At 39.3% G+C, this 576716-nt stretch overlaps 3 protein-coding genes, 2 non-coding genes and 3 pseudogenes across 8 annotated transcripts; 4 read left to right on the forward strand and 4 right to left on the reverse strand.

Annotated features, from left to right (window-relative positions):
* Positions 1-3153: 3153 nt before the first annotated feature.
* Positions 3154-383357, forward strand: SLC2A13 (solute carrier family 2 member 13). The gene is made up of 10 exons (XM_075551886.1): positions 3154-3976; positions 81216-81375; positions 95137-95345; positions 183669-183777; positions 267265-267428; positions 277173-277293; positions 312588-312713; positions 377065-377186; positions 377306-377458; positions 381922-383357. Exons 1-10 carry the CDS (start codon positions 3403-3405, stop codon positions 382146-382148), a joined length of 1965 nt encoding a protein of 654 aa, XP_075408001.1. The 5' UTR covers positions 3154-3402; the 3' UTR covers positions 382149-383357.
* Positions 102862-103173, reverse strand: LOC142451104 (ATP synthase F(0) complex subunit g, mitochondrial pseudogene; annotated as a pseudogene).
* LOC142451105 (cytochrome c oxidase subunit 7A2, mitochondrial pseudogene) lies at positions 272479-272905 on the reverse strand (annotated as a pseudogene).
* A 481-nt stretch (positions 383358-383838) lies between the features above and the next one.
* LOC142452272 (small nucleolar RNA SNORA49) lies at positions 383839-383973 on the forward strand. The gene has a single exon (XR_012785293.1). It is a non-coding gene; the product is annotated as a small nucleolar RNA SNORA49 (small nucleolar RNA).
* A 17355-nt stretch (positions 383974-401328) lies between these two features.
* On the reverse strand, positions 401329-480743 carry REDIC1 (regulator of DNA class I crossover intermediates 1). The gene is made up of 12 exons (XM_075553314.1): positions 480664-480743; positions 446707-446746; positions 444355-444493; positions 442763-442895; positions 442447-442495; positions 438307-438422; positions 433140-433651; positions 432384-432450; positions 430978-431041; positions 425411-425471; positions 416963-417045; positions 401329-401796 (listed from the first exon to the last, which is right to left on the reverse strand). Exons 1-12 carry the CDS (start codon positions 480741-480743, stop codon positions 401329-401331), a joined length of 1812 nt encoding a protein of 603 aa, XP_075409429.1.
* On the forward strand, positions 455932-456080 carry LOC142452133 (small nucleolar RNA SNORA57). Its single transcript, XR_012785175.1, has one exon. It is a non-coding gene; the product is annotated as a small nucleolar RNA SNORA57 (small nucleolar RNA).
* A 407-nt stretch (positions 480744-481150) lies between the features above and the next one.
* On the reverse strand, positions 481151-481217 carry LOC142452107 (U7 small nuclear RNA; annotated as a pseudogene).
* An 8561-nt stretch (positions 481218-489778) lies between these two features.
* Positions 489779-549455, forward strand: ABCD2 (ATP binding cassette subfamily D member 2). Of its 4 annotated transcripts, none has more exons than XM_075553027.1 (10): positions 489779-490717; positions 492287-492467; positions 504218-504339; positions 508317-508485; positions 509121-509215; positions 513938-514083; positions 530501-530646; positions 538331-538415; positions 543548-543673; positions 549236-549455. In XM_075553027.1, the coding sequence occupies exons 1-10, from the start codon at positions 489779-489781 to the stop codon at positions 549453-549455; spliced, it is 2229 nt and encodes a 742-aa protein (XP_075409142.1). The 4 variants fall into 4 exon arrangements, with proteins under 4 accessions (XP_075409142.1, XP_075409143.1, XP_075409144.1 ...); XM_075553028.1 differs by having other exon boundaries at positions 504224-504339; XM_075553029.1 differs by lacking the exon at positions 543548-543673 and having other exon boundaries at positions 504224-504339.
* The last annotated feature ends 27261 nt before the right edge of the window (positions 549456-576716 follow it).

Below are 576716 nucleotides of genomic sequence, written 5' to 3' on the forward strand. Positions count from 1 at the left end.
AATCCCTGGTGAATCCCCTATGCATATAAGCTAGGAATATTGACAGCTCTAATATCTGACAAAAAGCATAGTAAGTGGATCAGAGCAGCTGCACTTAGACTGGAATGTAGCACATTAGTTTGCTCTCCCTCTGGAGCCAATGTGAAATTATTCTAATATTTTAATATTCTTGGCTTTCTGTTAGATTGAGGTCTTTACCTGTTGTATATGATCATTGTTGCTAGGTCCTTGTTGGTTGTTTGCCCCTGTTTTGTATGTTTATCTATATAGGGAAATGGGGATGGGTGGAATTATGAAGATGGTAGCTGGCTTGATGATTCAGTGCCTTCTGGGGGCACAAAGGGGGCAGGAGGAGGAACTGTTGAGTCAACAGCAATGGGTACAAGAAGGAAGAAAAGAGTTCAAAGTTGATTGTGGTGATGAAGCCTGTACCACCTTCCTTGATTTGATGACACTTTTGAAGTGTATTTGTTAATTATAGTTCCATAAAATTAAAACACCAAAGAACAAATTTCCCTAAAATTGTTTTATTCACCTATCAAACAGAGTTATTGTTACTCTAGCAAAACAATGATATTTTCATGCCTACTCTAGTCAATGAGTGGTTTATGTGTTGTTGTATGTCCTGTAAACAAGATACAGAGTCATCTAGTGAGTTCTTTAAAATGATCATGTCTGACCAATGGAGGAAATGGGTCACATCTTTGCTCTCAGTCCATGGATTTTCCATTTTACCATGATCTTTGGCTAGACTCACCCAAGCGAGCTACACATCCTATTCAGAACCAGGAGAAGCCCTGGTGGCAGAGTGCCTTACACAATGTGCTACCAATCATAGGTCAGCAGTGGAACCCACCAGCTACTCTGTGAGAGAAAGAGGAGTCTGTCTATCCTTGTAAAGATGTCCAGCCTGGGACACTTTATTCAAGGTCCCTATGAGACACAATGGGCTGGAAGGCAATTGGGTACAGTGGGAGCTTAATGGAAAGGAGCTGCTTTCAAAGACCTGAAAACCACTGTTGAATTCAATAGTTCAAAACCATTATATTGGGAGCTAGTACAGATATATCATTCCATAGTTTAATCCCACCAAACAGTATTGCACAATTGCTACCACAATGGGTTTCAAATTACCCTCTTCCTTCTTGAACTCCTTGATATCAGCTCCCCTTTACCCCCTCTTCCCCACTGTACCCTCAGCAACCCTTGTTCTGCTTGTTGTCTCAATAGGTTTCAGCTGCAACCTGACAATAGGTGAATACATCAATGCTGAGACTGGAGCAAGCCCAAGGTCCAATCTGTGACACAAAAGCGAAATTTTTAGGAGTCAAGGTGGGAGCATAAGGAAGCGCCTTTGATCTGAGCAGGAGAGAGCAGTTTGGGTACCAAGTGCTTCTCAGTGGGAAGCGGTTTCCTTCAGGTCTGTGAGTCCTACTACCACCAGGGGTCAGAGTTTTACTATAGTAGGCAGGAAAACAGGCTCTCCTCACCAGACTCTTTCCTGGGGCTTAGCTATGAAGGAGGTCATTGCTCCAGAGCTATAGACTATCTCTGTTTTACTGATCGCTGGAAACGAATTAGAGGCTTGCTTTAAGATCACAAAATAAATTTAAACAGTTAAACCCTCTGAGCTAATTTACCCGTTGGCTGGAAAGGAATGTGCTATCTTACTGAGATAATCATGACTGATAATCAAAATGAAAATAATTTGAAAAGCACTACTATAACTTTATTCAAACAAGCGTTACAAAATCCTTGTCTTTAAAAGGGAGGAAAAAAGTCTTGACTGAATGGAAAATGACCTTAGGCTAAGAAACCTCTAAAATAAGGGAAATAAAAGAACATTAGACTAGGGCTAGAAGGAGCAGACATAGGATTCTTTAGTTCTTGACCTCAGCCTGAAGGATGAAAGCAAATCTGAAAGAGAAAGTCATTTCTTGAAGTGGAATTGTATAAAGTGATTTACAAATAATTTAAATCAAAAGAAAAAGGAACAACTAACTCAATAGTTAAAAAACACACACCAGATAATACAATCATTGTGCAATTCCAAGCAAAAGGGAGAAAACTAAACTACATCTATTTGTGGGTGCAGTACCCCCGCAAATGGTGGTTGGCTGTGGGGATTTCTCAGTCTTCTTTTGGTGAACATATAGAGAGAGGGAGGTCGTGATTGCTTATAGAATCATCCGATGATTGGCTTTTCTGTCTACCAGTGGGAATTGCTGTCTTATAGAAGAGTGAAATATATGGGGGAGGGGGTTTTAAAAGGTGTGAAAAAATGGGATTAAAGATAATGAAAAACTTTTCACGAACTTTTTCTCCTACATAATTTTAGCGTAATCATCAGAGATCCAAGAAAGCGGGTTTAGAATTCAACTGGAACTAGCTGCCCTGTGAGAAGGATGAAGGCATCTTGCTCCTGAAAAGATTTATAGTGCCATAAATTAGCCATAGTCCACTCTCTGGCAGAGGAGTTGTTTGCTTTTGGCGGCATAGCAGGTTAAGGAAAGAGCCCTGGCGGTATGCTGGTTCCAGGTGGTTCAAAACCACCAGCTGCTCAGCGGGAGAAACGGGAGGCTTTAGATTTACATAAAAAGTGGCAGCAAATGTTTTGAGAAGGATGATGGCAACAAATGTACAAGTTGTGCTCGACACAATGGGTGTATGTATGGATTGTGGTAAGCGTTGTACGAGCCCCAATAAAATGATTAAACAAGAAAAACGTTGCAATCTTGGAAACCCACAGTCGTCTAGGGTTCCCATGAGCCAGATTCTGGTGACTGGCAACGAAGGTTGTTTATTTTTGTATTCCACAATATGAAGACCAGGCACTGGCTGTGTCCATCTGTTACAAGGTGGGTCCGGCTGTTTGAGGAGTCCATTCCCCACCCTCCCACTCCCAAACCTTGTAACTCTCAGGTCAGGAAACGTGTTACCCGTCCTCCCCAGAGTAGCTTCAATTCCACACCTGTGCTCAGGGGCCTGATTAGGAGCCTCGGTCGGAGGTCCCACTGGGACTTAACACGGGGTTTCAGGGCGGGGCCTACCCGGAGCCCCACCCAGGGGGCGGGGAGTCCAGACGTCCCGCCCCCGCTGGTCCCGGGCTGCGTGTGACCCACAGGCCCGCCTCCCGCTCGCTCCGCAACGCCAGCTTGGCAGGCGCGGGGCGTGAGTCTGAGAGAGGACCGGCCAGGCTCCAACTCGGCAGCGCCCGAGCTCGCCTGGCAGCAACTTTCCCTCGGAGCGGCCGCGGGGCGGCTGCTGCCGTGGCGGCCGGAGTTGGGCGGAGGTAGGCGGCGGCGGCGGCGAGGCTGCTCCTGCGGGCTCGGGCTGTGCAGCCCGCCCACCTCGCCTGCCCGCCGAGCCTCGCGCCCCCGGGCAGCCCCGGGCCCGTGCCCTATGTCCCGCAAGGCGAGCGAGAATGTGGAGTACACGCTGCGGAGCCTGAGCAGCCTCATGGGCGAGCGGCGCAGGAAGCAGCAGGACCCGGACGCGGCGAGCGCGGCCGGGGAGCGCAGCCTGCTGGCGGCCGCCGAGTCCAGCGCCAGCCTGCAGGGCGGCGCGGGCGCGGGAGGCAGCGGCGGCGGCGGCGGCGGCGTCGGGGACCTGGAGCGCGCGGCGCGGCGGCAGTTCCAGCAGGACGAGACCCCCGCCTTCGTGTACGTGGTGGCGGTCTTCTCCGCGCTGGGCGGCTTCCTGTTCGGCTATGACACCGGGGTGGTGTCCGGGGCCATGCTGCTGCTCAAGCGGCAGCTCAGCCTGGACGCGCTGTGGCAGGAGCTGCTCGTGTCCAGCACGGTGGGGGCGGCCGCCGTCTCGGCGCTGGCCGGCGGGGTCCTCAACGGCGCCTTTGGGCGCCGAGCCGCCATCCTCCTGGCCAGTGCCCTCTTCACCGCCGGCTCCGCCGTGCTGGCCGCGGCGAACAACAAGGAGACGCTGCTCGTCGGACGCCTGGTCGTGGGACTCGGCATCGGTGAGTTCGGGGTCCGCGCAGGGAGTCCCGGGGCCCCTGGCGTCGCCGCCGCCCCCGACCTTGCTCCCCGCTGCCCCCAACTAGCGTTCTCCCTATTCCCTCCTGGCCTCAGGGGGCTCGGACCAGGTGCCTAGGTCCCTCTACTTAATTTTCCCCTGAGAGCCCGTCTGGTGTGCCTAATTCTTGGCTCCCCAGGTGAGGTTCCCAGTCATTCATCCCTTGCGAACCCCCGCTGGGTCTCTGATCCAGCGCGGACCTGCCAGTCAGCGCAGCTGCAGCGCCCCCAGCTCCTCCAGGGACCCCACCAAGAACTGGTCTCTCCAGGATCCAGCCCGGCCTGGACTCGACTTACTGTCTTCCCTCTCTCGTACTATCCCCCACTGCAAGCCCCATCCTTTCCTAGGTGTCCTAATTCCTAACCCAGTCGCGAAGTCAAAATAAGACCTTTCTTTAAAAGAGTGATCCAGGAGTAATCCCGAGCTCATACAGTGTTCTCTGCCTTACCTGCCTCTTTCCTTCCATAGGCGTTTGTCGTTATTTGGAGTATTATTCTTCTTTTTTGCGTAGCTTTTCAACTTGTCATCCTTGCCTCAAATAATTTCCGTCTTCTGTTTTTCAAACTTTCTTCTTTGAGCCCACATTCTCTCTTCGTTTTACCCCTCCCCTTTTCCCCTTGGGAACCAAGTTACGTATTTAAGGTCATAGTCACTTCCTAAATTCAGTTAGGAGCGGACCCCCCCCCCCCCCAACGTGGATAAATACCCAGCAAGAGAGATGTTTGCAATTTACTTCCAAAAAATGAAGGGACTACTGTTCCTCTGGCAATGATTTTTCACCCTGGTTGCTGAGCAGAGGAGGTACAATTGGGGAGTTTTGGCAGACTGAAGCCATTTGGAATGTGCTCAGTATTATTAGAAAGCACTTTTGAGGGAAAGTGGGGGGTTGCGACTTGAATTTCCCTAGTAATTTTTCAAGACACACCACTGATTCTTTTTGAATGGTTCATTTCGGTCCAGATGTGCTAAGTGAAACATGGCTGGGGCGTGGTGAAAGCACTTTAAACATGGGCCCCCTGGGGATCTGCCTGTTCCCATGGGTTCAGGCTTTCCACCCCTCCTCGGTGGGCTTGTTGGGAAAGCGAGCCCTATTCATACAGTTCCTTGATCGCCATACTGAGCTGGCTGCTGTTCCTGTGTTCCATTTAGTCCATTCCAGCTCCAACCGTAACCCATAGGGTTTCCGAGGCTGTAATAGTTGCCAGAGTAGATCACCAGCTCTCTTCTCCCGTGGATCTGCTGAGTGGGTTCAAACCACTGACCTTCTGTTTAGCAGCTAAATGTGTAACCTATACGTGCCACCAGGGTGCCTAAGTAGCTGCACTTTATAGCCAAAGGCTGGCATTATTGTCGTTTTTGTTGTTATGGTTGGTCAGTTTTACTGATAGTGAAACAGGTATTACCATCAAAGTAAAAAATGATTTAAAAAATTCCAATTGAAGTGAAACGTCCTGTATAAGAACTTATGCCATCAGGATGCTTTAAGAAGCCACCTGTCATTAAAACCTCAGTGCCTGGAATCCTGTCCTTGGCATTCTCTGCTTAGGACTGAGGTCACCTTCGTGTTTCTCTTCCTGCCATAGAAAAATCATGCTTTGTTCAGTAAGATGGAATCTTTTCTATTACTAGTATTATTTTGAAATACAATGCTTTGGGGAGATCCCAAGTGAAGCAGTGCTTCTCAATCACTGTCATCAAGTCGACAAGGTAACTCATAGTGACCCTACAGGGCAGCATAGAACTCTGCTGGTAGATTTTGGAGACTGTAACTCATTACAGGAATAGAAAGCCTCATCTTTCTCCCTCAGAGTGGCTGGTAGCTTTGAACCCTGAACCTATAACCGCTATACCACCAGTGCTACAGGAAGTAGTGCTCAGTTATCGTAAATATCATGTATTTTAAAAAACTAGCAGCCTCATCTTTCTCTCAAGGAATGGCTGGTGGTTCCAAACTGCAGACCTCGTGGTTAGTAGTCCAGTATGTCACCACTATGCCATTGTAGCTCCTTAGGAAGGGCGAAGAGGTGAGAGAGAGTCAGGTAGAACTTTTAAAGCTCTGTCAGAGGTGCTTAGGGAGATTCTATTGCCTTCCAGTGAATTCTGACTCATTGTAATCCACAGATCCACAGTTCAAAACTACCAGCTGCTCCTCTGGAGAAAGATGCTGCTTTCTCCTCCCGTACAGAGTTACAGCCTCAGAAACCCATAGGGGCAGTTCTACCCTGTCCTATAGGATCACTACAAGTCGGCATTGACTCAGTGGCAGTGAGTTTGGATTTTTAGCTTTATACCTCCAAGAGAGGGTGGTCAGAAGTTCTTCCTGATGGGGAATTAGTATGCTGATACTTGCCTTGTGTCAGTTCTGGCACCTGTGTGTCAGTGGCGAACTGCTTTGCAGTGGCTGATATTTCATTAGACCTTTCTTCTGAGGGCCTCTGGTTGGAATCCAGCCCTTCGGTTTACAGCGTCAAGTGGCACAATGATTACACGCTGGGCTGAGATTTGCAAGGTCAACAGTTTGAAACCACCAGCAGCTCTGAGGGAGAAAGATAGGGCTTTCTACTCTGGCAAGGGTTACCATCTCAGAAGCTCACAGGAGGCAGTTTCTACCCTGTCCTATGGAGTCATGGACTAGGTGGCAGTGAGTTTGGTTTGGTCAAGTGTGTTAATTTTTTGCACCCTCAGAATAGGAGCCTTGATACAAAGTTTCAAAACATCCAATTTTTCATATGTAGTTTCATTGCACTCCCCAAATGTGGGAAACTCAGCTGCTTAACGTGTGGTAATTTGGGCCTGCATTCCCCTTCTCCTCTAAGAAAGATAATTTTTAATGAAGTTTTAAGATCACAGGCTTTGAAACAGGATAGATTAAAAACACTCAAACTGTTGTGGAAGGGTAGGAATATTAGTGTGAATTACTAGTTCATGTTACCAGAAGGCTGATGTTAAAACTTCCTGATAAAAATAAAAATATTTTTCTTGCACCAAGTACATGCTTTGTGTGGATTCTCAATTGAAGTTGCAAGAGTTATATTTAAGTTGCAAGGAAATGAGTCCCTAATGTGAATATGTTTTGAGGGGTCCTAACTAAATCAGCTTTGCTTGATCAGTATGCTAAATTGATGCCAATTTCAGGCTACCTTTAAGTAGTTACTTTTCATGTGTGGTCAGGGCTTTCTTTTTCCTTCATTGGATGCTTAGTAAATGATTGGTAAAGAATGGAAATGTGGTCTCTGAATTTTATTCAGACAAGTTTGCAAGACTAACCTTCCTTCCCTGCTCCCCAAATTTATCAGGGATAAATACTAGCTAGACCTGTGGTGTCTGGGATTTTTTTGGGTTACATTTTGCTCTGATACCATTTTCTGTATGAGTCACTGACTGAATGAATGAAAAAATCGTAAGCTGAAACATTTAAAAAACAAAAACCCCAACCAAACTCACTGCCTCCTAACTCCTAGCAACCCTATAGGACAGAAAACCACATCTTTGTCCCAGTGTCACCCATTGACCTTGCAGTTAGCAGTTTAATATATAACCCACTCCGCACTAAGGATCCTGAAACATTAAAGAAAACAATAATTTCACGTCGGAGATTTGCTTGGGATTGTTCTTTTAGAAATGAGTGTATTGTTGACATATTTGAAAGACTTTGTATGGGTTTTAGTTGTAATAGTTTAGTAAATTCATATTAATGTTTCCTCTCAAGATATGCTAATTAAACATCCAATATGGATTCTGTACTATTTGGGGGACAAAGTAATTACGTCAACAAGAATCCCACCTGAAGGTGTTCACTGTTTCCTGGAGCAGGTCTGCCAACAGCAATGAAAATACAACAGTGATCTCTTTAAAGTGCCAGGGAAAACGCAGCTCACTCCAAACTCTACCGTGGTGTCCATTCCTTATTGAGAGAGTAGAGCTGTTCCCGGGGCTGTAAATATTTACAGGAGCATAAAGACTCTTCTTGCATCAGAAAAGCAGCTGGTGGTTTCCAACTACTGACCTTGCGATTAGCAACCCAATTCTTAATCCATGATGCCACCAAAACCCCTTAGGGGAAGCACACAGGACTAGGCAATATATATAGTGTGTGTGTGGGCGGGCGGGTAGGACAAGGAGAGCAAATGGAACACTGAGCCCTTAGTCGGTGCAAAGGGTTGGATGTTCAGGTCCATCGTTTTGGAAGAACGGCTTGGCTATCTAAAAGAAAAAAAAATGACATTGAAACTCCTAGGGAGCACAGTTCTCCTCTGAAACACATGGAGTTGCCGTAAGTCAGAGTCAACTTAGCAACAACAGATTGAACTAGGGAGGTTTTTCAGAAAGAAATATAAATGGGGGCTTGAAGGATGAGTCGGAATTCAGCAAGTGATGTGGCGGAAGCTGTCGTTTGTGTTGTGCTGGCACTTTCATATGCTGTCTATTCATTCCCCACGCCGGAAGCAGGTGCCCCTGTCCCCTTTTGTGGGCTCTGGATAGCTAAATGGTTAGGTCACTAAGAACCACACTGCCTTCCAGTCGATTCCAACTCAGTCAGTCAGTATCACAAAAAACCTCAAACTAAAACCCAAACTAAACCGCAGACGGCATTTGCCCATTCCATACATCAGAGGCCTGTTGGGTGGTGTTAGCAGTGGGCATAGAGACGCAGAACAATAAAAGCAGTATTTGAAGCACAAGGTGCGCAGGAGGGTGACAGTGATGCTGTGATGAGGGAAGGTTAAACTGAAGAGACCCATTTAAGGGCCACCCACTGGATGCTTTTCACCGTAAATGATGCGATGTATCCGAGCATCTGTTGAATCTGGCCCTTTGCCTTTGTCCTTCTGCTTTCTGAAGCTCCTGTTCCATTCTTTCCCAAGCCTTGCCCCTTGAATTCTGCAGTGGTCGGTACCCTTAGCTGAGATTCTAGAGTGGACGAAGCCTGGCCTGGGGCCCTAAGCACTCGGATGCAAAGAGCCGCAGGAGCCCTCCAACAGGAACTGTGGAAGAAGATGAAGCTTTTAAGAAGTAGGCTGTCGCTGTTCATCTTTATTACATGTCCTAGGTAGGAGAAGACAGAAGCCTTAAAAATCTGCGGCTACTTGTATATGTTTTTGTCTTCAGAGCTCAATTTCTTTGATGAGTTGGAATCTATAGCAGTGGGTTTTTTGAGTTTGAGCTGGCAGAACAATCAGCAGCATTTGCTGAATGTCCATTGTGAGTCGGGTATTACTGTAGGTTTTCGGCCTCGGCAGTGGTTCCTTCGGTTCTTTTTGTTTGTTTTGTTTTGTACTTGATTTAATTGAATCCTGGGATGAGATTTTCCCAATTGTCCATGCCCTACGGTTTATCATCACCCAGACACATTAACTTGAAGTCTGATTTCAAATGAAGACTCAAATTTGGCATCCCAGAATTTCTTCCCTCTACAGAGTCATCTTATTTTCTAGACCTTTTGTACACAGTCACCTTTTCCAATTTTGTGTAGTGGTATCATGGGCAGAATAAAGGATTTTAAAAAATGGTTAGATATAAAAGAGGGTGGAAAGAATATGAACCTGCTCAGGTTTGCATCGGCCGGTTATGTCCCGTGAACTGCATCTTTCAGTTACAGCACACAGTAACGTTTGTCCAGGAAGGGAAGGCAGTATTGTTGTCACGGTTAGGATGCATACACCCAGCCCCAAAGCGTGCCAGTCACTCTGTCTCTATGGTGTCAGCATTTACTCTGCTGCTATTTAGAAGCAGTGCTGATAATTAAGAACAACTGTTGGTGATATCAGAAGAAACCCTGGCAGCAGAATAGGCTACACATGGGCTGCTAAATTTAAGGTCATCAGTTCAAAACCACCAGCTGCTCGGTAGGAGAAAGATGAGGCTTTCTGCTCCAGTAAAGAATTACAGCCTCAAACTCCCGGGGGGGAGGGGGCATTTGGCTCTGCCCTACAGCATCACTGTGAGTTAAAATCAAGTGAATGACAGTAGAGAGTGAGTTGGTAACATCAAATAGTCCCTTGGGTTAGGAAATTAATCAATATTTAAAACCTCTGCTAGCTTTGGCATATTCATTTATGTAGCACTAGATTTGTGAAATTAATCTTAGATATCCATCATTTTCTCTTATTTAAACCTCTGGTCCAGTACTCCCTCTACTGGAACACCACTTTCAGCCACATATTACAATATGTACTTGGAATATCCTGGCCTGTGCATGTATCATACATTTTTTCAAGCTTTATTAAAATACCATATTTTTTCAAACAGAACTTTGCATTCTTATTCCTTAATATACATAGCAAGTAAATGTTAAAATAAAAATCAACTAATTATTATATTAATACAACTCAGACATTCATTAAGTTATGCACCATTATCAAAATTTAGGACTTGGATTTTCAAACTTTTAAATTTTTTTCCCTACTCATTTCTTTCTTACCACTCATCTGTGAGTTTGTTATACTGTCCTGCCTTGCTTGTTGCTGGAAACTGTACGACTAGTTTTTCAATGCTAGCTAGGGCTCACCCTTGGTGGGCAGGTTTCAGGGGGGGTTTGAGACTCAGACAGAGTAGGAAGAAGGAGCTGGTGATTTACTTCCAGTGACAGTAACTAAAAAAAAAATTCCAATCAAAACCTTATGAATAGCAGCAGGACATAGTCTGACCGAGCACTTGGAAGATGTCTACCTGAGCAAAGGACCAAAAGAGAGCGAGAGATCCATAGGTGTGCCCATTCCAAAAGAAAGGCGCTCCAGTAGATTGGGGGAAGTTATTGAACAACATCGTGGTAGCACATTGCAAATAAAATTTGGTGAAGGTAATATTGCATCCAGCAGTATATCCACCGGCAACTGCCAGAACTTTAAGCTAGATCCACAAGATGGCTAATTTCAGATGGCTCTTGGCTGAAGAGTCGAGAATGCTAGAAAGATGCTGTGTTTTGATTGATGCAAAGGCGTGACTGTGTGGACCATAAGAAGCTACGGCTAGCCCTGTGAAGAATGGGGATTCCAGGACATCTAATCATGCAGAACCTGGGCAGAGACCAGGAGGCCGTCGTTTTGAACAGAACACCTTCTTAGGAACACAGTATCAGGATGGAGGAAGCCTCTTCAACAATACAAACATCATATGGTACCACATCCCTGCCACAGATCCACCAGTCTTTATCAAACCAGTGTGAAGTCTTTCTTTTTAATGATTTTCAATTTTGTTCCACAGTTTCCTCCCATTCTATGCCAGGTCCTTCTATTGTGATGCCTTTTATAGTGTTTGGTAGTGGTTCCTAGGGACTTGCCCTATTTTCTTGTGTCGTGCACATGGACAGTTGGCATGCCCATTCACCTTTCCTCCCTGGAGCATAGGGAGGGGGCGCTGCAGAGTTACCATGAACTCAGTGACCTCATTCTATTTATCTCGAGGTAGTATAGCAGCACTGTCCTGAGTGAATTGTCAGTGCGCTGATGGAAGTCTATTAACATGAGCTGTATGAAATTGTTCTCGTGCCTTCTATGTAAACGATTACTCTATATCATCTACTCTGAGTTCTCTTTCACACAACACCCTACTTTTCAATCTAGATTTTGTAATTCACTGCAGTGGCCGCACAGAACTCACAGAAAACAGTCATGATTGTGGATTTATTAAAGAAGGTAACAGGCTATAATGCTGGTGAGAAATGTTTAGGGCCCAGTTCATTTAGGATGTGTTACATAGTTCCTTCCGGGCTGCTAATGCACAAAGGGCATGTCACTCCACTGGAAGCCTCAACCTGAGCGTCACCTCCATGGGTCAACAAGCCCAACTTCCTCACTTAAGTGCCCAGAGACACTTTGCCCCACGAGCCAGCCTTTTTCACAGAAGCACTGAGCTTTACTTGCTCTGTGGCTTGGGAAGTCTGCCTCTTGGTCCTGCTGCTACTCCTTTGCCCTTCCCAGATGTCAGAGCTGCCTTCTGGATCAGTGAGACTCACTGCACAGGGATCTTGGAGCCCAGAGGATAGAAATCCCCTCTCACCCCCTCCCCCTTCTTAGAGGGCTCATTTTATACCTAGCAGAGTGGCAATCCAATGAAGTCTGTTAAGAATCACAGGAAAATCCTATCAGTGTCCCCCCACCCCCACCTTCTTACTCAGACCCACGCAGGAAAGGGTTGTCTTTTGGTGGGAGTCATAGAGGCTTGGCCCTGCACTCCCATGCTTCCATCTTCTGTATTCTGAATTTACTATTAGCACACAGTCAGCATGGACTTCATCCCCGTGCCTGTGACTCTGGTATCTTCTGTGATAAAGAAGTGTTAGTAGGACTCTTCGTAGTGAGTAGCCTTGGTAAATGTTATACGAAGGCCCATGAGACTATTTTATTTTTCTACTTGAATTTGTTTTTATACCATCGATTCCCAAACTTATCTGGCCCTCCACCTCCATGTCAGAAAAAAAATTACTGAATTCCCTCTTGGCAATTAAAAACTTTTGTTTTATAGTCCAAAAACCAGGATAAAGTGTAGGTATCTACTTTTGCAGCCCCTCCCCATAGTGTCATTTCTCCACAAACTTTGTAAAGCCCCGGCTTATATACTCGTGAGAACATTCCAAAACCTTTTTCACATTCAAGGTTTATTTTCTTTGGATTTTATTTTCAATTTATTTATTTTTCTTGTGAGAAAAAAAGTGACCAAGTTCCTTGGACATTTATTAGTATATGGAATCTCTGGATGGTATAAACCGTTAACACATTTGCCTGCTACCCGAAAGGCTGAAGTTTAAATCCACCAAGAGGAATCTCAGAAGAAAGGATCACATCCTTAAAAAAAAAAAAAATCTGTGGTGCACAGTTCTCGTCAGATACACATGGGCTTGACATGATTTGGAATCAACTCTACGGTAACTGTTTTTTGTTTTCATGATTTTAGGAGAGGGTATCCCCCCCCCCCCCAAAAAAAAACAAACAAAACAAAACTGGGCAGAGCTTTCATACTACACATTTTCCCTGATAGGCAAGCCTCAAGCAGCTCATTCTGAGTTAGTGCACACAGTGGCATCACCTGGGAAGGTTCTCTTTGGTCGCAGTGAAATGTTTTCATAAAAGCGGTTTCACGTAAACCTTATTTTTCTGTGTTGGCCAACTTAAGAGAACAGCATGCCGCTGTGAAATTTTGTTTCCTGCTCAGGAAAAAACTGCTTCCGAATCTGTTGTGATGTTGAATACAGGTTAACAGGATAGCACTGTGTGAAAAACGCAAGTGTATGAGTAGTAGTCTTGTTTTAAAAAAGGTGAAATGTCAATTGATGACAACCTTGTTCTGGATGACCGTCAACTACTGAACAGATGAAAATAGTGACTCATAGTGCATTTGGAGTTTGTTGCACCAGGTCAGACTTAATCAAGCTTTCTATTGCGAGGTTCTGGAAAGATTGCGTAAGACCAAAAAGGCCTGTGACAGACAGGACATTTTTACTCACAGTGGTTCCACGTGACAGGTCAAACTGATGCGTGGGGTTATGTCAACTGTAATCTTTACGGGAACAGATTGCCTATTGTTCTCCTGCGGAGCTGCGGTTCACAGCCTCAGTTAGCAGCCTCCAGCCACTCCGTGTTTGCTGTGTAGGCCCTTTCTGAAACAGTAGTGTCACTTTTCAGAATGGTGTGGTCGGTCTGCAGTGTGTGTTGGGAACCACACGACAGGACTCCATCTCACTTCATGCTGGGTGGCTGCGTCGGCCCCTCCTTATTCAGACCCCTCACTGTCCTGTTCTGGTAGGAGTCGGGGGTGTTTCTCTTCACTGTAGAATGCAGTCTGGCAATACCTTTAGTTGCCAACCCCTGGAAGTGATAATGCCTGACATTCCTTCAGTGTGTACATTGTGCCAGGCACTCTACTAAGCTTTTTGCATATATTAGTTCAAGAAATTTTCATAACAACCCAGCGAGATCGCACTGTACTATTATCCCCACATTCAGGTGAGGAGATATAGGCAAAGGGAGACTGAGTACCTTCCCCACAGTCACACAGCTAGAATGTAGGTGCCAGGATTCACACTCAGAAGGTCTGGCATCCGAGTCTGTTCATCCTCACCTCTGTAAGGTACTCTCATCCCTGAAGGATGAGAGCAGTCTGTTCTTTACCAGGAGGACATTTTAGATGGGCATTACTTGTCAGATATTCAGTGTGAATGCAGCTTTGTTTCCAAGAACACAGACAGCTATCGTATATCACAGGAACGACAACTGGGAAAGCAAAACTTTGTTAGCGAATGCACTTCCCTTGCCGAGGTTTGTGAACAGAGATGCCTGTTGCACAATTCAGGGGGCTCCATTGGCACACGGCATACAGCAACGATACGCCTCCCCCTCCCCCGTCCAGGTGGGCAACGCAGAGATGTTGCCAGTGATGCAGTGATATCATGGTGGTGATGTGTGCCATTGAGTTGCTTTTCAACTCCTGATGATCCTAGCTGACAGAATAGAACTCCTTACTGGGTTTCCTTGGTTGTAATCATTATGAAAGTAGGTTGCCGACTGTGCTCCTGCTGAGCCCACCAGCCACTGCCTCTGTAAAGATGTACCATCTTGGATACCCACAGAGCCCGTGATGCTCTGTCCTATAGGATCAATAGGAGTTGGGATCAGCTTGATGACAGTGAGTTTGAGGGGGTTTTTTTGTATTTAGTCAATACATCTGATAATCCCTGGTTTCTAATAAACTTTCGCTATTACTAGTTTTGCCATCAGTCATTCTCCTAGCTATGAAGGGATATAATATTACACTGAAGGAATATCAATTTGGCAGTAAATTGTATTGTTTATCACAGCTAGCAAGTGGTGAGTGCAATTTCCATAATCTAAACTGAACAGTCAGACTTGAAAGAGTAATTTAAAAGTAGAGTTCCCTTTCTTCCAAGCACTCAGATGATTTTATGTAGCATTTACTTTCTGCAAGATAGCCAGAGACTTGGAGAAGGTTATAAACATATGTGTTTAAGAGCACGTTTCCAGTGGAAAAAGGGAATAGAGATACATGTAAAACATTGAATAGTACAAGCAAATGGTTTTGGCGGGCATGAAGGAGTTGAATAAGAAAGTACAGCCAATGTGAACCTCTTTGTTAGTGTGTAATCTTAGCTAGTATAAGGGACATTGGGGCTGTGACATTAGCTATGTAATATACTATAATATTTTATACTCTATAGACAGTTCAATCCCCAATTAAAAGAGAGAGAGAGAGAGATACTTATAAAGGGACAGAGAATGAATGGTTCTAATAAAAAGGAGGAAGTAATAGCTTTAGAGTAAAAGAATTTTAAAAATAGAAGTTTTCATATGAAAGTCCATTATCTTATTTTGGGGGCTTAGTATATGATTTTATGTCAGGACTCATTCCATACAACATAGAGAGAAACTTAGAAACTGAAGTTGGCTAACCATCAACAGTTTAATGTTTGGTATAACTGGTTATAGTTTTGAAAGAAATTTATGTAGTGATTTGAAAGAGACTGAAAAATGTGACAATGAAAACACTGGCATTTTAAAATTAATTTTAGGCTGTGATCTGAAGTAGTTGCTGCATGTTTGCCTGCTTTTAATTTTACCTCTGAAGTGAAAATCTCTTCTAGGACACCTTCCTTCACCTATTTATTTGGTGTACTGTGGGCCCCTGTGATGTTGGGGTTGAGGTGGCATGCATAACTGTGGGCGAAAGTGGAGAGGGTACAGGGCCACAGGCTTCCAGCCAGCATGGAAGCAAAGTTAGCAGGCCTGTCAGGACACCCAAAGCACAGAGAAAGCACCTGTTTGAGCCCTTACCATGGCTTTGGAGAGCAGAAGTATTGGGAATTCTTATAAAATCTTTTATTGTATTCTGTGCTAGGGACTGTTGTCTTAATGATAGTCTCCATTTGCCTTCTTGGGGTTCTAATACTCATTTCAGTGGCTACACGGAACTCACAGAAAATAATCATGATGAAAACATTTATTAGGGTAGTTACCGCATTGGAATGCTAGTGAGAAATGTTCAAGATAGTTGTTTATCACAAAATATTACAAAGTTCTTTCAGGTCTGCTACTAAATCTCAAAGGGCCGTATCACTGCAGTGGAAGCCTCAGCCTGATGGCATGCAACTCAAGCACCATGGTCAGCCAACCCAGTTCCCTGAACTAAATGCCCAGAGGCACCCCATTCCAGTAAGCCTCAGCCCGAGGGTACTCAGTCCAGCTTCTATGGGCCAGCAAGCTCTGCTACCCAAATTAAGTGTCCAGAGACACCGCACTCCACAAGCCAGCCTCTTGCAACAAAGCACTCAGCTCTACTTATTACATGGCTGGGGAAGTCCACCACTCTAGTCTGGCACCTCATTCTGCTGCCACTCTCTGATGTCACAGCTTGCCTTCTGGATCCAGAACAGATGTCAGACCCAGAGGGTGAACTCCACTCCTGGGTCTTGCTGGTAACGAGATTCCCTAATCCTGCTTCTGTGAGAGGGCTCATTTTATACCCAGCTCGAAGGCATTCCAAGGAATCATGTTTGTAATTACTCACCGATGAATCTTATCAGTATCTTTCCCCACCTTTAAACAAGACTCATGCAGAAAAAGAGTCTTTTGGTGGGAGTTACAAACTTTGGATAGAAGAACCACATTAAATAATTCATTGCTTCTGTGGGACAAGTGGTAATTCAGTGGTAGCATCCTCACCATCCATGTGAGAGAACCAGGTTCAACACCCAGCCAGTGCATCTCATGCACAGTCACTGCCTATTTGTCATGCTGCTGTAACGCTGACCATGTTTTGGTGGCGTTTGCAGACTCCGTTTTCCTAGGAGGAAGGGCCTTATTGGTCTACTTCCAAAAATTCAGCCAATGAAATCCTATGGATCCATCGCCCATCATAGGGAATGGCCCTGGACTGAGCAGTGCTATATTCCTTTGTACATGGACTCTCTCACCCTGATTTGGGCCCTGACTCGGCTAACAACAGACCTTGTAAGGAATGCTCTGGGTTTTCAGTGGGAGACTCTTCCTCTTTCTACTTTTACTTCATTCTTTGTAACAGTTTCTGATGTTAAAATGCCTCTAAAAAATCAGGCTCTGTACCATCAAGTCAGGTCTGACTCATAGAGTCCCCGTGGACAGAGAAGAACTGTACCTTTGGACTTCCCAGGGGAGCAGAAGACCTCCTCCCTCTCCATCAGAGTGACTTCTCAGTTTGAATCGCTGCTCTCGTGGCTAGCAATGCAATGTATAATCCACTAAGCCAGCAGGACTCCGAATGCATTGAAACAAAGACTATAAGGAACAAAAGTTTAACACCTTGTCATTTCTTTCCTGGCATGCTCTTTTAATCTGTGAAAAATCTTCAACTTCATTTCCTGAGACTTAATGCTCACTACTTCCACCACTTGTCTGGCAGTTTGTCATACTGTGGTGGCTTGTGAGTTGCTATGATTCTGGAAGCTTTGTCATTGCAAATTTCAAATACCAGGAGGGTCACCCATAGTGGACAGGCATCACAACAGAACATTGTCTGGCTCACTTGACTTTGGACATGTCATGAGGAAGGATCAAGTAATAAACGAGGACATGATGTTTGGTTAAGTAAAGAGCTAGTGAGCACTAGGTAGATCCTCTGTGAATGTTTGGTACAGTAGCCCCAGCAATGAACTTGGATGTGCCAGTGACTGAGAATGATGCAGTTCCCTGCTCTGCTGTATCTGTGTTCACCACGAGTCATTAATAACAACAGTTCTTACTTAAAAGCAAATTATTAGCAGTATTATAAAAATTGACTTTTTAAAAAGTCCATTCTTTAAACCTAATTGAGCATGTTTTATGTAGATTCATTGTCCAAGGAGTTTAGTGTTTTCCTTAGATTAAAAATGAACTAAAGAGAGTGCATAAGAAACTAAATGGAATTTGAGTAGATTCCTACTGTGCTTTATAGGGAGAAGCAGAATAATTTTCCTTTTAGGAATCTCTGGGCAAGTTTGAACCTCAACCTTGTGATCAATAGTCAAGTGCTTAACAGTTTTCCTATTCAGGGACTCCAATGAAGTGCAGAGAGGTCGGGTAAGTTAATACTACTAGTGCTTAGATTCAAGTTTCTCATCTAAGAATAGTTTGTGTGCCCCTCCTCATTTTATAATGAATACAGCTCTTGATTGTTGTGGCAGTTACATAATCTCTTGTCACCTTGCAAAGGGGGAGGAGTCTAGCCTGTCAATCAGGTCACAGCTTGATGTCCTCATTTGGAGGCAATTCGGAGATAAATAGCTCACCGGAGGCCAGACCCACACACTCTGCTTGGTCTTCCTGTTGAACAAGACTCATGGAGCTACACTGGCAGAACCAGAGCCCTGGAGCTAGAGGAGCTAGCTGGAGACCCCTGAGATGCTTCCATCACCACTGGATCCATCCACTGGCCTGTGATCTTCCTGCATGTGTTGTGTGAGTGTGAAGAGGAATTGATAACCTAGGAATTATTATCATTGTGGCTCTCACAATTGTGTTAGTCTGGGATCCAGGAAGACTCATGTGTGTGAGAAAGCTTTGTATAAAAGAGCAATTGTATATTAAGAAAACATCCCAGCCCAGGCCAGATCAAGTCCATAAGTCTGATATTAGCCCATATGTTCGATACTAGTCCATAAATTCCTCTTTAGACTCACACAGCATGTGCAATGATGCCAAATGCAGGAAGATCATAGGCCTGTGGGTCGAAGGTCTTATGGATTCAGTGGCAGTGGAAGCATCTCAACACTGGTGTGGGTCTCCAACTCTCTGAGTGTCTCAGCGGCAGGAAAGGGAAGGCAGAGAGAGTGGGTCTCGCCTCCAGTGAGCTATTTATCTCCTTCAAGCCTTCAAATGAGGCCATGAAGCTGTGACGTGTTAGACTGGCTCCAGTTGACAGGAGACTATGTAACTGCCACGGACCACCCCTTATCAACTTGACACTTTTACACAACCCTTTAGCCAGACATAGTTTTCAAACAAAACTGTACTAATATAAAATCATATCTACCTAACAGGATAAAATTGAAGTGCATACAATTCAATGTGTGCCAAAGCCTCATTTAAACATAATATTCTATAAGTGAGCGACACAACAATACTCTATGCCTAATGATTGCACTTAAGTAGCACCTACACCTTAATCCTATAATCCTATGAATATGTTTCCCCACTTATGAACGTGTGTAAGCCAGCCACTTCCTGAGTTTACCTGCCCCTTTGTGGTATCCCACTTCTGTACTGCCCACTGACATCAACCCAGCTCTCTGAGGAGACGATAATAGCATCTGATGTGAAGAATCTTCCTTCCAGTTGGAACCTTGTGAGTCCGCATCCAAAAGCAAAGTCACACCAGTACAAGGCATCCATAAAATCAGCAATATGCACCAGTTCACAGGCTCAAAAATCTTGTCTTCATCTAGCTGGGTTCTGGTCAGCTTAACTTGGGCCATCTCACTTTGTCTCACTAGGATTCCCATATGGTCCCTTGACCTTTGCCTCCATGGGCCAGGGGGCCCGCCTCCCTGCCACTGTCTTACAGTTCCATAGTCTTGGGCCAGATAAGAAAGTGCCCATCATTTTGGTGCGGCTTCTGAATCCTTGTCCCATAGTCTCTGGTGCATCTTGTCTCGGCAGCCTCTGGCACTTAAAACAGACATCTTGGATATGCTCTTCCCAATAGACCCATGATTCCTTTTTGTGCCCCAGATGAGTCTAATGACGAAGAATGGCTTTGATGGAGGTGGTGTGGTGTTCTAGCAGACCATAACCATAAAAACCCAAACTCACTGCCATCGAGTGAGTGCTAACTCATAATGACATGTACGAGTCCAGAGTCCAAAGTAGATCTGCCCCACTGAGTTTCCGAGACTAACTGTTCGCAGGAGTAGAAAGCCCTTTCTCCCGCAGAGCTGCTGGTGGTTTCCAACTGCTGACCTTTAAGTCGCAGCCCAAAGCACAACCACCGTGCCACCAGGGCTCCCTCGCAGACCATAGGCCCAAGGAAAAGGAAAGTCACACCCTCTACTAGAGTTTCAAAGACACCTCCATGGAAACAGAGGTTGTGATTTGGTTCACACCATCTGCTAACTTAATCCTGTAACAACTTCCTCCGAAATAGGATCTCGCTACAGACAGAGCGTCCAGAATTGTACATCACATAAGGACGTATGGCGAGATGGACTATGTTCATTAACTACGTGTCAGGTAATTTTACATGACATGAAATATCTGCACAGGTACATCTTAAAGAATTTCCTACTACAGATTCTGGAGCAGTGACCTTGTTTGCTTCTTTATAAAATAATGTAACATAGTCATAACTACAGAAGATGTTACTTGTTAAGAATGAACAACTCTAAGAAAAACCTTGAATGTTGGGGGGAAATGTAATTTTGTAACATTTGTTTGGTAATTCACAATTATTTACTTGATTTTCATCTGTGGAAGATATATTATGATCTGAAGAACTTGTGCATTTTTCACAATATACCCATGGTCAAGTATTTATGTCTGTATTAAGGATTCAGAAATATGTTTATTAGGAAGCATTAATGCTTGGCCTAGAGCTGTTGTCGTGGTTGACACTTAGCTTTTATTTGCTGTAAATGAACATCTGGCTAACTCCAACTCTGATTAATGGACACAGAGAATTTGCAGAAGTGAACGGAAAGCCACTGTCTGTATTAAATTTTTTTTATTAATGCAAGACTGCAGATGGCATGCCCAAATATAAGAGATGGGCAAATGGTGCCCTGATTTTCAAAGTGAATCAAGAAAAAGATTTAGGGATTAGCAAACATGACCGTTTCTAGTAAAATTACAAAATGACATTGAAGGGAAGCTCAGGAAGAATTTAGCAAAGACTCTGGTGAGTATTAGAAGTCCTTGTGCCTGTACTGGTGTATGCTTTATTAAACTGATCTCATTTATTTGCTTGTTTGTTTGCTTGTTTCCGTAGAAAGCATCGCAGGGTTAGTTATTGGTAGGGTCTCCTGAGTTAGCTCCTACTCGTGGGAACCTTTATGTATGAGCAAGCAAAACGTTGCCGAGCCCTGCACCATCATCACAATTCCTCCTAGGTTTGAGCCCACTGAAGTAGCTGCTCTATCCGTTTATCTTCTTGACCACTGATCCTTTCCTTTGCCAAGCATGATGCTCCTCCAGTAAGCATGTGCAAGGGAATGTGCGACGGACTTTTGCCATCCTTGCTTCTAAGAATCTTAACTGTGCTTCCAAGACAGATATTCTGCGATAGAGCATTGAGTGGTCCCTTTCACTCATTTAGCTTATTTATAGAACATGTGCATGGTGCTAGATGCTGAGAATACATGGTGACCACACATTGGATTGCTAACAGCAAGGTCAGCAATTTGAAACCACCAGCTGCTCCATGAGGCTTTTTCTTTGGTAAAGATGTATAATCCCAGAAAGTCAAATGAGCAGTTAAGCTCTGTCCTGTGTGGTTGCTATGAGTTGGAATTCATTCATTTACAGTGGGGTTTTTTTTTTGTTTGTTTGTTGGCGGGAGGAGGGAAAGGGGGCTCATGAAGGGAGGGACCGATAGAAAAAATTTGTTACTATTGGCAGATAAAAAAGATGTGGCGCAGTTGAATGCCCTCAGGTTTGACGAGAAGAGAGGTTCAAACAGCTGTCTATGATGATGGAAACTACTCAGAAAGAGCTAAACCGCTATTATGATGGAAACAGTTAATGTTTAAAATAATTTTCAAAATAATGGAATGCAGATAAAATGAAGGAAAAATAACCTTGTATTATCTATATTGATAGTTATTGACATGTTCAATAGATTTCCATTGTCTTTTGTCTCATGCTGTGCGACAGACTCCATCGGCAAGTGTGCAGCAGCCAAGCTGAGGAGGGGAGGGAGAAAGCTGCTCGTATGCGGGGCTTAGCTGGAAGACTTCAGTGTCCTTGATTTTCAAATTTCCAGGGATGCTTCAGCAATTAGGACAGAAAATGGTCTTATCAAGTCTGTGTGGGAAATTGTCCTGTGAAATGGAATAAATGAGCTAAGATATTCAAGATGGTAAACAACCTAAGTGGGGAGGACAGTGTCCAATTTTTTTTGTAGCTTCCTATTCAGTAAATGTAGGCTGACTCACAACACCTGTGTGAGTCATTAAAAAAAATTACTTTTGGCTCCTGTATTTTCAGTCATCAAGATAACTTTGCTTTGTTCTGTTGAGTATATCTTGAGTCTGTCATTTTGAAGTCAAGAACATTATTTTATTGTTGCTCTTTTTTAGAGGAGAATTTGTGAAGTATGAAGTGGACCTCTGAAAGCCATATGTCTCTAGCATCCGCTGTGGAGCTCCACAATTCTCTTTGGACTCCAAATGATGCATTCTGCCTCTTTTGGATTCCTTTTAGGAAAACCAATGAATTAATCTACTGGTTGGTGATTGACTTATAAAAAGTCTGTTCTCTAAAGCATATGTTGAATATGTTTCTCCCCCAAAACCTAGAAATTAATTTTTAATTTTTTTCTAATTGAATTATTTAGATCAGATATCCACAAATTAAGAAACTCTGAGCTGGTAGTTGAAGGCTCCACACTAAACAAGCATCCATTTATGATGCCGGGAGTAGCATGCATCTTCTGTGTCGTTTGGTTAAGAAATTGTGCTCTTACAGATGCCGATGGTAAGAGAGGTGTCACATATCTTCTCCGGAGGTTGGGTTCAGGCTTTCCTCTTCATTTCCTCTTCCCCATCATTTGATGGCATAGTGGTTACAAATTGGGCTGCTCACTTCAAGGTTAGCAGTTCAAAACCACCAGCTTTCCTCTCTGGGTGACAAATGGAGCCTTCGTATTTCCGTAAACAGTGTCTGGAACTCAAAGGGGCAGTCCTTTCTTGTCCTATAGGGTCATTGTGAGTCAGCAGTGGCTAGAAGACCATGAGTGAGTAAAGAGTATGGTTGATGTTTTTCAATCTTAGGTGGAATGTGCCTTTATGTAAGATTGAGGAATAATAAGAACATTTTAAGTTTTTATGGTAATTGATAGGTAAGATGTGTGCTGTGGAGGCAGTATGCTTGCTATGTCAACACAGATTCAAGACAAGACTCCCAGCTCCTCCTTCATCCTACCCTTACTCACTGCCTTCACATGGATTCAAACGAGTACTAGGTCTGCCCCTGTAGGTATCAGAGGCTGTAGCAATCTTCGGGAGTAGAAACCTTGCCTTTCTCTGATGGAGCAGCTGGTGGTTTCGATCTACTGATCTGGAATATCCCAATATGTAAGCACAACACCACCAGTGCTCCTGCTCCCTGCCCACAGAGAACATATGAAGCATTGACAATGTTTATATTCTGTTTACCTTTCCTGGGGAGTTATTGTCAATTATTGGCTTTAAAAGGAAAAGATATCGAAAACATGGTTTAGCTTGTAAATATTTCAGTGATTATAGTCAGGTAGAGCTTTCTTTCTTTTTCTTGTAATTTCTTTTAATATGTGATATTGAGGTCCGTCAGAAAGGTTGCCATTATAAAATAAACTGGTCTAATAAACACTCTTGGTGTGCCAGTGTTAAATGTAATCTTTTTCATTTTAGATATTGATTAAATGTTCAAGTCCTGCCCAGCTTTTCCTTTTGGGTAAAAACTGTCAGTACTTTGGAACCGGTGCTCTTGCCATTGGTCTTTTGTTCTTCGTGTCCTTTGAGAAATGTTAATACCATTTACTTGTTGTTCGATGCCATGAATCCATTCCGACTCCTGACAGCACATGGATACCAGAATGAAACACTGCTCAGTCCTACACCAGCCTCATGATCGCTGCTGTGTGTGATCCCATTCTTGTACCCACTGTGCCAGTCCATCTTGCTCAAGGTCTTCCCCTCTTTCCCAGACCTTCTATTTAAGCAGCATGATGTATTTTTCCAGGGGCTGATTTTCCTGGTAACTTGTCAAAAATACACGAGACAAAGTCCCACCATGCTTGCTTTTAAGATTTTGCCTGTACTTCTTCCAAGGCAGGTTTGCTTGCTCTTTTGACAGTCCAGGACATATTCAACATTCTTGTCAGCCCTATAACTCAAATACATCGATTCTTCAGTTTTCTTCATAGTAAATCCAAGTAAAAGAAAATCCTTCAACCTTCTTTTGGTTTGCAATGATCAATTTCAACCTTTTCTTTGGTTTTCATGGGGTTGCTTCTTAGTCTAGTTGTGAGAATTTTTATTTTTAATGTTAAAATATAACCCACGCTGAAGCCTATAATCTTTGATCATTATCATCAAGTTCACTTCCATCTAGCAAGGTTGTCTCATCAGCGTATTGTAGGTTGTTAATGTGTTTCCCTTTACTCTTGATGGTGTGCTATTCTGCATGGAAATGTAGCTTAGTAAGCTTTGAGAGAAACTGGTTGTTTTACCAGCAGATTGGGAGAAGAGGCCTAATGGCATAGTGAAGTACATATCGGCTTGCTGTCGGCTGTTCAGCTTCAGCAGTTCTGCAGTTCAGCAGTAAAAGGTGAGGCTCTCTGTACCCATAATGGTTTACAGTCTCAGAAGCCCAAAGAGGCAGTTAGTTCTACTCTGTTTCATAGAGTCACTGTGAGTCAAAATTGACTAAATGGCACCGGGTTAGGAGTTACAGAGTGCCAGGGCATTCTTACTTAGTTGCCTAGCAGACTCCTGAGCTCACCCCTCAGCTGCATATTCATAGAACCAGGTCCAAATGTATGTCAGAGACTCTGAGAACATACCAGTGATCTAAACTCCCCTTCAGGTCGCAGACTAACCCCTTGGGTACGTGGTTTGGGGGCATATAGCATAAAAAGATCTTTCAAAGTTGGACTGATGTTGGAACCATCACACACAGAAAGCAGAGCAGAACTTGTATTCTGAACTCAAAGGAGTTTTATTCACTGTTAAAACAAAGGAACATAAGTTAAATATCCTCTAATACTTGACCTAATTGCTATTTTATACAACAATTCAATCAATAGCATAATAAACATTTTTCTCAAGAATATGAAATTCTCTGAAAGATAGAACCATACTATGGGATATGAGTGGGACCTTAATATGTGACACTTAAATATAATTGAAACCTTATATTTTTTCTGACCATGACAGAATTGTATTAGGAATCACTCAGCAATGTTTGATCGTTAGACAACATATTTCTGAATAACGACTCAGGGAAATAACATTTTTGAATTGAATGGAAATACAACAAAGCAAAATTTATGGGATTTAACTAAACTTTAGTTACTAAAGAATACTAAAGAGTATTGAGGTAATATTTGAAAAGGTAACTATAGTATAATTTAAGCTTAGAAAAGAATATTATAGGATTACAAAATATCTCTTGGCATATATGTTCAAAACCTTAGTGAAAGTGTAGTCCTTTTTTGTTGCTGTTATCAATACTTTAAAGGATACAAACTATCAAAACTTAATCTAAAGAAATAGGTAGCATCATATTTACAGGAACTGAATAAATAGTTAAGATATCTTCCATCAATGAAAGCTCTTGGTACTGAGAGTATTGCTTTGAAATTCTACCAAACATTCATTGAAGAAGTGAAAGTTCTGCAGGGTTACACAAGAAGAGAGTCCGTCAGAACTTACTTTATGGTACTGACATTATTCTGATACCAGACACAATAAAGATATTGTAAGACAAGAAATATTCTTCATGATCTTAAAAAGAAAAATCCTGAACATTAATCATTGAATTTAATAACATTTCAAATAGGTAATGTATTTGGACAAAGGTGAGTTTTCCCAGAATGCAGAACTGTTTTACATTTGAATATCAGTATAATTTACATGAACAGACCCCGGAGGAAAGATCTCATGGTTATTTCAGTAGCTGCGAAAAAGCTTGTGGCAAAATGGATTGTTCGTTCAAATAATTTTTTTTTTCAAGAAAGTTAACTTGGCAAAGAAGACGACGTCATTATCCTGAGAAAAAGACTATGAAAACCATACAAAAATGTGCTGTTTAATAATAGCATACTGGACAATCCCTGACCCAACAGATTGGGCGATGATATTAAATTGATCACTCTTATTCAACATTGTATTGGGTATCCTAGTCAGTAGAATAAGGTAGGAAAAAATAAATACACGTAATGCAGATTGGAAGGAAAAACATAAACTTGTGTTTATGCATATTTGACAGCATGGTTATCAACAATGAAGATGATCAGGAATGCATATTAACTAAAAACGATCCCAAACCTTAAAGTAAATTCAGCACAGTGGCAGTTGATACGGCTGATATAAAAAAACTAAGCCTTGTTTTTATATGAGCAGCCAGCAACCAGAAAACAAACATCTTAAATGACAGAATTTATAGTAAAACCAAGAAAAATTAAACACTGACGTATAACTTCCTCGATGGAGTGCTTTCATTGCAAGTGGATTACTACGGGTATACTGAGGTTAAAATCTGTCTTATGTGCTTTTCCTTTTGACTCATTTTTAATGTGTTATAGTTTCTATCATGTTCTACTTTCTTTTGGTTTGAGGTTTTCCTGTGTATTGTTTTGGTTTTAGTGCTGATGATTTTTTAAAATACGAAATTCAGGATAGATAATCCAGAAAGACAACAACTAGAGTAATGCTTCTTTAGGATTACGTCAGAGGAAGTTGGGGGCTAGTGGGAATGTGGAGCTGATAACGAGTATAAGAAGGAAGAAAACGTTTTAAGATTTATGGTGGTGACGGTCACACACTCTTTTTAATATGTCTTGCCATTGGATTGTATGGTATGTGAATTGTATGCCAGTAAAACTATAAAAAAATATAAGATTTCTATGCTGATTAACTAGAAAATGTTGAGGAAAGAAATCAAGGAATATGTAATATTCCACGAGTCAATTCCAAATCACATAGATGTTGGACAGAGTAGATCACCTGCTACCTTGGGTTTCTGCGCCTGTAAATATTTCTCCCAAGGAGTACCTGGTGAGTTTGAAGCACTCACCTTGCAGTTAGCAGCCCAACATGCAATCATATCGCTAAGGCTCCTACTTAAACATTAAAAGATTAAAAAGCTCTCACCAAATTTATCTGTCATGAGTTTAATCTCAAGCAAAATATCAGCATAATGTATGGTGATTAACACCTTTTAAAGGTATTTCAGAGTGGAAAACCAACAATGAGAGTACATTATCTTTGTTAGAAATTTTTTAAAATGTAGTGCTAAGGAATTTATTCGGTATTTATTGAGTGTACATGGTGAATTTCTTCTCTTTTACAATCAGAAGACTGAAACTTGATATGTTAAATAAGTTATCTGAGTTAGTGAATGGCAAATTGAAAAATTTACTCCACTAGAATTCTGATCCTGTGCATCACGGATATTGTAGAATTGTAATTATTTTTGTATGGATAGGTCGTCTTCTGCATTGTAAGATCTTCAAGTACCCGGGATGTCTAACTGCTAGACGCCAGTAGCATCCTTCTTCCAATTCTGACAGCCAACAATGTCTTCAGACATTTCTAAATGTCCCAGGGTAAATGGGAGTGCAGGTATAAATGGTCACCCATTGAGAGCGGCTGTTCCAGTATATACTTTGAATTACTGTACCTTGTAACCTGTTTGGTTATCAGGTATGTGAAAATAGGCTGATAACTTGTCCTCTTTTAAAAGATTGTTTCATCAAATAAGATCTTGTATCTGAAGTTGTTTTGCCAAATGTGCAACTTCAAAAATATTATTTTCAGTTATTAGGAATAAAGCATTCTGCATAAAAAGAATATGCCGATATGAAGAGAAATACTTAAGAGAATTACAACTAAAGAAGTGCATTGATTGGGCTTAGGTTAGCGGTGCTGCTTACCAAACAACCCTACAACATACCATTTCTTTCTTCTTCTTTTTAAAATCATTTTATTGGAGGCTCATATAACTCTTATCACAGTCCATCCATCCATCCATTGTGTCAAGTACATTTGTACATTTGTTGCCCTCATCATCCTCAAAACATTTGTTTTCTGCTTGAGCCCTTGGTATCAGCTCCTCATTTTCCCCCTCCCTCCGTCTTTCCCCCTACCTCATGAACCCTTGATAATTTATAAATTATTATTTTGTCATGTCTTACACTGTCCGACATCTCCCTTCACCCACTTTCTGTTGTTCCTCCTCAAGGGAGGGGGTTATATGTAGATTCTTGTATTCGGTTCCCCCTTTTCACCCCACCCTCCCTCCACCCTTCTGGTATTGCAGCTTTCATCACTGGTCCTGTAGGGATCATCCATCCTGGATTCCCTGTGTTCCCAGTTACTATCTGTATCAGTGTACAGCCTCTGCTCTAGCCAGACTTGCAAGGTAGAATTGGGATCATGATAGTGGAGGGTGGGGGTAGAGGAAGCATTTAGGAACTAGAGGAAAGTTGTGTGTTTCATTGTTGCTACACTGCACCCTGGATGGCCCCATGGCCCCAGCATACCATTTCTAAAGTCAGAAGAAGTAGTACCTACACTGAAGGGCTCAATTCAGCTGGTTGGTGTTTCCTTTTCTTTCATTTCACCCACTCTGACTTATTCACTTTCATGGAACGTTGTTTAGTGAATGTGAGATAAGAACAAATAGAATTAATTGCATGCATGAAATATGACAGGTGATTAAAAGACATAGCAAAACCCATCAAACCCATTGCTGTCAATTTGACTCGTGGTGATCCTATAGGATGAGTAACTCTACCTTACAGGGTTTGTAAGTCGGTAATCTTTATGGAAACACTATTAGTTGATTTTGACTCAGAGCTACTCTATAAAGGATTTCCAAGACATCACTCTACGGGTGCAGACTGCCTCGTCTCTTCTGCAGAGTGGCGTGAGGTTAACTGTCCCACATCTACCCGTAGCACCTCAAAGACTCCAGGGCAGTGGCTCTCAGCCTTCGTAATGCTGCGAGCCTTTCATACAGTTCCTCGTGTTGTGGTGACCCCAACCATAGCATTATTTTTGCTGCTACTTCATAGCTGTAGTTTTGCCACTGTTAAGAATCAGGCGACCCCTGTGAATGAGCCATTCAACCCCAAAAGGGTCGTGACCCGTGGGTTGAGAACCACTGCTCCAGTGGGTAATAACTCTCAGTGTTCCCTATGTGTTTCCCAGCGGGTCAGGTGGAACCTACTTTTGACTTATCCATTGACTAGGCCAGAGATACACAGGCAGGTCTTTTTTTAGCTTAGAAGACCATTTCATCTGGGGCTCTGACAGCTCTTATTAACTGCATCAGGCATTTTTGTACACATGTCGCCATCGTTCTTTTCTAAACATTTACTTCTATTGAGCCCGTGGGATCAGCTCCTCTTTTTTTCTTCCCTTCCCCCCCACCCTTGTTACACCTAGATAAATCATAAATTATTATTATTTTCATATCTGAACAACCGCTGTCTCCCTTTCCATGCAGTTCTTCGTCCCCTTGGTGGGGAGGGTTATGTGTTGATCACTGCAATCTGTTCCCCCTTCCTCTCCTCCCCTCCTGCCTTTCCCCTACACTCCTGGTATTGCCACCCCAATTCTTATTACCTGGATTCTGTGTGTTGTGACCTCTTATTTCTTATCTGTACCTGCGCACCTGCTCCAGTCTAGGCCACAGTGAAAGGCAGGTCTGGAGTCGTGAAAGTGGGGGCTGAGGAAGCCTCAAGAAACCAGAGGAATTGTGTGTGTTTCACCCGTACTATAATGTGCCCTGGTTGGCTCATCCCTTCCTTGAGGCAGGCCTGTTATTTTGCCCTTCCGTACCTCTTGGCCCCCACTTCTTACAGACCAATTGGCTTTCTATTAATGTGCTCTTAAAATTATGATCCTGCCTTCCTCAGGACATGCCCTTATTACCTTTATATATTATTTATATTAATGTTGGCATTTTGAAACCTTTATCAAGTCTGCTTGAAAACCATCTCTTAGGAAAAGGAGCTAAGTGTTAGGCGCTCACTTAAGTCATTACTTCAAAGCATTACACATTTGAAAAATATGCATTTAATTTTGGAGGTGTACTTGTTTTATTTAGTGTGCAAATAACGGCTTGATTTGATACCTGTGGGTGAAATACACAATTTGGAAAGTCGTAACAAAGGTAAATCAGGTGTGACTGGCGATTTTATTTGTCTGAAAAATAAAGTTTAAGTGGAAAATTATTTGGATATTTAAAAATGCATATTTGTAAAATGGATAAGATTTTGTAAAAGCTAACAAGTTGTTAGGTACTGTCCAGCTGGTTCCTGTCCCATAGCAACCTCATGCTTTGCACAACAACAAAATGCTGCCCGCCCTGCATCTTCCTCACACTTGTGATCCTTGCACTCACTATGTTGCACTCACTATTTTAATCCACTTTACAGAAGGTCTTCCTCATTCACTGCCCATCTAGTTTACTAAATCAAGATATCCTCCAGGGACTGGAGAAGTCACTGCTGATATAGAACATGAGGTGAAGTCTTGCCATCCTTGCTTCTAAGGAGCGTTTTGGCTGGTTTTCTTCCAATACAGATTTACACAAATCTGTGTTCTTTTGGCAGTTTTCTTTACCGGCTCCATAATTCTAATGCATCAATTCTTCTTTGGTCTTCCTTATTCAATGTCCAACTTGCATATGCAGATGAGGTGATTTAAAACATCAAGTCTTGGGTCAGGAGCACCTTAGTCCTCAAAGATCCCTAAGTCTTAAGTAATCTCTGTGCTCTGCATTTCCATGGTAGCAAGAAAACATTTGTAATTTAGACACTTGTAATTGAGTAGTTGCTAATGGAGTAAAGCAAAATGTGCTGTTACAGAAATGTCAACTTACGTGGAATACTGTAGCCTAGGCTACTGTTGAGTTTTCTCTGGCTTCATTTCTTCCTATTGCTTGACATATGTAAAGTTCACGTAATTTGGAACACAGTTAGTATTTCATTTTCTTGAATGTACATAAAGGGAAATTAGCTTTATCACTGAATAGCATCAAAAGTGTTGTTTAGAAATATGTCATGCATCAGTGTAACATTAAGTTTCCTTCATTAAGAGAGTCACATTATTTCTTAATATAATGTTTTCCTAGTAGATACTAATGTTGAGCTCTTAGACAAATTCCTTTGTACTCCGTCTTTTTTTTTTATATTCCCTCCCTTCCTTACCCTTCCATTCAATAGATAGTAAGTCCCTAACCTTTGCAAATTTATACCTTACGCTTCTCAAGGGCAAGAGCTTTGAATTTCTGGTATTATAAATGTAGGGGAAACAATATTTGCTAAATGAATTGTGTAAGGAATGAAAAAATTGGATTGTTTTCTGGTGCCATTTGATTTTGGAGGGTGTCAGGTTTAGCTTTTAAAGTATGTATATGAATGAGTATTATTTAGTGTTTAGAAAATGTTAAATTAAAAAAAACTTTACTACATTTTGCTTCAGTGAATTCTCTATTACAGTAGATTCTTGAAAGAATTCCACTAATAGGATTAATGATTGACTATGATTTCTGCTTTTCTTTCTTATCAATAACATAGTGTTTTGCAGGCATCTCACACAGACAACTTCTTTGATGAAATATTAGTAGTCTTGATGAATTATTTTGGTCTATTGTGAACACAACTATACTGCAACATTTTATGAGATAGAACTTGCTTTAATGAGTTTAAATTTTGATAATTTTATGTGGGAGAAAAATGAAGGTCACTTATATGGAGTGAGGTTCTCTTAATCAAAAGAAGAAATACCTTGCTCTCTGGGAATCTGTTAGTCTTTTTTAGTGATTATTTGCCTCTATTTTTTCCCCTTTTATCAATAAATCATTGCTGTGCAGTAGGTGTTCTTGCTTAGGTTGAAATAAGTTTATAAGCATGATTTTTGAAACTTATGTGTTAAAATTTTAAAAGCCCACAATTATGACAGAAGGTCCTGATATTTTAAAGTGTATTTATAATTGATAATAAAGATTTCTCACACAAAGTGTACTAGATAAAAATAGCCTCATGTTTGAGATCATAAAAGCACTGACATTTGGTTTTAACAATACGGAAAAGAAGTAGATCAGAAGTTATATAGTCATTATTTGGGGGGAAAGCGGAATAAAACAATTAAGCTATATCTCTAAGGTTGTTTGTAACTCACACACCTTAATTAATTCCTGTCTCTGCTCTGCGGGCTGTCTTGTTGGAGTGAGTTTCCTGTCGTAAGTAACCCAGACTTGGTTGTCCAAAGGACCGCATGTGGCCACTTTCCTTTCATTGATGTGCGGGTTTCACAATTAGTGCAGGAGCTGCTGGCACAACCCTGGGCAAGGGGTTTGGATGTCCCGACTGGGAAATTAGGAAGGGCTTTTCACAGCTGCTCTGCGATTCTGAATAGAGAAGCAGCAGCGCCTTGAACATTTTTTTCTTCTGGTGTTTTCCGAATTTAGAGGTAGACCACATGCTTCCATGAGTGACTGTTGGGAAAATCTTTGTTCTCAGTTCTGTCAAAAGGAAACAAACTTGAGTTCCAAGTAAATATTGGTACTAGCTGCTGGTGAAAGTTCCAGAAAGGAAGTAGCCCGGGAATGGAGTGTGTGTGTGAGTGCGTGTGTGCGCGCGCACGCGCCTGTCCTTTTACTCTAAAGCTGAAATGTCATCCTTAGTACAACCATCACTTCTGTTCAGAGCTTCATGGGGGATTTTTAGTTATTGAAATATGCAGGTTTATTCTTTTGCTGGAGGGCAACGTGAAAAGTTGACGGGGCACGGGGTGGAAGAGTGGGGAGAGCAGTATCTACATTATCAGGACCCCTGGTGGTACGGGCAGTGTCTGAACAGAAGTTTGATGGTTCATTTCCACCTGAAGGAGAGATCCAGTGGTCTGCTTCTGTAAAGACCAAGAACACACTATGGAGTGGTGCTCTGTCACGTGAGCTCACTGACAAGTTGAAATTGACTCTCTGGTACCCAGCAACAACATCATCTCTATGAAAATATATATAAAATAGACATTGGAAAAGTGAGATGTACATCTAGCTATCAGGCTATGGGATTTTTTTGCTAATGTATTTTTTAAATTTATTTTTATTTATTTACCCTAACCCTAAGCCTAGCTAATGTAATTTTTAAAGTAGAGCTATTGTATCTTACATCACCAACTTCTGAGAGGTAGATAAAACAGTAAATAATACAAGCTTTCAAAAGGAAGAATATTCTTTAGATGTAAAGTAGAATTTACTATAGTACAAGAGTAAGTTAAAATTTATTGCATTTTACTTTTTAAATACTTGCAAAGTGTATTACAGACAAAACATGTCTAGATATGTCTCTGTAATCAGTGAATGGCTCCAGACAACTTCTCTCATTAATCCACATGTCTGTAGGGTGCCTTCAAAAAGACGATACTTTTTGTACCAGAGGGGAAAATTAGTTTGAGGTCAGGGCTGATAGCAAATTTTAAACACAATCTCAAACTAAGCATTTCTTCAAATCAGTGAAACTCTGCAACAAGTTTACAGGAATGCTGTTCCATATAAAACAGCTGTTTTTAGTTGGGTCAAGCATTTTAAGGAGTTCTGGGAAGACCTCTCAAAGTTGAACCAAGAGTTATGCTGAATTCTCTAGAGAAACAAAACTAGCGGTATATAAAGAGAAATTTATACCAAGAAAATGTGCCACGCTGTGGTCTCAGTGGGCAAGTCTTGTTAAGAGTCCCTACAAGTCGGTGGTTGTAGTAGATTAGGCTGATGATTGGAGAGATGAATAAATCTAAAGTCGACAAGTCAGATGGTAGGCTTATGATGACTCCTGGGGCTGGCAGGCAATATGGCAGACCATTGGCTCAAATCCTGGTCTTTGAGTCAGGTGCAGGATGAAGATCCAATAAAAAAAAAAAAAGCAAGTATCTCCACAGTGTCCATTTATTTAGGAAATAGGCCACACTCATGAGGAAACTTCCTTTCAATTACATTAGGGCTGTGATTTAAGTAGGGGATTGCCTACCACCTAAATCGTAAATGATTGACTGCTCATGGCAGATCCCATTAAGGAGTTGAATACAGTGTGCTAGGTCGCATCATGGGAGATTAGTAAGCCTTAACTGGCAAAACCACTGAGAGAACTCTAACCCATCCAAGTGGACAACAGAACCTAATTATTACAACCGTCAACCCTGGCAAATGAATAACTGTGGCTGAAGTTCAGAAACTGAGTAAGGACCATAGAGTTGTCATTAATGTAGCTATTGAACTTGGATCTGACATGATGCTGTAGCTGCAAATGAACAGCTTGTCCTCTGCTTTTGGCTGAATGGGTGTCAAATCATTGTCTGAAGATAGGTTCAAACAGCTGTTGTTTCTGTAAGGCTTGCTTAAAAGCAAGACTAAAGTTAATAAAGATTTTATGGAATGAATCATAACCAGAGACAAATCTTGTATTCACCAATGTAACCTGAAAAGCACGGTCCAATTGAACCAGTAACTTTTGAGGAAATCTGTTTGACCAGTTAAATTCAAAGTTGATGAGAAGTCAGTTCAGATAGCTATTGTGATTGCTTTGGGGGATTCCAAATGGATCATCTTGATAAATTTTCCTAAAGATCAGAGGCAACCATGGTGGCTTATGAAATTTTAAGCAAAGGGAGTACTGAAATAGCGAGGGAAGGGCCAGGGGAGTGATACCAGAACAGCTTTCCCCCACGTGACAATGCCCCTGCTCATTTTTTGAGGGTTGCAAGAGCTATTCTACCAGAATTTCATTGAGAATTGTTACCGTTCCACCCTACTATTATGGTCTTAGCCCTTCAGTTTTCTTTTTGCTTCCAACTCAACATTTAAAAGGAGCTTGATTTGAATCCCTTAAGGATGCGCAAACTAGTATTTCCACGTGGTGTAAATGAGAGAGCACAGTATTCTTTGGGGGAAAAGGTAGAGATGGAAGCACCACTGCCTTCTAATGTGTATCAACCTAAATGGAGGTTATATTCAGAAATAATAACTTAAACACATAACTCACAGACAATACTCACAATGAGGGGGCATTAACAGATTCCCATGAGTCAGGACCAGAAAACTTTAAAGATACGGTATATTGTCCACAGCAGTACCTTTCTTCAACCAGCAGCCGAGTCCCTGTTCCTTATGTCTTAGCCACATGGCTCCTCTGCCTCGGCCTCCATGCACCAGAAGCATGCCTGCTCCTTCTGACTCAGTCTCATAGCCTCAGTGCTGCTTCTCTGCTATGTTGCATGGTCTCCGCGCATTGAACTCTGATGTTAGTGTGACTGGCCCTCTACTGTCTCAGCCACTTCAGGAATGGAGGAACCTTAAATGTAGTCTCCTAGTGGCTCTCCTTGGTGATGATGATCCTGGAAATTGTCCCTTTCTCTGCTTGCGAGCTGCCTCTCTTCTACACATGGTATGGCAACCCAAACTAACCAATCACACACCCTATTTACATAGTTCTAACTTAGTCATTTGGTGGGAGTAACAGAGACATTGGTAGCAGAGCCATATTAAAATTTTTTACTTCATAACAATCATGGCATATCTCTCAATATCTAAGTATTCTTTAAAGTCTTGTAATTTCATCTGTAAAAGTTTTGTTATTTAAAACTTTTTATACGACGGTCTAGCCTGGACATTTTGAATTTTTATGCTATTTAAGATGGCATAGGCCAATGAGTTCCTCATTCTATATGGCCTTTCTAGGTTTGAGTATGCGATTCTGTTAAGATAATTTACTAGGCCAGAGTTTTGAAAAGGTGTTGTGTACCTTACAAATAAAGCACATAAAACTTCTGCTGAAATTTGGTGATTAATATGTAAGTTAGGTGACTGGCCTACCCAGGTGATTGGGGCTTTATTGCCTTGGTATGGGATAAGTAAGCTTATGAAAGGGCCAATCTTTAGTGATGGTCTCACTGCCACCAAGAAGAACCTGAAGGGCTCTAGTTCCTAAATGCTTCCTCCTCCCCACTATCATGATCCCATTTCTGCCTTAAAAATCTGGCTACATCAGAGGATGTACACTGGAAACACAGGGAATCCAGGGCGATGATCCCTTCAGGACCAGTGGTGAGAGTGGTGATGCCTGGAGGGTGGAGGCAATGTGGGGTAGAAAGGGGGAACAGATTACAAGAATCTATGTATAGCCTCCTCCCTGGGGGTTGGACAGCAGAGAAGAAGGTGGGGGGGAGACATCGGACAGTGTAACGTGACAAAATAATAATTTATGAACTATGAAGGGTTCATGAGGGAGGGGGAGGGGGGACGAAGGGGGAAAATGAGCAGCCAATATTAAGGGTCAAGTAGAAGGTAAATGTTTTGAGAATGATAATGGCCACAAATGTACAAATGTGCTTGACACAATGTATGTATGTATGGATTGTGGTAAGAATTGTATGAGACAAGTCAGTCAGGGTGGATATAGCAAAGATGAAAAATACAACTTTCCTCTAGTTCCTAAATGCTTCCCCACCACCCCTCACTATCATGATCCGAATCTTAACTTGCAAGTCTGGCTAGACCAGAGGATGTACACTGGTGCAGATAGGAACTGGAAACACAGGGAATCCAGAGCGGATGATCCCTTCAGGACCAGTGGTGTGAGTGGCAATACTGGGAGAGTGAAGAAAGGGTGGGTTGGAAAGGGGGAACAAGTATTTACATGTGACCTCCTCCCTGGGGGATGGACAACAGAAAAGCGGGTGAAGGGAGATGTTTGACAGGGCAAGATAAGACAAAATAATAATTTATAAATTATCAAGGGTTCATGAGGGAAGGGGGAATGGGGAGGGAGGGGTAAAAATGAGGAGCTGATGCCAGGGGCTTAGCTGGAGAGAAAAGGTTTTGAGAATGATGAGGGTAATAAAAAGAAGAAGAAGAACCTGAAGGATGCAGAGTCTGTTGGGAATATCCTAGACTCAGAAAAGAGAGAACTATAACCTTAGAGGCATCTAGGGATGATGCACTAAGCATGGCAGCATGAATGGCAGAAGTATAAGTTGTGGGAACCAGGAGACTGGTCAAAGACAGCCATGATGTACTTCCTGGTCTGAGGGGTTTAGGGGGAATTGTAGTGGGCTCAACCCAGTGAACCTGAGAGCTGAATACCTTTATGTAAGCAGCTTGCTGGCAGAGTAAGACGACTGCATACATTTTAATGAACCTGTAACATTTGTCTGAGCAGGACAGAGGTCCAGTTGGGGCCAAGCAGCGGGCATGGTAGTAGGAAGCCAGGTGATTAATGCCCAACAGAGAAAGCCTGGTTGTGAGAACAGATGTGCACATAGGCCTAGCCAAGAAGTTGTTAGAGGCGGTCCGTGGTCAGAAGCTGCCTTACTTAAAGAACTGTACATGTTTCCTGACTTGTATCTAGCTATTCTCAAGGTGATTATGAACCTGAGTTGTAACCTGTTATTTCTGCAGTAAACCATATAATTGTTAGTTTGATCTGTGAGTTCTGTGCGGTCATTGCAATGAATTCTTGAACTCAGCAGAGAAGTAGAGAGGGTGACATGAGAAGGAACGACAGACAGTTGGTGTTGAAATAAGTTAAAACAAAACAAACATTTTTTCAATTCAGAGAGTAGAAGTGTGTATGACCCAAACCTTGTAGAAATTAGATTTATACTGATTGTGATTTTCATCTCTTTCCCTGAAGCTAGATGATCTCTGCTGTTCGTAGAGTGCAAATGGCATATTTTAAATGATCTGGTATGTAGACACAACTATTTATGCATGCACTGTTTTGTTAAGGTTGGTGACTTTGTTCTAATTTATTTGTACTGTTTTGGTGAGTTTTTAACATTGATAATTGTCAGGGTATAGTAATTCCCACCAACCTTACACATACTATTTTGTTTTACTGCACTGTGTAGAACATCTAGTGTTGATTAGAAACGGAGATAGCAGATATCTTGTTTCATTCCCAAAGTCAGATAAAATAATTTTCTCTTTATGATGTTTGCCATTGATTTTTGTACCCTTTTCCTACCTAATGCCCAATTTATTTTTAGCTTGTTAGATTAAAAAAAATCATGAGTGGATACAGAATTTTATCTAACACGTGCTCTGTATCTATTGATATAAACATATGCTATTTCTTTATTTATCTCTTAATGAGCTAAATTTGACTCACTGATATTGTACTGGCAGACTAAATTTGCATTCTGGGTTCTCATTCATGTTTATGTGGAATGTTCAATTTGAATTTTTGTTTTGTTTATGTTTTTCCCATCTGTTCTTTCCTCATTGACAGTTCTTGTGTGACCTCTTCAGAATTGTGAAGTGTTTGAAACTTTACCATGATTTTAAGTTAATAAGTTGGCCTGTCATATCTCACCTCCCCCACCCCATTCTGATAAAAGACGCAGGGTTCTATTAGTTTGAAAGAGAATTTGCTGTGCATGCCATTAGCAATGCCATAAGAATCTGCTTTTTTTTAAAAGCTATAACTAGTCTTATCACATAACGTATTTGACAGGCTGCATCTGTTTGTTTATCTTTATTTCTTTTTTTCCCAGCAGTTTTTTTTTTGGCACATAAATTAGAAGTCATACAATTTAATAGTTCAGTTGTTCCATCTTATCAAGGAGAATAGGAGAGTCATTACCACTTCAATTTTAGAACACCCCCATGGTTAAATTGCCTTTAAAATGAGTTGTGCAACCTTCCTGGCACGATTGCTGAAGACAAACGTGTGCATAAGCAATTGTGGTGAAGAAAGCTGTTGGTGCCCGGCTATCAAATGATACAGTATCTGGGGTCTTAAAGTCTTGAAGATAAACAAGCAGCCATCTAGCTGAGAAGCATCAAGGCCACATGGAAGAAGCACACCAGCCTGTTTAACCACGAGGTGTAGAAGGGACCAGTTACAGACATCAAAGAACTAAAAATCATATCAATGGGTGCCTACCTTCCCAATACGATCAATGAAGACCAACGTGTGCATAAGCGAATGTGGCGGAGAAAGCTGATGTTGCCCAGCTATCAAAAGATATAGCATCTGGGGTCTTAAAGACTCGAAGATAAACAAGTGACCATCTAGTTCAGAAGCAACAAAGCCCACATGGAAGAAACACACCAGCCTGTGTGACCATGAGCTCTTGAAGGGATCAGGTATCATGCATCAAGGAACAAAATATCGTATCATTGGAAATGTGGGTGAGTGCAGAGTGGAGACTCAAAGCCCATTGGTAGCCAAGTGGACCTCCTTACTAAAGGGTTGTGGGGAGGAGATGAACCAGTCAGGGTGCAGGGTAGCAACAATGAAACATATTACTTTCCTATAGTTCTTAAATGCTTCCTGCCCCCTACTATCATGATCCCAATTCTACCTTACAAATCTGGCTAGACCAGAGGGTGTACATTGGTACAGATAGCAACTGGAAACACAGGGAATCCAGGACAGATGACTCCTGCAGGACCATTGGTGAGAGTGGCGATATCTGGAGGGCGGAGGGAATGTAGGGTGGAAAGGGAGAACCTATCACAAGAATCTACATATAGCCTCCTCCTTGGGGAATGGACAGCAGAGAAGAGGGCAGGGGAAGACCTTGGACAGAGTAACATGAAAAAATAATAATTTATGAATTATGAAGGGTTCATGGGGTAAGGAGAAGTGGGGAGGGAGGGGGAAAATGAACAGCCGATATTAAGGGCTCAAGCAGAAGGCAAATGTTTTGAGAATGATGATGGCAACACATGTACATATGTTCTTGACACAATGGATATATATATGGATTGTGATAGGAGTTGTATGAGCTCCCAATAAAATGATTTAAAAAAAATTAGTTGTGCAATCACCGTCAGTTGTAGTGCTCCCTACCCATTCCTACTTTCATTGTTTACTCCCTAAATCCCCTTTCCCTCCTTATCACCTACCCCCACCCTTATCTCCCCTATAAACCCTTGTATCAGTTATCACTGTGCATCCACTGATCCTGTGTTTCACAAACTGTGAAGCCCAACAGAGACAATAGAAAAAAAATCAAAATAAAGTGGTAAGGATAAAGTAAAATATAAAGACAAAAATACAAATAATGAGTAAAGGAAAAGACCCATCAACATTCAAAAAAGACAGGAAATTTTCTGTCATGGAACAAGTAAGAGATATTTGTACTAGACCAAATTTAGGTCAGGTCTACAGGGAGGTCAATTGTCCAAATAATGAGTTTGATTCAGTATATGCAAGATTACAATTGTCTCTTGGTCTCTGCCTGATTGAAAGGCTGTTTGAGACTAATGTGTGGCTAGAGGGGATCTGCCAGCGGCTCAGTCTGACTAGATACTCTGCAGGTGGGTTTAGGGTTCCTGCTGGCCCCCATAGCCTTCTATGCAGTGTCCTATGGAAATCCGGTATTCATAATTTTATCTCTGTTTCTTTTCCCTTTACTGTATTCTAGTTGTGTAATTGTCTAGTTGTGTACTGTCATATCTAGTTGTGTAATTGTCACAAGCTGATGTGCTTTTGTGTGGACTTAGTTGACTCCTTGCTTAGATGGCTACTTATTTGTTTATAAGACTTTACGACCTCAGACCCTTTTAGTATTGATAGGCACCATCTGCTTTCTTCAACACATTTTGTGATCTTCAGTGATCATTTCATGAAAGTGAGTATTTAGCCAGGGTCATGTTATCAGAACGAACTGTTCTTGAATTGGGGCTAGAGTTAAGTAGGAGCCCAGACTCCATTTGCTTGCCCTTGGGGTTTGCACATCTCAGGTTTACTTTGGTGGTCGTAATACGACAAAATCAAAATCCTATCAGACCCACTGCATCAATAGCAGCCATAAACAAACCAGCAGCAAACAAACAGACCACACACACTGAGAAAGAAAGAAAAAGGAAAAAAGGAAAAAGCAAGCCACAAGCAGGAAAGCAAGAATCCATATAAACAAGGAAGAACAGCATTGTTAGCCACTCCCCTGGGGTATCAGTCAATTGCACTATTATCATCATCAATTTTCCCAATTTTCTCCAGACAGTGTTGGTATGAGGAGTCTATGCAACTACAGTTCTATCTTGAGCTGCAACCCACGAGATTTTTCCCAATGCAATTCCATCTCCCATTTCATTACGCCCTGTTGACTCCAGTATAGGATTTGATGTCACCTTTCTAGATCAATTCTTCCCAGAGCAGTAGGCACCCAGCTTTCTTTGTCCCAGATTTGCATTTTACTCTGGAGGGAGATACTATCTCTGTCTTGTAAGGCAGACTGCTATGCCGACATCCTTGTAAACATAGTCTGGGACAAAGACAGCTAGGTGCCTACTTGGAAGCCATGCAGAAACTCACCACGAAGGATTGTCTCCTATGAGGGCACCCAAAATTATTCTTCATGAAATTAGTTGGGGGGAAGTACCTTGAAAGAATAGTGTAGAACATATGATTGAAATTAGTCATTTTTATGGTGATACTACTGAAGCCATCAGGATTTGGAATTCATTTTTTTTTATGTTTAATATAGTCAAACCTATGAGAGCCACACGTCGAGGGGACTGCCTTGCTTTTGAAGTTGCCCACAGTGTTCTGCCTTTGAGGTGGTGCCGGCTCGCTGCATTCTCTCCTTCATTTTTGTGGAAGCTATTTGAGTTTTCCTCCTCTAGCATATTTCTACCTTACAGAGACGCTAGCCTTTGCAGATTTTACTTCTTGCCTTCTTTACGTATCTGGATTAATTTTACCATTGATCCGATTTCCTTAATGTTTGCAGGACTGTCCAGTTTATCTATTTATGCCTGAACACATTTTGGTAAGCTGATTTCCCCGCTGCCACCAGGTTCATCTCCTTTTCATTTAAGTTTTCAAATATATAGAAATAAAGTTGTTCATAAGCCTCTCCACCAAACCCGGCGCTATGGGTTGATTCTGACTCAGAGCCGCCCTGTGGGATATCTGAGGGTGTGAATAGATGCAGGAGCAGACAGTTTCATTCGTCTTCCTCGAGTTTGAAGGAAGTTCTGCCTTGTGCTTAACAGTCTTGTGCTTATTGGGCAGTGCCTTAAAGGTGTTCACAGTGGTCTTATGTGTATGTGTTTGCAACTTTTGTAGTAATCTCCCTTCTTTCATGTCTGATAGTGGTTTTATTAACATTTTTCTTGCCCATTTTCAGACAGTAAATTTTAGCCATGTTTTGCAAGAACCAGCTTTTTTTTTAAACTACCCTCTCTGTTTGCTTTCTATTATTAATTTATTTTCTTTAGTGTTTCTTTCTGTCTACCTTTAATTTAATATTTATTTAAGTTTTCCAGAGACATATTTTATTAAATTTCAGCCCTTTTTATCTCCATATATAAGTATTATAATATTTTCCCCATTTAAGACTTCTTTTACTGTGTCCTGCAATTTATACATTTCTAATGTTATTTTGTCATTTTAAAAAGTTTAATTTTTTGAATTGAATAATATGATTTTTTATTTGAGCGTGGATTATCTTAAGTTTATTTAATTCTCAAACATTTTTTGTTAAGTTTTAAAAATCACTATAATTAAATCCATGTTGGACATTATGATCCATGGCATTTTTGCCATTACTATATGTTGAGGACTGTTTTTGTGAACTACTAGTTGGTTAGATTTTACAAATGTTCCTCTTGTACTTGAAAATAATATGATCCTTCCCAGGAGGCATGTGGAATTTATCAAGTGGATGATGACTTATATTAATGTGTTGTTTAGATTTTCTGTCATTTTAACTGTACTTTAGCTTACAAAATCTATAAATTGCTGATATAGATGAAGAATTTTCCAGTATGATAGTGGCTACGTCTACTATTTCTTGTCTGTCAATTATTGTTTCGTGTATTTTAAACCATGTGTTGAGATTACCTATAATTTAGTTATTTCCCAAAAATTCTTGATGAATTGAATCCTTTATTGTTACCTCAGACAATATGTTAGGTGTTATTGGTACTATTTTTTCTAGAGTTTATTTTATCTGGATGAATGTAGGCACTCCAGCTTCCATTTGGTTAGATCTCTTGTCAATCATTTTAAAATTTTGTTTCTATCCTTTTTTGTTTCATTTCTTGTAGTGCAAAATGCAATTTTACATTCAGACCAACATCTCCTTTATGTGCTTATAGTAGTTACATAATCTGTGTCAACTTGGGGATATAAAGAGTGAAGGGTGGAGTCTAGTCTGTCAGTCAGGTCACAATCTGATGCCTCCCTATGTGCGTGGCCTTCTCATGAGGATTCTGGGAACTTTCTATCTTCCTCCCTGGAGGCAGGACACACTTCCTCTCTGCTTTCACATTCCTGTTGACAAGCCATATGGAGCCACACTGATTAAAGCCAGAACCCTGGAGATGCATCCACTTCCATGGGAGCCACAGGACTTTTTACCCACCGGCCTGTGATCTTCCTGCATTTGGCATCATTACTTGGGTTGCATGAGTCTACAGAGGAATTCATAGGCTAATTTCAGACTTATGGACTAATATTGAATTTATGGGCTTGATCTGGGCAGGGCTTGGATGTTTTATTGATGCATAATTACTTCTTAATAAAGTTCTATCTTATGCATATGAGGGGGAACGCCCCCCCCAAACTGGAAAAAAGCTCCACTGATGTGAGGGTTGTAGTGCATTTGGAGTTCATTTTACCAGGTCAGACTGTTAGCCAAGCTTTCTATTTAGAGGTTCTGAAAGATGGCATAATGGTGTATAACACAAAATGTCTGATTTCGGCACATGGGAGACTGGTTTTGCTGCCACGACGATGTACCTGATAACACAGCCATCACAGTGCACCAGTTTGTGGAGAAAAATAGCATGCCTCTCTTGTCCCATGCACATGACTCATGTGACTTCACTTCGTGCAACTTCTTTTTGATTCTGTGAATGCAGAGAGACATGAAAGTACAGTGATTTGATGACATAGAAGAGGTGATGAAAAAACAAGGGAGCTGTTGTCAGTCATCCAAATAGATGAGTTGGAAAAATGTTTCCAAGAATGGAATAGCAGATTTTACAAATGTATTAAGTGTAATGGAGAGTACTTTGAAGGTGCTAAGGTTGATTTGTAAAAAAAAAATTAAATACATGGCTGGGGAGGGGTATTCTCTTATTGGGGATACCCCCTCATATGTCGTGTCTGTGGATTTGTTTCTCTAGTCTACCTGGTCTAACATTATTTGATGCATATTACCGATTTATATATATGGTAAATGTTGGTATAAATCAAACATCTTCTGATACCTATCTGCCTCATTGAGAAATTAGTCATAGTTCTTTATTCTCCTTTTTTTTTTGCCTTTGGATTATTCTGTGCAATATATATCTTACCCTAAACTAGTTTGGAAGTTATGTTTTATTGATCTCTCTCTCTCTCTTTAAAATTGTTATGTGTTATTGAGTTGGCTCTGAGTTATAGCAGCTCATTGTACAATAGAACAAAGAGGAAGCAACAGTACTTGGAACATATAATCTTGGTGATAGACAACAAGCTGGGGATTGCAAGATAGAATTTTGTAAGACCAACCTCTTCTTCATGGGAAATACCTTTTATCAAGCATAGGCAACTATATGTGTGAATTTATCCAGATGGAATACACAGAAATCAAATCTACTACATCTGTGAGAAACATGATGATGAAGCTCTCTATCAGCAGGCCCCACCACTTGTGGGTCAGGGTGTCCTACTGTGGCAGCCATACTGTGATGGCTTGAGTGTTGGTTGCCATGCTGCTGAAAGATAAGTCACTGGTATTTAAAATGCCATCAGGGTTAGCTAAAGTGGGATAGGTTTCAGTGGAGCTTCCAAACTAAGAAAGACAGGCAGAAGGAATTAGCTGTCCACTTTGGAGGAAATAGCCACTGTAAACCTTATGCATAGCTTTGAACATTGTCACATACTGAAGGGCTCATGAGTGAAGCAGAACATTGTTGGAGTCAACAGTGGTGACCTTACTGGAGTAATGCATGTGGGAATGGAGCTTTTGGAATCTTCATTTGCTGATGAGGCACAACTCAAGGAAAGGAGAAACAACGGCTAATGATCAAGTATTTCGCATGTGTGAAGTAGGATCTGGAACAATTGTAAGTGGTCAAAAATGAAATAGGATGCGTGAAGATCAGTATCCTAGGCATTAGTGAGCTGAAATGGACTGGTATTGGCATTTTGAATCAGAAAATCATATGATTTGCTATGCCAGGAATAACACAAAGAAAAAGATCAGCATTGCATTCATGGTCAAAAAGAACATTGTAAAATAAATCGTGAAGTACAATGCTGTCTGTGACAGGATTATATTTATCCGCCTTCAAGGAAATTCAATTAATACATCTGTTACTCAAATGTGTGTACCAACCACAAAAGCTAGTTATGAAGAAATTGAAGAATTCTACCAGTGTTTTTAGTTAGAAATTGTTAAAACCTCCAATCAAGATGCATTGATTGATAATTGTTGGAGATTGGAATACAAAAGTTGGAAATGGAGGAACAATAGTTAGAAACTTTGGACATGGTCATAGGAACAAATGATGTGGCATGATAGAATCTTACAAGACCAACAAATTCTTCATAGAAAATACCCTTTTTAATAAAATACAATTAGAAAAAATACAATTAGACACATGAACTTCTTCAGATAGAATACACAGAAATAAAATTGACTACCTCTATGGGAAGGCATAATGAAGATGCTCAATAGCAGCACCCAAATCCAGGCCTGGGGCTCACTGTGGAACAGACCAGCAATGGCTCATTTGTAAGTTCATGATAAAGCTGAAGAAAATTAAAACGAGCCAAAATAAAACCTTGAGTCTATTCCACTTGAATTTTGAGAATAATATGAGAGCTAAAATATAACCTTCAGTCTATCCCACCTGAATATCGAGCATATCTCAATAACATATTTGATTTATTGAACACTAATGACAGAAAACATGATGAGCTGTGGTAGTCATCAAGATCATCATTGATGAAGAAAGCAAAAGGTCATTAAAAAAAGAAATTAAGAAAAGATCAAAGGGGATGTCAGAAGAAACTGAAATTGGCTCGTAATCATAGAGTAGCTAGAGCAAATGAAGGATGATGTAAAATAGCTGAAATTCCAAAGGGCAGCTCAAGAAAACATGGTCAAAATATAATAATGAAATGTGCAAAGACAGAGTTAGAAAGCCAAAGAGAAGAATGTGCCCAGCATATCTTATACTGAAAGAACTCAAGAAAAAATTCAAGCTTCGAGTTGCATTCTCGAAAGATTCTGTAGGAAGAACACTGAATGACGCAGGAAACATCAAAAGAAGGCGAAAGAATGCATAAAACCACCGTGACAAAGAGAACTAGTTGATATTCTATCTTTTCAGGAGGTTGCATATGAACAAGAACCAATGGTGCTGAAGGAAGAAGTTCAAGTGGCACTGAAAGCAGTAGCCCAAAACACTTGCACCAGGAAGTAATGGAATACCAATCAAAGCATTTCAACAAGTTGATGGAAGCATTTACTTGTCTGCACCAGGACTTTGGAAGATAGCTATTTGGTCAACTGGAAGAGATCCACATTGTACCCATTCTGAAGCAAGGTAAAGCAGTAGAATGGTCAAATTATAGAATAATATCGTTGATGTGACATGCAAGTAAAGTTTTGCCGAAGATCACCCAACAAGAGTTGTAGTACTACATTAACAGGGAGTTGCCAGAGATTCAGGTCAGATTCATAAGAGGACATCGATCAAAGAATGTCATTACCGTGGTCAGATGGATCTTGGCTGAAAAAAAAGAATACACAAAGATGTTTACTTGTGTTTGACTTGCTAATTCAGTGGGCTGTGTAGAGCACAACAAATTGGAGATCCATACAAAGAATGGAAATCCAAGAACAGTACACCGTGTTCATGTAGAACCTGGACATGGATCAAGGGACAATTGTGAGAGCAGAGCAAGGGAATACTGCATGGTTTAGAATCAGGAAAGGCATCCATCAGGGTTGTATCTTCTCACCATACATTATATGTTGAGCAATCCGAGAAGCTAGATTATATGGAGAAGAATGGGGCATCAAGATTTGAGGACGGTTTACTAAACCGGCTATGTGCAGATGGCACAACCTTTTTTGCGAAAGTAGAGATCTTAAAGCACTTGCTGATGAAGATCAAGGATTGCAGTCTTCACTATGCATTACAGCTCAATATAAAGGAAACCAAAATCCTCACAGTGCAGGCAATGTGATAAACAGAAAAGATTGAAATTGTCAAGGATTTTGTCTTCTTGGATCCACAATCAATGCTCATGGAAGCAGCAGTCAAGAGATGTATGTAATTTACATTTGGTTAGTTTGAGGCAGAAGATCTCTTTAAAGTACTGAATAGCTAGGATGTTAATTTGAGGACTAGGGTGTACCTAATCTGAGCCATGGTATTTTCAACGACCTCATGTGCCTATGGAACTTGGATATTGAGTCAGGAAGATCAAAGAATTGATGCAATTGAATTATGGCGCTGGAGAAGAAAGGCCTTCAACAAGATGGATTGACTGACTGCGCCAGTGGTCTTAAACAGAAGACGGATCGTGAGGACGGCACAAACCGGGTGGTTTTCCCTTGGCTTGCATTTAGGGTAAGTATGAGGTGGGACAGGCTGGGCTGCGCCTAAAAGAATAACCCCAGGTAACAGTGACCGCATTGAGAAGGCCGAGGATGACCAAACGACAATGTTAATCTCTTACTTCCTATTTCTGTGTTCTCAGAGATATCAGATGTGCATAAAGGTTTCCTTGTTTACTGAAGTCATTGCAAAAATATGGATACAAAGTAGAGGTTAACAGAGTAGGGGATACTTAGAAAGGTTAAGTCTTGGGATTCTAGGACATTATTTTTACTTAAATAATTTTATTGGGGGACCATGCAACTCTTAGCACAATCCATACACACAGCAATTGTGTAAAGTACATTTGTACATTCGTTGTCCTCATCATTCTCAAAACATTTGCTCTCCACTTAAGCCCCTGGCATCAGCTCCTCATTTTCCCCCTCCCTCCCTGCTCCCCTGCCTCATGAACCCTTGATAATTTATAAGTTATTGTTTTGTCCAATGTCTCCCTTCACCCACTTTTCTGTTGTCTAGGAAACTTTTCCCTTTCTATTTAGTAAGCAGATGTTACAGAAGGAGAGTTTTGATATTTTTTTATTTAAAACTATGCATTTTATTAAAGTGTTCATAGATTTGAAATGAACCCTTTGATTATAAAAATATAAAAATTCTTCACCTATATGGCTATCATGTTCACTTTCCTTCTACACCTCTTTAATTAGCTGTTTAGGATATTTGTATTTACTGTTCCTCTCTTCTAAGAGGGTGATGGTGTCATATAAATAGATGACTAATACAACATGTCATCACTAGATGAGAAATTTGCAAAATGCAGTTCAAAAGGACAAGGGAATGAGCTATTTTTATAATTATATAATTGCAGTTAAAATGCCAGTAAAACCAGGATTAAAAGTCCCTTTAACTCATTTTAAAAAAAGAATTATAAATATACTTTCACTATATTATGATCCACATGCTGAGCAGATAATCCAGCAAGCTGAATTATGTGAAAGTTGGAAGAAAGCTTGCTAACAACCTCTGATGTGTAGATGACACAGTCTTGCTGACTGAAAACCACAAGTACAGGGAAACACTAAGGAACATTAACGACTGGATACAGCCTTCAGCATGGTTCATGACTCACTGTACAGAAAACGAACTCTTCACAACTGGGCTGGATTTTCTATTAAGATAATTGTGATAATTGGAAAAGATTGCAGTTGTCGAGGATTTTATTTTACCGGGATCCAAAGTCAATACTAATGAAAGTAGCTGTCAAGAAATTGCATAGCATATTGCTTTGGAGAAATCTGCTTCACCAAACCTCTCTCAAGTGTTGACAAAAGATGTCACTTTGAGAACTGAGGTGCACCTGACCAAGCAAGTCATGGTATTTCAGTCACCTCGTATGCAGGTGAAAGGTGAACAGTGAATAAGGCAGATCGGAGAAGGATTTATGCATTTGACTTACTGTGCTCCTGAAGAATATTAAAAGTACCCTGGACTGTCAGGAGAACAACCAAATCTGTCTTAGAAGAACTACAACCAGAATACTTCTTAGCAGGTCATCGCGGTTGGTAAAATGTGCAGAAAGAAAGCTCTCATGGTATGAACTGACAGTATCATCAGCCGTGGGCTCAAACATAATGATTGTGAGGATGGAGTGGGACTAGGCAGTGTTTCGTCCTGTTTTATGTAGGGTCACTAGGAATCAGAGCAGACTTGATAGTACCCAAGAACTTAGATTCTCGTGTTTCAGTGTTTCAAAGCTACCGGAGCAGAAAGGAACGCTAAAGCTGCCACTAGACCCACAAATACAGTCAGAAGATGCTTGTAAGTCATGGGAAATAATACAGGGGTTTCTTTCATCATCGCTTTCTAACACCAGCTTACGAGCCATGATACTAACATTTTCATAGTTATTTGACTTATTCACTAAGCAGTTGGCATATCACTCAGAATCTTGATCATCTCTAGTTATGGTACCTTGCGTATCACTCTATAAATGTTACGCAGTCATAGACCTCTGCTTTACCTACAGGTAAAGTAAAGGAGACCAGTGTTACAGCAGTGCCATTATTTCTACCTGCCATTTTAAAGAGTCAGTTGAACATCTTAGAGTTCTGTGTGCATTTCTGCGGCACTAAAGAACAAAAGGTCAAATTGGTTATTCATCTTAGAATAATTTTGGTTGTGTGCAAAAGACAACCTAAATGCTTTTCTTCATTCCCTTCCTTCATTTCTATTTATAGTTAAGAGGATCTACTTTTATTAATGCCCAAACATACAGAGCTAGAGTTCCTAAAACCAGGCTTTTTATTAAGATTCAGTATGGCTTTTGAAAATTTTTACTATCATTCTTTTTAACAAACATTTTTCCTTTTTCTAATTCAAAAGTACTTTGTAAGGTAAACGCAAAAGTGTCATTGCATATAGATCTTGTGTTAGTGTGGGTGGACTAGAGACACAAATTCATAGACACGCATATACAAGAGCAGTTAATATTGAGAAAATATCCCAGCTCAGTCCAGATCAAGTCCTTAAGTCTGATACTAGCCTATATGTCTGATACCAATCTATAAACTCCTCTTGACTCATGGAACACGTGCAATGACGCCAAATGCAGGAAGATCACGGGTCAGTGGGTGGAAAGTCTTGCGGATCCATTGGCGATAGAGGCATCTCAGCACTGGCAGGGGTCTGCACGTGGCTCTTTCAACTCCAGGGCTCTAGCATAGCTTCATGTGTCTTGTCAGATGCAATGTCTCCAAGGCAGTCAGCAGTGTCCCACCTCCAAAGAGCTATTTAGCTCCTTAGCGCCGCCTCCAAATGAGGTAATCAAGGTGCAACCTGATTGACAGGCTAAACTCCACCCCTTCACTCTTGTCTCAAATTGACAACAGATTATGTAACTACCACAAATCTTAAAAAATATATTTGCTTTTTATCATCTGCATTTTATTTGGCTAAGATGATACTCATTGCTTTTTAAGAAAAAGAAGCATGTGGACCTTTATGAAATGCAAATGTAATATCAGAAGACACTTGAAAATTTAAGATCTCTTAATGGGTGGATTGTGTGATTGTCCTCTTTAAAAAAGCTCTAGGGCCAAGTTCATTAAGTCTATGTTTATGAGACACAGGAAATAATTAATAGTGCTTTTTCTGTTTTATGTGTGTTTTCATCTTTGAACATTTTTTTAAAAGAAAGTTTTGGGTTAATAATTATTTAGGCATATTATTTCAGCCAAGTAAAATTTTGGGATTATTAACCAAATGATAAAACAAATTCTTTGAAGTGGTTATCACACTAGGCAAAAAATTCTATTTATGCAGTTCAATAAATGCATTGGTTAGAACTTAGAAATGAGAGGAGTCAGGGGAACAACTCTAAGTGGAAGTGACACTTCCCTATCTTTTAAAGTTTTATTCTTGTTGTTAATTTGGTGACGGGTGTGTGGGGAAAGGCGGGTGCTGGGGGCTGTTGGAGGATGTTCCAGGAAAGATGTCTGGGTAATCTGGCTTCTGAGACTTTGCCTCCTCCTGAAAACGGCTCTCTTTTCTGAAAGTGACAGTCACACTTGAGAGGAAACTATAAAAATAAAATACCTGGTCACTTTTTTTTTCTCTCAAATTTCTTTAGTTTTGTTCTGTAGCATCCATTTCATAGTCCTTGATTTTTAAAAAATTATTTGTGGGTAATTAACAAATATTTTCTTCTCCACTTATAAAACAAACAAGCCAAAAAAGGGGGAAACAGGGTTTTTTATGAACTATAAATCGGAAAGCTCCTCAGAATATGTGTAGCTTAGCTGTTCATGACTCTCTAAGAACCACTTGCTTCTTTTAGAGTGATGTAAATCGTTTGAGACTACATCTTGAGATATTTTGTCAGCAGAGAAGAGATTTATTTAATTATATTTCAAACATTGTGAAGCCTCTAGATTTTTCATTTTTCTTATTTCAACAGAATATTTCATCATCTTGATTTCTTTTGTTCCTTGAGTTTCATATGCTTCTAAAACTTCATTTCTGCTCTTTGATCCCTTAATACTAGTGGTTTTCTTAGTTTTGTCTGCTAGTAGCTATAGGTGTTCTTGCCCCCATTCCTAATCTTTCCCAGTTCCCTTTTCACCTCCTTCTGCTGTCTTGCTTTTTCTTTTTTACACCCGTGTTGCCTTTGTTCTTACCTGCCTTTGAATCAGCCCCCAGTCCTGGTAACCCAAAGAACAACGCAAAGAAGACCGTTTGGTTTTGTGCTCTCGCTTATGGTGGAGCTCAAGAAGCGCAAGTCCAACTTCTGGTGTGCTGACGGCCCTGGGATCTGCCAACCTTACCCATGCACGTCTGTACCCCGCCCCTCCTTGCCTTTCTGCGTCTCTCAGTACTTCGGGTTTCCCAGGACCACTGTCTCTGGACTTCTAAAATGACCTTTATTGTTTTCTCAGTTTGTCACTGTGGGAGTTACATAATCTGATGTCAATTTGAGGATTAAGCGTCTAGTCTATCAATCAGAATAGAGCCAGTGAGGCCTCTGTGTGGGAATCGCCTTCTCCTGAGGAATCTGGGAAATCCTGTATTTCTTCCTTCGAGGCGGGAGACATTCTCTCTCTGCTCACTCCCTATGAGACATCCCTGAGGAGAAGCTACATGGACCTACCCTGATGCAACCAGTGCCCTGAGCTGGAGGGACCATGTAGAGACCCTTTGCCAGTGCTGAGATGTTTACACTGCCACTGGATCCACAAGACTTATCACCAACTGACTTGCGATCTTCCTGCTTTGGGTGTCATTGCATGTTTAGTTTCGTGAGTCTGAAGGGGACTTTATAGATTGGTATTGGACAAATGGGCAAATATCAGATTCATGGACTTGATCTGGACTGAGCTGGTATATTTTCTCAATATTCAGTTGCTCTTGTATATAAAGCTCTTTCCTATACACATATGCAGGTCCATGAATTTGTTTCTCTAGTCTACCCAGACTAATACAATCACATACCCCCTCACCCTCTCCCACCCCCACAACCCCCACAACCCCCTATACCAACCCCTCCACACATACCCATGGTATCTTTTCCCAGGCCCTGCCTCTATCTCTGATTTTCTTAACTCTTGTCACCTTATCCTGCGGTGTGAAGCATCAACCCTTGGTATTAGTGGCAAGGGAAGATGGCCTCCATGCCCCTCCCCTTTTTAAAAAAATTCAAAGTGATTTCTTTAGCTTTTTGACTTTAGATCTCAGCAAACTGGAACACTAACTCATCCCCTCCTGGCTTGAGACTTACTCCAAGATCAGCCTGTAGTAAACAATAAATATTTGATGCAACACGCACACAAGTTGTTGGTATCTGCTGTCCTGAAGTTGTGTGCGTTTCATTGTTGAATGTTTGGGAGATTGATTGCCAAGCCTTTCTTTGCATTCTATCTTTGTTCAGAAACCATGCTGATGCCTGTTCTGCTTTGTAGCCCTTATTGATGAATGGTAAAGGCTACCTGAGGTGCATTGGCCAAGCATATTTTTAGAGCAATTTTTGATTTCTAGAAAAATAGAGCAGAAAGTAGAGGGGGTTTCCTAAAACTCCCTCTCTCCAATGCAATAGTTTCTCCTATTCTTAACCTCTTATTTCTGTTACAATTGATGAACCTTATTGATATTATTATTAACAGAAGCCCATGTTTTGCATTAGGATTAGCTCTTTGTGTTTTAGTGTTATGTGTTTAGTTATGTATTTTACAAATGTATGTTGTCAATATTAAAATTTCAGAGAGTGAAATTCAGATAGTTCCCTGTAGGACTGGGTAGAGCTGCTTCTGCGGGTTTCCAAGACTGTAAATGCCCACATGGGTATTTCGATCCTGTGCCATATCATTGCTATCAGTCACTGACTATATGGCAGTTAATTGTTTTTTTAAGCCAGCCATTTACTGACCTAAAAAATTTGTGTTCTACCTCTTCAGTTATCTTCTCCTCCTTCCACATCCTACCGCCAAACCAATTGCAATGACTTGATATTTCTATTGTCGTGTAGTTTTAACTTTTTCAGAATATCACTTGTGGGAATCATGCTGTATGTCGTCTTTTCAGACAAGTTTCTTTTAAAGTTCTTACATGTCTTTTCTTAGCTTCATGGCTCATTTATTTTTATCACTGAATAATAGTCATCAATCTCTTGAAGGGCACCTTGGTTGTTCTAGTTTGGAGCTTTTATGAATAAAGTTGCTGTTAAAACTTGTGGATAGTTTTTGAGTAGACTTAAATTTTCAAGTCATTTGAGAAAAACGTAGAGCACAATTGCTGGATCAAATAAAGATATTATGTTTTAGCTTTGTAAGTGTTTCAGGGTACAAAAGAGACCCCCAATCTCAAATATAACTTCAAACAAACAGTTATTAAGCCTCTAAGGATTCACAGTTTGGGGCACTTGTTAAATAGGAATGGAACAAAGGAAACTGTCACAAATTCGTGATTGGTGGCAGACCAATATGTCAGTTATAAGGGGGACTCTCGAAGGAGCAAAAGGACCATGATTGGGACATGTCTATTATGTTAGAAGAGTTTATTAGATCTTCCAATCAAGGCAGTCCTGGTGAGACTGATAGGCATGACTCATGTCCCTGATAAGGTGGTGACCTCCGTCAAGAACACACCCAGGCATGTCCCTAAGAGTGACTGCTTCTCCCTGGGCTGGCTGGAGACAGGTGGAGGTAATATACTTTCCAACTCACCCTGCCTGAGAGCAAAATTATCTACATCCTTGGTTACTGATTGGCAAGAATTTAGTGGAGGCTTATCCATGTGGGGACTGTACCAATGGATTTGGGGTTATCACTTTCATCCATACCATTCTGCATACCAGGGTGCTCAAATGGGCATGTGTGTCTCGAGAAGGCAATGCTTTTGGTAGGGAAACCGGGAGGAGAAACAACCTCCCAAAGGGGGACAATTTTTCACTGTACTTTTAAAGAACCCAGGAGGAGAATATGCCCAGCACTTTTGACCTAGTTTCTATCCAGTTCTTGGTGACCTAGGCCACGTGGGATTTTAGACTGTATCCTTTTGAGCCACACAACATCCTTCTATAGGCCATGCCACGGGGTTTGATATGTAAAGCCCACTCATAGCAGATTTGTGGAACTCACCTACTCTGTTGGACTTAAGGCTGAAACACCCTAGTGTGAGAAAAAGCAGATGACTGGGATCCTAGGGTTGTGGCATTGCTTTGAGGGTTCCCAATAAATGGTTACTCGGGACTATGCATGCTTACTGTTTTAATGCTCGCCTTGTTTTCTTGTGACGTGTCGATTTTGTAGGCATGGTTATGCCTTTGTAAATGAATGTTACTGAAAGTTTTGTCCTATTACCAACACCCCATTGTTTGTGTGAATAGTATCCAGTCATACAAGTGTTTAATCTGCAAAAGTCAACAAAAAAAAAGAAAGAAAAATTTAAGCCCCAATACATAAGAATGCACCAAGTTTTCTTGTATTTCACTTACAACATAAAAAAATTTAATAAAATGAGAAAGCAAAATGGTATAACCTTAACCATTTTAGTGAGTAGGAAAAATTGTACAACCCTCAACTGGCTAGAGTTGTATCATTTTCTTTTTTTCTTTTCATTTCAGCGGATTCCCCTCTTATCACGTTCGTTCTCCCTCCCTTTTCTTTTTCTGTAAGGCCTGGGCAGACCATATGCTGAATGTTATTTTTAAAAAGGAGCAAAACCTTGTGTGTGCGTGTGTTCATTTATTAGTTTGCACCTTTAGTATTTCCTTGCATATAGCTCTTCCATTCTACTCCTCAACCCTTTATGTCCGCTGTGTAAACGTAACTACAGCTACATGCTCACCCAAGTTTATCTTACTCTGTACACATTTCTTGTGTGTGTCATCTAAACGTGCTCAATTAGAATCTATGGTCAGGTGACTCCAGCCTTTTAGCTCCAATCCAGACCCATACATTTGTTATCCTTAGAACATTTTTCCTCTGGAGATCTCAGAGCGCTAAGTATGACAAAGCACCACTTATCTTTTTGTTTGCTAAAGTCACTGCCTGGGGCAACACTATTGATTTCTTATTAACCTTTGGGCATTCCGTTTGTCAGGTGTAAAAGCCTCTGGATTCTGTAGCAGTTCTTGCAGTTACCTGTTCCTTCTGTTCCAACCTCCAATCTCCAGGGAATCTCTTACCTATCTATCTGTCTATCTATTTCTTTATTGAACGCCCTTCCCCACCCCAAACTTTTGCTTCTTCATGGTGTTCCTTTCTGCCCTCTTATACCTGTATGTTCCAGGAGCACTTCTCTCTAATTCCTTTCTTGACACGTTTTTTTATTCTCCAAAGCTCACCTCACAGTTAGTTAAATTCATGAACATTTTCTGTCTAGAAATTCAGTATTTGCTTTTCATCTCTGCAGAGTAACTCTTCATTTTAATGTGTATGTAGGATTTAAATGTGGAATGATAGAGGAACAACTAATCACACTTTTCCTGTGGGGATACTGGAATATTATACTGTTATTTAAAATGATTTACCTACTGTGAGAGTGCTAAACTGGTATCCTTGTTGCTTTTGGCAACACAGAGGCCTATTTCCTAGGGCTTTGGAGTGTGTTAATTAGCCAAGTGGTACCTTCTACTAGCAGCTTAATAACATACATTTTCCCACAGATGAATTGACTCTGTATTGTATGCCAAGGCAAGTAAATAGAGGGATTAGCAAAAGGTAAAAATAGTTCAATGTTGCCCTTAAAGAAATATTTAGGCACACTTCATTTATTAATTCATATATGTATGTATTTATGGAAGAAGCCTATTTTACAGGTTACTCTTTCTGCATACATTGTAATACAACTGATGCGAAACAGAAAAGAAATAAACTTTCAAATAGAAGTTGCCTTCTTTTACCTAGGTACCTACCTAGCCCGAGTTATTAGCTTCAGACTTTTTTTTCTGGAAAAAGTTAAAGAAGAGGAAAATATCTCCAATACAATGAACAAAAGTTTCCAACCCCAAACAAAATTTGGCAGCAAGCTTATTCTTACTCATGACAACCAGTGTTAGAAAAGCGAACGACTCCATATGGTATTCTTGGTGATGACCTTTGAGAAGCAAATCGCCAGCCTTTTCATCCATGGTATTGCTTAGTGTGTTCAAACTGTTGTCATACTGCAAGGGGTCTTGGCGAGCCCAACTCTGTAACCAAAAACAGAGACCTGGTTGAGTCGAGAAATACTGAGTCTATTCCTGCAAGCGCTCGCAGAAGGAAAACAGCCAGGTTTCTACTCTGACCTGTTTGAGCTCAAGCCTGACTCCACAAGTTCAGGAGGATAGTAGCAGGTTTTCACAACATTACAGGATACAATTGATGCTCTAAGAAAACAGGTTTTGCAGTGATCACTAGGAAATTACCACATATACTCGTGTATAAGTTGAGTTTTTCAGCAAAAAATGTGCTGAAAAACTGGGGTTTGGCTTATACACAGGTCAGTAGTACCCCAGCAAGGTGTAACATCTCGTCCCCCCACCACCACCCCAGGTAACGGGATGAGCGCCCTTTATCTCACGGATGATTGCAGTTTCTCCACTGTTCATTCAAAGCCCCGCTGACACTGCAGGGCTTTGAATATTTGTTTACTCACATCTAACCAATCAGAGCCGTCTTATGACATGGACGGCTCCAATTTGCAGAAGCACCCGTAGTAATTCACTTAGGCCGCAACTGAACTAATAAGGATGTGTCTGTGGCTGCACTCCATCTCTCCCCTCTGGTCTCTGTGTTAATTCACATCCTGCATCCCCTGCCTGCACGGACTCCCCCTCCCCTCCCAGCTAACATGTTGTGAGGGGCGGGGGGCATTACCATGAAAGTTCTTTTTTAAAGTCTTGTTTGTTTATACTATTAGAAATGGATACTCTAGAACCAAAACAAAAACGCTGGTCATATGAGGCTGATTTCAAAGTGAAGGTTGTGTGAAGAGCAGAAGAGAGCAATAACAGTATTGCAAGTAGGGAATTCTGTGTTGATAAAAAGCAAGTGAGGGAGTGGCGGAAAATGAAGGCTGACTTGGAAAAGATTCCAAAAGCTAAAAAAGCTCGTCGTGGTTTAGCGTCTTTTTATGGGGCTTTAGAGAGTGAATTGCATAAATGGGTTACGGAGTGTCATCAAAATGGTTACTACATAACACTCATGGGAACCACATACGTGCTGTACAAATGGCTAAGGATGACAAAGATAAAGCATCAGCCATTGAAAAATTTGCTGCGTCAGTAGGATGGTGTACCCGCTTCATGAATAGGTTTGGCCTACTATGTTTGAGACAAAGAACGAAGATTTCCCAGAAATTGCCACAAGACTTGAAGAAAAAATTATGTCATTCCAGTCACTTTTTTATAAAACAAAGAAGGATTTATAATTATGACCTGGCAGATACTGGGAATATGGATGAAACTGCCATGACTTTGATCTTCCAAGCAACAGAACTGTGGCAAGTTTAGGAGAAAAAACCATTTTTCTCAAAACCACAGGAAATTAAAAACAAACAAATACTTTACAGTTGTTCTGTCATGTTTGTCTAATGGAACTAAGCTGCATCCTGTCATTATTTTTAAAAGAAAGACCTTGCCTAAAAAGATCAATTTCCCACTAAGAATTACTGTGTGTGGACATGTTAAAGGCTGGATGGATAAAGACAGAACAAAAAAATGGCTGGAAGAAATTTGGAACCGACAACCGAGAGCAGCCTTAAAGAAAAAGTCATCGTTATTTGTTTGGGATATGTTCAGAGCCCACCTATTGGATGACATAAAAAAATTGGCAAAAGCTAGTAAAGTTACTTTAGCCATTATTCCAGGTGGGCTTACATTTGTACTGAAGCCTCTGGATGTATCTTTGAATAAGTCTTTTAAAGACTGTGTGCGAAGGATGTGGCATGAATGGATGTCATCTGGTCAAGCCCAACTAAAAAAAGGAGGAAATCTCATGAAGTGTGACATAGAGTTAATAGCAAAGTGGGTTCGAGATTCATGAGAAGACATTCCAGAAGACGTGGTGGGACATCTCTTCCAGAAATGTAGTATTAGTAATGCTATGGATGGCAGTGAAGACTGTATTTTGTTTGAAAATGACAGCAGTGATGGTGTGATGACGGCGATCTCAGTGAGGACAGTGTCTATGATGACCTCACACAGCTGAAGCTCTGCATTGGGATATGGATGATGATGAGGAATCCAGTTTTGAAGGATTTTAACTCTTTACATTTTAGCTTGGTTGCTGATTGAGCTCAGGGAATAGTACTCTTTAAGGTATCATTGTTGATACCTTATTGTTTTTGTTGAACCTATTTTCCACTTACTGTGCTAGTTTACTAATATTAAATGACTTGTCCTTTTATTTATATTTTTTAATTAAAATAAATATTTAAATACATTACCCCACTGATGTCTCAATTTTTAGAAATTTTATTTTCATTTGTTTTGATTATTGAAACTCACCAATAGCTTCTGCATTTCCACCCTGGGCTTATACTCAAGTCAATCAGTGTTTCTGGTTTCCCAGGTAATAATTAGGTACCTCGGCTTATACTCGGGTCGGCTTATATTTGAGTATATATGGTATCTATACCTATATTTCTTCCGGGACCATTAGAACACCACCTCCTGACACTTCTGTGTCTGGCTACTTGTCTTTCTGACCTTGTTAGTCATTTTCCAGAGTTGGGACATCCCTCTTGATTTAGTTTAACCTCCCTGGCGGTAATTCCGAGTGTGGCTCGGGGTAAAAGTTAACTGCCAGAAGTGGTAACTCTGAGCCACACTCGGGATTACACTGCAGAGAAGTCCCATAACTGTTGCCCAGTCCAGCAGTGTTCTCTGGGTGCAGTGTTGACGCATGGGGGTGAAACTGGGCGGGAAATTCAAAACGGCTAGTCTAAAACAGACATACATGCACACACATAGTGATAGAATGTAACCTGTGAGGATTACATTGTATCAAAGCAAATCACTTCAGATTTGTCCCTAGATCAATCTCCAGTGCCCTGCCTGCCCTTATACTGTCATTTGGAAAAATTTTGCTTGGAATTTTTTTGTCCATGGCATCAAAAGAGTGTCACTGTAACACAAAAGGAGTTTTAGACCAGATAAATAACAGTGACAGTGACTTAGAATTACTCGCAGAATTGATCAATAGCGGTTCATGGGGAAATTCATCATCTAACACTGACAGTGATCAGATAATTGACAATAGTGATGATTCTGCACCTGAGCTCAGTGATGTGTGAATTTGGTGCTCTATTGTCTGCGGTATGGATCAGGCAGCTCCCCCAAGATTCCTGTTCACTGGAGCACCTGGTATGAGAGTAGACGTTAACCACAACAACCCTTTGGCGTACCTCAATTATTTCTGACCAATGAGGTCATTGAAAAAATTGTTACGGAGACAAAACTGTACAAAGATCAACAATCTGCTACTCTGCTTCATAAGTTTTCAAGAAGCAGAAAGTGGGAACCAGTGACCAAAGATGACATTTGGAAATTTCTGGACCTAATAATACTTTAGGGAGTGGTGGGAAAACTTCTGCAGAAATGTTATTGGACCACCAATAAATAACTTGCAACCCCATTTTTTGGCAACGTCATGTCAGAATACAGATTTTCTCTGATTATGAAATGTTTTCATTTCACAAACAATGAAGAATTTGGGTTCAAAATTACTGACATAATTAGACTGCCTGGGAGTTTAAAATGATTTTTTTCACTGTATGGAGGGGAGTGTTAACATTTTAGAATTTTAACTAAACCTTAATATATGTTATATGTCTAATTGACTTTCCCTATATCAAAACTGCCAGCCTTTAGTTGAGTAGTTGAGAATGAACTGTTTGTGGTGCCCAGGGACCAGTAAAATCGACAGACAGTGGGGAAATATATTTAATATTATTACCAAAATTAAGTAGTAGTTTTCTTTGGGTAGTGTGACTAGAAGTAATATTTTTCACATCTCTTATTATTTCCAACTTTTCCCTGATGAAAATAATATGTAGCACCCTAGGGACATTGTGGGTTAGGCATTGGGCTGTTAACTGCAAGGTTGATGATTCAAAATATTAAGCCACTTTTTGGGAAAACCAGGAGGTTGGCCGTTCCCTTATAGATTATAGTATCAGAAACCCATTTAGGGTCTCTGAGTTGAAATTCACTTGATGACACTATATATGTGAACACAAATATGTTCGTGTTAAATCAATTAACACTTATTTTTTAAAGCTATTGTTGTATATGCATCCCATAGTAATCAACACATTTAAGCGCTTTATCATTATGTGTGTGTTTGATATTTAGGCAAGACACATGATAGAACATAAATAAAGCATGTTAATTCTGTGGACAAGCTTCTAGTCCTGTGCTCATACTGTGTATCTCTTATATCTTTCTGGCGAGAAAGATTCACGCCAAAGCCTGGTTTGTAATCCAAGTGAGTTTTATGAGAGTAGAAGTTTCAGGTTTACATGGTACCCAAAGGACTCCTCCCGAGCCTGCAGCCTGGCTGGAAGCTGCTCAGTGTCACGCAAAAGTGTCCCATGACTCTGGGCTCCTGCCTTTTCAAGGATTCCACGGGGAGGCGTGGTGGACGACCCCTAATTGACCCCATTGGCTGAATTGAATTCACTTGGCTTAGGTGGGCCAATCCAGGTTCAGCACCCACCCATGCCTACCAGCGGGAAACCTGAACCTCTGAGCATGTGCATTGTGTCACTCCTTTGTTTCTATAGCTTGGCCCTCTGGGCATGCATTAAACTAAGCTAGCCTACCTGACATATCGACTCCACATGTTTGTTTATCAGTAAGCAAGGACATGAGCTGATCAAAGGAATGTTTTTAAGTAATACAAAAGGAAGGAACACAAGTAGTGCATCAGTTAGATGCTCCACCGCTAAATTAAAGGTTGGTGATTTGAACCAACCCAGCAGCAACCTGGAAGAAAGATCTGGCAGTCTGCCTCTGTAATGGTTTCAGGCAAGGAAATCTTTTTTTTTTTTTTTAACATTTTATTAGGGGCTCATACAACTCTTATCACAATCTATACATATACATACATCAATTGTATAAAGCACATCCGTACATTCTTTGCCCTAATCATTTTCAAAGCATTTGCTCTCCACTTAAGCCCTTTGCATCAGGTCCTCTTTTTTTCCCCCTCCCTCCCCCTCCCCCCTCCCTCATGAGCCCTTGATAATTTATAGATTGTTATTTTGTCATATCTTGCCCTATCCAGAGTCTCCTTTCCCCCCCTTCTCTGCCGTCCATCTCCCAGGGAGCGGGTCACATGTGGATCCTTGTAATCAGTTCCCCCTTTCCAACCCACTCACCCTCCACTCTCCCAGCATCCCCCCTCACACCCCTGGTCCTGAAGGTATCCTCCACCCTGGATTCCCTGTGCCTCCAGCTCCCATATGCACCAGTGTACAACCTCTGCCCTATCTAGTCTTGCAAGGTAGAATTTGGATCATTGTAGTTGGGGGAGGAAGCATCCAGGATCTGGGGGAAAGCTGTGTTCTTCATTGGTACTACATCACGCCCTGACTGACCCATCTCCTCCTCTAGACCCCTCTGTGAGGGGATCTCCAGTGGCCGACAAATGGGCCTTGGGTCTCCACTCTGCACTTCCCCCTTCATTCACTATGGTGTGTGTGTGTGTGTGTGTGTGTGTATACTTTTTTTTTGCATGATGCCTTATACCTGGTCCCTTCTGCACCTCATGATCGCACAGGCTGGTGTGCTTCTTCCATGTGGGCTTTATTGCTTCTGAGCTAGCAGGCAAGGAAATCTTATGTAGCGGTTCTACTCCGTCCCTAGAGTTGTGATGAGTTGTACTTGACTTGATGGTGTCCAATTGCAACAACAAATAAAAAGGGCCTCAGTGAATCAGAAAACAATCAAGAGACACTCGTACGATGGCAATTTTCAATCATAAAGGACTATTAGGAGGGGAAAAAAGAAAAGACGGAGAAATAAAGTGTTGAACAAAATGAAACGGAGTGCTCTCAAAGGCTGAAAGTGGAGTGAGACCTAGACATAGGGGAGTGAGGAGCTGACAGACAACAAACATTGCTGGTTGGGTGACATTTACAAAGGTGTAATTTAGTTTTGCCCAAACCATTAAGATTCTGTAAATGTTTGCTGTTTGCATTCTGATTGCTAATTTTATGTGTTTTCCTGAGAACACTTTGTCTAAGCAGTTCACGTTTCCTGAAACAGGCTGTAACTTCGGCTACATTGATAAGAACTGCAGTTGGAGTTTTCCTTTTCTCCCGGCAATCAGAAAGTGATTATGGCAATCATTTATCCTTACTAATCTAGATGTTTCCATTTCAAACTGTGGTATTCATTTCCTCCTTTTGATCAAATTGCAACTAAGAAGTAAAGATTACATAACCCATGTAGGAGTAACCTTTCTTCTCCATGAAATCAGTGACTTGGCTGCTTGCTTTGGAAAACTTTTAAATCCCCTGAAACTATTTACAGAAGATCAGTCAGGCACCACTTGTCTCTTATATGTCGTGTTAACAGATCTCGTCTTCAGGGTGAGCAGTATTGAAGCGCCTTGAAAGAACACAGTGGCTACATTGGACCGTGTCACTCAGGCTAGCTTTGACCACAGGAATCCGTGTGTTGCCTGAGGGCGAACAGAGAAGACTTTAAATATATAACCTGCAAGACCAGCTCCAAACCCAGATTTAAATTCAGTGCTACATGAGGCAAATATATGGGGAACCCACCTTCTTAACACGTATACAGCCATTGTTGGATGAGCTTAACTCAGTTCAACAGAAAAACAAGTTTTAGATAAACATCAGCATCTCAGATGATGGGTTTTTATTTCATCAAGATTTAGCGTTAAAAAAACTTCTGAAAGTAATCATTGATGTTTTAAATTACTTTAAGTATGTTCATTTTACAGGGTTTTTGAACATTAATCCCAAACCAGCATCTTGGTAGGGGAAAATTTAGATGCATTTATCTGGGATCTTTTAGGGTGAAACCTGGGTTTTATTCTTTTTGAACCCAATTATTGCTATATAGCAACCTCTCTTATTTTAAAACTTGTTCTATATATTCAGACAGTATTAAAGAGTTGCCACTGCTTTAATAAACTCACTTTAGGGAGCTTTAAAAATTCGAAATACCAACAATCAACAAAAGAAATTTTAGGTAGAGAATGTTCAATAGGTTTTGCTTTTCAGAGAAGTTTTTCAGTTGATGTGTTAATCTGGGTACATTAGAGAAATGAATACACAGAAACTCATGTATAAGAGAGAGTTTTATATAAAGGTTAAGTGCACATCAAGAAAACATTACCAACCCAGTGCTGCCCAAGCCCACAAGTCCAACATTAACCCATTAACCCATATGTCCGACATCAATCCACAAAGTCCTCCTCCATCTCACACAGCACACACTATGATGCCAACTACAGGAGGAAAGCCAAGTCAGTGAACGTGTAAGCATCTTAGTGCTGGCAGAGGTCTCCACAGGGCTGCTCCAGCACCCAGGGATGCATTGGGGTAGATCCATGCAGCTTCTCCTTGGGGAAGTCTTGCAGGAAGTACCAGCTGAAGCAAGGAACTGGCTAAGGCAGCTGCACCCTGGTCCAACCATCAGAGAGCAAGTGTGTTTGTCTGGGTACTTTAGAGAAACAAATCCACAGCAACTCGTGTATAAGAGAGTTTTATGTAAAGGTTAAGTGCACATCAAGAAAACATCCCAACCCAGTGCTGCCCAAGACCACAAATCCAACATTAACCCATTAACCCATATGTCCAACACCAATCCACAAAGTCCTCTTCCATCTCACAAAATGGACACAATGATGCCAACTGCAGGGGGAAAGCCAAGTCAGTGAATGTGTAAGCATCTCAGTGCTGGCAGGGGTCTCCACACGGCTGCTCCAGCACCCAGGGCTGCATCGGGGCAGGTCCATGTGACTTCTCCTCAGGACATCCTGCAGGAAGTGAGCCCAACCAGCTAAAGCAGGGAGCTGGCCAAGGCAGCTTCACCCTGGTTGGACCATCACAAAGCAAGAGACCTGAGAACTAGAAAGGTGAGGCTCACTGAGCCATTTGTCCCTTCACCCTTCAATTAACCCCACATGTGTTTATCAGCCAGGTTGGTACAATAAACTAACAGTTGACTTGTCAGGAGCCTGTTGGCCAAAGGGTGGATAACATTGAAGCATTGTAGCCATAGGAACCATTTGAATAGAGACCTGGCCTTGCAACTTCTTATTTTGTTTAGTAGGACCCTTGGGGGCATACTGGTTTATGCATTGAACTGCCAACCATCAGGTGTCAGCAGTTTAAATCTGCCACTCAACTCCTGTCTGTTCCCATATATGTTTAAAGTCTCAGAAACACAGTGGGACAATTCTACTCTGCCTGAGGGTCTCTGAGAATAAGCTTGATGGCAGTGGTTTGGTTTTTTGAGTTTATTTTGGTTAGTTAAGAACCGGATCCTGTAAGGAAGCTGTTTTACTGACTTGGTGTTTTTTAGATCTTCTAAATATCAGTCATAAAAGGTGACATTTTTAGATTGCTTCCTTTGGAATCCTTTATTTTGTAATGCACTGTTCAGGATTTTTGGCAAATCTGAAGAAGGTTAGAGTGGTCTCTGCTTCTCCAGACTGTAATAGGATGATGGCAGCAGCCTGACACAATTTTGCACATTAAAGCTCTAAAGTGCTTGTTCACAGTTAGCAGGAGGGTCAGCTCAGTGCTGCCTTTGAATTTGGTATTCCCCATATCCCCATAAAGCCAAACTTACTTGCAAGAACAGAAACAGATCGGCAGAATATTCAGAGTTAGGATGCAAAGAAAGTGGAGCTTGAATTTGAGAGGTGATTCCACAGTGGCCACTGAGTGCGTAGGCAAAATGTGCAGGGAGCTTTGCTGGTCCCAGGGCCTGCTTCCTTGATTCCTTGGGGCTGCAGCCAGTGGGTTACCTTTGTATCTCATATCCGATGCCAAAAATGTAGATGAGCAGGTCTGTGCTCTGCGAGGAGTGAAAAGGAAAAACTGTAGAGCAGTGCAGCAGTTTGATCGCTGGTTCATAACGTGAAACCAAGTGCTCTGAGGGGCTGTAAATGGAGCAAGGCCACACAGTGAAACGAGGAAGTCCTACCCGGCAACAGTCCTGATTGGTTGGCGTTTCAAAGACCTAATTGAGTTTTGCCAAAACCACAAAGATTTGGAAATAGCGTGCTCTTGCATTCTGACTCATTAATTTTTCCTGGTTTATTGAATATGAACAGTTGTAGCGGTACAAATTGCCTGGAGCAGTTAATCTTTAATCTCTTGTATTTTCTAAGGATTGTAGCTGCTACTTTCTTTCCTATCTCCCCAGGATCAATAGTAGGTTAACTTAAGTGTCTCCATTTTGAGATCTGCTAATACAGTAATATAGAACATTCATGATATTAGTTATCCTCGTGCATACAATCTTACTCTTAACCTGCAAGTTTTGTTATGGGCACTTTGTGTTGCACATCTTTATCACGGTGTGGTACATTTTGAAATTCCCTACTTGTCTGGCGAGTGTCATTAAACAGTGTTAGGCAAAAATGAAAACAATTCTTCAATTGTTAGCAACCCTGTAGCTGTAGTACAGCGTTTCCCAGAGTGGTCGATGTAGTTCCCTTTGGGGGTGCTGAAACAATCCAGCAGAGCTGCAAAATCATGTACCTATAAAGTGTATACAGGGATACAGAGAGAGATTCGGTTTCTTTTTTACTAAAATTCTTTTAGTGAGATCATAAGAGAAATGATTTACCAAATGAAATTAGAACATCATAATCCTTCGTGTTCAAGAAACATTGTTATTAAAAGGTAGCTTCATGGCTTCTAAGAAGCTAATTAGTTGCTGCATGGCTTATCATGCTGAGAGGCTGCTGTGATTCATGGGTATTGACCCATCACAACAGGGCTTTTTTAATACTGTTTGGTTATGAAATTATTTATACTTCTGACTCAGGCCTTTTAAGGGGCTTCCAGCAGTTTCTGAAAGCCAACTTCTGTGCTCAAGAGCGTTTTGTGCTGTTTAGATGGTGACTCAGTTTGGCAGCGTGGTCGCGGGTGAATCAGCTTGCACCACTGTGCTTCAGGTACAGCTTTCTGGTAGAGCTCCAGCCGAGCATGATAATGAGTTTTCATTGATGTAGACCCGACTGTTTTGTAAGAAACCAAATGTTTTTTGGGTTTTTATTAAACCCTATTCAGAAATAATACCAACATCAGTTGTGGTAGTTATGTTTAAACGTCAGGAAACAGGAACTTGTTACTACTGCATTCTTTCTGTTCGTTTTGGTTTACAAGTTGATGGTGTGTACTGTTCAGAATTTGTTTTTTTTTCTTATCACATGTTTATTTAAATTGGGTTGTCTCTAGAAATAAAGAAGAATCAAAAGCTCATCATGGGACTTGTCTAAAACTTAAACATTATTAATTATATTCATTATAATGATCCAGACACTTAATTTGGGAGATTTCACACCATCATCTTTGTATTGTAAGGCTAAGGCCAAAAAGTGAAACTTGTTGTGTTTTCTTTATTTTACAACAAATTTTAGGTGAAGAACAGTGGAAGATCTTGGTCATTTATTTGAATGTTCTTGTGATTGTTCAAAACGTAGGGCTGAATTGCATACCTACACAGCAGTACTTTAAAACAGATCAGAAACTCAGTAATATTGCCATCAAAACACCCCCTCCACACACTCACACTACCTTGTTTCCCATGGCCACCCTACTGAGTCATTCATCTTTTTAGAACAGTGAGCTTTATCAAGGATGCAATTCCATTTATTTTATCCATGAAGAAGGAGATTTTAAAGTGACAGCTCTTGTCACTGTCTATAGGTTTTGTTTTTCTTTAACAATCATAGACTTTATGTTTAGAAATTCATTCATTGTGGTTTTCTTTAATTAATTAAGGTACATCAACAGGGTCTCTGATTAACTTGTGCATATTAGACAGGTGTGAATACAACCTGGAGCTTGCGCCTCTTCTTGGTCTCTAGCATTCTTTCATTGCTCTCTAGCTTTACAAAGCAATTTTACAGATTTAAATGAATGGTATAAAATTATTAAGTTAATTAAATGCATTCTCTTATTAATTGGTTCAAGTTTGGTAACATGACACCTAGTGGCAGTAAGTCACAGAGCAGGTAGTAGGGACAGGAAAGCCTTCCAGCCCTCAGAAGTTCGTGCATTCTATTTAAGATCAGGGAGAAGATGAGGTTTCCTACTCGTATAAAGAGTGACAGTTTCAGAAACCTATCGGTGCAGTTTTACCCTGACCTGTAGGATCACCATCAGTCAGAATCGACCCGATGGCAGTGCGTTTGGAGTTTTTTGATTTGCTAACACAGCTATGCTAACACAGCTAACAATAATTTGTTTATTTTATTACTAAAAGCACAACACTAAAATCTTGAGTTATGTATTATAAACTAGCATTCTGCTTGACAAATTCTTTAGCTCAGTTTGAGCCACTGTTCACTGCCATCGAGCTTGTTCCAAACATAGCAGCCCAGTATAGGGTCCCCAAGGTCTTGGAAATCTTTCTGGGAGCAGGCAGCATCTTCTTTCTCTGTGGCAGTTGGGTCTGAAATACCGACAGAGCCGCTAGCAATCCAGTGCTAATCTGACACTCACACTAGTTTCAGGGGACATGAATGTGTGACACCCACATATTAACTATGTGGCTTTCTGAATACCTCTTAATTTTTGTCTCTGAGGTTCAATTTGTTTCTGGGGGCTACTGAATGATCACTGTCATACATCATAATACAAAATCATAACATAAATAGATTTGTGAGTTGAAGATATGTACAGGGCCCCTTCTCAGCTTAGATTTACATTTAAGGAAATACAATTTAGCAGCTAAAATAAATGGAAAAGTAACACCATTCTTTACTTGAAGCATGTAATAGCATCACGATTGTAAGTCAACAATATTTCTTTAAGTTTCTAGAGTTCTTTCCCCACACTTCTGATCCGATCTGTAGAGCCCCTTGTTGACTTCCCATTCGGGGCTCTGTCCCTTTGTTACGAACGCCATCTACTCTAGGGTCTTCTCCGTTCATTGGGCCCCTCTACTTCACCAAGCATGATGTCCTTTTCCAGGGATGGGTCTCACCTGATAACTTGTCCGAAGTACATGAGAAACAGTCTCATCATTCTTACCACTAAGCGCATTCTGGCTGCATTGATTCTTTTGGCAGTCCATTGTGCTTTGAGTATTCTTCAGCAGCGCCGTAATTCAAGTGCATTGATTCTCTGCGGGCTTCCTTATTCTGCGGTGGGCTCTCCCCTGCACATGAGGTGATAGAAGGCCGTAGAAAAAGCAAGGCTGTTACTTTGAGGACTGAGGTGCCCCTTAGTTCTCACAGTAACAGCCTGCTTTCAACGCTTTAGAAAAGTCGTGTTCAGCAGTTTCACCAAATGCAGTGCATCTTTTATTGCCACTTCCATGAGCATTGATTGCAGATCTAAGGAAGACAAAATTCTTGAAAATTTCAGTCGTTTCGCCATTTATCCTGGGGCACCTCCTGGTCCAGTTTGAGGATTGGGGTGCTCTTGACATTGATCTGTAATCCATACTGAATGCTGCAGCCTTTGTTCTTTATTTCAAGTGCTTCAAGCCCTCTTCACTTTCAGTCAGCAAGTTTATTATGCCTTCTGCACATCAGCTTGTGAATGAGGCTTCCTCCAATCCCAATGCCCTCTTCTTCTCCATATAATCCAGCTCCTCTAATTATTTGCCCATCATTATATTAGTATGGTGAGAGGATACAACCCTGACACACACCTTTCTTGATTCTTAAACCATGCGGCATTCCCTTCTGTTCATTCAACTGCCTCTTAACCCATGTATAGATTTCATGTGGCCACAATGAAGTGTTCTGAAATTCCCATTTTCCGCAAGGCTATCCACAAAGATGCTTGAGTTTTAGACTCCAGTCTTTCTTTCATCTTCCGTCATGTCTCATCCGATGTTTAACCTCAAAGTTAACACAGATAGTCCCCGACTTACAGCAAGTTCTATTTCAACATTGATGTAAACCGGTTCTCATGTATGTCGAATAGTTAATATTTTATTATAATTATTTACTTTATTATCAATAGCTTTATAAATTCAGTCTTTATCAGTACATACTTTTAAAGTACACACAACAGGACATACAAATCTCAGCACATTGTGTACTGTAACATCGCATGTAATACATATTACTAAGCATTAGATGTCCAAAACCAAAAAAAGGATCCATGTTTACATTAATTAAAAATTTAAAAGATTAATTTTTCAAAAGAAGCCTGGCATTGTAAGTGTAGTTTGTTATCACTTGAGCGAATCATAAATCAAAGGCTGTTGTTGTCAGGTGCCATCACGTTGGTTCCAACCGCTGTGACTGCAAACAGAACAAAGCACTGCGTGGTCCCGGCCGTCCTCACAGTGGTCATGATTGATTCATTGTTGCAGCCCCCGTGTCAGTCTATTCTAACCTCTTTCTCTTTTGCACTGGCCTTCGCCTGGTAACCCGTTCAAAGCACACGAGACGAAGTTTTGCCCTCTTTACATCCAAGGAGCATCCTGGGTGTAGTTCTTTCATGACAAATTTGTTTGTTCTTCTAGCAATCAGCATTCTTTAGTAGCCGCATAATTCAGGTGCATCAATTTTTCTTATTCATTGTGAAGCTTATCACATGCGTTTGAGATGGTCACAAATACCCTGGTTGAGTCGGGTGTATATTAGTTTTCAAAGGGATATTCTCCCTCTTCAACACGTGAAAGCCAAGTTCTGCAGCAGATTGTCCGATACAGTATTTTGTTACATTTCTTATTGCTGCTTCCATGAACATCGACTGTGGATACACACAGAACAGCTTCAGTTTTTTCACTGTTTGTAACGATATTGTCTATTGGCCCAGCTGTGAGGATTTTGGTTTTCTTTATTGAAAGCAATACTGAAGGCTACAGTCTTAGGTCGTCATCATTACTGACGTGTTTATTTCCGTCCTCCTGGCTTTCAGCAAACAAGGTTGTGTCATCTGCCTCAAGGTTGTAATTCAACAATAGTTCCTAAAATGTCCAGAGTTCGTTCCCCACATTTCTCCTACCCGATTTGTAGAATTCCTCCCTGATTTCCCATTGAGGGCTTAGTCCCTTTATTACAGATTCCATGTTCCAGTTATTAATGGGTTTTGCTGCTGTTTCTACTTATTTTGAGTCATGCCCTGTCAGCAAATGAAAGTCTCACAGCTTTACTCCGTTCGTATCATAATGGCTGACTCTACTTGGGGACTGGCTCCTTCCCAGGCATAGTTGGGTAGTTTCCAACCTAAGGGGCTTGTCTTCTGGAACTGTGTTTGTTGGTGTTTGGGTGGCTAATACCTCAGAAGTGCACAGCCACGTTCTTCTTCATAGTATTTCAGTCTGAAAGCTCAGGGAAACCTATTTGCCTTGGGTGACCTTGTGGGTCGCCCAGTGACATAACTTGCAGCATCACAACAAAACACATACTTCACAGAGGGACAAGTTGACAGTCAGGGGGTGGAAATTAAGGACTACCTGTACATAACTCTCAAATCTCTCCATTTTACTCCATCTCTGGCCCTGTCACTCAACTTACTGATCTTTCCCAGTCCACTTTTCATCCTCCAACTAGAATGATCCTTTAAAATCATGAATGTGATTTTGCCTCTTTTCCCTGTAAATTATCAAGAAGCTTCTGAGTACCAGGTCTTTAATGTTGGCTACTGCTTCTAAGCACCAAATCCTTGATGTAGTTGATCCCTACCTATCTCTCTATAGATAGTCCATTTTCCTTTGTAGAATGTGTTTTCTTCCTACCTCATCTGAGCTAGGCTGGTTACCTAAAATGTTTTGTACCCCTCTCCTTTAGCTCTTGGTTATCCATTCATCAGGTCTTATTTTAAATATAGTTTTCTCTGATGTCTCAAGCTGGGCTAATCCCTTTGAAATAAGTTTATGTTTTCCACACCTCCCTTATAGTGAAATCCATGACAGTGTAAGCGTAATTACTTTTTCAAATATGCTTGCTTACTAAAACTCAAGCTGAGTGTTCACGCGAGCATCTCTGTCTCCCCAGTGTTTAGAACTATCCTACCTCAAAGGAAGTGTTGGATAAATATAACTGATTAATAGGTATTTCTGTTAATGGGTAGTGGGTTTTCTCTATTTCTCCCTCCTCATCTTTGTCTACATTTTGCTTTACATTTTCTTTTAGCTATGAGAACAGTATACCGTATTTTAAAAATAGTTGTATTGACATGTAGCTCACATATAATGCAATTCAATAGTTCAATTATATTAAGAGCAATTATGTTGTCATCACCACCGTCAACATTATAATGTTGTTCTGTTTTGTACTCATCACTTACCCCCTCAATGTCTTCCTCCTCCCCCCTAGGACGCCCTTATTAAGGTTCCTAGCTCCATAGATTTATCCAGGCTGGATTCCCGATAGAGAAAAATATACAAAGCAGAGACGAAAAGCAAAAAAAGGACGCACAACAATGACAGGATAAAACAAACAAACAAAAAACACTCAATAAAAAGAAAGCAGAAAACTAGAACAAATTTAAAATAGCTCAAAGGGGAGATCTAATGATAAGATTCTTACATTTCCGTTTATCTGTCTAAGTACATCTGCCCAAATCTACTTTGCAATACTGGCTGACTGGTACAAGGCGATCCACGTGCCTGGACTGTGGTCAGAGAGGATCCACTGGAGACATAATCCGCTGAGGGACCCTGCAGATGGACTTGTGGCCTTCCACTAGCATTCGTAGCATTCCACAAACCGGGGATTTGTGATTTCAACTCTAAGGCCATTCTTTCTGCTGGATTTGGAATTTCTTTGCATGCTTTTGCTCATCTTTGCAGGAATATGTGTACCACCTATTTAGTGTTGGCATACAGCAGTTTTTTCATCATCACATGGTAGAACTCAGGACATAACCTAATTGCTACCTTACCATATGATTTTAAAATTATTTGATTACATTCCTTCATAATTAGGGCTAGTGTATGTTGTCCTTCCTTAATGCAAAGACTTTACTTTGTTCTTTCTTATTCTTATTTCAACATCCAATTCAGGTCTAAATGAATGGAGGAAATTGGAATGTCTTATGACTGGATTTAAGATTAAATCTAATTGCATGCATGATTGACAACTGACGGTATGCTGGGCATAATTAATTCTATGTTCTTCTATATGTAAACTCACTGGATGAATCTTCCCAACCCTATCAAAGAGTAATTTTGGTTACTACTGTGTAATAGATGAGGAGATATACATACAGCAAGTTAAGTTAGGTGTCCGAACCCAACCTACATTTATAAGTAACAGGGCTGAAATTTAAACCCACAGGTTCCGGAAGTCCTGTCCCGTCACACATCCCTGGTATTCAGGCCATACCCAGTGGTGCTGTCAGTTTTTGGTTCTGATATCTCAATGTGTGGTTCAAATCCTTGTTCTTCCATGTATTCTTTGTGTTGCCTCTTTAAGTTCCTCTCCTGCCAAATGGGAATACGCGTATATTTTCTATAGGGCTGTATGAAGAATTAAATACATTCAATTAATGGCATTCAATTTCATATATGATATATAATAGGATATAGACAGCTGACAGCATTAAGTCAGTGTGAATGCTCATCAGACAGAAGAGAGTTGGGGGTTCTTTCCAGTTATTAGTTCTATGGTTCTGTCTTTACATAGTTCTTAAGTCGTCTCTCATTGCCAGTGCATAGAACTTTTCAGTGCTGCATCATTTATTCAAAATAATAAAGCTTTATAAAAGCATTAGATCTGCTTAGATCCTCACAACTGGGCCAATAGACCTGTGAAGTGAAATCTGTGGCCATTGTGACAAGCAGGTATGGTGTGACACCATGGCCTTAATTTACCAGAGGCAATTCTGTTTGCTAAAATCTGACTAAAGAGAGCAATCGAGTTCTTGTTTATAATGGGGCCAGAGCTGAAAGAGAAATCTTAAGTAATTAATTAGTGTTGTCTGATTTAAAAAAAAAATTTAGTGAGCTTTTTTAATAGTAACAACTATGAAGCATCTAATTAACGCAGCAAATGTTTTCTTTTTCTAAGGCAGTGAAGGGCAGTGTAGGATAGTCTGATTGTATGATTGGCAGTCAAATGGAAAAGGAGTCCTGGTGGCACAATGATTAAAGCGCTTGACTGCTAACCAAGATAGGTAGTTAGAATTCACCAGCCACTGTGGAAAGAGAGATGTAGCAGACTACTGTGAGGATTACATCTTTGCAATCCTATGGGGCAGGTTTTTTTCTAACCTGTCCAATCGCTATGACTTGCAATTAACTCTGTGGCAGTGAGTTTTGGGTGTAGTGTTGTTATATTTATTCGTGTGAATGATCTTTTGGTGTTGAGTTAATTGTAAGGACTACTTTGTCTAATAGCACATGTTTATTTTATGAAACCATAAGATTAATTTCAATTCCACAATGTAGTGATTGACTGGCTCAAGAGTGGAAAATAAATGGTGGAGATTATTGAGTGTGTAGTTCTGACACATATTCTTCTGACTGGTGTGCAAATATAATATTCTTCTGACTGGTGTGCCGATGTAATAAGTACTTATAGGGAGTTGTGCAGCAATACAGTCAGTGTTCCAGAAGTAAATATTTATTTACTTGAAATAAATGTTGTCTCTCTGCCCATTTATTTTTAAGTCACCTTTTTCAGAGATAAAGTAAATGAATAAATAGCAATATATATGGGTGTATATGTGTGTGTATATTTTAAATAGGTGAAATCATAAGCCATTATTGAATAAAGAGGGAGTTTAATTCACATGGTAAATATCAAATCTAAGATGCTTGATAAAGGTGGGTTTCACTGGCAGCTGGCATAAAGAGGGCAATGAGAGACAAGTGTGTGATATATGGATTTATAAACAAACACTGCCACCACGCTTTTGTCAGTTTGTCACACTGTGCTGGCTGATGTACCGCTGTGGTTCTCAAAACTATGTCACTGCTACTTCAAATGCCAGCAGGGTCAGCCAAAATGAACAGCTTGCAGTGGAGCTTCCAGACCCAGGTTCTCAGCCTTCCTAATGCCCACCCTTTAATACAGTTCCTCGTGTTGTGGTGACCCCCAGCCATAACATTATTTTCATTGCTACTTCATAACTCATTTTGCTCCTGTAATGAATCGATGACCCCTGTGAAAGGTCGTTCGACCTCCACAACCCACTGGTTGAAAACCTCTGTTCTAGTCTAAGACTAGACATTGATGAGCAATTTGGCTCCTGGAGCTGCCGAAAACCTTATGCCTGGCTTCTAATCATTGTCAGATACTAAAGCCCTACTGATGCGAGTCAGAGGAGGGTAGGAGACAGTGGCAGGTGATGCTCCCTGGGTCTGAGAGGGCTCTGAGTGTGGAGTGGACCACGGTGATGAGTGGGGTAAAGTCTGTGGGAGGGGAGCCTTCAGGGTCTTCATTTGTTGATGGAACATGGATCAGGTAAGGAGAAGCCACCACAAAGAGATCTGCTAAGTATCTGAGCTTGGAATGTGCAATACATGAATTCAGGAAACTTGAAAGTGGTCAAAAATGAAATGGAACACATAGTGATTGCGATCCTAGGCATGAGTGAACTGGTATTGGCTCTCTTGAACCAGAAAATCATATGGTGCACTATGCCAGGAATAAGACAATCAAGAGGAATGGCGTGACAAAAAGGAGGTTGCACTTCAAGGATTGCATCTATATCTGCCTTCAAGGAAACCCAATCAATACAACTATTTTTCATATTTATGTTTCAACCTCAAAGCTAGCGAGGAAGAAATTGAAGAATTCTACCAACAACTTGAGTCAGAAATTGATAAAACATGCAATCAAGATGCACGGATAATTCTTGGAGATTGGAATGCAAAAATTGGAACAAAGAAGTAGGAACAGTAGTTGGAAAATAGGGAATGGGTGATAGAAATGCAGCTAGAGATCGCGTGATAGAATATTGCAAGCCCAAGGATTTTTCACACCAAATACCTTTTTCAACAGCACAAAACCTGACTGTACACATGGACTTCTCCAGGTGGAATACACAGAAATCACGTTGATGACATCTATGGGAAGAGATGGTGGAAACGCTCAATATCAACACCTAAAACCAGGCCAGGGGCTGACTGTGGAAGAGACAATCAATTGCTCAGATGTAAGTTCAAATTAAAGGTAAAGAAAATTAAAACAAGTCGATGAGAATAAAAATACTACCTTGAGAAACAGAGGAAAGAATTAGGAAGCAAAAGGTATTTATAGAGGTAGAAATATAGGCATATGTATGTGTAAATACATTAATATATAACAACCGGGATATAGGTCTATGCACATATATTTATAGGTTAAGTCTTAATGTGCAGATGGACATTGGACCTCTACTCAAACCCTCCCTCAACGCGAGAACTCTTTGAGCTAATAACCTTGTATTCTGTGTTGCTCACCTTCCCAACACAATCGCTGAAGACAAAACGTGTGCATAGCAAATGTGGTGAAGATAACTGATGTTGTGCAGCTATTGTACAATGTAGTGTCTGAGGTCTTGAAGGCTTGAAGGTAAACAAGTGGCCTTCTAGCAGGGAAGCAACAAAGTCCACATGGAAGAAGTATAACAGTCTGTGTGATCACGAGGTGTCGATGAGATCAAGTATCAGGCATCAGAAAACCCCAAATGTTGCACTGAGGGTAGGAAGAAGATAGAGAAAAGGGGTGATCCCAATAACACCCCTACCCCCGGGGATGAACAACAGAAATGTGGGTGAAGGGAGACAGCAGATGGTGTGAGATATGAAAATAATAATTCATAATTTTCCAATGGTTCACAAGGTTTGGGGAGGGAGGGGGAGAAAAGAGGAGCTGATACCAAGGGCTCAAGTAGAATGAAAGTGCTTTGAAAACGATAATGGCAACATGTGCACAAATGTGATTGATACAGTTGATGTATGGATTGTTATAAGAGCTGTAAGAGCCCCAGTAGAATGAAAAAAAAAATACAACCTTGAGTCTATCAGCACCTGAATTTTAAGAACATCTCAAGAACATATTTGATGCACTGTACACTAATGACAGAAGATCTGATGAGCTGTAGGAGTATATCATGAACATCATTCATGAAGAAAACGATAGGTCATTAAAAGGCAGGAAACAAAGAAAAACTCAAAGTAGATGTCAGAAGAGACTTTGAAATTTGCTCTTAATCATAGAGTTGCTAAAGCACATGGGAGGAAGAAGGAAGACAAGGAGATGAAAAGAAAGTTTTAAAGGGAAGCTGGAGAAGACAAAGTCAATACTGTAATGCAAAGTGCAAAGATAGAGAGTTAGAAAACCAAAAACGGGAACATACTCATTGTTTCATAAACTGAAGAGATTCAAGAAGAAATTCAGGGCTTGAGTTTCACTATTGAAGTATTCTTCGGGAAAAATATTGAATGATCCAGGGAGCATCCAAAAAGGATGGAAAGAATACACAGAGTCACTGCACCAAAAAGAACTAGTCGACATTTCACCATTTCAGGAGGTAGCGTATGAGCAAGATCCAAGGTTACTGAACGATGAAATTAAAGCTGCACTGAAAACATTAGCCAAAAACAAGGCTCCAGGAATTGATGGAATACAGATTGAACTGCTTTCATAAGCTGATGATGCATGAGAAGCACTTGTTATTTATGTCATAAAATGTGGAAGACCGCTACTTGGCCAGCTGACTGGAAGAGGCCCACATGTGTACCCATTCCAAAGCAAGATGACTCAGAAGAGTGCTCTAACTATAGAACAACATCACTGATATCACATGCCAACACAGTTTTGCTTGTGATCACTCAACAAGGTTTGCAGCAGTACATTGACAGGGAGCTGCCAGAAGTTCAGGCCAGATTCAAAAGTGGATGTGGAACAAGGGATACCATTGTTGATGGTAGACAGATCTTGGCTGACAGCAGCGTATGCCAGGAAACTGTTTCCTTGTGTTTATTGTCTATGCCAAGACATTCAACTCTGTAGATCATGACCTTGAGAAGAACGGGAATTCTAGAAGACTTCGTTGTGCTCGTGTGGGACTTGGACATCGATCAAGAGATAGTTGTGGGGACAGAAAAAGACAATTCTGCATGGTTTAGAACCAGAAAGGTATGTGTCAGGGTCGTATCCTCTCACAGTACTATTTAAGTCTGGATGCTAAGCAGATCATCAGAGAAGCTGGATTATATGTAGACGAGGGCATCAGGGTTGGAAGAAGGCTTACTAAGAAATAGCCATGTGCAGATGACACCACCTTGCTAAAACTGGAGGACTTGAAGCACTTGCTTGTGGAGATAAAGAATGGCAACCTTCAGTTCTGATTACAACTCATTTGAAAGGAGACTGAAATTCTCACAACTAGACCAATAGGTAACGTCATGCTAAGTGGAGAAAAGATTGAAGGTGTCAAAGATTTTGTCTTGCTTGGATCCACGATCAATGCTCATGGAAGCAGCAATCAAGAGAGCAAAAGATGCATTGCATTAGGTAAATCTGCTGCACAAGACCTCTTTAGAGTATTGAAAAGCAAAGATGTTACAGTGAGGACTAAGGTGTACCTAAGTCAAGTCATGATATTTCCCATTGCCTCATATGCATGTGAAAGTTGACCTAAGAGGACTCGCTGCATTTGAGCTGTGGGGCTGAAGAAGAGTACTGAACATACTCTTGTTAGGTGCAATCAAGTAGGTTCCTACTCAAAACAGCTCTATGCACAACAGAACAAAACACTTCATGGTCCTGCGTCATCCTCAAAATTGTTCCTGTGCTGGAGCCCATTGATGCAGCCACTGTGTCAAACCATCTTGTCAAGGGAGCTTCCTCTGTGTTGCTGCCCCTCCACTTTTCCAAAATTGATGTCCTCCAGGAACTGATCTGTCCTGACAATATGTCCAAAGTATGTAAGAAGAAGTCTTGCCATCCATGCCTCTAAGGAGCATGCTGGTCTTACTTCTCCCAATACAGATTAATTTGTCCTTTGAGCAGTCCATGGTACTTGCAGAGTTCTTCTCCAGCACCACGATTCACATGCATTTATTCCACTACGGTCTTCTTTATTCAGTGTCCAACTTTGACATGCATATCATCCATGGAGAATACCATGACTTGGGTCAGGCACACCTTAGTCCTCAAAATAACATCCTTGCTTTTCTATATGAAGCAGGAGTTGGCTCCCCACTTCAGAGGAAGAAGCCTCTGGAAACCTGAAGGATAGTTTCAAAGCATTTTGGAATTTTAATTCTATGGATTGCTAAAAGGAGAAACATCTCGGAAGAAGTACATCCAGAGTCGTTCTTAGAAGCAAGGAGAGCAAAGCTTCATCTTACATACTTTGGTCATAGTATCAGGAGAGACCAGTTCCTGAGAAAGACATCATGCTCGGTAAAGAGGAGGGGCAGTGAAAAAGTGGAAGGTCCTTAACGAGCTGGGTTGACCCAGTGGCTGTCACTGTACACTCAGACATAGAAACAGCTTGAGAATGGCACAATTTGAACAATCATTTGTTTAGTTGTGGATGGGATCGCTGTGTGTCAAATCCAAGTGGCACCTAACAACACGATAAGCTCTGTTCAATTGTTTAGAAGAACAACTGCCTTTACTAATACTGGGGAGCAATGTGTGTTGTCATCTGGAAAAGTGTTAAGTAGAACTTTAACAGCCCTCATACAGAAAACAGACACAGATTTGTTTCTGCTACTAGTAGTATAGACAGACCATTATGTCAGAGACTAGGAAAGCAATTGTACATGTGTCTGTCTTACAGCCTTTACCACTTGGGGTTTAATTTTGGCATGCAGTATTAGGCATGTGAAGGGGAGCCCTGGTAGCCCATTGATTAAACTTGGCTACAAACAGGTTTCTATCTCACCAGCAGTCCATGTGCTACCTGTTCCTATAAATGATCCAGCCTAATAAATCTTTGTGGCTGTTTTATTCTATCTTTTTTTGTCAGTATGAGTCAGTATTGATTTGGTAGGGCACAACAGCAGAAATATAAAATGTCTTTGTTTTCTTTAAGAAATCCTGCTTAATTTTGTTCACTGAGCTTTGCTTAAGTAGTGCTCAGATACTTATTTTAGATGAAAAAGAAGCAGATATTCCTGGAAATGGATGTGTGTGCTAGTCTGGGTACTTTAGAAAAACAAATCCACAGAAACTCATGTATGAGAGCGTTTTATATAAAGGGTAAATGTGCATCAAGAAAACATCCCAGCCCAGTGCTGCCCAAGCCCACAAGTCCAACATTAACCCACCCATATGCCCAACACAAATCCACAAAGTCCTCCTCCATCTCATAAAACAGACGCAGTGATGCCGACTGCAGGAGGAAAGCCGAGTCAGTGAATGTGTAAGACTCTCAGCACTGGCAGGGGTCTCCATATGGCTGCTTCAGCACCCAGGGCTGCATCGGGGTAGGTCCATGTGGCTTCTCCTCAGGGATGTCTTGCAGGAAATGAGCCTTGCCAGCTTAAGCAGGGAACTGACTAAGGCAGATGCACCCTAGTCCGATCATCAGAAAACAAGAGAGCTGAGAACTAGAAAGGCAAGGCTTACTGAGGCATTTATCCCTCTGCCCTTCAATTAACCCCACATGTGTTTATCGGCTAGGTTGGCACAATAAACTTAACTACCTCAATGTGAAACTGGTAAGTGAGCAAGACTTGGGTCAGCGAGGCTGGGGTTTTCTTTTAGAGAGAATTTTGGTTCAACTGAAAATTCTGTGCCATAAAATTATAGTTTTAAATATACATAGGAGCACCTCTGGGGAATTAAAAAAAGATGGTGTATTATCTTGCCTCTGTAGTTTTCTATTTAGTATTTTTTACTAAAATATTTTCTCTTTAGTAGATAAGGTGATGAGAATTGTATTTTTAAAAGGATACTCAGTGATTATGCTCATCCGTGAAAGTTGACCACCATTATAGATTATAATAACGGTAGATAAAGTTTATTTAAGGAGGTTTAACTAAATACAGGTTACTCATCAAATGCTCTATTTTATGACTAAATTCATCCTTTTTTAGGACTATAAAATCCCAAAGAACTGCCTAAGTTCATGGATTTCTGAAATGTACATTTAGCCAATTAGAATAAAGTGAATTAATATATGGATTTCTTATTTATAGACCAAGGAAAAATTTTGATATACCTACTAGAAAGGATGACTCTGAATAATTAATATGCATTCTGGGGTAATATTTATTCTCACCATTGTCTGATTACATTTCCATATAGATTAAAAATATTTCTGTGATTATATTCTAAAGAGAACATTTTCCTATTTTTGTCATTAATAATTATAAAGCACACTAACATGCATTCTACAGCTATCTAAGGCCCTTAGAGGCACTTTTCTTTTAGGTTCTTAGAGGTAGTTTCAAGTGGTAATATGAAAAATGATACTCAGAGATTGGTATCTCACATACTTCTAATATGTAATAGATTTTTTCAAATATTTATACGATGAGCCTGCATTTCAGGTGGAAAAACAAGCCCGTGCATGTGTGTGTGTCTTACTCTAGTATGTATTCATATTTAGAATAGCAGCCGACAGCTGGAGTGTATGGATGCCTTATGTTTGCCTCTCCTTGATTCTTTCTAGGCATTGCTTCAATGACAGTGCCCGTGTACATCGCGGAGGTCTCACCACCCAACTTAAGGGGGAGATTAGTCACCATTAACACCCTCTTCATCACAGGAGGGCAGTTCTTTGCAAGCGTTGTTGACGGAGCCTTCAGTTATCTGCAGAAGGATGGATGGAGGTCTGTAAATAATTCCGACATTCAATTTTCCAAATAAAGCTGATTTTAGAACACATGGGAATGGATAAAGAACATACAGCTTGAGTATTGTACATCACTATGATTAATTTGTAAGTCTGTGGCATTCAATGAAAATTGAAAGTGGACCAGAAACTGATGTTTATTTTAAGGATAGATGAGAAACCTACCATTAGGAATTGATATTTAGGATTATTTTTAGCATTTCGGTGACATTTCTCACACTGTGTGTGCTCTTTTGCAATATTTGTTTAAAAATGAATGCAGCCATAAATATGCATGATCTTGAATTGTATCAGTGATTGACAGGTGTTTATGAACTGTAGATAGAAATAGCAGCCTTTTTGGGTTTCGGAAGCTGCATTTTGATCTGAAATAAATACAATACTATAAGATAGCCATTAGCTATATAAAAGATGTTAGATATGTAAATAAAAATATATTGATTTTTAGTTGATTACCATTTGATTTACTTGCAATCACAAAGTATGGGAAAAGTGATTTCAAAATATTTAAAAATAGATTCTGAATCAATGTAGTGAGAAGAATAAACGGATCTTTTTTAGAATGTAAATATATTATGAACTCTCATTTGCTACCTAACTTAGCTTTTAAAATAACAGACTAATGTTACTTCCTTCAAATATTCTTAAGATTGTATGTGATATAATTCCATGTGTCTGTTGCACATCTGCTCTGTATAGGTGCTAGGGATAGAATGTTGACTGAGACAGACTCAAATCCTTGCTCGCTTGGAGCTTCAACCGTGTAATCCTTAACAGCCGAAGAAAAAGCGTCAGATGTGATGTGGATGTAGGGAATTTTACTTTTTTTTTAAAGCTGCACAATAAGCCACAGGGCTTAGGATGAGACACTAAAGACTCAAACCGGTGACAGTTTATTAAAAATCATGTCAGAAAGCTCAAAGAAGTCAGTGAGGGCATGCGTTTGTGAGGACTGCTAAAGGGGGGACACAGGCGTTAAAACCAGTAGCTCTCTCTGCAGATGGGAGCAAACTCTTACCACCTTGCAAGAAATCTCTGGCAACGTGAGAAATGACTGGAGAAGTGAAGAGGCTTTCCTTACATCTCATATAGAAAGAGGGAAAGAGGCCTGGGGGGGTCAGTGGTTAAGGGTTTGGCTGTTAACTGAAAGGTCAGTGGTTCAAACCTACCAGCTGCTGTAAGAGAATGATGTGGGAGTGTGCTCCCGTGGAGATGACCGCCTTGGCAGTGCTGTCAGGCAGTTCGCTCTCCTGTCGGCCCTGCGGATCAGAAGGACCCGGACGAAGACAGTAGATGTGTTCACAGGGAAAATGAAGACGAAGATTATGAACCAGCTTGACCTGCTGTTTTTGAGTTTGCCTGGAGAACTCAGTAGAAACCAATCAGTTATTCAATTACAGCCCATTTAAAGGTTTAATCATTTACTTATTTACATTTTGTTAAAAATTTTCTTCCTTGGACTGATTGTTATTCATTTAATTATTTTTTTTAATTGTGACAAAAATACACCCAAGAAAACATTTTCCAGTTCTACAACTTCTACTCGTATTATTTAGTGCCATTGATTATATATACTCTTGGTGTTGTACAACCATTATTGATATCCTTTTTCAAATTATTTCACCACCATTAACAAAAAGGTCAATTCCCCTTAAGCAAAACTTCTTCCTCTTTTGCCAACGTTATCCATGGTTCAAGTTTGATTTCTTTTTCTTTTAAGTAGTTATCTTGATAAAATATTCACATATCCTACACTTCCATAGTTAAATTGCTTTTGAGAAGAGTTGCTGATACATCATTATAATCTGTTCTGATGCTTCCCCCCACCCTTCCTCACATTCATTGATTACTCTCCAGTTCCCTTCACCCTCCCCACCTCCACCACCACCCCTTTCTGATAAACCACTGGATCAGTTATGGTCTCTGTGCATCCTCGCCTTCTGTGCTTCATAGACTGGGAAACCCAACAGAAACAATAAAACAAAACAAAGAAGAAAATATCAACAACCATAATACACAGAAAAAATAAAACGTCAGAAAGAAAAGACTACCAACAATATTTACAAAGCCAGAGGAAAAAAATCTCCTTTTGGAACAAATGAGAAATATTTGAACCTAGAGCATATTCAGGTTGGGTCAGGAGGAAGGTCAGCTGGCCAAGTATGGCATTATACGCTGGTTAGACCCACCACAGTCAAATTTACAGTAATCTCTGATAGGAAGGTGTTCCGGTCCCTGGCCTGGGGCTAGAGGCCATCTGCCTGTGGCTTAATCTGACTAGGTAGTGTGCAGATGGATTTTGGGCTTCCACTCGCCCCCATAGCCTTGCATGGAGTTCTGTTTTCATGGCTCTTGGTTACCTGCCTAGGAGTGGAATTGCTGAATCATATGCTAACTTGATACTTCACATTTTTGAGGAGCTACTCTACTGTTTTCCAGAGTGGCTGTGCCATTGTACATTTCCCCAGCAGTAGATGAGGGCCCAAAATTCTCCACGTCCTCATGGACCAGGACTTCAGACAGGTTTTTGTTCCAGTGTGAACCCCTGCTGAGAATTTCTGTTTCCTCCTCAGATACCCTGGGGATATTGTTAAAATATACATTCTGATTCTGTGAAGCTTGTTATATGTCTTTAAAATTCTAAACATTATAGTTGGTACAAGTAGTATCTCATTATGGTTTCATTTGCATTTTCTTAATGAGAAATTAAAGAAGCCCCATGGCTCTATGGTTATGCATTGGACTGTGAGTTGCATGGTGGGCAGTTGCAAACCACCCCCAGCTCTTCAGGAGAAAGACGGGCCTTTCTACTGCCATGAACAGTTACAGTCTTGGAAACCCACAGGGGGGTTGCTACGAGTTAGCATTGACTTGATGGCAGTGAGTTTGGTTATTTTTTATGCCCCGATGGTTAAGTGTTGGGCTGCTAACCTCTAGGTGGACAGTTCAAGCCCACCAACTGCTCTGTGAGAGAAAGATGAAGCTGTCTGATCCTGTGAAGATTTTCACTTTCAGAAATCTTATAGAAGATTGCTATGAGCTGGAATTGACTCACTAGTAGTGAGTTTTCATGAATAAAGCGTATCCCTGGTGGCTAAGTTAACTAAGCATTGGATTGCTAACCAAAAGCTCAATGGTCTGAATTCATCAGCCCCTCCCTGGGAGAATGAATACCACTGTAAGGATTTATAGTCTTAAAATTCGGAGGAAATCATTCTACTCTGTCCTGTAATGTGGCTGAGTTGGAGGAATCGACTTGAACTTGACAGCAGTGAGGTATATGAGTAACTCTGTGGAGAAAAATTCTTATGTAACTGATACGGTGCTTACCAATATGGCAACAATATCCTGATTGCTCATTTTAATGATTTAATGTTCTACAATTATATCATGGAAAACTTCAATCTAGTATTTCATAATTGCATTGAGCATGCTGAGGTTTGGATACTAAACATTAAGCTAATGAAGAAGTCATTTTCTTTAATAGCCAGATTAAAGCCACTATAGCAGGCCCCCCCTCTCTCATATATATATATTCTCATATATAAAATATACTTTATTTTATATATATATACACACACACAATAAAGTGAACTTACATGCCACCAGAAAGATTTGTCTAGAGCGTGTGCCTGGGCTTGCCACTGCTGAAATCCCTCGAAGGCTTTTCAGCTCCTACAGGAGAGCAAGACCAAAACCAAGCTCTTTGCCATGACTCTCAGTGTCTTCCGTTATCTTACCAGAGCCTGCAGTTTTAGATTTCTGCAACTGATTGTTCCCTTCCTTGCTTCTCCTTTATATACCAAGCAGGCCTACTTTTTCATGTTTCTAGTTTTGTTTTGCTATTGATTGTTTTACTAAATATGCCTGTAATGCATTTCTACCTCACTCTTCTTTATTATTCCCATTCCTGTTCGCTTTTTAAACCTGTGTCCAAATGTCCCGTGAAGCAGGCTTTGCCCCTTTGTATTCTTTTTAACACTGCTGTATGTACACTCACCGTATTAGTTTGAACTAATTACTTCTAATTACTAATTACATCTCCTCTACCCCAGTTTAGAATCCCGAATGCCATTGACCTGTTGTACTTGTGCTTTAGAGGTAGGAATGGATAATGCTTAGTGTTCATTGTTCCGAGCTGAAATTTTCTGGGCTCTTCGAAAGGGACTCTTAACCAAAGTTAAATGGTATTAATTGCAAACCAATTTATTAATTTAATCTCAGGGAATATACAAACTTCATACATAGGTAAAACACAAAGCCGGTATTCATAAATGTTTCTCTGTGAATATAAACATCAGAGAAAGGCGATTAACTGCTAAGCTCAAGAAGAAGTTCATGCATCAAAAGAATATGCCTCTCTGCAGGAAAATGCTTTGTCCTCCTTCTTTCAGACACAGCCTTACTGTCTACAAATTAGCCTTAGGATTTAAACAAATCCTTCATATAGCTGTTGCTAGCACTAATACTTTGTGCTTCTCATTCAATACCTATATTAAATTTTTAGGAAAAGAAGTAGAGGATGAAACATGAAAATACATAGCACAATTAGGCACTTAATTTCGGCTGAACATAGGTTTTAAGTAAGATAACTTAAACAAATTAAACCTTACAATAAAAGTAAATGAATAAAAATCAACCAAAGAGAGAAGAATTTAGCCCCTCTGGAAATATACTTGAGGAACTGGCATGGGGAACCACATGTAACCTCCTCTGACTACACAGCGAGAGAGTCCCACTCTACCCCAGTCCAGGGTCACTTGCCACAAGAGTTCAGCCATGCCTCCACCTGTGAATTTCCTTTACCCTCTTCTGACACCACCACTTTTCTCATAGTACTCTCTTTCTCTCCTAGATTTGGCAATCTGTTAAAATGGTTACCACGCAGAACTCAGACAGTACTCAGGATTATGGGGGCTGATTAGGGAAGTTGAAAGACTCCCCCAAGTCAGGATCAGAAACTTTAAGGATGCAGACCTTGGTAGTTAGCAGCCTAGTACTTCTCACATTATACTCCAGGGACCCTAGAGCAGGGGTCCTCACACTGAGGCCCGCGAGCCACATGTGGCCCACAGAGGATATCTATCCAGCCTGCCGGGTGTTTTTGCCCCGTTTGTAATTTTACTTCAAAATAAGACATGTGCATAGGAATTTGTTCGTAGTTTTTTAAAACTATAGTCTGGCCCTCCAACGGATCTCAGGAACAGTGAACTGGCTCCCTGTTTAAAAAGTCTAAGGACCCCTGCCCTAGAGAGTCCCAGTGAGTCAGAATTGCCTCAATGTGAAGGACTCCTTCATAGAGCAAGTTGCTAAGTTCTGTGTTATCTTTTTTTGCATCTAAAGCTTTTTCATTACATAGAAACATCTGCCATAAATCATAATGTATGTTTGCTGATTGTTTTAACATACACGTCTCTAGTTATAAATAGAAATAATGGTGACCATTTTGCTTGTAACTCAAAGAGAAGAGTTTTTTAAGTGAATGCACTGCTCGTGGGATTATTAATTATTTATTTGAGGGGAAAACTTGGCATATGTCACAAAATGCATAGGAGTACTCTACACTGTAGGTGGTTAGTTCTGGATATCGCACTGAGGGAGCAGTGTGACTATTGGAGCCCATACACAGGGCTTTAGCATCCTCTGCTTAAAGGAAAAATCTTTCACTGACCTGTTTGTTGTTAGAAAGGTCCAGCTTCAGGGGATTGTGCTCGGCTGGGTTCTCTAGACAAGAACGACTAGTGCTGCTTATACATATGTATATGTGTTTAAAGAGAGAATTTTGTATCGAGAAAATGGCTCATGCTGTCATAGAAGTGGTTAAATCCAGTCCATTTCAAGTCTGTGGGTCCAATATGAGGTGAGGGTTTCTCCTAAAACTTGGAGCTGCCAGGCTGATGAAGCAAGGAAATGAACCAGGAAGCAGACAGATGAAATAGAAAACCTTGAGGCTGGTTAGAGCAGGAGAGGATGTATCACAGGTTGGACTTTTGGCCAAAGACCCAAAAGAGTCTAAAGAAACCAAGGTTGGTTGGTGAGATGGCAAGCCATTGGCTCAAGTCCAAGAACTGGAGATTGACATACCACATGTATGATGCAGATGCACCAGAAATGCAAGCACGCTTCCCACAACACCTACTTATGGAGGAAGTAGGCAGAGGAAACTTTATCAAGATATGACCTGATTAGAGACTTTGCATCCCACCCAAACCTTCTTACAAATGGTTGGCTGCTCACGGCAGGTCCCATCATGAAGATGATTGTTTCGTGTTAGGAGGCATCATGGGAGATTACTAGACTATAGCCACCAAACCAGTGAGAATCCCGACCCAGCAAGTTGATATTAAACCTGTCACAGGGAGAAAAGGTTGAAGTTGTCAAGGATTTTTCTTTACTCGAATCCACAAGCAATGTTCATGGAAGCAGCACAAGAGATCAAAGGATCTATTGCTAGGTAAATCTGCTGCCCAAGACCTCTTTTGAGTATTGAAGAACAAGGGTGTTCTTTTGAGGACTAAGGTGCACTTGTCCCAAGCCATGGTATTCTCCACAAGCATCATATGCATGTGAAAGTTGGACATTGAATTATGAAGACCATAGACGAATATCAGCATTTGAATCATGCTGGAGTAGGATATAGAAAGCACATTGATTTCTAAAACGATAAACAGATCTGCATCCTTTTAGGCATAACAGGCTGAGACAAGGCTGATAAGACTCCTTATTGTCAGGAGAGACTAGTCCCTGGAGAAGGACATCCCGCTTGGTCAAGTGGAGGGGCGGCAAGCTAGAAGGGCTTCGATGAGATGGATTGATACGGTGGCTGCATCAATGGATTTGGCATAGAAACAGTTGTGAGGATGGCACAGGACCGTGCCATGTTTCATTCTGTTGTGCACAAGTTAGCTGTGGGTCAGAGTCAACTCGATGGCACCTAACAACAACAACACATAACATTGCACTCTCTGGTGAGCCCTTGGGAACGAAAGGTGTTGGTTTTCATTTCATCTATGGAGTCTAGCCAAAGGCACCTTCAGGACTACTTCTGATACCAGTTATTGAAAATTATCTGGAGCACAGTTCTGCTGTGACACATACAGATCCACCATGAGTCAGAATCCACTGCACTGTAAATAGATAAGTGATTAATGATCTCAGTTACTCACTAACCAAACTCATTGTCTCTCATCAGTTCTGGCTCCGAGCAACCTTATAGGCCAGGGAAAAAGTGCCCCTGTGGGTTTTCCAAGAATGTAACTTTTTATGGAAATCGAAGCCTCATCTCTCTCCTAAGGACCAATGTTTGCTTCACACTGCAGGCTTTGTGGTTGTGTACATCAGAAGGAAATTCTATCTGGTTCGGCACCGTCCTCACAATTGTGTTTATGTTTGAGCCCATTGTAGCCACTGTGTCCATTAGTCTCATTACATTTCTGGCTGTTTTTATTTTTGTTTTTATGATACTCTACCAAGTGTCATGGAAAAGGACAAACAGCTAAGTGACAACTCTGAGAGATTATAAGGAATTTATCCTAAATTTCTCAAGAAACAAATTTTCATTAGATAATAACTTCAACAACTCTACTGATTTCAACTGCTGACCTTTTGAATAACTGTTTTTTTTGGGGGGGGAGAAAGTTTTACTTCATAGTTATATGTGAAAGGATGGCAGTTTGCAACTATGTTTTTATAGAATAAATTCAAACTTTAAAGTTTGTGATATTATCCTAGCTCATCTGAGCTCTTCAGAAGTTGCTAACCTAGGCAATAATTAGAAATCAAAAGCAGATAGATATAAACAGAATGGAAAGTAGAAGGTGGGACTAAAATTGGAATCAGAAGCATTTAGGCACTTTCCCCCCCAGTTTATCATAAGCCATTTTTTAGAGAATATTTCTAATACGCTTCACTGTACTAAGGACAAAGTTTTAGAGATTGTCACTGAAATAACTTAGTGCTTTCAAAAATACCAAGGCTTTTTTGACTAGACAATTGAAGGAAGAGATTATGTTTTGGAGACATATTTTTGGCGAGATGTTGGATGACAAATAAGAACATGGTCATTGCAGTGCACCTCCACGGCCCATTAGAATGCTAATTGGCTGGTTGACTGTGGGGGAAAATCATTATCACCAAGTTGATTCCAACTCATAGCAGTCTTTTAGGTAAGGCTAGAATGGTCCTGTGGGTTTCTGAGACTAATTTTTTACCGGAGTAGAAAGTCTCATCATTCTCCCTCAGAGTGGCTGGTTGTTTGGAATTGCAGACCTCAAGTTAGAAGCCCAACCTGTAATGAGTGTGCCACCGGGGCGCTGGATAAACCTTTATGTGCCTCTCAGAATGAAAAAGTGACTTCCCTTAGTACAATTGAGCCCTCCAAGCTATAAAAGCAATTGCATGCAATTTGTTTTAAAAATATTGTAATGAAGTTCCCTTAGCTATGATGTTTTTCAGTAATAGCTTGACTTACAATTAAAACCATAAATCATACACATCTGGCGTCGGGCATTGACAACACTTTCATGTCCTTAAGGAGGAAAAAGAACAGAGGAGCAAAGAGAAATAAACAGAAGATAGCTTCCAGTAATAGTTCCTCAATTCTGTGTGACTCTACTTAAGAGAGAAGGCTGGAGAGAGGCCTTTTCGAAGCAGAAGAATGGAGGGGAAGATGGATGTGGATGGAGTATAGAGAAAAGCAACGTTTGTTCTATCATGTACAATGTATAAAATACATTAAAAGGGTAAAATCTCCCTAAGTCAAACATTAAAAACAAATTTCTTTTCTGAATGATCTTTTAAAATGCTCATTTTCTCCTACCTACAATTTAATAACAATTCGTTCTTACAACATGGCCCAGCTTGATACTCACTCTCAAGAAGGAAACACAGAAGATATGGGGCTATAGCAAAGTGTGGAGACGAAATTACATGATGCCTGGCTATCAGAATAGCATCTCGGGTCTTAACGGCTTGTTTTCAAACAAGCAGCCATCTAAGTGAGATGTAATGTCAGTCCACCTGGAAGAAGCAACATTCGTGACCCAAGGATTGTAAATTAAGTAATCCATAGCCAGGGAGGAAATAATATCTGAGCTTAAATTGTGAGATTCTGGTTTGCAGATGGCTTGAGTGACAGTGGAGGCCCAAGATACGTTAGCCTGGGCTACACAGGAAATACGCCCTGGGGATTTCCCTTTCTCCATAATTGACGGATGGGAATAAACTGATTACTAAACAGAGTATTAGCAAGATGTCTGTAGGAGATCAGTGAAAAACCTGACTAGAAAGGTTAAAACCTTGTCAGTTGATTCCCCCTTCGATACACTTTGGGCCTGATCAGGTCCTCAATACTTTTTTGTTTGTTTTTTTTCCAGAGTGGGGTTTATCTTTGATGCATTTTGTTGTTGAGGGTAGCCCTCTTGAATTGTTGTTATGTGTTTTTTCCATTTTTTGGTTTATGAAACCCAGGATGGATAAACCTATAGAAATAACATGGAATACGGGGTAGGGGGATGAAGGGGAGCGGATATCATGGGGTTCAAGATGGAAAAATATTTTGTAACTGATTATAGTAGCAATTGCAAAATACTGCTTGATGTGATTGAACTGTAGAATAACATGATATCTGTAAGAGCTCCCAATAAAATGGTTTTTGGGGAAAAATAAGCAAAATACCCACTTGCTTTCTATATTTTTGCATGTGAAAATTTACTGTATATGATATAGGAGAATGAAATAAAACTTACATTTGACACATATGTTCAAAGTGAGTGGTGTAATTTGGCTCTTGAGAATGAATTATTTGCTATTTAATTCATACTCATCAGTTATTTTCAGAGAGAGTTCTTGAAGCGTCCTGGCTTTGTAAGGATTGCTATGGAAAGAGTCGTAGGATGACCCACTTCCACTCTTTCATTCGCTCTCACTGTCATGGAGGCGACACCCACTCCTAGTGACCCCCGGGGCAGAGGAAAACTGCCTCTGTGGGTTCCCGAGACCGCACTCTTTCTGGATGTAGGAAGCCTCACCTTTCACCTATGGGGTGACTTGTGGTTTCGAACTGCTGATCTTGTGCATAGGAACCCAATGCATTAACCACCATGTCACCAGAACTCCTCACTGTCCAGGCTGTACTGGTTATTTCCAAATGCATAGTTACTCAGCCCAAGGGGTGGCATTGTGCTGGGCACAATTGGGAATCATATATCATGCTGTTTAAACCTGAGACGAAGATCAAGCATTAGACGCCTGGTGGCACAGTGGTTGAGTACAAATGGAAAGAGTGGTGGTTTGTACCCACCAAGTGGCTCTATGGGTGAAGACCTGCCATATAATTGACAGCCAGGGCAGCCATCTGTAAAAGTTCTGCTGTTTCATAAAGGCTCACTGTGAGTCAGCATCTAGCAACAATCAAAGTAAAGGAAAGTTTTATAAATTCTGCAGAATTGATTATCAAGTGATTCTTAAACACAATGTTTGAACTAGAACTGATATTACAGGACCATACTTAGTGGATATTAATCCAATTCTGCAACATACTTCTTATGTATCATCTTTATTCCTCGGTTTCTTTGTGTATGAAATGGAGATACTAATGGCATCGGCCATGTAAGATTATCGTGTGTGTGTGTGTGTGTGTGTGTGTGCATCCTAAGCCCTCTGAACAAGGAGCCTGGTGGAGCTGGTGGGTAAGCATTGGACCACTTGCCACTCGGAAGGAGCAAATGCGGCCATCTCTGCCTGTAGAGATCCACACCTTTGAAACCTACAGGGTTTTTATTAGTCAATTCGTGGCCGTGGGTTTTAGGTAAACCCTTTGAGTTTATATTGCCTGTTGCTGCTGGCCTTTTATTGCTCACATTGAACTAGAATTCCATGTATACACCGCATAGTCATCACCTCTGTGGACCTCCTAGAGAGCAAGGAATGAACGTGCTAATCCATGTTGTCAGTACAGAAAAAAGAGGAATTGCTGTGAATTGCGACCTTCTGTCTTGAGTAGCCATAGATGAGAGAATGCTTGTTAAAGTCCCCTAGGTGAGCACAATATGCTTCCTCTAAAAGAAGAAGAATGACAACTAGTCTGCCCCGTGGGGGACCGGTTTGTTTGTGTGTGAGGCACGGGACCTTCTGAAGGAAGCAGCATCGGGTTCTGCTAAGCCACAGCAGAGGGCTGGCACCTCGGGATGCATCGTCTTTGATTCACAGGCTCAGTCCTTGGCCTGGGGAAGAATGGCGAACAAGTAGCAAGCGAGCTGGGATTTCTCACCTTTTTTGCTAGTTGGCCTAACCACTTGAAAGCATTGCTTACCATGATAACATCCCTCCTGAATGTTCTGGTTGACAGGTGCTGATGCTACTAGTTGTGCCAAAAAATTGCTAACCTATTAACTTTAGTTTAGAAACTAAAAAAAAAACATATTTTGGTGCATGATCATGCTGCTAAAGAATAGTCTCAAGAGTTTCAGAACTCATGGACACTTGGCATTTTTGCTTGTGTTGACGTACTTTCTCTTTAAGGTCATCTTTGTTGTCTCATTTCCAGAAGATAATGGCTTTTACCTTAAGCTGTGGGTCTTGGCCGCTTGTTTTTGACCTGCGCCCCATGGGTTTGTCAAGCATTTAGATCAGTGCTTCTCAGCCTTGATGTGCTCTAGCACCACCTGGGGCGCTTTAAAAAAAAGGATTTCCCTGGGCGCAGAGCCCAGACCAATGAATCACAATCCCCGGAGGTAGGTGGGTACAGACACTGGCAGTGTTTAAAAGCCCCTCCTCAGATAATTCTAGCACGACCCCCAGTTTCAGGATTGTTGATTCACGTATGATACTGAGATCTGCCCTATCAGGAGGGACTGACTGCTTGGTTGAAGACTGCTTGCCCTGGTGTATTAAGCAGTCATCGCAGCTGTTTACTCACTGGGCTGAGAGGACTGAGTGGAACTCTCTGATACTGCCTTTGCTAAGCCTTTGCGGATCATACTCTTTTGGCTGAGTGTTAATTTTTGTATGAGCACCACAACAAGCAGCCTCTTCTATATCCTCTCTAGTCTCCAATCTAGGACACCTGGTGGCACAGTAGAAAATGCACTGTGCTGCTAATCACAAGGTCATTAGTTTGAACCCACCAGCCGCTCAGCGGGAGAAAGTTGAAGCTGTCTACTCCTGTAGATGTTGAGGTGGAAAGGAAGGTGGTAGGAGGCGTTTTTCTACCTGAGCGCATCTGTCATCTCTGTGCTAGGTACTGACTGATTGCTTTCACTTCTTCCATGAAATGAACAGAGCAGTCACCTGGTAGATAAAAGCGTCAGTCCCTGGCAAAGATTTGGGTTCGTCTGCCCTGAGCTAGCGTGAGCCTCAGATCTTTCCTCATTCTCTCTTTTTTTTTTCTCTTAGCTATCCCTGCTCTGATGTATCGGATTCTACAAAGGCATGCGAATTTATACCTACCAGAATAGCTTTATCTTGAGCAGTAATTAAAATGCAATAAAATAAGTATGCTTGTTTCACTCTTAGGATAGAAATGTGAGGATATAAAAATATAAAGCTTATTTCTATCCTTTGAGTAGTCTCTGGAAACAGCCTTAAATGTTGCTCCAAGAAGAATCTATTGCCGCTGAGTTGACTTAAACTCAGAGGACTTGATAGAACAGAGTGGAACCTGCTTTGTGGGTTTCTGAGACTGTATATCTTTTGGGAAACAGAGAGCTTCATCTTAGTCCAGCAGAGAAGCTGGTGAGCTCACTGCTGACCTTGGGGTTAGCAGCCCAACCTGCCAAAACAAACAAACAAACACATTCACTCTCATGTTGAAATTGTCAAGGATTTTTCTTTACTTGAATTCACAAGCAATGTTCATGAAAGCAGCCAAGAGATCAAAGGATCTATTGCTAGGTAAATCTGCTGCACAGACCTCTTTTGAGTATTGAAGAGCAAGGGTGTTACTTTGATGACTAAGGTGCACCTGTCCCAAACCATCGTGTTCTCTACGTGCATCATGTGCGTGGGAAAGTTGGACACCGAATAAGGCAGACTGTGGACGAACAGCTGTATTTGAATTGTGCTGTTGAATTTTACTAAAACTTTGCCAGATATTAATCATAGACATTTCATAGCAGATGACAAAACATTAGAACAACATATAGTTTTATTCATTTTTCTAGTCATTTCTAGTCTACTCAGTCACTTGCTAAAACAACATATTTTCTTTAGCTGGGAGCTCCTCTGCCTCAGTCAATGATGGTGATAGTGATGCTGATGGAGAATTAAAATTTTTTAAAAAGTTAGAAATCATAATCACTCAAAGCAGAGATATCTACAAAGAAATAATTTTAAACATTTAATGTAATGAAAACTGTATTTAAACTAGATATCAGCTGGTTATTATAAACCATTTTATATTTAAAAAATAAGTATTAATATTACTATTAATTAGGGATGGCAATTATGGTGTTTTGCATAATGTCTTTGATTTAGATTATATATACATGCTTACTGGGACTCTTGTCCATTCTTTTCCATCATAAATTGTATGAGAGAAAGAATTAGCTTTTTGTCTTGTGTTTTTCATGCAGCATAAAATATCCTGTATGTGTGTGTGTGTGTGTGTGTCACACACATGGATAAGTCATTCTAAATTAACATCATTAGATATTTTCAATGTAGTGAGCATACACCTTTTATTCATACAAAGTGCTAGTAGGCCCAAATTTTACAATAATATGTGGCTTTCTTATTGCAGGTACATGTTGGGACTTGCAGCAATTCCAGCAGTTATACAGTTTTTTGGCTTTCTATTTTTACCGGAAAGCCCTCGTTGGCTTATTCAGAAAGGACAGACTCAGAAGGCCCGGAGGATTTTGTCTCAGATGCGTGGGAACCAGACCATTGACGAGGAATATGACAGCATCAAAAACAACATTGAAGAAGAGGAAAAAGAGGTTGGCTCAGGTATGTCCATGTCTTCCAGGAATTTTTGAACTACGTACTGGTTTCATTTTAAAAATTGTATTCTTTTATTTATTTATTTTTCCTCTAAAAATTATATTCTTTAACAAGTATTTAATATTTCTAAGCTGATGTACTGGTTTCAGGTACCTAACCAATTTAATTTAAAAAGCATTATGACAATGTTAAGAAACGAAGAAAAAAAACCACCTTCCATTTTGCCTCTAAAACCAGACAAGCACAACCTTGTTGCTGCTGAGTCAATTCCAATGCAAGGCAACCCTCTGAGTTACAGAGGAGAACTGCTTCCACGCCTTCAGATTAGTTTCTTGGCTGTAATATGGAAGCAGATCCCTAGATCTTTCTTCTGTAGCACTGTTGGGTGGGTCAGGCGGCCAGATTAGCAGCTAAGTGCAAATACTTGTTCCACCCCAGGGACCTCTTAATGTTACCAAACCACAACCACGCTTCTTGCTGCAGTTTATTGGAATAGTGACTGTGGATAGTGCAGGACAGCCAAGTAGGATCGCCAAGCCCTTTGTCTTGATGGAAGTAAACTGTAACCTCTCTCCCCCGTGGAACAGCGTTGTGGGTTGAGCCACTCGCCTTTTGGATAGCAGCAAGTGCACTGTCAGGGTCCCCTCAGTGCTGCTGCATTCCAGTAATTGCTAGTTTTATATTTGTACACCCTTCTAAATGGCACGGTTATTGCACCATTGTAGAGGTATATGTATTTTGGTACATATTTATATATCTATAATTGATTAAGAAGGTTAACATGTTCAGCTGCTAACCTAAAAGCTCAAGACCACCCAGAGATGGCTTGAAAAATAAAGTTCTGTTGATCTGCTTCCAAAAAACAGCCACTGAACACTGGCGTACAGTGCTACTCTGTTGCACATGGAATAACCATGAGTGAGTCTAGTACTTGGTGATAGGGTATTTTAAAAAATTATATATATATATATAACCTGCTATATAGTACAATCTGTGAAAGCCACAAACTGTGGAAGGTATAAATACAGAGAAATAGAGAAAGACAATTAATACTTTCCACTAACAGGAAAATAGGAAAGTGGTAAGCCTACGCTTTCCGTACCAGATTCCGGCTCTCACAGGTTTCACGTAGTATTCCGAGAGTTGGAATTGGTGGGAATAGCTTCTTTTCTTGGTCTTGGACATTTTCTGCCTTTGACAGGGTGCAACCTGAACATTTTTTTTATCCCTCTCAATTAATGGACAACATTCGCTTATCTTCTCTGACAGGTTTTTTCTCTTACACAGGGTTTTGTGTGTGTGTGTGTGTGTGTGTGTATTCTTAATCCCCCATATTAACCAAAAAAAAAATCACAATATGAACCATTGTCAAAATGAAGTTCTCCAGTAAAAATTATTATTTTATTTGTGGTGCTACATTAATTTCTATAAAGAATGTGAACACCTTATATAAATTTGGAATAATTTTGTCTTTCCTTGTTTTCCTTAAAATGTCTAATTAGGTAGATGTGTAATTAAAAAAATAGGTGTTAAACCAAGAAAAAGAACTTTCCAGTTAATTTATATTGACAGATTTTATTCAGAGAAGAAATCAATAGGGCTTTAGGAATCAACAACAAAGTGGTGTCTGACCTTGACGATCTGACTGGTAGCCAGTCTGCAAGATAAAAAGGACGGCGAAGGAAGATACTGCCGTACGTACTGCCTGCGAACAGTGGTGGCTATTGTCTCCCTCTGCCAAGTTGGTCTTTCTCATGGCCTTGCTGTGCATTGATTGGCAGCTCCAGTGGAGGTTATTACTTATATTAGCCACATTGTTTTTCATAGCTAAGGAAATCTCTCTTTCTCTCTCTCTACCCCTCTTTCCTTCTCAGCTCTATCTACCCTCTCCTCTCTCTCTACCTTTGTGGAGATAAGAGGAGCTTCAAAATCCCTGGGAACAAAATCTATCTTTCAGTTTCATTTTTCCATGAACTTCTTGAGGTTCCCTTGCATGTTAAACAGAACTCTTGGATGTCCGGTGACTCATTACCATTTGGGAAAGGCTGAATACTGCGCCTTTCTGAAATAATGGAGTGAACATTTTATTAGCTACGTACTACTAAAGTCAACTTTATACAGCAGAACAATAATACAATATGACTTTCTTGTTGAGACCAAATCCCCAACAAATGTGGGCTCATTCTAGGTGAACGTTGTTTATACTTTGGGAGCATCTAACACATGCCTGGCATTTTCTATATTTCCAAACTGTCACCTTAGTGGTGGTACTGAGGAGAAATATTCTTTACATCACATTTACAACCTATAACATGGGATTTATTTTAAGAAGTAACATTTTTTAAAAGGCCTGTGGAACAATGGTTAAATGTGCAGCGGCTATCCAGAAGGTTAGCAGTTCAAATCCATCATCAACTTCTCAGGAAAAAGATGTGACCAGCTGCTTCTGTAAAGATTGCAGCATTGGAAACCCTACTGGGCAGGCATACTCTGTCTATAGAGCAGCTACAGGTTGAAATCAATTCAACAGCAAAAGGTTTGCTTTTGATTTTTGTTTAAATTATATTATACTTTCTTCTCTATTGCCCTTAGTGTATAGCTTGAATAGAATGCAAATGTGATGTTTCATAACTAGTACAGTTAAAACCCATGCCTTAATTAAGTGTAAGTAGAAGAACTTTTCAGTGTATAGGGCTAGATTCAGTATTATAATTTAGTCATTTAAATTAAATTCATTAAATATTATGTTTAGAATTATTTCATTAGCTTATACAAAGGTTAAGGCACCAACTTAATAAAAATAGTTCCTCTTATTTTTGGATAGAGATGCTCCTGATTTTACTACATGGTGTTAAACAGGTGGATTCATTTTGACCAACTGAAAACTTATCACACAGGTCTAATTAATGCATTTGTGCATGGTGCACTGTTTGAGTTTCACGCCTGATTGGAATGTGTCACCAATGAGTTTTCCTTAGAAATTTAAGACACATAGGATTGTAATTATTATAATCACCCGCTTTAGACTTGTGGACATCTTTAGGAGCACTGTTGTTTGGATGTAGATAAAAGTTTACTTATTTACCAGTTTCTTAGTACTGCCTTACAGACACAGGCTTTTGATAATACTGTAATGTTACCCATTGGAGTCTAATGGCATTGGCTTCGTGCTTGGGTTCATACCTGAGACTTTGAAACTAATGAATGCATAATCTATCCATTTGTATTATTTGAAATACTATCATCTTGCTTGATTTTTAAAACTAAAGATATTTTGACTAAAGAATATTCAATAGTGTGGACATACCACATTTTGTTAATTCATTCCTCTGTTCGCAGACACGTATTGTTTCTACCTTTTGGCTAGTATGAATAAAACTGCAGAGAACACTGTTGTGTATTTATTTATTTGCGTCCTTTAAGTTCTTTTGAGTTTAGACCTAGAATAAAATAACCAAGCCATGTTTCTTGGTTACCTTTACCCAAGACTGCCAAACTGTTGTACACAGCAGCTGCACCATCAACAAGATTCAAGCTCGCCAGTTCCTTTGCCCCATGCACTTTTGGGGGAAGTACAGAATTAATAGTTTCTTGGGATGAATCTATGCAGCCTGATTTTCCAGTGGTACATGCTGACGATGATTTTTTGCTCTTTTATGGTTGAGATACTCTACGACAGTTAAATATGATCTGTGCGGGTTGGATTTTTAATGTCCAGGATGGATCCCTGTTTGGCACAAATGGTGAAGCACTGGTCTAGTAACGGCAAGGCAGGTAGAACCTAGCCAGATGCACTGAGAAATCTGGCCTGGTGATCTCTGTCAGAGAGGCACGGCAGGGGTCGCACCTGTAGAATAGTTCTGCTGTCCACCCGTCGGGTCACTGTGAGTCAGATTCAGCGGTAGGGCAACTAACACCAACACTATGTCCAGGAACAGAGTCTCTGCCAGTTTTTGGTTGGAAAATGGATACCACTACTGGTGTCTGTTTCCATTGTGGATACACGCACATGAAGTAAGAGCTAACATCCTGGCCCAGAGAAGACAAGTCAGCGATTGTGCTGGAGGGTTACAGAGGGGCCTGGCTTCTTCCGTGCATCCTGGGCAGATGAATGCTAAACCTGGGATCGGTAGGCAATGGCGTGCAGGTGTAGTTGACTGAAGGGAAGAATCAACATAGTCACGACAGAATATTCCACTATTTGAGGAGAGTAGAGAGAAGTTGTGTTTCCTATAAGGATGGATGTTTTATTGTTAGGGAAGGAGGATACCTTAGCTGCCTATGAGCATGACCAAAAGGTATTATTTTGATTCAGGAAACCATTCTTTGGGAGCTTCCCAGAGACTTTGTAACTTTCATGGCTGCGGTATTTGCTTATGTGATCCTTTGCCTCCCCTAGGGTTTTTTCCTCTTGTAGGTCATTGCATGCAAATTTAATATTTTTGAGGAAAGTAGGCATAATCACTGATAATGTATTGGTTATCTTAATTTCATAATTTGAGATGTCAACGCATACGGCATTTGTGACTCCCGCCTTGTCAGCAGCAGAGGTGAGAAGCCTTCGGGTCATGCTGTGAACAGGATTGGATTGTAATGGGACCCCATCTCTTCTGCGCATGCCGGTCAAGTCTTGTGTGTATTCTCCAGTGTAGTTAATTTACAGAAAGGATGAAAAAGCCATTTGTACAAGCAGCAGCAAACGTTTAGCCTTCATGTGTGCACCACACTGTTTACGCATCCAGTAGTTCTAATAAGTGCCAGCCGAACAAGCAACAGCTTGCTTTGGAAAACTCCCTGGTGCAGGAGGCAGAGAAGTGGATCTCCTGTCCCTATCCCAAATGTACATTGCCGAAAGGGTCTTGGGAGAATCAGCGAGCCACAGTATCTTTTTAGAATTATTGTAACAATATCTAGGTCTGGATTTTTTTTCACGTATATGAGGAAGAGTTAGGTGCTTTGGTGGTGCAGTGGTTCAAGTAGTCTACTGGCAACCAGAAGGTCAGCAGTTCAGACCCATGAGCTCCTTTGCAGGAATAAGATGGGGCAGTCTGCTCCTATTGGGACATGTATAGAGTAGTTCTATCTTGTCCTGCAGGGTTGCTGCCTGTCAGAATCAACAAGAAGGCAATGGGTTGGCGAAAAGTATCTATTTTCAATTTTTTAAATGATTCTAAAGGCTATCTAGCATTGTTTCATTCAAAAATATTTATTTAGTGACTCAACAGAGCTGAGAATATTGGCAGTAAGTTATAGAAGGTGCTAGCCATTATTTTATGAGGCACTCAATAATAAATTAAAAGTAAATACCCATAACTAAAGACTGTGATAATATTTTAAGAAAATAAACACTATCATAAAATACTTAGAGAGGGACTAAAATTGGCTTAGTTTGGATGGGATGGTTAAGAGGGGTGACTGAGGTGGAGAATCTTGAAGGATAAAGAATCACTAGTGTAGAGGACTGGGGGGAAGAGTGTTGTAGATGGAACAGAAAATGCAAAAGTGTATGCATTGTGAAATGGAGCAGGTCCATTGAGTAGGCTTGATCATGGCTGTAAAGAGTACACATACCAGAGTTTGAAGACACTGCAACAAGAACGATTAGCCCCAAGTTGACAAGCCAAGTGATATGAACTGGGTAGAACAATAGTACTTTCAGAATTGAAAGCATATTTACAAACAAATTAGTCTCATCATTTTGTTACATATCTTTTATGTTTCATCTTCCTAGTTTATTTCATGGTCCATAGAAGTGTAATCACGGCATTACTTGTATATAATGTGTGAGGAGATAGATACCAGAGAGAGATCTAGGTATTTTACTTGAAGTAGTGACTCAAAAGCTTCTTTGCTTCGCTTCAAAGACAAGTGAAGCACAACGGACCCTTTCAGGCATCAGGCGGCCTCAGTAAGGTCACATTTTACTAGAACTTTTATGTTGTGTCTTAGAAATTAACAGAAGTTTGTATTCTGTGTCCTACACAGTACTTATTTATTGTCTTTGATGTATCACTATATAATGCTCACCCCTTAGAGTATGCATCTCTCAATTGGACAAGCATGAACTTAAAGAATTTGGGAGTTTTCCATGTGGGCCAATCTTTTAGGCAAGGTATTAAAATAGGGTCTGGTCATTATCACCAGATGGTCATCTCTTAATTTACTGGTCATATAGAAACGCAATAGAAGTTCTCATGGTGTAGCAGGTTACACAACTGCAAGTGAATGAACTGCTAACTGGGAGATCCGCAGTTCAAACCCCAGAGCCTAGTCACTGCAGGAGACTGTTCCTGTGAAGACTCATTCTCAAAAATCCAGAGGGACAATTCTACTCTGTCCTATAGGGCTACTCTGAGTTGACATTGACTTGACAGCTGAGGTATAGAAGCGCAAAGAATCTTTAGCAGGGTTTTTTCATTTCTGATAGTTAATAATTTTCTCCCACAATAAGTTAAATGGACGGACTAAAGAGGATTCTTTTGAAGGGAGTGTGGAATGAGCTAGAAATTAAGATGATGTATATCATATGTTATCTTACTACTCTATTTGAAACCTCATTTCCATCAAGTTGATTCCAACTCATAGCGACCCTAGAGGATTAGAGTAAAATTGCCTCTTAGAGCTTCTAAGATTGTGAATTGTCACAAGAACTCGCAGCCTCATCTGTCACCAGAGGAACTGCAGGTGGATTCGAACCACTGATCTTGTGCTTGGCATCTCAACCATTTTGATAAAAACAAACAAACCACAACTCACTATCCTTGAGTCCATTCCAACTCAGAGTGATTCTACAGTTTTGATTGTGCCAATTAATTTTTTTCTCTTCTGTTAGTTATCTTTCACCAGAGAGTAACAGGGGTGTTCAGCCTGGCTGTAAAAATGGCTCAGAGTGGCCGGAGGGGAAGCCTAAAATAAAGCTCCAGCTCTTCTGTGGACAGTGAAGATTAGGCAGGACCATTGGAGAGAAAACAAACAAGAAAGTCTTTCTCAGAGAAACAGGCAAGTGGCGCAATAAGATAACAGGAAGGAAAAGAAGCCAGGGAAGGAATCGATGTTCTGAGATCAAATGCAACAACAGGTTGACTCCGGAGGCATGAATTGTAGTTTTCAATGAAGAGCAGCCTCTTAAAAAATCTCTGACAGAAGAACAATTCGGGCTGGTGGTTTAGAATTGATGGCCTATGGTTAGTAGCCCAATGTGTAACCACTAAAGGTTCCTAAGCAGAAGGACAATTCAGGGAAGATAAAATGGTTTATGATTTAAAAAAAAATCATTCTATTGGGGGCTCATACAGCTCTAATCACAATATATCCATCCATTGTGTCAGTATTTACATCTCAAAGGACATGTTACATGGGTAGAGGCTGCAGTCTCCCTTCTCCTTTACTCTTTTACTCACACCCCTCTTTTTGCTCTTTTTTTTTTTTAAGATGATCTATTTTATTAGAGTAGACTGATCACACATGGTCCAAGAAAACTCAAATAGCACACCAAATAGAATCAGATGTTAAAGACTGGTCTTCAAACATCACAGCCAGTGATGCCTCGTTTGTCTATGATCTCGCCAATATAAAGCCACGTCCACACGCCAGTGGCCACCAAACCACTCAGCAGCGCTTCCTTAACTGTGAGCTGTTTGAAGCGACCAGTCTTAGCACGATGGACTACTTTTCTCAGGCTCTGAGTAGCTGCAGGGATCTCAGCAGGGGTTGGGGGAACCAGCTCCACCCTGGCACAGTGCCAACATGTGGCCAATTGAGGCTTCGAATAAGTCACAGCAGCGTTTACCATCCCCGGGGCCTTCTCCACCAAGTTACGGATAAACTGGGCCATCGTTCTAGGAGAGAAAGCCGTGGCCCGAAACGGCCGGTTGAATGTCACCTCCTGGAAGGCTTTTTGTTCTTAACAAAAACAAAAAACAAAACCTTATTGGGAGCTCTTAATATCTCTTATCACAATCCATATAGTCATCCAGTGTGTCAAGGACATTTGCACATTGCTGCCATCATTTTCAAAGCATTCTCTTCCCACTTGAGCCCCTGATATCAGCTCCCATTTCTTCCCTTCCTCCCCCTGCCCACCCTCCCTCACAAACCCTTGATAAGTTATAGATTATTATTTTCATATCTTATATCATCCTCCATTTCCCCTCACCCACTTTTTCATTGCTTGTCCCCCTGGGAGGTGGGTATAGGTTGATCCTTGTGATCGATACCTCCTTTCTTCCCCTCCCCTCCCCTAATCCTCCTGGTATCTCTAGTCTAATTGTTGGCCCTGAGGGGTTTATCTACCTTGGATTCCCTGTGTTGCGGGCTCTTATCTGTAGTGGTGTGCATGTTCTGGTCTAATCCAATTTGTAAGGTAGAATTGAGGTCATGAGACAGTGGGAAGGAAGCACCAAAGAAATAGAGGAAAGCTGAGTGTTTCAACAGTGCTATACTGCACCCTGAATGTCTCATCTCTTCCCTGTAACCTTCATTGAGGGGATGTCCAGTTGTCTACAGATGGGCATTGGGTCTCTACTCCATGTCCCCACCCCTTCACATTGGGTATGATTTTGTTCTGGGTCTTAGATGCCTGACACCTGATCCCATCAATACATCATGATCACACAGGCTGGTGTGCTTCTTCCATGTAGACTTTGTTGCTTCTGAGCTAGGTGACTGCTTGTTTATCTTCAAGCCTTTAAGACCCTAGATGCTATATCTTTTGATAGCTGGGCACCATCAGCTTTATTCACCTCATTTGTTTAGGCACCCATTTTGTCTTCAGCAATAGTGTCAGGTAGGTGAGCATCACAGAATGCCGGATTGTTAGAACAAAGTGTTCTTATGTTGAGGGAGTACTCAAGTTGAGACCCAATGTCCACCTCCAACCTTAATCCTTAACATATAGTTAAGTTATAACTGTAACAATAGTACATAGTTCTGTTCCCTTCCCATTATATATACACATATGTATATGCCTGTATTTAGACCTCTATAAATATCCTTTGCCTCCTGGTTATTTCCTGTATTCCCTTTATTTCCTTTTACAATTCAGTTGTCCCACCATCATGTTCAGCCTTCATTCAGGTTTAGTAATTCCTCACTGCTATATTGCCCTTGATTAAGCCCCACTAGGCATCCTATGCCCTTCTTTCCATTGATTTTAGTTCACTTGTTGTTCCCTTGTCCCTGGGTTGGTTTCTCCTCCCTCCCTCCCTCCCCGCCTTCCTTTCTCTCACCTCCCCTTCTCCCATATCCCCCCTGGAACCGCTGGTCCTGTTCTTTTTATCTCTGAATTATTTTTTCCACCTATCTTATCTGGATAGACATGCAGACACATTAATAAGCGCAAAAACCAGGCAAAGCCAAATAAAACAACAACGGAAGTTAAGACCAACAAAGCAATAAAACAACAACAACAACAACAAAAAGAAAGCCAATGACAAAAATGGAAAAGCCTATGAATAGGTCAAGGTCTGATGGGGTGCCACACTCTGTCTCCAAAGTTTATTTTTGGTATTTCCTGGGCATTTCATCACTTTGTTCCTATTGCTACTCTGTTGCATGCCCTTAGTGTTTTGCCCCAGCGTGATGGGGTCTGGTTGTGCATAATTCCCGCACTGTGTCTCCAGTGTCATCCCCTGCAGTACTATGGTTTAGTGAGGGAAGTCATGTCTCCTGGTGCTGCGGGCCTTATTGTCCTCTCTGTGCGTTGGACCTATCTATTGGTTCCTTGGTACACACCGGTATGTTGTATTCATGTCTTGGTACATCAGGTTGAAGCCTGGTCTGTCTCTCCCTTACATGTGGAGATATAAACTATACCCTCCCCTTGGGTGGGTTTGTACCCTGCTTACCATTCCCGCTTTCCCCCCTCCCCTAGCACCCATGTCTTTTTTTTTTCTCTTTCCCCCTCTTATTTAATTGACTGCTGTAAGTATCCCTAGATTGGGTTTGGCCTCTGCCATAGTTGCTGGACCTCACCCCAGGGATGTTTGTATATAGTAGCTTTTCCCCTATGTCCGGTTTTTTGGTTGTTTTTTTTTTTTTTTAAGTTTAGTTCAGTGGACTTGTGTTGTACTGTCCTTTTGTGCTTGGCCTACTTCACTTAGCATGATTTCCTCTAGTTCCTCTCATGCGAGAATGTGCTTCATGCGTTCACCACTGCTTTTAGGGATGAGTAATACTCCATTGTGTGTCTGTACCACAGTTTTTTGATCCATTTGTCTGTTGATGGAAATTTCGGTTGTTTCCAAATTCTTTCAATTGTGAACTGTGCCACGATGAACGTTGAAGCACAGATGTCTGGCCATGGTTTTTTTCTTGCCTCTTCTGGGTATATATCCAGTAGGGGGATTTCTGGGTCACATAGTAACTCAATTTCCATCTGTTTTAGATATCACCAAATCGATTTCCATAGTGGCTATACATACCTACAGGTCCACCAGCAATGGATGGGAGTTCTTATCTCACCAAAGCCCCTCCAGCACTTGTTGCTTTCTAATTTTTGAATTGAACTATCTTTGAGGGTGTTAGGTGATATCTTGTTTTAGTTTGCATTTGTCTTCTGACTAATGATTGGGAACATTTTCTCATGTTTATTGACCATTCTGATTTCTGCCCCTGTGAAAATTCTGTTCAGGTCCTTTGCCCACCTCCTCAGTAGGCAATTAGTATTTTTCTTCTTAGAAGCTAGCAAAATATTGTAGATTTTAGTAATAAGGCCTTTGTCTGATGTGTCATTGCTAAAGATGTTTTCCAAGTCTGTGGGCTCTTTTATTACCCTCCTTGAGGATTCTTTCGATGTATACAGGTGTTTTAGCTTTGATATATTCCATTTGTCAATTTGTGCCTCCTCTGTGTTTGTGTCCTTCCCTATTTCTGATAGCCGATCTATTCCCTGCGCCAAAGTTCTCAGGTTTGCCCAATTCCCTCATTGATGGCCCTAAGAGTTTGAGGTTTTACCTCAAGGTCTGTAATCCACCTTGAGTTTATTCTTGTGCATGGAGTGAGGTAAAGGTCTTGCTTCATTTTTCTGCAGGTAGATGCCCCTTTTCCCCCAGCACCATTTATTGAAGAGGGCATCCGCTTCCCATTTGATATTTTGTGGGCCCTTATAAAAAATCAATTGTCTGTATGCTGATGTTTTTATTTCTGGGTTTTCAGCTTTTTTCTGTTGTTATACCAGCACCACCCTGTTTTGATGGGACTTTTTCCCTGAGAAAAATAGTTGTGTTATATGTTCCATATACAAAGTTATGTACATTTGTGTTTGTAGCTCATAACCATTTTCAAGATAGATTTATTGAAATTGAGTATCAGTGAGGAAGTTAGCCCTGATCTTTGGTCACTATAATTATACTAAGACATATTTGAGAAGTAGCAACACAAAAGGCACTCCCTTATGTTTCAGAATGAAATTCATTCCTACACCTGTCTTGCAGTGCAGTGAGATTATCTATGCACAAACATTCCAGCCACCAAGATTTGCAGTGTTTAAGTTTTTTCAACCAATGGGCTAAGAAATCTGGGTGAATGTTGGCTGTGTTTGCCTTTATAATGTCTATCCCTGAAGGAAAGGGCATTGTGGGGCGTGGAATTTATTCATGATCCTTTGTGAGTTCAGTTTGAGACATGATTTGCCATACCTTCAGCTTTGGGTGGGGGTTTTACCTTCCAGTGTATATAGCAAGCAATAGCTGCCTCTCTCTCTTTTTCTGCCTCCAGTGATTTTTGCAATTAGATCATCAAGGCTTATCTGCTCATAAGTCATTTTCTTTTCCTGTGAATTGGTATTGTCTGTGGGCCATTTCAGCAAGTCGTATCTTGCAGCGAGGTCATAGAGGGTAGATACTTGTCATATTTTGATAGAAATTCTTCCAAAGTTTCTTTAGAAATCCAATCTCATCTTAATGACATTGCAGTAGGAACTCATTGCAGGCAACGTCTGTGCACTTAAAGGAAAGGCATCTTTTCCCCCAATACATTTTTAGTGGCCTTCTTGTGTTTCTTAGTGATACATGTGTTTATTTACTGCATGAACTTGAAATATATATGGACATGTTGTTTCTCAGCAAGGTGACCCACAGTTTTCTGAAAATTGACGAGGAAAGCATTTCTATGTTTAATATCACAGAGGCTATAAAGGGTCATGTGAGTCAGAATCTGCTCATTGGCAGTGAGTTTGGTTTGAGTTTATTCCAAAGTAATAGAAACTGTTGAAGTGTGAGAGTGTTGCTTTATGTCTCACATGGTAAAGCGTAGTTAACGACAGATGGCCAAGTCAAAAGCTCTTTTAATTCTCCATCCTTAAGAAGCTATAGCTGAAGCACTATTAAAAACATATGCAAAGTTAGTAAAGTTTATTTATAGGTATAATGACTTATTTAAAAGAAACTAATTCAGTATAGACTTAAAGACAATTTAAAAGAAACTCTTTAATGCATTGTAACCTTAAATAAGTGTTGCCTTTGAGTTTGTAAACCCCAGAGGACTTTTAGGCAAAATTGGAACAGTTCTTGGATTTTACATGAAAATGTCATTGATGTTCTTGTTGTGTGGGGATCACGGACAGCACAGAGGTTGATTGCCACTCTGCATACTCATGGGGGAAGGAAACTCTTTCCAGATGACTTGTAGGCGTTCAGGTCATTTTCCTTGATTTCTTTTGAGAATCGGGATGGTCTTGGAAGTAGCTGCTAACACTTGAAGGCGTTGTATTTGTTGCTTTCCTGCTAAGATATGTGCTAAAATCCACCTTTCACAATAAAAAAATCTGTACTTAAAGAATTTTGCTGTGCCAAAGTTTTCTTTCACGAAACCCAGCTCATCGTGAAGATGTTGCTACCTTATTAATGGCCCTTGTTTAATACCATCAAACAGAACGGGGGAAAATGAAGACACTGTAAAAAATATATAGTTCCTGAGTTCCTGCTTGAGGGGAGTCCATTTTCAAGGTAACACCAAATCCATCATTCAGAGCAGGTGATAGTCCACTTTGTAAATAAAGCCTTGGTCTGGTGATTTTCCCTCAAGATAGAGGAAATTGCTGTGCTCTTTAAAGGACACCTAATCTTTGGAGAAGTTTAGGAAGAGAGCTGATGAAAAAAAACCCACTTCTCCCATTTCAAGTGGGAATGGAAAGAGATAACCGCAAGCTTTGGACTTTTGGGGGCTAACAGGACAAGTCTATCTGTTAATGGACTTTAGGACCAAAATGTTCTTAGCCGTGTCAGTTGCTACAGGAGGGAACTGACTCTTCACAGTATCTAAAGGGGTCTTTTGGAATCTTTCTCAAAAATCAGAACAGTCCCTCCATAGGTTTTTATGGTTTTTGCCTAACAGCTTATATTGGGTTTGGATTTGAAAGACAAACTGGACAATTATTTTCTCCTTTCAATGTTTTTCTCTTCAATCTGTCTTCTCTGCCTCAGACCCTCTGAATCCTCTGGTATACCCTTTGAGCAGTATTTGTAATCAGTAGTTCTCTATAGTAACATCAGCTCCACATCCTAGTCAAGTTACTTTTCAAGCACCCATCTTCCTTGAAATGCAGTAGCCTTTGATAAGAAGACGTGCTTCAGTAGGAAAGATTAAGGAGAAAATCATTAGGTTTAGAAAGCCAATATAGCAACTGACTGCTATAGATGTCTGTTTCAGTACTTCTTTCCCCCTTTGGATTTTTCAAGGTGCCTACTTACACTGGCTTGTACTCAGCTAGGTCTACATCTCTGCCAGTGGAACCAGTACTTTGCTATGTAGTTTGGACATTGCTGTGCCATCAAGTTCTGGTGTCTAGAGACCAATGTGACAGACAGAAACTTCCCCATAGAGCAATCCGGTTCTCAACCTTCCTAATGCCTCAACCCTTTAATACAGTTCCTCATATTGTGGTGACCACCCCCAACACACCATAAAATTATTTTCCATCCCCACCCTCAGCCAGTCCTGGGGCTTTGGGGCTTGGCTCAAGGGGAATCCCTGTGGGACATGGGGGTACAGTGAATGGTATGACCCTTTGCTGGGCTTGCGTACACAGGGTATGCTGGGCCCCTCTAGGGTTTCTGTATGGGCTCCAATAAATTTCTTCCCTTTTGCTTAAAAACCCTCCAAAATTATTTTCGTTGCTACTTTATAAATGTAATTTTGCTACTGTTACGAATTGGGCGACCCTGTGAACGGAGCATTCGACCCCCAAAGGGGTTGCGACCCACAGGTGGAGAACTGCTGCCATGGTTCGCTTATCTGTAATCATTACAGAAACCAATCACCTCAGGCCTGGGTTCTGCAGTGCCCCTGGGTGGGTTTCAACCAATAACCTTTTGCTTAGCAAGAACCACTTCAAATGTTTTTGTTTTAACTTGGGCTCCTTAGAGTATCAAAGACCCACTGCTATGGAGTTGATTTGGACCATAGCAACCCTGAAGGACAGAGTAGACCTAGCCCTGTGGTTTCTGAGATTGCCAGTCATCACGGGAGTAGAAAGCCTCATTTTCCCTCCTCAGAGTGGCTGGTGGTTTCTAACTGTTGACTTTGCAGTTAGCAACTCAACACAAAAATAATAAAACTGGTCTTTATTCTTGGACTCTACTGCATCTTCCTTAAGAACGTCTTCTTTTTCTGAAGGCAAAGAACTAAAAACATCAGCACCCCGCCCCCTCAAAAAAAGAAAGTACAAGACCATAGACCTTCTAAGTCAATTGACAAAATAGTTAATCATTTCCACCTTGAAGGACCTTACCCCTCTCCCTCTCCCGCGCCCTCTCTCTCTCCCTCCCTATCTCCCCATTCTTGCCGTCATTGCCTTGGCTGTTTCCGATGCTCATCTTCTGTGCTTGGGTTGCAGTGTCTTCAGCAGTTCTGCTGCCTTTGAGTCTAGGATATGCTCCATCAATTCAGAGTCATATTTCAGTGCAGATGGATCATGCCTCCCCCCCTTCTTCAAGTGATATAACTTGGTAGCAACCTTCCTTTAAAACCTGACCTTAATTTAGGTTCCCTGATTGGTTTTACTAGAGCCAGACTCCATCACCATTACCATTACCAAGAGAGACAGGCAGAAGCAATCAGTGGCTTAGTGCTTTCTGCTACAAGGAAGGGAGGAGATGGTGAGGGACAGATCTGAGGAAGTAGGGTACAGTCAGAACAACGCACCATGAGGCTGAACTTTACTATTTACCCAGTGAACTCTGCAAAGGAAAATGTAAATACTGCCTTACAAAAAGCAATTATATTAAAATTTCAGAAATATCAGCATAATAGGGTCTGTTCTGTGCAAAGAAGGGCTTTTGTTACTGTTTTAGAGAATTTAGGCAGCTCATTATTCAATACGCTTTTTAGAACCCATATTTTCAACTTTTTCACCCTCCTTAGTCTAATAGATGATGTTGTACAAGAGAAGAAAGTGTACAAATTAGATAGGTTAAAAAAAAAAGCAACCCCAAAGTGAGAAAGTCACAATAATCATGTTTTAATGGTGATTTTTAATCTAGAAAATCTGGTGATTTTTCTCTTTATTCGTAGTAAGACATCAATTTTGCTGCTTTATTCTGGGGCAGCAGACTTTTTTCTATACAGGGTCAGGTGTTGCATACCTGGCTTTTAACCTCCTGCTCTCCGACGCAACTACATCACTAACATTGTAGCACAGTCGCAGCCAAAGACAACACGTAAAGGCATGGATGTGACTTTGTTCTAATAAAATACAAAACTTATTCTTTTGTGTATGTTATGCATTAGTATCTATAAAATCACCCAACCTCTCAGATTTGGACCACAGGCCAGAACTCCTTCTTTTGTCAATCATCAAGTCTGTAAAGTTCACCAGTTTAATTTGTTCTTTTTAAAAATACTCTTATTACATTCAGTATTTTGGAAATGCTGCTTTTTCTTGTTTAAAAATCTGTGCCTTCTTAATTGAGCGGTGGAGGGAGCTGGGCTTTCTGACCTAGGGAGGTGGCGCTGAGTCCCTTCAGGCTGAAGCTCATTGGAGTAGGGTGTCTCAGGGCACCATTCAGGGAGCTAGCTTCACTAAGCCATGGAGTTTGAGCAGCATGCTTCCAGCTGAGCAGTAAGCAGAGTGGCATGCCTTTTGGGTGTTTGTTAGCAGCCCGAAAGAACTTTATTTATCTTTGAGTCCTCACCACCAGTCACAGTCACTGCCTTACATTATTCTCAAGCTGCTTAGTAAATGTGTCTCTAACTACCTTTCCACCCAGGTGGGAAATGTGGATGGTGATGTCTGACCTTTTGACTCCGGAGGAGAGGGAGTCCCTGTGTCCCTGGAAGTTTGTGATGCAGTCAGCTGGGGAAGTGTAATTGGGGAGATAGCATTCATTACCCATTGATGATTTGTTAATGACCCTGTTTCCAGAGGCAGATGAATCTAGATTTTAGCACCCCAGTTGGAATTTAAGGAGCCCTGGTGGCATAGTAGTAATGTGTTGGGGTGCTCACTGAAAGGCCTGCAGTTTGAAACCACCAGCCGCTCTGTGGGAGGGAGAGGAGCCTTTCTGTGCTCATCAGTCTTTACAGCTGTGGGGGCCCACAGGTGCAGTTCTGCTCTGTGTGGTCTCTGCGTTAGAATGGGCCTGATGCAGGTGAGGCATATTTGTTTGTTTCTTGTCCTGGTTTGGAATTAATGTATTGGGAGTTATTAGCACTTTCTTCTGCTCTAAAATGAAAGAACTTTTCATATTGAACATTTGTAGGCACAATGAAATAAAAAAACTATTATAGGGATATATTATTTTAGAATTACTTCTAAATCATGACTGGAGAGCCACTTACGAATGAATGGATTCGTCTTTTCGTTTCCATTATAGAGAACAAAGGGTGATCAGTCCCAGCAGGCCCTTCTGGCCACCCACACTGCTTACCTTGTCTTTTGCAGTGAAGGCAACATTCCAGACACCCAAGTGTAGTTGGAATGACCTTGGCTACAGTGACTTCTGCACTTTTAAAACAAATGACAGTCTTGAATGTAGAATTACAGTCAGAGTCTTATATGTGAATTGTGGTGTTCCTTGCTTCTGTTACTCTCATTAAATGGATTTTATTTTGCACGTACTCACTTCCAGAAATAATTGGAAACTCACATTCCTCAAAAAACATCTGTGGAAAATATTTGGTGTCAGTGTTAACTTTTGACGCAGCTCATTGTCAGAGTTTCGTTTTATTCATTGGAATTACTGAAATGCAGTTGGTGTCATTCCTGTGATATTTCTGTGGTTTTTCTATGATGCCCTTAGTGACTCTGCTGAGCAATTATTCGGCTTTCTAGAATCGTGTTGTTTTGAATGCTGTGTTTTAGGGTGTGATTTCGGTGTCCTGTGTGGAACAGTGTCTTTTGCAAGTGGCATTTCTGGTAGCAAAGCGAGCATCATTTAAAGTCACATTCCTCGTGCAAAGCCAAGCCTCAAAAGCAACCCTATGAATACTCTGAATTTAATTTACATTCTGCCAGTGTGCTTGCAGCTAATAAAGAGAATGGTCACCCTCTGCACATTTACCATGTGCCAGGCATGGTGCAGAGTCCTCGGCATGGAGAATTGTGTCCTTTATCCCTAAGACAGCCCTGGGAGGTAATTAGTATTATGACACTGTTTAAAGATGACAAGACTAAGGCTTAGAAACCTTAAGTAAATTGTGCAGGTCTTCTCGGTTGCTAAGTAACAGTCATCATGGCTCAAACCTTCTGGCTTCAGATGCATATTCTTAATTATTACCCTATAGTTTAATGAACGCTAAGGTGTTAACATGGTAATATATCAATATTTTGGTTTAAATTTTCCTTTAAAATTAGGTTTATTATGATTTTATGGACATAGCATATCAATTTCCATAGAACTGCAGACTATTTGTTCATTGTCTTCGACAGTTTTTGCTGAATGGTTACTTCATTTCAGTAGTCAGAGTTGAGCAAAAGGAGGCTTTTGTCCCCTATTATCAGTTCATTTGTTGACCTGCTTTGCCGTGTTAAACTTAGTTCCCAAAGAGAATGTCTTGATTTTTTTCCTAAGGTAAAACTGAGAAGCCTTGTTTGTTTAATCATAATTGCTCAAACCGAATATATTAGCTTATTCATAACCTGTGATGTGCAGATGACACACCTTGCTGGCTGAAAGTGAGGAGGACTTGAAACACTTGCTGACGGAGATCTCAGATTGCAACCTTCAATACAGATCACAACTCAATACAAAGAAGATCACAATCTTCACAGCTGAATCAATACTAACATGATACGTGGAGAAAGAATAAAGGTGTTAAGGATTTTCGTCTTGCTTGATTGACACTCAGTGTTCATGGAAGTAGCAGTGAAGAGACGTCCTAAGAGTGTTGAGATACGGGGAGGTTACTTTGAACACTAAGGCGTATCAGACCCACGCTGGGGTATTTTCAGTTGCCTCCTGTGCCTGGGAAAGCTGGCCGTTGAACAAGGAAGACAAAGGAACAACTGATGCGTTTCTGATTTTGTGCTGGTGAAGAATATGGAGAGTGCCATGGAGTACCAGAAGGACAAACAAATGTCTTGAAAGAAGTACGTCCAAAATGTTCCTTAGAGGCAAGGATGGTGAGACTGTCTCACGTACCTTGGACATGTTGTCAGGAGACTAGTCCCTGGAGACAGAAATACGCTTGGTACAATAGAAGGGGAGCACAAAAGTGAAGACCCTCAATAAGATGGATTGAGACAGTAATTGCAACAATGGGCTCAAGCATAGGAACAGCTGTGAGGATAGCGGGGACCTGCCAGTGTTTTGTTCTGTTGTCCTTGGGATCGCTATTGGTCAGAACTGGTACAATGGTACCTAAAAACAACAACTTATTAAATTTCAGCTGCCCTAGAGGAAAGGATCTCAGACCAGAGTCTGTAAAGCAAGAACAATTCATTCACCGACAGACATTTTGACTGTGGATGTTAGGTACTGGGTATGTGCTAAGGGACACAGTTTTACAAAAATATCTATTGTATTTGTTGAGCACCTTTATGTGCCAAGTACTATTATTGTAAGCCCATTATATACCTGGCCAATAGAGTCCTCGCAACAATGGAGTTAAGTCCTATTAGGAGTCTCATTTCACAGTTGAAGAAACTCACTCAGAGAATTCAAGCTCGCTTGCCCAAGATCCCACAGCAGGTCTCTGAGAACTCCAGGATTTAATCCAAGTAATTTGGCTCTCAGCCCTTATGCTCTACAGCATCTCTCACTGAACCAAACAGGTTATCCATGCTGGTGAAGCCTAATTTTAGCTAATAGAGCCAATCACAAACTGTCCAGTAATGTCAGTAAACTTGAGAATGTTTCACAGAGGAAGGGAAGGGCTACTCTGGTACAGGTGGCCCCAAAACAACTCATAGAGAAGAGGGGGCACAGTAGGCTTGATTTGTGGACACAATGCTAAAGGGACTCCATTAAGTTCTGATGTCACCGACAGCACGTAGTAAGCTAACTACCTCACGCATACAAAAAGCAAATGCCTTGATTCAAAATGTTGTCACTTGATTCAAAATCTTGTCGTCACTTTCAATCATTTAAGTGATGATAGTCTATTTGGTATATTTTTTGTTTTTAAAACGAGCCCCTTATTCAATAAGAGTATATAATCAATCAAAATGGCTTTAAGAAATATTTTTGAAAGTATTTATTTTTTATCACATTTATTCCAAATTCATCATGCCCCATAGAAAGTTTGAAAAAAAGGTGAGTTTAGCACATAAAGGCATTTTCCAAAGGAAGTACAACTTCACACATAGATAGAGAAATTACCTAACAAAACGTTGTGCTGTTAGTTGTCAGAGCCAGGCCCGGCTTACAGCACGACAGCCTTCCGAATAACAGGACGAAGCCTGCCTGGCCTCGGGCCAGCTTCATGGTCATTGACGTGTGCATTCCTCGGTGGAGCCAGCGTGTTCGTCTCTCATTGACGCGCTGCCTCCCCTGCCCTGGCCCTCCTCCCTGTCCTGCATGCAGTCCTTTCCAGCAGGCAGCCTCTTCAGATGATGCTTCCAGAGTAGCCAAGTCAACGGCTGGCTGTAGACCGCACGACTTTGGTTGTCTTACTCTCAGAAATAGATCCCTAGACCTTTCTCCCCAAATTTCTATATAGAAACTATTACAATATTCTACTTATACTTAGTTTGCTGTTCCCCGTACATGTACAGATTTAGAGAATGGGTGAAATTACAACAACCTGTGCTAAGTTGCAAACTTGTCTTTTGGCAGCAGAACTTTGTTGTTTTGATTTTTATTCTGATCATTTAACAGGCTGGGTACCTTCCAAATGCCTGTCTCTGTTCACTGCTAAGGACACAACAGTGGCCTCCAACAAAATCCATGGCTCCATGTTTTTCCACATCCTGAGAAGCAATTCAGGCTAGAAAGGAATCGCTAGCCTTCCACGGAGTAATCCTGTTCTGGGAAGAAGTAAAATGTGGGTAGGGGGTAAGAACATTAGATTTGGGGAGTTCAGGAAGTTAAGAAATAGTCTCTTTGGGTAAGTGCTTTCTGAGCAGATGCCTGGGGACATATGACAGCTAGCCATGCACCTGTCTCGGGGAAGAGTGGTTCAGGAGACGGCAAAAGTCACAAAGTCCCCAAGAGATGCGCGTGCTTGGTTTGTTTAGGAAGCCAGTTTGGCCTGAGCAGTGTGCAAGAGGAAATGAGTTCCAAGAGATAGCTGGGACGCGGTTCTTACTTGAATCTATGTTACTTGAATCTTTATCCACTACCTACCCAGAGCCCAGAGCTAGAGAGAGTGCCTCAAGCTCAGCCCTTATTTATTCAGTGAACGCATGAGGAAGGCATCCGACTTAACAGTTTTATTGACATAATTCACATTCAGTACAATTCAGTGGTTTGAATATATTAAAAAGCTATAAAATGTAGGCAGCTAATTCTAGGAAGAGCCACTAATCAGGCCATTTATGGGGTTACATTTGGAAACACAACTGGAGAAAATGATATGGAGGCTGTGTCTGCGCTCCTTGGCATCACCGGGAAAAGGAGCATCCAGTTATATACCAGCTCAGGCTGATTGCCGCAGGGTAGAGGTCAGACAGGCCTCCACCCTATCGGCATGCCACCCCTTCCTCCCACAGGCTCTTCTCTTCTGCTGGGTTTGAAATCTGTTAGAATAGCTACACAGAATTCATAGACAATACAAACAATTGTGGAATTTATTAAGGAAGTTAGCAGACTATCAGAAAAACACGATGGAAAGAGTCTTTTTATCCACAGCATTCTCTCTTCTTAGTCACATCACTCTCTGGTCCTCAGCCTTTTAGTCACGTGGGCTCGCGGCCTGTGCCTTATCCGGAGATTGGAGAAGCCAATTGCACCGGCTCCGGGAGCTCAGCCCTGCTCCCAGGCTCTGCCACATGGTCTCAGCACTGTGGCCTCTAGTACCTCTGCTGGTTTCCCTTCTTTAGGCAGGGGTTTTGCGTGTGCTCTGCTTGTGGCTCTTCTTTGTTGATGGTCATGGAATTCTTGTTCCTGCTTCTGACCTGGTTCTCTTACCCCCAGAGGCATGGTGAAGCTGACCAATTCTTTCTTTTGATTGTTTCATGGTTCAACCTAATCATTTGGTGGTAGGTATAGAGAAATAGTTAAATGAAAGTAAGTAATTTTACTTCACCACACAACTCAAGATTGCTTGAAACTTAAAAAGGTGGGGGAGGTTTATATTCTATAAGTTAGAAGAACAATGTTCTTTCTGTGTTAAAAGAGTAGGCAGGGACTCAAACTGTGTCACCTGTCTCTTTGTCTTAGATTTGCTTTTATATGTGTATGCGTGAATGAGCCAGTTACCTTAATTTTCAGTTTGATTCTTTCAATATGTGAGAAAAGCTGGATATTAGCAGCCCCTTTTACATTATATTTTTATTATTGAACGGCACTAATGGCAAGGCTGTAGTAGTCCCTTTTGGTATCTCCCCAAAATTTACAAATGTGTGTATTAGCAAATATGGTGAAGAAAGCCTGGTTATGAAAAGATATAGCATCTGGGTCTTAAAGGCTTGAAGGTTAACAAGCGGCCATCTAGCTCAGAAGCAACAAAGCCCACATGGAAGAAGCATACCAGCCTGTTGACCAGGAGGTATTGAAGGGATCAGGTATCAGACATCAAAGAACAAAAAATCATATCGTTGTAAATGTGGGGGAGTGCAGAGTGGAGACCCAAAGCCCATCTGTAGGTAACAGGACACCCCTTACAGAGGGTCGAGGGGAGGAGATGAGGCAGGGTGCAGGGTAGCAACAGTAAAACATACAGCTTTCCTCTCATTCCTAAATGCTTCCTCTCCCCACTATCATCATCCCAATTCTACCTTACAAGCCTGGCTCGACCAGAGGATGTACACTGGTACAGATAGGAACTGGAAACACAGGGAATCCAGGACAGATGATCCCTTCAGGACCAGTGGTGAGAGTGGCTATACCGGGAGGGTGGAGGGAAGGTGGGAACCAGTTATAAGGATCAACATATAACCTCCTCCCTTGGGGACAGACAACAGAAAAGTGGGTGAAGGGAGACATTGGACAGTGTAAGACATGACAAAATAATAATAATTTATAAATTATGAAGGGTTCATGAGGCAGGGGGAGCGGGGAGGGAGGAGAAAAATGAGGAGCTGATAACAAGGGCTTAAGTGGAGAGCAAATATTTTGAGAATGATGAGGGCAACGTATGTACAAATGTACTTGACACAATTGATGTATGTATGTATTGGGATAAGAGTTGTATGCGCCTCCAATAAAATGATTAAAAACATTTTTCCCATTGAAGATTTCTGATTTACCTGTTTGCTTCATGTGCTGACCTGACCCATAAAACAAATCATCGTGATCATGGTTTATAGATCATTCGTCAAACTGAATTAGACAACCTGGGCTTGAACTAGAGAGAGGGGATTCCACAAACAGATTGACAGGTACCATCATGAATAAGAAGAATAAGGAATAGAACTATACATTATTTGGAATACAGAAATATCATTACCTTTGATTTTATTTTTTAGCATGATGGCAAATTGATACTGAACAGCTCTGCCTGCCGAGTGAAATAGTGAGGTACTTCTGGTCACTGAAGAAACCTAACTAGTTGTCAGTGACTTTCTCTGACAGATAGGAGCTCCGTCCTATACAAAGGTATTAGATGCCAAAACTATGACGACTGGTTTAATACGGTGCTACTGAGATAACTGATAGAGGATGCAAGCTCTGTATGGAACCAGAGTCTCTGTCATTGTGTTCCCAGCATCCTAGCATAACCGTTATAAATAATAACTTCTTTTAAATGGCATAAAGAACTGAGGTGCCATGCCAGAAGGGTAACTTTCACATTGCGCTGAAGTGCTCCGTTTCATTTAAATATTTATGCAAATTATAGTTCCAGTTCATGTACTAATTAGCTGTGTTACCTTAATTGTAGCAGTGTGCTTTTGAAATTCATTTTCCCCAGGCTATAAAAGGGATTAAATGTTTCTTATTATGGTACAATATTTAATTTGGTGAGTTTTGCTTTTATTTTTACTTTGTTTTAATGTCTTCTTTTACCTCTTGTCCTTACTTGTGTCTTTGTATTCTTAGTGCTGGATTCTAATTCTTTACTGGACTTCAGCTCTCCTTTTTCTCCTCCAATTCGTATGACTCTTGATATCTGTGCATTACTTTTCATAAAACAACACATACATATTGTTATCATGCTCTAGGTCAGCGGTTCTCAACCTGTGGCTCGCGACTCCTTTGGGGGTCAAATGACCCTTTTATAGATTTCGCCCAATTCATAACAGTAGCAAAATTGCAGTTAGGAAGTAGCAGCTGAAATAATTTCATAGTTGGGGGGTCACCACAACATGAGGTTGTGGTGTATTAAAGGGTCATGGCATTAGGAAGGCTGGAACCACTGCTGTAGGTGAAGATTCTAAGTTTATAGTAAGATTTTAAATGAGGGCTTAAGTATTGTGACTAGACTTAGAATTTCTACTCCTAGGCAGAATCCAAAGGACTGGAAAGCTTATGTCCACAGATAAGTTTGCCCAGGAATGTACCTAGTATTCATTGAAGCAAAAGTAGAAACAAGCTAAATGTCTCTCAACCAGTTATTTCAGAAATAAATCTGGTACATCCATGCAATGGGAAAGAAAGATTGAAGTAATGCTACCTGCGACATTGTGGATGAAGCTTGAAAACATCTTGCTAAGTGAAAACAAGCCAGATATAAAGGCCACATATTGTATGATTCCAGCTTAACTAAATATCCAAAATAGGCAGATCTAGGAACAGAAGGTAGACACTGATTGCTAAATTTGAGAGAGTCTTGGGGCAAATGAGGGTGCTCATTGGTAGTAGGCTTTTTTCATGGGTGATGACAGTATTTGAAATTAGATAGTGAGAATGGTTAAAACTGCCTTCTGATTATACTAAAAAGTACGATCTTGTATGTTTTAAATAGGTGAATTGTAGGGTATGCACATTGTATCTGGTAATAAACACAAACTTTTTTAATGATATGCTTAAATATTTTATCCAAAGTAATGTCCTCCCCCCAAGGTGGTGTTCCATTGTGGTCTGAGAGGTAGTTAGCGTATGTAGCTTCTTATTTAGCCTCATTGTTTTCCTGTTGATAAAATATTTAAGTTTTTGAAGTAATTTAACTCACTCATATTAGGTCAAAGGATTTTGCTGTTAGTGAGGGAACTGTGTATGAGGCACAATCATTACCATGTATACCCTTTTAAAAATAGGTATTGCTATCTCTATTTTGATGTTATATGAACTCTATTGACATCTCTGTGAGTCATTTTCATTCTAGTCTGGTCATTTACAACTTAACATGTTTCATTTAACCTTTGAAATCCTGCTGGAGATAAAGAAGATTATTAACTTGGAGTCATATTGGAAAATGTGTCCTTTCTTGAGGGCCCAATTAGGTTATTGTTTTAATATGTTTAAGTGCTTCTAGATTAAATTATATATATATTTTCTCTTTTAGAAATCCTTTCATACATTTCAGTGCTTTTTTTTGGTCTAAGCATTAGACACACTTTAATTTAGGTGGGTTTGAACCTCTGACCTTGTGGTTGGCATCCTCATATTAACCTGCTGTACCACCCCAACTCCTTGATTACACATAAAGATAATTGTTGTTTTTGCTTTTGACAAAAGGGTACATAGTTCCCCTCTAGGCACTTAGGTAAATTCGTGGGAGCTTGAGGTTTACAGACTCTAGAATTGATTGTCTGGGGTTTAATTGACATGGCAAACATGCACACATTAATTCTTAGGTGATTTTTGCTGACCCTCTGCCATACATAAATATTCATTCATCATTGACTCATGTTTATTGGCAGTTTCCTACTTACATGGTTTTTTATTAGACATAGTGTAGCATACAGAATTTTTAAACATTAAGGTCCCTCTCTCTGGGAGCTTTCTAATCCACTAGATAAAATCAAATACTAAAAACAAGGAAGTAAATGCTGTATCATGTTCAAATACAGTGTGTTCTATGTAGATATGAATATTTATATCTCAGTAGTCTGCATTTTCTTATTTATCTCGAAACTGTGTGGCCTTGTTTTAGTATGAGCCGCACCAGTTGCTGCTTGTGTAACCATGGGAAATCGCACAGATGTCCTTCCTAAAGACTGGCTTTGTCATTTGGAAATTCAAACGCTGAAGTCTGCACCACAGGTTGTTGTCAAAGTAAATGGCATAGAATCCGTTCACTGCCTGGAACAGTAGGATGGTGAGTTTGTAGACCACAGTGACTTCAGCTCTGCTAAAGACCCACTTGAATGAGTCCGGAGCTTGGCTGTGCAGCTAGGTGACTTTGAGCAGGTTAGATCATACCTCTGAACTCAGTGTGCTTATGTGTAAATGCTGGTAATACTATCTCAGAAGGTCCATGGCAACCTTTTTGAAATGTTTCGTGGTTATTAGTCACTTTTATAAAATCTATACCTTCCAGGCCAGGGGTGGCATGGGGGGATGGTGGTTGGAATTTTCCTTTATAGCACTTCGATATAAATTCCGTGTTTTATTTTTAAGATTTGTTTGCTTTCTCTTCCTTTGGAGCAGCTTGTCCTCCTGTTGATAGGCCGACAAGCTAAGTGTTAGGCTGCTGGCCCAAAGAGTGGGGTTGGAACCCACTTGGCAATTCCACTGGCAAAACAGCAAACAGCAAGCCTCCGTAGACAGTAGAGCCAAGAAGCCCTGGTGGATGGTTCTGTCTGTGAATGTGGAGTATGGTCATATGTTTCTCTTCTGTGGAGAAATGTCTACTTAAGTCTTTTGCCCGTTTTACTATTATTAAATTTTACTCTGTCTTTTTGCTGTTTGTTGCAGAATTTCTGTACTTTCTAGTAATTAAAGTTACCTCTAACTGTAACTGTTAACTACATATTTTATCAGTGTCTCCATAGAGTAAATGATTTTAGGAACATCCTTGAAAGAGATGTTTCTTAGGAAATGCTTTGAACTGTAAAGAAGAGGGTGGAAATCACTCACATCATTGATTTCATGTCAGCTTGAAGATAGCTAAAAGCACAGGGCTGGTCTTCAACCTGTCAGCCAGGTCTTGGCCACAAGCTTCCTCCTTGTGGGCTTGGCCTTCTCCTAAGGAAGCCCCAGGAACCTACCCACCTTACTCTGCTGGTACCTTCCTGCTTGCTGGCCGCCTTGAGAGCCTCTGCAGCCTTGACTCATTTCCACCAACCTCAGATCCACAGGGCTTTGCAGGCCCAGCCTGTGATCTTCCTGCTTTCTGCATCACTGCATGCGGCTGTGTGTGTCTGAAGAACGAGGACCTGAGTTGGACTGGGCTGGGATGTTTTCTATGTGTATAGTTCTTAATATGAAGCTGTTTTTTTACACATAGATGAGTGTAATTGGATTTTTTGTCTCTAGTCAACCCAGCCTAACAACCCAGCCTAGTCAACCCAGCCTAACAACATAGGGAGAAGTGATATTTTCTGTTCGACACTCCATAGTGAATGGCCCCAAAGTCTCAGTGAGAGAGGCATGCTGTCTCTGACTGCTGAAATGTGACGTCCTATGGCACTTACCATCACAGGATAAGAGAATGGGACTCCAGACACTGGAGAAGTTTGTAGTTTGTCATTTTGACCATTACTGAACCAAAGTAATGACCAACAACACTGTGTTTGGGAAGCAGATTTATCTTTGCCGTGGCTGTCCTTCTCTTGCTTTTCCACATCGAGGAGACTGTGGAAAAGGAGCAGAACTCTGAGGTAAGTCCTAGTGACCTTTTAGTGGGTAGGAGAAAAATGATGGTAATGAGCCTAGAGTTTTAGATTCACTGGAGTCACACTTGTCTAGTAGAAAAATATAAATGTCATATCTTTAAGAAGCACATATGATATTTAATAATAATTGGTTATATCTCTCTAGATCATGTTGAAAACAAGGCTGTTTTCTATACCTGGAATCAAAACACTGTTGAATTTCATTAATAATTTGAAGAATCAATCCAAGGCCAAAAATACTTTCAGGAGAAAAACATCCGTTTCCAATTAAAAAATAATGCTTGGCTAATATGTTCCGCTATATTCAAAGGCAGAAGACAGATGCTACTATTAAAATACCACAAATTCCTCTTGGTGATTTCCAATGAAACACAGACCTTCTCCCCATTCTATAATTTAAATTGCCAGTCTAATTTAGTAGGCTTATGCTGAAAATCTGGTTTTTATAACGTTGAGATGGGTAGTTATTCACTGTTGTGTATAATATGATCTGCATGTATAGGGAATATTGACTATAGAAATTATATAGAGGAATTAGGTACGTGAAATATTAAAACATCCTGACTTGGAGCTGCAATAGATGTGTTCATGAAACTCTCAGGTTAGTGGAAAAGCAGCAGCCCCCGGTGATAACTCTTGCCATGTTTTGTTGCCAGCTCTAGGGACATGAAACTTCGGCAGTCACCGTGCACCCAACACAGAAGAATCTTTGATACTCTTCTGATTCTCTTTTGAGATTTAATAACTCTTAAACAAGGGACATGTCCTATTTATCCAGTGCTGGGATGACAGAAACACCACAGATGGATTAGCTTTTTCACAAACAAATTTATTCTCTCACTCTTCAGGAGGGTAGAAGTCTGAATTCAGGCTCCAGTTCTCGGGCAAGCCTTTGTTTCTTCCAGTTCTGGGGGAAGAGCCTGTCTCTCATCAGCATAGGTAGGCCCAGCATCACTTGGAGCTCTCTCTTGGCGTCACTTTTCCACTGTGCGAGGAGGTTCTCAGAACAAGGACTCTGGATCCAAAGAACATGCTCTATGCTAGGTTCTTTGATGATAGGACATCTCTCTGATACCTGGTCACTTGTCTGATCTTTATAGCTCATAAAAGATTTCCTCAGGGAAATCTAATCCTGCCAACAGAATCCTGCTTTATCAACACAGAGGCCTCCAATCCTGTCTCGCCAGCATCTCATAGAGATAAGGAATTATAGCATGTAGGCTAATTAGATCACACAATGAAGGATGCTTGCACTGTACTGAGAATCATGAGTTAACCAAATTGACCTGGCTTTTTGCGGGTGGAAGGGAATGCCATTTAGACTAATCTGGGTCCCATATTTTCATTTTCCCCTCGGTCTTGAAAATAATATTCCCACTATACATGATCAACTTCACTGGATTTCATATGAGGCAACAGAGATTCACTATTGATCCAAATACATGAAATTTGGTAAGCCCTATATATGAAGATCCAAAAAAAAAAAATGTATTGTAAGCATTTGGTAGGCTGTAACCTTAACTTAGTGGATTTGAACCAAGAGCAGCCCTTACCTGCCCGGGGATTACTTGGCAGTATTTAGAGATTTCATTGTCTAGCTCTGTTGGGGGCTATTTGTATATGGTGGATAATAAGATGTTAATCCTATAAATGCACAAGACATTATCCCACAACAAAGACCTTTCTTGTGATTTAACTCTCTACACATGGTCTGGTCCAGGGAAGTTCCTCAATGTTTATTGAAATAATAAGTTCACCCCGAGCGTCAGTTGTTTTCTCCCTTGCCATTCCAGCTTAAAGAAACCAGTTGGCTCCCACTGACGCTGAACGCCTGTTTCCAATGGCTGTTTGCGGGGAGCAATTCATGCCAGGCTGAGCCTGGTGGTGCACTGGTTACATGTTGGGTTTCTAACTGCAAGGTCAGCAGTTACAAACAACCATCCGGTGCAAGGGAGAAAGACAGAGCTTTGAGACTCCCGGAAAGATGTAGTCTCGGAAACCCTTAGGGGCAGTGGTACCCTGCTTTAGTGGGTTGCTGGAAGTTGGCTTCAACTTGATGGTAGTGAGTTTCCTTTTTGGTTTGTTTTTTTCCTGAGGTATATCTGAGTAGACCCAACACCCGACTTTTCAGTTAGTCACGAAGCATGTGAACTATTTTTACCACCCAGTAACTCCACAACTACCTGTCTTATAAACACCTCCTAAACATGTGAACGTCAGTGTAATGTAGCAAATCCACGGGTTGCACTACAGATATGCTCTCTCAGGAACCTCCCATTTGTCACTCTCAAGGTTAACCAGCTGACCCCAGACCTTTTGAATGCCTTGGCATCTACATCCCAGAATCCACAGGACCTGTGGTGCTTGTAGGACATGCCTGCACTTTTGCTGCTCCAGGTTGGGCTGTAGAAAGTCATTTAACTTTGTTCCCAAATCTGTGTTTGTGCCATTGTGCTGGTTGCTTTCGTTACACAATTTAAGAACTGTTGTTGAAATGTAGGGTAAAGGAGTATGGGGAAATTCTAAGTGAAATGCTTTAGAAATGCATAGTAAAGATGTCATTAATGAAATCTCCTGAATTGTTTATGGCCGAGATGACGGTTAAAGACTGGGAGAAAATTGTTACAATTAGACCACTTCTGTGTTCAGTTTGTTCAACTCTCATGAATTTTCATTCTTTTCATGGATAATACAGAGCACATATTATGTGCAGGCTTTTAAAATTTTGTTTTATGTATTTATTTTTTGCTCATAAGACAAAGCTTTACTCACTTGTCCCATCAAAGAAAAGGCAGAGTATTGAGTGAGTATTTAGGTACCAGAAGTCCGCGGGCTGTGTACAAATAAGGTGCTTTCCTAGCTGGGTCCTGAAGAGTGCCTACAAAGTCAAAACAGGTGTGTACATTTCTTATTTAGCTCTATTCGTGCGAGAGCAAGCTCACAGCCTTTTCAATGATTGAGTAGATGAACTGCAGCAAGTGGAGGTGATTGTGATGGAGAATTTGTTGAGAGTATGAGTTGGTTCCAACTGATGGCACGTTTCAGTTGCATGATACTGAAGCAGAAGTTTTCTTTAGTATTATGTATGTTGGACTTTCATACCCAGGGAATGCCTGGATAGTTGATGGAAATACGTTTTTATTTAGGAATGTAGCTTTAGCTGATGTTTTCTAATAACACATCAGACATTAGAGCTTCTACTTTATTTATGCTGAGCAAATCATTAGAGAAACTGGATTGCGTGGAGAAGAATGGGGCATCAGGATTGGAGGAGGGCTTGTTAACAACCTGAGACGTGTGGATGATACAACCTTCTGGCTGAAGGTGAGGAGGACTTGAAGCACTTGCTGAGGAAGATCAAGAATTTCAACCTTCACTATGGATAATGACTCAGTGTGAAGAAAAGCAGAATCCTCACCACTGGACCCGTAGATGATATCATGATAAATGGAGAAAGATTGAAGTTGTTCAAGATTTTATCTTGCTTGGATCCACAATCAATGCTCAGGGCAGCAGCAGTGATGAGATCAAAGGACGCATGCATTTAGTGAATCTGCTGCACAAGACCTCTTTAGAGTATTGAAAAGCAAGGATGTTAGTTTCAGGGCTAAAGTGGGTCGCATTCAGCCATGGTATTTTCGTATGCATGTTAAATAAAGACTGCCGAATAAGAATAGATGCATTTGAATTGTGGTGTTGGAGAAGAATATTGAAAGTACATGGAGTGCTAAAAGGACAAACTGTTCTGTTTTGGAAGAAACAAGGTCAGAGTGCTCTGTAGAGGAAAGGTGGCAAGACTTCTTACATTCTTTGGACATATGTCAGGAGAGATCAGCCCCCAGAGAAGGATATCATGTTTGGTAAAATAGAAGATTGGCGAAAAAGAGGAAGGCGTCAACATGGTGGGTTAATACAGTGGCTGCATCAATGGACTCAGACATAGGAACATTGTGTACCTAACCCAAGGCAATTCCCAGTTGCCTCATACACATGTGAAAATGAGACATCAAATAAGGAAGACCAAAGAAAAATCAGTGCGTTTGAATTTCGGTGCTGACCAAGAATACTGAAAGTACATGGCTTGCTAACAGGGGAAACCGAGCTACCTTGGAAGAAGGATGGGCAGAGTCCAGAGTGGTCCTTGGAGCACTGATAACATGTCAAGGTGCTGTGCCCATGCTTCTTTTAATTTGTAGAGCAAGGCTGGGAGCACAGTTATAGAAACATTGACCCTTCGAGAAGGCCGCCCTGCTAGAGAAGTAGTGGAGTGCAAAGCAGAACTTATCCTATTAGAAATACGCTTGCTCGCTGTCGTCCGGATAAGGCAACTCTTTCCACCATCATTTAAAAATCACAGGAATCTGATTTCTGGAGGGGATGTTGTTGTGAGGTGCCATCCGCGGAACCCCTGGTTTAAGCCAACCGTGTGTATGAAGGAATGCAACACTTACCAGTCCTGCCCCAGTCCTGTGATCTCATGTGAATTTGTGGATGGTCCAAGATATCAGTTACCTTTGCACTTAGCAGAGTGCCTTGTTCATATTGACATCGACAGGGAAGGAATAAGAAAAAAGTGAAGTGCTAAAGGTTAAGCTCTTTCCCCCTGACCCATTTAGTGAGGTTATTTCATAGGTTTATAAAACAAGTAGACTGTTTTGTTGTAGTATGCATCTCACCGCGAATCCCCATAACTACTTAAATGACTCCTTTCTTATAAATTGTGCAGTGTTAAAATTTCCTCTTTGTACTATGAATTTTGACAGCTATGTAGAGTTGTGTATACAGAATGACAGTATTATCATGCAGTGTACCTTCCCCACCCTAAAGCCCACCTGTACTTTGCCTTGTGTAGTTCTTTATCTTTACCACTGGGACCCTTTGCCTCCAGTGATGCTTTTACTTTACCTTGACTGTAGTTCTACCTTGTTGATATTGTAATATAATTGGAATTCAAGAGTTTTTGCCTCAAGAAACTTTCTAATTAGGCTGGTTCTTTCATTCCATAATAGACATTTAAGATCTACCCATGCATTTTTTCTTTTTCACTTCCCATGTATTTTGTGGCTGGAAAGCACATTTTCCCCCAACTGTTTTATTGCCATTTAATTCATATAGCATACAACTCCAAAGTTCAGTCACATCAAGAGGCGTTGTACAATTACACCACAATCAGTTTTAGAACATTTTCTTCATTCTCATCGTTACTAACTCCCTGTTTCCCCACCACCTCCTCTGCCATACTCCCAAGGAAACATTAATCCAATTACTGCCTCTATAGATTTACCTAGCATGCATTTTATCTACAGAAAAAGAACATTACAAACAAAAATAAAAATTAACAAGAATAGCAAAGTAAAACATTTAAAACCTCAGTCAAAAAGAAAGCAGAAAATATTAAAAACTGGAACGCATTTAAATGGATCACGAGGAAGATGAAAAGCGCATTTCTTTGTCTTGCTGGCCAGTAGTCCATTGCATGATGCTCTGCAGCTGTGTATTCTTTCACGATTGAAGGGCATCAGAGTTGTTTTCAAGTTTTGGTGATGATTAATAAGCATTGTGTTTAGGCTTTTGCATAAACACCTGCTTTCAAATTAGTTGGCTAATATTAGGAATATAGATGCTGGATTACCTGGGAACGCTATGTAATGTCACTGTTTTTGACAAAAAGAAAAAACTAGTAATTTCCATTTAAACAAAATTAGCTAAAATTAAAGTAACATGCTGCCTTTGGAAATAATGAAAATCACTTCTGCGTGTAGTGGAATTAGATTCAGGAATAATTTTCCTTCTGGGCTTTTGTCATAGTTACATGAACAGGTCGGCTGATGGTTTGAGAAAGGAGAAGGCCCTGGGTTTTGTGTTAGAAGACAGTGTTCAGCAGGGAATCCAGGGTGGATGGTCCCGTCAGGACCAGCGGTGAGAGTGGAATACTGGAAGGGAGTGGGTGGGGTGGAAAAGGGTACAGATTACAAAGACCTACATATAACTCCCTCTCTGGGGGATGGACAACAGAAACGTGGGTGAAGGGAGACGTCAGACAGTGTAAGAGATGACAAAATAATAATTTATATATTATCAAGCGTTCATGAGGAAGTGGGGAGCAGGGAGAGAGGGAGAAAAGTTAGCAGCTGATGTCAGGGGCCTTAAGTAGAGAGCAACTGTTTTGAGAATGATGAGGGCAATGAATGCACACATGTGCTTGACACAATTGATGTATGCATGGATTGGGATAAGAGTTGTATGTGCCCCTAATAAAATGATTTTTAAAAAAGACAGTGTTCAGCATTCATCATCTGTCAGCTCTATTGTTGATAATATCTGTGAATTTCAGTTTCTTGTTTTGAGGGAAAAGTAGTATATGGCACCTTTATTAAACTTCACATCTCTAGTTGCTTTTTAAGAGATGCTGAATAGAATATTGAGCGTATAGGATTATTAGGCTATCAAATAATTTGGTTTCCCACCTATTTTCTTGTTTTGAGATAAGTATTGTTTTCTTTGACATCTGTTTGAATAAAATTCATATGTGAAAAGTGATCCCCCCCCCCCCCCGCAAAGAATTTACTTCAGAGGACAGCACTGAAGCTACAGCTCAGGAAGAGGGACATGTCTGATCAGAGCATACGGGTGAAGGAGAGAGTAGAGCACATCCTGGCCCACCAAACCCTGAGGAAGATATTCCTGCTCAGAGTAGCCAGTGCACAGAGAGGACCATAGGGTTGGCCCCACCTTAAGACACAATGTCCCTCACTGACCCATAGCACTATGGGGACAACACTGGAAACACAGTGCGGGAATTGTGCTGGATCTGATCCCACCACACCAGGATGAAACACTAAGGTTGTGCGATAGAACAGCAAGGGGAGCAGAACAATGAAGTCCCTGGGGAATACTATAAATAGACTGTGGGGCCAGGGTGTGGCAACCCCATCAGACTAGACCAGAATATGCTCCTAAAGGTCAACAAACAGACCTTGAGCTATATATATAGGCATTTTTGTCTTTGTTTTATTGTTGTTGTTTTGTTTTCTATTGTTGCTTTGTTTTGCTCTGTCTTGTTTTTGTGCATGTTACTGTCTCTGCATGTCTATCGAGATAAGAGGCAGGATAAACAATCCAGAGGAGAAAACCATGGGACCCACAGTTCCGGGGGCGTGGAAGAGGGGGAGACAGGGGAAAGGAAGTGTGTGTTAACAAACGTGGGACCAGGGAACAAGTGATCTAAAATCGATGATGAGGAGGGTGTAGGAGGCCTTAGGGTGTGATCAAGGGCATTGTAACCAACAGGGATTACTGAAACCCAAATGAAGGCTCAACATGATGGTGGCACAAGAGGAAAGAACAGGAGACAAAGGGCATTTATAGACGTCTAAATATAGACATATATATTATGTCAATGGGGACAAAGCCCTGACCCCAAAGTCTAATTTTGGTATTCCCTTGGACTCCTGCTCTGCTCCCCTTGCTGTTCTGTTGCACGCCCTTAGTGTTTTGCCTCGGTGTGGTGGGATCAGATTGGGCACAATTCCCACACTGAGTCACCAGTGTTGTCCCCTATAGGACTATGAGTCAGTGAGGGATGCCGTGTCTCATGGGACCGGCCATATGGTCCTCTCTGTGCATTGGCTGCTCTGAGCAGAAATATTGTCCTCAAGGCTTGGTGGGCCAGGATGTGCTCCACTCTCTCTTCCTCTCCCTTCATTTGCTCCCAAGTGCTCTGATCAGACATGTCCCTCTCCGTGAGCTGTAGCTTCAGTGCTGTCCTCTTAAGTGAATTCTTCTGGGGGAAGGGGCGGCTGTCCATGTAGTTGGGATTGGGGCCAGCCCCTCATATCTTTCCACTGGTTCACTACTCCACGCTGGCATGTTGCATTCACATCTTGGAGCCCTGGCTTGAAGTCTGATCCCTCTTTCCCTGTGGAGACATAAACACTATCCTCCCTTTGGGTGGGTCAGTGCCCTGTTACCACATGCATCGAAATTCAAGTTGTTTTAGAAAGGCATAGGTGCAAAGATACTTGTCCTATATTACAGTTTTTTAAAAAGATTTCCTGAACATGGTTACAAAAAGTGTATAAAACAGTTTGCTATGGGATGAATAGACGATATTTGATGTTCTAGGTTGTTATAGAGAGGAATAAGTTAGAATTGATTTGATGACAATATTGGTTGTCTGGAACATGAAGATGTATACTTTGAACATCAGCCAAGTTTTAACTTTAAATTAATTTTTAATGAATAATCTTTTTATTCATTATCAGCTGCAGGTATTTATTTTATAGAAGGAAAAGTATTTCTTTTACAGATTCTGTGTGAATCAGAGGCATGGTTATATGCACATAATGCCGTCCCATAGGGTAAGTCAGCAGCTTCTGAGACTGTCACTCTCTGTGAAATATACTTTTAAGAGTTATAAATGAGTTTATGTACTAAAGACTGTCTTACAATAGTTTTGTATTTAGAAATGTCTTCTGTGGGAAAATTTCATTAACTTTTAATTCCATTTACCACCAATTTTTAAGGAGTCTCATGTATGCTGCTGTGCTAACATTCACAAAAGCTCAGGTACTACTACTGCATGTGAAGCTGCTGATATGGGGTTAGAGTTGAACTCTTTTAAAAAAATTTTTTATTTAAGAAATCATTTTATTGGGGCTCATGCCACTCATATCACAATCCATACCTACATCAATTGAGTAAAGCACATCTGTACATTAATTGCCCTCGTCGTTCTCAAAATTAGAGTTGAACTCCTAACGAAGGTTTTCCCACAGTCACTGCACACGTACGGCTTTTCTGTAGGAGTTCTCTGGTCAACCCCCACTGAAACCTTTTCCACACTCTTTAGAAACATATTGAACATATGCCAGGCACTGTGCTAAGACACTGTATTAATACATTTGATCTCAGCTCCTAGAAGCTGCATGCATTCCAGTGTAATCTTTAAAATGTTTGATTTTATATTTCAAATTAGAAATATTTAATCGCCTGGAATTTATAGATAGTATGAGGTAGGAACTTAAACATTTTTTTCACAGACAGCCTATTTTCCAAGAACTTTTGTTCAATATTTTTGCCACTTCCATTGATTAGCAACAGATTGCATCTGTTACATGCCAAAACTGAGTCTTTGGGCTTAGTCAGTTTTTACATCATGATGTAGTCATGCACTGTTTTAGTTATCTTTGTTTCTGGCTGTCTGTTATGTTTGTGTACCTAAAGAGCAAGTGCTGCTGCTTCCTTCCATGGGACCCTTTCTTTAATTGTACTGCCAATTTTTGTTTATATCTGAGATTTGAATTTGATTTGAATTGTATTAAATTGATAACTTGGGAGATACTGAGGCATCTTAATGGCATAAAATATTCTGAGTTTGAAGTGCCTTTCTATTCATGTTTTTATTAATATCTTTCAATAAAATCTCATCATTTTCCCCCTGAAAACTTTGAATATATTTTTTAAAAAGATTTATCCTAGATACCTTTTACCAGGTATTGCCACATTGATCTGGTTCCATGTTATTGCTACTACAAATTTTATGTCCTCTTTGAAGACAGTGTAGCTGCTAATCTCAAGGTCAGCAGTTTGAACAATCACTCAGCGGAAGAAAGATGGCACTTTCTACTCCTACAAAGGGTTAAGGTCTTGGAAGCCCACAGGGCTGTTCTATCCTGCCCCGTAAGGCCATTATGAATTGGTATTGACTCAATGGCAGCGAATGAAGAGAATTGTATCTTTTTCTTTCTAATGCTTCTCTCTTGTAAAGTTTAATCATATTACCTTTAGATTCTCTTTTGGCTTTCCATATAGAGACTTTGTCAATTGAAATCAGTAAAGAATATCCTCTGTACCTCTGGGGAAAAAAACTACCGAGAAGTTAAAATACAGTGATGATACTTTAAAGATTAGATTCAGCATAATTCTTTATATATAAAAAAAGAACAACACCTCGTGAGGGTTTCTTATGGAGAATTTGCTTTTAAAAATATGTATCAGGTAGTAAGACATATTACCTGCTGCCATCAAGTTCCTCCTGGCTCATAATGGCCCAGTCGTGCAGAAGAAGGCTGCCTCATGGTTTCTAAGGTTGTATACATCTTTACAGAAACAGATGGTCTCACCTTTCTCCAGCTTACTGGGGTGGAACTGCCAACCTTTTGCTTAGCAGCTGAGTACACAGCTACGGAGGCACTATAAGGTATACATGTAGTTTACATAAATGCACAAATGCTCTGATATTTTTTGGGGGGGCCCACTGTACCTTCCTCCAAGAGTAGATCGTGCCTTAAAGCACACTTGTCTCCAAGGCTGCTTTAAAGCATTTTAGGGAAAGGATTCCCCTTCACCTATTAAATAATCTAGCTTCATCTAGGAGTCTGATCTCACTCCCCCATCATGTAGCCTGCCTGAGGCTCGGTCCTTTATCTTCAAGAACCTTTAGAGGGCAACTCTGACTTTCAAGTTTGGTTCTTGGGGTGGGTCCCACTGAAACGGTTTGGTTGCCTGTTACAGGTTTCGTTGCTTTGTTTGCTTATCGTCATCACCATACCCATCACTGTGCGCTCTTGGTTCTTGGAGATCCAACTTGCTTCCTCTAGACACTTGCAGAGTATCAGAAAGTGTAGTGTTGATGTATTCCTGAAATATAGCGGTTACATAGAAGCACCTTCAGAGAAATCTGTCCCCTGTTCTGTTTGCAAAAGTACTTGTGGCTGGTTTAATTTCTTAACCCAATATGTGTTGTTATTGTTTTAATCAATTTTCTGCCTGATTATGTGTGCATACTCTAATTTGCAAAATTTTAACATTCCATAAACTGTATCTATAAATCCAAGTGAGTTTCTGTTTACAAAGCAGTGGTTCTCAAATATCTCTGGCCTACTCCTGTTGTGATACTGTTGTTATTCATTGGAGAAATAGTTAGAGGCGAGCTCAGTGGGGTAGGGAGCCTGAGATTGACACCTCCATTTAGTGAGCGTCATTTCAACCCACAGGTCTATAGTGTTGGTCCGTACTTTGTGTAGTAATAGCCATATTTTATCCTGCAGTGTCACATCACGTGGCGTATCTTTGTTGCTGTTGTTCTGAATTCTGCTACAGTGGAATGACTTGCCTCAGTTCCACCCCTGCCTGGATTTTAAGACATGAACAGGGTGCATTACAACAGTTCTGTTTGATCTGACTTATTTTGAGGCATGCAGTTTTGGGGAACGCGTCATTTTAAAAAGATGTTCCGTATTTTATCCTTGATTATTGTAGCCTGGAGGCGAGAAATCAGATACGAATCTGAGAAGTTGCAAAACGAGTACGCCGATTCTAACTCATACCAAGTCGGGTGGCCAATTTTGAAGATAGCTCTTGGGATTTCCATGGGCCATACAAGACAGACATTTTCGACCAGTATTCACCTCACAGAAAGCCTTTCCATGCGGCAGTGTGCTCATGACTGGCATAATTATAACTTGAAATTGTTCATTTTAAGTGCAATCATCTGAAGTGTTTTTTCTAAGTATAGTTAATTGTGTTTCCTACATTCGGAGAGCCTGAGACCAGTGTCCCCTGGGAACGGTAATCATTAGTAATGCCCCTTTTTGTGTTGCGAATAGTTACTCTCTTTGTGTTTCTCACAGGTTGCTGGTGGTACAGTAGCTTAAATGCTTGGCTGCTAAGTGAAGGTCAGGGGTTCAAATCCACCAGCTGCTCCATAGGCAAAAGATGTGGCAGTTTGTTTCTGTAAAGATGTAAAGCGTGGGAATTCTGTGGGGGTGCTTCTTCTCTGTCATATAGGTTCATTATGAGTAGGAATTGACTTAAGGAAAGTGAGTTTGGTTTGGATAATAGGTTATTGGTGATGACTACATTTTAGCATGCTGATAAAATATTATTTGAACTGCCAGCTCGGTGAATAAAGAGAAGGCCTTCATAACTGTCAGACTTCAGAGTTCCTTGAATCCAGATCAAGAATTCGCTTATTTTAAAAGCAGATTTGCCTATTTGTTTTTATATTACATTTTGAAATGACACATCGCTTCTACCCAATGTCAAGATATGTTATTGTATAAAATGGTAGAATGAACAAATATTTAACATACTTTACAAGTCACAAATGTGCTATTTTATAGCCTTCCTGAAGTAGCAGAGTTATAAATAAATAAATTGTAATGAAATGGCATTAATTATAGTTGGAATTTAAAAATCAAGTATTTTTGTTTAGCATTTTGTTACACATTGCTTCCAGCTATTTTACTGTTGATATTATTAACATATTTATCTTTTAATAGTGTCACTTACAACTAACATAAAATATCAACCTTATATACTCAACAGCTTTTTCAAGTATTTCTGAAATAAGCTGAATAGGGAAGTCCATAGACTTGTGGCTTGCACAGTATGAAATTGATTTGTATTGGTTAGCAAAATAGAGCAAAGCCCATAAATCACTTTTGGCCCATATGGTGTTTCATGCTGAAAGCATTTCCGTGCTTAGAATGTTCAGAATGCCCACCCTCCGTATTCCAGTTGATTTTTTGTGCTGATGAAACAGCATGAACTGAAGGTGGATGACTAGTTCATCTATATACGATGCAGAGTAGATTGTACATGAAAGTGAACAAAACGATTCTGTTCTAGATAGTTTCAATTATCAAGTAATGTCAACTGGGTTGTTTAGTTTGTATTGGTTTTTTTTTTTTTTAGGGACCATTTACTGAAAACTTTAGTGTTCAAGTTGTACAATAAATGAATCTTGGAAATAAGATTTTCAATTTATATCACACATAATTTACTGAGTTTGAATTCTATGTAAAGATATACCTTCGATGATTATAGCTTTAAAATAGAAAGCTTTAAAAATATCCAGCAACATTATCAAGAACACATATCAATATCTATAATCTCATGCATAGTAGTGGTTCAGCATGGTGTGAGGATACATTCTCCGCCTCGAAAAGTGACATTTGGAAAAAGGAAGACTGAAAAAAAGGTGTCCATCCCTGTGATCCCTACTCTTCCTGTTCCAGATTTTCATTACTCCCAGGGTTGAGCCCTGCTAGAGCCAGCATTCACCTCAGATGAGAGAAGACTTACATTTCCTCAGTGAAGGTATTGTAGAACATCTCGATGTTCTGAACAATTCTCTTGTCTTCTGCCATGTTGATAGCCACACCCTTACAGCCACAGGGTCTGCCATGATGGAATCTGTGGTTTTCCCATTGAATGGTCAATTATGGTTGCTGGCTAAAACAGGTGACTGCTCACCATTGCCTTTGATCCCATGTCATGAAAGATGTTGATGTCAGGTGTGGAAAGGGAAATAAGAGGATGTTTACTGTCCACTTCTGTGGTTACAACACATCCTCACCCTCACAGAGGTTGGGTATGTTGGATTTTAATTTCAAATTCTTATGAATGGGGGAGAGGAGCTCAACCCCTTGGAATGGAAATAACCTAGGAATACCACAATCAGTATTTGAGAGAAGCACAGTAAACATTCTGTGTAAAAGGACAGTGATGCACTTCCACGGGCATTACTGGAAGGTAACTACATAAAATTCTCGTGTAACCTCCTATAAAAATGTTTTATTGTTAAGTAGGTAAAGATTTACAAAGCAGATCATAGTTTTGCGTGTAATAATTCATATGCTCTCTGATTTAACTCACCCGTTGCAATCTTCTCAGTGAACCATCCTCTTGGGGCACTTCTATGTGTTTCCTTTTTCTGTTCCTCCATGTAACTCTCAGCTTTGCCCTTGCCAAATGCTGCCACTTTGATCTCAGATGTTCAGTTTTAGACCTGGAGGACAAGGGCTATGGTGATTCTGGTTTCTTGTATGATACTGAGTTCATTCCACATTTTTCTCCTACCATATCCAGGACCTTCTAATGCAGTGGCTCTCAACCTTCCTATGTCATGACACTTTCATACAGTTCCTCATGTTGTGGTGCCCCCCTCTCCCCAACCATAAAATTATTTTCGTTGCTACTTCTTAACTGCCATTTTGCCACTGTTATGAATCAGGCAACCCCTGTGAAAGGGTCGTTCAACTCCCAAAGGGGTTGCAACCCACAGGTTGGGAACCACTGTTCTAATATGATCCTTTCAGAGCAGTAGGTAGTGGTAGCTGAGCACTTTCTAATGCTTCTGATCTCGTGTCTATGGAGATTGATATTTATATATAAAGTCCATTCCGCTAATTATTTCTGTCTGTTTTCTCATTTTTGCACTTTGCACTGCATGTGTACTGAGACCGATAGTAGTCCTTAGATAGCTGTGCATGATCTTTTAAGATCCCAGTTGCTGCTTATCCCAGTAAGATGTAGAACATTGTCTTTGTGTACTGTGCCGTGCCAATTGACCTTAGTGCCCTCCAAGACTGTGCTCCCTGTCCCCCTGGCCCAACAACTTGTTTCCTTAAGGTGCTTGGTCTAAGGAGTTTTAATAACTTTGTCCCATGTATGCTCTACCATATTCTACAGATATAATTATATCAATATATATGCATACAAAAATATATGTGCTGCACATATATCCTCTGTCAAACCTATATTTAGCATATTTAGATATATATGTGGATATGCTTCTCCTTTATGATCTTCTTTCCTACAACTTTGTACAAATATTTCCCGAGCCCCTATCAGTATAATGTTTCATCTGTATGTCTTTATATATTGATCACCTTTTGAGTTACTTAACCATATAACTTAATTACTAGGATGTTTAATAGATATTACACCGGTTTTGTATTTATTTGTTTAATTTATGTATTTCAAAAAAGCTCTTTAATTTTTTTTGTTGCAATGAGGAAACATATAAATAAATAACAATGTCACCATAAAAATGTTAACAAGAGACAAGCATGGTCAATTATTAGAGTAATGATGGCCATTTGTTTGATAAAAAATCCAGCTTTTCTTGCTATTGAAACCTGATGTCAGATTCACCTGGTTAGTTCTGTTAGGCCTCATGAAGGAGACCTGTGATAGCAAAAGGAGGACCTTTTAAAATTTTCCTTATATAGTTTCTTAAGCATTATATAAATTGAATTTCTTAGTTTCATATTTTACTAAAGCACAGTTTCAAAAATAATATTTTAATGAGAATAATTGGAGACTTTTGAAGGATATACAATTTATGCATTCATCTTCCATTTTTATATTAATCTATAAATCACATACCATAAAAGCCACCATTTTTCAATTATATAAATTTTCCCTTGGGTCAAACCTACTATCATCAAAAACTGTGGGTTATTTTTTTTTTCATGTACTTTTGCCTCATCTCAAGTACCAAATTACCTTTATATCACTGTCTTTCAAGAAAAGTGGCTGAATTAACCATACATAATCAAAATATTTGTGCCTTAAAAAACAGATAAACTAAGGCAACTTTTTACTTTTGGCTTTCAGAAATTCCTTAACCCCCCTTGTTCATTCACTGTTTAATTGTACACATGGTTTAGAAATTTTACTTATTTTTTCTTTTCTTTAAGTGTGAGTTTGGGCCTGATTTCATTTGAGGTAAGCAGTGTGTCATCATGCTTTGTGTTTCAAGAAAGCAGAGCAATGGACAGTTCAGCCTTGGCATCAAGCAGACTTGGGTTCTAATTTCTTTAGCCTGATGGTTTAGTTATTTTTCTCCTGTCTGTAATTTCAGTTGCTAGCTTGGTGAAAATATACATGATCGATTAGTAATGTCATCTAATTATTAAAGACATCTAATTAATAGCTCAAATATTGTCTTGTGCTATTAAGTATAAGAATTTTCCTAACCTAAGGTTTTATATTATTTATTGACCTAGTGAAATAAGTTCCCCACAAAGATTTTTCTTCTAATATTTTAAGGTGGCATATCTTAAAAATGCCATATTTGTTGAATAAGTGGTCAGCTTTTTTACCCATTCAAAATTTTATACTTCACTCATTTTGTGAATATGTTCGGTTTCAGCTAATCATATTTTTATTTATAGCTTGTTCTATCCCAGAGCGCTAAATTACGTGAATGTTGCAAGATTGTAGTTTCATAGACTTGGATGTCATTAAATCCCAAGGATAGAGTGCTGACGTAGAAGTCAGAGGACCTGTGTTGTCCTTCCTTCCCTCAGTTATTAGTTTGTGACCTTGGGCAGGTCATTTAATTTGCTGGATTTCATTTTCCTCTTCTTTTTCTGCCTCCACCCTCTTTGCAGAGACATGGTGAGAGTGAAGTGAGAGAAAACATCTAAGAATAATAAAAACTGTTGAATTCTAGGATTATTTTTTGTGTACAGCAACCTTATATAATGTCATTTTTCCAAAGTAATGCACTTTTAATGAACTAGATAATAATTAAAATTATCACTGTTAAAAAACTATTTCTATAGAGCTGATTTCAACTCACAGTGACCATATAGGAACAGCGTATAATGGCCCCATTAGGTTTTCCAGGCTGTGATTCAAAATCAATAAATAATGGTCTTATTGACATAATTCACATATTATACAATTTGATGAATTGAGCATATAAAAAGAGTTGTACAGCTATCATTATATAATCAGTGTTAGAACATTTTCTTTTTCCTTCCACTCATCTTGTTCTCATTGTTCGCTCCCTATTCCCCAATCCCCCGCCACCTTCCCTGCCATAATTCTAAGAAACTCTGTTAATCTAGTTCATGTCTACATAGATTTGCCTATCTTGGATTTTATGTACAGAAAAATATACAAGAACAACAACAAAATGACTAAATGAAACAGAGAAAGCCTCCAATCAAAAAGAAATCAGAAAGTAATAAAAATTCAAACAAATTTGAAAACCAAAAGGGAGAGCAAGTGATAAAGTATTACATTTTAACCTAACTGCGTCTGTATTAGTCCACTTTCCAATACATTCTAGCAGCAAAGGCTGCTCACACCCTGGATGAGTGCTTAGAGGGAATTCACCAGAGGCTTAATCCACATGGCACCCTGCAATTGGATTTTGGACTTTCACTGCCTCCCAGACTGGGCGCTCAGAATTTAAGTTTTAATACAATTCCCTCCTCTAGTCTTGTATTTTATTACTTAAAATCCTTGGATCATACAGGCTTTGGTGTGCTTCTTCTGTGTAGACTTAGCTGACACCTCACTTAAAATGGTGCTTGTTTTAAGAAAAAACCTGTGATCCCAGAGACTATTCTTTTTTTTTTTTTTAATTTTAACAATTTATTGGGGCTCATACAATTCTTTTCACAGTTCATATATATACATACATCAATTGTATAAAGCACATCTGTACAGTCTTTGCCCTAATCATTTTTTTCTCTTTTCTTCTTTTACATTTTATTAGGGACTCATACAACTCTTACCACAATCCATACATATACATACATCCAGAGACTATTCTTACTGATATCTGGGCTTTTTTTTTTTACTACACAATGCTGTCGCATCCCTATCTTCAATGTTCTCTTCATGAGGCTAAGTATTGAGTAGGGGCATATCATAAGACCTAATTATTCCTCGATTAGGGCGACGTGTGTGAGTTCAAGAACCGTTCATAAAGCTATGTTTATATATATCACTGATCTACTTTGGCCACATCATTGTCAATTTATTAGAAAACATTATAAATTACCCCCATGGGGCATATTGTAATTCTATTGATAATATTGTTAATTTATCCAATGATAAACAATTTGCAATATTGCTGATAAAAGGAAAGTATATATGTATAGGACAGCTTTTTAGACTAAACTGCATGGAATATTGATTTACATAGATTAAAATTTTGAAGTGACTGGATACTATGTAAACAATGAGGGCTGGCGGTAGGGGGAAACGTTCAATGCCACTCAATCACAAAGGCAGAACTATGCCTGCTGGACTTAGACCCCTCATAAAAAAGTAAAGACAATGAAAATAGCAAGTGTAGTTATGCCATTTTTAATACTGGATTATAAAATATAGATTAATTGAAATACCTCTGGTCATCTGAAATTTTATTTTGGAACCATTTCAGAACTGTCCAGAACTTCTTTTAATGATGTTTTAACTAGGTCCTTTTCAAAGAAAATGTGCAAGCTTGATCTCGAATGGATTTTGCAGTGCATTTCTTCTTGTTGAAAGCCCAGTGTCAGTAAACTGATAGAGTTGAGCAGCCGACCACCCGTGTTCATCACTTTAGTTGGTGAGTTCCGGAGATGTCTGTTTACTCAACCATGTTACTATCTACTCAGGTTAACATATTTTGTCCTACATACCTAAACCCTTCTTTGTTTTCTCCTCTCTCCGTAAGAACCTGGAGCTTTTGAACTTTGGGGATGTGTTATTACAGGCCACGTGGAGCGGGTCAGATGGCGAGCTTTTGTTACTGCTCAGTGTCTCGCAGGTCTAGAGAAGTCTCTCTGATCTCAGTTTTTACCATTCCCAGGTGCTGCAGGTGTAAGTGGAGCCTGCTGGAGATTGTGAGAAATGACTTAACAGGCCCCCATGACTCGTGTAACATCAATTTGAAGTTGTATCTAGTAGAGGTTTGCTATTTTTAAAAAGCTTGTACATTTTTAAAAAGGTTATTCTTGAGGGGAGAAGAGATGGAAAAGTCTTTTTTCATTTCAGTTAGAGCAAAGAATGTACAGATGTGCTTTATACAATTGATGTATGTATATGTATGGATTGTGATAAGAGTTGTATGAGCCCCTAATAAAATGTTTTAAAAAAACACGTACATCTTTCATAGTGTTGTACACGTTCCATTTTTAAAATGTGGAGAAATTAATATGCAAAGTACTTTAAACTTTTAGGAGACATGCACAATTATTTTGTGGTGTTTTTGGGTTTGGAGAGTTGTTTGAATTGTTGTGCCTTTCTGTATCAGTAATTCACATCCTTCTGGCATCATTTTTAATGAAACAATATAATTTATGTAGAAATTTGTTGAGGATAACCCTTATTAACATTGTTTTTAATTGGTTTAATTTTCATTTTCCAATATCAAGTCCAATTTATAAGCCTACCCTTCTTTTCAAGTATGGTACAGTACAATTTTAAAATGCTTACACACACACGGCTTCATTCCAGTTCTTACAGAAATCTGTACAGGTTAGCATTACTCTAAATTTCCACATGAAGAAATGATTCCCAGAAAAGTTAACTTCCTATTTCAGAGTCACATGGGGGAATTAATGGACTAAGTTTCCCGACCATGTATATATGGTTCCATTTTATGTACGCATGGGCTTATTCCAAACCCGTTCAAATGCATCTCTGCAATCAGTGGAAGGCTGAAGAAAATTCTCCCAGTAGTACACTTGTCTCAGTATTGTTGGGGGTGCCTTAAAACATGTATACATATTTTGTGTGCTGTGGAAATGCAATTTTGAGGTCAGAGTTAAAAATTAACCCCCCCTGTCCCCCATCTCAAGTGGTTATCTTCCCAAATCATTGAAGCTTTGCAACAAGTTTACATAAGTACTGCCCCATCTAACATAGCATTGTTTGATGAACCAGGCATTTAAAGGCAGGTCTGGAAGACCTCACCATGAATTCAAGGCAGAGGTGAGCTAGGTCGCTGATGGAGATTAAGGGTCATCAAGGGATAATCTGAGTGACGTTCTCAAAGGACACAGTAGGATCACAGGGACTTACTATAAAGACATTTTAGGAACATTGAAGACTGCATTGGGGAGACAACAGCCAGGAAAATTGCGCTGAGAAAAGATTGTTTCCCATTAGTTGAAAAAGATAACAGATAATCATAAAAATTAAAACAAATTTCTAATTGGCCAAAAGGGAAAAGAAGTTAGTTTAGGTTTTAAAGGAATAAAGGACTTTAAGAGTGAAAAAAAAAAGGTTGTTTCCATCATTACAGTGCATCTACTCATTCTTTGAGAGTAGCAGAGCTGTGCCATGAGAATTTTGTGGAGAGAATTTCCCTCTATCCTCCAACCTGCGCTTGCCCTTCACAGCTGTCTACCTAATCTCCCTCACTGTAAGCTCCCCGGTCCAGACCTTCCCTGGGTTAAATGAGCCATCTGTGACTGAGCAGCAAAGTAGCACTGACTCGCCTTTCCTGGATTTGTTCACCAAACTCTAAGAACGCTGGAAAGGAACATGATGTATAGCCCTTGCGAATGCCAAAACTGCTGGTTTTGTGGGGTATAAAGCTGAATATAGAATTCTTCAGGGAACAGCTAGAGAGATGGAAATACTGCTTTCAGAAGTACCTGGGCCTAGATTGAGGTGATGGTCAAAAAACAGTAGCTTCACTTTCTGCCGTGAATTTGTAGCAATATTTTCTTTAACTTAACCAAATGTAGATCAAGAGCCCATGGGCTAAGGAATGCACTTGATATGTGTGTAAGCAAGGACACAACAGGTAAAATTTCTCTTAAGTTTCCAGTTCCTTTTCTGGTGATTTTGTGATACGAACTTTATTGTAATAGTGACATGTGGGTGTTTTTCTTCTCTGGTGTGGGTAAGTCTATGTACTCATCCAGAAATACCACATCACCCCCATCCAGTTGACTGAGAGTCATAGTGACCCTATTGGACAGGGTAGAACTGATCCTGTGGGGTTCTGAGATTGTAAATCTTTCTGGGAGTGGAGAGGCACATCTACCATTCTTGGAGCGGCTGGCGGTTTTGAGATGCTGACCTTTGACTGAGCAGTGCAAGGCGTAACCCTCTACGCTACCCAGGGCTCCTGCAGTAGATAACAGAATTTTCTTATAATAAAGAATGAACTTGCTTGTTTTTCTGAGGGAGCAGGGGCCTTCAACTTCTTAGACAGCAATTATTTATGAAGGGTATGTGCTAATATTCGTATAACTACAATGCTAGATCATTGTTCCCCAGACTTGATACCAAATCTCTTTATTTCACGTTTCCTAGCAACTGACTCACACATGGAGGATGCAAAGTAAAGCCATCAGGGACCTGCACTACATTTTTCCAGCAGCATCTGAGAAATGGTACCCAGACTACACTGTTTCTCTTTGTGGTTTCTACTAAAAGCTTGCCTTTTATGTTTATTAGGTTCTAAAATAGGATAATCATCAAAGACTGTCATAAAAAATTCACCAGTGAGGATAACATCAATATTAAATTATTGTAAATTTTCATCAGGAATATATTTTAAATAGTCATTATTATATTTATATTCCTTGAAATGATGATTATTGGTATAGGAGATTAAATAAATTTTATTTTTGAGAATTAATGTTTTTATTATGCTGTTGTTGTTTTCTATCTTAATCCCTGAGTACCTATTTGCAACTAAGCAATAAGACGGATCTGCAGTTTTGTGTGTTCTTTGATCTCCCTACCCATTCCTATTGAATCCATTCTGACTTACTAGTTACCCTGTAAGAGAGCAGAGCTCGCAGGGCTGCCCTGTTTGTGGAAACATAGCGTGCTGGTGGGTTCAAACTCTGACTGTTCAGGTAGCAGTCAAGTACTTAGCCACTCTGCAGCCAGGACTCTTTCGAAAGAACAATATACTCCACCTCTACGTGCACATGTCCACGCACGCACACACGCATCGTGTTTTATACATGGCTGTGAATGTTAAACCATTAGTTCTGTAAATGGGAATATGTTCTATGACCTAAATAATATGTATATTTTACTTAATCAAGTAATTTTTTTCACATTTATCACCTTTTTAAAAATTGAAACTATGAAGTTTTACTTTTATACATTAGATTTTTATTGTCATATAGTCTCAGCACTTAATTTTAGTAGTCTAAAAGGTGCAGTGTAATAATATATACCTGTTAATAGTACTAGCAGATCTATTGGGACATATTTGTAATCAAAGGTTTTTCCCCACAGGAATCTGAAATAATATCTTGTCCTTTCTTGACATTGACGCTGACCTTTGCTTAGGACGGGGTTGAAGAAAGAAAGAGTGGTGGGAGGAAAGTGGCAAAAAGCAACACAAAAGGAAAAGAAGAAGGGGTGAAAATGCTGATTGTGAACAGCAAAACGTGGAGCAGAAGAATTTAGCCAGGCTGCTACCTCTATAAGAAGAGCTTTTAGACATTTTCCTGTCCAGTATTGAATTTGCTAATCAGGTGAGGTGAAGACACCTGAGGATGCTGGTTGATTCAGACACGACCCTAATAGTGGGACTCAATATTGTCCCTGAAGCATCCAGTCAAAAAGCATTAAGGGTAGAAAATAGGGATACGCACATGTATGAACTAAGCTATTTGTTTCTCCCCTCTTGTGTAAAATGAAGACTTGAAGTGCAACAGGTGTGTCCTAAAAGCTCATCTGGTGCCATTATTGGACCACAGTGAAATTTTTCTCCAGTCAAAAACAAATGTTAATCATTTTGCATCTGACTCATTGTATAATCTTAAACTTGATAGAGTTCAAATTTAAAAGTATTTTTATTCTCTCATTGCCCCTTAACTATGCTTTAACTTCATTATCTCATAGGCAGCAGAGTCCATGAATTCTGTTTTTTTTCTATTTTATAAGTTTATATGGTTTAAACTTCAATTTCATGTGTAAATGAAAGCTTTCTCCTTTATCACAGATGAGCTCAATGTTGCCTGATTTTTTCTTTGGCCCAATGATAGTGCTTGAGGTTATGCTATTGCTCTGCCACCCCCTCCACCCGCGCCCACGCCTGCTTCCAGTCCCTTTCTGCTCTGAGAGGGGAGGCAGATGGGGAAGGCTGCCTCATAAACACAGTGTGCCCAGTTGGGTGGACATCTCTCAACTGGCTAATTTCCTTAGTCCCTCTTCTGTTTACTTTGGATGTGCGGAACACCACCTCTCTTCCGGGTATGGGCTACCTAATTGTCTTTTTCCCCTCCAGAGTATTGGGTTCTGTTCACCTCCATTCGGAGCAATCCCAGTGTCCCACTCACCGCCTTCTTGTTAGTTCATGTGTTACCATAAAGGCACTAACTCTTCTTTTCATGAATGAACTATGCCTTATTATAAAATTATATTCTTAGGACATTTTTGTTTCATTTCATAAGTCATGACAGTAAATGATAAATGACTTGTAATTGTTTTCTGATGGGAAAATACAAAGCTTCAAGGCCTGCTAGCTCCCATATCCTGAGTCGTCAGTCATCTCAAATGTTTTCCCAGGACCACTTTTACTTCTTTTTTGACTTGGATCATGGTTAATATTGGACTCTCCCACTGTTACCATACGCTGATCGTAAAAGTCAGAAAAACCATTGTAGCGTGCATTACCGCTATACACAAAATACCTGCCACCAGTGGACTTCCCGTGCACCTGCCGTGTCTGCCCTCCGGTGCCTCCGCAATGGCAGCATCTGAGAACTTACCCAGGGCTGATGGGTGTTTGGTGAGGAGGCAGTGATGAGAAGAAGGAAGTGGTTAAGCGTCTGTCATTCGCTAAAGAGCCCTGGTTGCATAGTGGTTACAACTTGAGCTGCTAAGTTCAAAACCGCCAGCAGTTTCGTAGGAGAAAGTTGGGGCTTGCTACTCCCATGAAGAGTTATAGTCTTGGAAACTCACGCGGGCAGTTCTTTCCTGCCCTCCAGAGTCACGGTGACTCAGCATGGACTTGGTGGAGGGTTTCTTTCCCTCTCATTCACTCAGAGGATCAGGGAGCTGATAAAGCCTGAGGAGACCTGAATCAGAGCCATGCAGGTTATTGCCTGGAAATGATTGGTAGGGAACAAGGAGAGTTGGATTCCTTTATAAGGAGTCCTGGTGTATCAGTGATTAAGAGTCTGGCTGCTAAACAAAGGGTTAGCTGTTTGAACTCATCAGCTGCTTTGCTGGGTTTGGGATTTTAGTTTTATTTGGGGATTCCTTTATTAGCAGGCAAAGATAATCGTCAGTGAAACATTATTTCACAAGGTTATATGTGTAGAAAAACGTTTTGAATTATGCTAATACCTGTTTATGAATTATATGAATACATGAATCAGTGAATGTGAAGGTAAGGGAAAGCTGTGTTCAGAGTGTGGGTGACAAGGTCACCCCGGGGAGAGGGGACTAGAGTTATGAAAAACTAGTGAAGACCTGATGTCTGTGTTTCTCCATTTACTAGAATGGAGACTCATTTGAATGACTGTTTCTGTGAGTCTAGGGGTTTGAAACGCTCCTATACTTTTGCTTTTATTAAAGGTTTTATAGTCGAGATAGCTTGCATTCCTTAAAGTTTCTAAGCCGTAAACATAAATAATGTAAACTATCAATCAGGTATAGGCAGCTCCCAGATTAAGAATAAGTTCCATTTCCAAGTCTATCTTTAAGTCAAATGTGCTTATAAATTAGAGTAGCTAAATGCAATGTGTAGCTAACATCAAATTAGTCAAATCTTTGTCTTAATATGTAGTATTTGTCATCAACTGAATTGTGTCCTACACCCCCACCCTACCCCACCCCCCGCTCAATATTGTGTGCTGGACCTCCATTGTGTGATCGGATGTAATTGTGCTGTAGAAGTAACCCGTGTGGTGCTCTCAGATAGGTGATGAACTGCTCACTGCAAGGTTGGCAGTTCAACCCCACCAAATGCTCTTAGGGAAAAGATGAGGATGTCCGCTGACATAAAGATTTATAGTCTCAGCCACCCTGTACTGCGTAACTGTGAATTGAAATTCGCTCACAGCAGTAGGTTTGCTTTTGGTCATGATGTTAATGAGTCAGAATCAGAGGCAGCTCTGATGTGACCAGTCAGTCACTCTCAAGGGGATTAGGCTAGTACATAATATCCTTGAGGAGTTCTATTGGCTAGTGGTTACACATTGGGTACTGAGGTAGGTAGTTTATTATGCCAACCTGGCTGGTAAACACGTGCGGTTAATTGAAGGGCAGAGGGATAAATGGCTCAGTGAGCCTTGCCTTTTGAGTTCTCGGGTCTCTTGCTTTCTGATGGTTGGACCAGGGTGCAGCTGCCTTAGCCAGTTCCCTGCTTAAGCTGGCAAGGTTCACTTCCTGCGAGACATCCCCAAGGAGAAGCTGCATGGACCTACCCTGAGGCAGCCCTGGGTGCTGGGACAGCCAAGTGGAGACCCCTGCCAGTGCTGAGATACTTACACGTTCACTGATTCGGCTTTCCTACTTCAATCAGCATCATAGTATGTGTTTTGTGAGATGGAGGAGGACTTTGTGGATTTGTGTTGGACATATGAGTTAATGTTGGACTTGTGGGCTTGGGCTGCAATGGGTTGGGATGTTTTTTATGTAAAACTCTTTCTTATACATATGAGTTTCTGTGGATTTGTTTCTCTAAAGTACCCAGACTAACACAGGTACTAAGCACAAGGTCTGAGGTTCAAAATCCCCAGGAGCTCCCTGGGGAAAAGACAGGGCTTTCAACTCTGTACGGAGTACAGTATTGGAAACTCACTGTGGCAGTTCAATGAGTAGGCATCGATTTCTTTGATTTGGTAACATCCTTGATCAAGTCACAGTTTTCGTCTGATGTGAAGTGAGTTTCCCTTGGGTATGGTCTGCATCACCTTTGATCTTACAGGAGATGAAAGCAGAAAGCAATAGAGTGGCAGGGGTCCACCACCACCCAGAAAAAAGAGATGGGAGGGAAGTACATCCCAGGAAAGTTCATGACAAGGACCTTCCCCTAGAGCTAACACACAGAGAGCCTTGCTCTCTTTTGATGGCCCCCTCAATTTGGGCTTCTAGGCACTGATCAGAAAAGAAGTTGTTGAAGCCATTACTTTGTGGTGTTTCTGTTCACGGCAGCACTAGATGACGAAGACAAGTATGGGAGGGGAGGGGTTTTATGGGGAGAGGTCAAACGCTCATGGGGAAATGGAATAAAAGATAGTGGAATTTTCCCATAATTTTCTGAAACCCCCTTATATTTGTGTACCTTTCTATGCATGAAAAGCAGTAAAAGAAATACTTCCGAATCCACTAAAACATCACCCACATTATCTTACAATAACGAGAACAATGCTTGGCATACCTCACAAAGTAATGCCCATTTGTGACCTGGGATTTTAAATATAATATACCTTATTGTGGGAGGGGTTCAGAATGACACACATTGAATGCAAATTGGCAGTTTGTAACCTGGGGGACTGCCTATGTGAATATTAACATATTGGTGTATCAGACACAGCTAGCATTAGGGAGCGGAAGAAGCCCCAGTGGTGTTACTGCTGTGGTTCAAGACCCTACTTGTCGGCCTGGAACAAGGGTGGCAGAAATGGCTCTGTCTCCGTTGCCCCGTTGCTCCTCGTATGATCAAAGAAGTGATTGTCCAGACTCTGCCACTGTGATGTGTGCTGAGACACCTTTCCCCGAAGACGGTGAAGCCAGAAATGCAAGGGGCACAGTCCTGCTTGTAACGTTGATAATATGGAAAAGCAGCAATGCAAGGGCTCTGACTTGGAAGATACACTGCGAGGACCATGTCTGGGGGTGAGGCCTGACCTCCCTATGTGAAACAGTGCTCCTATATCATTTGAACTTTGTGCATTCATTCTTCCCTCTGTGTGCCTAGTTCCCTGTGAACCCAGGGATGCCGTGGGGAAAGCTAGATCATCCCTTGTTCAGAGTAAAGGCATTTCTCTCATGAGGAGAGATGAGAAACAAATAAATAAGTAGATGTAAGACAGCTTCTGATGGTGAGAGAAGTTAATGCCTGAGAAATAGATGCCTTCCTAATATGTGACTATAGGGGTCAGCAGAATAGACATGGTGTGATCAATCTTTATGTACACGAAAGAGGTACTAGGATTTTTCCCTCATGGGGTTAAAAAATAAAACAAAACTACAGTTCTGTGATGAAACCCCCCAACAGAATTAAATTGAAATCCTGAAATCTTGTGCCAACCTGAAGGTGCTGGGGGCAGGGGTGCCCAGACAACAATAAACAGAGTACTGGGGGCATGTTGACATTGTTCAGGAGCTTGATGTAGTTCACGATAATTTCTCCTCTGGAAAAATCTCCTAAGGGGCATGTCAGCTTTCTTGTTGTTCCCTCATGTTGCAGTCCTTCTTTGGGTCCTGGGGATTTGCTTCTTCCCTGGGGGACCTCTCACCTAGAACATCAGTAATCTCCCCTACATTGAGTTCTGACACTGGGAGACTTTGTGGGGAAAACGGCGCATATGGCAATGATATTTTTAGCCCTGTCCTTGTCTAACAAGCTTGATACACAGTTCCAGTGTGATCTATTAAACACTTTCTTGACACTCCCTGGAGCCAGTCAGAGGAAGACATCTATATTTGATGACTCATTCATCAAAAGCAAAACAAACCCCAAAACCCCATTTATGATATGCATATTGCATACCAGACACAGTTATGAGCACTGTGGGTTTACCCAAAAGGAACCTCCTTAGAGGTTTTATTCAAAGTGGGGAAGGGCCAACAGTAAACAAAAGTGTTTGTGGAAAGATTAAATTAAAAATTAACAAAAATGTCCAGGGATTTTTGAAGCCTCCTTGTATGAATGGGAGGTGGTGATAAAAGTTCATTGACTTGGTGATGAAAGGTAATGAGCAAATAAAGGAAAGTGGGTGACAAGGGATTTCTAATCTCATCGAGTTTGGCCCATGAAAGCCAGACAGGTCATGTGTTCCAAACGCACAGATATGAACTGGGAAGCAGTAGGGTGACCTGAAGAGTTTTAGGGCAGGTGATGTAGGAAATGTGAGTTAGATTTTTATTCTGAGTGAGAAGGGATGTCACTGAAAGATTCTGGGTAGAGGACTGCCGCAGCAGATGTAGGTGCTGGCAGACTTATCTGGCTTCAGACTAACATGGAGCGAGCCCATGGAGTGAACGTCCTTAAATTGACGGCTCTTGGACTATTCAGACAAGAGATGATGGGTGGAACATTGAAGCTATGGGTACCGCGAGGGAGTGAGAAGTGGTAGAGTTGACAGTACTTATTGATGCATTGCATATGGCATAATGAAGGAGAAATAGATGCATTGAAGTTGAGCATCTCGGGATAGAATGGAGCAGAGACAAGCAGGCTGCTGTTTTGAAGAGGGGAGTCAGGAGTTTGCTTTTGGCATGCTTAGTTTGAGATGTCGCTCAGACATCTCCGATGAAGAAATTGAGCAGAGAGTTGAGCAAGTTGTCGGTTCAGGAGATAGGATTAATTTTTATGGATGGCTTTGAGGATCAGCAGTTTATCCGTGTATGTGAAGCCTTCATCTAGAAACATTTCCCAATTAGAGCACTTATTTCATTAATTTATAATTGCATGTTGGCATATCTGTCTGTCTAGATTAAAATTCCTAAGGGCAGAGACTGCATCTTGTTTGACTCTTGATGTTCTCGGTGGCAGCCTGGAACATGACAGGATTACATATGGTATGACACTGTGGATGTAAATTCCCTTTGGGCATGATAGAGACTGAGATTCATGTAGTGCTTTGTTCAAGGGAAGCTGTTTGTTTTTGTTGTTCTTGTTTAGCTCCCCCCACCCTCCCCACCCCCCAAGTAAAGTATTATATTTGGAAAGCAGCCCAAGAGGAAACTGATTAAATTTACAAACTCATGATCAATGCTTAATATTTTATCATACCTGGGTACTGAATTAAAATCTTTCATTCCATTGCTCATTATCCTTTCTTCTCTACGAAGTACATAACTTCTTCTTCTTTTTAGTAATTAACACAGTGTGCATTCTGGGGCTGGACCTCCTAATTTTTGGTTTGTTTGATTTTTAGGAAATAAATACTTTTGAGTGTCAATTCTGCACACAGCCCAAATCCAGGAATCAGTGGTAGTTTTAACCAAGACAAGGATTCCGTGCTGCTTCTCCATGTAAACTTAGATCGATAGTTCAGTTGCAAACCTGAGGTTTCTTCTCTTTGAAATTGGTTTGTTAATCAAGCACGGCCCAAGGTGTGGTTTAACAGATCAGTCCTGCCTGTGAACTACCTTTTTGGCTTTTGTCTGCCATGAATTAAATAGAGAAATAAAAAAAATAAACCTTTGAAAATTTTTATAACAATTTGAACACTCTAAGAAGAGTAATTACATATCTATTACATACTCTCGTTAGAAATTGCTTATATTTGTGTGTGTTCTTTGTTCCATCTCATTTTTATAGTAGTCAATTGTATTGAGCAAAATAATCGGTCTTTAATAGGACATTAAAAAATTGGTCCTTTACCACAGATAGTTGGAGAAATAGTGGACTGGTCTGTTATAAAGTGCCTCACTAATTGAGGAATTATTTAAATCAGTAATTCTCATCAGAGGAGTACTGGTGAAAATGTAGTGAAGAGGCATGGGTGAATAACTCCAGAAAGTATAGGCTTTAAGAAAAACTCTTTGCCCTGTTTTCATATAACGAAAGACTTGCTGACGGTGCTACATGTCGGTATGATGAGGGGCATAAGCCATAGTAAGTCACCCAACCATAGAGAACATGAAGGATTTTTTGGTCACATTGCCTGTGATCCCAAGTCTACTGGGACAGATTGGAAGATACATAGTACTGTTGTAATTTTTTATTTTTTCCTAGCATTTAGATTTTAGACATATAATTTTAAAAAATGTTTTATGGTTTTCTAAAAGCAATATTCTCATCTGCAACCCATCTACACACCAAATATTTAACCATATTTTATGCTTCTGGTACATTTTTGTACCTCTGACTTACTTTTGACACTTGGAATTGACGCTATCAGGAGACACACTGTGAACTAATCATTTGGGTCAGTTCTTTAGTGCTTAATTATTATTACCTCCTGTGAATAATGATATTTCATTTTTATTAAACCAGCCATAGCAATATGAATGAATCACAGGGTGCAATTAGCAGCTAACATGGCAATTTCAGGAAAAGGAAATGAGCCCATGTAAGGCAAAGAAGTAAAGTGAAACTACAGAGTTCTATCAAACCATCTGATGCTCAGAAAGAAAACTGAGTGATGAGTGATCACAGAAAATATGAGCTCAGCTTTGATTGACTCTGTGTCACATGTTGGGAAGAGAAAAAAGGCCTGATAATAGTGACGACTTCTAGCTACAGAGGAACCCGGACCTCGACGTTAATCCATTTTAGAAGAAGTGTTGGATGCGATGCAGTCGAGTTCTGAATCAATCTTTCCCATAAGAAATAACTGAAAACGGATTAATCCGTTCTCAACCACAAAATTTTTACTCTAACCATGCCTTTTTATAGAAAACATTATTCAGAAATTTCAAAATAAATAGTTCAGAGGTAAATAATATAATTTAAATAAGAAAAACAATATTTGAAAAGTTTTCAACAACACAGTCTGGCCCATAGCTTGAGATTGATGAGGATCTGGCTCTGAGGACACAGATGTAGAAAGGAGTGATGGAGAGAGAGTCATGTTTCATAAAAATCAATTAGCAGCTACTTTTCAGGAGTTTTTTCTCTTTTTCTTTTTTTCACTAGGTCTTGGCTGACTTTCTCTGAAAAAAAATTGTCTAATGTGATCTGCTACGGGCATTTCCTTAACTGTTTTCTAAAAGGGTTTATTAAATTATCATCAACGCTATCGATAACACGGTTAACCAGTTCCTTATCATGATGATTCTTTAAAAAAAACAAAACTCCTTATTAGGACCCATGTTTTTTATCTAAGAACAGTACAAAAAGCCACAAAAACTAAGAAAATTATAACAAAACGCTTGGAACACAGCCACAAAGGTTTAAACAACGCCAACTAATCCTGAGTGACCAAAACACGAGCCGTGTTTGTTTACAAAACTCACATGTGTCGGGTTGGATTCTGATGTATTGTTCAAGCTCCAATGCAAAATTTTCTTGACTTTTCGCATCGAAATCGATTATGTTGAGCATGCTGCGGTCGAGTACTAGGGCTCTCCTGTAATAAGTTTTGATATTATTCCTCCATTGATTCTCATTTTTTTGAACTTTCCACATTACCAACATTAGCCACGGATAATAGTACTGTTTTTTTCTTAATAACTAAACTATAGTTTGGTGTAAAGCAAGTTGGTGTGTTTAAATACTAGTTGTGATATTTTTGCTTTGAGGCACTTGGAAATCATTGTCAGAATCTTCTTGTCGAGTCCCCTAATGACCTGTTATAGGTCATTTTAGTGATACCACGGTTCCATCTTTGTAAAGATATAGGACAGCAAACTCCTCCCTGCTGACTAATGAACATGCACAAAGCGATCCATCTAAGAGCCGTTTGTTTTCCCACTTAACAAGGCTATAAAGATGTTGACAAAAATTCTGAGCCCCTGTAGAATATTTCCATTCAAGAAGTACACTAGCCACTTAAAAACATTAACTGAAATAAACAGGACATCTTTTAGGAAACATCACCGAAGAAGCAAATGGTTTTAACTTTTTTAAAAAACACTTACAAAATATTTAATGGGACAGATGCAGTCGGTGTTGATATTAATAATCTAGGATTCTTCATTAAACCTTCATAATTAGTGATAGTAATGATTTACCAATTCAAGCATTCATGCATATATGAAGTAAAATAAAATAGCATTACTATGAAATCATTTGAACCATATTAAACAAAAATATAAAACTGTGAAGCTATACTGTCTCGACGTACCTTGCATGTAGGTCGATACCCTTCAGAGGCTGGGATTTCCTTTGTTCTCCTCGCTGTCTGACCCTGTCTCAAAGAACCCTTTGCTCTTTGATTTCTCCCACGTCACAGGGGCAGTTTTGACATCCTCACGGGATTCAAATCATGTATTTTAAATGTTCTTTGAGTTTTGAGGATGAAAATCTGGAAGGGCAAGATTGTGGCTCTGGAATGCGGAAAGGGTTTCCAGTGAAATGCTCATTAGACAGCCCTTGCTGTGCTTGAAAAAATGAGCAAGTGTATTATTGTGATGGAAAACAAAACCAAACCTTCTGAGAAACGTTGCTGGCGTTTTTCTCACCAGTGCACTTTTCAATTTTTTTGAAAACCTTTTTTTCCAGTGAACCTTCATGATCATTTATACCCTTCAAGAAAATCGTCTAGAAAAAATTACTCACCATCCCCTGTTCAGCTTATGTCACTGCCTTTAATTTAACTGGTCCAGCAGAGTCCCTCGCGTGTGACTGTTCTGATAGGATATTTCAGAGAACGAGGAGAGTGAGTGTGTCGCTGAGAGCACTTGTCGGGAGTCATCCACTGACCCCAGAGACGTGATTAGACACATTTCGTTTGAAATAGACCCATGCATGTGTGGATTGAAATCCTAGCAGCAATATTTTTTACTATATAGAGATTTAAATTGGGTAGAGGTAAAAGTTAAATCAACGAAAATATTTCTAGTTCCATTTCCTTCATTCAATCTGTTATTTAGCTATTAAATTTAGTATCGACAGTTTTTTAAAAAGCATTTTACAGAGCTAGTGTGATTCTAAAAGTAAGAGTTCGTTTCTTAACTAAGCGTTTGGAATGCACCTATTTTTTCATTTGAGGGCTGTCAGCCTCCTCGAGGGGTACAGCTTTTTGTTGCTGGGAGACTGACCTTTGTCAGAGTGGGCTAAGTTTCACTAACTCCACAGAAATGTCTTAAATGCATGCTTGTGCTCGTTTTCTCTAGAGGAAGGTACACAGTGATGACAAGACCACCTGGTTCCCATTCTCTTGGAGCGTATAGTGGATTCATGGAGACTGTGTTAGGAAGCACACGCATGTTAACTACTCTCTACGGTCCTCTAAAGAAAATGCATATGTGCTTTTGAAAGGTAACAATGTAGATGAGGGAGGTAAAGACTTGTGGAAGTAATGCGTTTCTGAATGAGGGGCCATTACCAGGTAGGAAATAAAGACCAGGGATGTACATATCTCTTGATAAGGGACCATTTGTCAGCTGAAGGAAGGGATGAGGAACGAAGGCATTTAGCTTCGCTGGTTAATTTATAAGGCACTCTTGTGGCATGTCCTCACTCCAGAGAGGTTCGCCATCTTCTCAGCAAGGCCTTCCTCTGGATGACTTTGCCACTTCCAAAGGCCAAATGTGTTTGCAAAAGATGTAGTTTTTCAACCACTGAGGATATTTTAAAACCGTGCTACTGTTCTAAAGATGGCTCAGGAAGCTTTTCAGAAACATTTTACGCTAACACCACCATTGGAATAATTTGGTAACCTCCCTCCTCAGGGAGCCTTTGAAGGTAACAGATTTGTAAGTTCTGGAGTGTCTTCAGAAATCAGCCCCAGTACTTCATAAGTAGTCTTAATATAATGAGAATTATGGAAGGACTCTTTTTTTCTGTCCACTCCTTTTTCTTGTTGAGAAAGTGAAGATAGAGGCAAAATAACCCTTGTAATCCTAAATGAGATTCCGTTTGGCTTAGTTGCTTACACAATTTCTGGAAGAAATCAAAGAGACTGATATGTGGAGAGATTGGGACTTTGAGGATGTTGACGTCAGGAAGGTATTGATGTACTGCTTAACCTGCACTGTGGTCTTTGGAAAGCTCTGAGCCTTTAGTTTCGAATTTGCCTAGGAAGAATACTAATACGCACCTGTAAAGAAGCCATGCCTATTGATTTGTATCTTACTTTCATCCAGGAGGAATTCGTTGTGCCTCTCATACTTCTCACTACTTTTATTGCTCCCTGTCCCAGTGCGCTCTGTATTTTTCAGCTACATTTATACTTCATTGCATGGCCAGCAGATCTCACAGGCTATCCTCAGGATTACAAGGTTTATCAGGGAAGTGAGGTTATAATTCAGGTGAGAAGTACTCAGGATACAATTGTTTAATCAGGACAGTTTCTTCAATGCTGTGCTTAGAGTTAAGTCTCTCTCTGAACTTCAACGACTTGACCTGGCCTCTGCCCTGCTCAGGCAATGGTACAGAGCTCTCTTAGAACTACCAGTTAACCACCATCCCAGGGTCAAAGGCATGTCATTCTACGGTGTGCCTCAACCCCTAGGCACCCAGCTCCAGCTCCATGAGTCAGCAAACCCAGCTCCCCCAATTAAGTGATCAGAGGCTCCTCATTCTACACTGTAGCCTCCTGCTCCAAAGCACTAAGCTTTACGTGGTCTGTGGAAAGGGGAGCCCACTGCTGTGTCTCACGGTTCTGCTGGTGGTGCTCTTTGGCTAATCCTCTGGTGTACTTCTCATGGATCAGGAAGGTTTAATATGTAGGGATCTTGATGTCCAAAGGATGTGCTCCACACCTGAATCTTCTCTCTTGCTAGTAATGAGATCCCTGGATTCCTGTTTCTGAGATTGCTAGAAGGTAGCAATAAAAATTAATCCTGGTAACAATCACTCTTTTCTGAGGATCTTCCTGCCCTCACCTCTTCTTACCCAGATTCGTTAGAAAAAGGTTGTGTGGTGGGCATTAGAGAGTGAGGCTAGAAGAGCCACACTGAATAATTCACTGCACTGCAGAATTGAATAAATAATGCTTTAAAGCTATCTTCTTTTCCAAGATTTCTACCCTCCACTTTGGCCACGGGTGTCAAACCTTATGAAAGCTGAGCATTTGGATTTATTAAAATAAATATTTTATCTTTCTGTGATTCATATTTTTTAATCTTTAAGAAAACATTTTTGTTTATTACATGAGATAGCAATTATGCATTAACGTGAGGTAGGGTTACGTGTAAGGAAAGACAGCATACTTTAGTTTTTCTCAAGGTAGCTTTCATTCTCTAATGATACAGAGGACAATTTAAAAATGAATTTGTGTTGTTAATTAGGTGGGGTTTACATTTTAAATCAACTTTTTACTTAACATTTTAAACTAATGACCAACCCCTACCCCAATAGTTTACCCTTCATCTACTCCTTGATTTCACTTCTCCCTTTTGTGGACCACCATCTTCCATTTCACCTGAGTTAATATTCTCAAAAATCTAGCTCATTGGTTTATCTTCCCTCCCACTCAAACCCCAGCCCCAGCCCCATTCCTTGACGGTCTCTAAAGTCTGTGCCGCTTTGTATGAAAGTCTTTCTTTTCTTTTTCTCTCTCTCTATAACAGTAATATCCTGTAAAAGTATCCTGCTGTGATTACTTTCACTCAGCATAATGGTCTCCAGGTCCATTTATGCCACGAGGTGCTTCATGGTTCCTTTAAGCAGTGCATCGTATTCCATGGTGTGCACAGACCAAAGTTTCTTTATCCATCCTTCTCCTGATGGAGATTTAGTTTGTTTCCATCTTCTTGCTATTGAGAATCATGAACACGGGTGTGCATCTGTCTGTTTCATGCTATGCCTCTTACTCCGTTGGAGTAGCTAGCCAGCAGTGGGGTTGTATCCCTCAGGTTTTTGAGGTAGCTCCATATCACTTCCACAGTGGCGGCACACTTGTCCAATCCCACGGCACTTTCTGAGGCTTCTGGCTCTCTACAACCTCTCCATCATTTGTTATTTTCTGTGTTTTTAAAGTTGGCTGTTATTGTTGGTATAATGTGATATGTCGTCTTAGCTTTGATTTGCATTTCCCAGATGGCTAATGAGTGCGAGTATTTCTTCATATACTCTTTAGCCATTCGGCTGTCATTTTGTATTTGTTTCTTTCGCCCACTTTTAATTGGGTTGCTGGTTCATCTTTTTTTTTTTTTGAGGTGTTAGCAGATTTCTATGGGTTTTACAAATTAGTCCCATGTCATTAAATTGTTGGGTTTTTTTTCACTGCATGGGTTCTTTTTTGATGAAGTATTCTGGTACATATAAGTGTCTTACTTTTAGTAGGCCCTAGTCATCTATCATGTGTGTTTCCTTAGTTGTGTTTGATAGTGTGGTGGACAGTGATATTTTAATGGTAGAATTCTCCCCTTTTCATGTGAGAGACTCCTGAGAACTCCTGGCCGGTAAGCTGCAGGCACGGTCACCAGGTGTTGGCCGCTGGCTTCACAACAGCTTACAGCAACATTCACTAGTACGGCAAGAAAGCTTTCAGAGATAGCTATGGGCTTTGGTAAGTAGGAAACATACTAGGAAATGGTCTTATAAAAATGTTTGAAATGTTAGTGTGGTCTGTGAACCTCAAATGATGTGTTTCTGTTTAAAGTTATAACATTATTCTAACTTTGGTTTCCTACATTAAAATGATAATGTTTCTCATTAATGCATTGTTATAAATATGAAACACCAAAAGTTACATTTTTGAACTTTAAATATTGATTTTTAGCTTCAAATGAGATAGAGAACTGATGTGTATGTATTCAGCGAGAACACATCTTCCCTATTCCCAACTCTCAGATCATTAATTCGCCCATTATGATACTGATCAGTGTCTACCATGCTAAGTGCCACGCACCATGCAATTTTCTAGAGGGCAAGAGCCATGTTTAATAATATCTGTAAGTTAACCAGTTAGTACAGAGCCCTGGTAATGACAATAACGCTTACTCAGTGGTACCGATACAGGCCGTATAGGAAGCCCTGACAGCGTAGTGGAGTAAACATCGAGCTGTCAACTGCAGAGTCAGAAATTTGAAACTCCCAGTCTCTCCACAAGAGAACGATGAGGCTTTCTTCGCTCACATAGTTTTACAGTCTCAGAAACCGACTGGGGCAGTTCTACCCAGTCCTGCAGAGTCACTGGGTTGAAATGGACCCCATGGCAGTAAAGTGTTTGTTGTTGTTTATAAAGGCAGCTGCATATGCAAAGATTCAGTAGCTTGGTTGCTCTCACTAATTTTGGATGCTATTATAATTTTGGATGTTAAGTCTCTGGACTTGTTTTTGTGATGTCATAATAGCTACTTGAAACAATTATATAAAGGAACAGCTATTTTAAGATGTGATTTTAGCCTGATAAGAAGATAATTCCTTTGCTGTGTGATTCATATTCTGAGTAGTTTGGTCATTGTTTTAGTATATGAGAGATTCTGTTTGTATCCTTTCACAGGAGTGCTGCTCAGCTAGTGTTGCTACGTATAATTATTTAGAATTTTCAAATTTAAGAATATGTTTTGATGTTTACTTGCAGCTCAAGGTTTATAAGCAGATATACAAGAAGGTACCCCCGCCCACTCACTCAATAACTGGAAACTTTTTTCAAAGCCATGTATTTAAATTTTTTTACAAAATAATTTAATCACCTTCAAAGTACGTACTCCCCAATACACTTAAGTATGTCTGTCAAATCTGCGATATCAGTCTTGGAAGCATTTTTCAAACCCATCTGGTTGGATGGCTGACAGCACCTCCCTCAATTGGATGACTGAAAGTGCCTCCCTCATTTTTTTCTTCACCTCTTCTACATTGTCAAATCTTGTACTTCATGTCCCTCTCCATTCATGGAAACAAAAAGAAGGCACACAGAGTGAGGTCCAGTGCAGGGGTGTGCGAGTCAGAACAAGAGAGCCACGCTGGTTTTTGCCAGACACTGACACACTGAAATGGCTGCCTGAGCAGCCCCCCATCTGCCACCAATTAGGCCTTTTTTGTCACACAGTTGCACTATCTCTTCAGAACCACTAAATAGAAAGCTTGATTAACAGTGTGACCTGGTGGAATGAACTCCACATGCATCGAGTTGACATTTTCGTCCATTCAAGAAGTTGACAGCGGTCCATAAGGAGGATTGTCACCAATCAACTTTTCACCTTTTTTGAAATGGGAAAACCACTGGTACACTTGATTTCCCCCCCCATAGTGCTGTCCTTGTGATCTATATTCATCATCACAAGTTTCTGTGACATTTTTCCCAGGAAGGAAACAAAATTTCACAGCTGCACACTGGTCTCTGAAATCGGCCCTGACATAAGATGAGTTTCTAGCAAAACTGTTTATACAAAAAATGCACTGTGACCAGAGAGAACCTTCCCAGGAGACGGCCTGTGTGCACTAGCTCAGTGTGAGTTGCTCGACATGAACTGTGAAAGCTCTGCTCCACCTAGCACAATTGTGATTTGGGGGGGTACTCCCTCATGCATTATGGAGCATTGATATCCATGGACTCCTGTCCAGTTACACCATTCCTTTGTAACTTGTGATAATAGAAAATGACATGAACATAGTGATATTTAAAGACTACATCTATTTAGTGCATGGATTGTTTGAAATTTTGACAGTTATTTGATCAAATGAATCCTCATCCAGAATGCCGATAACTTTACATTATAATTGTATATTTGTTTATAACATCTAAACTTTGTATCTGCCAAAGTTGAACTGGCATTGGGAAACTTCAATTAAAATTAATGGGACTTACCCTGGAAAAATTTAGAAGATTTTCACTACCTTTTAATGTTATAAATATAGTGAAAATGTAGACATTGTCCAAGATATCAGTCGAATAAAACTGAGTTACTTGGATATATTCTTTCAATGAAAATTCAGAAAGGGAACAGGTTGTGTGAATAAAAATGTCTACCCCTTCAGAATGAGAACAAAACAGATTCCCTTTATCACCCACTTTTATTCAGTAATGTACTGGCAGCCTTCGCTAGAATTGGAAGGCAGGAAAGGGAAATAAAGGGCATTCAGTTTGGTAAGGAAGAAGTAAAAGTACCTGTGTTTGCAGATGACCTGATCATGAACACAGAAAATTCTGGAGGATCCATAGAGAGTTCTTGGAGCTAATAGAAGAGCTTGGCAAAATTTCAGGTATAAGATCAACACACAGAAATCAGTTGGATTCCTCTATATTAACAAAGAGAACCCAGGAAAACAATACCATTTTTAATAGCCTTCAAAACCATAAAATACTCAGGAACAAAATATATCAGTGATATAAAAGCCTTATACAAAGAAAACTGTCAAACACCACTGCAAGGAACCAAAAGAGCTCCCATTAAGGAAAAAATATACAGTGCTCATAGACAGGAAGATATAACATTGAGAATATATCATATTACCCAAAGTAATGGAAAAAAATAATGCAATAACAATCTAAATTCCATCAACATTCTTTAATTGGAAAATTAAGGCGACTGTGTAATAAAATGGCAGGAGACCCAAGTGAACAAATGTTGTTGACCGAAGAAGGCTTCACTCTCTCAGATCTCAGCACTTACTGCACAATCATGATGTTGAGAACATACTATTACAAATACGACGGACACGTGTAAACCAATGGAACAAAATTAAGAATCCAGGAGTAAATCCTGCACCTATTATAGGCACGTGATCTTCACCAAAGGGTCCAAGTTGGATATACAGTACTGACAAAACTAGATGTCCATATGCAGGAAAATGAAACCAGAGCTCTACCCCACACATATACAAAGCAGGCTCCAAATTAGCCAAAGACCTAAAGACGTACTTCATGAGGGTCTAATCTCCAAAATTTACAGAAAATGGTAACACCTGAACTACAGACAGACAAAAAATACAATTTAAAAATAAGCCATGGGTATGACTAGGCACTACATGAAATAAGATATCCAGGTGACTAACAGCACGTGAAAAGAAGCTAGTAATCATTAGCTGATTAGACTCATGAAAATAAAAGTTAAACAAATACCAGGATAAGGAAAATATATTGCAAAATATCCATACAAACTTTTGTTTAGTGAATATGTGAAGCTATTAGTCCTTGATATAACCTCTATCAAGGTCCATATGCATCTGAAGATGGTATTTCCATTTTTCTAACCCTTCCCTGAAGAAATTTGTGCTCTTCAGTTTACATTATGAAAAGAACAGTTTGGGCATTGGGCACTCAAATAATTTTCCTTTGAAATGTTCTTTAACTTTGGGGAACAGAGCCTCATGGGCAAGATCAGGATTTTAGATTAGATGGGTTAGAATTTGCCATTGAAATTTTTTTCTTTTTTGATGTATGTCTAGTTGTGTATATCCTTAACAACAGAAATAAATTTTACATATATTTCATATGTATGTAGATATTGTAGTAAGTTCTCAAGTCGGTCCTGCCTCATAGTGATCCCATGTACAACAGAACAAGACACTACCCGGTCCTGTGCCGTCCTCACAATTGGTCTTATGCTTGAGACCATTGGCAGCTACTGGAGAAATCCATCCAGGCAAGAGCTTTCCTCTTTTTTTTTGCTACCCTCTGCAAGCATCTCTGACAACAAGTCTGAATTACCGGAGATGAAGAAGTCTAGCCATCCTTGCCTCTAAGGAGCGCCTTAGACATAGTTCTTCCAGTACAGATCAGTTTATTTTCGGGGTCCTTGGTACTTTCAGTATTCTTCACCAGCATCGTAAATGGAAAGCATAGATCCTTCTTCGGTTTTCCTTATCCAGTGTCCAACTTTCACATGCTTATGAGATGATTAAAAACACTCTGGCTTGGGTCAGGTACACCTTAGTCCTCAACGTAACATCCTTGCATTTTAAATTTTGAAAATGCTCCTGTGCAGCAGCTTTGCCTAATGCAAGGCATTGTTTAATCTCCTGACTGCTGTTTCTGTGAGCCTTGATTGTGAATCAAAGCAAGAAGAACTCCTTGGCAACTTCAACCTTTTCTCCATCGATCATGATGATACCTATTGGTTCTGCTGTGAGGATATATTTTAGTCTTCTTTATGTTGAGTTATAATCCTTTGACATTCTTATATGACAGTCATTGCTTCCTCTGAAGAATGAAAACAATACACGTCACGATGGGAAAAAACAGTTCTATGCAGCCCTCCTGATGTTTTTTCCACTGGTAGCGCTTTCTGTGTTCTTAAAAAGTCTTCCTAAGATGCCCTCGTGATTACATTTTGTCCTTCTTTAGAATCTATTAAGAACACATTTTTGGATTCCTCAAGCAACAGTTCCCATAACGTTCTGAGCGGACTTCTCTGCCTTGACCCAACTAGTCCAGCGGAGGCTCCTGGAAACCATTGTGCTGTTTGGGCTCTTTTGTTGTGAAGGCATCCTGATGGGACTAAGACATGTGCGTTTCTGAGTGAAGTTGCCTGCAGCAGTACAATATGTTGTTAGGGCTTTCATTTTGAACAAGATTTGTGTGTGAGGTAGAGATAGTGTTTCATTTCACAATCATTTAAACATTTTTTGACTCGGACTAAATATATCATAGGTGAACTAGGACTCTTGTTTTTTTTTAACTTACCCTCATACCTTTTGACTTAATCATCACAGCCTAACAATAACGTCACTGAGCAAAACAGCAGGGAGTAACAAATGCTCTTGGGACTGTGTGGGAAATTGGAACTCTTATACATTTCTGGAGAAAATGCGAAATAATACAGCCACCATGTAAAATGTACAGCAGAAGGAAACATTTCCTGAGCCTGCACCATCCTCACAATCACTGCTAAAATCGAGCCTATTGCTGCAGTCACTTTGTCAGTGCATCTCATTGAAGATCTTTGCTGACCCTCCACTTTACCAAGCATGATGTTCTTCTACAAGGACTGGTCTTTCCTGATAATGTGTCCAAAGTATGTGAGGCTGTCTTGCTAGCCTTGCTTCTAAGGAGCATTCTCGTCCTTCTTCCAAAACAGATGTGCTGTTCTTCTGCAGCCCATGGTATCTTTGGTGTTCTCTGACAATGCCATAATTCAGACGCATGAGATCATCTGCAGCCTTTCTATTTTTTTCTTTATCATTTTATCGGGGGCTCATACAGCTCTTATAACAATCTATACATCAATTGTAACAATCATGTTTGTATATATGTTGCCATCATCATTTCAAAGCATTTTCTTTCTACTCGAGCCCTTGGTATCAGCGTCTCTTTTTTAATCCCTCCCACCCTCCTGAACCCTTGATCAATTATAAATTATTTTCATATCTTATACCATCCGCTGTCTTCCTTCACCCACGTTTCTATTGTCCGTCCCCATCAGGCGGTAGTCTTTCTAATTTAATGCTAGGGATAGAAAAATATGTTTTAAATTTTGTTCCTTGGTATTCATTCTCTTTTTAATCCATACAAAATTGATAAAATAATGAATCAGTAAGTTAGGTAGAAGGGGGTGGCATTTTTCCCTTTCATCTTTAATATTGGTGTTTAATAGAAAGTTTACAATTTGCCTAAGTAATATCTGTCCCCCGAATCTGATATCTGCCTGTCTTTCTAAACTGCAAGCATTTGTAAGAGATCATTGTCGGGAAGAGCGGCACAGACTTCCCAGGCAGAGCAATGAATTGGTTATATGAATTGAAACGAAGATTTTAGAGAGAACGTGTTCATGGTTTCAGGTTTTAGCTCTCACTGCCATCAAGTAGTTGCCAAATCATAGCTACCCTATCAGGACAGGGTAGAACTTTCCCTGTGAGTTTTTTAGAAAGTCCTGTCTTTCTTCCATGGTTTTGAACTGCTGACGTTGAGGATCGCCACCCAATGCCTAAATACTATGCCACCAGAGCTCCCATTTAAATGTTAGCGTGAACTTTAAAATTCCAGTGCAGCGACGTAAAATTGAGCTATAATTCTGCTATTGCAAATAAAAGCGCCTTAGCACAAAAACATTTGATGAATTTGAAATTTAGGAAACTTTAGAAGAAAAAAAATTGACCCATAAGTTGTCTTTGAAAAATTACATTAAAAGGTTTTAAAGAAAAGAAAAAAAGGTTTTAAAGAAAGTTTACAGTGTAAGTACTTTATAAAGGAAGTAGGGGTATTGTTCTCCTTATGTTACACTATGGATTTTCTGTAATAGAGTTATTTAAGGAGCCCTGTTGATTCAGTGCTTAAGCACTTGGCTGCTACGTGAAAAATCAGTGGGGTGGTTGAATCCCACCAACCATTCAGTGGATGAAAAATGTGGCTGTCTATTTCAGTAAAAATTAACATCTTAGGAAACGCTATAGGGCAGTTCTACTCTCTGCTCTAGTGTTGCTATAAATTGACATGAAGGCGGTGTTTTTTCAGAGGAATTATTAATTAAAATTCATAGCATAAACTTTCTCAGATAGATTACAGTCATGATAGTCAATGACACACATCCCTCTGCTCTCTGAAAGTTGAGTATTCCTATGAAACATTTCATATGCTGAAATAGAACAAAGCAAAAACACAACCAGTGCTTTACATGGGTGAAGAGAAGGGATTGAGCATTTTATAGACTTAAAAAATAGTCTACTATAATCGTACTAGATAACACGAACATATTGTTTTCATGACTGCTGAGATCTGAGCGCAGTTCCCAGCAAAGGAGCCTAGTGATGCTGCTCTTGCAACTCCAAGTGTGTGCTGCCTCTTCATGCCTTGCTGCAGAGCAAATGCTGAACACGATTTCACTTTTCATCTTGTTGGGGGGCGGTTAAAAGCAAAAGTTATCTCTGGATTTATGTTAGTTTGTGAAACCCGGTGCTAACATTGCACCTTCATAAAGGAAAGTGACATAAAGCAAGCTTGCAGTAAGTAGGGGATGCCTGTACTCATCATTGTTCCACGCTGTTTTCTTAGAACCGGCAAGCTGCTATGTAATATGATATTTAAGTATTTTGCACATATAAAATAATGTTTTCATTTAGATTTTCTAGGAGGATATGCTTTAAATACTGGAAGACAATATAGGGGCAAATAATGTGAAACTTAAAAAAATAACATCAAGTGCGTATAAATGTCAGGGGTTAGGAATAGAGCAAAAGCCTTTTGAGCCTGTTCCATGTCCAGGCAGTGCGCATACCTCACCCTCCTGTTTTATACATTAAGAACTTGAATAGCGATCAGATGTGGCTTTGTAACCTCGCTGTGTCATTCATAAGTGTGTGGGAGATTTGGGACAAACTGATGGCTAGGAGAATATTCTGTTAAAGAGGAAGAGCTTTGGGGTCATAGGCTTATCGAAACCATCCTTGTATCAGCTAACTGTAAACGTCATTTGTAAGCTGGGAATCCCAGGCCATCATATATTCATCATAATACATTCAAGTAATTCATAAAAAGGAGATAACAGGTTGGGCAGTGCAAGCACAACTCATGCTTAGTGGTAAAACCAAAATAACTCTTCAAATCCACCCCGAGGTTCCCTGGAAGAAAGGACTGTTGATTGACTTCTAAAACATCAGCCATTGAAACCCTTTGGAGTGAAATTCTGTTTGGAAACAAATGAGGGCACCAAGTTGAAATCCAATTGGTGGCAAGTAGTTTGGCTATAGTAGCAGCACTGGGTCAACAGTGTGGATGACGCTGGTGGGATGCTGCTGCTGCTGCTGCTGGTGGCATGGCAGAGTTCTTCGAAAAGCCCACATGTAGTTAACTCTTGACTGCATGCTTTTCCATTCTTCTAATTCTGAAAACAGATCCGTCTGAATGGTAGGGAATTATAAGTCATAGGCATTTAGGGAATACAAGGTCCTTTCACAAAATATTTATTGATTACATACTATGTAAAAGAGCACAGACTGCTCTGGGGGACCGCTAGCATCGGGGTCCCAGGGTAAATGGAAATCAGAGTCTCATGAAGGCGGCAGGCAGGCAGTAAGAAAACAAATAATACATAACCTGATTTCCAGGAGTTATAAGAACTACGAAGAAGAAGCAAGCTAAACTGGCTAGGTTTGGCTCTGTTTTGAAGGTAAAGCTGGCAGGTGTGATGGAAAGATCAATTACTTGAGCTGAGTAAATGGTGCTTTATTTAGTAAAATGGAGACTGCTGGCGAAGTGATTGCTGGAGAATCAAGAGTTCTGTTTCGGGCAGTAAAATTTGAGATGCTGATTATACATTCAAATGCAGATGTGAAGGAAGAAGTTGGGTGTGTAAGCCTCTAACTCAGGGAGAACTGGCATGCAATGTTAGTTTAGAAGTTCTGAGATGGGAGAAGATGCCATGGAGACTGTATACCAGGGGCAATAGTAAATGTTGGGGCCATACTTCTCCCTAAATTTGAAGGTCAAGACGAGGAGAGGAATACAGCAAAAGAGACCGGAGAAGAAGCATCTAATGTGTATGGAAGTCAGTGAAGGAAATAATTCAAAAGGAATTAGCAGCAACTGTTTCCAGTGTTTATTATAGGTTAGTAAGATGACAACAGAGATTGTCCATTGAATTTGTAGAGTAAAAGTAACAAGATCTACTTCAATGGCCTGGTGGGGATAAAAGCGTACACAGAGTGAGGCTGAGGAAAGAAGAGGAGGTAAGGAAGTGGAGATGTAGCTGGAGAAAACTCGTACAGAGATTGTCTGCACATGAGGACAGAGAAATAAGGGTAACTGAAGAATTATTTGGCTATATTTTCTGCTTTTCGGTTCTATTGTACACTAGAATATATGACAGCAAAAGATCCCTGGTTACGTTGTTGGGTAAGTGATGGACTGCTAACCACAAAGTCAGCAGTTCAAACCTACCAGCTGTCCTATGAGATAAAGATGAGGCTCTGCTGTCATAATGCCTTATAGCCTCGGAAACCTCATATAAAATTGCTGTGAGTTAGAATTGACTTGATAGCCATGGGTTTTTGTTTGTTTTATATTACAGCAATACCACCTGCTGGTCGGAAAGACTCACTAGACAGGGGAAACTGATGTTGGGATGGAGGTCTAGGTAGGTAATGATTACTAACATTTTGGAGCAGTGTCCTCCACATACTCAAGTGGATCTCATCCGACAGAAAACAAAGTTATCCTTGTCACCAGGGGCGTCAGGGATTATGGTTCAAGGTACAGGAAGATTGTAGACTTGATGGGGCACAATTAATCAGTTCTCTTATAATTTCTTCTGTCTCTGTGAAATATTGTTGTTGGATGATGGACTTGGTTCTGACTCACGAAACACTACTATTAGTCACGGGCCAACCTCACAGGTTTTCATGTTTTAGCCCATTATTGCAGACACTGTCAGTCTATCTTGTCAAGTGCTTTCCTCTTTTTGCTGCCTCTCTGCTTTACCAAGAATGATGACTTTCTCCAGGGATTGGTCTCTCCTGACAATTTGTCTGAAGTACGTGAGATGAAGCCTTGCCATGCTGGCCTCTAAGGAACACTCTGGCTGTACATATTCCAAGACAGACTCGTTCACTCTTTTGGCCGTCTGTTTGCCATCATAAGTCAACGCATTGATTCTTCTGCAGTCTTCCTTACACAGTGTCCAACTTTCACATGCATATGAATGTATATGAGGTGATTAAGGCTATCTTGATTGGAAAGAGTGGTTGATGGACGAGAGGAATTATGATGGTACAGGGTTCCATAGGAGGATGGAAGCAAATGGTAAGATGGAGAACCTAACTGGGGGATCAGAGAAGGAAGTGGAGCTTGAAGGTTAAGAGAAACCAGTGAAGATGTTTGGAAACTTATTATTGGAAGGAAGGAAAGAAGTGATAGCAATTCACACCTGATGCTGTCTGCAGTGGTTCACAATTGGAAGTCACTCATGAAACGATGTGAGCGTGTGTGAGTAGGAAATCAGTTCCTACTTCTTGATTCTCTAGACAAAGTAGAGTCTTTAGAACAGACATTTTTAGGTCATACAGATGCCCTTCTCTGATTTTAGTGTGCTCTACATTTCTACTTTCATTAAAAGAACAAATAAATATATAACAATAAAGCAAAAGTTCTATATGCCAATTGGTTAAATAGGATATTTATGAATAGTACTTTTTAGAAAAGTGCTATAAAATGGCTTTTTCACTATTTTCCTAAAGCATTTATAGTAACTTGATGAATAATGAATGAAAATAATTTTTATCTACATACCTCACTCAAATAGGACATTTGTTTATACTCCTACATAACAGTTACATCATGGCTGTATTTCACATAAGGAGCCATATATTTTTTAAATAAAGGCTGCAAAAACAATTTCATTTAGCAGAGTCATAGAATCTTGGTGTTTTAAGGCACCTCAAAGAACAGGATGTTCTAGAACATCCGTGAGGTATTCATCTAGACATTGCTTTATTACTTTAACACTTCTAATTTTTTTATTCAAATCATCATGAACTATACTAGAACTTAGCTTAAATTAGCCATGAACAAGTGGAATATCAAGATGAAAATCACTTCTACATCTCTGATAATGAATGTTATGCTGTGCTTTTTATATAAGCATCATTTAGGTTTAATCACTGAAAATATACATAGACAAGTTTTATTTTGCAATTGCATTTTTCAAAAGACAAAATAAACTTTAGCAACAGACAAAAGCAGTGGGATCAGTGCAGTTCTAAGTAGAAACTCAAATTTGTCTGTATTTAAAATAGTCACATCCTGGCTCCCTTCACAGATTGCCACTGACCATATGGAAAAAGCAGACAGGCCTTAAAATAACGCAGCCATATGCAAATTTTCCAATACTGACCTCATCCCTGGAGAAACATTTTTTATCTAGAAGAGCATCTCAGACCTTATCAAGGAAAAGTCTGGTTTGTGTCACATAAAAAGAGTAGAAGAATCTGCCTAATGAAAACGCATCACAGTTTAAAAACATGACTGCCAAAGAAATAAAGTTAGATACCTTCAGACATTTAAAGCAAAGGCATCTGGAGACTGTCTTTCAAACTCTCCCTGCTGGATCCCTAGACACAGTGGAATCACAACACCGCAAAACCATTGTTAAAAGCAATCCTGTGGTGTGGCCGTCACAATGGATTTAGTGAAAGTGCTCAGGGGAGGGTCAGTAGGAATTGCCTCTGTTCGCTGACCAGCAGCCAGTGAATGCAAATATTGTCTGTCTGCTGGAGGTGCTAATCCAATACCAATGTTAGTTTTTCTACCTCTGCCCATACAATTTCAAGGGAAGGATATGGACTCGTTTCTCCTGTTTTCTGCTGCTAATTGCTCTCAGTTAAAATTCAACCACCATCATTCAGAACAATTCAATTTGTGACCATGTGCACATGATCTGAACAACAAGAAAGGAGTAGGATTGTTTAGCGTGTTGGGATAAATAATTTATAGCTTCAGTGATAAATTCCCATTTCCCTCAACAAGGTCTGAGTAAAGAACTCAGGGATCGAGTCAGGAGCTAGACTGGGCTTTCTTATGTACGAAGTGCTCCTATTCACAGCTGGGGCTATCTGAGAGGTACCTTCAGGATGTGCAGTTCTGCAAGTAATAAGGTTCTGTAGTGATAGACTTTATAACTACATATTCTCTCTCTCTGCCCTGCCACCCCCCCCCCAGCTTGTGGTGTGTGTGTGTCTGTGCTTTACACACAGATTTATCTTAACTCCCCCATTGTGGAAAATCCTGCTCTTCTTCCCACAGGTGTTGTATTTTGTTGGCAAATCTCGGACATTGGACTTTCGTTTACATTTAGGCAGACATGGATATGCCATGTGCCTAATTTAAGAAAAATAAATTCTCTTGAGAGCTTTAGTTTGCTTTTTGCTTTCATTTTCCTGTAGCAACTGAGTGGATTCCTCGTTATTTAATCATTGTAATTACCCTATAGCATAGAATAGAACTGCCCTATAAAGTTTCTAAAGCTGTGAATCTTTACAGAAGAGATTTCCATATATATCTCTTTTGGAGCAACTTCTGAGTTTGAACTGCCAACCTTCTGGTTCAGAGCCGAGCACTTCACCGCTGCAGCCTGAGGGCTCCTTCCCTACTGATTTAATCATTGATGATTGTTTTTCAAGTGTACTTCTGTGTCATAAGTTGGTTTTCAAATAAAACTGTAGCCCCGAAGAAAAGAATCCTCAAACTATGCCTCTCCCCTGCTACCAAAATTGAAATGGAGATTTCTGACAGATCTTTTTACTAGTTGAGTAAATATAAACCCATGGGCTTTACAGACATGGGATCCTTACTAGTGTTTGTAACTACATATATAAGTAGAAATCTGTGGGAATTAAGTTTTTAACATATGTATATAAGTAAATTAAAAGACATAATCTTATTTTACAGCAGGTTTCTAAGTAGTTTTCAAAAGTAAGTAATATGGAATTGATGAATGCTGTGCTCACGTTACTTAACTGGCCATCCTATCAAGCAACTTGGACTTGGAAAATATAGTTATTATACTTTGGCCTTTAAATCTGAATGTTTTATCCTCCGAAAACTTTGCTGTTCAACACGATTTAAAGCTTATCGAAGAGTTCTTCTCCTTTTTTTTCCTATAGAAATCCAGATTTGTAATCCTACCTGCAATGTAGATCATCTTTTCTCTGATGTTTGCAGAGGTAGTTGATGGCTTCTACTAACTCAGGGTTACCAGCCTGGAGAGAGGTGTGTTGCCAGGAAAGCCAGTCGGTGTGCAAATCCACACCAACAAGAGAGATTTGTTTTACTTAAATCCTCGGATGCAGGATCTTTTTAGATTATTGCCAGGAACAAAACCGATTTTAGAATCAACATCCTCCCTGTGATCTATCACCCAAATCAAACAGGTTTGTTATGGATTCCCATGGTAGGCACTCTCTGTTAGGTCCTTGCCATGGTAAGGACATTTTAAAACTCCTATTTCCCACCATAGCAAAACAAATGGAAAATACAGTATTTGTCCTGGTACTTCCCCAACAATATTTACCTCAGTCATCAATCTTTCTACTTCCTACCTTCTTATTTTAGGAGTGGAGCTTATGTCAGTGAAAGGTAAGAAGATTGGAGAGGCCATAATTGAATCAACTCTCTTCCAATGAACTTTCCACCCTATTTCAGAGAACTCAGCACTAATCCTTATTGTTGAGCATGGAGGTGTCTTACTCTGTACTTAGTAGCAAATACAAATGTATTTTTAATTTATATAAGACCATTCTCTTTCTTCTTTGTTGTTTTGTGTACTGTGTGTTCTGGGGAGTGGAAAAAGAGGTTGGTCAGAACAAGAACAACTTTGAAATTAAATGATAACTTCAGAATTTATACCCTCGTACTCATAGGTCTGGGTCATTGTAACTTACAGTTCCAGGATATTTTTAGATCATTATTTCTCGAGAATCATCCTGCCGGGGGGTGGGGGGTAGAGGAAGCATCTTTTTTCCTTATTTAAGATTTTATATTTTTCAAGGTGCCACATGTTTCCAGCACTTTTTTTCTTATCTTATTTTTGCAGCACTTTTTTTTGCTCCTGGAATCTCATGATACAGTTGTGACGTTAGATATTCAGCCCCACATAAGATCACAGAACATTTCATCTAGCCTGATCTTGAGTCCCTTTCTGGTAGCTCTCGTATGTTAAGCCACATATAGCCAGAGTGAGTATCATGAATCATAGTAAAAATGCATGAATCATAGTGATGGTCTTGCATTTGTTCTCAGTGATATTTATTGAATCCCTGAACCTTACAAAGGAAAGTGATACTAAATGTTGTTCCTTGATAAGAAGTTCAAATATTCACATGAATGCACACAGATTGTTTTGTTTTGCTTTTAAGCCAAGTAACTGATCCCCTTGGTCCTGTAACTTCAGACTGTTCCAATATGACGGAGGGGTAGAGAATCCGTGTGTTACCTGAAATGAAGGCAGAGGCCTGAAATAGTCTGATTTATTTGTAATTGTGTGAGTAGTTTGGCAGTATATATCACTGAACTTGACAGGACTGCCATTTATTAAATGTGCCTGTGCTACAGATCTTCCTGATTTATCATCTAGTGATAAATCATACAACCGGTGTATGAGTAGTCTGTTAATCATCTAAAAATTGGACTACAAGGACAGAACCAATTTATTATTTTTATTAATGGAGCTTTTAAAATTATGGAATTCCAGAAGTGAAGATTGTTGACATACAAGGAAAAACGTATGTAATGTATTGATGATTTTTAATGTAAAAGTTTTAAATTGCATTCAGCTGCGGAGAAATGCTCCTCACCAGCTAGTGGATGGAATCTGTATGACACTAGTTACATTTTGTGGACACCTCCTTTACATGGATTGCTACCTTGAACTACCACTGTTTCAGTAGACAGCTTCTCTGAAGCATGGGGCTCTCAGAGCAGCTCTTAACCATTGGTTTGGGTTGTATATTTTACAGTCAAATAATTATTCTTCTTTAGAAAATTGGGTAGGTGAGAAAGCAATACTTGATTTAAAACATTGGGTATGTGAGAAAAATGTTTAAATCATAACACTAAGAATTTGGAGAACATATTGTCAAAATATGTTGAAATTAAGGGCATCTGCCCTTTCATTAAAAATTGCTGTGTCCACAGACAATATTTATGTTGATAATTGTGTTCAAGGATAATATTTTAATTATGTTAATTACCCCTTTATTTGAAATAGAGCCGTCTCCCTATGCTCAAGAATTATTTTCTTAAGCAGTAGTTCTTTTAAAAACTTATTTTTTTCTCTCCAGCAAATCACCACACTCCCATGGCTGTTAAATTCGAAGATCTCTCATTTGGGAATCACAGGACTAAGGAATATGTTTCATTGTTGCTTTCACTTATTTAGAGCTTTTATAAAGGAAGTATTTTAGAATTTGGAAATAGTTATTGAGAATAACAAAGCAAGAATTTTTTTAAAGAGGCCTTTAGTGAGGTATAAACTCTTTCATCATCTCCCTTTACAAGTAGTTAAAACTTTTACTTTAGAAATAATGATGGGATAATGATGACTAGATTAGCACAACGTTGCCTATAGGAAGTAGTAGAATGCTAACGTACCATGATCAGCTCCCAAGCACACATGGATAAATGATGTTTCATCCCAACATGTTGGCAAGTTGATTGCCTTGAAGGATTTCAAAATATATTGGCATAAGTGCCACTGTGAAGGAATGATTGAACCCCATGGAGTTGAATTGATCCAGAGCAGCGTCCATGCTCCCAAACAGCACGTGCCAAGCATTAGCTTGCAAGCACAAACATCATCTGCTGCATATTGACGAGGAAAACAGCATGGCTGTACTCAGGAGCTTAGTGGTAGTTTGTAATTAATCACAACATTGTTTAGCAACTTGGGGTATATTCAAATAGTTTCAGCCGCGATTTCCCGATAACCCTTGCTTTCCCCTCTGTTTGTTCCTCTATTCTTCCTTTCTTTACTTTTTTTTCCTTACTCATATTTCTTAAGCAAATGTGAGAGGGCTTCAAAGACTTGTGGAAAATGTAATTAAAAGGGAGTGACATTTTTCCTAAAGCTTGTTGAGGTCCCTACCTACTAAACATTGCATGACCTTGGGCATGAGTTCCATACCTACTAAACATGTATTCCACTATTTGCATGACCTTGGGCTAAGTCCTATTTAAGGTAAAATGAAGAAACAGACAAAACCTGCACCAGGTGGCCCAATGCCGGGTCATAATCCAGGATGGCAGCACGTCCTGTAGCCCTAGGACAAAATAGCCAGTAGTGGTAGCCTAAGAGAGGCATGGAGCTTACATCTTGGTTTACATGAGAGACTGTGTTCTTTGAGGACAGAGGTGATCTCAAAGAACAGGTATATTATAAATGGGATCTGATAGGAAATATCCAGTCACACAGAAATTTGGAAGGGTAGTATTTTAAGCAGAGGGAACACTGAGTAGAGACAGATATAAGAAAATAATGTGCCTCTGGGTGAACCCAGTTATCTACAGTGTGTTGTAGTGTTTAATGGAAGGCTTAATGGAAAGGAAGTAGTGGGATCTAAATCCGGAAAGCCAAATTGGGACAGAAATGCCCTTTATGAAATAGGCCCGATGGGGCCTGTTATCAACGACCAGCGGTTATTAAATGTTAAGTGATCAATAGTGTACTTTCGTAGACAAGAGTAGCAGCGATATGGAGAGATTGGATTGGATACCAGTAGAAAATGGAGATGTAGAAGCCTTATGTGAAACTTTATCTATATGATAGTAAATCAGTTGCTGTCTAGTCAATTCCAAATCGTATCAACTCCTTGCATGTCAGAGAACTGTGTTTGGAAGAGCTTTCAGTGACTGATTATTTGGAAATTTAAAAAATAAATAAAAGCCAAGCCTTTCTTCCAAGATGCCTCTCAAGTGGGCTTAAATCTGCAGCCTTTGATTAACAGCCTAGCACATTAAATTTTGAATTACCCTAGGGCACTGAAAATACCGATATTTACTATTAATTAGTGAGTGCGTTATATGCCAGGAGTTGAATCATTTCTGATCCTCACAATGGTGAGTACTATTCTGATATTCAGGGGTTGCACCCAAAACTCCCCACCATGGAGTGTTAATTCTGACTCATAGCAACCCTATAGGGAAAAGTACAATTGCCCCTGTGGGTTTCTGAGTCTGTATCTACTTACGGGATTAGAAAGCCTTGTCTTTGTCCATGGAGTTGCTGGCCTTGCATGAGCAGCCCAGTGCGTGAGCACCATATGCCACCAAGGGTTGGACCCCGTGCTTATTATACCCCATCGCTGGTAAGGAGAACTGATATTTCACTCCTGACCTGGGTGCGAAATTCCCGCCGCCAAGGCCTATCTCACTGAAAAAAATGGACGAAAGCCCAGCTGGGGCCCTGGAAAAGTCTTTGGGCAGAGAAGGGTCAAATTAAAAAAATGGCAGAAATCCTTCTGTTGTTCTGTGGCAAGAAATAAGGTACATATTACTTTGAACTAAAATTTGGGCCTGGAATGTTAGACAAAGACAATATTCAAAAGAGACCATTCTGACCCTGAGTTTCTGTGAAAGTAGACAACGTGGGTAAAGGGCAAGCTTTCCGTAGGCAATGGCATGTTTTGGGTGTACTGCGGCTGGTATTTGAGTGACCTGAACTAGAAGAGCAGAGTGTTTTGTGTGTTTTTTGGTTTTGATTTTTAACCCATCTTGTTTATAAATTGTTGGAATTCTAGGTTGGCACACGTAGTGTAGCGTCGGGGCTCTTACCTAATCCCTCTGAGCATGGTTTCCTAATTTCTAAGATGAAGATGGGAATGGCCTCCCTCTCTCCCTTACTTTGCAGGGCTCCCACAATGATGAAGACTGCCCCAGAAAGCATGGAGATCTACCGAAATCTCAGAAATTCAATCCAGATTTGAGCAGATGTCATTTGACTGATAAAACCATAGTCAGAACTAATGTCCAGAAACGGACTGGTTAATAGCTAGATCCCCATGTCTCAAGTTTTCTTGGCTTGGGGATGAAGGTCACTGGGGTAAGGGTAATGGGCAGGAGAGGGAAAACTTTGAGATTCGTATTATCTTTGGTCGTTAGGTGTCACTCTGACCTGGCCTGCCTACCTCCTCGATTCCTGGAAGCCTGCAGGGGAGTGAGTGGACGGCCCTCTCCACTGCCTTCAGGAGAGAACTGTGGTGTTGGCGGTCCTTGCTATGCTTGATCACAGCCCTAATTTGGGATTGGGAAGAAGAATATTTGAGGCTCAGCAGTGATTATTTTGCTCCCAATGAGGCCCTGCTTTCTCCACAGAGGTGTCTCTTTTTACAGCAAAAAATTTTCATCGGTGAAGTCTGTCAGCAAGGGATGCCTCCTACAGTCTATATTTTGTGATCCATTAATCATAAAACATTCTACTTTTTCTTCCCTAACTTTTCTCCACCATACGGTAAAAATCCATACAAAGTAAAATTAAAAGAAAGAGCGGGGTAAGAGCAAACAGTCCCTAAAGAACTTTGAACAGTTCCGGATCCTTGGCAGTTCTTGCCTTTTTGGTTCAAGAGACTTTGTTCCAGTTTAATCAGATAGTCTTCGTGCTTACAATTAGAATCCGTGCTCTTAATGAAGTGAAAGACGTGTCTTCAGGTGTCTGAGTGGTTTCCTTCTGCTACAGCTTAGCATTGTCAGTCTTCCTGATATTCTGAGTTCTTTTTATTTTTTACTTCACATTCTTCCAACCCAGAGCGACCTCATAGGACAGAGTGATACAATTCCCTAAAGTTTCTGGGACTGTGAACATTTACTGCCTCATCTTTCTCCCAAGGAGCAGCTGTCAGGTTCAAACTGCTGACCTGGAGGTTCGCAACTCAACATGTACATAATCCACCATGGGTGAGTTTTAAATATGCATATACCCATGAAACTCTTTTCAAAGACAAGGTAGTTAAAATGTCCATCTTTACCCCCAAAGTTTCCTGGTACCTTTTTGTAGTCTCCCTTTCTCCTCCCTCCCTGCACCACAGGCAACCACCCATCTGCTTTGTGCCACTGGGGTTGTATCCTACTGTTTAGAATTTTAAATAAATGGAATCATATAGCACATGTTAGATAAAAGAATCATAGTGTATGTTTTCTTTTAATCTGGCCTCTTGCTCATCTAAAATTTATTCCTGCAGTTATTCCTTTTCATTGCTGTGAATTTTTATGCATAAATTGTGATCTTTTTATCCATTAACCTGTTCGTGGAATCTGAGTTTTCCTAGTTTGGAACTATTAGAAATAAAGCTGTTGTGGACTTGTATGTAAGTCTTTGTGTAGAAGTGATGTTTTCTTTCCGTGTGTGTGTGTGTGTGTGTGTGACTGACTGTAGCCATGAAATGTCTGTTATATGAAGATGTATGTTTAGCTTAAAAAAAAACTTGCCAGACACTTTTCCAAATTGATTGTCCATCTTACACTCTCACCATTTTAATGAGAATCCTATGAGAATCCTATTTACGGTACCTCCTCACCAATGCTTGTAGGTCAATTTTTAACATTTTCATCATTCTGATCCATGTGCAGTGGTGTCTTCCTGTGGTTTAACTTGAATTTTTCTGATAAATGGTGATGTTGAGTATCTTTTCATGTGCTTACTTCCCTACAATATAATTTATTTGATGACATCTGTGTAAATATTTTTCATGTTTAAAAATATTGGTGTTTTGGGGGGGTGTATTTTTCTTACAGGTTTGTAAAAGTGCTTTATATATTCTGGATACAAATGTTTTTTTCAGATATGTGTAACAATTTCTACCTGTTCTTTTTCTTTTTCTTTTTTAATAGTGTCTTTTGAAGAACAGTGATAATTAAGTGAAGCCTAATTTGTTATTTTTTTTGTGGTGTACACTTTTGGTACTAAATCTAAAAAACTTATTTCATGACTGGGTTTTCCAAAGGATTTCATAGTTCTAAATTTCATCTTAGGTCTGTGGTTCATTTTGAGGTAACTTATATATGGTGCAACTGTAGATATAAGTTCTATCAAAAAGAATATACCAGTATATCTATTGTTTTACCACCATTTTTAAAAAGAATTTTTTCCACTAAATTAAACACGTCGAATACACATGCATACACAGATAGGTATACAGTATTTCTGGACACTATTCTATTGATTTTTCTATCTTGGTACTTTAATGTCTTTTTAAGTCATGGGATATGCGCCTTTTTTAAAAGCCTTTTTAACATTGTTCTTCATTTTCAAAGCTATTTGACTATTCTAAATACTGTCACCTCCATATTACTTTTAGAAATAATTTGTTGATTATTTCATGTAGAAAAAAATCCTCTGAGATTTTTATTTAGGGTTGCATTAGATTTATAGATCAGAAAACTAACATCTTAACAACATGGAGTATTCTGGTTCATACACAAAATATATTTCTCCATTTATGTAGGTCTGCTTTAATTTCACACACCCTGATTTGTTTTTGCATATGACATATAGAGGAGTTGTAGTGGTACAGTGCTTGGCTGCAAACTAAAAGGTCTGCAGTTCAAGTCTACCAGCTACTTCATGAGAGAAAGATGTGCCTATCTGCCTATGGAAAGACTTAGAGATTTGGAAACTCTGCGAGGCAGTTCCAGGCTGACCTGTAGGGTTGCTATGAGTCAGACTTAACTTGACATCAATGAGGCTGGTGCTTTGTTTGTGTGTGGGTATGTTTTATAGAGCTTATATGTCTTCTGACAGATTCATCTGTATTTTAAATTAGTAATCATAAAAATATGTTTTCAATTTTGATTTCTGATTTTTTATTGGATATAGAGATATAAGGGGATGTAAAATGTTTGTTGAAAAATATCCTTCAATTCCTTTTTTCCACAGACATTTTGGAACTACCTTATACAGTTGATTTTTAACCTTGACTTTGCATTGTTCCACCTCACTAAATTCACTATTGGTCTCTTAGCTTTTTTGTAGATGCCGTAAGATTTGCTGTATAGATAATTGTGTGTTTTCTATAAACAAAGACATCCACATATCTGTCTTTCCAACCTGTATGCTTTCTCTTTTTCTTTGGTCTGTTCCATTGGCAAGAACTTTGGCATGATATTGAATAGGAATGGTGAGACTGGACGTCTTCACCAGGATCCTGAACTTAGCAGGAAGCATTAAAGCCTCACCATTACGTTTGATCTCAGTTGTGGACTTTTGTCACCATTTCTGTAGTGAAAGCTAATTTCTAAGTTTCATTAGACTGTTTATTAGTAATGGATTTTGTATCTAATCAAAGTTTTTTCTTCATCTTTTGAGGTGATCATCTGGTTTTTCTTTTTCATTCTAATAATATAATCAAGCAAATACAATCATTTTTGAATATTAAAACCAACCTTGCATTGTTGGGATAAACTTCACATGCTTTTTGTATGTCGTTTAATTTTATTTGATTATCACTAAAATTTTGTTAAGAATTTTTACTACTGTCTTCATGAATATTGAATTTTTTAATTATGATCAAAATTTATTTCTTGTCATGCTGCTGACTTGCTTTGTTACCATATCAGTTCACAGAATAGAAAACTTTTCAAGTTTTCTGAAGAGTTTGTTTATAACAAGTATTATTTCTTTTTCAAATATCTGTACATTTTCACCAGTTAAGCCATATGGACTTAACATTTCTTTTATGGAAATGTTTTTGGTTGAATGCTATTGAGTTGTCTCGGATTCTGTTTTTAACTACAACTACATTTTTTTTTAATGTAGAGGTGGTTATTAAGGCTGTTGATTTCTATTTCTACTTTAGTGAACTTTCTGGAGATTGTATCTTTTAGGGAACCTGTCTATTACATTTAAATTGGTAATTGTATTGTTGCAGTATCATTTAAAAATTGTTAGCATCTATCACTTATTATTTAGCTCACCTTTCTCATTTTCTATATTGGTATAATTGTGAATTTACTTATTCTTGCTTGTGGTTGCTTCAGTTTTTGCTTCTTGAATTTTCAAATTCTTACTGGTTCCTCATTGGACTGATGATGGGCAGATCATCAGCAAACCAGCCAGTTCCTCCTTGGGAGAAAGGTCAGCCAGCTTGCCCTGGTTACGATTTACAGCCTCTGAAGCCTTAGGAAGCAGTTCTTTCTATTCTGCCCCGTGGGGTCCCTGCGAGTATGAATCATTCGATGGCAGTGAATTTAAGGGTCATATCTTTAGACCATGGTTTAGTTGCTTCATATTTTTAGGAAAATTGAGTAACTAGTGCTCCATTTTGACTGGAAATAAAATCAGGAGCTTGGATTTAGTACAAAATGCATTCTGCATTTCGAATGGTGTGTGGGTAACCTTCGTTATGCTCACAGGCAACCTATCCACTACATTTGTTGGACTTCAGTTTGTGTCCTGGCTTTCAGAGGCCCGGCCGCACCTGGACTACTGTCATGAAGATCATTAAGCAATTAGAAGTATGAAGGGTTATAAGTAAGGGAATAATCCACTTTGGATTCCTGTTAGTGCTTTATTTTGAGTTCTTAGTTTCCTGTCTACTTTGTTCTTATACATGTTTTAGTTCATTTTATAGCAATTTTTATTTAATTGCCAAAGAAGTGTAGTAAGTACAGTGTGACATTTAAATGTTCACTTATGAACATTCAGCCAATTAATATTTTTTATTTTTCCTCTTCTGTGATATAAAGATTAATTATAATTTTTCATAGCTTCTGTGATATAAAGATTAATGATCATTTTTATTTTTCAAGTCAGTTGCACAACCTAATAAAACTGGTTTATGATTTTAATGAAAGAAAATTCTTTAGTTTTGTTTACGCATAATCAAATGTGCAGCTGCTATGACCAAAATATAACTATTAAAAACTTCCAGTCAAATAAAAGAATTAGCATTGTACATTTTCAACAAGAATATCAAGCCAGGAGTATGAACAAAATCCATATTTAAAATATATGCAAAGAAAATCAAAACACTTTGGAAATAAATTATGTAATAGTTTATCTCTGATATTTAGCCAAGCCAAACCTTTATCCTCATTTGCTTGAGTTTTCCCTTTACTTATCTGTCCTTCAAGCTCAGTATGATGCAGTTCATCTATCAAGTCAGGGAACAGTTTGATAGTGGATGAAGAAACATCTGTCCAAGGATTATAATAGATTTCTTGCCAGAAGAAAAGGCCAATTTGTACTCTGTCAAGGTTACTAAACACTGAGAGAGGGATTTAGATTGTTTTGTTGTCTTTTTAAGTGATTCACACCATTTAAATTGAGTGAACTATGAAAGTTTCCAAGGTAAATTTCAATCTTATTCTTTTAAAGTTCAGCTTTATAGAAAAGGGTGGATGTCTGAATGATGCTGTGTGTGTTGTTTCTTTCGTGGTTCTTTTGTTGAGACCTGTAATTGCAGATACAGCCATCCATCTTTCAGACAACTGACTCAGATACCTTTCAGAGTTGTCACAGTAAAGCATAAAAATCAATGTATTTCACAGAATCTTTCTAATTGATTTAACTTTAATAGGACTTTGTTTGGATCTATATTCGACATTTATATTGTGCTAAGCCTACTTTCTGAGTTGTCTCTGGGTTTGAATGGCTATCTACTGTCATCTAAATATACCTGTGTTCCCTCTTGCCATTTAGAGACATAAAAAATTGTTCATAGTAAATCAAATCTTTATGTGATTTTTGGTAAGAACCATGTACAGACTGAATGCCAGCCCCCTGCAACATTAGAACATCCAGTTCTAATTAATGCTGGCTTGGTCAAGTCCAATACTAACTTTTATTGTTGAAACAACAACATATTCAATTCCAGTTCCTTGAACTCAAATATTAGATTCCTCAAAGATTCCAAAAGTGTTGAAACTTCCCTGAGTTTTCATTTCTTGACTTTCCTTTGGGTTTATTAACAAAGCTTCACCTCCATGGGAGAGAAAAAGAAAAGGTCCTTATTCAATTGTTAGCATTTTAGTGTCCCGAGAGTCATCTCTTGTAACAGAAAACAAATACCATAGATTCTGGGAGTTGGCACTGGTCCAAAAAGACCTCATGATCCAAATAGGAGCACACCTGAGGGTAAGAGGGACAACAAGGGTTCGTAAGGCCAGTCACTTAAGGCCTCAGTGGTCCAGATTTGTAGCTTTCTTGAAATGATGTAGAATTCTGACATAACAAATAAAGAATCTATTTCATTTTGAAAGACGACCCTTTATTTTTGAATGGTTATTTAACATGCCTTAGAAAAGTATTGAAAGTGCACAGAAATTATACGTATATACATGTACATGGAGCTTCAGATCATTGAATTCCATTGAACCACAAAATGTTTTAAGGCTTCTTGTGTGTATTTGTTTGTGTGTGTGTGTGTACAGGTAGCTTTAGTAAGTTCAAGAAAGTGATATAATAGATATTGGTGTGTGTGTATGTGTGTGTACATACAGATAAGAGAGAACTTCCAAAAAGTTCATAGGAATATTTCTCTAGCTTTTAATGCTGCTTTTTCATGAACTCTTTGCAGCCCCTTCATGTGTATGGATGTGTATGTGTGCAGTATCTATTCATCCCAAAGCCATTGCCATTGTATTGATTCCTCCTCATAGCAATCTCATACCGTAGAGCTAGAACGGCTTCTTAAGGTTCCAAGATTATTAATCTTATGGAAGCAGACAGCCTCATCTTTCTTCTGTGGAGCAGCCGGTGAATTTGAACCACTGACCCTGCAGTTCCCAGCTTAGCTCACTGCCAACACGGCTTCATTCATTTATACAGGCACAGATATACATAGGCACACGTGCGCGCACACACAAAAACTCACCTCTGTAGTATACATTTATGTTTTTATTTGCACGTTTCATAACAGTATAAAAATTAATATATATTTTAATCTAGACCATTAATCTTGTTTAATAATCATAGCTATTACCAGATCTGAGAACCTGCTAAAATATTTTATACTTAGTCAAATAGATTAGAATGAACTTTGTTCCTTCTTTGTTTTTAATGAATGCTTTTCTTTTGGTCCAGTAAAGCATTTTGGCCGTAGCTTTGTATGTGATCCCACATGGAATGGATTTGAAATAGTAATTAATTGCCAAAAAAGTGAAAGAACAAAGAGTATTGAATAACTGTAGCTCATAGGGATTTAAGGAAGAATGATTTCTGACAGTTACAGTACGGTGGGTCCTCATCATACCCACAAATTGCTTTGGCTTGAATTCATTGTTGTTGACTGTAGAATTTAAGTTTCTTTTAAAAACAAAACAAAAGACTGTGCTCAAATTTCTGTGAAAACATCTTTGTTCTGTTTTGGAGTGCCCGTCATATTAATTTCACAGAGCTTTGAGTCTATTTATCCTGATGGGAATAATTACTGTGTGAGCTCCAAATAATAGATGTGTCCTTTTTTTTCTTTTTCTAAAAAGCTGGACCTGTGATCTGCAGAATGCTGAGTTACCCCCCAACTCGCCGAGCTCTGATTGTGGGTTGTGGCCTCCAAATGTTCCAACAACTCTCAGGCATCAACACCATCATGTATGTATGTCTTTTTTGGCTTTTGACTGCAAAACAAAACAAAATGGTGATGGAGTTATTTTACATGGAAAAATAATAGGACTCATGATAATTTATTATAGCTATAAGCAGTGGGTTCTTCTGAGATATACTAACGTGGATAATTTTTTTTAATCTGATCAATGTACACGTAGAAAAGGTGATTTATTTTGTTGGTTGCAGTTGTTGACGGCAGTAACATCGTACTATGTCCAATATGTCCCTGCAGTTTAAGCTAAAGTATCATCCTCATACACTATTCTTCAGTGGCATTGTTAGCTGCAGTGTGGTGACGGCACTAGGAGAAGTATGTCTATGACCATGAGAGCATAGTAGTTGGGAGGAGATCAAGGAATGTGGTTGGGGGACACAGAAATGTCCTCCTTTTTTTAGTTTTCAGAGTCATTCTCAAAATAAGCTTTGCTCACTCTGACTCTGGACAGCCCTGCTAGATGGTGGAGTGGGTGAAGAATTTGTTATGTACTGAATCTACCCCAGTAAATCATGTTGATAGAGTCTTTGGAGTTCCTGAAATACACAGTCTGATGGAGTTAAGCACATTAGCTACTCACAGTTACATATATTGATTCAGGCTATGATAAGGGTCATTCAGGACTGTGCCTAGTTCTCTACAACTGGACGTTAAGACTTCAGGTAATAGAATTCAGCTTCGATCAAATTTGTGAGTTTTTCTGAGAAGCAGCTTGTTGGATGAAAAACCGCTGAGTCTTAGATGATCACTTCCTTTCCCATTGGTTAAAATTATTCTTTACAAACATAAGAATTAAGTAAAATGAAAATTTACCTGGTAAGTCATTTAATTTTTTTTCTCAAAAATGATCTGGGATATGACACATTTGAGAAGAGTTTATTAGTTAAAATGAGGCTTAAAACAATCATAGGACTTCAGGACCCCAATAAGTAATAATGATAACAAGGAGAAATGGTCACAAGTATATTTCACTAACTCATTGAGACTGTGCAATGAGAATTATATAATACAAGTAAATACTTCTTTGCCCTCTCTAATGGTCTCCGTCTACTCACCGGAGCCCTGGAAAAGCTCCTGTGAGTCAAGCCTCATCTTTTCATTCTACACTTGTCCGTCCCGCATGTCCACTCTTAAGGAACCTAAGACAGGTGGCATAGGCTGCCTGCCCTGTTGGGAGGAAAGGTATCAGGCCTTACTATTTGTAGCAGCACATTGAACCACCCCTAACATTTTAGCATGAATCATAATTTTGGGTAGCTTCCTTAAGTTGAAGCTTCCCGTTGCGATTACCATGTTATAGTGATAAATCAGTATCGCTTGAGCAACCACCATTTCTGAGCAACGCACTTAATATCGTGCTGACCACGTGTATAATTTGATGTATTTGTACTTTGACAGTCATGCTATTTATTGAAACAGAGTTTCGGTCTTGTTTTAACAAAGAACCTGAAATTAACTAACAATTGGGAATTTTTAGCAGTGGAGAGCACCTAGGTAGAAGTGTTAGACTGTAACTTCCAAGAGCACAGGTTAAATATTTTCTTCTTGTCTTCTCTTTTCCATTCCTGTACCACTTCATTTCATTCCCCCCCCCCCCACCTTTATCAGTTCTCTTCACGTCTCTGTGTTGGAGTACAGTACTCAGCATTTTGTCTGTCTGATCATTTCTCAATGTAGTACTTCATGACTATGCTGAAATGTGGGGACCTTCCTCTGCATGGTGATTCTATGGCATTATAAGAAAACTTAGCACCGACCTTTCACAGAATACAGTTCAGCACTAACCCTGTGGACTCGTGGTTTAGCAGTTTCATGTCAAATGGCTCCTGTTAGTGAAAATGTTTTGGTCCTGTCGCTGTTGTTCTGCCTTTTTAAAATCATTTGATTTGGGCAAAAAAGGTTTTCTAAGCAATAAACAGAGCATGAAGAACACTTCATTTATGTTCTTTTACATCAGGTCCTACTGAGTCAATGTCTCGTTTGTGGGCAGTGTCTGGAGCCAGTGTACTCCTAGTTGAACTGACTGTCACAGTCCATTTGTGATATTAGTGTTGAATATGCTCATTGAAGTTTTCAAATTTTAATAAAACGGTCACTTCTTGAAGACATCACTATGCTGAATTAATACCTCCATGTTATAGGATTAAATACTTAAACAATATAACCATATTAAGTAGCTAATGATTTTTTACAGTATATAATATGTTCATATTTTAAACCCATTAGATATTATGAGAGAGTATTCAACTGATCATTATCTGAATGGAAACGATAACTTGTGTAAAACGTGTATGTAATATTTTCTTTGTGTATATTGTGTGTGTGTGTGTCTACACACACAAAAAAGAGCTCTGGTAGCATAGTGGGTTATGTATGCATTGGACTGTTAATCACAAGGTTGGTGGTTCTTACCCACCAGCCTGACTCAGCAAGAGAAAATGAGACTTTCTTTTCCCATAAAGATACACATAACACAGAAATATAGGCATACATATACATATATAAATGTGTATCTTTCACTATTCTTGGATCCTGAAAATTCTTTAAAATAGAAAAATAATAATCCTTAATAAGAGCCTAATTATGAATGTATTTTCAGTAAAACAGGTTTTCTTATTAAAAAATACTTTTATGTTAACTCAGAGTTCTTTATATAATCTTCTATTGAATGGAGGATTTCTAAGTTCTTAAAAGTATATATTTCAAGCACTTGATTTCATTTTTATTAATATGACTTAATTTTCAGCATGTGTTTAAATAGATCACCCTTATTCATAGACAAGAAAAAGTAGAGCGAGTGGCATACTAACTTTACAATAAAATTGTTGAAACTATTGCACTCTATTGCAAAGACCAATAAAATATTTATAAACCTAACAACCTACTGTTGTAATCTAAGGGATTTTATCTGCTATTAGTAAATAAACCCTTCACATTATTGTTGTTGTTGCTGATTTTTTGTCGAGTCATTGTTTTTATATGGCCAAATATGTAGGAATACATGTGTGCCCACCCTCATGTGTCTTGTAGGTACGTAAGGTAGGTAGGTAGGAAGATAGATTCAGTGGGTCTTATTGGGTTTGATAGTTTTCTAGGAATTCATAATAATCTCTAGTTTAATATATTCTGATAAATAGATTATCAGTCCATCTTGGAGCTGTAGAAGGCACCAGATTTTTAATTGGAAAAATCAAGTTGTTATGTTTAAGTGGCTCACTTTAAGTTTGCACCAAAAACACACCAACAAAAGAACAACCCACTGTCATCAAGTCAATTCTGACACATAGTCTGGTGCGAGTGGGAGCAGCTAGCCTCATCTTTTTCTCACAGAGTAGCTGGTGGGTTTGAACCACCTCTCTCTCTGCATTCATCCCACAGTGCCATGAGGCCTCCTTTACGTTTGCACAGTGAAAGAATCATAGAGGAGCCTGAAGACTGTTAGTTTTTGAGTGAGCTTCAGGTAAAGAGGATAGTGGAAGAGTAAATGTCTTTGTTTGGATACCAGTCTTCTCCATTTAAACCACTCTTCCTTCCAGAGCAATATTCTCTGCATCCATTTCTCTTCTGCTTCTTCCCCTTTGTATCTACGTGAAGAGGGAAGAAGTGGGTAGCCGCATGGAATCCTAGTTGGGCGGATCATTCTGGCTTTACCTTAATATGAAGTGCGCTTTTCGTCCATTGTGTTTAAAAGAAGTAGTTGCAGCTCTTGGAAAATATGTTCTCTGTAGGACCCCCACCGAGCGCTGGTGGCGCAATAGTTAAGGACTCTGCCACGACCTGAAAAGCTCATGCTTTGGATGTGCCGAATGGCTCTTCAGAAGCAAGACCTGGTGATCTGCTTCTGTAACACCCGCGCTTGTCACGTGGCCTCCCTTTAACTCAAATAGACTTGGTGGCGTGTAATAGTAAAAGCCACAAGGGTAACAGCTAGCATTTGGTGAACATTAAATGTCGTGTACTAATCGATATTAGCAGGAAAGGAAAAAGGCACACTGAAACACGTTTAAGCTCCTCTGATGGAATTATTATCAGGATTATTACAAATATTTTTGCTGATTTTTATATATAATACTGTGAAACATTTTCATAGGCATTATCTATTGACATTCATTAAAAGAAAATCCCCTTACATGGGCAGTGCTGTTTTTTTTTGGCATCTGTCTACCTAAGCAAGTGAAAGTTTAAAGAACTTAAGTGACTTGATGATTATTCAGCTAAAGATTTATAGCTGAGGCTGGTACCCGATTCTGACTCACAACCACATGTGTTACCCTTTAATTGGAGGATTCACAACTGGCTAGCTGAAACTTATATTAAAATGTGGTAAGGTAGGTAACAAATCAGTTAATGAAATTTAATGCTCTCCAAGGATAAAAATATGAAATGCTTTTTTAATTGTGGGGTAATAAAATTTCATCTATCTCCAGAATCATAAAACTCATTAAATTATTAAATTTTCTGGTCTCCAGATAAGGCTATACACTATGGACAAACCAGACTGATGGTTGTATGAGTCATTTATATTTGTGAATCATATTTAATTAATTTAATTTTATATGTGTCATTTTCTGGAACTGTTCCATTTTCATTATATTTTATCCTCAACAAGCTCCCCTAGTATATATTTTTAAAAATCATCATGCAATCAGGACGCACAGCGCAGCAAGCAGCCATGGCCAGATGGTGGTAAATAAATGCAGAGGGAAATAAAGGTGGCCGGAAATTATGAAGCCAAGAAGAGGGGTTTTTACCTTCCATGGTTGTAATTCCAAACCTGCTCTTGCTCTGTTTGAGATCCATAACAGAAAGCCCACTAAATCCAGGCTGCCCCAACTTCACTTCCTCAATAAGGCTCTGAACATAACTTTTTAAAATATTGAAAAGATAATAATCTTTTCTTGTAATATTTCAAAATGAGTATATTTATGGTTACTTGTACTCACTGGATTCTAGACATTGAAAGATGGGAAATGTTCAGAAAGATGAGTATAATATTGAGCCAAGAATTAGGAGAATTCGTTTCAAGGTGCCTCCCCCCATGGGACTTCAGGCATCTCAGTTAATTGCCTTTGATCGGTTTAATTATCTGGCAGCCAAAGTAGATGGACTTCTAATAACAATTTGAGGAACAAAGGCGTTCTAAGTAGAAGTGGAAGCTAAACCAGTTTTGAAACATTTTCATGAATGAAAATTATCGTACTGCAGGAGATCTATTTTAATCTAGAAAGAAAAAATATATTTTGTTAAACTTATTTGGGGAAGACTTATTAAATGCTTCCATGGCTGATTACTTTCCTTGGTATTTAACTTCTTAAATAGTAGCAACATTTTTATAACCCGAGCATATTTTTGGAGAAGGTTAGTTTTGGGTCCAAGGTTGCTTGCGTCTCTTTATCTTCAGATTTTGTTGTAGACTTATAATCTGATGTGAGGGAACTTTCCTTTGCTTCCATGTTGTTAACAGAGTAAACGTATGTCCTGTGAACTGCAATGACCTCTCCACTCCAGTGAGCACATAAACGTGCCAGAGGAAGGATGTGAGTTCTACCTCTCGTCTAAAACCATTTTTTCTGGTGCAGATAGGTCAAACAGATCAAAAAGTTTTCATTATTTAAGGCTCTGAACAAAGGCGATTTCTTAAGGAATTATCAAACTATTCTTAGTCACGGTCCGTTGTTTTGCACACCTGTCTTATTCTGAGTCCCCCCAAAACACAGCTTAATACAAGAATAGGATGCAGATGATTTTGTTTGGCGGTGCTGCCAAGAGCCATGAGTGCAGATGTGAGGAGGGGGAGACAGAGACGAGAAGAGAGAGGGTGAAGGGTTCATTGGTAGGCAAGTTAGCACCGTCAACAGCTGGGGCTCCATTCCGATGAACAGCGCAGAAAGTGCCCCAGAATCCGCCTCGTCCTTCAACATAATGGTCACCCCTGTGGACGTTCAAATGCCAATCTTTCTGGGCTTTCATATGTGTAATCTTACTTGATAATAGAGCTCTCAAACTCAGGAAGTTGACATAGAATTGTCAGGTTCTACAGGAAATTTCATGTTAGCTAAGGTGACAGGCCAGATATATTTTTGGAAGAGCACTTGCTCAAAGCTCTGTGTCTTCAAATATGTAGAAAATAATTTTATGTAGTTTGATGTGAATTTTCCTCCTATGGATAGAGTATATTCCACTTTAGTAGGAAAAATAGAACTGATTACTAGAGTTTTACACAAAGAATGCACATATTAAATGACTTTTTTTAAGCCATACAATTCTTTCATATTTGTTTCCTATGCTTCATCTATGTGTATATGTTACTTATGTGAGCACAGTATATGTGAAAATAGGGTAAAATGTGAGATTTATGTTAAAGTGTAAAATGCATTTCTTAAACAGAATACTTTTTTCTTAACATAATTCCAGTTAATTTGTCCTTTCACAGGAATATTAAAACTGTATACTTGTTAAAGTATTCATTTATGTATGATTTTAACCAATTCGTACTGTGTTGTTGGTAGAGGTTCAAAGATTTATAAACTATAGTTATTGTTTTTGAGATTTTATGTTCTTTATTAGATGGACATACAAACAAATAATGACAGTGTAGTTTTATAAAAACCAAGATCATATGCTGTGGGAATATAGAGAAAATAGTGAATTGTGCTACCTAGGAAAAATGGGGGACAAATATAAATGATTTTTATTTTCTGGGCAGACACATAGCTCGTCAACCTTTGGGTTTCATTCTGAATCCACCACATTTACGTAGCTGCATAAACTCAGATAAGCTACTTCTTAAAATTTCAGTGATCTGAAAATCACAAGTAATAATGTGGTGAAGTGAGATCTCCTGTATGGTTCAGGTCCCCTGGGTGTAAATAAGTTCATATAAATTGAGGAGGCAAGAATTTAGAGCAGAAAAATCTAAATGTGTATCTCTCTTTAACGTGTTAACCAATCTCTGGCTTTGGTTGCTGTGACTGGGGTACATATCCTCTGCTTTTCTCTCTTTGGAACCAGGAATGGGAAGACTTAAGGTCAATCTATTGAGTAGACTTCAACTTAGAAGTACTTCTAAGTTCACGGTGGCAGAGTGAGACACCACATACGAACAAAAGCAAAGGGAGCTCTTGAAGCAAAAGAAGGAAGAAGGATGCACACATCCAGAAAGAAGCAGGAAGAATATAGCACGCAGGTTGAATAAGAGACTCCGATTCTAATTTCTGACACCCTTTCAGTCTCATCTCTGTTTTCAGTCTTTAGACTGTATCCCTCTTCTGTAAGCTCCCCCTCCCCACGCTCCCACCCCCACTTTTTGAGCTAGATTTGAGTGGGCTACTCTTACTAGCTTGACACCTCAGTGAGATGCTAGAAGTTGCCAGCTGAGCATATTAACCACCTACACCACCCGGGACCTGTAAGCATATTAAGAGAATCAAATTGAAGAAGTTGAGTAATCAGGATTTATACAGTGACTCTGAGTCCAGGAAAGGTGTCACAGGAGAAGGGCAGCCGGGGTGCAGAGGTTAAAGATGAGGCGGTATCCTTCGGGTAGATAATTCAGGAGAGCAATGGAGATAGAAAGACATGCCTAGGGTCCCTGAAATACCAACCAAACTGGATATTATTCTCCCTTATTGTTTCTTCTTTCCTACATAGCCCTGAGCATGTCTCTCATACAAATACTAAAAGCACCAGGTAAAATTAGCTAGAATTTAGTCAATGCTATTTTGTTTTGTTTTTGCTGTTTCACAGCTAGGAAGAGAGGGTAGTATTTTAATTGGATCTTTCTCTGTCTGATTGTGTGAGATTCTTCCTTAACTACTTTGCAGATAGGAAAACGAAAGCCACCTCATGAATCTTTGAAAACAGGGCCTTTCAAAACCCTGCTACATGAATCCTGATCTTTAGAGGGGGTGACAAGCTTTAATAGCATTTCTATTGATTTATCCTACCGAATAAGCAGGAACTCTTTAGTTTGTAACCCCAAATTCTGCAGGTTACATATCTGGGCTCTTTCCTCTCTCAGGGCAACTGAAGATCTAAGTTAATGTGTTCTGTCCAAGGTTGTGATTACACTTCCTGGGCCTGATAGAATTGCAAGATTTCAGATGCTATTAAGCTGCCTGATGCAGAGACAAATAGTCTGATGGCATGTCAGTCTTCTGGCAGGCAGGAAAATGAACAGTGTCTCTTGCTGGGCCATCTTAATTTATTTTGATAAGATTATTTTTACTAGACAGATTAAAAGGTATAGAACTAAAAAATGAGGTGATCCTACTTCCATTTCTAGGAAAACACTCAGTATCAGAAAATGGAGCATTTCTAATGCAGATTTAACTGTATGCAACCCCTCAGCTGAACTCAGAATAGCAGGCAGTTAGTCCTTCCATTGTTCACAGGGTCCCTAGGAAGTGGAACCGCGGGACCACACCTGAAAACAATATACTTGTGCAGTTTTAACTTTAGTTTCCTGTGGTTTTCAGTTTAGTTTCCAGCCTCCTTCCAGATTTTCCTAATGAGCTGCCGTCAGTACCCCTAGGGCTCTCTTCTCAGCTACTGTCAGAAATATATTTGAGAAATTTAATCATTTATCTAAAATGGTTTGAACGGGCCAAAATTAGCCCCAAGCAAGTTTCATTTAGGAAGTACAGGGTTTTTACATTTGTTGAAATTCTCATGAAAGCCCTCATTTCTAGGGAAGACCCTGCTTCTTAGAGCTGGCCTGCATTCCCCATAGTCCCTGCTACTCTCCGTGACCTGGCTCCACTTAGGCCTGCTGAGTTTGTGCCACATGCCCTGCCATCAAAATGCAATTCAATCTGTTCAGGACTAAGCTGAGATTAGAGCTAACAATTAGATTACTCTTGATTGTAAGAATAGGGAAATAGTATAATTAGTATGACAGCAACTAGAGGACATTCTTAAAAGGTTCCGTTTCATGCCTCTCTTTCCACAAAGACCTTCATTTCTTCTTCTTCTTCTTTTAGAGCCTAAGTGGGCAGAGATGCCATTTGGTTCCTGTCCGGTTTCCTGTTGAGGTAGAGTGTGTTGTAGCTGACTTTGGAATTGGATAGTCCTATCTAATTTTGTTGTTAGGAATAAGTGACATCTCCAATTTAATACTCTAGTGTGACTAGCTCACAGCAGGTACCTCCTTATTTATCACCTAATATTCTATTTGGTGTCAGACAGGCCTGGAGTCAACTTTCTGCTTGTCTCCTGTCCAGTTGTCTGACCTTGAGTAACTTACATAGCCATTCTGCCTTAGCTTTCTCGTTTGTAAATGGGGTGGTAAGACCGTTCTGGGGTGATACGTTTCCTCTTCATTCATACCCATTTCAATGTGTGGAGTTACGTGCAGGGGTAGTGAATTATTTAATATTGACTCTTCTCGACAAAGACCTTCTTCTGCGTGGGTCTGGGAAGATAGTCAGGGATGCAGAAAGGATTCGCCTATAAGTAAGTGTCAGCAGGAGTCCCTGGAATGGCGCCCTGCTGTGTATAAAACAAAGCCCCAGGGGCAAACAGTCATCTTTGACTCTTCTTTTGCTTACTCCCCACATTCATTCTTCAGCGAGCCTTAGATCCAGAAGCATGATCCCCAAATTGTACAAGGTCACTCTTTGCAGCCCTGTGATACGTTTGTATCCGTTGAAGGAAACATCAGCACTCATGACCTACCTTAACAAGCAGTGTTTGTTTGTGGTTTTAATTATTATTGTTGTTTCTGTTTTGCCCTACAGGGAGTATGGGGAAAATCAGATACAGGAGGAGTGCTTAAGAAGCAAATACATTTGGAAGCTTGTCCTCTATTGAAAACCACGCGCCCTTCCCCTAGCTTCACCACTACAATGATCACCTGCCCAAACCATCATTGCATTGCCCTTAATGAATGGATTGCAATGGCCAGCCTCCTTGCTGGTCAGCCTGCTTCCGATCGTCCTCTTTCCACAAACATTTGAAAACCCGACCCCCCAATATAAATAAGATTACAGCTCTCATACTAAAAAACACTCTGATAGCTTTCCATCACAGTTTTCCCATAGTCCACAGGTCTCACCCAACTGGCCCTTGGTACTCCGCTCACTCATTTCCTACCACCCACCCTTATGTGCTAGGTCGTAGCTGTACCGGAAGGATCCCTGTTGGCCAGTACTAAGCACTTGTCTGCTAATATCTGGGTCCCTCCATGCTGCAAAGATGTTGCAGTCTCTTCCCTAGAGAGTGAAGCCTTGGAAACCTTATCATACAGTTATGATCTAGGCTGTATGGGCTCATCTTGAAATAAACTGATTCCATGGCACTGGGTGGGGTGTGTGTGTGTGTGTGTGTGTGTGTGTGTGTGTGTGTGTGTGTGTGTTAGTTTTAGCTGTGGGGATGCGTTTTTCTCTTTGTTTCTCGATTTCTCCAGATTCATTCCCACATTAGAGACTTGCAGTTTCCATTCCTCTGCATTGAGCTATCTTCTTCCAGACCTTCTTTGAGGTCTAGTCTGCCTTTTTCATGTCCGAATTCCAGTGTCCCCACCTTGGATTTGCCTTGGCCTGATTGGAAACAACTGCTTGCTGCTATTAAAATCACGTCCCTCCCTCTGTTTCCTTCATGGCATTTTCCACTACCTGAAACCACCCAGTTGGGGCCAGGGCTTTGAAGAGCCTTGCTGTCAGAGAGCATTGTGATCTTGATGATGCTGGATCAAACCTGATACTGGGTTAGTTGACCTCCCTATTGACCTAACCTGAATTTGTACTAGCTACAAGTATCTCTTGCTCCCCTGGCCTTTTAAATATTCATGGTGGTCTTTTCTTTTTCATTCATTATTTATCTTTTTATATTATGATTTTACCCTAATCACTTTATTTCTATTTTGTTTTTTATTGTTCTGTTGGGTTTCCCAGTTTGTGGAGCACAGGAAGAGTAGCTGCATAGACATGACAGACATGACCACGAATGCAAGAGCTGACCGGGGATGTAGGGGTTGGGGTGGAAGCGAGTGGAGGGGGGAGGGGAAGAGAGCACTAGAACTGATTGCGGTTATACAACTTATTTGAAAAGTGATTTGGCAGTGTGTGGGGGGGTGTTTTAAAATTGATTGTGGTAATGATAGTACAGTTCTTGAAATGATTGAAAAATTGAATTATTGAACTGTATCATATATGGATCAGGTACTCAAAAATTGTAAAAAAAAAAATCACCCTGTTGGTTTACCTGTGAATTTAGTTCCATGCAAGAGAGACCTTCCTCTTTCTTGTTTACCTTTGAATGGCATTGGGCACACAACAAGCATTCAGAACATATTTGTTCCGTTAGAAATTCAGATCAGTGCGGCTTCTGTTTTCCTTCATGACCACATGAGATAGGGATGATTATGCTTCCACTGCTGCTCTTTTTTCATTTTTGTAGTAAAATTTCCCTGAAAATTTAAAAGGTGAGAAGATTCTAATTGGAGAATTATTTAAAACACACATCATTTATCCTAGTAACTTTCCTTCTTCAGTAGTTAAATTGTAGCCGTATCTTTTCTTTACTTTTTTTTAAGTATCTGACTTTTCCAAATTCTTATTGAAACCGATTTAACAACTGCAAGAAAAATCCCTTTCATATATTTTCTCCTTTACCTGACTCCCTAGATCAGCAAGCGTCACGGTTGGAGACATCTTGGAGTAATATATAGTAAAATCGAAACCAGCCTCGTGTACCACTCAGTCCATGAATCCACCAAGCTGAAAACAGCTTGGAAGGAAGGTGTTGACGTAGCCTCTGGGTTTACTCTCGCACCTTTTCTGCAAGATGAGTGAACTGGATTGCTAAATTATGCTGTGCCAGGTCTGTCTGCAGCTCAGTAGAATGAAATTTTGCAGCCATCAGAAAAAGAGGGAAAAGAACAACTGCGTGAAAATCAAAATGGCATTCCGAACGACGGGAGCTCAGTGAAACTAGAATGTTATAAAAGCATCATATCACACAGTAAATAGAAACTGCAGGAGTACTGTAGCAGTTCACAGCTGTTCTCAACCTGTAGGTCGCGACCCCTTTCGGGGTTGAACGCCCCTTTCACAGGGGCTGCCGATTTGTAACATTAGCAAAATGACATGTATGAAGTAGCAAGGAAAATGATTTTATGACTGGGGAGGGGGGTCACCACACATGAGGAACTGTATTAAAGGGTCATGGCATTAGGAAGGTTGGGACCCACTGAGTTAGGATGGAATCTAAAAAGGAAACTTACACGTCTGTGAGTATTTATATGCTGACTAAGGAGCCCTGGTGATGATGCAGTGGTTAAGTGCTCAGGTGGCAATCGAAAGGTCGGTGCTTTAAATTCAACAGCCGTTGTGTGGTTGATATGGTGATCAGCTGCCATAAAGATCACAGCCTGGGAATCCTGGGAGGCAGTTCTCTGTCTTCTCGGGTCACCATGAGTTCGAATCCAATGAACAGCCGTGGGTATATACTGACGCGCGCATGTGTATGTGTGTGAGAGAGAATTATCTCTTACACGAATCTTTATAGAGCCCACCACTAACTAATTTCTTTTCCAAGACATTAAATTTAGTTGGAAATTTAAAGTCATCTCCCAATAGAACTGATGTGCTATTAAGCTCCTCTGCAAAGTTCTCTTATGCCTTACCACCTTTGATGGATGGAGAGAAACAGTAGAATCCTTGCTATTGTGGGAAGCCTTGCTGGTGGAGTTGGGTAATAATTGGACATCTAACTGCAAAATCAGAGGTCCAATCCCACCAGCCACTTCCCAGGAGAAGGATGACCCTGGATCTGCATCCATAAAGGTTTACAGCCTCACAAACCCTATCTAAGGTCACCCTGACTTGGAAGTGACTCAGTGGCAGTGGGTTTGTTTATGTTCGTTTTATTGCTACTATACAAAATATTCCAAGTTATAACTCAAAATGTCAAATATATTTCCCCCATATCTGCAGCATTCTCCTACCCTTATCTCTGTAAGAAGGAAATAAACGTGCAGAGACACTCCAAAGGCCAAGGGTCCTCCAGGTGTAGATGCAGGGGTGGCTATGTGGGCCATGTCTGCAGGTAAATAATGTTGTAGCATACAGGTGGCAACACCTTGGCATTGGCAAGGGCAGTTATAGTAATGAGGGTTTGCTCCAGAGGATGGTTGGTGATTCTTGCTTGGAGAAGGGAAAAAGAAAACGTGATAGTTGAGTGGCTGAGCATGAACTGACTGTTCCCATGGATAGTTGTTGCAGAGTTGTAGATGTTGGTGCATAAAAGATTGTCTCTAATATAGGCATATTGGTTGAGAATTGAAATGATTTCTAAATCAGAGAAGCAGAAATGGCTAGAGGGCTTCCCAGCATGACTCATGCAGTAATATATTTGTTTCCATGTGTTCATTAGAAAGCCAATTTATTAATTAACTTTGCTATTAAAACTAAATTGCTAATTTAGGTTGCATGTGTAATTCCTATTTAATTGGTTAATTGAAAAATATTAGCTACTTGGTTATTTTGGCTATCGAGTAAGAATGAAATGTTTTGACTACTTTGCACATAGATTATTAAATGAGTAAAACTAGTTTCCTGGTTTTGCTGATTTTTAAAAAAAATTTTGTCGTGCATTGGGTGAAGGTTTATGGAGTAGATCAAGGCCAATGTGCGGTTGAACAATTGTACGCATTTTGGCTCATCTCACTGATTAAAGTCCTGATAGTGAAGCATCACATACCCACCATTTGTGTTTCCTATTTCCATCCTCATTCCTTTACCCTTCTGTACCACCCTTTTCTTCTCAAGAGGTTGATTATTCAAAGACATGCCTACCGCATGAGCTCTATTGTTCCCCTGTGGACCTGTTTATTGATGAGCCCAGAGACAATTACATTTTGCACCTGAGGGAGACTAAGGGCTGTAGTGTTAGGGGTTCCAAAAGCCCCTCTTCGACCAGTCATAGATTTTGACTTCAGACCGCATCTTCTCCCACTCTCTGCAGGACTTGCTAAAGGGATCCCTTTTGGGGCAGTTGGAAGTGGTGGCTGGGCACCAGCTAGTTCAGTGTTTCCTAAAGTGGGAGACAGCACCTCCTAGGGACCTATACTTTTCCTGGATTGTGGGCTATACAGTGCAAAAGTTTTTCATTGCCAGCAGGGTGCTGAGTAATGTTGTGTTTTGTTTTTTCCTGGAAAGGGGATAGTAAACTAAATATGTTGGGGAACCCATGATTCTAGTTTTCCTATTCTCAAGGATGGGCACGCTGATGTTTGCTTGGCCCGTTAGTCCATTGAACTAATTTTTCCAGTGTTTTTCATTTGTATCCCTCTTCTTTCCTCCAGAGAGAGAACAGAATGTGCATGTTAGATGACTGTTCTAGGATGTAGGGGTATATTTTTAAAATAGGAAGGTTTTTTTTTTTAGTGCACTAGGAGCCCTAGTGATGTGGTGGTCACCAGTTGGATTGCTAATTGCAAAGGCACCAGTTCTAAACCATATACCACTCTGCAGGAGAAAGATGAGATTCTCTACACCGGTAAAGAGATAAAGTTTCAGAAACCCACAGGGGCAGGTCCACTCTGTTCCAAAGGGTCACTATGAATTGGAAACAACTCAGTGGCAGTGGGATTTTTTATTTAAGACCATAGACTTGAAATTGGATAATTTATGCCACTGAGATGACACAGTTTCTACATATACAATTCAAGGACATAGACTACATTTTTTAAGTCGCATAGTCATGCTCACCCCTCTTTTCTGAATTGTTCATCTTTTATTAAGATAATTTCACAGGCACCTAACTTTCTTGTCTAATCTTTCTAATTGCTGTTGTTAGTTTGATCTCAAAAGATCATTCTTAAAAGTACAAGGCAGAAATTCTTTCCTAGATTTTCTAAACTTTAACTCACTGCCATCTAGTCCAGGGATTGCCAGCCTTCTGAGACGGGAGAGCGAATCCTGTCCATCATGCAATTTAAAAATCATTTGAGAGCCCTTAATATCATTTTACAAATAAATGAAATCACCATTATCTGGATAATATCCTTTACATTTTTTTTCATTTTACTTCAAAACCACACTTCTTTATTAAAGGTGCCACATCCGGGTCTCGAGCATCAGTTTGTCCACTCCTGATCCAGTCGATTTGAACCCACCAGCCGTGCCTCAGGAAAAAAGATGAGGCTTTCTATTCCCAGGAGGGGCTCCAGTCTCAGAACCCCACATGGACAGTTCTATGACAGTTAGGGGCCAGTGTAAGGGTATTTCTGATTCTTGGTTTTAAAGGCTATATACTTATTTAAAAGCTGTTGATATTTTTTTATTTTGAATTTAGTTTTTGTTTTGGAATTACATATACAAAAGTACTGTAAAAGGTACCACTGGTATAAGAAGAAGATTTTGTTTCTGCCCTTTTCGTCCTTCCTTCCTATGTTCTTGGAACCCTGGTGGCATATGTTTTGCGTTGGGCTGCTAACTGCAAGATCAGCAGTTTGAAACCACCAGCCAGCTCCGAGGAAGAAAGATGAGGCTTTCTGCTCCCATTGAGTTACAATCTTGGAAACTCACAGGGCAGTTCTACCTTGACCAAGAGTGTGTCTATGAGTTGGCATTGACTCAATGGCAGTACGTTTGGTTTTGGTTTTCCTATTTCCTCCTGCCCAGAGGCAACTTCTCTCACCTGCTTTAGATGTTTCTATTGATATTAACTTCTGCATTTCTAATATAAATACACACACACATATATCCATAGCATACTGTTTGCAGATGCGCTTCCGTTTCTGTGTTGATGTTCTCTTCGCTGCTGGACTGCCCATCTTCTGTTTGGTCTGTCATGACACTCCACACTGCCCTACACTCTCCTCCACATAGTTTTCTCCACTGTAGTAAACAATTACCGAATTGTAATTATAGTAAGGGTCAATGTTTCCCCTCACTAATTCTTTTGACAGAGCAGTAGAACTGTGAAAAGACTGTGTATGTTCTCAAACACATCAGGAAATCCATCCAATGTGCTTTTCCACGCTTTGTCTCTCTTGCTGTCATGGTCTCCAGGTAGAGCTACAGGGATTCTTTCTACTTCTCTTCTAGTTTCAGGCTGTTTCCTGGATCCCTGACCTCTTTTCAGCTTCATTCCTTCTTTTGGGTGCTGGTTTTTTTTTCTTTCAACAATAGCTTTCTTTGAAAAACTCAAGGGAAGCAAATATTTTTGAAACCCTGAAAATCTTTATTCTACCCTCAAACTTGATTTTTGTTCGTCCTCAGAATTTTTAAGACAGATTTTCATTTCCTCACTTTTAGACTGTGTCCTTCATCTTGCCTGGTGAATTTAAGTGGGTAGCCTTGACTGTTCATCATCTCTAGAGAACAAATCCGTTTTTGCTTTTTTCTCCAGGTGAGATAAGTGCTGAGGATGTAGGGGAGTCTAGTACAGCACCAATGAAACACGCAACTTTCCTCTAGTTCTTTATTGTTTCCTCCCCCCACTCCCCACACTGTCATGATCCCAACTCTACCTTACAAGTCTGGCTAGACCAGAGGATGGACACTGGAACAGATCAGGCTGGAAACACAAGGAATCCAGGACAGATGAACCCCTGAGGACCAATAATGAGAGTAGTGATACTAGATACCAGGAGGGAAAGGGGAAGATGGGGGTGAGAGGGGGAACCAATCACAATGACCTATATATAACCCCCTCCCTGGTGAACGTACAACAGAAAAGTGGGTGAAAGGAGACATGAAAAAATAATAATAACATAAACTATCAAGGGTTTGTGAAGGAGGGAGCAGGGGGAGTGGAAAAAAATGAAGGGCTGATACCAAGGACTCAAGTAGAAAAAAAATGTTTTGAGAATGATGATGAAAATAAATGTACAAATGTGCTTGACACAATGAATGGGTGGATGGATTGTGATAAGAGTTGTACAAGCCCCCAATAAAATGATTTGAAAAATAATAATTTTTAAAAAGATTTTCAATCAGTCTTCTTGTTTCTAGCCACCATGTTTGATAGCTGATCTCTCTCCTTCTTGAACCTTTGTAGAGTTTGGTCATGAAAATCATCTTGTTTCTTGTTAGCCTCCTTCTCAGTGGGACCTTCTGTTTTAGTCCACCTGTGTCAACCAGTTAGCACTTGACTGTTCACTTGACATTGTCAAACACTTCTAGAGTAGTGTTTTTAATCTTAAGGAAACAATATACCAAGTTTATAATTCCAGTGTTTCTCTGAAAATAAAAATATTGTGTATTATTTAACATGTGTTCTGCATTTAATATCTTCAAAATGTCTAGAATTTTTACTTTTTTTCCCAACTCATTTGTGCCATGGAGTCTAGTTCTTTGGCTCTGTTTTCGACATCTCTTCATTTATTAAAAATGCTTGTTCTCATCACTTATACAAGAGTACAAGAAGAGACTGATACTAGACTTGGCATCTTCTCAAATCAAATCAGTACATTTGCATATAAAAAGTAGCATGAATTTACTTTATTGATCCCTCCAGTATGAATAAGATGTTTCACACCAACTGGTAGATAAAAATTAGACCATAGCATAGCACATATATTAGGGCTTTTTTGAAATTAAGTTTTGTTTAGGGGTATGAAAAGACTTTTGACTCTGGATTATTAAAATAGAAGCTGTTATTTAGGCAAATCATATTTTCCTTTTTAGTGATAATCACTGTTAGAGGAAAGAATCTAAATGTGCTAAGTAAGTAACAGACTCCTTGTATATGTTATTAATGTAAATTTAATTTACTTTGAATTCTGTGCACTTGATATTAAGTGAATCAAATTATATATCTAATTTAATTTATCCCTTTATCTAATTCTTATCTATTCTGTTTACTTGAAGTTATTTCATTAAATTACTTATCATTCATTGGTATGTCCTATTTTCCCATATATCTTTGTATTTCAAATTCCTGGAAACTGCACAGGAGTTCAATAAATGTTGAACTAATGCAGTTGTGTTTTTAGTATGTGCTGTAGTAATTAGTACACATAATTAACACTGTTGGCTGCTAACCAGAAGATTGAAAATATGAATCCACCCAGTAACACATCAGTAGAAAGATCTGGCAATCTGATAAGAAGAATAGCAGATATAAAAATTCAAAGCCATTGCAAATTCTGTATACATGATTTCACTACAGCTCTCTGGCCTGGTCACCATTCATGTGTTTAACATAGTGACATTGAATAAATTTGTCAAATGAACCCAAGCATATCCTGTATGTTTCCAAATATTTTAATATCAAAGTCTATATTCAAAATCAAACACCAGAATGTGCCTCATTGGTATAACATTTCACAAATACTTCTTGGTTTTGGAAAGCAGTTTTTATAATGACAATAACAAATGAAATATTCTTTTCTTGATACTTCATTATTTTTTAAGTTAGATTCTAACCACATAGAATGAAATGATATCTGAATTACTAACCATTTTATTAACCTTATTAACTGTCAGGAAATCTTGAGCCAACTTGTGTTGTTATATAGTGAAGCTTTCCTATTTTCAATGGCATTTGAGAAAAGATGTCTGAGAACATGTTTACTCGCCTTCTAGTAATCAATTTATATGACCTCTGCAATTTTGTTTTCTTTGAACTTTGAATATTAGTATAAGTATTGGTGATATCTATCACACCTGTTGAACTATGCTTGCTATGGTCTTCTCTGTAATTCAACTCATTGTGATGATAATTAATGCCACTGATTTGCCCTTTTTCATGATGTGCCTAATCAAAAGTGGGAATGGAGAATCCCCTTTTATGGTGAACAGCTACATGGAGAGAACACTTTTATGCTAAATAATTTTGTGTTGCTAATCTTCATACATTCTCAATAAATGTTAATGAAATGAGAACGGAGGTAACATATTGATAAAACTCTTTCAAGTGCCTATGAACTGCGATAATATGTTTGCCAATAAATTCTATGCTGGGAAAGTGAGGAAATGATGGTTGCTTTTGCAATCATATGCTATATGAAAGGGTTGCCAGAAAATAGATGTATCTCATTTTCTGAAATAGAAAGTGGATGTAAATTTGTAAGATTTAAGATTTTCTTCTAGGTATAGAGTAATTTTTTTAGAAACTTATAAAATACATACTCTCATAAAGAGAATAGGGGAAACTTATTACTGGACTCAAAAGCCACTGATTCTGATGCATGAGCTATGGACTTCTGACGGACAAGGATCTTGTCTGTTTAAGACGCTTGCTGTGGTGTCTATTACTGTGCCATTTACATGTGAACAAATGCCATGCTTTCGTCCTGGAGGTACTATAAATTTTAAAAGGACACTTTGATGGATTGCTCTATCAAGTTGGCCGCTTGCCCGGCCATCTAGCATCAGGAAGAGATTTCACTCTGTGAATGAAATCTCCAAAACAGTTTCACATTTAAAGTTAGAGGAAGATCTCATTTGCAAGACAGCAGAGGTAATTTTGTCATCTATTTCGAATTCTTACCTGGGAGATGTCCCCAAAGCTTAAGGAGCAGTGTACCAAAACACCGTTGCATACTTTGCTCATTTTACATAGGCTATAAACCATAAACTTCCTTCTTATAAAGGTTGGAAACATAAAGCATGCTTGGATTTTTAAAATTCACCCTAATGAAAGTCTGTGTTTTTGAAGGGATATGCATTGTAATATAAGCCTGTGAATCTTTCCAAATCTGTAGCCCTAGGTCTATGTGTAATACTCTTTTAAAAACTAACTCTTCCGATTACCATCAAGTACTTCTTATTCATGGTGACCCCATGCTTGTCTGGGTAGACTTGTGCTCCACAAGGTTTGCAATGTTGCTTTGTTGTTGTTGTTTTTAAAGTAGATTTCCTGTTTTTCAGAGTACATGAACCTACCTAGGACTTCAAAAACTGATTGAAGGCATATAAATCAGAGTTGTTGCCATTTTCTCATAAAATATTTTCTGTCTTTGAGTAGGGATAATTTTTTAGTGACAAAGGGTTATTAGTATTCACATACTTTAATAATTTGGGGAATTTTATTGTACTGTGAGGGACATATTATATTTTGTCTTCATGTTCTGAACATTATTTGACTTCTCAGCAGCAAATTCCAAGCCACTTTTATTTCATCCTTCTGAGTATTAAAGCGTCCAAGAAAATAGATCAAAAAGCCTCCGCCTAGATTAGGGTATGTGTCTCATTTTTACTCTTATCTGTTCCACTCAAGAAGTTCTACATCATGTATACCTAACACTGGGTAAGGGTGTTTAATGATATTAATATGGTTATCTTGCATAAAGTGGAAATCATTTATTATTAATCTTTCGATATCAGGAAAGTGGGATGGGTGTATGGGTGAAGTCTGAGACAAGAGCTGTGCAGTAGTAAAGACAGAAGTAAATTAGGAAGGCTCAGAAAGGATCTGATGATTTCCTTCATGAGGGTGAACTTGATTGAGTTCCTTAAGTCTGATGCTTGGAGTTTTAGATGAATGGAAGAGAATGTGTGGTTGAACTAGTGCTAAGTACAGAAAAGTAAACAGCAGAGGCAGTCATGGTCCCTGAGGTTGGTGGGTTATGCAGGAAAAAGATAGCATTGACAGTATTACATAAGGTTCCTATGCCCATAGATTTAACATATTTGAAACATTGAATCGTGGCTTAATGAAAGTTGCAGTTCAGCAATATTGGGAGGATGGTGTTCGTGTGGGCAGTATATGGGGTAGGAAAGAGAGCTCAATCTTTATCTTTTTCAAAGGGGTTCTATCAGTAGGAATTGATGTTTAGGGAAAAATGAGGAGCCCTGGTGACATAGGATAGTGGTCATGGATTCAGCCTCTAACAAAGGAGGCCGGCAGTTCAAAATCACCAGCCTCTGCAGGAGAAAGGCAGGGCTTTGTCCCTCTTGTAAGGAGTTTCCGTCTCTGAAACGCACAAAGGCAGTTCTTTGTTGTCTTATTGCCTTGTGAGTTGGCATCCTCTCAGTGGCAGTGAGTTTGAGTTTGAGGGGAAAAGAGACAGAGACTGACAGACAGACAAATATAGCGGTAAAGGCCAAGTGGGCAGGAAGCAGTGATGACTTCACAGCAGGTCGGACAGGATGGTATAGAAGATTGCTGCTTTTTAGCTCTTAGCTTTTTTTAACAGCGAATGCCCAAATAATTGACATGAAAGCGATTCAGCCATTAAAATGATATTTCCTGAGCCATACTTATAAGCTTTGGGATATTTATACTTGTTCAAAAGTAAAGAGAGTTGTTTAAGATTTCTGAAAGTATGCAGGTGAATGTTATTGATTTATTATAATTATAGAAGAAGTAATCAAAGTCACTGAGATGTACTACCATGCATTTTTTTAAAGAATGGCATTCTAAGTGGGAAAGTGGGAGGTTTTGAGGCTCATCTTAACCATGTTCTGAATAGTACCAGATAGATATTTTAAAATGTACAAGAACAGGAATTTATCTGTATATGGAGTAAGTCTGGGTATTCAGTACATGCACTATCACTACCTATTTTTCATATGCCACATTCCCCCGTGTGTATGTTGACCTTAATAAATAGAGAAGGGCTCTTTTGCTGTGGTCTCTCTCTCTCTCTCTCAATCCTTTCTTTCCCCCTCCCCCCTCTCTCCCCTCTTTCTCTTCTCTTCTCTATCACCTTCTCTCCTTAATAAAAACCCATTTGGATCACAAAAATAAATAAATAGATAGATAGAGAAGGATGGTTTAAAGAAATCTTCCTTGGCAGGTTCTCTACAGTGTATTCATGTAGATGAACAAAGAAGCTTGTTCTTCATGATTAATATCTATGTGGAGTCAGAAAAAGGTGAAAGTCTTTCAACTTGTTAAATGACTGACTGAGCTTCCCACATGCTTCCTGCCACCAGGAAAGCCTTTCAGTCATTGTTTTTTTAAAAAAAAAATTGAAAAAGGTATTTATTTTAACAAGAATAATAGCTTTATATTCAGGAATATTTTGGTGGTTTTTTCTGAATTGTGACACAGACCAAAAATATAGACTGTTTTAAAAAAAACATTAATTGTTTATTTAAGATAATACATCATTAACATTCAAAAGAAGAACTGTCACTTTAACAAAGCATTTTTATTATCTATCATTGATGCTATTTGCCTTGGTAAACTATCAATACATATAATTTTGGAGCTTTATACCTTCAAGAAAAATATAATTTTGACAGCTTTAGTGTAGACATTCAAATAAGTATCATGTTTTTGTTTTTCTCATCCCCTACATTTATAATTTATATGTAATTTTTATAAACAGCTATGGTTATAGTTACAGAGTACTTATGTTATATTTTACTTCGTAACCAAAGGATAATAAGCATTGAGGTACTAAGAGGCTTGGAAATAATTTGTTTTAATTATCTTAATTTTTAAATTTTTGTGTAATGCCAGTATTATACTGGGAAGTCAAATAGATGTTTGTGTGACTCACTATATTGCAATATTTACTTTATTACAGTGGTTTGGAACCACACATGCAATATTGCCAGTGTATCTTCCTGCATTTAATAAAGAAATCTTGCATTTGTAAATGTTTAACAATAAAAACTCTTCAGATATCTTAATATGTTCCAATGGTATGCATTACAAATAGATATAAAAATATCCAGAAGTATCTATAATGCTACAAATACATTGGTGTATAAATGAGTTGCCAGTGTTCCTTACATACTTTAAAAATTATTAAATCTTTTATTGGATTTATGTGCAGTATTTTCTACTTGTCATGTTTGGAGTAAGTGACTGTCCTATTTCAACATTGCTTTAACTTTAATTTAAATGAGATTTAATGGGAACCTTATGTTTTAATCTGAATTATTACAGCAAAACTTAATTATCTGCTAAAATGTGTAAAATACACCTACAGAGATTACTAGCATATTTTGTATACTCAAGGATACTCATTGGAGATATTTGACTCTTAAATGCTGCCTTGCATTTTACAAAGAATTGTAAGTTGCCAAATCATAATAGAGTATAAAAACATAACATTTATGCCTGTTTTTATTCATCAACTATAGACAGTTATAAACAGTCATGTCTATTGCTGAGAAACAATTTATACATTCTCCAGCAGGTCATGCTCAAATTTATTGAAAGGTACCATGACTTGCTCATGCAAGCAAGGCCAAGACTTATTTCCACTCTCATAGATACTTCAGGCACAATAAACCAGGTAAAATGTGACAGCACCCATTCTTTGTCAGTGGCTTTTTAAACTAAGGCTCAGCTGATGCTTCAAAAAGACTCTTTATTCTTTATTTGCTAACTCAAAATCATCATTTTTCAGAAAGGGTGCATGCACCCTAAAACAAGGCAAATCTCAGAGAGCGTTCACAGGATTCCATCGCCCTCTCCTATAGCCCAATGCTTGTCCTCAAAAAGCAACTCTCCTTCAGCTCTGTCGAGGCAGTCCCAGTAGTAGGCACCCCAGTAAAAGACTTCTATGGGGGTTTGTTTTCTTTTTGCCGATCCTAGAATTTACCCTTATTTTTTTTCCCACTTAGGTTTATAATTTTCTGTGTTTGAAGTACCTTTTATCTTTCGGCAAAACTGTTTATCAAAATACTGGAGTCCTTAGTGCCAGTGCTTTTTGGGCCTGCTTATTAGTTACATCATCTAATGAGGGCAGGAACCAGGCTTTATTTGATTATCAGTCCCTAGCTTTTGGCATAGTACCTGGCATTTTAGTAAGCATTCTAATAATCAGTAATGTCTGTTCAGTCTTTCCTATGTGCCAGAAGCTGTGCACTGATGACTTTATTTAATCCTCACCATACCGTATGTGGATGATTTGATTACGTGCTGACTTTACAGATGAAGAAACTGGGGCTTAGTGTGGGGGCAAAGCCCAGAGTTCTAGAGCTAATGGTCAACGTAACTGGAATTCAGAGCCTTGACTTCATCTCAGAACTCTTCACTGCTCCACTACACTGCCTCTAATTGCGGTGGGACAGATGCTTTATTAGGTGACGGAAGGGGCCAGACCCTGCTTGCTGTTCTTCTCAGTTCTGTTTTCAGCTTTGCACCTCAGTCCCCATCAGGAGAGTTCTTGAGAAGTGCAGTGGTTCCCAGGCCATGCCTCTCTCTATTTGTTGTTTTTCATATTATAGGCAACTAACCAGTCTGAATTATTTTCTTTATTCACTATTTACTTAAGCATCTACACCCATTTAAAGCTGAGTGTTAGGTATTATGGGAAGAAAACAAGTAAGATATGAACTTTGGAAATTCACAGCCTATTGTGAGAGAGAGAGAGAGAGACCCGCACCGACTGACCAGATAGTGTTCTAAGCCAAAGGAAAAGAAACCCAAAAACCTTGACAATTACATCACCATTAAGTGTATTCCAAATTGTAGCCGTTCCAAGGCTGTCAGTCCTTACGGAGCGAGAAAGGTCGTTCTCTTTCCTCCCTTGGAGCAGCAGATGGGTGTGAACCAGCCTTTTGGTTAGCAATCCAACACTTAGCCAACAGCTTCACCCACACTCCTTACACATGGAATTTAAAGTCCAGGAGGAAGTTAAAAGAAAGTAAAACTTCAAGATATCCCTGGACGCCTTAGATGGATTGGACCCAACAAAAGGGATTAAGAAGGAACAACCCAGAAAATTCCCTGTCATTTAAGCTTAATAAGAAGAAAAACTTTCAAGGTGAAGGGATGATTAACTGCCAGATGTTGTTGATAGCGCCAGTAAGACAGCAGCTAAATATAACTTACACTTATTAAGATGGAGGCAGACGGGAACCTTGAAGTGCAGTAAAAACCTTGGTTAGGAAGAATAGGAGGCCCTCTGGGACACGGGGGTGCAGTCAATGGTGTGACCCTTTGCTGGGCATGCCTGCACTGTAGGGTGTGCTGAACCCCTGTAGGGTTTCCTCTATGGGTGCCAATAAATTTCTTCCCTTTTGCTTAAAAAGGAATACGAGAAGTGTTGAAAACAATATAGTCAGTCCTTTTTTTTTAAGAGGAACAAGGAAAAATGAAGTCAGAGAGAGAGAGTGTGTGTGTTAGAATTCTTGGTTGATGCAAATATTCTAGTAGGGTGGAAACAAAGTCATCAATTAATGTAGGATGGAAGAGTTGCTGAAGTGATACCCTTGCGTAGCTGAGGTGTTTTGTATGAGCAGATAAACCTGTCACATTTCAAATATAAACTAGTTTTATTCAAGAGAAACTGAAGGCTACAAAATTCATGTGAGAACGTAGTACAAAAAGATTAAGACCAGTTTGAGAAGTGCTTGAAATATGAGACAAATGAGAATTGAACTTGATTGTGTACTTTTGGAAGACTGAAGAAGAATCCAGGTACTTGAACTGCGGTGCTGGAGAGAATATTGAAAGTACTGGGGACTGCTGAAAGGACAAACAGATCTGTCTTGGAAGCAGTAAGGCCAAAGTGCTTCTTAGAGGCCAGGATGGCAAGACTTCATCGTATATATTTTGAATTTATGGTCATGGGAGACCAGTTCCTGGTAAAGTAGAGGGGCAGCAAAAAAGTTGAAGGCCCTCAATGAGAGGGATTGGCACTGTGACTATACTAATGGGCTCAGACATAGGAACAGTTGTAGGGAGGATACAGGACCATGCAATGTCTCCTTCTGTTGTACATAGGCTCACTATGGGTTGGAACCAACTCGTTGATACCTAACAATAGCAACAACACAGAAGGGCAATGCGAGGTACAATCCAGAAGAGAAATGATGAGGGACTTCAGGGTAGGTGTGTGGGGACTCACATAATCTATATATAGAGAGAGATTAAAATTTTATCTGGAATTATACAGACTAATTGGTTAAAATGCACACGAGATTATTGAGTTTTCTAACCTGGCACCTGATAAATAATGAATTAGTCACAGGTAAAGATGTTCACAATAAAGAACAGCAATCGTCAACTTTTTCTTAGTGGATTTTTCTGTTTATATTTTAGTTACCAAGGTTAATTACTTAGTTAAGAATTTAAAATATTAATTATGTTTCAGTAAACACAGCCAACCTACTTTCTGTGATTAGGAGCCTTCCCAGTTTCCCCTGGGCCCCCTCTTGATTATCATTACACCATTATTCTTTGACGCACTGTAATCTGGCTTCTGCTCTTAAGTAAATATTGCATTTATTATTGGATTTCACTCTACAAGAAGAGTGGTTTCATCATTCTATATGAAGAACATAGACTATAGATGGAAGGATGGTGAATGAATACTTTCAGGCTTCTCTTAAAAATTAGCCCAATTAAGTATTTGGGAAGACCTCTATGGCAATGGTTCTCAACCTGTGGGTCATGACCCCTTTGGGGGCTGAAGGACCCTTTCACAGGGGTCACCCGATTCTTAACAGTAGCAAAGTTACAGTTGTGAAGTAGCAATGAAAATAATTTTATGGTTGGAGGGGTCACCACAACAAGAGGAACTGTGTGAAAGGGTCGCTGCATGAGGCAGGTGAGAACCACTGCTCTAAGGTAAAGTAGACCCTCTGTGTGGTGGAGTCGGAGGTGGTGGACCCAGGCCAAGGGATGGCAACCTTTTCCAGTGGAGAGCCAAATCCTAAGTATTTTGTTCTCAACTCTGTTGTTTTAATGTGAAGGTCTCTATAGGCAACACAAAAACTAACCAATAAGGAGAAGCATGGTTATATCCCAAAGGCTTTATGTTACCTTTTCTGTAGATTTGAATTTTTCCATGATAAAATGATAAAGGGAAATGGTTAACTTACAGCACAGGTTCCCAAACTTGTTTGGCCTACTGCTGCACTTTCAGGGGGGTGGGAATTACGCAGCACTCACTCTCTGGCAATTAAAAACTTCTGTACTGTGTCCATAATCTAGGATAAAATGGAGGCATCTGCTTTTACAGCCCCTACCCTGACCCCAGATCATCCAGTGCCACCCCTGCAACCCTCTGGGAGCAGTAGCTCCTACTTCTGGAAGCACGGACCTAGAGAATGAAAGGGACGCTGAGCAATAGTTTCACATTTGTCCACTCTTCTTGACTTCTGTAATGAGAGGGGCAGTAAGGAAATTCTCCGTCAAATACGTAATCTCCAAGGAATACAGCTTTGGTGAAAAGGAAAGAGAAAGCAGTAATCATTTCAGACAGAGGATGAGTGGTAACCACAATTCACCAGGCAATGGCTTTGAGAATGGACAGAGCGCACTGATGATAGTGAGGCCAGCAAAACAGATGCAAGCAGGGCGTGTGTTCACCCGAACCGCCGAGTAAAGATGGTTTGACTTGGTGTTTTAGTTTTATGTTACAATAAAATAACAAAACTCACTGCCTTTGGGCCAAAGCCGACTCATAGTGGCTCCAGAGGCCAGGATAGGACAGCTCCTGTGAGTTTCTGAGACTGAACTCTTAAGGGGAAGAGAAAGCTCTGTCTTTCTCCCTCAGAGTGGTTGATGGTTTCAAACTGCTAACCTGGGGGTTAACAGCTCAATACATAATCACTGAGCCTTTCAGGCTCCTTTTGTACAGTGAGAGACTTTCATAAGATTGCTAGAGGAAAGTTGTCCACATATAAACATGGATGAAGGGAGATGTCGGGTGGTGTATGATATGAAAACAACAATAATTTATAATTTATCAAGGATTCATGAGGGTGGGGAGGAAGAGAAAAAAGAGGAGCTGATACCAAGGGCTCAAGAAGAAAACTGTTTTGCAAATGATGGCAACATAAAGTACAAATGTGTTTGATACCATTGATGTATGGATTGTTAAGAGCTGTAGAAGCCCCCAATAAAATGATTTTTTTAAGAAAGAAAGTAATCAAAGTTATGTTTTCCCAGAAATGTCTTCATCATATTGGACATCATATTAACCCACACTTAACTAGGACAAGAAGAAGAAAAGAATTCGTGGAAGGCTACAACAGAAAAGGCCCCAATATCCAAGCATTGAAAATGGTTTGGTACTTGCCACATGGACCTGGAGCTCTTGCTGTCTTGCGTGTTGCCTGGGTAGACCGGTTCTCACCCGCCTGCCTTTTGTGGCACACTCTGTAGAAAAAGGGAAGGATGGGGTGGATGTCTGTACAGAGAAGCGCACTAGAACACAGGCCAAGCTCTGGTTTCCATATTGTGCTTCCAGAATGAAGGGAGATTATTTACTGACTCTCATAATTAGTAGATTAGATCACGAATCAATGGACTTACCTCACATATAAGCTGTTTGTCATCTTGCACATTTGGTTATCTTCTTGGCACGTTGTGCATATCGTTTCATATTTTCATTTTTTCCACAGAGTAGCTAATATAGGCAATGCAAAGTTACTAGTATCCTTGGGCATAATGCCTGAAGCAGTTCGGCAGGAAGTGTCTTGTTTCATATTAAAATACATTGAAATTCTATAACCAGTTCCCTTATATATGCCTGTTTATTTTAATTTTTCGGAAGTATTCAGTTTTAAATGGAAGCAGAACAAATGTGTGCTATTAATTCTTGGAGGATTCCTGGTGATGCAGTGGGCTACACACTGGACTGCTAACTGTAAGGTCAATAGTTCGAAACCACTAGCCGCCCTGCAGGAGAAACCTGAGGCTTCCTACTCTTGTAAAGAGCTAGTTTTGGAAACCCCGTTCTGCCCTGTCCTATAGGATTGCTGTAAGTCACAATCAACTCGATGGAAAGAGTTTTGAGTTCAAGATCGTGTTTCTGGGAGTGTGCACACCATCACTTAGGGACACCATCAACATTGAAACACTTACAAGGTTGGTCATTATCATAGATGAGCAAAGAGAGTGATCCTGTTTCTAAACCTTAAAGATTATACGCATAATAAAACTCCATAAGTGTTTAGACTAGTTTGTGTACATATAAATTCTTCATGGTCACATTGGGTTGGGGTTTTCATTCCTTTTCATTTGACTTCAGTGTGTTCCTGTTGGTTCTTGTGGTTGTTTTACTGCCTTTGGATTAAGTGAGAAATAGGCAACCAAGATTAGAGCTGGGAAAGGGGAAAAAGGTATGAGAGAAGGGGGAGGCACCTGCTTTCCTTTTCAGCCCCACCGATTCTGTCCTGCTTCTAAAGTCTTGCCTTCCTGAGACAGACCTTTGAACATGCTGTCTCTTCGAGGTACGCATTCTTCCTTTCCCTTTGTCCCCTCATCTTGATCCATCCCGCAGACCTACATTTACTCATCCATTAAGGAAGACTCTCCTGTAACCACCTTAGGTCAGCTTTAAGATAAGACTCTCACATTATAACTTTCAGTTTTATATATGAAGATCTGATTAATGTGGGTCTCTCGTCCTCAACCACACCTTCTCGGTAGCAAAGGGTCACGAATTATCTGGTATTTCTACTTTTATTGATTATTTATTTATTTAAATGCTACTTCTTTCCTAAGTTCAGGATCACCGAATTGGGAGGTATGCTGTCTCAATTAATGCTATTTTACTTCTGTAGGTTCTAATAGCCGTCTAAAAAGCAAGGGCTTGATGGTACAGACAAAATTCATGATTAAAGGGACTTGGTTTGATTGTTTTCACCTTCATGTTAAACGTACATTGATGGCCTGTCCTGTGATTGACCCCTGGCCCTGCTCTGATAGATGGTACTGACCTTCTCCCTTGTCTCTTCCACAGACGTAATCAGTTTGATTCTTGCGTATTCCAGCTAGCTAAATCCCTGTGTATAGTCATGGTTTATATGGTTGACAAGATATTCCCAATGAATAATTCAACATTCTTTGGAAATTCTACTGTGTGATGCCCAGCGGCATCGTTGTGTCTATCACCAAAATCATATTTCCGATGTACTGATCTTGGTTTTTTCCATCCTTCACATTCCAAAGATTAGCAACTATTAATGTAGCTTGACTGCATGTTTCATTCATTTTAGACTGCAGAAGTTGGTTGAAATCCACCAGTACATTTAGTATATATGATTAGCATCTAAAATTTCCGTTGTCAGAATTAAGACTTACCATTAGTGGAAAGAAATTAGTTTTTACCCTATCATTTTCCTTACCTGTGGATTGGAAGATCTGTCTATCGATTGTTTGTTAAGTGAAGTACTTTTGGCCTTACTGTCTTAGAAAATTTATTCTAGACAACTGAGAGGAAGGGACAAATTTAATATAGTTTAGCACCTGATTATGTTAAATGTCTTCTTTATTATGTGCTATCTTACTGGAAGTGAATCTGGAATAATGAAATGTAAAATTCATACTATAATTTATGCTTGTAAATTAATGTTACCCTTTCATAGTAGCCACATTAATAATCTTTAAATATATGCTGAGATGTTCCTTTTTTAACTTTTCCTTTTTAAAAATTGTTTTTCAACACTAAGGCTAGTTCTTTTGGTTATTCTCCGTGAAGAATTGCTCTTTGCCCTTTGGGGAGTGATTCCTTGGTAGTTTCTTTGAAAGAAAGAGGCTTCTCAAAGGTATTTTGATTCTACGGAATTAAGGCTGTAACAATCAAACCTTTTTGATCTTGTTCTTTTTAGGTTGTTTTTGTAGAGACTGAGCTGTGAATCAGAGATTGGTCATCAAAGAGTCAGTCACTGCGCTATTTTTGTTGCATGTAGACTTAAATTGCAAATTTTCTTTTTTATGATTCTGATTGATGTTTGAACTTGTGGAATATGGCATTACACAATACACTTTTAAGTTAGCAATGTTCTCAACTGTCACTCTGATAAAGCAGGTTGGTGTTGATGTTTTTAACCTTAGACTTTATGCTTTATTTTTACATGGTAACTAAAAAATCCTGTTTAATGGAGACCTACTTTTGAGCTCCTTAAGAAGGAAGACAGTAAGCCTTATACTCAATTGCAAATGTTGTGCTTATTTTTTCCCCCAAACTCTTATCTACAAGAGTCCTTTAAGAAGTCCACATACTTGTAACACTTCAGCTGTCATCTGAAACAGAATCAGAATTCGGACCTTGACTTAGGAATATTTTACTTCCTTTGGGGGCATTTGTATAGCTGTTTCACATATCATTATTGCTTTATGGTCTGTAAATTATTTGCTTCATTCATTTTTATGTCACTTAATCCACTTGTTTGATTAATTTTAGTGTAAATGTAATATTAGTTATTACTCCCTCTTATACTCTACCACTTGTCTGTGGTGGCTTGTTTGTTGCTGTGATGCTAGAAGCTATATTTCTGGTATTTCAGATACCAGCAGGGTCACCCAAAGTGAACAGGTTTCAGAGGAGCTTCCAGACTAAGAGCAGACAACAAAGAAGGATTCAGTTACCCACTTCAGATGTAGAAGCCACTGAAAACCTTACGTATAGCTTAGAACCATTTTCAAAATACTGAATGCCCAAACAAAGGAAACAGAACATTGTCAGAGGTACTACCAGTATATGGGCCCACAAGTTCAAGGGCACTCAAAATGTAACTGAAAAGGAGCAAATTTTCAAAGGGGAGTCAACCATGGTGACCTGAGTCAGGTAAAACCTGTTGAACCTTTGGGATCTTCATTTACTGCTGGGGCACGACTCAAAGTAAAGAGAAACACCTGCAGAAATCTTCTCATGATTGGAACTTGGACTGTTTGAAGTATGAATTTAGGAAAAGTTTAAGTGGTTAAAAATGAATGAAACACATGAAGTTCGATATCCTAGGCTTTAGTGAGCTGTAATGGACTGTGCATGGCCATTTTGAATGAGAAAATCATATGATTTATTATAGCAGGAATAACATGCGAGAGGAATGGCATGGAATTCATTGTCAGAAAGGATCTTGCTAAGTCCATAATGAAGTACACTGCTACCTGTGATTGGATTATACCTATCCACATTAAAGGAGATCCAGTCATTATCACTACTACTCAGTGTTCTTCACTAACCACAAAAGCTAATGATGAAGCACATTTTCAACAACACAAAAAGACAACTACACACTTGGACTTCCCCCAAATGGAATACACAGAAATCAAATTGACTACATGTGTGAGAAATAACTGTGGAGAAGCAACTAAAACAGACCAGGGGTCTACTGTAGATCAGATGATCAATTGCTCATATGTATGTTCCGGATAAAGCTGAAGAAAAGTTTTTAACATCCACAGGAGCCAAAATATGACCTTATGTCTATCCCACCTGAATTTCTAGAACATCTCAAGAACAGATTTAACCCCATTAGCACTAATGGCAGAAGACCAGAAGAGCTGTGGGAAATCAAAAGCTTATTAAAAAGAAAGGAAAGAAAATATCAAAGTGGATGTCAGAAGAGGCTGTGAAACTTGCCGTTAATCACAGAGTAACTAAAGCAAATGGACTAAAGGATGAGGTCAAGGAGCCACATAGAACATTTCAAAGGGCAGCTTGAGGAGACAAAGCCAAATATAGCAACAAAATGTGCAAGGACCTGAAATTAGAAAAACAAAAAGGAAGAACACTCTCGCATGTCTTAACCTGAAAGGACTCCGGAAAAAGGCTTAGCCTCAAATTGCAAATTGTGACAGATTCTACAAGCAAAATATTGAATGATGCAGGAAGCTTCAAAAGAAGATGGAAGAAGTATACAGTCAGAATACCAAAAAAGAATTAGTTGATATTCCACCATTTCAGGAGGTAACAGCTGAGCAAGAACAAATGGTGCTGAAGGGAGAAGTTTAAACTGCACTGAATGCATGAGCCAAAACCAAGGCTCCAGGAATTGATGAAATACCCACTGCAATGTTTCAGAGAGCTGAAGAAGCTCTGGAAGCACTCACTGATCTATGATAGGAAATTGGAAGGACAGCTACTATAGATACTCGAGTATGAGTCGACCAGGATTTTACCACAAAAACTGCACAAAAATGTGCTGAAAAACTCAGCATATACACAGATTATATGGCATTTGGCCAACTGACAGGAAGAGATCCATATTTATCCTTGTTGGTGTCAGAGGACCTTGGCAGCAAGCAGACAATACCAGAAAGGTGCTGTTTGTGCGTCATTGACTATGTCAAGGCATTTGAGTATGTGGTCTGTAATAAAATGGATAGCCATGAGAATGGGAATTCCAGAACACTTCATTATGCTCATTTGGAACTTGTACATGGATCAAGAGGTAGTTGTGCAAACAAAAGAAGGGAAATCCACAGTCAGGAAATCTTCAGAGAAACTGCATTATACTAGGAGGAGTGCGGCATCTGGATTGGAGGAGGGCTTATTAACCGTCAGTGTGCAGCTGCCACAAGCTTGCTTCCTGAAAGTGAGGAGGAATTGAAGCACTTGCTCATAGCCTTCAGTATGGGTTATATCTCAATGGAAGGAAGACAAAACTCCTCACAACTGATCAATGGAGAAAAGGTTCGACTTGTCAAGGTTTTGTCTTACTTGGATCCAGAATCAGTACTCATGAAACTAGCAGTCAGGAGATGAGAAGATGTGTTGCCTGAGGTAAATCTGCTGCACAAGACCTCTTTAGAGTACTGAGCAAGGCTGCTACTCCGAGGACTAAGGTGCGCTGTCCCAAGCCCTGGCAATCTCTGTTGCATTGTATGCATCTGACAGTTGGACATTGAATAAGGAAGGCCGTACAAGATTCAATGCATTTGGCTTGTGGTGCTGGCGAAGAATATTGAAAGTACCATGGACTGCTAAAAGGACAAACTGATCTGTATTGGAAGAAGTAAGACCAACATGCTCCTTGGAGACAAGAATGGTAAGACTTTCTCGTACATTCCTTGTCCATACTGTCAGGAGAGAGCAGTCCCTGGAGAAGAACTTCATGTCTGGCAAAGTGGAGGGGCAGTGACAAAAAGGAAGGCCCCGGAGTAGATGGACAGACACATGGCTGCATCCATGGGCTCATGGGGAAGGTGGTAAAAGGAGTGTGCCAGGCGGGCCATGAGTGTTTCGCTCTGCTATGCATAGATCACTGTGGCATGGAGCCAATGTAATGTCACAACAACAACAACATTAGCATTTTTATACTAATACAAAATACAGATTATTCCTAGATTTTTTTATTATCATTGTCATTCTAAAAAGGACCTTTACCTTAAAGTTTTTTTTCAGTTCCCCAAACTCATTCTCTTCTTTTCCCCATAAGCAGGAACTCAAACAGATTTAATATATATGCATTTTGGATTTGCCTTTATTACACATTATCCTTTTATTTACTGGTTTTCCTGAGGCTTTTATTTTGTGTTGTTTTTGTTGATTTGAGAGTATTTTAAATGTTGTACAGATTAATCCTCTACGATCTTTCAGAAAACATAATCAAATCCTTCTGCCTATTGACTTTCTACTCTCCTTTATTGATATAATTAGCATTTTTTTCTTTATGATTTTAGCTTTTTTTTCATCTTTGAGAACCTTGACTTTTTACTGAAATCCCAAAGACATATTTCCTTTTTAAAGCTTTTAGTTTTATCTTTTCTATTTAAATCTTAAATTCATCTTAATTGCTCCCTCCTGCCTTGTAAGGAATCATTTTATATAGTGAGTCAATTTTCATGTCACTATTTAGTGAAAAATGCATCTGATCTCCCCTGATTTGTCATGCCGGTGAAGAAATTGCATGAAAACCACCTATAACCTCCTCTGACTACCGAAGGCAGACAGAGAATCCAACTCCATATCTGCCCAAGGGCGATTCTGATGAGGCAGAGGTCAGACGTGCCTCCACCCTCCAAAACTTTTTTACTTTATTCTGATACCAAACACCCCTGCTACAGCACTCTATTATTCTGGTGAGCTTAAAATTCTAATAGTATTCAGACAATACTCCCAGTGATGGGGTCTCCCAGGGAATTAACAGATTACAATGTTAAAGATCCAGTTCTTCTGTCCTCGGTGCACTTTCTTAGCCATGGTGACAGTCCATCTTCTCTGGCCCTCGGCCTCTCCTTCACACATTGCCTGGGCCTTTGCCATGCTGGGTGGGTGTTATAAAACTCCTTTAGCACTGTCAAACGCCCAGACAGCACTCTACTCTGAAAGCCAGCCCCTTACCCTTAGGTGTCCCATGGGCTAGAAAGCCCGCCATTTTGCCTTATGGTCTCAGTGTGACTTCTCTGCTCCCGCTCAGGCATCTTGGGCCCACTTCACTCCTGGTTCTTCGTTATAGCTGGTCATGATAAGGCTCGCTTTATATCCCGTGGAGTGGTAACAATGGCCATTTCCCTGAATTAGAGTTTTGCACATTTTATTTGAATGTTGTGGTTGTTAGGTGCCATTGAGTCGGTTCTGACCCAGAGTGACTGTGTACAACAGAAAGAAACAATGACGGGTCTTGTGCCATACCCCTTAAGCCCATTGCCGCAGCCGCCGCTGGTTTTTGCTGCCTCTCTGCTTTCCCAAGCATAATGTCATCCTCCAGGGACTACATGGCCCCACCTTGCATTTGGTGAAAGTGATGAGAATTCTAGATAGAAAAGCCATTTCTTATCACTGCAGCCAGGTATATCAAATCATCAGTGCTCAGATATTCCAAAATATATTTATTCTTTTGAACTTTGACATAGATTTAAAATTCTTCACTATAATGACCCAGTATATGTATTATTAGGACACTTAATATTTCATAATTTTGCTTATTGTGTTATTCTTTTCTATATTATATGCTCAATTTGTTGATGGAGAATAAAATTGAATTCAAAAATGAAATGTATTGGCTAATTGTTTAGGCAGAACCTTCAGTTTTCTATTCATCAGTAATGGAAACGCAGGTATCCCTCCCCAGCCTTAAAGATTACATGTGTAACACTGTTCTTCAAAATACAGTATTTGCTATAGGGCTTTAGTAGCTTACCCTTTATCAAGTTAGAAACAATTTTTGCTTTGTTTATTAAGTCTAGTTTTTAATGACTTTAAAAAGTTATACTTAGATTTGGGGTAATACACATTTATAAAATTGGGCCTGAGACAGATTTTGAAATAGGGAGTAGGGGACAGGGTTTTGTGTTCCTATGTCAACTTCTTAAATGTTTATTGATTTCCATCTATTTTCCATTTCTCATTCTTCCAGTTGGAATATTTTACATTGAAGGAATAATTTACATTGATGAATTCAAATCATCGACTTGTAGTTGCCCATAAAAGTTATTCAAAGTTATTCACATATTATGTACTTTAAGTCTAATTTTTGTTATAGTTGTTGATGGTAGTTATTTCTGGTTTCATTCTATAATAATTTGCATATCTTCTCCATTCTTGGTTCAATTTTGTTAAAATTTTTCAAAGTATCAATTTTTATTAATGATTCCATTTGGCAAGAATAGTTCAGCTTTACATAAAACAAAATTCATTGTCTTTAGGTAGCCATGCATATGAATTTTGGGTTTTGACAAATGAGTCCAGTTGTGATAAAGAATATTTCCCTTGGCATACAAACCTTACTCATGACCTGTAGTACTCACCTTCCGTCCAGCCTCGTCCTCTGCCAGCTGCTTGCCAACTTGCTCTGATTGTAGGTCTGCTTTTTCTGAATTTGATGTACACGGATTCATAAGGTATTTAATCTTCTGTCTTTCATTTGGATGACAGTTTGGAGACTCAGTTGCGCTTTCCTTTTTAATGATGAGAACTATTCCACTGTGTGATAATAAAAACATAAGTTGGTAGATCGATTATGATTTCCTTACTCCTTTCATCCACTGATGAATATTTGGTTTGTTTTTATTAGGGGACCATGTCAAGCAAAGCTGGTATGAATATATATGTGCAACTCCTCTGTATGCATATATTTCATTTTTTCTGGAGTAAACACTTGAATGAAATTTTTGTGTCATATGGTAAATATAAGTTTAATTTGATAAGAAATTGCCAAGCTGCTTTCCAAAGTGACTATTTCCATTAGTAGTATATGAGTTTTGGATATTCCATACCCTGTCAGTATCTAGACGAGTCAGGGTGTTTAATTTTAGCCCTCCTAAGTGCTTTCATATAGCGGTTGTAATTTCCATGTCCCTAATGAGTAAAGAGCTTGAACATCCCTTTACATGCTAATTTGCATCCATATATCTTCTTAGGTGAAATGCTTGTTCAATATTTTGCCCTTATTGTATTAAATGTCTGGTTTTTATTGAATTGTAGCCATTTTTATATATTCTTTAACAGCTGTAGGGCCATTTCTCAGGGTCGGGGTTGCAGCAAACAGTGTTCAAAGATGAGGTGCCACCTCCTCTAGCACTAGGCGTGTTCCCCTTTCTGTAAAAGTGGTGACTACCCAAAGTTCTATGTTCCTCTCATGGAGTCAGTGCCCTACAAGTTCAGTCCATTATCTGACTTCAGATCAAGGGCCTGAAAATCTACTTCTGAAAAAAAAACAGGCCAAAGTGAAAATATTACGAACAGCAGTGAACCTTGTCCCGTGTACTGCTAGAAGAAGATTGAAGGTAGAGAGCTGCCTCACCGAGTAGTGTCCACCTTGACGATGTGAATGGAACACAGCTTCGGAGACTTCCATTTGTTGTGATGGTACAATTCAAAGTAAGAAGAAGCAGCTGTATGCTTCCATTAACTATATGAATGTAGATTGTGTGACGTATGAACTTAGAAACCTGAAAGCGGTCATGAATGAAATGGAATGCTTGCAGGTGGAGCTAACATGGACTGGCGCCATTTTGAATTAGGCAGTCCCATGGTCGACTCAAACAAGAATGACAAATTGGAGAGCAGCAGCATCACACACGTTGTCCGGAAGAACATTTGCTATCTGTCCTACAGGGCAGTGTTGTCAGTCATAGGACAATAGTAATATACCATCAAGGAAGAGTAATTTATATGATTATTCAGATTTGTGCACCAACTGTAGTAAATGCCAAGGATGAAGAACTGGAAATTTTGTTGTTTTTTTTAAACAATTTCTGTGGTCATCTTTAAAATGTGCAATCAAAATGAATTGATAATTATTGATGAATAAAATGAGAAAGTTGGAAACAGAAAGATCAGTAGTTAGAAAACATGGCCTTGGCGATAGAAACGATGATGCTGGTGATCACAGGATAAAATGTTATGGCTCCAATGACTTATTCATTGCATAAGTCTCTTTACAAAAACACAAGCATTCACTGTGCATATGGACCTCAACAAATGGAATTAGCAAGAATCAAATTGAATATGTATATGGGAAGAGATGAAGAGGTCCATATCAATCAGAAGAAGGGTAGACACTAACTGCAAACAGACCATGAATTGAAATTTGAAGGTACTGAAAATGAAGACAAATGCACACGAGCCAAACCATAACTTTGAGAATATCCCTTCTAAATTTAGATCGCATCTGAAGAATAGATTTGGATTTCATTTCTCTCTATGGCTGAAAATTTTCCCTTGTATGTATGTACCACAGTTTGTCTTAAATACATTTCAAATAGTGCTATTGTGAGCATTGTTGTACAACAGTCCTTATTTCTTAAAGGTTTAAATGTTATTTTTTTCTTTCTCTGTGGGATATCACTCGTTTGGGTTCTTCACCATATCCATGTTCTTAGAAAAAGTTAAGAAATATTTAAACTTCCAAAACAGATGATGGAGTGTCACAGGCCGAGATATCCCAACTGGATAAGGCATTCATTGTTGCCTGATTGGATCATTTTCCACTTAGACTGGACTTAGAATGAAAATTATTTGCCCCAGATTAACTGGAAGATCCAGTCTACAAACAAAAGATATTTTAATTTATTATTTTTACAAAGACATTTAAAAGTATACATTAACAGAACAGTTCTTCATCATCCTCCATCCCAGAAAATCTGACACGTATACATTTTTTACATACCTACAGCATAAAGTAGGCAATATCTTTACCAAACCATATAATCTCCCAAAAATCAACTTTTCAGTCTTACATTTTTTTTCTTTTTTTTTAAGCTTTCACAGACTAAGAAATGACAAACTTAGTTGGTTCTCTTTCTTGTTTTTTGGTGTTCTTTTAAAAACAGATTCCAAGACCTTGCTTCCTAGGTTTTTAACTTAATAGGTCTGGGATTCAAGAATTTTCCATTTTTTTCTTTGTTTTGTTTTTAACTTTTTATTGTGAATTGGATGCAGGTTTTCAGAACAAATCAGTCATCCAGTTAACAATTCATACACATTTTGATTCATTTCACTAATTATAAACTCTATAATCAATCATCATCTGTCCAACTTCCTCCCTGTGTTTCCTGTTACCAGTCTTCCTGCTTCGTGCCTTTTGCACTTGGTCCTTGGGCAAATAGTGCCCTTTCGAGCCCTTTTGATTACTCTGCGGCGTGAACTAATGTGAGTGTTCACTTTATGCTGCTGTTGCTGAGAGGTACCTTAAAGTCAGTCTGACTTACAGTGACGCTTTGCACAACAGAACACAATGCTGTACAGGCCTGCATGAGCCTCGCAATCATTCTTACGTTTGAGCCTCTGTGTCAGTCCATCTTGTTGAGGATTTTCCTCGTCTTTGCTGCCTCTGTGTTACCAAGCTTGATGTCCTTCTCCAGGTTTTGAACTTTCTGGTTAACATGTCCAATAAAGTACATAAGACAGATTCTTGCCAGCCTGTATTCCAAGGAGCATTCTGGCTGTACTTCTTCCAAGACCAACACATGTTGTGTGTTCTTCTGGTAGTCCAAGGTGCTCTCGATATTCTTTGCCAGCACAATAATTCAAATGTATTTTTCTTCAATCTTCCTTATCAATATCCAGCTCCCACATCCATAGGATGCGATTTAAAATGCATTGCTTGGTCAGATACACCTTAGGTCCTTAAAGTACATCCTTAATTTTCAAAACTTTAAAGAGGTCTTGTGTAGTATTTGACCAATGCAATACATTGTTTTATTACTTGACAGCTGCTTCACAATGTTATCCATAGCACAATCTCCTGGGAATTCTAGAACACTTAATTGTACTCATGTAGAACCCATATATAGCTCAAAAGCAGTCAGCTCAACAGAAAGAGGGAATGCTGAGTGGTTCAGAATCGGGAAAGGTGTGTGTCAGGGTTGTACCATGTCACCACTTATTCACTCTTAATGCTGAGTAAAACAAAATCCCAAAACTCAACTAACTGTATCAGAACTGGAAGAAGACTCATTAAGAAATTGCAGTATGCAGATGACATCACCTTGCTTGCTGAACGTGAAGAGAACTTGAAGCATTCACTAGTAAACACCAAAGGTTACAAGATGGATTCAATGTGCACATATTGGAAACAGAAATCCCCACAACTGCTTCAATAAGCAGCCACGATAAATGGAGACAAGATTGAAGTTGTCCAGGATTTCCTTTTACTTCGATTCATAATAACAGCAATGGAAGTAGCAGCCAAGAAATCAGACGGTGTGCTGCAATAGAGAAATTTGCTGCAAACGACTTTTTAAAGTGTCAAAACCAAAAGCCCACAAAGAATAAGGTGCGCCTGACTCGTATGTATGCTAAAGGTAGAAAATGAGTAAGGCCAAAGAAGAACAAGTACAATTGAGCATGGTGTTGGTGCTGAATAGTGACTGTACCATGGATTTACAGAACAAACAGATCTGTTGCGTTAGGCTGGGTTGACTAGAGAGACAAATCCAGAGGCACTCATAGGTATATAAGAAAGAGCTTTCTATAAAAGAACAATTGTATATTAAGAAAACATCCCAGTCCAGATCAAGTTCATACGTCTGATAGTGGCCCATATGTCTGATACCAATCTATAAATTCCTCTTCAGACTCACGCAGCACATGCTATGAGGTTGAATACAGGAGGATCACAGGCCAGTGGGTGGAAAGTCTTGGGGATACAGTGGTGGTGATAGCATCTCAGTGCAGGCGTGGGTCTCCAACGTGGCTCCTCCAAATCCAGGGCTCTGGCTCCATCAGCTCAGCTCCATGTGACATGTCAACAGGAATGTTTGGCAGGGAGAGTTTGTTTCTCACCTCCCGGGAGGAAGTCATGTTCCCAGAATTCTCAGGAGAATGGCCATGCCCCACAGAAGCCTCAGTGGCCATGACCTGATTGACAGGCGAGATTCCATCCCAACACTCAAGCTGACAATAGATTATGTAACTGCCACAGCTGTCTTGGAATAAATATAGTCAAAATACTCCTTAGAATAATGGATGGTGAAACTTCATATCATATACTTAGTCCTTGTTATCAAGAAGAACCTCTCTTTCATCTTCAAATTTCATACTGGTGGACTCTGTAGAAACTGAACTGACTCGCCTTACTCTTTTCCCCTCTCCCAGGAGTCCCTGTCCTCTATGGACAGTGGTCTAACCTCTGACGACCCACATATTTTACATTTCATCTGCTTTTTCAGTTGGTTAAGGTGGAAGGGTAAATTCAGTATCTGCTACTCCCTCCGTGTTGTCAGCTGACATTGTATGTCCTCATTGCTCAAAGACAGTGATTGGCTCACTTTTTTGCATTCTTTCATTAAATGTGAAAATTATCTTCTATTTCTGTATTCCACCCTATGCTTTATCTGCATCTCACTATGTCTTTGACGGCATGTAGAACTTTCATCGTCATTTGGCGTCTAAGTGGTTTGTAATTTATCTTGTTAGATTCTCTTTGCTTTTTATGAGAGTTATCTAATAGCATATTTTTCTTGACATTTCTTTTTAGCTTCCCCTGATTACTAAGTTAAAGTTTTACTGCAGTTTAGTTAAAGGTCATAGGATATAGGTTGATTCTTTGGAATTGATTGAGATTTCCGTTATGGTCTAATATAAAAAAAGTTTCTGTATTCTTGAAGAGAATGCATAATTAGTATTTGTTTAAATATTACCTACTTTCTATACCACAGTTATACCATTAACAATGTCAATTTTATATATGTAACATACTAAGTTGACATTGCTAATGCTAAAATTTTCATTTTCTATATACTTATTTCTTCTACTTGATCTATAGTTTCTGAAAGAGATGCATTAAAATTTTCAACAATATTGTTCATGTATTTTATTTATCCATATTTTTATCAGCTAATATCTTATTAACTTAGTGATTATATAGTAGATGAATATGCATATTCTGATCACTATGTATTCTTAATATTATATTTTTGTCAGAAAATTATGTGTCTCATGTTTATAGTATTTTTGCCCAGAAATTGCTTAGTTTAATATTTAAATTGTTGTTTATTATTCCTTTAGCTAATTCACCTAAAATATTGCTTCATCTTCTCCATCAATCTTGTTTTGTCTTTTGAGAATAATTTGTTGCTAGACTTTACATTAAATCTAATCTGAGTCAGTATTGTGATCATTAGTGTAACAGATGTATGCTTTTTGTAGTTCTTACTTGAAGACATCTTATTTCATATTTTTATTCACTACACTTCTGTTAGTTAGGTTTTCTCCTTTCCTACCATGTATTTATCATAACGTTTTATTCTTTTTTGTTTGATAGCTATAAATTATTTTGTTCTTTCTCTGACCATTAAAAAATCCATTGCCATCAAGTCTATTCCAACTCCTACAGAGACCAGATACAAAGGACAGGGGGAAACTTCCCCAATCAGGTTTCCAATGCTCTATTCTTTATGGAAACCAGTTGCCACAGCTTTCTCCCACAGAGTGGCTTGGTTGATTCAAATCATTGACCTTGAGTTAGCGGCGAGGTGCTTTAAACACTATGCAGCTAGAATCCCCAGCCATGTCCCTAACATATTAAGATTCATTATATTTAATTTCTCTGCTACCCACCACAATAAGCAGTCTCTTAGAAGTTTTTCACTTTGTACCTCTGCTCTGATCACGCCCCCATTCATGTTGTCATCTGGAATTTGTTTCCGCTCTGGTTTTATGCTTATTTAGTTAACAAATGTACTAAGTTATTTTCTCCCATTGATTTTCTTGTTTTGCTTCCAGCCCTTGTCAAGGCTGCCCCATCCAGCAGGGCCCCAGAGCTGCCCGAATGTCACGCTTCCACTCTTGGATATGACAAACAAAAGTGCTGTTTTGTTGTTCTCATCACAGTGACTGGGAAAGTGGACTTTTCATTTCAATCAGGGTACTTTGGGAGCTGAAAAAGGGCCACCTCCACTCGGTCCTGAGCCATACCCTGAGCAGGGTTGTCTCAGGTGCCTACATCCAGTCCTGTGACCATTCCTAAACTGCAGCACCAAAGGGATCCCAATCAGGACCCCTTTCTCACAGCCATTGTGCCACCTGTGGGGATGAAGAGGTGATCAGGATTTTGTGCTGATTTGATTTTATTATTTTGGGATATTTTAGTATATTTTCCTTTGGGGTATTTTTCTGTACTTTTGTGGATATGTTTTTAAAAGATTAGGATCATGCTGTGGATACATCAAATATGATTTTATTTCCGGGAGGCCCAGTTTCTCATCTGAACGAGTTCCAAGGGATGGTTGTGTAATTGAAGGATACATTAAAGAGACATATGAGGTGGACTAGCCACTCAACACCTTGTCGACTGCTAAATGATCTGCCTCCTTCCCCCTCCCATCTTGCAAAGCCCCCTGGGATTAATTTCAAAATATGCTCATATATACCGAAATCAGAACATTGTAATGAATAATATTGTTCCTTTTGATGTTGTAATCTGAATAGTGTAATCAGTCTTGCCATTCTTATTGTGTTACCCAGGATGTTATAAAATTAATTAATTTTGCTTTCTGTTTTTGTCATGCCTGCTCGCTCTGTAGAAAGTTTCTGATAACACATTTTTGCCTATATACGCTGGCTATTATCCCCAATCGGGACTGCAATCAAAAGATCACTTTTATATTTTAGCAGTCTGGTTATAACTGAATAAAGACTCTTATAAATTATCTCCTCCTCACCCCACCCCCACAAAAAGAAAAAGATGCCAAGTAGAGAGCATTCCTCAACCCATTTCCAGTTGTGGTTGTCGACTCTACCTCCTTAGATCATCACTGTATCATCTGATTGAAGACTGTAAAGACCAACCTCGTTGTTGCTTCAGGACTTCTTGGTAGTAGTGACGGAAGTGCTGATGCTACTCCTGCTGCTTCCCCACCACCCCTTTTTTGTTCTTCTTCTTATTTTCTAGGTAGGATTCTCACAACCACCAAGACTGAATAGTGTTTGCATTACCTCACGAATTGTCAGAGAAGGGAATCCAGAAGCCCATAGAACTTTTTTTCTCGTATTCAGAATTAGAAGACCTGGTGGCTTTTATTAGAACTCACAATCATTATTTACTATTACCATAGGATGAGAGAAAAAGATCTCTTTAAAGTATTAAAGAAGAAAGATGTCATTTGAAGACGAAGATGCACTTGACCCAAACCGTGGTATTTTTACTCATCCCATATACATGTGAAAGCTGGACAATAATGCAACTGGAGAATAAATGCATTTGAATTATGCTTTTAGTGAAGATTATTACATGTCTGTTATCAACTTCTAAAAGAATGCACAAATCCTCCTCATGAGAAGTACAGCCCGAATGCTCTTTAAAAGCAAGAAGGGCAAGACTTCCCCATACATGTTAAGCATGTTTTCAGAGAGGCTAGTGACAAGAGAAAGACATCATGTCAATCAAAGTCTAGGGTTAATGAAAACGAGGAAGACCAGCAACAAGATGGATTGGCATACAGTGGCTGGAACAATGGAGTTAGACATAGCCACAGTTGTGAGAATGGCACCGGACCTTTGTTATGTTTTACCTGGGGTTTTTATACAACATAGGACCAGGATGTGTATGACAATAAATACAGATTTCACAGATGCTTATAAACAATATTACTTTTACTCCTTAAAATTAAAAAAAATTAAATTAAATCAAGTATGTGCTCCATTCTCTTGTACTTTCTGCCATGGTGCGGTGACTTCAGTACTAGACTACCATCCACAGTGGCTCAAAGCCACCCTTCCCTTGTCGGGAAGTTGAAGTTTGGAGCAGTTCTATTGTCCTGTAAGGCAGCTACAAGTCAGAATCAACTCAGCAGCAGTAAGTTTTTACTTATTTATTTAGACTAGAATCCCTAAGAATATTGCTTATGGAGGGAAAGGAGAGAGTCGGAGATCACTGACTTGCCCCAGGCCTTCATCTTAGGAGTCAGGAGTGGATGTCAGTCCTCTGATGAGAGCGTCTGAGGCAGCCTTGAATTTTTGATGAAGCAGAGAGACAGCAAGCTCTTATCCAAATCACCTGCATGTCACCAAAAGGTGCTATCCATCTCCCATCATCTGAGTAACACTTCTTGCTTACCCTTTTAAAATCTAACACTTTTTCATGCCTGTATCTCTAGCCCTACTCTATGAACATAGCCCCCTACTCTTGTCTGTCTGTCTGCTTGTTGCTCCCTGTTTCCCGCCCTCCATCCCAACCCCACCAACTCTTCTTTACATTTCTAGGTAAAGGACTTTAATTTCTGATTTAATCTTTGTTTGGTTCTTAGTAATTTTCTTGGTTCTCAGAAGCTTCTCAGACCCTGTTTCAGGGAAGGGTGCCAATATTGCAGAAGGCACTGGAAATTCTGTCTAGAAGTAACAAAAACAAAAAGCACGTTTTTGTTTGTTTGTTTTTACATTACAAATTATTTAACCCTATAATGCCTGAATTTTTAATTTCAGGAAAAAAATTGTTTTTATTCTTTACTTTCATAGTTATCTCTATATATTAATTTATATATTTAATTAAGTGTTATGAAAATGTCACACTCGGTGTTATAGGGATAAGTTTGAGGCTAGAATAAATACCAAGGAAAGATACGGACAGTGTAAGTACCTTCTGGTACTTTCTGTATGTTATGTCTACTTAGCACAGTGGTAAGAGAGTAGGGTGAGGTTACTCCACACAGCAGCATGAGGAGCGATCTCTGTGACCTCCTGGCTTCCCTAATTGCTGTGAGGCAGCGTCAGACAATCCTCCATGGACTATCTTTCTTTCCTTAGTTTGTCACCAACCCTTCCTCTCTCTGCTGCTGTCTACATCTACACTGGGTTTGAAAATTGTATCAGCCAAACAGACCTCACCAACTGTCCTCACATCCAAAGGTGTTTATTAGGGAAGTTAATAGGTTACCACAAGTCAGGATCCGCAAACAGTAAGGAAAGAGTCGTGGGTCTCCACCCAGCAGCCACTTCTGTCCAGTTCTCAGCCTCTCAGCCACAAGGAAGCAAATTCTCTGGTACCTGTCTGTCAGCCGCATGGTCCCTTGGCCTGCATTCTGTCCAGAGGTCCGTAGTCTTGGGCCAGATAAGGAGAAGGTACCCCTGACCCCAGAGCTGCTACTCTGAGCCTCCTTGTCATAATCTGAGGCCCTGGCCTCTCGGCATCCTCCGCCACGCCATACTTGTCACTGCTTCACAGATGACAAATCCGCGTGGCCAGGGGATGCAAGGAAAACTGGCCAGTCCCCTTGATCAGTGTTAAATAGGCCCCTAGTTGCGTAGTCACACCCAGGCATTGGGTGGGCAGGCATTACAAAGGCTTGGAAAGAAAAGAAATATTAAGAGATTTCACTGCACCATCAATCATTACCGTGTACTAAAACAATAACAAAGTCAAGATTGGTGCCTAAAATAAAATAATAATTACATTTTAATAACCAAACAATAAAGTAGCTGCATTTAAAAGAGCATCAATTGAAGACATGGAAAAGTGGACTATTTGCAGGCATAGTTAGGTGAAAGTTTAACATCATTTGACCTCCCTCTGACCCATTTTAAATTTGTTCTATTTTTTTATATTTTCTGATTTACTTTTGATTGAGGTTTTTCTCTGTTTTATATTGTTATTATTGTTTTTATGTTTTCCTGTATATGAAATCCTGGATAGGCAAATCCATGTAGACAGTAACTGGGTTAATAGTTTCTGAACGACATGGCAGGGAAGGTTGGGGGAAAATAGGGAGCTTAAAACAATGACTATTGTCTAGTTGAGAAGCAACAAAGCCCACATGGAAGAAACACAAGGGATCAGGTATCAAGCATCAAGGGAAAAAAAATCATTGTTGTAAACGTGGGTGAGTGCAGAGTGGAGACTCAAAGCCCATCAGTCGCCAACCGGACACCCCTTACTGAAGGGTGGTGGGCAGAGATGAGCCAGTCAGGGTGCAGGGTAGCAATGATGAAACATATAACTTTCCTCTAGTTCTTAAATATTTTCTCCCCCAACTATCATGATCCCAATTTTACCTTACAGGGAATCCAGGACAGGTGACTCCTCCAGATCCAGTGGTGAGAGTGGCAATGCCTGGAGGGTGGAGGGAATGTGGGGTAGAAAGGGGGAACTGATTACAAGAATCTACATATAGCCTCCTCCCTGGGGGATGGACAGCAGAGAAGAAGGCAGGGGAGATGTCAGAAAGTATAACATATGACAAAATAATAACAATTTATGAATGATGAATGGTTCATGAGGTAGATGGGAGTGGGGAGGGAGGGAGGAAATGAGCAGCAGATATTAAGGGCTCATATAGAAGGCAAATGTTTTGAGAGTGATGATGGCAACAAATGTATATATGTTCTTGACACAATGGATGGATGGATCGATGGATTGTGATAAGAATTTTATGAGCCCCCAATAAAATGAAAATAAAACCCAATATTTAAAATTGGTTGTTTTAATGATGGTGCTGCTCTTTAATGTGAGCTACTGAATCATGATGTATGAGTTACATGTCAGTAATATTGTTAAAACAAATAAAATCGTGTCAATAAATGAAGTATCAGGACAGTTGTGATCTTCTAAGCTCAACTTAGCAAACAAAAAGTGGGTTTAACTGAAAAATAGAATTTTATTTACTGTTGATACTGCTATCGTATGCTAAACATACTTATATTTTTTCCAGGATCATAACTTTAGCATGGTCACTCTATCATGTGGTAGAATTATTTAGAAAGAACACGTGTGAATCTGTTACCTTAAGTTCACAAAAGTCCATTAAGACACCAGTGCTAATTAATTTTATTTTTTTTTAACTTGGATAGATTCTTTTCCCTTTACCCAAAATAAATAATTAAGTGCACATGCACATACGCAGCCCTACCTAGTTGTAGAAGTGAATTTTTTTCTTATCAAAGCATCTTAGTGAACCACAGCTTCTTGATGTGAGAGTCTGAGTCTTGGAGCTGTCAGACGTGATTTCTAGGATGCCAAGGTTGTTAATTTCCTCTGCCATCACAGGTGGAGAGCAGGGGAACAGAAGGGACTATCTTTAAGCAAGCCTGTTAGTATTCTAAATGTATTCATGTGAGAGCCAGGCAATGGTGATATCCGAAAAAAATTACTTTAGACATATCAAAATATCCCTGGAATCTTCTTAATGTTTATATCCTATGAGTAGGATTGTCTGATGTTTATTCAAAGTATTTTCTCTACTATAGGTGATTATGTTACTTAACCTATAGAGTATAGCATTACTTATCACCTTCAGGAAAAAAATACTGAAATAAGCGAAATGATAAGACAACTGATATTTATAATTTAACTCTACTTACTTTTTTCTTTTATTTAATTCTCATTGAAATTCCATAAGTATGGTTATTATAACCACTTAACCAGATTGAGCGCAGAAAGATTAAGTAAGCTAAATATTTTTTTTGTTTTATTTTTTAGCTAAACAGATTTTAAAGATGAAGGCTTGAATTCAAAAACAGTTACCCTTAATCCCTGGACCGCATGACCAAAGCTCATTTACATTGAACTTCTCAATGTGTATTAATTTTTTTAAATTTGTATTCATTCTGTGTCTTTAAAAACCTTCATTTCTACACATGGATTTGAAATGAAACCTAGTGTCAAAATTGTGTTTTGTAGTTTTGTATGTGTTTATTTCTAGTCTGGGTGGGTATATTACATACAGCAATACTACAACCCTAGATTAAAGATTACAGATTCTTCCAAAATTATCATGTTAGGCAAAACACAGAGCACCAAATCCAGAAAGCGGAATGTTTTCTTTTGGGCCACATTATGGACAGATACAAGCTGTTTGTGCTCTGGTCCTGCGTACATTTGTTAGTCTTATTTTAAAACCATCCTCCTCACCCTTTAACTCGAATTCTAGAAAGAAACGTCCACCAATTTAAAAGGACCCTTGAAATTAAATGGTTTGTAAATAATTAGAAGGTTGTGGATGTACATTTGGACCTCATAGGAGTTTGTGATAGAGAAACCGCAATATAAACCATTCATCTTTACTTGAAATTTGATCAGGATAAAGTATGCTTTCTTCTGTCATTAATTAATCTCTTTCCTAGAAATTTCCCAGACATGTTTGCACACTAGCTTTCATTCCCTTCTCTCCTCCCATTCCACTCACACTCTCTGTGGCCTCAATCTCTCCCTCCAACACACACAGTAGCACTCCTCCTCTGTGGACAGCCATCACTGTCTGTAGTTGTCTGGGGATTTTCGGACACTTAGAAATGAATACAAATTACCAACAGGTAGAGAACATTCATATGCTCTTTTCCCGATTAAAGCTATTCCCTAAGTAGTTCGTTTTTGCATCCAAGGATGTAATGACATTAGAATTGATATCACTTTCTTACAACTTCATCGTTCACCTCACTGTCAAAATAAATGAAGAAAAGGAACTTGATAAAAGGCAACCCTGAATCTCCAGTGTCTGTAATCTGTAAGGTTCTTACCCCCATTGGTGACCCATACGTTCTCTAGCTTCTCCTTAAGCCCCCTCCCTCACATGGCCAGTCTCACAGGGCTGTTCCATGCTGACTTCTAGACACTGCAGGTGGAGGTGTGAAAGCAGAATGGAGGAGTTGGGACCAGAGACTCTAAAGCAGCGGTTCTCAACCTGTGGATCGTGACCCCTTTGGGGGTTCAAATGACCCTTTCACAGGGGTCTCCCAATTCATAACAGTAGCAAAATTAGAATTATAAAGTAGCAACGGATAGAATTTTTTGGCTGGGGTTCACCACACCATGAGGAGCTGTACTAAAGGGTCGCGGCGTGAGGAAGGCTGAGAACCACTGCTCTGAGGCGACCTGCTCTTCTCAGTCCCCAAGACGGAAGAGGGTACCTTTCCTGAAGCAGAGTTGGAATCAGTGGATAATCAGGAAAACTAATAATGAAAGAAAAATTACCCCTAGGACAAGGCTACACCCCCACACATTTATTATTTCCAAAATTAGAGGATTTTCTTTAGAAAGAGTAGTTGGATATGCTTGGCTCTATTCACAAGATGTAATATGTAATTTTAGCATTAAACCTGGATCATTTAACATACTTTCCCATTGATAGATCATTCTACCTTATAGCCAGCTTCTTTTTCTATTAGCAGTACATATTAGGTACTTTATAGATTTAATAGCATTTTGTGGGACACTGGGATTCTAGCTTCCTTTTTAAAGTGGTAAAACTCTTCTTAAATACAGACAAATAGATTTGGGGAATCTTGTAAATTAGGAATCAGCTTGTCAAGTCAATGAGAAAATATTTTGTTTCTCAGAAAAATTAAATAAGGAAAATCAGCATAAACAAGTTATACTTACTTGCTCACTAGGTTTATAAATAATACACATCATATGTGCATTTTCATGACTTTATATCATAATGAATTTTCATGAATATGTAATTATTTGACAAACTAAATATATTTCCCCACTTGTAAAGAGCTTTCTTATTTAGACTTATGCATTAGTTAAATTACCACGAACATTGAAATAACTATGAATTAATCATTACTTTGATAGCATGTAAATAGAGTATATCTTCTTATATGGACTTGCCTTGTGAGTTAATTTACTTAATTTCATACAAATAGTTTGTAATACACAGAGCAAAATCTAAATATGCAACAGAAATCAAAGCAGCTGACTATTTTGAAAGCAAATCCATTAAAAAATGAATCAAGTAAGAATTTACTCACTAGAAGGCATTGCACTCCCCCCCCCCAATCTACGTGATCTCATCCTCTTCATCATGATTGTTGTACCTATCTCAAGAATGTCTCGCTGGCCACTTTGTGTTTGACTCACTTCCAATTCCTGGTAGCTTTGTGTGTGGGGGCAGGAACTGTTCCATGCGGCCTGGCCTTCCAGGCTGCCGCCTTCTGGATGCAGCCCCCGGGCTGTCCTCCAAGGTGCCTCTGCAGATTTGAACCACCAGCAGTGCAGCTGCAATCAGCGCTTGACCAGTAACACCACACAGAGACCCAAACGTCAACTTTACCAACTTGAATTTTAAATTATTAACATATTAGCTCATACATTCTCATAGCTATCTCACCTTACTGGGAATTTCAGTTATTCATATACTATTTACTTGATTTGAATAATGCAATTGAGAGTCTCTGGCCCATTCTCATCCTGATTCATTTCATAGGTTCTCCGCTAAAATATGGACCTAGGAAGACAGACAAGATAAAATTCATTTACCACAAACATTGATATAATTAAGAAAAAAAACATTTGTCAGATTAGAGAAAACAATGTTATATGGTGATTTCTATCTCTAACATGTATAAGTATATGTATACTTAAATGTATTCAGTATTAAAACGGGCTCTGTCGGCAAAATGGGTTACACATGGAGCTGCTAACAACAAAGTCAGCAGTTCTAACCCAGCAGGAACTCCAAGGGCAGAAGATGAGGCTTTTTCTCACGGAAAGTTTTAAAGTCTTGGAAACCCAACGAGGCAATTCCACGATGTTCTATAGGATTGGTATGAGTTAGAATTAACTTGATGGCAGTGAGTAGTATGCAAATATTTGTTGTTTATGGAGTTATTTACATCTAATAAAATTTAGTTAACAATGAGCCTTGTTATTCAAATAGTGATTTTGATAGTAATTGGGAAAATTTTCCAGTAACTTCGCTTTGTGGGTTTTTTTAATAGAAAATAAGATTCGGGGTTACTGATTTTAAGGATGGTGAGAAATAAGATACCAGGAGGAAGCTGGACCAAGAGGTGTCAGTTAAAAATAAATAACAGTTCTTTATTTGAAGAATGAGGAATACAGGTGAATATATAATATACAGAAAACGTTTGACTATTACAATAAAGTGTTCTTGTTTTAGAATTTGGGATACTTTTCAGAGATATGCATCCTCTTAATCAGTGTTTTGGTTTTACTTGGGAAGTAGAATTATAAATGTATTATTTGTGCCAGATGTAATTTAACTGAAGAAAAATGATTATTAATCACAGCCAAAGAGAATTTGATTAAAATTTAAAAAGCATTCTCATCTATGAGAGGCAATAGAATTAGTACCCATGAAAGTGTTGGCTTTTTTTTTTTTTGGTTTTCATTTTTTAATAAAGAAAGACCTAGTACCATATCTGTTTAAATTATCGGCAGGACTTTTTTTTAAGGTTGAAAAGATATACATAATTACTTCCTGAGGTTTTTAATGCTGTTATTCTGTGGTATAATTTAGAATATCAATTTTCCTAGCTATCCCATGCCTTAAAGAATGTTGTACTTGTCCTTGGGACTGCTGTTAGGTTCCCTTGAGGTGGTTCAAATCCTGGTGACCCTGTGCACAGCAGACCGGGCACTGCCTGCTCCCGCCTCCGCCTCCCAGATGGTCTTATGCTCGAGCCCATTGTGGTAGCTACTGTGCGTGTCTTAAAGAATGGCATCCTATAGCAACGTCCGCAAGAGAATGTTGGAGAAAATTTACTGACACTGTGATTCAAACTAGACTATTTACTTAGGAGAGTTTGTTGTTCTTTTTAAAACCATATTCATAAATGAGAGTGGGGTGGGGGCTGGGTTGCCATAAAATGGAGCAACTCGTTGAGGATCTTAATTAAAACCACGATCCTGCATTCAGCCGTGAGTTGGGTTTTATTTTCAGCTAGTCATCTGCAGCCATGCTTCCCACAGAGGGAGCTTGCCAGGCTCACAGCACTCTGTGGAGCTTGGATGAACAGTACTGCAGGCTGCTTATGAACATATTACATCTGGGATCTGTGGAGAGGAGCCAGAGCAGCAAGATGCTGAAAGCAGAATATTTTCTAGGTAGATTTTCTAGCTGCCTAAATACTTCTTGTTTTTCTTTAGTACAGTGTTCAGGACATGATAAAAATGAAACGTTTTTTCCAGCATAACTACTCTTTTTTTTTTTTCATAAGACCCACAGGTTCTTCAGATTCTAACAATGTTCGTATAAACAGAAATCCTAGTCAGTGAGCATGGTTGGCATTTTTCAAGGTAATTTAGTGACCAGTATCTAGAGCAGTGAAATAGTTTGAGGGCCTGCACCTAAGTCATCATGCTACCATGGCGACCTGGTTAGCTTACCTGCATGCATTAGAAAACGGTCTGCCTTGGTCTGTGTTTCAAGGAACAGCTCTATTATGAAAGACAGTGGGGACGATTCATTAGTCTGGGGATTGACAGGTTGTTATCTTGGAGTACAGACAGTCTGTCAACAAATACATTACCATGAAGCAAGTTGTGCTAATCAATAGAGCATTGCACTCGCTCGTCAGTGGCTGAAAGTCTATAATTTTCTTGACTACAGCAAAGAAGGACAATGAAAGGAAAGAGCCTTCAGGAAGGCCCTTCTGTCTATTGTTGGAGGACAGATGGTCTGACATGGGACTCATTGGCAGTAGATGTGAGGAAGTCCAGTCCAGTCAACAAAAACACCCTCTACAGAATGTGGCAAGTGGCAATTCTGCCAAAACAGTTGGCATATGGAAGAGAAAGTGTACTAACATGACACCTTGAGGAGTCCCAAAGAAGAGCAGTGTGCCACCCATCCTGAACAAATCAAGGCTGTGACAGGTGTCCTGAGAAAGACCTACTCACAGAGTTGGATTTGGGCTGGAGTCTGGAAATTTGAATAGTAAAGAATCCCCCTAATGGTGAGGGTGGCCCGTGGTGTCTAAACTGCTTATACAAAATGCAATTTATATTGAACATCTGCTTTTCTTCTGGAAGATTGGAACTTTGGGTACATGCCAGACAGAGCGTGCCAAACGCCGACACTGAGTCTTAATGAACATCCCCGATAGACAACATTTCGCACATGCTGCCACATTTCACTGCTGCAGTGATTAAGCAGAGTGACTTCACTAGCAGAGGACACTTGAAAGCTTGTATCTGCTTCCTCCTGAATTTGCTCCATGATCCTTTACTTTTGCTTATGTTTTATGAATCTTTTGCCATAACGATAACAGTTTCCATGTTCTGTGAGTCCTTCTAGTGAACCATTTAGACAAACGGTAGTCTTAGGGATTCCCTACGCAGGCAGAATTCAGCTTTGCGGCGATCGAGAGAATGAGGACACGGGCTGGGTAGAGCAGTCTTTGCCATCACTCTTAAATCCAACGATTGAGATTCCAAGCATTTCCAGGTCAGTTTGAAATACCTCATTTTCCCTTCCCCTGGAAATAAAAGGGATGTTCAATGGACCTTGCTTTTCCCACTTTCCTAGCCTTGGTTTGCATCGATGGAATTACGAGCTCTGTGGGAATTGATTGACCCTGATAACGGAGTTTATTGATGCAAACATGTAAGTAAACTAGCAAAGTCTCAGCTTTGAATGATTGCGTCAAGTGCTTTCATTAGTTCACTGCTTCTGGTGGAAGTCACTAAATTAACTTGAAGGACACAAATGTGCTCATAGCAACAGCGTTTGTTTCAATTAAATACAGATCTCTCAGGAGATGTCTTCTTTTCTGGGTTCTGCTGCTTGCATTGTCTGACACGGACAAGATGGCTGGTACACGTCCAGATTCACATTCTCCCTCCTGAAGGGCAAAGCTTGAGTCCTGAGTGTGCTTTCTGAAGATTACCCACCTGTAATCACCCATTCACTGAAGTCCCCACTTTCTGAAGATTACCCACCTGTAATCACCCATTCACTGAAGTCCCCAGATTCTAGACTTGAGTCTACCACACCTCAAAAATCTAGAACCAAGAATGGTATTTTTCAGAAATAAGGTGGCCAAATATAATATGTGGCCCAAATCACAGCAAATGTGTGCTCTCCCACTACCCCCACTGTCATTTCAGAATCACTAGTCTACCTATGTGTTCGGTGGTGTACTCCTTTGGGGAAACTTCTGACCGGAGTGGCTAATTCAACAGATACAGTGTTCTCATTAATGGATCAATCAGACAATTACTTCCCACTTCTGAAATTCTTACTGTCTTGCAATTAAATCCTATAGCTACCTTAATGAGAAAAAACACTATATTTAGGTTAAGACTGTTATTGAGACTTCCAGTAGGTAATTGGGTCCTGTGCCTGTTGAATCAACTTACAATATAGCCTTGTTTTCCATCTAGATTTGCTAATTGGACTCAAGTTATAACTGTATTCATATGACCTTTTAATTCTGCCTTTCCCCCTATTACTCATCTGCTGAGCACGTTAATTTAACTTTTCTTGACTTGAGGAAAGGAAATGAGTCTTTCATGTTTTTCCTGGAACATTATCAACCTTTCACTTGCAGCTCAGCAGGGAATAGGACGCACTGAGTCTGTACAACATTGACCTCTGAAGAGGCTTTATTTCACTGGTGCCTGGATTTGATCTGCCATTCACCATATTCATACTAGATATCAGAAATTGCAAAAATGTAAAATTATACAAATTCCATTATATCTTGTTGATTGCTTTAGCCTGTAAAGGGAAATGAAAATGACTTATATTGGATACATGGGTTAAAATGCTAAGAAAGAAAATGCTAAATACCACCTGAGATGTTCCACCTACTCTAGACATCCTTTTCTTTTAGATTACACTTTGGTTAGAAATGGAATATTCCTTCTAATTTGTGATTGTATTTTCTGTACACCTGCTAGAGCTGGAAGATGTCACTAGGGGGATTTTCCATGGCATGTAGCAGGGACATACCACTGTTTAATTTATTCCAAGCAATGTTAGCAGAGCTTTGCAATAATACTACACACTGGAGTAGGGGAATAGAAAATATGTTTCTAGTTTTAAAAGTAGTTTCTGATTTTCTTCATGTCCACACATTCTTCCACTCTTCTTATCTGTTTCATCCCTACTTTCACCAACACCCGCCCCCCACCTTCCATTAAAAAAATTTACACTAGGTAATTATCAGAGATAAAGTACTTTTCAGTTACTCTGTACAGGAAAGTCACTTTGTTCACACGTTTGATTTGTCCATGTGAATTGGCAGGTGAGGGTGGTTGCCCTAGGGGCACGCGCCCAGAGTTAGCAGTAACAGGAGAAAGCCCACTCTGAGATGTCCTGTTGTCCTTTCCCAGACGTTTCTCGTGGTGTCAGTGTCTTTGTATTGTAGATTATTAATACAAATATCAGCACTTAGAGTCACTGTTTGTTTGGCTGTTGTGACAGTATTCTACAACTTTTGGTTTACAAACAAAGGCAGACGATATGACTTTGGCTGATTTTACTTCTTTGTTATGCCTCTGGTATCTATGTCTGCTTTTATTCCCTCTGAGAGCACAATAGTTAAAAAATGAGATCTTTCTCAGCAAAAGTCCATGTCTCAACAGTTCTACAGGTCCGGGGACGGCGTTAGAAACATTGCAGCACTTCCTTGTGATCTCTTGCACCGTGACAGCCAACAGCGGGCATGTGACTGGACTAGACAGTCCCATGCGTCTCCTCGGGGAGAAATAAAGACCTTGCATGAATCCATTCATCTGTCCCTGCAAGCAGAACAAGTGAAAGGGTGAGGGCAGGTAACCCCGGCAGCCTGTGGCAAGAGCTGCAGACTGATGAGCTAAGCGGGGGCACGAGTGAGCCTTGCTAACCACAGAAGTGCCACCGTGACTTCTTCCAGCTCAGGTTCTCTGCTTAACTCATAAAGCAAGCAGTAATCTGTGTGAAGCAGAAGTGGAAATTTAACCCACGATACGTTTTATGCTCTTTGGTGGTTCTCAAACTGTTGAGGCCAGAAATTATCTAGTACTTATCTATCTTTCTTATCAGAGAATAGAATTAATTTATGAATTAGGGTCTCTATGAGTCAGAAGTGACGCGACGGCACCTGGCACCTAACACAACATCAAACAGGAATTACCAGGCTTACTTAACTCCAACAAACACCTGTGTTTATTATTCTCAAAGTGCATGTCCAAGGTAAAATTTATTATCCTTTGATATTCACAAAAAGAATCATAGGCAACTCATACTATATCTTGCTCATATACTTAGAAGAAAGATATTACTTTCATATTATGGAAGCAATCTGTTCCCAGGTGGATGTATGGAAATTTTTATGGCGAGAAATGCATAGCTTATGTTGATTTATGCAGCAGTGTGGTAGGCTAATCAGCCCTGGAGTTTTGTTCATGTTTATTGACTTAAGGCAAGTCCTCAATCTCTGTAAGCCTCTGGGTTTCTAACATGTAAAATTGTAAAAATAATGAATGTCTTAAAGATCATGTGCATTAAAATATTAAGCCTGAAGAAAATAGCATTTTCCAGGTCTCTGTCGTAATCTTCACTACAGAATTCATAAAGCAAAGTACTTTCATGACTCCTTAAATTTATTAACTGAAGAAGCATTCGAGTTGAGTAAATATATTAGAGGTGTTCATAGGTCACCGTAAAAGTGATAAACCTCACAGCCTCTTTGCTCTTGGGAAGTCAAATGTTTAGCTTTTAACCCATGCATTTGCTTATGAGCCATGCTCAGTGAAAGAAGGTGGATGGACAGTGATAAGTAGAATGAAATAAAATGCCCTTCCTCAAAGAGAGGAGACAGCAAAGTGAAAGTAGTCACTATACTGTGCAAGGATGCAATGATTTGATATGAAACATACAGATAACATTTCAATCAGGGAGCTAAGCACCCTGTTTGAAATGGGGTTGGATGTAGTCACTTTTCCAAAAAAGAGAACCTTAGTTGCCTCTTCAAAATTCAATCTAAAAGTGTACATTCCAAAGTTGGGGATTCTTAGTAATTCAGATCTCATCATTCTGAAATTTTCCACTAATTATTGCTTCAAAATAGCTGTAGTCAAAGTTATTGTAAGATTATAAATCACTCAATTGAAATGATTTGCGGTCACACTTCCAGAGATGATGGTTTTAAATCATTCTTGTGTTCATATATCATGTTTGGTACTCAACAGATGCATTACATGTTTTACATACGACCCACTCGCCGGGCTATTTTTATAAGCATGCTGACAAATCTGGTGTTGACTTCAATTTTCCCTTGTTTTCCTCGCCAGTGGATTGAATGTTAAGTGTTGTTGCTTGTTGACATTGAGGGGCTGGTTGACATCAGGTCTGGTTTCCAGCAGCTGACCCTTACTAACCCTCAACGTCCTAAAACAATAAAACAACCCCTCTCGCAGCAGGAAGCTTCCCTGCTTTGCAAACCTACTTTCCAACGCAGGAAGGAATCACTTTTTGTGACCTAAATCCACCCTCGCCAAGTTGGCTAGCCCGAACCCAGGAGTTGTGCAGGTAGGAGTACCCCTAACGGAACAGACTTCTAGGACGGGCAAGGCTGGCGCACACATGCACATACTCTGCCTGGGTGCTTTGTTGCCCAACAGCTACAACCCGGGTGTTAGAATCTCCTACTTGTATTGCAGAGAGGAATTGTATATCTCTTGCTTTGATAAATCTGGCCACCCAGGAGTCCTGTGGGGTCTGGGATTGTACACGCATCATCTTGCTGCCTGGCTTCCCATAGAGCCACCACTATGTGACGTGGACCTTTGCAGGTAATGGTCCCTAACCCCATAGGACTAGGTCGTGCACAGACTATGGCAGGTCCACACACAACCATGAACCTGACCCTCCGCCCATCTCTAGCATGTTGTTCCTGAACTCAGAGCAGCTACAAGGAGCACCAGCATTCTCAGACTGTACCTCTGGATTAACCATTCCAGAGGAAACACAAGGTTAATTATTAATTTACTGATTCCCAGGAAACTACCAAATTTAACTCGTGGGTTCTAGACCATGGCTTATAACTTTTCTTAAAAAATATGAATGAAAGTATCAATTTCAGCCTATTGAATATGAGGTTGAAAATCACTGCTGGAAATGGCATGTGACACGTATATGCATGGACATACTACACCAGAATTTTTAAGTATATATACTTTAATTGTTTCCACGTGCTATGTGTATGGTACTTATTTATGTGTGCATGTGGTTTGTGAAAATATAGGTTGCATTTTGACTTACAGAAAATAAAATATGCAATACATACAGTTTTATAAGTTTATAAACATAGTATTAGTGTTAACATTTTCTCATTTTATTATTAAATTTAACTAAATTTTAAATATGGTTCTGACTCTTTTGAGTTGGTTCTGACTCTTAGTGGCCCTGTGTGCAAGAGAACAAAACACGGCCCAGTCCGGTGCCAGCCTCCTGGTCGTTATGTTTGAGCCCGCTGTGTGACTCGTGCCTAATTTATTTCATGAGTATTTGAATATAGGGCATGAATCGGTGTGTTTGTTCTCTGTTGCTGCTGTAACAAATCACCACTCGTTTAATGGCTTCAAACGACGCACATTATCATCATAGAGTTCTTTAAGATCATGAGTGTGACACAGGTCTCAGTGGGTGAGAAATAAGGTGTCAGCAGGTCTGTGTGCCTTCTGCAGGACTCTAGGAGACAATTCGCTTAGCTTTTCCAGCTTCTAGAGGCCCACCATGTTCCTTGGCTGTGACACCATTCCTGCATCTCCAAAGCCAGCCACTGTGGGTGAAGTCCTTAGATCCCATCACACCAACCCTCTCTTCAGCCTTCTTCTGCTTCTGTGACCTTTAGGATTACTTTGGGCCAACCTAATTAATTCAAGATAAAGTAATTCAAAATTACTGGTGTGTTAGTCCAGGTTGACCAGAGAGAAACGAATTCAGAGATACACACATATATGTGTAAGAGAGAACTTTATATCAAAGAGTCATTGTATATTAAGAAAACATCCCAGCCCAGTACAGATCAAGTCCGTAAATCCAGTTCCTCATCAGAGTCATGCAACATGTGCAGTGATGCTGAATGCAGGAAGATCACAGACCAGTGGGTGAAAAGTCTTGTGGATCCAGTGGTGGTGGAGCATCTCCAGGGCTCTGGTTGCCATCAGCGTGGCTCCATGTGACTTAGCAGCAGAAAGATTGAGCAGAGAGTGTGTATCCTGCCTCAGGGAGGAACAGGATGGTTCCAGAACCCTCATGAGAAGGCCACACCCACAAGGAGGGTTCAATCAGGCTGTGACCTGATTGCACAGGCTAGATTCCGCCCCTTCATTCTTTTATCAAGTTGGCATAAATTTGTGTAACTACCACAACTAGTTAGCAACATTAGTTTCCATTTACCACATAAAGAAAATTCATAAGAGTCTGGGATCAGAATAAGAACATATTTGGGGAACACAATGTAATTTTCAGGGTTTTTTTTCTTTAAATGTTATGAATAATACTATATAATAATAATAAAGTAGTAACAACTTTTAAGTGAAATAACATATTTTCTTTATTCATTGCATATAAATCCAGGTTTTCTCTCCCCTCATTTAGTGATCTTACTTTGAGAGCTTAGGTAGACTTTATCCAAGCTGTAGTATTTTCCACGGCCTCATATGCATGCAAGAGCTGGACAATGAACAAGGTAGTTTTACGAGAATCGTGCGCTTGAACTATCGTGTGAAGATTGGTGAATATACCATGGGCTTTCAGAAGAATCAGTAAATCTTAGAAGAAGTACAACCAAAATAGTCCTTAGAAGGGAAGATGATGGTAAGATTTTGTCTCACTCACTGTGGACGTATTATCAGAAGGGACCAAGGCCTGAAGAAGGACTATTCTTGGAGAGAGGGTCAACAAAATTGAAGAGGGGCTTAAATGAGCGATTCAGAAGAAAAATTCTAATTCATATTCTATAAAAATAGATGAGCAATCATCAAACAATTTTATAGCCTAAAATAATTTTAATTCATTTTATTCAGATATAAGAAGACCACAGTTATATGAGACAGGAAAAGAAGTTAAAGGCCAATCAATAATAATAATAATAGTTATTATTATATTTCAGACTGAGAAAGACAAAGGCCTAGCAATCTGCTTCCAAAAATCAGCCAATGAAAATCTAGTCCAAGCTGCATGTGATCATGGGAATGGCATCAGGCAGCATTTTCTTACATTGTGCTTGGTGTTGACATGTGACAGAGCCTATTCAATAGAAACTAACATTAACAACAGCTTTTAAATTATTTTTTATAAATTTCAAGTAGAAGAAAATGCTATATTCCGAACTATCTTAATGTTGGCTAACTTGTTGGAAACTTCCAGCCACTTAGTGGTATAAAAATGAAGCCCACGGGCACACTTCTGCCCTACAGACTCATCGTGAGTTAGAATTGACTTGATGCAGAGAATTTTGAGTTAGCAATGAACTATCACAAACCTGTAGTATTACTCTCTCACAGTTTTGTCCTATCAGGTAAAGGGTAGACATCCAAAAATAGGAGATTCTGCATGTGCATAAGGGTCGATTTTGTCACAAATTGTAAATACTGACGTAAAAACCTAGAAAAGTTAAGAAAAACATTTTCTCACGTAATGTGCTAAGTCAACGTAGTACATTTAGTATTTGATACCTGCCAGGTAAAGTCCATCAACACAGGGAGGTGGTAGCAGGGGGTCAAAAAGCAGGAGTAAACAAAGTTAGTGGGTTCTGAATAAGAAGGAAAAGGTTGCTGACCTCTGATTGTCTCAACTACCTCATCCTCCTGCCTGTTTAACATGAGGAAAAGTGGAACCAGAAGTGCCTTAGAGGGTGACAAGCAAAATCACATGTTTTTGCATGTTTAATAATTTTTATTGAGCTAAACTTTTTGTAATAACAGTTCTATCACTTTTGCATATATAATTCAGTGTTAGTAACTATATACATGGAAAACCACTTGGCAGAACTTCAGTAAATTAAACCTGGAGCTATCTTGTGACTCATCACTTCTATTCCTACATTTAAACCCAGAGGAGTGAAAGCAGGGGCAGAAAGAGGTTCTTTTGTACAGTGTTTCTTCTAGCATTATCTACGTAGCCCAGCAGTAGAACCGGCCCACGTGTTCGTGAACAAATGAATAAGCACAAGGTGGTACTCCGATCTGTACAATAGAATATTATTCAGCCATAAAGAGACATCAAGTTGTTATATATTCTGATAGCAACTTTATACTGAGTGAAATGGGTCAGACACAGAAGGCCAATGTGTAAATGACTTTATATATCTTTGATTCAAAGTTCATCCTACTTCCTTTTTCTGCCAGTGATAATACTATCATTTCCGTGTCATCCTTGCCAAGATGAACAATGTTTAGGATGATTACATATCATTATTTTCATCATTTCTGTAAAATATAACATCGACCTTTTATTATAGAGTCATAGGTGGCTTCCAGTTCCCCATGGAATTGGAATAATTAACGAGCCCAAGTTTTAACTCTGGTTCTTTCAATAGAAGTAAATGAACTAGAATCGTCTTACTGTCTTTAAAAATGCTTTTTTTTTTTTAATCTCGTGAATAGTGATTCCTTTTCAAGGGGAAGAGATTCAACCAGGATGAGTCAGAAAGTGTTGCTACAAGATCATGAAAGCTTTAGTAAACAAAAGTACAGAAGTGCACAGTTATTGTTTCACTGCCCAGCATCCATCTAGGTCCATACACTTTTTTTTTACAATCATTTTATTGGGGGCTCTTACAGCTCTTTTAACATTCCACACATCGATTGTATCAAGCATATTGGTACATAAATTGCCATCATTATTTTCTAAACATTTACTTTCTATGTGCGCCCTAAAATCGTCTCCTCTTTTTTCCTCTATGCCACCCTCATGACCCCTTGATAAATTATGATTGTTTTCATATCTTACACTGACCACTGTCTCCCTTCACTCACGTTCCTGTTGTTCTTCCCCCATCCTTCTTGGATTGCTACTCCCATTTCTGTTCCTGAGGGGTTTATCTGCCCTGGATTCTGTGTGCTATTAGCTCTTATCTGTACCAGCATACATGCTCTGATCTAGCCAGAACTGAAAGGCAGGATTGGGGTCATGATAGCGGGGGTGAGGAAGCCTCAAAGAACTAGAGGAATATTGTGTGTTTCATCGGTGCTATCCTGCACACTGATTGACTCATCCCTTCTGTGAGGGATGTCCTGTTGTCTACAGGTGGGTGTTGGGTCTTGGGTCTCTGCTCCGACCCTCCTCATTCTCTACAATATGTTTTTGTTTCTTTGATTTGAGTCTTCTGGTGCCTGTTACCTGTTTCTGTCAGCACCTCATGATCACACAGCGTGGTGTGCTACTTGCATGGGGCTTGTTGCTTCTCTGCTGGATGGCCACTTGTTTAACTTCAAGCCTTTAAGACCCCAGGTGCTATATCTTTTGATAGACAGGCACCATCAGCTTTCTTCACCACATTTGCTTGTGCACACATTTTGTCTTCAGCGATCATCTCAGGAGGATGAGCATCACAGGATGCCAGCTTGTGAGAACAAGTGTTCTTGTTCTGAGGCTGGACTTGAACAGAGGCCCAAAGTCCATCCACTTCTTCAGCGTATTGCCATATAAGTCCATACCTATGTTATACCTCTATCCATAGCTTTGCTTCCTAGATCTTTCCTCTATTTACTTTTACTTTTCTCCTGCTCCATCACTCTGGCCCTTCATCTGCCTCTTAGTAATTCCTCTCAGCTAGATTATTGTTGCTCCAGTAACACTGGGATCTCTAAGTCCTCCTCCTTGTTGCTTTTAATTCCATAGTTGTTCCCCTGTCTTTGCCATTGTGTGCTCACCACTTCTTCCTCCACCACATCCTCCCCCCAGGTTCCTCAGGAACAATCAGTCCCATCGTTTTCCCCTCGGGCTTGCTTCCCATGCCTATCTTATATTGGTAGGAAAAACAACAATAACAACACAAAATGAAAACTTGAATAAAAATAGAAAAAAAGTAGCCAAAAAAGAAAAAGCATACGTAATTCCAGGTCTGTCTGCTGGCCTTTATGACTAGGTCCCCACCAGTCTGTGGGGTTCTGGGAACTGCACTACTAGCGTGAAGTCTATTTTGGGAGTTCCTCAGGGGTTTTGTGGCTTGGCTTTGCTCCTGATGCTGATCTGTTATGTTCCCTTCTTGGTTTGTCCCATTGTGGGGGTGGTCAAACCGGATTCACTCCAGCGTGTCTCCCCAGTATTGTTCTCTAGGTGACTACATCTCTTTAACCCAGTGGTTCTCAACCTTCCTCATGCCACGACACTATAATACAGTTCCTCATGTTGTGGTGACCCTCCCAACCATGAAGTTATTTTCATTGCTACTTCATCACTGTAATTTTGCTACTGTTATGAATCGGGTAACCCCTGTGAAAGGGTCGTTCAACCCCCCAAAGGGGTCGAGACCCACAGGTTGAGAACCGCTGCTCTAACCCCTCCACAAAGAGCTCTGTGCTCTTCAACTTGCGCTCCATCCAAACCGCAATTTTTGGTTTCCTCAAGAAACTAAAATTGCTTTGGCAATGCTGTTTGAGATTTGGGGAACAAGCAGAAACCTAAAGGGGTTCGACCAGAGCTGTAGGGTTGATGGAGTACGGCTTCCAAATAAAATCCTCATAGGACAGCCCAAACTTCCCTCCGAGAATGAGCAGGTGTGTTGTCACAGGGAGACAAAAGAACCAGCAAAACATTCGTGGCTTCTTTATCACCAATGCAGTTTGCAACTTTCTGAAACCATCTTTCTAATAAGCCCCCATAATCGTTGTGTGTCCATGAAGAACATTATTTAAGATTACTCCTTTGGAATCTCAAAAAACAGTAGCCATACCTTCTGAACTGACTTCATTGCCTTGAATTTAACTGGCCTAGTGGATCCCCTTGAAAACCACTGCCTTGATTGGATCTCTATTTCGAAGGCTCCCTAATGAGACTGAGATGGTGTCTTTCAGAGGGACGAGAGCCTTGGGGCACAGCAGTCACACAAGTGCATCTACAAGAGTGGGTCTCCACCTTCCTCATGCCGAGACCCTTTCATACAGTGCCTCATGGTGTGGTGATGCCCAGCCATAAAACTATTTTCGTTGCTACTTCATCACTGTCATTTAGCTACTGTTATGAATCGGGCGACCCCTGTGAAAGGGTCATTCGACTCCCAGGTTGAGAACTGCTGATCTACAAGATCAGCAGCTAAAAACTCCCGGCTGCTCTGAGGGTGAGAAGGCAGGGTTTTCTAGTCCCATTTACAGTTACAGTCTTAGAGACTCAGGGCCAGTTCCACCCTGTCCTGTAGGTCGCTCTGAGTCAACGCAGACTGATGGCAGTGAGTAATTACTGAGAAATCTTGTTTGCAGCCGTCCATTAATTCCAATACAAATGGAAGCATCTTTGCTGTGGACGAAGCCCAGGCAGGTATGCACTGGAACCCTAGCAGCAGGTCTGCTGGCTCGCCTTCTTCTTTTTCTCTCTTCTCTCACGTTTGAGAAGATGCCCTTTCTTGTTAGTTATATTCTCTTGTAAATGGACCCTCTTGATTTTAATTGATTAATTTAACTGGGTAATGCTCTCGGTGGAGTGGAAAGGTAAATGGGCTCTGAGCCTTTGGGCCAGGCTTGTGCTCTGTGGCCCCCGTCAAGGTGACCAGACGTCCAGCTATGAGTACCGATTTTTAACAATTTTTCCCACATCCTGCAGTGTTCTTAAAAAGTCCCGATTTTGGGAAAGAATGCACGACAAGCTAGGGTATACGCTTTTCAGCTGCCATGTGGCTATTTCGCCAGGATATGAGTTTTATCAATGGTGTCCCACTGGTGTCCCGCTTTATCAATGTTAAAATCAGGTCACCATCTTAAGGTCATCTTCATTCTGAGCTGACCCTACTAATCATCTGCCCACTTTGGAAGTCACCTTCTAAGTGGTCTTCATTTTAAGTTTTTGGGATATCTTTTCCAATTGCAACTTATTTAACATTAAAAAACTCAGTAGCTAGACAGAAGACTTCAACTATAAAAAATAAAATCTGTTTTATGGAGAAAAACTGTGATTGACAGACATAAGAATGTATACTTTGTGCTGTGTTTAAAATGAATAAAATAAGTAAGTATTTCCCAAACAGTTCCTTTGGGATCCTGAGTATGTATGAGAATGGAAGGTAGAACCTCTATGTTACTTACACCCTAAAATTCTTATCACAACATGTTATCAAGTTGGCATTTTGATTGGATGTTGGTGATGATTCAGTGACACGATACATGCAAAAAGCAAGAGGGCACTTATACTTGGCACGTAGTAAATGCTTAGAAGATTTCATTTCTACTTTAAAAAAAATAGAGCATGCTTTGTGCACTCCGTTGCAAATCTACAATTTAAACCTGTGGACTTCTAGAATGTGATCAATGGATGTTAGCCGTTGTTGGTTTGTGCTCTGTAGTCCCTCATAAAGCCGCCTGAGCTCTTCATAAGGATCAAAAAGTGAAAAGGGCTTTCCCAAAGGGAACCCCGTACTCATGGAGGAGAGGAGAGGATTAAGACAGCAAGTCATTCGTTCAACTGTGCAAAGCTACTTAACTCAAAAGCACTGCCCCAATTATTCTTGATTTTCAGAATAAACCAGACTGTTCAGTGCCTTACTGTGGTGTCTACCTTGTAATCAGTGTCTGCCATTTAGTGAAGGAGCTCTAGTGGCTTAGCATGGTACCACAGGCCAACCTGTGGTTGTATTCTGTCCTGTATAAACACTATGAGTTGGAATCGACTTGATGGCAATGACTTTGAGGTAAGTCTCTTTTTTCATATACTGGTGTTAGTTGCTATCAGTTGACTTCGCCTCGTGGTGACCTTACATAAAGCAGAATGAAAACTGATAATTGAACAAGCATTTCCTGGTGCAGCATGCATGCCCTAAATGAACCAAGTGCAATTTTAAGGCTTCCTCTCTGAGCATCAGTGGGCATGTGGCTGTTATTGAGCCTGAATCAAGTTAGCAGCTTACTTTGCTGTTTAATAATACATTGAGGTCTCCATCTTTTGTTTACAGTCTCTGTGCCCAGGGCTATGATGGCTCGACTAGTTCCTCTGCTGTTAAAAAATTGATCAGCTTTCTTTTCCTGATATTTGTAATAGGAAAAATGAGATTTATCTCTGTTTATTAAAATCTTTATGTGCATCAATTCTTCTTTATTCCTGAAAGTCTGGGTGCTTTTGAAATACATAGAAAAGCAATAAGTAAAATAAATTTAAAGCTTAATAATTTCAGAAATAGGACACAGTCAGGAAAGAGATGAAGACATTATTGAGGATTTTACACAAGAAACTTACCATTGCGTAGTGTCTGTACAGACTGTGCGAAAAAAGGTGTTTTTCAAAGTGGTCTTAAAACCACCCACTTGTGAATCTTGAAACGAATCCGAATCCTGTGGGGGCAAAAGTGGGTGAGCAGTCAGAAGTACTGCACCTGTGAGCATCTCGTGCGAGAGAGTTCTTACACGGAAGTTTGTGAACCACATTGCTCTCAATGTTTTAGAGCCAAACGAGAAAGAGGGAAATAACTGGTTTGTTACCTGGTTCCCTATGTCCATAAAGTAAATTCACTCATCTTACCCAAGAAATTGCAAGGATTCTTCAGTACTAACACCACATATATAGTTTCTCTGGGTTAACCTTAACACGCATTAAGATTAGTCTAACTTCTTTATAAAGTTTATTGTAAGAATGGAGTTTTCGACTCACACCAGTCAAGTCCTCCACCCATAGTTGTGTAGCAGATAGAGAAAAGGAGCGCGCCCAGTGGAAATGCTTGGTAGAGAAATTGTCTACACCTCTTGCATGTTTGATGACCGGTTAGAGTCCATGATTTCACCTCTTTGTGCACCACCTTTCGTCCTTCTACTTCCGTGTTCCTCTCTGTTTTCACAAACTCATTCTTATTTTTAGTCGTTTTTTTAGGGGATCATACAACTTTTATCACAATCCATACATACATCAATGGTGTAAAGCACATTTGTACATTAATTGCCCTCATCATTCTCAAAACATTTGCTCGCCACCCAAGCCCCTGGCATCAGCTGCTCATTTTTTACCTTCCCTCCCCGCTCTCCCTTCCCTCATGAACACTTGATGATAATTTTTAAATTATTATTTTGTCATATCTTGCCCTCTCCCTCCCGGCTTGATAATTTATAAATTATTATTTTCTCATATCTTACCCTCTCCCTCCCGATGTCTCCCTCCACCCACTTGTCTGTTGTCTGTCCACCAGGGAGGAGGTCACATGTAGATCCTTGTAATAGATTTCCCCTTTCCAACCCACCCTCCCTCTGCCCTCCCAGTATCACCACTCATACCACTGGTCCTGAAGGAATCATCCACCCTGGATTCCCTGAGCTTCCAGTTCCTATCTGCACCAGTGTACATCCTCTGATCTAGCCAGACTTGCAAGGTAGAATTGGGATCATGATAGTGGGGGGGCAGGGGGGTGCGGAGGAATCATTTAGGAATTAGAGGAAAGTTGTGTTTCATCACTGCTACATTGCACCCTGACTGGCTCATCTCCTCCCTGAGACCCTTCTGTGAGGGGATGTTCAGTGGCCAACAAATGGGCTTTGGGTTTCCACTCCACACTCTCCACCTCATTCACTATGGTAAGATTTTTTGTGCTGATGATACCTGATCCCTTTGACACCTCGTGATCACACAGGTTAGTGTGCTTCTTCCATGTGGGCTTTGTTGCTTCTGAGCTAAATGGCCACTTGTTTACCTTCAAGCCTTTAAGACCCCAGACGTTATATCTTTTGATAGCCGGGCACCATCAGCTTTCTTCACCACATTTGCTATTTACCCGCTTTACTTTCGGTGGTTATGTCGAGAAGGTGAGCATCATAGAATGCCAATTTAATAGAAGAAAATATTCTTGCATTGAGGGAGTACTTGAGTGGAGGCCCAATATCCTTCTGCTACCTTAATACTAAACCTATAAATATATGCACATATATCTATTTCCCCATTCTTGTACATAAACATATTTACATTTGTACATGCCTATATTTAGACCTCTATAAATGCCCTTTGCCTCCCAGTTCTTTCCTCTATTTCCTATGACTTTTCTTCTGTCCCACTATCATGCTCAGACTCCACCTGGGTTTCAGCAATTCCTCTTGGTTACATTACCCTTGATCACGCCCTACCAGGCCTCCCACACCCTCCTCACCACCAATTTGAATCACTTGTTGTTCCTTTGTCCCTGGGTTTGTTAACACCACTACCTTTCCCCTCACCTTCCCCTCTCCCATGTCCCCCGCCCCCCAGAACTGTTGGTCCCGTTGTTTTCTCCTCCATATTGTTCATCCAGCCTATCTTATTTAGACAGACCTGCGGAGATAATAACATGCACAAAAACAAGACAGAACAAAACCAAGCAACAATATATAACAAGACAACAACAAACCAACAACAAAAAACAAAACAAGAAAGAAAAGCTTGTAGTTAGTTCAAATACTGTTTGTTGGCCTTTAGGAATGTTTTCCAGTCCAGTCTGTTGGGGCACCATGCCCTGGCCCCAGAGTCCACCTTCGACATTCCCTGGGACCTCACTGCTCTGTTCCCTTGCTGTTCTGTTGCACCCCCTTAATGTTTTGCCTCCGTGTGGCGGGATCAGATAGGGTACAATTCCCTCACTGTGTCTCCAGTGTTGTCCCCTATAGCGCTATGGGTCAGTGAGGGACGTCATGTCTCATAGTGGGGCCGGCCATGTGGTCCTCTCTGTGAACTGGCCACTGTAATCGGGAACATCGTCCTCACAGCCTGGTGGGCCAGGCTGTGCTCCACTCTCTCCTCCTCCCCCTTCATCTGCTCCCATGTGCTCCGATCAGATATGTCCCTCTCCCAGAGCTGCAGATTTAATGCCGTCCTTTGAAATAAATTCTTCTGGGGCGAGGGACAGGTTTCCAAATAGTAGTAGTTGAGATTGGGGCCGACCCCCACAAACTCATTGTTTTCATCAGGAAATTGTCACTGTTTTTGAGTCAGAGTAGGTGCAAAATTGGCCAGGAGGCAACTAGTAGCCTCCTTGGACTTAACAAGAATGAAGGAGGATGAATCAGCAGCCAAAGGCCCATTCCTATAAGGCAAAAATCAGACATGCGGCTGTCTTTCTTTATCCAATTCTGATACCAGCTGTTCCTCTCACAGCGCTCCACTTTTCTGCTGAGTTCAAGAATTCACTGCAATGGATTACAGCAGTGGGCCGGGGGGCGGGGGTGGGGGCGGGGGGCAGCCTTGTACAACAGTTCTCTGGTAGCAGAGACTCTTCTCAGCCATGCCATCAAGCATCCTTTCTCTGATCCTTGGCCCCTCAATCATGCAACCTTGGCGTCTGCCCTTCTCTGACACCTTCATTGCTGATAAATGCCCAAAGGGTACCCTACTCTGTAAAAGCTGCCCTCCTGCTCAAAGTTGCCCAGCTGTTCTCTTTCTGTGGCCCAGGAAAACCCCTGCTCTGTCTTATGCTTTCAGCACCACCACTCTGCTGCCGGCTCATGCAGGAATCTAGGGGTCCAAAGGATGCGCTCCACTTCTGTCTCTTCTTTCTTGATGGTCGTAGACCTCATCCCCCCACCATGCACACACACACTATTCCTGCTTTTGAAATGGCTAATTTTATATTCAGCTGAATAGCAGAGCTGACCAATCACCGTGTTAGCATCCCGTACACCTTACATGCATGCTCCTGCTCCATCATGTGGTAGGAGTTGCAAAGACTATGAAGAGAAGACCCATACCAAGTAATTAAGCTGCGCCACAGTGAGCATTCGAGGAATGCAAGGTGCATCCATTTACAGGTTTCTCCCTCGTTTGCGAACTGAATGCTGCTATTGTGCTGTGGGATGTCTTCTCACAAAGTAGCCTCTTTCCTACTCAATCCTTTGACCTGATGAGCTCCCTTTTATCATGGACGCCTGTGTCACAGGTACACAGAGAGAGAGTCGTCATTTAAATTACTTCCATCTCATGAAACGAAAATCACATGTTTCCTTATTGACCATAACTTCTAACCATCTCCAGTTTTCAAGTTGTTTTTTTTTAAACAATTTATTAGGGGCGCATACAACTCTTATCACAGTCCATACATATACATACATCAATTGTATAAAGCACATCTGTACATTCTTTGCCCTAATCATTTTCTTTTATTCTCTCCTCTTTTCTTTTTTTTACATTTTATTAGGGACTCATACAACTCTTATTGCAATCCATACATATACATACATCGATTGTATAAAGCACATCCATACATTCCCCGCCCCAGTCATTCTCAAAGCATTTGCTCTTCAAGTTGTTTTTGTTGGTTTCTTTGTTTCTTAAGTCAGTGAACCAGATAGAGGATTTCATCCTGACTATTTCCTACATAGAGTCTCTCAAATCCTTAGCAGTTTTCCATTTATATGATCCCTGGCCTGACTCTAAGTGCAGTGATAGCTACCATCCTAAATTCTGTATTTGACAACCCTAGGAAGTGAGAAGCAGTGAGGTGGTTCATTAGGATTACTAATCCGCTGTGTGGACTGTTGGCAGAATAAGTTACTGCCTTCACACGCCAGTTTCACGTTATTCTTAATGTTCTCATAAACTTGACTCATTGGCGAGGAGTTTTTGTTTGAATGGCAGTTTCCCTCCCTGGACTAAACGGTCCCCACATCTATTGAAAATGCATCAGCCTTCCCCAGGTTGTCCCTAAACCTATCCGAGATCTGTCCTGTGATGCAGTGCTGTCAGTGATAGGATAATACTGACGCACCTACAAAGAAGAATGGATCATATGCTCTATGATTACTGTTCAGATTTATGCACCAACGGTCACTAATGCCAAAGATGAAGAAATTTGGATATTTCTAATGTCTGCAGCCTGAAATTGGTCAACTTTGCAATCGGGGTGCATTGGCAATTACTAAGGATTGGAAGGTAGCAGCAACATTTTGGTGTGTTTGTTTTTAGGTTTTTGTAAGTGATTATTCAAGTAGTTAAAATTGTGCCCATTATGTAATTATATATTTTGCTTTTTTCACTACATTCTGCATGCTCTTGATCAATTTTCCCAATGTGTGTCTCTTTGGAAGGTCAGAGCTATATAAAGAATGTGCATAAGAGTACATATCTTGCATGATCATGTTTGTTTATTTGTTTTTTACATTACGCATTTTTTGTAACCATGCTCTAAAACATTTCTTCTAGGTGAAATAAAAGTTATTCCTAATGTTTGCTTACAAACAAACCTTTAGAGATTCAAATAAATATTGTTTGATTCACTTTTGATAGTGCTGGAAGCAGTGTTTTTTTGTAAAGGGAAATGCCATGATCTGCCTTCTTTTACAATCCTCTTGATTGGAAAGGCCTTTTTTACAGGCCTCTGGAGAGACATTTTAAATGGGCCATCACCGTTGTTGCCTCTTGTTTGCTTTCATAAGGCATGAGGTAGGCCCACGTGGGAGCTGGGGACAATAAATGATGGAAGGAAGACTGGTCTATGTCACTGTTTGCATACAGTACTCAAGGTCATTGAAAGTCTTTTTTTTTTTTTTAATTTTCCCTCTTCAGACAGAAGGGACACTGGACATTCACGTCTGGTTAATGAGGTAGAAAGGATGTGACTCTATCAGGAGAGATGACAATAGAGTAACAGAAACCAAGACATTCCAAATCCAACCCTCTTTATTGGTTGTCCTGTGGCCTCGTGTAACCGTGTCTAACTATCCCATGGGACTTCCTAGACTTCAGTCTTGAGAAAATTGCCTCAGATGAGTTTAGACTCAGTCTTTGCATTAGCAGCCCAGTGCTTAAGCACTGCCCCAGCAGGGCTGCTTTAAAACTTGCTGCCCTTCTGTAGTGTAGTTTGCTGATTTTTTTTTACATGGTGTTTTGACAAACTTTTGAGGTTCTGGCTTTAGAGGGTCCCCTGCCCCTGTGCACCTACTGTCCTTGTCCAGGGGCCAGCTACTCTGCCACTAGGGACTCCAAAGCACTCTGAGACACTTCCGTTTGGAGTTGATAGTGTAGTCGAGGGCAATATGATGCACCTTTAAGTAACGAGTAACTGAGAGAAAGTGACATGTGCTCTAACAGAGCCGTCCAGCCTAGTGCCATGGATTTCTATCTTGTCTCTCAGTAACCAGACAGGACAGAGTAGAGCTGCTCGTGAACGTCTCCCAAGCTGTAAATCATTACACGGCAGGCAGTGTCATCTTTCCTTGCCTCAATTGGTGGGTTGGGCCACTTATCTTTCAGTGGACAGCTCAAGGCTTACCCCAGACCTTTCACTGGAGAGCTCAAGGCTTACTCCGAGACCTCCTGCATAAGAGCAGTGTGGGGAAAGTGATGGGGTAGGGCAGGTAGAAGAAGGAAACAATAATTCCAGGTGCAAATGTAAAGTGCCCATTGGTTTTCCATGTATTAACTTAAAACTGGTGAGGCAGGTTGATAGTGGTGAGGTGAAGGCATATCCACTTGATTGTTCAGACTTTCCCAGGAAAAATTAGGCGAGATTTTATCAGAGGCTGGGTTGGTTAAAACTGTAAGGTAGGAAGAAGCTAGGAAGTCATTTTGAAAGAGTAAGGAATTCAAGTGAGGTCAGCTTGTTTTGTGATTTTCTATTTCAGCCGTAAGGTATGAAGATAGTGGAAGAGTTAGATTGAACTATAGTTGAAGTAAGCCGGGGAATTTGAGAATGATGAAAATAAATGGTTTTTGAATGTTTTAGAAACTGGTTTTTAAACAACACAAGCATCATCTGGGAACTTATTAGAAATGCAAATTCTCACTCATAGACTTCAGAAATCAGACTCTCTGGGGTGGGGGCCAAGCAGCCTGGCTCAGCTGTCCCTCCAGGTGGCCCTTTGTTACGGAGAAGCCCAGCTGCTCCACTTGGGGAAGGTGAGGCTGTCTCTTCATGTAAAGAGGTACAGCTTCAAAACCCTTGTGTAGTGTCCCTGTCCGTCAGAAGCAAATCAATGGGAGTGAGATGGATATTACTTCGGGGCCCTGGTGTTTTCCTGGTGGTCTTCGTCATGGTCCATGTAGGGGAACCTGACTCCATTTCCCAGCCAGCGGACCTTCTACACAACCACCTTCTGTGCTTCAGAGGAGGGCGTGGGTGGTGTTATGATGCTGAACAGGTTTCTGTAGCATTTTGAGATGAAAATGGGCTAGGAAGAAAGGCCCGTTGTTCCACTTCTAAAACGCAGCCAGTGAAAATCCGATGGTTTACAATGGACCTGAATCACAGCTGGTGAGAGGGATGGCACGGGACCATGAAGCCTTTCCTGCCATGGAGTCACCCTTACCTACTGGGAATTTTAGACCTAACGCTAAAGTTTCCATGCAACTAACTCCATCTTCTAGCTTTCTGATTCTCTTACCCATTTTTAAAATTTTCATTTTTAGCAGTTCTATCGTGTGCTTTGTTAGAAATATTCTTCATTCTAAGCATATATTGAATGTTTACTAAATCATTGTCATCAAGTCACTTCTAATTTATAGCACTTGTACAGGCCAGAGAAGAATTGCCCCATAGGGCATCCCGGGCTACAATCTTTCCGTAAGCAGACTGCCACATCTTCCTCCCATGGAAAAGCTATGGGATTCAAACCACCAACTCTTCAGTTCCCAGACGAGTGCTTACTCACTGCACTACCAGGGATTCTTGTACTGGGTGAAATAGATAAACTATAATTTCAAGACACTAGAAAGAATAAAGATCTCCCTCAGAAATTCCTAAGAGTTGCTTTCTTCCATGAGGAACCTAGTATATGTATTTTACTAGGAATATAAAAATTACTAAGCTTCATTTCTCTTTTACCAGTTAAAAGTCAGAATAGTTTGCCATTATCAAAGCCTACACATTTCCAGAGCTAGTTTGCTTTATTCATATTTAAAATGCGGAGCTGGAAGCTGACTCTCACATAACCTCTAAGATAGCACTTGGACCTTACCAGCCCTTTCTGCTCCAAGACACCTAGAGAGTTGAGGGTTGGTCTTCCACGAGAACACATTGCCCAGGCCTTTCAGCCTCACCTGAGGAATTCCATTGTCTGTGTGAGATGGCCAGGGGATCTTTGGAGAAGAGGACTGTTTAATAGAGATTAGAAATGACTCTGAAAAGTGAAAGCATGCCTGATTTGGGTCCACAAGGGAAAGAGAGGCCTTTTCAGTTGTTTACATTGGTATTTTTTAAGACGGCCTTCCCACGCTTTGTACACCTTTTGAATGAATGCCCATTTCCTTGCAGATACAAGGTAGTACAAAAAGGCTTAGAGGATTGTAAGTACAGTCATAACTCCATTAGATAAACGGTTGACTGATAGCATCTTTTATGAAAACATTGACATTTATACATTTTTAAATGTACCTCAAATCTTTTCACACACTCCATGATCTGGCTTTTAAAAACTACGTTAGTATAGCCTTCTGACCTGAATGTGTCATCTCCTACCCTATGAGAATATAATTAATTCCTGAAACTTTCTGGAACTGATTACCCTTTAAGTGAATATGCTTCTTTCTTTCCTTCACATTCTCTTTTGGCCTTTTTCTTGTTTTTCTGCTAATTGGAAGATAGCAGAATAATGAGCCCCCAAGAAGACACAGGGTCAGGTGTCATTTTCTTCTGTTACACCCAAAGTTGCCATGAACCAGCGTTAACCCAATGGCAACTAAGAACAACACCAAATCAACTCTGGCCTGGATGATCCGGTGGGAGAAAGGAGCCGTGTGCAAAATCCTCAAAGGGACCACTAGAACGTGGATAAAGCAAGAAATGAGATCTTTTACTAGAGGCTTCCGAAAAGAGCACAGCCCTGCTGACACCCAGATGAAACATGATGGACTTGTAGCTACAAGATAATAATTTTGTGTTGTTTTAACAGCCTCTTAAGCTTTAAGATCAAGTGCTGTGGAAGAAGTTTGATTTTGTTCATACTTTTAAGACATTTTTCATTTTAAATTACACTGAGTCTGATCGGCTTATTTTGTTGGATATCATTTGTCTCCAGATTTATGGTAATTTGTTATGCAACAGCGAGAAAACTAATGTCAGGGCCAGTTATGGAGAAAGGAAAGCAAACGATGAAACTCAAGCCAATCGACCACGGAAATGAGTTAGTGTGAATGGACGTTACCATTCTGGCTAACAGAGAAGCAGAAGTTTGTATCGTCTCAATTAGTGGTCTCTGTCTCTACCATCTTATAGCCATTGCATTGGCTATTCAGAATTCAGACAGACTTCATCATTTATGTCTTATTAAGGAATTTAAGAGTTATAATACGAGAGAAATGCTCAGGATAGAGTAGTTCATCAGGACCTGTTACAAAATTCTTTCGGGGCTATTAATAGATGTCCACAGACGTCAGACTGTGGTGGACTGGGTGTTGCTATGATGCCACAAGCTGTATCACTGCTATTTCACATGTCGGCGGGGTCATCCAAAGCCAACAGTTTTCAGCTGAGCTTCCAGAACAACGAAGAAGAAGGATTCATCTCCCCACTTCCAAGGAAGAGCAGCTGAAAACGTTATGCGTAGTTCAAAGATTTGTCAGGTTCTGAAGGCCTAATGATTGGAAGCAGAGCACTATAGGAGACTGCACCGTACTATGAACCGCTTGGGTCAGAGGGCACTCAAAATGTGACTGAGGAATTGCTGATTTCTCTGAGTGGAGTCGACCAAGGTGACATAGTCAGATAAAGCCTGTGGGATCGGATCCTTTGGGACCTTCATTCGCTGGTGGGGCACGATTGAGGGGCAATGAGAAACAACTGCAAAAATCTGCTAAAGATCAGAACTTAAAATGTGCGATCTAGGAAAATCAGGATTCATCAAAAAGGAAATGGAACACATAAAGTTAGATATCCTAGGCATTAGTGAGCTAAAATAGACTGGTATTGGCAATTTTGAATCAGAAAATCATATCATTTACAGTGCCGGGAATAACACAATCAAGAGAAATGGCGTGGAATTCATTGTCAAAAGGACATTGTGAAATCAATCATGAAGTACAGTGCCATTTATGATAGGATTTTATATACGTATATGCCTTCAAGGAAACCCAATCAATGCAACTATTATTCAAATTCATACACCACCAACAAAAGCTAGTGTTGAAGAAATTGGAGAATTCTACCAATGTCTTCAGTTTGAAATTTTATCAAACGTAGTCAAGATGCATTGATAATTTTTGGCAATTGGAATGTAAAAGTTGGAAACACAGAGAAAGGAACAGTAGTTGGAAAACATGGACTTGATGATAGAAACAAAGCTGGAGATCATGTGCTAAAATTTTGCCAAGACCAACAGTTTTCTCATAGCAAATACCTTTTGCCAACAACACAAAAGCTGATTGCACACATGGATTCCCCATATATAGTACCAGAAATCAAATTGATGACATCTGTGGGAAGAAACCATGGAGAAGCTCGATAGAAGCCAAAACCTATCCAGGGCCAACTGTGGAACAGACCATCAATTAATTGTTCATATGTAAGTTCAGGATGAATCTGAAGGAAATTAAAACAAGTCCACAAGAGCCAAAATATGACCTTGAGTCTATCCCACCTGAATTCAGAGAACATCTAAAAATCGGGCTTGACATCTTGATGTCAAAGGTCTGATGAGCTATGGGAGGACATCAAGAACTTCATTCATGAAAAATGCAAAGGGTCATTCAAACGACAGGAAAGACAGCAAAGATCAAAGTGGATGTCAGAAGAGACTGTGAAACTTGCTCTTAATGATAAAAAAGCTAAAGCAAATGAAAGAAAGGAAGTCAAAAGTTGAAAAACATTTTCAAAGGGCAGCTCCAGAAGACAAAGCCAAATAATTATACTGACTGTGCCACGGCCGGGAATCAGAAAAGAAGGGAAGAACACGCTCAGCATACCTTGAGCTGATACAACGTGGGAAAACTTCAAGCCTCAAGAGAAAGTGCAAACAATATGCAGAGTTGACATTCCCCTATTACAAGAGATAGCATATGAGCAAGACCTAATGGTGCTGAGGGAAGACGTCCAAACTGTACTGAATTCATTAGTCAACAACAAGGCTCCAGAAATTGATGGGCTACCTACTGAAGTGTTTCAAAAAGCTGATGAAACGCTGGACGCACTCAGTCATCTGCGCTAGAAAACTTGGAAGATGGCCACTTGGCCAACTGACTGGAAGGGCTCCATTTGTGTGCACATTACAAATGATGATGGCAACAGATGTACATAAGTGCTTGACACAATGGATGGATGGATGGATTGTGATAAGAATTGTACGAGCCCCCAATAAAATGATTTAAAAAGGAATGTGACCCAACATCATGCTCAAACTACAGAAAAATATCACCGATATTTCATGCAAGTAAATTTTGTAGAGAATCATCCAGTAACTGTTTCAGCAGCACATTAACAGGGAACAGCCAAAGGCTCAAGCAAGATTCCAAAGCGGATGGGAGCAAGGTGTATTGTTGCTGTTGTGAGACAGGTATTGACTCAAAGCAGAGAATATCAGAAAGACGTTTACTTGTATTTTACTGACTATGCCAAAGCATTTGACTGTGTGGGTCATAACAGACAATGGATAACCCTGAGAAGAATGGGAATTCCAGAACACTTCATTGTGCTCATCAGGAGTTTGCACATGGATCAAGAGGCAGTTGTGTGAATAGAACAAAGGAATCGGCACATGGCTTAAAATCAGGGAAGGTATGTATCAGGGTTGTACCTCTCACCATACTTACTCCGCCTGTATGCCAAGCAAATCACGAGAGGAGCTGAATTCTATGAAGAAGATGTAGCATCAGAATGGGAAGAAGGCTCATGAACAACCTGAGATAGGTAGATGGCACAGCCTTGCTTGCTGAATATGAGGGGAACTTCAAGCACTTGCTGAGAAAGATAAAAAATTTCAAACTTCTGAGTGAATTACTACTTAATGTAAAGAAGAACAAAATCCTCACAACTGGACCAATAGGTAACATCATGATCAAGGGAGAGAAGGTTGGCATTGTCAAAGATTTTTTTCTTGCTGGATCCAATATCAATACTCATGGAAGCAACAGTCAAGAGATCAAAAGACATGTTGCATTAGGTAAATCTGCACAAGACCTCTTTAGCTTATTAAGAAGTAAGCATGTTACGTTAAGGACTGAGGTGCACCTGACCAAAGCTGTGGTATTCTCCATTGCATGTGAAAGTTGGACATCAAATAAGGAAGACTTCTGAAGAGCAATTGATGCATATGAATTATGGTGCTGGAGAAGAATATTTAGAGTGCATTGGCCTGCTAAAAGGACAAACCAGGACAATCTGTCTTGGAAGAAGTATGACCACAGTGCTTCGTAGAGACAAGGATGGTAAGACTTAGTCTTGCTTACTTTGGACATATTCTCATGCGAGACCTTGCAGAAGTCTTGAGTCCATTGTTGCTGCCACAGTGTCTATCCGGCTCATGAAGGGTCTACTTCATGAAGGGTCTACAGGGGTGGGAGTGGTGGGGGAGCCAAGGATGGGAGATCTTGAGACACAGCAGAGCAACAGTGCTGAGGCTGTCAGGCATACTCATGGGGAGCTTCCTAGCCTATGGAGACCTGTCTGACAGGCTGGTGTTACAATAAGTAAAGAAAGATGGAAGGTGGAGGCCTGCCTTGTGATAGTCAGCTGCGGGCTTGTGTGGAGGTGGATTCTCCTCCTCCCTTGTGTAGCCAGAGGAGCTTGAATAAGGTGTCTGTGCCTGTGTTGCAGTCGATTTCCAATGCCTGCAAATAAAGCAAAGCACCCAGAAAGACTGCCAAGGCTCCTGCACAAACAGAAGCATCTGTTACAACTTCCTCAACTCTCAGCTCACTGCCATTGAGTCACTTCCTACTCATTGCTGCCTCATAAGTCAGAGTAAACGCGATCCTTGTAGATCACTAAAATAGTGTCACGCTGCTCTCTTACTCACACACGTGAACTATATTCTAGTCATAGTAAGGTGCAAGTGCTCTATAGTCCCCCGCTGTTGTTTTGTCCTAATTTTGTACTTTTCTCCTTGACATGTCATTTCCTTCACCTCAAATGCCCTTTTAGATCTTCCTAGCTACTGGAAAACTCCTGTGAATTCCACAAGGCACTCCGCAAGCATTAAAATTTATGAAAAATCAAGGAATATTCCATACCAAATAGGATTATTTGCTCTGTCCTTTAGGCTAGCTTGTAATTTGTGTTTCTCTTGTGCCCAATATATGATAGCAAGATAACTTCTTTTCATTTATCCACTTATACTAAGCTACATACTTCTTAAGGGCCTAATAACAAATCTGCTGGGTCTTTGTAGCTCCCATAGCTTATACAACCCACCCATCCCCCGTCGATGCCCGTTAAATGAACAAAGGACTATACTGACCTGGCCAGCATAGCGCAAAGGTATCACTAGGTTTCTCCCTGCCAGCCAGCCTTTAGTTTTATTCCATCTCAAAGAGTCAAGCTCTGTGAAAGAAGGTTTTTCACAACTTTTAGAACATTTTTCATCTTAAAGAAAATTCAGAAACTAAGAAGAGAGCTTTTTTTTGTGATATTCCCCTTTTTGGTTAATATTGCATCTTCTTTTATTGTATCAAAATTAGAAACATCAAAATAATCTCTCTGGTCTTTTAAATTATTTTGTTTTTATTTCTCGGGTCTCTATTTGAAATAATGATTTTTTGCAATGTTTTGTTGATTCTTTTTTTTGTTGTTCATTCTTATTGAGAAGGCACCAACGTTTGATATTCCCTTGACATTAAATATTAGAATTTTCTCTCCGTGGATTTAGTACTTGGGTTCCTTTTAGAGTGGTTTGGCATGTTGCACAGGTCTGCATGGAATTCAGATGAGATTCTGTATGCAGTGGTGCTTGGGACTGTTAAGCATTGTTCAGATGAATTTATTGTTTTTATTATCACTTTCCATCCTGGCTGCAAAGTGTTCTCAATTTCCATGGCGATAGACGTAACTCCTCTGGGAATTTCTCTTTCTGCAACAGCTGTCAGAATTCAAAGTCTTAAAATGGCTGGGCATAATTTTTAGTATGATCAAGAAAACACAACTTCATGCTGCATAGTAATTTTTTAGCTTGATATGCCAGTAAAAAATGGAAATTATTTATTATCATGAATGAATCCATGATAGTACTAGTGCTTTACATAAGAAAAGCTATCTTTAAGTTTTAAAGTAATAGAATCCAGGCATGAATTGAAGATAAAGTATTTACAGTATATTCATTTCTGATGTACCATGAAAATGTTGATAAAATCCAGAAAATGTAGGTACTAAACATGGAAATGCAGGATTTAACATATTACTTAAAATGTCCATTCTCAAATTGTCATTAAAAAGCTACCTTGTTATTTTAGAATGGCCTGATAAGGTAGACAAAGCCATGGTTCAGAGCCATGACAAAGGGACAGACAAGTAGTAGAATTCTCCTGATAAGGATCATTAATTTAGTCAATGGAATAGAATTTGAAATACTGTTGAGGAAAAGAAAGTGTACATGTATATATATGCAAAGGGCAAAATGAATCTACCATTCCTCTCCATGCAGATTGGGCTCAAGGATAGGGGTTTTCTTCACCAATGAGTAGACTATTCTAGGAACCAAATTACCATTCCTGTGTTCATTGTATCAACTCTCTTCTTAAACAATGATAGAAAAACATACTGATATTCTTATTTAGTGTATCTTATTTGAAAATAATCCTTGATTTTTATCAAATTTCTGTTATTATACATTCCATATTGTTGATGTTAGATGCTCTTGGTTTCCACTCATAGCAGCCCTCTGCACAGTGAAACAAAACACTGCAAGATACTGTGCTGTGGGAGAAAGGCTAGCCCCCCACCACTAATCATGGGTTCAATAGGCACAATTGTATGGTTAATATGTGTAAATATTATATTAAAGTCATAGAGAGCATGAGAGGTAAAAGAGAGATTGAAATAATGGAGTCAGACACATTCCATGGTAACAGTGCTCACCTCAGCCTCATTTGATGGTCCACGTGGAGGGACAGAGAGGGGAAGGAGGACAAGGGGAAAGGGAACAGAGGGGTGAGGACAGGGAGAGGAATGGGGAGCCGATGAGAGGCCAAGAGGGGATCCCGAGAGAGAGCTCTTATTGCTAACCCAGGCCTATATACCTTTGGGCAAAGTGCAAGCCCACTAATTACAGGTAAAGACATATGTCACAGGAAGGGGTTGCACTATAGGTTATACAGCAATGAGAGGGGGTGGTCTAGGGACATACACGCAATAGGAAGAGGAGGGATTGGGGGTATGCATGTGACAAGATTGGCAGATCCTAGATTCAGGATGGCAGTCTAATTTTGGATTTCACAGAGCAAGTTTGACCTGCTCTCTGGATCTCCATAGAAATCATTATCATTAGGGTGTAAACGCCACCTACTGGAGCCAAGCTAATGGTTGCCAGCCTATAGGGAGAAGTAGTCCATTGTCCTGAACAGCAGGTAGTGGGCCTTACCAGTCCAGACAGTTGTTTGGCAACTGACTGCCTTCAGGGAGGTAACTTTTACCATTAGCTGCAAGCAGTGTCCTAAGTCTAACCCATATTTGGGGAAGACGACTTGGAAGAAATCCTTCTGATTCCCACACAGCACTATTCTCACAGGTGTTTGAGGTCATTGTTGGAACCGCATGTCAGAAAGGGAGGTTTACCATGTTCATTTCTATGGAGCATTCTAGCTGTAATTCTTGCGAGACAGATTGGGTGGTTGTTCTGGCAGTTCATGGTATTTTCACCCTCCATAATTCAAATCTATCCATCCTTCTCTATCCATTGCCTACCTTTCACATATACATTAGGCAATGAACAACACCACAGCTTGGGTGAGGCCCACCTTAGTCCTTACACAACATTTCTGCTCCTCAACACGTGTGTGTGCCCTGTTTGCCCAAATCAGTACATCATTTGATACCATGACTCCTGCTTCTTCCATGGGCATTGATTATAGATTCAAGTAAATGAAGTCCTGGACAACTTCAGCCTTTCCTCTGTGTCTCATGTTGTTACTAATTGGTGTCGTTTTGAGGATTTGGATATTCTTTACATTGAGTTGTAATCCATATGGAAGACTGCTGTCTTTGATCTTCATCCAAGTCCTCCTCAGGTTTAGCCAGCAAGTTTGTAACATCTATATAGTTCAGATTGATAACGAGTCTTCCTTTAATCCTTATTACATGTAAAGAATCACTTTCTTCTTTCAAGGTCATTAATTCACAATATATGATTGTTTCTCATAGTTCCATCACTTATCCTTGATAGTTTTAATGAACCTACTGGTTTTGTGAACTGTGGAAACTTTCAGTCCAATCTACTTATTTGAGCATCTCCACATATTTATATAGAGTTCAAAAATTTATTTTAGTAGTGGTTTATTGAAAAATGATCACCATAAATGTACCTGATTGTTACCATTTTCTTTCTATCTTTAATTTTTTATTACTGGTATCATTATATCCACCAACTTTAATTGAATGCCTTCAGAACTTGCAACTTTGTGCTAAGCCCTAAGGAAATAGGAAGCAAAATGCAACAATGTTCATTTCCTCTCTAATCTTGTGTGAGTCCCATGTTGATGTCATGGTCATGGTTATTCCCGGTTTTGTTGAGTGGGCATTTTTCTTTCGTGTCTAACTCTGTCTCTTTGAACAACTCTGAGCAACGGTTGTTTTACTCTCTACCCTACAGGTACTACAGTGCAACTATTCTGCAGATGTCTGGTGTGGAGGATGACAGGCTTGCCATCTGGCTGGCATCTCTCACAGCCTTCACGAATTTCATTTTCACGCTCGTGGGAGTCTGGCTTGTTGAGAGAGTGGGCCGCAGAATGCTGACCCTTGGTAGTTTAGCAGGTAAGTGCCTGGATATGCATTTTTCTCTGATGACAAATTAGCCTTCTGAAGTATAGTACTTATACTGCTGCTGATACTAATTTCAGAACTAAAAAATATAAAATTAGAATTCCTCTAAATAAACAAAAAATTCTTTAAACCAATGATATAATATGTGACTAGAAACTAGAATTGTATCAACCCTTTAAATCTAATGAAGGTAATATTTCTCTTTTATTATTTTGAGTTCTGCTGTAAGGTACACGTGGAAAGAATTCTCGTTGTTGTTGTTCGTCCATGATTGAAAAACTCAGGATTCGGAACCTTGTTTTTATCATATGCTGTATTTTAATGTTGGGAATAATATGGAAGTAAGTTGGGGACTTTTTTTTCAGAGCTCTTACAGCTATGGAATAGTAGAACCATATAGTTTGAGCACAAAGTTAAGGACAGGTTCTTTTTATGCTTAAAGAAAGCCACAATTCTGGGGTAAATTCTGGTTGGGTGAATCTGTCTTCTGTTTTAGCCAAATAAAGTGAAATCTTTCTAACTTTCAAGTTCTCTTTTGTTCAGTTTCTGCCCATGTCATTTATGATCACTCTGTCATATTAGCTGTTTCACCAGACAAAGACCCTCGTCTTTTCTAATGTCCTCACATGGTTGTATCTTATAATTTTTTAAATTTTACCCCTGTATACAAGTAGCTTTTATTTATCCATTAAGTTGTCCTCTAATAACTTATTTATAAATTTGCTGACAGTAAGAATAAATTTTCCCATTAAAATATTTTGTCCAGACTAGCATAACAGATTTTTTATATTTATAAAGCTATTTTAATGAATGTGTACATTAAAACAAGGAGCCCCGGTGACATAGTGGGTTAAAGGTTGGGCTGCTAACAGAGGGTCAGCAGTTCAGACCCACCAGACACTCTGCAGGTGAGTAAGGGAAGCACAGTGTCCTCTGTCCTGGAGAATCACTGTGAATTGGAATCACCTCGATGGCAGTGGTTTGGGTTTGGGAATTAGACCTAATACTACTTCAAGCTCTTGTCCAAGATTTGAATGAGATGAAACACCAAAAAACAGTCCGAGTTCTAAACTCAGTTATTTAAGGACACACGCATCGTCCCCAACCCCGTAGCTCCAGATGGAGGGGTACAATGTTTCCCCAACTTGTCCTTGCCCATGCAGTACAAACCCTTGAGTCTGCTAATACTGAGATGAAACTGCATTTGATACCAAGAAGGTGCTAAAAATTAATTCAAAACAGAAACAATTCACTGTGCTTGAGGCAATTCCACCTCACAGTGCCTCTTATGCACAGAATAGACTAGAATTGCCCCTGTGGGCTTCTGGGGCTGTAAATCTTTATGGGACCTCATAACCCGCAACTTGCCACCAAAGCTCCTAGTGATTGTAAGCACAGGGTGGAAGGGTGAGGAGAGGGACATGGGGATTCAAAGATAATGAAAAGCCTAAAGAGAGACCAAATCCAGTATCTTATTCTTGCGAATGGAGATGTTATGAGGACATAGATTTTTACTTAATGTACAGAAGTGTGTGCAATAACCAGAGCTATCCAGCAGCGAGTCGTGCTGCCTTTGTGTGATGGAGACCTCAACAAAAGGCCCGTTGACCATCAGGTAGTGCTGTGCACAAATAAATTTCTTCCCCAAAATAAACAAACCATCGGCCCCAATTCCATGCCAGTTCATAGGATCACGTAGGAGAAAGTAGAGCTTCCACCTAAGGTTTCCAACGCCGTTAACTTGACTGAACACCCTGTTCGCTCGTGCTCCTGGTGGGCTCCCGCTGCTGATCTTTCCATAAGTAGATGAGCACTTGAAAAGGCGTGCCGCCAGACTGGCGGCGTGTGTTGGGAGTTGAATTTACTGACCCTTTAGGGTCAAGACTACTTATAGCTACTTTCAAAGTTTTAAAGAGAACATTCTTTTTCATAGAACCTAAAGAGGTAAAAAAAAAAAAAGAGGTATATGTTTTAAATAGCATTTTAATTATTCTGAAATCTAAAATTCTGCTTTGGGGTAGGGGAAGCTGGGGAAAATTAATGATTTATATATATATATAATGTGTCCTTTTATTTGCTGTATTCTAGTGAAACATTTTCTTATCAGTTCTGCAAAATGTTGAGGTTGCCTGGGTTAGCTCTCCAGCTAGACTGTTGGGTTGAATTGTGTGATTTGGGGGAAAGTTCCATTCCCTCCTATGTAAATGGGGATAAGTGTAGCTCTTACTTCCTGGGGTTGTGATGAGGATGAAGCACTCTGTACGTGAATGGCACTTACAGCACGGCCTGGCAGAAGGCAAAGTGCTCAGAGCGTTTCAGCATTGTCACTGCCAGAAGTGGCTCTTCGTGGTTTGAACCTTACTCTGAAGTGGGCCTCTGCCCTTGCAGTTCAGGATCTTTCCTGAACTCTCCTGGCTGATGGCATGGCTACTGCTCAGTGTGGGGTTTTCTGCGCCGAGGCTTTGCAACTCCCGTCTCTGACGATAAAGAGAGAGTATTTAGACAGTTACGGGAAAAGACCAAGTGATTTCAGGGCCTGCTTCTCCTGAGCAATCAACCTTGCCACTTCTCCTTCCCGCCATGTTTGCTTTGCAGCCCCAAGCCAATACCTCAACTCCCTCTCCTCCCAGGACTCCGTAGCGATTCCACCTGCTCAAGAGGCTCTTTTGCTATCTGTGTGGCCAGCTAAGTGAGGGGATCCTCACTCTGGGTCAGTCTAGGAGTCAAAAGACCTGGTTTCTTGTCCCCAAAAACCAAAGGCAAACTCACTCCCATTGAGTCGATTTAGACTCCTAGTGACCCTGTAACTTTCCAAGAATGTGTAATTCCTTATGGGAGTAGAACGCCTCATTTTCTCCCATGGAGCAGCTATTAGTTCCAAACTTCTCGTTTACCTGTACATCTTACTGTGGTTGCTGGGTGCTTTTGAGTCAATTCAGATGCAGAGAAACTTCATAGGAAAGAGAAGAGCCCCAAAGGGTGGTCAAATAGTTGCCGACCCTCACAGCTGTCTCTCAGGCAGTGATTAGTGGACTCAGACCACCAGGCTTTTGACTGGTAGCTGAGCACTTAACTACTGCATCACCAAGGGTCCTTTGCTCTGCGTATAGATGCAAATAATGTTATTTCTTCCATTTTTATTGTTAACTGTGATTAAATAGATCTCACTATAACATAGTGACAGAGAAAATCTTTCATATGAAATATTTCAAGTTTCTATTCAGCAACTTGTTTCTGTATTAATTTGAAGGTAAACCAGAACTGTCAGCTGATAGGCTTCCTGTTTTTACATGCAAATATGCCTCTGCAGGAAGTGGATGCTGCAGACAATTCCCTCAGGAACACACTGTCTCATTTGTCTTACTTGCATTGGGGTTCCATCACCAAAAAAAAGAAGATCTTTTTGTGCCATGGAGAAGAATGGGCTCTAAGTAAGGGCTAATACAAACATTTTAACCAAACTCAAGTGGACACCCTAAATCATTGAAGCCTGGCAACAGGTGTATGGAAAGACTGCTGCACATGGAACAACAATGTTTAGATGGATCAAATGCTCAAGAAAGCTGAGCCAAGAGCAAGACGACCACTCGCCTCAGTGAAGAAAGAAATTGTGCCCAAAGGTGGTAGAATTGGTAGAAGAAAGTTATAGAATTATCACAGGTACTGACATTGGAATCTCACATGCGTTGATATTGGCAGTATTATGGAAACACCTTGACCCTCTGCAAGCTTGTGACCTGGTGGAGCCAAAAGTGTATGGGTTGCATGGAGATCAGCCGGCGTGCCGAGCTAATCTTTTCATCAGTCTTTTGAGTAAGAGCAAAGCTATGGAGACCGTTTTGTTGAACAGATTATACCAGAGATGCGTCTTGGAATGACTCACATGATCTAGAGAGCAAAGCCCAATTAAAAGAGTGGCTTCTGATGGAATATGCATGACCAGTTAAATTCAAGGCAAAGAGAAAGCTCAGAAGGTCATGGTGACGTGTGTGTGTGTGTGTGTGTGCGTGCGTGTGTGTGTGTGTGTGCGTGTGTGTGCGTGTGTGTGAAACCAAAGGAGCAATCTTGATAGGTTTCCTCTAAGAACACAAGATGATCACAGGAGCTTATTCTGAAAAAATTTTAAGAAAATTAAAAATGGCATGGTTAACAAAGAGGCCAGGAAATTTACACTGTGCATTAAAAAAAAAATCCTAACAGATGTACCTGCTCATTCTTTGAAGGATACCAAGGGCTGTCTGTCCAATGATCACTTTGTTAGGAAGATTTATACCATACACCCTACTGCACGGAAACCCCTTCAGACTGGTTTTTGTTCCCAAAGAACATTTCAAAGGAGCATGATTTAAATCCCATACAGATGCCCAAAACTGCCATTTTGAGGTGGTGCTATAGACATACCTAAAACTAAATAAAACCCCAGAAAAATAAAAGTAAGGCTAACAATTAGTATTCAAGTCTGATAGAAATATCCGTTATGAGAATAATATTGGAATAATACATGTTAATACATATTGGAATAATACATAGAATACGTCGGGATAATATGTATTGGAAGTTTAAAAGGTTTATTTTGACAAAATCTTAGAAACCTTTGTTAAACAAAAACTGAAGCTGTTGCTTCTCAGCATATGTTGCATCCATCTAGATGTGTACACTTCTGAAGGTGGTGTTTACAGCTCACTCTTCCTGGAAGCATTCTGCACTTTTCAATGTGCACAGTGCCAGACAGCAGTTTTAAACATGCACGGTTTTGTACAAAACAGTAGTTTGGGCATCTGCAAGGAACAGAAAGTTTACTAGAAATGTGACTCGTTCTTTGCTAGATCCAGACAAAGGAACAATTTAGAAAAGAAATAGAAAATAAAACCATAGGGAATTTTAAACATTTTGTGGCATGCTGACTTTATGTTTCCAAGAACTGGACTTTCTTGTAAATACTACAGATTTGATAATCTCTTAATTATTATGTTAGCATAGGGTTTGTGTCCATGTAGCTTTGTTGGTAATAGATCAAGAAGTCTTTTTTTTTTTTTGGTATAGACTGCTTTATTGGTGGCAGTTAGTACAAGTCAATAAATATTGATCCCCAAAGAAGAGCTGTTATTTATTTACTGGTCCATAGAGCACTGAATTAAACAGAACCAACTGCTGGAAGGATAAACTGAAGTCAATCCTGCTTCTTGGGAAATGAAGCCACAGCCAACTGATAGATGGCATATGCTGTTCCTCCGGTTGTAAGAACCATGGTGGCTCTATACAGCAGGGCGTCAGTCGCTCCACCCTTTAGATGCACTGGAATCCCATTGTTCTCCTGAAATAGCTTCTGTTTCTCTGAAACTTTATTCTCAAACTGTCTGCGTGAAGCAGTACTTATGGTCCTTTGGGCAATCTGACGCAGAGCTTGTAGATTGCGCAGCATCTCGGCTCTGTTACTAGCAACCCAACCCCACAACTGAAGCCAGCAACCAAGAAGTCTTTTATTACACTGTTTCCTTCCCCCAAACATCTTAATGGTGGAATATCAACGAAGGTGTGACCCACAGATATGTCTTCCTCTGCTTTACCTGAGACACTACCGCAGATTTGCTCATTGACAATCGCTGCAGAAAGGGAGTGGAGCGTGTGCACAGTCCACGGTTGACATTAGTGCACACCGACCAGGGAACAACTGCTCCAGGCACCGCGAGGGAGGGCTCCTCTTCCCTTTTCTGTTTTAAAAAGTAGCAAACCTTGGATCAACTACTTCATGTTCCTAATTACCATTCAACGTTTTTGAGAATATAATTTATCCAACACACTTTTATGAGAAAAAAAGATACGAACATTCTAAAAGTTAGTAACATTCTTGTTTGAGAAAGATTCTGGTGATGCATAAAGAATGTGCCAGAATCGCACAGTTGCAAAGCCGTCCTGTACTGGGCTGCCTTTTAGGAGTGAGTTGAAACTGTAATAATTTAGAATACTAACATATGCCTGATAAAACAGCTGCAACATTAAATGGAAGGAAATTGGTCACTCATGGTGGTTTCTGCTTTCAAAGTGCATGGCATATGACAGGACCGAAGAAGTTATTAGAAGGAAGCAGCCATTTCCAATTTTATTCCTTGAGTTAAGTCATCGTTCCTACGCTTGAGGGGGTTATAATTTTGCAAAAGGGTTTTTAACCCAAGCTGAGCATCTCAATCACCTATTTAAGGCTTAGATTTGTGCTCTTCTTCTTCTAGAGATTCTGATTAAGAGAAAAAGGTATGTCCTAGACATTTGTTACCAATAGAGTGGGCCTGAGAAAGTGTTCGATATAATTAAATAATGGAGATGTATTGCTTCCTTCAAATAGGTTAAAATAAAAATTAATTTATGATTGACAAAGGTAAGCATTCAGCTCTTTAGTGATCATATGTATCCAAAAGAATGGTTCATTCCCCATACTTTGAAGGTTCCTTGAATTTTTTAGAAATAGATGCCAAAAGACCTGTTATCTATATTATAGAACAAGTCATTTGGGATCTTTATATCATCCTAATCCCGTGACTTCAATTGGAAGGGTGTAACTTTATTTTGCATGTGTATTTTGCATTGTTATTATTACAACTGCCTTATGGTCTTATGGTTTGTGCACCCAATGAATACTATCTGGCATTTGCCACACACTATGCATTAGAATTGGACATACGAGGTGGCTTCAAAAAAGTTCATTGAAAAGCTCCAATATCTTTTATTACCATTTTTGTGAAGCCCCTCGCCCCCTCACATATTACCATATATACTCAAGTCTAAGCTGACCCGAATATCAGCTGAGGCACCTATTTTACCACAAAAACTGCATTAGAAATGTGCTTTAAAACTTGACTTATACGTGAGTATATGCTGTAAGTAAATTCCAGGCATATCTCCTTAGTGTTCACATTCATCAGAGATAAGTTGTATCTTTTAAGCATTTTGAAAGAATGCCTAACCCTCCATATTGTCAAATATCCACGTTTCCTGACTGGAAATATGTAGAATATATTTTTACTTGTCCCACAGGAATACATTTGGGAAATATTTAGAAAATGAGATTCCTTTATAAACTAACAGTTGCACTCATGGTTTGCTTTGCTTTGTTCTGTTTCGTTAGGGGAAATATGAAGAGTGATTTTCATATTAGTCCTATCATCTCTTTATGAGAAAAAAATAGGCTTATTTTTCTGTTTTTCAACTAAAGACATGATTTTCCTTGATAAACACAATGCCTCACACTATTGCTGTTACTAGTTTGAGTTTTAAGGTGACATGGCGGGGGGCGGGGGAGGAAACGCTGTGAATTTAGGTTTGGGGCTTTACTGAGTCAATGTGGCAAAACAAACGTTTCTATCTTATTTCAATCTCTTGTTCCCTCTGCTCTTTTCCGTTTTGAAGGCATGCTTTGCTGTTCCTGATGATCATCGTAGTAGAATAACTAGCATTGTGTTGCACTTTCCACATCCTAAAAATGCGTGTAAGAGCATTATGACATTTTAAATTCCCTGTAATTTTTCGAGGTATTTTCATGAAACCTTGTTTTGCAGAAGAACAATTTTGCTTTAGGAGGTTACATGCCTTGCCCCAGATCCCAACCTCAAGAAACACCAGCGCTAGATAGCATTCGCCTTAGGAATTCAAGCCCTGGTAGTCTCAGTTGCCTCGTGTGCATTTGCTAGCCAGACACTGCCAAAGGAAGGTCAGTGCTGAATGGGTGCATTTGAGTTACAGTGGTGGCAAAGGACATAGAAAATACCATGCCGGAAGAGCAAACAAATGTGCCTTGGGGGAACTGTGGGCATGGAAGAAATACAGTCAGAATGTTCCAGAGAAGCAAGGATGGCAAGACTTGGTCTCTCGTACTGTGAACGTGGCATCAGAAGAGGCCAGTTCCTGGAATAGTAAACCCTGCTCCATAAAGGGTGAGCAGCACAGAAGAGTCTCAGCAAGATGCAGACCCACAGTGACTCTAACAATGTTGGAGACGTGACAACAGCTGTGAAGGTGGTGCAGGGCTGGGGGGGAGGGGTCGCTTGTACATAGAGTTATTGTAAGTTGGAACTGACCCGACAGTATCTAGCAACAGAACCTCTAACTAGAAAGCTTGATTAACAGTGTGACTTGGTGGAATAAACTCCAAATGCACTGCAAGTCAACGTTTTCATCCGTTTGGGAAGTTGATGGATATCCAGAACGAGGTTTGTCATCAGTTGGCATTTCAACCTTTTTTTGAAATGAGAAAATCACTGGACACTTCAGTTTTTTATAGCGTTGTCCTTGTAAGCTGTGTTCAGCACCACAACAGTGTCTGCAGCGTTTTTCCCAAGCAGGAAGCAAGATTTTACAGCTGCATGCTGTTATCTTAAATTGACTATCACAAAAAAAACGAGGTTCAAGCAAAACTGCTTTTATGGAAAATGCTCTCTGTGACCAGAGAGGAACCTTCCCTTTGATGCCTCTGGGTGCACTAACTCAGAGGAAGTTGCTGGATGTTCACCCAGCAGGAAAAACGTGCTCTGCCTAGTGAAATTCCGGGTTGTTCTGGGGTACCCCTTCATATATGACCCAGTGTTCATGAAATAGCTGGAACTGGCAAATGCATAGGGAACAAAGTTTACTAGTGACTACCAAGTAGGAAGAAGTGAGAATGGGGTGTCCCTGCTTCTATGTTACTGAATTACTGCTTGCAGCCATTCGCAACCTGTGGGTCGCGACCCCTTTGGGGGCTCAAACGACCCTTTCACAGGGGTCACCCGATTCATAACAGTAGCAAAATGACATTTATGAAATAGAAAGGGAAGTGATTGTATGGTTAGGGGGTCACCACAACATGAGGAACTATATTAAAGGGCCGCGACATTAGGAAGTTTGAGAACTACTGGTGTAGAGAAATGAAAACACTTTGGAAAATAGTGGTAATGTTTGCACACCATTCTGGCTGTTACTGGTGTCTCTTAAGTGACACATTTTAAAATGTTTTCAGTGGAAACTTTTGTTATAAATATTATAAAAGTCCTATATCTTTATAAATGGCCTATCCAAGTTTAATATTTTAAACATACTGCCCTATTCAAATAAACTGTGCAAATAAATATGACAATAGTTCTCTTTTCTTACTATCAACCAATTTGTTTGTCCTTGCGATGTGTTTTGTTCCAGCAGTTTCCCTATTTTCGTATTTGCCATCAGGATTTTTATCATGGACTCAAACGGGCCCATTAAATAATGGAGATAAGCATCACTAGTATACCTTACATCAAAGACAACTATTGTATTTTTAAGTAATGTCATGAAACAATTTCATATTTTACCACATCTAGCCCCTTAAAACCTATAAAATGATCCTTCTTTTAAACAAGGTGCACCTTTTCATCAACTGTTTTTTAAAAACACTCTTTGTTGCTTCTTGATTTACTGCTTTAGGTCTTGCAGGATCAATGCCCTGAGAGCATTTGGGGCCCTGCAAAGAGCGCTCAGTGGACATCTATCTGCTGCCTTCCACGCTTCCGGACGTGTTAGCACTCTGAATTGCAGCCCAACGACCGCCAGCCTGGTCTTGGTGTTGACGTTCACTCCTATCCCATCTCACATGGATATGTCCCTGCCTCTTTCTGATAATTTCTGTGTATATTAGGAGCATTCTTTTTCAATACAGGGCAGATAGCTTAGGATATTTTTTGAGAATATTTCCATCTATTCTATTTTCTGATGTGAATTTGTTTTGCTTTTCAGGTACCACGGTCGCACTCATTATTCTGGCTTTGGGGTTTCTGCTGTCAGCCCAGGCATCTCCAGTCATCACGTTTAAACCCGGAGCTCCTTCGGGGCAAAACGCTACTTGTACAAGATACAGGTGAGATTTCATTTTCTCCCATCTTTCTGCACTTAATGCTAGAACCTTTTATTGTTGCTTTTAACCTTGCTATAATTTGAGAGCGGTGTGTGTCGGAGCATGCGGGGGCCCCGGCTCAGGAGGGCAGGCTTGATTGGGAACGGTATGAAGGTGTGGTCTGAAGACCAGCAGCACGTGCACATAGGACCATGAAAGTTCAGGGGGGGAAAGTAAGCTGTAGCTGTTTTGTTGGAAATTAACATTAGGGATTTAAACAGAATCTAAGTAAGAATACTTTAAAACAATTTACAATCATGTATGATTTGATGCTATCACAGTCCAGGCGAGATGAATAAATTTTAATGAGTAATTAAATGTTTCCCATGTGCACATATGACTCAGCTGCCGATCACCTGGATGTTCTGACAATCTCCCCTCAGTTCAGATGCGTCCCCTCTCTCACAGAAGCAGAAAAGAAAGCTCCTCCTTACCACTGAGACTCTTCCAGAGCATGCAAAAATGGGAAAAGACTCTAGAAGAAAGAAATGTGTTCCAATGGCCAAGCACAGGCTTAAGAGCACAGTGCATCTGATGGTGTGCACTTTATGTGATGGATGGAGAAATAGATAGTTCATAGATGGACAGGCAGATTCACACAAGAATACACAATAAATTAATAAAAAGGGAATAATTATTGAAGATATTTGGCATTTAGTTTTGGAGTTTTGACATCAGTTCAGTTGAAAAGACTGGCAACCCTTGAAGAGAGGTGGGTAGAATCAGGGCAAACCTGGGAATCAGTGTGGTTACATGTTGGGCTAACCTCAAGGCCAACTGTACGAAACCACTGGCCACTCCAAGGGAGAAAGATGAGCTTTTCTACTCCTGTAAAGAGGTACAGTCTCAGAAGGTCACTATGAGTTGAAATTGACTCAATGGCTATAAGTTTTGTTTTGTTTAAGCCTCCACAAAACTGATACAACTCTCAAATCAATGGACAAATGACTTACTAAGTCAAAAACTTCTAGGTGAAACTGAAATCTTACGTTGATACACTAGACTCCACGTAGAATCCACTTGGAGCATCTGACTGAGTATGAGTTAGTGGTCACTGGTGGTGTAGTGCTTATGCATAGGAGAGCTAACCACGAGAAAAGCATTTCAAACCCGCCTTACAGAGTTCCGTTACCCTGTCCTTTTGGGTCGCTTTGCTTCAGAATCAACTTGATGGCAGTAGGAGGTGTGTGTGTGTGTGTGTGTGTGTGTGTGTGTATGTGTCTCCGTGTCCTTTTTACAAGATGGTGAAGACATCTATTGTTACACCTTTACAGTCACAAATTATGATATTCACTGCCCTGTGGGGAAAGGACAAGTACAGTTCCTAATTTGATTCAGTAATAAGTTTATCAATTTATTTATTGGCTCACCAGTTTTTGTACAGTTTCTACTTTTGCTGCAAAGAGAACTTAAAAGATGTTTAAATAAAACTGGACTGTAGTATGGTTTCTGTAGTATGGTTTCTGAGTGTGGTGATGTTCACTTTCTTTGCACCTTCAGCCTCAACTCCTAGGAAGGCCGTAGAACCATTCTAGAGTCGCACATATCTACTCTGTTTTTAGTCTTTGGATATCGGACTGAAGTGTTTTAAACGCAATTAATTTCTTTTTAATTATTTGTGTTCCAGTAACATGAAACATATTCTCCGGATCTGTTTAAGATATTGTATTTGTAGTATTACATATAATGGTGTCTTCTAAAAGTATGTGTTGTAAAGCCTAACCCCTCTCCCTAGGGTGATGATTCCATCTAAAACGGGTTGCCTTTGTTCTTCACGGAAAGGCTTTCTCTCCGCGTTGGCTCTGGAGGAAGGTTCTTGTGCCTTCTGAGAGTCTGATCTAGGCAACTCTCATCTCTCTTCCCCATGTGGCTTGGCATCGCTCTCTTCACCATGTCTGCTCATTAGTTTACATGTTACTCTTTTACATCTCAGAAGAGATTAACTTAAGACATACCCTATGCTAACGAATGTATAAATGTGCTTTATTCAATTAATGTATGTATGGATTGTGATAAGAGTTGTATGAGCCACCAATCAAATGATTTTTTTTAAAAGACACACCCTACGCTAACCCTGCCCCATTAACAGAAAAAAGATATTATCATCCACACATGTCAATTAAGTCTTTGGACTGGATAACATTTGGATCATAACTGAAATCTTTACTAAGACTCTAGTTATCTGTGTAAATTCACCAAAACTTACCGAATCAAGTGGGCAGCATTTCCCAGTTCTCAGGCCATTTTCCCAATTGAGAATCACAGACAACTCATGCTGGACCAAATCAAGCTCACTCCCACCCATTCTGACTCATCGTGACCCTGTAGGACAGGGTAGAAAACACCATGTTTATGAGTGTTTATGGGAATAGAAAGCCTGTCTTTCTCCCGCAGAGTGGCCAGTGGATTACATGGCTAACCTTGCAGTTAGCTGCCCCACACTTCCCTTCATGCTGGAAGCGGTCTTTAATGTAATCGATTCACACCTCTTGTCTCACACTTTCGCAAACCCTATTCAAAGAACCGCATTTTTTCCCTAGGACACATTTACTAACTGCTGTTCTATACTATTCTCTCACCTACTCTCCACAACTACCCTCCTTATTACTTCAGCTGTTCTGGAGAAAGATGGGGTTTTCTCCTCCCGCAATCAATTGCCATCTCAGAAACCCCCTGGGAAGTTCTCCCCTGCTCTATGGGATCCTTATGAGTCAACATTGACTCTATGGTAGTGAGTGAGTGAGGGAGTAACTGAGGGAGTGACTGAGTGAGTGAGTGACTGAGTTCATCAGAAACTAGCCACCTTGGCATAGTGGATTACTAGTTGGGCTTCTAACAGCAAGGTTAGCAGTTTGAAACCACCAGCCGCTCCACAGGAGAAAGATGAGATTTTCTACTCCCATAAAGAATTACAGTCTCAGAAACTCACAGAGTCTCTATAGGGTCCCTTGAGTCACAATTGAATCAATAGCAGTCCGTTTGGTTGGGTCCTTTAGGATTTTTAGTTCATATTTGTCATCAAGTTTTCCTTTCTATTTCTTTCAGCCACTGTTCTTCCTGCCTTAGACCAGGAAGGCAGCTTGTCACTGCAAATGACTTGAACAGTTAGATAATTTTACTAATTTAATGATAGTCTTTTCCCTGGGTTCCTAAGCCCCAGGGGGGCCACCTCCTAAATGTCGTTCTTAGTAGCTTCCAGATCCTTTTTAGGAGTGAATGAACAGAGGAAACCAAGTGTCTGATTCTCAATGCAGTCTCCTTCTAAAAGGTTTACAACTGATGGTCTTGCCAGGCTTATGTGAGGAGTGCTTTGATGCCGCCCACCCCCCTTCGCACCGACTGCCTGATGAGAACAGTGGGTGCAGTTCAGAAATTGTCCCCGGGTTATTCTGGCACACCTCTCATTGAAAGCGTCTACCATGGCTTTCCTTTTTCCTTCTTCTTAAATAATGTACTACAAAGGTAATAAACTGCTCTTCACTTTCTAGCGAGTGAGGTTTTCCAGGAGACGTTCTAATACCTCTGCACTGACAAGCTCTGTGGCAGAGCCTTTGCTAAGATGGTGACTCTGCTCTTGGAAAACACCATGCTCCCATTAAGTAGTCCATTCAGAATTGATTTACAATGAATGTAAATGTGCATGCAGCACACTGTCATTTCTTTTCCTTTTGCCGGCCTCCTGTGATTTAAAACACATCCATGACAGGCAGTATATGATGGTTGGGTTTGATCTTGAAATGATTATGCAATCATGCCAATATGCAGAAAAACCTTATTAGCTCCTATCCCACCCCACCTGCACTCCCATTATTTGTTATCCTAATGATAATGTAACTTTTTAATAATCATCAGAGAATTGACAACTAATATAATACTATGAATTCAAATTTTTAATCTTTTTTTTCCATTTCCATGAATTATTTTGATGCTCACCAATTTTGTATAAGATAACTTACTTTATTTGGGGCCTGGTAGTACAGGAAGGATGTGCTTTGAATGAAACTACAGAAGAAGAAAATAATGCTGTATCTGTTGACTAGCAGTCACAGACCCATTTGTGATGGGTCTATATGTATGTGTATACACATATATGTGCGTATACACATATATGTTATTCTTCTCTTAACCAGTCTCCACAACCACCTTCCATGAACATGTACATGGTTGTGCATAATTTTTGCAAGCCTTCAATATATAGCATCAGAGAGTAGGATTTTGGAGGAGCACTTCATCCAACACAAACATGTTTGTTCTTGGGAAGTCCATGGCACTTTTTTCACCAGCACTGCAACTCTTAGTCCTCAGGACAGTTTTTGAGATCAAGTACCTCAGAGTCCTCCTGGTTTCAGCAAGTAAGTTTGTGTAATCTGCATATCACAGGTTCTTCATCAATTTCTCAGATTATTTGCTCTGGATACAGACTGAATGAGTACAGTGAAAGGTTCCAATCCTGATGCACATCATTCCTGGTTTTAAACCAAGCATTAGTCAGTCCCTTGTTCTGTTCAAACACCTTCTTCTTGGTCCATGGACACAATGAAGTGTTCAGGAATTCCCATTCTTCACATAGTTAACATTAACTATTGACATTAGACATTATAGTTAATGGCAATATTTCAAGTATATTATAAAGGCACCATGATTTCCTTTTTGTAAGATCAGAACATATATATTGTTGTGGATTAACAACAACAACAATAAAAATTGATAGCACAATCTGATATTTAAAAAAAACCTCAGTGAAAACACTTTCAAAACTATTAATTTGATTGATGATTTTGCTGGCTGACTGCCTAGTTGGTTGGTTAGTCTTGATGAACGTTAATGTTATGGTTATGGTTGTGTGTCAGTCGGGTTGAACCATGGTTCTCAATGATTGGCAGTTAAAATGGGCTTAAGTCAGCAGCCTGCCATCTTACCTTCTGATCCCATTCATTTACCTCCACAGCCAGAAACCTGCTTTTTTCCCACCCAGCCTTAGATTTATCAGCCCCTGCCGCTACATGAGTCAGGGAAAATCTCCATTGTCACTTCTGACCCATGCTAGCCTCAACAACTACCAGAACTATTTCCTTGAGATAAATCTCTCTCTCTTGCTCTCTCTCTCTCTCTCTCGTGTGTGTGTGTGTGTGTGTGTGTGTGTGTTTAAGCTTTATAGGTGTTGCCTTTCTAAAGAACTCAGCCTGAGGCAGTTAGATGGTACATATTTAGGGACACAAATGTTTTTAATATGATGATGTCTTCTCGTTCTTTCTGGAACTTAGATATATGTGCTGAAATATTTGAGAGTACTTTGTAGCTCTAAAGAAGTTGATGACTTAGGAAGCTCCCAAGCCTTAGGGTATTTTATTGATTTATTTTGCCTTTATTTATAGTATTAATAGTGGACGCTTTAGTGGGTGTACTAGTAGACATAGCACTTCAGATGTGAAGAACGTGGGCAAGTGGTAGGCCGTGGTAGGCCATGCTCTCCAGGTAAGACTTTAGTGGATCTTTCATCTGTTGCATGGGTGATAACACTAAATGCACGCACACGCACACACACGAGGGTGTTTCAAAAAGTTTGTCCAAAAAGCCCATTATTTTTAAATGTATTTCTCCACAAACTTTTTGAAGCACTATATGTATGTGTGTGTGTTCCAAAAAGGCAATATTGTGTGAAATGCACATATTGAACCATAACACCCAGAATATATTCCAATTAAACTAAAGCTAGAAAGATAAAACATATCCTAAACAATGTGGTTTTGGAAGTGGACTATCACCAATTGATCATGGTATAATTCTACACAGTTTACAAAAACATATAGACTACAAAGCTTTGGAAAATATGTCTGTTCATTTGTTAATTCCCTGGTGGTATACTGGTTAAGCACCCAGCTGCTAACCAAGATGGCTGTAGTTGAGCCCACCAGCCACTCCATGGGAGGAAAGCATGGCGGTCTGCTTCCATGCAGATGACAGCCCTGAAAACCACGTGGGATGATTCTAGTCTGTGCTACAGAGTTGCTGTGAATAGGGTTGACTTGACAGCAGTGTGTAGTCAATTCATTCCTTTAATAACTTTTTTGAGAACTGCAGAAAGACAAGAGACACTAAGATATAAAAGCATCCATCCTCATGAAGTTCACAGCTGGGTGGGAGAAGGATGCAACTAAATAACAAAGCAGCATGACAAAGGCTGATAGATGTATCAGAGTTGGCCTGGTAAATTTACTTCTCCCAGGGCTATTACATAAACCTTCATATGTGAAGGTTCTTTATCTTAACTGTATTCTAGAGTAATGTTGTTTTTAGCTGTGAGCAAAAAATCATATCACTGTGTGCTCACCTCCCCTATACGATTGCTGAAGACAAATGGGTACATAAGCAAATGTGGTGCCAGGCTATCAAAAGTTATAGTGTCTGGGGTCTTAAAGGCTTGAAGGTAAACAAGTGGCCATCTAGCTCAGAAGCAACAAAGCGCAAATGGAAGAGGCACACCAGCCTGTGTGATCACGAGGTGTCGAAGGGATCAGGCATCAAAGAACAAAAAATCATATCATTGTGAATGAGGGCAAGTGTGGAGTGGAGACCCAAAGCCCATCTGTTAGCAACTGGACATCGCCTTACTGAAGGGGCGCGGGGAGGAGATGAGCCAGTCAGGGTGCAGGGTAGCAACGATGAAACATACAACTTCTCTCTAGTTCCTAACTGCTTCCCCACCCCCCAATTCCCCCCTCACACTATCATGATCACAATTCTACCTTACAAATCTGACTAGACCAGATGATGTACACTGGTACAGATAGGAACTGGAAACACAGGGAATCCAGGACGGATGATCCCTTCAGGACCAGTGGTGAGAGTGGCGATACCCAGAGGGTGGAGGGAAGGTGAGGTAGAAAGGGGGAACCAATTACAAGGATCTACATATAACCTCCTCCACGGGGGACAGACAGCAGAAAAGTGGGTCAAGGGAGATGTCAGACAGTGTAAGATATGACAAAATAATTTATAAATTATCAAGGGATCATGAGGGAATGGGGAAAAATGAGGAGCTGATGCCAGGGGCTTCATGGAGAGCAAATGTTTTGAAAATGATCAGGGTAAAAAATGTACAAATATGCTTTTGCAATTGATGTATGTATGGATTATGATAAGAGTTGTATGAGCCCCCGATTAAATGCTTTTTAAAATAATAAAATAAATTATTTAGGTGCACAAATGAAATCAGTTATATTAAGATATAAGTAACAAAATATTTTAAATAAGCTTTATATTATAGTATATCTATTTTCTTATTAGTGTATTAAGTAACATAGCTAGTTTCAGGTCTAACATCTGAAATTTTCAAAGTCATGGTGACCGTAAAAGGTATTTTGAGATTTCTGCAACTAATACCAAATCAAAACTAAACCCACTAACATCAAGTTGATGCCAACTCATAGCTACCCTGTAAGATGGGGTAGAACTGCCCCTGTGAGTTTCCAAGACTGTCCATGTTTATGAGTTTCCAAGACTGTCAATGTTTATAAGAGGAGAAAGCCCCATCTTTCTCCTTCAGAGTGACTAGTGATTTCGAACTGCTAATCTTGCAGATTGCAGTCCACTTGTAACCACTACACCACCAGGGCTCTAGCAACTAATACAGAGGGAAATAAAAATATATGGACTTCCTAAGAGTGCCAGAAATTGATTCCCTACATTCATATTTGAAGTAAATAAATGCTAACGTTGAACAAGATGTTAGTGAAATACAGGTTGTTGTTTTCTTTCTCATCCAAGTGTATGGGCCCCCGATTAAGAACCCCTAATATGTGTGATTCTAGTTTTCGAGGATAAGGAGGCATTTCCAAGATGGATTAACAGAATAAACTTGCCAATGTCTGAGAGCGCCCATGCAAAGGTTAGAAAGCATGTTCAGAGAATTTTAGAGTTGAATGCAGGCTGAGACAGGATAATGAGGCCGAAAGAAAGACAAGGCCAAAATTAATGAGCCCAAGATAAAAGAAAACTTTGAAAAATTGATTGTGGTAATGATAATACAACTCTTTTCGATATGATGAACTATTGAATTGCATGATATGTGAATGAAGGGCCAATAAAACTGTCTTTAAAAAAAAAGAAAGGCAAGGCCTTGTCTGTTAACTCAAGATTTTGGTAGTGGAGGGCCACCTGGTCACCATGGAGATAACAGATACTTTTTCTATAATTTCGGGAATAGAGGAGGGAGAGTCTGGCAACCCTTAGAGACAGATTATGAAAACCAGGAGCCAGGACTGTGGTGATGAGTATAACCAGTCAAGGTCTTAGCTGTCTCTCGAGCTAGGATTACGGGTTGGTGCTTTAAACAGGGAAAAGAAAACGTGTTTGGGCTGGTCAGCTTTTTGAATATTCAGTTCAAATTAAAGGACTCCAGTTTGTATACCCAAACAGTTACTATTTATTATCTAGTCTTATATGTAAGAAAACTTAGACTCAGAGAATTTTTATCCTACCTGGATGTAAATGGTAAATTAGAGAGTCATTTGCTCTGTCCACCTATGCCTTTAGCCAAATAAATGCCTTCCTGATGCCTCTACTGTCCCAGTTCTGTGCCTCCATAAAGTATTATCATCACCCAAGGAACAGAGAAGGGTTTTGTCTTAGCGAAGCACTACCCTGAAAATCAAGTATCAAATGATAAATGGCATTAAAACCAGAGGCATCCTGTGGAAATTCTACCCAAGTGTGTCATTTAGGAGAAATGACATTGGCATTCTTTTAGAGATGTTCGGTGGCTAGGGCTCATTATGTAACAGAGGCGAGGTGCTGGGTTCATGCACAAATTCCCAAACAGGCTTAGCTTATAGAACTATTTTCTTTCAAATCTCTTCCAGTGTCTTCACCTTCTCAGCAATTCTGACCCTTGCAAAGTCGGAGGGACCTTCATTAAATACCGTGCTATCGGAGCCTGAATAAAGCTCATACAGATTTCCCAGAAGAATCGCTTACTTTTATTCTTTTTTTAAAAGAAATGTTAGGAGTTTGGGGACACAGAGAGAGAACCAGACCTAGAGATGGTCTAACGTGACCAGCATCTTTTTCTTAGGTAATGTTAAGCAACATTTATATGCTACTCACATGGTTAAGTTTTCTGCTGGAATTGTGAGGTTTCTTTATTTTAAGAAAAGTATAACAAGTCCTGGTTTACCCCTATGGGAAGGGATTATATACACACAGATATGTCTATAACTCAAAGTCAGTCTCTGGAGACAAAACTAGGCAATTGCTTCACGTAAGCAAGATATTCTGACTCTTTTATTGCCTGTCTGGAAAAAATTAATGGCAATATCAGTGGTCACATAGAACTCTATTATTTTTTGTGAGGCATGTTCAGTGGATCCAAACAAAAGCCAAACTCCCTGCACAGTCCTCTTTATAGGTTCCCAAATTATTTAGATGACCGCCCCTTTTCAGAAAAAAAATTACTTAGTGCCAGGCCCTGGATCATCCCAGTGCCCCCAGGGCACTATCCCCCTACTTCAGGAAGAACGGCTCTAGAGTGAAAATAAAACAATGAACAAATCCTATACTTACTTGAAAGAGATTTTCACTGAAATTTTATCATCTTTTCATATATATTTGTTATATGATGGAAAGTGCATGCTGATGTGTCTGATTTTTCCTGTAACTCAGGATTCTATTTGCAATTTGTATGGTGGTAGTTAGAAGCAGTTCGGGCCATAAAGAGAAATTTAACCAGAAATCTCCTTGAACAGTATGAGACACTTACTCACTTTTGTACTATCTCAGGGACTCAGTTATTTCCCATGAAACCACTAATCTGTATGTCATATATGTATGATCAAAACATTCGTGGGGGGAGCCCACCCTGAGGTGCCTGCGATTAGGAGAAAAGCGCATTGGTCAGAACGAGCACCTGGTGGCCTGGGCCCCTGACTCTGTGGCATCATACCCCCCCCTTCTAGGCTTCCACCCCCTCCCACCCCCTGTGGAGGCTGAGGGGACAGGGGTAGGGGGCTCCCACAGAGCAGAAGATCAAGAGAATGTGGCTAGGAAGTGGAGAGTCGGAGCTCTTGTTTTCCCTGGGTTGTGGCTACCGAGCTGGGTCAGTCTCCGAGGACATCCTCAGCTGAAGACAGCCATGCTGTCAAACTGCCGACCCTTGCATCCCCTTCCAGCATCCCCTTCCAACCCCGACCATCAGGATTCCAGCCCTGAGGGGAGGGGAATGGGGTGGGGGTGGGGACTGACAGCAGTGACGACTGTATAACCCCACTCAAGGGGAGAGAACAGCAGAATGTCATGTGAATGGATATATTGGATGCTTTAAGATATGGCGAAATACATAAATACGGGTTCCTGGGGAGTAGCATGGTGGAGGGAAGAGATAAAGGGCAGCTGATGCCAAGGAGTCCAAGAAGAAAGAAAATGTTTTGAAACTGACGGTGGTAGCAATTGTACAATACTGCTTGATGGGATTGAACTGTGGAATGATGTGATATCTTTAAGAGCTCCCAATAAATGCTTTTTTTAATGTAAAAAAGAAAACATCTGTTACCAAGGTAGCTTTTTGTTTAAATATTTCAGCAAGTGATATTACACTACAGCCTTCAATATGGTTACACCTCAATTTAAAGATAACAAGAATCCTTACAAGTGGACAGTCACCATCATGATAAACAGAAAAGTTTGAAGTTTTAAGAATTCTATTTTATATGCTTGATACAACTGATGTATGGATTGTTATAAGAGCTGTAAGAACGCCCAATAATATGATTTTTTTATTCCATTTTACTTGGATTCACAATCAATGCCCATGTGAGTAACAGTCAAGAAAGCAGACAAGGTGTCCATGGGGCAGATCTCAGGAGACCTCTTTAAAGTGCTAAAGAGCAAAGACCTCTCCCTGAGGACAAAGGTGCCACTAGCCTAAGCTGTGATGTTTTCAGTAGCCTTATATGAATGAGAAAGCTAGACAATGAATGAGGCGGACTGGAAAAGAATCCATGCGTTTAAATTATAGGGTTTGCAAAGAATCTGGAAAAGTGCCATGCACTGCCAGAGAATGAACAGTGTGTTGGAAAAAGTAAAGACAAACTTACCTTTAGGCCAACAATGGAAAGACTTTATCTCACATGCATTGGGCGTGTTATTTGTAAGGACTAGTCCCTAGAGAAGAACATCGTGCTGGGTAAAGTTAGAGTGCCAGCAAAGGGGGGTGAGGGGGGGCTCAACACAATGGATTGATTCAGTGGCTGCAACAATGAACTAGAACATTCAAACAATGGTGAGGATGGCACAGGACACACTCTGATGTACTTAAGGACATTGAGTTGGAATTGAGTCAGTGGCATCTAATGACAAAAGCTAAAACAGCATTAGATAATTAGTTACCATCTTTTATTTTAAATCATTTTATTGGGGACTCACAACTTTTATCACAATCCATACATACATCAATTGTATCAAGCACATTTGTACATTTGTTACCCTCATCATTCTCAAAACATTTGCTTTCTACTTGAGCGCTTGGTATCAGCTCATTTTCCCCTCCTTCCCCACTCCCCCTCCCTCATGAGCCCTTGATGATTTATAAATTGTTATTATTATGTCATGTCTTGCACTGTCTAACGTCTCCCTTCACCTACTTTTCTGTTGTCCATTCCCCAGGAAGGGGGTTATATGTAGATTCTTGCAATCGGTTTCCCCTTTCTACCCCACCTTCCCTCCACCCTCCTGGTATCACCACTCTCAGCACTGGTCCTGAAGGGACCATCTGTCCTGGATTCCCTGTGTTTCCAGTTGCTCTCTGTACCAGTGTACATCCTCTGGTTTAGCCAGATTTGTAATGTAGAATTTTGATTATGATAGTTGGGAGGAGGAAGCATTTAAGAACTAGAGGAAAGGTGTATGTTGCATCATTGCTACCCTGTACCCTGACTGGCTCATCTCCTCTCCATGACCATTTTGTAAGGGAGTGTCCAGTTGTCTATAGATGGGCTTTGGGTTCCCACTCGCACTGCCCCTCATTCACAATGATACAGCTTTTTTTGTTCTTCAGTGCCTCATACCTGATCATATTGGCACCTCATGATCACAGGCTGGTGTGCTTCTTCCATGTGGGCTTTTTGCTTCTGAGCTAGATGGCCGCTTGTTTATCTTCAAGCTTTTAAGACACCAGACACTGTATCTATTGATAGCCTGGCACCATCAGCTTTCTTCACCACATTTGCTTATGTACCTGCTTTGTCTTTGGCAATCCTATCAGGAAGGTGAGCATCATGGAATGCCAGGTTAATAGGGCAAAGTGTTCTTGCGTTGAGGGAGCACTTGCATCATTTCTTACAAAACTTGTGCTGCAGTGCTTTCTAACCATGCTTCCTTTCTAGCCGTGCTTCCTAGTGCATGGATTCCATGCATGGACGATTACTGCATTATTCTGAGATATCAGAGGATAGAAATGTAAATAAGACATCCTCCCCGTCCTCAAAAACAAAAAAGCCAAACTCACTGCCAACAGAGTAGAATTGATCATATCCTTCTCAAGAACTCCTTACAAGAGCACACAGCAGCATCCTTCTCTCTTAAAGTGGCTCCTAGGTTTCAGCCGCCCACCTTGCGGTTAGCATCCCCCGATCTGCCACCTCACAGGTATGGAAGAAAGAGAGATTTGTACACAGCAGGCTCTAATCTATCTCAGTCCAAGGGAAAGAAACCCATATTTTGTTTTGTTTTTTTGACACAGTAAAATAGATGATTTTGATATTTTTGGAAGATATATTTTGAAAATGTATTTTAAACTACATAGGAATGGTTTGATTTGCCCTGATTGATGATTCAAAGCCCAACCTGTCCTAAATATTTTAAATTATTAAATAACTCATGTTACAGTTAATTCTTCATTCTGCTTTTCATGTCATCCAGCTTACAGTAATTGTCATTTTTCTCCATGTATGTCTACACTCTGTTGTGACCAGTCTGTGAGGAAGCTTGCCACTCCTGGACCTTTAGTGTTGGTGATTATATCATTCTCTTTTCAGACTACATCAGTGGTTCTCAACCTTCCTAATGCTGTGACCGTTTAATACAGTTCCTCATGTCATGGTGACCCCCCAACCATAAAATTATTTTCCTTGCTACTTCTTAATTATAATTTTGCTGCTGTTATGAATTGAGTATCCCCTGTGAAAAGGTCAGGTCGTTCAACCCCCAAAGGGGTTGTGACCCACAGGTTGAGAACTGCTGACCTAGGGAAAGATTTTTTTACATGGTTTTATATGTTAGATTCATCTTGAAAGTAGATCAGTAAAATTTCTATCCACCATACTTCAAAATATGTACTGCTTATATTATAATTATTAGTGTTATATAAAACCATTGCCAGCAGTCTGATTGAAATTCAGATTTAAATTATTTAAATATACCTTATTCTCTTTTCTTTTGCTTGCTTTCCCTTAACTCAGTGGTTCTTAACATGTGGTTTGCAACCCCTTTGGTTGTCAAACGACTCTTTCACAGGGGTCGCCCAGTTCATAACAGTACCAAAATTACAGTTAAGAAATAGCAAGGAAAATAATTTTATGTTTGGGGGATCACCATGACATGAGGATCTGTATTCATGGGTCATGGCATTAAGAAGGTTGAGAGCCACTGCGTTAACTCTATTGTGATTTTTTTGTGCATCATATTTTAGATTCAAGGGGCATATTCTTATCAATTCAGGAATAGAATTCTGAATTGCTATAGAGAAGTAAATGATATTTTCTATTTACCCATTTGGAAGAAAAATTGGGCTGATTGATGTTAGTTCTACTGTTATATCCCAGTATCACAAAAATTTAAGAACTCGCTGCCACAGAGTCACCTCTGACTCATAGCACCTCTGTGCAATAGGGTGGAATTACCCCTGTGGGTGTCTGAGACTGTAACTCTGCACTGACATACACAGCTTCTTCTTTCTCCCACAGAGAGGCTAGTAGCTTTGAACTAGTGACCATGCTGTTAGCCCCCCAGCCTTTAACCACTTCACCACCAAGGCTTCAAAAAAGCCTACATTTAAAATAAACAAACTACAAATTAGATGGCACTGTTAATAAAAATAACATCTTCAGACTTGTGATTTTCAAGGAAACCTTGGAATAGAGTGGAAATGAATGGGAGAGTGAAAGAATCTTAGTGGGGCGAGCACCGTTGGGTCCTGGCTACTAGAATGACATGTAAACTGTTCATTTTGCTTAGTCCATATTTATGACTTGTCTTTCTCCAAAAGATATTGGTAACTTGAAAGCAAATATTGTGTCTTCTCCCTTTTTCACCCTGCTCTGCTTTCTTAGCATCGTAAAAGCTGACATCATGTCTCCTATCAGTACATGATTGCTAATGAAATTAAGGATTGATAACTAACAGCTGTGTGTATGAGCGACTCACTGTTGCTTCATATGGTTTCCTCATAAGGAATTTTCCTGCAAATATCCTGCGTACTTTTTCTAATCGAGGGTTTTCAAGTCAGTTGCTTGCAGTGTCCTGTATGTTTTCTTGGAGTCTAGATATACACTGATCATTCTTCTACTTGGCTTTCCACACTTGTCTATTTTGTTCTAAAATAAATTCAACTTGAATTGAGTTTTCAAATAAAATTTGGAAAGACACAAGAATGCAAATATTTTCAAAAAGACGGTTAGACTAAAATAATATGCACATTTTCACCAAAAGAAAGAAAGAAAGAAGAGCCTGAGAGAGGATGTAAAGACAATTCTGCAACCGTGGGAGTGTAACCCAGACAAAGTGAGGGCGGAGCCTTGTATTCCTGAGGGGAACTTCAGATCTACAAGATCGTTGGGGATGAAAGGATTATAAAGACAAAAGCCACACATTGAACAAACACCAGAAACAAGCTAAGAAATTTACACATAAGTGAAACTCAAATAACAATGAATCTGTGTGATTTCAAGAGAGACACAATTGGTAATTATCCTGTCATGAGAAATTGGAGCAACAGAAAATGTAACAACTGAAAAGAAAAAAAAAACCACAAAAGAATCTCAACCACTCACATATCCTATAAGAAAAAGTCGCCATGGAACAATTTGCCATCTCTCTCAGCCACATATTGAGTAATCCAAATGCCGCCTTGAGCACTCACGAAATCAAGTCACTAAGCAAAATAACCTGGACAAGCTGGACTTGCCTGTCCTCACTGACATTGGGTTTGAGCCTCACGAATAGAGGCAAATGTCCAGCCCTGAGGCACAGCCCTTTCTCGTCAGTGTGGTGATGCATGTACTCCTTACGATTTTAGGTCACCTTCAGTGTTCTGCAAGTAGCTGGACGAAGGCAGTATGCATGTTAAAGCGCCCTTCTCTCCTAGACGTGGACTGAGTTACTAGGGAGACCCACCATCGCCAGTTTGCAATCATACCAAGCTCCGAAGGTACAGCCGTCAAGTCAATTCTGACTCAGAGCAGCTCATATCAGGAGCCCTGGCAGTGAAGTGGACTATGAACTGGGCTGCTAATCACATGGTCAGCAGTTCAAAACCACTAACCTCTTCACGGGTGAAAAAACAAGGTGTTCTGCTCGCATAAAGATTTGCAGCCTCAAAAGCCCAAAAGAGACTGTTATTCTCTATGAGTAATATTCTTTAAGCTGTTGTTTGCAATTATATGTGCACACTATTATAAATTCTTTTTTACTTTTCCTGTTAAACACATTACTGAATACTAACCATTTGCCAGGTGTTGCACCAGCTGCTAAGGAAACAAAGTGTGGAATATAACCCCTGATCTCAAGCAGACACTATATTATAAAGACTTATTTCCGTTCTGAACCCACCCTCTAAAGCCTGGTATCTTTAGAGAAATGTTGGGACTTTATTAGAAACCGATATTGCATAATATAACCTGAACAGAGAACAATTTTTAAGCATTTGGAAAAAATAATTTAGTAATGAGTTAGAAATTATATTTGTGTGTAGTACAGAAAAACTCCAAAATAAATAGTGGCTCAAACAAGAGTTTTGCTTTTTCATCTGTGAAATCATTTCAAAGGTAGAGGGTTCAAGACTGACAGGCTAGGTCAGGCATCATCAGGGATTCAGCTCACCTCACTGCCTTCAAGTCTAATCCAACTCGTAGTGACCTGCGTGGATGCAGTACAACTAACTGTGACTGGTGGTTTTGAACTGCTGACCTTACAGTTAGCGGCCCTGTGCATAAACCACTACTCTCAGGGCTGTCCACTTATGTGTGTGATACAGAAGAGATGAAGGAGCCATCCTTCCCAGCTGCATCAGCTTCCTTAAAGTCTTCCTGAGATTCCACAGTACTTTCCCCACACTAGAATTATGCCCAAGGCCATTCCAACCTGTAATAGAGACTAGGAAGTGTGTTCTCTATTCCGTCATTGTGGAAGCATGCCGCAGCGTGCCCAGTTAAAAGTGAAATTCTCTTTTAAAAGATGAAGGAAAGAATGGAAATGGGAATAGACCACTTATATTCTTTGACTCAGCACAAAAAGGCAATCTGTAAGATTTGTGGGATATTTCTGAGTGATTCTGCTAGACAGCAGGAAAGATGAATCAATTGGCCAAATCGAGCTGTACTGGCATTCATGGTGTAGTTTTCTTGGTGATATTTAAAAGTCTAAGGTCAGTTTTGCAAGTGAAAGAAAGGTAGCCAGCCCTCTTAAATATTTTACTTTCAGCTTGACAGGGGAGAATCACTAAACTCTATTTGCTCTGTATTTTTTGCCCTTAAAGCCAATAAAATAACCGCCCTTCATCTTATTTGTTCAAAATGAGTGACTGAGCAAATGAATGATTTGCTCAATTATTCAAAGGAATAGTCGTGCTACCTGTCATTTATTATGTAATCATCATTGTGATAAACACTTTACATGGATTATCTTATTTTTAAATCATTCAGCAAGAATGAGGCACAAACTACTGGTTTCCTCTTATCACCGATGACCCTGAGACTCAGAAAAGTGACTTTTAGAAAGCCCTGGGGTTTAGCAATCCAGAGAGCTGAGCTTTAGCCCAAGCTCTTTACCACTAAATTCTTCCTTCTGAAGTGTTAAGTCAGCAGTTAGCTGCTAGCAACTGACCAAGGCAGGGGGTCACTTATCCTTTGGGAAGTAGGAAAGAAAAGTCCTTATGATCAAAAAACAAAGACCTGAAAATACCTGTGTGGACCTATTTTCACTCATTATTTTGCTCATTCTTTTTATTTATGTTTATTCAGCTCAGAATTTGTTTTCTTCTAAAACATGCACCACCTTCGCTTTCTTAAGAGCAGAATGGCCTAATCCACATGATTTGAAATGTGAACATCTGATCTAAGTCAAGGTGAATTTTTATAGTGGTTTGCTTTCAAGACCTTAGTTCCACATAGATGAATGCAGAAAAAGTTATTGAAGGCAAGATGCAAATACAGATAAGATATGCTTATAAGGTAATATCTTTGGGGCAAATTATATTTGTGTATGCAGATGAGAAAATTTGGACTAAGAAAGGCATTCTTTAAAAAAAAAACTTTTTGCTAGGAATGCATATAAACCTGAATATTTTTCCATAGGTAACGAGGAAAAAAACTCAAGTGTGCTGATTTTTGTATTTTTATACACCTCAACACTACTCTCTGGTTCCTACTGGTTTCATCCCACCAGAATTGTTTTACTTTAAAATTCAGGTCAGTGCCACAGGTCTAATTGTGAGATGATACCCAGGGCAAGACTTCCCAGCTATCCTCTCTCCCTGTCGTGCAACACAGCTTCCAAGTCAACCATCGTTCTTGGGTCCCTGAGCGTGGACTCGCTACACATTCTCCAGAAAATAAACTCCATTAAACTCCCTTGTCTCTCATGTTCCAATGTACACTTTCCTATAAAAATCAGAAATCCTTGTGAGCATCTGTGGAACATGAATAAGCAATGGTGTGCTTGTTCCTTTTTTGTTCTGCATGAAGCACTTGAAGTTGTGATAAGCACAGTGTTAAGTGTGATGGGTTACACAAGAAATGTAAGATACATTTTTTCACCAAGGTACTTTCCGGATATACAAGAAACTTGGTTCATATTTAAATACATAAGCACCAATTATCAAGATAAACAAATGCCTTCAGTGTCTGATTAAGTATTCATGGTGAGATTCAGCTAATGAATGCCTCACTGAATAAGAACAGGAAGAGATCAGCCTTGCTGAAATGTTGGAGAACCTGTCTTAGGACAGAGTATGAGTTGGGCCTTTACACAGCCTAGATGGGAAAAGGAAAAACGTTGAAAAGCAGAAACAACGGAAACAAACTGTGTAGAAAAGGTTAAGCAGAACATATCCGTGAGAGTAAGGAAATAAGAAAGCAAAGCAGTTTTAAGAAGGGTTATGTGCATATCTGTAAAATATATGGAGTGGCTTAAAACCGCTCATGTTGTTTGTTGGCAGACAAAAATAACAAGTATTGAATGCCGTGTAACTGCCCATGCACATAGAATGCAGATACTAGAGATGCAAACTTGAACGTCTGGCATTCCAATGAACAAAAATGAATTGCTTTAGAATAAAGAAGTTAATTTCCAAGTTTATAACCTAAAAATTATTTTGCCTACCTAGGAAGTGTGTTACAGGAGCCCTGGGGGCATATGGGCGTGAGTTGGGCTGCTAACCATGTGGTCAGCAGTTCAAAACCACCAGCCACTCTCCATAGAAAAAGAGCTCTCTACGCCCATGGAGAGTTGCAGTCTTAGGATCTCACAGGGCAATTCCACCTGCTCACCGGTCGGGCCGCTAGGAGTCAACAGTGACTGCCTGGCAGAGAGTTGGCTTTGGGTTTTTTATCAGATGTCACGAATATATCAAAAGTGATGAATATATATTGAAACTGGCATAGTCTTTGAAGTTTAGCTGTTCTACTGGGGAGTATTTTTAACACGTATTTTGGTGAAGATAGACTTTCCATAATAGTTCAAGAAAACATGAATTATTTTCAAAAATATGTAAATTTCACCATACTCAATTATTCCCTTGCCCTTTTTTAACTTGTCAAGTGGAAAGTTTTAATCTACAAAATTTAAAAAGCTCAAGTTCAAAATTGAGTTCCAAAAACCCACTGCCATCAAGTAAATTGAGATTCATAGTAACCGTATTATAGGGTTTCTGAAAATCTAAATCTTTATAGGAGCAGCTAACCTCCTCTTCCTCCCTGGGATAGCTGGAATATTTATGGAGTAGTTCTTCCCTAAGGGCTTTCTAGGATGTAATTTTTATAGGACCCACTAGTCTGTCAGTTTGTCTTACTAGACTGGCTTGTGTGTTGTTGTGATGTTGGAAGTTATGCCACCGATATTTCAAATACTCACAGGCTGACCCCTAGTGAACTTGTTTCTGCAGAGCTGAAAAACAATGAAACGGGGCCTATACCTCACACCATGTGTAAAAACAAATTCAAAATGGTTTAAAGACTTAAGCATAGCCATAAAGACCATCAATGAAAAACTAGAGCCTAACCTAAAGGTTTTAATACAAAGCATAAATACACTATCAAACATATGAAGAAATACATTATAAAAGACATAATGGAGGACTGGGACTTTCTAAATATACGACATATGTGAACATCAAAAGAGTAAAAAAGAATTAACTGATTGGGGAAAATATTTAGCAACTTTATATCAGATGTGCTAATTTCAAAACTTTATAATAAGAAAAATACAAATGACCCAATCAAAATTAGGTACAAGACATGATAGATAATATACTGAAGATGACATCCAGACATCCAATGGTCATATGAAGAAATGTTTGGGTTCGTTAGCCATAAGAGAAATGCAAATTAAACCAACAGTGAGATACCACCTCACCTTGATACTCCTACGAAAATTTAAATAATAATAAATGCTCTTTGGAATGTGCATACATTGTTCTTGGGATTGTAGAATTGTACAATCACTATGTAAATCACTACAGTACTTCCTTAAACAAATGCAAATACAGATACCTTATGATCCTACAATCCTTACTTGGTATATTCCTTAAAGAAATAAATTAAAAATCATGAAAAGACATGCACATTTATGTTTATGGCAGCAATTCCCATAAGAGCAAAAGGCTGGAAACAATCAAAAACCCTAATTATACAGGGATGGGTAAACAAACTATTGTGCATTCATGAAATGGAATATTATGCATCCTTAAACAATAACTAGTCTGTTAAACACCTTAAGACATGGACAAAATATGAGAATACTATGCTCAACTAAGTTAGTCAGTCTCATAAAGATAAATAATTTATGGCACCATTATCATAAAGAAAAAGGAAAAAAAATGTTTCGTGCCAAAGGACAAGAGCAAAGACTATAACAAAGCCTGGATCCATGAGAGGAGATGGAGGAGGAGGAGGAGGAACAGGAAAGTAAGGAGAGAGGGAAGGGGAAATGGCGAGGAGAGGACAGCAAAGAACCACATGTGTGGGAGGAGTGTTTTAATGAAATACTGTCACTGATTTGATTGGATAAGCCGTGCAACTACACAGAATATTCTTTTATTTGCGTATGTTCCACAAAGGGGAAATACTGAAAAAATATATATGAACAAATATTTTTACATATGAACAAGTATTTTGTAAGAGAGAGAGAAGGGCCACAGCTTTAAAGCTCTCCAAATCCTTACTCATGAGATCTAAACATTGGTCTCAGTGACTATAAAATGAAGAAAAACCTGAAGCTGACTTGGATTCTCTTGTGACTACATGTTGGTTTCAAATATGCACTTTAAAAAATACATAGATGTAAACATCTATTAATAATGGGATGCAGATTGTATGAAGTATGACTCTTGGAAAATTGTAAGTCATCAAAAAATTAAATGGAATGCACAAATATTGATCTGCTAAGCATTAGTGAGTTGAAATGGACTGATTAGCCATTTCAAATGAGAAAACAATAAATATGCATGGTTTACCATGCTGAGAATGACAAATCCTCAAGGAATGGTGCTGCATTTCTTATCGAGGGAAAGGGGAAAAAAGGGCCAACGGTCTTAAAATAAAATGCTGCCTGTGATAGGAGAATATCTGTGCACCTACATGAAAGACCAGATAATATAGTAACTATAATTCTATTTTATACCCCAACCTCTAGCTTCAGTATGAAACTGATCAAACATACAATCAAAGTGCATTGATCATTGCTGGTGGGTGATTGGAATGCCAAAGCTGAAAACAAAGAGGAAGTATCAGTAGTCAGAAAATATGACCTGTGATAGAAATGAAGGTAGAAATAACATGGTAGAATTTTGGGGCGGGGGGGAGTAACTTCTTCATTGTAGGTAACTTTTTCAACCAGAGAAAGGTGACATCACCAGATGAAAGACATCGGAATGAAACGGACGACATCTGTATGAAAAGCTCAATATCATCGGCCAGGGCTGACTGGGGGCAGGCCATCAAGGGAGCAGGTGTATGTCCAGGTATAAGCTGAGTAAAACAAAAATTCACAAGAGCCAAATACAAACGAGTATATCCCACATTAATTTGGAAACAACTTAATAACAGATTTGAGACTTTGAATGCTAATAACAAAAACCAGACAAATTTTGGGTTGACATCATCATCGTCATACATTAATAGAGTAAAATATCATAAAAGAGACAGTAAATAAAGAAAATACCACAGTGGATGCAAGAAGAGTCTTTTTTTTAAATCTTTTTATTGGGGCTCATAAGGCTCTTATCACAATCTGTACATACATCAATTGAGCAAAGCACCCTTATACATTCGTTGCACTCGTCACTCTCATAATTAAGAAGAGTCTTTTGAAACTTGCTCGTGAATGTTGAGTTGCTAAAGCAAATGGAAAAAATAATATTGTAAAAGAGTTGAACGGAAAAAAATTTTACAGGCAGCTCAAGAAGACAAAGTAAAGAATTATACTAAACTGTGCAAAGACTTGGAGCTAGAAAATCACAAGGGAAGAACATATTCCATATACCTGAAAAGCTGAGAGAATTGAAGAAAGCTTTCAAACTGAGAGTTGCAAGACTGAAGGGTTCTAAAGGTAAGACGTGAAATAGTGCAGGACGCATCAGAAGAAGATAGAAGGAATGCCAGAGTCATTGTACCCAAAAGAACCATTCAGTATTCCAACAGGTAGCACACACCAGGAGCCTTATAGTATGAGAGGAAAAGTCCAGACTGCACTGACGACATTACCCAGAAACAAAGCTCCCAGAACTGATGGAAAACAAGTTGAAATGTCTCAGCAATCTGAAGGCTCACTGGAAGCACTCAGTAGTCTATGCCAAGAAGCTTGGAAGACAGCTCTGTGGCCAACATACTGAAGCAGATCCATGTCTGTCCTGTTTGGAAACAGATCCTCCCAAAGAAAGGTGACCCAACAGAATGCGCAGATTACATAACATCATTAATATCACGTGAGTAAATTTTTCTGAAGATAATTCAGAAATGCTGACAAGAGAACTACCAGGAATTCAGGCCAGGTTCAGAAGAGGATGTGGACAGGAATGTCATTGCTACTATCAGCTGGATCTTGGCTGAAAGGAGAGAATAACAAATAGGTATTTGCTTGTGTCTATTGACCATGCAAAGGTATTCAATGGTGTGGATCATAACGAACTGTGTATAACACTGTTAAGAATGGAAGTTTCCAAATACTTTACTGTATTCATGCGGAACCTGAACATACACCAAGACCCAGTTATTCTAGCCCAGCGAGGGAACACTGTGGTTTGAGATCAAGGAAGGCATGAGCCATGGTTGATTCATTTCACCATATTCATTCTGTGTGCTGGACAAACAATCCAGGAACCTTTACGACAGGAAGAGAGCATGGCATCAGGAAGAGTTCCTCACAAGCTGCGATATGTAGGCGACACAACCTGATTGGCTGAAATCCAAGGGTACCTGCAGCACTTACTGATGAAGATCAAGGGCTGCAGACCCCATCCTAGAAAACCTCCAGCATAAAACAAGAATCCTCACAACTGGCTCTACACGCAACATCATGATCTCTGAAGAAAAAATATATTGACAGCAGGGACTTCATTTTACTTGGGTCACCAGTCAATTCCGACTCATCACAGTCCTGTAGCAGAGAACAGAACTGCCCTTTTGCGTTTCTAAGACTTTAAATCATTACAGAAGCAGTATAAGGGTTAGGCGTTCTGTTCAACTCAATAGTTTGAAGTATTTCTTCATGATGGGATTTAACACAATACAACCAACTCAATGGTGGGATCTAACAACTCAGTCAGCTCTGAGCAGCTAGCCGCTGTGGTGGAGTGGAGCCCCTTTGATTGGCTGACAGCCTCGCTGCAACTGTAAGAGACTTTTTGGGATGTGGCCTGCTCTTTTTGTTTAAGCAGACTGTGGGAAAGCTTCCCATCTGCTGGCTTGAATTCTACATCTGATTTGTTGGCCTCCTGCCACTTTGCCTGACAGCCCCATCAGTGGACTGCCATCATGGACTCAGGTGACTTTCCATCTACCAGCCTGTAGGCTTCCTGCTTCCTGATGCATCATCCCCCCCTCCACACCCACCCCCCAGTGATGTAAGTCAGAAGCTTCTACCTTGCCATTTCCTTCTACAGACACAAAGGTAAGCATCACTGGTTTTGCTTCTATAGAATACCTAGCCGCACACAACAGCCTCATCTTTCTCCCACAGAGCATCTGGGTGATTTGAAACTCTGGCCTTGCAGTTAGTAAGAGCTCAGTTTATCACCGGTACCATAGATGGAGATACAAAGCCAAAACCTGGATGAGGGACATGATCAAGTCTCAATTTTTCTAAGCTTTGGTTTTATGATCTGTAAAACAGAATTGATAATGTGTAGTTTACCCATTTATTGGAAACAGCAGGTGATACTATGTATATGAAAGTGATCCACAGCTTATGCATTGCTATAAAAACCATTCTTGCTGTTTTATTTTCTGTTTTAACCCCTTTGTACAATTTTCAGCCTATTTCCCTTTAAAGGAGTTCTATAAAAATTTGAATATTTGGAATCGGCATATTTAGGTCTGAATCTCAGTTCTGCCACATTAGTTCTGTGATCTGGCTCAGGTGTTAATTCAATGCATTGAGTATACTCCAAATCATGGGAACTTCGTGTGTACAGACTTGAACTGCTCCACAAAGTTTCCATGGCTGGAAATCCTTACATCTTTCTCCTGGGATATAGCTGGTAGGATGGAACCACAAACTTTTGGTTAGCAGTCAAACTCTGAACCACTTACCTTTCTAAATCTCAGATAACTCATCTAGAAAGGGTAAATAAAAAGCCTCTATCTCAGAACTGATACAAGCACTCATTTCCCCCCTGCCACCAAGTCAATGCTGACCCACAGAGAGAGACCCCCATATAGTGCTTCTTAAACGATAAATCTTTAAAGGAACAGACTACCTCATCTTTCTGTCTTCTAGTTGCAGGTGGGTTTGAACCACAAACGTTAGAGTTGATAGCCCAATGTCTAACCCACAGCACCACTAGAGTTTCTTAAGAATTCAGTTACGCATATAAAATATTTAGTCCATTGTTTGTTATGGAGTGCCTGGGTAGGACAAACAAGTAACATACTCAATTTCTAACCAGAAAGTTGGCAGTTCTAGTCTTCCTGTAGGAATCAAGAAAGAAAGACCTGGTGTGAAGGTGGGGTAGAAAGAGGGAACTGATTACAAGGATCTACATATAACTTCCTCCCTGGGGGACTGACATCAGAAAAGTGGATGAAGGGAGACGTCAGACAGTGTAAGACATGACAAAATAATAATAATTTATAAATTATCAAGGGTTCATGAGGGAGGGGGTGATGGGGAGGGAGGGGAAAATGAGGAGCTGATAACAAGGGCTCAAGTAGAAAACAAATGTTTTGAGAATGATGATGGCAACAAATATACAAACATGCTTGGCACCATGGATGGATGTATGGATTGTGATAAGAGTTGTACGAGCCCCCAATAAAATGATTTAAAAGAAAAAAGAAAGGCCTGGTGATTTACAGCCATGAAATCAGCTCCTTTTCACTGTGGGATCACAGGTATCTTATCATATTATAGGTTGGAATCAACTCAGCAGGTTGGGTTTGGTTTAGGGGGATTTTTGTTTATTTGTATGTGTGTTTCTTATTGTAGTAAGTTCTCTGTGCTATGGCCTCAACAAAACTTATTTGACAAAAACAACTCATATCTAAAAATTCTAATCGACTATTTAGTCTTTTGCAAACTTAAGGATTCTAGTCGCTTAAATGATACTTCTATTATTTATTTCCTGCCTTCTTAATTATGTGTAATACTTACTATTACTTTAGATTACTAACTGGGATTTTTTTTCTTTTCTCTTTTTTTTAAGCTTCATCTGAAAGTAGCACATTGTACAACTAATTAAATTATGCTTTAGTGTTTAAGAGTTAATTATCAAGTTGTATGGCAAATCCTGATTTTACTCCCAAATTTAATCAAGACTAAAAAAATTATGTATATACATAAAACTAGGCTGTTGGAGTGTGCACATAGTTTACGCTCTACTAGTCACTGCAAAGTTCATTCAGAGTCACCCTGATGCACCAGGAAGAACATTCCCATTGATCACTTTCCATCGAGGAAACTCTATGGTGCTGTCCTGCTCTGGACCCCAGGGCATCAGAGTCAACTCTGTTGCACTAGACTGCAACACTATTTTATGCACATAAATCTGCATGTTACAGAACACAAACCCTTGCGATAGAATGATTTCCCACTCAGGGTGGCCTACAGAATAGAGAAGAGCTGCTCCTTCGTGTTCCTAAACTGGACAGCTCCGTGGGGGCAGATAGTCTCATTTCCCCATAGAGTGGCTGATGTGCTTGACATGTTGACCTTGTGGTCAGGAGACCAACATTAATGAACTGCCCCACCAGGGCTTCTGTACATATATTGAGGAGCTTTAAAGAATATGTAGAGAAACCCAGGTGGGGATGGAGCATGATAGTGGGACAGGAGGAAAGTCAAGGGAAGTAGAGGAAAGAGCTAGGAGGCAAAGGACATGTATAGAGGTCTAGACAAAGACATGTATGTGTGTATGTGTATATATAGATAGATAGATAGATAGATAGATAGATAGATAGATAGATAGATAGATAGATAGATAGATGTATGTGCCTATATCTATAGGTTTAGTATTAGGTGGCGGAAGGACCTTGGGCCTCTACTCAAGCACTCCCTCAATGCATGAATACTTTCTTCTATTAAATTGGCATTCTATGATGCTTACCCTCCCGACACAACTGCTGAAGCCAAAGCGGGTGAACAAGCAAATGTGGTGAAGAAAGCTGATGGTGCCCGGCTATCAAAAGAGATAGTATCTGGGGTCTTAAAGGCTTGAAGGTAAATAAGCGGCCATCTAGCTCAGAAGCAACAAAGCCCACATGGAAGAACACACCAGCTTGTGTGATCACGTGGTTCTGAAGGGATCAGTTATCAGGCATCAAAGAACAAAAAAATCATATCATTGGGTGCACACCTCCATGATGCGATCGCTGAGGACAACCGGGTGCATAAGCAAATGTGGCGAAGAAAGCTGATGGTGCCAGGCTATCTAAAGAGATAGTGTCCGGGGTCTTAAAGGCTTGAAGGTAAACAAGTGGCCATCTAGCTCAGAAGCAACAGGGCCCACATGGAAGAAGCACACCAGCCTGTGCGATCACGAGGTGTCGGGATCAGGTATAAGGCATCATCAGGAATAAGGCACCATAGTGAATGAAGGGGGAAGTGCGGAGTGGAGACCCAAAGCCCATTTGTCGGTCACTGGAGATCCCCTTGCAGAGGGGTCTAGGGGAGGAGATGAGTCAGTCAGGGTGCGATGTAGCACCGATAAAGAATACAGCTTTCCCCCAGATCCTAAATGCTTTCTCCCACCCCCACCCCCCAACTATCATAATCTGAATTCTGCCTTGCAAGTCTCGATAGAGCATTTATCTCTGTTGTCCTCTGCTTCCCTCTCCTACAGTTTACTGTTGCCCTTCCCTGAGGGAAAATGGGAAGACCAACCCAAGAATTTACAAAAAGAATATTAATCAGGTACTAGAAATTAGAGCCTGAAGTACCAGGAAATGTCAAAAATAGAAACAAATAAATAAAACACTTAACTAGCACTATATAATAGCGCCTAAGAGCTAGGGTCTAAGATTGTTATTAATCTGCATGTTTGACTTGATTTTTGGTGTTTGTTTTTTTACTTCTAAAGGAGGAATCAATTGTGATCTTATCCTCAGCTTTGAAAAGGAAAAGATCATACATATGACTAGTCTGGCCATTAATTAATTCCTATGCGAACCCCAAAATATCTAACTTAGCCTTTCGCAAAGGTTATGTGCGGATTTGATCTGACAGCTACACAGCGCAGGAGTAGTTCTCAGCTTCACTCAGGTCTCACCCACATTAGCCGGTGGACTGAGATATGGTATAGCTTCTCTAATGCGACTGCATGGAAAACTACCAACTGGTCTATAAATGTCGGTGACATTCCTTTACCTCTTTATGTATTCGTTATTTGCTGAGCACTAAGAATGAAAAATGCACAAGACAAAATCCTCTGCCCTGAAAAGTTCACAGCATAGTATAGGAAGGCAAACACATCATAAACCTTTATTAAAACAGTTGGATTGGCTATCATAAAAATAGATTTTTGTGGTCCTCTGACAACATAGCCATGCACCTAGTTCTGCTAGGCCCACAAAGTTTAACAGAGGAGGTGATGGCAAAGTAGGGAGGTGGTCTCCATCCTGTACATTGTGTCAAACAGTAGAAGGATCTGGTGAGGTTGGATGTAAACTACTAGACAATGGAGTGGGAAGAATCAAGCGGGTTTCAGAGAAGACCGTTGTAAGAGTATAAGTAAGAAGATGGCAACGAGGAGACTAGACAGTAGAGAAACCACAGATACTTTGAGATTAAATTGAAGTTGGTGCATATTTAAATGTGGGTGGTCTAGAATCAGGATCAGATTTTAGTTTGGAGACCACCAAAGGCAGGGAAACAGAACTGAGCTTCAAGTGTGTTGAGTTTGATGTCCTTGGAAACCATCCAGATAATCAGCAGTTGGAAATGTGATTCTGGCTGGAGCGTAGGAACAAGGGACATGGTTTGGGGGTGTCTCACTGATAGTAATGGTCATGTAAAGGTTGGTTTTCCAAGAGTGAAGAAAGAAGATAGTAACAGAACCAAAGGAGCATTTTACACTCAAAGACTAAGACCCAGAAGCCTGAGTAGTAAGAGAAACATAAGAATAGGAATCTGAAGGCGCACAGGGATGAGAAAGTTTTCAGAAAGAGAGAAAATTCATCCAGAACGATAAGATTGAGACAGAAAAGTGTCCAGAATTAACAATGAGGATATCACTGGCAGTCACCGTTAGAGCAGCTTTAAGTGAGTAGTGAAGCATAACCTACTCATGAAATGAATACCAATAGGCCACCAGCTTTTAAATTCTCTGCCACGTATTTAAGTTCTGCAGGTTGTCCTTGCTCTCAAGAGTGCAAGTCTTGAGTAGGAGGAAGGAATCTTTTGATATCCACACTCCTGCAGAGAAAGAAGCCCCCCCGCGCCCCCCCTTTCCCCTCCCCCCTGTCCTGGAACTCCCTTAGCAGTACAGAGGTAGATCAGACTAAGTCAGGAGGTTTGAAATCGCTAACACCAGAAGCAAAAGAAGTTGTTTAACAGAAAGCCCCATTCGTCACTCAAAATAGGCAAAGGAAGGAAGGAATGAGTGAGTGTAAAGAACGAAAGTGGAGCATTGCTCACAGATCATCCCAATGCCTGCATTTGCTGCTAGTGACCGTCTTAAATTTAGGGTCTAGCAGAGACCAACATTGTTCTTAGTGTTCCATCTTACTGGGTTTAATAGTACATACTTCAAAACCAAAGGACCGTTTCTGCAGGACCAAGTTTACATCAGACTTCACAGAATAGAAACGAAACATGCTCTAAATTAACCCAAATCAATTGTTAAAAGATTTCCTTAGGAGACAGAAGGAGGCAGAGTTGGTATAGACCCAGGCTGTTTTGTGAAACACGTACAAATTGATTGAGTTAAAATGGGTCATCTTTTCTCTCCAGTGGACACTAGGCCGCCTTTTGTTGTGCCCTTTTTTTACTTTAATTGGACACATTTTAGAGTTTCAGGACCTGTTTTGTTCTAAATATGTGAACACTTACTTTTTTCTCCTTCTAAGTAAGAAGTGCCAGAGATTCAAAGTTAAATCTTTATCCCCTGCCACTAGCAAGAAAAGAACTGTTTGGTTCTCATCATAATTGTGGTCTGTGCTCTGATTTCCCAGTTTCCCAGGAAAAGTTTGAGTATGCTCTGCATTCACTTCTCCTGGCAGTTGTGCGCGTAGTAGAATATCATCGAGTCTCCTGCTCCCTCTTCCCAGGTGAAATTTCAACAGCAGAGAACAATACCATGAATTCTGGGCCCTGCCAGAAATTCCGCTAACATTCCCTAGAGCCCTTTTACTATAGAGTGTTACAGGCTCTGACTTAAACCTGAGAGTCCTTTCTCTCTGTGGCTCCTCTGCCTCAGCCTCAAGGAAATTGCCTCTCCCAGTTGGTATTTCTAGAGGGCAATTTTCAAAAATTATTATTTTATTTATGACTCACCAAAATTATTAGCCAGTTCAACAAAATTTACTAACCAAAATTACTAACCAGCTAAGTGTTTGCAAATAGCAGCCTTTTGCCTCTGGAAGTTTAAAAAGCTTAAAGTTTAAAAGCAGAGCTGAGCTTACCTGTACCCTTTGAAAAAGAATAGAACTATTTTTACTTTTATTTCACCCTAAAAATGACTAATGAGATCTTTACCTGAAGAAACAAATACTCCATATATGGTCAAAAACAAGCTGATAACTCCTGGTGATGCCTTGAATTGTAAAGCACTTGTGTTTTACTTCTTTCAGTAAACCTGCATTGGGATCCAGTCTGTTGTGGATCGATCTGTGTTCCACCAAAATGTGGGTCAACTTGAATAAACTCTGACTCTCAATATTAGAACATTGTTATCTATTATGTAATCTTATGTGATTATCCTATGTGTTACAACCTCTATACGGTTCAAGAGGAAGGATGCACTCTACAGGATAGTGCTGCATCTTAAATTGATCTCTTGATATCTAAAAGAGTTTGAACAATCTAGCAGACATCAGGGGAGCTGACTACCATCAAGAAAAAGACACGAGTAAGACACATCCTTTGGACTCTGGGTCCCTGTACTGAGAACCTTTACCCAAGGGATGATTGCTACGGAGACACACAGAGATCTTCAAGGAATCAGGAAACAGACGCTGAAGAGACAAGGACCTTCTTCCAGAGCCGACACAGGGAGAAAGCTGCCCCTGGAGCTGCCACTCTGCATTCAGAACTTCTAACCTGTGAGAAAATAAAACAGATTCTAAACTTCAAGATGCACGTTGAGATGCTGTTTTTTTGTGTGTGGTAGGATTTTGCCATAAATAGTCTCTATGATAATCATTTTTAAATCCAGATAAAGGATGAGGAATTGTATGAAATTTTGTCTTTCCTCCAAAGACACAAGATAAGAACCAGCAATATCAGTTCCCAGTGTCCAGCTCCCCGAGGTGGCAAGGAGGCAAGGAAATTGTAAGCCATTTAGTGCTTGGCCTCTTTTGTCGAGGGTAAACTGTGAGCTGATGTGGAAAAGATGGCTTTCATCTGTATCACACTCAAGCCTGCATGGTATGCCAGTAGCTTCTGCAAGAGGGCCAAAAGCGAAAAGGAAGTGAGGAGTGGTAAGCGGTGCTGTTGATGTCTACAAGGACGCTGTGGAAAGCCCTGGAGAGAAAGGACCTTCGACACCTCCTTTTAGACCCTATCAGGAGAGGTGAGGATAGGTGTCATCAGCAGCTTTGCTCGTGTGCGAGGTTATAGCTGGGAAAGCTCGTGCATACTCCCGCCAGTTGTCCCTCAGAGGAAATAGTTGGGAAGGTCCTCTTCTGAGAGATGCATAGGAGAATTATGATTAGAGTTTGAGGGAGCTTGTGACTTTTTGGAATGTCAACTGTGAACGTGAACAAAGTCATAGAAGAGGGGTGTGGAGAAGTTTCCTACAAGCTGTAAGAATCCAGCTTAGGTTGAATCGATGACTATTGTTTTGCTAATGTCCTTAGTTAGGTTATTTCTCCAGCAGTTCTAAGTAGCCTACACGTGGCAAGGAAGAAATAGGAGCAGTCAAGCATAATAGTGTGTAGGGTTGGCTATAATTTTTCTTTTAAAAAAGCACAACTATCTTCCATTGAGTATATTCTGACTCAAGGACAGGGTAGAACTGCCTCTGTGAGTTTCTGAGACTAACTCTTTACAGGCACAGAAAGCCTCATCTTTCTTCAGAAGAGCAGCTGGTGGTTTTGAACTGCTGACCTTTCGGTTAACAGCCTAACATATAACCATTGTGCAACCAGAGCTCCTTGTGGCTGTACTAAAAAAACACATAGACAGGTGTTCTGGCCTTATAAGCATGGTGAAAGGAATTTACCCATAAGACCAGGGGTCCTCAAATTTTTTAAACAGGGGGCCAGTTCACTGTCCCTCAGACCCGTCGGAGGCCTGGACTTAAAAAAAAAAAACTATGAACAAATTCCTATGCACAGTGCACATATCTTACTTTGAAGTAAAAATACAAACAGGGCACAAACACCGGCAGGCTGGATAAATGTCCTCACTAGGCCACATGTGGCCCGCCGGCCGTAGTTTGAGGACGCCTGCCTAAGACAATGAAGTAATGCCATGGAACAAGTGAAGGGTCGGAAGAAAGATGTGTTCAATGTCTGCATGAGGCAGATAAATGCCAAATGGGGATGGGGCTTGAGGGAGAGGACTGAGGTATCACCTTATGGAATCTGTAAAGAAGTACCAGACCAAGGGTCAGCACACATAATTCTGTAAGGGCCAGATAACAGTGTTTTTGCAAGCCCTTTGGTTTCTGTTGCAACTCTATATCTGTGCGGCTGTAGCACAGAAACAGCCATAGAAAGCATATCAACAAAGACGCATGTGTGCGTACCAATTAAACAATTTACAAAAATAAGTAGCTAGCCCAGACATATCCCAAAGTTTATAATTTGCTAGCGTTTGGTTTACTTAGATAATAATTCCCAGGCATTGAATTAAGCAGTGTGGTTGTGAAGACTATTAGAAACCAGGAGGTTAAGATACTGTAAGAGTAGCAGAATGACCATAAACCGTACAGTCCCTAACATAGCTAAAGAGCACAATCCAACAGCAGGCTTCTCAAGTACACATGGGACATTCTCTAGGATGGAGAATGCGGCATTATATCCATCTTGCCTGTTCAGTCCCTGCCACAGCCATATGTAGGTGAAGGCACCACAAAAGGCCAGACCATGAGCTTTTCTACAAGTCACCGTGATCAGCCTCAAATGCACATGCAACGAGCCAGAAATTCTTAGCAGTTTTCTCTAGTTGACTCTACACCAGACTATTTCCTCCGACCTATAGATGGACTCTCAGGTCTCTTCACGGTCTTCAGACCTCCACCGCTTCACTTTCCTTTATTCTTTGCAAATGACTTCAGCTGCAGCTTTACAGAGTGATTAAAAGGCAGCAGGTCGGAACAGTGCTGTCTTCTGAATAGCAAACACAACTCTCCAATCTACTTTTTCACTCTTCAGTTTTAAGGTGCAGCTGTTCTTCTTACCAGTTTCTCTCTGGGCTTGCATTCATTCCAATTTCCGGTCCTATCTCAGACCTTTTAAATGAATGCCCTACTTCATTATACAGCCAACATCTAGGTTGTTAATATGAAAGCATTCTTTTCTTAACTGTAAGCATAAAAATGTTTAAACATTTTTAAAAAACTAAAATTGCAAGCATTCTGTCCTCTGCATCTCCTAAATTTTGATATGATGTGCCTTCATTTTTATGTATCTCAAAATATTTTCTAATTTCCCTTGTGTGCCATTGAATCAGTTTGACTTATGACAACATATATAAGAACATAGAATTTCCCTCCTGCAATCTCCACGGAAGCATATAAGTAGGTCTTTTCTTCTGTTGAGCTATGAAGTGAGTTCAAACAACCAACCACTGGATTTGTTGTTGGATACATACACACATGTGTCACCAAGTTCCATGCATTCATATATAACTAGAATTTTTGACAGCTAGATGGGATGAAGAAATGAAGAGATAGGGTAATTGGGTGATCAAACGATTGTCATGGTCATGAAGCTAGATACGGAGGCAACTAGACAAAAGAAAAAGTGAGTGAACAGGGAAGGATTTGAAGAGTCAGTTCTTATACAAATAAGTATCACCAAGGCAGGCAATCTGTTGGATGGAGGTGCCTTGGAAGAAAGGCCTGGTGACCTACTTCCAGAAGGTCACAGACTTAAAAATTCTATAAACTCTCTAATGTGGGGTTGAATTGCCATAAGCACACATGGCATTGGGTTTTCATAAGTCACAATTGACTTAGCCAGCAACTAACAGCAAAAACAATTTATTCCAATACCTGAAACAAAGTAGATGCAATTCTTTCTATTTGTTGAATGACTGATCTAGGGTGTCTTTAATAAACATGTTGGAACAAGGGATGAGTGGTTAGAATTTGGATATGTAAGGCAGAGTGGATAACGCCCATATGTCTGACATGCAGAGATAGTAGGTTCTCGCTAATTATTAGACTTTATGCTTATGATTTTTGACCTTTTTATGTGAACTACATATTTTCAGAGAAATAAGTAGAAAGCTAGTTCTCTGCAAATGAGTGAGTTGACCTTTCCCAAACAACCAAGGTTGTTAAACTGGAACAATTAGGGTTATTATATTTGACCTCTCATGAGCAGAATAAACAAACAAAATATAGAACGATTTTCTTTCCTCTACAAATAAGCCTAGGCTGGTTCTCAAAGCTAGAAGCTTAGGGTATATCTTTCTAATCTTTCTGTAGTATACTTGTCACAGGAGTCGACAATTATATATTTACATTGCCAAATCACCTTTTTAAAGAATATTGACCTTTCGATGTTGAGAAATCAGAAATACAGGCAGACCTTGGGGTGTGGTCAACATCTGTTCCTACGTGTGTATTGAAGAATTTGTAGGTATATTGGGGCAGGGCATGCTGTTCTAATTTAGCCTTAGTTTCGTTCGAGAAAAGGCTCAAAGCTATTTCGATGATTGAAAATCTGCAACCACAGCAGGTGAAGGTGATTAGTAGGGGTTGTGTCCAGGAGCCAGTGGCTTTATGATCAGCTGCCAACTGAAAGGTCAGCAGCTTGCACTCCCCAGCCATTTTTGCAAAGTAAGATGTGGCAGTGTGTTTCCATGAAACACTATTTCGACTTTGTCCTATAGGATCTCTATGAGTTGGAATTAACTCCAGGTGAGTGTATTGGGATTGGCTTGGTTTGGCTTGGCTTGGTTTGGTTTGATTTGGTGTGACTAAGGGCTTGGTTCATTTATTGCAAAATCAAAAACCAATGCACTGCCATTGAGATGATGCCGACCCATAATAGCCCTATAGATTCTATAGTATAGAAATGATAGCCCTGTGTGTTTCCAAGACTGCAACCCTGCAGGCATAGAGTCTTTCTCCCATTTGTTGAAAAATGCGGACAAATTCACATGATAGTAAAAGGCAAGGAAGAGTTGTCCGGAAGTGGTAACCGCAAGTTGTCTGCAAGTTGTCCGCAAGTTGGCTGTATTGTTCTTTATATATTTTTTCTGATGACTTGGCCCTGGTTCACTTAGCCAGATTCGCTTCCCACACTCCATAGTATAATCACTTGTACAAAGTAGGATTTTAATATATCGGTGCTGACTTATATTTAATTGTAAAATAAGCGGTTTCCTCTAAGGCCCTTCTCTCGTATGCTGGGTACATTCCTTTTATGACCCAGTTCATATATTACCTGTGGGTTAGCTTGTACTATAGTAGCGAACATCACTGACTTAGGAGGCCAAACGTTTATGTGATGCAGATTGACTCAAGTTTTTTACATCTAGGATCTCATATTCAAGCCTCCTCTGTGTCCACTGGCTTCCAGGCATCCTGCAGCCAGAGAACATGGAAACGGAAGAAACAGGCTTGCCCTCCTCTGTCTTGGCATGCATCTCATGCCATAGACTAATCCCATGGCCCCAACCTGACTGCGAGTCATGTGAAAAATCTAGAGAAAAGTGGAGCAAGTATATCATGAACAGCAGTTGTCTCTGTGAAACGATTATAACTTTTTCTCCTCGTTTTACAGTTACTGTAATGAATGCATGTTGGACCCTAGCTGCGGTTTCTGCTACAAGATGAACAGATCAACTGTCACTGACTCCTCCTGTGTTCCGGTGAATAAAGCATCAACCAATGAAGCCGCCTGGGGCAGGTATGGCCTGTATTGTTCACCACTCCTTACTCATGAGCAGGGTTACGGCCCAGGGGCAGATCATTATGCTAATATCTGTATTGCACAAATGTGGAGGATGACCACATCAGACAGACAGACAAACAGATAGATCGAAGGCTGATGGCCTCACTGCGTAACTGCCAGATCCAATCAACACATAATTACCAGATTACTGAAACTCATGGCTCACCTGAGCTGATACATAATTTTAGCCACCATGGCCAGCATTACTCTTGCCTTGAACCCCAGTACTTGTTACTAACAAACACACTTCATTGATGTGCCAAAAAGCTAATTTTTTTACTATTGTAATAAATATGAAATGTTGGATAACAAGATAGTAAGAAGTAAGAGAAAGATGAGCCTATCTGCCCCTGGAAAGAGTTACAGTCTCAGAAACTCAGTATGTGGTCACTATGAGTCAGAATCCACAGTAGGTTTGGGTTTGTTTGGTTGTTGTTGTTTTCTAAGAGGACACTGAGTGTTGAAACAGAGTCTGACATTTAAGGTTACAGAGTGCTTGTATTTACAATGGTTCTCTTAAATTATGTAGTCTTTATGACAACACTACTTTGCCAGCATATATATATAATTTATACACACACATACATACATACATACATACATACATACATACATACATACACCCCGGTGAATGTGAGTTGTGAGCCATTGCCACACTATGCTTTTGGCTTCCAGAGTGGAAAGTGGGCCTGAGCTTCAGGCAACACAGAGTCCAGGCCCATCTCTGCCCTGATGTGCTTACAAGAGTTTTGGTTTTTAGTTTAGGCAAGTTTTTCCAAATTGTACCAAGACATTTGTTCTCATTGAATTTTCCTATTGTTTAACTACAATAATAATTCCCAAACTACATTTTAGCAAGCATACATTATTGATATTATGTAAAAGGCAGAAAATTGTCAAGTCAAAATTAATATCACTTTAAATTCTTTCAGATAGCTTATTTTCCTTAGAATACTTACCTGAACTTTAGTAAAATGAAATAAACAGATGTAAAATTTGAATAATCACTGGCATGGATCTAATATGGGAAACCATTAACTTTCCACCTTTTCGCAAGGCACATTAGTTTGTAGTAGACCTAAAAGTAGTTCTATGAAACAAGTGTTCCCAACATTGATAAAATGATTTATCGATAGACACAAAACAGGTGTGAATGTTACTTGGGGTGCATAATATTTTTTGTTTAAATTCCCAAAGGGAGAGTAATATACACTCAACCTCTCTATGTCATAGTGTAAAGTCAATGAAACCTGTAATAAAGCCTGTGTGTCTCCACAGAGCTCTAAAGTGTAATGTATTAGCATTATCATTGTGCTACTGCCATTAATTTTATTATAAAATTACCCTCAGAGAAGTAAAAATAAATTACATGGTAATTAAGTAAATATCCAAAACATTTTAAACACACCAACTCTCAAGTATATGGAAGAAATGCAATTATTACTCAGAATAAAAACTTGGAAGAGATTCTTTTAAAGACATCCAGTGTGTAATTTTTGTTAGTAAGTTAATTAAATGATATCTGGATTTAATGTTTTACAGTTTTAAACCCTTAGACTTTCCCTTACCCTTACCAGTAGGAAGAGAAATTGAAATTTACTATCTAGAATTAGGAATATGTTACTAAGACTGTGTAACACTAATAGATGCATGTAGTTTCCTGTATCTCACAACATTAATTCATAAATTTATTAGACCCACTAATGGTGAAGGAACCCACTAGCACACTCAGCAGAACGTCTAAATGTCGGAAGGTCTCAAAATCGTCAGGGATTCATACTTTTTGCAAATAACAAATGGTACAACTTTTTGGTAGAAATGCATATTACTTTATTTCAGAAAGATTGTTCATTGATTTTTACATTCTATTTTTATATCTTGAACCATAGCGAATTACAATGGGCTCTTCACTATGTGCACTATTAGAGACAATTAAAACAAAGATAATCACTAGTTGGGAAAACATTTTAAAATTACCAAGAGCCTCTTGGTTTGGAAGAAACCACTTCAGTTCACACATGCATGGGCGTTTCCTTAGCAACATGTGCTCAGACATGTCTCTGTGACCACGGGGCAGCTGCAGACAGGTCTCTTAGTCTCATTAAAGAGGCTTTAGAAACAAGAGTGAAATTAAAACTGACTCCTGCGGGATCTGCAAAACCAGTTAAATTCAAGGCAGAGAGATTCGCTCAAATTATTATGGGGACTATTTTTTGAGATTCCTAAAAGGTAAACTTAACAGTTTTTCTGATCTCTAACAATAGCTCTGTTGTCTGACAACACAACAGGTGGAAGAATGATATTGTTCATAATGATTATTTTGCTGGACACTGAGTTATCAATATAAAATGTCCATCATCCATTCAGGTTTAGTTTGGAACTGGGGAGAAAGCCTCAAATTAATGGATTAGGAATGAAATCATAAGAAAAACATATGATTAAAAGTAATAGTTTATTAGAATTACCAAATGCCTCATGGAAGTCACTAACTTATTTTCCCACAGGCTGATAATGGTGCCTCTAAAGTGGACCTGGAATGTGTACTAGCTGTGGGTGTGCAAGTGGACTTTCAGCTTGCATTGAACCATAACCCTAACTCAGGACAATTAGTTCTTATGATGTGCCTCTGCTCCAAATTTGCCCTCAGGAAACAAAATGTGGTGCAGAGCCAATGGTGCGTCTAGGGTCGGAAAGGCGTTTCTTAAAACAAACAGCCGTCTAAGTGAGGTGTCATTTAAGTTCACATGGAATTGCATGTATGAAACGGAAACTTTATAGAAAGTACTGTAAATAATAAAATCCAAAATCAGAAGAGGGAACAATATTAGAGCTTAAATTCTGAGCACCAGGTTTATAGAAGGCTGTGGATGGCAGTGAAAACCCAGCGTTCCCACCTAAGGTAAGCCTCCATTGAATTCCCTGGGACCATGGACTGGTGGTGTAAACAGTCTTGCCTTCGGACAGAGTGCATTGAATAGTGAATTGCTGCAGATATAAATACCGGTAGGTTAAAATTTGGAATACTCATGTGTTTTCCCTTTTAACCCATTATTAATTTCTAGTTTTGCTTATGCTCTTATATTGACGTTTTTCTAAATTTTATTTGGGTGTAATTACTGGGTTTTTTTGTATGATTTTCTTTATATGAAATCCAAGCTAGGTAAATCCATAGCAACAATAACTTAGATTAATCGTTCCTTAAGGTTCTTGCAGGGTAGACTGGAGGGGGTGTGATGGGGAACCAGTAATAACAGATGCAAGAATGAAGAAGATGTTCTAAAATTGATTGCGGTGATGATTGCCCAACTTTTTAAAATATATTTAAACTATAGTGCATGAATTATATGTCAATAAAACTGTTAAACTTGGGTCTGGGGCGGCGGCAGAAAAAAAACTGTTAAACTTAAAGAAATGAAAATAATAACTAAAAGTTGTGCTCAAGAAGAACAACAAAATAGAGTAAGCAGATAGAGTAAGAGAACAGAAATTGAAAAGGTGAAAAAAATAATTCAAAGCAAAGATCTGTAAAGGGGATAAAAACAAATTAGTTCTTAAGGACTAATAAAATAGAGAAATATTTGACAATACTGCTCAAGGAAAGAGAGGTGGCTGAGTCTATATTTGAAATGAAAATTGGCATACAACACACATAGCAAAGATTTTTAAAAATCAAAGACCATGAATGAATATTGTTTCTCACTGCATTTGAAAACAAGGTACAATGGACAAGTTTGTAAAAAAAAAAAAAAAAAGTACAAGTGACTTTCCAGAACCAATTCAAGATTTCTGTGAAGAAAGCGTGATTTTCCTTTCCAATCTACGTACCAAATAAGACAATAATAGAAAAGGACTTGAATGACTTTCTCAAAGTCAAAATTGTAGTAAATCCATCTCCTTTAGGAGAATAACAATTGGATAGTAGAAAGATGGGCAGTTTACACTCATATTCAAATGTTGATTGTCATCACTTACCTTACTATAAGGCACCAGGCTCACCTAGTCTTCTCTAAACCCCAATATACTCATCTGTGAAATGGGATCATATTACCCTCTAGGGCAGTGCTTCTCAGCCTTCCTCATGCCGTGACCCTTTCATGTTGTGACCCCCCCAACCATAACATTATTTTCATTGCTACTTCATAACTGTAATTTTGCTACTGTTATGAATCAGGAGACCCCTGTGATAAGGTTGTTTGACCCCCAAAGGGATCGAACCCACAGGTTGAGAACCGCTGCTCCAAGACAATAGGCTGTTCTGAAGATGAAATAAGGGTGTGTCTAAAGACACTGTAATGCCGTGCACATGTTAAGGTAATAATATTCTGTACACATATTTCCTTTGCTAAGATTGGCCAGAAAGACACTTTGAAGACTACAAACCTACCTTTTACAAGTTAAATTAAAATTAGAATCCTTTTTTTTCCTATTTATTTTTGTCTATTTATTCACCTCCCTACCTCATGGCTCCCTATAATCTATTCTGGAACTTTAAAACCGCCTGACTATTTAAAAGTATTGCTAATGAAGGATACTTTTATAATGGGCTGATTCAGTATTTGTTTCCCATAATATAGCATTTTAGCTCTGTAATTAGGAGTACAAAAATAGCTAGATACAGTCCCTATTTGGCAGTTCATTGTTCCGACTTGCACTGGGTGCGGGGTTGATCACATTCATTCAGAGAAGATGCTCCTTCCAGGCTGCACTCGGTTGCAATACCAGCCTGTCTTCCCAGCATCTTGTCACTTTCCCACGCAGAACTAACTTCAGTCAACCCAAACCCCTCTCTGTGCCTCGTGCACTTCATGATCCTTTGCCTTTCCTCACAGTGTCCTTCTGCCTAGACCATACCTTCCTTGTCCCTCTGCTCAATCTCTACCTGACTCTGATTAGCCCAGGAAATAAATGTCTGTCATATCCTTTGTATGCCTTTCTCACTTCCCATGTATAATTTATATGGTAATTATGCTACCTTACAATCTGTGTTTAGATAGTTCTTCTAAATCCACTGCCATCAAATTTTTCTTCAGGACAAAGAGCAATAGTTGATGGAGAAAACACCCAGCCAGTCTAGATAGAGTCCTTAAGTCTGATTATTAGCGCATATGTCCGATACTAGTCCATAAGCTCCTCTTCAGACTCACGCAGCACATGCAATGATGCCGAATGCAGGAAGATCACTGGCCAGCGGTGAAAAGTCTTGTGGATCCAATCCAGCACTGGCTCCTCCAGCTCTCTGAGTGTGGCTCCTCAACAGGAAGGTGAAGCAGATAGAGAGTGTGGCCCATGTGCAGAAAGAGAGGAAGTTCCCAGAATTTTCATGAGAAGGCCATGCTCAAAAAGAGGCATCATCAGGTGGTGACCTGATTGACAGACTAGACTCCACCCCTATACTTATTTATTAAGTTGACCTGGAATTATTTAACTATCACAGCCCTGTAGGAGAGAATACAACTATACCATTTCCTAGACTTTAAATCTGTACTGAAGCACAGAACCTTGTATTTCTTCCTCAGAATAGCTCGTGGGATACAATTGACCTTGCAGTTTCATCTCAATGTGTCACCAAGAGTCCTCTTCTACATTATAAAAATTCTATGACTATGTCTTCCATTATTTTAAAGCTTCATCCCCTTATACATACCAAACATGCAATTAATAATTGCTAAATGACAAACTGGGAATTATAGCCTTCACGGAAAAGATTGTCCTCACTGGAAAATATCCAGGAGGAAGAAATTGTTACAATTACAGATTAAAGGATACTGTGTTCTACTCATTTCATTTTATAGTTATATTTCCTACATTCATACTTATTTCTTTTTTAAAATCATTTTATTAGGGGCTCTTACAACTCTTATCACAATTCATACATACATCAATTTTATAAAGCACATTTGTACATTCGTTGCCTTCATCATTCTCAAAACATTTGCTCCTCACCCAAGCCCCTGGCATCAGGTCCTCATTTTTTCCCCTCCCTCCCCTTGAACCCTTGATATTATTATTTTGTCATATCTTGCTCTGTCCTACTTCTCCCTTCACCCACTCTTCTGTTGCCTGTCTCCCAGGGAGATGGTCATATGTAGATCCTTAAAATCGGTTCCCCTTTTCCAACCCACCCTCCCAGTATTGCCACTCGCACCACTAGTCCTGAGGGGATCATCCGCCCTGGATTCCCTGTGTTTCCGTTCCCATCTGTAACAGTTTACATCCTCTGGTCTAGCCAGACTTGCAAGGTAGGATTCAGATTATGACAGTGTGGGGTGGGGGGGCGAGAGGAAGCATTAAGGAACTGGAGGAAAGTTGTATTTTTCATCGTTGCTACATCACACTCTGACTGGCTCGTCTCCTCACCAAGACCCTTCTATAAGGGGATATCCAGTGGCCTACAAATGGGTTATGCATCTCACTCCACACTCCCCACCTCATTCACTATCGTAAGATTTTTTTTGTACTGATGATGCCAATACCTGATCCTTTTGACACCTTGTGATCGCACAGGCTGGTGTGCTTCTTCCATATGGGCTTTGTTGCTTCTGAGCTAGATGGCCACTTGTTTACCTTCAAGCCTTTAAGACCCCAAACACGGTATTTTTTGATAGCCGGGCAACATCAGCTTTCTTCACCACATTTGCTTAAATACCCATTTGTCTTCAGCGATCTTATCAGGGAGGTGAGCACACAATGATATGATTTTCTGTTCTTTGATGCCTGATACACCTGATCCCTTCGACACCTCGTGGTCACGCAGGCTGGTGTGCTTCTTCCATGTGGGCTTTATTGCTTCTGAGCCAGATGGCCGCTTGTTTACCTTCAAGCCTTTAAGACTCCAGACGCTATATCTTTTGATAGTCAGGCACCATCAGCTTTCTTCACATGTGGTTGTTCACCCTCTTTGTCCTCAGTGGTTGTGTTGGGGAGGTGAGCATCATAGAATGCCAATTTAATAGAAGAAAGTATTCTTGCATTGAGGGAGTACTTGAGTGGAGGCCCTATGTCCTTCTGCTACCTTAATACTAAACGTATAAATAAATGCACATATATCTATTTCCCCATCCTCATGTATAAATATATTTGCATATGTACATGTCTTTATCTAGACCTCTATAAATGCCCTTTGCCTCCCAGCTCTTTCCTCTATTTCCTTTGACTTTTCTCCTGTCCCACTATCACGCTCAGTCCCCACCAGAGTTTCAGTAATTCCTCTTTGTTACATTATCCTTGATCACGCTCTACCAGGCCTCCCACCTCCTCCTCACCACCAATTTGGATCACTTCTTGTTCCTTTGTCGCTGGGTTTGTTAACACCACTACCTTTCCCCCCACCTCCCCCTCTCCATTGTCCCCCTGGAACTGTTGGAACCGTTTTCCCCTCTGATTGTTCATCCAGCCTATCTTAATTAGATAGACCTGTGGAGATAATAACATGCACAAAAACAAAACAGAGCAAAACCAAGCAACAATATACAACAAACCAACAGCAAACTAATGACAAACACACACACACACACAAACAAGAAAGAAAACCTTGTAGTTAGTTCAAGGATTGTTTATTGGCCTTTAGAAGTGTTTTCTAGTCCAGTCTGTTGGGGCACCAAAGTCCACCTTCAGCGTTCCCTGGGAACCTCGCTGCTCCATTCCCTTGCTGTTCTGTTGGAACCCCTTAATGTTTTCCCTCAGTGTGACGGGATCTGATTGGGTACAATTCTCACACTGTGTCTCCGGTGTTGTCCCCTATATGACTATGGGTTAGTGAGGAGCGTCATGTCTCATAGCGGGGCCGGCCATGTGTTCCTCTCTGTCGATTGGCTGCTCTAATTGGGAACATTGACCTCCTGGCCTGGTGGGCCATGATGGATGTGCTCCACTCTCTCCTTTGCCCCTTCATCTGCCCCCGTGTGTTCCGATCAGATATGTCCCTCTTCCGGAGCTGTAGATTCAGTGCCGTCCTTTGAAATAAATTCTTTTGAGTAGAGGGGCAGGTGTCCACTTAGTAGTTGGGGTTCAGGCCAGCCCCCCCCAGACCTCTTCACTGGGTTCCCTACTCCACACATGCATGTTGCATTCACATCTTAGAGCACCGGGTTGAAATCTGGCCCCTCTCTCCCTGTGGAGACACAAATGATACACCCCCCCCCCTTGGGTGGGTTAGTGCCCTGTGCCCCACTACCCTTTTATTTTTTATTATTATTATCTTTTTCCTTTCCCCACCTCCTTTTTAGTTGTCTACTCTGTGTATCCCTGTATTTGGTCTGGTTCCTGCTATGTTTCCTGGTCCTTGCCCCAGGAATGTTTCCATGCCCGAGCTTTTTCCTTATGACCCTTTTGCCTTTTTTCTTTTTAAAGCTTACCTCAGCAGCCTTTGAATTCTTTCTATCTATAAGTCAATGCTATCGTAGGTCTGTTTTCTCTTTTTTGCCCTCTGGGTGAGGTTGTTCTGTGTGGTGTTCTCTTATTTCTGCTTGGTGAGTGCTGTTCTTTTGCCCATACTGGGTTGGCAAGAATCCTTTGTAGGGCCGTGTTTCTTCTGACGTATTCTTTGAGATTTTCCTTGTCTGGGAAGACTCTTCTCCATCTATCTTGATCGATAATTTGGCTGGGTAGAGTATTCTTGGGTTTGCATTGCTTCCTTCAAGTTTTGGAATATGTTATTCCACTCTCTCCTCTTCTTCATAGTTTCTGCTGATAAGTCTGAGCATATTCTTATTTGCGAACCTTTATATGTGATTGCTTGTTTTTCCCTAGCTGCTCTCATGATTTTCTTCTTTTCCTTAAAGTTGGATAATTTAACTATTGTGTGCCTTGGTAACTTCTTTGGATCCAGTCTAGCTGGTGTTCTTTCAGCCTCCTGAATGGTTGCCTGGTTTTAATTCATTAAGCTGGGGAAGTTTTCCTCCAAGAATTCTCTCACTGTTGTTGCAGATTACTTCTTTGTTGTGTCTTCCTCCAGTAAGTCATTAATTCTAATGTTGTTCTGCTTCATAGCATCAGACATAGCTCTTAAGTTTTCTTCAGCTTCTCTGATGATCTTACTAGATTTTTGTTTGCATTTGTTAAATGCAGTTCTCTAATTCCTGCAGTCGCTTCTCGAGATCCGTGAGTCTACTACTGGTTTTTGTTATGTCCTCCCTAAGCTCCTGTATTTCCCTATGGTTTATGGCTTTTACCTCTTCTATCATTTCATCCTTTTTCAGTATTGTTTCCCTCATATCCTGTATGACTCCAAGTAACATTCTGAAAATTTCTTTCTGTGGCAGCTCAATGTCTGCTTCTTCTATGCATGCCATTATGTTCAGGACATCTTCTGCCATTGCCTTTTGTTTCTCCCATTTTTCCATTGAGGTCATTGGGGCTGATGGCTGTTTGCATTGTGTTGTTTTAGAGGAGCTAGGTGCCATTTTCCAGGGAGTTGAAGAGCACTGGCTCACTCTGAGAGACTTGTAGGACTTCTTCGAACTGCCTACAACTTATTTCACTATGGAATTAACCTACCACTTTATCCTCCTATGGCTTCCCTTTTAGGGGAGTGACCCAGAAAGCTGGTGGGCTGCCTGCTTTGGCATTGCAGAGGTTGAGCAGTGGTTCCTGCAGCAGCTTGGAATGTTCAGGAGTGTTGGCCGAGCTATCTTAGGACCCCAGGCACACAGGCAGGAATTCCCCTGAAGATGTTGAGCAGAGAATTCCCTGGTGGAGGTCGACAGGGCCTTTCCAAGCCTCAGGCTAACTACACATGGTGAAGCTCACCTAGCTTGGTGTGGCACAGGCGTAAATGCTCTAGGCTAAGGGGAGTGGTCTGGAGGTTAGCAGTAGTGTGTGAGAGACCAAGAAAGAGACAAAGAGGAGGAGAAAAAAAGTTTAAAACCAAGCCTGCCAAGCCTGTGGACGGCAAGGTAGTGGGGGACATAGTGAAGAGATGGAAACAAACAACAATGGAGCTGAGTCCTGATCCCCACCAGTGGAGCTGCAAGGGTTTAGTCCCTGCTCCAAGGCAGCAGCGGCAAGCTGTGGCTGTGTTTAAAAGAGGCCCCTGCGCAGTCCTCCAAGACCAAGGGAGGGACAGAGAAGAGATGATGTAGCTGAACTCCAATCCTTGCCCATGGAGCTGCAAGAGTCCATTCCCTGCCCCGAAGCGGGTGGTGGCAAACTAACTGTGTTGAGACCAAGCCTCCCGACAGGCTCCAAATGGTCCCGGCTCCGGCTCCACTGAGGTAAGCCAAAAGCCCCTAGCCCCATGGGTCTGTGCCTACATATCTTTATGATACTCCTCTTGCATTCCAGCAGTGTTGCATTTCCCTCTAAGCAACTCTCCTGGGCTGAATTCTACGGGGTCCCTCTGGTATGTCCATTCATACTTATTTCAAGGAAAGGAAGTCTCTTAATAGAAAAATGAGAATGATGCGATTTTAGTTAATATATAAGGTTGATTCTTGGTGGTACAGAGGGTTAAGCACTGGACTGATAACTGCAAGGTTAGCAGTTCAAACCCACCAGCCACTCTATAGGATAAAGAAGATGCAGTCTGCAGTCTGCACTTTTAAGGATTTTCAGTCTCAGCAATTCTACTCTTATAGAATCACTGAGTCAGAATCAACTTGATGGCAGTAGATTTGGCTTTTGTTATAATGTTAATATTTATCTAACATTAACGAAAGCACTGAACTGTTTAAAAATAAAATTTAGTCATATACCTAAATCATGTTACTCTGAACTACATATTGCCTGTCGCCATTATCCAAATCCACTGCCAGCAAGTCCATTGTAGCTCATAATGACCCTACAGAACAGGTTAGAGTTGACAAAAGTCTGATTTGTGTCAAAAAAGGGGACTTGTTTTGCCACCACGACAATGCACCTGCTCACACAGCCACCTCAGTGTGTGAGTTTGGGGCAGAAAACAGCATGCCTCTCTTGCACCACCCACCTTACTCACCTGACCTCTCTACGTGTGACTTATTTTGGTTTCCGCAAATGAAGAGGGACATGAAAGGGAAATGATTTGATGACATAGAAGAGGTGAAGTTAAACAAGGGAGGTGCTGTCAGCCATCCAAACAGATGAGATTGAAAAATGTTTCCAAGAATGGAATTGCTGATTTGACAAATGTATTAAGTATAATGGAGAGTACTTTGAAGGTGATAAGGTTTTGTAAAAAAAAATACATTAAATACATATCTTTGGGAAAAAAGACACAAGAAAATTCACTTCTATTGGCTACGTAATAGTCTATTGAGTGGATGTACAGCATTCTGTTTATTCATCTGTTGATGAGCATTTACATTGTTTCTACCTTTTAGAAATTGTGCATTGTGCTGTAATAAATGTTGATTTTCAGGTGTCTGAAAGAAAAAAAAAGAACAGGTTAGAGTTGGGTTTCCTTAGGGTCCCCAAGACTGCACATCTTTTCAGGGATAGATAGCCTCATCTGTCTCCTTCAGAGTGGCTGGTGGGTTTGAATCACTGTCCACGTAGTTAACCTGTTAACTGCCCAACTCTTAACCCATTACACCACACATGAGTGAGTCTATGTCTATATGTGTGTGTGTATGTATGTATGTATGTATATGTTATTTAGAGAAATATTCAGCCTGTTCCCTTGAAGAATTCACTGATATCCCAGAGATCTGATCATATTGGTTTTAAAATAATATAAGATCAAATTTAAGACTATACTAAATAGCAAAAAAGGTAGTTTTTTTCTCCCTTCATAATTTTCATGTATTCTAAAGATGTCTCTCAGTTATGCATTTATAAAATTTCCTTTTGTCCGTAATTACATAATCAATATCTAAATATACTTCTTCAAGGTCAATATATAGTCCGTTATGAGAAGGGAAAAAAACCTAAGCTAGATTTGAAAATTAACCATAGTGGAGTTAAAATGAACTTTTGCCAGAGTCACATCTGAAAAAGAGTCTCTTTGTAGTGCAGTTCTCCTCGTGCGTCTGCTTCATTGGAAGTCCTTACGTAGGATACACACGGTAAGCCTGCTTTCCAGATGCCACTGAATCTACTGACTCATGGCGACCGAGTAGAACTGTGCTTTGTTGGGCTTTCTGTGGCTCACTGTCAGAAAATGTCACTAAGCACTTCATCCATTTGAACCATCTGGGGATTCCTTAAAATCTAGAGCTGCAGACTGCCGTTTGTCTGTAAGTAATTCCATAGATCAGATTCATCTGGTATATTACTTTTCAAGTCCAGAAACATAAGCAATCTTGAATTACGTGCTTGTCAATACTGCAGATTTTGGTACAGTTTATGTTCTTTAATACACACACAGGTCAGAGAAAAAAAGTATTTCTATAAAATTAACCTCCCCTACCATATTAATTTATCTAAATTCTTGTACTAGGTCTGGATATCTACCTAGTGGATCATCTTGGCCATATCTCCCTATTTATTCAGATTCTAGGTTGACATTAATTATAAGAATAATTAAGTATATTATCAAACTTTCCTCCAACAATGGCTTGCATCTATAGTATAATTTTGACTGAAACTTCCTTCATCTCACCCTCATTCACACATCCACCTCCCAGCAAAAAATCAACTGGTTATGAGAGAGTTAACTGTAAAAAGTGAATTTTTTATGAGCACTCTTGAATGAAATCTTCAGTGAACTTTATGATCAGTGCTTCCCTGATACTGTTCATTCTTTTATCTTCCACCTCAAAGACTGGGTGAGATGTTCTATGTGTCCCACTATCATGAGAACAGAAGAACAGAGTCACTTAGGGCCTACATGGGCTTTCATTATTATTTCCCTCAGGCATTTGTGAGCCATTGACTTTCTGAAATTTGGACTGACCCCATCTACACTGGAATAATAGTATACTTTCTCATGATAAAAGGCAATATCCAAGTATGTTGGATATTAAAAACAAGTTCAGAGTATCTGATCCTCTATGCATTTTTAATAAAGACTTTTCAGACTAAAAAATGGTAATGTTTAGAAATCCTCTGAAATCAGTAGAACATTCCTTTTCACCACTTTCACCCAAGAGGAAAGAGAATGAAGATAAAGGCTAGAGGCTCTGGCAGCACATTCCAAAGAAAGCCACGGAAATACATTATTGTTTGTGTATTTGTTTTTTAATGTAGTATTTTCACTTTCAATTTGTATAAATTGTCTTTTACATACATATAGTTGTGTTCAGTTTAATATTACAATTTATTTTCTCTTCACCCCTTGATGTCTCTGGACATTCTCAATTTATTGCCCCTGGTCCTTTACCTTATCAGTGAGAACGGGAACAGTTGTTTCCAGAAAGTGACGCTATCTTATTAGTTAGAGCATCAGTGCATGTACTGATTTGGAGAACACACACTGACATACACCAAACAAACAGAAAACCAGAAAGAAGCATCTTGATTAGCAATGTAGTAAAATGCTAGTGAAACTCTTACCGACCTCAGTTCAGATTAGTCTAGGGTACGTTATAATGCTTCATCCTTTTCAATTTAAGATTCCCCAATGCTCTAGAGTTTACAGTGTAACTAGTTACATGAGTTTGAACATCTAACTGAATTTCTTGAACAAACACGATATTCCTGAAAGAAAGGAAAGTACTTCACAAATCTATGGCTTTGTAACACTACTGATTTATTCTGAAATGTTAGCAGATCGTTTTACTTCCCCAGTGTTTGGGCTATATTTATTTGACATTTGGCTTTCTTTTTCAGAAGTTAGCATAAGAAATAGCAATCATTTTTCCCCAAAACTGGAAATGCAAGATGCTATTTCATTGTACTTAACATAGATTAAGATGCCTTTCAGCTATTATGCCAAATACCTATATTCTTTCCCTCATGACCTTAAATAAACTTGTTCTCTGGTATTTCTTATATATCCTATAATTATTCTCTGAAGTTGCAATGTGGGTATTTGCGTGCTGCTGTGCCGCTAGCTATCCCCAAGCTGGAACTTATACAAGGGCAAAGAAGGAATAGGGCTCCTTTCCCTGCCAGGCATGGTGCCTACCAAAGCCAATGAACTCGCTGCCATTGAGTCTATTTTAACTCCTAGAAATCCAAAAGGAGTTTCTGAGTCGGACATCTTTGCAGGAACAGACAGCCTCATTTTTCTCCTTCAGAGCGACTCATAGGTTGCAGCCAGCAGGTCAACACTGAAGACACAGTGCCTTCAGGCCTCCCAAGATACAAATTTCTCAGTGAATATTATCGCACTAACTGTAGTAGGGAGAAAGAAGGAATGCTCCAGCCCACCAGTCCTCTTGATAGTTTGGCAAAGTATTTATCGGTTCTATTTTCCATATAATTTTTATTATATGGAAAAGGCCATATATATATATTGCATATATATTGCATACTGTATTGGGAGTGCCAATAGTTTAGGCCAAACCATCACAGACTCAATATAACTTATCATATTCTCTGTCTTACTGTCTTTCTTCTTTAACTAGTTCTGATTCATGGTTGGGTATATGGGATTTAGAAGGCTTCTTTCAAAAACTCCAACATCAATGGACATCTTAGCTCAGATTTATCAGAGAGCGCTACCTGGAGTCAGAAAACTAATTCCATCTAGACAGTAAAAAGCTAGTAGCTTATTTTACTCTCTGATCCTAGTCAATAGAATTATCATCTATTTCTTTTCATTAAATTGTTTATAGTTATACCAGTGGTTAGCATTATCAAGTTTTTATTAAATTTCTTTAAAATGCGCCATTATGTTACTTGATTAATTAAAGTCAGCTCAAGCTTTCACTTATTTTTCTTCAGGAGAAACAAATTTTCACATTAGCCTCTATTTGGAAAATGTTTAGGCTACTGGAAAAAAGTACAAAGTACGATGAGGAAGTTATGAATAATTCATTAAGTGTCTTTGATGAACTTATTCCTCACAAACCTGTTACACTTGCTGTCTATATCTGTAGCACATTTCTTTAGGAGGCAAATCAGTGACATTAAATCTTCACCAGTACAATCTGTGTCAGAATGGTTGATTAATTTTTTGATGTCCTGTCCCCAGTCTTCACATTTCAAGTTAATTTAACTCTTAACTTTCATAAAGAAATAGACAACAGAATTCAGGGAAATTTTAAAATAATCTTGAACTTTTTTTTCTTCTCTTGGAATATGTGATTATGTCCTAACAAAATTTGGCAATTAAATATAGATAAAGCAATAGGAAATTACTCATATTGGAAATTGTCCATACCTAAAAACTTTCAAAATACAGAGTGGTCCAAGATGGCAAATGTGAAATTAAAAAGTTCTTTCATAAACATGCAAGTGCTTAAGGAGGAAACATCTATTTTTCTTTAAAAAGTATTTTGCTGGTCAGATTTTTTATGTATTCATTTGCAGAAAATCTTATGGCTGTGTAAGCTTCAGAGAAATTTCCAAGAGCGATATTGTTTGATTACAAATGGAATCTTCCATTAAAAATGTAGGAATCCTATTTAACTAAAATTCAAAATTATACCTTTGCATTACTATTTTAAATATAACTCAAGAGTATTGACTCAAGGTCATGACAACACTATTTTTAAATTTCCTTATATATTTTTTATTTTCCACTACCTCAATAAAAGCAGCCAAGTACAAAGTTTGATTTTTGAGTCAAGCCTTATTTCATTAGTGAGTCAAATAAACTGTGACAAAATCTTTTTTTCTAGATATAGTACAGAAAATCTGAACCATGGTTGTCTAATGGATGTTATTAAGAGACTATTGTTACTATTTTAGATGTGAGAATCACATTGTGGGACTTTCTTTTAGCTTTTTATTGTGAATTGGGTAGTAGATTAAGAATGTCCAGAGAAATCAAGCAATAAACAGAAAAATCATTATATATTTTGCAGTCCCATCTGTCATATAGGAGTTATAAATAAAGATGGGAAATACATATATTGGAAATATTAATAATATAAAAGCTAACGTGGCTATGTTGATAATTAAACAAAGACAATTACGGACTATAGAACATTATTAAAGAGGGCCATTTCATAGTAATAAACAGATCAAGTCACCAAGAAGACCTAACAACCTTAAATGTATATTCATCTAATAATAGAGCTTCAAAATATACCATGAATAAATGAATACAATAATGTAACTGGAGGGTTTTTCATTACTCTCTCAGTAAATGATAAAACCGAGACAAAAATGGTAAGATAGCAGAGACGCATACCTTTGTCAACCAGCTGGACCTGACTGTTTCGGGAAGCCTGCGCCAGCAGTGGCAGAGGGAGGACATGGTATTTTCAGACGCACCTGGCACATTACCAAGATCGATGCTGTGTCGAGCTCTCGTATCAGTATCAGCAAATTTTAAGCAATTCACCTCATGAAAGGACATTTTCTGAGTACAGTAAAGTTAAATTAGGTATCAAGGACATTTTATTTTTCTTAAATGCCCAAGTATTTTCAAATTGAACAGCACATGTTCAAATCGTACATGGTTTAAGAAGAAATTGCAAAGTAAATAGAAAATATTTTAGGCCCACTGAAAATGAAACTATGTTTCAAAACTGTCAGGATCCAGTAGAAGCAGTGCTGAGAAACAAATTTGTTCTTAAAGTTGTTATACTGAAAAATAAGGAAGTTCTAAATTCAATTATGTAAATTTCCAGTAATGAGGTAGATAGGTAAAGAGCAGATATAACCCAAATTAATAGGAGAAAAGAAATAATAAAGAGTAAAAATAATTTAAATATAAAATGAAAAAGCAATAAAATCAATAAAACTAAAACATTTTTTACAGATCAATAAAATTGATTACGTTCTATACAAACTCATCAAGGAGAAAGAGTGATAGGGAGAAAACTTTAATCACTATTAAATTGAAGACAGTCATTAGGTAAAGGAGACAAAGTCCTAAGACAAAAATGTTCATAACTAATAGAAAAAATTTAAAAGCTACATTGCCTTCTATACCTGCTTTAGAAATCAAACATGCAGGTCAAAATCTCCCTGAAAATATGCCAGCCCCGAATGACATCATTAGTATATAATACAAAATATGTAGGGGAGCAGTAAAACCAATCTTACATTAACTCTTTCAGAAAATAGAAGAGGCTGCATGGTTGTAGGACTTTCCAGCTTATTCTGTGAGAATGGTGTCTTGATAGCAAATCTGTAAAAGTACAATAATGGAAAACCATATGCCAATATTCCACTGAATGCTAATTTCCCTCATGAATATAGACACAGAAAGTATTGGGAAATTGAATCTAGCAATACAAATGAATATAGGTTGGTTTGACATTTATAATTAGCTGATATAGTCTCTAGGTTAATAGAATAAAGGAGAAAACCCTATAGGATCATTTCAATACTTAAAGCATGCATGATTAAAAACACTTTTGGAAGATTAGGAATGGAAAGAAACTGTCAATCTAATAAAAACACCTTTGAAAAGCTACAACTTACATATTTAATAGTGAATGGCTAATCTTTTAACCTTTTCAAGGTAAGAATGTGCACTTCTTCTCTGCAGCACTGCACTAGCGGTCCAAGCCAGTGCAAGAATGGCCATAAAATGAAAGAACACATTGGAAAGGAATCAGTAAACTCTACTCCAGTGTGTGGCTTTGGTTTTTGCTGGTGTAACAAATATGTGAACTTAGCACTGTCTTTAAAAGGCCAGTGCAAAACAAACTCTTACTAACAAGCTATAGTTAGCATATAAAAAAATTTAAGTACTATTCAAAATAACATAAAACTACAAGTATTTCTTACAGATCAATTTACCAAAAACCCTCAAGATTAAAATGCTAAAAACTAAAATATTGTTGAATGAAATGGAAGAGGATTTAAATAAATAGCAAGATATACTATATTCATAGATGAGATGAATCAATATTATAAAAATTCTATTTCTCTCTAGTTAGACCATGCATGCAAACAATTCCTCTATGGCTTTGCCTCTTTGGTGTATTCTATATAAGTAGGGATGCACAGTAGCCATTGTGACCTGTGTAGCCTTGGTAACTAGCATTATTCCCTCAGAATTATCAAAGTAGTGTATTTATCAGTAGGTTTTTCCATTCTATTGAGTGTTATTCCATATTGTGAGGGTCTAACTCATTCTCATTAAAAAATACCAGAGTTTCCCATTTCAACTTTCAGAACATTATTTTTTGATCCAAGTATTACATGAAAAACTTGTAACTCCTAAATGGTATTTCCCATGGTATAACTTAATAAAATATTAGGTTTTTGATATACTTTAGTACCGTAAGATATTTTTCCTGAGACTGTTAATTGGAAGGCAAATTGAAAAAGTTCTGTCTGTGAAGTACAGTGAGGTTTCATTTATGTTGCGTGCCAGTCTATCCTGAATTCGATTTTATTTTTATTTATTTTTTAATCATGTTATTGGAAGCTCGTGGATATTATAACAATCTATCATTCAAATAGAGCAAGCATAATTGGGCAATTGCTACCACCTGTCATTTTCCAAACATTGTCTTTCTTCTTGAACTCTTTGATATCAGCTCCCCTTTCTCCCCTCCCCCCCGCCTCACCCCCCAGGATCCCTTATTATTATATTATTACTTTGCCGTGTCTTACACCATCCAATGTGTCCATTCACCTGCAATTCTGTTATTCATTCTCCAGTGACATTGTACAGTCATCATTGCTATTGATTCCCTCTTAGTCCCTCTCTTCCTGTCCCCTCAGGAATCATTACTACTTCTGAAGGGTTTATCTTAATTTGGATTTCATGCATAGAATTATCTTAATTATACAAATGAACATACACAAGTCTCACAAGATTAACGAGGTAAAACTAAGACCATACTAGGAGGGGAATGAAATATTAAAGAACTAGGGTATAGTTATGCCTTTCATCAGTGATATGCTGCACCCTGGATAGATATCTCTTCTGAGAGAGACTGTTTAATTATCTTACAGGTAGGTTTGGGGTTACTACCTTGACTGCGCTTCTTCATGTCAATTTGATTGCTTGGTTTTGTACTTCTGATCCCTATTCCCGTTGGCCCCATCACACAGGCTGGTGTGCTTCTTCTATGTGGGCTTTGTTGCTTCCCTGCTAGATGGCTGCTTGTTTACCTTCAAGCCTTTACGAACCATATGCTATAACTTCTAATAACTGGGCACCATCAGCTTTCTTCATCACATTTGCTTATGGATAGACATGAGGAAAAAGGGACGGAGAAGAAAGGAAAAAGGGGTGGGCTATAAATAGTTCCAGGTCTCTCTGCTAACTTTTATGTATGTTATGTATATATATTTTCCAATAGAATCTGATGAGGTGCCAAGCCCTGCCCTATAAGTCTGAAGTCTATTTTCAGGATTCTTCAGGGACTGTGTTGCTTTGCTCCCCTTGCCGCTCTGTTGACCTCTCTTCATGTGTCACCCAGGTGTGGGGGGGGGGGGGGCGGGGGAAGGTGTCAGACCAGGCACAATTCCCACATTTGTCTCCAATGCTGTCCCCTGCGGCACTGTGGGTCAGTGGGGGACATCGTGTCTCATGGTGGGACCGGTCCCGTGATCCCCTCTGTGGCTTGGCTTCTCCAAACAGAGTGTCGTCCTCTGGGCTTGGTGGGCCAGGATGCAATTCATTCGTTCTCTCTCTCTCTCTCTCTCTCTCTCTCTCTTGCTTTCTTTCTCTCTTTCCCTCTTGCTTTGCTCCTGAGTGGTCAGTAGGGCAGACCTGCCACTTCCGGGTTGTATCTTCAGTGCTGTCTTCTGTAGCGCAATCCTCTGGGAAGGGGGTTGATGTAGCTGAGATTGGGGCCGGCCCAGCTATCTGCATCATTGTTTTCATTGGTTTAGCCTCGCAGTTGCAAGAGTATCTATCTGGTCCCCATTTTGCCTGATGCCCACTCTGCTGTTTGAACTTACCTCAGTGGGCTCGTGTTGTTCTTGTCCTTTTGTGCTTGGCTACCTTTGCTCAGCGTAATATCCTCCCGCCCTTTCCATGAGACAGGTGATCCTTCATCGTTTCAACACTATTGCATAGGGATGCATAGTACTCTATTGTATTATATACCAGAGTTGTATGATCCACTCGTCTACTGATAGACATTTAGGCTGTTTTCAATTCTTCACTATTGTGAACTGTGCAGCAATAAACTTTGGCGCACAGATGCCTGGGCCTGTCTTGTTTCATAGTTCTTCTGGGTACATGCCCAGTAGTGGGGTAGCTGGGTTGTAAGGTAACTCGATTTCCATCTCTTTGGGTATCACCACAGTGGCTGTGCATATCTGCAAGACCATCACCCGTGAATGAGAGTTCCTAGCTCACCGTACCCCCATCAGCATTTGCTGCTTTCTGTTTATTTGAATTGGGCTATCCTTGTGGGTGTTAGGTGGTATTTCATGGTTGTGTTGATTTGCATTTTCTGGATGGCTAATAATTGGCAACATTTTCTCATGTTTCTTGGCCATTTGGGTTTCTTCCTTTGTGAATCTTCTGTTCAAGATTTTGCCTCCCTCCTCAGTCAGCTATTCATTTTATTTTATTTTTTGTAAGGTTGCAGGGTTCTGTAGATTTTAGTAATAAGACCTTTGTCTGAAATGTCATTACTAACTATCTCTTCCCAGTCTGTGGGCTCTTTCATTACTCTCTTGATGAAGTCTCTCGATGCACACAGTGTTTCATCTTTAGTATGTCCCAATGTCCATTGTTCTCTTCCTCTGCATGTGTATCCTTCATTATTACTTGCTGGTAGCCCTGCACTAAGGTTCTTAGCTTTGTCCCATTGTTTTCATTGATGAACCTGCTATTTTGGGGTTTTACCTCAAGGTCTGTGAATTTGTACTTGTGTATGGGGTGAGGTAAGGGTCTTGGTTTATTCTTGCAGGTTGATACTCAGTTTTTCCAGGATCATTTGTTTAAAAGGGCAACTGCTTCCCATTAGATTGGGGGAGGGCTGATAAAAAAATCAGTTGTCTCTCTTCTGCTGTTTCTATTTCTGAATTTTCTGTTCCTATCCACTGGTCTGAGTATCTATCATTATACCAGTACTATGATATTTTGACAACTGTGGATATATAATAAGTTTTAAAGTCATGTAATGCAAACCCACTCATGTTCTTCTTCTTCTTGAGGAGTTCTTTGCCAATTCTAGGTTTCTTCCATTTCCACATGAAGTTGGTAGTCAGTTTTTCCATTTCTTTGAAAAATGATGCTGGTATTTGTATCAGAATTGCATTGAACTTATATGGTGCCTTAGGTAGGACTGTTATCTTTACACTATTGAGTCTTCCAAGCCATGAGCATGGGATATTTTTCCATTTGTGAAGGTACCTTTTGGCTTCTTGCAATAATGTTCTGCAGTTATCTTCACACAGATCTTTTAGTTTCTTGGTTAGGTATACCCCTAAATATCTCAATTTATGCTTAGCTATTGTGATCTCTTTTTCTGTAATCCCTTCACTAGTGATTAGCAGTCCAAATGACTTCTGCTTGTTAATCTTGTATCCTGCCACTCTACCATATTCCTCTCTAGTTTCCAGCACTCCCATTATGAAGCTTTTGAGGTTCTCAATCTATAAAATCATGGCCTCTCCAAATAACGATAATTTCCTTTTCTTCCCCAGACATATACTTTTGATATCCTCCCATTGCCTTATTATTATCTAGGACCTCCAGGATGGTGTTGAATAAAGGTGGGGACAAGGGGAATCCTTGTCTGGCTTCCTTTTTCAGTGGGAATGTTTTAGTCTTTCCACATTGATTTTAATGCTGGCTGTTGGATTTTCATAAATAGCTTGTATTGAGGTAATTTCCTTTTAGTCCAATCTTCTTGAATGTCTTAATTAGGAATGGGTATTGAATATTATCGAATGCTTTTTCTGCATCTATTAATATTATCACGCAGTTTTTGTCATTTTTTCTCAGTGTGGTGGATAATGTTGATGGATTTTGGAAAGTTGAACCATCCCTGATATGAATCCCACTTGGTCACAATTAATTATTATTTCATATACTTTTATATTCTATTGTCCAGGACTTTGTTAAGGAGTTTTACATCTGTGTTGATTAGAGATATCAGGCTATAGTTCTCTATTCTTGTGGGATCTTTGCCCAGTTTTGGTATCAGTGTTGTACTAGCTTCATAGAAAGCGTTTGGGAGTGTACCATCCTTGTCTGTGTTCTGGAAGAGCTTGTGTAGAATTGGTGACAGCTCTTCCTGAATTTGGTAGAATGCTCCTGTGAAACCCTGAATATGAATTTATTATGACTCAGAAAATACCTTTTTATGGACCTTGCAGTTTACAGGTATGATAAAATACAATCCAAAGTAAGGGAGGCTTCTAATTGATGCCTAGGAAGTAATGTATCCAGAATTATGTAAGCAAGAGAGTTGCCTATTCAGGGGACAGCGTGTCATTTTCTCCTGTCAGTGGAAAAGGTGATTCATTAAGCACCTGGAGGGAATCTTATATGTCTATAAAAACACCTCCAGTCCTACTCAGCCTGTAGGATAAATGAAGTCTTGAAATGTGGGAGCTTTAAAAAGTATGTGGGAAAATTCCATTATACTTTCATTCCATTTTTCCACAAACTTTTTGAACCCTTCTTCTATGTGCTACACAATGATGATGGAAGATATTACGCTGAATGAAATAAGCCAATCACAAATGGACAGATATTTTCTAACCTTGCTTACGTAAAAAAAAGTTCAAATTTACAAAATACCATTTACTTTGTTGGGCAAAGGTTTGAATTGTGATATATGCTTCATTTGCTTTTCAATTGGAGTGAGAGATTTTTGGTCTAATCTTTCAGCATCAGAGGCTCCAGACAAGATCAGAGGAAAAAACTCTGAGATATGCTTATCAGAAATATAAACTCTTTAGTTGTGGAATCACATTCTCATAGCCTTTGTGCAACCATTTTGTATGCAATGTGGTTCTTATCATTTTAAATAATGTGAGGCAGTTAAATTGTTGTTGCTCTTTTTCAGACACCAATCAGTATTGTAATGAAGCCTGCAAAGATTGCTAAGGAAGTTCTAATGAAGAAGCTAGCCATTGTCTCTTGCTCTTAAGTCCCCCCCCCCCCGCCCCCGTGAAAAGAAACCCACAGGTTTCTGCTTCCAAGGTGTCCATTCAGCGATCTTTCCCATTGAGTAGAGGCTGGTTGACTGCCTTTTCTCTCTGAATGGTCTAAAAGCTTGATTCTGATGTGCCCACACTCATCTGGTTTCCTTGGTTCCTAAATTACTGAGGAGGAATCACCCCCGCACCTTCCTTCCCTCAGATTTTATAAGGAACAGGTTATTTATACATTTGTGCTGGCTGGTTTTTTTTTTACCTTAAAGTTCTCAGAAATATTAACATCTTCTCCCCCAAACATGTTGTTTAATGTTTCAATCTATTGTCTTAATGCAGGACAATGTTGAATGTTAAATGTAGTCACTTAAGACACTTCACTTCCGGAAGTGTACAGTCTTTGAGACACAACAGAAACAGCCACCACCGGAAGGTTGAAAAGCTGAGCAGAACAGTATGGCACAGGAGGACTCAACATTCATCCTGTTTGCTCTCCTAGAGAACAGCCCAGGGTTCTCCGGGACGGCGGAGCTCTGTGCTAGGTGCCTGCGGGGCAGCGAATGACTAGAGTGCTCTCTGCACTTTCCCAGGCAAGTGGGAAACCCACGGTGGATGCCCACTTGGTGTCTTCCAGAACAGCCAGGGCAGCAGAGGGTGCAGTGGAGTCCGCAGGCAGAGCAGGTCTGAGAGGTGCTTGGGTCCAGACTGGTTTAGAGCTTTGGGGTTTGTAACCCAAGTGCTGTGGGAAGACTTTGGAATTCTGAGCAGAAAGGGTATAATCTGGCTTCTTTTTAAAAGGGTCACTGTGGCTGAGTTTTGAAAAACAGACAGTAATGGGGAGTGGGCAGTGGCCCGGGTTAAGGCAGGGATATAGGTTAGGGGTCCTTTAACCAAATGAAGAAGGTGTAAATGTTTAGGTTTTTCTCTCGGTGTTTTGAACATCTTCTAGAAAGTAGCTGTAATTCGTTTCACATAGTCTTTCCTTTGTCTGGCGGCTGTCACCCTTTTCTTTGTCCTCAGTATTCTGCAGTGACACTGCAGTGCTCCTTGCTGTGGATTTAAATGTACCTATCCTGCTACTGCTGGCACTACTATAAAAGAAACACCACACATGTGTGGCTTAACAGACAGAAATTTATGTCTGTACGTCTTAGGAGGCCGGATGCACAGATTCAGGTCTCTGGCTATGGAGGAACACTATCTTGCCTGTGAGTACTGGGTAAGGTCCTTGGCATGTGGCATGCATCTTCCCCTCTGCTTTTGCTAACTTGTTTGATCTACTCTTTTACGTCTCAAAAGATATCGACTTAAGACACACAACACTACTACTGCCTCGTTAGCCTGGCACATACTTCATTTCCAAATGGAATTATAACCATAGGTACGGGAATAGATTTGCAATTACTGTTTGTGGACACACAATTCAGTCCATAATACCTGCCAGTAACAATGGTGGTTACATTCAGGAGAAATGTGCCACTGCCGTGATAGCACGTTCTGCTCTTGCTGTCTTTCCCCTCATTCACACACATTCTATCTCTAACTCTGAGTGGTCATTCTGGGGAATTTCCTCCATGCATTCGTCCAGTTCACTAATAATGTTGGTCATGTGGGTCTCATCTCCTAACTGGCACATCCACTAAGAGATTGTCATTTCTATTTCACTATTGTGTTTTTCAGCAGTTTTTTGGCACATCATTTCATTATAATTTTTAAGTTACATTTTATTCCTCTTTTTCTCTCAATTCTTGCAGTATTTTGTTTTGCATGTTTGATACAATCACTTCCTAAAATCAATTTTATCATGCTTATGTTTTGCCTTTAATAGTTTTACCAGTTGACCGCTTTTGTAGCTACAATTCTGCTGTCACTGTTGTCTGGTGACTCCTGATCATAGTAGATTGCTTCCTCAAGCATTTTGCATTCATTGTAATAAGCGTCTGTTTTCAGTGGGATTGTATCTTGAGAGTCCCTGTGCAGTTGAGAGTTTGTCCTGCTAGTGCACATTGCTTCTGTGTTCCTGTTAGATACTGCTGACCGATAAGACTGGTCCCTGAACTAATAAGGCAGAGAGAATGAGCCCTCTGTTTCCTGGGCTTCAAGTGGTGGGGGCTGGGGTCCACCTTTGCCCATCTTACTGAGCATCATGAGATATCATTTTGGAAATATCCATCTTTAATTGAATTCCAAGGGACCTTGACAGATGCCCACCGGGAGGCAATGTTTCTAATACGATGAACTTGTTCTGGAAGGCTTTACCCTCCTGGAATATGCGAGGGAGCTTTGAAAAGTATGTTGGGGGAAAGAGAATGAAAAGGTCATGGAGTTTTCCCATGGCTGTTTGAAGCCCCTCTTATTTGTACGTGGTGTTGCGTTGCTTGGGCGCTGTAGATGGAGTCCATCCCTTTGGACGGCATCCCTCTGTGACAGAGTGGAACCACACCGTACGGCTCTCCAGGCTGTCCTCTTGACAGGAGGAATCCTGGTGGCACGGTGCTTGAGCACTTGCCTGCTGCCTGACAGGCTGACATTTTGAACTCCCCAGCTGCTCCGTCTGCTTGCATAAGGATCCCAGCCTTGGCAGTCAGTACGCGGGAGCGGCTCTGTTCCCTCTTCGAGTATCCCCGTGCGTGCGTGGGTTGGCAGGAGCCAGTTTCTGGCAGCGGGTTTAGTCTTCACAGAAGTGAGAACCCTCCAGGAGCACCACTCGGTGAGATCAGCAGCCAAGCACGTCACCTTCATACCACAAGGCTTCCCAGATCAGTTCGTGAACATCAAAACCTCCATTTGACAGAATAAGTGGCCGATATAGTTATAAAATCACTCGATAGGTATACGGTCTCAACTTATGTTAACATCAAAAATGAGACGTTTTCTTCTACCACTGGGTCCACTTCTTTTTGTTTCGATTCCTTTGTGTACCTTTTCACCAAATGCACTCGCCAAAGACCCTCCACCAACTGCGCCTTGCCCACCAATCCGGCCTCATCTGTTTCCTCGTCTGCCTCCTTATATGACTTGAATTCATTAGTGATCTTGGTCTTCTTTCTAGTTCCCAATGGGTCAGGGTTATAGTGAACTGTTCCTATCACAGACTGGCTTTTTACCATCTTTACATAGATCTAGTTCTCTCATTCTGATCTCATTTCCACATCACACCAGATAAATGATTTTCAGAGTCCAGTCCAAATTGTAAAAAATCCCCTTGCTCAAAAATTATTTCGAATTCCCTGAGAGCAACAACAATGTTGCCCCAGATGCAGGATTCCAATTCCGTACGTCATCGAGATTGTGAGCTCCTTAAGCTGGCTTGCTCCCTGGCTCGTGCGGAATTCCCAGCCTCCATAGTTCTCCATTCGATCACTGGGGTACTTTTTCTGTATGACAGTTGACACTATCTGGAATTATTTTCATTAGAAAATTTTAATATTATATATTTCTGACCACTGGAATAGAAAATCTATGAGAACAAGGACTTTCTCTGTATTGTTCTCTATTATAAAACCTAGAATGGTACTTGGCTCAGTAATTATTTTTTTAATAAATAGCTAAATCCATTATTTTTCACTGTTAAAATTAGAAATCTGTTCTAAGCTCAAAATGTATTCCAGAATAACTTTGACTATCTGTAAGTACAGAAAAACTTAAAGTTTAAAGATTACTTTGAGAATGAAAAGAGACATTCTTCACATTCAGATACTTAAGGATTGGTTATAGGAGATAGAGAGGTAGATAGATAGGCAAGCCAGCAGGCAGAAAGAGAAATTTAAATGATTTGTTTTTTATTCCCTTATAAAATATTTGGTGATATTTTTCTTTAGTAGAGGTAGGAAAATAGTATTGTTGAAACTTCAATAATTTATAAAGTCAAATTTTACTCGTTTTTATGAACAGCAATTTATTTTGTTCTCAGAATTTGTGAATAGCTCAAAACTAGCATGTGGCCTCAAGCCAATTTTATTACTTTGAAAATATCAGCTTATTGAAGTTTATTTATGATAAACATGTTCTCTTGCCTCTAAGGTTCAGAATTCCTTAGCTCCCAGGATGGTTAATCCAGTATGGACAGATAAGTTTAGTATGAAGCGTCATAAAAGGAAATGCATTTGGATTCAGGAAAGGGTCTGTAGGAGGTTTGGTTTTGGTTTATGAGGAATGTTTCCTGTGTCCATTAATATTCCCTCAAGACTTAGAAATGCAAAACCTGGTTATGATATTCAAGTTTAATCTATCTAACTTAATACTTACCCTTTGTACACCTTCCATAAAAAATTGAAAGTAATTTGGAATCCTACTTTGAGACTCTGTTACCTCTTCAAATTAACTAATTCAAAGTAATTACTGTATATACTCATGTATAAACCAAGTTTTTCAGCACAAGAAATGTGCTGAAAAACTGGGGTTCAGCTTATACATGGTCAGTGGTACACCAGCGAGGTGTAACATCTCGCTGCCCCCCCTCCCCTCACCCTGAGGTAACGGACCAGCGCCTGTTATATGGCGGGTGACTGCCCTTTCCCCGCTGTTCATTCAAAGCCCCGCTGACATTGCAGGGCTTTGAATGTGTTTACTCACATCTAACCAATCAGAGCCGTCCTATGACGTGGACGGCTCCAATTTGCAGAAGCACCCGTAGTGATTCACTACGCTGAACTGGTAAGGATGTGTCTGTGGCTGCACTCCCTCTCTCCCTCTGGTCTCTGTGTTAATTCACATCCTGCATCCCCCGTCTGCATGGTCTCCTCCCCTCTTCCTGGCTAACACATCGTGGGGTAGGGGGTGGGACATTACTATGAAAATTCTTTTTCAAAGTCTTGTTTAAAAATATTTTTAAATATTTAAATACATTACCCCACTGATGTATCCATTTTTAATTTTATTTTCATTTATTTTGATTAATGAAACTCACCAATAGCTTCTGCATTTTTTACCCTAGGCTTATACTCAACTCAATAAGTTTTTCTGGTTTCCCAGGTAATAATTAGGTGCCTCGGCTTATACTCGGGTTGGCTTATATTCAAGTATATATGGTAATTAATTCAATAAGGAAATGTTCCCTTTTGTTTTTCACTCAACTCTTTATATTTCCTAAATGTGTAGTGTTGTTGAAATAATCTATCAGTAGGTCTTCTGCTTTGTTGTGGCCTAATGGATAAATGATAAAATATTATAGCTGTGTTGTTTACTGTTTGGTACTGTCGAGTCAGTTCTGACTCATAGAGACCTGTGTGCAACAGCACAAAACACAGTCTGGCGCATCCTCGCAGTTATTTCTGAGTTTGAGTCCACGGCTAGTCAGTCACTGCTAGTCCATCTCACTGAGTCTTCCTCGTTTTCCTTGCCCCTCCACTTGATCATGCGTGATGTCCTTTTCTAGGGACTGGTCTCTTCTGACATGTCCAAAATATATGAGATGACGTCTCACCATCCTTGTCCCTAAGGAGCATTCCGGTGTTATTTCTTCTAGGACAGATCTATGTGTTTGACAGTCCATGGTACTTTCAATCTTCTTCACCAGCACCCAAGTTCAAAGGCATTGATTCTTCTTTGATCTTCCTTATTCAATGTCCAACTTTCACATGCATATGACGCCATTGAAAACCCAATGACTGGTGTCAGGCACACCTTAATCCTCAAAGAACCATCCTTGCCTTTCATCATTTGAAAGAGGTCTAGTGCAGCAGATGTACCTAAAGCAATGTGTTGTTTGATCTCTTGATTGCTGCTTCCTTGAGCAGTGATTATGGATCCAAGCAAGGTAAAATATCCTTGACAATCCTTCAGCCTTCTCTGCATTTATGATGATGGTACCCACTGTTTCACTGGCGAGGATCTGGGTCTTCTTACCATTGAGTTGCCATCCGTGCTGAAGACTGCAATCCTCCATCTTCATCAGCAAGGGCTTCAAGTCCTCCACACATTCAGCCAGCAAGATATGTCATCTACATATTTCAGGTTGTTAATAAGCCTTCAACCAATCTTGATGTCACGTTCTTAAAGCTGCAAGTGCCCGTAAAGGGTAGCAGCAATCGGAGAGGCGCTTCCTCTGCCATGTTCCACCATGTCCTGTCCCTGCGGGTATTATTAGTGACCTAAAACTCTTTCTAAATGAGGCTAAGCAACCTCAGCTCTGTCCCCAACAGCATGTTCCAGGTCACCACTTCAAGGTGGTCCAATGCAGTATGAGCAAGCAAATCCTCGATTTCAGCCCCACCCATTCAATTTGCACATGAGGAGACTAGACCCCAGACAGTTTTAGGGATTTGGTAAAGCTGGAAGAACCAGTGATGGCAGAAGTGGAATAAGAACTCAAGTCTGCTTACTTCTAGTCATTTGCTTTTGTCTAGCATTAGTGCATTTGCTGAAGTACTCTGCCACGGTAATCCCTTTATTCAGTAACGATATTCAAATCAATCTACAAATGAAACATACCAATTATAAAATATTCCCACTAAGGGAACCCATGGGGGAAGGATGAGGCTTTCTACTCCTGGAAAGTGGACACTCTCAGAAACCAGTGGTTTGGGGAAAGGAAGTTAAGCCACAGCATGAGGACAGCTTTATTGAGCCGGTGTCATCATCTTCGGGGGGATTTCGCTGTTTTACTCGGAGTCTGCTCTTTCCATTGTGTTTATGACTCTGCTGCCCACAGCCGCCTCGGGTCCTCTAAGCAACCCCTTAGAAATAACCCTGTCAAGTTTTACTCAGCTTATGTTCGTTAATATTTATCATTTGTAGAAGAGATGTTAGCTTCAATGTTCTGTTTACAATTTCCATTCAAAGCATGTCAGAAACAATTGCCTTTATGCAAAAATGCCAGTGTTTCAAGATCTGTTGTCACTTTAGGAAATTCAGTGGCAGCCCTGGAGTTGCATAATTAAAAAAAAATTTTTTTAGGTATCCAAAGATTTAGAGAAGTCAACTAAATATCACGGTGAATTATGTTTACTCAGCAGGGATCTGTCTACTTGTCCTGGAATGGCAGAAAGAGTTGGGCGTCAATCTTTATTGTGTGCTTTGTACCTACCTATCAGCTGCTCCACTGTAGACTGAAAACAAATTCTTTCCCTAAGGATTTTTGACAGGTTACAAATTATGCTGTTCCAGATTTTATTCTCCCAGGACCAATGAGCTGAAAGTTCTACCAACTATGTTACCAAGGCATGTGAGCTTGCTGGGCCTTCCAAAGGGACCGCTGTCCCCCACTCTCTCGGAGCATGTTCTTGCATCTTGTTTGTTAGTTGGTGCATCTTGTTTCTTGTTATTTGGTGTCAAATCAGCTCCAGAAATATTATTTATAATGGGAAACCTTGCCCATTCCAGCACCATCATTTTTTCATTCCGCCAATGTATCGTTTGTGGTTCATGGAGTGTTTCCCTTGCAGACTCTCTTCCAATATGATGTCCTTTGCTAGAGAGCAGTCTTCTCCAGGAGGTGAGACAAGAGGAAGGCTCACCATTCTCTTTCATGTGATAGGCCTTCCTTTAAAAAACATGCAGCCACACAACTCATCTTAATATAAATAAATGAGTGAAATGTATGATATGTGAGTTATATGCCAATAAAATTATTAGGTTTTTTTAATTTGAAAAAACTCTTTTAAAAAATGAAAAACATGATGTAGCTGGGCATGCATTCTCCACCTGTAGAATGGCTGAGGGTGGAGCGCACTGACTTGTGACCTTGAATTTTCCAATCGCTGACCCAGATGCTAGCCAAGGCTGAAATTCTGTGTGTTCATACTTGTTACCTTTATTTTGTCTCCTCTGCCAGTTGGAGTAAAAATTAAGTTTATTTTTCCTGTAATTTTGGACATTGCTCTGGATAGGGCTCAGCAAACACATACTCCAAGGGAGCCAATGCTCAAAATTAAACAACAGACAACTGATTCTCAAGGCGCTGTACTTGACCAGAGGTCAGAACACGAGGGGGGTGCAGATGGGAGTATTGTAGCAACTTTGTTTCATTACTGATTTTATTTTTGAAGGGAGCAATTGATGTGTTTCCAGCTACAGGAATAGGAGAGAATTTATGTTTATGCAAGTGTTCAGTGGGAAATGTCGTAAAAGCTGAAGAAATAATGGGATGCATGCCTGTCACACAGATTGACTCTGCCTTTGCATCAGCCCCTGGGGGCCCTGGGCCTGTGTGTACACAATCTGCAAGGAAGCTGTCCACAGAGGCTAGAAAGCCTATCCAGGAAAGAGACACTGGCCTTACATTAAAAAGAATTAATCAAATCTTACACCAAAGAGCTATAGAGCATTTTTTGATCATGTAATTATTTGGTTAACTATATTTTAAATGCCTATATTCTTTTTCTTTGAAGTTTTTTTTATTGATTGATTTTCATTTAACATTCTAATATGTTGCCCTGATTAGTTATCTGTTGCTATGTAAAAATCATCTCAAAACTTAACAGCTTAAAATAAGCTTAAAATTAGCGTTATTGTCAGCACAGCCTCAGTGGTCTAGAATCCAGAGATTTCTTAGCTGAGAGGTTCTGCCTGTGTCTGTCATGAAGCTGCAGTCATCTGAAGGTTTGACTGAAACCTGGGGTGGGGGTGGCGCTTCCGAGTGGCTCATTCACATGCAGGTTGTTGGCAGTGAGGCCTCACTTCTCCTGATGTGCCCTCTGAACTGGTACCCTTTAGTGCCCTCATGGCATGGCAGCTGGCAGGCCCCAAAGCGAGTAGCCCAAGAAAAGTTAGACAGGAGCCAAGTCTTTTTAATGACAACTTTTGGAGGTCATACTCTGCCATCCTAGAATGTCTTGTTAACTATACCAGTGAGACAGTGGAGGCCACACCTGACCATGGAGGCTACACTTGACCATCAATTCCCAAGGTTGATTACCACCAGGCATGGATCAGACATGCCTTTACCTTAAGTCCTTAAGTGTTCTGATCGCAAGCATCCCTCCCATGACACTCTGCTTCCAGGGCTGGATTTGATCATTCATTGCAGTGGCCACACAACTCGCAAACAATGCTTAAAATCATGGGGTTTATGAAGGATGTAAGCAGGTTACAATTCGGGTGAGAAGTGCTCAAGATACAGTTGCTCAGTCAGGATAGTTTCTTCCCTGTCATACCTGCAGGCAGGCCTCTCTCTGGCCCTCTGCCTCTTGACTTGGCCTCTTCCCTGCTCGAGCAGTATTCTAAAGCTCTTTCCAGCTGCCAATATATGCCCACAGGGCTTGCCACTCCAGTATAAGCTTGAACCCGATGGCAGTCAGTTTCCAGCTCCATGGGTCAGAAAACTCAGCTCGCCAACTATGTGACCAGTGGACTCTGCAGTCCACTGTTCTGCCTCGTGCTCTGCTTTCTGGTCCTGCTGTTGCTGCCCTTCTGCCCTTCCTCCGATGTCAGAGCTATTGCCTGGATCAAGGACGATCAATGTGCAGGGGTCTTAGGGTCCAAAGGACACCATCCACTCTTGGCTCATCTCACTTGCTGATAATGATATCACCTATCTTGCTGAGACAGTTCATTTTACACCCTCCAAGCTAGCAATCAAAATCAACTCAGTTAACAATAACTTTAAGCTGAACCATTCAGTCAGTTTATTTCCTCCTCAAATGTGGTTCGGTGGGAGTCACAAAAGCTCCAGCTCGAAGCGCTGTGTTAAGCAGGTCACTGTGCTGCAGTAGGTTAGCTGGGTTCCGTGCCGCTGCACAAGGGCAGGCATGCAGGGAGGTAGGGTTATCAGTCAACATTTTGGAAGTCAAATAAAAATCATGCCAGAAGATTGTAATCAAAACAGTGGCTTTTATGTTTATATGGGTGGGGTACAGAGGGTGAGCAGTGACTAGTTTTCAGTGGGCATCGTGTATGTGGACATCTACCATGACTGGTATATAGTTCATCATTAACTTTTCTTTTTCTTTGAAAACGGAATTGCGTGTTGGAATAGTATTAGCTTAGCTGGCTTATATCTACCTTTCTCCCGGAAGAAAAGTTAACAACATGAAAGAAGAAGAAGCATGGCGCCCATTGCCCTCACCATCCATGTGACTGATAGAAATCCAGTGCTGCTCTAGAAGAGAGGCTTTATTAAACTCACTCCACACTTTGTGTCAAATCCCTACTTATGTATATTGTGCATATTCTTCTTATTTGTGAAAACAGCAAACCATTTTCTGCTACAGAACCACAATATAAATGATAAAAATATTGAGCTGCAGTAGGGAAATAAAAATTGCAATTATAGCTCGGGAAATGTGAATCAGAAACCAAAAATAAGTTCAGGGTGCCCTGAAAATGTTAGTATTTTTAATATATTTAAAGATAATGGTATTGCAAGCAGACACAGTTTCTATTGTTGTTTACCAGCTGAAGGGTCCAGGAATGGTGTGTTGTGCTTTCTTTAAATCACTCAGAGAGATGTGCGTTGTTTTCTTAGCAAAAGAATTTATACAAGTAATAAGATGAATGATGTGTATCATTTACTATACCCTAGGGAAGTTATCAAGTGGTCCATTTCAGATTATTATATTTCAGCTATTTGAAATAAGCAAAAAACACTGCTCTATACAGATGTCCAGAGAAAAAAACAAATTGTTTTTTGAAAATGCCAATTTATGATATGTATCAAGAGATTTAATACTATTTGCATCTTAGGATAAGCAACCAATCCTCTACATCTGCATTATAAGGAAATTAATGTCAAGAAGACAAAAGATTTATGTGTTTCTGACAGGATTATTATTGTTTTTAAAAAAGAAAAAAATTTTCCAACAGATAGATGTCAAAATAATTGATGCTTATCGTGTTATGTTAGGTGGCAAACAAGCTACACTTCCATAACAAAATGACTTATCTAAATAGAGAAGTTTATTTCAATCATGTCATGTTCCAGAGGTTTGTTGGCTGCCCACCATGAGGTTATCAGGGATCTAGCTTTCCTATCTCTGTTTACATGCCGTTCCCATGGCACTTAGTTGTTCACATAGCTGCAAGCAGCTCCCCAAGATCTCATGCCAGCCAGACGAGAGAAGGAAGAAGATAAAAGAGGGAAATGTGATCTAGAAGCGCTAAATCTTTTTCTGCTCTGACCTCTAGGGCCAAAACTTAGTCAGGTGGTCACACTCAGAGTTAAGACCGAATTATTATGTTGGGTCGGGTTTACTAGAGAAACAAATCCAGTGACACTCGTGTATGGGTAAGAAAGAGCTTTATATCAAGAAGTAATTGTACATCAGGAAAACGTCCTGACCCAGTCCAACCCAAGTCCATGAGTCTGATACTAATCCATAAGTCCCTCTTCAGACTCACACAGCATAGGCAATGATGCAGGAATACCACTGGCTGCAAAGTCCCGAGAATCCAATGGCAGTAGACAGATCTCTAAGGCTCTGCCAGCAACCAGGGTTGGCCAGCAGGCAGGTGAAGGCAGAGAAAGGTGGGGTTATGAAAAGACCACGCCCACAAGGAAGTCACCCTCAGGCTGTGACCTGGTTGATAGGCTTAACTCAACTCCTACAGTTCATTATTTTTTAATCATTTTATTGGGGGCTCTTAAAGCTTTTATAATATTCCATACATCAATGGTATCAGTATATTTGTACATTGGTTGCCGTCATCATTTTCTAAACATTTACTTTCTATTTGAGCCCTTGGTATCAGCTCCTCTTTCCCCCCTCCCCCATCAACCTCCTTGCTCTCATGACCCTTAATAAATTATTAATTATTGTTTTCATATCTAACACTGACCACTGTCTCCCTTCACCCATGTTTCTGTTATTCACCCCCCAGGAGGTGGGGAGGAGGGCTTATACTTTGATCTTTGTGATCGGTTCCCTGGCCTTCCATCGTCCCCCGAATTTCCTTATACCCTCCTGGTTTGTTACTCCCATTTGGTTTATGTGACTTGGATTCAGTGTGTCGAGAGCTCATATCTGTACCAATGCATATGCTCCAGTCTAGCCAGAACGGAAAGGCAGGATTGGGGTCCTGGTAATGGGTAGGTGAGGAAGCCTCAGTGAACCAGAGGAATATTGTGTGTTTCATTAATCCTATACTATGCCCTGGTTGACTCATTCCTTCTTTGTGACCTTTCTGTAAGGGGATGCCCTATTGTCTACAGTTAGTTTTGGGTCTCTGCTCAAACCCCCCTCATTCTCAATAATATGTTTTTGTTTTGTTTTGTTTGGGGTCTTGTGCCTGTTACTTGATTCCATGCCTGTTACCTGATCCCGTCAACACCTCATGATCGCACAGGCTGGTGTGCTTCTTCCATGTGGGCTTGTTGCTTCTCTGCTAGATGGCCATTTGTTTGACTTCAAGCCTTTAGGACCCCAGACACTATCAGCTTTCTTCACATTAGCTTATTTACCCATTTTGCCTTCAGTACTAGTGTCAGGAGGGTGAGCATCACAGAATGCCAGATTGTTAGAACCAAGTGCTCTTGCATTGAGGGAGGGCTTGAGCAGAGGCCCAGTCCGCCCACTTTCTCAGTGCATTGCCATATAAATATATGTACATAGGCCAATACCTCTATTTTTATGAATTAATGTATTTACACATATATATACACTGTGTTTATACCTCTATGCATAGCTTTGCTTCCTAGATCTTTCCTCTGTTTCCTTTTACCTTCCTCCTGTCCCACCATCATGCTCGCCCTTCTTCTGCCTCATTATAATTCCTCGCAGCTAGATTGCTATTGCTCCAACACCCACAGGATTTCTATGTCCTCCTCAGTGTTGCTTTTAATTCCCTAGTTGTTCCCATGTCTATGGAGTTCTTTGCTTACTGCTCCTTTTCCCTGCTTCCTTTTCCCCCTAAATCCCTCCAAACCCTTTGGTCCTGTTGCTTTCTCCTTGGGCTTGCTTCCCATGCCTATCTTATATAGGTAGGCAAAATAAATAAATAAATAAATAAATAAATAAATAACAGAGACAAAAGATTGAATAAAAAGTGGGAACAAAATTAGCATACATAATTCCAGGTCTATCCACTGACCTTTGTGACCATCTCCCCATTGGTCCTGGGGGGTAGGTGGGGTCTGGAAACTGACCCTCCTAGTCTCAAGTCTACTGGGGGTTTGTGGCTTTGCACTGCTCCTGTAGCTGATCAGTTATGTTTCCTCTGGTTCCCCCCTGTGGGGATGTCAGACCAGACTCGTGCCCTGGTATTGACGTCTATCGCAGCATGCGCTAGTAAAGGGACTTCATGCCTCAAGCTGTTGTCCACCTGACAGCCCTCTCTGGGCCTTAGCAGCTCTGTGCAGGGACATCACCCTCAGAACTTAGGGTGCCAGAATGGGGGCTAGTTCCTGACTCTCATCTTCCTTTTGGGTTTGCTTCTTTGTGGGCGTAGCATACCAGCCCCTCTCCCCAACCTGTAGGTTTAGTGGTGTCCTCTGTAGCACATACTTAGGGTATGGGGTCACTTTGGCTCCCCCTCTCCAGTTTTATGTTGCTTCAAGGTGACACGAAATTATGTAACTACTGCAATAATAGACATGTTCTGGAACTAGATAGTAATGTTATTAAATTGTACAATTTTAAGTAAAATGCATTAAATATATATATTTAGTATTAATGTATTATATGTACACCCTTAACATTTTTTCAATTATGGATTAAAGAATAACAAAGAAACTTTACTATCTCAATTCTGTCCTGGGTGAGGGGAAGTCACTTTACCCCAAAAAATCTAAACCATGGCCTATAAGTGAATTGCACCCTGAATTTAGACTCCTGGTCTCTGTCAAGCTAAAGTGCCTCAGTGCTGTGCCTCTCCATGCACAAACACATGTTGCCCCAATTGTTCAGCAAAATCAAATATAGCTCCCCTCCACAGGTCGAAGGCATTATGGATGAGAATCAGCAAAAACTGGCACCAAGCACAGTACTGGACCTACGAAGAATCTAAAATTGTTAGCTAAATATACATCAACTATGTTTAACATGTTCAAAGAAATCAATTAAAAAGAAGTTTGAAAATATGCATAGTAAAAAAGCAGATTCATAATAAAACAAAAGTTTCTGGAAAAGAAATGTATGATCTAATAAGCTATAAACTGGTTATATGAACTTAGCAACAAATTTGTAAACTATATTAAGAATATTGGGTCCTAGCCAGCAGTGAGCTCATCACCCAGTTCCCAGTTACTGTGCATGGGGCCTGGTGCCAGCGAAGCAACCGCAGCCTAAGCAGTATGCAGGCGGTGCGCCCAGCAGAGACTCCTTACACCTCTTCAGCGCAAAGCAAGGTCCAACGCGACTGAAGCTCTCCTGAGATGCCCAAGCAGCCGGACTATGACCTGGAGACCATTGAGAACAAAGCAGAACCCACCCTCACCAAGTTTCCCAATCACCTCTCAGCCCTGCAGGGTTTCATGAAGGCCCTGGTCCTGGGCATACAGGTGGACGAGCAGGCCGGCAAACATGTCAGTAGCAAGAAATCTCCCTAGTGATGACCGCAAATAAATTGTAAAATAATGGAAGTTTCCCACAAACTGTTTGAATCCCCCTTGTGTATCTTATCACACAACGTTTACCTGTTCAGTTATTTTTACAGGTTTAAACCTTACAGCAATTACAAGAATCTGTTCACAAGCTACCATTCTATGATCCATGTGGTGTTTCTATCAACCCTACCCTCCACCCTCTACTTTCTCTGTACCGACCCTCGTAACCACTAATGAACTTTGATATCTAAAAAAAGGAAAGAAAAGAATAAGGACCTAGATGACATATGAAAATGGATTTTAAATGAAGGACACAAAGACTTTGGTTCTTTAGAGACAAAATATGAACAAGACATTACTGATAAGATATTAGGATGAGAAGTTTAACATACTTCAAACCAGAATTCTAGAAGAGGAAAATAGAACAGCAAGGAGTTACTATTTGAAGATGTCTAACAGAATATTCCAGAATGTTTTAATCCACATTTTTAAGGAATCCAGATCATCCCAAGCAGTGTAAGTAAATAGTTATCTACTCCCAGTGCATCAAAATGAAACTGCCTGATAACAACTGTGGTAGTTACATAATCTGTTGACAATTTGAGACTTACGAGTGAAAGGGTTGAGTTTAGCCTGTCAGTCACATTGCAGCTTGATGACCTCATTTGGAGGCGAGATAAATAGCTCACTGGGGAGGGATACCAACTCACTTCTTGCGAGATATTATGCAGAAACAGCCACATGGAGCTACACTGATGACAGCCTGGGAGCTGGAGAAGCTACATGGAGAGACATCTAGCAGTGCTGATATGCTTCTACCGCCACTGGATCCAGAAGACTTTGCACCCACTGGCTGGTGATCTTCCTGCATTCAGTGTCATTGCATGTGTAACATGAGTCTGAAGAGGACTTTATAGATTGGTATCAGACATATGGGCTAATATCGGACTTATGGACTTGATCTGGAGTGGACTGTGATGTTTTCTCACTACTCGGTTGCTCTTGTATCTAAAGCTGTTTCCTATACACATATGAGTGTCTATGAATTTGTTTCTCTAGTCTACTCAGATTTACATAAGAACTAAAAGAAAAAAATCTTAAAAATGGCTAAAGAGGGTAAGAACAATTAAACCCTGAAAGCTTATTTCTCACATTGCAGAACTGTATTCTCAATATGTGGAGAGAAAATTCATGTCAATTTATAATGCTGCGTGAAATTGAAATTTCTTTCATGTGAGAGTGAAATAACAATTGTAAAATGTTCAGAAATTCTGTGTCTCAAATCAGAAGAGCCAGAGCACTTCGTTCAAGTGTTTGTAACAGAGAGAGCACCCCCAAGGAGATGTGTCTCCGAACATTAAGGAGTAGAGAGAATTTATGGGCAAAGAAACAGAAGCAGCAGAGTGCTAGCTGCAGGTGTTACAATCTTGAGGAAAAGACATGTTTTCTTTGCAGTTTGGCTCTACATGCACTAGTACGTCATGGTCTAGGAACTGTTGGCTCAAAAGAGAAATTCAGAAGTAGAGAGTCAGTTTCAGTACCAGAGCATAAGGAAGCTCGTGTAAGTTCAGTGTAGAACAGAGTTCCTGGCTCTTAAACAAAGCAGCCTGGCTGTGGTTGACCTGAAACTCTTGCGATCTGAAGTCATCAGAATTAGAGATGTTTGAAGGTTCAAATTACCTTTGGCTTCTATTCTGAGGTAGTGCTTCTGAGATCATTTGTTTTGAAAGTCTGGAGCTGCTTAGCTCAATGACCCAATAAATTCTACCTTGAAGAGACCAATTCAGATCAAAAAGAAGAGATGAATGAATAACATTAGAAGGGGTGTTTTCAGCCAAGACTGAATTTCTGTGGGGGATATCCAAGAGAGAGAGGTCTAACCAACACCAGCCAAGGCAGATCCATCCCCCAAAGACCAAGTTGTTTATGCAATGAATATTTTGGTTGGCTTCACATCGGCAAGATCTCCAGGGTTGTAAATGCAGCAGGAATCTTTGTAGACTGTACAAGCGCGCCCTCTAGAGGCTAAGGTGTGGGCAAAATTGGTTTGGCTGTTTGGGTCCATTGCAATTTCTTGGGCATCTTCCAATGAGCTTGTCACTTATAAAAGAGCTTACGGGTTTTTTCGGTTTTTTTAATTTAAACATTTTATTGACATATAATTTGTGTACTATAGAATTTAATGTTTCAAATGGACGTGTTCAAATAGTTGTGCTCTTGTAACCACAATCAATTTTATATCATTCTTATATCCATTATGATTAGCTTCTCATTTCTCCCCACTTCCCTGTCATTACTCTAAGGATCTGTTCAGCTAGTTGCGGTCTCTAAACACTTACCTCTTCTGGATTTCATGTAAAGGGAATCATATTTAAAAAAACCAAACCCCACTACAACAACAAAAATTGGAAAACCCCAAAATATGACTGTGGTAGCGGTGCCTTCTCCGAGTAGAGTTGTCTATAATAATATGATTGGACTTGTTTTTGTAAGTAAGCCTGTTGTGACCTTCGTTTGCTGATGGTGCATAACACTAAAGGAGAAGAAACAGCTAGAAACATCTCTTAATGATTGGAGCTTGAAATGTATGACGCATGACTCTAGGACCATGGAAGTGGTCAAAATGAGATGGAACACATAAATATCAACACCCTAGGTGTTAATTAGAAATGGACTGGTGTTAGCTCTATTGAGTCAGAAAATCATGGTTTGCTAAGCCTGGAATGACAGAGTCAAGAGAAAGCTGTTGTATTTATTTTCAAAAAGAATATTTCAAGATATACCTTGAAGTACAATGCTGCCTGTGATAGGATAATACCTGTCTGCATACAAGGAAATCCAGTCAACTCTATGTAGATTTATCCACCAACCATTAAAACTAGTAATGCAGAAATCAAAGAAGTCTACCAACATCTTCATTCCGAATTTTAGCAAATGTGCAGTTAAGCTGAGTTGATAATTAAAGCCAGTAATTACTGGCACTTGGGATGCAAATGTGGAAAACAAAAAAGAGACAATAGTTGGAAAGTAGGACCTTGGTGATAGAAACAAAGCTGGAGACCACATGATAGAATCTGTTCAGACTAACAACGTCTTCGTGGTAAATACCTTTTATTCAACAACCCAGAAGGAGGACTTTTCCAGATGGAAGACACAGAAATGAAACTGAATACACCTGTAGGAAGAGATTCCATTTCGCTGGTTCAAACCAGGCCAAGGGACAACTGTGCTCATCAGTTGCTCCTATGTGAGTCCAGGTGAAAGCTGAAAAAATTTAAAACAAATCCATGAGACAAAATATGATCTTATTTACCACCTGAATTTTGACAGTAAAGAAAACGAAGATGAAAGTGAATGTCAGAATAGGCTCTGAAACCTACTCTTAGTCATAGAGTAGCTAAGGCAAATGGAAGAAATGAGGATGTCAACAAGCTGAGCGGAGAACTTCAAAAGGCGGCTCAGGAAGACAAAGTGAAATATAAGGAAATGGGCAAAGATCTAGTAAGAAAACCAAACAGGAAGAACATTCTCCGCATGTCATAACCTGAAAGAACTCAAGAAATAACTCAAGCCTCTATATTCACCAATTCGGCAAGCATCAAGAGAAGACAGGATGAGTACACACAGTCACTGTACTAATTAAGAACTCGGTGACATTCCACCTTTCAAGAGGCAGCATCTGATCAAGAACCAATCTACTGAAGGAAAAAGGTACTGTACTGAAAGCATTAGCCAAAAACAAGGTTCCAAGAATTGATGGAATACCAATTGAAATGTTTCAATAAGCTGATGAAGAAGTGGACACACTCACTAATCCATGCCAAGAAATTGGGAAGATAGCTCCCTGGCCAACTGATTAGAAGAGATCTATATTTGTCCCCCTTCCAAAGAAAGGTGGTCCATCAGAATCAGCAAAATACAGGACAATGTTATTAGTATCCAATGCAAATAAACTTGTGTTGAAGATCATCTAACAATGGTGGTGGCAGTACACTCACAGAGAACGGCCAGAATTACAGACCACACTCAGAGGAAGGCATGAAACAAGTGATATAAGTGCTCTCAGATATATCTATTTCTTAATACTTTCATTGGGGGCTCTTACATCTCTTATCACAAGCCATACATTCATCTAGTGTGTCAAGCACATTTGCACATATGCCGCCATCATCATTTTCAAAGCATTCTCTTCCCACTTGAGCCCCTGTTATCAACTACCCATTTCTCCCCCCTCCCTCCCTTCCCACCCTCCTTCACAAGCCCTTGATAAGTTATTTTGTTTCCGTATCTTACATCGTCCTCTGTCGCCCCTCACCCTTTTCTGTTGTTCGTCTCCCTGGGAGGGGGTTCTAGATTGATCCGGTATTCCCCCTTTCTCCCCTCACCCTCCCCTAATCCTCCTGGTGTCTGCTCTCATTGTTGGCCTTGAGGGGTTTGTCTATCCTGGATTCCCTGTGTTGCAGGCTCTTATCTGTAGCAGTGTGCATGCTCTGGTCTAATCCAATTTGTAGGGTAGAATTGAGGTCATGAGAGTGAAGAAAGCACCAAAGAACTAGAGGAAAGTTATGTTTTTCATCGGTGCTCTACTGCACCCTGACTGGCTCATCTCTTCCCTGTAACCCCTCTGTAAGGGGGTGTTCAATGGTCTACAGATGGGCATTGGGTCTCCACTCCATGCCCGCCCCCATTCACCTTGGGTATAGTTTTGTGCTGGGCCTTAGATGCCTGATACCTGATCCCATCGACACCTCATGATCACACAGGTTGGTGTGCTTCTTCCATGCGGGCTTTGTTCTTCTGAGCTAGATAGCTGCTTGTTTATCTTCAAGCCTTCTGATAGTTGGGGAGCATCAGCTTTCTTCACCACATTTGCTTATGCATGCATTTTGTCTTCAGTAATCTTATCAGGAAGGTGAGCATCATGGAATGCCAGATTGTTAGAACAAAGTGTTCTTGTACTGACCAAGTACTTGAATTGAGCCCCAATATCCATCTGCAACCTTAATAGTTCTATTCCCCTCTTACATATGCGCATGCCTGTATTTAGGCCTCTCTAAATGTCCTTTGCCTCCTGGTTCTTTCCTGTTTCCTTTTACTTTACTGTTGTCCCGCCATCATGTTCGGCCTTCATTCCGGTTTAGTAACTCCTCGCTGCTACATTGCCCTTGATTAAACCCCACTAGGCATCCTGCGACCTTCCTTCCATTGATTATAGTTCACTTGTTCCTTTGTCCCTGGGTTGCCCCCCCCCACCGCCACCCCGTTCCTTTCTCCCCCCTCCCCTTCTCCCGTATCCCCCGAACCATTGGACCCATTCTTTCCATCTCCGAATTATGTGTCCTGCCTATCTTATCTAGACAGACATGCAGATACTGCAAAAACCAGGCAAAGCCAAATCAAACAACAAAGGAAGTCAAAACTAACAAAACAATAACCAAGAACAAAATAACAATAACAGAAAGCCCTTGACAAAAATGGAAAAGCGTGTAAATAGTTCAAGATCTGTTTGATGGCCTTTACAAATATTTTTCCAGTCAAGGATGATGGGGTGCCACACTGTCTCCAAAGTCTAGCTTTGGTATTCCCCAGGGGTTTCATCACTCTGCTCCCCCTGCTCTTCTGCTGCGTGCCCTCAGTGCCTCGCCCCAGCATATGTGTCTCCAGTGCTGTACCCCGCAGCACCATGGTTCAGTGCAGGACTCCATGTCCAGTGATGGGGATGGCCCTACGGTCCTCCCCATGTGTTGTCTACTCCGAGCAGGAACACTGTCCTCGGGGCTTGGTGGGCCAGGATGTCCTTTCCTCCCTCCATCCCTTTTCGTTTCTCCCACGTGTTCTAATCTGACGCGCCCCTCTCTCCAAGCTGTTACCCCAATGCTGTCCTCTGAAGTGCATTCTCCTGAGTGGTGGTAAAGTGTACACATAGTTGGGGTTGGGGCTGGCCCCACAGACCTCTCTGTTGGTTCCCTGGTACATGCCAGTATGTTGTAGTCACATCTTGGCACTTCGGGTTGAAGCTTGGGCTCTCTCTGGAGATATAAACAATACCCTACCCTTGGGGGTTAGTGCCCTGCTCCCCCACTACCCATGTCTTTTTTTTTCCTTTCTTCTTTCTTTCCCCCTCGTATTTAGTTGTTTGCCGTATTTTTCCCTGGATTGGGTTTAGCCCCTGCCATCGTTGCTGGACCTCACCCCAGGGATGTATGTATATCGTAGCTTTTCCCCTATGTCCCGTTTTTGGTTTTTTTTAACTTAAACCTCAGTGGACTTTTGTACTTGTCCTTTTGTGCTTGACTTACTTCACTTAGCATGATTTCTCCACTTCCTCCCATGCAGCAATGTGCTTCATGCGTTCATTGCTGCTTTTTAGCGATGCGTAGTACTCCATTGTATGTATGTAGCACGTGTTTTTGATCCATTCGTCTGTTGATGGAAATTTGGGTTGTTTCCAACTCCCTGCAATGTGAACTGTGCCGTGATGAACATTGGAGCACAGATGTCTGACCGTGGTTTGTTTCTTGCCTCTTCTGGGTATATGCCCAGTAGGGGGAGTGCTGGGTCGTATGGTAATTCAATCTTCATCTGTTGATTTCCATAATGGCTGTACATACCTACAGGTCCACCAGCAGTGGACGAGAGTTCCTATCTTCCCACATGCCCTCCAACACTTGTTACTTTCTGATTTTTTTTTTAAATTGGGCTATATTTGAGGGTGTTAGGTGGGATCTCATAGTTGTTTTAATTTGCATTTCTCTTATGGCTAATGATCGGGAGCATTTTCTCATGTCTATTGACCTTATTTGGATCTCTGTCTCTATGAAACTTCTGTTCAGGTCCTTTGCCCACCTCCTTAGTGGGCAGCTAGTTTTTTTTTTTTTCCTATTGTAAGCTTACAAAGTATTATAGATTTTAGTAATAAGACCTTTGTCTGATGTGTCATTGCTAAAGATGTTTTCCCAGTCTGTGGCCTCTCTTATTACGCTCTTGGTGAATTCTTTCAATGTATACCTGTGATTTATCTTCAGTATATCCCACTTGTCTATTTGTGACTCCTCTGTATTTGTATCCTTCCCTATTCCTGCTAACCTATGTATTCTCTGTGCCAAGGTTTTCAGGTTTGTCCCAATTCCCTCATAAATGACCCTAATAGTTTAGGGTTTTACCTGAAGGTCTATAATCTACCTTGAGTTTATTCTTGTGTGTGGAGTGAGGTAAGGGTCTTGCTTCGTTTTTCTGCAGGTAGATATCCATTTTTTCCAGCACCACTCATTGAACAGGGCATCTGCTTCCCATTTGATATTTTGGGGATCCTTACCAAAAATCATTTGTCTGTATGCTGATGTTTTTATTATTGGATTTTCAGCTCTTTTCCATTGGTCTGAATATCTGTCGTTATACCCGTTAACACACTGTTTTGACCACTGTGGCCATATAATACGTGCTAAAGTCAGAGTAAGCCCTCCCACGTTTCCTTCTTTCAGAATTCTCTGCCAATTCTGGGCTTCTTCCCTCTCCATATGAAATTGGTCATCAGTTTTTCCAATTATTGGAAGAAGGATGATGGTATTTGTATCGGGATATCATTAAACTTATATAGTGCCTTGGGCAGAACTGACATCTTTACTGAGTCTTCCAATCCACGAGCATGAGATATTCTTCCATTTGTTGAAGTCATTCTTGGTTTCTTGTAACAGTGTTTTGTAGTTTTCCGCGTACAAATCTTTTATTTTTTTAGCCAGGTATATTCCTACATATTTCAATTTGTGCTTGGCAATTGTAAAGGCTACTACCTTTTTTAATTGCCTCTTCTGTGATCTTGTCTGATGTGTACAGCAGTCTGAGACTTATGTTTTCTGATCTTGTATCCTGCCACTCTGCCATATTCCTCTATCTCTTCCAACACTACACTTCTAGAGTTTCGGGGGTTTTCGATTTATGAAATCATATCATCTGCAAATAATGAGTTTCTCCTCTTCCTTCCCCAGATGAATACCTCTGATGTCTTTTCTTTGTCTTATGTTTTTAGCTAGGACCTCCAGTATGATGTTAAATAGGAGTAGGGACAAGGGGCATCTTTGTCTGGTCCCCTTTTTCAGTGGAATTGTTTTTGTCTTTTCTGCATTGATTACCACATTAGCTGTTGGTTTTTCATATACAGCTTGCATACTATTGAGGATGTTTTTCCTTTTATTTCTATCTTCTTGAGTGTAATAAACGAATGGGTATTGGATATTGTTGAATGTTTTTCTCACATCTATTGATATTATCATGTGGTTCTTATAATTTTCCTGTCGATGTGGCAAATAATACTAATGGTCTTTCATATATTGAACCATCCCTGTATCCCTGGTATGAATCCCACTTGATCATGGTGAATTATTTTTTTAAATGCTTGTGTATTCTATTGGCCAGTATTTTCTTAGGGATTTTTGCATCAATGTTCATTAGGGATATTGGTCTGTAGTTCTCAATCCTTGTGGGATCCTTGCCTGCTTTAGGTAATGTCAGATGTATCTTGACTGAAAGCATAAAATACAAGAAAGATGTTTACATGTGTTTTATTGACTATGCCAAGGTATTCAACTGTGTGGTTCGTAACAAACTCTGGATAACCCTGAGAAGAATGGGGTTCCTGAATACTTTGTTATAATCATATGGAACATGTGAGCAGGGAACAAGCGGCAGATGTGTAATTAAAACAAGAGAACACTGCATGGTTTAAAATTGTGAAGGGTGTATCTCAGGGTTGTATCCTCTCAGCATACTTATTCAAATCTGTATGCTAGCAAGTAGTAAGAGAAGCTGGATCATCTGAAGCAGAATGTGGCATCAGGGTCCAAGGCCGTCTTATTAACAACCCCAAACATGGAGATGGCACAGGCTTACTCTGAAAATGAAGAGGCCCTTGCCGAAGCACTTGCTGATGAAGATCAAGGACTGCAGCCTTCAGGGTGGACTACAGCTCAATGTGAAGAAAACCAAAGTCCTCACAACTGGACCGACAGTTAACATCATGATATATGGAGGAAGGTTTTAAGTTGTCTAGGATTTCCTCTTGCGTGGATCCACAGTCAATGCTCCTGGAAGCAGCAATCAGAAGATCAAATGATGCATTGCATTTGGGTACACTTGCTGCACAAGACTTTAACTTTAAAGTGTTTTTTTTTTTTTCGAGAGCAAAGATATCACTCTGAGGAGTAAGGTGCTCCTGGCCCAAGCCATGGTATTATCGGTCACCTCATACACATGTGAAAGTTCGACACTGAATAAGGAAGACTGGAGAAGGTGAGAATTCCACAAAGAATTATCCATACCCTAGGATCCCGCAATTTCACTTCTCTGTATTTCACATAGAGCCATAGCAGTTCAGTTGTTTAACACTCAGCTGCTAGCTGAGAAGCCCGCAGTTTGAGCCCACCTGCCGCTCACAGGAGAAAGATGTGGCTGTCTGGTTCCATAAAAGTCACTGTTTTCGAAACCTCATGAGGCCGTCCCATGGGTTATGATGAGTTGGAATGATGTGATAGGCATATTGTATACAAGAGAAACTCTTATATGTGTATACTAAAAGACATTAAAATATTATAGCATTATTAGTAATTTATAAAACCCGTAGACAGGGTTGCTGCGAGTCTGTTCAACTAGATGACAGTGGGAACAATGTCTGTAAGGAACTCTGGGGCGCGAAACAAAACCAAAGATCCAATCGGCAACGTTTAGAAGCAGGCTTTATTGAGAGGCTTGCGGGTGGATTCAGCAACTCAGGGGATTGAGCCTTTGAAAGCGCCCTTTGGGGAATTTGGGCTGCGTGTTTATGCCCCTGCTGGCAGGCACAGCTGGGAAGGACCCAAGCTGGGGAGGATCTGTGCACACAGGTGTTTCAGAAGGGAGAAGGTCTTCAACCTTATCTATATATCAAGGACAGGTAGAGTGGAGTGTGCTTATCTTCAGAAAACATTCTGGCTCCGGGACAAGCCGGTTCCAGGAATTTGAAGGTTGAGCAGGGGAGGGGGAGATCAGTGAGAGGGAGGTCTATGAGAGGTGAATTCTGAGAGCCAAGCTGAAGGCACCGGATTCAAAATGGAGTCCCTTTTGCCAAAACCAGGCAATGACAATACACTTTTATAGAAGAAAAGGGTTCCTTTCTGGTTTGGGTGCTCAGCTTGCAAAATACATGTTTTTTTTTAATTCATAGCCATGATGATGATTGTTTCCCAGTAATCATAATAGTGATGTCATTGTATATTAAGTACTTTCAATCAACATACATACGCCAAGTAGGTTTAGTAGATTGCCTCATACTTTGATGGATGGTAAAATTAAAATTGTGGTCTGTCACACCACAACGCTGTGTTCTACAGGCACAGAACTGGCCACACTGCGACAACTCCCCCATGTGCTTGGTATCTGTTCGTGAACTTCAGTGACTCCCCTTATGTGAATCAGAGTGGAAGTGTTTTCCTTAGCATGGTAGAGCACATTCGTTTACTACATTAAGACCCCTCCTTCCTTTCTGGGGTGGCAGTGAGGGAGCATGTACAGGAAATTTAACTGTGGCTCTGACTCAGTTCATATAAAAAAAGTTTTCGCTCTTAAAAATACTGTGCCAAAATTAAAGACAAGTAGATAAAATAAGAGCTCAAAGTAGTCTAGTCACTAAAGTCTCACGTTTTGTCAGCATTCTCTTCCAGGGAGAAAAACAGTCTCTCCATCAGTGGTTCTCAACTTTCCCAATGCGGTGACCCTTTAATACAGTTCCTCATGTTGTCGTGACCCCCCCCCCAACCGTAACATTATTTTCATTGCTACTTCATAACTGTCATTTTGCTACTGTATTGGACAGGGTTCTCTAGAGAGACAAACCAAATTGCTAGTAATTATATATAAATATATTTATAAAGATAGATATATAATTCAAGAAATAAACCGTTAAATAATATACAGATAGATAATACAAGAAATTAACAGTTAAATTATAAAGCAGTGAGACACTAGCAGTCCTTCAAGTTTTGAGAACTGCCAGGTGCCAGTCCCCTTCTGTAGAGAGAGCTGAGCTATATATACCCAGGCAGCAAACAGCAAGGCAGGTCCCCAAGTGTCATCAACTGTCAGTCCCCAGCTCCAGAGATGAACATTCCAATCATGTGGGCTTAAAGGGACCTCAACTTACAGCAACACAGTCCACAGGCTAGGCATCCCACAGGTAGTGTACCCCTTTAAACTGAGGCACAGAACAAGCAAGGCGAGGCTCACCGAGCCATTTATCCCTCTGCCCTTCAGATAATCCTACTTGTGTTTATCGGCCAGGCTGGCACAATAAACTATAGCAGCTACTGTTATGAATTGGGTGACCCCTGTGAAAGGGTCATTCAACCCCCAAAGGGGTCACACCCACAGGTTGAAAATGACAGCTCTACGTGTTTTATAGAAAAGGATTTAGAAAGTATATTTAACTCCTTAAGCGATCTTCCAAATTCAGCAGAGCATAAGATCATACAAAGGTTTAATTCACCGATAATGAATCCAGTTTTAATGTTTCCCCAGGTTCTAAAACTATATGGCTAGGTTGTGTATATGTGTACACATGTATATTCTGAGAAATAAAGAAACTATCTATCCCACTGTGTTGGTCTGGATAGACTAGAGAAACAAATTCATACACACTCATCTGTGTATAAGAGAGTTTTATGTAAAAGAGGAATTGTATATTGAGAAAACATCTCAACCCAGTTCAGATCAAGTCCGTAAGTCCGATATTACCCCATATGTCAATACTAGTCCATAAATTCCTCTTTAGACTAACACAGCCATCCAACGAGACCAAATGCAAGAAGATCACAAGTCAGTGGATGAAAAGTCTTGTGGATCCAGTGGTGGGAGACGCATCTCAGGCCTGAGTCTCCACCTGGCTCTTCCAGCTGCACGGCTCTGGCTGCCATCAGCCTGTCTCCAGGTGTCTTGTCAACAGGAATGTCTCACAGAGAGTGTGGGTGTGTCCCACCTCCAGCGAGCTATTTATCTCCTTAGAAAATGAGGTCATCAAGCTGCAACCTAATTGACAGGCTAGATTCCATCCCACCACCAATTGACACCAGATAATATAACTACCATACCCACAAACCAATTTCTTATTGAAATTGCACTTAGCAATTTCGCTTAGCATTTAGTACATGGTTATTTATTGATTGAATGAATAAATCTATTCTTATACTCACTCTAATGCCTAGGACATAGCAGATATTTGCTGAGAGACTTAATTATTAAAATGATTACTTATAGTTAAAATACATGTAACTTTCAATACCTGCTCTGGATTATCCAAGTATATGAAAATGTGTGTTGATTAAAAGATAAAACATAACAGCTAACATAAAATTTCTATGAAGATAAAGCCAAAACCAAGCTCAATGTTGCCAAGTCGATACTAACTCCTAAGGATCCTATGTGAGAGGGTAGAACAGCCCCCGTGAGTTTCTGAGACTATCATTCTTTACAGGAATAGAAAACACCCATCTTTCTCCGAGAGTGGATGGTGGTTTTGAACTGCTGACCTTGAAGTTAGCAGTCCAACTCTTAATCACTGTGCCATCAGGGGTCCTGCATTTTAATGATAAAAGAACGTCAACATTGAGACAGTATTTTAAATGACATTTGTCCAGTGGTAAAATTACTCACTTTAATTCCCACCGTGAAAGAGGACTTAAATGTGTATGCTAGAGAAAGGACCGAACTATGTCAGGGCAGCCCCAGTAGGAAGCCAGGATGCGTTTTAAGAGGCTGTATGGAGGTGAAGGAACCTTGGTGCCTTTGTGTGTTACACAAGGAACAGCTAACCTCAAGGTTGTTCAGAAGCAGCCATTACACGGGTGAAAGATGAAGCTTTCTACTGTGAAGAGCTACCACCTCCGAAACCCACAGGGCAGTGTTTCCCGTGGTCCTGTATAGGCTGCTATTTGTTGGCATAGACTCCTTGGCAGGGAGGGTGGGGTGGGGGGCACTGACAGGAAGGAGCCCTGATGCACAAGTGTTGAGTGTTACACTTCTGCCCAAATGTAGAAAACCCACTTTGGACACTTAGCTAGAATGAGACGGTTTTCCCTATCCTATAGCTTGGTTTCATTGCTGGTAATGAACACCAAGGTGTTTCCGAACTTTCTGTACAACTCAGGGGTGGGGAAGACTACTTCAATTAAAATGCATAAGCTATGCACTCTTATGTTTTCACTTTAACAGTAATTTGAGATTAAAGTCATGTAAAATGGCTTGGTCGGTTATAGTTTTGTGATAACAATCTTCTATCTCTACCTGTTTATAAAAGTCTGTTGTCATGATGAATGGCACAGCTTCTCATGTAAACAATCACTAGATCTCCTTACACGTATTTCCATCCTCAAGGCAACTGCTAGGGAAATGTGGTGGTTGTTAATTCCTCACTGACATGGCTGTATCACAGAAAGTCATTATGCGGCTCCATGATTCAGAGTGTGTATTAGTAAAAGACTGCTTAACACTGTTGACATCACTGAGTTATCTAGTTATTGAAATGAGTTATCTAGTTATTGAAATTGTTATGTGATATTTTAACTTCCCACTGTGCCAGCCCCCTTTCTGTTCTAATTATTGTTTGTGCGGTGGGGCACAATGGTAACAAGTCGAAGGAGAAGACACAAGACACAGAAGCACACATTTGCCGAGATGCTGCTCACTAATTCCTAATGCTCTCTCAGAAGCACTTTATTCTACTCATTTGGAGGAGCGATTTCAGTGGCTTGTTTCATACTAGTATTAATGAAGAACACTGACCTGGGGGAGAATTCAAGCAGAATTTTCATCTCCTTTCCATTTAAATTCCCTGAAAAAAGTAGACGTTGCAAGAAAAAGAGACGGTGCAGTTTTTAGATATACGTAGACTGATAGGATGACTCTATAGCGCCCTCCTCCAAAAATCCAGTCCCCTGAGCTCCAGTCAGTTCTCACTCCGTGAGCCTAACAGGGGTTCCGAGAATGCAGATCCTCGTGTAGCAGATGGCTGTTGGGTTTGATGCACCCGCCTTACAATTAGCGGCCCAGTGCCCAACCCACAGCACCACGAACACATCTCTGCTTGCAGAGAGAGAGAGGAGGAGAGCCTTACTGGTGCAGTGGGCTCTGAGTTGATCCGCAGTTTGAAGACACTGGATGCTGGAGTTGCGGCTTGTTACTCTGTAAAGAGTTGTGGTCTCAGAAACCCACAGGAGCAGTTCCACCCTGTCCTAGAAGCAACATGATAGTATTTCTGTGAGTCGGAATTGGCCTGATGGCAGTGAGTTGGAATTGGCCTGATGGCAGTGAGTTTGGAGATTTAATTCAAGTACAAGATGTGACTCATATGCAAAATGGCAATGTGGGTGCTATTGCATTGATTATGGGGATTAAATACATGAATGTATGTAATGGGAGGTGCCCTGGCACCTAGTGGGCTGATAACGCCAAAGTCAGCCATTAAAAACCACTAGCCAGTCGATGGGAGAAAGGCAAGGCTTTCTACTCTTGAAAGGGTTACAGTCTCAGAGGCTCACAGGCACAGTTGTGCCTGCACCTGTAGGGTTTTTATGAATTGGAATCGACTTTATGGCAGTGAGTTTGGGTGATTTATGTAAAGGTAATTTGTATAGAGTAAGGCTCTTTACGTATATTAATGCATTTCATCAAGTAAGGATTTACATCTACTCAAGGACATTTCTGTCGGGATGACCTGGCTTCCATAATGAAGCCTTCAACTCACACTGGCTGCAAGGCAGCTGTAGAATGAATTGTAAAGACTCCAAGAAACAAATTATACCATTGTTTGACTCAAGATAGCCCACAGAATAAGTCCATTTTCATTCATTCTCGGCACCTGCAAAAAACTAGTCACATGGAACTGGCCACTGTGCAGGTACTGGAGTGATAGAACAGAAAATCAGAGTCCTGGGGTGATCTGAAATTCTTAATGTTTGGGATGATACAGATAATGTGAACCCATGTTGTCTCGTAAGAAAATGTGTTTCTTTTACTTTACATAAAGTTATATTGAAATAGGTAATATCATTTTAATTAGATATAGATAAATCTCTATATATTTTTTTACTCTGATAGAATATAGTGGGGTAGTTGTCCAATGGCCAAAGTAACCTTGATGAGAGCTGGCTAAAAGGATTGTTACTGTATTGTGCATTCACTGTGTAAATGCTGGGATAAGCACTGGCCTGTGGAGCTTCAGGCAGAGAGAGGGAGAATAAAAGGTGCTAGACTTTAACTGGAGTAAATGTTCCCCTAGATAATCCAGTGAGTGAAGGACTGTGAGCTGGCAACTACCTCATTAATTCTGAAAAACTTTAGGGCTCTTAATGGGTCCGGATAAAGATTGTATGACTTTACCTGTATGAGGGCCCTGGCAATTACATGAGTCAATTAGAACAACTCTGTCCCCACCAAAATAGCTTTGATTCTGTTACAAGCTTACTTTATAGGTTAATTTTCATATTACTGTTAACCCTTGAATAACATGGGACTTCTCACATATTTGAAAATCTTACCAATAACTTTGGGCTACCTCATATCTTAATAATGAATAGTTTACTGTTGACCAGTCAATTAACATACTTTTAATGTATGATAAAATACAAGAGTAAGCCCAAAAGAATTGTCATAAAATAACAGAAACCTTAGTTAGGCAAAATATCAAGATATTAAGCTATTTTTTCTGGACATATTCTCCATCTAGGTCTACATATTTCTAAAGGCAATGCTTCTCTCTAACCCTTCTCTGAAGAACTCTACACTCTGATTGGTACTCAGAATCTCAAATAGAGTTCCTTTTAACTGTTAAGTGTTTGGAACAAAAGGCAGTCTGAAGGTCAAGAGCAGGGCTGCAGGGCAGTCAGGAAGTTCTATACTGCAGCCTTTGCTGTCCTCCAAGAATGAGTGGGTGCATTGTGGTAGTGGGGAACAGAATGCCTGACCTTTTCCTGACTCTTTTAGGCTGGGTTTTCCAGAGGACAAAACCAGTGACATTAATATATGTATACGAAAGGGCTTTATGTAAAGAAAGAAATTCCTATCAAGGATGCAATCTAGCCTAATCCAACTCAAGTCCATGGGTCAAATGTTAGCCAGAGACCCCACTAGTTTCACACATCTATGAAGCAGAAAGGTGAAACAAGAAGCTGATGGATTCCAAGCTATTGGGTGCATGTGGCTCCAAGAGTCACGTGTGTCCTCGGTCAGCAGGAACATGGCAAAGTATTAACAGTTCGTGGGATCAGCAGGCCACATGACCACCAGTCCACAAGCTGGATGAAGGATTCACGTAAGCAGGAAGCAGAGCAGCTAGAGAGGGACTGTGGATAATTTCCTTTCCTTGAGTGTTTTAAATTCTTTACCATTGGCTAAATTCGTGACACTTTTGATAGAACTGCATTCTCCCCAATGAGGATGATTGATAATAATCTCTCATCTAAAATGACAATGATGTCTCTAAGAGTGACCAGAGATATATTTAAACCATAGATACATGAATGGATTTGGGGCTTGCATTTAATTCCAGCCCCAATCTAAGAACAGTTAGTTCCTATGACATGGCCTGTTTGATGCTCTCCCTCATGAAGAGGTCACTGAAGACATGGGGGCTACAGCACAGTGTGGTGAAGACACTAGATATGCCTCACTGTCCAAAGGAATAGTCTCTGGGGCCTTAAAAGGCTCTTCTTAAAACAAGCAGCCATTTAAATGAGGCATCAACTACGTCTACATGGAAGAAGTACACCAGTTACATAAATTGTGAACACCTGGTTTGCAGAAGGCTATGGAAGACAGTGGAAGACCCAAATCCATTAGCAGGGTCCCCTCCTGAATAAGGCTCCTCGAGATGCCTTCTTCCCATAGTTAAGGTCTGTGACGAGGCTTGTTAGACAGTGAGCAGAGTAAAGTCGATTATGGCAGACATAGGTAAAAATGTAATATCATTTGATCTCCCTTTTGACCCATTTTTCATTATTTCACTGTAAAAAAAAAGTGAAGGGGAAATGCCTGTAGATTAACCCCCTGCTCCACTGTCTCAATCCCAGACCAAGGATGAGAACAGTCTTGCTATCAGAGAGCGCTTGGAAGTGGATTAATGTGCAGATGTGGCTCGATTAAATTTTAACCTTATCATTTGATCTCCCTTTTGACCTATTTAAAGCTTGTTCTAGTTTTTAATATTTTCTGCTTTCTTTTTGATTGAGGTTTTTATCTATTTTACTCTGTTGGTGGTGGTTTTTTGTTTTGTAATGTTTTCCTGTAGATGAAATCCAGGGTAGGTAACTCTATAGAGACAGTAACTGGGTTAATGAGTCCTAGAGGGTATGGGGGAAATGGGGAGATAATAATAAGTACAAGAAGGAAGAAGATGTTCTAAAAGTTAATTGTAGTGATTATTGTACAACCCTTATTATGATTGAGCTGTATGACTTGTGACGTATATGCCAATAAAACTTTCTAAATATATACAAAAGGACATACTTAAGCTGAAAGAAAGAGACCAGTTTTCCACTGTCTCATAAGGAGACCACACGCTCAAGGCAACGATACTTGAAAGTAACCTGCTTGTAGGTTGGACTTCACCCTTATCCTCCTACAAGTGCACCATGTTTACAGAAAATACCTACCCATCGTCTTCACCACTGCAGTTTTATATTGTAAAATTTTTGTCTTCCTAATAGACCCCAGTAGTTGGGCCCTGTCTTTGGGGAAAATCTGTCAATATTTTAAAGTCACCCTAACCTTCTGAGCGGCTTCTCTGTGTGTTGAATGTCACTGGTCCAATCAATGCCCTCGGAAGCCACTGTTTTGTTTGAACAGTGGTCAAATTGGATACTGATCAAACCCAAGACTCATTCTGTTACAATTCATTTTACAAAATTATCCTCACTAGCTTCACTAGCTGAACCTTTGAGCTATTAGATCTTGGTGGAATATTTTTGGCCCTTATCACGACAAATTCTTGTTGAAGCCAAGACATTCACCTGAAATGGAAAGTGCTAACCCATGGAAGAGCTTCACTTCAGTAGCCCTTGTGTAGCAGAAACTCTAGTGTCATCTCCTACCACTTTCTGGTGGAAGCCACAGCGTCTTCATTGGCAGTCAACGTCTCCCCTTTCTTGGCTGATCCTTGAGGTCTTCCCAATGTTCCTTGAAAGCCTTGACCCAGCTAAAACCTGTTGTTTCCTGTAGGCAGCACACCCATAAACTTTGCAAAGCTTCAATGATTTGGGAAGGTGTTCCCTTTAGTTGTTTTTTATTATTACTTTTTAACTTTGTATAAGCCCCACAATTTTTTTCCCATCACACAATGGTATCCATTTTTGAAGACACCCTAGCAAGACTAAGACTGGTTTGTTACAGACAAAATGTCTATAGCCACCCTATAATTGTTGAAAGGAATTCAAACATGTTTTGTTTGGAATAAACCCACACATAAACAAACTGAAACCTTAGTCACAATATTTTGAGGCTTACACCCTCATATAAGCTGCATTTTCAATATGAGATAAAAAAGCATAGAGTCTTCAGAGTTGATAGAAAAATGAATTAAATGATAATGGACTTTGTCCCCAAGCTTGAGGCCCCTTATGTTTCCAGTTGGTCAAGTCTTCCAAATTTCTTGGCATAAACCAGAGAGTACTTCCAGTACTTCATCAGTTTGTCGAAACATTTTCATTGGTGGTCCATCAATTCATGGAGGCTTGTTTGGGGGTAATGTTTTCAATACAACTTGAACTCTAGACTATATATACACTTGTATATATTTTTATATAAATTGACCCAGTGCAATACATCATTTGATTTCTTGACTACCGCTTCCATGAGCAAATGCACCTCCAGACAAGCTCGATCCTTGATGACTTCAGTCATTTCTCTGTTTATCATGTTAACTCTTGGTCCAGTTGTGAAGATTTTGGCCTCCTAACATTAAATTGTCACCCATATTGAAGGGTACAAGACTTGACCACCATCACCAAGTACTTCGAAACCAACTTACTGTATATAATTGATTCTAAGCCAAGTTTTTTCAGCACTTTAATACATTTTTGGTGGTAAAATTAGGTGCCTTGGCAGACATTCCAGTCGGCTTATACTCGAATATGTACGGTAATACATGTCAAATATTTTGAGATATATATCAAAATAATTGGCTCAGCAGTCTTCACGTGTGGTATGACATTATGTTCATTGTTATCCAACCATCGCCGCACCTATCATCAAACTACACCACACCCTTAACAGAAGCTGTGTGTACTCTAAGCATTGAGTCCCCTTGATCCCTTTTAACCATTAGTAAACCTTGTCTCTGTACACCTGCCATAGTATTCACATAAGTGAGATCATATCATCTTAGTCCTCTTGTGAATGTTTTTACATAGCACAATGTTTTCAGAGGTCGTCTATGATGTGGCCTACATCTGGACTTCATTTCCTCTTAGGGCTGAATAATCTCCTATTGTCTTTGTATGCAGCATATTGTTTACCGACTTTTTTTGTTGATGGACATTGGGCTGTTTCCACAGTTTAGCTATTGAGAGTACCCAAGTACTGAAATATTGACGAGCAAATATCTGTGCTTTTAGTTCTTGTTTTTATGACCACTCATTTTCCACCCTTCTGTTCCCCATTAATTGAGTGTTTAAGCTATGCAACATAATGAAGAATGGCTAAGATAGGACTGGTGGGATCTATATGTAAATCAAACTTTAACTCTGAAAAATGTTAATGCCAAATTTCCAATGCTTTTGAATTTTACTCATATCTATGATATATCTAAGAAGCCTTGACGGCATAGTGGGTTACACAAGGTCAGCAAGGTCAGCGGTTCAGCTATCCTAGTTGTTAAAGGAGAAAGATTTAGGATATCTGTTGCTATAGAGCAGTGGGTCTCCACCTTCCTCATGCCGAGGCCCTTTCATACAGTTCCTCATGTTGTGGTGATCACCCAGCCATACAATTATTTTCATTGCTTCTTCATAACTGTAATTTTGCTAATGTTATGAATCATAATGTAAATATCTGATATGCAGTATGTATTCTCATTGTTACAAATTTAACACAATTAAAGCATAAATTAAAGTAAAGGGGGTCACAACCCACAAGTTGAGAACCAGTATTATAAAGATTTAAAGTCTCAGAGTTAGTGTCAACTATTGCTGTGGGTTTGATTTTGTTTAACTTTATGATAAATCTGCTTCAATAACTCTAAATAGCTTTTACTATAAAATAACAATCATTAGAAAAGGACAATACAGGACTTTTCAAATCAGTTTGTCTTTATGCGATAGTCTTCTACAGGAAAGTTACAAAACACAAAAAAGTGAAAACCGGGCCAGAACCGCACGTTCAACATGGCATGCACAGTGCAAGCTAGGAAGCCACGCTTCTCTAACGCTACTCAACACCAGACGTATTCTTAGAATTTGAATGCTGTGCTTCCACTCTTGATACAAGTTGATCTCATATTAGGTAATTAGATATTAGTTACGTCAAATGAGCTGTAACTGAAATGTCCAATGAGACATGTCTGTAACTACCCAGCTTGTTTTGATAGGATGCCCCAAAGTGACTTGGAATCTTGTGGTATTTTGCATCACCTGATTTCTCTTTGTTTGTCCTTTTTTTTAAATAATTCCTTTCAGGTTAGAGTGAAGGTGAACTTTCTTGGTGGGGTTCCACTAGCCATTGTTAGGTACCTCTCCACCATCACTCTCAGACAACTGTACAATTAAATCACAAGAGCTACCAGAGTTAAGCCTGAGGGAGATATATTCTCTGTTGAAGTGACAGCTCAGTGACCTTGTGTAGAGAAAGCATCGCCATGGCAGTAGGAACTGGAGATTAAATAATACTTCAGTCACACTTCCCAACGATGATGGGAAGAAACACAGAAGTAGAAGATGAGTGGACGTGTTTCACAAAATGGAGTAGCTCCTTCCCCTGTCTACCATCAAAGACCTTTTATCTACTCTGGGATCAAGGCCAAGTTCACAGCAGGTTTCCTAATCATCAAGCATTACAGAGATAAAAATTAAAGCTTGAAATGGCTGTAACCTTTTTTGTTGTTTACTCGTATGTATCGTGAAGCCATTAAATACTGCCCTCAGAGTGGCTAAAGGAGCAAAACAAAAGCCTGTAGGGAATAAATTACCTACCGGTGATTGTGGCAAGAGGGGCTGTGGATTTGTATTGCTTAGTTCCACTAGCTATCTCTTTGGTTTAACACTCCACAACAACGAAACAAAACAAAAACACTCCACCGATATTCATGGAGAGGTAACACGCAAACCAGACCTCTATGTATGCACTGGTTCCGGGGCAGGTGTAGAGTGGGCGGAGGAGGACCGCTCCACTCAAATGCAGCTGCTCCTTCCACGGCGCTCCCAAGGAAACACCAGGTCCATGAGGGATCACTTATTTGGCCTGTGATTCTCCATGTCAGGTTTAATGTGTCTAGGCATTTTTCTAGTAAAGACTGTTTCTCCTACTCTACCAAAATGGGATATACTTAAACTGAGTGCACCAGCTGGCCAATATGTCCAGAGTAGTGTCCTCCACTGCCTTGCCCATCTTGCAGTCATTTATTGTTTGTGCTCCTAGGATATTATGTGAAAGTGCACCCACCAGAGAGCATGACTTTTTCTAATCCCAACCCACACACTGATGTCAAATGTATTTTGGTATCTTCTCAAGAGCATCATGTTCTCCCAGCCACGGTCACTAAGCAAGAATGCATGAGAGTATTTTGCAGTAAGATTTGAAATAGACATTTTTATTTTTTAGTGGAGATTTTCAGTGTAGACTTTGAAGGTCAGGTGTGATGTTAGATTCTTAGTCATTAGCTGTCTGTGTATTACTGATCACGTAGCTCTGCCAAATACATGCCCTAAGTGTTTTCCTAAAATCAACGTGAGGGTAATGCGTTAGTCAGCTTTTTACGCATGTAAATGTGCACCACTAGGTGGTGAAAAGCTACCTCCTCCCCCACCCCCCCAAAAAATATCCTCCTGCCACTGCTACAGCAAGAGACCATGCTGGAAACTCTGCTAATGAAAATTTTCAGAGACTTTTCGGTGTAATTTTGGTCATTGATGATCTGTAAACAGTCTTCTGTCCAGCAGCCATCCTGACTCCCTGCCTTCCCTCCTCCCTTCCTCCTTGTTATTATTTTGCGATCTTAACAATTCAAATGCTTATTTCATTGGTGTAAAGGACAGTGAGTGATTACTCTTCTAGAACTTTTAATGATGCTTTCTGCTCAAAATTACACAAATGTACATACCAAGATTTCATAAATCATCCCTCTAAACTATTTATCTCTATGTATGAGTAGAGTACTATGCTGAATTATAAGTTGATGTGAAAAGGGGATATTAAAATATATCCATTTTAAAAGGTTTTATTGACATATAATTCACATAATAAAATTCAAGGGATTAATCATATTTAAGAGCTGTGCAATCATCACCATAATCAATTTTTTTAATTGTCCCTTTTTCCTGTTCTCATTATTAGCTCCCTACTTCCCCCCAACTGCCCCTTCCATAACTCTAAGAAACTATTAATCAGCTGCTGTCTACAGATTTATCTATCCTGGATTTCATATACAGAAAAACACATACACGTACAAATTCCTATAAGAAATAGAGGAAAAATCTCAATCAAAAAGTAGGTAGAAAAATGTTAAAAACTAGAACTAATTTTAAATGACTCAAATAGGAGAATGAATGCGAAGTTATCACATTTTAATGTAACCACATTGGCATATTAATCTACTTTCCAGTGCACTCTATCTGATTTAAGCAAGACTGTTCACATTGTGGTCAAGGGTCAGAGGAGACTAACCAAAGGCTTCAACCAAGTGGGGTCACTGCAAATGGATTGGGGCTTTCACCGTTAGCTGGACTCTTCTGCAAACTGGGTGCTCAGAATTTAAGCCCTAATAGTGTTCCTTCCTCGGGTTTCATTAGTTGCAATCCTTGGAGGACACAGGCTGGTGTGCTTCTGCTGTGGGGACTAGGTTATCACCTCACTTAGATAACTGATTGTTTTAAGATAAGCCTTTAGGACTCCAGAAACTATCCTTTGGGATAGCCAGGTATCATCTGATTTCGTCACCACACTTCGCTATAGCACCATATCTTCAGTGATTTCTCCATGAGGGAAAGTATTGAAATGCTATATATGAGACACAATTAATATTTTATTAAGAAACATTATAAATTATCCCCATAAGGCATGGGGTAATTCTATTAATACTATTATTAATATAGCAAATGATATAGAATTTTAAATCCTGTTTAGAAAAGGAGAGTATAGATGTTTTGGACAACTTCTTAGCCCAAACACATGGATTGTTGTTGTACAGGTTAAAAATTTAAAGTACCTGGACATTATTTATGCAAACAATGAGGGTTAGAGATAGTACAAACTTGCAATAACACTCATTCACCAACGCAGAACTATGTCTGCTGGACTGAGACGTGTCAGAAAACAGCAGTGAGCATGAAAATAGCAAATATATGGTGGTCTTCGGTTACCTTTTTAAAATCAGGAATTAATACGTATATCATTCTATAGTACAATCACTCCAAGCAGTATTGTACAATTGCTACCACAATCAGTTTCCAAACATTCATTTTCTTCCTGGATTCCTTGGCATCGTCTCCTGTTAAACCATCCCCCCGCCCCCCAACCACTGAACCCACCGCAGTGGGATAAACTGACTTGAACAGTTAAAACCTTGTCAGTTGATCCCCGCTCTGATGCATGCTCTACTTGATCTGGTTTTCAGTTGCCATTTTTAGGCACCCTCAAGGCATGTGATTCGAACCAATGTCCATTGGTTTCCATAACCTTGAGATAGTCATCAGTCACCCGCTCTTGTTGCTTGAGACACGGCATTACATTACATGACTTGAGAATAGGTGCCTGCCCCTGTCTCGGTGTTTCAAAATGTGGAAAAATGAATTAAAAGATAATGAAACTTGCCCACACATTTTAAGCCCCTCATGTAACAGTAATGCACATATGGGCACAGTACAGGTATTTCTTAGACATAACTAATCATCAAAGGTACTGGTTCTCAAGTTAAAGCTTTAAGCTCATAGTCTCATGGACAGCTTAGATAACTGGCATACGTCGTTCACAGAGTTCCACACCCAGTTGGTACGTAGAGCACATGAGCCACGACACTGAGGGGAGCCATCCAAGACAGAGCAGTCTCTCCTTGTCCTGCAGAGAAAAGGAAGGTAACCAAAGACTCAGAAAATAAATCCGTCTCCAGACAAAAAGCTCGGCTCCATCGATCCTGAGCCCATAAGACACTATCAACAATTGAGAGGAATGCCACTAGCTGGATCCTGGCACAAAGAGCGGGAAGTGTGGGGCAGAATGACATCCGGAGAAAGGCTAGATTTGCTGGATGTGACAATAAAGGACTCCCCAAGACTGTTGCCCTGACATATTCCATAACTTGAAGCAAAATTACTCATAAAGGGCAACTTTTCCCTAACAACACATTGTCTCATTAAATAGAGATTACCGGTAAGTATTGTGCACTTTTTAAAAAATTCATCTAGACGAGACCAGAGTGTCAACAATTTTGCTAATACAAAGATGAAAGGCTAGGGAGACAAAGACACTAGATTACTGAAAAAAGGAACCCTCCTGAAGGGAAATAATGAGAATGTTGGCACATCGGGGAAAAGAGAATGAGTATCTCCGAAGAATTTGTGTCAATTATGAAATGGGACCCTAACTTGCTATGCAGATTCCCTGCAAAACACAATATTGTTTGAAAAGACAAGGGTAAGCAGTCTGGTTGAGCAGGAATCGCGCCTCCTTTGTTGAGCCGGCACGGGAGGAAGAGGGAGTCTTCGGCACAGCGACTGGACGGCAGTACTTGCTGGCACGGTAGCTGAAGAAAGGAATACTAACGACAGGAAAGAGAATTAGAAGGCTTGCTCGGTTTTCTGTTGCTAATGATATCACCACAAATGTAGCAGCTTAAAGCAGCTAACTTTGTGATAAATTAGTTTCTAATTTATTATATCTAAATTTCTGTTGGCCAGGAAACCAGATACCACTTTGCTACCTGAAAGCCCCCAGTCAAAATGTTGGCTGGGGCTGCCCTTCCATCTGAGGCTCAACTGGAGAGAAATTTATCTGAGGAGCAGAGTTGGGTACCATGAGATTTGGGACCGAGGGATTTAGTTCCTTCTGACTGTTGATCAGGGGTTGCCCTAAGCTCTTCGCAGTTCCTTACCACATTGGCCTCCCACCATTTGCTGCCCACACCATGGCAGCTTGCATCTTTAAAGCCAGCAAGGAAATGAGAGACTTCAGCAAAATAAGCACTATATTCTTAGTTACATAACACATACATCCTGTCCCTTTGCCAAATTCTGTTGGTTAGAAGCAAGTGCCTGGTCAGTCATCCCCACCCTCACTGGGAGAGGTCTATGCAGGGTTCACATATGAACCCTCTGGTCAGTCTAGAATCTGTCTGCAATATAGTTGATAAGGCAAGCTGCCCTCGGAACCTTGATTACCAGGGACAGAGAAGAGGAGTCTGATTCAAGAAATTAGATTTAGGAAATAATTATATTTTCTTTCCCATACAAATTTCAGTTATTTGCATACATTTTCTCATGTGTGCTTCTCAATTTGTCACTGATTTTACAAGTGAGGACACAAGCATTGAGGAAGTAATTCCTGGGATCACATACATCCTGAAGGGAAACCTAATTGTCTAAACCTAAATCTAGGTTAAATCTAATCTAGTCAGTCCTTACTCAGCCTAACCAATCAATCGGCTTTTCTTGGGACTTAACAGTGGAATAGCTCTGGAGAAGTAGATTAGAAACATTGAAGATAACTCTGAGATTAGAAGCTGTTTCAACATTGAGAATGTTGGCACTGATTAAAATAAAAACACCATGAGGGGCAAGCACAGTAATAGGTAAGTAACAGGCCAGGCAGTGCTGAGCACGTGCTGTGCATTGCCGCACTGTAGAAGGTCTGCCACGCTTTTGTTACCATCCTAGAGTCCGTCCCGACTCAAGGCGATTCCATGCACAATGTCAACGAAACATTGCTTGATCCTACACTAGCCCCATAGCCGAGGGTGATACACTCTTGCCATCCTTAGTATTTCATTGGCTGATTTGGGAAATAGACGTCCAGACCTATCTTCCTAGTATGTCTGACACTCGATGTTCCACTAAAACCTGTTTAACATCACAGCAACACACTGACATATGAAATTCATTGGTCAGGAATAGAACCCCCAATTCTCTTCCGTGAAAATGAGGGTCCCACTTCTGCCTCTCCAGTGCCCCCAGAATGAAACATAACCACAGTCTATTCTGCCACAGCCCCGTTGTCTTGCCTTGCCTGCTACTCCTGTCTAAGCAGTCGTCCCTTTTGTATCCTTACAATAGCCAGTATTGTGTCCATAGAACAAGTGAAAACCCTGGGCCTGGAGTTGGATCCTGTCATGGCTGCAACTCCAAGTTTCTAGCAGAACAGCACCTGACCTCAGTGGTCTTTCTCACTGGAGCTGCCGAGGGCTAACTGGCGAGGATGCCCGACTCCCTCTGCTAAGGATCAAAGCACAGAGAATTCTGTTGTGTGATGTATCTCTCTTGAATTATGTTCAAGTCTGAAAAGCTCTAGTATTTTGCTTTATGTTTGTTTACTTCTTAATCCCACCCCCCAAAAAAATGTATCATGGACCCTTTTTCTTAATGAACCTCCAAAATATCCAGTTTGACCACTGAATTTCTGCAGCTATGCCCTAAAACACTGAGTTAATACTTACATTGTATTATTTTTCAGGTGTGCAAATGAAACTAAATTCAAAACGGAGGAAGTATTTTGGGCTTACAATTTCTGTCCTACTCCATACTCGTGGACTGCACTTCTGGGCCTTATTTTATATCTTGTTTTCTTCGCACCTGGTAAAAATGCAAAACAAAACTTTTTGTTGTTTGTTGTTGTAGCATTTCTTTTGGAAAAAGACATGTAGTATTTTTCTGAAATAGCATTTTACTGAAATTTTTTATTTTGTATTTCTCAGGAATGGGACCAATGCCTTGGACAGTGAATTCTGAAATATATCCCCTCTGGGCCAGAAGCACAGGAAATGCTTGTTCATCTGGAATAAATTGGATGTTCAATGTTCTGGTTTCGCTGACATTCCTTCACACAGCAGAGTATCTCACATACTATGGTAAGGATGAGTATGTCTGAACTACGCATTCATTCTTACTCCCCCACTCTCTTTTGAGATATGCTATCATTTGTGATTGATAGCGCGGGTAGATTTATTTTTGCTGCTATAAATAGTTCCATATGGGTTTCTTATTCTCCAAAGGCTTAGGGAGAGGATGAGGAAAGGGATCAGCGTAACCCTCCTTTCCTGAGCAGCACTTCTCCGTGTCCTTCAGTGCTTAATGGCAGCCACATACCCACTTCCCACGGAGGAACCCTTCAGTGTAATTTTTTCTTTTCCATTTAGAAGGAAACATAACCAACAGCTAGGGCTTTTAGGACGAATGTATACGTAGCTTCTGCAACAGACGTAGAATCATGCCAGAGACAGATGCAGAATAGGGCTCCACGCAGCTCACCTGAAGGTGCATGCTGGGCAATTTTTAGAAATAAACATGTGTGTATGTGTATATAGACACACACATGTACCTTATGCCTATAAAGTAGACAAAGGATACTTTTTCAAAATACTATATTTAAGCCTTGGTGTATTTATGTTTCCTAAAAAATATCTCCAACTGTGAGAAAATACTTCTGTTCAGATATATTCTTGTTATATTTTTATCTAAACTTTACTGGTTCATGTTAATTGTGCACTTAAATTCCTTATTTAACCAATTTACACCAAGATAATTTGTCCAGTCCGTGGTACTTTTGATATTCTTCTCCAGCAGCACAGTTCAGATACATCAGTTCTTCCACAGTCGTCCTTATTCAGTGTCCAGCTTTCACCTGCATGTGATGCGATGGAGAATGCGGTGCCTTGGGTCAGGTACATCTGAATCCTCAAAGTAGCATCCTTGTTCTTCAATACGCTGAAAAGGTCTTGTGCATCAAATGTACCAAATGCAGTACACCTTTTGATCTCATGACTGCTGCTTCCATGAGCATTGATTGCAGATCCAAGGAAGATAGAATCCTTGACAAGTTCTGCCTTTTCCTCGTTTGTCATGATGCTACAGGTTTGTCGAGTTGTAAGGATTTTGGTCAGCCTTACGCTGAGTTGTAATCCAGACTGAGGCCACAGCCTTGACCTCGAGGAGCAAGCGCTTCCTTTCCTCCCCTGTTCAGGCAGCAAGGCTGTCTCTCCCACACACTGAAGGTTAATAACCCTCCTCCAATCCTCATGTCTGCTGCAGCCGTTGTTGGAGGATCTTAAACAAAAATTTATTTGTGTAAATCAATGGCATTGCTCTATAATTTGAGCAGTCTGTTGGATCACCTTTCTTTTTTTTTTTAATGGGCACAAATACGGATCTCTCCCTGTCACTTTGCAAAGCAGCTGTCTTCCAAATTTCCTGGCATAGATGAGTGAGTGTCACTTTCCAGTGCTTCTTCGACTTTCTGCAATATTTCAGTGGGTATTCCATCAATTCTTGGAGCCTAGTTTTTGGTTAATGCTTTCCATGTACCTTGAACTTCTTCCTTCGGCACCACTGGTTCTTGTTCATAAGCTACCTCCTCAAATGGTGGACCATCAACTAGTTCTTTTCGGTACAGTAACTCTGTATATGTACTCTTTCCATCTTCTCTTGATGCTTCCTGCATTACCAATGCTTTGCTCATAGGTGACCCTATCGTCACTGTGGGTGACCCTGCTGGCATTTGAAACACCAGTGACACGGCTTCCAGCGTCACAGCAACACCCAACCCACCACAGTACGAAAAACTGACAGACATGGGGTGGGATAGCTCAATAGACCCTTCAAAGGCATCATATCAAAATTCTTGTGTTGAAGCTTGTGGAATTCATTCACACTTAGCCTTTGATTCTTCAATGTATGTAATTTAATTGAATACTTGCTGTAATTTGAAATTTAATTTAGGATTCTAGTAAGATTTTTCTTCAGAATAAAACTGAAGAATATTCACACTGTTTAAACTGGATAAACTCATAACAGATTTGTTTTTCACCCACACTAACTCCAAGAGAGACAAATACAGAACATGACAGACTTGCTCTTGACCTGACGCAGGTCCCTGCTTGATGGGTCTGCCGCGTGCCCCTCTGCTTTCACCACGCGTCTAACCGGTGGAACCCACTCGGCCAGCAGGCGTGGCATTTGCCTGTTAGAATTCTTGGGATGTTATCAGAGGTTCCTGTATTTTAAAAGAACATTCTTGATGTTATTTTAGTTTGGGAATCTGGGTCATACACACAAAGCTGTGTGGCCTTTAGAATCTGCCAAATCCATCCTTAAAAATTAAAAAAGAAAACCTCAAAAAGAAAAACAGAACTCTTTCCATCTTTGAATGTTTAGGGGTGAAGATTTGATTTGTTATTTCTAACGAGGTCGCTGTTCCCCAATAGCAAAACAGGATGCACCCTTCCTCAAAGTGTTATTTATGGAGTCAAATTAAGTCTCCTATGTTATGTTTGACAGTTTATGGGCTTGGTTTAGTCTAGATTGTTTTACTGTCTACATTTTTCCCCCTTTATTATCGTGACAACCAGGTTTACTATCCATGGCTGGTCCCCGACCCCAGTATTCCATTCTGTTCACCTCCGTCTACAGTCTTGCTTGTTCTTGGAATACAACTCCTTTTTGTTTAGCTTCGCCTCCCCAGTTCTCATATCCCCAACCTCGTGTCACCCTTTTCATAAAAGTACTCCCATTGGATTAAGCTCGTCTTGTTCTGCTCACCTCTCTTCTTCCCCACGATAAAATAAAACTGAATAAAGCTGGCTATCTAAATTTTAGACAACTCTAAGAAGACATCATTGCCATCACGTCATTCCATTTCACACCACCCTCTGGAGCCCTGCTTGTGTAGTGGACTCGCTGGGCTGCTAACTGCAAGGCCCACAGTTTGGAAACCATCAGCCACACCAGGGAGAGAGTAGGCATTTTACTTTCATAAAGATCTAGTCTCGGGACCGCCCAGAGGCAGTTCCACTCTAACTTACAACTGGTTACATGCTTAAACAACTAACAGTCAGCTGGAATCACTATGTTCCTTTCAGGTTCATGCACTCTGCAGAGCCAGGAAACCTTCCTTTCACTGTACCACACAGCTGTCTCAATATGACCTGTTTTATTTTCTGATTATTTCCCATGTGCTTTGTCTATTCCATGAGACTGTTCATTCTATGATGCCATACATTCTCTAAATCTAGTTTTATTCCTCTTAGAAGAAAGAAAAGCTTTCTTTAGTAGTCAGTGCATAAACAAAACCCAAACCCACTGCCATCAGATCGATTCAAATCATAGAGATCCTGTTGGCTAGCATAGAACTTTTCCATAGGTTTTCCAAGACTGTAAAATTTTTATGGGCGTAGACAGCCTCATATGTCTCCATCAGAGTAGCTGATAAGTTTGAACCACCAACCTTGCAGTTAAGAGCCCACTGCTTAACCCACTGCACTGCCCATACTCTTTTGGAAGCAAAGTGTCACGATTGCAAAGAAACAGCATGGAGTCAACAGCTGACCTCTTCTGACTCCTAAACTAATTTATCACAATGCAGAGGTCAGACAGGCTTCCACCCATCTCTCTTACCCTAGTACTTCTATGGCTGGGTTCTGTACTTCATTGCCGAACTCAATGACAACGCTCATGATTATGGAAGTTTAGAGAAGTAAACTGGTTGCTAATCAGGTGAGAAATGCCCAGGAAACAGTTGTTCAATCAGGACAGTTTCCTCCCTGCTGTTTATAGGCAGGCCTCTCTGATCCTGTCCCTTGGCCTGACCTCTGCCCTGCTCAGGCAATGTTACAAAATTCCTTTAGGGCTGCTAACAACAGCCCCAGGGAATGCCAGTGTATTATAAGCCTGAACCTAAAGGCATTTAGCTTCAGGTCAGCAAGTCCAGTTCCCCTAAGTGCCCAGAAGCATCCTATCCCTCAAGCTAACTTCCTGCCCCAAAGCACTCAGCTTTACTTGCTCTGCTGGCCGGAAAGTCACGTTCTAGCTTCTGGATCGGATGGTCCATGCCTCGGCTGTCAAAGGTATTGTCTGGATCAAGGAGGTTCAATGTTCAGGGACCTCAGAGCCCAAAGGAAGCACTCCACCCATTTCATCTCTCTTACTGCTAGTGAGATCGATCCTCCATGCTGCTTGTGAGATGGCTCAGTTCATACTCAGTAGGCTGGCAATCAAAATCAACTGCTGTCAATCACTCACAACTGAGCCATATAATTCACTCAGCTTCTTCCCCTATCATCTTACCAAAAGCCATCAGGAAAATGAAGGTCATTTGGTAGGAGTGACAAAGACTGTGGGTAGAAGAGCCATATTAAATAATTCACTGCATTGTGATTATATTTATAGGGCTAAAAGTATTTGAGTAAGCCAAAGTGAAATTCATTTTTTTGGTCCCAGGTCTTAATATAGCGATTGATCAGAGAGGAGTCAAAATCAAGTACTCTGTTCCCTGATGCATATATGCATACATACATAGTCTACCTATTTTCCATTGCAGGAGCCTTCTTCCTCTATGCCGGACTTGCTGCTCTCGGACTGCTTTTCATCTACGGCTGTCTTCCTGAGACCAAAGGGAAAAAATTAGAGGAGATTGAGTCACTCTTTGACAACAGGCTGTGCACATGTGGCACTTCAGATTCGGACGAAGGGAGATATATTGAATATATTCGGGTAAAGGGAAGTAACTATCATCTTTCTGACAACGATGCTTCTGATGTGGAATAATGTTCAGCTGCTGACACTATGCTTAGTTATTGAAACAAATGCGAGGAGAGAAGAGCAGTAATCGGGGACCTCGCTGCCCTGCTCCAAATCTGGTTCTTTCTATGGTGTATAGTTTTGAGTGACTACACAGTCTAGAATACTTGATTAGAAGCAGGATACAATCCTGATGAGTTTGGGATTTTTTTGTTTTGTTTGTTTTCACAAGCAGAAATGTAAAAAAATTTAAGTAGAGACTTTGATTTAGTAATTCTTGAACAATTGTGTGTGATTCCTCCCTGAGATAGTCCACAATGAGTGACTGTCCCCCGTGATGAAAGTGGCATCCATTTTACCCAACACCGTGTTATAATTATTAGTGGCAACAGAGTCAGTACTAAACTAGCCAAATCCCGTATGACAGAATATATTAAAATAAGATTCTTATAGTCAGATGGTGTTTATGTCAAAACATGACTTCCTGAGCAGTCTATCTGAGCAGCTATTAAAAGTAAATTCCACTTAAACTTTGCCAACAATTCAAAGGTTCATTCCATACAACTGTCCGTTGGAGTCCGCATTTTGAGTTCTGTTCCCTATTCAGTCCTTAAGATTTTTTAGACTGATTCTGCATATGATCTTTGAACACTGTCAGAAGCTGGCCTTTTAGGTTTTATTTTTACACATGTTCTTGCATCAGTACTAAATGCTTAGACGTTCGCTAAGTGTATTTTATTGCTAGAAGATGAGAAACAAAGGTGTTTTGTGGATCCCTGACTTACAGCGTGGTTCACAGTTGTACACATCCGGCAGCTCCAGCTTCCCATTGTATTTCAGGGTGGTTTCGTTAGTGCCACAAGCGCCTGGTCATCCCCAGGCCTTGCTCCTCGTTGACTCCGAAGTCCACGGTGCGCCTTCACAGGTGTCACAGAGTTGCTAGCAGACTAGTTCCCCCTTTTCTCTTAATCAGACACTAATTCCTGATAGAAACAAGGAATGAAATGAATGACAGACACACTTCTGCCGTAATCTATGTTCCGGTAAATTAAAATAGTGGATTTATTTTTACTTAGCTTTGTATTAAACATGTCATAAGGAGTTCTCCCATATTAGTAATCTTTTTTAAATCTCAGAGCATACCCTTCTCATTTTCCTGATAATTCACCAATATTTTACATAGATTTGTATATGTCTTATGTTTGCTTTAGACTTGTTTCCTCGTCTAGAAATATGCTCAGCTACACGTCAACAACCTCTTTTCAGGGCTTCGTTGGTTTTTATGGTCATTTATGGATGAACTTTTTTTTTTTGCAATCACAGCAACAACTACATAGTACGTACAAAATGAATAGCTAGTTCCAGTGAAAATATGGAAGAGTATTTCACAGCCAGTTATGAATGCACAAGTGTGGTGCCTGTTGATGTGGCTCCAAGGATCTCATGAGGTACCAATTTAGTGAAAAGCTATCTTTAAATTCATTGTGTTTCAGTTTCCAAGATCGGTTCTCCTTTTAAAATCATGTGTGTTCCTTACCACACCAGCGCAAGCTGAGAATTTCATTCCACTAGATGAAAATTCCATCAGCCAGAAAATAAAGGTTTTTTTCCCTATGATAATTGTGTGGAACAAAAATATTTGAGAGAGGTGTTTTCCCTTTAACTTGTCTCCTTTGACAGTTCAATTCTAAGGGAATATTAATATTGATCCCTTCCCCTTCCTTAGCCTTCTCCAGGGCCTTCTCGCTGTGGAGTGCTCGGGCATTGCCTGAGGACAGATAAGAGAGAGAGCCCGTGTCCTTCCCCAGGAAGAACTCACTTTCTCCTGGGGCCTATACAGTAAGCTAACAGTGAATATATATATATATATATATATATATATATATATATATATATATATATATATATATATATATATATATAATATATATCCCTTTCCACCCCTACCCCCCAAAAGTCATGTTCTAATAAAGAAGTTATAATTTTACTGATATTTTTATCCTATGAAAATCGTATATGTGTGTTATTTTACATAAGCAAAGTAAAATGAAAAATTAGGTGTCATCTGGTGAAATCAGAATATGATAGGGAGAAAAAGTATTTAGACCAATAAAATGCTCTCTTTAAAAGTTTATTTTTCTGATTCATCCAAATAACTGCCTCCGTTCTTCTTTGTATTATATGCATAGCCTTAACTCTACGACTATACAATCAGCTGGGCTTTATTAAAGGAGCACCGGACTGGTTTCCTGCAGCAGAACACGCCCTGTGCTCCCAGAAATAAGGAAATGACGCTTTCAGCTTTGTCGCCACACACCATCGCACTAACATGGAAATCAGTCACAGTGCTTCCCATTCTGCTCAGCCCTTTCTCCAATGACTCTATGGAATTTAGAGTCATACTGATCATAGTCCATATCTTTGAATTATAAGACACAGAAGCACAGTGTAAGAATTATTTATAATTTTTTTAATTAGCAACAATTTGAAAGGGAATCTTATACAACTAAGACAGTATTTTTAGATTCAGTGAACGTTTATAGTATAATCAAAAATAAACATTTGAATTTTGAAGGGCTTTTTATTTTAATATTTTTCACCTTTAAGTTCTAAGAACGTTTCGTGATCACTATCAACGTAAAGACATTCCATTTGCAACAACATCCCATATGTATTTTGTAGCACAATGTATATATGATATGATGTGACACACACCATACCAAACAGGAAACACATTAAGCATGATGCCTTTAGTTGGATTTATAAGTTTCCTCCTAAGTAAGCTGCAAATTCAATAAAGGTATGTTACGCTTTAGAAAATATAGTGAAGATGGTCATTTTCCCCTGTGGAAGCTTAGCTGGATGGCTGATGAAATCTATGCTAGACTTAAGTGCATATAACATTGTGGCTGCTTTTGAACATGTCAAGTTGAATGTGATGTTATATGGATTTCTAAAATTTAGTATTGTTTTCTTCAATATAAACATTCCTAATAACGTTCATTGTTGCACCTAATTCATTCACAAGGTTTTTAAAACATGATTATTTTTAAATATATGAAGATCTAAATTTAAGACTACGTTTGACTCCCTAGGTGGCTTTCTCTTCAAATGAAAAAGGCTTTGATTTAAAATTCTGTTCCCAGCTTCGTGCAATTGTTAGCTCCCGATTTCAGGAAGAATGTTGTGAGAAGAGTGCTGCGGGGAACTCTCCACTTAACTGTGCCATTGGACCAGATGTTAGTATGTGTCTTTTGTAAGTCTAAATTGGGAGTGCATTTTAAGGCAAAGCATGTTAAAATGGAGAATTTAGAAATTTAATTATAATTTCAAAATCAGTTATCCAAGAGAAGAATGATCAGGAAAAATATACTGGTAATTTGTCTTTTTTTTTGTACATAGCTAAGTAAATTTAAAATGTATTAAATAATCTAAAGATCCTGAAGAAAGGGATATTTAAGAAAACACTACTTATTTCTATTGCCTAATAGCATTTCACATTTAATGATACTAATACAATTCATAAATACTGGGGGAGGGTGGCTTTGATTTTATTTCATTGCAAAAAGAATGAAGAACAGTAAAATTATTCAAACATTGGATTTTTAAACCATTTTCCAAGTTATCAAATTATATATATTAGGTGCCTAACAAATTGATGTTTATATATTTTGTGTGACAAGCTTTCAATTAATAAATTCAGTCTTCACTAATTTGGACCAAAAAGAAAGAGATGATATAACAGACCATAGCAGAACTCCACAATATATGCTTTATGGTGAAATGTACTAAGTGAGTAAAATTTATATCTTATGTGTAACTACTGCCTATATTTAGGCTCAGAATTGTTCTCTGGAAAACTTGTGTCTTTTTTTTATCCCTCTGTCATTGTCTGCCAAGTCTCCTCGTTTCTTGTACAGGAAGGAACGTTCAGCTAATTTGATGAAGTGATCAGGTGTCATTACTTTTGTTTATCTAGGTGAGCAATATTGCTGTGGTTTTCTAGAAATAGCGATCATTTTTTAAAATGCCAAACAGCTAACACTGATCAATTATTTCTTGTATATTGTCTCTTATGGAAGATTTTTGTGTCCCAATAATTATTAGCAAAGTATTTTGTATATGAGAGTATTTTTTGCAAATTTGCTTGTGTTAATATAATTTCTATAAATATTTACTTTGTGTAAAATACAACCTGTTCCACTTGAATGATTTGGTTCATGAAAATTTTGAATAATTTAGTATTAACATGCAGATTTTTATTTTAGGCAATTACATGTATGTATTTGATTGTGTCACATCTACATGAATGAGACAAGATGGGCCATGCTGCTGACATATAATTAAAAATCTTAAATCAATATTTTGTAAGGTGTTAAAATTTTATTAATATCAACATCACCTCATTTCATTTGAAGGTTAAAAAAAGCTGAGATTTAAAATCTAGCCAAAGCAAAAAGGTGTACTACTCCTGCCCATACTGTTTTCCTAGCGGTTTTTAGAGGATACCCTACTGTTGTAGCATCTTTTACTTATTAATGAAAGCTTAAATTTCTATTTAGAAGCTCTAATGTACATCTATATGGAAATGTTTTATGCTTTTAAAAATAGATATATTTCAAAAGTATATTTTTAATTTATGAATGCATGTTACAATATTTACTACTTCATACATCTTGGTAATTCAGCATAAATATTTACTCCCAGTGGACATGTGAGATATTGCTTTCAATTAATGAATATGTACCATTGCCTTCAAAGTCATTGTAGTCTATGCTGTATCAAAATCATTGTATATTTTATGGAAATTTAGTGATGTACATGTCAATGTTTTTAAGTTATTTTATTAAAATCCAATCTTTTCATAAAACTAAAATCTTTTAAAAAATTTAAAAAGTGTCAGTGCCGGAACTGTAAATGAAAATATCAAATAAAAGTTAAGATAATTCATTGCTCATTTATCTTCCTTGTACTTTTCATTACCTCTATTTCTCTCATGGGCTTTAAGATCTATGTTACATATAGTAAAAGTTTCTACCAAGGCAATCCACCTCTGTAGATTTATACAGTTTTCTATAGTCTACAGATATTTTACCCCTTTTATCTTGGATAAACTCAATAATCATTTAAAAGTATTTTAATACATAAAATTTGTTCTTCAGAATTATTCTAAATCATACATTTAAAACTTTAAAATATGGTACACAAGTTCTTGAAAATACTTTGGGTTATTTTTTTGTAAGTCAAAATACTTGCTGGCTGGCCAGTCGGCCATCCTTGCGGAATTCCGCGGCTGGCTCGTTGGTCCCACTCTGCCCCTGCCCTAGCTTTCAATCAGCAAGCATATGTTACTTACTATTCGATCCAAGCAGTCACTATAATCTTGCTGTGTAGCTGTGTGTCATCCTGAGGAGCACTGAGGAAATCTTCAGATGACCCATTGTAGAACTGCATCTTCAGCAAGTTTTTGGAAATTAACAGGTAAGGCAAAAGTTCTAGTCAAAATGGCCCTTGACAACCCTCCACTCCACATGAAATGTTAAAAAGAGACTCTGTAAAATTCCTACACTGAAAAATAAAGTTTGTGCCAATAGTTTGTTTTAACCTTCAATCTTGAGTATCTTGTCCAAATGTGAGACTAAATTCAAATCATCCAACATTTCTATTTCATCTGGCAACCTAATTTACTGAATTACTATTTGCTTCAGTTTCAACATCTACTAAGTGGAGATCATGTTCATACTACCCACGTAGAACAATGGCAAAAAGCACGTGCGGGTTAGTTGTGATTACTAGTATCATCTCTGTGCTATCTTTAATACTGTCAAGGTCATGATATCCGTAGGAGCATGGGAATTTGCTTACTACTAGGGGAAAGAGCCTGTAGGCATCTTTGACATTTCTTAGACAGCCAAGAACATCAGGCTTATACAAGCCATGTGAAACTGTTCAGCCCAGATTAGTAAGTGCAAGTCCAAACTCATGTTGCTTACCAGGTACTCCTCATCAGGCATTATAAATTTGAAAAGAGACTTTGATAATATAGGAATGTGCTGGGGGTGTTGGAGAAGGGCATATGCCAGCTATGACTGGAAGCAGAACTTCTGCTAACAGTAGGGGGGGGGGATATGAAACTGTTCAGGCTTCATGACTAGTAACCAAGCTCTCTGATCAGAATGGTTTGGGCTGATCATCCTCATACCCGTCTCGCATCACCTCCATGTGAGCATCCTTCTGAAAGGCACCACTGAGAAAGCACAGCATCCTATAGACAACTGGGACTTCAGACTCTGCCCTACTCTGCCCTTCTGAGGTGCACAGTATCGTTCACAGACCACACCAAAAGGATCCCATTTGGAAACCAACTAAGCTAATTGGGTATTGTCTTACACTCACCTGTAGCAGATTCAAGGAATGGCCATACTCCCCAGGGACTCAACCAGTGAAGTGCCCTCGTGTGAGAAGCGGCAGGTTTCTATCCCAAGGTCACTGCGTAGGTGGGAGTTGGACTTTGGTTCAAATCTCTTCCTTTTAGGGTGCCTGTGAAGGATGGGCCGTGATCTACCACATATTTATTATTTTCATGCTCTGTTTGCTTTTTGATGACATGTAAATCTACACTTGTCAATGTTTTTGACAGTTTTGCCCTTTCCTCAGCCCTCACTGGTAATGGAAATAGTGCCCAGTCCCATGAGCTTTCCGTCCACACAGGTCAACCATTCCCGTACTGTGGTCTGAAAACCTTTCCTAGCATGTCTAAATTTCCTTCTCTCAACTGCAATTTGAATTCGTTCACACACAGGCTAAATTCATTTTACTATCACTGGAAATACTGTATGCCCCACGGGGAAGATTTATATTATTTTCTGTTTTAAAATAACGATGCTTCAAAAGCGAACCAGAGACATCGATGTATGCATGGAGTGTGGACTCATCCTTACTGCCTGGTCCTATTTGATACTCAGTCTGCAGCTTTCATATAAAACTAAGATCTTTTTTTAAAATGTCAGTGCCAGAACTATAAACGAAAATATCAAATCAAAGTTGTGATAATTCATTACTGATTTATATTCCTTATACTTTTCATAGCCTCTATTTCTCTCATGCGTTTTAAGATCTAGGTTACAGAGTGAAAATTTCTACAAATAAATCAGTCTTATTCCCATCTCATAAGCTTTGCTTGATGACACTGTAATCAAACCCTCCATCCCAATACATAATCATGTCATTCCTGTCTTACTTTTTGATAGTGTTTATTAAAACACCTTTGTCTTATCCATGACTGCCTATTACTGACTCTCCACCACCTAATGTATTGCTTTGCAAATAGTATGTGCTCAATAAACACTTGGATTATGATGAAATAAACATATACACCCCTGTAGCTAGCAAAAGAATGGAATTTTTTCTGAGTTACAAATGATTGAAATGGCACCATGCCAATATCGACCAGCTTTCTTTGTAAATTAGTATCTGCATATTACAGCTATTTTAATTGAACAGCAATCTGTATATGGTATATGAATGTGTGTATTTCACATAAATACATTTGGGTGGTACATTTCTTTCTTGTGATTCCTACTAAAAGACAGAAAAATGTCCACATAAAAACATTAAATGTTAGGATAGAAAGGCTGGATGGAAATTTGCTTGTTATAAAAAAAATTCCTTAGAATCAAGCCTATTGCTAGCCTATTTTGTCAGTGAAATAACGAACTCACAAGAGATCAAGTGTCTTGTGTTCAGTAGCACAGTTTGTAAAGAAGGGACTTAACCCCCGGTCAGTTGGTGCCAAAGTTGTTAGCCACTGCTCTGAATTGTTTTTTTATGTTGTGCTTCAGCATATGAAATTTTAATAACGGTCTTTCTTGAAAATATTTGTACTCCTTCCTTCCTAAAGACAAAAATGACGATATAATTTGGAGGCAAATGTGGAATGATCAGGGCTTAAACATCTAAAATTATAATTTTCAAAAATACAACCAAATTTACATATATGTATTAACCCACCAAATCTTAATAAGCTACCAAGAATCTGTAAAATACTATTTGGAACACCCCAGTAAATGTAAAACTGTCACACTTGTATACATTTTAAGAGGACTTTTCTACCAGGTAGCCTACTGGGCTAGAGTGAGCCACACCTGTAAGCCATCCGCTCAAACCCAACAACTGTTCCAAGAGAAACAGGCTCTCTGCTCCAGTAAAATCTGCCAGGGCTCAGACCCCAAAGGGACAGGCCTACTCTTTCAACTGAGGTTAGTAGGAATCAACTCAATGACAGTGAGGGTTTTTAATTGTTGTTGTTGTTTGGGTTTCTACCAGGAGGAATACATAAACGTTAATGAGCAGAGGTCATTAAAGTCTTGTTAGAATTGTTCACAGGAAAGTTCCTGAGCCCCGAGATAGCTGTATCTTTAGAAACCGTTCTTCAATTACAGCAAATCAGGGGACCTTACTGACTCATTCTTGTCCCTTCTCATTTCTGACCGCCAATGACTCCAGGAAGCAAACTGAAGAAAATGTTCATGTAAATGTGTACTTTAGAAAGAGGCCCCCAAATACAAAACAAAACAGACAAACCCCTCAAATGGTAAAAATCACAACATACTGTTTTACATGAAAATAGATACCTATCCCTTTTAGGGGTGTAATAATTTGATACAGCCGTTTTGGGGAGAGAAGAAGGTAATAAAGCCTATGCATATCTTAGAAGCTAATCACTGCATTTTTTAATACAGACAAAATATATTAATTTGCTAATAAAATCTCCAAAATTATATACCACAAAAATGGTATTACAGGTTTCATAATTAAACTCTTTATAAGCAGTTTCACTTATTAAAAATGCTACCAAAACCTCAGAAATCGATTCATTTTACATCAGGCAGGAAATCTGGTGGCACTGTGGGGTAGTCATCGGGCTGCTCACCACAAATAAGTGGTTCAGACTCACCAGAAACTGCGAGAGGCGGACGAGGCTGTCTGTTCCCGAAGATTTACAACCTGGAAGCCCTGGGTGTCATGCTGAGTCGGAAGGCTCCTAAGAATGGAGAACAGTGAAACTTTGCCTCCAACTCTGAACATGTCCTGGAAAAAGACATCACACGTGGTAAAGAGGTTCAGCAAAAAAGAGGAGGCCTCAAGATGGATTGCCACAGTGGCTGCAAGAATGAATTCAAACACACCAATATGAACATGGCCCAGGGCCTGGCAGTTTCATTTTGTTGCGCACAGTCAAAACTACCTACCATCGACATGTATCTGAATCGACACTAGGGCAGTGAGTTGATTTGTTGTTTTATAGAATCATGCATAAACCATTTTTAAAATCGACACTACTGTATTTGGTTTTTGTCCCTCAGTTTGTTAAAAAATAAATCATCTGTGCACAGATCTTAACCTTTGAAATTTTTTGATTTAATATTTCCAGAAAGCCACAAGTGAAAAGAAAATGGATTTCTAACTAGATAGCTCAATCGTCATATTCGGCTTTGTTTTATTTGGCATATTGTATTACGAGTTTTATGAGCCTAGGAACAGGAATCATCCACTTTTATTCCTAATGGTTTGGATCCTCTATGATTTCATATGATAAAAATATAGATTGATATCCCTAGATAGAATTTCCTAATAGTTCTGTTGATGTTTTTCATTTCCTCACTTTAAATAAACAATACTAATTCCTGCCAGCTACATATTGGGGCTCAACCCTTTAGGAGTTGGAGGAACTGAATCCCTTATTTATAGGCAGCAGTACCCAACTTCAAACCAGTATTTCACGTGGGACTGACAAAAGGTGGCATATTCTTGTGGAGCAGTATTGGTGTTAAATGGTAATGAGGTGAGGATTGGAATGAGCTTGGTGTGGAACCAGGAAGGAAACTACTAGTTTCCTCTAGCTTGAACACTGAATAATTTGTGTCATTCTGGGTAACCTAACCCTATGACCCAAATAGGCTAAAGGGTCAATAAAAACAAATCTGCTCACATTAAAGATCCCTCCATTTCCATGCCATTTCTTTGTGACTGTGTGGCAGGCAGCTCTACCCTCAAAAGAGAGTTTGATACAGTTTTGGCATGATACAAGTATCACCAGCTCCCTCAAGCTTGGCCAGGAAGCACTCTGTGTATGGATGTCTGTGTGTATAATAAAATGAATATTTGAAGGAGAAACTCATCTTGCCATTGCATTTTAAAGCATTGTTGTATATTAGCTCTCGAGTCATTTTTTCAACAAAATTTTCCAACAACAAAAATGTGCTGATTTTTAAACCTGTTAAGTAGTTAAAAGAAAGCTATTTCTACACGGGGCCCAATTCAGTGGTGGCAACTTGAGTCACACTGGGCTAAAGAAGACTTGTGGAAACAAAAATTGCTAAATAGAGTTGTGTTGTACACCATGATGGAAGGAAAGGATAAAATGAAATATGAGTGCCCACACACTTTCCATCTTGCCTTAGACCATTCTCTGGAAGCCTGGGGCAGAAAGAGGGCAAAAGAGCCAGTGTCGTTCTGCTTCTGGATTGCTTACAGCCACATAGGTACAATGAAAAGAAAAAGAGCAACAAGCTCAGCATGTTCAAGAAGATGGCAAGCTGCATGTGCATGACCGCCCTGCTCAGCTCCCCCAAAGTTCACGAGTTCCATTCACAGAGCTGCACACTGGTACCGACACTCCATACAACAGATAAAAGGCTCTGCTACCTACTGCAGAGAAAGCTGGTCTACTTTCTCAGCACTGAGAGTGTCAATATCCCAAACCGATCCAGAGAATTACAAGCTCAATGGTGTTTTCATACTTCAGTTTTCAAATCCACTCTGTTAATGGCATTTGAAAATAATACAATGCCTATGAGTGAAGATCAGAAAACACTTCTAGACTAAAATATATACTGAAAAAATCTCACTTCTGTCTGGTATTGAATAAAGCCATTACTCACAGCCATTATAAAATAATTTAGGAAATTCTACTGAATTTTTCCTGTCACTCTCTGTAAAGTTAGATGGCTTTTTCCAAGTAACAGCAGCTCAGAGATATAAACCTTGGATGTAAAATAACCTAAAATGAGATATTTTCTTATTATCAGTTACTAAAGATGATTAAGAAGTAACCAGTATCAAACAAAATAAAGTTTCAGCATAATTAAGGCTGTGATAGAAAAAGTATTACTGCACTTGTTTTCAATTTTTCTGCCTCCACCTAACTCATAAATTACGTATCAATGAAAGTGCTTAAAACAGGTGACAAATATTATTTACATATAACATGGTCAGAGCTCAGGACCACATGGCCAAGAGAATTTATATGTCAACATGCAAAAGGAAAGTACACACCCAATATGTGCACAGTAATTCTACCTTCAAAGAACAAAAACCTCATTTACTGGTATATGGCCAGGCTTCAATTACCTAATTCTACAACTACAATCCACTGTGGACAAGCATCGCTACAAGTCATTCCATTCATTCTTCTAAGTCATAGTTTTGCAAGCTCAGAAACATTTCGATGTCGTCATGTGTTTTCCATGAAGACAATAAACGTTTACTTCCTGTATTACTGAACTATACTACCTTAGTTCAAAGCTGTATATAGATAACTAATCATATTGTAACGGTATTTTATTCTCATGAAGCCCCAAACATGAGCCGCAGAGCAGATTCGAGCAGCATACAAGTCAGGGGCAGGTAAGACATTCATTTTGGAAAAGCAAAGAAAATCCAATGTATTGTTGACGTGAACTATTAGAACAAGGCCATTATTAAGAGGATTGACTTTGGAATCAGATAGCTCCTTGGTTTGGATCCTATGCCCACTACTGAGAAAGTTACTCTAAACTTTTACCACCTTATCTACAAAATGGCAGTCATGAATCTACATTATTATGAGGTTTAAATAAGGTACAGGCATGACTAAGAGATACTGCAGATTTCGTTCAAGACCACTCCAATAAAGTGAGTCACAGAAATTTCTTGGTTTCTCACTGTGAAAGTTATGCGTACGAGAATTAGGTTCACTATCTACTGAATTATGCGTACAAGAATTAGGTTCACATCTGTCGTCTATTAAATTTGCACTAGCATTCAGAAAAGGAGCCCAGTGGTGCTAGTCATTAAGAATTGGGCTCTAAATTCCAAGTTGGCAGTTCGTCCGATGGGAGAACGATGAGGCTGTCAGTTCCAGTTAACATTCAGTCACAAATCCCCTCAAAATTTAGTCTCCAAAACAAGTGACCCATATAGGGTCACTCGGTGTCGGAATTTACTTGACAGCAGTGGACTTGCTTGTCTTTAAAAACATTATGTAAAAGCTTAAAATATTGTGAAAATTACCCAAATATGTCACACATAGAGTGAGCGCGTGCTGATGGGAAATAGAACTGGTAAAGACTCAGAATGTAGGGTCGTCACCAACCTTCAATTTGTAGAAAGTGCAACAAAATGAAGCCAAATAAAACAAGAATGAGGTAGGCCTGTGTCTGTAATGTAGTTAACATGAATAAATGAATGAATGAATGAATGAATGTACTTTTAGCATGTGCAAAGCACTGTCCCAGCAGTATTTCAAAAGATGCAGTAGCTCTATAAAATCTACAAATGTCTCAGTGTATTTTATCAGCCAATAGTTGTCAGACCATGCAGCAAAGTTAGGCAAAGTAGTTGAAGTCAAGGTGATGTAGAGTTACAAAGGAACTTCAAGAAATTCCTAAAAAATGAATTAAAAGATAATGGGATTCTTTTTCATATACTTTTTGAATCCCCTTTGTACGAGTGTTAAAGACTAGAGCTAACATCAAAAAATACCTAAGTTCAACCAAGAAACCAGAAGGGAGATTCAATGTGCAAACGTGAGTGATCAACTATACTGAAGATATGGAGCTGCGTTAAAAGAACCAAGTACATGCCTTCCTAGTTGTGTTCTCTGCTGTTTTAATAGCACCACCTGGGTTTACTGAGTGCCCACTATGTGCATAGCAGCATTTGGACCACACATGAGAGCTTTCCAAAGATCATGGGAAATTCCACTGATGCCTAATTCTTTTTTTTCCCATAAATTTTGAAGCCCCCTCAGTTTTTGAGATAAAGCAAGTCAAAACAGGATCTGGCTCTTATAAGGTATGTGGTGAAGAGAATAGAGTATATGAGAGAAGAAAAAACACTCTGATGGTTTTAGTGGCTAAACACAGCACATTTGACCATAATTTGACCATAAACCTGAAGTCTGAGCAAGTCCAGTGGAAAACAGCTTATTTCTATTCTTCTCAGTGACGGCTGCCACTGTTTGGCAGCATGGAGGCAGTTCACTCATTCATTCATCTGACCTGTAGTGGGGAAGACACAAAGGCTGGAAAGCTGGGGCTCCTTGGGCATCTCTCTGTATGTGGACTTAATTCACGGTCCTTTAAGGTGGAGACTTTAAGGTATCCAGACTTCCTTAATGTCAACTCAGGACGCCAAAGGCCTATGTTCTAAAAAACAAGAGAGCCACAACTGAAAATCTTATCACTTAAGACAAAGCCTTAGAAGTCACTCACCAACACTTCAAACACTTTCTGCTCATTAGAAGCAAGTCACTGGGGTTTCCACACTCAACAGAAGGGCAGTAAGACTTCATCTTTGGTTTAAAAAAAAAAAAAAAGGACTACATGAAATTGCAAACACATCATCTGATCACAAAGTATCTATATTTCTTCCCAGACAACCTCCACGCCTGCAAGTCTCATCTGTTAAGGAATTAAACTGAGGTTCTCAGTCCAAGGTCTCATCCAGTATGGGTGCAACCCCTCAAATTCCATTAATCCAGTAACAGCATCTCAAATACTGCTACTTTCCATCTAAAGTCCTGGCGAACGAAAACAAAACAATTATACAGGTGACACCAATATTCAGCGATAGAAAAGGCATAGGATAGTCACTACAGATTTCCAATTGCTAAGACAGGAATCAATAGCCCATAAAAATATCTGAAATCCATATAGGCACAAGCTGGCAGTTCCTTGGATGTATCTTCTTGCCTGTGAATTATTTTCCCCAAGTCTTAGTACTATCCTCAAGGCTCATGGTTCCACTTTCTCCATCATCTTTTCCATAGGAAAAAAAAATGTGTAAAGCTAAGTAGGTGGTTTTTCCAGGCCTACTTCATGTCAGCAGCAGCTAAAACCCTACAATTCCAAAGACCTTGTTTCGTGTTATACTATCTCTGCTTCTCTTAGCCCAAGCTGGTAGTATTTCTACATTTTAAATCATTTTTGGTTTCCTAGATCAAAGCCACACTCAAAATTCAAGACAAACCCTTCTTCCCTTTAGCCCACATAAGTGTTAAAGGAAAATGCCCTATTAGTCTGTAAGGCATGCTCTTTAAAATGCTTAAGATTTATTGAAGCACCACCTCAGATCATTGAGGTCCTTATACAAGGTAGTCACACCTGGCTTTCCTCTTGGTTCTGTATCCTGTGTGTTGTATTTGTTCCTTGTCCAAATGCCTTTTCTTAATTTGAGTATCCTCTGCCATGTGAAGAGGCTAAAATAGATTTTAGCAAGTTCTGGCTCCTTTATTTACAGACATTCTATTTTTTTTCCTTAAGACTCACATCTTACCATATATATTATAGGCAATGAGGGACAAGCATGTTACATAAATAGCATATGCAACATTCTCCTACAAAAGGCCATCATTTTATACACCAACTCATTGGATACATTTTCCACTTTCCACATTAATGCAGGTACAGTGCTGTGTAACTTTTCAATCACTACATAATAATGTCTCCATTCTTCCCATTTCCAATAACTTAGCTCCCTTTGGGCACTCCTTGACAGCTCCCTGGAGGGCTATCAGGTTTCCACAAACAGTATCTTCAAGGCTCTTTTAACTTTAATTAGAAATCTTCTCAAGGGTCTTTCCAGTTCCAGACTGTCACTCAATCCTAAAGCACCTTTTTTGTCAGTGTTGTTATAGCAGAACCTTACTTCCAGGTACCAAAATATGTTTCAATGATCAATTTGGGGGTAATTAAAGCCCCCAAACCATAATGGTTACCAATAACACACATTTTGCTCATAAAACTGAAAATAGACAAAGCTTGGCAGGGGCCATGTGCTTATTCTGTGTGGTATCTGCTTGGAGGTTTAAAACTAGAAGTCTGAGATCATTTGGAGGCTTGCTCACTGTCATACCTGAGACCTTGACTAAAACAGCTGAAGCTGGAAGAGTTGAGGCTCCTTGGGCATGTGTCTCTCCAGTACGCAGACTGCAGAGGGAACAAGACTTTTTACATAGTGATTCTGGACTCCCCACGACGGGATCTTCTCATTCTACTTCCAGCCAATATTGGTAAACAGATCCAAAGGTTTCCTTTCATCTTTTGCTGTCCCTTTTCCCCTTAATCCAACTGGCGATATTTCGATAAACACATTTCTCTTGAACATTGGTGCTGCTAGACCCACTTGAGTTACTGGTAGGTGGCAGCAATGGGGATCTGGCACAAGAGGATTGTAAAATTAGAAAGCTTTGCAAAGGTGAACACTGAAGTAACACCTATAAAGACAATTCATTCATTTGCTTTGGTCCCCGTCTTAATTTGGATTCCCCATAACAGCAAACTATGAGACGATTCAAGTGCATAGACGGTGATACCCAGGTTGTCTGATGACACCACGCTCGAACTTTCCCTAACTTGACCAAAGGATGAAAATAATCTGCTTAGTGTTTGTAACTTTGCTTGGTAGTTGAACTGAAACTCTGATTTTGGAAAAAAAGCCCATATGGTCTAAGAATGAGTCACACATCGTGTCTCCCCTCAGTCACAAGAGGGTGTCTTTGGTCTAAGCTAAGGTGACCAGACTTTAACATCGATAAAGTGGGATACCACTAGACTGGGGTAGGGTGGAGGTGGGGGGTTCTTGATTAATTATTTGGTCTATATGGAGCAACAAAAATTTTCATAGAATGCAAAAATAGTATTGTAATATTTTTAATATCAACCTAAGTTCAATTTACAAATATAATACATTAAAATTACATATAGTATCATTTTATTCTTTGGCATATTTCTTGTTTGAGTGGATTTTTTTAGTAGTTTGCTGTCGTTTAAAAGGTCATGAAATTTTTCACAAGAACTTGTTAAATTGTATTTCACACATAAAACGGTTTTCAAAGTCTCAACACTTAACTGTGATTTCTACTTTACCATAGAAAAAACTTGTTCAGTTGCAGCATTAGTTCCTGGTAAGGAAAGTGCGTATTCCACAATTTTTAGTGCATTATTGTATGGAACATGGTTTCTTTCAAAATGAAATATTTCTAACCATTTGTTCTCTCTTGTGATTTTGCTGATGCCCAAGATTTAATCTTTTCCTTATCAATGTATTTTTAATAATGATATATTAAAAAGATCATTTTTGAAAATATTACTATATGGGAAATTTTGAGTAATATGATCGAATTATTTTTGCACATCATTCCAATTAAGTTCTTGTTTCAATGTAACCCAATGAAAATGTTCAATGTTACTGTAATGTACCGTCCACTCTTCTAAATAATCTATGCAATTACTATAGAACTTTTTAACGTGATTCATATCTTCACAATTTATTGCACCTTGTTCTTCTAGCTGGCTTATACTATTATGAATAGTTAACGAAAGAAAATTATTGTCTAACCACTCGACACTGAAATTTTAAATTATTAACTTCATTTGCTACTTTGATTACCAAAACTTTGTCACCTTCAGTAAGTTTTATAGCATTTTGACAAAGAGCTGCTTGATTGTGTACAAATTCTAGCCAAATTTTTGAAGATTCTTTTTCAAAAAACTCTTCTAAAATTCTAGGACATTTATCCTGTGATAAAAAGTAGGATTTCAAAGGATCGTGTATTTTCAAAATTCTTTCAACAGTTGGCAAAAGAGCTAACCAGCGTGTTTTACTGTATCCAAGTATTTTCTGATATTCAACTGGCTCAGTTTCACAAAATTCCTTAAGCATTTCAATGTGCAGAGTGTATATATAGAAATAAAAATATATTTTAATAACAATATTTTCCACATCTACGGGCAACAAATCAGCAGCTGTTTGAATGGTGTATGTATTATGTATGTTCCCTTCCTGTCGTTCTCCCGCTGTTCCCTAGCTTGTCGTGCATTCTTTCCAAAAATCGGGACTTTTTTAAAACACTACGGGACGCGGGACAAATTGTTAAAAATTGGGACTGTCCCGCCAAAAGCGGGACGTCTGGTCATTTTAATAACAGAGATAAAGGAAGAAATAATTGTGAAAGCTGAAATCAGGCCGCTGCTTGTATTATGTAGCGGCTGAATATACAACATAGCTAAGTGAACATTATCACCATTTGGGGGAGGAACATGTGATTAAAGTAGTGAATGTAGCAAAAGGTGTGAAATCGTTAACCATGAAACAGAGAACCCAGATCATCAAAAAGATTGAAAAGTTACTCCAAATACAGTGTTGTAGATTTTCTCTTGGTGAAGCCATTTTGTAAAAAGCAAAGAAAAGCAACTGTAGTGAATATAGATTTTTCACATTTGCCTTTTAAGATATACAGCACTGGGTATGAAGTTAAGTCCTGGTTACTTGAAAGGGCAACAAAATGGAAAGTTTAATGATTCTGAGCAGTTTTAATTTACACTGCTAACTACAGTGGCTCTAAATAAGACAGTCCACATTGAACACTGGCTGTGGCACTATGTATTTGGAGAAATATGACATACTTTTAAATCTGTAAAACTAATTTAATTTATACATTTAATTTCCTTTCCAAATATATTTATATCCTTTATATTCATTATATTTAAAAAGTTCTAGTATTCTTCTTCACCACACTGAGTTTAACTGCCATGCTACAGCACTGATAAAAACAGAATTAGTTACTGATTTTTGTAATGTATTTTCTTACAATATTGAGATTTTGATTTGTATTGAAGAAAAATTGATTCATTTTTATATCTGAAATCAACTTGAGACATACAGCTCATATTTACTCTAATTCAAGTACAGGGTCTTCATTTTCCATACATCGGTCTTCACTTATGATATACCAGATTTTTATGAGACAATGCTCGAATTAATCCATGATGGAATACTTTCCATGCAACATGAAGGAGGAGCTCTGATCTTCTGAAAGACTATGAATGTACATTTGATGTTTATATTATCCGTTTACAAGATGGCTAATACATGAAAAGAAAGTTATTTATAAGCTTGCCATATTGTCTTTGAAACAGCAAAAATGGTGGCCTCAAGCCAGCTAAGAATCAGAAGATGCTATTGTTCATACATTATTGTTGGTGCTTTAAATTGTTATGCCTCAAATCACCTCTGCAACAAATACAACTGAGTGATATGTATGTATGTAGAAAAAATGCAGTATCTAGTAAACTTTTTACTTAAGGGCAGAAAAAAAACCCTAATTATTTTTTGGTCCAGTTAGAGATCAAAATGCTTCCTGCTGTACACTGTGAAATATATTCATACCAATGTCATTTTCATAGTATTAACATTTAAAGTAATCCTGAAAATTATTAATATTTTCTTGGAAATAAAGCCATGTTTTACAAAATGTAGCTTCTGATATGTTTATAAAAAGAATCTTAACAGTAAAATAAACAAAAATTAATTTTCAAATTTTGAACAATTAAAACATTGTTTTAATCCTGGATAGAAACACATTTTTCCTCTGAATTAATACAAGTCTCCAAAAAATACAAGCAAAATAGAAAATACATCTTATCTAAATATTAATGCTATGCATGTTCTAAATGAGTATAATATTTGAATAAATAATTACAAAATGTATTTTATATTATTTAGTATTACTTTCTGGTTTAAAATTTTGAAAGAACATTTTTTGCTAGCGATAGAACTGTACAAATTTTTCAATGCAGTAATTAAGAAAGCAAGCAAACATATCTTACTCCATTTAATAATACAATTAATAACCACCATAAGACTAGTTGGTACATTTACTTCCTAAAACTTGAAAATATACTAAACCTATTCATAAATGCCTATGTAAAAAACTAAGTGCATAAAGTAATAAAAATAAAACTTCAAAATAAACCATAAATTCCTTTGCCTATGCTTAGCTACAACTTTATCATTCCTTACTTGGTTAGTAGAAGTATAAACTAATACGAGTGCCTTCCTAGGCCAAGTGAAATATAAAAATCCAGGCGGAGATTTTAGAATCTCAGTTGTTCTTAAGGGTGTCCTGCCCTCCAGTGGTACCGGTCTGAGTATTTTCAGTGCAGTTTTCAATGTTACAGAGAGAAGCTGCATCATTTCTACATTTACATTTTGAAATTATATCACACTGTATGGCAGCATCTAATTTTTCTTCCATGATATGACGACTCTCTGTTTGTACCCAAGCATCACATTTTACAACCTGCAGAAGGCAGTTATTCCTGGCTGGCCTTTGCAATGTGTATTCAGAGTTACTCTGGGTGTGTGAAGGCTGATCTGTACCAATTTTAATTGAGAACTGATGAGAAAATTCACTCTGTTTGTGAATATTGTCATTGTCTTTAATAATCCTGTCATATGGAAAATTTAACATCCTGTTTGCATAAGTATTATTAGTTGTTTCTTTGGTTTTAATGAATCTTCTATCTGAATCTTCACTTTTCTTTAATATTTGATCTTCATCTTCAGACGGCTAAAAGAAATTTAATAATTTTGCTATAAGTAACACTTAAAATTTTAAAATTTGCCCTAAAACATAAAAGTAGGTATTCTTAAAAACCATATGAGAAAATTTCTAAATACAGAAGAGATTGTGATAAATCAAAGCAGATAAATTATCTAAGAACCTATGAATTGCAACCTACTAACTCCCTGGAGATTATAGATTTTTTTTAAGAAAAATAATATTAGTCTTCATTTTTTAAATTCAAGTTATTAGGGATAAGGTCTTCTTACTGTACATGTCTCTCTAATAAAAGACTTCATTATCCCCTTCCCTGTCCACAAAGAAGAAAATATACGCAACACACTCTGCAAACATTTAAAAAGAATAGAAGCATGAGGACACTTTAAAAGGCATAGCTAAGACAAAGAACGTATTCTATCATTCATTTATTGCCCCAATCATTCAAAGAAGACTGATTCTATAAGGGTAAGTAAAATGTATTACTAAAAAAAATCACAGAAACCTTTATTAAACAGAAATATAAAAATGTGACACTACAATTTCCTTATGTATCTTGCATCTAGACTTATAAATTTGAGAAGACAGTGTCTTCATCTCTTGAATCTTTCCCCCCCATAATTCTGCAATCTCCGATTCACACTCCTTTACAATGTAGGTTCTGACATCTGTGAGGGAACAAATCCTTGTGGGTGTTCTTTGAGTTACGGGAACAAAGTCTAAAGAACCAGCATCAGGCTGTACGACGGATGGAGTAAGTTTTCCACAACAAATCCTCATCAGACAGCCTGGCGGCCCTCAAAGAATCAACAGTGAATTGTCATGATGGGAAAACATTCTCAGGACAAATTTTCTGGCCTTTTCTTACCAGTGTAGTTTATAATTATCTTAATAAGACCCTGTGATTGACCTGTAACCTTCCAGAAAACTTATCAATATTATTTTTAAAACCCGAGCTTCTTCCTCTGCTGTGACTGTAAATTGGTCTCATAGATCCTCTTGAAAACCACAGATTAGATTGGACACATTTGTAAGGCACCTGACAAAAGCAGTACATGTGTGTTACTGAGCGAACCTGTCAGCTGCCATCCACTGATTGCAGAGACGAGCTGAAATACATTTTCTATGTAATACACTCAGGTATGTATAAAAAGGACTCCATTAGCAACTTTTTTACTTTCCCTTGTACACTTTTTATGGGCCAAGTTTCATGGAAAATATACCATATAAATACCTAACGAGACTATTTGCTAATAGAACATCCAATCCACCATAGCAATAAATATCTCAACTAAATATTACCTGAAAGTTAAAAGTTTCAGAATAGGTTGGATTTCAATCTTTCGCCTTAATTTTTCAACCTCATGAAAAATTTATCTTATATATCACAAATATTCCATATCTTAAAATTTCATATACGATAATCTCATTTATTTTTCAAGTTAATAGAAAACAAACTATAAAAAAACTAAAATAAGGCATAGACCATAGCTTATTGGTATTAAAACAAAAGAATAATCCAAGAAATTATACTAAAGCTGGCTGAGCATTAATTGGAAAAAGTAAGTTTAATGTACTTCTTTATTTAAGAGAGAAATTTATTTATTGATCATTTGCAATGTGAGTGAAACATGGAGAGTCACTGCCTCTTAGAGCACACATCCTAGTATGGGGAAATTACATTAATCTAATAATCTTGCACATACATGTTCATAATACTGAGAAGACTGGTCTAAAGAAAAAGTTAATGGAGGTACTTTGTGAGGGTAACATCAAGCCATACCAAACCATTATTGCCAAGTTAATTTTGACTCATAAGAACACTGTAAGGCCAGAGTACAACTGGCCCATTGTATTTCCCAGGCTGTCAATCAGACTGCCACATCCTTCTCACATGGAATGGGCTGTGGGTTCTAACCATAACCTTTGCTTAGCAGTTGAGCACTTTACCCATTTTGACATGAAAGCTCCACCGACCTACTGCTGTTGAGGCTAACATTATTCAAAGCAACACTATAGGATAAAGTAGAACTGTCGCTCTGAGTTTCTAAGGCTGTATATCTTAATGGGAACAGAGTCACGAGCAGATGGTGGGTTTGAACTTTGACTTGTGGTTAGCAGCCCAATGCAAACCACTATACCACCAGAGCTCCTTGGGTTACGTAATAAAGAAGTCTAATTCAGATTCAGGAAACAAAAGGGGGCCCTTTGAAGAAGTGATATATAAACTGAAATTTAAAGAAAAATAATCATATACAGTAAAATATTCCAGGAAAAGGAAACAATATATAAAATTCCTGAAAAGCAAAATCAGAATGGCACACTAAGGAAAGTAAACCATCAGTATGGAGCATGGTGAGCAAGAGAGAATGACACTATTAGAAAACAGCAATGCAGCCAGGGATCAGGCTACACAGAGCCTGAAGGTCTCACTATAGAGTTTAGATTCTAAAGTAACTTTGGAATCCGTTGAATAATTAAACATGGAAATAACGTGATTCAATTTATGTTTCAACAGATCATAATGACTACTAATCAGAGAACAAAGTGAGACAAGAGCGAATGTACAGATCTCTTAGGAAACAAGACGAGTTCAAGAACAAGGCGACTTGGGTATTGGCACCAGACGTTGAGACAAGTAGAAAACCGTTCAGAGTCTCGGGAAGATGGCCGACAGGGACACCCGCATACTCTGAGAGCTCCTCCAAACAAAGCGGGATTGGCGACCAGGTAGCTGAATAGTAAGAGTCTGGTGAGTGAAATATCCCCCTGGGACAGCACCCCAGTCCTACCCCACGTATTTGTCCGGAGCAGGGGTCTAGGTCAAAGAGGACCGGACTAGTGGGACATCTCTGGCCACTAAGCTGCCGTGAGCTCACTGGCGACCGGCTTAGGCTCCATCCCCAAAAGGACGCCAGCCCAGAGCCACTTGCCTGCCCTGCCTACTCCAGCGGCCCACTCCCCACTCCCCATACGCGGATCTCCACTGGGAGAGAAGCTTTCCTCTCCCGCAGTTCCCCTCTCCCCGCAGGGCAGCGATCTGCCCTCGGGCCCACGTCCCTCCCTCCATTCATCCAAGCTCAGGGGAGCGGACCCGCGGGTTGTCTGGCGACCCCCACGGGGGACCATCCACCCGCACCGCTGCCACGGACCTCTCCACCTGCCCTCCGTGCGCTGGCCTCCCACCCCCGCCCGCCCCCGCCAGCCCCTGGCAGCCTAGCGCCAGCTCCACTCCTGGCGGGGACCCTGCGCTGAGCACTTCCCGCCAACAGGAGCCATAGCCCAACCCGCGCCTGTCCCGGACCCTGAGCTTCCGCGGAGCGCCGCACCCCGCGCTGCTGAGTCTGCTCACCAAGGGCCCCCCCCTGCGCAAGGCACAAGAGTAGGTGCCCTCCCCAGGGTGCTGAGGGGACCCCGGCAGCCGCGACTCTGAGCCTGAGCAGAAGAAGGGCGCCATTGCCCCCTGCGGTTTCGCGCCAAGCCTCCTTTGCCGGCGCCATTACCCCCCGCGGTTTCGCGCCAAAAGGGCGGAGAGCGAACACCACTGTTCCCTGCAGTGTCCCGCAGCTGCCTGTGCAGCTATCCAAGGGGCCTCTCCGCGCCCACTCACAGCCCGGGCAGATCAAACACTCCACCTGCAGTGGAGCCTGGGTCTAGACTTTGCAGTCCCTGAGGAGCCGTCAGTGAGCTCCAGCCAGCTCTCACCACCTGGGGCCCTGTTGGGTCCCCAGTGCCAGCCCTAAGCCTGCCGCAGCCCGCCCCAGCCACCCCAGGAGACGGCACAGTGGCCTGAGCCTCCACACAATAAGGTTACTCCTGTCTCCCAGAAGCATGGGGCCTATTAAAGGATCAAAGAAAAATCAACAGACCACATCACTCCCAACAAAAAAATCAGAAAAACGAGGCACTTTAACAGACCTAACGTCACTCATAGAAGAAACAGATATAGATCAGCCACAAAAGGAAATCTTCAGAACTCTGCTTGCAGTAATACAGGAGCTAAGAGAAGCAAACCAAAATAAGGATGCAACGATAGAAGGGATGAAATGCACAATAGAGGGGATGAAGTCCACAATAGAGGGGATGAATACTATCCACCAAAAGGAACTGCAGAAACTAACAGAGGAGGTAGCAGAGGCCACACAAAAGGTCACAGAAGCTATATCTAGGCTTGAGGAGGCTGAGAACCGTATCAGTGAACTCGAGGACGCTCAAACCAAACGAAGCAAGCGAGAAAAACAATCAGATAGGAAAATTAAAGAAACAGAAGACAGCCTGAGATCAATGACAGATGCTATGAAGAGGAATAATATTCGAATAATCGGTCTACCGGAACACAACATAACACAAAAATCGACCGCCAAGATAGCAAAGGAATTCCTGGAAGAAAATTTCCCCAACCTAACAAAGGAGAATCCGACTCTCATACAGGAAGCAGAGAGGACGCCGGCTAAGCTAAACACCAAGAAGAACACGCCAAGGCATATAATTGTAAAATTATCCAACTTAGAGGAAAAAGAGAAAATTCTTCGAGCATCAAGAGAAAGGAAGACAGTCACATACAAAGGAGCGCAGGTAAGGGTATGCTCAGACTTATCAGCTGAAACCATGAAGAGGAGGAGAGAATGGAGCAGCATCTTCCAAATTCTGAAAGATAAAAATGCCTCCCCCAGAATCCTATACCCTGCCAAGTTATCCATTAAGATAGAGGGTAAGATAAGGGTCTTCCAGGACAAGGAAGAACTCAAAAAATATACTGCAAGTCACCCGACCCTGCAGAACATACTGGCTGACTCACTATGGCCAGAAGATCAAGCTCCAACTAGAACCTCCAGGAGACCACCATATAGCCCATCTCCATCTAGAAGCCAACATGCCAGCAACACGTACCAGGACAACACGGTCTCAGATGGAAAAGAGGACAGGATAGAAACCCTCCACTCAAACGCAGTACACTGATATGAAGGAAGATAGGCAAAGACCCAAAACACAAAACAGAATATGGCAACCATGAAGCCAGAGATTGTAATAATCACTTTGAATACAAATGGGCTCAATTCATATGTTAAAAGAAAGAGGCTGGAGGACTGGATTAGAAAACATAACCCATCAATCTGCTGCCTGCAAGAGACACACCTTAAGCAAGCAGACAAGCATATGCTGAGAATAAAGGGCTGGAAGAAAGTTTACCAAGCAAATGGTAACTCCAGGAAGGCAGGAGTGGCTATCTTAATCTCCGACAAAATGGATCTCAAGATCCAAAACATAAAAAGAGACAAAGAGGGACATTACATAATGCTCAAAGGCTCAGTAAACCAGGAAGCAATAAGCATACTGAATATTTACGCACCTAATAATGGTGCGGCAAATTTCGTCAAACAAACTATTAAAAAAATGACAGAAGAAATCACGGAAACAACAATAATAGTGGGGGACTTCAACACTCCACTATCAGAGAAAGACAGGTCACAGGGAAAGAAGCTCAGCAAAGAGGCCAGAGAGCTAAACAATGTAATTAGGCAACAGGGCCTGATAGACATCTATAGAGCCTTTCATCCAAAAGCAAAAGGTTTCACATTCTTCTCCAATCCACACGGATCTTTCTCAAGAATAGATCACATGCTGGGGCACAAGGCCAGCCTGAGTAAATTCAAACACATAGATATTATCCAGACGTCTTTCTCAGACCACCATGCCATAAAGCTGGAGATTAATAGGAGGGCACCCAGAAAAGCAAGGGTCACCAATTGGAGAATAAACAACGATCTCCTGCGACATGAATGGGTTAAGGTCCAGATCAGAGAGGATATCAGGAAATTTCTAGAAACTAATGAGAACGAGCATACAACATATCAAAACTTATGGGACACTGCAAAGGCAGTTATCAGAGGTAGCTTGATATCACTGAATGCATACATGAAAAAAGAAGAAAGGCGTATGACAGATATGTTAACACAAAACCTCCAACAACTAGAACAGAGTCAACAGAACTACCCCTCCAATAGCAAGAGAAAAGAAATAATAAAAATCAGGGCGGAGTTAAACCAGTGGGAAGACAAAAGAACAATGCAAAGGATTAACGCAACTAGAAGCTGGTTTTATGAACGAATTAATAAAATTGATACTCCCCTGGCAAAGCTTACCAAAGATAGAAAGGAACAATCATCAATAGCCAGGATAAGAGATGAATCGGGGGCAATAACAACAGACCCCAATGAGATAAAAAGGATAATCACAAAGTACTATGAAGGTTTGTATTCTAATGAATTCAGAAACCTGGAAGACATGGATAAATATTTAGAAAAACAATCTATCCCTAGATTATCTGAGACAGAGATCAAGAACCTCAACAAACCCATAGCAAAGGAAGAAATAGAGAGTGTCATCAAAAACCTACCAAGGAAAAAGGCCCCAGGGCCAGATGGCTACACAGCAGAATTTTACCAAACATTCAGGGAAGAGCTGACACCGATCCTCCACAAAGTATTCCAGAACATAGAAAAGAACGGCAAGCTCCCAAACTCATTTTACGAAGCCAGCATTACTTTGATACCCAAACAGGGAAAAGACCCCACAAGTGTAGAGAATTATAGACCAATATCTCTAATGAACATAGATGCAAAAATCCTTAACAAAATATTGGCCAATAGAATACAAAGGAACATCAAACATATCATTCACCACGACCAAGTAGGATTCATCCCAGCGATGCAGGGATGGTTTAACACCCGAAAATCCATCAATATCATACACCACATCGAGAAGAAAAAGGATAAAAACCATATGATAATATCCATAGATGCAGAAAAAGCATTTGACAACATCCAGCATCCATTCCTAATCAAAACACTCATGAAGATAGGATTGGAAGGTAAGTTCCTCAAGCTCATACAAGCTATCTATGAAAGACCAACAGCCAACATCATAGTCAATGGAGAAAAGACAAGAACAATACCACTGAAAAAGGGTACAAGACAAGGATGCCCCCTGTCCCCTCTTCTATTCAATATCGTTTTGGAGGTTCTGGCTAACAACATAAGACAGCGGAAGGACATCAAAGGGATCCAGTTGGGAGAGGAGGAGGTGAAACTATCGTTATTTGCAGATGACATGATCCTATACATTGAAGACCCCCAAAACTCCACAGTTGGAATACTTACAGCAATAGAGGAATACGGAAGGGTAGCAGGATACAAGATCAATAAACAGAAGTCGGTAGGGTTTCTATACACATCGGACAGGGCCATGGAAGAGGCGATTAAGAGGGAAGTACCCTTCACAGTAGCCAAGAACAAACTGAAATACCTAGGAATATACTTAACAAAAAATACTAAAGACCTATATAAGCATAATTATAAAACCCTATTACAGGAAACCAAAAGTGACCTTCACAAATGGATGAAGCTCCCCTGCTCATGGTTAGGTAGGCTGAACATAGTAAAGATGACAGTTCTTCCTAAAGCACTCTACAAGTTCAATGCTATACCAATCCAATTACCATCAACCTTCTTCAAAGAATTGGAAAAACTGACCACCAACTTCATATGGAGAGGGAAGAAACCCAGAATTAGCAGAGAACTCCTCAAGAAGAAGGACACAATTGGAGGACTCGCCCTGCCTGATTTTAATGCCTACTACACAGCTACAGTGGTCAAAACAGCATGGTACTGGCACAATGATAGACACTCAGACCAGTGGAAAAGAATAGAAAGCCCAGGAGTAAAATCATCAGCATATAGACAACTGATCTTCGACAAGGGCCCCAAAAACGTCAAGTGGGAAGCAGATGCCCTCTTTAATAAGTGGTGCTGGAAACAATGGATATCCACATGTAGAAAGTTGAAACAAGACGTCTACCTCACCCCATGCACAAGAATACACTCAAGGTGGATCACAGATCTAGAAGTCAAACCCCAAACCATCAGGACCATTAAGGAAGGAATCGGGACTAATCTCAGAGCACTGGCCCAGGGAGCACATAGGCTCACTGCAACAGGGAAGGGGACACACACAGGTGATCTGGAAATCGACAAATGGGATCTAATAAGAATAAAACACCTGTGCACCTCGAAAGACTTTGCCAAGAGGGTGACAAGGCAACCCACAGACTGGGAGAAGATTTTTAGTAATGACACGTCAGACAAAGGGCTCATTACTAAAATCTACAACACCATCATGACCTGCAAAAAGAGGAAAACAGTTAACCCCCTAAGGAAGTGGGCAAAAGAAATGAGAAGAACTTTCACTAGAGAGGAGATCAATATGGCCAATAAATATATGAGAAAGTGCTCGAAGTCCCTTGCCATAAGAGAAATGCAAATCAAAACAACCATGAGATACCACCTAACACCCCTGAGGCTAGCCCAGATCAGTAAATCAGAGAGCAACAAGTGTTGGAGGGGCTGTGGTGAAATAGGAACCCTCCTCCACTGCTGGTGGTCGTGCAGATTTGTACAGACACTGTGGAAAGCAATCTGGCGATACCTAAAGAAAATGGAAATCGATCTACCTTACGACCCAGCCATCCCTCTACTGGGCATATACCCGGTTGAAGCAGCAAATAAAACACGACCAGTCATATGCGCTCCAATGTTTATTGCGGCACAATTCACAATAGCAAAGACTTGGAAACAGCCTAAGTTTCCATCGATAGACGAGTGGATTAGCAAACTTTGGCACATACACACAATGGAGTATTATGCAGCATTGAAAAGCACCGATGAGCACATGAAACACGTTATTTCATGGGAAGAGCTGGAAGGAATTATGCTAAGCGAGGTAAGCCAGTCCCAAAGGGACAGGTACAACATGAGTCCCCTGAGGTAAGTACAATCAGCATGACAGAAATGGGGCATTAATCCACCCAAGGGGAGGGTATTGTTTATATCTCCACAGGGAAAGTGGGACCAGACTTCAACCCAGTGTCGCAAGGTGTGAATGCATTATCCCGGCGTGGAGGACGGAACCGGTGGAGAGGTCTGGGAGGCAGGCCCCAGCACCATAAATTAAGTGGATTCCTGCCCCTCCCCCGAAAAGAACTTGTTCCAAAGGACGACATTGACCCTGCAGCTATGGGAGATGGTCATATTTGACCAGAGCACACGGGAGCAGATGTAGGGGCAGGAGGAGAGAGTGGAGCACAGCCTGGCCCACCAGGCCGTGATGATGATGTTCCTGAGTAGAGCAGCCAGTCCACAGAGAGAACAACATGGCTGGCCCTACTATGAGACATGATGCCCCTCAGTGACTAAGGGCGATACAGGGGACAGCACCGGAGACACAGTGTGGGAATTGCACCTGACCTGATCCCACCACACCGAGGCAATGCACTGGGGGAGTGCAGCGGAACAGCAAGGGAATGGAGTGGCAAGGTCCCCAGGGAATGCTGAAAGTGGACTTTGGGGCCAGGGCGTGGTGCCCCAACAGACTGGACTGGAAAACGCTCCTAAGGGCCAGCAAAGATCCCTGAACTAACTACAAGCTTTTCTCTTGTGAACTGTTTTGTTCTGTTCTTTTTCAGTGGTTTGTTTTGGTTGTTTTGTTGTCCGGTTATATACTGTTGCTTTGTGTTCCTCTGTCTAGTTTTCGTGCATGTTAGTGACTCCACAGGTCTGTCTGAATAGGACAGGCTGGATGAACTATCTGGAGGAAAAACAACGGGACCGACAGTTCCGGGGGGACTTGGGGTGGGGGGTAGGGGGAGTAAGGAAGTGGTGTTAACAAACCCAGGGACAAGGGAAAAACATGGGACCCCAAAGGGTAGAGAAGGGGGAGTGGCAGGCCTGGTGGGAAATGATCAAGGGTAAGGTTGATTAGAGAAGAGGTATACTCTAGCCCAGGTGGCAATGAAGCATGGTAGTAGGGCAGGAGGAAGGTCAAGGGAGATGGAGGAAAGAGCTAGAAGTCAAAGGGCATTCATGGAGGTCTAGACAACGACATGTACATGCAAATATATATAGGAGGTTGGGGAAATAGATCTTTGTGTCTATATTTATAGGTCAAGTATTAAGGTGGCAGAAGGACCTTGGGCCTCTACTCAAACACTCCCTCTATGCATGAATACCTTCTTTTATTAAATCGGAACTCTATGATGCTCACTCTCCCGACACAACAGCTGGAGCCAACATGGGTGAACAAGTAAATGTGGTGAAGAAAGCTGATGGTGCCCGGCTATCAAAAGAGATAGTGACTGGGGTCTTAAAGGCTTGAAGATAAACAAGCGGCCATCTAGCTCAGAAGCAACAAAGTCCACATGGAAGAACACACCAGCCTGTGTGATCGAGTGGTCCCAAAGGGATCAGTTACCAGGCATCAAAGAACAAAAAATCATATCATTGACTGCACACCTCCATGATAGGATCGCTGAAGACAAATGGGTGCATAACCAAATGTGGTGAAGAAAGCTGATGGTGCCCGGCTATCAAAAGAGATAGTGTCTGGGGTCTTAAAGGCTTGAAGGTGAACAAGCGGCCATCTCGCTCAGAAACAAATAAGCCCACATGGAAGAAGCACACCGGCCAGTGCGATCACGAGGTGCCCAAGGGACCAGGTATAAGGCATCATGCAAAAAAAAAAAAAAAAAAGATATAAGTGTGTGTATGTATGTGTATTTATGTGTATATGTATATATGTATGTGTATATATATATTATATTAAATGAGGGGGGATGTGCAGAGTGGAGACCCAAGGCCCAAGTGTCAGCCAATGGAGATCCCCTCATAGAGGGGCTTAGGAGAGGAGATGGGTTAATTAGGGTGTGAGGTAGTATCGATGAAGAACACAGCTTTCCCCCAGATCCTGGATGCTTCCTCCCCCCAACTACCATGATCCGAATTCTACCTTGCAGGGCTGGATAGGACAGAGGCTGTACACTGGTACATAGGAGGGTTGGAGATACAGGGAATCCAGGGTGGATGATACCTCCAGGACCAAGAGAGTGAGGGACGATGCTGGGAGAGTGGAGGGTGAGTGGGTTGGAAAGGGGGAACTGATTACAAGGAGCCACATGTGACCTCTTCCCTGGGAGAGGGACAGCAGAGAAGGGGGGAAGGGAGACCCCGAATAGGGCAAGATATGACAAAATAACGAGGTATAAATTACCAAGGGCATATGAGGGAGGGGGGAAAAGGGAGGGAGGGGGGAAAAAAAGGAGGACCTGATGCAAGGGGCTTAGGTGAAGAGCAAATGCCTTGAGAGTGATTGGGACAGGGAGTGTATGGGTATGCTTTGTACAATTGATGTATGTATATGTATGGATTGTGGTAAGAGTTGTTGGAGTCCCTAATAAAATGTAAAAGAAGAAAAAAAAAAAAAAAAGAAAATGATTAGGGCAAAATATGTACAGATGTGCTTTATACAATTGATGTATGTCTATGTATGGATTGTGATAAGTGTTGTATGAGCCCCTAATAAAATGTTTAAAAAAAAAAAAAAAAGAAAACCGTTCAGTTTACTTTGGAGATAACTGGTGATGTAGTAATGGACTGAAAGTGGCTGCAGGAGGCAAATGAGACAGAGAAAGAAATGGCAAAGTGATTACTAAGTTTCTGAAGTGAACAACTAGATAAACAGATATCTACTATTATGGGAAATAGCAGTTACCTGGTTTGGAAAAAGAAATGGGGTCTAATTTGAGATAAGGAAAGATCCCTGTAAAACGTCCAAAATGAAATTTCTGAGAGGATGCTGAATATCTAAATGAGGGTCCAGACTAGCCACAGCCTCGGGCTTTACTGTAATCCAAATAATAGATACAAGCATTGCAACAAATATCAGTAGGTAGGGTTTAAAATGTAGATTAGCAGAAGAAGAATGTCTTGAACCAACCACTAAATATGCCATCATTATATTGCAAGAAGAGTAAGGGGAAGCGGGCAAAGGTATGAAGCAGTAATTAGAGAAGTATAAAGGAAGCTAGGATAATAACACAAATAAAAGAAAATGTTCACAAACAAGAGAAAATTATCATTTTAATATTATTAAAGGAGCCCTGGTGATGGAATAGTTGAAGTGCTCAGTCACTAACTGAAAGATTGGTAGTTCACACACGGGAAATGCAAATTAAAACAACTATGAGATAACACCTAACATCCTAAAAGATAGCCCAATTCAAAAACTCAGAAAGAAACACATGTATGGGGGGCGGGGGTTGTGAGATAGGAATTCTCATCCACTCCTTGTGGTCTTATAGATACTTAAGGAAAGCAATTTGGCGAGACTTAAAACAAATGGAAATTAAGTTACCTATGACTCAGCAATCCCCTACTGGCCATACACCCAGAAGTAAGAAACAGACCACAACCAGACATCTGTGCTTCAATGTTCACTGGGGGCAGTTCACAATCACAAAAAATTGGAAACAACCTGAACTTCCATCAGGAGATGAATGGATTAAAAAGCTCTGGTATAAACAAACAATGGAGTATTATGCATCCCTCAAAAGCAGCAATGAAAAAATAAAGCATATCGTCTCGTGGAAAGAATTGGAGGAAATTATACTGAGTGAAGTTAGTCAAGCACAAAAGGATAACAAGTACAACGTGAGTCCACTAAGGTAAGTTCAAATAGTACAAAGGTCAGAGAGGAAAATGAACACACCACATCGTTTCCAGGCTAAGGACCAGGTACCCTGGCATGGGTCAGACCAAACTGAAGGATGCATATGGCATTAAAAATAAAAAGAAGAAATGTAAAACGTGGCAGATAGCACCAGGGCTGAAAGACATCTTCTCCTCTCATACACCTTGAATAAAGAAAAAACACAGTACTGGGAGAGCAAGGAACGAATCCACCTATGGGAAGGGTGCTTTGGATGTCTCCTCAGGAGAGGGAGAGAGAAAGCAGACTTCATTCTGGTGCACCAATCCTTGAGGGCAACATAGCTGCATGGAGCAGCCCGTTCACAGAGAGGACAGCAGGGCCAGCCCCAGCTCGAGTTATCATGTCCCGCACCCTAGCGACTCAGAGGACAGTACTGAAGGCACAGTCGGGGGAGAGCGGCAGGTCTATCCCATCCACATGGGAACAAATTAAGAGGGAAAGAGGGAGAGAGAGAACTCATTCTGGCACGCCAAGCCTGCTCTAAGCAGCTAGTTCACAGAGAGGACTGCAGAGGCAGCCCCAGCTCAAGACATGACATCTCAGCCCTAGATCACAGCACTATTGAGGACAGCACTGAAGATAACTGCCCCCAAGGGGGCAAATCCAAGAGGAGAGTATAACAGATTAGCAATGGAAACAAAGGTCCCAGGAAAATCCCCAAAGTAAACTTCTGGATCGGTAGCAGTCCTTGGCATCTCATCTGAAATGGTTGGGGGGGGCTATTCACAAGTGAGCAGTTAGACCTGGAACTATTTTTTTGTTTTTGTTTTGTTTGGTTTGGTTGGTGATGTTGTCTAGCTATATGTAGGATAGACAGGAAAAGCAATCCCAAGGTGACAGCTATGGACCGATGGGGCGTAGGGGGGTGAGGGGAGTGAGGCAGGTATAGGATAGGAGGAGATGAGGGGAGGGGAGTGATAAGCAATAACAACGTCAGCAACAGGGAGATAGCAAGGGATCTAAAATCGACGCCAAGGAGGGTATAGTGTTCCTGGTGGTGTTTGATCAACTGTACTGTTTCCGAGTTGGATTGCTGAGAGGTGAATGATGAGTAAACATGATAGTGGGACAGAGGAAAGAAAAAAGAGAGAGTACAGAACAAGGATGTAAAAATTATATATAGGTATAAATATAGATATAGATATAAATATAGAGATAGGTGTATTTAGCTCTGTATGTAAATATGTTAAAACAACAAGGAACCAGATGGACTTTGGGCCTCTACTTAAATCTTACCTCAGTATAAGAATGTTTAGTTCTAATAATGTGGCACTGTTTAATACTAACCTTCTCGGCATGATCGCTGAAGACAAAATGGGTGCATAAGCAAATGTGGTGAAGAAAGCTGATGGTGCCCGGCTATTAAAAGATATGGCATCTGGGGTCTCAAAGGCTTGGAGTTAAACACGTGGCCATCTAGCAGGGAAACAACAAAGTCCACATGGAGGAAGCACACCAGCCTCTATGATCATGAGGTGTTGCCAAGGGAACAGGTATCAGAAGTTCAAAAACAAATAATCAAATTGATATGAAGGAGCATGGACAAAGTGGAGACCCAAAACCCACCTATAAGACAATTGGGCAGTCCCTCACAGAAGGGCCTCTATGTATGGAAGGGATGATTTATCCAAGGTGCAGTATAGCACTGATAAAGCACACAACTATCCTCTAGTTCTTTAAAATTTCCTCCTCCCACTATTACAGTCTTAGTTTTACCTCACTAATCTTGCTAGACTTGTGCATGTACATTAGTTCAACTGAGATCTTTCGATGAACGAAATCCAAGATAGACAAACCTCTCCAAAATAGTAATGGGAATAGCGATTCCATGAGGAGATGGAAAGAGGGAAGAAGTGGGAATGGGGAACTGATAGTACTTGGGATGATGTAACCCCACCAGAGGGGAACGAACAAGAGAATTTTAGGTTAATGGATACATTGGATGGTGTAACTGTAATATATTAAGGGTTGAGGGGGGTGGTAGGGTAGGGGAGAGAAGGAATAAAGGGGAGCTAATATCAAAGAGTTCAAAAAGAAAGAAAATGCTTTGAAAATGATGATGGCAGCAATTATATAACTATGCTTAATCTGTAAGAGATCCTAATAAAATGTTTAAAAAAATTTTAAGATTGACAGTTCAAATTCATTAGCTGTTCTGTGGGTGAACAACATGTTAGTGTACTTCCATAAAAATTCACCCAACCTTAGAAATTTTATGGGGTATTTTTATTCTGTTCCCTAGGTTCGTCATACATCAGAATTGACTCCACAACAGTGGGTTTCCTTTTTTTGGGGGGGTGGGTACAGTGGTTAAGAATATGATTGCTAACTGCTCCACAAGAGACAAATATGTCAGTCAGGGAACTGCCTTGGAATCTCTACGAGACAGTTTTACTCTCTCTTTTTAAAGTTGCAATGGGTCAGTTAAACTGGAGATGTATATAGGAAATATCACATCCCTCTTTAGTATATAATGTGAAACTCCAATTATTCAAAATATAAAAATAAACTATAAGTACAAATTATTCATAACTAGTAGAACATATATTAAGAAGCAAAAAACAGCATAACTTACCATCTCTGAACTAGAACTGAAACAACTATCTGTTTGTCTTGGAGAGTAATTTGTATACTGACTACTCTGTGACGAATCAAGATCTGAAAATATAAATTAATTCATAAAGAATGGTATTTAGTAATATTCAATGGAATATACACAGGCACAAAAGCTCCACTAATAAAATCAGTTTAACTAACATAATACACAGCACTCTAAAATGCTAACTACTTAGGTAGGGTTTCTGACAGGCTACATGGCTGCTTCAGCACTTACAAGAGCTCTTCCTGTAAGTAAAGTAGGATACGTATCACAAGCAAGGAGTACACTCTGCTGCTAACCAAGAGGTTGGAAATTTTAATCTACCCAGAAGTGGTTCCAGAGGGCATCGTGATTTCCTTCTGAGAAATAAGCCATTGAAAACCCATGGGAGACAGCTCTACTGTGACATTCTTGAAGTCACCAAGAGTTGGTAGTGATCCAAGAGCAATTGGCAAGATAGTATCACAAGAAAATAAATGAGATCAGTGAAATATGGCTGGACTTTTTTTTCCCATTATATGAATCATTTTAATGTGAACAAACTATTCTAAGTGACAACTTGTAGAAAGATGAAATAAACTAACTTTCTGAAGTCCTAAGCCTTAGGACCTAAGGCATCAGGTATTTGCTAATCTAGTAAATGAGGCTTGATTGTGCAATCCGAACTATGAAAAAGTCCAAAGCGTCTACTATATATTCTTACATTATCTACGTAACATGTTATATTGTGGTTATAAATACATTTTAAAATAGGCCTGGGAAGTAAGCTAGGAAACCTGACAACATATAAACACTATAAATCAGTTAATAGCTTCAATCATACCTTCTTCCTTGTTTATGAAAATTATGTTATATACAAAAGGTAATGGAATATAGGGCATAAACACATATCAAAACATTCCTATAAACAATGAAACACGTATCGTGAGCATGTATGCATGCCTCGGGTCAGGATTGATACTCTCAAGGACAGACTCTAAATTCAGTCAGCTGAGAGACAGGGAGAGGTTAGCTGAACTCACATACCTTTAGTATTCTAGAAGGAAGTGCACACCGCCAAAAAGCAGGTTTTCTAAATCAACTAAAAGGAGAGTACTGAAAATTGAGAGCCTAGAGTTTTCTAGTAATAACATTAACCGAAGTTCATTTGCAACCAGTAAGACCTATAAAAAGTGAGATCAAACCCATTGCCATCCACTTAATTCTGAGGTGTTTAAACTCTACAAGGAAGAGAACTGTCCATAGGGTTACCATGGCTGTATAGCACACCGCCACACCTTTCTCCCATGGAGTGGCTAGAGGGTTCAAATTACCAACCTTTCAGTTCGTATCCAAGCACTTTAACCACTAGACCACCAGGGTTCCTAAGGTTCATAGATACAAGAAACCCAAAGGGGGAAAATGCCAGTTAGATGGCTTATTACTAACTGCACAGAAAGGATGTGCTGATGAAAATATAAATTCAGTAGCAGAGAAAGACAAATATAGTCACACAAAAAAACTACAATAGAAGTTACAGAGAGTAAAAAAAAAACCTCGAGAGCTGAAAAGGGGGAATCTGGTACAGATTTATGTTGCTGTCGTTGTTATTAGATCCGTCAAGTTAGTTCCAACTCATACTAATCCTACCTATAACAGAATGGAATACTGCCCGATCCTGTGCAATATTTATAGTTTAAGCATTTTAACATATCAATTCAGTCATTCCTTCATTCAACAAATATTTTAGAAACATATTTGAATTTATGAATTTATCACCTGCTAACCTTTCCAAATGTATAGGAAGATTTTCAGTTCAAAATAGGATATATTACTTTATTTCCTCTCCTATTTCTCCCAAGATGCGATTAGAAAGAGTGTAAAGGAGTGTGGGGCAGAAGTGATCAAGACACTGAGAAGGACTACCTCTAGGACCGAAACTGACACAGGGAGGAGAAGCGCTGCTTCTGAGTTCCACAGCAGGAGATGCTAAAACTCGTGTATGGAAAAGGTGTCCCCTAGAATCCAAGGGCGTTTCTGGTCTTAATAGGCAAGTACTTTCAAAAATAAGCATACAGTATTGGACTGAAAATGAAGGGAGGAACAGAAAATCTGCATGTGAAACAAATCCCCAACTTCTGATCCACAAAACAATGAATGCACAGCAAGAAGCAGCTCTTTCCATCTGCCATCTAAACATTATTTTCTAAATAAGAGACTTCTTGTCTACACACATTCAGTGAACCCTCAGGAAACATCATATTAAAATGGATAATGACCTAGAGTAAACTACACATTCTGTCAAGTGAAGAAGTTGGAATATAACAAACTCATAAGCAACTCTTTTCTCTGCTTACTCTCATATAATTTGCCATGTTATGACAAACAATATAAACATCCAGAGTTCTCAGTCAACCTTTGTATTTACCCATTCTTAAATATGAACGGGTAACCAAATTATCAACAAAACACTCAGAAAATAAAAACAGACAAAATCTGAGTAAAAGGAAAAAATTAGCTCAAACTTGTAATAAAATACTAAAACAGGAAACATGAGAAAGAAATAAATGAGAACAATCAGAGATGGTGGTCACAGGATTAAAGTTGACTACTACTATAAAGGATTTTCTTATGGTTTACTGTATTTCATGATCTAACAAATATTGTCCAACACAATGTACTTGGTACTATTCTAAGTACGTAACAGTTTTAGGCTTCAAAAGTTCATGGAAAAGTGAAATTAAAATAGAATGGAATTTTTCCACAAACTTTTGGACACTCCCTTATAATATATTGAATGAGCCCTGGTGGTACAGTGGAGTACGTGCTAGTTTGCCAACTACAAGGTGAGCAGTTTGAAACCGCCAGCAACTCTACAGGGAAAAGATAAGGTTTTCTACTCCCATAGTTTGTCTTGGAAACCCACAAGGCAGTCTTAGCTCTGTCATTAAAAGACAGAATAGACACGATGGCAGTGAGCTTGTATATGTTAACTTATTTAAACAACCCAAAATAATGAAATAAATAAAATTGTACTCCCATTTTACATATGAAAAAAATCGAGGCAAAGTCAAGTTAAGTTACTTATCCAGGGTTTCACAATTGTTAAATAGTAAAGTTGACATTTAAGCCAGGCAATCAGACTCCAGAGTTCATGTACTTAATTATGTAAACTACTTTACTATGCTGCATTTCCAAACACAGCCTTGGTAATGTCGAAGTATATTGAAACCAAGACAGAAAGGGAAGGGGAAAAGATGGCTTAGCTTTCTTATTGATAGTTGCAATGCATAAGCAATTTACTTGATATTGTATAAAGATGGGATGACAGATGAGAGGGCCTAAGAAAATGAAATATTTATTAAAGCAAAAAGTCTAAAGATAAAGTTAACTGGAGGTGGACGAAGAACAAGTTACTACTGCTTTTCATTATGTGTTAATTTGATAACAATGTTTAAAACATTTTCCTTTCCATTGACAACAGCCACCTAAGATTTGGCAACCATAAATTTTGGGTCCACAAGGCATTCAGTGATAGAAATCTCATTTCCCATGCCAAAGAGTCAGGCACAATTCCAGGCCAATGCACCTCATGCACACACACCACACCCATCTGTCAGGGGAGGTGTGCATGTTGCTGTGATTGCTACACAGGTTTCAGCAGAGCTTCCAGACTAAGACTGACTGGTGAACTACTTCCAAAATCAGTCAATAAAAACCCTATGGATCACAGTGGTGTGATCTTCAACCAATCACCACATTGGCAAATAAGCAGGAAGTGTTTTGTTCTGTTCGTGGTTGTCATGAAGTGAGGGATAACTAGACAGCAACTAACAACATTTGAATTTTATAATTCTACAATTGGCCTACAACAGAAAAAGTGAAGTTTTTCGTTGTTGTTGATTATCTCTGGTCAATGATTACCACTGCTGAATTTCCAGGTTTTACCCCTAAGTACTAATATCTATTGTAAACATGGAAAGAAATGAATACCATTGGTTTAAGTGAATATATTTACAAGATAGAAATGAGTTCTCATAAGATAAAACATCTCCATAATTCCTCCTAAAACTATACACACACACACACACACACATCCATCCAAAAATATCAATCAGAGGAAAAGCCCATAGTACAACTATAGTTTCAAACCATATAAAAGTGAATTTAATACCTTAGATCAGCAGACTCAGCTCTGGGATTCACAGAACTGAGTCCAAAGCAGACTGTGTTCTTTAGGTGGTGTAAATAATCTAAATTAAGTGAGGGCACATAGGACAAACTAGCCCCTACAGAGGAGGCGTCTACTCTGAATGAGGCACAATGACCACAGAGCAGAGGTCTCTGCTGAATATCAGGACAAGCAGAACAATCAAAAAAGGGCTTAAAAATCATACTTTTTTTTATTCAAAAGAGACAGAGGCATTTTGAAAGCCAGAGGCATTCCCTGAATATGGGGATGGGTAAGGGGAAAAGAAATGAATAGATGGTAAAGCCCCTACTGAAGGATGAAAGCCAAGAGAAATCAGAAAATGGGAGGGAGAGGGAGAGGGGGAGGGAAAAGGAGGAGTGCGAGTGGGAGAGCATTATTTGAAAATACAACACGATTAAATTTTTGAACTAAGAACATTCAATCCTTTCTTCCCCATAAGATCCTGCTATTGCTAGTCCAGGAAATGCTAGTATCAATCAATATGAACAAAAGCAATAAAATAATAACCAATAACCATATAAAGTTAATAAAAACGGGGATGGGTTTCATAAAATGAGAAAAAAATATCCTGACAGAGGAAAACAAACTAAAAGTAAACTAAATAAAATCCAGCCACCAAACAAAAGGAAAATAAAAGTCAGAAAATAATTACTTCAGCAAACAAAAATATACACAAGAACTTCAGCAGTTATTTAATAATTCAAAACAAAAATGGAGAAGGTATAAAATGAAAGCTAAGAGGGCGCAAGAAACAAAGGAAAAGTTCATATCAATAAACAAAAGACTAAGTTAATAGACATCCAAGGAAAAACTATGAGACACAGGAAATACCAGATGAAAAGGAGTCATGGTGATGTTCTGGTTAAACAAGGAGTTTCTCTAGGGGAATGAAATGTTTTAAAATTGAACAACTCCGAGAATATTCTAAAAACTGCTAAATTACAGCAGTTGCTAAGTTAATAAGTAGTTGAATTGTATGAGATATGGATTAGGGATCAATAATGTTATTATTAGAAAACAAAGATTAAGGAACACACTTTTAACATTCTGCAAATTAGCAGCCTGGGTATCAGTGATCAAAGATTGATCAAAAAGAACACATGCTATCATTACAAAAATAGGAATCTTAACATAAAAGGATTCTCTTCAAAACTTGTAGCATGGACAGTCTAAGCCAGTCTTTCTCCGAGGCAAGGTTTTGCAGGCGTTCTGTAGCGCCATTCTCCATAGAGACAGGGTCGATGCCCTCGGGTGCACAGGACTTTGGTCCCTAGGATGGTAGTGTGCCCTCAAAAGGAAACTTCAAAGTTGTTTAGTGGTATTTTAAAATCATGAAAAAAGACAAAAGTTGATCTGATGGCAAGATATTTCTTGGTTTTAGATAGGACTTGATACCATCTTAAGAATGACATTTCACAATAATTTAACAAGTGCATGTTAACAATTTTCTAATAAAACTAATTCCTTTGAGTTAGATAAATTCATTTTAAAATTATTTTTTTAAATAGTCAAGAATAGTCAGAAAACTGTATTTTAAAAGTACAAAGGGGGGTATAATTTTTCCACATATGAAGCATAGTAAAAAACCACCATAAAAATAAAATTAGTATGTATATTACAAAACACATAAATATTACAAAGCCAAATAAGACATTAATGAAAATCCAAAGGTAAACTCAGATACATATGGAAAACTAGTACAGACTACAGGTGGCACCAAAAACACGCAGAGGAAAAAATCCATGTTTAAAACTTGAATCCATATATACGTATGTCCACACCTTTATCAGGATAAACTTCTAGTTGACTGAAGCTTTAATTGTGAAAGAATTTTTAATCACACTAACATTAGAAAATATGGGTAAGTTAAGAAAAAACTGTTAAGTTGCTTGCAAAGCTAGGGAAATTATAAAATTCACTGCCATCAAGTTGATTCTGACTCATCACAAGCCTTTAAGACAGAGTAGAATTGCTCTCTAAGGTTTCCAAGCATATGAATCATTACAAGAGCAGCTTCATCCTTTTGTGGAATGAACAGTGAGTTTGAACTGCTGACCTTGAGATTCACTGCCTTTGAACCTACTACTCCACCAGAGTTCCACTATCAACAAAATAATAACCAAATAAATGATAAACTAGAAGAAAATATGTGACTTCCATCATAAAGATGGAAATCTCTTTAAATATAAAAAACATTTAAAGATCAAGAATAAAAGCCAAAACATAATTAGTCAAAAGACACAAATAGATTTCATAGAAAAAGAAATGTCAGTGACTACTGAACATGTAAAAGAAAGAGAACAAATTAAAATGTCTATATTTATCTATCAGTTATCTATACTGTTATTGTTGTTGGGTGCTGCCAAGTTAATTTCAATTCATAGTGGCCCTACATACAACAGAAAGAAACACCTCCCAAACAAGTGCTTTCTTCACAGTTGTTGCTGGCAGTCATTATCCAGCTACATGGTTCTAGCTCACGGGAAGAATATGCAAGGGAGAAATGCTCCCTAAGATTGGAAGCAGGGCCAGTCTTGTTTTACTTACATTTAAAAATTTTTTTAATTTTATTTTATTAGAGGCTCTTACAGCTCTTATCTCAATCCATACATACATACATCTTTACATATGTTGTCAACATCTTTTTCAAAACATTTTATTTCTACTTGAGCCCCTGGCATCAGCTCATTTGTCTCTCTGCCTTCCCCCATCCATGCCCCCTGGATAATTTATAAATTATTTTTCTTACTTTTCATATTTTACACAAACTGCTGTCCATCTCCCTGGGATGGAGGCCATATGTCAATCATTGTGATCTGTTCCCACTTACAACCCTCTTCTTACCCTTACCCTCCTAGTATCACTGCTCCTCTTATTGGGGGGCTTAAGGGCAATGTCGCCAAGAGGAATTACCAAAACCTGAATGAAGGCCGAAAATGATAGTGGGACAGGCGGAAAGTAAAAGAAAATAGAGGAAAGAACTGGGAGGCACAGGACAGTTATAGAGGTCTAAATACAGGCATGTATATATGTAAACACATTTATGTACAATGACGGGGGATAGTTTTGTACATATATTTATTTATAAAGTATTATGTAGCAGATGGACATTGGGCCTCCACTCAAGTACTCCCTGAACACAAAAACAGTTTGTTCTACTAACACGACACTGTGTGATGTTCACCTTCCCTGACATGATCACTGAAGACAGAATGGGTGCATAAGCAAATGTGAAGAAAGCTGATGGTGCTGGCTATCAAAAGATATAGCATTTGGGGTCTTAAAGGCTTGAAGATAAACAAGCAGCCATCTAGCTGAGAAGCAACAAAGCCCACATGAAAAAGCACACCAGCCTGAGTGATCATGAGGTGCCCATGGGATCAGGTATCAGGCATCAAAGATCTAAAACAAAACAAACAAAAAGCCTATCAATAGGAATGTGGGGGAGGCCAGAGTGGAGACCCAAAGCCCATCAGCACTCTTGTTTTTCAAAGCACCTCTGGGTATGTTTGAACTGGCAAACTTGTGAATAATAGTAAAGGACAAGCCATTTGTACCACCTAAGTCTCCCTATCAATACTAGATTCAAGAAAATCCATAGTTTCACCACAATCCCTATGGCTGAGGCTATATTATAAAAGCCCTATTTTTGCAGCACTGCCCAAAGTTTGCTGCTGTTGCTAACTGAGAGCACTCTAACTCATGATGATGCCATGTATGCCAAAACAGACCTGTCCTCCATAGGATGTTTCTTTCAGAAGCAGATCACAGATCTGCCTTCTTACGTACCTAAGTTGCATGCTTAACTGCACAGGCAGTTTGCCTTGGTTTACATAAAGTTCAAATTCTAGCAATGAAAAAAATAATTCATGCATGAAACAAATTGTACAGGTTAATAGTTACCCCTAGGAGTATAATAGGAAATGCAATAGAAGAAATCATCAAAGATACTGATTATGTATTATTTCATACACTATATGAGTATAAAGATATGTGCATTTTAAAAAGATATGTGCATTATTATCCTTTACTAATTGTGCATATATGCCTTGAATACTCATCATATGTAATATATTTACAAACAAAAGTAATTTTAAGAGTAAACTGCAACTACAAGTATAGTCTAAAATATATCTTTTCTAAGAGCTAAAATAGTTAAAATTTAACTGATTTTATTTAAAAGTTAGAGCTTTTAAAAATAATAAAATTGATTTATACAGTTATATACTGACAGATTTTCTTAGTAGATATCAGCCTCCCGTCTAAAGAAAACATTCCTCTTTCTTCCGGAATCTAGAAGAAAACAAACAATTTAACAATTTTCAAGTGTACTCTTTTATCTGTCCCATTTCAATGTTCTTATTCAAAAAGTCAGAAACACTATTTTGAAATTGTACCAATTTGTGTCATTAGATGTGTTCTTCCATTACAACACTTTACAACAGAGATTTTTCATGCATGAAGAAAATTATCCCATTTCAAACATTAAGTTAAACTTAAATTGACTTACAAAGAGCAATCCACAGAATAGACACTGAAATATCAATTATAGTCAAAAATGGAAAATTTAGATAATCACCTTAGCTACAGTTGGAATAGGCAGGCAATATGAGAATTTACTTTGTCAGTCTTTTTATGATTTCTGAAATTTGTATCAGTTTACTTTCTGTTTTGTTGTGTTATATAATCTTTTAAAGATATATATTTTCAGTAGAACACATCATTGATTTTAGTATTCATCACTTTCTATACAAATCTCAATTTATTTTATTTTTCTTTCTCTTTTTTTCAGAGTGTTTTTTACCATGAAGTTGAAGATTAAGCATTGTTTTTTGATGGATCTTAATTTTATTAAATTCTGATTCGAGAATGTGGTTATAAATCACTCTACTATGGACTGAATTATGTTCCCCCCAAAAGATATGTTGAAGCACTAACCCCCGTTCCTATGAATATGACCTTGTATGAGAATAAAACTTTTGTGTTAATGAAGGTATGGGACCTAAACCTGATCCCTTCTCAATGATGACTTATTAAAAACCAAAAGAAATATGCAGTCACACACCAGGGGCAGAGACCATGTGGGGGTCATCTATAAACCAAGAAGTGTAAAGAAACACCACAAGCTACAGAAGAACCGGAAGAGCAGAATTCTACCAATACCCTCTGGCAGGACTCCCATGAAAGTCTGTGGCCACTTACTCAAGCTGGAGAGGTCCCCATTCTCTTTCATCTATCCCTACCTGTGTATGCCGGAATTTCCTACGAACCTCCCCATACAACAAAGCTACTTGGCATTGACAAAATCTAAGATTTTATGTAGGGTTCTAGTATACCTTTAATTCTGGCTTAGCATCATGAATTAAAAGTATCACGCCAGTCCAGCCCAGAGAACTCATCACATCTGTGATAGGTACGTAATCTTGTGTCAACTTGAGGATATTAACAGTAAAGGGGTGAAGTCTAGCTTGTCAATCAGGTCACAGCCTGATGATGCTTCCTTGGGGGCATGACCTTCTCATGAGGATTCTGGGAGGCAGAATTCTTTCTTCCTGGAGGCAGACCACATACTCTCTCTGCCTTCGTCTTCCTGTGGATAAGCCATGTGGAGTTACACTGAGACCTAAGCAAGTCATGTGGGGTACATCTGTGAAGACAGTCTTTGATGCTTCAACAGTCACTGTATTCATGAGTTTTCACTCACTGGTCTGTGATCTTCCTCCATTCAGCATCATTGCAAGTGGCAACCTGAGTCTGAAGAGGAATGTATGGCCTAGTAATGGACATATGGGCTAATATCAGAATTATGGACTTGATCTGGCTGGGATGTTTTCTCAATATACGAGGGGGCACCTCCCAAAAAATGGAATTGCACATAGCGGAGCTTTCGTAGTACGTTATTTTTCCCCTACAAGACGAGCAATGGGCAACTCACTCTGAGTTAGTGCACTCAGTGGTACTGCCTGGGAAGGTTCTCTCTGGTCACAGTGAATTTTTTGTAAAGGCAGTTTTGTTTGAACCTTGTTTTTTTGTTTGTTTGTTTGCTTTTTGTGATGGCTGATTTCAGAGAAGAGTGTATAGCTGTGAAAGTTTGTTTCCTGTTCAGGAAAAGTGCCACAGAAGCTGTTATGATGTTGAACACAACTTACAAGGACAGCTTATGAGAAAAACTCAAGTATAGGGGTGGTTTTCTAGTTCAAAAAATGGTGAAATGTTGATTGATCACAAATCTCATTCTGGACGTCCTTCTAATTCCCAAATGGATAAAACTGTCAACTCATGGGCAGTTGGGAATTCGTTCCACCAGGTCAGACTGTTAATCAAGCTTTCTATTTAGAGATTCTGAAAAGATTGCACAACAGTGTGCGACAAAAGAGGACTGATTTGTGGCAGATGGGACTGGTTTTTGCCATGATAACAATGCACCCAATCATACAGCCATCTCAGTGTTCCAGTTTTAGGCAAAAAAAAAACAGCATGCTTCTCTTCTTCCCCACACCCCTTATTCACCCGACCTCGCTCCATGCAACTTTTTTGTTTCCATGAAGAGGGACATGAAAGGACAGCAATTTGACAACTTGGAATAGGTTAAGAAGAAAAAAAATGAGGGAGGTGCTGTCAGCCATCCAAATGAGTTTGAAAAATATCTCCAAGAATAGAACCATGAGAGCCTTATAGACCTGCCTTGCAAGACACTGAAAGACCTTCAAGACATTGAACTACCTTACAAGATGTAAACACAAGAAACTCCATTTTGGAAAAGAAATGAAAGTATGATATTTAGGCCCAACTTTGCTGTTGGACCACTGCCAAGAATCAACAGATGGTCCAAAGAGCTACCCCAGAAAATCTGGGGGACCCCGATAAGACCAGAGTGATGTCAAGAAACCAGCTGAACTGCTTATATAAACCCAGGTAGAGACACTGACTTTTCAGAGAGCTAGGATCCAAGGAGGCATCAACTCCTGCTCTCTCCACATCTACCCAGGGTGAGTACATCAATGAGAGCAACACTTAATGGGCTATGATGCTGAAATAATAATGTAGTGTGTTGATGCTATACCTAATATTTGCTTGAAATGATACAATATTTTGAGTTAACATTAGGATTATTGGTTTGGTTAGATGTGTGTTTGCAGTGAATAAACCGAGCATTTGAAATGCCAAAGAGGGTTTAATCATCGTGCCTCTCATGACAAATCACAGATTTGACAAATATATTAAGTGTAATGGAGAGGACATTGAAGCTAATAAGTTTGTTTAGGAAAAAAATTAAATATATAGCTTTGGGGGAAAAAAGTATGGGTTTTTTGGAGGAATACCTGCTCGTACAATTGCTTTTCTATATAAAGCTCTTTCCTAATACACTTATGAGTGTCGCTGGATTTGCTTCTCTAGTCAACACAGTCTAACACAGCATCCCTTGACCCCCTTCAGGGTCCACCAATGAGTTAATTTTCTTCCTGACTTGCTCTCGCCACATTAAAGCTGCCAGCTTCCTAGACATAGATGTGGTCCAACAAAACTTGTTTGTTAAGCCTTCTAAATGGTTCATAATTCCTTTTTAATGAAATACAGATTTTTCATATTTTAGAAACTCTATAGTAATAGCAGTGATATAACTGAGCAAATGCACCCCCTTCACGCCACTCTTCTTGCTCCCTGCCATCAGGGCAATTCCCACTCTGCTGGAACTCTTCATACCTTTCTACTCGCTGATTCTAGATTTTCTCTTCTGGATTATTTTTCCCTGCACATCCTCCAAACCTAAATAGTGTTGTTTCTGGAGAGTCTGTCAACTTGTGTTGTTATTTTATACATTTTCTCTTGGGAATAATATACACAAATTTATTCAACTGTGATCTATCTACTAGAGACTAAAAACCTCTCCTTAGATCTAGTCCTATCTGTTTAAATGTCAACTACGCATTCCCAAGTAGATCATAGCTTTCTCAGGAGACCCTCGAGTGACCTCAACAAACTACTCTTCCATATTCCCATAGAAATTTGTTCCTTTCTGAATTAAGAGTAATGCTACATATGATTCTTTTAAAAATAGATCATACAATGCATGATACTTGAGCACAATTTTCTCTCTCACATGTGAGTCAGCAGGTAATTTTCGCCCCATTTAGTGATTCAGAAACCCAGAACTTTTCACCTTGTGGCTTTACCCTCTGTCCATCAGCAAGGAAGACATTACCACTTCTTAAAAGCATTGACCTGAAAATCATGCCATTCCTTCAACTCACATTTCATGAGTGAAATCCATCTACATGAGCACACCTAGGTGGAGTGGAGATGAGGAACTGAGTCTCTTTCTCCATGGCATCTACATTCCATAAACAAGGGTACAACTAACCTTTACCATTCTAACAATAACTCACTTACCCAGTCAGAAATCCAGGTGTTTGTTATCCTGTAACTAATCAAAAATCAGAGAGTCCTCACAAATCTAGATTTCCTAAACCTTTTGATAACTCTTCCCTCATTTCTACCCTTATTGCCACTGCTCAATTTCAAGTTCTCATTACTTCTGGCTTTGCTTTAAGTCTTACTGCTTCTCAGATTTTGCCTATTGCTATCAAAATCAACATTTTAATACTCTGACAGCATCACACTCCCTGGCTAAAACGTCTTCACTTCAATGTCTCTCTGGTTAGTGAAACGAAATTTTAATATACCATACAAAAATCATTTATAATATGACCCTTTATACGATTCAGAATTGTTCCTGACCAATCCCGTCCCTTATAATTTATGCAATAATAGCAATAATAACAAAAACAAAGATGTAAAGTGCTTACAGTTCCTAAAATTAGATTTTCTTCCCCGTATTTTAGTTCCTACCAATGCTTCTTCTTTTCCTCAGGCAGTTGTCCAGCTAGTAAACTTGTCCAAAAATACTCATATCAACAGTTACTGCTTTATGAACTTTTCTTTGACTATCTGTGGCACTTAGAAACGTCTTAATAGGCTGCCACTGTACTTTGTAAAAAACCTTAAGAGGAGCAATTTATCTTAATGCATTCTATTTTTTCCTGGTTCTGTCCAGCTACCAGATTATAGCTTCCGAAAGACTGGTTCCATATGTTCTTATCTATCTGACACAATATGGCGCACAGCTTATAAGCTTAATGAGAAAATTGTTTTTCCTCCACTGTATAGCTAATGTCTAGTATATATGAGACATTCATTACATTCTACTAAATAAATTGTTAAATGCAATCCAGGCATTGTATTAAAGCTGAAATGAGAAAATAATTTGCAAAGTGCAAACTTTGTCAGTTAAGAACAAACCCCAAACCAAACCAAACCAAATCTAGGCCAACTCATAGCGACCCTACAGAACAGGGTAGAATTGCCCCTGTGAATTTCCAAGACTGTATGTAACTCTTGACAGGAGTACAAAATTGTCTCTTTTACTCTCCGAGTAGCTGGTGGCCAAACTGCTGACAGTTTATTATATCCTGGCTTACAAACTATATGATAAAACTCTTTTGTTAATCAACATACATAATGCCCAAGCTGAGTGATTGGAGTATTATAGCAACCATATACCCTTATTTTAAGTAGGAAAAATATTTAGACATTCCAATATTTCAGATTCATAACTATGCCCATTGTTGGCACATTGAAACCTCAAGTGTTTTTATGTAGAACTATTTTATATATTTATAAAAATCATTTTCTTGTTCACTTTACCTGAATACTTTCAAACAGTTCTGAAATGTGTTACTTTTTTCTTACTTACTTTTATTTTTAAATAAAGAACAATGTGACAACATGTGCAGTTTACCTCCTCTTCAGGTCCAATGTCCCATGAGTTTTCAGAATGCAATTCTTCCAAAGGGATTTTGTCTCTAAAGATCATAAATAAAATCATATGCATATTTGCTGTCACTCTGAAAAGTATTATTTTGAACTACAGCTTCTATACTTGGCTGCAGATCAGAATTATGAGATTTTTAATTTATAAAATTTAATTTATAAAAATCAATGTATTACTTTTATTAATATATTGATAATATCCATCCTAAGAAGCCTATGTGGTAAATGTGGGTCAGACTCAGCATTCTATATTTTGAAATTACCCTCTTTAACTAAACTAGATCTGTACCCAGATTTGGAGACCATGTTCTACAGCCCTTGCATAAAATACTTTTACATACTTGATGTCTTTTACTCTTTCACTTAAGAACTTCTGGACCTTCAGAGATTTCACAATTAAAGAGCATAATTGGTTAATTTTATTTTTTAAATGTGTGAATCTAAATTTAATCCATGTGTATATGCCAAGTGCATAAAAATAGCATCTATATCTTTTTAAAATGTATATATTTTTACAAACCTCCATAAAATGTCTTCCCAAAATGGAAATCTACTCCAGTTCATGATTTAGTTCTTCATTCACTAACATCTAGCTAAACCAGCATTACTATCCATTCAAAAAGCTTAGACTCATCTGGAACTATTAGCTAAAATAAACTTTTATTATCTAAGAATTGAAAATGATTATATACAACAATCAATGACTCCCAAATTCTTTAGAAACAGGTTTATTTTTAATGAGTCCATTATAGATAAGATTAAACACAGCACACTTTGTATATCAGCAATGATAAGAAAAAACAACTTGATGGGGGTCTAACTATTTTTACAGGGGAAGGAGAGTAAGGGTCAGTACTAGAGTGGCAGAAATGGTAAACCTCAATTAAAGAAAATGGAGAGTCTCTGAAAACAAAATATTGACAATGAAGTGAGGGGTCTATATCATAAATGATTCATATGATGGCTTATGTCGTTAACATTTGAATTATATAGCTTCCCTTTATTCTGATTCTGTACTAACCTAACATGAACGCTTCTAAAAGTAAGAAAACGTACTTATCTCTCCAGTAAGTATTCCTACATATGTGATCTTTTTACTTCTTACTGTATAATTGAATTTCTGATGGATATCGAAGTTTCTTAAACACACCAATTGATTTTCTCAAATCTAATCAACCTAAGGTTAACATAAGAAGGCATTTATGGAAAATATGAGTACTATAAGCAATAGTAATATCACAAAGATCATGATAATGTGACTTCAATGAAGTTAGTCAGTCCATAGAAAGAAACATCTCTTACTCAATATGAATTAATTCAATTTGCATTATACCAAACATTGATTTGAATTCCCCAGATTTACCTAAAACTTACATATTAGCCCCTGGATATTTCTGGATTGTTTTCTCTGGTAGCTTCTCTTGGTAATTTTCATATTTTCCTTTAAAATGAAAATGTGCACTAATATCAGAATTTAACATAATCTATTTCTGTTTTTTCATTGCATCTCATTAGCATAATGCACATAGAAAAATCACTGACCTATTTTATCATATAATATAGTCCCCATACATACGGACAGTGTAAGACATGACAAAATACTGATAATTTATAAATTACCAAGGGTTCATGAGGAGGGGGGAGCAGAGAGGGAGGGAAAAAAGAGGAAGACCTGATACCAAGGGCTCAAGTAGAAAGCAAATGTTTTGAGAATGATGATGGCAAAAATGTACAAATATGCTTGACACAGTAGATGGATGTATGGACTGTGATCAGAGTTATATGCGCCCCCAATAAAATGATTTTTAAAAAGGTTGTACGAGCCCCCAATAAGACGATTTTTTAAGTTGTATGAGCCCCCAATAAAATGATTATAAATATGTAAATATTTATTTCTAATGACAAACAAATGAAATTTTGTCTTAAAAACAGTATATACATATATATTAGAACTGGAGTAAAAGGTGATATTTTTCCATATAATATGCACATATATATAACATGCATATAGCCTAAATAGCACACATAGGTGACAAACGAACAAGAGGATTTTGAAGCTAGCAAAATCCAGATTAATAAGTGCTTTTTTGCATACAATAGGGCTCTATATTTTCCACGTATGACACCAACCTGTTTTTTCAGAGCTGGCTGGATAGAAATGCTTCTCAAAAGATGTACTAAAATAATTTCGTTCACTATTGTTGGATTCTTTTTGATAGTTCTTGTTTGGCTGACACTTCTCAGGATAATATGTTCTATTACAAGGGGAACTGCTGAAAGTCAACTCTGGAATTGTACAAATACTCCTAATGTATCTATCAGTGGAATCATTTCCACTAGAACTAGAAACTGTACAGATATCTCCCATACTGCTAATGTTGTCTTTCATCTGCTGTTTATCTAAATTTAATAAATTTATCATATTTTGACTAATAAAAGAGTCACAATTCTCTGATACAATACTAGGGGGTAGCTGGTTCATATCTTTAAAACAATTTAAAACTTTTTCTCTATTTTCTCCAAGAAAAGGCTTCCTTGTTTGTTTTCCAGTACTGAAGTCTGACTCTCTTCTCTCATTCATGCTTCCAGAATCTTCATTCATAATTGTAGGCCTTTCAGTATGAAAACCTCCATTTCCTGACCTTTGTGACAAATAAAAAATATTTACCAAGAAAAGCATCAAGTTTTCCAGTCAGAAACATTTAAAGTTAAAATCTTAGAGATAGAGTGAGTAGCTGCCAACACATATCTAGGCAATCTAATATGCTCTTCTAACACCCTGCTTAGTTTAAAAATAATCGACACTCAGTTTAGTATTCCAATATAAAATGGCATTGTATTGTTCAATTTACTGTATTACTAAAAAATGAAACATGGCCAACTTTTCAGATCTAGTACATAAACTAGACAACCACTGCATGTCACTGCTGTTCCATTCAAGAGAGAAAAATATTTTAAGATTAAGCAGAGAAAGTTATCAACAGTTTAAAACATCAAAAATAAGAGCCATGAAAGCATTATATCACATTTCTCAACAAGATTCTGAAATTTTCAAGAACAATATAAGCAGAAATGCTTATATAAGTAGTAAAGCAAAGATGTATGCGAATCAGTTGAAAAAGTTCAGCTATGTTCCTTGTAAGTCCCTTCTTATATAAAAATGATAATTCTATTAAGTCCAATTGGAAAACAATAATCAAAGGTATGAAATTAAGTAAATCTACATTAAAGTATTCTTGATTTTACTTCCAGTGCCAATCTATAATTTTTTGGTGTGAGATGGTTTGTTCCAATGGTGGGAAGCACCACAACAATTTAGAGAGAAAAGATAAAAATTCTAAAATTCTGACCAATTAGCCAATTTTATGCTTCTAAACTATCAAGCATTCATGGTCCAGACACTATATGTATGAGACAAAAAGATTGATGACAGTTATTGTGACCAATAGAACATCTACTATTAAGGAGAGAGATTGGAATGAGGACTAGACAAGGATGTCACTTATCAACAACCCTATTTTAAATATTGTATTAAAGATCCTCATCGGAGCAATAAGGCAAAAAAGAAAAAGTATCAAATTGGAAATGAAGAAGTAAAACTATCCCTAATTATAGATGATATAATGTATAGATAATTCTAGACACTCAATGAAAATTCTACTGAAACTAATAGAAGCAAAGTGACAAGGTATCACATTAAAATACAAAAATACTTTTCATCCATTACACTAATAAAGAGAACTCTAAAAGGAAATCAGGAAAATAAGGAGACCTCATCTCATGCATGTGGAAAAGGCCTTATACCACTGATATAAGAGTACAACCACTGTGGAAGTGGATGGCATTTCCCTAAAAAATTAGAAATAGAAATATCCTATTATCAAATAATCCACTTGGTATTTACCTATAGAAGAAGTAAGATCCATGACACAAATAGATATGCACACCCATGTTCTTCACAGCATAAGACATAAAACAGAAAGATGGGTAAGTGCCCATCAACAATAAATGGAAAACAACTATGGTAGAGACTCACAGTGGAATGCTATGCAACATTAAAGATTAACAATGGAACTGTGAATCACTTCATAAAATAAATGAATCTAAAGAAAATTACACTGAGTAAAATTAGCCAATATCAAAATGACAAATATTATATGAGATACACAGAAGGAAATAATCTTTGAATTCAGTTACCAAGGGTTGTAAGTAAGGGAGAGTAAATCACTAGCTAGAGGGCAGAACATATTGCCTTGGGTAAAGGGGAAGGCAATGTGCAATAAGAAGGGGTCAACACAAAATGATAAAAGGCAAAAGGAGGCCAAAAAAGAGCATAAGCATTAAAGGAAATGAAACTAAGTAATATTACATACTCTTTCCTGCAACTGGTTTTGCAAAGGCGTTTGAATGGGTAGACTATAATCCACTATGGATAACACTGAGCAGAATAGAACATTGTGCTCATGTAGAACCTGTACATGGACCAAAAGTCAATTGTTCAAATAGGAAAAAAAAATGCTTCATAGTTTAAATTAGGAAAGATGTATGTTGGAGTTGTGTGCTCTCATCACACTTATTGAGCAAACAATCCAAAAAGCTGGGCTATATGAAGCAGAAAATAGTCTTGGGATTGGAGGAAGGTTCACTGGTAAAGAGTACTGAAAGTATCATAGACTGCCATATTGGAGGAAAGCAACCTTTGAAATGCAGAGGACACACACAACTTCACTTGCTGAAAATGAGGAGACCTTGAAGCACTTGCTGATGAAGATCTGGTATGCAACCTTCAAAGTAACTTACAACTCAACATAAATAACACAGTAATTCTCACAATCAGTTCAATAGGTAGTGTTATGATCAATGGAGAAAAGACTGACATCATCAAAGATTTCATCTTACTTGGATCCACAATCAAGGCTCACAGAAGTAGCAGTCCAGGGAGAATTACCCGCCTGGTGCTCCTGCTGATAAATGGGAAAATTAAGAGGGAGGCGGTTGGAGGCAGGGTCCCAGAAACAGAGTTCAAGTGTACAAAGGTCTGTGGATGAGAACTCCCCCTGTGATAACCACAGAGCAATCCCAGGGCTCACTGAAATGCTCGAAATTCACTGCCTCTGCCTGCAGGCTCGGCTAATCCCTCCCAGGTCCAGCAGGACAGCAGCCACCACCCCTTTCTGCAAGATGCAAGACCCACAGTGTGCAGTAGTTTTTCCAGACTGCTATCTAAAGGTGGGCGTAATCTCAGGCTCATGGAGCACATCCGAGAACTAACCACGAGGGCTCACAAGAGAGGTCTCCTCTCTGCAACCCTCCCGATGTTCCTGCATTCGAGAGCTTTGCTTTTCCTCTCTCCAGCAAGGAACAGAGTGGCTGCATTGGCCATCCCTTTTCCCCTTCTGCTCAGCTTCCTGCCTGCAAGCTTGGGTAACAACAGATATTTAGACACTAATTTGCTGCAAATGGAGAGCCCTAGGATATTCACCCAGGGTAGAGCTCAGATCCCTGAAGCACAACCTTGAAGCTGTGCAGGAGGATAGCCGGGGAAATTCAGACCCAGTGGACCCCAAAGCCACTCTATTAATCTGGGCCTCTTTCCCTGGGGACAGCACAGCACAGCCCTGATACAAGGGCAAACTACAGGCCCATTATTTTTTTTTTTTAATTTTTAAGAAACTTAAAAAACACTTTCAATTCAAGGCCGTGTTCCTTTGTGTAACTAAATATAAGCCAACAGAAACCTGATCCATTAACACAGCTTTAACATAACAGAACAGCAAATAGCAGATCCCCTGAGCACAGCCCACAGAACTTTAACATAACAAAACAGGAAAACCCAACTGGAGCTAAAAGGCACAGCCAAGGCAGAAAACTGGTTCTAACAACCATCAGGCAGCCCCTACACCTGCAGCTGTACCATCACCCTCCCAGGACCAAACCTTCAGGCCTCCACCAAACCACTGCAACTCTCCGATAGGCCTGCACAGTGCTAACAACCAACAAGAGATGCAAAACCCATCTGGAGACAATGGGACATTCCCTCACAGAAGTGCCACAAGGAAGGGATGAGTCAAGGATATAGCACCAAAGAAAAACAATATTCCTCTGTCTAACTTTCGGTTCTGGCTAGACTGGAGTATGTACACTGGTACAGTAAGAGCTTGCGACCCACAGAATCCAGGTGGGATAAACCACTTAGGAAGAGAAATGGGAGTAGCGGATGCCAGGAGAGTAGAGAGAAGGTTGGGGATAAAGGGAGGAAGGGGGGACTGATCCCAGTGATGGACCCATAACATGTCCCCCAGGAGGACAAACAACAGAAAGGTGGGTGAAGGGAGACTGGTCAGTGTAACACATGAAAGTAAAAATAATTTATAATTTATCAATGGTCACAAGGGTGGGAGAAAGGGGGAAAAGTGGAGCTGATACCAAAGGCTCAATAGAGAGTCAATGTTTAGAAAAGGATGATGGCAACATGTGTACAAATATGCTTGATACAACTGATGTATGGGCTGTTACAAGAGCCCCCAAAAAATGATTTTTTAAACTGCCAAATTTAAATAAACTCAGTCTATTACCAATGTTACATTAATAAAAATGGATTTTAGAACAAAGATACATAACCAATTAGTATGTGAACATTACATTCCAAAAAACAAAAGACAGTGGTGGTTTAGACCCAGAACATATTGAAATGGAAAAATAAATAGAAACTTTATTTGAAATATAGAATTGACAATGCTTTGTGGGTGAGATGACTATTTGGAGTGCAAATGAAGAAATAGAATAAAGACAACTCTTCATTCTTTGGCACAAGCAACTGAGTGAACACTGGTGCCATTTATTCAGATGAGGAAGACTGGGAGAGGATTACAAAGCCAAGCTTTCACACTATGATTACCCAAAGCTATTCCAACTGGTTTTACCAGTTCAATGGAATACAAAACAATAAACCAGGTAGGGTTTATAAACAAACATCTAGAAAATAAAAGTGTGACTCTATTGAATCAATATACCCAAAATGTGAAAAAGAATGTTACATATTTATAATACAGAAAAATTATGCACATCATATAAAGTATGTACAAAACCATTAGATAAAAATATTTTTAAATATATAGATACATGTGCCCATTAAAATTACATCAACAACTATAATTAAATGCTACATCTTACAGCTATTGATTTTTTTCTAGTAGTTTTACTAAAGACAATTTATATTTCTAACTAAAAATATTTGTGATCATTAAAAATTAAATAACTGATACAGCACATTATTTCCTTCAGCATATTTGCTTACCTGTTTAATCTTTCAGATAATGTTCCAAATTGTGCTGTATTATATGATGAACTGAAAGCATCTTGACCTTCACTTAATTTTGTAAGCAAGGAACTGGAATAATTACCATTACTGGACTGGAAAGAAAAAAAAAGCTGCCAAAATAGTCAATGTACATAAAAAGGGGGCTTCAAAAACTTTATGGAAAAGTGGAATTTAAAAAAATGGAATTTTCTGAAGAACTTTTTAAAGTCCCACAGAACATAAAAAATAAATGACCTATTACATTGGGGAGTTCCTAGGTACAATCGGTTAAGGATATGAACGAGTAGCTGAAAGGTTGGCACTAGAAAGAGGTGCCTTGGGAGTAAGGCTTGGCATTTGCTTTTGGGCGGTCTATAAAGCTCTGTGGAGCAGTTCTACTGCTCACATACCGAGCTGCCAGAGCTGATGGCACAGTCAATGCAAGTCCTCCAGTCAATTCCAACTCAGAGCGCTGCTGCAGGACAGACAGACTAGCACTGCACCACCGGGTTCTGAGACCACACATCCTTCCAGAAGCTGGCACCCCATCTTTCTCCTATCAGGGAACCTCTGAGAAGTTTAACCACTGTGTCACCTGTGCTCTTTAGCTACCAACATGTAGATTTAGATATTTTCAATCCAACAGGAAGCAGTTGTGAAATTAGTATCAATGTTTGAATGAATCTTCATACAATATAGTTTATACAGTGGCAAGAGAAATGTTTTTTAGAAATAATTAAGAAAAAAACACAACCTAGAAAACCAGGATTTTCAATTAAAAAATTAAATTCATGTGACAAGAAATCATCTTGTATCCCATTAAATCATTTAACTATTATAGTTCTATCATTTACCAAGCAGTTTTAGATTGGTATTTTAATCTTTCTGAATTTCGATATTAATGAGTATAAAATATTTATGAGTATAAAATGAGTATAAAATATTAATTGATGAAATAACCAGACTCTTAATGTGGAAAGTATCATATAGATTTAAGATACTATATTGGTCCAATATTATTCCTGTTTAATTATAATTACTTTTACAGTATATGTGACTTGTAGGAATCCTGGTGTCGTGGGTAAAGGTTAGCAGTTCAAACCTACCAGCTGTTCTGTGGGAGAAAAATCAAACTATTGACTCCTGTAAATATTTACAATCTCAGAAACTCTACCTGGATGGTATGGATTAGAATTGACTCGATACCAGTAAATTTGATGGTTTGATTGCTTTTCTTTTCTTTTTGTATATTTTAAATTATTTTCAATTCTTGTACTGTCAGTAAATCTAAATTTCATAAGATTGTTTTTACCTAAGTGAAATTACTATGAAATTATTATGTTTAATTGATGTCCTAATTTTGTTATAGCATATTGCTTACATGTTGGTTCGAATAGTTCTCATCTGTTCCATAAGTCCCCATTGACTGGAAGGCAAGGAGAAAGAAAGAAAACAGTTTGCAACTTAGTAAAAGAGAAACAAGAATACATAATGATATAAAGTAGTTCAAAGTCACCTCTTCATTTTGCTTTTTTTATATGTAACTTTCCAAGAAAGTAAAATCTTGTTTGGTTTGGCTTTTAAAGGGAAAGTCTGATGAAAGAGACAGTGGAGAGAACAGGCAGTTTTCTATTCTGTTCACTGAAACTTGAACACACTACATGAATCCTTAACTCCTGTTGACTGAATGGAAGGAGATATCATTTGAATTATAAAAATACATAAATCAGAGAAAAATCCAAAACAGTGAAATTAAAATAAAATTCAAAAATGAGTTTCAATAGAAAAGGTTATCAAGGAAAGGTACCCATTACCCACAGAAAGCAACTTCTTAGTAATAGATGGGGTTTATTAAGATTATGGCAATTATCAATTAACTTTATATTTAAGAATTCTTGGAATTCCTGAAACCCAAATGAAGGCTGAACGTGATAGTGGGACAAGAGGAAAGTAAAAAGAAATCGAGGAAAGAACTAGGAGGCAAAGGGAATTTATAGAAATATAGGCACATACAGATGTAAATATATTTATATACGACGAGGGGGTAATATATCTATGTACATATATTTATAGGTTTAGTATTAAGGAAACAGATGGGCAGTGGGCCCCTGCTCAAGTACTCCCTCAACCCAAGGACACTGTTCTAACAATTCGGCAGTCTGAGATGCTCACCTTCCTAGTACGTTCACTTAAGACAATGGGTGCACAAGCGTGGTGAAGAAAATTGATGGTGCCCGGCTACCAAAAGACCTAACATCTGAAGTCTTAAAAGGTCTGAAGATAGACAATTGGCCATCTAGCTGAGAAACAACAAAACCCATATGGAAGCAGCACACCAACCTGTCCCAACTCAATCGCTGAGGACAAGGCAAATGCGGTGAAGAAAGCTGATGGTGCCCAGCTGTCAAAAGATATAGAATCTGGGGTCCTATAGCTGGAAGATAAACAAAGGGCCATCTGAGAAATAACAAAGCCCACATGGAAGAAGCAAACCAGTCTGTGAATCACAAGGCGACAGAGGGATCAGGTTTCAGCCATCAAAGACCAAAAAAATAATCAGCATTGTGAATGAGAGGGAGTGTGGAGTGGGGACTCAGGGCCCATCTGTGGGAAATTGGACATCCCCTGGCAGAAGGGCTGCAGGGAGGAAACGAGCCAGTCAGGGTGCAGTGTAGCAATGATGAAACATATAATTTTTCTCTAGTTCTTGAATGCTTCCCCCACCACCCAACTATCATGATCCCAATTCCACCTTACAAATCCAGCTGGACCAGAAGATGTACACTGGTACAGATAAGAACTGGAAACACAGGGAATCCAGGACAGATGACCTCTCAGGACCAGTGGTGAGAGTGGCGACACAAGGAGAGTGGAGGGAAGGTGAGGGAGAAAGGGGGGACAGATTACAAGAATCTACATATAACCTCCTCCCTGAGGGATGGACAGTGGAGAAATGGGTTAAGGGAGATGTCAGATGGTGTAAGATATGACAAAAAAATAATAATTTATAAATTATAAAGGGTTCATGGAGGATGGGGGAGTGGGGAGAGAGGGGAAAATGAGAAGCGAATACCAAGGGCTCAAGTAAAAAGCAAATGTTTTGAGAATGATGAGGGAAACAAATGTATAAAAGCACTTGACACAATGGATATATGTGTGTGTTGTGATAAGAGTTGTACAAGCCCCCAATAAAATGATTTAATTTAAAAAAATAGAAATCTTTTTCTTTCTGCCCTTATCCAAGTAAGCTTCCGTCAATCCTCAAACTCTACTCCTGCATATTATAATCATCTCCAAATGATAAGAAATCTGAGTCCCATCCACTGAAAACTGACATGTATTTTAATACAGAAAAGGATGTACAAAAGATTTTAATATCATTTCCTAATTTTGCTCTAGAAATTCCAAAAGAGATGATAGTTAATAAAGCAGTATTGGACTTTAAACAAAATTTCAAGCTTTTATACATCTTCACAATCTACACATCCACTAATCAATGCAAATTTTTCTATATTTTAAAGGGATAAAAATATCTGGAAATTAATGTGAAGATTGAACATCATAATTTGATATAGAATAGAATATTCTGTGCAGTTTCTTTGAAAGATGAATTAATTGCTCAATAATCATGTGCCTTAAAGTAAGAATCCCCCAGTAAATGGCTTTTTGGAGCTCAGTATATACCAACAGAATCAAATGACATGCAAATATAAGACTGGTCTACAGTTATGTTAATCATAAGCAACCTAATAAGGTGTGAAGGTATGCTCCTTACTTTGAAATTTATTTTTAAATTAAACATTGTAAGAATTATACAAAAGGTACTATTAATTTTCCCCAGTATTCAAAATTTTAGATACTTGGTGGCACGTCAAATTGCTATAATAATGTCTAATATTACAGTTTTAAGAAATAATCTCACCTAGGGGGAAAAAAGGGAACCAATTGCAGTGATTGATATTCAACCCCTCCCTTTACCCCAGGGAGATGTACAATAGAAATGTGGATGAAGGGAGACAGTGGATGCTGTTGATGTATGTATATGTATGGATTGTGATAAGAGTTGTATGAGCCCCTAATAAAATGTTAAAAAATATATATATGAAAATTTAAATAATAATCATAAAATAATCTCACCTGTACCGAGCCAGTTTCTTTCTTGTTGCCTAGTCTTTGAAAGTACATACTAGTGTAAAAAAAATTTAGTTAAAAATATAGATGACATGGTCATAATAATGTACATTTCATTAAAATTATATTAATAAAACATAAAAATTCTTATAATAAGGGAAAGCAAACTGTCTAAAAGAGTATCAAGAGTAGGTCAATCATTGGATTAAAGTCTTAATTTAACAATACAGTTAAAAGACAAATAAGAAGTAAGCTCTTTAAATAATTTCCAATAAACAAAGTGTTGTAAAAACCTATTATTTTAACACTTAGCTCAACCTACTTGTTTTCTGTATCATCAATACAAAGTTTAGATGGAATGCAGTTAGGTGACATTGGAAGTTCTAAATCATGATTTCTTGAAGACACTGTTATGCTTCTATTCATATTGACATGGACTGGTTTATTCACAGTTTCTATAATAGAAATATGTAATTATAGTATCAAATATGAACAAATAATAGTCTTTTTAAGTGCTATTTGACATATAATGTTCACTAAATAAATGTGTCACTGAAAAATTTTACTAAAAATATATATATTTTTGGCATTGCAGTACCAAAAACCATCACAGAAAATTTTAAAATCTTTTAAAAATAATTTTACATTGACCTTATAAAAGAGGCATTACCATTTAGTACTAATTCTTTCTTCCTTCCTCTAAGACTTCCCTGACTTCTGGAATAATACCAGATACTATATTATATTTCCCATGTTACCAGATATTTTCTCTATTCTAGAACTTAACACACTTAATAGTACTTGATTAATTTATTATTTTGTCTATTTAGTACAATTACTTAATTTCATTTTCTGGGAAATGTTTTCTTTCTTTTTTGGGGTGGGGGGAATGTTTTCTACATCCAACTCAATTAGCAGATTTTGGTTTGAGTGTGAGCTTTTTATCTCATTTGTACTTTCTATCTTTGTCTCTCTGGACAAAATTATTGGTTTAGGAGTATTCATCTGAACTCAAAAAAAACAAATCCAACTCACTGACATTCAGTGGGTTCCAACTTATAGCAACCCTATAGGACATATATGAACTTAGCAACTTAGTCTAATTCTGTACATAGGGAAGGTATTCAAAAGGTATATGCTGAATGAATGAATGACAAGAAAGGGAAAATTAATAGTGAAGGTAAATATAACTAATATGTTTGAAACAAAAACATTTTTATTCTCAAAGTCTACAAATAATACATTTACTCTAATTTTAAAATAGCTAATCTGTTTGTGCACATTTTCATCAGTAAAGGGAGAGAAAAAACTAGCAGAGAAAGGAAATGAGGAGATACTAACAATATTATGATAAATTTAGTCCTCTTGATATATTGTCTTATAAATTCTTCTTTTATGATTTATTTTAAAAATTTACTATCACATGCAAATTCTTTGAGAAAGAAAAAATATACGGATTAAACATTTTATTTATTTGAATTATAGTACATGTTAAATTAGACTTTATTGTTATGAAGTATTGAATTGCTTAGTTAACATTCCAGGAATGTCTAAGAAGTAATTCAAGGTGTGTAATAAGAAGATAATCGCTGATACAAAAATTTCAACATCTTAGAATAAATTCTATAAAATTAGAATAAGATATAAGTAGTAAAGATGTTTATACCCTGATCTTTGGCTAAACTTTGGTGACATCTGCCTACCTACATGGGAAAAAATAATTAATATTCACTCTAGTAAATTTAATCTCATCTTGAAAAATTAATTTTATATAGCTAGATAAAGCCATACCTTAAAATAAAAAATCCATTAACACCCAGAAAATTAACTTAATTTCCAAATGCTATGATTCCTAAGATTATAATAAATAAGGACTACATTAGTGTCAAAATAATATACTATGGAAAGACTTACCAGACATTTCCTTCTTGCATGATATCTGGTTTACTATGTACAGATTAAGAAGATCTAAACTGACAGTGGAACTTTTGGCAGGGGATAAAACACCCAGTAACTTCATTTTTGATTTTAACCTTTTCTTTTCAAAATATTCCTAGAATAATTAAAAATGTAGAATTATTGTCACCAACTGTAGTTTGGTCAAAACCTAAATAACAACATATCAGTAATGCCATTACATCATTTGCTTGCTATCTTTATGCTTTGTGACACCACCTTCCTATTACATGGGTATTATATAATACCTAGAGTCAATTACAATACATTATAGTTTCTCTAAAGACTAAATTTCACAGCCCCTCCAATCTTTCTTTAGTTAAAATATTTTTAAACAAAATTTTAAAACTATTCCCATGTCCCGTAAGATTAGAAATTATCTGTTGAAAGTTTAAAATAAAATCTGATAACAAAATAAACAGATATACAGAGCCAAGATCCATTAAAAGCCAACTGAAAGAAGAAGCGGAAAACTATGAAGAACTAATCTGCAGACAAAGTGGTTCTTCTACACTGCCAATTTAACTCATTTTAATATCTCTCATGATTCATAGCTTGATTTTGTTTTTTCATATAAATAAAGCAAGCAGAATTTCACATAGTTATCATTCATTATGGGAGACACCGGAATCACTTCCTGGTCAAAGTACTTCATGGGCTGTGATCACCCCTCTGCTGTGGAGGCTTGCGATATGCTGAGACTGAACACGTTTAGTGGTCCTTCTAGGACAAGACAGACTAAGGAAAAAAGATTTGGTGATGCACTTCTGAAAATCAGCCATAATAGTCTGATCTGTAAGGGGGTTTAAGACAGACAAGGCAGTAATTCCTCCATAATACACAGGGTCACCAAGAGTCAGTAGACAACTCAAAGCCACAAATAACATGCTATTATTAGATAAAATTCTAGGCACAGAAGATAAGAGTTAACAAAATTAATGAGATCCTATTCTCATTTAACTTTATATTTGCTGAGTAAAAGTGAAAGAATGTTATAAGAAAATATCCAATAACGATAAATAAAAACCAAACTAAACTCACTGCCATTGAGTGGATGCCAACCCTTAGCAACCCTACTGGGCAGGGCAGAACTGCCACTGTGAGTTTCCAAGACTGTAACTCCTTACAGGAGTAGGAAGCCCTGGTCTTTCTCCCAATTATGAAAAGAGTGATACCAAATTTCTAAGGGTGTGACAGAATAGAGACTAACTGCAGCATAGGGAGCTATTTATTAGTAGTGTTCAGAATAAGCCAGCTTGAGTTTTAGAAAATACGTAAACTGAATCCCAAGTGTTGACGAGTCATTCATGCAAACATCTTGAAAGAATATTCCAAACAGGGCAAGCACGAGGGGCAACAAGGTTAGTGTGACTGGAAGGCATTGAACAAAGAGGTCACGTTTAAGTTAAGAAATACGATCAGAGACGCGAACAACACAGATGCTTTAGGTCCTCATGTTATGGTCAAACTGGATTTTATTCTAAAAGCAATGCAAAGAAATTGAGGCAAGGAGATGATAAAGAATTTTCAGGGCATTTTAGAAGTTTTTTCAAAGATCAACAACCCAAAAGTAGACACCAGACTTGGGAAAAAAATTTACAAGAGAGGAAAACAGAATGAACCTCATTAGTAATCAAGGAAATAAACTAACTGCCATTGAGTTGATGTCAACTTGCTGTGACCCTATAGAGCAGGATAGAACGTCCCCTGCGAGTTTCCAAGACTGTAACTCTTTATGGGAGTAGAACATCCCATTTTTCTCCCACGGAGCCGCTGGTAGTTTCGAACCGCAGACCTCTCAGTTAGCATTCCAATACATAACCACTGCTACCAGAGTTCCTTATCAAGGAGTAGAAAAATAAAATTATAATGAAGTATCATTTCACTAAATAAACAACTATTCTCCCTTTCATAATAAGCACCCCTTTGTCTTCTTTTAGGAGGCCTGGTAGTATACTGGTTCTGCATTAGGCTGTTAACCACAAGGTCAGCAGTTCAAAACAAGCAATTGTTCCATGGGACAAAGACATGGCTTTCTACTACCATAAATAGTTAAATCTCAGAATAGGGCAGGCAGTAAAAAGTGGTTAGATTTGGTCTATATTTTGAGAGTTAAAAGGTCACAGAAATCCACACTGACTTTTAAATCTGCCTGAATGAAATGGATAGCCAACCAAGCCATCTACAAAGATAAAAGAAGAAAAGAGAAGATGACCCTTCGGTTTCATATAAATGGATTTATTACTCGTGAAAAAATACTTCTGTAGACTGCTGTTCAAACAGGATAATACAAAAACATGTTATCCTTACCTTTTGCTTTCTCTTTTCCTGCTTAACTAAAACTCTGGTCCTAAAATGAAAAGCAGAATAAAATTATGTAATAATGATTAAAGAAGAAATCTCTGAAACAACTATCATAGTACCTCAATTTAAAAATTAGAATCAAAATTTAAGAATATACACAAAGTAGATTATTTTCTGAAAAGAGTAATGGAAATGTTCTTAAAATATATGCTGTATAAAATGTTCTTGGGAAATTCTAGATCTAATTGAAAATACTCTACAAATAAAATAATTACATATGTGGGGAGAAAGGGAGAAACTCAGGAGCTGATATCAAGGGCTCAAGTAGAAAGCAAATGTTTTGAGAATGATGAGGAAAACAAATGTACAAATGTGCTTGACACAATGCATGTATGTGTGGATTGTGCTAAGAATTGTATGAGCCCCCAATAGAATGATTTTGAAAAATAATTACATATAAAATAAATCTAAACTATAAAGTAAAAATAAATTAATGTACATGGAAAAAGATACCTCTGAAATATTCTCATATTATCACAATATTCTTGGTCAAACTTGAAAAAAAAATAGTTACCCTTCTTTTTTCCAACAGTGTTATTGGCACGTAGTTTAGAAATCATACAATAGTTCAAATGTTCAATAATATCAAGGAGAATTGCACAATCATTACCACATGTTTTAGAACATTACACACACACACCCCGTTACATAGTCTTTTAAGATAAGTTATGCAATCACAGTCCATTCTGACGCTCCTTCCACATTCCTGCCTTCATTATGTACTCTGGAAATCTCCTTTCCTTCTCAACACCCACCCTCTCCCCTGTACTTCCTGTAGCCCCTGGTGCCAATTATAATCATTATGCATCCACTCCTCCTGTGCTTCACAGCTGGAAGACTCAACAGAGAATGATGAAAAACAAAATCGTACTGACTTGGTAAGGATAAAGTCATAATGTACAAAGTCAAAAATACAAAACTGTGTTAAAAGGAAAAGACCCCATTGTTGCCCTTCTTCATAATTTCAAACTTCCTCTGAAATCAAAGTGAATGGAAGAAGGATGTAGGACTCGATTTAAGTTTCAGAAGATGCTACATCTATTATTAGAGCAACTTCAGTTACATTAATATGTCAGCTATATTTACTTGGAATCTCATACATATATATTTTAAAACGTGCTCATTAAGGAGTATAGCTATGATCCTTGTGCCCAACACAGACTTAAATCTTAATGACGAAGCAGTATTTAATAGCGACAACACACTGTGCTTATTAATAATAGTGGTATATTAAACATTTATGAAAACATTGTACAAACATCTGTTAGGCAGGCATGAGACTGTAGTCATAAATTTAAGATTTGCACCAGAGTTATATTTAAAACTGACAAAAATGTATCTTAGCTTTATGAGATTACGTAACTTAAAAATAAATTGCCAATATTTACTTTGTACTCATTCTAAATACTTTACATTCTTTACATGTACAAATTCACTTAATATCCACAGTAACTCTATAAGGTTCCATGTTCATATCCATTTTACTGATAAGGAAACAAAAGCACAGAGATGTTACGTAACATGGCTAAGATTACACTGTTAATAAGTAGATCAAGATTTAAAATCAGGAGGTTTGATTTTAGAATTTTCAACTACATTATACTTTATCCGGTCTCTCAATTGTATTAACTGAAAATTAACAAAGCTATTAATTTTTGCTGGTGATTTTCCTAAACTGCATACATGACAACTCACATAACTTCTCACTTAACTGCACTTGTTCTTTAACCTATTTCCCACTGTTTGGGGATTCATTGATCATTTTGAGTTAATTAAGGAATGAATCCAATCAATTCTGCTCTGTGCAGCATTATAACTAAACAGGTAACATTCAAATATTACAAAAGAATATTTCTTTGACTCAAAAGGCAAAGTTGCTTCTAATGCTGCTAAGCTAACACTAAATGCAGAAAATATCACTTAATCAGAAAAAAAGCTGGAATTTCATTTCTGACTAAATAAATCATAAAAAGAAAAATCTACACTTAATTAAAAGAGCTTGCCACATGTAAAATGCAAATCCCTAGAATATCAATAGTCAAGTGCTATAATTCTATTTTACAAGATATCTTTGATTTTATGCAAATACTCTTCAATGTATTTTTCTACATGGGTAACCTAATGCCATTGCATTGATTCCAATTGGGTCCAATTCATGGTGACCCAATGTATGTCAGAGTTCATATGTACTCCATAGGGTCTCTCTTCCATGGCTATTAGTGCTAAAACACAACTTTAATTATTAATAAGGAATATGATAAAAATAACATACAATTCCCTCAAAAGAAAGACCTGACAATATACAGAAATATTATCCATTGGAACCCTTATAGAACACTGTTCCACTCTGACACATGTGGGTTCTACATGAATCAAAATTTGAGGCTCCCCTCAACTGATTCCAAATTGGTGACAGCTGGTTTACTCAGTGGCAGGCCAGTGGCAGAATTTCTGTCTTCCATGCAAAAGAGGAGGGTTCAATTTCCAACCAATGTGCTTCATGCACAAGAACTACCTGTATTTTAGTAAAGGCTTATATGAAATGAACCTGAACAGGTTTCAGTGGAGCTTTCTCACTAAGACAAAATAGGAAAGAAGTCTGACAATATATACTTCTCAAAACCCGCCAATACAATCATGAACAACAGCATACCAAGGTCTGGTTACACAAAAGGCACCACAACATGCACTGCAATCTGAAACAGGTTTATGCTTATATAATTTCCTTTTCTCAACAGTGTTTTACATTCTATACCATTAGGTAAATTAATGACATTACCAACAGAATCACCTTATGCCCAGGGGATGATTTATAATGTTCTCTATCATAGAAATCATAGAATGATAATCATGCATCTATAGTGAACCAGAGATATATATAAACCATTGCTATACAAATGCAATTTTATCTGAGAGCAATTTTCTTTTCTTTTAACATAGCTTCCTCAAAAGACCACTGAAGATATGGGTGCTATAGCAAAGGAAGTAGATGGTGCCTAGTTACCAGAGAAAATCGTGCCTGGCTTCTTAAAGACCTGTCTTAAAACAAGCAGCCATATAAGTGAGGCATCAGCTAAGTTTACATAGAAGAAACATACCAGCTTTTGTGATCCAGATATTGTAAATAATAAATACAAATCCAAAGGAGGAAATGGTATCAGAGCTTAAGTTGTGAACACCTGGTTTACCGAAGGCAATGGATGAGAGTGGAGACCCCAAATCCATTTACAGGGTCCACCATGGATGAAGTCTCACCTGCATCCCCTCTGCCCATAGTTCAGGGATATTAATAGGCTTGTTATCAGACAGAGAGCATGGGAAAGTCAACTATGGCAGATGTAGTTAGGTTAGAATGTAATACATTGTCATTTAATGTCCATTTTGACCTGTTTTAAAGTTTCTTCAGTTTTATTATTTTCCGCTTTCTTTTAAAATTTTTCTGTGCTTCACCTAGTCATTGTTGTTGGGTTTTTTGTTTTTTTTGTTTGCTTCCTGTTAATGTTTTGTATGTTTTCCTGTATATGAAATCCAGCTAAATAAATCAAGAGACAATAACTGGATTAATAATTACCTAGGGGCAAAGTAAGGGAAGATGGGGGGAAATGGGAAGATAACAAGTACAAAAAGAAAATGCTCTGAAATTGATTGTGCTGATGATCATACAATTTCCAATGTGACTGAATGACTACATTTTATGTGAAGTATATTCCAAATAAGCTATTTACAATAAAAAGTTATCTTGAGTCAGGCACTAACTCCAGCGCAACTAACAATGACCACCAAATAAAAGGAAGGCCTTCTCTTGACATTGAAGAGCTTCCATTGCTGGCCCAGCTTATCTTTCAGCTTTGTTTTCCATTCTTCCACTTCATGTACTCCAACACTAACCAAACTAAAGTATGTATGTTTCTTATTTCCCCCACCACATCGCCATATTCAGCACTTTTAATATTGGCAAAATCCCATTCAAATGTCAGCTTCGTCATAAAATATGAGGGGTTTTTTTTTGTTATAAGCCAAACTGTTCGTTTTCTTTTGTTTGCTTTTTAATCATTTTATGGGGGGCTCCTACAACTCTTATCACAATCCATACATACATCAATTGTGTAAAGCACATTTGTACATTCATTGCCCTCATCATTCTCAAAATAATTGCTCTCCACTTAAGCCCCTTGCATCCTTATTTTTCCCTCACCCTCCCTATTGCACCCTCCCTCATGAACCCTTGATAATTTATAAATTATTATTTTGTCAATATCTTACACTGTCTGATGTCTCCCTTCACCCACTTTTCTGTTGTCGGTCCCCCAGGGAGGGAGTTATATGTAGATCCTTGTAATCCGTACCCCCTTTCTACCCCACCCTCCCTCCACTCTCCTAGCATCACCACTCTCACCACTGGTCCTGAAGGATCATCCATCCTGGATTCTCTGTGTTTCCAGTTCCTATCAGTACCAGTGTACATCCTCTGGTCTAGCCAGATTTGTAAGATAAAATTGGGATCATGATGGGGGGGAGAGGGGGGAAGGAAGCAAAAGGAACTAGAGGGAAGTTGTATGTTTCATCGTTGCTACACTGCACCGACTGACTTGTCTCCTCACTACAACATTCCGTAAGAGTATGTGCAGTTGCCTATAGATGGGCTTTGGGTCCCCACCCTGAACTCCCCTCATTCACAATATGATTTTTTGTTCTTTGATGCCTGATAACGAGGTCCCTTCGGCACCTCGTAATCACACAGGCTGGGGTGCTTCTTCCATGTGGGATTTGTTGCTTCTGAGCTAGATGGCCGCTTGTTTACCTTCAAGACACTAATACCCAAGATGCTTTATCTTTTGATAGCCGGGCACCAACAGTTTTCTTCACTACATTTGCTTATGCATCTATTTGTCTTCAGCGATCACATCAGGGAGGTGAGCACACAATGATATGATTTTTGTCCTTTGATGTCTGATAACTGGTCCCTTTGGCACCTCACGATCACACAGGTTTATGTGCTTCTTCCAGTAACTTTGTTGCTTCTGAGCTAGACGGCCACTTGTTTACCTGCAAGTCTTTAATACCGTAGACCAGGGTTCCTCAAACTATGGCCTGCTAGCCACATGCGGCCCGCCAAGGACATTTATCCAACCCGCTGGGTGTTTTTGTCCCCTTTTTTACTTCAAAATAAGATTTGTGCAGTGCGCATAGGAATTGGTTCATAGTTTTTTAAAGTATAGTCTGGCCCTCCAACGGGTCTGAGGAACAATGAACTGGCCCTCTATTTAAACAGTTTGAGGACCCCTGCCCTAGATACTATTATTTTTTGATAGCCAGGCTCCATCAGCTTTCTTCACATTTGCTTATGGCCCCATTTTGTCTTCAGCAATTGTGTTGGGAAGGTGAGCATCATGGAATGTCAGTTTAATAGAACAAAGTATTCTTGCATTGAGGAAATACTTGAGTGGAGGCCCAATATCAATCTGCTACCTTAATACAAACCTATAAATATATACACATAAATCTATTTCCCCACTCTCATATATTTTCATATGTACATGCCTTTATTTAGACCTCTATAAATGTCCTTTGCCTCCTAGCTCTTTCCTCTATTTCCTTTTACTTTCCTCTTGTCCCATTATCATGTTCAGCTTTCAATTGGGTTTTAGTAATGCCTCTTGGTTACATTACCCCTGATCATGCCCTACCAGGCCTCCTATACCCTCCTCACCACTGATTTGGATCACTTGAGTTTTATAAAAGATAAACTTTAAGATTCCCTAATTTTATCATGAAATTTAAACTTAAATATGGAGGTAAGGAATTGGGATGATGAAGTTCACCTACTTAGTAAATAGAGGGTCTTATATGTCAGAATTACCTCAATTTGCAGTGGGATTTTTTAAGTTTTTCTAGGCGCCCTGATGACACATTGAGTTGCTAACCACAAGGTTGGCAAGTTGAACTCACTAGCCATTTAGCATGAGAGAAATGTAGCTGTCTCCTCCCATAATGGTGTAAAGCCTCAGAACTCAAAGGGGGAGTTTTACTCTGTCCTATGAGTTGTAATCAATGTGAGGTTGTTCTAATAAATAAATTTTCAAAGAAATATATTTTGACTTTAAGAAAATACTTTCAGCAATTTCCTGTAATAAAAACTTGAATAAATATATTATATTTAGATCCATCTAAGAAAATCAGCAAGTCATATCCTCTTCATATAACATTCTACAACTTTTTAATACTGAGTTATAAATATGTGCATGTAGGTTACATTATTCTTTGTTAAGAAAAAAGAGAAGGACTTAATGGAAGATATTAGAGAAAAGAGAAAAGAAAGGAAGGGGAGAGAAAGAGGGAAAAATGGAAGAGAAAAGGAAAAAGCATTTAAGCAAGCAAGAGCAAACTGACTCTAGAAGTGCATTCAAAACATTTCTGCCTTTTTTTAGGTGAGGAAATATTTTACCAAAACAAAGAAATGGTGTTTTTTAAATCACATAAAATAAATCATACACAAAAGGAAAAATAATATATGATTCCACTTATGTGAAATATCAAGCTTAGTCAAACGCATGGAAAAAGTAAGTTAGATGTTACCATTAGGAGAGGAGAAGGGAAGCTGAGAAGCTAATGCTTAATGGGTAAAGATTTCTGTCTGGCATGATAAAATGGTTTAAGAACAAATAATGAAGAGTTATACATCATCATTATAAATGAAATTAATGTCATTAAATTATATGCTTAAAAATGTTCACAGCAGCAAACTTGATTATATATACATATTTTACCACACACACAAAAATTCAACTAGTTCCATGATGCTAAAGTGGCTACCATAGTTGGCATGGGAGTTTTCACGTGAGATATATCATCTCTTATCCTGCCAGAGAAATACAGAACATTCTCTGCTAAGAAGTTGTTTCAAGAGAACTTGTCTGGGAAAAAAATAGATTGATTTAAAAGAGCAGCACAAAGCTTATATAAACTATGGGAAAAATAAAAGTTTTCCTATGAACACTTTCAGGAAGATAGCAGTTCATAAATAATTATCAAAATTCAGCATCAACTTACTAAACTTGAAGTCATCATGACTATGGCAAATGAATGACCTCTGAGACAAAAGAGGGCAAAACTAAAAAAGGAGAACAGGTGCTAAAATGCAAGTAGTAATCCTGAGGGGAAATAAAGTATTATAGAAAGGTAGGAAATAACAGAAAAACAGTAAGGTCAACAATTAAATGTTAAAAATATCACTAGCATGTATATTCAACATGTAAGATGAGGGAAATATGAAAATCACATCAGTAATTCAATATTATGTGTCCCATAAAATTATGTATATTGGCAACTGTTCTTACATTTGTGTCTTTTCTTTCACTTCATAGTTTACTGATTAAGTTAGTGTCTTGGGAGTCATGGAACCATGAAGGAAAGATTTCCAGAATAATATCTTAAAATAGATTAAATATTACTAGAAGTGGAAAATACAAACAATAATTTAGCAGAGTAAAAAATCAACAAGTGAAACTAAGCATATTGTGGGTTGTATTATTTTAAAATTGATATTAACTGAAACCATAATAATCTAACATTGTTAGCTAGCAAACTTATTAAGATTCAGGAGAACAACTAGCCTAGAAAAAGTACTTAGATTGGCTCCACGAAAAACAAAGTAGATCAACTTGATGCGTTAGGAATAATAATGATATATGTTAGAATTTTATGTTTTAGTGACAAATTTATAATATAACCAAAAAGTTTTTAAAGCTATATGATGAATTCTAAGGGTAAGGTACTAACCACAAAAAAATCTGTTAACAGTAAAGCAGAAATACATCAAACATTCTGAATAAAAAGACATTAGTCTAAAGCCTAAGTTCTTGACAGTATTTTCACACAGAAAGTATTGTTCCAAAGCTACAGGCTTAACCATAGCATGAACAGGCAACTCCTGACTCACATAGTAGAAGAAACTTTAGAATTTGAATGACACGGACATAGATGCATATTTCAGGATATTAAGAATCTCATTAATCCAGGAAGAAAATACATATATAGTAATAGTACTGCTACTACTCTCCCTAAACTTTGAAATGCCCATAAAACATTTTATGTAGTTCCATCACATATATTAAACTAGTAATTGAACTGTCACCTTATTTCATATTAAAAATTTGTTAAGTTTCCACGCAAAAATGCTTTGTAGTCTTAGAGATAACTTGATTTCGATTTTAAATTTAACAAGCAACATTATAAATACAAAAAGAACAAAGAACAAAATCCCACTAAATTAGTATTTCTGTATTTAAATCCTTAAAATTTTTATTCACAAACAAGAAAATAGAAGGCAACGAACCAAATTAACCATAAAGCACAGTTAAATTTCAATAAAACTTTGTAAGTTTCATTGGCATATAATCACATATAATATAATTCAATAGTTCAATCATATTAGGGAGAGTTGTACAATCATCACCTCAATCAATTTCAAAATATTTTCTATTTTTTTACTCATTGTTATTAGTTCCCCTTTCTCCCCACACCACTCATACCATACCTAGAAAAAAACATTAATCCAGTTACTGTCACTATATATTAACCTACCCTGAATTTCATATACAGGAAAATATAGCAAAAAAAAACCAACAAAATGAAACAAGAAGAAAAACCTCAATCAAAAAGAAAGCACAAAATATTTAAAACCTAGAAAAAAAATTTTTTAATAGGTTAAATTCAGATAAAATTATTAGATGTTAAATTTTTACCTAACTGCATCTACAGTAAAAACTTCCCAAGGCATTCTGAATGACAGCAAGGCTGTTTACTTCCCTGGTCATTACTCGGAGGGAATTCACCACTAGAGGTTTAGTCCATGTGTAAATAAAAATTGCTGGCAAAGATGTGAAAGCAGAACCTTTAACCAGTGCTAGTGTGAATGAAAAATAATACAGACCTGAAAACAATGTAGTAGTTCCCCAATAAACTAAAACTACCATATGGTTAGTAATCCCACTGCTACGAATATGAGGTTAAGTTAAAAACAAATGCTACAAAATCAAAGAAACCTCTATCAAACACAAATGTCAAAATGTGAGACTATTCTTTTCTTTTAAAAAATATTTTATGTTTCCGGGGCTGCCGCTTGGTAAGTGTGGGGCTGCTGTGCCGGGGTCGCGGGAGGCGCTGGGGAACCCTCCTTTTCTTGGCGGGGGCCGGGCGTGCAGTCCCGGTCCCCGTTATGTACGGAGGCACAGGGAGCGGACTCCGGTCCCCTCGGCGTCATGTCTTCGGTGCCGGCGGCTGCCCATCCGCCTGTTCTATCCTTAAGCGCCGGGACAAGGAGAAAAAAAAATAATAATAAAAAAAATAAATAAAAAATATTTTATGATGAATTATGTGGGTGAGATAGTTAAGATTTATTGTACCAACATGGCCGATAAACACATGTGGGATTAATTGAAGAGTGGCGGGATAAATGGCTTGGTGAATCTCGTCTTTCTAGTTCTAGGGTCTCTTGCTTTGTGATGGTCAGACCAGGATACAGCTGCCTAAGCCAGTTCCCTGCTTCAGCTTGCAAGTCTCACTTCCTGAGAGACATCCCTGAGGAGAAGCCACATGGATATACCCAGATGTAGCCCTGGATGCTGGAGAAGCTGTATGGAGACCCTTGCCAGTGCTGAGATGCGTACATGCCCACTGATTCTGCTTTCTTCCTGCAGTCGGTGTCATAATGTGTGTTTTTGTGAGGTTGAGGAGGACTTGTAGATTGGTGTCGGACATATGGGCTAATGTTGAACTAAGGGTTTGGGAAGCACTAGGTTGGGATGCACACTTACCCTTTGTGTAAAACTCTCTTATACATATACATATGAGTTTCTATGGATTTGTTTCCCTAGTTTACCTAGACTAATACAGTGGGGATTTAAATTTCAGATCATTTTTGTATCCAACAGTTGAAACACTCCTACCAAACAGCCCATTAACTCGCCCTGTCTCTCCCTCACCCCAACTCCCACTTTTTTCCTCATCTACCTTTCTTAGAATATTGTCTTTCCCTTCCCCTTACTTGGTTAAACTTTGGGTTGCTTAACCACAAGGTCAGCAGTTCAAAATATAAGCCACACCGTGGAAGAAAGACCAAGCTTTCTAATGCTGTAAAGAATTAGTCTCAGAAACCCACAGAGACAGTTCTATCCTATTCTACAGTCACCATGAGCCACTATCTACTCAATGGCAGGGAGTTGAGTTTATTTTTTAGTATCAGACTAGTTAACTTGTTTACCCTCTAGCCTATTGCTTCCCTATTCCTTCCATTTCCTTCCAAGTCCTGGTACACATCAAAGACTGATTCTTTTGAAAAATGTATGAAAAAACTTTGATTATTTTTTCTAATACAACAATGGTTTCACACATGTTTCTTTGTGTGATTGATAAACTTAACTCAGCATAATGTCCTCCAAACCCTGGATCATATTATTTAATCACAGACTCATTCCTGATTATGTGGAAGTCATGAAGTGTTTCACAGTTTTATCATTATTAGTTAGTGATACATAGAATCCCATCGTATACATATACCAAAGTTTGTTTATCCATTGTTCCACTGCTAGGCATTTGGATTGTTTTCATCTTCTTGCTTTTAAGAATAGTGCAGCAATGAACATGAGTGTATCATTTCTTAGTATATCCCCCTTCTAGGTCTATACAGTTCTGCAGCAGTGTTTCCATCTCTGTAACTTTTCCCTGAAGAATTCTGCACTCTTTAACTTACACATCAAATGGCAATTTGATGGCTTGAGAATACATATTTCCTCTTCAAGGTTCTTTGAGTCTGGCTGGGGATTAAAAAGAAGTCTGAGGGGGCAACAAAATTCTCATTGAACACTCCTTGCCACCCATAAATGCAGAGCAGGTACACTGCTTTGATGAAAAAATATTTCTCAGCACCACTGACCTATCCTTTTACTCACCAGTGTAAATTTCAATTTTCATAAAACTGGCTCTGATAATTTCCTGTGACTTACCTGTGTCTTTTACAAAAATCTACCAAGATTACCCCTTTGCATAACGTTGTATAATGTTCTGAACTAACCCCTCTGTCTCGACTTTAACAGACCCTGTAGATTCCCTCAGAAATCAGTATTTTTATTTGACCTTCTCTCTGGATCAAGTTGGTAAATCCAAGTTTCATCCTGAGATATATGAAAGTCACAAAGACTACAGCTAGAAGAGATATATTAAGTAATTCACTACTGCAATACCACAACCTGTGCCAAGTATATTTCAACTCCATGTGTTTTGTAATTCACTAAGAAATTATTTGATTCAATGTTGAAGTTACTCATTTCATAATCTCATTCAAAATAATAACAGATGTTTCATCTTTGACAGAATAAAATTCCAAGAACTTTACCTTGATTATATTACATTTTTAATACTGAAATTGATTTTCTAGTTGTAATATCTGATGATATTGATATAAAACAAACATTATTTAACTGTTTATGAAATTCTACTCACAAAAACTACACACACTTAGAACTCTATTTTTTAAATGTACGCAAAAAATAAAAGAAAATAAGTGGAATTAATTTGTAAATCATTTAATGTAAATGAAAAGCCATACTTCACAAAGTGTTATCTAAATGTGCTTTTTGCAGTTACAGGCATTAAATTCTGTCTACAAGCATAATCTCAAAATAACTACTAAATTTAGAATTAAATTCAGATTTTTTAGTAGACAATATTTTCAGATTTTCATCTGTTCAAGGATATAGTCATGCTGGATTCTAAATGTAGGCAAGCATTTTGTACATAAGACAGGTCTTTTTAAAGAGTAGCTACAGTTTTATTTTTCCTCTATCAGTTTCCTGCTATCAAAATTATTATAAGAATATTACCAAATTATATGGAATAGAGCTAACAAATCCACTGCAGCACAACAGATATGCTACTCTGTATTCCTTGCAAACATTCTACTGACCCTCCTCCAATACTCCCTGTGCCCCTTATCTGACCCATCTGTGTCACGGTGACAAGAGCTCTCTTAGTGTTCAGCACACAATGGCCATCGTCCATCGTAAGCAGTAACATGAAACATTTTGCCACCTCACCCATCTTAAGTCATTCCTACCTGCACAAATCCTAGCACATTTCTTAAAATAAGCAAAGAAATCTAATTGCCTTTTGTGCTTTCATTAAAAGGAGGTGATAATCACTTTCCATTGGGAAAAGAGAATTGCATATCATTCCTGTTTAACCAGGGGATAAATTAAGAACTTCCTTCATTGCACACATAGCTCATGCGTGCATCTGGGCTAACATATATTTACTCGTTTCAAGCTCTTTTTGCTTTTTCATTACATGCATTAGTCTGTACAGATTAAAAATTAACACAACAGGATACTATTTACATAAAAAATGAGGGTTGGACATATGCCATCTATGTAAAAAAATAGAAAATGTTTTGAAACCAACTGTGGTAGCAATTGTACAATACTGTTTTATGTGATTGAGTGAATGTTATGATATATGTAAGAGCTCCCAATAAAGTATTTTTTTAAACCAAGAAATCTACATAAATGGAAGAATATACATGTTCATGGATAGGAAGCCTAATATTGTGATGTTATACTACCAAAACCCACTGCTATTGAGTTGTATTTCAACCCATAGCTACCCTATAGAACAAATGGAACTACCTTTGTAGGTTTCCATGACTGCACTTGCCACTCTTTAAAAGAGTGACAGTCTCATCTTTTTCCCATGGAGGTGGTGATGGTTTTGAACTAAATGTACAGTTAGTAGGCCAATGTATAACCCATCAGAGCTCCCAACATAATGTATAAATATAATGCCATTCCAATCTAGATCCAAGCATCATTTTGTTTAATTTTTGTTGTTAAACAGGTGCAGTTTTACATTTAAAATCCTTTTTTCTTAATTCAATAACTTAACCTACTTATCAAGTCTCCCATACATCGCCCTGCCATCACCCCAAGTCTTCGCCCTCTTATAGAATACTATCTTCCCCCCTCTTTAACAACTGGTGCTGAAAAAAAATGGCTATCTACCAGCAGAAAAATGAAACAAGACCCTTACCTCACTCCATGCACAAGAATAAACTCAAGGTGGTTCACAGACCTGGAGATAAAACCCCAATCTATTAGGGACATCAATGAGGGATTTGGAACAAACCTGAGAACTTTGGTACAGGGAATGCATAGGCTTTCAGAAATATGGAAGTACACAAATACAGATGATGCACAAGTTGACAAGTGGGATATATTGAAGATAAAAAAATTCACCAAGAGATTAATGAGAGCCCATGGAGTGGGAAAACATCTTTAGCCATGACACAAAAGAAACCTTATCACTAAAATCTATAGTACTCTGCTACCTTATAAAAACAAAAAATACCATAGGAGGAGGGGAAAAAATGGCGACCAGATAGGACTCATCTGTCCGGAGCTCCTGCTGCCAGACCAGAAAATTGGGAGGTAAAGCGAAGCAAACAGGTAGGTGGAGTCTTGAAATTAGAAATAGGGTACCAGGGTTTCTCCTGAACCCCTTTTTGCGTGGGATTTCCACTCACAAAGCAAACCAAGAATGCTTTAAAGTGTTCTAGCTTTGGAGAGCCTGCAGGCACCAGCTGTGCCCTTGCCGGGAGCAGATACCCGAGATGGGACAGAATCGCAGCCACGCGGGGAATCCCACTCGAGAGCTCTCCGCGTGCTTAACTGCCTTGAGCCCACAGCCAGGGGAGTGGTGGCGGGTATCCATAATTTAGAGTAGAAGAAAAAATATAGTATTACCTTAGGAAGATCGTGGCTTGGGAGAAAATAAGCAGAAAGTCGGGAGTTCAGGGAGCAAATTTGGTTCCAATTGGCCGAGAAGGAAACAATCCCCCCCCCTCCTCCCATAAGCCGGATCTCCCCCTCTGGGGTCAGCCTGACAGCCCCCAAATCGGAGCACATCACAAGAATTTTTTTTAAGTGAAATATATATTATTGGTTTAAAACTCAAACCCAAGTCTGGTTGCTCAGCTCCAAGGAGCACATAGGTGGAGGCCCTTAACATAAATCAGCGTAAGAAGAAACCTACCTAAGGAATGCCAGAACTCAGCTACAGAGCCTGGTGCCTTTTAGCATAACAAGGACCCCCTGTAGTAAGTGTCAGCTTTAAACAGCCCAGTAACTGTGAGAGACAATTTCATTTGATTTTATTCTAGCTGGCCAGGGGGATTAAAAAATAAAATATAAAATCCTCTGATCTAGTAAGCACCAGCAGACTAGATAGGACAATAAGCCCAGCTTCCCTCTCAGTGATTCTACACATAGCTGGGGAGGCCCTGCCTGTCCTGGGGCCCTAGACGAGGCTGAGGGAACACAACCCCCCAACTACAGTGCTACATACAGCACAAGGCAGGTACACCAGCGAACTCCAGCACCCAAGTGACCCCTGGCCACGGGTGTGATCTTGCCTTTGAAGTAATCCCACACAGCATCTGTGGAACCCTACACCCCACTACCTTGAGGAAGAGTTGGAACTCCTCCAGCCTCATGGACAGAGGATCAAGTCTCAGTTATTCCCTTATCTACTACTCTATTTCTTCTCTCTATATTCACTAACTTTCCCACCACACTCAGTCTCAACGAGCTCAGGTTTGTGTTGGGATTTTTTTTCTCTCTTTCTTCTTTATCCCTCTTTTTTCCCCCTCTTTTCCCCCTCTCTCCCAGTCTCTCCTATCATATGCCACTACTGGCTTCCAGGCCACTACCCTCCGCTTCGGGCAAATCAACCCAAATAGCAGGAGGAACTCCAGCCTACCTGTTAGGCAGCTTAGCCTAGGGAATTGGGAAGTCCATTAACGCATGCCCAGGAGAGCCAGCATAGGACAAAGCTGGATTTTCCTGCCGGTGGGCTCAGATGGGCGTTACACCTGGAGCAGCCCACCTGGGCCAGGTGATTGCAATTCAGCCAATGGGAGCAACCTGGGGTCGTTAACCACGCCTCCCCCGGGAACCCTTGAAAAGGCAGGGACCGGAAGGGAGAGGGCTGGTCGTCTTCGTGGGAGAAGAGAGATCCTTGCGTGACCTGGAGCAGTCTCTGCCAGGCCGCATGGTCAAAGGAATCCTATGGGTGCCGAGTAAAACCTGAAGCTTCTTTTAACTCTCATTAAATTCACTTGGATCACGAGGCCGGCTTCGGTGTGAAATCTTTCTGGCGCGGAGCCAAGGACTGAGGTTGGAATCTAGCCAGGAGAGAGAGACCTTACATACCCTCCGTAGGAGTGTTGTATACCACACAAGGCACCTGGGACAAACACCTACACCGTGCTGCGTTGCTGAGGAAACCTCCATCAGACTTCTAAGTCAATCAGAGGCAACTAGGCAATTCTGCCCAGCACCACTGGGTCCCTGCATTAAAGGGCACACCAACCTGTCATTTGGGGCCAGGGTCTAAATCCCTCTGCCCCCACATCCAAACAATCAGGAATCAACTATCTCTTTATTCTTTATTCTTTATTTCCTCCTTCTCTCTCTCCTCCCTCTTTACCATCACAGCCAATCTTAGTGAACTCAGTTGGGTTTATTTCCTTCTTTCTCTTTATTCTTTTTCTTTCTTTCCTCTGTCATTGCTCTCTTCACTTCCCTTCTGCTTGTATGATTCTCTCTGCTCCCTCTCATTCCTATCACATGCCACTGCTGGTTCCCAGACCCCTACACTCTGCCTAGGGCAACCCTGTCCTCCCAGTGGGCAGGCTGACCCCTAAGTCAGTGCTGCACACAGGACGAGTCAGTTCTACACAGAACACAGCACAGAGTCAGCTATTTCTTTAACTATTTTTTAAATTCTCTCTCCTCCTCCTTCCTTTTCTCTTTTTTTTCTTTCACTGCGCTCTTCTTACATGTTTTCTTTTCTCCTCTCCTTCAGGCTCTTCTCTATTTCTTACCACAACCTCAACAGATTTAGTTCTCCATTTTAGTGTTCTTTCTTTCTTTCTTACTGTTTTCACCTTTGTTTACTCTGTGAATTTTAGTTGTGCATGGGTGAGTGGGTGTCAGTTTTCTTGGCAATATTTCCCCAGTCTGTGTCTTCCTATTTCTCTTTTTCCTCTCTTGTCACTCTCTTTCCTGTTACAAGACACTAGTGGCCCCCAGGCCACTCCCCTCTGCCTAGGGCAACTTTGAAGGCCCAACTGGGGGAGCTCCCACCCGCACTTATTGGCTTGGCAAGCAGCTGAGGAATTCACACAGGTCCTCTCCCACACACCAACCACCAGGAGGTTCTCCCCTACAAAAACTGGGGCATCCCCAGCCTAAATCCTGAGTAGTGACTGGGGGAAACTCCTAACCACCACTCATAGGGCTCCACACTACTGCGGAAACATCCACCCGACCTCCAAGGCGATCTCTCTGTCTATGGTGATTCCCCTGCCAGCTACAGAGCTCTACACAAAGGAGGGTATACCCACAGGCCCTCCTCAGCACTACAATTGCAGAGAAAAACACCACAGGGCAGCCGAGGTGCTCCAATAACTGTGAAACCTACTTAGAGTTAGGCCAGGAAAGTGATGCCATCGTGGGCCCACAACAATCCGACCAGTGTCACATGAGAGAAATATACAGTACACATTCCAAGTAACAGAACTCTGGACGGTTAGGATAAGAGTGAAACCACGGGAACATATAGCGAAAGCCTGACCCCTCAGAAGAGCTACCGGCAGGTAGTTTATAGATGTACTCATACGAATCCCCCAAGAGAGAGCCCAGGGCTCTTTAACTCAGGAAGATGACTCCTCTAAAACAACATGTAAACAGCAACCAGTTCTAACAGCTTCAACAACAACAACAAAAAAACAGGAGAAACAGAAGACAATGCTGGAAGAAGTCATGATTCTAATGATGGGCATAGAAGAAGCAGATATTGACCTATCACAAAAAGAAATTTTCAAAATGCTACTTGAAGTCATAAAGGATATGCAGAAAAAAGATGAAATGATAGAGGAGATGAAGTCAACGCACCAAAGGGAAATACAAGAGTTAAGGGAGGAAATAAGAAAATCCAGTGACAAATTGACAGACCTTGTCAATAGGCTTTAGGAGGCAGAGAATCGCACGAGCGACCTAGAGGATAACCAAGCAGACCTGAGCAAACGGGAAAAGCAGTCAAATATACTCAGAGGAGACAAGAAACAAACCATGGCCGGACATCTGTGCTCCAATGTTCATTGCAGCACAGTTCACAATCGCAAGGAGTTGGAAAAACCTAAATTTCCATCAACAGACAAAAGGATTAAAAAACTGTGGTACATACAAAAAATGGAGTACTATGCATCACTAAAAAGCAGTGATGAACGCATGAAGCATATCGTCGCATGGGAAGAACTGGAGGAAATTATGTTAAGTGAAGTGAGCCAAGCACAAAAGGACAAGTATAACAAGTCTGCTGAGGTAAGTTTATATATATATATATATATATATATACATACATACACACATATGTAAATGTGTGTGTATATGTATATGAATATAAAAGAAAGAACAGAAAGGTAAATGCAAAAGGAGCACAGGAGAAAAGCTACTGTATACAAACACTCCAGGAGTGAGGTCCAGGTGAGGCAGGGGTCAGACCAAATCCAGGGGTACATATGGTAGCCAACTAAAAAGGGTGAAGGGAGGAAAGGGGAAAGAAAAAAGATGTCTTGATGGGGGAATAGGGCACCCAAGGGGAGGGTATTGTTTGTGTCTTCACAGGACAAGAGGGACCAGATATAAAGCCAGTGCCAGATGAATGCAGTGTGCCGGCAAAGAGTGGGGAACCAGTGGAGGGGCCTGACGGCTCAGCCCCCATACCAGCTACATGGACAACTGCCCCTCCCCCCAGAAGAATTTACTTGAAAGGACAGCACTGAAGCTGCAGCTAGAGGAGAGAGGCATATTCGATCAGAGCAAACGGAAGCAAAGAAGGGGAGGAAGAAAGAGTAGAGGATGATATCCCGGCTCTGAACAGCCAATGGCCAAAGTGGACAATATGGCTGATCCCACTATGAGACACACCATCCCTCGATGGCCCAGGGCCCTAAGGGGGACAACACTGGAGACTCAGGGCCGGGACTGGCCCAGACTGACCCTGTGACACTGAGGCAAACCACTAAAAGCATGCGGCAGAGCAACCGTGGGAGCAGAACAGGAAGCCCCCGAGGGAGTACAAAGGACAGACTCTGGGGTCAAAGCATGGTACCCCATGGGGCCTGACTGAAGGACACGCCTATAGATAAAAAATCAGACCTTGATCTATTTATAGGTTTTTCTTTCTTTTTAAATTTTTTTCTTTTAATTAATGTATTCTTCTATGGGTAATTGGTTTACTTTTTTGTTGTCATAGCTATGTTCTCACTCATTGCCTATCTTGCTATGACTTGATATTTGGTGCATATTATTATCTCTACAGATCTATCTAGATGAGATAGACTGGATGAATAGTCTGGAGGAGAAAACAATGGACCAATTGTTCCAGGGGGACAAGGGAGAGGGGGAGGAGGGGGCAAGGAGGTGGTGCTGACCAACCCAGGGACAGGGAAGCAATAAGTGATCCAAATTCAGTAGCAAGGAAGGTGTGAGAGGTCTGGTAGGGATTCAGCAAGGGCAAGGTAACCGAGACAAATTACTGAAACCCAAATGAAGGCTGAGCATGATAGTGGGACAAGAGGAAAGTAAAAAAAAATAGAGGAAAGAACTAGGTGACAAAGGATATTTATAGAGGTCCAAAGAGTTGAATGTACATATGTAAATATATTTATATGAGTGTGGGGAAACAGATCTATGTGCATGTATTTATAGGTTTAGCATTAAGGCAGCAGAGGGACATTGGGCCTCCACTTAAGCACTTACTCAATGCAAGAACACTTTGTTCTATTAAATTGGTATTCCAGGATGTACACCTTCCCGACACGATTGCTGAAGAAAAATGTGTGCATAAGGAAATGTGGTGAAGAAAGCTGACGGTACCCAGCTATCAAAAGATATAGCATCTGGGGTCTTAAAAACTTGAAGATAAACAAGCATTCATCTAGCTGAGACGCATCAAAGCCCATGGAAGAAGCACACCCGCCTGTCTGACCACAAGGTGCAGAAGGGACCAGTTATCAGACATCAAAGAACTAAAAATCATATCAATGGGTGCCCACCTTCCTGATATGACCAAATAAGACAAACGTGTGCATAAGCAAATGTGGTGAAGAAAACTGAGGGTACCAGGCTATCAAAAGATATAGTGTTTGGGGTCTTAAAGGCTCGAAGGTAAACAAGTAGCCATCTAGCTCAGAATCAACAAAGCCCACACAGAAGAAACATACCAGCCTGTGTAACCATGAGCTGTCGAAGGAATCAGATATGAAGCATCAAGGAACAAAAAATCCTATCGTTGAAAATGTGGGTGAGTGTAGAGTGGAGACTCAAAGCCCATTGGTAGCCAACTAGACACCCCTTACTGAAGGGTTGTGGGGAGGAGATGAACCAGTCAGGATGCAGGGTAACAACAATGAAACATATAACTTTCCTCTAGTTCTTAAATGCTCCCCCCCCCCCCACTATCATGATGCCAATTCTACCTTACAAATCTGGCTAGACCAGAGGATGTACATAGGTTGAGAGCAACTGGAAAAACAGGGAATCCAGGACCAATTGTGAGAGTGGTGATGCTTGGAGGGTAGAGAGTATGTGGGGTAGAAAGGGGAAACTGATTACAAGAATCTACGTACAGCCTCCGTAATATATGACAAAACAATAATTTATGAATGATGAAGGGTTCATTAGGTGGGGGGAGTGGGGCGGAAGGGGGAAAATGAGCAGCAGATATTAAGGGCTCAAGTAAAAGGCAAATGTTTTAAGCATGATGATGGCAACAAATGTACATATGTTCTTGACACAATGGATGTATGTATGGAGTGTGATAAGAACTGTATGAGCCCCCAATAAAATGATTTTTAAAAATCCCCCCAAAAATTTGCCCCCTGGGGAGGTGGGCAAAGGGCCTGAACAGAAGTTTCACAAGGACAGATATACGAATGACCAATAAACCTATGAGAAAATATTCCCAATCATTAGCCATAAGAGAAATGCAAATTAAAACAACTATGAGATACTACCTAATTCCTTGAAAGATAGCCCAATTCAAAATAAACAGAAAGTAACAGGTTTGGATGGGCTGTGGCAAGATAGGAACTGCCGGTGGCCCTGTAGATACATACAGCTACTATGGAAATTGATTTGGCGATATCTAAAACAAATGGCATAGAGCTATCATAGTACCCAACAATCCCTTACTGGGTATATATCCAGAAGAGGCAAGAGGCAAGAGGCAAGAAACAAACCACAGACGCTCGAGTATTCATCGCAGCACAGTTCACAATTGCAAGGAATTAGAAACAACCCAAATTTCCTATCAACGGATGAATGAATTAAAAAACTGTGGTACATATATACAATGGAGTACTATGCATCCCTAAAAAGCAGTGATGAACGCATGAAGCACATCACCACATGAGATGAACTGGAAGAAATTATGCTAAGCAAAGTAAGTCAAGTGCAAAAGGACAAGTACAACATGAGTCCACTGAGGTAAACTTAAAAATGCAAAAGGGGGATAGGTGAACAGCTACTGTATACATACATTCCTGGAGTGAGGTCCAGGTATTATAGCAGGGCCCAGACCCAATCCAGGGAAACACATGGCAGCCAACTAAAAAGGAGGAGGAAAGATAGACAGAAAGAAAAGAAAGGAAGACATGGGTAGCAGGGGAACAGGGTACTAACCCACACAAGGGGAGGGTAATGTTTATATCTCCACTGGCGAGGGAGAGAGGGACCAGGCTTCAACCTGGTGCGCCAAGACATGAATGCAACATACTGACATGAAGCAGGGAACCAACAGAGAGGTCTGCGGGGCAGGCCCCAATTCCAACTATGTGCACACCCCACTGCCTCTCCCCAGAATTATTTTCTCCAGAGGACAGCATTGATACGATAGCTCAGGGAGAGGGGCACATCTGAACAGAGCACACAGAAGCAAACGAAGAGGGAGGAGAGAGACTGGAGAACACCCTGGCCTACCAAGCCCCAAGGATGATATTCTTGCTCAGAGCAAACAATGCACAGAGAGGACCATAGAACTGGCCCCACCCATGGTGGTACAAGGGTCAACGCTGAAGGCACAGTGCAGAAATTGTACCCTATCTGACTCCACCACACCGGAGTGAAGTGCTAAGGCCGTGCAACAGACTAGCAAGGGGAGCAAAGCAATGAAATCCCTGGAGAATACCAAAAATAGACTTTGGGGTCAGAGCCTGGAACCCCATCAAACTTGACTAGAAAACACTCCTAATACTCAACACAGACCTGGAACTCTTATAGGTTTTTCTTTTTTTTTTTTTTTTGTCATTGTTTTTTTTTTTAGTGGTGGTGGTTTGGTTTGTGTTTTTTTTTGCAGGGGGGGGGGGGTTGTTGTTGCTTGGTTTTGCTCTGTCTTGTTTTTTGTGCTTATGATTGTCTCTGTGTGTCTATCTAGATAAGATAGGTGGATAAACAATCAGGAGGAGAAAACAATGGGACCGATGGTCTCAGGATACATGGGAGTGGAGGAGGCGGGGGAAAGGAAGTGAGTGTTAACAAACCCAGGAACAAGGGATCTAAAATCAATGACAAGGAGAGTGTAGGATACCTAGTTGGGCTTGATCAAGAGCAAAACTGAGAAGGATTACTGAAACCCGAATGAAGGCTGAACATGATAGTGGGACAAGAGGAAAATAAAAGGAAATAGAGGAAGGAACTAGGAGGCAAAGGGGCATTTATACAGGTCTAAATACAAGCATGTACATATATAAATATATTTATATATAATGATTGGGAAATAGATATACATAGATTTATATGTCAAGTATTAAGGTAGCAAATGGATATTAGGCCTCTACTCAAAATACTCCCTCTACGCAAGAACACTTTGTTCTAATAACCTAGCATTCTGTGATGTTCAGATTCCCGACATGATTGCTGAAGGCAAAATGGGTGCATAAGCAAATGTGATGAAGAAAGCTGATGGTGTCCAGCTATCAAAAGATATATCCTCTGGGGTCTTAAAGACTTGAAGATAAACAAGTGGCCATCTAGCTGAGAAGCAATAAAGTCTACATGGAAGAGACACACCAGCCTGTGTGATCATGAAGTGTTGATGGGATCAGGTATCAGGCATCAAAGACCCAGAACAAAAAATCACATCAATGTGAATGAGGGGGAGTGCGGAGTGGAGACCTAAAGCCCATCTGTGGACAATTGGATGTCCCCTTACAAAAGGGTCACAAGGAAGAGACAAGTCAGTCAGGGTGCAGTATAACACTGAGGAAACATACAACTTGCCTCTAGTTCTTTAATGCTTCCTCCCCTCACACACACATACACACACTATCATGACACCAATTCTACCTTACAAATCCAGCTAGACCAGAGCATGTACACTGGTACATATAAGAGCTGGAAACACAGGGAACCCAGGACAGATGAAACCCTCAGGACTAATAATGAGCATGGCAATACCAGGAGGGAAAGGGGAAGGTGGAAGGAGAAAGGGGGATCCGGTCACAATGATCTACATATACTCTCCTCTAGGGGGACAGACAACACAAACATGTCAAGGGAGACATCAGTCAGTTTAAAACATTAAAAAAAGTAATAATTTATAAATTATCAAAGGTTCATGAGGGAGGGTGGGAGAGAGAAGGGGGTATGGAAAATGAGGAGCCTATATACCAGGGATTCAAGTAGAAAGAAATGTTTTGAAAATGATGGCAACAAATGTACTCGATACAATGAATGTACGTACGGATTGTAACAAGAGCTGTATGAGCCCCCAATAAAATTATTTAAAAAAAATACTATCTTCCCTTTTATCCAAGTTAACACCTGTCTAACCTCAAACCTATTGCTTTCCCTTCTAATTCCCTCTCAGCCCGAGTAACTGTCAAAATTTATTCTTTTGGTATGAAAATGTCTGTCTTGATATTTTTTCTTTTATAACACTGTTCTCATACAATATTTGTCCTTTTGTGATTGACTAACTTCACTCTACCCTAATGTTCTCCAAATCTATACATGGCATGAGGTATTCAGCTTCAACCCTCTTCTTCAGCGATGCATAGGTGGGCATTTGGGTTGTTTCCATCTTCTTACTATTAATAGTGCTGTAATGAACAGGAGTGTGCAAATGTCTGTTAAAGCTAAGGCTCTTACCTCTTTAGGTATAAACCAACTGGGCATTCATCATTAATTTTCAAAGAGACAGAAAAACTAGTCAAGCCCTGCTCCATACTCACCTTCCTGAAATGATCGCTGAAGATAAGGGTGCAACAACAAAGTGTGGCGAAGAAAGCAGATGGTGCCCAGCTATTAATCAGAATAATGTCGGGGGTCTTAAAGGCTTGTAATTCAAAGCAGCAGCTATCTAAGAAAGGACTCAACTAGGTCCACATGGAAGCAGCACATCAGCTTGTGTGATCCGACAATGACAGTAACAAAATTCAAATATGATGAAGGGGAAAGTATCAGAGTTAAAATTATGAACACCCAATTGGTAGAGGCTATGGAGGGCAGTGGGAACCCAAAAAACCCATCTGCAGAGTAATTAGTTGATTAAACCTGTGGCCCAACAGGCACAGGCAAGGGTCTCAAATAGGCTTAATATCAGAAACAGATCTTTGTAATCTTGATGATGCTGGATTGAACTTGATACTTGGTCAGTTGACCTCCCTCCCAATTTACTAAAACTGAATTTGTTCAAGGTACAAATCTCTTGCATGATCCATAACAAGATTTCTTCCCTGGCTTTTTAAATATTGAGCGTGTTCTTTTATTTCTTTTCATTTTTATCTTTTTATTATTGTTTTATTTATTTATTATTTTATTACTATTATTTTATTATTATTGTTTATATTTTATTATTGTTGCTTTATCCTTACCACTTTATTTTGTTTTTAATTCTTTTTATGGAGTTTACCAATTTGTGAAGCACAACAGGAATGGGTGCACAGAGATAATAACTGATGCAAGGGTTTATAGGGGATACAGGATGGGAGTGGGAGATAGAGAGAGTGAGGGGATTTCAGGAGTAAACAATGGAGGCAGGAGGGGGAAGGAAGCACAAGAAAGGGTTGTGATTCCACAACTCATTTCAAAGTCGATTTAATCTGGGGAGGGGGGTGTTCTAAAACTCATGGTGATAATGACTGTACAATTCTTGATATGTGTGAATGATTGTGTGAACCACTGAATTACATGATATGTAAATTAGGTGCCAATAAAATGTTAATAATAAAATCATCAACAATTTTACATGGAAAGGAAAGAGACCTAGGATAAGTAAAGTAGTACTAAAGAAGAAAATTTTAAGAGGCCTCTCACTTCCCAATCTCAAAGTATGCTACACAGCCAGAGTAATCAAAACAACCTGCTACTGGTACAATGAGATATGTACAAACACTGGAACAAAACAGAAAATCTAGAAATAAATCCATCTACTTACATACAGCTACTTTTTGACAAAGGAATGAGGCACATTTAATGTAAAGATGAAAATCTCCACCAAATGGTTGGAAAAATATATTTCTATTTGTAGAAGAATGAATCACAACCCATACCTCACCCCATATACAAAAATGAACTCAAGATGAATTAAAGACATAAATGTTCATTCTTACAACTATAAAGATTTTCAGTGAAAAAATGGGTACTAACCTAGGAGCCATGGCATAAATACACTATCAAACTAACAAAAAACACACATGGAAAAAGACAAAATAAAGACTCTTAAAAAGACAAAAAAGAGAACCCAGAGAGAGGGGGAAATTTTTTGGCAATGACATATCAGACAAGGAACGAATCTGTAAAATCTACAGAAATTTTCAACACTCAAGACGAAGATGAATAACTAAATAAAAAATGGACAGAAGACATGAACAGTTTACCAAAGTAACCCTTTGGTAAACATATGAACAAACATGAAGAAATGCTCGTGATCAGTAGCCATTCAATAGATACAAATCAAAACATTCAATAGATACAAATCAAAACAGAGTAGATAGCAATGTTCTAAAAAACTATCAGAAAACAACAGATGTTAGAAAGTGTGGACAGACTGGACAGTGGACAGTACAACCACTGTGGACAATAGTACGGTGCTTCTTCAAACAACTAGAAATAGAACCTGGGTATGACCCAGCCAAAAATACTGCTACTTATTATATAACCTCCAGAAATAATGAGCACAGCATGAATAAATATAAGCACACACCTTTTCTTTCTTTTTTATAAATCATTTTATTGGAGGCTCTGACACCTCTTAAAACAATCCACGTATCAAGTGTATCAAGCACTTCTGTACATATGTTGCCATCATTTCTAAAACATTTTCTTTCTACTGAACCTTTAGTATCAGCTTCTTTCCCTCCCTCCCCACCTTCCCACCCTCATGACCCCTTGACAAATTAAAACTTACTATTTTCATATCTTACAACATTCGATGTCTCCCTTCACCGTTTGTGCTGTTCATGCCGGGGGGGGAGGGGCTGCTATACATCTACCATTGCAATGGGTGACCCTTCTTTCCCCTTCTCCCCCGACCTTCCCCCTACCCTCATGGTATCGCTACACCCTTTATCTGTCCTGCATCCCATGTGTCCAGGGCTCTTATCTATGCCAGAGCACACCCCTTTTCTTCACAGCACGATTCATAACAGCAAGAAAATGGGAAAAACGTAACTGCCGCTCGATGAGAGAAAAGAGTATCAGATATTGTCAAACAATAATGATGAAACTATGAAGCAGTTCATAACATGAGTGGATTTAGAATATGTTATACTGAGTGGACTTAATCAATCACAAAGAGGACAGATATTGTATGAGATCACTGTTAAAAAATGAAGAAAAGGTTGTCATATCAAATGAGACTGATGGTCTCAGAGGTGGGAGGGGAAGGAAGATAGGGAAAGCAATAGGCTAGTGCAGTGGTTCTCAACCTGTTGGTCACGACCCCTTTGGGGGTTGAACGAACCTTTCACAGGGGTAGCCTAAGACCAACAGAAAAGACGTATTTCTGATAGTCTTAGGAACCGAGACACTGCTCCTGTCTCCAGGCAGGTCCGCCCACATGCAGATACACCCACATATGAGTACCCGGCGTGAAGACTGTTACCCATGCTACAGTACCATGCTTCAAAACAAAATTTCATTTATTTGGAATTAGAAATAAACATGTCACAATATATAATTACATGTTGTTTTGGTGATTAATCACTATGCTTTGATTATGTTCAATTTGTATCAATAAAAATACATCCTGCATATCAAATATTTATATTATGATTGATAACAGTAGCAAAATTACTGTTATGAAGTAACAATGAAAATAATTGTATGGCTGGGGGTCGCCACCACATGAGGAACTGTGTTAAAGGGCTGCAGCATGAGGGAGGTGAGAACCGCTGGGCTAGAGGGCAGACAGAGGGAGACTTGGGTGAACGGGAACATAATACACCACAAGAGGTAAATGAAACAAAAGGGGAGGAAGAAACAAGGCAAGCCACTGGCAGGTTGGATCAGTTGTTTTAAGTTGTTGAATGCAAAACAACGATCTGAAATGTAAACGCCACCTAATTCACAATAAAAATTTGAAGAGACAGTATTATGTTCAGCAACAGTTAAAAAAATCAAGCGTTACAAGGTAGAATATAAGTGCAATGCACCCACTGAAGAGCACATTTTTGGAAAATATATCATGGCCTGGGTATATATTTTCAAAAGTTAAGGGAAAGGGAGATGGCAGAAGGCTGTGTATGATTCTCATTTTAAATTTCAGTGCTTAATATTGAAGAAGTTTCAACAAAGCTTATCTCCAGGAAATAACACTACAGGTAATCTTTGGTTTTCTTTGTTTTTCCCCAGCCTAAATAATGCATATATAGTTTATATAATAAAAGTTACCCATGTTTTAATAAGTTAAAATTTACCTTAGGTTAAAATAATTTATCATCTCAGAAACGCTATGGAGCAGTTCTACTCTATAGAGTAGAATGACTATAGAGTGACTACAGAATGACTATAGAGTCATTCTGAGTCAGAGTGGACTCAATTTATTAAGATCACAGCAGAAGCTGGGTTTTTTAAGTAGTGAGATCAGAATCTGGAAATAATATTTAAATTTTGTTCAGTAGTACAATAAACAGAAATGGGCCTCTTTTGACCTCTTCTGGCTTCCCTATTGTCACAAAGCAGACTCAAGAGGAACAGCACTGAGGCTAAAGGGTACCTTGTCCTCATCTGGCCTGTGACTGTGGAACTGTGAAGCAGGCTGGCTTCCTGGCCCATGGAAGCAAAGGCCAAGGGACCATCTGCCTGAAAGCCTGAGGACTGAAGAAAGAATCAGCTGCTGGGTGAGGAGCAATGTGGCCGTGGGCCAATAACCGTTTATTTTCTGTTTGTCACTCTTGACTGTATTATCTGTGAGTTCTATATGGTTATTTTAATGAATTATTGAACCCAGCATAGAAACGGAGTGCTGTGGGAGCAATTTGGTGTCAAAATAGGAAAAGGAGGGAGCATAAGGGCATGTATGATCTCCACCTTGTGACAATATGGAAGCCAGAGGTCAGGTATGTCCACCTCCATTGCCATGTATTGTAATGGGTGTCAGAAGTGGGATTTCTTACAATAGTAGAGGTCATATATCTGATTGAACTAGTTCTGGACTTGATTCAGTGCGACTTAAATTCTCTTTATATGCTATGGCAGCCAGTACTGATAACAAAAACCAAAGAGTTATATGCTTTGTCCTTTTCTTATCATTCTGCATTTCTATATTTATAAAAAAAAAAAGTTCCTCAGGAGTTAAAATTATATCCACCAGTTCTATACCATGAATAATTGTTGCTATTGTACTTTAACATAGAAGGTTCTTTTATCCATCGCTGTTCTTTTATCTCATTCAAAAACCAAAGATCTCTCATTTTCCTGTTTTTCTTTTCCCCAAACCACATTTTCCCCTGTGTCAGGGCTGTCATAATGAGCCACATTACATTGATACTATGGTAGTAATTTCTTTTAGAAGGATTAATACCAGACAAGTCTCAAGGAGTTGGAAACTAATGATGTCCCAAATGTCCTACTCTTCAGAGATGTTATTCTGCTCCATTTCCCAACCCCACTCCTCCTTTGATTATATTCCCTCATATCATTGGATCCTGTGATTTGCTACAAAATCCAACAGAAACTCACAAAACTTAGAGGAAATATCTTTAAGTGGTTCAGTTCAAAATTCGAAGGGCAGCCAGAGTTGAGCTAAATGCAGGATCCAGAACCAGAAGCCAAAAGTCACAACAGGTCTTCTTGTTTCTACCAAAACTCAGTCAGGAAATACAAGGCGAAGCAATGTGGTGGTAACATTATACATCCAAGGAAAACAAAGGATGGCGTCTAATGTCGCACCTTAGAATTTAATGATGCCTCTAAGGGAACCAAGTGTGTGGTTTAGTTAAGGACCTAACCCCATCTTAATCCTGTAACAAAGAACACCCTCCAAAATGCGATCATAGACACATGGATAGAATTACAGAATTAAAATATATCACATCAGAAATTAAAGCTAGAAGGGCAATGATAGTTGACTATATTGCAAGTAGAGCCCTAATTAGCATCCTTATCTTGGAGTCTCTCACCATTATAGTCTAACCTACTGAGCTGAGCCATTTTTCTAACTCAGCAACACCACAAACAAAGACATAAAATAACACTGCCTTTTGATACTTCCAAAGTAGAATGACTCCTCGAGAACTAACAAAGACCAAATCTCACTTTCTTTACCTTTCAAGGTACTTGATTCTCTCCAACCTCACCAGCAGGAACACATGCAATCACATTTTATATATTTAAATATATAATCATATGGCCCAGTACTTCTTCGTTCTTCATCTGAAGCTTACTTTACCTTCTCTAACTAACCACTCAGCTAAAACTATTCTACAAGTGATCTTCATAAAGTTCATGGAAAATGGACACTATATAAAAACTATATGTGGATTTCACAAAATTTTTGCAACAAAAATAAACTTATACAAACTTGTTAAAAACAGTCATGGATAGGATCTAGGTTGAAAAACTAAGAAGGTTATCAGCTTGAAAATAATCTTAGTAAAGCTACATCAATTCTGCTAAATTTATATTCAAGAACAAACATCAAATTTATGGTGAAACTTGAGTAGAAGAATAGTGAATCATTGATACTTTACAAAAAGTTTATGGGAACAATGCCCCCAAGGAAATAATCAATCTAGAAATGATAACTTGCTTTAAAAAGGGAAAAATGTTAAAGATAAAGCCAAGGAGCAGACAATCCACATCAATTTGCAAATAAACCATTAACTTGATTGAAGACCGCTGACTATAGTAGCAGGTGCAATAGCCAACACCAAAGACATTTCAGTCAGTTCAACTGACAAAAAGTAGAACAAACTTCCTGCTACATGGGTCCCAAAACTGCTGCACCCAGGTAATTTGTATACTAGAACAAAGTTCTCCATGGAAATTTTTAGTATTTCTCTGAAGATGTTTAACATGAGATGAAACATGGCTTTCTCCATATAATCCTGAAGGCAAAGTATAATGAAAGCAATGGCTATCAAGAGGTGAAAATGGTCAAATCAAAACAAAAGCTGACCATTCAAGATCAAAGGCCATGGAAGTTTTAGGAATGTGTAAGGCATTTTGCTTGATAATTTTCTGAAGGGCCAAATAATGATAATCCCTATTTATTATCAGAGTGTTTTTTAGGAAATTGGCCAAAGTTTTAACAGTAAAATACCTGGGGAAACTTTACCAGAAAGTTTTCTTCCACAAGACAATGCTCCTAATCTCTTAACAAACAATAGCACTTTTTTGCGTTTCAATGGGAAATCACTAAGTATCTACCTTACAGAAGTGATTTGGCTTCTTCTGACTTCTTTTGGTTTCCTAATCTTAAAAAAGTTTTAAAAGGGCACCCATTGTACTTCAGCAAGTGTAAAAAATGCCCGGACATGGTTAAAATGCCAGGATCCTGTCCTGTAGGGATAAATAACTGGTATCATCACTTATAAATGTGTCCTGAATCCGACTGAATTTATGTTGAGAAATCTATAAAAATCCTAAAGCCAAACCCACTGACAGCAAGCCAATTCTGACTCATCAACAACCCTTGTTCGTAGGATTTTCAGGACTTTATGGGGGGCGAAGTCATCTTTCTCATTCATAGTGGCTGGGCAGTTTGATCCCCCAACTTCGTGGTTAGCAGTCTAGTTCTCACCTGCCAGTGCCAGAACAGTTTTTATCTATTCACTTATTTTTCATTCAAATTTTCCACTAACTCTTTGAAGTCTCTTCATTGTGCTACTGTTGTTGATCATAAACACTTTCAAACTTAATGGCATGCTCTGTTTTCTCCTACACTAAACTATAAGCAGAGAAGCGTGGTGGGGCTATAGGCTAAATATTAACATATTAACTGCAAGGTTGGGGTGGAAGAAAGTTGAGGATATCTCCTCTCCCAAAGATTACCAGCCTTAGAAACCCAATGTAAGTTTTGATTCCATTGAGTTAGAATCAACTCAGTGATAATGGTTTTTAAGCTATAAACAGGGAGCCATAGTAGTATAGTGGATTACACATTGAGCTCATAAGCACAGGGTGTTCTTGAAATTCAGGTGAGATATACTCAACATCGTAGTATGACTGTCATGGATTTAATTTACTTCAACTTCAACCTGAACTTACATATCAGCAATTGATGATCTGTACTACAGTCAACCCTTAGGCTTATTTTGGCTGCTGATATTAAGCTTCTCCATCATCTCTTCTAAAAATGTAGTCAATTTGATTCCTGAGTAGTTCCACCTGGCAAGATCAGTGTTTACAGCTGCTGTTTATGTTGTTGAAAAAAGGTATTTACAATGAAAAAGGTATCTGAAAATTCTATGAGGCATATTCCAGCTTTGCTTCTATCACCAATGCCATATTTTCCAACTACTATTTCCTCCTGTTTCCAACTTTTGGATTACAACCACCAATAAATATATCTTGGTTGCATATTTAATCAATTTTAGGTGGAATAAGTTGGTAGAAGTCTTCAAGTTATCCCTAACTTTAGTGGTTAGTATATTAATTTGAGTAACAGTTGTATCAACTGGACTTCCTTGTAAGTGTATAGACATTAGTGTGTTACAGAGCATAGACTTCAAGAAAAATCTCGAAATGTTCTTTGCTGGTAATATCATGTAATTCCTCTTGAATTAGTCATTCCCAGCTTAGTATGGCATGATTGTTCAAAATTATCTTACCAGCCTATTTAAGCTACATACAATATAATGCCAAGGACATTGATCTTTATGTGTCCTACTTCAGTTTTGACAACTTCAAACTTTCTAGATTCATACATTGTACATGCTGATTATTTGTGGATGCCTGCCGGATCTCCTCACTGAGTCTTGCACCATCAGCAAATGAGGGTCTGGAAACTTTACTCTATGCATGTCATTATGACTGACTGTATTTTAAGGCGGCAACTCCTCCTCAGCTGTATTTTGAATGCCTTTTGACCTGAGGGGCTAATCTTCTGGTACTATATCTCAAATGTCTTTATCTTATAAGGTTTTCAGTGGCTAATTACTCAGGAGTAAGCAGTTTATTCCTTCATCATCATTTGGTAATAGTCTGGAATTCTGCTGAAACCTGTTCACCATGGTGATCCCACTGGTATTTGAAATTCCAGTGAAACAGCTTCGAACATCACAGCAACATGCAAGCCACCAGACAAGTGGTGGACAAAATCATAGGAACCTTTATTAAACAAAAATATCAAAATGTAATGCTATTATTCCGCTACATATCCCTCATCTAGGTCGACATACTTCTAAAAGATGTTTCCTTCTCTATAACCCTTCCCCCAAAGAATTCTTCCATTTACATCATGTCAATACAGCATTGTTGACATCCTCAAATGATTCTAACCATATGCCTTTTAAATTTTCCTTGGGTTTGGAGATCAAAAGAAGTCTGAAGTGACAAAGTGGGTTAGGTAAGATATCCCAAAGAAATAGTCATATCACAGCCCTTTCTTCCCTGGAAGAATGAGCAAGTGTATTGTCCTGATGGAAGAAAATTCTACTTTCCTGGCTTTTTTCCTCACTAATGCAGTTTTCAATTTTCTTAAAACTTCTTCATAATAAGCCCCATGACTGTCCTATGTTCTTAAGAAAAAAAACATACCAAGATTACCCTTATGAATTCCCCAAACCAGTGACCATATCCTCTGAACCTTAAATTTAACTACCCCTGCAGATCCCATCTTTGGGGATCCACTGCTCTGAATGGACCTTTTTTAGAAGCATCATAAGGAGACTCAGACAAATGCATTACTGAGAGAACGCAACTTCAGCCATGCACTAATCACAAGGACCTGTACAAACATTGTTTGGGAGGGAATGAACATGCATGAATTAGAACCCTAGGTCTTTTGACTTTTTAACCTACCCTTATATAGAGAAGAGTAATAGTGTTTACATATTTTTAAAATAACTTCATATAAATTCTCTCATTTAATATTCACATGATACTGAGTATTAACCAGAAACAATTGATACACATTTTCTAAAATGTGAGATCTATCAAATGTTTTTAAATTGAGCATAGTTAATAATGGCGAAGATAAAAGCTACCTATCCTTTTATAACACTCATTAGAATTTAAAGGATTATATTCTGTCTTTATCATAACTGTCTTGAATCTACTTGCTACAAAAGTTGTATGTAATGACTTAATGTATCAAACAAAACAATCTGTCTAGTCTAGGACTTTCATCTAAACCAAATCACAGGTCCACATGATTTCTACCCTCCTGGGCTTGAACAGTAAGTCAATAGTAATAGTTTATATAAAGGATAATTGCCAACCTACCACCCTTTAAGTGATTCATCCAAAATAAGTAAGTTATCTTCTAAGTTATTATAGGTTAAAAAAACTGCACAGTTTACTTCACTTTTAAACAATAAACTCGTTTGGCTTTATGGTGTTAGCTACTGCCAGGCCAAAAGTGCCTGGTCAACGGCCTCTTTCATAACACTTTCCGAGTTCATGCGGAGACTGTATATCGCTCCCGAAGAAGCCCCTCCCAAGAGAGCCCTATTAGGCAACAGAAGCCAGAGGGAAGGCTGGGGAGCAGCGGCCTCCTTAAGAAGGAAGGATACGGAAAGGGGCCTAAGACGTCGTGAGGAACTTCCCAGTAGCTGGGAGAGGACGTTTGGAAACGCGGGTCTGGAAAAGCTGTGCTGCTTTGCCTTTTTGTTTTTAAAACAAGAAGGAAATGAAGCTAAGGGCTTGACCCTGGCTTAGAGAACTATTTGAGGGCCTCGCTGCTACGATGTTTCCTCCCGCGAAAGTAAGGCTATAAACTTCCCAGCGAGGGTCTAGGAAACAGGGAGCATTTTAAGGGGTACAGGGGTCTCAGGCCCCTGCACTGCAACTCACCGGGACCCCCCGACCCAATTCATCGTCCTGAGCCAGGAGGCAACGGGTCCAGGTACGCAGCTCCTCAGCGGGCCGTCTCCGTCTTTACTCTCGAGACGCTGGGGGCAGGGCGGGTGTCCTAGGGGCTGCTTCCGGGTCAGAGGTCTTTAGGAGCACGCGGTCTTCCGGCCCCGCTTCCGCCGCAGTGGGCCTCCGCACGTGCGACTTCCGGCCTCGGCGGGCCCGCTGGGCTTGGCAGTGGCAATGAGGGAGCACGAGGGACGCCGTTTCCGTCCAGCGACAGCAGGCAAAAGGTCGTTCTACCCGCGCCAGGCGAGGCTGACCTCACTTAATGAAACAGCGGGTCGCGCTTGCCGAGCCCGTGGTCAGCTTCCTGCGGACACAGTTGGTTCCGCGCTGTTGGGCCATTGCCGCTCTACAGACGCAGCAAAGGAAAACGCCAGATCAGGGCAAAGTTACAGATTCGTATCCCTAAAGTTGACGTTCCGTTCCGTTTTGCCACTCCTGTGTATGTTCTTTCAATATCTTGGATTTGCAGGTTAGATATGAATAAACCGTTATTTATAAGAAACAGCCCGCAAAATATCGAGCTCACTGTCATCAAGTCAATTCTGACTCATAAGAAGCATTTCAGAGTAGTAATTTAAGATTCTGTGCAAAAGCTCCTGAGTTTCTGTGATCATTTGATTTAACTCTAAGGGCCTGAAGACTTCGAGGTTTTTTTGGAGGGTGAGAGGGGGAAACCTTAAACCCAAATTTTTATTTTGCCATTTACAGCTGTATTATGTTTTTGTTGTTTTTTGTTTTTGTTTTTAATGGGTTTTCTGAAGGGGGGTGGGACAGAAAACCTGTTAGACAAATTCTAAAAGAGCTTTAACACTGTTATGTTTATATATCCTTATGCATTTATTTTCCAAACTGGTATTTGGTGTTTTGAAGATAAACTATAAATCCTTTCCCAAAACAAAACCTAAAGTACATTTTCTTATTCAATTGTCATCCTTTTCCCCAAAACTTACTTCACCTGATAATTTTAAATATAGTCCATTTTCTACTAAGTCATTGGAAACTAATACCTAGAATAAGATTATGTCCCATAGTAATCAGTTTGTTTTACCATATAAATTTTGAGCTTTATAGCAAACGTTCACCAACTAATTATATCTATAACTGGTTTGAATTACAGTAAGTAAATTTATCATTTCAGAGCAAAATTATTTCTTGCATGAAATCACTATAGTTAATTTAGAAACTAAACTCTGCAATCAAGACAGGAACCCAGAACCTGAAGCATTGGCCCTGTATAACAGTTTTACTTACTTTCAATATTTTAAAACATGTAGAGATTTACAAAATTAACTAGAATGAGGAAAGAATTGCTAAAGATTAACTGACCTATCTAGGGCTAGGGGCCTGCAGAGGTGGCTGGTGAGTCGCAGAAACAATATTTTGCCATATTGTACATGACAAGACCCAAAAGAGAGGTTGACCAATTTGGGAAGAGTCATGAATTAGGGACTGAATGAAACACCTTGGTACCACTGTCAAGGAAGCTGTTGGAGTGGTGAATTACAAGGTATTTACTGGCTTCTTTCCTTACTACAAAGGATCGTAGAAACTACAAGCATGCCTTATTTTACTGTGATTCATAGATACTGCATTTTTTAGGAATTAACATTTGTAGCAACTCCGCATGAGCAAACCTATCTGCCAGATTCCCAACAACAACTTGGCATTACATGTTTGTCACAAATTGATAATTCTCACATTTCTTCAAACTTTTTCATAATATTGACCACGTAATAGATTACAGTATAGCGTAAGCATAACCTTTATATGCACCGAGAAACCAAAATATTAATGTAATTACCTGTATTGCAATATTAGTTTGAATTCATTAGCATGGAATCAAACCCACAGTATCTACAAGGAATAACTATATGTGATTGTTAGGGATTTTGTCAACTAGACACTCCTAGGTAAGGAAGTCAGGGTAGGTAGGGGTGAATGCAATTGTGTTGCAGCCTGATGGCACTTCCTTGGCATCATAACCTTTTCCATATAAAAGTCAATTCTTCTTTGGCTCTTCACCTTCTGCCAGAGCTGGATCTTAGGTCTGGTTCATCAATTTCTTATAACACACCATAGTTAATAGATGATGGTTTTCAACAGCTGAAATGTTGACCTACGAAGTCATTCTCAATGTTGTTTATACCTTGCAAAACTAAAGCTAGCATGACAGTAGATAATAGGAGTCAAGCATTGTGCTATTTTAGGGCCAGTCGGGCAATTGGATAATCTCTTGGTCAGGAAATAGTTCAGGGAATAGAACATAGATGAAACACCCAAGCATTTTTTGTTTTGGGAAGAAGGAAATCCACTCAAAATTCCATCCAAAAAGTCTTAGATCTTCAACAATTCTCTGTTACTAAAAAGTGTGTATTTTCTGGTGAGTTAAACATATGCATAATTTACAAGTTGTATATATGTATAGGCTGGAAATTCTCAAGTGAGCCTTAGTGGTACAGTGGTTAAAGCAACCTAAAAGGTCAGTGGTCCTAACCAAGGAGCTGTTTTCATGAGAAAAAGATGTGCCAGTCTGCTTCAGAAAGATTTCAAATCTTGGAAATCCTCTGAGAAGTTTTACTCGATCCTACTGGGATCTAACTATGCGTTAGAAAGGGGTAGGATATTATTATCGTTGTTGTCAGCAAATCAGTTCTGACCCATAACGGCCCTATGTAAAACAGAATGAAACACAGTTGCAGCCATATGTCAATCCATCTTGTTGATAGCCTTCTTTTGATTTTTTTTTCCTGCCCTACTACTTTTCTAAGCATGATGTCCTTATCCAGGGACTTGCCTCTCATGACACCATGTCCAAAGAACAACATATGAAATCTAGCCATCCTTGCCTGTAAGGAGCATTCTGGCCATACTTCTTCCAAAAAAGATTGGTTTGTCCTATTAGCAGTCCAGGTTCTTTCAATATTCTTCTCTAGCACCACCACTCAACTGCATCTAGTCTTCTTTGGTCTTCCTTATTCGGTGTTCAACTTTTCACATACACGTGAGGCGAAAGAAACTATCCCAGGCACACCTGGGTTCTCAAAGTAACGTCCTTGCTTTTCAGTACTCTAAAGAGGTCTTTTGCGGCAGAGTTACCCAATGCAATGTGTCTTTTGATTCTTGACTGCTACTTTCATGAGCATTCATTGTGGATCCAAACAAGACACAATTCTGACAACTTCAAATGTTTTCCATTTATCATGATGTTACTTCCTATTAGCCCAGTTGTCAAATATCCCAAAGTTTGGGTTTTGTTGTGTTGTTTGTGGTGGGTAGTATATATTTCTCAAAAAAAACCCAAAAAACCAAACAAACAAAAGAAAATTTTCTGATACTTGGCAGTTTATAAAGTATAACATACTTCCTCTAAAATATAGGTAAATATATATTCTCTTACATATGTGTTCTATTTATTCTCTATCTTCCATAGATTTTAGTACTATAGAATCATTACTTGGTTTTTCCATTTTAATTCATTTTTAAGATTTATTTCCAAGATTTTATTCTTCCTCTCTTAAGGTAGTTTTAGTGTCTCCCCATAAGAATATTTGCAAAGTATTTGACAGTAATGGCAGAAGCCCTGGTGAGCGGTGGGAGGACATCAAGACCATGACTCATGAAGAAAGCAAAAGGCCATTACAAAGACAGGAAAGAAAGAAAAGATCAAAGTGGATGTCAGAAGAGGCTCTGAAACTTGCTTTCATGTAGAGCAAATATAAAGCTAATGGAAAAAAATATTACGCCAAAGAGTTGAATCGAGAATTTAAAAAGACAGCTCAAGAAGGTAAAACCAAATATTATAATACACTATACACAGACCTAGAACTGGAAAGCCAAAAGGAAAGAACGTACACAGCATATCTGAAACTAAAGGAACTCAAGAAAAAGTTCAAGGCTCAAGTTCCAGGATTGAAAGATTCTATGGGGAAAACATTGAATGATATAGGAAGCAACAAAAGAAAATGGAAAAAATACACAGTCACCATACCAAAAAGAACTAGTCAACAGTATATATTTTAGGAGGTAGTATATGAGCAAGAACCACTTATGGTGGAAGAAGTTCAGGCTGCACTGAAAGCATTAGTATAAAACAAGACTCCAGGAATTGATGTAATGCCCATTTAAATAGTTCAGTAACCAAATGAAGCACCGGAAGCACTCATTCATCTATGGTGGGAAATTTAGAAGACAACTACTTGGCCAACAGCCTGAAAGAAATTCATAGTTGTGCCCATTCCAAAGAAAGATAATCCAACAGAATGATCAAATTATAGAATAGTATCAATGATCTTACATACAAGTAAAATTTTGCTGAAGATCGTCCAACAGTTACAGCAATACATTGACAGGGAACTGTCACAATTTCAGGCTGAATTCACAAGAGGATATGGAACTGGGGATATCCTTGCTGATATCAGATGGGTCTTGACTCAAAGCAGAGAATCCCTGAAAGATGTTTCCTTTGTCACATTGACTATTCCAAGGCATCAAACTGTGTAGGCTATAATAAATTATGGATAACCTTGAGAAGAATGGGGATTCCAGAGCACTTCATTGTGCTCATTCAGAACTTGTTCATAGATCAAGAGGCAGTTGTGTAAACAGAGCACAAAATATTGCATGATTTAAAATCAGGAAAAGTGTGTGTCATGGTTGTATCCTCTCACCATACCTGTTCAATCTGTACATTGAGCACATCATCAGAGAAGCTGGTTTCCAGAATGAAGAAGATGGCATCATGATTGGAGGCAGGCTTTTTAGCAACCTGTGATATGCAAATGTCACTAACTTGCTTGCTGAAAGTGAGGAGGACTTGAAGCACTTACTGATGAAGAACAAATATTGCAACCTTCAGTATGGATTACAATTCAATGTAAATATTAAAATCCTCAAAACTGGACCAATAGGTAACATGAAAGTTTGAGAAAATATTAAAATTAGGGTTTCCTCTTGCTTGAATCCGCAACCAATGCTCCTGGTAGCAGCAGGCCAGAGAACACAGGACATCCAGCATTAGGTAAATCTGCTGCACAGGACCTCTTTAGAATATTGAAAATCAAGGATGCTACTCTAAAGACTTAGGTGCACCTGGCCTAAGTCATGGTATTTTCCATTGCCTCATATATGCATATGAAAGTTAAACATCGAATAAGGAAGACCAAAGAAGAATTGATGCATTTGAATTGTGGCGCTGGAGTAGTATATTGAAAGTTCCATGAACTGCCAATAGGACAAACCAATCTTTCTTGGAAGAAGTATGGCCAGAATGCTTCTTAGAGGCAAGGATGGCAAGACTTCATCTTCCATACTTTGGACATACTGTCACGAGAAACCAGCCCCTGGAGAAGGCTAGCGGGGCTGTACAGTTTCATTCTGTTGTGCTTAGGACCACTGTGCTTTAGAACTGACCTGATGGCACCTAACAACAACAAAAAGTTGGGAAGTTTACATGGAAATGGGTCCAAATTTTTATTTAATATGGCAACAGGTGATTTTTTTAAACCTTTTTCTCCTGTACTTTGGAATTCTTACTAGCTGAATTTATTATTCTTTTAATTTTTAAATCAAAGATGTACCTGTATATTCATAGTTTCTTAATTATTTTACTTAAGAGAGTCCCTGTCTCTCATATCTTTTTTTGGCTTGCCTAAAGGCTTGAGCCTAGTGTCAGATGCTGAACCCACCCTGTTCTGGGAAGGAAGAGGTGGTTATATGCGAAGGAGGGAGAGTCGTGGAATTTGAATCATTATAGTTATATCATGATATAGGTAGCTCGATATCAAGTCACGTCTCCCATTGACCGGTTCTCCAGTTTTAGTAATGGCCGTTACCCTGCCTCTCCCACTAGTCTGTTAGTCAAACTTCTACCTCACTCATCTTTCTCAGTCACACTTTCTTATCTACCTAGAGTTAAATGTGGACCTATTTGGATTCTTAATGTTCATTACTTCCAGGTTTCCCACTGCCATGCTCCTACCTTTATTTGACTCCCTCCTGTTGTATGCTAGTGATGCAAGCCCTTTGCCTCGACTGCCAGCTGCTGTCTAACTCATGCTTCCTGCTGTGTGCCATGTCCTGCCTGGCTAAACGTCTTTCTGTCACCTCCTGTTAGCTTGAACCTGGCTTTCCACCAGCCCTGTCACAGTTAGTTCTGTATTTGGTTATGTCATGAGACGTAACAAATTATTTAAGTGTACAATTGAAGGTAACCTTATTTTGCAAACACACCAAAAGCATGAAGTTAGGAATAAAATGTTTTGAAAATAATACACAGTGACTACTATCTAAATATAGACACAGAAAGGATTCTTGGATATAAGATTAGGCCACTGGTATAATCAACTATTTGAGACTTGCAGAAATTTAACGTTCACAAATTAGTAAATCTGTTTAATTGAATGCATACAAAATTCAAAGAGAGAAGTGATGATATTTTGAAATTAATATTAAAGGTACATAACAAAGGTGAGATTTTTTTTAAGTTTTAGACTATTATGATTTGTAAAAGTAGGAATTACTTTTACTCATGGTAGATTCTGTATAATGAAGATCACTCACTGAAACAAATTATATATTATTATTTTCTGTCAAGGACCAGGTAATATGTTAGGCTCTTTTTTGTGTGTTTATTTATATATTTTATAAATCATTTTATTGGGTGCTCTTACAGCTCTTATAACAATCCATACATAAATTGTATCGAGCACATCTGTATATAGTATATTGCCATCATCATTTTCAAAACAGTTTCTTTCTACTTGAGTCCTTGTTATCAGCTCCTATTTTTCCCTCCTCCACCACCCTCCCATACTCATGAACCCTTGATAAATTAGAAATTATTATTTTCATATCTTACACTGCAGTCTCCCTTCACCCATGTTTCTCTTGTTCATTCCCCCCCTGAGGGGGTTGTGTTATACGTCCATTATTAGGATCAGTTCCCCCTTTCTCTCTTCACCTTCCCCCTACCCTCGTGGTATTGCTAGCCCATTGCTGTTCCTGAGGGGTCTATGTGTCCTGGATTCCATGTGTCAAGAGCTGTTATGTGTCCCAATGTACATGTTCAGGTCCATCCAGATTTGTAAGGTAGAACCGGGGTCATGATAGTAGGGAGGAATCATTAAAGATCTAGAGGAATGTTGTATGCTTCATTGGTACTATATTGCACCCTGGCTGACTTGTCCCTTTCTGTGACCCTTCTGTGAGAGGATGTCCAATTGTCTGCAGATGGGCTTTGGGTCTCCACTCCAACCCTCTCGTTCGCATCGATATGATTGTTTGTTTTGGGTCTTCTGATGTTTAGACTTTTACAACCACTCAACTCCACTACTGTGGCTTTAAAATAGTCATAGATAATAGGTATATGAATGATGTGCTTGTGTCCCTTTGAAACTTTATTGATACTGTGATAAAAATCTAATAAAATTTTGACATGAAATATTATTCTTTTCATATGTTTAAGTGATTTTAAAGTATGGAAAACATTCTTAGCTCAAAGACCACACAAAAATACATAGAAGATTAAATTTGATTATGAACTGTGACTTGCCAATATCTGTAACAGCTTCATACATACCTTCTCCGGCTTTTAGTTGAATAGAAATGTATGTTCTTTTTGAAGAAATGGGAAGCAAAAAGTATTGTCCAGTTCAAGATTATGTATGCACATAGCCTTGCCTAAAAAATGTCCTGCATGTGTTTAAAAAGATGCTGAATTGTGCTTGACTGTTGAGCAATTTGCGAGAAAAAGATGGGACTTTCTACTCATGTGAAGAACTACAGTCTGAGAAATCTGCAAGGGCAATTCTACCCTGTAACTGAATCAGCGTGGACTTGATGGCAGTGAGTGTTGAACAGTCTGAGTTCTCCATTGTGACTGTAAAACAAACAAAAATTCAAGCTCATTTCTGTTGACTCAATTCCAGCTCATAGGGGTTCTATAGGACAGGAACGAACTGCCCCTTTGGGTTTCCAAGACTATAACTCGTTCAGGAGTAGAAAGCCTCATCTTTCTCCCAAGGAGCAGCCGGTGGTTTCCAACTGCTGACCTTGTGGTTAGCAACGCAGTTTAACCACTGAGCCATCAGGGCTCCTTTTATGGATGTAAAGACTACTTTAATGCTCCAGGTTTTTATCAAATAACCAAAATGGAAATGTGAAGTGGTCAACTGATACAAAACAAGAAAATGGATAAAGGAAGGAACTCTTGTGGCATCAAATACGGTTCCCGAGAAGCCCCTTCTATCATCTGACTACAGATGAGTTCCCAGAGGGTTCAATTTTGATTAGTGTCACAAACCTCTATGTAAATCTATCTAAAGGACTTAGGGGAATGAGAGAAGTGAAACACTGCTTTCATTTATTTAATAGTCACCTTGTAAATAAATACGAGTGCATCAGATATCCATTGCTAAAAATAGCATGTATGGGACTAGACGTTTTTTCCCTTCTCATTATTATAAAGACAAGAAAACCGAGGGTGGTGTGGGAAAATGAAGGAGAGGTGGAAGGAATTATTTTCTCTAATACAAAAGCTATGTCCCTATATATTTACAGGATATATCTTCAATGACAAGTTCTTTGATAGCTTCTGTGACCTTGTTTGATATCACAGATGGAAAATAGCAGTGGGAGATGGGGGGTGGGGATAAGGATAGGGTGGAGGTGGGGTGCGAGAAGCGGGACAAGAAAGGCAGAGTGAAATATTTGACACTTTGTTTTCCCCGGTGCTCCTCCCACTTGTCACGTTCTTTTCTGACCCTGCAGAGGCATGTGTATCAATTTTATGTTGATTCTCTGGACCCTTATTCATCTTTCTGCTCCTTCTCCCTCACCTCAGCATAGCTCTTAGAAATCTCCTTTTCAGCTCTTTCCCTTGTGGTATCATCTAGAAGCCGTAGAGAACTGATGTACATTCTGAAACTTTGCAGGAGTGGCGGTGAGCATGCTCAGTAGGAAAGCAGGTTTTCGTGAACAACTGCCCCGGATCCGCCTCTCCAAAAATAGCCGTTTAACTCTGAACTCCTGTTTAAGAATGTAACTCGTTCCTCTCTCTTTATTTTCAAGGTTTAGAGAGGGAAGCTGCAAGGACTCCTGAGGTCCCACCGCCCTCCCAGCCAATGGAGAGCTTGCGAGGGAGGAGCTTGGAGCAGCTCGATGCAGCTCCAGCTTCTGAAGGAATCATCCCCAGTAAATGCAGTGGAGTCTGAGTCCTGCTGCATCTGTCACTGTGGAACAGAATAAAACACAGAAGAGGAGAGACGCTGCGGACTATGGAACACCGTCAGACTTTCTGAAATATTTGCTGAGGATTCCCGAGAAGCATGATCTTTTAAAACCAATTATTTTTGAAGCTGGTTTGGATAACTGGGAAAATGACACATATGCTCAATGCAGCCGCTGATCGAGTGAAATGGACCCGATCGAGTGCTGCTAAGAGGGCTGCCTGCCTCGTGGCTGCAGCATATGCTTTGAAAACCCTCTATCCCATCATTGGCAAGCGTTTAAAACAATCAGGGCACAGGAAGAGAAACGAGGAAGCTTCCCCAGCTGCAGAGAACAGAGAAATACTGCATTGCACCGAGGCCACTTGTAAGACAGCTTCGCCCGGAGTGAATGCAGATTTCTTCAAACAGCTACTAGAACTTCGGAAAATTCTCTTTCCCAAACTTGTGACCACGGAAACAGGATGGCTCTGCCTCCACTCGGTGGCTCTCATCTCAAGAACCTTTCTGTCAATATATGTAGCCGGTCTGGATGGGAAAATTGTAAAAAGCATCGTGGAAAAGAAGCCTTGGACTTTCATCATCAAACTGATCAAGTGGCTTATGATTGCCATCCCTGCCACTTTTGTCAACAGTGCGATAAGGTACCTGGAGTGCAAGCTGGCTCTGGCCTTCAGAACTCGCCTAGTGGATCATGCTTATGAAACCTATTTTACAAATCAGACTTATTATAAGGTTATCAATATGGACGGGAGATTGGCAAACCCTGACCAGTCTCTTACAGAGGATATTATGATGTTCTCCCAATCTGTGGCTCACTTATATTCCAATCTAACCAAACCTATTTTAGATGTCGTCCTGACCTCCTATACGCTCATTCAGACGGCTACGTCTAGAGGAGCGAGCCCAATTGGGCCCACCCTGTTAGCAGGACTGGTGGTTTATGCCACTGCTAAAGTCTTGAAAGCCTGCTCTCCCAAATTTGGTAAATTGGTAGCCGAAGAAGCTCATAGGAAAGGCTACTTGCGGTATGTTCACTCCAGAATTATCGCCAATGTAGAAGAAATCGCCTTTTACAGAGGACATAAGGTAAGAGAAATTCAGGCAATGAGTGAAATGTGAGACTGTTCAAGCTGCTACTGCAATGCTAGGTACCATCTGTTGTACTGTTGATGGACCCACTTCTTTTGTGTTTTGGATGTCTATGACATCTAAGCCTGCATTAAACTACATGCTTCATTACCCTTTTAAATCACAAGCTGTTAAAGACTTATTATGATGTGAATTTTTCTAAAGTTCTGTGACTGAAAAGTACCCTACCTATCCTCAGTTACCCAAATATGCTCAGAATTCTCTTTAAAATATTTGCTTAAACTTGACCCCTTGGCAGGTAGTGCTAACTTAGAAGAATATGTGTGTTTAGAAACTAACTGAACATTTTTCATTGCGATGGGAAATTTAGTATAGTGTTACTATTATTTTGTTGCCATTCCTTTGTTTTTCAAGAAGGGGAAACATTATTTCATATGGAAGGCTGTTTTGACAGGTTTTACATGTGTAGTCAATGATGGAGTATTGTCAGTGTTAGGAAGCACAGAACATCGTCTCACAAAACAGCATTTTCTTTACTCTGAGCTCATGTTCAGCACCATATTTTGACACAAATACACAAAGGCTGTGAAATGAAATTGTGTCTGTTTGATGCACAAGCTAAGGTTAGAGAATAAATAAGGAGGCAGATGAAAGGAATTTGAGAATGTTATTTTTAAATGTTAAAGATTTTCAACATTAAGCAGGTTCCTAAAATAGCACAATTATAAAAAGCAGTAGTGTGTAAAAGTAATTAAAAACATTAAGCATGATAGAATTTTTGAACCTGGAGCACCTGAAATATTAGTAGACACGAATTAACAAAGTGCCAAGGTAGTATACTCTAAAATAAAATTAAATATAGTCTTTTGATCACCAAAGAGAATTATGTAAATTTTGAGGCAATAGTAATTATTAAAGTGGTTTTTTTAGCAGTCTGAAGAAGAAAGTCTAAAACACATTTAGAACTTCTGTTTTAAAATTGACCTCGGGATTGATTTGTCATTCTTCTTGACTCATTGTATTCAGCAATGCAAATTATTGTGTACTGTAGACTTCTTACTTAAAAGACAAAAATCCAGTAAACTGAGCCAGTGTGAACATAGCGTTAATTAAAAAGTGATAGAAGTTTCAGTAGGCTTTAAAAAGCCCCCTCATATATTTTCCTATGCTTATTTTCACTATTTTGTCATTTTGTTGTATTGCTGTGGTCAAAAGGGTAAAGTTCTAACATTGCTTATACATATATTACAGGGTACATTAATACCTTATAATTTATATAATTTGAAATAATAATTCACTTAGATGTGCTTCCTATTTCACAATATAAGTGAAAAAGTTTTAATAACAGATATGTGATGAAGATTAACTAATAAAGGCATAGTTCTAACATTAACTTGGATTAATCTACTGATTATTGGAATAATAGATGATGCTGTCTCTACGAATTAAAAATGAAATAACATGTACGTATCTTTTTTTAACATGTACATATCTTTAAAGAAGATCCTTAAGCACAATATTTACAATTCATGCTGGGTTAATTATTTTCTTCTTTCCCCCCTTTAGGTAGAAATGAAGCAACTTCAGAAAAGTTATAAAGCTTTAGCGGATCAGATGAACCTTATTTTATCCAAACGTTTGTGGTACATCATGATAGAACAATTTTTGATGAAATATGTTTGGAGCAGCAGTGGACTAATTATGGTGGCTGTACCTATTATCACTGCAACTGGCTTTGCAGATGGCGGTAAGGATATTTATGAACAATTTCAAGGATATGTGTACAACTCTTTCTCTCAGAGATGTTATTGCTACTTTTTATGTGGGTGAAACTGTACATAGCCACTCGGCTATAGTTCTTAATGATCAGAAATCGTGGAAAACATTATAAATTCCAATCAATTAGACCAAAAGTATGAAAGAAAGAGACAAAGAGCTCAAAAGACTTTTCTGGTTCTGAGACATTTCAGAAATCCCTGAGAGTCCACCTTGAGAAAAATCTTAATATTACTTAATATATTCCATTTAATAATACTACATAATATAGAATGATTCCCTAGCTAATTTTCAAAGTCAAAATAAATTGATACCTTCAGGAGGAATTTATAACACAATCTCTTCTCGTGTTTTGTCAACAAACAAAAACTTCACTTTGGCACATTTCAAGCATTATGCCTATAAATATAACTGAATATGACCTGGGGTGTGATTTGAAGAGATGGTTGATCACTTTAGGCAACTAAAAAGTGTTTCAGGGAGGGCACAGTACATGGGAGCAAGGGCTTCTTTACATTTGGGTGTCACAGGTAACACTTTACCTATAAATAACATAGATGGTTGTCCATGTAGTATGATTCAGTAGCAGTGGGGTGAGGTATCAGACAGCAAGTGTTTAAATTTGTCCTATCAGTGTCTCCACAGTTTTTACCAATATTTTTCATCCTTTGAAATAACTTAGATTAAAAAAGAACAAATAGGGCAATGCTAAATAAATAAAATTTTAGATGAGACCACAGGGTCTTAACTGACAGGAACAGAGGCAGTTATTTCATTGGAGAAGCAGCATTTTCATCTTTCCTCCAAATAAAACCTCCTTGTCTTTCCATTTAGAAAGCCATATGACCAAAAGTAGCCTTAGTGTTGAATGAACTAGATAGAAAAACATGAGCTTCTTGGTGAAATAGAGCTTGATTCAAATATTAACTAGCTCCCTCACTGATTATTTATATTGTTTTATTGTGTTGTGTGCCATGGATCAACTTGGTCTCACCGTGACCCTGAGAGTGGAAGTGCCCATAGGGTGCCCGAGACAGTCATCATCACAGGGACAGACAGGTCCTCTCTTCCATGCAGCCACTGGATGCCTTCAAACCACCAACCTTTCCTTTAGTAGTTGCAGCTGAGTTTAACCCTTGTGCCTTTTAGTCATGTTAACAAAACCTTTAAGCCTCAGTTTCCTGATCGATAAAGTGAGACTTGAATGGCTATGTTAGAAGCTTGTTATGATGATTAAACAGAATGATATTTATAAATCTGAGTGCACTCTTGACATCTGGTGATAATAACAAAAGACACCACTAGCAATACAGTAGCAGAAATATCTGCTACAGTTATTTCTGATGTACAACTAAGGGCTAATAGCTCTTTGTTTAAGGTGATATAATAAAAACAAGTAAAAATTACAATACACTTTTTATAGTTTAGAATAGTACTCCTTAAACCAGTTCTTAAAAAACCCTTGTCATTTTAATTCTTAGTATATATTATTAATTTTGATAACTTAATATTCATCAGTCTTTCTGTATAGTAAGTACTAGATAATTCAACTGTTGAGTAGACAGTACAATTAGACCACTGGAATATGGACTCACTATCTGCTTTATATTTAAAATTTTACTGTAAAAAACATTTTTGATAACATTTTAGTAGTTCTTTTTAAATCATTTTTCAAAATATGAGTACTTTTAGGCTTAATCCTTTAATAATGAAATGTAAAAAAATTACTTTTTCAAAATTTTAAACGAAAAGAGTACTTAAAGCCTGTGGACTAAGAAATTTTCTAAAACCCAGTTTTATAAAACTACGATGTTTTACTAAGAAATTTGATAAAATTGCATTTCTTTAAGCATATATAACATATCATGATACAACTCAAATGGCAAGATTAGGGTGTGGATTTTCTGTCAGTGCTTATAAGCGTGAGCCTTATTAGAATACCCTGGAGTAGTCGATACAGAAGAGAAAAAAATCAAGCTATTAATGGTGACAAATTAACTCCAAGAGACCAGAAAGAAGTAAACAATGTATGCAAAGAACATAACAAACTTACTTCTTCAGATGATGCAATAAAATAATATAAAAATAAATCCTGTAAATTCTAAAATGCACTCAATTAAATTAAACAATAATATTTTAGATTGAAAGTATAATTATCATGTTGATGTAGGGAAACAAAATACTTCTTAAAACTTTTCAAAAGAAAATTTTGATATAGAGGAAAATGATGTAAGAATTTCATAGAACAAGAAAATAATTGAGAGAAAGGAACATTATAATGAATGAATGTATGCTTCAACATTATAATTTCTAAAGGTATTATATGCGTGTTTGTATGTAGATGCATGTATATATTTACGAAATGCATATGACCTACAATAACTTATAACATGAAATTTTCTGAGTTATTTTTTACTCAGACAAAATAATTTCATTTTTATTTTCATTAAATTGCATATCTTTGAAGTTCTAGGTGTTAATGTTATATGCCATATGTTCTAACTAGACTTAATTTTCAATTTACATTATTCCCTGAGTTGTCCCTTCTGTTATAGATTAAGTGCATAATACTACACTTTGTGGGAAAAAAGCAGGGGAAATGATTAAATAAGAGAAGAATATTAAAGGAAAACATAGCATAGGGGTGAAAAGGAAAGAAGTAAGTCTTGGCTCTCCTGTTTAATAGTAGAGTCCCTGGGTGGTGTGATTGGTTACATGCTCCACTGCCAGCCAAAATAATAGAAGGTCTACCCACCCGTTAAGTGCCTTAGGTTTGCTTTAGATGATGCAATAAAATGATATAAAAATAATACCTACAGAATCCAAAAATTGCCAAATGGCTTGGTGATCTGCTTCCAATATGTCAAAGTCTTGGACACCCTATGAACTTTTACTGTTACTCTGAAACACATGGGACACAATGAGCTGCAATTGACTTGTTGGCAATGTGTTTGGTTTGGCTTATCCTTGGGAAAATGCCATTAACTTTATATGTTTCAGTTTCCTTACTTCAATATTGTGATAATTATCTTTCTAAGTCATTAATGAAATTAGATGTATGGTAAATATTCAGGTGGAACTCAGGTAGATACAATTGTCAATATATACTATATTCTTACTATATGAGCTAGGTCACATAGCTAGCTGACTCTTCTGCTTACTCATTTACCATCTTGGACTTTACTCTTTATATGACTCAATTTCCTCATGTCCCACACAGTAAAAATTATATCAGGGTTTTTAAAAGGATTAAAGAAAAGTACATCTGTAGTAGGTTTGGAATAGTGACTGTTGATTGGGCATCCTCAATGTTCCCTGGCATGATTATTGATGTTCTATTGCTCTGAAGGAGCAAGAAATTGAAAAGTGATTAGAAAAGCAGATGGTGTAAAATATGACAAAATAATAATTTATAAATTATGAAGGGTTCATGAGGGAGGGGGAAGCAGAGAGGGAGGGGGGAAGATGAGGAGCTGATACCAAGGGCTCAAATAGAAAGCAAATGTTTTGAGAATGATGATGGTAACAAATGTACAAATGTGCTTGACACACTGGATGGATGGATGGATTGTGATAAGAGTTGTACAAGCCCCCATTAAAATGATTTTTTTAAAGAAAAGAAAGAAAACCAGAGATGAAAATGTAGATAGGAGGAAGAAATAAATTTGGAAGAGGGGGAAAGAAAAATATTCCTATAGATTGCTTTACCATCCACCTAAAACTTCAAGCGAAATCTTCCATAAGGATAGTATTATGTTCAGGTTACCCATTTTCACATGTAATCATGTCATTTTTTCAAAATTATGTATGGAATCATATCAGAAGATAAACTTCAAGTCATTTAATATTCTGCAGGCCCAACCAAAAGCCAAACTCATTATGATCAAGTTGATGGCGACACAAACAACCCTATAGGGCAGGATCAAGCTGCCTTGTAGGACCCCAAGTCTCTGAATCTTTAGGGGAGCAAATAGCCATATCTTTCTCCTGCGCAGCAGCTGGTGGGTTCTACCCACGGACATTCCGCTTTGTAAGCAAGTCCTCTACTCGGGGTTTGGGGGCCCAGGCCGGTCAACTTTTGTCTAGGGTCATCATTGAATATTAGAAGCACCAAGCTTTGAAGAGACATTATCTAACTCCTAGTGCAATGCTTTTTCACTCTCTTTTTTCTGGACTGTGTTGTCATCACAAGGAGCCCCTGTTGGGGTAGTGGTTATGAGCACCACTGCTAACCACAAGGCCAACAGTTCAAAATCACCAGCCACTCTGCAAGAGAAAGACGGGGCTTTCTACTCCAGCAAACAGTTATAGTCTTACTAACTCGCAGGGGCAGTTTTACCCTACCCTATGGGGCCGCTAGGACTCAGTATCCAACTTGAATACAGTGAGTTTGGTTTTGGGTGTGATTGCCACCATACTAGCTGTTTCGAACTGATTCTAAATTAGTTTGAGACTAGGTAATCACTTGGGGCCAACTGGTTGAAAAAGCATTGTGGTAATTATATGTATAGTTTCTATTTATATAATTTTTCATGATGCTGCCTTTTAAATTTTTCCTGTGTATTAGAGAAAGATTTGAATTATGTGCAGAAAATAGATTTCTGCTGGCTATAATCTCAGTTTTTAATATTAGCAGCCCACCTTTTTTATCTTCACATCAAGAATAGTTCTGGTAAGGTCAGGCAAATCTACTTATGGTTCCCTCTGACCATATTTATCTCAGCCATCTGTTGTCATTAGGTCCTAGAGAGTCGACGCTAACTCCCGGCGACTCCATGTACTCATGGGCACTGATGCACAACATTTTTAAGGCTGCGACTCTACAGAAGCAGAGCACTAAGATCACTAGGTCTATCTTCTAAGGCACCCCTAGGCAGACTCAAAGCACCAACCTTTCAGATTATCTCACTGAGGAATGTTACTTAGATTATGCCACTCAGGAATGTCACTTAGCAGGCAGAAAAAAAGAGTCATGTAAACCCAGTGCCCTCAAGTAGAAGGATTGATACTGTGACTGTAACAATGGGCTCAGGCATAGCAACAATTGTGAGGGAGGTGCAAGGCCGGGCAGTATTTCGTTCTGTTCTGCATATGGTTACTATGGGTGGGAACCGACTCAACAGTACCTAACAACAACAAACTCGGTGTACCTCCAATAGGGTGTTTATATCTGTGATTGTGGCATGGAGCACCAGAAATACCAACTAAGAGAGGCTACTAGAGTGGAACACAGCCCTGCCTGTACCTTACTAAAGTGTACCTCCAATGAGATTATATTCATAGATCCTGCTGTATTATCATATCTCCTATTCCGATACCCAATGATTCAAATCTGTTAGGGGCTAATTAGAATATAAATATCCTTCTATTGACCAATTTACATAGAGATAATATGTATGTGAAAGATATGTTTTGATAGCTAGAATTAGCTATGCATATAAATAGCTATACTTTAAAAAATAAAGCATACATGCCAACAAGGATACAGTCAATAGTACCACTTAATGAATTGTCACCAAGTGAACACATCCACAGAATCACAATCACTATTCAGAAGAAATAAAGCCTTCTGCAAGCTCCCATGTTAGTCCATAGGTGATGAAAATAGTGGACACATTCAGATGCTAACCAAAATGCTGGAAGTTCAAGTCAATCCAGAGGAACTACCCTGAAGGAAATTCTAGTCATCTACGTTTGGAAGACCAACCATTGAAAACCCTGTGGAGCACAGCTGTGGTCTGTGACACAGACAGGGGTAGGGAAAGCACAGCAGCTAACCTCAACAGCAGCTAATCTCGTTTACCCTTTGGTGACTGGCTTCTTTCCGTCAACATTATGTTTATGAGCCTTCCATGTTGCATGCACTTCTGAATCATTCTTTTTATAATATATTCCTGTATATGACTATATCAGTTCATTTAGTTCATCCATTACATCACTGGTAAACCTTGGATTGTATCCAGTTTGGGGAGTGTTAGAAATAGTTCTGCTATTTACCATTGTTGGTACATATCTTTTGGTATTTACATGCATTTCTGTGGATATTTACTTAGGTATATAACTGTAAAAGCAATTTTCTGAAGAAGTTCTGTCAATTTATATTCTATGAAGTAGTGGATGAAAGTTCTAGCGGCTCCATGTTCTTCTAAATATTTGATGTCAGTCTTTTCCATATTAGCCATTTTCATAAGTGTATAGTGGTACTTCAATACATTGCATTTCTCTGATGACTGAGGAAAGTAAGTATTTTTTCATTTGCTTATTGGCTATTTGAATACCCTTTCTTGTGAAGTGTCTTTCTATCTTTTGCACTTCCTAAAATCAATTAGAGAAAGCAGGTGACAGTTCTGATATATTCTGTATAAGGATTAAGTATGTATTCCATGGCTATTAATTGACTCTAACTCATAGTGACTCATCGTTTCTGAGACAGGAAATCTTTACTGGAGCCGAGAGACTCATCTTTCTTCCACAGAGCATATGGTGGGTTTGAACCACCAACTTTCTAGTTAACGTTCCAACGTTCATTTAATAGCACCTCCAGGCCAACTCTTAGGTAGAAATATAACTGAAAAAGTGCATTGCCATTATTCCCACTCCTGTTCCTGGATTCTATGTGTTGTGAGCTCACATCCCTTTCTATACCTGTGTACATGTTCTGGTCTAGTCTGAAAATGGGGGAAGGGAGCTTGCAGTCGGTGTGAGAGATGAAAGTAATAATGTACAATCTATCAGGGGTTATGAGAGTGGGGCGGAGAGGGAGGGTATGTAGTGGGGAGAGTGCTGATACCAAGGGCTCAATAGAAAGTAAATGTCTAGAAAAGAATGAAGCCGACATATGTATAAACATGCCTGATTCAATTGATGTATGGATTGTGATAAGAGTTGTACAAGCCCCCAATAAAATGATTTGGAAAAAAAATGCATTTCCATTAAGTCAATTCTGACTCATTTTGACCCAATATCTTCTGTGAGTTTCCAAGGCTATAAATCTTTATAAAAGTAGAAAGCGCGATCTTTCTCCTGTGGAGCAACTGCTGGGTTTGAATTGCTGACCTTGAAGTTAGCAGCCCAAATCATGACCCATTACATCATTAGGGCTCGTGTGTGTGTGTGTGTGTGTGTGTGTGTGTGTGTATAAGAGAGAGAGCGAGGGCTCTGGTTTGTAGAGAGAGGGCTATATGAAGATATATACATGACAGTGGAAAGGGAAGACTAAGTGGGAAATATATATATATTTTTTTCTCATGCAAGCTTACCTTTCCACTTTTATAATGATGTCTAAGAGAAGTTTATAAATTTAATATATTGCAATTACTCTATATTTTTCTTTTGGTTACTTATTTTATGTACTGTTTAATAAATACTTGCCTAACAAAACTCATAAAGATAACTCATAAAACTCATAAAGATTTTTGTCTTCTATAAACCTTATTGATTTTTTATTTAGATCGTAGATCAATTTAGAAGCAATTTTTATATTTCATGTAAAGTAGGTAAGGACATAGGGTTTGTTGAGATGAAAAACATGTCAAGATGAAAAAATATAAAAATAAATAAATTTAAGAAGTACTTTGGGATTATAATCTCAGGAAAAAGCATGAAGGAATTATCTTGTTTTTTAAAATTCTTCCTCAGCTTTTTAGTGAGATGGTAACAGATATGACCATATTTAAATACTTATTGTTATAGAGTTATCAATCATGATAAAATGAGAAAATATAAAACAAATCCTTTAGTGATAAACTTTTGACAGAATATCATTTTAAATATTTAGAGAGAAAAATAAAATGTGTTGACCTCAAATACAAAGTCCATGAGTATTTTAAGTCATGGATTTATATATCTGACACTGAAGAATCTGGCCTTGTCACAGAGGGCAGACAGTTGGCTGCTATGTGCATGACAAAATATTACTGGCACTACCCTCACAGTACCTGCCAAAGAACAGCCAGTAGAAGAAAAGTCACATTAAATCTGTGGGGACATCTTTGTTATTTTATTGGTAAATGCATAATAGAAATCCAATAGACCTTAATATGCCACAGTAACATGGAAATTACCGTGTCATATTAAGCATCAATTCATTCTGTACCAATATCTCCTTCTTAACAAAGGTTGTTAATAGAAACTACTTTCCAAATCCTTTCTAACCCCATTTCATAACATCTTAAAATTATTTAACTATTAGCCAGATTCTCTATGAGCTGAAACTGCTAGTATTTATAGTGCTATAACTGAAAGCAGTTCCTTATTTGGAAGCATATGGAGATTTCCTGGTGCTTTTTTGTGTAGTAATTTAAATTTCATCACATATTAAAATGTGTCTTTAGATATATCTACAGCCCAGTGCTAGTTTATATATCTTTCACTCTTCACTTATACCAATGCTCATCATCTTTTTCTTTCTTCAGTGCACACAAACTAATTGTGGTTCCTTAGAATAGTAATTATTTATAGGGCTAATACTGGATGGTTCATAATCTAAAAGTTTACCACAGTATATAATGATTTGTATACTTAGGAAACCCAGTGCCAGACACCAACCCATCTGTTGTTGTCTGACAAGACTATACTTGTGATCTATCAAAATTGTGTGTGGTTGCCATGGTTCCCCTCAAAGTCTACGTCTCCTTGAAGCATTTCCTGTCCCTTGTAGTAAAAATCTCATATTAACTGTCAGTTTAGAGGCTCTGTGTTTAGTTGTTTGGAAATGTGTCTCCAAGCCTTCTAAGGGAAGAGTTTGAATTGTTCCTGAGTAACCCACCATATCTTGCCATAGCTCGTGCAGGTAGTGACTCAGTCACTATCTGTCGGGTGAATTTTGCCTAATGTCATGCCTGATTCTCTTTAGAAATCAGCTGAGCTGCCGATGAACAAGTAAATCTAAAAGTATCTGGCAGCAAGACACAAGTTATACATTTGTTATAGAAGGGAAAAAAGTTTATATTGAAACAAGAAAGCAATAACTATCAAAATAGACCAACTACTATCTATTTCATTACTAACCTAAAATGTAAATTTATAACCTTTAAAATATTGCTTTGGAGCTAATCTGTAGAACTATCTAGTGAAGAATTGATTTGATGGAAAGTTTAAAATAATGGTCTAACTTGCTTGATGCTCTCCCTCAAGAGCTCATTGACGGTATGGGTGCTATAACAGAGTGTGGTGAAGAAACCAGATGGAGCTGACATTAGGAAACATAGCATCTGGAGCCTCAAAGGCTTGTTTCCAAAGCAGCAGCCATCTAAATTAGATGTCAACTAAGTTCACATGGAAGAAGCACACCAGCCTGTGTTAGCCAAGTATTGTAAGTAATATAATCCAAATCTAAAGGAGGAAATGGCATCGGAGTTTAATTGCAGACCTCTGTGGTTGACAGGTCTCTACATGGATAATGCCGCTGATGAATCCCCTCTGAACATAGCTAAGGGAGGTGAACAGCCCCGTTACCAGACGTACTCAGGTCAAAGTGTAATATCTTATCCTTTATCTCCCCATTGACCTATTTTAAAGCTGTTTCAGTTTAAAAGAAAAAAGTAAAGAGGAACCCCACATCAAGTAAACTCCTGGTGAATCCCTTCTGATCATGAACAAAACATGACTGGCCTTGCTAACATGCAGACGCCGTTGGAAAGTGAATTGTTGCAAATGCAATCTGGTTAAAATTTACCACTTTGTCTCTTGATCCACCCTTATGATCCCTTTATATTTGCTCTAGTTTTTAAAAATATATATTTTCTGCTTTCTTTTTAATCGAAGTTTTTATGTTTTTACTTTGTTATGCTTATTGTTTGTTTGTTTGTTTGTTTGTAAATATTTTTCTGTAAATGAAATCCAGGATAGGTAAATCTAAAGAGATAGTAACTGGATTTAATGATTCCACGTGGGCACAGCAGGGAAGATTGATGGGAAATGAGAGCTATTAATGATGAGTCTAAGAATGAAGAAAATGTTCTAAAACTTATTGTGGTGATAATTGTTCAACTCTTCTTGATGCAATTGAACTGTTGAGTTGTATGATATGTAAATCATATGCCAATAAAACTGATGGGGGGAAAAACAGTCTGGGAAACCCACAAGAGGTAGTCCTGCTTTATCCTATAGAGTAGATGTGAATCAGAATGGACTCAATGACAGTGAGAGAGAGAGAGAGTGTGTGCGTACATGTGTGTATAACCTTGAAATTGTGATAAAATCTGGGGAAAATGAATAAATCTTATTTATTAAGATAATGACCTATAAGATAATTTTGAAAAGTAGCATTAACATTGAATTGATATACAATAATAACAATAATACTAACTGACAAAAAAATAAACTCATTGCCATTGAGTCAGTCTTGACTCATAGTGACCCTACAGGCAGTGTAGAACTGCCCCCTGTGAGTTTCCCAAGCTTTTATTAAACCTTTAACAAGTAGACAGCCTCCTCTTCCTCCTGCATCTGGTGGGTTCAGACCACCGACCTTGCAGTGAGCAGTTCAGTGCTTAGACCACTCTGCCACAAAGAAGATAATAATAGTTAACATTTAGAGCACTCATCTTGGGCCATGTAGTGGGCTAACAATTCATTTGTATTTCACTTATAAACCTCACAATAGCCCTTTAAAACAGGGCTGCTGAAGATAACACTATTATTTCCATCATTTTTCAGATGAAAAATGGTTTTCAAGAATGATAAATGGTTTACCCGCCTTTACAGCTAATAAGTTAATAGAGACTGGATTCAAACAGTCTGAGTCCTGACTTTTAGTCATAATTCTTCATTGGCAGTAATTTACTACATTTATCTCTTTATGCACCCACCTTTCCATCCACCCAACCCACCGATGCATTAAGGAGTGCTATGCACGATATGTGCAGCTCCAGTGGTGTCGTGGTCACACATTGGGCTGTAACCCTCAAGATCAGCAGTTCCAAACCAGCAACTCCGTAGAAGAAAAAATTAGCGTTTTCTACTCCCATAAACAGTTTTTCTCTGAAATTCACAGGGCCCGCTCTACCCTGTCCTATAGGGTTGGTATGAATCAGTATTTATTGATGGCAGTGAGTGATGTGATATATATTAGGCTAGTACTGGGACTAAAGAACAGTTTTGACCATCAAGAAATTTATAACTTTTTTAGAAGAGACAGGATTTTCAGGAAAAGCTATATTTTTATTTCCTTTTTCAAGTTCTCTTTTGAGAAAGGAGAAAACACTGGCCGCGAAAGGAAGAGAAGAGGATTAATGTCCGCAGAAGTCACATATGCCGGCCCTGGAGGACTGATAGGATATGGTGCGTTTAGGGGACTTCAGGAGCTGGCGAGAAAGATTGGTTAAAGAGGTAGACTCATGCCAAATTATAAGGGTAAATGATTTCGGTCTCTTAAAGAACCACACCAGAAAGACTTGCTTATTTTAAGTTGCGGTATTTTATTGTTCAGACCAACTATAGTAAAGGCAAGAAGCAGAATATGGAAAGGATTGAAATAATGTAAAATGAAAATATATTCAGTTCAATAGATAAAATTGTTCTAACTTTTCTAGATAACCAAAACAAGATGAATCGTTAAACAAAATATAGTAAAAATGCTGCTTTTCAATAGCATTTTAGGAGGTTGCTAATATTAGTTAAAAGTTAATGTGTGATTGCTTTAGCCCCAATTAAATTAATAATTAACATAAAGCATTTAATTATTTGGGAAAGCTCAATTGTTTCATAATTTGCTTTTAGAGTTAGAGGACGGCCAGAAGCATGCTATGGTTAGCGAGCGGACAGAAGCCTTTACCACGGCTCGAAATTTATTGGCCTCTGGAGCTGATGCTATTGAAAGAATTATGTCTTCATACAAAGAGGTATTTGTATTTCTTATCAATTTAATCTAGATAACAAATATGAACGTCAATCAAATAAAGCAAAATTGCCAGGTAGTATTTTCAAAGTCTATTTCTTCTCTATCAAAAGTTTCTAAGAACATAATCAACATTAAGGGCACTGACTCCTAAATATTTTGCTGCTAATACACTTTAATTTGTATACTATCAGTTGTTAGTCCTCTTTTTTATGTATAGTATGGCATATTTGTTTGGGGGTTTTTAAAAATCATTTTATTTGGGGTTCGTACAACTCTTATCACAATCCATACATCCATACATTGTGTCAAGCACTCTTGTACATTTGTTGCCCTCAACATTCTCAAAACATTTGCTTTCTACTTGAGCCCTTGGTATTAGCTCCTCATTTTCCCCTCCCTCCCCGCTTCTTCCTCCCCCATGAACCCTTAATAATTTATAAATTATTATTATTTTGCCATGTCCTACACCATCTGATGTCTCCCTTCACCCACTTTTTAACACACACACACACACACACAGAAACCTAAACTAAATAAAACTTCCCTTAGTTTTATACTCTGGAGCCCAAATCCCAAGATTTAAATTCCTATTCCAGTATTTGCAAATTTCATGTTCAGAATCAATCCAGTTTCTCAATCGCATTGAGGCGAATGATAGCGATGTCTCTGTAGGCATGTAGAATGTAAATATACTGGAACTAATCCTATGAAGAAGGGCCACTGATGGCACGCGGCCGAGCACTCCACAGCAGCTGGTTGTAATGGTACTAGTAATCTACCTTGAAAACTTGTGCTCATTGCTGTAACTGTTCAAGCCGTTTACCCACTTAAAAAGTCTTCCTGTTTCCGTCTCCTTATTTTCCATGCCATGTTTCTCTAGGTGCCCAGTACATCTGGTGCTTTAACAAAGCAAACAGACCCCACTGCTATTAAGTCCACTTCAACTCAGAGTAACCCTACAAGACAGAGTAGAACTGCCCCCGTAGGGTTTCGAGGCTGTACATCATTGTGGAAGCAGACGGCCATATCCCCGACCTTGGGCTTAGCACCGAAGTGCTTTAATGGCTGCCCCTTTCTGGTTCTTTGCTATCTTATAGTTCTCTACCTTCTGAACCTGACATTGAGCTCCTTGGAGGCAGGACTATCTTACTCATCTTTAGATTCCAAAGCCCTTTTTAATGTTCAGAATCGCTTTATGGGTCAATAAGAATTTATAGAAATAATTCTATTAAGACAAACATATCACAAGTCTTAAGAATGAAAACATTCTCTTTTTTTTTTCATTTCAGATATCATATACTATTCCATGCACAATCATTCTAACCAATAGAACTCTGATGGCCTTGTGGGTCACTTGCTGACTTCTAACTAAAGGTCAGCAGTTAAAAGCCACCAGCTGCTCCATGGGAGCTAGTTGAAGCTGTCTGCTCCGGTAAAAATTTAAAATGTTGGAAATCAAAAGGAGCTGGGCTACTCTGTCCTATAGGTTCAATACAATTCAGAATTGACTTAATGACAGTGGGTTTTTAATTTTTTTGATATAGATAGCAACACATATAGCTAGAACACCATGATAAATTTAGCCTCCTATTACATCAAGCTTGAATAAACAATATAAAAGAGATACACATTTTAAGATCTCCTGACAGAATTTTAGAGTCAATAGTAACTGGTTTCTCAAATCAGATTTTAGAAAGAAAATAAAAAGTAAAGCCTCTTGTTTAGAGCCAAATAGTCAAAGCAACTCAATTTTAGGAGCTATTCAAAAAGTAAATTTTTAACTTGGAGACATAGTCCTTAGGATAGATTTTTGATGTAATAAGTTACTTATTATATCATGACAAATCAAGTTTGTTCCTTTCACATTTAAAGACTTTGCTATCTAAATCACATGCATTAATTTTTCCAGATTGTCTCCAGTTTAACAAATGATTGCATTTGCTTTATTTGTCTGACTGTACTTTGAATGACTGTGTTTACTTGTAAAGAACATTATTAACTGTTGTGACAGTCTATAGAAGCATCGTACTTCTCTGCCAGCTCCAGAGAGAGCAGGGTTTCTTTTAAGACTTGTGTCTCGGGAGAAACCTCTATTCTGTGTACCAAAGTAATCTGACCTTAGGCACACCTCTCTGTTTTGGGTACTCCTTCCCAGTCCCTTAGTGGGTTACACGTGGAGCTGCTAACAGGTTAGGGGTAGTCACCACTTAAAACCCATCAACAGCTCTAGGGGAGGAAGATGAGGTTTTCTGCTCCTATAAAGATTCACAGCCTCAGAAACCTTGGGGCAGTTCTCCTCTGCCCTAGGGCCACTGTGAGTCACCGTGGCAGTCAGTTGGAGTTGGAGTTTTCCCTAGTCCTACCCCAGTCTTAGTTCACTAACTTGTTGTCGCCTGCATTTCTTCATCTGGACTCTACTTTTGGTTTTGAAATTTGGCACATTTTTTCTATGCAAGTATATTTATATTTACCAAGGGTTTTATTTAACATGTAATTGATTACTCTTGACTCTCTTCTGGTCTACTTGGGTATGCAAAGGGTTCTTCATTTAAAATGACGTTTCCTTTTAGAAATTGACTTTTAGATGATCATAACAATAACCTGAAAGCATGAAAAGTTGGTGTAATTATAATCTCTCAGTGAAGACATATCATACAAGCTTTTAAAAAATAATATTTGTTCATTTACCGCTTAGTTTTTGCATACACAAAACATTACACAAATGCCAGCCTTATTGTTTTCTATTATTTATTCATATTTATCATCAGCATGCCTTGCTTATTGGTACTAGTTTCCTAATGAATCTTTCCCTAAGGAAATGGTCCTTGTGCTTTCCTGGTGCTGGTCTGGACAGGTGAATCATCTTTCACAGTCCCCTAATATCAAGGTGTTTTCATTAATAGAAAAACAATAGGAGATCCAGCCAAAAGTGGACAGATGGAAAGATAGGAACAAGACAGGATTCTGTTGAGCCTTTGGAAACAAAGCAGAACTTCATCTCATCCTATCTTATAATAGCATATAGAAAAAACTCATTTCATGTTTTCTTTGGGCAAATAGATCATGTTTTGCTTGAAAAGAAGCTGGGTTGTGGGATTTGGACTGAAAAGATTGGCGCTTTCACTGAATTTACCCTCATCATAGTATCCTCTAAGCAAGAATATTTTCTTTGGCAAAACATAGAAAATTTAACAATCAATTTGGCTCAGAGCACTCATTTTGCAATAAGAATAAAATGTATTTTTTACAAAATAGAAAAATATAACCAAAGATTATGGTTCTTTTTTTTTTCATTGAATAAGCTTGAGCTTCACAAAAAATTATATTTGTCTGCAATAAAATTTCTTGTATAAATAGGGACAAAATTAGGAATGTAATGAAAATATCCTTAAGGTTCATAAACATTCTGATATCTTTATATTTCATTTTGAACATTGACTTGAATACTCTTTTTTTTAAAAATAATTCTAATCAAAGCTAAGGAGCTCTGGTGGCATTATGAGTTAGGCATTGGGCTGCTTACCACAGGGTTGGCAATTCAAACCCACTAGTTGATCTGTAGGAGAAAGATGAGCTGTCTGCTCCAGTAAAGATTTACAGTTTCGGAAACCCTCTATAGGTGGGCTGAGTCAGAATCTGACATAGTGGGTTTTGTGTTGGGGTGCAAACAGAAATATCATCAGTTCAACTCCACCATCTGCTCCGCAGGAGAAAGATGAGGCTTTATGCTTTGGAAACCCAAAGAGACACTTCTGCTCTGTGCTCTGATCGGTTAGATGTGAGTAAACAAACATTCAAAGCCCTGCAGTGTCAGCGGGGCTTTGAATGAACAGCAGAGGAACGGCAATCACCCGTGAGATGTTATACCGCGCTGGGGTACCACTGACCCATGTATAACCTGAACCCCACGAGTATATACATGGGGATATGCGGTATATATAAAACTAAATGTCCATCTATTTCTCTGTTGGTTTTTAGATCACTGAATTAGCAGGCTATACTGCTCGAGTGTACAATATGTTCTGGGTCTTCGATGAAGTGAAACGAGGCATTTATAGAAGATCTACTCTTGCTCAAGAGCCAGAGAGCCATACTAAGAATGGAACTAACCTAGAGTTACCCCTCAATGACTCGTTGGCAATCAAAGGTATTCCACTCAAGTGTTTTTATTTGTCCTATATGTAAGTGTTTATTTTATCAACAGAATTATACAAATACACATTTTATTTAAGGCAAAATTTTAGCATGATTTTGGCACACTGCACATATGAAAGGTGAATTTTTGTTTTAAAATTTGACTAACAAATAGCATTAGGTCTAATGCCATACTGTTCTTCATTATCTTTCATTTTAAAACTTACGTTTGGTGAGCACATTTTTAAAATATTACTCCAGGTTAAATGTTATTTTTACAGCACTGTGGGATTGTTTTTGTTGTGTTTGATTTTTGGAGGAAAGGTTGATTCAGGGAAAGAGTTGTATAAAGCATGCCCAAGTCTATGAGGTAAATAAGATTTTACTCTCATTTTGTTGCCGGCATTCTGTTATCATAAAATAATTCTTCTGTGAGTTATTTGCTAACTAGAAATGTCAGAATATAAAATTCACATGAACATTTGCTTCAGGTATAGATATCTATATTTGTTTCTATGACTTATCACTAAGAATCATCTCTATAATGAGTTCAGCTGTTATGCTGTACCATATTACATTTTAAGTTGTAATGCAAGTTAATAATAACATATCCTACTTTTATAACTTAAACCGTCCCTTAACTCGTAGGCAATGTTATTGATGTGGATCACGGAATTATTTGTGAAAATGTTCCCATCATTACACCAACGGGAGACGTGGTGGCTTCCCGGCTAAACTTCAAAGTAAGATGATGTTCAAGAATCTTCTGATTGTTGCCAGCACACTAACACAAAACAACTCAGAATTCATGTACCTTATGTTAAATGCTTGGAGGAGCACATGGAAAGGAGGGGAAATCAAGGAAGGTATGCACAGCGGCTCAATTACAGGAGCAATTGCTTCCTCAGAAAGCAAAGAGAGAAATTTGATTCCTACTACTTTTTTAGTCAGGTTGAAAATCAAAGTTACAGTGAGTAGTTTTGTAGAAGTAAGACATTTCCTCAGAAATTAATATCTAGGAATAAATTTCATTAACATAGAGCCTTGTAGGAATTATTAAAATGCAAATATATTTACTAAAGTGTGAGAGTAAAGGTCATTAAAATTTTAATTCTGTTAAAGTCTCTAATTTAATTTATATTTTACATAATCCATTTAATATTACAAAAAATGATCAGAAGAATCATGAATTAGAATATGGTTTTTTAATTCTGTTGAGAATAAAGTTATTTATTATTTAATATACCTTGATTATAGAAACCTGTAAGGTGTAAAAATATGAAATAACCTGAGTCCTTGATTTGAAGCATTGTAAAACGGAGACATTCCGACTCCAAATTCAGATATGCACATTAGAGTTAAACACAAAGGAATTTGCTACAAAGCATTAATGACTTTAATGAAAGTAGTTGGGTTATACAAACACGTGACTGGACTTGATAACAGAATTCCAAGCCAAACGATATGTTTGCTAATCATTTTAATATGGAACTTAATTCATAATCATTCAAATGTATTTGCAGCAAGCTAAGGAGCCTAGTGGCACTTTTAAGACAGGATCAATAATTCAAAGTCACCAGTGTGCTCCACTGGAGAAAAGCCAGGACTTCCTGTTCCATGATTTCAGTTCTACTCCGCCTTGTGACACCTCCATGAGTCCAACGAGGTCCAATGGCAGTGGATTTAAAAAGCAACAAAACTCACAGTGTGGATTCTGCTTCACAATCACCCTATAGGACAGTAGAGAGTAGAACTGCTCTTGATGTTTGAGGTTGTAAGGTTTTACAGCAGCAGACAATCTCATCTTTCTCCTGTGGACCAGCTGGTCGTTTGAAGCGCTGACTGTGGTGAAGATGCCTGAAGTTAAAGGAGATGAGAAACACTACAAAAGGGGGGAATCCTTTGTTGATAAATGTAAGAAATAGTTTCAACTGCAGTTGATCCGTTTTCATTTTGTTTTCATAGATTTATAGAATTAATTTAGGCATTTGGTTGCAAACCACAAGGTTTGTAGTTCAAATACACCAGCCACTTCATACAATGAAGATGAGCCTGTCTGTCCCTATTAAAATTTACAGCCTCTTAAACCCTATGGCATAGTTCTGTTCTGTCCTATAGGGCCACTCTGAGTGGAAACTAACTCAATGGAAATGGGTTTGGCGTATATTATATTAAGATCTAATGTAGAGATCTTAAATGGTGATTTGATGATTAGGATTAGAATGTGAGAAATCATTAGGTGTTAGCAATGCACCATAATCTTAGTAGATTAAAAAAAATGTCAAGAGACCCATCTAGATTAAATAATTATTTGTTAATAGGCTACCATTTGGTAATTTGTGGCTTTTTATGGTTTTTTAGTCAGCTTTGCTTCCTTAGAATTTTTGTGTTAGGCTTTTTGGTCAAAATGTATTATTCTTATTCCATTTATTTAGGATTTGAATATTGCATTTTACTCCCTATTTGACTACATTAGTATAAACATACCTTTATTATACATTGTTCAATTTATTTTATATAAAATTAATAAAATAATTCTTAATATAATATAAATACTTAATAGACTTTAAAGTTCTACAAAGTGCATGTTATTATATTATATAGTTTTTAATAAGTATTTCTTTCTGACTAAGGTAGGGATTTGCCCTTAAATTCTTAGGTCACCAGAATATAATAGAAATCTTTATTCCTTCTGCACTGATTAAAAGCTATACAGATTATTAAAGAGAAAACTTCATTCATTTATTTGTCCCTTGGGATTAAAACACATTTGAAAAATATGTGTGCTTCTACTACATAAAATGTCTTCCCCCTCTCTGTAATGAAAGAGTACATGCACATAAGCTATACAATTAATTCTTTCTATGTTCTTCTCAGGATTTTAAAAAAAAACTATGCTCTCAAAAAATGTTCAGTGTGGGCTACATTTAGGGAGAAAAATATCAATGAGGTTTTATAGACTCCAGTTCGCTCTTGGGCGTGTTCTTGAAGATGACTCTCACCAGTGCCTGCAGTGCTCTTTGACAGGTACTCACTGGCCGTGGCTCGTCACTCAGGTGTCAGCTGAAAGGCCACCCCCCTAAAGAGCATGTTGCCACCTCAAAGTCATAGAAAGGACCTCCAACTCACAGCACCGTCTACACTCAATAACTCATCTTCCTCTCTTGTTGTCACCGTAATAGCATCTATCAACACCTAATTTTTTTTGTTCATGTGTTTGTTGCCATTAGAATGTTAATAATGAGAATAGGGTCCTTTCTGGGCAGCATGATAGCCCAGTGCGCAGACGAGTGTCAGGTGTATTATAGGTATTCAATCCATGTTTGCTAGGGAAGTATGTAATGAGACAGTGTGAATTTGAGCGCTATTCTTCCTTTACATATGCTTATTATATACATTCCCAGTTCTTTTACCTAACTTCCATCCTAAACTTCTATTCTTCTCTACCTCTTTCTTTTTTCTACAAAAGCATTTGAGCTCATGTTACACATAGTACAGGGTCATGAAGAATATACAGAACTGATGACTTCCCAGTGATAAAATGCTAAAATATAAAATTTTAGTGTCCTATATTCAACATCTTTGATACTTAGATACTTATAGTCATATTATACAAAGCTATACCTATGGACATACTACTAATTTCTATTTCCCATATTTTCATATTATATTCATTTTATATCATATTTTTATATTCATATTTGATATCAGAAGTAGTTCAAACTTTTACAGTGTTCCAAATTATTTTTCTTCATGGTACACTGGAGATGCTTAAGAGATAGTATCTTAATTTCATAGACTGAAATGAGAATGCATAAATTAATTAAGTTCAAAAGATAAATAAGTTAGAAGATTCTGAAGAGAAGCATCTAATAGATGATGGGTGAATAATGTTATTTTTACTATTGTCATATATATGCATTTAATTCATTCTTATTGAAAAATTGTATCACAGTCCTCTTGCTTTCCTGTCTTGGATTGTAAATACATTCTCTTCATCTGTGAATATTCTAAAAGTGGAATTTTCTTATCTAATTTTGGCCTTTTGTAATTTCTGTAGTATTTTAGACTACTAAACTCTAAAGTTACCCAACCTAGCTTAGATTGTAGGATTTCTGTGTGTTTTGGCCAATAACTATAATTGACTTACAATTGTATTTGATTTCAATATAAATTTAATCAGTATTAAGATAAACAGTTTAATATATATTAATTTATTTTTATGATTTGTCATATTTCCTTGTGGTTATATTTCTTAATATGCATAAAGTTATCTGATTACAAGACCTCAATTATAGCTTTGGAAAGCCAGTGCTTCTTCTAACGAATTGTTTTTTTATTAAAATATTTTATAATGCTTTTAGCTTTTGAGCATAGTGAAAAGTCAATTTTGATTTTGTTGGTTTTTCTCTTTTTTTTTCTTTAAATAATTGTATTGGGGGCTGTTACAGCTCTTATCACAATCCATCCATACATAGATCCATTGTGTCAAGCAAATTTGTACATATGTTGCCATCATCATTTTCAAAGCATTTTCTTTCTACTTGAGCCTTTGATATCAGCTCCTCATTTTTTCTCTCCCCACCCCACCCTCCCTCCCTCATGAACCCTTGATAAATTATAAATGATTATTTTTATATCTTACATCATCCACTGTCTCCCTTCACCCACTTTTCTGTTGTTCATCCCACTGGGAGAGGGTTATATGTTGATCCTTGTGATCAATTCCCCCTTTGTACCCTCACCTTCCCCTTCCCCTCCTGGTATCTCTATTCTCATTATTAGTCCTGAGGGGTTTATCTCTCCTTGACTCCCTGTGTTGCGGGCTCTTATCTGTAGCAGTGTACATGTTCTGGTCTAGTCAGATTTGTAAGGGAGAATTAGGGTCATGAGAGTAGAGGAAAGGGATCACTGAAGGCAAAATTGGTGCATAAACAACGTCGTGAAGAAAGCTGATGGTCCCCGGCTATCAAAAGATATAGCATCTGGGGTTTTAAAGGCTCGAAGATAAACAAGCAGCCATCTAGCTGAGAAGCATCAAAGCCCACATGGAAAAAGTACACCAGCTTGTGTGACCATGAGGTGTTGATAGGATCAGGTATCAGGCATCAAAGACCCAGAAAAAAAATCATACTAATGTGATTGGGGTAGGGGATGGGGTGTGGATGATGTGGAGTGCAGACCCAAAGTCTATTTCTTGACAATTGGACATCCCCTTAAAGATGGGTCAAAAGGAAGAGATGAGCCACTCAGGGTGCAGTATAGCATCGATGAAACACAACTTTCCTCTAGTTTTTTTAATGCTTCTCCCCACCCACTATCAATTTTGGTGTTCTTAATCCTACTATATTTTCTTTTATTCTTTGCCTAGGCTATCTTTGGTGTTTTAAAATACTCACTTTTAAATACTGGCAGATAACATAATCCCTGAGTATTACAGTTTACAGTTCTCTTTTTTACTTTAGGTACAAGAAGGAATGCATCTTTTGATAACTGGTCCCAATGGTTGTGGGAAAAGCTCTCTCTTTAGAATTTTAAGTGGCCTGTGGCCTGTATATGAAGGAGTCCTCTATAAGCCACCCCCACAACATATGTTCTATATTCCACAAAGGTAAGTAATTTTTATACCAGAAAATCTAATTTCCTCTTGCTCTTGAATTTTTCTTATTTTTTTTAGTTTCTTCAGTTTGTACATATTTAAGGACATTTCCTTTAGAAAAATCATAAAGTAAATAAAATTAAATTCTTCCCAAAAGGTTTTATCATTTGCTTTGCTTATAATAGTATAAGAGAATACTGCTTTTTATTTTCCTGTCTCTCTAAATACAATTAAAACCTAAAAGCTACAAATGTTAGTCTCTGCAACTATAAACTATTCTAAAAATTAATTAAATTGCCTTAGATGCTAGCTTCCTCTTTTTATAGAAAAACTGGTACTTTGTTAATATACTAACTTGAAAATCATATTACATGCATTCATATATTCTACAATTGTATACTTATATATAACATTCTCCTTGTTTTAATATGTCACAGTTATGCCAGCTGCTTAATGATTCAAAACTAACTTAATTAAAATTATGTTACACTAAAGATGAGTGAAAAGTCAACGATGTATAAATTACCAAGGGCATATGAGGGAGGGGGAATGGGGAGGGAGGAGGGGAAAAAAAAAAAAAGAGGACCTGATGCAAGGGGCTTAAGTGGAGAGCAAATGCCTTGAGAATGATTGGGGCAGGGAATGTATGGATGTGCTTTATACAATTGATGTATGTATATGTATGGAGTGTGGTAAGAGTTGTATGAGTCCCTAATAAAATGTAAAAGAAGAAAAGAGAAAAAAATGATTAGGGCAAAGACTGTACAGATGTGCTTTATACAATTGATGTATGTATATATATGAACGGTGAAAAGAATTGTATGAGCCCCAATAAATTGTTAAAATTTAAAAAAAAAAGAAACTGTGAAGGCAGTTATCAGAGGTAGCTTGAGATCAGTAAATGCATATATGAAATAATAAAAAAAAGATATTTTAAAAGAACATTGCTTCTTCTGAAGTCTTCAGCTTTCTTCCCTTTTACAATTTTGAGATGTTGAAACACAAACAAGCACAACACAAAGATATGAGTACCTGAAATAGTCATTGTGGAAGAGAGAAAGTGAATCTGAGGAAGAGACCTGCTCATCTGACCCAGTAATTTTCCCATTGGCCATTATACTGGCTAATTAGTCATAACAGAGTACTCTTATCTCAGATAGGCTAGAAGCACCTAGAACAAATATAAAAGGTACATTGAGTACAGTAATATCACATGCCCCTTCTTTTACTACTGAGCCCCCTTGTCAACTTGTCTAATTTTTAGGTCACAAATCATGTGATTCTAAGGCATATAAGATTTTGTGGAATTTTTTCTTTAAAGTAAGGCCTATCGTAGTAGAAAACTATCTGGAAAATGAAGCACAGCATTAGTATTTATGTAAGAAATTGTTAGACATGACCAGTGACACCGATATTTGTGTTTAACAAAAAATAGATAAGATCTTATGACACCAGTAAGTTGCCTTAATTAATGTTCTTTATTTTACCTCTCTGGGTTCTAAAATCTTCTGTAATGGCTATACAGAACTCACAAACAAAATGCATGATTGAAAGGTTTATTAAAGAAGTTAACACATTGCAATGCCAGTGATGAAGGATCAGGATTGAGTTATTTATCAGGAAATGTTACAAAATTCTTCCAGGTCTGCTAATAAGTGCTTGCCCAAAGGGGCATACCAAAGGTGTTGTAAACCTCATCCTGAAGGCATTCAGCTCAAGCCCTGTAGGTTAGCAAACCTAACCCCTGAATTAAGAGCCAAGAGGCACCCCAGTAAAGCTCATTCTGAAAGCATTCAGCTCCACTTCCATGGGCCAGCAATCCCAACTTCTCCAATTAAGCGCCCAGAGGCACTCCTACACAAAAGCACTTAGCGTTATTTGATTCATGGGTTGGGACATTTATCACTTTGTTCCATATTTTAGCTCTTGCCTTTGCTGCCCCCTCTGATATTATTACTGTCTCCTGGATACAGGAAGTTTACTGTGTAGGAATCTCTGGTCCAGGGAACGCTCTACACTGCTGCTTCCTTTTAGTAATAAGATACCCTCCTCCTACTTCTCAGAAGTTTCATTTTATACACAGCAGGATGGTACTCCAGGGAATCCTCTTTGTAATTATTCACGGGTGAATCCTATCCTATCAGTATCTTCCTTTACCCTCTTGCCAGACCTATGCACGCAGGGAAAGGTTGTTTGATGGGAGTTAGAGACATTGGCTAGAAGAACCACATTAAATTTTTCACTGATAGAAAAAATCTCTATCTATGCTTGAAAATCCATTGAGGAACATTTTGATTCTGAAAGCTAAATTTCAGAACATTAATTTGTGAAGTAGAACCCAATTTTTTAAAATCATTTTATTGGGGGATCATACAAATCTATCACAATCCATGCATCCATCCTTTGGGTCAACACATTTGTCATATGTTGCTCTCATCATTCTCAAAACATTTGCTTTCTGATTGAGCCCTTGGTATCTGCTCCCCATTTTTCCCCTTCCTTCCCATCCCCCTGCCCACATGAACCCTTGGTAATTTATAAATTATTATTATTTTGTCATGTCTTACACTGTCCAACGTCTCCCTTCACCCACTTTTCTGTTGTCCATCCCTCAGGCAGGTTTGATATGTAGATCTTTGTAATTGGTTCCCCCCTCCTTTTTTATTTTTTAATTTAAATTATAGTTTTATGAAACCATGAGGAAAATATTTTATGTTTTACATCATTCTATTCAAGCAAATCATGGTAAATACATAAATAAAAACAAAATTCACTCCCATTAAGGCAGTTCTCACTCAAATACATAAAAAGTTACATTTCAGTCCTAGCTCTCAGAGAGACCTATGCTATTTTGAAACAAATTTAAATCACTGGGGAGCCTTCCTTAGTTATGAAATTAACAGTTGCCTAAACAGTGAAGTTAACTTCAATCTAGTTTTAAGTTGGGGAAAAAAAAAAGAATGAGAAGTCTGTGTTAGAGGATAATATATTTTCAACAATCACTGGTAAAAAATCATTTTGGCATAATTATATAGATTCTGTAAAGACAAACAGTTAATTTTTTTTTTCAGTTAAATTTTATAGTACGGTTTTTTTCTTTATAACAAGAATAGACCTTATTTGTAAATTTATGTATCAAATAAGAGAGTTTAAATAAGTATTCATTTCTAAATTCTGCTAGCTAGATTTTTCTGAGTAAATTAGAAAATAATCTTATGTTTATGCTTTAAATTAAAACTGATATTCAATCTACTTTTATTGGGGGCTTTTACATCTCTTATATCATATTCCATACTTTCCTTCAATGTGTCAAGCATATTTGCACATATGCTGCCATCATCATTTTCAAAGCATTCTCTTCCCACTTGACCCTGTGATATCCACCCCCCATTTCTTCCCCCTCGCTCCCCTGCTCATTCTCCTCAATCTATTTTAAAAATTCTTATTATTAGGTAATTTTAAGTATTTCTTCCTAGGATATTCCCATTTATGAGTATTATCATTTAATTTTGTATTGTGTTAATTTCTAGTAATAGAATATAGGGTTGCTTTTAATCTGGTAGAAGAAGCTGACAACTCAATTTAGAGTTTGGACTTAAGTAGTTACAGGGAACTTCAAGTGACAATAGATCTAAACAATTATCCCCTGTATATACATCTCTGATTGAGAGACTTCTTGCTACAGGATATATCTTTGCATGTATTGATCAAAAGTATATTAGTTTTTAAATTCGTGGGGAAACAGGGACTGGGTTTTGCTAAAGTAGATTTCTAATTAATGTTCAGGAGAATAGAAGTGAAGTATTGGGAAAATTTTTTATTAAGTTTCTTAAGCTACTTTTAAAAATTTGCTATGGTAAAAATACATATACCAAAACATTCATGAGTGCAGCAGCTTCCACATTTATAACTCAGTATCATTGATTATATTTTTCACATTGTACCACTATTACTACTATCCTTTTCCTAAACTTCCCACCACCATTAGTATAAAACCTATTCCCCGTACAGAAACATATCTTCTTTCCTTGTCTCTCAAGCCTGGTAACCTTTAGTAATCTTGGTTTTCTGTTTACTTATTTTATGTAAGGAGATCGTACAGTATTCATCCGCTTGAGGCTGACTTCTTTTGCTTGGCATAGTATTTTTCAAGGTTTATCCATGTTGTGGTTTGCATGAGGAATTCGTTTCTTTAAATCACTGTATATAATATTCCATGTGTGAAAGACCATTTTTTGTTTAACCATTCATCTGCTGACAAACATTTTAGTTGTTTCTATCTTCTGTATACTGTAGAACATGCTGCAGTGTACATTCCATTTCAGGTATCTGTATTTCTCCCTTCACTTCTTCTGGCTGTATACATAAGATGGGGGTTGCTGGCTCATATGATAGTTCTCAATTCAATTTTCTGAGGGACGAGCTGTTTTCCAAAATGATTGCACCATTTTACATTCCCACCAGCAAAGAATGAAGGGTCCAGGTTCTCTACCACTTCACCAACACCTGGTGCTTTCCTTTTAAATTTTTTTAAATTATTGCCATTCTAATGGGAATGAAGTATTATTATAGTTTTGATTTGCATCTCCGTATAGGATAGCCAAAGAAGCCCTAGAGGTGCTGTCAAATGAACATTGAGATGCTAACCACAAGGTCTGTGATCCAGACCTGCTAGCTGTTCCGTAGGAGAAATTTGAGGCTGTCTGCTCCTGTAAAGATTTATAGCCTCTATTGGCCAATATTTTGTTAAGGATTTTTGCTCCTATGTTCATTAGAGATATTGGTATGTAATTCTCTATACCTGTGGGGTCTTTGTCCTGTTTGGGCATCAAAGTAATGCTGGCTTCGTAAAATGAGATTGGAAGTTTGCCATCCTCTTCTATGTTATGGAATACTTCGTGGAGGATCGGTGTCAACTCTTCCCTGAATGCTTGGTAGAATTCTGCTGTGAAGTCATCTGGCCCTGGGGCTGTTTTGTTGGTAGGATTTTGATGACCCTCTCTATTTTGTCTTTCACTATGGGTTTGCTGAGGCTCTTGATCTCTGTCTGAGATAATCTAGGGAGAGACTAAGTAAAGACTGAACATGGTAGTGGGACAGGAGAAAAGCTTAAGGAAATAGAGGAAAGCAGTAGGAGGCAAAGGGCAGGCATAGAAGCCTAAATACAGACAGGTACATATGTAAATATATTTATGATTATGGGAGAAATAGACCTAGGTGCATATATTTATGGGTTTAGTAGTAGGGTAGCAGGTAGATTTGGGCCTCTTCGCGCGCATTCCCTCAATACAAGAGCACCTTGCTCAGTTAAACGGTCATTTCATGATACCCACCTTCCCAACATGATCACTGAAGACAGATGTGTGCATAAGCAAACATGGTGAAGAAAACTGATGGTGCACGACTATCAAAAGATATAGCAACTGGGGTCTTAAAGGCTTGAAAGCAAACAAGCAGCCATCTAGCTCAGAAGCAACAAAGCCCACAGAGAAGAAGCACACAAGCCTAAGTGAACATGAGCTGTTGAAGGGATCAGGTAGCAGACACCAAAGAACGAAAACCATCATTGTGTGATCACCTTCCCCACATAAATGCTGAAGACGAATGTGTGCATAAGTAAGTGTTTTGAAGAAGGCTGATGGTGGCCGGCTATTGAGAGATATAGCGTCTGGGAACTTAAAGGCTTGAAAGTAAACAAGTGACCATCTAGCGCAGAAGCAACACAGTCCACATGGAAGCAGCACACCAACATGTGTGATCTTGAAGGCCCTAGGGGACCAGGTTTCAAGCACCAAAGGCGGGGTAGGGGGGAAAATCATATCATGAATGAGGGGAGCACGTGATGGGGACCCAATGCCCATCTGTAGACAACTGGATATCCCTTGCAAAGGGGGAGCGGGGAGGAGATGAGTCACTCAGGGTCCAATGTAGCAATAATGAAACTCACAACCTTCCTCTAGTTCTTAAACGCTTCCTTCCCCCAACTATCATGATCCCAATTCTACCTTGCAAACCTGGTTAGACCAGAAGATGCATAGCGGTACAGATGGGAACTGGAAACACAGGGAATCTAGGGCAGATGAACCGCTCAGGACCAACGGTGAGAGTGGTGACACCGGGAGGGAAGGGGGAGTAGAAAGGGGGAACCAATCACAGGGATCTACATATAACCTCCTCTTTGGGGGAATGGCAACAGAAAAGTGGGTGAAGGGAGGCGCAAAACAGTGTAAGATAAGATAAAATAATGATTTATTAATTATTAAGGGTTCATGAGGGAGGGGAAAGTGGGGAGGGAGTGGGAGGGGAAAAAGGAAAATGAGGAGCTGATTCCAGGAACCCAAGCGGAAGGCAAATTTTGAGAATGATGAGGGCAACGAATGTATAAGGGTGCTTTACACAATTGTTTTATGTATAGATTGTGATAAGAGTTATATGAGCCCCAATAAAACGATTTAATTAAAAAATAAAAGGGAAAAAAAGATTCATAGCCTCGGAAATTCATACAAGGTCACTATGAGTTGGAGTCAACTCAGTGGTAGTGGGTGGGTAGGGTATCTATGAGTCCAAATCAAGACAATGACTGTGGATTGTGTTTGAGCGTACTGGTTATTTCAGTCAACATTTGTTCCTATGCTTGTTAGCCATTTGAATGTTGTCTCTGATGAACTCTATGTTTAAGTCCTTTTCCCTTTTTAAAAATAGCATTACTGTATTTCTGTTATTGTTAAGTTTTAGAAATAATTTGGATATTGGGCTCTTAACTGATATAAGTTTCCCCAAAACATGTTCTCTTAATCTGGAGGTTGCCTTTTAACTTTGTTGATAAGTCCTACACCACTTATTTTTTAACTAAATCTGCTCTGACTTAATATGCAATCTTGGAATTCTGAATTCCTAAGAAATTGTGAAATCACCTCAATGTTTTCTGTATTAATGTCTTCTGATGTTTAAGCAATGCCACCCCATGGGGAAAAGCCGGGACTTTTCCCTCCTTTAAAGTTTTACAGTCTCAGAAACTTGCGGTGGCTGTTCTATTCTGTTCTATCGGGTCCCTATGCTCACAATTGACTTGATGGCACTGAAGGAGTGGGTGAGTGAGGGACTGCCTTCATGTGTGCATGCGCGCGTGCATGTGTGTGTGCATGCATGTGTGCGTGCTTGAGGGAGGAAGGGAGTGAGGGTGTTAGGGCCAGGTAAAAGAAAACAGGCCTTAGTTCAAAAATACAAATAAAGATTTTTGTTCCACAGGTTAGTTTAAATACAACTTCTCCTCATGCGTTCTTCATTAGTAGTGATAATTTGATAATTTTTAGCAAAGAAATATTGTACCCAAAATGTAGATTATCTACAATAAGGCTACAGGATACTTCATGTTACAATGTTATTTTTACTCTAGCAGTAACTTTTAAAATACAACAGTAAAGCAAAAAGCAAAAAAGAATAGGAACTTTTTTTTTTAATAAACGTTTTATTAGGGGCTCATACAACTCTTATCACAGTCCATACATATACATACATCAATTGTATAAAGCACATCTGTACATTCTTTGCCCTAATCATTTTCTTTTCTTTCTTTCTTTTCCCTTTTCTTTTTTTACATTTTATTAGGGACTCATCCAACTCTTATCACAATCCATACATATACATACATCAATTGTATAAAGCACATCCATACATTCCCCGCCCCAATCATTCTCAAAGCATTTGCTCTCCACTTAAGCCCTTTGCATCAGGTTCTCTTTTTTTTCCCCCCTCCCTCCCCGCTCCCCCCTCCCTCATGTGCCCTTTGTAATTTATACATCATTATTTTGTCATATCTTGCTCTATCCGGAGTCTCCCTCCCCCCCCCCCCTTCTCTGTCGTCCCTCTCCCAGGGAGGAGATCACAAGTGGATCCCTGTAATCAGTACCCCCTTTCCAACCCACTCACCCTACGCTCTCCCAGCATCGCCCCTCACACCCTTGGTCCTGAAGGTATCGTCCACCCTGGATTCCCTGTGCCTCCAGCCCTCATATGTACCAGTGTACAGCCTCTGCCCTATCCAGCCTTGCAAGGTAGAATTCGGATCATGGTAGTTGGGGGGAGGAAGCATCCAGGATCTGGGGGAAAGCTGTACTCTTCGTCGGTACTACCTTGCACCCTGACTGACCCATCTCCTCTAAGAATAGGAACTTTTATAAAACAATATGAAACTGTGAAGCTATTATTTCTCTCTATATTTTACACCCAGTTGTATGCACTTCTGTTGGAGCTGTTTCCTTCTTTCGAACCTTCCCCAAAGAGTACTGAACTCTTATGTTCTCATCGGGTCAAAATGGCAGCGTGGCTCCCAGAAGGGACTCAGGTCATTCCCTTCCCATGTTCTTTGACTTGGCGGAACAAAAAGAAAGCTAAAGGGGGCGGAATCAGGGCTATAGGGTATGTAGGTAAGGGTTCCCTATGACATTCTCACAGGACAGTCTTTGCTACCGTAAAGAATAAGCGCACATGGCCTTGATTGAAAAGAATCCCCTAGTGCAACCTGTTGACATTTTCCTTATCAATGCCATTTTCAATTTTCTTAAAATTTATTCCACATAATCCCCCAAGACCATCCTGTGTCCTTCTAGAAAATCTATCAGATTACCCCATTGGGATGCTAAAGAAGAGTTGTAATAACCTTGCATGAGTAGCCACTGTGTTCCCAGGGCTCTTTAGCCTGTGGCTTTCCTTGCCCAACAGATTGAAAACAGATTCAGAGTACCCATAATTTTGTATGAAAAGGTCACTTAGACAAATGTATATCCATCCATGATTAGAGTATCTGAGAAATGAAAGATTAAGAAAATGAAAGAAGGAATGTATTATAAAGATACCTTGAAACTTGATAATTTCCATAAGGAAGAAAAGGAACAAGAATATAATTTTTTATTGTCTCCATCTACTTTTCAAATATTTCAATAAACTTCTATCTTTCTATGTAAAAAATAACCTGTGGTGTTAAATCTGAGCTTTTAGAAATGTCAATTTAAAATATATTTTTGATGTTATTGCTTCTTGTGCTATTTAATTATATAGCCTATATTTTTTTAAATGAATTAAAATTAACTTAGTTTTGAGAGTGTTGTGACCTTTCCCTATAACTGATTTATCTATGCTATTCTAGGGCATTTTGAACAGGGGCCAAACATTACTGTCCTATAATAAAATTTTAAAAAATATTTCCTATGTGGCAAGCAGTCAGCTAGCCATATATGTTTCCTATTTTTCTTTATGACAGCCTGTAACCAGCCTTTTCTTCTGAGGCACCTCCAGGTGTTTTCAAGTTGCTGTTTTTTGCTTAGTAGCCCAAAGCTTAATTACTTGGACAGCCCAAGGGTTTCTCTTTGGACATTGTTCATATTATATAACATTGTTTAATCCACACATGTAAAACCAAAAGTGACCATATATTAATCTACATTTTCTATAGAAACAAAACCAGTGACATTCACCTATGTACAAAGATTTCACATCAAGAAAGACTCCTAGCCCAGTCCAACTCAAGTCCATAAGTATGATGTTAGCCAAAGCCCCTTCAGATTCACACAGCTGTCAAAGTGGGAAGTTGGGAGATCACAGGCTGGTGGGTACAAGCTCTGGGAACATAGCAAGACACCAACAGTTCTCAGGCTCAGCAGGCCCTGTGTGCCACCAGCCTCAGACAGAGACACCGGATCCTGGTAAGCAGGAATGCAAAGAGTCAGAAAAAGAGAAGTTCCCAGTGTCTGTCTTATAAAAAGGTCACACACAAGGATTCATCGGTGGGATTCCACCTCTGCTTTCACACAGATGACATCTAACCATCACAGACTATAAAGAACCAGAAACATATTAGATTAGGAGGCTAGTCAGGGGACCTCTTGTCCTTCTCCAATGTAGGAGAGAAGGAACATCATTATAGTTAGTAAGTTATGTTCAGTGACAGCTTTGATTTTCTTCTTTTTGCCTCAGATTTCAAATGAAAAGATTGTGGTCTAGAAAAGGCTCTAAGTAAGAATCAAGATAATATGAGTATAATTATCTTGATCATTATTTTTCTTTTTTTATCATTTTATTCGGGGCTCATGCAACTCTTAACACACTTCATACATACATCAATTGTGTAAAACACATTTGTACATTCATTGTCCTCATCATTCTCAAAACATTTGCTATCCACTTAAGTCCCTGGCATCAGCTCCTCATTTTCCCCCTCCCTCATGAACCCTTGATAATTTATAAATGATTATTTTGTTATATCTTTCACTGTCTGATCTCTCCCTTCACCCACTTTTCTGTTGTCGATCCCCAAGGAAGGAGGTTATATGTAGATCCTTGTAATCCCCATTCCACCCCACCCTCCTTCCACCCTCCCAGTATCTCAACTCTCACCACTGGTCCTGAAGGGATCATCCACCCTGGATTCCCTGTTTCCAGTTCCTATCTGTAGCAGTGTACATCCTCTGCTCTATCCAGATTTGTACGGTAGAATTGGGATCATGATAGTGGGTGGGGAGGAAGCATTTAGGAACTAGAGGAAAGCTGTATGCTTCATCATGGCTACACTGCACCCTTTTTTCTCTGGGTCTCCTCCTGCCTTGGTATCTTTTGATTTTTAAAGAATCAGAAATATTCCTTTTGATCCAAAAGTTGACTTCATTTTTGGGGTCAATTAGGTTAAACTATATGAAATTATGATCTTTATAGATAAATAGTCAAATATCAGGCATATCATATGGCAATCTAAAATAATAAGTATATTTAACAAATGACCTTCGGGGAAGTTTATATTCTTCTCAGGAGAAAAATGGGTCTTTCTACTCATGTGAACATTACAGCCTTGGAAACTGACATGGACAGATCTACCCTGCCCTACAGGTTCGCTGCGAGTCACCCATGACGGGATAGCAGCGAGGTACTCTTCTCGCTCTGGCCATGTTTTGATTATTCCACTCATATCACTCTTGGCAACTAAAAAGACTATACACTACCCCCAAAATATAATTTTAGTGATAGTAACCAACTTTGCTGTTGAAGCCCTCTCTCGCTGCCGTCGTGTAGATGCCGACTTCTAGTGGCCCTAGGAGAGGGTAGAGTCGCTCTTTTTCATTCATGAGACCAGAACTCTTTCCTGGCACAGAAAGCCCATCTGCCCCACAGCTGCTGGCAATTTGGAACCGCTGACCTTGCTGTTGGCAGCCCAACTCAGAACCACTAGGCCACTAGGGCTCCTTTTTCAGTTGAATATTTCATTATTTTAGTTACATGTTTATTTTAAGAATATTAAGAATGACTTCTGGATTCAGGATTCAAATCTAGTTCTTAAAATTAATGAAAAATATCTGTTGATATTATTAATAGCTAGATATTCTAGATTTCAAATTATTAACTTCTTATTACTTTGAAACACTTCAGTACTTTGTTGTGCTGAAAATTTGTGTTTCTTAAACCCAATACATCTAATGCCTTAAGTATATTTAATACCATGTGACATTTTTTACCAACATGGTTCCTAATTATATTCTTGATCACTGAAATATTAAGAAATACTATGAAAAAAAGTGGGTTTTTTTCCAATTTTTCTCTGTATAGTATGGCCTTGTTACAGTTTTTCTTAGAGTTTGAATTATCTTATTTGTTCTCAACTTATCAAATATTTATCATTTGAAGTGACCATTCTAAATACATTCAAGCACAAAAACTGAGAAAACAGTTTTCCTTGTTGTTTCTTTCTATTCCTCTGTGAAAGAGAATAGAGAATAATGTAGATGTACTACAGTATACACCCTAATAAACCTCAATACATTTGTCCTGTACTGTATATTATAGAGTGTCAAATGTAGAGTATAATTCAAATCATTAAAGTACCCTGAATATTTGAAGTGCAACATAACTAAACAAAACTATACTATGGGAAATATTGTAATGTTAATTCTAGTATTATAATGAATAGCTTTAGAATAAATGAGTTTAAAAGCATTTCATATTCCAGGAAAAATTATAATAGTGAGCTAGTAAAAATTAAATTACACTGTTCTGTGTATGGGTTTAACCCAGTACTTTATCTCAATACTTATAGAGGTGTGTCCAGGTTTTATTCTGAAAAGGTAAGTGAAACGAATTAGTATTTCATTTTTGGTAGGCAGTAGTTATGAGTGATCTATTTATTTTGTTGTTTGTTTGTGGTGTGTTGCATGGCATCCTTTCTGATGTGCCGGAGCAAGTAAGCTAATAACATTCAGGCACAGTAATTGATATCTAGCTGAAATATTTAGATGATAATTTGAATAGGTCTATATAGCTGGAAAGGAAAGTTTAGTAAAGGGTGTGCTGTAAGTGCTTTATCAATTATGTATAGCTTTGGTTGGACTAGAGAAATTTGACCTAGCTTAAAATGTTAAATTCCAGGCTATTAAGCTGGAAAGATAATCACATATAAACAAATCATATAAATATTAGATAGAAAATCCCCATATCCTTTTGCTCTCTAAATGACAATCTCAAATTTTTTTAATATGGCGTTTTAAGAGGATTCAGGAGTGGCTTTAACTTTATAATAGCATTTAAAATAATTATATTAATAAAATTTAATGAAGTGCCCTTAGTTGCTTTATACCTCATTAAAAATATATAGAATGTGTTATTTTTATAATGACTAATGCTCATAAAGCCATAATTGAGAGAAAACTTCAGCTTTGCAAAGTAATATTTAGTGATCCTTTATGAATATATAATTTATAAAACCTATTTTATATATTTCCATCAACATCCCTTTCCATTTAGTTTTCAAAGAGCAATTTTTGTACTATATAATTTTGAGTAACAGTAGCTCAAATAAATTAAATTGGCACATTTGTATTTTTGCATAAAAAAATGTATGATCTAATTCAGATGGAATAAAAAGTTTAGTAGCTAAGGCCATGCTTTGTTTTGTTTTTATTTATTTCAGGAGAATCTATGCAACACATCTTTAGACTTTCAGCGAATCATTAATAATTAACATTACAAAACAATCATTTAATAGTTTTCCATTGCCTTATTATTAAGAATTCTTAGGTGATAAACATTCATATCGACTCATCAGAGAGACTTGGAATATTCCAAAGAAGATAAAAATAAATAAATTATATGAAATTAGCCTTTTTAAGATTACAAAGTTTTGCTCCTCCAAATTCTTTTATTAAAAACAGCATTTGGCAGCTCTATGTATTTTGATGTCTTTGAGATCTTATAAATTGATCCAAGGAGCTAAGTGGTGTTCTAGTTACGAAATGGAATTCTTCAAGTTAAGCTTAAAGCATTTTCTTGGGTGTATACGATAACCTAAGATCTGCAAACTAAATACCTATTGTTTATTATTCATACTAAGAATCATAAAAATGTATTTGGAGAATAGAAACATAGATCTCTCTTTTTAAAAAAATATTTTTATTGGGGGCTCTTACATCTCTTATCACAATCCATAATTTATCCGATGTGTCAAGCACATTTGCACATACTCTGCTATCATCATTTTTAAAGCATTCTTTTCCCACTTGAGCCCCTGATATCAGCTCCCCATTTCTTCTACCCACCCTTCCTCATGAACCCTTGATAAATTATAAATTATTATTTTTCATATCTTATATCACCCTCTGTCTCCTCTCACCCACTTTTCCATTTTTGCTCCCTTGGGAGGGGGATATAGGTTGATACTTGTAATCGATTCCCCCTTTCTCCTCCCACCTTCCCTGAATCCTCCTGGTATCTCTACTCTCATTGTTGGCTCTGAGGGGTTCATCTCTACTGGCTTCCCTGTGTTGTGGGCTCTTATCTGTAGAAGTGTGTATGTTCTAGTCTAGTCTGATTTGTAAGGTAGAATTGAGAAATCAGAAACATAGATCTCTTATCTAGAAAAATAGAAATTATGTCATAAGTCTTCTTTTTTAATACATTGTCTTTCACATAAGTAGAAAACTAAGTAGCAATGAAATGTTCTGTTTCCATAGTGATCATGAATTGAGTGCCAACGATATGCTCTCACTGAACTAGGTACTCTGACAACATTGTTGTGTTTAGCATTAGAAGAATCTACTGTTTTATTTATTTCTCATAAAAAACATATTAAAGTAAGTGCCTCATAAAGCCACATTACTAGTAAAAGATCAAGATTTCAATGCAAAAGTATCTCTTCAAACCTAGCTACCATTTATCGGAATCTAAACTCCATGCAATATTTTATTATTTTTAAATGGCATCAAATCAGTTCTGACCCATAGTGAACCTATGCACCACAGCACAAAATACTGCCCGATTATGTGTCATCTTCACAATTGTTCCTGTGCTCGAACCCGTTGTTGTGACCACGGTGTCCATCTTGTTGAGGACTATACTCCTTTTTGCTGCCCCTCTACTTTGCCAAGCATGTTGTCCTTCCCCGGGATTGGTATCTCCTGACATCATGTCCAAAGAGGGTAAGATGAAGTTTTACCATTCTTGCCTCTAAGGAACACTCTGGCCAAACTTCTTCCAAGACAATTTGTTTGTCCTTTTGGCAGTCCACGGCACTCCATATTCTTCGCCAGCGCCACAATTCAAACCACCGATTCTTCTTCAATCTTCTTTATTCAACATCCCCAGGGAATATAGATATATAGTATGATTTCATCAAGTATTAAAAGTCAATTAGGCTTTATTTTGTTCTTAATTTTGCAGAATGCTATAGGAACACTTGTGAAATGCATGTTCTGCTGTACTTTGATTATTGTATCCCAGTTTTGTATTGTGTTGTGGCTACTTTGGATCTGATTATACCTAGGTTTTGTGCTCAAGTAGTAGGATAAATGGACTTTGGGTCTCCACTTTGCACTCCGTCCCTCATTCACTATGGTAAGATTTTTATGCTGGAGTCCAGTTGGAGTAGCGGTTGCATAGTGGGTTCCTAACCACAAGGTCAGCAGTTTAAACCCACCAACTGCTCTGCAGGAGAACAATGAGGCTTTCCAGTGCCATACATATTTACAGTCTCAGAAACCCACAGGGACAGTTCTACCTGTCCTATAGGGTTGCGGTGAGTCAGAATCACAATGATCCTAATGCCAGTGGGGCCATTTCTTTTTGTTACTGCTGGAGTAGGTACTACTAGCTTCTAATAAGTAGAGACAAGGGATGCTGCTAAGAATTCTACAATCAACAAAAATTATCCAGTTCAATTTGTCTATGGTGCCACTGTTAAGAAACTTATGCGTTTGTGTCTACCCTTAATGTTCCTGTTTAACAATATGCCATGGAAATCATTCCAGGATTAGTTCATATAGATTGTTGTCAATCTTTTATACAGCTGCATAGTAAATATGCCATAGCTTATTCAGCAAATTTCCTATGTATGGAAATATTTTCTAATAATAAATAATGCTACAATTGATACGCTTATGCACATTTTTGCAAGTATGCCTTCAGGGTACATTCCTAGAAGTCCATCAAAAGGTAAATGATATCTTGGTGTGTTGGACAGGGTTCTCTAGAGAGACAAACCAGATTGCTAGTAATTATATATAAATGTATTTATAAATATAGATATATAACACAAGAAATGAACCGTTAAATTATATTCAGATAGATAATACAAGAAATTAACAGTTAAATTATAAAGCAGTGAGACACTAGCAGTCCTTTAAGGCTTGAGAGCCGCCAGTCGCCAGTCCCTTTCTGTAGAGAGAGCTGGGCTACTTATACCCAGGCAGCAAACAGCAAGGCAGGTCACCAACTGTCATCAACTGTCAGTCCCCAGCTCCAGAGACGAACATTCCAATCGTGTGGGCTTAAAGGGACCTCAACTTACAGCGACACAGTCCACAGGCTAGGCATCCCACAGGTAGTGTACCCCTTTAAATTGAGGCACAGAACAAGCACTTGGTTTGCCAAATTTCTGACTGGGCACCTGCAATCTCAGCATCGTATGAAAGCACACATTTCCCCATAGGCCTGTTTGCTAAGCATGTTATAAAAGCTTTTGAATTTTTGCTCATCTGATATGAATCTCAGTGTAGTTTTAATTTGCATTTATCTTATTATGAATAGCAACTTCATATTATTTTGTATGATTGCATTACTGGGTCAAAAACCTAAACTTTATACTATTCAACCAAAGTACTTTTTTCCCCCAAAATACTTTTAAGTGAAGGAGAAAAGCAGTTTGTCAAATAAAAGGAAGGAAAATATGTATTTCTCTGTTGAAAACACCAATTTATCGTAAAAACTTTTCCTGTGGCTGTGTCTCAATAAATTTTTATCCTGCAATGCTTGAGAAAGACGTGCATCATCAGGTAAAAAATATTACTTTAGAAACATGGTATTGAAAGTCTTCTCTGAAGTTTGCACACTACTATAAGCTGTCACATGAAGTAATATGAGTTTGCACTCTGATTATTGTGTACATGCTATTTTTCAGACCGTACATGTCTCTTGGAAGTCTTCGGGATCAAGTTATTTATCCTGATTCAGTGGAAGAAATGCATGATAAAGGTTACACGGACCAGGATCTAGAACATATTCTGCACACTGTCCACCTCTACCACATAGTTCAAAGAGAAGGAGGTAAAGCCTACCATTCTTTTTGCATGCCTTTAACTTCTTTTTAAAAAAATTAAATTGGGTAAATATTTGGTCCCTGAATTATGCTATTATTGGAATGTAAGCACCCATATAAAGGTAGGGATTATGGTTTTAGGTATTTGATGGTGCAGGGGTTAAATTCTCTGTTTCTAACAAGTAGGTTCATAGTTCAAACCCACCAACCACTCAGTGGGAGAAATATGTGGCAGTATGCGTTTGTAAAGATTTACAGCCTTGAATCCCTATGGACAAATTCCACTCTGTCCTATAGAATAGCCACAAGTGGAAATGAATTAGATGTCAATGGAATTTAAAATTTTAATCTAATCTCTCTCTCCCCCACCCCACCAGAGAATTAGATTAAATATTTATAGACACTTCTGTATTTTGGTTCCTCAACAAAAAACATTTTTTAGGTAGTAATGACATTTGAGCTTCAAATAATACTTATTTTCTAATAGTCACACTTTCAAATAATTTTCTAACTCATGTAACATATATCATGTTGGGATTGCAGGTTTCATTTTGCACGCTCTATTTCCCATGCCGGTTGCCGTGTCAGAAAGCGCCCACCTGTCTGACTGAGCTTGTGGGTTTGGGAGTGAAAACATTCTGGGATTGCATCGTAGCGCTCCCCTCTGTATTTCCAACTGTGAACTGGCCATAAATGTTTGCCTTGTGAGGGTTTTGTGAAGATTAAATAAGGCTATTTGTAAACTAGTACAGTGCACAAGATTTAGTGAATGCAGAAGAATTAGGGGCTAATGGTATTATCAGTATTTGTTTAAGATTTTTATTGTGCATTGGGTGAATGTTTACAGAGTAGATTAAAAGTTTCCCATTCAACAATTCATGCACATTTTGTTCTCATTCATTAGAGTCCCCTTGGTGTGTCATCCCCTATACTGTTTCCCCCTGAGTCCCCTGCTTCCATGCCTCTTTCTCTAACACTATGAAACTTTCGTCTTTGGGAAATGCTCCCCTCTTGACTGTAAATGGTTGATTATTTTGTATGTAAGGTGTATGTATGTAAATGGTGTTCCTATTATAGACCTGTTTATTGTTTGGCTGAGAATTGAGCTACAGGTGTGAGTTCAGAAGGATGTCTAAGAGCTGTTAAAACAAATGAGCAAACAAACTCACTGTCATCAGGTTGGTTCTGACTTTTTGGGACCCTTTAGGGCAGAATAGAATTGCCTCTGTCAGTTTTCAAGACTGTAACTCTTCACAGGCATGAAATTCTCATCTTTAGCTGGTGGTTGGTCCTTACAGTTAGCAGCGCAACTCATAACTCACTATGCTACTAAGGCTCCACGAAGGGCAATTCTGTTTTATTTTTCCAACAATTTTAATGGCAGCTAATTTCCATGTTTTATAATTCAATAGTTCAGTCATATCAGGGAGAATTGTATAATCACCCCAGCATCTATTTTAGAGTACCCCATGGTTAAATTCCCCACCCCCATGGTTAAATCGCCTTTAAGATGAGTTATGTGATCACAGTCCGTTTTAGTGCTCCCTGCCCTGTCCCGTCTTCATTAGTTACTCACAAAATTCCCTTCCCCCCCTGTCACCTGCCCCCGCTCCTATGTTCCCTATGTTCCCTTGTGTCTTTTATTACAATTATGCATTAAGGGCCATTTTAAAAACAACAACATCAACAACAAAACCCTCACTGCCATCAAGTCAAGGCCAGCTCATAGATACCCTTTAGGACAGGGTAGAACTGTCCCTGTTGTTTTTAAGACTGTAAATCTTTAGGGGAGTAGAAAGCCTCATCTTTCTCTCATGGAGCACCTGGTAGTTTCAAACTGCTGACCCTGCAGTAAGCAGGTCAACTCTTAACCACTGTTACCAGGTCACCTCAAGAAGCAGCCCCGTTCTTAACCACTATGTTACCAGGTCACCTCTTGGGAATTCTACCAGTCACTGTCGGACCAGTTAGCCCGGTCTCTGTTATGATTGTGAGTTTTGTTCTACATTTCCCCCCACTCTATCCAGGACCTTCTGCTATGATCCCTTTCAGAGCAATTGGTAGTGGTAGTGAGGCACCATGCAGCTAGCTCTCCTGATCTTAAGGCTGTTATTGGTAGTCCTTAGAATTATATTATGGTAAGTTATCTTCGCTTGATGGCAGGTGATATTTAAATAGCACCTTCAAATATATTATTTCTTTTTGCTCCTTACAATAAGTGAATCAGGTATTATTATATTTGCTTTGTTGCTGTTTGTAGTTTCTAATTACTGGAAAGCATGTTGTCGTTTGGTTTTATGTGGTTAACTCATTATTAGTTATGAAACATTGACATAATAAACACTGCATGTTTATCTTGGGTAAGGTATTTTGGCTTTGAAATCCAGTAATCCAAATAGAAATTTATAACCATTTAGAATAGTTTTTTCACTAAAATTAAGATATTCCAAAAATATTTTAAATAATGTTTCAACCTTACTATTATAATAGTAATTGTTTTAGTTTATTGAATTATAGCTATGCAAAAAATATTACTTTAAGCACTTTATAAATGTAATCTATTTAAGATACAAAATAGTCAAATAATATGCATATTATGATCCACACTTTACATAAGAAATTCTGAATGTAAGAATGACTTTACAGCAAATGGTGAAACAAGGATTCAAACACAGATCTGACTTGAAAGCTGGTATTCTAAGCTATGACATGCCACTGCACTACACTATCTCCCAGCAATAATAACTCTTACATACTTACATATTAAACATGAAACATTTAAGGGAAGCATGGAAAACTGCAAGTGTTTTACTCATCAAAACTGAAGATCAAAACTGAAATTCCATTTAGACTAATGCTTCACTTGGTAAAATGCTTTACTTAGTCAAAGATGGAATTAAAAACTGTATTGCCATTCTACCAAACAGGAGACAGAAGAGAAAGGGCTATGAAGAGTTTCCAAACTAAAACAGCCTCTATGTCTTCAGAAAGCAGGAAAGTAATCTTGCTACTAAAAACTTTTGGGTTTAGTAGTAAAAAGGACTTGATATATTAATTAACTGTATACTCAAACATAAGCTGATATGAATATCAGCCGAGGCACCTAATTTTACCACAAAACTACATAAAAAGTGTGCTGAAAAAACTCAGCTTATGCACGAGTATATATTAAAATTCCCTTGGCCCAAAATTTCCCTGTGCCTTGTTCTCAGTGGGCAAGGAAAAATATATATATTTATAAAAGTCAAGAATATTTCCCCATTATTTAGATTTTGCGGCAAGAACATTAAGTGGAGAAATATTCTTGCCTTAAAATCTGAGAAACCTGGTTTCTCAATGGTAATTTGCTAGTCAAAAAGGTCAGTGTTTCAAATCCACCAGCAGCTTGCAAGAGAAAGAGGTGGAAATCTACTTCTGTCAAGATCCATTTACAGCTCTGGAAACCCTATGGGGCAGTTCTACTCTGCTCTCTAGTGTCATTTTGATTCTAAATAGACTTGAAGGCAGCAAGTGATTTAGCTAGGTGAGCCTGATTTTAAAACCCTACCTCATAAATGCCTGCCACAAAAATTCAGCCCCAGAGGAAGTTTTATTTCAGCAGTTTCTCTAGAAGCTAGGCCTTTAAAATAGATGACATTTTGACTTTGTGTTTTTGTTTTCCCAAATAAGTAGTTTTAATGATGTTTTTACATAGAAAATTTCTGGAAATTTGTCCCAAGAAATAATAGCATGGTCCCCTCTGGGTGATTGGTTTGGAGATGTTAATATGAACTAAGGGAACTCTTCTTCTCCTTTATTTTCTTTTTTGTTTTGTGTGCATAAATATTTTTAATATATTCCACTACTTTCATTATATTTCTGATTTCATTTTTTAATTAGATAACACTTTTCCATCATTTTAAAATTGCAAATATTTTTGTTAATTCTGAAAAAAAACTTTCTGTTTAAATTTCCTCCATCCAGTTATTGCATAACCCTTAGTAATAATCGCTGTTTTTAGTTTATTTTTACTATTTTTATGCAATGTATTTTATATTGGTAATTTTTAAGGAATAAAGTAATAAATATTATAAAGATGCATTTAACATTTATTAATTAACATATATTATTGGATCAAGGTCCAGACACTTGAAGAAAAAAAACTTTCATTGTGATTTGGATAAAGATTTACAGAGCACATGATCAATTTTACATCAACAATCCATATGCATTTTGTTTCATTCCATTCACTCCAGTTTTCTCAGGGCACTGGCACTTCTCCCCCTTCTTCCTTGTATTTCCTGTTTCCATTCTTCCTAACACTTCTGAACTTTTTCCTGTGGCAAATGCTGTCCTTTAGATATCAAATGGCTTATTACTCTAATGAAAAGCTGAGTTCAGATCCAGACTTGAAGGGTTCGGAATCCCATCGGTCTCTGTCTCATCAGTAAGCCTGGCCTCTTTTATGATTTTGTGTCTTGGCCCATACTTTTATCCCACTCTATCCATAACTTTCTAATACTTAAGAGCAGTGGGTAGTGGTGGTAGCTGGGCACCATCTAGTTCTTCTGGTCTCCAGGTTGTGGAGACTGATGCTTGTGTGGTCCATTAGTCTATTTGTCTAATTGTGTCTTTCAATTTTCTTTGTTTTATTATAAATCATTCTATTGGGGGCTCTTATAACAATCCATATATCAATTGTATCAAGCACATTTGTACATTTTTGCCTTCATCATTTTCAAAATTCTTTCTGTTTGAACCCTTGGTATCAGCTCCTCTTTTTTCCCTTCCCTCCTCCACCCTCCCACCCACATGGGCCCCTGATAAATATTATTATTTATCTTATATCTTATACCGCCCGCTGTCTCCCTTCATCCATGTTGTTGTTTGTCCCCCTGGGGAGGTGGGGGGAAATTATACGTCATTGTAGTCGGTCATCATTCTTCTTTCTTCATGATGGGAAGATACCAATAGTTGCATCTCAGTTGCCCATTCGTGAGCTTTTAAGATTCCTGTTGCTACTCAGAAAAGTAAGGTACACATTGTCTTGAGCATTTGTGTGATGCCGATTAACCTTGGTGTCCCTCAATACTGTGGTTCTGACCCCCAGACCAAGCAACTCGTTTCCTTAAGGTGCTTAGATATGTATAAGAAATTTTCAAAATATTTGTGAAAGAAGCCAAATATTTGCTCTGAACTTTTGGTTGTCAGAACAGAAATTCATGCTTTTCATCTGGCCAGTATAAGAATCAAATGATCAGTCTATACATTTGCCTTTCCAGATATCTGGTGCATATGAACAACGATTCCATTTCCATTCCTTTCCCTTTAACCAATTTTATCGAAATGTTTTAATCATGATGAAAATTTAGCTAAGGGTAAAAAGAGGGCAAAGCTTAGATTTTTTTCCCCCTCAAAGATGCAAAGTACTTAAGATTTGGAAATACTTTCCCTAAATGCTTGCCATATTTTAGTATCAGGGGAAGCCAGTCCCTAACACATCATTACGGGCCTGGTAGGCATAATTGTACAGCGATAATAAGTAAAGATCATAGTAAAGTTATAGAGAGCATGAGAGAAAGAAAAGAAGTATTGAAATAAATGGAGCAGACACAATTCATGGTAGCATGCTCACCTCAGCTCCGCTTGGTGGTCCACGTGGAGGGAGAGAGAGAGATTTAAAGCTAGCCCAGGCTTTTTATATTCTCTGGGGACATGCAAGCCCCCTAATTACAGGTGAGGACATATGTCACTGGAAGGGGTTGTGCTATAGGTAAAACAGTAATGAGAGGGGGTTGGTCTAGGGACATACACGCAATAGGAAGAGGAGATATTGGGGATATACATGTGACAAGATGGGCGGATCTTAGATTTGGGATGGTAGCCTAACTTTGGATGTCACAGATCCGGTTTGACTTGTTCCCTGGCTCACCTGATAGGGACCACTAATCCATTGTCTCTGGCAGCAGGGAGCAGGCAGGTCTGTTAGGGACTGCCTTCAGGGAAGATGCCTGTGAGCATCTGACTTCCCCTCACATTTTAGCAGTCATTTACCTCTCTGAATATTAGACTTTGCTTAATTTCATTTTTTCCATCTGAGAAAAATTACTTAATATGGTTTTCTTTCTAATTGGCTCGATGTCTCTTTTTTCCCTCCTGACTACAAAAGTGAAATCTGTTTATTATTAAAATTTTATATTATAAAAACATATAACTTGTTGAATCTGATAACTCCACCCCCATATATAACTCTTAGCTGGCATCTAGTTTTTTAAACTTAAATGTACTACAGTCCATGTGTTTCTGTTTACTTACTTGTAAAAAACAAGTAGTAATATCTAAATCCTAAGGCTGGGGAATATATTTATATAATTTAACCATACAACTTGGTTTTTCACAGAAAATTTTCTTGGTCATATTTCCCTATTGCTGTGTATAGATCCATCCCATAAACAACAGGAAGTCAGTAGCTATAATGTCACAGGAGATGGTGCAAATACATTATCAAAGCATCAGTAGGCCTAGGCATAAACCATAGCTGATACCTAGCTGTGTAAATTTACACATGCCAACTAATCTATGTCTTTCTCTTTATTTACTTGTAAAATGCAAGTATGAGATCTGCCTCATGAGGCTAGGAAGCATACAGTGACCCCACCTGAGGAGCCAAGCACACCTAGGAGCCTCAGAGGAGTGTTTGTCGGGTGTCCTCTATAAACTTGCAGCTGACCTGTGAAAACTGGTCTCCCACCTACCTCCCCTCTGGAGACACTGAAAAAAATTATTCTCATCACTCTGATGCAACTAAATCTGACATTTTGACACACTTTCTGAAGTGTCAGTGTTTTAAACTCTTGGATGATTTGTCTGTTTAAGAAATTATTACTCTTAAAATTTCACACATAAAAGCAAAATGCATGTATGAATATAAGTTACAAAGCATTGCTATTAAAGTACCAGTTCACATATGTATAGGCATACTCCACACAAACCATGTTTGGACATGTCTCTGATCAGGGGATAGAAGCAGCTAAGTTTTCTCAGTCATAGCTTGTTCTAGGCTCATTAGGACACCTTTGGGTGGGGGAGGGGGGGTCCAGCCAAAACAGTGGCTTGCAAAGGAATAAATTCAAGGCAGAGAGCTCAGCCCAGAAGCTTAGAACTGTTTTGGAAAGTGCAGATGGGGTAATCTTGCCATATTTTCATGAAGAACACAGGATAATCACAGGGAAGAGGTGTCAAGAAAATTGAAAACTGCCTCGGTGGGAGAAGTTCAGAACAATTGTACTGATTAAAGTTTTCATCACAGCGCACTTGCTCATTCCTCCAGAGGGGCAAGGAGTGTCCCACAAGAATTTTATTGGAAACCTTTCCCCACCCATCTTACAGCCCTGATTTTGTTCAGTTAGACTTCCTTTTTGTTCTCAAAACCCAATAAACTCTTAAAAGTCCCTGGAGGATGCTCTGCTAGTGTAGTGGGTTCTGCATTGGGTTGCTGACTGCAGGGTCAGCAGTTCAAACCCTCCAGCCAGTCTACTGGCGAGAGATGAGGCTTTCTCCTTGTGTAAAGATTTACAGCCTGAGGAACCCACAGGGCTGGTCTACTCTGTCCTGTAGGGTGGCTGGGAGTGGGAATGAGTTTTGGAACAGTAATAATTAAATGGTTTAACGAATTATTAAAATGACTAAATATATTTTTGAAATATTTTTAAGGATGGGATGTTGTTATGGACTGGAAAGATGTCTTGTCAGGAGGAGAAAAGCAAAGAATGGGCATGGCTCGCATGTTTTATCACAGGTAAGTAGGCTATACTAAGTAACTACTATTTTGCTTTGAAAACTAAAACCTTTGAATGGTATCGTAATGTCTCCATATTTAATAATACCCCACTAAAATATTAATGCATAGAGTTTGCAGTTTTAAATTTCTTAAATTATTTTTTATGTGACAGAAATTGCCAAATTTTTGCTATTTATTTTATATTGAGTAACCTTAGATAAAAAGTTGTCAAGAGGGCTAAATTAATATTTTACATCATGCTAATTTTAAAGTGTAAAGACTACATTACTGCTAGTGTATTGGCATCAACACAGTATGTAAGACATTCAGTAACAATTATGAATCAAATAATTAATTTCAACTAAATTAAGTTTTCGAACAATCAATAGTGCTTTCTCACTTGAAAATTCAGAAATCAGAGGCATGATCTAATGGAAAAAAGAATAGGCCGGCAAAGGACTTAAAGACCCAGAAAAATCAATATACTTCAAAAAAACTCTTAATAGCTTTTCTCTCCTCTTTACTTTACTCCTCTTTACCTTCTAACTTTTTGAGTTCAAAGATACTGAGCACAAACATGGGAGGAAATGATGAAGCCATTCTGGTTCATTCCTTCTCTTATTGACTCAGGAAATCTCAGTTTACTTCCATTGTTTTCTAATCTTAAGCCTTTAGCCATGAGATGAAAGTTAAGAGTTGTGTACAGAGCAAGAGGTTATCAGAAATTGTTACTCACTCTCAGTATTTACATTTGTGGCATAAAAGATCAATAGTTACATATATGATAGGTGAATGGGTTATAAAATGGAGCAAATGAAGCAGTCTTTAGTTGCTATGAATTACCAGCACTTTGCAAGGGGATAAAGGAAAAATATCAAGTTAATCTTGTTAAATACTTAGCATCTAGTTGGCTCACACTATAATTGGCTATCAAATTTTTAATGGAAGAAGAAAAACGTCATCTAAGTGCAGAAAATAATAGATCAAGTGATTGAGCAAGTCTTATATCTCGCCACACGTGGTGTGCCTTTTTGAGGGCTTTCCTCTTTTCTGAGAAGCAAATCCTATGCCTAATTCTATTTTAACCTCAAATACTTTGCTATTGATCTGAAATATTAGTGTGTTTTCCTGCATAACATCCCATCTCGCTGCCAGAGAGTTGAGTTGACACGTCGTGACCGTGTAAGACAGGGTAGGTACTATAATAGTTATGTCTCCTAGACTCTCATTCCCGGGCGTAGTTATTCTCAGGTGGTTTCAATCTGATCATCTTGAGGTTAGCAGCCCAATTAGTCACCCCGTACACTGCCAAGCCTCCTTATTGCATACTCCATCATGTTTAATAAAATGAATACTTATTCCTTAAAGTTATATAATATGTGGCTCATAGCCCAAATATTATGAATTTCTCAAAAACATCACAGTTGGTTTATTCAAATCAAGAAATGAACAGTTCTCACATATTGCCTTTAGTTGTTACATCTTTTCATTTTGTTTTTAATCTAAGAAACTTCTCCCTCATGCCATTGGCTTGCTTAAAAAAAAGTTAACTCAGTTGTGCTATAAAATTTGTTCTAATTTTTAAATATTTTCATTATGTAATCCTTTGCTTTATTCCAAAATTCTTCCATTTAACTTGTAAACTGGGAATTAAAACTCAAAACATGAATAGATTTAGTCTCAACTTTTTTGACAATATACTATGTTTATCATTACAAAATATCATGTAGATAGCTTTACTAAAATATGATAATATGCTCATTTTATAGAAAATATGGACAAGTAAAGGAAGTATAGTGGCTACAAGTTGGGCTGCTAACCAAAAGATTAGCAGTTTGAAACCACCAATTGCTTCTTGAAAGAATGATAATCTTTCTCCTTTGGTAAAGAGTCCCAGACTCAGACACCCTGCAGGGCATTCTACCCTGCTCTGTGGCACCTCCAGGAGCCGGAGCCGGAGCCGGCTCAATGGCAGTGAGTGTGCTTTGACTGGGAGACAAGGGAAGAAGAACAAGCCTCATCGGATCTGCACAGACACTTTAAATGTGGATGTCATTCTTTCCCGGGCTTGTGGATACACAAAATATATTGTAGCATATAGCCCTCCTTTTATGTCTGTACTATTATGTGCATTTTCTATGTTATTAAGTAGTAGCAATCTACTATTTTTATATCTTACTGAGGTAAACTTTATGCATACCTCACACACACATTTAAAAGTATGAAAGTCAGTACATTTGATTAATATGTACATACACTGTGTAACTAATGTCTCAATGTAGGAAAAATTTATGTCTTGTCTCTTTCCAATATTTCTGTCTCTTTCCAATGTTTCTGTGTATAGGCAAATTTTGTTATGATTTGTATAACCATAAATTACTTTTTTTATAACTTCACATAAATGTGTATTATTTTCTGTCTAGTTGGGATTTTGTAATAAAATATATTAGTTACCGGTATGTTAATAATTACTATGTAGAATAATGTGCCTAGTTAGCGTAAAAGTGTAGTGAACTTAAAAAAAGGTAATCAGATTAGGATAACCGAATTTTCAATGAATTGTATTTTGTTTTAGAATGCCCCTTTCTCAGAAGATGTGGTGAGATTCAGGAGTAAACTTTACAGCTTGACATTGTTGACCAGCTGTTACCCTCTATAACCCTGAATCTGCTTGGCTCTTGCCCATAAACCTTGAGTAATACAATCCTCAGCATAGTTGGTGAAATACAAGATGGTAAAATGCGACCATAAATTTCTCACTCTCAGTGCGTTAATAAAATTAACCTTGAGCAAGCAGCAGTAATAAAAAATGACAACTCAAAAAGATCCTAAGTACCTGTACCTTAAAATAGTAATATATATATATATGTAATATTTTGGATATAACTGGAGATTAGTAAAGGTCAAGTCACCAAAAAAGGAGCTCTTTAAAAGCCAGTGGAAAGAAAATTTAGTGAACCCTAGAAAGATCAGTGAAGATGAGCAGGCACCTGGAAAACAGAGTTTGCTGAGAACAGATCAAAGGAATTAGGAATATTAAACCATGTGAAAGAAAAGCATAGCAGCAAAAACTGCCCTCTATCATTTGCGAAGGATTGCATTAACAATGAGGTTTGCACTGCAGTGTGAAAGATTTGTGGTAACCAAAATGCAGAGCTGTGGCAGAGAATATTAAATGGCCCAATAGGATATTTTTTTTGAGGGGGTTGTAATGTTATTATTTAAAGTGTGGTTGGATTAGATCCTTCACCAGCCCTCCTCTACTCAGGTGATATATCAAAGATTAATTATCGGTGTTAGATTACAGCTATTGCTTTATGTATTTACACACAGGCATGCACATGCACACACTATTATTGCCAGGGAAACACAAATGTGTGATCTAGCTTATAGACTCGGAGTTGCTATGACAACAGAGTGTGAGATATATATTTTTCTAATTCTCTAGTGTGAACCCTGCACTCTGTAATTTAAAACAATCTGAAAACTTAAGTTACTAGATATAATTGCACATAAAAAGGAACATTTAATTCAAACTGATCTATATTGTACTTCATTATCTTCATCATTTTCACTTGAAACAAAAATCATCTACAAGACTGCAATCAAGTCTGAGACAAATAAATAGTACTTAAACCAGAAAAAGTAACCTGAAGCCAACCTCCCAAACTGGTTCCTTGTTAACGGGTTGATGTTGTTAAGAGGATGATTGGAAGCATGCTTTGCATGAAGAAAAGACAAAAGTCAAAGGGGTATCATAGTTGCCTTTGACTCTTGTGTCTGTTAGCTTAATTGTCCACCCTAAATTACGAATGAGAATCCTATAAATTAGTGACTCTATCTTGGAAAAGCACTTTGTAGGGCTAAGTAATTATTTTGACCAAATGAGAAATAACTACTGTTCTAATCATTTGTCATTACTTTGTCATTCCTTTTTAAAACTCAGAATATTTTCTGTAAGAAATTGTCCTGGTAAATATGTGTTACTAATCTTTAACCTTGAAAAATTAACACCATAGCACCGGAGCTCTCCTTTGATCTCAGTAATAAAGCCAAATCAAGTTTGTTGTTGGGTACCTTTGAGTAATGAAATCTTGTAGTAGAGTAGCATTTCTGCAGAGGGTTTTCTAGACTGTAATCCCTACAGAGGAGCCCTGGTGGCGTAGTAGGCTATGGGTTGAGCTGCTAACCGCAAGATCAGCAGTGTGAAACTACCACTGACCCTTCAGGAAAAAGATGAGGCTATCTTCTCCTGTAATGATTTACAGCCTCAGATCTAAATGAACTCTTGTTGGCAAATCCTTACAGAAATAGATCACCAGGTTTTTCTCCCTTGGAATTGCTCAGTGGGTTTAAACCATCAACCTTGTGATAATCAGTTCAATGCTTATATGCTAGAGACCTGATATATAGACGAGAAGGAAATGAAAATGAACAGACAAGGGCAGGAGAGTGAGTGAACGAAAGAAAAGGGATAAACAGACAAAAGTAGGGACAAGTGAAAGGGTACCTCTAATCATAGATAATTTCCAGGGTAAAAGTAAAAATAATAATGAGCTAAACAATTATGTATAATCAAATACATATTCCCTAATTTTTCCTAAGAATTAGATTCTGAAGCATGGTCTCTCAATGTTGCAAGTTTAATACCTGCTCTAAATGTGTAAAATGAGGCATGCTCACTCTTACAGTCCCATAGCAGTGGAATCCCATTAATAGGGTTTAGTAACTCACATTTGTTAATAAAGCAATCTTGTCATTAAATCTTTGCTAACAGGGCTGTGGCCTATTTGCTAATTAGCTATTGTAATGTATTTTTTTTATGAAACTAGTCAGAACCCAGTCACCAAGAATGAACCTGCCTTCCACAGAAAAGTGCCCTCAGTGACCTGCCTCCTCTTTCTGATTCTTCTATCTACATAACAATAACGCTTATTCTACTGAGAGCAGGTATCAGAAAACCCAGTCATGCAATTCAAATGTAAGAAGATGTGATACTGCTTTCCAAAACAGAGGACTACTGTTTGGCTTTAAAAATGACATATTCTCTTTGTTCTTTAAAAGTTGTTAATGTTACAACTCACTTTGTTCAAAAGAAGATTGATTATTTAAACAGCAAAGTCATTAATTCATGTTTGATTTTTTTCAAGACCAAAATATGCATTGCTGGATGAATGTACCAGTGCTGTCAGCATTGATGTTGAAGGAAAGATATTTCAAGCTGCGAAAGGAGCTGGAATTTCCTTACTGTCCATAACGCACAGGCCTTCTCTTTGGTAAGTATTCCCAGTGCTACCCAACTTGACTACACAGATAGTCTTTCCTTATGTTTCCGAAAGAAAAACTTTGCTAAAAGTTTCACAGTAGAGCACAAGACACCTCATTTGTTTCCAACCTGTATTTATTTTAAATTGCACAGTAGTTGGCTAGCTAACCAAATCAAACATTGTAATATTTATCCATTATTTGAAAATTATACTCCCTTAGCTTTAATTCTGAAAATACATAGAAAATTTGGTGATTTTTGAAAACAATAGTCATGATACCAATTCCACTGTATCTTTCTTTCAATTCTAGGGGGTGAGGAATAGCATAATTTATTTTATCCCCCAAATAATTAAGTTTTGGAAAAGATAGGGGAAAATGTTTGTTTTATTTTTAAGAAAAGTGATTCAAAGTAATTTAAAAATAACTCATAAATCTAATGGATTTCTCCCTTCATATAAATAATGATACTTTTTTTTACCATTTTCCTACTTTTTCTTTTGTAATTCATCTATCATCCTAATAAATACTAATGAACATTTAGCCTCCATGTTGCTACAAGCTTACCTTATTTAAGCCTCACAATAATGTTGGGAAGTACAGGTGATTTAGTGCTTCCCATTTGGGAGGTTTTGATTAGGAGGAAGCAGAACAACAAAATTTAGAAAACTTAAGTAATTTCCCATGATCACATACTCAAATATTCTATTTATTACAAAGAACTCATAGGGTATGACCATCAATAAATGCTAAAAAATATTTTTTCATTCATATTACATTGTACTTTCACATTTGATTTTAGCAATAAAATCATGTTTTTTGTTGACATATTAATGACTAGGGTTGGCTCTACTTGTATGGCCTTCAGTTTCCCAAGGGGTGTCTTTCTCTCTAGTGAAGACATTCTGGGTCAAGTGGCTGAGCAGACTCCATGTCAAAGCTGTCTTCATGTTTACGCTTTGTGTTTATCTTTGAAGTCCTAGACCTGGTACCTTAGAGAGAATTTTTAGAATTGTGGATAAGCTAAGCATTCTGCTCACATCAGTTTTTAATACTTTTGAGTTCGCCAGTTTAGATGGTAGAATCTGTTATTCTAATTCTCTTTCCTCCCTAAATGGGATTCTTATTTTCCTTGACAAAAAAATCAGAAGTGGAAAGAGCTATGTTATCCTTATAAAGCAAATAGAAGAAGAAAATCCATACCACCATATGAAGAGTGTGTGAGTCCGGGCGGACTAGAGAAACAAATCCAGGGACACACATATGTGTATAAGAAAGAGATTTATATACAAGAGCAATTGAGCATTGAGAAAACATCCCAGCCAGTCCAGATCAAATCCATAATTCCGATATTAGCCCCTATGTCCGATACCAATCCATAAAGTGCTCTCCAGAGTCACGAAACACATGCAAAGACGCCAATTATAGAAGATCACTGGCCAGTAGGTAGAAAGTCTTTGGATCCAGTGGCATTGGAAACATCTCAGCGCTGGCAGGGGTCTCTGCTTGGCTTCTCCAGCACCCAGGGCTGCATAAGGGTGGGTCCATGTGTCTTGTCAGCTTCTGTGTCTCCTAGGGTGTGAGCTGAGAGTCTCCCACCTCCAAGGAGGAAATACCGGAATTCTCAGAATCCTTAGGGGAAGGCTATGCCCACACAGGAGCCTCACTGGCTATGACCCGATTGACAGGCTAGACGCCACCCCTACACGCTTAATCCTTAAATGGACAATTATATAACTACTACAAAGAGGAATAAACTGTAGAAGTTTATTAAATTATTTGATTTCTCATAGAATTATAGTTTTATAATTACCACTGTCCTGTGCTCTGCCCCCTTTATGAAGGAAGTTTACAGATGATTTCTAGTTAGACTCAGTTAAAATAGCACTTTTTAAACATCCTTCCAAGATAAAACCTGTAATATTATTTAGGCTCATAATATAGACTACACCTTTGAATCTTGGGGCATGAAACTACTTAGTTTCTCCCTCCCAGGCAGAAAGCAAATAAAGTTATAGGACCAGAGTTTTGAGCCATGGTTAAATTTCTCCTGTTTGTATATCCAAGGTTCAGAATGCCCACGAAAAATTTAAATGGAATAAAATGGATTTTTTTATCCTAATTTCTCATTCTTATTGAACAACCATCCTTCTTTTTGCTTTTTACTTCTGCTGTAGCCTTCATATTTTGGTAGTATTTTTACCTTAATATAGAAATGCATTGTTTTTTATGTAATTTTGGTAAGGTGCCATCTGTGGGCAGGTGGATGCCTTTTTTAAACTTAAGAAGCTAAACACAGTTAATGTGCTGTGGCTAATTGCACTGCTCACGGAGAGGATAGGAAAACGTCACCTTTGTCACTAACTGCATGGCAACTAAACCAAACACAAACCACTATCATCAAGTCTCTTCCAACTCATAGCAACACTGTGTGCAGTTTCTGAAACTACATCTGGAAGTAGCGGATAGCCTCTCGTTCTCCCTCTGAGTGGGTTGGTGGGTTGAACCACTGATCATGTGATTAGCAGTCCAAAGCATACCCACCATTGCCACAAGGGCTCAGGATCACTATAAGTTCCCATCTGCACGTGACCCATGTGTCAAACCCCTATATCGTCACTTCTATGACACTTACTCTCTCCCTCTAACCGCATAGAATTAGGTCTGAATTCATCGACAGCCACCCTGAGCAAGGTCAAACACCCCTAGTTACCTGGTGCCAACTCATCACTAGCAATTCCTCCTTTCAGCTAGAAGAACGCTGCCAATTGTCTCCATGTTCCCCAGCGACACGGACCTGGATCTTCATGAGTTAAGGCTGTGTCATTATGATTGAGTGCACTGCCCTTCTCTCATCCACCCACTCCAAAGGGAGGGGAAAAAGTCACCATCTCATTGACATGTGGGTTCATTAAGTCTCCAAAAGAGCTTGTTACAAAGCCTATTACTCAGACTTAGAGTTAACTCTGCTATTATATCACAGTAAAACACTAGACTTCTGCTTTTCTAGAGTTAAAAATGAGACGTTTTATTGAAAGCATACAATATTTAATGAAATGGGGAGACATTCCAGGAGAATACTGTATCATACTCTGAATTACAGAAAGAAGGTAGTTTTAGCAGGTCAAAGGTATGGGGGTGGGCAAAATTGAAGCATAACAAAGATTTACATAAAGTTCATTAAACTACACAATTGTCTTTTTTTTCTTTTTTAAAAAACATTTTATTTAAAAAAACATTTTATTAGGGGCTCATACAACTCTTATCACAATCCATGCATATACATACATCAATTGTATAAAGCACATCCACACATTCTTTGCCCTAATCACTCTCAAAACATTTGCTCTCCAAACTACACAATTGTCTTAACATCAACAAGCCAATTTATAATATTCTGAGGTTGTTACATACACAAGCGAATTTTCGATCACCCTTGTAGTCTACCTTTCTCTGTATTTTAAGGTAATAAGTTTAGAAATTTGCAGTCAGCAGAAATTGAGCAGAAGATCTCTATGATTGAAATGTAATTTTCATTTGGGTAAGTCTTGGTTAATAAGTGTTTGCTTCACTCGGGTTACAGAGTTATGGAGTTGTTACTGGCTCTGTCTTAACATTTCTCATTCCAATCCTATTTCTTAACCTCTGGGTGGACGTGCTTGAGAAAGGCACTCTTTCAGAACAAGTTGAGCAGACATTCTGAACAGGCACTTTAACCTAAACCAGAAAATCCCAACTCTTACCCTCTTTGATTTACTTGCAGCTAAACCATGACAAAAATATCAAGTTGTTGTTTCAGCCAAATCAGAAGTGTCTTGATCAGACCTTAGTTTGATTCAAATAGATTTTAAAAATTTAGCCTGAAGTCACCCATTCAGTTATGCCAGTGCATTCCTTTTTAACATTCACACTCACATTATAACCAGAAAAAATACAATGAAAGCAGCACATTGGGCAAGATCTAGGTGAAGCCCCAGCATGAGGCTTCCAGTGTCCCCAGGACATGGATGTTCTCACCAAAGGAAGAAGCTCCGTGGTCCAAGGCCCCACAGCCTTAGAGGTTCAATGCATATGTGTGAATTAATGAATATGCATACTTGATTGCATTATGCCTCCTCCTTTTCCTGAGGCCTGTTGCTTGTGTAACTCCTACTGTTTTACACCTGTTTAAGTTACCTGGCTAATTTATTTTAAAAAGGTCCCTTGATTGTTGGGCTATTTACAGAAACCAGAAACAAAGGCCAAACCTAGTCTTTGTTCGGATGTTGATCCTCTTGATCTTTGGCTGTGTTTTATCAGTATGCTTTAACAATGGGGGAATTACTACCTGCCTCCTTTTAACATTCCCTGAAAAATAAGAATCAAAAGGTATTAGTAGTTTTCAGAGTCTCGAAGGTGGAATCTTGAGGATCGCACCACTAGTCACTCTCAGGAGAACGATGGGGCTTTCTCCGCCTGTAAACAGAGAGCTCGACCAGTCTTCTCAGTCGCTAGGAGTCATCCCCAATGCATGGCAGGCAATGGGTGAGGAGCAGGGAAGTGAGTGTGACTGCTCAGCAGAGGTTTCTTTGTTTGTGAGAGGTTGGGGGTGGTGGGCGTGGTACAGAAAGATCTGGAATTTGTGGTAATGGTTGCAGAGCCTTGTGAATATAAAAACAAACAAAATCACTGAATACACACTTTAAAACAAGGACTTTCATGATAAGTCAATTAAACCTTAACTTTAAAGAGTAGGTGGAAACTGCTGAGGGAGAGGCCCACTGATCTTAATAAATAATGATAGATGAGAAGAAAGAAAAATTATAAAGCCATCAGGAAAAGACGGGAAAGTTGAGGAAATCCAAGATCCCCGGCCAGTTGAGAATAGTGACAAAATGCAGGTGACTCAATTATGTCGGGCCAGCTCTGCTCTTTCCACACAGCCCCCTGCAAACCCCAGAGATAGGGGACTCGGGCTTTGTTTTCAGAAAAGATGGGTTGTCTTCTGTTTCATTGATAGAATAATTTCTGTCTCTAGAAATTCCTCACAAAGAACCCGGACCATGATAAAAGAGATTACATTGTAGGAAGGTTTGAGAAAGCCAAAGATTTTATCATTTTTTAAAAGTTTAAAACTTTAAGTATGACTTACATTTTATTTAGAATAATGCATTCCTAATGGCTACTGTATAAATGAATTGCTATATTTTCTTACTTTTCTCTGTCTGGCCTTCCCGGTGTTACTATCTTCTCTCGGCTTCCTTCCTTCCCATTTTCCATATGCTTTGTTATTTATTCAGGAGCATACTTAGTTATGAGGAAATATTAAATCAACTCAACAGCATGTCTTCCTTTGCAATTCATATCTCTTCAGAATTAGAAGTAAGTTTAATGAAACAAAAAACAATTTCCTAGAGATTAATGATTTTTAGGGTAAAAATAATCACAGTAATAACCTGAAGGATCCTTGAAAATAAAATATAAAATAGGTGCCTTACTTGAAATTTGCCTTAGCAATCAGTTAAAATGATAACCCCATAATCGATATAGCTTTTACAATTATTACTAATGATATTTTATTTTTATGTATCCAGGAAATATCACACTCATTTATTACAGTTTGATGGTGAAGGAGGATGGCGCTTTGAACAGTTGGACACAGCTATTCGTTTAACATTGAGTGAAGAAAAGCAAAAGCTGGAATCTCAGCTAGCTGGAATTCCCAGAATGCAGCAGAGGCTGGATGAACTATGTAAAATTTTGGGAGAAGACTCAGTGCTGAAAACAATCAAAAATGAAGATGAAACATCATGATTTGTTAGGACATTTTGAAAGTTAATTTTTAGGTAAAGTCTTGAAGAAACACAAAGCATTCTATTAAAGTGCATGTATTGTGTTACCCTGAGCACTGAGGAAAAAAAGGCAGCAAGAAATGTTTCATAAAATTTTAGCTTCAAGCAAGCATATGACCTGAATTTTCAGAAGAAAATAAACAAATGCATTATGTAAAGATTAGTTGTTATGGTTATACTAATTCTTACTGAACGCCTAATTTATTCGTGTAGCAGGAATTTCTAAGCAAATTCAGAACAAATACTATACTCGCTGTGTGTATGTGATGGCCAAAGTTCTTTAACTAATGAGTATGTCTTAGGAATGAGACGATTTAAGAGCAGTGTTTAGGTTGACACTGGTTATCTAAAAGTTTGAGTAACATTTTGGTTCATTCATAACTGATATTAGATTTCATGTTCATCATTGCCAGTGCCCAACTTAACTTCTGCATCAAAGAACAATTTGATAAATAATTTCAATTTGAAAATAATTGAGTGGCAGTGGTTGAAAGAGAGAAGCATGACCATACATATATAAATGCCATATTATTTCATTTTACGCTGTGAGCATCTTAATGCAGGTATAACATATTAATTTTAACGAAAATCTTATATAATTCTTAAACTATTTTTTGAGAAGAGAATTGCCAGTGCAGAAAAGAAACATCCAAATAATATTTTTCTCAACTTATTTTACTTGACAGTAGTACCCAATTCGACTTTCATCCAGAAATATGCAGATTGTACTTGTGCACAAAGACAAATACACCACTTTTAAAAAAAATTGCAGTGCTTATAATACAAAATACAGAGTTTCAAAATCCACAGGTACAATAACATCCATTGAAAGTGTACCATTTACTGTCTTATTTACATCATCTCAATTTCATCTTCATGTGAGTTTTTTGAGACAGATATTCATTTGCTTGTGAAAAAAATGACAATCTTGCAACTGAATTAGGGACAAAGGCAGGTGTCCTGACTCCCCAATCCTACACTGTATCCATTGTTATCATTTAAAGCTAACTGTGCTATTATATAAGTAATTTTGACAAGATGTCAAAAATCAAAACAGGTAACTTCACTATTATTGTCTGTAAGAAACAGAAATTAAGCACAAAGTGGGCAGTTCATTGTTGTATGGTTAAAAATGAGCTAAGGACATTAGCAAATTGTTCAGCTTGACTGTGTAGTTTGTTAGGTTCCGTTGAGTTAGCTCCAATACATGGACACTAAGAACGACAGAACTAAATACTACACTGTCTGCGCCATGCCATCCTCAAATTGTTCCAATGCCCCTTTCCACGGACTGGTTCCTCCAAACATGTTCCAAGTTAAAAGATCAAGGCTTGCCATCTTTGCCTCCAAAGAGCACTCTGGCCTTGCTCTTAATACAGACCTGCCTGTCCTTTTAGCAGCCATGGCACTTTCAATATTCTTCTCCAGCACCACAATTCAATCGCAAAACATTTATACCCAGTTAATAGGAAGGTGCCCAAAGGCATAGGTTCCCCAAAATTATTCGGTCTACCACTCCCTTTTCAGAAAACAAAATTACACGGCACCCCCTGGCAATGAAAACTTTTGTACTATAGCCCCCCATAATCCAGGATGAAATGCAGGTATCTGCTTTTGCAGCCTCTCCTAGATCGTTCAAGACCGTCCCCCCCCCCCCCCACACACGTTATGTTTGGAAAGCGCTTTGAGAAACACTCCTCTAAGGCAGCAGCAGTCAGAAGGAGAATTAACTGTGTTAGATGAATTTAATACTTGTTCATCATAATGAGAAATAATATGATAGAATGTATCAAATTGTTTTATCTCTGTTTTGGAGTTGGAGGTAAAAACCAGGCCTGATACTTTAATTTCCTACAGCCTATGACACCATGTTGATAGGACAAATCGGTCATTAGTGACTTGGAATTTTATTTGCATATTTAGGCACCGCCATAACAGATCCTAATGCAGAGTGATGAAACTCATTCCTGATGATCGCTAGAGTGCATTAAGACACTTTGATGTTTTCCATTCGGCCATACTAAGACTTTTTTATATAATTTAAAGATTAATGTTGCCATCTCATACGAAGGAGAGCAACATGAAGTCATAAGCAGCATATGTTTCAAAACAACTTTGTTCTGTTTGCATTTATTAGCTACTCATTCATTCTGTAAGTTACTAACACTTTCTGTGTAAAACATGAAGCTGGCGGTTAAAGGGTAAGTAAGATGCATGGAACCAAAATTTAAACCTGATAAAAAAAAATCCATTAATCTTAATTTCTATATTAGCAACTTCGCAGTTTACACAATGCTGCTATAAAAGGAGGGGAGGAGTCTCAAGCAAGTGTTTTAAGTTAACTTTTAGGGATACACAAAGAAAATGATAGATCCTCCTTTGAAACATAGACCAAATTTTCATAACTTGAAAGATAAAGCATTCGAGATTGGATGTCATATTTTGAAATTTTTAAATCCTTTCATCAAAATGACACCAAAACAAATACTAGACTTGTTATTAAGTCCTCACTTAGTGTAACCTCCCTGTTAACTGAAATAATACTCAGTATATATCATGTATAAGATTCAATGACGTCTTAACACCTCAACTACAAATGACAAACACTGTAATTCAAACATTAATATTGCAAGAGGAACATGTTTTCCATGAACTGTTTTGTACCTATTCTGATTTTTTTCCAGGACCAATATTTAACTTAGGGGTAGAGGAGAGGGTGGGAATGATCTGTGAATTGAATTTGTATTTATTCACCCTTCAACTTTTTCCAAAACAGTCTAATGGTATGTCATATTTTACCATTTCTACAGTTATATACATAACTATAGTTATACTGTATGAAAACTATGGAAACAATTGAGAAGCTAAATGGCCATTTTTTAATATACCAAAGTATTGATGAGGAAAGGGACAGGAGAGAATATTTCCATTTTGGACTGGTTTTACAATGTTAACCTATTTTTCCAAACTTCTTAACTTTCATTGTTTTTGCCCAAAAAAAGATGTAGGTTTATGGTAATTGCTTTTTAAATGTGAATTTATTTTGCTAGCTCAAACATGGAAAATAAGCTTCATTCGATGAAAAAAATGCATTATATTTCTATAGCATGTAGTATTATGCCAAACATGAGACTAAAATAGCGTCTGGTTTTGTAAACAAGATAATGTGTAAAAAAATCCTTGTAGAATAATCTCAAGAGAATGATGTATCTTAAAATGCAACCCAAATTTATACATGTTTACAGTGGGAGTGAGTTTTCCCTTGAGAGTAATTTGGTTTTTGTGTCAAATTTTGGTCTGCCAGTAAAGGTGAAATTAAAGTTGTTGTTTTTTTTAATTTAGACTTTGGCTCCAAGTATAATTTCATATTTAGCAAAGGGCTTTGTTTATTACAGTGTGTATGGGATAGCTTTTTAATTCCTTTAACCTAGAAAACTATGTCACACATTGGAATCCAAATCCAGAAAATGTACCCCCTTCTAGGATGTGCAGAAAGTAGTAAAGGGTATTCAATCCAATCCTTAATTATAGAAGATGCTTTTGATAAAGTCAATATAAGCAGAAAAATTATTCTCATTTGAAGTGTAAATTGCTTTCACAAAACCCAGGATATTTAAAGTCTACTGAGATGAATTTAAGTGCATCACATCAGTTTTGGAGTTGTACATACTAATATTTGCATGTGAGGACATTCAGGTAAATGTATAAAATATTTTTATTAAAGTCAACCCCTCTTCATTGTTGGTCCTTCCTGATTACCAAATACAATGTATCTTACAATCTTAGTCGTGTAAATTTCAGAATGAATCATATTCCTTAAAAACTGGCTTATGTTAAGGAAAATGAATTAGTGGGGCGGGGAAGATCCTTAATGGTAAAAAAAAAATCACTATGCAGCTAAATTCGGATTATAGCTTTATGTAAATCCAATTACATTATAATACAATATCCAATATGCAGGTATTTGAGCCCAATATTCCTTATAAATTCCATAATCACCATTGATGATTTCTATTCATCTTTATATTAATCAGAGGAGCTGCAAATGAATCAGTGGCAGAAAATATTCTACTTTTCTTTAAATGATTGTGTTGGGTATGTGTCTATATATACCTCATTAACAAATTATATGGCATACTACTTTATACAGTAGTATGCATCACACCCAAACACACTGCTTTCAAGTCGATTTCAACTTAGAGCAGCCCTCTGTAGGGTTTCTGAGGCCTTTCATCTTGATGGGCGTGCCTCCCCTCCCCTTTCTACCACAGGCACCTGAGAGATTTGAACCACCCGCCATGCGGTTAGCAGTCCAAGGGCTGCCCAGCAACAGTCACCAAATCATTGATTGAGTATTTATATTCCTCATTAATTTAACACACAGTTATTGTCCAAGCCTTTTATTTGCCTTTCCCAAGCCCTGTGTTAGGTTCTAGGAATAAATAAATTATAATCTCTATCCTACGGAAACTCACTGCCATCAAGTCAATTCTGATTCTTGGCAACCTTATTAGAACAAGGTAGAGCCAGACTGCAACTCTTTTTGTTGTTGTTGTTCTTTTAAAAAAAAAGTTTTATTGGCATATTGTACAACTCAATGGTTTAAATGAAAACTAGAAAATGAGAACAAATTAGACTGAAGCTGTCAAGGGTTTTGTCATGCTTGATCCATGATGAATTCTCGTTACAGGAATGAAAGGCCTTGTTTTCACTCCTCAGGAACGGTGGGTGGTTCTAGACTGCTAACCAATGTGGAACCGCGTCACCAGCGGGGCAAATAAAGCCGAGCAGTGCAGTGAGTACATAGTGGGCTGCAATCCACAAGGTCAGCTGTTTGAAACCACTAGCCTGCTCTGAGGGAGAAAGACCCAGCTTCCTACAACCATAAAGAGTTGCAGCCTTGGAAGCTCACAGGGGCAGCTCAGCCCCGTCCTACAGGGTCACTATCTGTTGGCATGAACGATGGCAATTAGTTTGTGGTTCTTGTTTTGTTTTTGCCTAAGTAGAGTATATGTACTAGTTTAACCAATTGTAACTCAGAGTGAGCCTAAGACAGAGTAGGACTGCCTTATCAGGTTTCCAAGGCTGCAGATATTTCTAGAAGCAGGTTTCTACTGTGGAGTGAAACCTTATAGTGGGCAGCTGAGTCCTTTAAAACACGACACTATAAAAATATTTTTAAGGAACGACATTATCAGGGTTCCCCCAGGAACCAAGTGCGCTTCAACTCCTCAACTCCACTATCTATCTTCCTGCTTCGCAGTACTGTCCCATTTAATACTCTATGGAGTGTCGCAAATGCGCACCCTCAGTCAAGTAGACACAAAGCACTTCATATGAATTAGCTCATTGCATCTTCACGGAAGGAACTCTTAACCAAGGAGGAAAGGAAGGCACACCCATCTATACAATTACCAAATGAGCTCAAATTTGAACCAAGCAATATTTGATAACAAAAAGCTTATCTAATTCCCATGGCCTTCTGTTTCCATTGCTACTATTTTTAGCCCCCAAATTTTAAGTCTTTTAAAAAATTAGCTTAGGCTTTCTGATTAACCAAATGGATGCACTTTATTATCTGAAAGGGAATTTTTGTAGCATGATTATGTTTTAGTGCTTTTATTATGAATTATGTATATGGCTGTATGCAAGAAGCACCTTTTCTAATGGTTTGAGGAAGAAATGTCCAATTTAGTTTTTTATTCCCTCAATAAATATTTACACATTCAAGATGCCAGTTTCTGTGCTAGGGAATCATTGACAAAGAAGACAAACATTCTCAGCTTCTGTGAAACATCTTAATACATTAATATTTAAACAGGGTATGCTTGTTTGAGATGGCATTCTGTATTTGTTTTTTAGAATCTTCTCAACTCATATCTGAGACCACTGTGTTCGCACCTTTGAACAATAGTTGGTCCAAAATAAACCAGTCTGTAAGGAGCTCTGGTAGCGTAATGTTTACGGCACTGGGAAACCAGCAGCAGCTCCGAGGGAGAAAGACTGGTCTTTTTCCTCCAGTAAACAGTCTGGGAAGCACACAGGGGCACCTCTATGAATCATTGACTTAACGGCAGTGAGAGCTTGAGAATAAACCGGTCGTCAGGACTATATCATCCTTCGCCAGTAGGTGCTCCCAGACATACAGCATATCTCTTGAAACTTGACCAAAGTAAGACTCCGGAATTCAGATCATGTAAAATGAGCCAATTTTGTATGTTCACAAACATCTTGTGTTTTAAAAAAATTCAGGTAACTCTAAAAAAATGAGTAAACAAGACTTCCAAAATTAAACACACTGTAAATGATGTGGTTTCTTCAATATTGTGAGCTTGTAAACATGATATAGGGCTGCACCTGACCCCCTCTGATTTCACCAGGGGGGAAGGGAATCAAACTCATCAGTCCAAAGTAACTTCCCATGAGACAGAGCTCAAACATGCCTGTACCCTCCAACCCCATCAAGTCCGACAACGTCTCTCCCAGTGCACTCTATTGGGTTCAAAAATTCACTGCAACGACCACACTGAACTCACAGATTCATGAGAATGATGTTTATTAGGGAAGTTAACAATTCAATTCAGGAACAGAAATGCTCAGATGCAATTCTTTGGTCAGGATCTTCTCCGCTTAGTTGTGCCTGAAAACAGACCTCCGTGGTCCTTCACCTCTCCACATGACCCCTTTCCTTTGTCCTTGAGTAGATATTATAAAGCGCCATTAGTGTTGCTAATAAAATTCCCAAGAGCACTCCACTCCACTGTAAACCTCCACCGAAATGTTCTAAGACCTAGCTCAGTGGAGCAGCAATTCTAGCTCTCTCAGACAATCTGGAAGCTCAGTGGGCCAGATCGCCCTCCATTCTGTTTGCTGATCTTGATGGTGCTGTTGCCACTCCTTTGCTGCTCTTCTGAGTCACAGCCCCATCCCCTGAAACAAGAAGATTCAAGCAGAGATCTTTGGGTCTGAGGGATACACTTTTTTCTTGGTGGTAGTGAGATTCTCCCTCTCAGCTTCTGAGATAACTCCTTTTATACTCAGCAGGATGACAAAATCCCCTTAGAGTGACGAATCCCCTTAGAGGGCCAAGGTCTCACATTATAATCCACCTGTAAACACTCACTGACAGCTGAACCATATAGTGAAAGCTACCAGCATGGCACCCACTTTCTGTTACCCAGACTTCTCTAGAAGAGAGGAACTACACCCAATTTGCATGACCCCACCCAGTTGTTTGGTGGGTGTTACAAAGACTGGCTGTCAGAAAACTTTAACAAGTAAATTGTTGCCACACTGACACTACATAGAAGATAAAGTGATTTGTAGGTTCAAATTAAGTGATTTATGTACATTAATGCCTACCAATTTCTCTAATGAAGCAACAAAATATTGCTAAACATTAATATTGACTTGGCTATTTCATTTGAATGAAGAGGAAGCTCTTGAGACACAGTAATTAAGCACCCAGCTGCTACCCAGTATGTCAGTAGTTCAAATCCACAAGCCATTCCTCTAAATAAAGATGTAACTGTCTGCTTTCAAAAATATTACAGCCTTGGAAAGCCTATGGGAAGCTCTGCTCTGTCCTATAGTGTCTCTCTGAGTCATAATTGATTCAACAGTTATGGATTTGGTCTTTGATTTATATAATTTAATCATATTGTTAACTTATCCATAAAAAAGAGTTGACAACTTTGTATGTTTGAAGTGTATTTCATTTCTGTAGAGATTGTGTCATTTATATTAAGTATACAGAAATGTGTTTATATTAAATGCATATTAAGCTATTAATACATATTTATATTTAACTTATAATCATTTAAATTGATCAGGGTTGAATATTATTATCTGTTAGGCAGGGTTCTCTAGAGAAACAAAACCGGGATATATATACTCAAGGATAAGCCAAGTTTTTCAGCACATTTTTTTCTGCAGTGTTTGTGGTAAAATTAGGTGCCTCGGCAGACAGTCAGATTGGCTCAGACTTGAGTATATTATATATATATATAAAGATAGTTTATATAGCAAGAAGGAATCAAGCAGCTAATTAGTCCACACAGCAGTACAGAAGGTTCATTTCAACTCACTTTCGTGGAACAGTTAATATACTGAAGGTCCTTCAACTCACAAGGCCTGCTAGTCCAAGGTCAAGGAAGCAGACAGAGGAATCTGCCCTCCAGTGAGACAGGTCGAGTTAGCCCACAGGGAGCAGACAGCAGAGTGGGACAGCAACAGTCAAAATTCAGAGAGACATAGTGAAGCAGGCCCTGATGGGATCTCAAGCTCTATCGATGTACCATATTGACATGATCCACTAACACCAAAAGGATCCACCAGCAGTGTGGTAAAGCAGGTCTTGAAGAAATGACACAATCGATCGGTTGGCTTGGCCCACAGGTAGTGCAGCACACAATTGAGGCAAAGAACTAGCTCAAGCAAGCAGCAGGCTGGTCAGATCACCAGGGTGGAAGATAAACGGCCTTGGAAAGCCATTTATCTCGTCACCCACCCATGAAGCTGTGACCTGATTAAACTCTGCCTACCTGTTTCTATGAATGTCTTGTTGGCACATAAACCTAACTATCACTTTATCTAAATATGTACAACTAAAGCATTTTCTCAGAACTTTTACATAACAAAAAAAAAGGGCAGAAGGAGGTCTATAATGAGATGATGTGTTATTTGAAAGCTGATGAACCTGGAGCCTTTTTCAACATGGAGATAATTTCAGGGTGACAAAGACTGATGAAGCAAGTGTCAAAGTCCCCCTATTTAGGCATATTTTTAGCACAAAAAGGGTCAAGTTTCCAAGATTCATCTAGGTGGGGTCTACACAAATGATCTTTAATATAGATCCAAGCAGATGTTTCTTTTTTTGTTTGTTTGTTTCTTTTTTCTACAACAAAAATATGCCCTTATAAATGAATGTATATGACCCTACCTGAAGTGGCATATTGATGCATACACATATGTACACACACAGTCCCTTAGAAGCTTAAGACAGAAATAGCTTAAAGACTGCGTGTGTGTGTTTTGTTTGTTTTTAATTTAAACTTGTTTCACGGTATTCAGGACCTCCCATCAGGTGACTTCCATCTATTTCCTCTTTTCCCAAATAGCTTTCTGCCTTTTCACTCTCTCTCAGGTCCTCATTCCTTTGGCTAGACAAGACAGTGTCTCCTTTTTATATCCCTAATTTTCAGAAAATTAATATTTAGGAATATTCTTACACTTTCATCTGTAAAACTTTATCTTGATACAAGGATTTTTTTATTCTTTACACTTTCATGTATGTAAACTTTTCATGCTTTCGGGACATTTATTATATTCTTATATATATATATATTTGTCACATCATTCATTTATGTACCATTCAATTTTCTTTCTTTTAAAGTGTCATGCATGTGCCATAAATTGTTTCAGGTGCTATAGGGATAGCAGAAAAGACTGATAAAATTACTAGACTGTAGTATCTATAACACCTAGAATGAATAAAAACAGAGAAAAGAGAAATGTATGAATGAATGAAATCACAAGAGTGAGCTATAGCAAGAAATGCATTCTTCCTTCATATTCTTGGATATTGTAAACAAAATATTGAGTGATTTAGGAAGCATCAGGAGAAGTTGGGAAGAATACACAGGCTTGCCATACCAAAAAGAACTAGTCAACATTCCAACATTTCAGGAGGTAGCATATGAGCAAGAACCAATAGGGCTAAAGGAAGAAGTACAAACTGCACTGAATGCATTAGCCCAAAACAAGATTCCAGGAATTCATAGAATTGATTGAAATGCTTCAGAAAGCCTAAGAAGCATTGGCAGCACTTACATGCCTATGTCAGGAAAGTTGGAAGCCAGCTACCAGCCCAATTGACTGGAAGAGACTCATATTTGTGTGCATTACAAAGAAAGTGACCAAACAGAATGCTCAAGTTATAGAATGATATCCTTGATAACACACACAAGTAAAATTTTGTTTAAGATCATTCAATGATAGTTGCAGCCTTACATTGACACGGAATTGTCAAAAGTTCAGAGCGGATTCAGAAGAGGACATGAAACAAGGGATATCATTGCTGATGTCAGATGGATCTTGGCTGAAAGCAGAGAACACCAGAAAGACGTCTACTTGTGTTTCATTGACTGTGTAAAGGCATTTGTCTGTGTGGGACATGATAAACTCTGAATGACCTTAGAAGAATAGGAATTCCAGAACACCTCATTGTTCTCATGGGGATTTGTACATGGACCAAGAGGCAGTTGTAGGAACATAACAGGGAATGCTGCATGGTTTAAAATCAGCAAAGGTGTGTGTCACGGTTGTATCCTCTCACCATACTTGTTCAATCTATATGCCGAGCAAGTCATCAAAGAAGCTGGATTATATAAAGAAGAATGTATTCTCAGAATTGGAGGAAGGCTTATTAACAACACATGATATGCAGATGACACAACCTTGCCTGTTGAAGGTGGGAAGGAATTGAAGCCCTTGCCATGAATATCAAGGATTGTAGCCTTTAGTATGGATTACAACTCAATGTAAGGAAGACCAAAATCCTTATAACTGGACAAATAAGTAACATCATGATAAATGGAGAAAATGTTGAAATTTTCAAGGATTTTGTCTTACTTGGATCTGCAATCAATGCTCATGGAAGCAGCAGTCAAGAGATCAAAAGATAAGTTGCATGAGGTAAATCTGCTGCACAAGGACCTCTTTAGGGAATTGAAGAGCAAGGATGTTACTTTGAGATCTGAGGTGTGCTGGCCCAAGCCAGCATATTCTCTGTTGCACCACATGCATGTGAAAGTTGGTTATTGAACAAGGAAGACCGTAGAAGAATGAATGCATCTGCATTGTGGTGCTGAAGAAGAATGATGAAAGCGCCATGACTGCTAAAAGGACCGAGCAGTCTGTATTAGAAGCAAGGCCAGTGTGCTCCATAGAGCCAACGAGTGAAGGACTTTGTCTTACATACTGTGGACATTTTGTCAGGAGAGACCAATTCTTGGAGAAGGACATCATTTTGGGGAAAGGGGGGAGGATGGTGAAAAGAGGAAGGCCTTCGACGAGATGGATTGGCACAGTGGCTGCATCAATGGGCTTAGGCACAGGAACAATCTGGAGGATGGCACAGGACAATGTAGTGTTTTGTTCTGTTGTCTGTGGCATCACTATGGGCCTGAGCTTACTCGATGGCGCCTAACCACAGCTAAAATAGTAATATGCTGTCTTTGGGGTGTTTTTGTATTTATCTTATTTCATTTTTGTTGAACAGGGTGGGGAAAGGAACATTTAAGGCACTCTATACACTACTTCACCCGCTTCTTTTCCCTCTCCAGAGAAAACTACGACTATGGATTCATTAGTTTTAACTTTCCCAGCAGGATGAGTTTAATAGTTTAGATTTGTATAAATCTGGCTGCGCCAGGATTCTCAGTGTTTGGCAGTTAAGACATTATAGTCCCCTCATGTGGAGCTTTCCTTTCGGGGAATGTGGTGGGAAAATTCCCTTTTCAGTTAAAGGGGGATGTGGTGGGGAAACTCGTTTACTTTTGGCTGGGTCTGTATTCTACATCTGGTTAATTATCCGATTCCCAGTTCTTTGGACTTGAGCTAGCAACCTGCGGTATTTCCTGCTGATCCTGGGAATCATGACAGCTGCCATCTTTTCTACCAATTATGGATTTGTTCACTTCTGCAGTCTTTCAAGTCATCAGCTGTTTGCCACCTTATCCACAGACCCTAGATTCATTTGTCTCTGCAGCTAGAGCTTGCCATGTGGCCTGCCGATCTTGGGTGTGTTGGCCACTACAATGGCGACTCAGGAGAAGCCTTCAGGCTAACATCTGACCCAGAGACTTGGAACTTGCATGCCTTTGCAACTATGTGAGCCCTTTTCTGTATATAAACCTTGTTCTCTGTGTGTGTGCGTGCGTGCATGTGTGTATGTGTTGGCACCCTGGTGGTGCTGTTGCTGTACAGTAAGAACTTGACTGCTAACCACAAGAGAGGCTATTCAAACCCACCAACTACTCCCAAGGAGAAATATGCAGCTACCGGATCCTGTAAAGATTTACAGCCTTGGAAATCCTATATTTAGGGACACTGTGAATTTGAATAGGCTTGAGAACAGTGGAGATATATATTTATTACATACTATATATATATTACATACTATATATATTACATACTATATATATTTTACATACTATTTTATTATATATACTATTTTTGATTCTCTAAAAATTTCATCTTTTTTTCATTCTTTACCTTAGTACAAATTAGATATAACATTAATTGCTTAATCAAACCATCTAACTCCATTTTTTTCTCTCCTTGTGAGATCCCTCCCTCTTTCTGCTTCTTCGGGTAGTTCCCAGCACTCCTCATTAGGAGGCCTGGTGGGGCTGTCAAGTAAGTATTGGACTGCTAACGACAAAGTCTGCTGTTCAAACCCACCAGCTACTCTCTGAGAAAAAGATGAGGCTGTTTTTACGAAAGTCTTGTAAACTCCATGCAGGGTCACTGTGGGTCAGATTGGACTCAAAGACAAGGGTTTAGGTTTGGATTGTTAAACCTCATGAAGGGGCACTGATGGCACAGTGTGGAAAGCTCTGAGCTGCTACCAAAGTGCCAGGGATGCAAACCCACCAATCACTCTGAGGGAGAAAAAAACCACAGGAAAGCTACTCATAAAGATTATGAAAATATATTTGAGAGAAACAAAATCAATCCTGTCCCATCCTATATAAGAGAGTAGAACTGCCCCAGAGGGTTTCCGTGGTGGTGAGTATTTTTGAAACCGGCTGCCAGGTTCATACCACTCACGTTCCTGGTAACCCACTGAGCCCCGGACCTCAGGAGAAAAGCCCGTGAGGGAGCTCCGCCCTGGCCTGGAGGGTCGCAGTGAGTAGGAACAGAGCACATAGTTTCATGAATAGCAATCCTGAGGATCGTGAGAGGCCTGTTCTCAAATTAGTCAGCAACATACTTTTATTTTCTGTAATGTTTGTATAATATTAACAATGAACAGCCCTGCCCTAAAGATCACTGCACTCAAGGTGCTAAAGACAAAGAAAGAAACTGTCAGCAATAGTACCAGCCATTGGAAGCGAGGCCCCTTTATCCTCACGGCCAGCACTAAGGCTCTGTGGACGCTTATTGGGAAGATAGGCTTGAGAAATACTGCTCGGGTACGTCTGACTTCTGGCACCTCCCGACTGAGTAAGCTATTTAATCTCTCCATGCTTCAGCTTCTTCGTTTTTAAACTGAAGATAAAAATTGTATTTATGTCATAGGTGTCGGAGGATTAAATGTATTAACACTTATAAAATGCTTAGGAGAGAGCTTGGCCCTTGGTTATAGTTCACTATTACTAGTAACAGTTGTACATAGATTGGTATGGAATATTTGAAGTACAATTCTCGTTGGCATCCCTGAGCAAATGATGGTTTTGACTGAGTCATGGCAAAGGGAGGGATCATTCAGGAGTGGGGAGCGAGTTCACGAATTGAGAGCGCTCAAGCGTGATTCACCAGAGGACACGGAATTCGGTGTGGTCTGTGTGCTTCAGTCATTCCTGACCGCATGCTTACCGAGTGAACAGCTGCGTGAATACACGAGATGTCGGCAAAGGAGACATATTCCTGCAAAAGATAAACCCGGCATGTTTTCAGTTTGCCAAAGTTACAAATAGCAGTTGGCATGTCACAGAAATTGTATGGACCTGCTGTCTTGGCAATGGGTCTCACTGGCTACTGAAATCTGAGAGATTATGTAACAGAGTGTGCCCAAGAGATGCAACCCCAAGCTTCTCCTACTTCAACAGCTTCACACCGATTGAGTGTGGACCCTTGATTCTTAGTTCTCCCTCACCCATATAACCCATAGCACCCTCCCAGGAGAGCAGCCAACAGGAGGCCAAAGGAACTTGGAGAAAAAGACAAATGAAGGTGAAGTTGGGGGGAGGGAAAAGGAAACAGTAGTATGTGACCAGCTGTGGAAATAGTGAAAATTTTGCTTAGAGAGGATTGAAATTGTTCTCATGACCTAGAACCTTCTTGAGGGACCTTCCTTAAAAAACTCTCATGAAGCCACCCTCAGCTGCTAACTGAAGCTAGCACGGTCACCCTGCCGGCCTCTCCCGGGGAGAAGCCCCGGCAAGCTGAGCTGCTAGGGACCCCGGGCAGTTCCGTCCTGCCCTGCAGGCCTGCTGGAAACTGACATCACCCCCCTGCAGTGCGTAGACCTTCATCATGTGACTTTCTCCTCTTCACTCTGCCTCTCAGGTGAGTTTCCACCTTCCCAGGGAACTCCAGAAGAGACGGATCCTCTTCTCGAAGATGAAGATGGAAAAATCGGGATTTGACACAATCTTTGCAGTTTTGCCAAAGTATTGATTTATGTTTTACTTATCATATTACCCTAAAACTATCCTCATGACACGCAGCTGGCAAAGCTCCAGTGCTGTGTGATTGTCATCCCCAGTTCCCGTCTTGCCTGGACAAGCGCAGCAGGGTGCTGCTGGCGCAAGCCCTTGTCCAGGGCAGTGTTCACAATGAGCTCACGCTGACTGAATTCAGAGGAGTTCTCAGCACCACGCAGAAATCCTGCTATATTATCTTGCTCCTGGGGTTCACTCACTCTCCCCCTCTGCCTAGCTAATTCCTGAAACCTCTCAACTCTCTGAACAAGTCCAGTCCTCTAATGTCGCCTTGTCTTTTTGCTACCAAACATACAAACCTATTCTATCTTCAAGCTTTGTGCCGTCTGAAAAACAGAGGACTGCCTCTTTAAATTAAGGTCGATTCACCTGACACCGCCTCGTTTCCTCCTACTCCCTTCTACACTCGCCACCCACTCTTGTTCATTTTGCCTCCTAAATGATCCCTGTTGAATAAACCTTCTCTGTCGACCTTGTCACCATCATGATCAAGAGTCAAGGGGCAAACTTTTTCTCTCACCTGGACTAGCTTTGCTTCCTAACTGACCTCTCTGTGTGTATGAAATCCCTTCACTTTCTGTTGATTCTTGGTGTCGTTTTATGTGCGATATTACACATACACAGAAAACCGCACAAAACAAAAATACAGCCCATGCGGGATTACTGATCCAGCACATGTTTAACAGCCTCTCAGGAGAAGAGACAGCAGACTGGCCGCTCAGCAGGGTCTTTATGTTCTTTTTCAAACAGCAGCCCCCTTCTCCTTCTTCCTTTTAATAGAACCACTCATCACACTTCTAAACTCTTATATTAGTTTTGCCCGTTTTTAACTTTATGCAGTTACGGTTAAAGTGTTCATATCTTCTTGGCCTGGCTTCTTGCATTGTGAAAAATTGTTCATTCCTGCTTTTACACAGTAACATGCTGGAAACGTCTTCCACCATTTATTAGTTCATTCTAATATGTATGGATATTCCGTCCTGGTGGTACAGTGGTGAAAGGGCTCACCCGTGAATTCACCAGCCATGCTGAAGAAGATGGATGTGCTAGTCTGCTTCCCCAAAAGATCACAGCCTTGGAAACCCGATAGGGCAGTTCTACTCTGTACAATAACTCACTGCCACCAATTCAATTCTGAATCATATCGACTCTACCTGTATAGTGTTTTCAGACTGCAACTCTTTGCATGAGCAGACAGCCTCAATTTTAATATTGGAGTGTGTGTTAGTCTTGGAAAACTAGAGAAATTCATAGACATTCAAGTGTATAAGAAGGGCATTATATACAAGAGCAATTGTATATTGAGAAACATCCCAGTGCAGTCCAGATCAAGTCCATAAGTCCGATATTAGCCCATATGTCTGATACCAATCTACAAGTCCTCTTCAGACTCACAAAACACATGCAATGATACCGAATGCAGGAAGATCACAGGCCAGTGATTTGGAAGTCTTGTGAATCCATTGGCATTGTGAGCATCTCAGCACTGGCAAGGGTCTCTGAATGGTTCCTCCAACCAAGGGCACTAGCGTAGTTCCATGTGGCTTGTCAGCTGCAATGTCTCCCAAAGAGTGAGCTATGAGAGAGTGTGTGTCTCCTGCCTCCAAGGAGGAATACAGGATTTCCCAGAATTCTCAGGAGAAGGCCATGCCTACGCAGAGGTCTCATTGGCCATGACCTGATTGACAGGCTAGACTCCACCTCTTCACTCTTAATCCTCTCAAATTGACAAATGATTAGGTAACTACCACAGAGTGGTTGGTGGTTTGAACTATCAACCACACTACACAAATCCAAAGTTTACCCAACCTACAGGTTCACAATGAGATTGAATCAATGAAACAGCAATGAATTTGATTAGGTTTACACTTTCTTTATAATAGCAGTTTTATTGGCATATATACAATTCAAAGACTTAAATATATTAAAAAGCACCGTGCAGTCATCACCATAATCAATTTTAGAAAAATTTTTAAATTCTTGTACCCATTATTATTAGCACCCCATTACCTCAAATCTCCCATGCTATAACCCTAAAGAATTTTTATGGATTACCTGTCCTGGATTTCATACAAAGAAAACCATACAAGCCTTTAAAACCCCAGATGTTATATCTTTTGATAGCCGGGCACCATCCATTCTCTTCACCACAGTTGCTTAGGGAAACAAATAAGGCACATGGAAGAAGCATGCCAGCCTGTGTGATCATGATGTGTTGACGGGATCAGACCTGAGCTATCAAAAGATCCAAAACAAACAACTATAATGATACAAAAGCGTGGGTTGGAGGGGATACCCCAAACCCATCTGTAGTTAATTGAATATCCCCCTACAGAAGTGGTATAAGGAAGGGATGATTCAACCAAGGTGTAGTATAGCACCGATGAATCACACATCATTCCTCTAGTACCTGAATATTTTCTCCCCACCCACTACTATGACCCATTTCTAACTTACATTTCTGGCTAGACCGGTGGACACACCACATTGGTACAAATAAGAGCTCTTGACACATGGAATTTAGGAAAGATAAACCCTTCAGTAATTGGAGTAGCGATATCATGAGGGTTAAAGGGATGGTCAGGGAGGGGGGAGAGTGAGAAAGGGGGAACCCATCACAAGATTGGATACATAGTCCCACTCCTCAAAGGGGGAAAAAATAACAGAAATGTGGGTGAAGAGAGACAACAGACAATGTAAGATATGAAATACCAATAATAATATATAATTGATCAAGAATACATGCGAGTGGGAGGGTGGTGGAGAGAGGAGAACAAAGAGGAACTTATACGAAGGGCTCAAGTAGGAAATGTTTTAGAAAGTATGATGGCAACATATGGACAAATATACTTGATACAATTAATGAATAGAATGTTATAAGGTTCTTATAACAGTAAATGTTAAAATATATAAATGTTCTAAAAAGAAAGCCATACAAGAAACACCCAATAATAACAACAAACAAAACATAGAAAGCATTAATCCAAAAGAAAGCAGAGTAAAAGCCCCCAATAAAATGATCTTTAAAAAAGAAAAGAAAGAAAGCAGACAGTGATAGACACTGGGACAGAATGAAAATGAGTCAAAAGGGAAAAATAAATGATAATGTATTAAATTTTAACCTAACTATATGTGCAGTCATACGCTTTCCCATGCGCTCGTTCTGAGGGCAAAACTATTCACATCCCTAGTCAACCATCTGGAGTCTTACTGTGTATGGACTCTGCAGATGGACTTGGGGCTTTCACTGTCATCCATGTCTTTCTGCAAACCAGGTGCTCAGAGCGTAAGTTCGAATACAATTCCCTCTTATGATCTTGTATTTTATTACGTACAGTCCTTGGATCATACAGGTTCTTTCTTTGTGGATTTAGCTGACTTACATGTCTGCTGCTTTTAAAACAAGCCTGTAAGACCACAGGCCCTATTCTCTCTGATAGCCAGGCACCATCTGATTGCTTCACTACACACTGCTATACCACCTATGTCTTCAACTGCCCCTTCATGAGGGCACGTATGGAGCACAGTCACCTTATAAGAACTCACGGTTCTTAGATTACAGCTTATGATTAAGTACAAGCTCACAATCCATTCATAAACCTAAAATGTATATAGATACACACTTGAGGCAGCATTATCAGCTTTTTGAGAAGTAATCTCCACAAAACATTTGGTAATTCTAATAATAGTATCATGAATCTAGCCGATGGTATAGATTTTTAACTTACTGTTGAGAAAAGGAAAACATACACGTATAGGAAAACTTTTAAGAGTAAAACACATGGGGTGCTCACTTATGCACGTTAAAAACTTAAGTAACTTAACACTGCTTAAAAATGCACTGAGCGTGAAAGGCTAAAATTTCAATAATGTTCATTACTAAGGTAAAACTATGTTTGCAGGACTAAGACATGCCACAAAAAAAAAACCAGTATAAAAATAGCAAGTATATGCTAGTCTTAAATGGACAATTATTGAACAGTTTGTTTACTCTTGATGAACATTTAGTATGTGTGATAGTTAAGGCTTATTGTGCCAACCTGGCTGATGAACACATGTGGTGTTAATTAAAGGACAGATAGATAAAGGGCTCGGCCAGCCTCACCTGTCTGATCTCTTGTTCTCTGATGGTCAGACCAGTTTAGGGCTGCCTTAGCTAGTTCTCTGCCTCCACTTGCAAGCCTCGCTTCCTGCAAGACATCCCTGAGGAGAAGCCATATGGACCTACCCCGATGTAGCCCTGGGTGCTGGAGCAGCCGTGTGGAGACCCCTGCCAGCGCCAAGATGCTCACACACTCAGATTCAGCTTTCCTCCTGCAGTCGGTGTCATTGAGTGTGTTTTGTGAGATGGAAGAGGACTTTGTAGATCAATGTCAAATATATGGGATAATGTTGGATTTATGGGTTTGGACAGCACTGGGTTTGGATGCTTTCTTAATGTAAACTTACCCTTTATATAAAAAACTCTCTCATAAAATATATAAGCGTCTATGAATTTTGTTTCTCTAGTCTACCCAGATTAACACAGCCTGTTTCTAATTGGAAGCCATTAAAGACAGTACTAAAAATAAATAAACAAACCAAATTCACTGCCATTGAGTTGATTCCAACTCATAGTGACCACACAGGACAGAGTAGAGCTGTCCCTGTGGGTTTCTGAGACTGTAACTCTTTATGGGAGTAGAAAGCTTGTCATTCTCCTGCAGAACAGCTAGTGGTTTAGAACTGTTGACTGTGTGTTAAGGGCCCGACTGGTACCCACTGTACCACCGGTTAGTACGAAGAACTGCTGTGAGCATTTTATACTGGTCTCCTGAGACACGTGTGCACTTTTCATTGGGGCCTTTGAGTTCTATGTAGGGTAGCAGCCGCTGGGCTTAGCTGATGCTTTCTCCTCCTCCTAGTCCTCGTTCTCTTCCTCCTCCTCCTCCTCCTCCTCCTCTTCCTCCTCTTCTTCCTCCTCCTCTTCCTAGTCCTTGTTCTCCTCCTCCTCCTCCCTCCTCTCCCAGTGAGTCAATAACGCTTAACAAAACGCTTAACAAAACAAACAGAAGACTTCATTGGCACTTCATTCACATGTCGTATAATTCAGTAGTTCAACCATAGCCAGAAGAGCTGTACAATCTTTACCACAATCAATTTTAGAACATTTTCTTTTTCTCTCCTTACTCATTGTTATTCATGTATTTGTTTTTTCAAATTGGGCAAAGATATACACAACAAAACCTTTCAGCAACTTCAGTGCCAGTCAATAACTCACAGGGGAACGACTCAAGTCCTCGATTTGCCTTGCGGTGCACTGCATGAGCTGAGTGTTGGCTCTTTCCAGACCTTCCTGACTCGTGCAGGTTCTTCCCAGGTGCTTTCCTGACACACAGAGAGCTTGCTCTCCTCATGGCTGCAGCACCTCTCACACAGCTACCCTCCTGCCTCGTCACCCACCCACCCAGTCCTTTTCTAGATCTCCGCTGAGCCTTTACTTTCTTGGGGAAACTGTGTCTTCCCTTCCTCACTAGCTGAATTTTGATAGAATCACATACCATTCTATCATTTACTGCAGGCAAAATGCGATCTTCCTTTGGTTAGCATCTCATCAGTTTCATGCATGAGGACATAGATTTTGCTTTTGTTTTCATTTTTTGCTCTAGAGTTTATCTGAGCCTTCTACCTACTCTGTAATAAAAACTCAAGACATATTTGTGAATGAATCAATTGCATCAAGCAAATCACTACTCCTCACTATGGGCAGAGACTAATAATGATTAAGGTCAAGTACCACAGAATTAGGGAGCCCTGGGAGCACGGTGACCAAAAGGGCCGCAATCTGACCCCATTGGCCCCTCGGAGGGAGAAAGCTGGGGCTTGGGTAAAGAGTTACACCATCCGAAATCCATGGAGCCATTTTGCTGTGTTCTGTAAGGTCTCTATGTGACGGAATCAACACAATGATAGTGGATTTGGGTTTCAGATGAGAGGACTGGAATCCAGGTAGTAGTGCAAATACTTAAGTACCACTACTGGTCAAAAGGATGGTGGATCAAACCCATCTAGAGACTCCTTAGAAGACAGGCCTGGTAACACGCTCCTGAAATGTCATGTCCCTAATAAACAAACAGAAACTATACGGAGCAATTCTACTCTGCACACATGGGCTCACCATGAGTCAGGATAGGTTTGAAGGAATCAAAAAACAACATCAGAGAGTAGTTGTAGAGTCATCCAATCATGTTCTGACTCCAAACTCTCCTCCCCATTCTGAAGTCGGGACACGGCCATCCTCACATCCACTTTTCTTCAGGATTTGTATCTCAGAGTGCCCTGTTTTCATTTTATTTTTTATCACTTACAAATAGCATTCCATGGAAACAATTATGCAAACTTTTTCTTAAAATATTACATGAGTATGTGAATATATTTGGATCATTCCATATCGACAGAGTGCTAATTACGTGCTTTCAGCTGTCTGGTTCCCTACAGTGTATTGCTAAGGCACACACAAAACTTTCACTACTCCCAAATATCCATGGTAGAATTTTCCAGAGTCTGAGTATTCTCAAAGTATCAGAGCTACAATTTTTTTCAAATGGAAGAACAACCTCAGTCACAAACTAAGGAAAGCAAAGTACATTTCCAAGCATAAGTGTCCTAGCTATATACGTAAAAAGTAGCTGAATTAATTTCAGATATATTGCCTGATTTGTGTACTTTGCGTGGATTTATCATTTTGTAAGTTTAATTGTTCCCATTTCAAAACTATATTACTAATAGTATAGGATGTTTCCTTAAGGTTATTTTTCAATATGACATTACATCACCAATTATGTTTTTATAAAGTAAATATGAACACTGAATATTTTGTGTATATTTTGGAATAAATGGGGTTTGAAATAAGTTAATTCAATGCGCAAAGCTGCTTGGATATGCAAGTGTGAGCTAATTTCTGTTTGTTCAGTGTTAAGCACAGCAAAATTTAAATCTACTTGAGCTATTTTCAAATGATAGATTATAGATTTTTCAACGAATGTGTCAATGAATTTTGGACTTTAAATTCGTTAAAATGAATTAAAAATAATCAGCAAGTCTGGCATTGGTGCTAAAGGAGATTTATTCATCCTCAAATTATCCTTTTTCTTCAAAATGGCTCAAACATGTAAACATCTTCAAAAGAAAAAAAATAGTTATTTTTACAGAGTTTCATAACAGGGCAAGAGAGGACGTGAGTGATGATACAAAAAATATACGCAGACCTGTTGCTATTTCTTTTTAATACCACTTTACTCCTCTTTAAGATTAGGAGTTGGTTAGGTTGTTTTTCACGCATTTTTGGCATTCTATGATTGGCTCCTCGATAATTCTTTGATTCCTTTGATTCAGTAACGCCTGGGCAGAGTGAGTGAAACGGTGTCTTATGCGGTAGCCCTCTCTAGTGACTGGAGCCTAAAAGGAGCACAGTACTGATGGGAGACAGTCGCAGTTTTCCCAAAGGAAAGCAAATCCTCCTAGAGAGAGAGGCGGCCCAGGAGTGTGCCAGGCAGTGAAAGTCAAATGAACTGGTAAATCCGCGCTGCAGCTGTTGGTAGGTGACATCCAGTCGTTTACAACTCCCAATGACCCAATGTCAACAGACCCGCATTGTTCTCCCATTAAATATGCCAGACTGCATCTCCCTCGCAATCGCTCCTAGCTGAGCCCATGGTTGCCGTGCGAGGTGACTGAAAGTAGGCGAATGAAAAGGAAGTAAGGGGTTAATCTTTTCTGAGTAAACATTAGGCACTCTTCATTTGCTTTCACGAATACTCCATGAAGAAGGTACGATCCCCTTTGTACAGATAAAGAAGCTAATGCTCAAAGGATGCAATAGCATGCCTAGGTAATGCAACTAAACACTACAGACCTAGGGTTTAATTCCAAAACCCTTCACTGTCATGTAAGTAGTAAAGCAGGGAACCTTGAAGGTAAATTGGTTAGGTGGAAGTTCTCCTTTATTCTGTATCTGGTTGCAACCTCTCGTTGGCTCAACAACTGGAGTAGCAAGGGCATGATGGATGTGACAGGGCCACCACCCTACTGCACACCTATCCATCTACTTATCGTTCTTGTAGAACTGGAAGTAAGGGGTGGGGTTCCCTGAATACTCCTAGGTTCATACCTTCTACCGTGATGCATGCTTCAAATGTGTGGAGAAAAATAACACAGCAATACTTTGCCAGTTTGGGCTAAGAAGTGGTTTTGCATCCAAGATTCTGCAAAATAAAGCCCTCACATGCAGAACTCTTCATCACTTTGGAAGAAGAGAAAGAACTGCCTTAATGTTTCAATCATTTCAGCAGCTTCTCATTTGTCTTTGTCTGTTTTCATGCTATTTAACACTGTATCTATAACCAAAGGCTAGGGACAGGCTGTGTTTGGTAAGACATGACACTGGTTACAAGAATTATATAAAGCCACTGTGAATTATTTTAATGATACTTCTTAAGCAGTAAGATAAGACATGTTACTAGAGAATGTCATGGAAATTCTAAATATTTGTTTGATTATTGTCTAATCTTAAAGGTAATTTTTTCTTTTGTCTTAATAAATTGCTAACACAAATTTATTGTAATAGAAAATTTAGATAGAAGTAAAATTATACAGAAACATCAGATTCTGAACATTAAATAGGTCAAATATCCAGCAGACTGGCACTTGAAAAAATACCAGTGGAAATTCTGTAGAAGTATGGGAAAAGGCACAAGAAAGTAATTAAAAACTACATAAAATGCAAGATTCCTAGTAAAAGAATATACAAGGACAAGTAATACAGTATTCATACTTGATACTTCTAAATGTTTATCCTCATGTATTTTTCATAACAAATAAATGAAAGGTAAGGAGAGAATCATGTTACATGGCACATAGAATATGCAGAAGTAATAACCAACAATATCAACAAAAGGTAGTGATATTGATATAGGATTTCTTGTATGTTTCTGAAGCTAGGTTGGCACCAATTTGTACACTTTATTATAAGAAAGCACTTAAAATTAATATTCATAGTAACCACTAAGAACTTTAGACACACACAAGAGGGTAACCCTCCAAAAAAGGAATTTTTTCCCAAGCTATATATTCAAAAAATTTCCCCAAAACAACCTTATCACCTTCAAAGTCCTCTCTATTACACATTTGTCAAATCTGAGATTCCATTCTTGGAAACATTTTTTTTCAAACTCATCTGTGTGGATGGGTAACAGCACCTCCCTTATTTTTTTTCTTCACGTCTTCTATGTCATCAAATCACTGTCCTTTCATGTTCTTCTGAATTCGTGGAAACAAAAAGAAGTCACACAAAGCAAGATCAGGTGAGTAAGGCGCATGGGGCAAGAGAGGGTACACTGAGATGGTTGCGTGAGCAGGTTCATTAACATGATGGCAAAAACTGCCACAAATCAGTCCCTTTTTTGTCTCACACTTACACAATCTTTTCATAACCTCTAAACAGAAAATGTTGCCTGGTGGAACGAGTCAACATTTTTGTCAGTTCAGGAAGTTGACAAAGGCGAGAACAAGGTTTGCCATCAATTAACCTTCCACACATTTTGAAATGAGAAAACCACTCTTACACTTGAATTTTCCCACAGTGCTGCCCTTGTGAGCTGTTTTCAACATCACAAGAATTTCTGTGGCATTTTTCCTGAGCAGGAAACAAAATTTCACAGCTACATGCTGTTCTCTTAAATCAACCATCACACACACACACACACACACACACACAAAGGTTTGAGCCAAACTACTTTTATGAAAAAAATTTCACTATGACCAGAGAGAACTTTCCCAGGGGACACCACTGGATGCACGAACTCAGAGAGAGTTGTTTTATGCATGCCTAGTGGGTAAATTGCGTATTAAGGAAGCTCCTCTCTGCTAAGCACAATTTCAGTGTTTGAGGTGTGTGTGTGTGTGTGTGTGTGTGTGTGTGTGTGTGTGTGTGTGTGTGTAACAAAAAGAGACTAGTAAGTACATCAATATTAATTGTCAGACTGATATGCAAAAGGAAAGGAGAAGAAAACCCAAAATGCTCACTACAATAAACCAAAGTACAAAAAAGTGGAGACAAAGAAGACTTAAAACAGCAGACACACATTTTTAAAATGGTAGAAATAAGTCCCCTTATATCAGTAATACAGTGAATGTAAATAGATTGCTCCAATCAAAAGGCAGAATGAGAAAGTGAGGAAAGTGATCCAACTATACACTGTTTACAAGATTCAGTCTCAAACCTAAGGACACAATACTTCTAGGTTAAAAGTGAAAAGATGGGGGGGGGTCATACTAAAGTTAAAGAGATTCATAACATACTGACTAAAAGATCAATCAACCTAAAAATATTAGTGATTATGAATATATATGTACCTAATATCAGAACACTTAAACACATAAAAGAACCCCAGATTGAACTGAAGAGAGAAATCGATAGTACTACAGGAGTTATTGGAGACTTCAGTACAACACTTTCAATATTACACAGAATAGAAAGACAATCAGGAAAGACACAGAGTACCTGAATTATGCTATAAGCTAGCTAGACTCAATAGGCAAATATAGAGCACTCCATTCAAAACATAGATCATTCTTAAAGACAGACCACCTTTAGGTCACAAAGCAAGTCTTGATACTTTTATTTTAAATTGAAATCATACAAACTATTTTCTCTCACCACAATGGAAATAAATAACAAATGGAAACCTTGAAAACACAGACAAATAGAAAATAAATAACATCATAAAATATGCAAAGGTCTCGAAAAACATTTCACCAAAGAGGACACTAACGTCGCTATCAGACACATGAAAAGATGTTCAATATCACTAGCTATCCAAGACATATAAATCAAACCCACAATTTTACTTTCACTAGGATGGCTGAATTAAAAACAAAGACAAAAATGCAAGAATAACAACAAAAACACAACATAAAAATGTTGGTGAGGATATGCGGAAATTAAAGCCCTTATTCATTGCTGGTGAGAATGCAAATTGTACAGCCATGTGGAAAACAATGGGGCACCTCCTCAAAAACAAAATAATAACAAAATTAGAACTCTCATATGGTCCACTGATTCCAATCCTAAATAGATACCCAGAAGACTTGAAAGCAGAAATTCAAAAAGAGACTAGAACATCAATATTTATTGCCAGACTGTTCACAGCAGCCAAGAGGTGGAAACAACCTAAGTGTCCATTCACAAATGAATTAATAATGAAAATATGGTATATACATAACAATGGGATCCTACTTGATCTGTAGAAGAAATAAAGTTTATATGTGTTACAGCATGAATGGATGGAGTTTGAAGACATTATGCGGAGCAAAATAAATCAATTATGAAAAGACAAATATTGTATGACCTTGCAAGAAACGGCACATGTACAGAGACTAAAGTTTACTAGCAGTTCCTGAGTGTGGGAGGCGGACAGTAGGGGTTAGCATTGATGGAAAAATCACATTGATTAAGGGTAAGCTTGCACAGATGATTATTGTAATTGCTGTCAATAAGGTGTATACCTAAACAAAGTTAAATTTCCAAAAGTTGTGAGACCGACACATTTAAAGTGATGGGGGAGGGGGAGGGGGAGGGGGGAGGGAAGCAGCTGCTGAGGCTGCCTTGGTTTGGGTCCTAGTTTCATGGGACATGCCAGTCAATTCGCCTACATGTGTGTATATTGCTTCTGGTCCACTTACCAGGTTGTGCGGGGTGCCTGAGATCTTGAAAGCTTTCAAGGTGCCATTGAAGGCACAGCAATTGGAAAGAGAGGAAGAAGGGGGCTCAGAAGTGGGAAAGTATAGAGAATGTAGGTCTAACTGTCGTCAAGAGTAATTGGCTCCTTTGTCAGGAGAACAGAACTGAATGGTACACAGCTGTCATCACGGAATATTTTAATCAGTGATTCCATAGGAGAATCCTGACCCAAAAGAGGAAAGTGAGCAACAGAATTTCAAATCCTCATGGACTGTAAACTTTCTCTAGCCATGAGTGGTAGATGAACCTCTGAAAGGATTGCCTTCAGAGATCTTTAAACTAAAGATAAAACATTCTCTGAAGTATCTTAAAACCAAACAATACAGCTCAACTAAAAAAAAGGTCTGCCTTGAGCACTATGCTCTTTTAAGATCTATAGCCTTTGACAAAAGTCACTCCAAATATGAGATAAGAACCTAAGGGGGCAATTTGCTTATGCTAATGAGGGAGGAGCATGTGAATGCTTTGCACAATTCAAAGAAATGTGAAGAATATCACGTCCCACCGTGGAGCACCAATCCAGGAAAGCAACGTGACCACATGGAAGATTGCACGAAAGATTGGGCTTCGGGGCCGGGCCCCAACCGGAGCCCGTCTGACTCCAGACCTGGAAGTATGGGCCGCAGAGAATGACACTAGACATTCAGGTGGGGGAAAGGAACTGACTTGCCCCCACGGAGCAAACCAAGAAGGGAAAAGAGGAAGGGACAGTCGGCCTGGCCTCCATAGACACACCAAACCCGGAGGATGAGGTCCCTGCACGGAGCTGCTAAGGCTCAGAGAGGACTGTGAAATGCCAACAACTCAAGACATCTTGTCCCCTAACAGGAGCCTACAGTGACAGAGGACAGTATTGGCGACACACAGCGGGGACATAGTGTGGACGGAATCCCCCACGGTGGGACAAACCAGGAGGGGAGCATAACTCATCAGCAATGGGAGTAAAGCCCATCCAAAGGACCCCTGAGGAGCCCCAAGAATGGACCTTGGGCTA

Source organism: Tenrec ecaudatus, chromosome 6 (genome assembly GCF_050624435.1).
Source record: "Tenrec ecaudatus isolate mTenEca1 chromosome 6, mTenEca1.hap1, whole genome shotgun sequence".
Classification (NCBI taxonomy): Eukaryota; Metazoa; Chordata; class Mammalia; order Afrosoricida; family Tenrecidae; genus Tenrec; species Tenrec ecaudatus.

Coding starts and splice junctions, on each gene's coding strand:
- SLC2A13 (XM_075551886.1), top strand. CDS start 3,403: ATGTCCCGCAAGGCGAGCGAGAATGTGGAGTACACGCTGCGGAGCCTG. Junction 3,977..81,215: donor GGTCGTGGGACTCGGCATCG/GTGAGTTCGGGG, acceptor GATTCTTTCTAG/GCATTGCTTCAATGACAGTG. Junction 267,429..277,172: donor GACCCTTGGTAGTTTAGCAG/GTAAGTGCCTGG, acceptor TTTGCTTTTCAG/GTACCACGGTCGCACTCATT.
- REDIC1 (XM_075553314.1), bottom strand. CDS start 480,743: ATGGCCCAACAGCGCGGAACCAACTGTGTCCGCAGGAAGCTGACCACG. Junction 442,496..442,762: donor ATTGATGATACAGAAAACAA/GTAGGTTGAGCT, acceptor TTTTTACACTAG/TATGTACTTTCAAAGACTAG. Junction 438,423..442,446: donor AAGAAACTGGCTCGGTACAG/GTGAGATTATTT, acceptor TTTTCTTTCCAG/TCCAGTAATGGTAATTATTC.
- ABCD2 (XM_075553027.1), top strand. CDS start 489,779: ATGACACATATGCTCAATGCAGCCGCTGATCGAGTGAAATGGACCCGA. Junction 504,340..508,316: donor TTATGTCTTCATACAAAGAG/GTATTTGTATTT, acceptor GTTGGTTTTTAG/ATCACTGAATTAGCAGGCTA. Junction 538,416..543,547: donor GCTCGCATGTTTTATCACAG/GTAAGTAGGCTA, acceptor ATTTTTTTCAAG/ACCAAAATATGCATTGCTGG.